This window comes from Calliphora vicina, chromosome 5 (assembly GCF_958450345.1).
Source record: "Calliphora vicina chromosome 5, idCalVici1.1, whole genome shotgun sequence".
NCBI classification, from domain to species: Eukaryota; Metazoa; Arthropoda; class Insecta; order Diptera; family Calliphoridae; genus Calliphora; species Calliphora vicina.
In genome coordinates, this window is record NC_088784.1 from 48372413 (window position 1) to 48786345 (window position 413933).

Genomic DNA, 413933 nt, shown 5'->3' on the forward strand with positions numbered 1-413933 from the left:
TAATAATAATAATAATAATAATAATAATAATAATAATAATAATAATAATAATAATAATAATAATAATAATAATAATAATAATAATAATAATAATAATAATAATAATAATAATAATAATAATAATAATAATAATAATAATAATAATAATAATAATAATAATAATAATAATAATAATAATAATAATAATAATAATAATAATAATAATAATAATAATAATAATAATAATAATAATAATAATAATAATAATAATAATAATAATAATAATAATAATAATAATAATAATAATAATAATAATAATAATAATAATAATAATAATAATAATAATAATAATAATAATAATAATAATAATAATAATAATAATAATAATAATAATAATAATAATAATAATAATAATAATAATAATAATAATAATAATAATAATAATAATAATAAATAATAATAATAATAATAATAATAATAATAATAATAATAATAATAATAATAATAATAATAATAATAATAATAATAATAATAATAATAATAATAATAATAATAATAATAATAATAATAATAATAATAATAATAATAATAATAATAATAATAATAATAATAATAATAATAATAATAATAATAATAATAATAATAATAATAATAATAATAATAATAATAATAATAATAATAATAATAATAATAATAATAATAATAATAATAATAATAATAATAATAATAATAATAATAATAATAATAATAATAATAATAATAATAATAATAATAATAATAATAATAATAATAATAATAATAATAATAATAATAATAATAATAATAATAATAATAATAATAATAATAATAATAATAATAATAATAATAATAATAATAATAATAATAATAATAATAATAATAATAATAATAATAATAATAATAATAATAATAATAATAATAATAATAATAATAATAATAATAATAATAATAATAATAATAATAATAATAATAATAATAATAATAATAATAATAATAATAATAATAATAATAATAATAATAATAATAATAATAATAATAATAATAATAATAATAATAATAATAATAATAATAATAATAATAATAATAATAATAATAATAATAATAATAATAATAATAATAATAATAATAATAATAATAATAATAATAATAATAATAATAATAATAATAATAATAATAATAATAATAATAATAATAATAATAATAATAATAATAATAATAATAATAATAATAATAATAATAATAATAATAATAATAATAATAATAATAATAATAATAATAATAATAATAATAATAATAATAATAATAATAATAATAATAATAATAATAATAATAATAATAATAATAATAATAATAATAATAATAATAATAATAATAATAATAATAATAATAATAATAATAATAATAATAATAATAATAATAATAATAATAATAATAATAATAATAATAATAATAATAATAATAATAATAATAATAATAATAATAATAATAATAATAATAATAATAATAATAATAATAATAATAATAATAATAATAATAATAATAATAATAATAATAATAATAATAATAATAATAATAATAATAATAATAATAATAATAATAATAATAATAATAATAATAATAATAATAATAATAATAATAATAATAATAATAATAATAATAATAATAATAATAATAATAATAATAATAATAATAATAATAATAATAATAATAATAATAATAATAATAATAATAATAATAATAATAATAATAATAATAATAATAATAATAATAATAATAATAATAATAATAATAATAATAATAATAATAATAATAATAATAATAATAATAATAATAATAATAATAATAATAATAATAATAATAATAATAATAATAATAATAATAATAATAATAATAATAATAATAATAATAATAATAATAATAATAATAATAATAATAATAATAATAATAATAATAATAATAATAATAATAATAATAATAATAATAATAATAATAATAATAATAATAATAATAATAATAATAATAATAATAATAATAATAATAATAATAATAATAATAATAATAATAATAATAATAATAATAATAATAATAATAATAATAATAATAATAATAATAATAATAATAATAATAATAATAATAATAATAATAATAATAATAATAATAATAATAATAATAATAATAATAATAATAATAATAATAATAATAATAATAATAATAATAATAATAATAATAATAATAATAATAATAATAATAATAATAATAATAATAATAATAATAATAATAATAATAATAATAATAATAATAATAATAATAATAATAATAATAATAATAATAATAATAATAATAATAATAATAATAATAATAATAATAATAATAATAATAATAATAATAATAATAATAATAATAATAATAATAATAATAATAATAATAATAATAATAATAATAATAATTAATAATAATAATTAATAATAATAATTAATAATAATAATTAATAATAATAATTAATAATAATAATTAATAATAATAATTAATAATAATAATTAATAATAATAATTAATAATAATAATTAATAATAATAATTAATAATAATAATAATAATAATAATAATAATAATAATAATAATAATAATAATAATAATAATAATAATAATAATAATAATAATAATAATAATAATAATAATAATAATAATAATAATAATAATAATAATAATAATAATAATAATAATAATAATAATAATAATAATTAATAATAATAATTAATAATAATAATTAATAATAATAATTAATAATAATAATTAATAATAATAATTAATAATAATAATTAATAATAATAATTAATAATAATAATTAATAATAATAATTAATAATAATAATTAATAATAATAATTAATAATAATAATTAATAATAATAATTAATAATAATAATTAATAATAATAATTAATAATAATAATTAATAATAATAATTAATAATAATAATTAATAATAATAATTAATAATAATAATTAATAATAATAATTAATAATAATAATTAATAATAATAATTAATAATAATAATTAATAATAATAATTAATAATAATAATTAATAATAATAATTAATAATAATAATTAATAATAATAATTAATAATAATAATTAATAATAATAATTAATAATAATAATAATAATAATAATTAATAATAATAATTAATAATAATAATTAATAATAATAATTAATAATAATAATTAATAATAATAATTAATAATAATAATTAATAATAATAATTAATAATAATAATTAATAATAATAATTAATAATAATAATTAATAATAATAATTAATAATAATAATTAATAATAATAATTAATAATAATAATTAATAATAATAATTAATAATAATAATTAATAATAATAATTAATAATAATAATTAATAATAATAATTAATAATAATAATTAATAATAATAATTAATAATAATAATTAATAATAATAATTAATAATAATAATTAATAATAATAATTAATAATAATAATTAATAATAATAATTAATAATAATAATTAATAATAATAATTAATAATAATAATTAATAATAATAATTAATAATAATAATTAATAATAATAATTAATAATAATAATTAATAATAATAATTAATAATAATAATTAATAATAATAATTAATAATAATAATTAATAATAATAATTAATAATAATAATTAATAATAATAATTAATAATAATAATTAATAATAATAATTAATAATAATAATTAATAATAATAATTAATAATAATAATTAATAATAATAATTAATAATAATAATTAATAATAATAATTAATAATAATAATTAATAATAATAATTAATAATAATAATTAATAATAATAATTAATAATAATAATTAATAATAATAATTAATAATAATAATTAATAATAATAATTAATAATAATAATTAATAATAATAATTAATAATAATAATTAATAATAATAATTAATAATAATAATTAATAATAATAATTAATAATAATAATTAATAATAATAATTAATAATAATAATTAATAATAATAATTAATAATAATAATTAATAATAATAATTAATAATAATAATTAATAATAATAATTAATAATAATAATTAATAATAATAATTAATAATAATAATTAATAATAATAATTAATAATAATAATTAATAATAATAATTAATAATAATAATTAATAATAATAATTAATAATAATAATTAATAATAATAATTAATAATAATAATTAATAATAATAATTAATAATAATAATTAATAATAATAATTAATAATAATAATTAATAATAATAATTAATAATAATAATTAATAATAATAATTAATAATAATAATTAATAATAATAATTAATAATAATAATTAATAATAATAATTAATAATAATAATTAATAATAATAATTAATAATAATAATTAATAATAATAATTAATAATAATAATTAATAATAATAATTAATAATAATAATTAATAATAATAATTAATAATAATAATTAATAATAATAATTAATAATAATAATTAATAATAATAATTAATAATAATAATTAATAATAATAATTAATAATAATAATTAATAATAATAATTAATAATAATAATTAATAATAATAATTAATAATAATAATTAATAATAATAATTAATAATAATAATTAATAATAATAATTAATAATAATAATTAATAATAATAATTAATAATAATAATTAATAATAATAATTAATAATAATAATTAATAATAATAATTAATAATAATAATTAATAATAATAATTAATAATAATAATTAATAATAATAATTAATAATAATAATTAATAATAATAATTAATAATAATAATTAATAATAATAATTAATAATAATAATTAATAATAATAATTAATAATAATAATTAATAATAATAATTAATAATAATAATTAATAATAATAATTAATAATAATAATTAATAATAATAATTAATAATAATAATTAATAATAATAATTAATAATAATAATTAATAATAATAATTAATAATAATAATTAATAATAATAATTAATAATAATAATTAATAATAATAATTAATAATAATAATTAATAATAATAATTAATAATAATAATTAATAATAATAATTAATAATAATAATTAATAATAATAATTAATAATAATAATTAATAATAATAATTAATAATAATAATTAATAATAATAATTAATAATAATAATTAATAATAATAATTAATAATAATAATTAATAATAATAATTAATAATAATAATTAATAATAATAATTAATAATAATAATTAATAATAATAATTAATAATAATAATTAATAATAATAATTAATAATAATAATTAATAATAATAATTAATAATAATAATTAATAATAATAATTAATAATAATAATTAATAATAATAATTAATAATAATAATTAATAATAATAATTAATAATAATAATTAATAATAATAATTAATAATAATAATTAATAATAATAATTAATAATAATAATTAATAATAATAATTAATAATAATAATTAATAATAATAATTAATAATAATAATTAATAATAATAATTAATAATAATAATTAATAATAATAATTAATAATAATAATAATTAATAATAATAATTAATAATAATAATTAATAATAATAATTAATAATAATAATTAATAATAATAATTAATAATAATAATTAATAATAATAATTAATAATAATAATTAATAATAATAATTAATAATAATAATAATTAATAATAATAATTAATAATAATAATTAATAATAATAATTAATAATAATAATTAATAATAATAATTAATAATAATAATTAATAATAATAATTAATAATAATAATTAATAATAATAATTAATAATAATAATTAATAATAATAATTAATAATAATAATTAATAATAATAATTAATAATAATAATTAATAATAATAATTAATAATAATAATTAATAATAATAATTAATAATAATAATTAATAATAATAATTAATAATAATAATTAATAATAATAATTAATAATAATAATTAATAATAATAATTAATAATAATAATTAATAATAATAATTAATAATAATAATTAATAATAATAATTAATAATAATAATTAATAATAATAATTAATAATAATAATTAATAATAATAATTAATAATAATAATTAATAATAATAATTAATAATAATAATTAATAATAATAATTAATAATAATAATTAATAATAATAATTAATAATAATAATTAATAATAATAATTAATAATAATAATTAATAATAATAATTAATAATAATAATTAATAATAATAATTAATAATAATAATTAATAATAATAATTAATAATAATAATTAATAATAATAATTAATAATAATAATTAATAATAATAATTAATAATAATAATTAATAATAATAATTAATAATAATAATTAATAATAATAATTAATAATAATAATTAATAATAATAATTAATAATAATAATTAATAATAATAATTAATAATAATAATTAATAATAATAATTAATAATAATAATTAATAATAATAATTAATAATAATAATTAATAATAATAATTAATAATAATAATTAATAATAATAATTAATAATAATAATTAATAATAATAATTAATAATAATAATTAATAATAATAATTAATAATAATAATTAATAATAATAATTAATAATAATAATTAATAATAATAATTAATAATAATAATTAATAATAATAATTAATAATAATAATTAATAATAATAATTAATAATAATAATTAATAATAATAATTAATAATAATAATTAATAATAATAATTAATAATAATAATTAATAATAATAATTAATAATAATAATTAATAATAATAATTAATAATAATAATTAATAATAATAATTAATAATAATAATTAATAATAATAATTAATAATAATAATTAATAATAATTAATAATAATAATTAATAATAATAATTAATAATAATAATTAATAATAATAATTAATAATAATAATTAATAATAATAATTAATAATAATAATTAATAATAATAATTAATAATAATAATTAATAATAATAATTAATAATAATAATTAATAATAATAATTAATAATAATAATTAATAATAATAATTAATAATAATAATTAATAATAATAATTAATAATAATAATTAATAATAATAATTAATAATAATAATTAATAATAATAATTAATAATAATAATTAATAATAATAATTAATAATAATAATTAATAATAATAATTAATAATAATAATTAATAATAATAATTAATAATAATAATTAATAATAATAATTAATAATAATAATTAATAATAATAATTAATAATAATAATTAATAATAATAATTAATAATAATAATTAATAATAATAATTAATAATAATAATTAATAATAATAATTAATAATAATAATTAATAATAATAATTAATAATAATAATTAATAATAATAATTAATAATAATAATTAATAATAATAATTAATAATAATAATTAATAATAATAATTAATAATAATAATTAATAATAATAATTAATAATAATAATTAATAATAATAATTAATAATAATAATTAATAATAATAATTAATAATAATAATTAATAATAATAATTAATAATAATAATTAATAATAATAATTAATAATAATAATTAATAATAATAATTAATAATAATAATTAATAATAATAATTAATAATAATAATTAATAATAATAATTAATAATAATAATTAATAATAATAATTAATAATAATAATTAATAATAATAATTAATAATAATAATTAATAATAATAATTAATAATAATAATTAATAATAATAATTATAATAATAATAATAAGCGGTCTATTATTGCCGAGATATAGGCAAAAAACTGTAAAAGACATTTCACTGTTTTTTGGTGAACAAAATAGAGTTCAAACCAAGGCATATTTAACCAGGTGGCAGCGTAACGCCAGCTGACTATTTTTTTGCTCTACTCTTGTTTTGCCTTGTGAAATGTCAAAAGCTTGTTTACAAAAATTTTTAAATTTGTTATAAGATTAAAAAGATTATTTTATATTTAAAAAAGTGAGTATTTCTCACCGCATTATGTGTATAAAATATTTAAAAGTGTTAAAAAAAACTATTTCATTTATAAAAGTGCGTTTTTGTGAATTTTTTTTTTGACACTTTGCACGGTTTTACACAAACAAAAATGATTATTGTTCTTGTATTGTTGTAATTGTTGTAGTTACGCTGCCACCTTGTTAATACATCTTGGTTCAAACTTGTTTTCTGTCTTTTTTCGGCATAAAAACCCTAGTAATAATCTTTGACAAAAATGATCTGGCAACAGCGGGATGTGATTTTGTGGTTGAGTACAAAGTAAATTAATAAAGTAGCGACAGTACTACAACAAATACAACATTTACTAAAACCACAAGCAATTTTGTTTTTGGTTTAAGGTCTGAGCTGTCAAAGTTACCTGTTGTTGTTTTTGCTTTTGGGCTTGTTGTATTTTTCGCCACAACAACCACAAGTGAATTGACAGTTCAGACCAAAGTAAAAAAAATAGTCAGCTGTTCTACTGAGTCTACTTTATTAATTTACTTTGGTTGAGTAACTGGTATTTTAGCATCAATAAAAAAACAAGTTTTTTGTTGTTCCTTGATGTGTATTTCTATGTATTACAATTTGTATTTATAAAAGAATAAAATTATTAATTGAAAAGTGTACAATTTACAAAATATTTAAATTGTTAATATTCAAGGTGAGGTTAAATGTACATTTAACATGACACTTCTTTTGCAAATAAATTATGCATTCACACATATTTTAATATCTTGCGAGTAATTTTCTATGTACCGTTGACATATTGCTGCTCGAAAACATAATACAAACAAATGTGTATACAATGTAGGTATTCATATTTAGTGCATATATACAGTGTCTCACAACAAAAGTTTATAAAATTAAGCTGGAGCCTAATATGGCTCCATAATTCCTGAGTTATACACTCAAGGCGTATTCATACTCGTCCCTGTCAAGATCATCGAAACAGCTTGCATTTTAACAATTTTTTTGGTGTTGATAGCTCTCATAATTATAAGCACAAAAAACGTTTGCCTATTTAAAGTCAATATTTAGAAAATGATCTGTTCATTGTGAATAGTGGTTCAAAATACCTTTAATATGATATACATACATATAATATGGTACTGTTTATTAATATGGTGAACATCAAATTCCTTTTTCAATTTATATGACAGTACTTCATAGAGATAATGATTTTAGCGAAGCCGGCTTACTATGACACCTTTTGTGGGTTTTTGGAACTATTTTTAAGGATTCAAAAAACATCAATTGTATTATTTTCATAAAATCATATTTGCATTATATTATTATTTATTAAATTTATAATTAATTAGAAATCTAATATTACACAAAATGAGCACTAGCTACACAGGCTATCGGCTCTTGGTAAATTAAAAATAAAGTTGGAGATATTTACAAAGAATAATAAAATTCATTTATATAGATAGGAGTTTCAAAATAAAAGTAACTAATTAAATATCGGTTCCAATTTGTGTTGTAAATTTATAGATTTGTAGTATATTTCCTTGGGTGGGAACTTCTTGCAGTCTCATAGGTTAGTTCGATGTGACTCTCATTTGAAGGAAGCCTTGGAAAAAGTTATTATCAGAGGAGTATTCTGACCATTTGCTGGTGAAGTGGTTAGCAATTAATAAGGATCTGTAATCCAATTAGCAATAACTAATTTTGTGGCATATGTAGAATTTAATATAGTTAGTTGTCTGAAAGATTAGCATGGTTATATACACATCTGCTCAAAATAATAGATACACCAAAATTTATTTTTTAAAAACGAAAAAAAATAATAAGTCGATTTTTATTTATAGTTAAAAGGAGAGTAAAAAACAAAAACAAAATATTTCATAATTAATAATAAATATTATAAAGTAAATTAAATTTCGAAAAATTCGGTGCTCATAATAATAGATACATTTTTAAAAATTCTTATTAAACAAAAGCTAATAAATTTTATCTTAAAAAAATTAGTTTATTATTAAAGTAAAGCTAGTATCCAGTATATCCACCTTTGTTTTGTAAAACTTTCTCCACTCTTCTGGGCATACTGGATATCAAGTTCTGACACTTCTCCAATGGAATCTCGTACCATATTTTTTGCGTTTTCTCCCATAAATCGTCTTTATTTTTGAAAACTTCCTTCGAAAGCCTTATCTTTAATTCACTCCACAAGTTTTCTATTGGGTTTAAATCAGGGGATTGGCTGGGCCAGCTTAAAACAGGTACGTTATTCTCCAAGAACCAGTTTTTAACTAATCTTGAACTATGTTTTGGGTCGTTGTCCTGCTGGAATGTCCATATTAATGGCATATTTTCCGATGCATATGGAAGCATTACGTTTTCCAATATGTCTCTATACCCACTAGCATTCATGGTATCTTCTATTCGGAATATCGGACCAACACCATTCCATGAAAAGCAACCCCAAACCATTATGTTTCCCCCGCCATGTTTTACCGTCTTTTTTGTAAATTTAACGTGGAATTCTTTTCCTTTTGGTCGGCGTACATTTCTTTGGCAGTCGTTTCCAAACAAATTTATTTTTGTTTCGTCGCTCCATAAAATATTTCTCCATTTTTTTTCGCCTTCACACCCGGACCATTGTAAGTGCTCTTTAGCAAATTCTAATCTTGTCTTGATATTTTTTTGGCGCATTAGTGGCACTTTTCTGGCAATTCTTCCCGGCAATTTAGCTTGTAAAAGACGACGACGAACTGTTTGTGGACTGATTTCGTTACATAGCTCCGCAGAAATAGCTTTCGATGATATGAAAGGGTCTTTTTTAACCATAAGGACGATCCGCCTATCTGTTTCTGGACTGGTTTTCTTTGGTCTACCGCGAGTTTCTCTTTTTTGTTTTTTAGATAAAGCATTTTGGACAAAATGTAAAGATCTTCCTATGCTCTTTGCTATTTCCCGTAATGATTTTCCTTGATTTCTCATCGTTTGAACAATTTTTTTCTCATCTTCGGTACAATGATGATTTCGTCCCATTTTCTTCAAAAGAGTCCTATTTCTTATAAAATTGTTGCTAAAATTTAAATTATACTTACTGTTTCACGTAAATAGGAACAAAAAATTGTATATAAACAAATTACAAATTACTGATGTGTATCTATTTTTATGAGCAAATAATTTTTTGTAATTCAAATAAATTCGTTTTTAAAAATCAACATGAAAGCAAATAGTTGCTAGATTTTTGACTGACATGACATTGCCAGATAGAAATTTTAATAATATGATGTATTCTTAACGCTTGCGAGGAAATTTTCAATGTTACCGCCATTTAAATTTTTTCCAATTAGGTGTATCTATTATTTTGAGCAGATGTGTATATACACTCAGGTCTCGTTTTATGCGAATTCAAATTTATGCGATTTTAAAATAAAATTTTTTTTTAGAATTTTAAAATATTTTGAAATTTTAGATAGTTTTTAAGCTTTTTTTTAATTCTTCATTTACATAACCGAGCCTTTAAGGGCCTTAACTTTTTACCATTTTTAAATTAAACCAATTTTGCATCACTGATATAATAGTTATAGGTAGTTTGTTTTTTACAATATCAAATTCTTAATATAGATTGAGATACGGGAAGAGAATTAAAGATTCATCGCGGACTGACTGATCTGTTTTTCGGATATCAAGAGTTGCATAAGTAACTTAAAAATTCAAAATCGCAAAGTTTAATGACAAATTATTTTGCGAGAAAAGAAGCAATTGAAGCTCCTAAAAATTCTTCGATTTCGTCCCCTATTCACTAGATTAATTCTAGGGATGAAAACGATATTTTACCATATGATGACAATATGCATCCAAACCGATGCAGACAATTATTCAGTGATTCAGATTAATCATGCATATTTACAGAATTTCCTTAAAAAATGTGTTAGCTCATTTTTTTTTTGGATCATTTTCATTTTTTCTGTAATTATAAATATTTTTGTTTATTTTTTTTAACGTATTTTGTTTTCATTGTTTAAATAAATTAAATAAATATATTTTTGTTGATTTTTTTATGCGATTTTGATCTGACTTTTTAATTAAAATCTGAATTTATGTTTTTTAGAATTTTGGAACGGATCATTAGTTTTTATATGAATTCAATTCGTTTTATGCGAATTCTATTTATGGAACGCATCTATCGCATAAAACGAGACCTGAGTTGAATTTTTTGTCTTGAAGTGGTATTGAGTGGAGAATTGTAGAAGTAGGTGGAATCGGATTGAAATTATCTTAATGATGGATTGTGCTCCTTAAAGGTATTTATAGACGGCAATACTGAGTATTAATATTTGTCAAAAACTCAAGTATTATAATACAATTTCATCGTCTAAACAAAATTTGTATTAGATTTTCAAAAAATACAAATGATTTTTTCGATTTATGATCGGTATTTAAAATTTGTTTAAAACAATTCAAAAGCTTTTTATTTTCATATGTACCAAGTATGTATTTATAAAAACAAATAAGGCAAATAAAAATGTCAAGAAAATATAAAATAAAAATAAAATTTTCAGAAAAATATCGATCAACAAAGAAATAAAATATTTGTAATACTATCGTATAAACAATAAAAGTTTTTTCGAAACGATTTTTTGAAATACCGACTGATTTCAGTAATATTTTAAATTTTAAAATTCTTAATACTCAGTATTGCTGTCTATAAATTAGTAGCAGCAGCTTAATTAGTAGCAGCAGCTCACTGATATTGTTAATGAAACTATTCATGTTCCCTTGCAATATCTTAAAATTAGCCATAGTTAAATTCGTAACGAAATTGTAACAGTTAATTTACAATTGATAGATATAATAGAGCACGATTCCATGATGCATAATCTCAATTAGCTATCAAGATTAACATCCATTTTGGATGATAATATAAAATATTGATGATTTGTCAAAAGTTCTTGGGTTAGTTTCCCAAGAGGAGAAATAAAGTTATCTGAAGGTTGATTATTGATGTTTAATCTTTATTTTGAAGTTGTTGCTGTTGTTGTATTCACTTTCTTGTTTTGTTTAGTTGTGGACGTGGACAGTTTTTGTCGTAAGCTGGGTGATCATTACTGCAATTAGCACATTGTAAACGGGTACATTCTGCTGGTTGGTGTGGTGGTAAATTACAGCTTTCACAAGAAGCTGGGTTAGTACATCTATTTTTAGTGTGTCACAGAAGCTGGCAATTACGGCAGCACATGGGATTAGGGAAATATGTCTTTACTTTTACTTTATACCAGGCTACATCGATGACTTTTGGTAAATTATATAGTTTGAAAGTGAGAACCATGTTTCCATTATACTGTTTGGTGCCATCGTCTTTGGTTAAGCTGTATTTATATACGGAAACAACGCTCTGTGGTCAATTCCGGCCAAAAATCCATAACTTCTTTATTTGTTCATAAAAATGTTTGAAATTTGGTATTTGTATTAAGAATAACATAACCGATCGATAAATATTTCGATGTTCAAATACAGGGTATGGCCAAAAAAGCAAAGACGTTTTAAAGTATCAAAAAATTGCATGTAAGTGGCTGAAATTTAGTCCAAAAATAAAGAATAAAATATGTGATTGAAAAAAAAATTGCTCATTCAAATTTCGGATTATATATACATGGTTTGGCCAAACAATCATGGACGTTTTAAAAGCATCGAAAAAATTAGGTTATTCATGTAATTGCCTGCAATTTGGTGTATATTTAAGAAAAACACACTTGATCCATCGCAAAAAATATTAGAAATTGCATACAGGAGTTGGCCAAATAATCATTGACGTTATAAAAGTATCGAAAAAAAGTATATTTTTTCAATTACGTTTATAATAAAAATAACATAAATGATCCATTTAAAAAATTTCGACGTACAAATACAGTCGCACAGAAAACTACAAGAAACTGCAATTTATGCAAAACTTTCAAAATTTTTTTTTCCAAAATTTATATTGTAGCACTCCCTGTAAAAAACTAAACTATTTAAAAATAAATTTTTTTTCAGAATCAAATTTTTTAATAAAAAAATTAAGAAAATTCAGTTTTTAAAACACAAAAAAGTATACATACTCTATACATTAAAGTTCTATTTCATAAAAAAAATGATTTATTAATCACCCTTATCCTATTTGGCGTCATCGACATCGTCGTCAATATCGAGTCAAAAAATGGTATATGTTACGCCGATATCTATAACAATTGGAAACTTCTGACAGCGTTTTCTACTTTAACACGACTTATAAAAGTATAAAATTCTGTCAAAAGTTTCCAATTGTTATCGATATCGGAGAAACATATACCATTTTTTGACTCAATATTGACGACGATGTCGACGACGCCAAATAGAATAAAGGTGATTATTTTGTTGCACCTCCTTTACTCTCTAACACAGCATTTAGACGTCTTTTCATGGAATAGACCAGCTCACTGGTTGTTTCCGAAGAAATTTTCGACCATTCTCTGATTACAGAATTTTTTAGGTCCTGTTTGCTCTTAATCGTTGTTTTTCTTACTCTACGGTCCAATTCATCCCACACATTTTCAATCGGGTTTAAGTCAGGCGACTGGGGTGGAGAGTGCAGCTGTTTTGGTACATTGTACAGCAGCCATTCCTTTACAATGCCGCAGTATGTTTGGGGTCGTTATCTTGTTGGAAGACCCAGCTTCCAGACAAGCCCATTTTGGATACTGAATCCTTAAGATTATCTCTTAATAGGTTCAAATCAGAGTTTGTTTTTGCTTCACTGTGTTTCAGTTTTACTTATTTGCTTAACTACAACTACGAGAAAATAAACAAGCAAAGTCAAACAGCAAAGTCAAAAAATAAAAAACTGCTTATTAGCTTATAGTGATACAGTGAGAAGTTATCTGCTTGCACAGCCTGTCACAGCGATTAAATTCACAAATGCTGAAATGCTGTGAACATTTCAGTATTTTTGTTTTTACCTATGCTTTTGCTGTGCTCTTTCACTTACAAATAACTGCTTAAGGTTTTTTTAATATTCAGAAATTAAATGTGTGTTTGCACATTCTCTTTGAAATGTACATACATACACACATACGTACATTATTTATGAACATTAAGAAAAACATGAAGCAGTTGTTTGTAAGTGAAAGAGCACAGCAAAAAGCACAGCAAAAGCATAGGAAAAAACCAAAATGCTGAAATGCTCACAGCTTTTCAGCATTTGTGAATTTAATCGCTGTGACTGGCTGCGCAAGCAGATAACTTCTCACTGAATCACTATAAGCTAATAAGCATTTTTTTATTTTTTGACTTTTGCTGTTTGACTATAACTTGGACGCAATTGCTGAAAAACTGTAAGCAAAGCATCTTTTTAGGTGCTTTTGCTAATTTCAAGCAAGCAATACAAACACTGCTTCAAATACATAAAACGATCCATCGTTGTCTCAATAAAAGCAAAATTACCAACCCCTGCCGCCGACATACATCCCCAAACCATAACGGAACCGCCTCCATGTTTTACTGTGGGGATCAGATTTTTAGTTTGGAGCTGTTCATTCTTTTTGGCCAGACTTTTTGTTTCCCATCGCATCCAAATAAGTTAAACTTACTTTCGTCGCTGAAGACTAAATTTTTCCAAAAACTTTCATCGTCATTTATATGCTTCTTAGCGAAATCCAACCGCTTGGCTTTATTAATTTCATGAACGGTTTTTTTAGGGGCACGCGGCTATGATAACCTCCACTTCTCAATACACTGCGTACTGATTCAGGATGGACTGTGACTGTTTACGCCAACAACGTAACATATCCATGTTCTTAACCCTACAACATCCAAATACTCTATACTTCATAAATCATATACAAAAGCTGTTGTTTACGTAGATAAATAGTTATAAACACAACTATTTATCTCTTTCTAATTTTTATTAATGCCTAAAGTGAAACGTCAAACATGTCCTAACACTGCTTCCGTTTTTTCATTATACAAAATTGTTCTTATTGTTCTTGAACCATTGAAGAAAAAAGGTAATTCCAACCACATAAAAAATAAAACGTTGAATTTGTTCTAAAACATTAATTCCTTTGTTTTGTTATTTTCTTATTTCGTTCTTTTTCCTATTGGGTTTGCCGAGTAAATAAAATAATTAAACTTATTTTATTTACATTCCAAGAGTGATCCTCTCCAACCATCCCTATATTTGAGCTAAACATTTGGTCCCAACGAACCGGATTGGAAATCATTATTATTCTCTTGTTGTTGCGTTGGATTACCATTACAACAAATTTCAAATAAACATCATCTCTTCATCAACTAACTAACATAAAGGTACGTTTGGTATTTTGCATTTATTCAGCTTTAGTTAGGAAGTGCATTTCAATATAAAAACAGCTAGTCTGTCGTTGTTTTTTTTATTATAATTACAACGTGTTAAACTTACACTTAAATAAGGCAAAATAAAAGAAAAAAAGGGAAAGTCCATAGAAAAATTATAGAAACGAAATTCAAAATAAAATTAAAAGCAACGAACAACAACAAATTTTGAAAAAAAAGCAGGAAATAATCCCAAGGAGAAGAAAAACCCCAATAAAAATCATCCACAAAGACAAGGAACAAAATCCAAAGTTCCAAATTCGTTGGAGCCTGAAGAATATCATCATTTGTCCGTGAGTCAATTAAACATACATACATATACATATCAAATTTCAAATCGTTCGTCGTTCGTCGTGTTCGTTGTGTAGGGCATCTTTTGATTTTGCTCTATATTTTCTTATGCATGCATGTACATATATTTATTTTTCAACTCGATAAATTCCCTTTTTTCTCCTTCCAAATATTTCCCATTTCAGTTTTAAATTCCTTTTTCAGTTCATATTCCCCCTAAATTTTAATTTTGTTTGCATTCTCCTTTACTCCTATATTTTTTCCTTAAGGGCAATTTGTTTTAATCCATTTCATTGTTTTTTTTTCTTAACCTATTCCCCTACTTAGCTTCCATACCTTTACCCCTTTATGATATTCTGTTTATTTGCCATACAAGTTTATTTACTCTTACATTTATATTTTGAAGAGCAGTTACACTCTCTTATTACTTACTCCTACATTTATATTTTTTGAAGAGCAGTTACACTCTCTTAATGCTTACGAGTTTTTTTTGATCTCATCCAAACATCGTTTCCCCTTTTGTTGTACTTTTATTTTCCTCTTACTTAGATTCTCCTACTTACTTCCAATTTGCATTCCAAAGCATCAGTGTTGCCGAAAAATTGTTTATGTTAATATCATTCAACACAATAGAAGTGTTTTGTTATTAACACAAAACAAATATTATTATTCCTACTATGAAAAATCTGTGAACAACTATCCTTTAATAACACAATTATAGGAAGAAGTAAAAGAAGAAAAAGCAAAAAGATTTTCAAAATTATTATTAATTTTTTTTTGGCACAAATAGATTTTATTTATACTATTTTTCTTGAAAATCTTTGTTAATTCTGAATTTCCAAAGAAAAGAAAAGTAAAGTTTCTTTATTCTAATTTGTCATTAAAAGGAAAATTCAAACTTCGAGTAGAATTTGCAACATGAAGGTATATTGTTTTCTAAATCGTTTAAGAATTTATCTTTAAAACATTTAAAACCATATCTATTCATAAAATTTATTAACTTTTCATAAAAAAGTATTTTAGACCACACAGAAAGTTTAAAATAAACAATATAATTCAAATACCCCCACGGTAACACTGTTTTGCATTTACTTACATTCCATTGTTTTATGATAAGTAAACCATCACAATAGGCACGTTCGTTAAATTTTTTGGTGAAATTGTTCTGGTCTTTGAGCGAAAATATTATTTGTATACGAAAAAGGGGATTCAACAAGAATGGATAAGTTGAAATATTTGTGAAGAAAAAATAATCTTATTTCTCCGAAATCTTGTCGTCAAAGGCAAACTTATACCTATGTATGTTTGAAAAGAAACAACAAATCCATACAATATAAAAATAATTGTATGTATCTGTTTCATTTTCTATTTTTTTATTGTTTCCACATTTTAATTAATTTACATCTACATATTATCAAAATACTCATATCACATTTTTTTTGTGATTTTTTTTTAAAAATTTAAAAATTTCTGTTGGTCGATAAGCGAACAGGCCTATTATTTTCAAATCCTTCCAGTACTTTTATTTCTATTTCCAATAAATAAGAGGTCAATGAACTTTAGTTGGTTTTACATAGGCATCAGCTGATCGTAGTTCCAGATAATAAAATAGGTGCAAACATTTTTTTAAACAGTGATTCAAATGAATGCAATCTTCATTTAACATTTTTAAAAATTTTCTATAAAATATCAGAAGAAGTAACCTTTTACCAAATTAGTTCATTCTCTGAAGTCGAATCATATATTTTTGTGTTCCCTATTTTAAAGATTTGATACCTTCATATATATTTTTTTAAATTTCGATCTTAAGAATTTGTTTATCTTAAATTTGGTTCTTCATACAAGGGAATTTGTATTCAATATTACTGTGTTCGCATTTCATACTATTTTTTTTTCAAATTCTGAAATTATTTCAATTTCGAGATGTCGTTGGATCAATTTATTCGTTTGTCAGATAGCATTGTTGAGTTCGAGGCAGATTTAAACGACAACAGGTATCCTTTGACTTCGCCTCATGCACTCGAAGTGCATCGTTACGAACTGAAGTCGAACTGGAGTCGCATTAGGATAGCCTACGAAACTTTCTTAGCCGAGGCAGAAAATGAGGCTACTGAAACGAATGATCCAATCGATTTGGAATCTTTTAAGGAAAAGTACAAAAATACTTATACTACCTATTGTAATTGCTTGACCAAATTATCCAATATTTCCGATGAGCTTCGTGACAAGCAAACTTCAAATCCCGAAGTGTTGCCACCTCGAGCCGATATTTCTGTTCGACCCAGTTCTTCACATGATTTAGGCCAAAATTTATTTTCCTCCAATTCTGGAAGTTTCCACTTGCCACCTGTTGAAATCGAAACTTTTCATGGTGACTATTCCGCCTGGCCCACTTTCCGAGACATGTTTACCGCTGTCGTATCCCATTCTCGGGCCAGCAATGTTGAAAAGTTATTCTTTTTGACTAGAAAAACAACAGGTGAAGCCAGGGAAATTGTTCAAAAAAGTCCGTTAACAAATCAGGGTTTCGAATTAGCATGGAGAAATCTGTGTGTGCGATATGAGAACCGACGGATATTGGTTAATGGACAACTAAAGATCCTTTTTAACCTAAAAGCTTCTCATGCTGAATCTGGCAACGCTCTGAAACAGTTGCAAAGAGATATAAATTCCTGTATCTCTATCCTAAAACTATATAATATAGACGTTGAAAGTTGGGGTCCTATCTTCGTATTCATATGCACTAGCAAACTGCCAGAGAATACATTGACACTATGGGAACAACAGCTAAAAGATAAAACATCAATCCCAAAGTGGTTAGAATTGGATGAATTCCTAACTAACCGCTATAGAACTCTCGAATCGGTTTCCGAGATACGTGGTTCAAGCTATCCCAAAAATAATGATCCGAAACCCAAGAACATTTCTAATCTGACTTCTAATAAAAAAGTTCATAGTTTCCAGAATAATGTATCAATTCCCAAGTGTCAATTATGTCCGAAAGAAGAACATGCGATTCGTAAGTGTCCTAAATTTCAGAAAATGAGTTATGAACAACGCCTAAACGAGATAAAAAAGGAGGGTTTATGTCTGAATTGCTTCTCAAAAACGCATAGTGTAAGAAACTGCACTAGCAAGCATAGTTGTTTCAAATGCAAAAAAAGACACAACACTCTTCTTCATAAGGAATTTGATAACTCCAATTCCTCTCACCAAGGTCCAAGTTACAGTTCAACACTCAATCCTAGTTCGGCCATGTTTTCCCCTTCTACTTCGAGTTCAATACAGTCCACTAATGCTCTAACTTCAGGCCAAGTTCAATCTTGTTTCGCTTCGAATTCAAAGGGTGTTCTACTGGGAACAGCTTGGGTGAATATACTCCATTTAGGCACGAAATATCACGTAAGAGCATTGATAGATTCTGGGTCAGAGGGAACCTTTATCTCCGAACGTCTTTTTAATACTCTTAAGCTTCCCTCATATCCCACTAAGGCTCAGATTTCGGGATTAAACTACACAATTTCGGCACAAGTTCAACATCAGTGTTCTTTGGTATTAGGTTCTAACACAAATAGCGACATTTCAATTCCTGTCACAGCTCTAGTGGTTCATTTATCCAATAATCTCCCCTCTCAAAATTATTCTATTTTTAAATTTTCCAATCTTCCGGATATTCAATTAGCAGATCCGAAGTTCTATTCCAGTTCAAAAATTGATATGCTGATTGGTGGTGACGTTTTTCCGTCGATTGTTTGTTCAGGGATTATACATAACGTTTGTGAATCTCTTTTAGCCCAAGAAACCATTTTCGGGTGGATTCTTACCGGTCCAGTTTCTAGTCACACCAATCCGAATCTTACTATTGTTTCACATTTTTGCGAAATAACCTTGGATAAGGCAATTTCGCGCTTTTGGGAGGTGGAAAATCTTCCAAAGAAGAACTTTTTGTCGTCTTCTGATCGGGCATGTGAAGAGCTGTATGTTCAAACAACAAGTAGAAATTCAGATGGTCGGTATGTGGTTTCCTTACCTTTTAAGGAAGATTTTCCAGATAATCCAAACATTGGTCACTCTAGATCGAGCGCAATGGCACAATTTCTTAGAAATAAGGATAGGTTGATTCGAAATGCTGATCTTAAATTAGAATATGACAAGGTTGTTCGGGAATATGAAGAACTTGGTCATATGATCAAAGTCAATTCTCCTAATCTGTCTGAAAATAAGGTATATTATCTCCCACATCATGCCGTCGTTAAGCCTGAAAGTGTCACTACGAAAGTCCGCGTGGTTTTTAATGCTTCGTCTCCTTCTTCCAATGGATTGAGTTTGAATTCTGTTCTCCATGTAGGTCCGATTCTTCAAAATGATCTTACATTACTGATTCTTAGGTGGCGATTCTTTGAGTTTGTATTTAATGCTGATATTCAAAAAATGTATCGGCAGATATTTGTTGACCCAAAATATACTCCATACCAGAGAATTCTATTCCGCGATAGTCCAAACAGTCCAATTTGTGACTACGAATTGAAAACGGTGACATTCGGTGTAAATTGTGCGCCCTATTTAGCAATTCGTACACTTCTACAACTTGCTGATGATGTTCAAGATACTTTCCCCTTAGCAACTTCAATTCTTCGAAAATCAATGTATGTGGACGATGTTTTGGCCGGAGCACATTCAAAACAAGGTGCCAATATAGCGAAAACCGAGCTAGTCCAAGCTCTACAATCAGCTGGGTTCGAGCTGAGAAAATGGACATCCAATTCCGTGGATATATTAGAAGATATTTCAAAGGATCATTTGCTTCATGAACATTTTCTAAAATTCGAGGATAATAGTTCGGCAAAAACGCTTGGGATTCGTTGGAATGCTCTTTCAGACGAGTTTTATTTCGATGTAAGACAATTCACGAGGACTAATGAATATACAAAAAGGGAAGTTCTTGCAAGAATAGCAAAATTGTTCGATCCTGCTGGCTGGTTAGCGCCATGCATAGTTCTTGCTAAAATTATTATGCAGAAAATATGGAAAGATGGAACTGATTGGGATGAAATTCTATTGTCGGACACGCTTAGTCAGTGGAAGTCGTTCGAGGATAGTTATATGTCAATCAATGCCATACGTATCCCTCGATGGCTTGGTTATAGTCCAAATGCTGAAGTCCAATTCCATGGATTTTACGATGCCTCGGAGAAGGCATACGCAGCAGCATTATATATTCGCATATCAACAAATTGTTCGATCCAAACACACCTGATTTCGTCCAAAACAAAGGTTGCTCCCATAAAAACTCTGTCCATTCCGAGACTTGAGCTTTGTGGAGCCCTACTTCTTGCCGAGATGATTGAGAACCTGCTTCCAAGCTTAGATGTAGATAACTATACAATTTCATGTTGGACAGATTCTACTATTGTGATTTCCTGGCTAGCAAAACCACCATGTAATTGGCTAACCTTCGTTGCTAATCGCGTTTCAAAAATTACACAAATAGTGCCCTTTTCTAGATGGAAACATATAGTCTCCGAAGACAATCCTGCTGATTTAGCAAGTCGAGGTATTTCACCACTGGATCTCAAAGATAATGAACTATGGTGGTTCGGCCCATCGTGGCTTAAGAATGCAGTTTCCGAATGGCCAAGCCAAACTTTGTCCAGTATTCCAATTACAGATCTCGAAATCAAACCTATTCGAGTTCATTTTACATATTTTTCGGACTTCGAAGATTTATTAGAAAGGTTTTCATCTTTTTCCAGAGCACTGCGTGTGATGGCATACGTCTATAGGTTTTTCTATCGAACTCATCCTAGGTTCCGTTCAAATTACTACAAAGATTCCATTCTGATCACTAGTTCCGAAATAGTTTCCATTCGTGACAACCTTATTTCGGTTTGTCAAAAAGCTGCGTTTCCAAATGACTACAAAGCTCTTTCGGCTCGACAAATTGTTCCCAAGTCCAGTGGTATTCTAAACCTTAACCCGTTTTTAGATGAAGAAGGTTTAATACGTTCTTGTGGTCGACTGGAGTTGTCATCAGAACTATCGTACAGTGAAAGGCATCCGATCATTATACCATACAACTCCAAATTCGCACGACTCCTCCTTAAGTTTATTCATGATATAACCCTACATGGCGGAAATCAATTAGTTCTTCGACTCCTTCGCACACAATATTGGATACCAAAAGCCAAAAACCTTATAAAAGCGACAGTAAACAATTGTAAGACGTGCGTTATCTATAAAAAGCGCTGTCAAAGACAGATAATGGCCGCGTTGCCGCCTGAACGCTGCGCAATTAGTCGTCCCTTTACTCATACAGGGCTAGATTTCGCTGGCCCTTTCGACGTTAAGAGCTATTGTGGTAGAGGTTGCCGCATTACAAAAGGATACGTCTGTGTATTTGTCTGCTTCTCCACCAAGGCTATCCACTTAGAGGCTACATCCGACCTCTCCACTCCCGCCTTTCTAGCAGCATTCTGCCGATTCGTGTCACGTCGAGGATGTCCTTTACACCTTTATTCTGACAATGGTACAAACTTCGTTGGAGCATCAAGGACATTAGCTAAAGATTTTCTTCAAACCACTCAGCAACGCATTCAAGCGAACTATGCCCATCAAAATGTTACATGGCATTTTATTCCGGCAGGCGCCCCTCATATGGGCGGGCTATGGGAGGCGGGAGTGAAAAGTTTCAAATCGCATTTCCGGAAAACAGCAGGTTGTTTTAAATACACTCATGAAGAGTTATCCACACTACTGTCCAAAATTGAATCTTGCTTAAATTCCCGGCCGATATCTCCAGTGTCCACTGATCCAACAGACCTTTGCGCCTTAACTCCAGGTCATTTCCTTATAGGTTCGCCTATCCTGGCGCCTATTGATCCGAAAATAAATGACTCATCCATATCCATCACTAGTCGATGGCAAAAGATGAAACTTGTTCACCAAAACTTCTGTCAGCGATGGAAAAATGAATATTTGAAGGAACTTCATAAGAGAATTAAATGGCAAAGACCTCAACAGAATCTACAAGAAGGAGCACTCGTCGTTGTAAGAGATGAAAATCTCCCACCAAATTCATGGCGACTTGGCAGGGTCACAAAAATCTACACTGGATCCGACAATCGAGTACGCGTTGCTGAAATACTCACTCAACGAGGCATAATAACGCGTCCAATCGTGAAACTTATTCTTCTGCCTGCAGAAACTTAGGTGTTTACTTTTCTTCTAGTTCCCTTAGTTATTATATAATTTCCCTTTCAGATAAACATGCCTAAAATCGCTGCCTCAGACTCCAAGTCCTCCCACGATGAACTACCAAGAAGATATCATGCTTTTCCATGCAGAATATGTAAGCGTCCACATCCGTTGCGAACATGTAGAACTTTTTTGTCGATGAACATAAATGATCGCATTCATGCAGTCCGTAAGCACAAATACTGCTCAAATTGCTTAGCTCATGACCATTCTCATGGCATATGCTTTTCGAAGCGCGGGTGCAAGCATTGTCATAAGTTCCACCACACCCTCCTTCACGTGAATCCACGTCTCATAAAAGACTTACTGACTCGCCGCTCAAGTTCCCGTTCGCCCTCTCCACAACCTTCAACTTAGAGAAAAAGTAACTCTTCGTCCAGGACTAAAGCCTCGTTACCTTCGACTTCCAAAAGTAACTCTTCGTCCAGGAGTAAAGCCTCGTTACCTTCGACATCCAAAGCCACATCGCTAACATCTATCCTGCGGCAAAATACAATAGTGCTTTACCAACAGTCCTTGTTAAGGTTTCTTCTAATCATACAAGATGCTTACTGGACTCAGGATCAACGGTTAGCAGAGTTTCAAAACGGTTCGTTGACAAATTGAATTTAACAGCATTCAGCCTACGCGAAGAAACGTTTTGTCCAATCGTTCTCAAATCGCGATTCGATCCGAGTTCAAAAATAGAAGGAACCTTTAGGGTAGATAATCGAATAACACTCCGAACTCCATCAGAATCCCTTCCAGAACACTACAGAACCCATTTCCGCGATATGTTCCTCGCCGATTCGAAATTTTATGAATCGGCTTCAATTGACATAGTAATTGGTGCTGATCTTTATCCAAAGATAATTCTTGAAGGTGTTTTTTCGAAACCTGGTTTGCCTTCTGCTCAAAGCACTATATTCGGGTGGACTATTTATGGTCCATGTTCTTTGTAATCTTGAAATGCACTTTTAGGCATGCAAAATACGAAACGTATTTATATATTATTTTTCTCTTCATTTCATATAATAAATTGAATTGTTAATTACTTTATTATTTGCATATTTGTAATCTAGTACATAAGCATTTGAATACCAGTAAAATTGAATTGTACACATATAAAGTTTAAGTTTGATATTCTTTCTTAATTTTTTTCACAGCAGTATTAGGACATGGCCATGACTACTCTCTTCATTTGCATGTATCCTGCAAGGCGGGCGGCAATGTTTACGCCAACAACGTAACATATCCATGTTCTTAACCCTACAACATCCAAATACTGTATACTTCATAAATCATATACAAAAGCTGTTGTTTACGTAGATAAATAGTTATAAACACAACTATTTATCTCTTTCTAATTTTTATTAATGCCTAAAGTGAAACGTCAAACATGTCCTAACACTGCTTCCATTTTTTCATTATACAAAATTGTTCTTATTGTTCTTGAACCATTGAAGAAAAAAGGTAATTCCAACCACATAAAAAATAAAACGTTGAATTTGTTCTAAAACATTAATTCCTTTGTTTTGTTATTTTCTTATTTCGTTCTTTTTCCTATTGGGTTTGCCGAGTAAATAAAATAATTAAACTTATTTTATTTACATTCCAAGAGTGATCCTCTCCAACCTTCCAACCATCCCTATATTTGAGCTAAACAGTGACTATGGACATATTTTCCATCTCTTTTGCTATGTCAACAGCCGTTTTTCTCGGATTTTTTTCAATTTCATTTATTATGCGTCGCTTTATGCGTTGAGTAATTTTTGGGGGACGACCACTTCTTGGTCTACTTGTTATGCTGTTGTTTTTTTTTATAATTTCTTAACACGGTTTGTACACTAGATTTTGGGTAGCCACCAATTTCAGAAATTTTGCGCAACGATTGTCCATTTTTTTGATGCTGCACAATTAGATTTTTTATATCTAAGCTAATTTCTTTTACTTTTGCACTCATTCTTACAAAAAATAAAAGCGACCGATTACAAAACTTTAATTATGAAGTGAGGGTAATGTAGAATTGCAACGCAGAAAAAAACATACATAAGTTGCTTTTACTGGAAAAGTACCGTTGACCAACAGTGGGAGTATGTATACTTTTCTGTGTGCTAAAAACTAAATTTCTTAATTTTTTTTTAAATATTTCATTTTATGCAAAATTTCTTGTTTTAAATGAGTTTAATTTTTTATAAGGAGTTGCACAATATAAATTTTGATAATAATGTTTTGAAAGTTTTTCCTAAATTGCATTTTTTTAGGGGGTGCGACTGTACATGGTTTGGCCAAATAAGCATAGACGTAAATGAAACTGACCAACAAAATAAAAAAAAAAATGTGTAAAATATGAAGGCACTGAAATCGTGCTGGTTATTGGAATGGCAGATATTTGCAGCTGAAATTTATAGTACTTACTATTGATACTTTAAAGTATTAGATGTAATTTACACTTAACCTCTAATAGCCCCATTTAATTTGTTCTGGCCTTTCAAACATTTTTTTAATTTAGTTTCTATAGATTTAAAACAAGTTCCTGATCACTTCACTTTTATATAAAAAAAACACGTAAAAACTCTGTAATAACTACGTGGAATGGTTAACTGCTAACTGTTTTATAAAAACATGTGCGAATTTGCAAAAAAAATAAAATTAAAGAAAAAAGCACAGGCTACTTCGATTCAAAAGCAAAAAAAATCACATTTTTCTAATATTAAAATGAGAAGAAAAAACCTTTGACTTTACAGCACTATAAATAACCATATAGTTACTTTATAGCCAAAATAATAATGATACTGTATATTAGAGTTGGGTTTATTAGCTCAGTGAAGTGACCGCTCTTTTCAGCTCAGCTCACTGAAATGAACTAGGTCGCTCTTTTAGCTCATTAGCTCAGTATGTTGTATAATGACAATTTCATTTTGAGAATTGCTTGTAGTGAATTAAATCAATTATTTCTGTTGTTAGTTGTAAAAATACACAAAATAGTTGTAAAAATACAAAATCAAATTGTATTTTATTTAAAATAATATTTTTACGGAAAAAAGAGATAATTTTTTATTATTTCTAATTTCCGATGCCAAATTGTTTAAGTACAAATCTATTATTTTCGGTATTTTTTTGCTAAGTGTAAATCCTAGTGGTTTACTACTTTAGTTTACATCATTGTTGGAAAACTATTTTCAACGAGTAAACCGTTAACGGTATTTAAACTTTGTTTGTCACCAACTACTTAGAAATAAGTTTATGCTTGATTTCGTATTTTGGAAGCCTTTTTTTGCACTTCGTGCTTTATATATTGAAAAAAGGTAAAATTTGATTTTTAATAAAGGAAAGAGATTCTGCTCTTTTATTTTGAATTTTTAACCATTTAATAATTCTTGTTTTTATTTTTATTGATTTGGAACGGATATACGCCGAAACATTGGTCCTTCTCCCACGGATAAAACACAAAAGAATTTCATCCTTCATCCCAAAAAAGGAAGACTCCTTGCCAAGGAATTTTTGTGCCCTTTATTTGGAATTTATAGAACCAGCTTTTGAAAAATAAAGGTTAGTAAATTGATGTAAATAAAGTGATAGTGATCAAAAAGAAACAATATAAGAGTGACAATCAGTCGTATGGAAAAAAATTTTTGTTAAAATTCTGAAGAGTGCCGGGTGGAATATTGTGACACTAGGCCTAAATGTTAAGTGCTGAAAATTTGAGCCAAATCGGGCAACGATTTCTGGACGCGCATTGAGGTCAAAGTTCAAATATATGCAAATTTTTACTGTTAATATGGAATAAATAGGTGAAACTCGTTAACTTTCTGCATTGTTTTCTAGAAATATGTAGATTTATTTATATTAATGAATATTACATTAAAAAAAGTTTTGGAAATTAACCCTGTATCTCCTTTGGTTCAAAATGATCCAAAAACTGTATTATCGCCAAAATTAGAGAAAAATGCAAATTTTTCAGTTTTTGAAAAAATTTTGCTACTAAATAAATATTTTTGCAATTGAATGCAAAAGAATCGAAATATGTACGTAATTATCGTTGTAATGAGATATAAATGACAAAATTTGATTAAAAAATGTTAAAGTTATTACAAATTCGCCAGACCATTACCGTGTTTCAGGCCACTTGAACAAAAAATTTAGAAATATGTAGATTTGTTTATATTAATGAATATTACATTAAAAAAAAGTTTTGGAAATTAACCCTGTATCTCCTTTGGTTCAAAATGACCCAAAAACTGTATTATCGCCAAAATTAGAGAAAAATGAAAATTTTTCAGTTTTTGAAAAAAATTTGCTACTAAATAAATACTTTTGCAATTGAATGCAAAATAATCGAAATATGTACGTAATTATCGTTGTAATGAGATATAAATGACAATATTTGATTAAAAAATGTTAAAGTTATTACAAATTCGCCAGACCATTACCGTGTTTCAGACCACTTGAACAAAAAATTAAAAAAAAAAATTTAGATATTTCGAGAAAAATTAAAATAAAAGCTCATTTTTACTTAAAATATGTCCATATTTACTTGTATATAAGTTTTTGTCTTCGTAGGATACCGTTAACCTATTCGCAGGTATGGCCAAACAAAATAATTTTTTTTAACGGCTGTTTCAAAACTCCATTTTCAAATTTTTAAAAATTTTGTTAAATAAATTTCAGATTTTTTCGATCATCACATTGGGGTTTATTGAGATCAAAATAGGGAATAAAAATATGAAAAAATTATGTCAATACCTCTTACCTGCGATTGAAATTTTGCGTTTTTCCAAGAAAAACTAATTTTTTGTCCATATTTAGGCGAATGAGTCCAATTTCCTTACTGTTATAAATTTTAAGTAAAACCTATTCATAATATTATAGTCCTTGTAATTTTAAATATGTTCTGAAAGTTTTACTAAAATCGGAAAACGATAACCTTTGAATCGTGAAGGTCAAAGGTCAAATTTTTCAATATTTGGAATTTCTAATGAAAAGATAGCGAAATGTTACATATTTTTGGGCCGATTTTTATGAAACTTGAGGAAAATATATATTGGGGTCTAGCATTTACAACAACAGTGCAAAAATGAATTTTAACCTTTAAGAGGACTTGGGGTCAAAATGGTTGTGTTTTTCTTGATTTTAAAAGTTGAGAATAATTTGGACCCCAAGTGCTGCTAAGGGTTAATTTCCATTTTTGTGCTGTTATTTTAAATTCTGGACTTTATGTTATATTTTCCTCAAGTTTCATGAAAATCGGCCCAAAAATATGGAACATTTCGCTATCTTTTCAATAGAAATTCCAAATATTGAAAAATTTGACCTTTGACCTTCACGATTCAAAGGTTATCGTTTTCCGATTTTAGTAAAACTTTCAGAACATATTTAAAATTACAAGGACTATAATATTGTGAATAGGTTTTACTTAAAATTTATAACAGTAAGGAAATTGGACTCATTCGCCTAAATATGGACAAAAAATTAGTTTTTCTTGAAAAACGCAAAATTTAAATCGCAGGTACGGAAAAACTGTAAGAGGTATTGACATAATTCTTTCATATTTTTATTCCCTATTTTGATCTCAATAAACCCCAATGTGATGATCGAAAAAATCTGAAATTTGTTTAACAAAATTTTTAAAAATTTTAAAATAGAGTTTTGAAACAGCCGTTAAAAAAAATTATTTTTTTTGGCCATACCTGCGAATAGGTTAACGGTATCCTACGAAGACAAAAACTCATATACAAGTAAATATGGACATATTTTAAGTAAAAATTAGCATTTATTTTAATTTTTCTCGAAATATCTAAATTTTTTTTCTAAATTTTTTGTTCAAGTGGTCTGAAACACGGCAATGGTCTGGCGAATTTGTAATAACTTTAACATTTTTATACCCTTCACCTTCGTGAGAAGGGTATATATAAGTTTGTCATTCCGTTTGTAATTTCTACATTTTTCATTTCCGACCCTATAAAGTATATATATTCTGGATCCTTATAGATAGCGGAGTCGATTAAGCCATGTCCGTCTGTCTGTCTGTCTGTCTGTCTGTCTGTCTGTCTGTCTGTCTGTCTGTCTGTCTGTCTGTCTGTCTGTCTGTCTGTCTGTCTGTCTGTCTGTCTGTCTGTCTGTCTGTCTGTCTGTCTGTCTGTCTGTCTGTCTGTCTGTCTGTCTGTCTGTCCGTCTGTCTGTTGAAATCAGTTTTCTGAAGACCCCAGATATCTTCGGGATCCAAATATAATCAATAATTCTGTCAGACATGCTTTCGAGAATTTTGCTATTTAAAATCAGCAAAATCGGTCCACAAATGGCTGAGATATGAGGAAAAAACCAAAACAACCTCGATTTTTGACCTATTTTTTACCTATATCTGGATTACTAAGACATTAATATAGACAATATGGATATCTAATGATAGATATTTCAAAGACATTTGCAACGACGTATATAAGACCATAGTAAGTTGGACCTACAATGGGTCAAAATCGGGAAAAAAAATTTTGAACCCGAATTTTTTTTTAAAAAAAAAAAAAATTGAAAAAACAAAAAAAAAATTTTAAAATTTACAAAAAAAAAAAAAAAAATTTTAAATTTAAAATAACAATCGAAAAAATTTTTTTTCCAAAAAATTCAAAAAACAACTGGAAAAAAAATTAAATTTTGTTTACCTAAAAATATTTAAAATTTTGAAGTATAATTTGGTGAAGGGTATTTAAGATTCGGCACAGCCGAATGTAGCACTCTTACTTGTTTCTTTTGGAGTTTTGTTTCGTTTGGCGTTGTTGTTTTTTGTGTTCTTGATAAATTTAGGATGCTGTACGCTGAAAGTGGGCAATGTACATACATATATACTAATGATAAAAAATAATAATGCATCCACAACAAAGGTGAAGGGTATATAAGATTCGGCATAGCCGAATATAGCACTCTTACTTGTTTAATCAAATTTTGTGATTTATATCTCATTACAACGATAATTACGTACATATTTCGATTCAATTGCAAAAGTATTTATTTAGTAGCAAATTTTTTTCAAAAACTGAAAAATTAGCATTTTTCTCTAATTTTGGCGATAATACAGTTTTTGGGTCATTTTGAACCAAAGGAGATACAGGGTTAATTTCCAAAACTTTTTTTTAATGTAATATTCATTAATATAAATAAATCTACATATTTCTAGAAAACAATGCAGAAAGCTAACGAGTTTCACCTAATTATTCCATATAAATAGTATAATTTTGCATATATTTGAACTTTGACCTCAATGCGCGTCCAGAAATCGTTGCCCGCTTTGGCTCAAATTTTCAGCACTTAACATTTAGGCCTAGTGTCACAATATTACATCCGGCACTCTTTGAAATCTAAAAAAAAAAATCGGCTGTCACTCTAATAAGCATACATAAATTTGTGTGTGTGTGTGTTTGTCAAAAAGAATATAACGAAAAACAACAAGTTATTGTCAAAATAAAAAAAGGAAATTTATTACATTGTGAATTAATACACTACTGTGCATTGATTTTATCAAAAAGTGTATTAATTTATACAGTACCTTTTTTCATTTTGCGATCGGTACCAATTTAATCAAGGCTGAGTTTGTTTACTTGGAAGGACAGCCATAATTAATAATTAATATTTTCGTGATTTTATAAATTAAATAAATAAATAAATAAATAAATAAATAAATAAATAAAGTAACACAACTTCCCGCAGTTTTTTAAAAAATTAATAATAAAAAAACCTAATTAATTTGAAGTGGATAAATATATTGTGTATATTTTATATTGTGTGTGGAACAGTGAATGCTATTACGGCAAGTGTTTATATGCACATAATTTTTATTATTGTAATATTATTAATTGCAAATTATAATTTTATTTTATTCATTTTAAATTTATTATTACTTAGTTTGTTGCACTTTACGGTGATTTTGTTGAATTTTATTTTCTTTTTTTTTTTTTCATCATTTATTTATTGTATCTTCATTATTTAATGAACTAACAATAAGTGGTTCAAATCTTATATCTAATATTATTATTTAATTAGTCCAGCCAGTGCCGGACGAAACAATTTTGTGTTCATGGTTGTTTTTGTTTTGGTTAAATTGGCATTCTTCCTTCTAGATTAGGTCTGCTGTGTCCCTCCTTCTTAATCGAGTGTGGCCACGGTTATCTAATATGTTGCGGGCCAGCGGGTTTGGGTGAACTTCAAGTTTTTTAAAATATTTTTGTACGTTTTTCGAGATTTCAGTTTTTACAATGGGCACGTTTAGATCTTTGTGTATATTCGCGTTTTTGATATACCAGGGGGCAACTGTGATCATTCTTAGAAACTTGTTTTGGCGTCTTTGGATCTTTTCTACATTTGACGCTGAGGCCGTGCCCCATAACTGTATGCCATAACACCATATCGGTTTTATGATCATGTTATAAAGTAGAAGTTTACAATCTAAACTAAGCGTGGAGTTTCTGCCAATAAGCCAATTAATTTGAATTGATTTCAATTTCATTTGAGTCAACTTTGCATCTATATGACTTTTCCATGTAAGGCGACGATCGAGATGTATTCCGAGGTATTTCACTTCCGATTGTTGAATTATTGTTTGGTTATTGATATGAATAGGGGGGCATGATTCTCTACGCAATGTAAATGTAATGTGTGTACATTTTTGCTCGTTGACTTTAATTTTCCATTGTTTTAACCATTTTTCTAATTCAAATATGTGGTTTTGTAAGTAACGAGACGCTTCTTGAGGGTTTTCATGAATGCTTAGAATAGCAGTATCATCAGCAAATGTTGATGTATGAGTGCGATTGTTAGTTGGCATATCAGACGAATACATCAAATATAAAAAAGGTCCCAGGATACTGCCTTGGGGGACTCCAGCTTCAATGGGTTGTGCAGTACTTAAAAAGTTTCCCTCTTTAACCTTAAATGTTCGACCAGTTAAATAGCTTTCCAACAGCTTATGTGTGTTTGCCGGTAAATTTTGACTCAATTTGTATATTAATCCAGCATGCCATACCTTATCAAACGCTTGAGAGATGTCGATGAAGAGTGCAGAACAGTATTTCTTTTCTTCAAACGCTTTTCTCACCATATTTACAAGTCTATGGGTTTGTTCGATAGTACTGTGTTTTCTTCTAAATCCAAATTGATGATTCGGAATACAATTGTTTTCAGTTAACATCGGGTACAACTTGTTCATAAGTATCTTCTCAAATAGCTTTGATATATTAGACAATAGGCTGATGGGTCTGTATGATTCTACTTTTGTGTGATCTTTTCCCGGCTTGGGTATCATGGTAACCAGTGAAACCTTCCATTCTGGAGGATAATATTCAAGTCGTAATATAGCATTAAAAATAAAAAGAATTATTTTTATTGCTATCCGGGGTAGCTCCATAAGCATCTTGTTGCTGATCTTATCCATACCAGGCGTTTTCTTGGGATTTAAATCAGCAATAGCATTTTCGATCTCTCGAATCTCAAAACGTAGGGGTACGGCTGCTCCAAAATAGGGTGCAACAGGTGGCAACTCAATTGCTTCGTTTGATGTGTTCGGTGTAAATACTTTTTTTAAATGATTAACAAACAGATTCCCTTTTTCAGTATCATTTCTTGCTCAACCACCACTTGAATTTCGCAAGGGGGACTTACATATAACGGGTCTTTTAAGATTTTTTGTTGCTCGCCATAATGAGTAATCCGATTGCGGGTTTGCGTCCAGGCTTTCTAAATATTTATTCAATGATTCCATTTTTCGAAATTCCAAGAGCTTTTTAAGTCTTTTTATACAATCTTTAAGCTTCGATTTTAGTTGGGGGGATCTGTGCAATTGCCACTCTCTTCGAAATCTTCTTTTTTCATTTAAGAGCCGTTCGACATCTGCAGAATTAATTCTATTATATCTGAATTGTCGGGGTGTTTGGGTAGCATGTTGAGCAGCCATTCTGAGATTTTTATCGAAATTGATAAGAGAGTGATCGATGTTTTCTGGTGTTCTTAGCGGTATGTTTTCCGAGCAATGTGTACTGAGGTATTTTTTATATTTGAGCCAATTTATTCTTGTGCCTGCCATCGCTAAATTACCAGTCGGGGATACAATTTCTAGTGGGCTCAATAAAGTAATAATAGTGGGTGAGTGATCTGAAGATAGATCCAGCGAGGATTCAATTTGAATCATTTCTCTAGGGATATTTTTCATCACGCTAAAATCAATAACATCCGGTATTTTTCGTGGGTCAGTAGGCCAGTAAGTAGGTTGGCCGCTCGAAAGCACATGCAAACCCATTTTAGAAATTGAGTCGAACAAAACACGACCTTTAGGGGTAATCAGTCGTGATCCCCAGAATGTGTGCTTAGCATTATAATCGCCAGCAGCCAGGAAACGGGGGCCTAGTGATTTAAAAAATTTTATTGACTTTCTGTAATTGAGAATCTTGGGGGTGAGTATATCGATGAAATCACTAAGTTTCGATGAAAATCTTCAAGACAGATTGTAGTAGCTTGAAGATAATCTTCGCAAAAATCACACATTAATTAGTGTTTTATTCGAGCTTTTATTAAAATTGCCGAGCCTCCGCATGCTCTACCTCTGGGATCTTTGGTGTCATATATTACATATCCATTTATTCGAAAGGAACTTCTGGACGTCAAATGAGTTTCAGAAACCAGCATTACATCAATTTGTTGGTTTCTTAAAAAATATTCGAGTTCGTTTTTGTGTTGGCGTATACCGTTTGCATTCCAAAAACATATTCTTAGGCAGTTCATGGTCTGTTAAGCACAGCCTGCAATAACATTGATTGCATCTTAAGCATTTCTTGCATCATGTTACTCATTGAGTTTGTAAAGTTATTTACCGATTGCACAAGAGTTTCTATTGTAGATTCTAGTCGGGTAAAATTGAAAATTGGCGTTTGCTCTCTTACCTCTGGGTTCATATTTTCGTTTTGGGGTTGACGGACTTGCGGCTGAGTTTGGTTGTTTCTAAGTACATTTGCATATGTTACTTTGTTGTCGTATGTCTGTTGCAACGGGGGGTAGTTCAAATTGATGTTATTTAATGGCTGAGCGGGGAAAATCTTTGGTTTCTGGCTTTGTGATTTTTTAACAATTGAGTAGACAGGACAACCCCTGTAGTTTGCTGTGTGGTTACCTCCGCAATTGCTGCATTTTTTTATTTTAGGATCATCTTTAGATTTGTTACATTGGGATGTGTTATGCAACTCCCCGCAAATGACACATACTGGTGGCAATTTGCAATATGCCTTGGTGTGTCCATATTCTTGGCAATTCATACATTGAACGGGGCCAAATCGTTTGTGTGGTTCTTCTACCGTAATTTTACGATGCAATAAGTACTTCAAGTTATATATGGGATGTGTTTCATTTTTTTCAGGTTTATGTCACCGGGTTCAAGTTCAACACGGAAGAGTGGTTGGGGTATTTTTTCGCGATTTCTAATATTTATCACATTTTTTGTCTTATAGCCTTTATCTTCTAAGCTTTGCTTTATTTCGAGTGGTTCAACATTACAGTCAATACCCTTTATTACAACTTTTAGACTCTTGCTTCCTTTCAGCTGATAAGTGTAAAAACTTTTCTTTTGAGTTTCAAAATATGTTACAACCTTTCTATAATCGTTTTCACTATTTGAATTTTATTAATATCATTATTTGTGTGTCGGTAATTTCTTATTGAGATTCATATCTTCTTCTTCCTTCTTTTGCTAATACATCAGTAGTCACCCTACTGTCGGTCGATTTGACTATTACATTTATTTTATTATAAAGTTTATATAAATTTGCATCTTTTTTGTAAATTTTAAACATCGCTTCATTGTTTGTGGGTTGTTCACTTCTTTGCTAATATTTATTTGAAAAATTGAAAATGCCATTGACACCTCTTGAACGTTTTATACGCGCTTCGGACGCTGTTATTAAATTTGAGGCAAATTTTAGTACGATTCGTGAAGAGGAACATCACGTCTACTATATAGAAGTTTTATATAGTGAATTGAAATTACTATGGGAAAAAGTGAAGATTACTTTCGAAAAGTGTTTGGATGATCTTGAATCATCTGATGCCGCAGAGCCAGGGGATGTCTTATCTTTATGGAAAGATTTGGACATGTTTTTAACCGAAAGAATTCAAACTTTAGATTGCATTCGCGATCTGACATGTTCCGAAACTGACAGGAAAGGCAATGAACGGAAGGTAAAGGCTCATGTTTCAAATACAAGTACATCGAATACTTGTGTTTTATGTAATATCCAGGGTCATTTATTACGTTTTTGTCGTCAGTTTAAAAGAATGTCTGTTTTTGAGAGATTTGCTACAGTCAAAAAGTTTCAATGTTGCGTTAATTATCTCGCGAGGACACACGAAGTTAAGGATTGTAGGAGTGAACATAGTTGTTTTATTTGTAATAGGAGACACCATTCCCTACTTCATCGTGAAACGGTAGATAATAATTCTGCACCATCGTCCCCAGCTAATAATTCTGCACCATCATCCCCAGCTAATAATTCTGCACCATCGTTCCCAGCTAATAATACTACATCGATACCAGTTGTTCGATCGACTGAATTGACATCACAAGGGTCAACTACTTCTGCCGCCGCTCTATCTAATGTGAATCGCCAAGTCTTTCATATATCACAGAATTCGTCTGTGTTATTGGGAACTGCTATGGTCTCCATTATTTGCAATGATACCACGTATCCGGCAAGGGCCTACATCGACCCAGCTTCAGAAGCATCATTCATTTCGGAACATTTGCGAAATCAACTGCGACTTCCGTCACATTCTACGAATGTAACGATTTCCGGTGTTCATGAGGAAGCTTCTACAACTTCGAGAAAGATTTGTACTATTCGTGTTGGTTCTCCTTTAGATAAAAGTATTGATTTGGAGACTTCTGTTGTCGTTTTACCTTCAATATCTAGTAATTTGCCTTTTAATTGTCCTTCGGATATAAGAAGTGAATTACCTAATTTGCAATTAGCAGATAGTAAATTTTATCAAAGCAGGGAAGTTGATATTCTACTAGGAGCTGATTTATACCCGCATCTAATACTTGGCGAAGTTCAGAAAAATATAATTGGAAATTTAATGGCTCAGAAGACTGTATTTGGTTGGGTTCTGACCTATTGATGTTTCGCGAAAAAAGTCTGTTAATGTTTTTTCAACAACGGTTACCCTTTCCGAGGAAGATAATTTGAACAGAAATCGTTATCGTAAACATAGGTAGGTATTCATTCAATTTTGTAAAAGATGGAAAGAAGAATATTTAGTGAATTTGCATAAAGGATTTAAGTGGCAAGATCCACTAAAAGATATTGCTATAAATGATCTAGTCGTCATCAGAAATGAGCAATTACCGGCAACTGCGAGGAAGTTAGGCATTGTTGTGAATGTTTATACTGGTACTTATTCACTTATCACGTTTATATCAATTTACTTTTACTAACCTTATCCTTTTACTAGAAAATGGACGCTGCTACCACAACTAGGGATGTTGCTACCGATTTGTTTGATGATGGTCTTTTGGACTATTGGATGTCGCCAATACCGCATCGGTTCCTAACATCGATTCAATAAAAGTAGCAACTCTAGATAATATAACGCCTTTGCCAGCTCCGTCCATTTCGGAGACAACCGTCGCACCTGTTATTGTTAGAAATACGCCAACTATAACAGTAGAAATGGAACCATCCATAGATCCACCGCCAACCCATCCTACTATTGAACAGGTGGAATCTTCGGGCTCGTGCGAGTCGTAAATGTCCCGTTTGTAATAAGAACCATCCTCTTCGATTTTGCTACAAATTCAGGGATATGAGTATGGAACGCAAGCTACGCACTGTAGCGTTGCATAGACTTTGCTCTCGCTGTTTGTCAAGCGGACATACCAGTCAAAATTGCAAGAGTATTGCCTCCTGCAAATATTGCAAAAAAAATCATAATTCTTTACTCCATACTCATACCACCTCGAAGACTCAAAAGCGACCGATTTCCAATTTAAATCAGGTCCCAATACGTCAGGCTGTTTCTTTTTCGCCGACTTTACAAGTCAATCTGAGTTTGCCAAGGTCTAAAATTTTGATACGATCCGCTTTAGACTTATGTTGTCAACACAGCTACATATGTGCCGAATTGACAGCCAAACTGCACTTACCTGTGATCAAAATAGACAGCGACGAATATTGTAGGGTGGAAATCGAGTCACTTCATGACTCTTCTCAACGCGTCGTTATAATGGCTTAAGTTCAAAAATGAACCGTATTATGACTCCCCCTGTATCAGTCCCGGACTCGATATTGGAACCGTTCCTAGGATTTCAGTTAGCGGATCCAACTTTTAATCACTCGGGTAATGTAGCGTTAGTTTTGGGACCTGAAGTTGCTCCGCTTATTTTAAAAGGGAAGATACATACGAGTCCTGGGCTTCCACTTGCTCAATACACCATTTTTGGATGGATTATTTCAGGATTATCCCCATACTAATTTAAGTAACGATCTCTTTGATCGCAACAGGATTCCTTAATGGCTCAAAATTTAATAAAACAACAGGAGTCCTTAATGACTCACATTTATTTGAAAAAAAAAATTATATATTCATTTATTACAGTCCACAGGAGTCCTTAATGGCTCAATCGTCGAATTTATTTCAACAGGAGTCCTTAATGGCTCAAATTAGTTATTATTTAATTACAACACTCTTATGTGTTGCAAGGTGGTCGGCAATGTTTAAGTACAAATCTATTATTTTCGGTATTTTTTTGCTAAGTGTAAATCCTAGTGGTTACTACTTTAGTTTACATCATTGTTGGAAAACTATTTTCAACGAGTAAACCGTTAACGGTATTTAAACTTTGTTTGTCACCAACTACTTAGAAATAAGTTTATGCTTGATTTCGTATTTTGGAAGCCTTTTTTTGCACTTTTTAATAATTCTTGTGTTTTTATTTTTATTGATTTGGAACGGATATACGCCGAAACACAAATGTTTAGACAATATTTGTTAAGTAAAACATTCACTAACTATAAGGTGTTCTTTTACCTCAAAATAATAAAATTACCAAAAAACTCAAGATATTAACTGGAATTTGAAAAAGAAAAAATATTTTGATGATCTGATAATTGTGATCCAAAATAAAAATGTGACAATAACTAAACCAAAATGAAAATTTGCTCATTCAAATTTCGGATTATATATACATGGTTTGGCCAAACAATCATGGACGTTTTAAAAGCATCGAAAAAATTAGGTTATTCATGTAATTGCCTGAAATTTAGTCCAAAACAGAAAACAAGTAGTTAGAGTCAAAGAGTTTTAAATTTGCTTAATTGGTTGGTTAGTTGGTTTACGTGGTAGTTCACTACGTGCGAACAATCAAGTAGAGTCGAAGGGACCCCGTTTTGATGAGACCACACCACTCGTCAGATGTAATGTCGTTTACATCGCAATGCAACTAAAAAGTGCTAGCTAGACCCAACCTGTAGCTGAGTTTAGACCCGGCTACCTCACCAAGGTTGGTCAATGTATAGTTACCCATGAATTTATGTCTCTTGACACTCAGAGCTGGGCATTCGCAAAGAAGGTGGAAAATCGTATCCTCTTTTTCCCTATCCTTACAACTACGACAATGGTCGTTAAAGGGGAGTCCCAGGCGATTTGCGTGCTTGCTTAACGCCCAGTGTCCCGTTAATAATGCCAGCAACCTTGATATATCCCTTCTATTCCGGGTTATCAGTTGCATAGTGCGTTTTTCGTTAAAAGATTGCCACATCAACTTGGCTTTGTAAGAATGTAAACTATTTTTTTTAAGTAGAAATTTATAACCGATTATGGCCAATAGGCTAGGTTGTTGAAAATAAATAATAATAATAATAATATAAAAAAAAAATGTCTGAATATGATACCTTTAATAGTCCCCAGTAGAATTGCTACTGAGACCGCATTGGAGATATCTAAGGCACATCCCATTCTGGCTAGTTCGTCTGCCTGTTCATTACCGTAGTGGTCCCTGTGCGCTGGTACCCCAACCAAAGTAATGTGAGATAGACAACCTAGCCTTGACAGAGAGTTCTTACATTGCGTAACTAGTGAAGATGAAATTGTGTAGGCATTCAGTGAGAGAAGTGCCGCCTGACTGTCGACAAAAATACCTATATTGCCGCGGGTATTATGATCATGTAGTGGATTGCAAGCTGCCATGATTGCAAAAAATTCCGCCTGGAAAACACTACACTCATTCGGAAGACGATACGAAATACCTATCTCAGGTTCGTCACAGAAGACGCCAGAACCAATACCACAGCTCATTTTTGTCTGTGTATATCATAGTGTCATATTTGTACACGAGATTGCCTTACCCCACTCACTCCTGGAGGGGATTAAGACCTTGAATACCCTATTAAAATCTGTGTATGGAGTAATATAGTTAGATGGTTGGAGAACTATCGAAGGCAACTGGCTCAAAATCCCCGCGTGGCCATATGTTCTCGATCTCCAACAGCCAGATGCTTGAAGCCTCGCTGCGCTACAGGCAGAGGTGGTCATTACGTGAAGGTCTATTGGCACAAGGTGCACTATAGTGTTCAGTGCCTCTGAAGGACTAGTACTTAGTGCGCCTGTTATACCAATGCAGGATGATCTCTGGACTTTGTATAGTTGGTCTACGACATACTTCCTTCTAGTTGCAGTCCACCATACAAGAGATCCGTAAGTAAGAATTAGACGTACTATAGCCGTATACATCCATTTAACTATGCTGGGACTAAGTCCCCATTTTCTACCATACATCTTACACAGGTATAATATGCCACCGTAGCCTTTTTTACCCTATGTTGAGTATTTAGCTTCCATGACAATTTAGAGTCCAGATATTTTGCATTATTTGAAAGGGGGATTTCGCAGTTTTTCAACCGTGGAAGTTTGAAGCTTGGAATCTTGGTCTTTGTCGTGAAAAGACAAGTTCCGTTTTGCTTGGATTCACCCCAAGACCACTTGCCGAGACCCAGTTGTCGAGCAACCCTAAAGCAGTGGACATAATATCACTGATAACGTCCGGAAACAGACCTGATACGAGTATCACAACATCGTCCGCATAAGCCACAACTTTTATCCCTTTTCTGTCTAGATCAATGGAAAGATGAAAGACTAATTGGACGAAAGTCCTTCGCCTTCTCATGAGAGACAGAGCGTAAAAATTCTATAAAGCCAGGGAATGATATGCCTTTTTGCACTTTGTAGCATCTTTGGCAATATACCATCCGGCCCGGGTGACTTGAAAGGTGCGAAACTGTCAATTGCCCATGATGATGTAACTATCGATATTGAATAGAATCCTACCTTCCCTCTCAACATCCGTAGCAACATCCTTACAGCCTGGGAAATGAGTATTCAGTAAGATGTCAAGTGACTCTGCTGAGGATTCGGACCAGGAGTCATTCTTCCTTTTGATATAAGTAGGATTGGATTGTCCCTAGGCTAGAATTCTACTAAGTCTTGCAGAGTCTTTTGTATTATCTTTGGATTCACAGAAGCTTCTCCATGAGTTTCTTTTTGCGACTACTATAGCTTTCTTGTAAGCTTTCAATTGATCACGATATGGTTGCCATGATTTACTATTGTAGCTAATGTTAAAGGCCCTACGAGTTTCCCTACGTAGTTTAAATAGCTCAGAATTCCACCATGGAGGGAAGCTTTTCTTAGCCTTAGTGACTGGACAGGAAACTTCGAAAGCCTTGACTAAAGTTTTACTAAATTTTTCCTCTATTTTTTCAAGACCAGTGATCGAATCTTCTACAACTGGCATATTCTTAAGTTTATGTTTAAGGATCCCATTAAATTTGAACCAATCAGTCCTTCTTGGGTTCCTAAATTGAATTTTCTCTGTCGAGTTCTGAAGTCTAATATTGAAGCGAATCCAGTTATGGTCAGAGAACGACTGAGCCAGATTCGGCGAAGGATTAGGCATGTGTGGCCATCGCCTTGCTCAGTGCGGATGATGGAACAATCATCCATGTGGATGTTGGGGTTCTGTAGCTTCAAACACTCCACCATCTTATGCGCATCGGTTGCCATCTTCGGTAACCAAATACGTGCACGCTGTCTCATTGGAATATCTTGAGCAGGGATCAGTTTAAGGCTTAAACCTTCCCATGCACCACTGATCTTTGCGATGCACTTGCTAAGAAAGTCCTTTGAGAACTCGTCCATGCATTTGATCACCCTGTATCCCCGGTGAATCTCACCAGAGTCAAAGCGAGGTGCTGTGCCAGTCCTATTAGCGAACAAGTGTTCCATAACGAGTTCGGTTAATTTGGACTCGATAGCACCCCATTGTGTTACCACAGAATTGATGGTGCCGTCATTCTCAGTCGCCAGAGCCATTAGAAGATGGTATTTAACCACCTCGTTGAAGGGCCGTCTGGCGGATGTAGTCGTGGTTGATGTGGGTCCCGGAGCGGATTTTTTGTCGACAACCTTTCTGCGTTTAGGCGATTTTTCTCCCTCTGTCTGAGAGCGATTGCGCTTGGACCTCTCTGTTTCTTCGGCTGCTGCCTTTGATGTGCTGGGTACGGAATCCAAAACTTTTGGTACTCATCTACCACAGCCCGGTATTTGGCGCGATCTTCTTCATCACGTTCATGGGGGGCACCGCTGGCAGCATTCTTGTCAATCTTGTCAAGAATGAATATCGCCTTGGCGTAACGGGATTTGAGGATGTCTTTCTGACTCTGACTCTTCCTCTTTTTTCTTTTCTTCTTCAATTGGTCGCCAGCCTTGGCATCTGATTGAAGAGGAGCATTTGTCAAGTTTTTGGAGGGCAGTAGAGTGCTGTGACGGTCATCCACGCTGCCTGACATTGCGACCAGAGTCTCTGACTAGGTCGTCTTCTGAAGAAGATCCGAGATCATCGGTTTTTTTCAGGGGGTTGTTGTTTGTGTTGTTGTTTAGGTTCATTTTTGGTCCCACGAGTAGGCACGTAAGGGGATGGACCATCCATGCAGTGACGGCGTATATAGACTAGACAGAAATTACAACCGGCCCGTGTCATAAGCACCGGAGGGGAGCTAATCTTCTTTAACCACTAATTAGCCATTCAGGTTCTCGGCACTGCTACCAACCACGTTAACCTTACAAGTGGGGGAAAAGAAAGAGAGAAAAAAGGAAAGAACAGTTTTGGTCCGCTGGTTGTAAAACAAGAAAGAGAAAGAATGTGATATCACTAGGCGACCATTTGATATAAAATGTATCGCCAGTTATAGCATTGTCATAACACCAATTATATCCTACTGTGACCATTTGTTAAACATGTATCACAGTAGTTGGCTATCGCAATCCGTTTTACGAGACCTAGCCATGTCAAGAAGTTTAGACCATTTGTTAGAACATGTGTCTCAAGATATTGACATCGCTCGAGCATTTGTCAGGGCTAATGACATGTTGTAGAAAACAGTATCACTAGACTAGGCAATTGCTCCCCCTATCCGCCACCTGGGACGCGTCCGATGGGAGACTGATAACTCCACACGGATAATTTGCTTAATACTTGATATATATCAATATGATATTTTACCTTATATTACTTAATAACACTGTGTGTAATTTTTTAAGTCATGGAAATATAACCATATACGGGCACCACTACGTGATAAAAGACCAAAAAAAAGACCCGTGTATCCCACTTTTGCCCAAAGTCATGAACTTTTTTTATGGCATTTTGATTTATTCTCTGAGGCATATAGAACTCTTATCATAAAGAACAAAAAATGTGAACATATAAAATTATATAATAATATAATTATATAAAAATTATATAATACCTTATATTGCATTATATAACTTTGTATAACTTTTTAATTTAGTTTTTTTTCACTGTATATTTCAAAAGAATTAAAATGGAATAAAAATTTACAAAAATTGTTTAAAGCGAACGAATTTTCATACTTTATTTCAAAAATTCTTAAAATAATTTATAAGCCAATTAAACCTTAAAAGATAAAATGGCTACTGTGGCTACAGCTGTTTGTATTTTTTCCTAAAAATTTGCAAACTTTAAGCTCCTCGGGCTTTTAGTTTTGGAGATATTGATTTTTGACCGCTTCTCCATATAAGGGAAACCACTGTGCAGTGGTGACGCAAATTTTACTTTCATAAATGGTGACCCCGGTATAATGCACTAATAGTTAAATGTTTCTGCTGTTTTACAAACTTGGTCCTATATTCAAAACCCTCTATCTTTAATATTCACGAAAATTACTTTTTGATGGTAAAATGTTCAGTAAAACAACCCTTGCCTGTGCTGTGAATTTCTTACAAACATATTGTTTTTTTGTTGTTTTATTCGCATTTTTGTTATTTCTCTATAACATAGATTTTTTAATTTTTTTCGAATGCAAAAACCGCTATCTTTTCCAATAATTAATTTTCAAATATTTTTCTGGAATAATTTCTTCTTGCAATTAATTTTTCTTACTAATTTTTGGATGCTGAATATGAATTTTACATTTTTCAATCATTTAAAAAAATGCATTACCATGAAAATATTTTACCTTTTTGTTTTTGGAAAATATAATTTCCATGGCATAAAAATAAATTGTTAAAGTTGGAGTTTGCTTAAATTTATGTTTTTTGACAATAAAACACGTTTAATCAATTTAAGATCTTTTCCTTCAATTTTAAAATTCATAAAATTTTTGAAAAACAATAACGGAGAATAAATTTATTCGATTTTTTTAACACACCCGGTCTCACAGACATATAGGTCACCATTGGCGGGTTAAAAAGTGTCTACTTTTAAAGTGTTTATTTATCTTATGTTGTATTATTAGCCGTTATCTTAAATAAATCACGTTAAAAACTGACAGATGGCGTAAAATTTAATTCTATCTTATCATTTTTATACATACACATTGAATATTTTGAGAAGAAAAACCCTCTATCTATCATAAAGTCCCGTAAGACGCACAGCACCACCATAGCATTATCCGCCATAGCCACTCAGATCTCACAGGGCTTAAATCAGCCTTGTGAACGGACTTGATCTGTCGAAAGCATTCGACACTGTCAGTCACCCCACACTCTTCCAGGACATCCTGCAGTCCACAATGCCCAACAACACGAAGAGATGGATAGTGAATTATCTGAGTGGCAGGCAATCGTTCGTGGAGTTTAGAGACAAATGCTCAAAACCCCGTAGAGTTAAACAAGGAGTCCCCACCACCGATAGCAGACGTCGAAAAAGTTCTACCGCGTAAAACAAGAGTCGTTCTGGCACAACTAAGATCAGGATGGAGCAACAGGCTTAATGCCTATTATATGTGAGATTCAGTAGTTGCTTTAAAATAATAATTGTAGCATACCGAATTTTAATTTTTTTTTAAGATAGAGAGTTTTGAATATAGGCCCTCGATATATTGTATTATAAAAATAAACCTGTTTCAATAAGAAAATATTATTTTTGTACAAAACTTTGGATACGGTAATTTTACCTAAAAAACGGAAATTAAAAAGTTAACATCACTGATTGTATATATAACTGAAGTGATGCAAGTATGAACGGCGACCTTTTTTTTAAATGTGAATTAAGTGTTAATTGTTTATTCATCTAATCATAAAAGAATGAACTATAGAACACAAGTAAGATAAAGTTATATCGTTTCACTGTTCGATAAGAATCAGGAAATAAGTACATTCTCATTGGGTACATTTTCTTTCTTTTGGCTGTAATTTTTAAGCCTAACCACTCCGAAAAGTCAATATTAAATCTATAAATGTTACTATTATCTTAAATTGCGTACAATAAAACTAATTTCAAACAGTATTTGTTTCAAAATTTATTATTATTATTTACTTTTATTTAAAAATTGTTTCAATTATTTAAAATTTAAACTTTTTTTTATAATATTTCTTATGAGACAAAAACCTAGGTCTGTTGTCAAAAATCTTATGTGAATAGTAGGGTATTAAATAGTTAATCGGTTAACCGATTAGTTTTGGATGGTTAACTGTTCGAGTAATTTGAAATTGCCGATTTTCAAATAACAAATAAACCGATTAATTTGTGTCGATTAACCGATTAACCGAAATTCCTTCTTTTTACACTTTAAAAAATTTTTTTGTATTTATTTTTCCGTTTCCGTTTCAATTTCAAATTAAAATTAGATATTTTTTGAACATCCAATAAACATGATTAGTGAGTATGTATAACAACTGACATATTTAATTTACATGTATTTGAAACTTTGTTTGTTTTTACATGTATAGACGAAACATTTTTGAAATGAGTCTTTTATCATAACTAAACGAATTTATTAAATTAATCAAAATCTAGAACAATCCAAAAAGGAATATTCTTTACCATGCTTTTGATTTCTCCAACATATTCAATAAGCGAGAGAGTTTTTTTCCAAGAAAAGTTTTATTAAATCTAAAAAAAAATCGTTTAAATTATATTCTTTTTATAAAAGATTATTTCTGAAGATCTCACTAAAACCCTAAAAAACTCACACATCGCTCATTTGCTGCAACAACGTCATAATTCAAAAAAGTCGTTTCGAGAAAAAAGTCTTTGAATATTTTATGACATTTTACTATTTCTTAAATAAATTTTCAACAAATCATGCGATTTCAGAAATATAAATAGTAGATGTTAATATCTTTTTAATATGTATTTAACCCAAATTTTTGATTATCATTTATAGAAGAAAACATGAAATTTAATTTTGATGTTTACAAAAAAAACACTCTCACACAAAAAATAATTGACTTTTTTGAAAACTGATAAAACTATATGAAAGATTGTAGAACAGAGCATATTTTGTATTACTCAGTTCAAAAAAAAAAAAAACGGATTTTGAGCTATGACGTTGTTGCAGAAAATATGTTTACAAAAATGATCTCAAATACCTTAGTTGCTGTTTTTTTTATGTTTTTGTACACAAACTTCGTTGTTGCATTTTCAATTTCATCGAATAATTTTAAATTAACCGATTATTAACCGAATAAATCTAAACCTCGATTAATTATTTGCTCGATTAACCGATTAAACCGAATACCCTAGTGAATAGGAATTTATACAAAAAAATTTATCAAAGTGAGATTTTATTTTAAGAATTTTACGTGTCTCCTCTTATTATCGAACCCGCTCTGGATATTGGATACAATGCAGGCTAAACCCTTCGACTATAGCAGAATGTTTGTTTTCTCAGTAAATGATCCTAGAAACATTAAAGTAATAATCTAAATATGTTCATATATCAGGAACTAATTTCATATATACATATATGCAGTTTAAAAAATGCTGTTTCTTAATTATAGTGATGCAATTTTTGATTTTTCGAAATTAACGATCATACCGACGTAAATGTGATTACATACATTACTATTACTACGTTTATACGCAGCCTATTCGCAAATAAAAATTATTTGCATTTAACTATCTCACTGTTTATAAGTTGGAAAATTTTTGTTTTTATGTGATGCCGGATGGTAAACTTAAATAATTTGGTAGTAATGTTTTTGAACAAAATATGATAAATTTTTTATTTTATTTAAATGCAAAAATTATAGAATCTAAAATTCATATTTGTTTTGCAATCCAAGTAATGCAAAAACACAATGAAATATTTTAAAAACGTCTTAATAAACTAAAAACGTTAAAACATATGGAAATGCTTAAAATCTTATTTGCAAATAGTGTCGTTAATCAGGAATTGTTTTCGTGAGTTAGCTATTCGCAAATAAAAAATTAATTCACTGTTTATGCCGCAAATTTTTCTAAATGCAATATTTTTATTTGCGAATAAGCCGTATAAACGTAGTATATATGCACCAACAAATGGGTACATAATTGTATTTTTTTTTTGATCTTATTATTAATTTTCATGATTTATGAACTTAGTAACATACAAATTTCTAGGTGTTTCAAAAATGTGGCAATAGTTCTTTCCTCTGATTACTTTTTTTCTTCTTTATTTGCATTATACATATGCAGCGTTGCCGCTTTGGTCCAATTGAACCAAAATTGGTAGTTTTAAATTAACAAATTGACTTTTGGTAGTTTGGTTGGTTTGTTCCGATTTTTGTCGCATTTTGGTAGGTTTTTTGAATACGTATTTTTAAGAACAAATTAACAAAAAACTTAACAAAAAAACTATGTAAATCCAAAATAATAAAATTAGTTATAAAATATGAAGACAGAATTATCTTTAATTTTTAGTTTAGTCAAGTAAATGTGTACGTATTTAGTAGTGTTCAGTTCATAAAATGCCAAAGGCCTTGCAATACTAAAAATTTTAACGTATTATACATTTAATTTACACATTTTAAATATTTCAAAATTTTAACACATATTATTTAAATTGTGTGTAGTCATGTTAAAAGAAGTAATAAGTATTGAGCAAAAACATTTTTCTTTTAAAATTTCAATAATTTATTTTCGTGAGTGATTTTCAGAAGTGGGCAGCTATGACCAATTATGTATCAATCGCCATGAAACTTATTTATGTTGAATTTTATTTATGTATAATGGTCAATTATAAAACGATTCACACACAATTTTTAGATGTGACATATTTATGATTGTAGTGTAATTAAATAATATTCATCCTCAGGGTAATGCTATAGCAGCAATAATATAATTTTAATTTAACTATTAATTTTGAAAGGAATCCAAATAGCATTTCACAAATATTTAAAATTTGGTAGGTTTTGGTAGTTTTTAATCTGAAATTTGGTAGGAAAAATATTTTATGAGTGGCAACGCTGTACATATGTACCTAAGTTTAGTATATTTATAGCTAAAAGGGACTTAATATTTTTATCTGAGACTGATTTACTGTATTAATAAACTTATCAGAATTAAAGTGCACATTACGGTATTCGAATTATTCGATTTTTCTCTTGTTCGAATAAAACGAATAATTCGAATAAGAGATTTTAACTTGTTCGAATAAAAGTAAAGATTGAAGATTTAGTGTCGGTTTTTTAATATTTTATTGTTAAAGAATAACAAAAAATAACGTTAAAGTTAACAATTCAAGTATTGATAATGTTAAAAAACATTCGAAAACAAAGTCCATCATTAAATTTTCATCAGAAATATTCTGATCAGATTAACTACCGAACAATCTACAAAACCCTTTAGTTTCCGTTTTGCAGCTATGCTTTAAAAAATTTGACATGATCCTGAATTCAAATATAATATATTAAGAACTTTTTATGGCGTTCCTTAATTCGGGTTTTAAATGGAGTAACTAATTCTTTAGTAAATTAATTATTCACTATTTCTAAATTATTTATAACAAATTGTATTATACATCAAGCTCTATCAACTTTGCCGAATCTTTGCTTAATAAAGTGGTCTTGGGGAATTACACAATAAAGGGAATCTGTCCAAAGTTTGATATCATTTTCACTGAACTGGGCTAATTTAAAGTTAGGCAGTGCATGATTGACGCATTTACAAATACGTAAAAAGTTTATTACCATGTTCAACGATATTCAAAATCATGTAAATATAATACGAACTCCATGCTTTTCTTGCAACAAAACGTTAGTTTGCAATATTTGTGTTTATCATTCGATTTATTAAATATTTTGCAACACTTACGTACGGGATTAATAACATCACTTATATACATATATTTTAAGATCATGGCCTTCATCTATTTCAATGTAATCATTATAAATGTCATCCTCAATATCACTTTCGACGACCGTTTCAAAATCACATTCTCCATCACATTCAACTCCACTTTAATCCAAGATAAAATTTTGATTATTAATTTCGATTCTTCTAATATTTCGCCATCTAAATAACAAATATTTTATTTCGTACCTTTAATTTTAATTGGTTCAAGTCCTAAGTTAAAAATTTTAAAAGATTTGTTTTTAGAATTGTAACTTCTTGCAATTTAAATATTTATAGAAGGAGCTATCGGAATACTCATCTACAGTGATCGAAAGTCCCTTTGTCTTTAGTTATTTGTTGAATTTCAGAAACAATACAATTTTTGTGAGTCATTATTACTTAAATTTGAAATTATGAAAAATTGTAAGCAATTTAATAAATTTAAATATATATGAACATTTATTTGTTTTATTCGATTATTCTACATAAAATTGTTCGAATTATTCGTTATTCGAAAATGGCCATTTTTAAATTATTCGAATAATTATTCGTAAGAAATTATTCGATTAATCGAACGATCATTACTCGAATGAATACCCTAGTGCACATCTATATTCCAGAGAATGATTAGGGATCTACTTATGGTACCTTTTGCACCACATCATATGGGGTAGCAGTGACACCAATACAAGAGGTGAGAGTCTTTTCAGCTTCATTCTTAATAGTAGTTTGGAAGTAGTAAATAGAGGTTCAGAACCTACCTTCATTGTTTCAAACAGAAGTGAGGTTCTAGACGTAACACTTGTGAGTTCTGCGCACCACAGCATGATTACTAATTGGGCTGTGGCTAGCGACTGCTCCTTCTCCGATCACCAATATATTCACCCCTATCGGCAATAACATGTGAAATTTTGTTCCCATGAAATATTCATTTCCCTCGAAGGGAAAATTGCTATCGGGAATATCACGATGAACTTTACATTCACAATAGTTGATTTTGTTCGTAACAGCTGTTTATTGTTTACAAAATTCCATCTAAAAATTTCACAACAAGGGAAATTTTTTCACATGAACAAAGTTGATGAACGAAAAAAGGAAAAGGGAATTTATTTCATGTGAAATATTGATTCGCGATAGGGGTGATTGACTTTAATATTAGTGTAACTTATAGGAGTGTTATTAACATTCTAAATAGGAGGAAGACCAATTGGGAGATGCAATGTCGCACACTCTCTCGGTCTTTACCAAACCCGCCCTCTATTGAGAGTAGGGAAGATATTGAGGTAGCAGTGGAGACATTCCCAGAAGCGTTTCAATCGGCTACTAACTTGGCCTGTAGGCCGACCAGAGGTAAGAATAAGCCTCCATGGTGGAATCTTGAAATAGCACACGCCAGAAAGACGTGTCGTAAACTGTTCAACGAGGCTAAGAGATTGCGTAACTGTCCGGCATACAAGTCTTCATTGAATCACTTCAAGAACCTTACGAGGAATGCGAAAAGGAAAGCCTGGAGGGACTTCTGTAGCGACGTGGAAGGATCCCCTGAGACTAACCTATTACGTAAAATTTTATCAACCTCTCCGGTTGTACCAAGCTATATTCAGAAACCCTGTGGTAGATGGACTCTGAATAGTAAGGAAACACTTGAGGTCCTACTAGACACTCATTTCCCAGGCTGCCTTCCAGTCGATGTTGAAACTGTGAATGGGGCTGCTGATTCTGTTGCTCCGTGTGAAAACTCTGTTCCGGTGAACAGAAAAAGAATTCAGTGGGCAATCAAAAGCTTCGACCATTATTCCTGCTGATCTTCAGAAGAATGAAGAAATAGTTGTACCATGGCTCATTAACATATACACAGCGTGTATCAGATGAACTTATATTCGTACGTGGTGGACGAGGTGTAGAGTAGTCTTCATTCCTAAAGGAGGTAAGGCGACTCATACTAAACCAAAGGACTACAGACCAATTAGTCTCGCATCCTTTTTGCTGAAAACCCTAGAAAGGGTGATTGATGTATACCTGAGAATGACCATTCCGACTGAACTCATCTCTAAATCCCAACATGCCTACACTAAGGGCAGATCTGTGGAAACAGTTCTACACTCGCTAGTTGGCTCCATTGAAGAGTCGCTATCACTTAAGGAATATTCACTTGTTGCCTTCCTTGATATTGAAGGCAACAAGGCCCGACGCCACACAGTGGTATGAGAATAAAAAAGAGGGAAATAAATCTGTAACTTCTTAACCCTTACTCCGATTTGAATGAAATTTCACATGCGCAAAGAGGAAATGTAGTCGAGTTTAAGTTTTGAATTTGGACCTCATGAGCCCACCAGTATATAACTTTTGACAATTAAAAAATTCATGGAATACTTTTTTGAAAAATATGACAAAAAATGCTTTTTATTGAGTTTTTGCATAAGTAGATACAAATTTTTCAAATTGAAATAAAATTTTGATTTATGAATATTTTTTAATGAAATTTTACACTTATATAGATTTTTTTATTGAAAATGGAAAAATAAAAACAAATTTTGAAATTTATAATCAGGAATCCCGCAATTCCCAAAAAAGTATTGAAAAAATCCATGGTATTTTTTCGGTTTTTGGCTATAATACCATACCACGGGCGGGGTTATCGGAACCCTTTACAAAGTGATTAAGAACATATTGGGCCATCTAAAATAGGTTAGGTTAGGTTCCATGGGTAGCCACTCTTCAAGCAGCTCACTTGGGTCCATTCAAAACTGATCCCATTGTGATACCCAAGGGGTAAACATCTTGGTATTAATTATACGTCCGTTGTTTCCAGGCTAAACCAACCAGATTCTCTGATGAAAGAGTAGATTCGTCTAAGACTTATCCTTGATAGCTCATCTAAGCATGATAGGAATGGTGTTCCGAAGATGCGTTCCCTCAGATTTATCAGAGCCGGGCATTGACAGAATAGGTGTGACACCGTCTCATCCTCTTCTTCATTATGGCAGCTCCTACAGTAGTCATTATACCGTAGGCCCAATCTCCTAGCATGTGTCCCAATTTGCTCACGACGAAATTCCATAAGTAGATTCGTCCTGCTGGCATCATATACGGGCCAAGTAGACCTCGTTGTAACACAGGAAGACTCATTGGTCCACCTGCTTTGTGCAGATTCATATAGTGTCCGCTGAACAGCCATCTTGCATATAGCAAGGGAAATACCAGAAAAGGGGTCGATCTCATCATCATCCATCATCGCCCCCATTTTGGCCAGTTCGTCAGCTATACAATTACCCTGATTACCATCGTGGCCAGGGACCCATATAAGCGTTATCCTAGAATGTCTCGCTATCTCATTAAGGGATACCCGGCATTCCTCGGTTAACCTAGATGTCGTAAAGACACCCGCTATTCCTTTAACGGCAGCCTTGCTATCGGTAAATATACATATATCACCAGATATTTGATAAAACCTCAGCCAGTTGGATGCACGTTTAATGGCCGTAATTTCCGCCTGAAGAGCCGTACAGAAGTTAGGTAGCCTGAAATAGGATTTAATCCCATAGTTCTCAATAAAGAAACCACCACCGACCCTATTGCCCCTCTTTGAGCCATCAGTAAATACCCTTATGACATCATCAGGGGGTAAGAGTCCGCGCTGCCATGAATCCCTATTCGGGATCTTAATATGGAAATGCATATCGAAAAATGGTTTTGCGATGCAGTAATCGACATTACTATGTAAGTACCCATAGTAGTTCAGTATCTTAGAGTGCCCATGATCTTTACCATACCACGAACATCCAGCATTTAGTCTCACAGCAGAGTTGAGAGCCATTTGTATCACCATCAAATCAACTGGTAACCAGTTCAGGATAGTAAAAAGTGCCTTAGAGGGGGTAGTCCTTATAGCGCCTGTAATCAGTATCGCAATAGTCCTGAAAACTCGTTCCACAGCCTTACGGTGAGTAGCATTATCCAAGGCGTGCCACCACACCAACACTCCATAGAACAAGATGGGTTTAACAACTGCTTTGAAGATCCAACTGATACCCTTCGGCATAATACCCCAGTTTGTACCAATTGCCTTCTTACAGGAGTAGATGGCTACATAAGCCTTGTTAATCCTGTTTTGAATATTCAAATTCCAGGACAATCTTTTATATAGAATGATGCCAAGATACTTCGCATTATCTCTAATCTCAAGACTGATTCCATTCAGTCTAGGTGGTCTGAAGTCATCGATCTTATACCTCCTAGTGAAGAGAACCAGTTCCGTTTTTTGTGGGTTCACACTAAGTCCACATGAAATACTCCACTCACTCAGTGTACTTAATGCTGATTCCATACAACTGGATATTGTATCCAGAAATTTACCAGATATAAAAACTGCAACATCGTCAGCATATGCGACTGTCTTGATCCTTCTGTTGTCCATCCTGATCAACAGGGAATTCATAGCCAAATTCCACAGAAGTGGTGATAAAACACCCCCCTGCGGGGTTCCACGATTGGCCAAATAGGTTACTATATTTTGATATCGAGTATGCGATTTGAGAATTTTTGCCCTAAAGATGAATTTTACATAAAAAATAGGCATTTTTTGAATGGACCTGGTCCCCTAGGTATCAAAAAGTATACAATTTTTTTCATTTAAAATATTTGACGTAAAGTTAGCTTTTCAAATAGTACAAATTCATTATACATCCTCTTAGAAATTTTTTATATAACTTAAAAAGAATAAAAGTACTTTTTTCCAGGGTTTACAGTTGCTACTATATTAGCCGTCAATTGCAGTAAATATACATTTTTATCAATCTGCATACTAAAAATATAGTTACTATTATAATTGTGTATTAGGGTGGGTCAATTTGTTCGGGCCCAAAAAACGTGGTAAAGCGTATAGCAAATTCGTAATCTACGGAAAATTCTATGAACTTTTTCTGAAGAAACCATGGTTCTAAAATCAAAATCGAGCTTCCGGTTTTTTACGAGAAGATTTGGAGCTCAAGACCTCTTTTGCTAGGAGACCTCGGGTATGTTCAATTTTAAAAATAATAATATTTCTTCGTTTGTGTTCCGATTTCAAAAAAATTACATATATATAGAATCTTCTCGTCGAGTACTACATATAACATCTCGCAGCTATATATTCTTTATGCATCTTCTTAGAAATTTTTTTAGATAACTTAGAAAGAATAAAAGCTCCTTTTTCCCAAAAAAATAACGAAAAATCGCCTTTTTTAATTTTTTGAAATTTAAGCATAACTTTGGACTCAGTCATTATTTTTAATCAATTTTTTCTTTATGTTATATATACATATCTTTTTAGTCCTATAAATTAAAAATAGAGAAAATCGGAAAATATTTGAAACCGCGGTCATCAAAAAACTGGAGTAGGGTGGGTAAAAATGTTAAAAATGTATTATTCAAATGCCAATATCTCTTACGTACACAGTGATTTAGAAACTTTTTTTTTTGGAAATAATTCGGTATCTCGGGAACTATTGGAGATATTATTACATTTATGATTCGAATGAGCTGAAATTTAAAATATAAATAGTCCTTGAGAAGATCTACAAAAAATACGCTTACATGTGTAGGTTATCTCCTTCAGTTGAAGAGATATTTAGGTTTATTTATTATTTTTTTTAATGTTGCTCGATTTTTGTTTGTTTTTTAGATATGGCGGCCCTACGGAGGGTCGAATTTTTTTTCAAAATATCAGCTATATTGGCAATAAAATTCTAAATAAAATAAAAAACTTGGTAACAGTTATCTCGTCCGTGTAAAAAGTTACACGCATCCAAAGTTGGAATATGTAAAATGGGCCTAATTTTTTACGATTTTTCCTAAAAAAGTCCCTATATTTTTTCTTTTGTAGAAACAAATTTTCTTTGGGACTATATACAATTTTTATATGTTCCGGAAAGAAAACTTAATGCAAAAGCATGTAAAGTAAAATTGGGCTCACTTAAGCGGACATAGTATCCCCCAGACCTATCCAAACTTGGAAAATTTTAAAAAAATATTTAGGTTTCAGTAAAAAATTCTAAAAAAGCAAAGCACCGATCCTCGAAAAAGTTCCGTATTTGTATAACCCTATATGTTGTTTAAATACTTAGAAAGTTGTTTTACTATCACACGTTAAATAGCGTCAGAGTAGGCACTTTTCTAAAAAAACTCAGTTTTTGGAACACATTTTTCCCCGTTTTAGGAATTTCGGTATTTGAAAATAAAAAATGTCAAAAATTATAATGTCATTAATTTAAGGACATTTGGATCTAAATTAGTTCCCAATTTTGTTATGATATCTTTAACCGTTAAAATTTTACATTAAATCAAATTTTATATTTTTATTCGTGGAAAATCACCATATGAAAGTTTTTTTAGTTTTTAAGGTAAATGAAGTCCCAAAATTTTATAAAATTATTTTATAAATATCAATCCTCAGGTCATAATGTTTTCAACAGTATCAAATACTTATATAAAAAGCCTTTATTTACTCCTCAGAAGTTCCACAAACCTTGCCCGCTTTGACAAATTTGTACGTTTTTTCATATAATGCGTGCAAAAATCTGTTACACTAAAATTTCTGTTAAGTCAGTATGTGTTTGAATTCAAAATTTTCATTTGATATGTTAATAACATTTTGTACGCATTATATGAAAAAATATACAAATTTGTCAAAGCGTTTTTGTAGATCTTCTCAAGGACTATTTATATTTTAAATTTCAGCTCATTCGGATCATAAATGAATTTTTGGGGATTTTTTTAAAAATTTTGAGACCCGAGGTGACCAACTTTGAGGGGACACAAACTGGCCCGTATTACCCCTAGGAAGCTGAACAAATGTAATTCAACTCAAAAACACCTCAGCTCTAACCATGTGAAATTTTGTAATAATATCTCCAATAGTTCCCGAGATACCGAATTATTTCCAAAAAAAAAAGTTTCTAAACCACTGTGCGCTATAAGAGATAATTGATAGCTACGAGATGTTATATGTAGTACTCGACGAGAAGATTCTATATATATATGTATTTTTTTGAAATCGGAACACAAACGAAGAAATATTATTATTTTTAAAATTGAACATACCCGAGGTCTCCTAGCAAAAGAGGTCTTGAGCTCCAAATCTTCTCGTAAAAAACCGGAAGCTCGATTTTGATTTTAGAACCATGGTTTCTTCTGGAAAAGTTCTTAGAATTTTCCGTAGATTAGGAATTTGCTATACGCTTAGTAGTCAAAAAAATTTACCCACCCTATTGTGTATAGCTCTGCTAATATAAATTGCTGTTACTATTCATATATTACTATACAAATTGCAATGTTAGTTTGCAATTTCTAGTAGCAGATACAAACAGTTGTCAACTCGTTATTGTAGCACAACAACCAAAATATATCTTCGTGCTATAGTAGCATACACACTTTTTTGCCGAACTAATATTGCGCGTCAGCATTCGTTTTTGTTTTGTTGTGCTAGCAATTTTCTCTGGCAGCAATTTACATTTCTTTGGTTGCTCTGCTATGGTTGCATTGATATTTTTTGTTTTTTGGCTATCTGGATGCTGCTAGTTATTTTATTGTCAAGTATGTAATACGAAATAACGATTATTCATTAGTGTAAATATTTTTGAATATAATTGAGATATTGACTTGAATTTTTTTGTAAGACCAAAAATCAACATATCTAAACAAAAAATGTTCGGAATAAATGTGGATCAAATTGTTCCGAGTATATATTTGCAATCCTATTAAAATGTTGATACAAATTTTAGTTTTAGAAACTCAATAAATATGTAATATGTAATAAAATCTTTATTTATTAACCAAACTCAATAAAAATTTCAACGTTTTTTAAATTTGTCATTCCAAATTACATAGTGAAAAAAACTTGTCAAAATGTCAAAACGAATCCCAAAATTCCTAAAAATTTAAGCGAAAATTCCAAAAATGATATTTTTTACAATTTTAACCATAGGGTCTACATTTCCTACGCGGCTGGGAAACTACTCTGGCGATAAATAGGGAACAAATCAAGCTTTGGGATTTTAGAACATGTGGCCCAAAGTTGAAATTTTGATAAAAAATAGGTCAAAATCCGAAGGACGTAGGGACATCATGTTCGAAAAATAGGACATGTTTTTTATACCGAAATGTTCTCTGTAAAGCTACCTTACAGAAAATCATCAAATTAGTATATGTTCTTAAAGAAAGTTTTTTTTTTAATAAAAAAAAGTGTTAAGTCTCCTTTTCGTCCAAAAAACAGCAAAAATCTATTATTTTTTGAATTCTTAAATTGAAAATCGTTTATTTTTGGATCTATAATCGATATTACTCTGAAATCTTTTGTATATTACTGATAATTGAGTTGTGGTACAAAAGTACGACCTATATTTTTAAAAAAGCGGACCAAGGTATGGCAAAATTTTAAAATTTCAATTTTTAAATGCCTATAACTCGGAAATTATAAGAGATAAATAGCACACACGTTTTTTTAAGACATAGGCGAGCGCTTTATAAACATATATAACTCTTTGAAATCGAATGGGAAAGGAAAAAAATGGCACGTGTTTAAACATTTTACATGTCGAAGGTACCCTACTTTGAGCTCTAATAGCGCCGCCCCTGTGGCATTTGTAGGGCCAATTTTAATAATTTAAACACGAATACTCTATGGCTACGCCCGCGTCAAATTTTATCCTTATCGGATCTGCCATTTAGAAATACCAGATTTATTTCCAAAAAATTTTGATTCTGCCCAACTGTGCATTGGGTGTGTTTACTGATATGTTGTTATACACTTAGCAATAACAGCAACTAATAGCATCAATTGCAGAAATGTCAATTGTGCTATAGCACAACCAAATAAATGTGTATTGTTGCTAGAAAAGTTTGCCAGCACAACAAAATAAAACGAATGACGCACAGTGGGGGATCTGAAAAAAAAGTGGAAATAAATCAACCAAATTTTTGTTTGCGATCCGATTTGAAAGATTTTATATATATGGAATGTACTAGACGAGATCTACAAAAAACATTGCTTTAGCCATATATTATCTCTTATAGTTTACGAGTTATTCGCATTTGAAAAGTAAAATTTTATTTTTTTTGCCTACCTTGGTCTGCCATTTTGCTAATAACGGATCCAATTCTTTCCCGATTTTCTTGAAGATTTATTAATAATCTTAAGAAAGAATTGTTAAAAAATATCTACTGAGTCAAAAGTTATGTGCATTCAAACTTAAAAAAAAAATAAAAAAAGTTTTTTCGCCATTTTTTTCGAAAAAAGTACCTACATTAATTTTAAATTATACAGAAAATGAGAAAAAAATAAATAATGTGTTTATATTTTTCTGAAAGATAACATTTCGGGAAATATTATAAAAGCAAAATAATATCAAAATTCGTATTATTGAATGGTCCAGAGCCTTCCGAAGTAGACCTATTTTGTATGTAAATTTCAACTTTAGACAACATATTCTAAAATCGCATAGCTGCTTTCAAAAAATTAAGACCAGTTTTGTATGTCCCAATCTGTTCTTCAATATCATGCAAAGGGATTTCATAGCCCCGAGCTTGGTACCTTCTATTGAAAAATCAAAAATCAAAAAATCCCAATTTTGGGATTTTTGAAAAGTTTTTTGGGAATTGTGGAATTCTCAATAACAAATCTAAATCCAAATTTTCACTTTTGCATTCCGACAAAAAATGTCTATTTAATTTAATGAAAAAATATTCATAAACCAAAAAGTTATAGCAGTTTAAAAATTTAAATTTTCAACAAAAAATAAAAAAAAAAAATTTATCTTTTTTTTTTGCAAAAACTCTTCTATGAAGTTTTTAATTTTCAATATATTTAAACATTTTTGAAAAGAAGATGCTATTTCCAAAATATTGATGTATAATATGTCTACCTTATTTTGTCCACGTGTCACAGTAATGAACGAATGATTAACATGTCTAGTGAAATTTCATCACCAAGTTATTTTCTTCCATAACAACTTCAATGTTAGGTACTTATATAATAAATAAGTACAAACATTAAGCGATTGCAACTCTTTTTTAAAAATGAATCCCAGGTATAATATGAAATACCTGGGATATCCCTAAAACATATTTCATACATAATACTATTTTTTTACTACAGGTAATAGAACAGGTAGATTTCATAGCATACATTTCATGTGAAATATTTGATAAATAAACAAAAAACTAAAGAAACAAGTAATGTTTTTTTGGGAAAATATTTTTTATTTTTAAATTTATAATTAGCTTAATTTAGTATCCATATCTAAAAGATAAAGCAAATCTTTAAAGTCATGACTATTTTCAAACGTCAAACTTCTGTAGCAAATCCAACGTTTCATCATAGATGATAAGACTGGATCTGATGATAAAATTAGATTATTCAAAATGTCTTAATTTTGAGATTGTCGAGAACACTTTCTGGAGCTGAACTGCTGAACATACTTGAAGTCCCTATTTCTCGATTCTTGGGGTTCTTCTGTAAGTTCTCCTAAGGGCAAAATATTATGTTCAATTATGATTTTTCCATGACATAATACTTTATGTACTGTTGGTGTCATTTCTTTCCAAGGCTACAACGATAATAGAAGTTTTGAAATTTCTGTGGAATACTCGCCAAATTTTGTTGCATTCACTTTGTGCTTACTATTTATTGCCATTAAAATAATATTGACTTTTTTCAGTAATTCCATATTTATTCCCGTTATATCTGAGGTTGTTTCAAAATCTTTGAAAAATCGTCTAGCTGTGTTTCCATCATTTGTGCTTCCATATCCTACGAGTGGTTTATCAATGTTTAATCCAATCTGCTTTTTGAATTCTTCTTTTCTCCGTGGCTCTCATTTCCATCAGTTCTTCATTTTTATTTACTGATTTATTGATATTTTCAGGTATGCTTCTATATTTTAAATCATATGCCAGATGTAGAAAATGTTCAAGAAATCTTATACGGTCATGTAGAGGAGATATTCCGAATTTGAGCACTTCCTCGTTAATTGTTTTTTCCTTGGATATATTCGAAAATTCCGATTTTTTTTCACCACATATGGAACAGTTCCAAGTAGATGATGTTCCTGTTATGGCGTTGCTGACTTTTCCATCGATCATCGTTAGTTTCATATTAAAAGAAACGTTGAAGGAATATTGAGCTATTTGGATTGTAACCGGTACCAAGTCTTTAATTTCAGATTCAATTAAGTTGATCAAATCTTGTGTCGTAATCTTTGTTACTTTTGTATATTCGAAACATATTGGCCTACAAAAGGCTTTCGATCCAGGAGTTGAATTAATCCATATATCCTCAAAACTAGTGGATGGAGAATCACTGGCAGCATACTTCCGAATTCTTAATGGAACCAATGATGACATAAATACACTTTTATACTCTGATGATGTTTGACTCGATGTAGTTTGCTTATATTCCGAAAGTGATGATAAGCCATCACATCCCCACTTACAGATTAGTCGCAGATCATAAGTATTTATTTTGTTTAGCTGTTCTGTAGAAAAGTCGCAAGCAATCCTTAATGCTGTATTTTCGAGTAGAGTGGATAGTCCAATTCTAGCTTTCCGATCAGTAACTTCAATAGGTGATGGTATAATACTCTTTTTCTTTTCCTGAATTGAGCCATATGATGGTAACACTTCAACTCCTTTTCCCAACAATGCCTTTCTTAAAGTTATATAATTATCACGGCTTAGTCCCAGCTGCAACATAAGCGCAATAGCCTCTTCTTCGGTAAAAGCAGTATTAGATGATGGTGTAGGTATGCTCTTAACAATTCGATTTAATCGTCTAGGCGATGCATTCGGAAGAATATCAGCGATTTTAACAGCTTCCAAAGGCTGTTTTTCTTGCTTTAACATAGCCTTAAATGTATCCGAAACTTCCTCAGTAGACAGGGTTGATAGTGAATCCGATAACCGCCTTTTCTTGGATTTTGGGCACAATTCCATGTATTCCTTACGGGGAGCACCAAAGGCAGACGTGGACACATAAAATTCTATATTTTCATCCAACCAATCACAATATTTGGATTCAAACTTCGTAGCAGAAAATGTTACGATTTTCCATTTTATGTCAAAGGATTTAACAAACTTTTCGATTTTACATAAATTCGTTTTATCCACTTTATTATTATGCGTACTTTCGATAAATTTCAATATGAGGTTGACTTTATCTTGAAATTGATCAGTTTTATGTTTAAGTAAAATGGAGGACAAAGTTTTTTTTTTAATGTGATCGTCATCTTTAGCTAATTATAACTAATGTCAATTGTGGATTGAGTATGATTATATATTAATTATTCTTCATGAGTTTCATATAATAGGTTACCTGTAGTCAACGTTTATATAGGTGAAGGTATATTTGGAAATTTACCTGTTCTATTACCTGTAGTAAAAAAATAGTATTATGTATGAAATATGTTTTAGGGATATCCCAGGTATTTCATATTATACCTGGGATTCATTGTTAAAAAAGAGTTGCAATCGCTTAATGTTTGTACTTATGTATTATATAAGTACCTAACATTGAAGTTGTTATGGAAGAAAATAACTTGGTGATGAAATTTCACTAGACATGTTAATCATTCGTTCATTACTGTGACACGTGGACAAAATAAGGTAGACATATTATACATCAATATTTTGTATAAAATGTTTAAATATATTGAAAATTAAAAACTTCATAGAAGAGTTTTTGCAAAAAAAGATAAATTTTTTTTTTTTATTTTTTGTTGAAAATTTAAATTTTTAAACTGCTATAACTTTTTGGTTTATGAATATTTTTTAATTAAATTTTACAATTATATAGACATTTTTTGTCGGAATGCAAAAGTGAAAATTTGGATTTAGATTTGTTATTGAGAATCCCACAATTCCCAAAAAACTTTTCAAAAATCCCAAAATTGGGATTTTTTTGATTTTTGGATCTATTGAAGGTACCAAGCTCGGGGCTATGAAATCCCTTTGCATGATATTGGAGAACTGATTGGGACATACAAAACTGGTCTTAATTTTTTGAAAGCAGCTATGCGATTTTAGAATATGTTGTCTAAAGTTGAAATTTACATAAAAAATAGGTCTACTTCGGAAGGCTCTGGACCACGCAATAATACGAATTTTGATATTATTTTGCTTTTATAATATTTCCCGAAATGTTATCTTTCAGAAAAATATAAACACATTATTTATTTTTTTCTCATTTTCTGTATAATTTAAAATTAATGTAGGTAATTTTTTGGAAAAAAAATGGCGAAAAAACGACTTTTTTATTTTTTTTAAGTTTGAATGCACATAACTTTTGACTCAGTAGATATTTTTTAACAATTCTTTCTTAAGATTATTAATAAATTTGTTGTTAATTCAAAAAAAGATACTTCAAATCGGGAAATAATTGGATCCGTTATTAGCAAAATGGCGGACCAAGGTAGGCAAAAAAAATAAAATTTTACTTTTCAAATGCGAATAACTCGTAAACTATAAGAGATAATATATGGCTAAGCAATGTTTTTTGTAGATCTCAAATTTGGCATCATTTTTAATTTTTGATATACCCGAGGTGCCCCACTTTGGGGCATTGTGGCTCGGCCCCCTTGATTGTTTAAGCCCAAATTCACTTATCGACATCTCCTCTATAGCCATGGGAAATTTTATTAAAATCGGGCTATTCGTTTAGAAGTTACAGATTTATTTCCACTTTTTTTTCAGATCCCCCACTGTGTGACGTGCAATATTAGCACGACAAAAAACTGTGTGTGCTACTAAAGCACGAACATATATTTTTGTGGATATGCAATGGATTGTGTTTGCTACTAAAAATTGCAGACTACCATTGCAATTTTAATAGTAATACGAACGAACAGTATGAATATTTATATTAGTTGATTGTGATGAAATGAGATAATTTCATATTTATTGCATAGTCAAATGTAAGAAATATGTTGCTAGAGCTGAATATCGAAACCCAGCTTTTTTCCCCAAAGAATTGCGAAAAATCGCCTTTTTTAATTATTTTAAATTCAAATGCATGTAACTTTGGACTCAGTCATGATTTTTAAACACTTCTTTCTTTTTTGATAAATACATCTATTGTTAATCGTATAAAAGAAAAATGGATAAAATCGGGGAATATTTGGAACCGCGGTCATCAAAAAACTGGAGTAGGGTGGGTAAAAATGTTGAAAATTAACTTTTCAAATGCAAATATCTCCTAAGCTATAAGAGATAATTTAATCGGAAAACAGACGAAGAAATAGGATAATTTTAAAAATTGAACATACCCGATGTGTCCTACTTTGGCAACCCCTGGTCCCGCTCCTGGTGGGCTCATGAGGTCCAAATTCAAAACTTAAACTTGATTAAACGCATGTCGCAGTAAGGGTTAAGAAGTTACAGATTTATTTCCCTCTTTTTTTATTCTCATACCACTGAGCGCCATCCTATCTGCGATGGAAGAACTGGGGATTGATATTTGTGTACGCCGGTTAGTCGGAAAGATACTCGGCTATAGAGTCATGTGCTACCCTAGGTGGTACAAGTGTTTCAAAAGTGGCCAATGGTTGAACCCCACAGTGTGGTGTATTATCTCCACTTCTGTGGAACCGGGCTATGAATACCCTGTTGGTCAGGATGGACAAAAGAAGGATTAAAACAGTCGCATATGCGATGTTGCAGAGTTTATATCTGGTAAATTTCTGGATACAATATCTAGTTGTATGGAATCGGCTTTAAGTACACTGAGTGAGTGGAGTATATCGAGTGGACTTAGCGTAAACCCCCAAAAACGGAATTGGTTCTCTTCACTAGGAAGTATAAGATCGATGACTTTAGACCACCTAGACTCTGAATGGAATCAGTCTTGAGATTAGGGATAATGCAAAGTATCTTGGCATCATTCTAGATAAGAGATTGTCCTGGAATATGAATATTCAGAACAGGATTAACAAGGCCTACGTGGCCATCTACTCCTGCAAAAAGGCAATTGGTACTAACTGGGGCATTATGCCGAAAGGTATCAATTGGATCTTCAAAGCAATCGTCAAACCCATCTTGTTCTATGGAGTATTGGTGTGGTGGCAGGCCTTGGATAATGCTACTCACCGGAAGGCCGTTGAACGAGTTCTAAGGACTATTGCGATACTGATTACAGGCGCTATAAGATCTACTTCCTCTAAGGCACTTTTTACTATTCTAAACTGGCTACCAGTGTATTTGATGGTGATACAAATGGCTCTCAACTCTGCTGTGAGACTAAATGCGGGTTGTTCGTGGTCTGGTAAGGACCATGGACACTCTAGGATACTGAATTACTATGGACAGATACATGTTAATGTCGATTACTGCATCGCAAAACCTTTTTTCGATAGGCATTTCCATATTATGATCCCGAACAGGGATTTATGGCAGCACGGACTCTTCCCTCCTGCTGATGTCATACGGATATATACTGATGACTCTAATAGGGGAAACAGGGTCGGTGGAGGTTTCTATATTGAAAACTTTGGGATAAAAACCTACTTTAGGCTACCTAACTTCTGTACTGCTCTTCAGGCGGAAATTACTGTCATTAAGCGTGCATCCAACTGGCTGAGGTATTATCGAATATCTGGTGATATATGTATATTTACTGACAGCAAGGCTGCCGTTAACGGAATAGCGGGTGTCTTTACGACATCTAGGTTAACCGAGGAATGCCGGGTATCCCTAAATGAGATAGCGAGACATTCTAGGATAACGCTTATATTGTATAGCAGATGATTTGGCCAAAAGGGGTGCGATGATGAGTGAGGAGGCAATCGATACCTTTTCTGGTATTTCCCTTGTTAAATGCAAGATGGCTGTTCAGCAGAAACTATATGAGACTGCACAAAACCGGTGGACTAATGAACCTTCCTGTGCTACAGCGAGGTCGACTTGACCCGTATATGATGTCAACAGGACGAATCTACTTGTAGAATACCGTCGTGAGCAAATAAGGCTAATTGTCTCCTTTATTACAGGACACTGTTTAATCGGGACACATGCTAGAAGATTAGGCCTACGGTACAATGATTACTGTAGAAGCTGTCATAATGAAGAAGAGGAAGAGACTGTATCATCTTTTCTGCCAATGTCCAGCTCTTACAAACCTGAGGGAACGCGTCCTCAGATTTCCATTCCTATCATGTTTGGACGAGCTATCGAGGTTGAATCTTAGACAAATCTACTCCTTCATCCGGGAATCTGGCTGGTTTAATTTGGAGGGAACGGAAGTATTGTAAATACCCTGATGTCTACCCTTGGGTATCACAATGGGATCAGATTTAAATGGACCCAAGTGAGCTTTTTGAGGAGCAGAAGTCCATGGAACCTAACCTAACCTATGGTACCTTTTGTTTTAATTTAATTAACCATACTGAAAACATATATATCTGCAAGAAGTTGGAATTAACAAGAAACTACTTATTCTTTTTCATTGATAGAACTTTTAAATTCTCCGAATTAGTGTACATAGGAATGAATTAGAAAAAAGGGCTTACTTTTCCTAAATCCATAAAAACCTAAAATTTTTAAAATATGTCCACTAATTCCCAAATCCGTGCTTTAACAAATTAAACATGCATTTTCTCAGTTGCTTTATACTTTGGTTGATTAGCTTCGCTAACGAAGTAGCGGGTTAATATCATCTAGTCTATATGGGACATTTCATGTCAAGTGAACCAACTTTTGAAATCGATGTCTTCCGATCGGGATGAAATTTGCACCAAGGTTAGTCCTATTGGATAGTAATTCAGACACATTTTTCAACAAGATCGGTCTAGAACTGTTTGAGTTAGAGGGGGTCAAAATTTGACATTTTGGCCAAGCAGGTATTTTTTCTTATCCATGTATCTTATTACCTATTGTTAATAGCAAAATGTGTTCCAAATAGTTAAGATATCTCTTACTTCAATCTTTCGAAAAAAAATATTAAAAAAAATAAAAATATTTTAATATTTTTTTCCCGAAATCAAAAACTTTTTTATTTAAAGCTGGGCTTTTTTTAAAAAAAAAATAAAGCTTTGACATTTTTCTTGAAGACCTATTTTGTCGCTTACTGGGATGCGAGTGGGATATCTATCACAATTTGTTTCCCCTTTATTTTATTCCTCTAGGGAACATAGGGCTTCGACAATATTATTCCATCTTACTCTATCGTTACTATATTTTTTGATTTCTTGCCATGTTTTATTTAGCTTTGTTGCGTCCGTTAGTATTGTTCTTCGCCAAGTTTTCGCTGGCCGTCCTCTTCCTCTGCTGCCTTGCGGGCTCCAGTCCAGTGCAGCTCTGGATATACTTTCGATGGGCTTACGGAATGTATGCCGAATCCATTTCCATTTTCTTCACTTGATTTGGTTTTCGATGGGTGTTTCTTTGGTTTTCCTCCAAAGGTCTGTATTAGTAATTGTGTTTGGCCAGAATATATGGCATATAATTCTTATGAATTTGTTGATTTGCGTTTGTACCTTCCGCATGATTGCATTTGTAATCAACCAAGTCTCACTTCCATAAAGCAGCGCACAGTGGTATGAGAAACATAAATGAGGGAAATAAATCTGTAACTTCTAAACCCTTAGTCCGATTTGAATAAAATTTCACACCCGCAAAGGGGAATGTTGTCGAGTTTAAGTTTTGAATCTGGACCTCATGAGCTCACCAGGAGCTGGGCCACAAGTCCCCAAAGTAGGACACCTCGGGTATGGTCAATTTTAAAAATGATCCTATTTCTTCGTTTGTGTTCCGATTTCAAAAACGTACATATATAGAATCTTCTCATCGAGCACTACATTAAATCTCGTCGTAGCTATCAATTATCTCTTATAGCTTAGGAGATATTCGCATTTGAAAATTAAATTTTCAACATTTTTACCCACCCTACTCCAGTTTTTTGATGACCGCGGTTCCAAATATTTCCCGATTATCTATATATCAAATAAAGATTGAATGGTTTAAAAATCATGACTAGGTCCAAAGTTACATGCATTTGAATTTAAAAAAATTGAAAAAGGCGATTTTTCGCTATTTTTTTGAGAAAAAAGTACTTTTATTCTTTTTAAGTTATCTAAAAAAATTTTAAAAGGATGTATAATGAATTTGTACTTATTGAAAAGCTAACTTTACATCAAATATTCTAAATGAAAAAAACTGTATAATTTTTGATACCGAGGGGACCAGGTCCATTTTAAAAACGTATATTTTTTCTATAAAATTCAAATTTAGGGCAAAAATTCTCAAATCGCATAGTCGATATCAAAATATAGTAACCCATTTTAGATGGTCCAATATGTTCTTAATTATTTTGTAAAGGTTCCGATAACCCCGCCCCTGGTATGGATATTATAGCCAAAAAACCAAAATATCCCATTTTTGGAATTTTTCAATACTTTTTTGGGAATTGCGGGATTCCTGATTACAAATTTCAAAATTTGTTTTTATTTTTCCATTTTCAATAATCTATATAAGTGTAAAATTTCATTAAAAAATATTCATAAATAAAAATTTTATTTCAATTTGAAAAATGTGTATCTATGCAAAAACTCAATAAAAAGCATTTTTTGTCATATTTTTCAAAAAAGTATTCCATGAATTTTTTAATTGTCAATAGTTATATACATTATTGGAAAGTAGACAAAATCCTCTATCCATTGATATATAACATGTCCACTAGACATGCCCTTAAAAAATAGATTTGCTTTGGATGGGTCTTATTTTGTTCATTAGCAGCTAAAACTAACTACTGCAAAATTTAAGTGCAATCGGATAACTAGAATACGTGCCGGAAATCGATTGAAAGTTGTAAAATTGGGTAAATAATGGTACTTTTTCCGATATCTTAATAAAATTCCCTATTATAATGCTGTTTTTTAAACATTTGCATTGAACCTAAGCTTCTTGACAAAATTATCTTTCTAACAACGTATAAAACATGAACATCGATTTAAGAATAACCAAGTTATTTGCATTTCTTCACGTCATATATTCAAGAAAAACGAAATTTTTGTATTATTTACTCACTGTTTTGCATGCAAAAGTTATGTAAACAACTATGTCAACAACAGAAATGCAAGTAAAATATGAGTAAACTAGCACTTTTTGCTGAATATAGGGTCAAATAAAACTAGTATAACTGTGTTATTTTTCATTCGAAGTTATTGTTTTATACCTTGTTAGAAAGATAATTTTCTCTAGAAGCTTAGGTTTATTGCAAATGTTTAAAAAACAGTATTTAAATAGGGAATTTTTTTAAGTTATCGAAAAAAGTACCATTATTTACCCAATTTTACAACTTTCAATCGATTTCCGGCACGTGTTCTAGTTATCCGATTGCACTTAAATTTTGCAGTAGTTAGTTTTGGCCGCTAATGAACAAAATAAGAACCATCCAAAGCAAATCTATTTTTTAAGGGCATGTCTAATGTCCACCTTATGTTTTTTTATGTGGCAAATTAATTAGGGAAATCTTAACAACTCGCTGAGAATTTACCAAGCACTGTTATTTACATTCATAAAAATTTTGTTATGTAGGCAACATGCTTTTTTATGAATTTCTATGTTAGGTAAATTATCTGCGAGTTGTTAAGTTTTCCCTAATTAATTTGTCACGTAAAAAACATAAGGTAGACATGTTATATATCAATGGATAGAGGATTTTGCCTACTTTCCAATAATGTATATAACTTTTGACAATTAACAAAAAATGGGATTTTCTCTTTTTTTGGCTATAATATCCATACTAGGGGCGGGGTTATAGGAACCCTTTACAAAATAATTAAGAACATATTGGGCCATCTAAAATTGATTATTATAATTTGATATCGACTATGCGATTTGAGAAGTTTTGCTCTAAAGTTGAATTTTACATAAAAAATAGGAATTTTTTTAATGGACATTGTCCCCTCGGCATCAAAAATTATATTTTTTTTTATTTAAAATATTTGACATAAAGTTAGCTTTTCAAAAAGTAGAAATTCATTATACATCCTTTTAGAAATTTTTTAGATAACTTAAAAAGAATAAAAGTACTTTTTCCTCAAAAAATAGCGAAAAATCGCCTTTTTTAATTTTTTTAAATTCAAATGCGTGTAACTTTGGACTCAGTCATGACTTTTAAACAATTCTTTCTTTATTTGATATATACATCTGTTGTTAATCCTATAAAAGTGGGGAAAATCGGGAAATATTTGGAACCGCGGTTATCAAAAAACTGGAGTAGGGTGGGTAAAAATGTTGAAAATTTAATTTTCAAATGCGAATATCTCCTAAGCTATAAAAGATAATTGATAGCTACGACGAAGATTTAGGAAGAAATAGGATCATTTTTAAAATTGAACATACCCGAGGTGTCCTACTTTAGGGACCTCTGGCCCAGGTCCGGTTGGGCTCATGAAGTCCACGTTCAAAACTTAAACTCAACAACACTTTCCCTTTACGCACGTGAAATTTCATTCAAATCGGACTAGGGGTTTAGAAGTTGCAGATTTATTTCCCTCTTTTTTTTCTCATACCACTGTGCAGCGGTGATTTTACACATGCATTGAAGATGCGCAACTCGGTGTGGATAGATAGTTGCTGTGAGCGCCATATGTGTTTTAATCTTCCAAACGCTCAATTTCCTGGTTGTTAATTATAAAATAATCGACAATGTTATTATCAGGGAAACCGGAAATATGCTCTAAAAAAAGCGTTTTAGGCGCTTTAAATATGCAGTAAAAACTTTAAAATATGCTCTTAAAATTTAAAAAATATGCTCTTAAAAAAACAAACTTTTACATAATTTTTAACCAAAAAAAATTTATTTCAATATTTTTTATATAATTAATTCTTAATTCCATTTTCGAAATCAATGAATTCATTATGAATAGGCTTAATTCCTATGTACTTCCAATGTATTGGAGTCATTCCTTAGTGAATTCATAATTTATTGAATTAATTACTTACAGTCTTATGCAAAAAAAAACCTTATTGTAGATTTAAAACACAATTTTGTTAACGAACACTTTAGCTTTAAAACCCATTTATAAAAGTATTGTATGCAAAAACGTTTGTTAAAAGCATAATAACTAATGTACTGATTTTTGTCTAAGCTGGCAATGCTTCTCATTTATTTCCCCTTTTTCGTTGTTAGTGGTGCTTTCAATTAGGATAAAATATTCGTTAATTTTCTCTTTTTCATTGATTGTTTTTAGTAATAATAAATTTTTTAAGATAACAACTAATTTTTAAAGAAAAAATTTATATCTGATTCTAGTAAATTTATATTAAGCTAAAATGTATTAATGTACAAACTTTTTTATATAGTTTATTTCAATTATTATTAAAAGTATTCGAATGACGAATATTCTGTGATAAAATAAACATCACTGTTATATAATTTATTTTATTAATTTTATTTTATTGACATTTTGTTAAATTTCAACAAAATTTAATGAATTTCTATGTGGAAACATACGGAGATTGTGTGGACCTTCTTCCACAATGTTTACATATTTTATTACTATATAGCGTTGCAGGTTAAAAGTAAATGACAAAAATGCCAATCAAACTCACTTGTGAACCTCATATAGTTCACTGCCGGAGGACTATCAAACAAAATCATATACTATTAAAATGGAACTTATTCGCCAGCGGAGTGGAAATTGTGTTTAGCAATTGCAATAGTATCGTATGTTATTCCAAATTTATCTTTAAAATCCTCTTTTTTAAGATAAAAAGTAAAAAGAATTCCTTAAAATAGGTTTAAAGTAGGGTTGAACCATTATTAAATTTCATATATTTAACAATGATTTACTACAGGTGTTTTAAGCTAATTTTCGTTTTTGGATATTCTTTTATCGAATTTAGCTTAACAACAGTTAGTAAGCCTGTTGTAAGTTTTTTTTTGCATAAGACTGTTATTGAATAATTACAAATTTCTCAAATTCAAATTCTTTGCGAAATAGCTTAAAAAATGTATTGAATGATTAAATTTTTCTTCAATTCAAATCTATTACAAAAAGGCTTAAGGCTCAATTAATTTTGTAAATAATTAAAATCAAAACAAAACTGAATGAAGAAAATCATTTTAACTCAATTTGTAGTAGATTTGAATTAACATAAATTGAATCATTCAAGGTTGAATGAATTATTAATTAACTTCAAAATGAGTTCAATTTAAATAATAGCGTGATTTATGTAATTAAGGTGTATAACACAAACTTATTGTTTTATATAATATTTTAATTTATATTTATTGAGTCATTTCATTACAAGTATTATTAGATCACTAAATTGTAATACTAAAACAATGATGGTTATTACTACAAAAACTTAAAATAAGAATTAAGGAATAACGAAAATAGATGATCAAGATATTATGAATAATTAATAAAGAGAGTAATGATTATGTAAATAATAAGAGATGATTGCCATCGTAACTGCCCATTCCTTAAATAAAGGACACTCCTGAGTCCTTGAGGTATTGAATTTATAACAAAAAAAAAATAAAAATAATGAATTACTTAAAAACTATTTACAAATTATTTTTATTTTCAAACTAAAATAAATTCTTAATAATAAATATCTAATATTTCAAATTAATTTCAATTAAGTAATATTTAGTTATTAATAATATAAAAAAAGTAATGTTTACTAAAGGTACGGTCAGACACAGCTAATATTTGACGTTTATCGTCAAATATTTCATTGCCTGAATCTGACCACAAATAAAATTTAGAGCAAACAACAAAACATATGATTTTAGTCAAACAAAATTATTTGTTGGCACACAAAATATTTTCTTAATGTGAACAAAGTGTGACCACTAGCTATATAAATACCTAAAAAAATATATAATTTGATCTTGCAAATATTTTTAAGGTTAAAGCACTTATTTGGAATTCTAAAGCAATTATTGTATTAAAGTTTTAATGAATTTTGTTATCATACAGTGAATTTAATTTTTCACTTTTTATTTGACCAAACTGCTACGAAAAAGAATCAGTAAATTTATTTGCCGTGTGGTCACACTATATCAAATACTTTCATGAAATAATTCTTTGATCAAATAGAGAAAATTATTTGTTCAGTTTGGCGGAAAAATAAGAGGAGTTTATTTAAATATTTTTGGTACTAAATTAAAGAAACAAATTCACTATTTTTTTTAAAAACTTAAATATATATTCAATATTTCTTTAATATTTGTTATTTAAATTATTTTCACTAAATAATTGCATCAATAAATGAACTCATCTTCTTCACATAAAAGTCATTCAGCATAGGATGATATACTGGGAGAAAAACTAATTGAAGACATGAAGTCTATGTTGCGATTTTTGCAATTTTATGCGATTTATATTTTTATACGTTTAACATAGTCTGATGTTTGATTATTTTTTATTTATACATGGAGTTTGTCTATTTTCAAAATTTAAAATTGCTCATATGGAATATTAACTGAAATTTTATACAGATTGAATTTAAAATCAAAGAAAAATTTTTATACATACATAAATAGTATGAATTGATTGTAATTAAAAAATAATTCTTAAACAGTATGATCTGTTTAATTTTTTTTTACTAATAGCATGTTTAATAGCATTTTTTACTTTTCTGATTTTGGTATCATACCAAAATGTTTATTATAAATTTTTAGATAATGCGATTGAATTGGAATTAATTAAAAATTTATGTAAAAAAGGTAAACATTTCCGTAAAATTTAACAATATTTGTGAACATGTTCTTATTCTGAATGAAAAAAGTTTGGAAAAAGTCGTGTTCGATTAATAATATGTATTAAAAAACCAATAAGCATTTTTACAGGAATTCAAGTTGATAGCAAGTGTAATTCAAGCCTTGATTTATAGTCAAGCAATTGAATTACAGTTGTATTATGCATTAAACACATTCAAGACAGCAGGCTACCAACTTCAATCTGTCAAAAATAAAATGCACACGTTTATATGGAGACGATTATTTTAACGACAGCACAGCTACACGGTCATACGACTACTCATGCCGATGTAGCCGAATTAGGCTAATTTCTATTTTTATCAACTACAAAACAGAAATAGTGTTGCTAATATAATAAAAAAATGTAAATCAAATTAGTGCTTAAAAAAATATATATTTTTTACTTAATTAAGAGAAGTTTCTGATAACCATATTGAAATAAATTAATAACAGGTACATAATTAATTATAACCATATATATATTTTTACTCAAAATAATTGTTTCAGTCTTAAATACTTTGGAATGTTGTACGGTTATTTTTTATTAAAGTGGCACCACTGAATTATTAATCAGCTGTTTACTTTGTAGCTGTCGTCTTTAAAATAATTCAGTAGCTGCCACACGACTACAACTGTAACCAGCAGAATTTGTGTTCGTGTAGTCGTGTAGCCTGTTGTCTTGAATGTGTTTAATGCATTACACTTTATTTCAATAGCATTCTCCAGTAAAAAGGAAACATAAATTCAAGCCATATTTTTGCTTGACATAATTACATTTCCATTCAATTTCAATTATGAATTGTGATAGTAATATAATTTAATAAATAAACATTTAATAATTATATTATTAAATTGTTCAAGCTTGTGTTCTTTTCGCGATTTGTTTTCATTATTTAGCGATTTTTAATTTAAGATATAGAAACACTACTTTACGATAACACATGATGCAACAGCTGTTATTTGACGCTGTTTGATCTTGCAAATGAATTGCAAGATCAAATAAAAAAATACCCAAAATGCAGGAAAATATTTGCTGTTTAGTGGTCACACATTACATTACAAGAATGTTTTCATATTGGCAAATAAATTTGTTTGACCTAATTCAGCTGTAATTCTTTCAACTCTAAAGCAAAATCTGGTAATATTTTACTTTCTAGAAATGTCTTTTTTATTGATGAAAGAAATTAAAGTTGTTTTGCAGCTTTATTTAATAATTATTTAGAACAAATATTATTATAAATGTGACCACAAGACAAATATATTTTCCACTTTGTGTGTTTGATAGTATTTCGGTGTAATTTGATTAAACAAATATGGCAAATAAATGTGTACAGTGTGAACACAAAATCAACCCATGAATTATTTGATGTAGTTTTGATCAAACACATGAAACATCTTGTGTCAAATAATTTGCGTAGTCTGACCCTACCTTAAGAGATACAAGAAAGAAAAATTAATTTAATTATCAAAAAATTGCCTAACATCTAAAATTCCATTATATTTCGTCGGCCTTTTTATATTTGAGCTATGAATATTTCGTAGTTCGCTTTCCCTTAACTAAGGTTGTTCCTTATGTCTCAAAGCATTATAATTCGTTATAAAACCTTTATCTCTCTGTTCTTCATAAAGTTCCCTATTTTCATTCCTTTTATTAATATAAATTTGTTTATTTGTCTTCATAGTTTCATGTATCTTAACCTTGTTACATATCCCATATTCGACGTTAAAAGGTTTTTATTTTATAACAGAGTGGATACTGTTATTATAAAACTCTATTGACTTACTTATCTTATCCTTAATATTCATATGATCTTGTTCAATTGTCAACAACCTAATTTTCTCACTGAGTGTTCTGTGCAGACTTTCTATATCCGCATTTCCCGTATGACTATTAGGCTTTACCAAATGACGTTCAATACCTTCATTTCGTAAGTATTCTTTTATGTTAACACTTTTAAATTCATTATCGGTAACCAGCCTTTTAAAATTTCCTTTTTGAGACTTACATAACATAATTTTCTCAATAATAGTTTGGTTAGTTCGATCCTCCAAATAATAAGCGGTAGCAAATTTTGAAAACTTATCAAAAAAAGTCAGAAAATTAAATTTTGAATTAGTGTATAAATCAATATGAATAATTTGTCCGATATCAGTTGGAGTTTCTGTTAATTTAAATTTTTCCCTAACAAGATTTCGATCAAATTTTGCTCTACTGCATACATCGCAGTTATTTACATATTTTTGAACAAAAAGTTTTAAATTTGGAATTATAATATTCCTTTCCAGGATTCCATCCAAATTGTCCTCTAGGTCTGTAGAGTTTATATATACTTTCTTATTACCATTTCTTATTTCAAATTCGACTGTTTTATTCTCAGTTAGAATGATTTGAGCCTTAAATCTATTTATTATCGTATCCAAAATACCAATTTGATCATGTAATTCCTTATCTTGAGAGTGAATTGTCGCCAGACCATCGTCCATATTATTATACATAGAATCACAATCATAAAAAATTTTAATTTCCCCTGAATCACTATCTATCCGGCTCAAAAAATATGCTACTTGATTATCCCTTCCTTTTATATAATTAACAGTTACATTGAAATCACTCAACTTTAATATCCACCGGTAAAGTCTGGGATTCAACTCTCTACTTTGAGATTTTACAAAAAGCCCCTTTAATGGTGGTGATCTGAGATGATGTCAAATTTCATGCCGTATAAATAGGGTCTGAAATAACTTCTAATTTCTTCTAAATTTTGTTGCAAAACGGCTCCCAAAGAGTTCATACTAGCATCTGTTATAAGTTGAAATTTTTTTTTAAAGTCAGGATATTTTAAAACTGGGGCTTAAAATATAATAATTCTTTTCAATTTTTCGAAAGCACTAATATACACTCTTTTTATATTGGAAACATGTTCTTGAAAACTCGTAGAAAAAATCAAGATATCGTCTAGATATACTACACATATTTTATTTATTAAATCACGAAGAACACCATTTATGAGTAGAAAGGTAGCAGGGGCATTTTTCAACCCAAAAGGCATTCTTACAAACTCAAATTGTCCGTATGGCGTGGAGAATGCTGTTTTCGACCGGTCAAGAATTTGGTGAAAACCCTTAGCCAAATCAATGGTTGAAAAATATTGAGCTCTACCTAATTTGTCCAATATATTTTCTATGTTGGGAATAGGGAATTTATCATCAATAGTAATGTTATTTAATCCCCGGTAGTCTATAACTATTCTTCACTTTTTCTGGCCAGAATTATCCACTTTCTTTGGAACTATCCACAAAGGACTATTGTATGAAGAATTGCTTTCGGTTATAATACCCTGCTCCAGTGTTGCCAATTTAGCCCTTTTTAGGCCTTTTCAATCTTCTTTAGCCACAAAAAAATTAATTTAGCCTTTAGCCATTTTTTTATTTTCATTTAGCCATTTTTATGACTAAATCAAAACTTATATAAAAAAAAAAAAAAAAAAAACTTATATATTTACTCTAATGAATCTGAAATTTTTGATGTTGAAAATTAGTAAAATCAGTTCCAAAAAATTGGCAGGGATATTATGACAAAAATTAACTAAAAATGTTGAACCAGTAAACAATTTAAGCACATACAAATTGTTGGAACCTTCCATACATTAAAAAATGCCATAACTAATATAGAGAAAATGGAAGTTATTTGAATAAAAATTGTTAATAAATATGTTAATGTTTTATGCGTGGGTCCGGGCGTTTATAAAATCATATATAGGGTTAAAGAGAATACTGTTAACTTTATCTGGGCGATGTATTGACGTAAATATAGTACTTTAACAAATATTTTATAACACATGCCAATTTAGAAAGAAAAATTCAGTTCATTATCGATAATAATTTAGCTATGATCATTTTTATCTTATAAAATTTTTTTTTCCAAATTTAAATTAAATATTTATGTTTACATATTTTGCCTACCTTAGTTTTGATATGTTTAGGTTAGGTTAGGTTAGGAAGGGGTGTACATTGTGTGTACTTCCACTCGGAGACCTTGAGGTCCATTGTGATACCCTCCAATAGAGATAGACAAAGATGATAGCCTTAGAGTAAGAAAAAAAGTCCAAAATTCCGTCTGTTAAAAAGAAGAAGAAAGAAAGATAAGTCTTTTTACGGATTTGGACTCGCCGTAGAACGTCCCTTAAATAGCCATCCTATTCCCTTAATGAAACCCAGTATGTTGCTTAGTTTGCAGCCAGCAACACTACCAAGTTCGTCCAGAAATCTATTTCCTAGCCATCTCTGCACCCCCACATACTCTACAAAAGTCCTGTGTGCCATTATCCCATTTACCCTTAAAGGCTCCAATTGAGCAATGACCGGTTATCACTCCTACTAGAATCCTGAGATTATACCTATCCAACTCTATTAGTGTTCCAGTCGCGTTCGCATTCAGTCTTGGCCATAAGGCCCTGGACACTTTGCAATCTGTTCTAATGCACCAGGATTGATTCGTTTAGTCCCGGAATCTTTCGTAGATTACCCTGTAGTAGTGACAAATGGGTGGTCTAACAGCCCGTTCCCTAGTGTCATGATCCAGATCAGAACCATGTCTAGCAAGTTCATCTGCCCTCATTACCCTGTATATCACAGTGCCCTGGTACCCAACACAATCTCACTGAGTAGTGTACCAGTAGCTACTCCAGAGCTCTCCTACAGTCCTCTACTAGGTTGGAGTGTACTAAATGACATTCCAAGGCCTTCAGTGCCGCCTGACTGTCTACGTATATCGTCACTACAGCCCCCCTATTGATGTGTGTCCCTATCAACTCTGTGGCTTTCCAGATCGCGAAGATCTCTGCCTGGAAGACGCTACACTCGTTAGAGAGTCTATATGAGCGCTTGATGTCTTGGTCGACCAAATAAACACCGGCCCCTGTACCAGAATCCATTTTGGAACCGTCAGTGAAAATTGCGCACCCATCAAACAGTTGATCGGATCCAGCCCACTTATCCCTAGTGGGGAATTCTATGGGGGTGAAGCACTAATGGCAAAATTTATGTTTTTGCCAATGAAAATCAATTTTGTCCGGCGACGTGTATAATTTTTAGAATATTTTTTTTTCTGCATTACATGAGAGTCATATTTGCCATATATTCACTTATCAAAATATTCTCCATCGAAGTTATCACAAAGGATTACTTTATACATAATTTGTCTTTCATATAAAATAAAATTGCCTAGGAGCATTTTGCAGGCCAGGTGATAAATACGAGGCTTTAAAAACATCGGCATATGATATACGTGTGGCCCCATTATACCTTATTTTAAAGTTAAGGGTTAACATACAGGAATAAATATTGTCTTGCATTTGAACGTGTGTTATATTCATACATTTTTGTTTGTCTATTCGGCATAGCCAAATGTAACATTCTAAGTTGTTTTTTGTGTCAAATGTATGTATTTTTATACCCTTCACCTTCGTGAGAAGGGTATATATAAGTTTGTCATTCCGTTTGTAATTTCCACAATATAATTTTCCGACCCTATAAAGTATATATATTCTGGATCCGTCTGTCTGTCTGTTGAAATAAATTTTCTGAAGGCCCCAGATATCTCCGGGATCTAAATCTTCAACAATTCTGTAAGACATGCTTTCGAGAATTTTGCTATTTAAAATCAACCAAATCCGTCCATAAATAACGGAGATATGAGCAAAAATCCGAGACAACCTACGAAATTTGGTTGTGGTTGGTTTTGATTTGACAAAAAAACAACAAAACGTATGTTTGGATGTGTGTTGGTTTCAATGCCTATTTTGTTTTTTTTTTCTTTTGGTGTTTTGTTTCGTTTGGCGTTGTTGTTTTTTAAACGTATGTTTGGATGTGTGTTGGTTTTATTGCTTTGTTTTTTGGTTTTTTGTTTCGTTTGTAACTTCTACAATTTTTAAAAGTGTTCTTGAAAAATTTAGGATGCTGTACGCTGAAAGTGGGCAATGTACATACATACATACAGTAGCCCAAGAAAGTCTACATACAGGAAAAATTATTATGTTACTTTAATTTAAAGCAGTTTTTTTTTATGAGATATATAATAATAAATGTCTTATGTCGATTTTAGCAAAAAAAAAATTCAAATAACGCCCAGAAGTTCACAGTTATTAGAGTTATTGATTCTGAGTAAAATAACGAAAAATTTATTCTCGGTCACGCCTACTTTTGGGTGGGCGGGACTATTAAGTTTCATAATATTTTTAACATTAAAGCCAAAAAAATTTTTCGTTATTTGACTCAGAATCAAAAAATTTAATGACGGTGAAATTTTGGAAGTGATAGGAAATGTTGCTAACCCCAACTTAAGTGATGTTGTTTTAATTTTTTTTAGTGTGAATTTATTTTTTTAACAAATATACATCCACAACAAAGGTGAAGGGTATATAAGATTCGGCATAGCCGAATATATCACTCTTACTTGTTTTAATTAAAAATGTTAGCCCTTTTTTAGACACTTTTTAGCTCTTTTTGTTCACCATGAATTGCATATCTCCTGTTCGTGAATATTTTGGTAACGATACATCCGTGTATAAATTGGTCTGCCGGTAGTAGTATTTATGTGGTATTCAATAATATTAGTATTGTCCAAAACATCCCAGCTAGCATTTTCGATCGTAGAAGAATTTTTCGCGGTCGGAGCTGGCGATTAAATTAATCGTCCACGATATCGTATTCCGATCACGCAAGTTCAGTACAACGGGAGAAACTGTGTCCTGACGGCGACTCTTTCATATGAGTCGTCTACGATGCCCCCAAAAGAATCGTGTAGTATTCATTTATTCCTACTTCAAACGAGCCTTGAATAAATCGCTGTAATGAATCTTCAACGATGCGCCAAAAATGATCGTGTAAGACTCTTTAAAACCTACTTTAAAAGAGTCTTGAAACAATCGCCAAAATAACGTTTAATTGATCCTAACAGTGGGTACTAAATAAATAAATAGCTTTTTTATATTCTTTAATAATAAATAGAAATATGTATAGTTAAATATATAAAAAAATAATTATATTATTATTAAATTATACTACGTTCAGTCACCTTTTCAAGTCGGTCACCAGCATGCACAAAGTGTTGATGCAATACTTTATTCATCCCTGCATCGTCCGCTTTGGGGAATTTCGAATGGTATAAATCTTTGAAAAGAAAAAGAATGAAAAATTTAGAATGCTGTAAGAGCATGTCAAAAAATCCACTTACTTGTTATAATATGATTTATATTAAATTGTTGAATGCTGGGCTTATTGTTTGTTCCCCGCCACACAGTGGGGCAGAATCGAAATTTTTTGGAAATAAATCTGGCATTTCTAAACGGCTGTCCGATCGGGATAAAATTTGAATTGGGCGTAGGCAAGGAGTATTCGAGTTTAAGTTAGGGTACCTTCGACATGTAAAATTTTTAAGCACGTTCCATTTTTTTGTTTCCCATCCGATTTCAAAGAATTTAATATTTTTGGAAAGCGCTCGGCTAGCACATGCTTGCGTGTGCTATTTATCTCTTACAATTTCCTAGTTATACGCATTTCAAAATTGAAATTTTAAAATTTTGCCATATCTTGGTCCGCTTTTTTAAAAATATAGGGCGCACTTTTGGACCGAAAGGACTCGAATTTTTTTGTTAGTTAGACAACTAAATTACCAACAACATACAAAAGATTTCAGAGCAATATCAATTACGAATCCAAAAATAACAGTTTTTTGGACAAAAAGGTGACTTAACTCTTTTTTTTTATTAAAAAACAACTTTCTTTAAGAACATATAACAATTTTATGTTTTTCTATAAAGTTTCTTTACGGAGAACATTTTGGTATAAAAAACATGTCCTATTTTTCGAACATGTCGGCCCTACGCCCTTTAGAAATTGACCTATTTTCAAAATTTCAACTTTGGGCCACATGTTCTAAAATCCCAAAGCTGGGATCAGAAAACGGAAAGCAGTTTTGGAAACCCTGATGTGTTCCCTATTTATCCCTAAAGTATTTTCCCAGCCCCGAAGGAAATGTAGACCCTATAGGCAAAATTGTAAAAAAATAACATTTTTGGGATTTTCGCTCCAATTTTTAGGAATTGCGGGATTCCCTTTGACCTTTTGACAAGTTTTTTTTACACCTTGTTATTTAGAATGAGAAACTTAAAAAACCCTGAAAATTTCATTGAGTTTCGCTAATAAATAAAGATTTTATTACATATTACATATTCATTGAGTTTCTAAAACTAAAATTTATATCAAAATTTTAATAGGATTGCAAATATTAGGAACAATTTGATCCACATTTATTCCGAGCTATATTGTTTTGTTTAGATAAGTTAATTTTTGGTCTTACCAAAGAAATTTCAAGTCAATATCTCAATTGGATTCAATAATATGCCACTTTAAAACTCCGTCCTTCAAAAATATTGCACTTTTTCATAATAAATTTTTTTTATAAATTTTCTTAATATTTTATTCAACACAAATCATTGGTTCTGACTCAGTCACATTAAGAAAATTTATACAAATTCTTTAGTTTGAAAAAGTGCAATATTTTTGAAGGACGGAGTTTTAAAGTGGCACAACAACAATATCCTCGTTCTGTAGTACTTTTTCTTGCAATTCTTCTATTTTACAGTTGTTAGAGGTAAAGAATTTGTGCCTTCTTTTAATGGCTTCAGAAAAATGGCATTTTAGCTGGCGCACCTCATTTCTTAGGGTTACCACTTCCTCTGCTAACATGCCGATTTGCTGCTTTTGAGCACGCATTTCCTCTAAAATTTTTGCAAATGTCTTATTTGTACTATCTGAAAGAAATAATGAAAATAAAAATTATATATTATAAATAAACCGATAACTACGTTTCTGATGTCATCATACCAGTCGCGTTATCTGCTTCCACATATTCAAATGGGACATCATCACAATTCGATAATGTTTCCCTAACTTTAACTATTTTTTTTGGAAGAGCTGCATTCTATTTAATTGTAGCAGATTCCATATTTTTTTTGCTTCTCGCTTGCATCTTAATCTTATTGCTTTAGCCGATAGCATTATAAATATATTTTAATTGTTGATTTGTTATATTTTAAAAAAATAACTTTAATTTTATAAAAAAAAACACTGTTATGCAAAAGAAAACAATTTAATTAAAAAACAGAATTTTCTCACTCTTCACGTCTGCTTTTATCGAAAACTGATTTTAAATTAATAAATAACTTTTTCTTGCCAAACATAACGGTTAAATTCACCTTAATATCTCCATAATGTGAATACGGCGATTTAAAAGACACATTAACAACAAAAAGACTCGCAAAAACATCATTTACAAGAGCAATATAGGATTTCGGTAAAATAAAAATCATTCAATGGTCGTCAGAATACTTAAACGACTATTGTGTAATAACATAAAAAACACTCATCAAACAATCATCAAATTGACTCGCAAAAACATCATTTACAAGATTGGTATACGATTATGGTGAAATAACAATCGTGCAATGGTCGACAAAATTCTTTATCGACGATTAACTCGTTTAACAATCGTCAAAATGACTCGCAAAAGCAACATTTTGAAGAGTAAAGTGTATTTTTGCTTCAAAAATCGTCTGGACGATTAACCCTCCGGCGGGTGAGAAGGTCCCCTTTTACATTTTCAAACTGAAATTACTCCTTGATGGTCCATGGGAGGTATACCCGCCCCCACATGTATCCCAAACAAATTTTATCTAGAATCATTTAAAAAAAATCAAAGCGATCCGACCAATAGTTTAGTTTCTATTGAGATTTAAATGTGTTTAAATCTGAAAAGGTCCCTGGGGACCTTTTTCATTTTCAAACTAAAATTACTCCTTGATGGTCCATGGAAAGTATACCCACCCCCACATGTATTCCAAATAAATTTTATCTAGAATCGTTTAAATCAAAGCGATCCGACCAATAGTTTAGTTTCTATTGAGATTTAAATGGGAACGTATGAAAAGGTCCGCTGGATCCTGAAATTTCAACAATAGTTTTTTAGGCTTTTTTCATATAAAACTCATAAAAAATTAATAAATTATATATAAAAGAATTTTTTTTTTTCTAACATTCATTATACATGTATAATTAGTAAATAATAATAAATCAAAACAAAAAAATGTTTAAAAATTGCGTTTTCATATAAAATTCCTTAAAGGTCCCTGTGGACCTTGTACTTCGCATAGGTGACTCAAGATGACTAAACCGTCGGAGGGTTAAAAAAAAGAGTCGCAAAATAATCGGCATCTTCAAATAATCTTTCAAATCCTAGCTGGGATGTCCTTCAATATACACTCAGATCTCGTTTTATGCGGATTCAAATTTATTTATTTTTAAATTAACGATTTTTTTTTTTTGGAATTTTAACAGATTTTAAAATTTTGGATGTTTTTTTAAATTCTAGTGATTAAAATGATATTTTACAATATGATGCCAATATGATTATATCATCTAGTGATGAAAGTAACGTTGAACAAATTCCAAAACGATGCAGACAATTATTCAGTGATTCAGATTAATCATACATATTTACAGAATTTCCTTAAAAAATGTGTTAGCTCATATTTTTTTGGATCATTTTCACTTTTTCTGTAATTATAAATATTTTTGTTTATTTTTTTTAACGTGTTTGGTTTTTATTTATTGTTTAAGTAAAGTAAATAAATATAATTTTGTTGATTTTTTTATGCGATTTTGCTTTGGTTTTTTAACCCATTATCTCGGAGCGAAATGGGTTACTGAAAATTTGAATTTATTCGGTTTTTCAGAATTTTGGAACGAATTATTAGTTTTTATATGAAGCTAGAGTATCGTTTTATGCGAATTCAATTTATGCGGTTTTTTTGGAACGCATCTATCGCATAAAACGATACCTGAGTGTATATTAATTCTTTAAAAGTATTCAATATATTATCCATATGGACACATTTTCAAAAACTCAATTTTATTATTATTTATAGTCAAGCAACTATTACTCATATTTATTATAGCATTTAGTGATTTTAAAAGATTTTGTCCTAAAATTGCATTAAAATGTTTAACTTTAAATGATGTTAACTTCCATGCCATTGTAGCATTCTTACAAAATTCTACTGGTAAATGAGTAATAATTTCTTGCGGCTATATGCATAAAAAACCTTATTGTAGATTTAAAGCACAATTTTGTTAACGAACACTTTAGCTTAAAAAATATTTGTTAAAGGCACAATAACTAATGTACTGATTTTTGTCTAAGCTGGCAATGCTTCCCATTTATTTCCCCTTTTTCGTTGTTAGTGTTGCTTTCAATTAGGATAAAATATTCGTTAATTTTCTTTTTTTCATTGATTTCTTTTAGTAATAATACATTTTTGAAGGTAACAACTTATTTTTAGATAAAAAATGTATTTCTGATTCTAGTAAATTTATATTAAGCTAAAATGTGTTTATGTACAAACTTTTTTTATATAGTTTATTTCAATTATTATTAAAAGTATTCGAATAACGAATATTCTGTGATAAAATAAACATCACTGTTTTATAATTTGTTTTATTAATTTATTTTTATTGACATTTTGTTAAATTTTAACAAAATTTAATGAATTTCTATGTGGAAACACATAAAAATAAATAAATAAAAAAAAAATAAATGACAAAAATACCAATCAAACTCACTTATGAACCTCATGTTCTCACTTATGAACGTTCACTGCCGGAGGAATAACAAACAAAATCATATACTATTAAAATGGAACTTATTCGCCAGCGGAGCGGAAATTGTATTTAGCAATTGCAATAGTAACGTCTATTATTCCAAATTTATCTTTAAAATCCTCTTTTTTAAGATAAAAAGTAAAAAGAATTCCTTAAAGTAGGGTCGAACCTACTATAAAATTTGTACACTTAACAATTGTATATCAAAGGTATTTTAATCTATTAATCGTTTATGAATACAACTTTATGAAAATTTGACTATAATTGGTTTATAAACCGTTTGTGAATTTGTATGCATATGGCTGTTGATCTATAATTGTTCTACCATTTAAAGATGTACAGTGAATGTCACTTAAAATCGTACAACCATCGTAGTCAAATTTTATTCATTAGTTTTAGAAAGTTGATGTTTTGGAAATATTTTAAAATGCTATTTTTATATTGTGTGTGCTATTACCTATCAGAAAATTGGGTATAATTTTAATTGCCCTTATTCACAAATAAAAAAATTGGTTAAGACTGTCAGTGCCCAGAATATCAATGCTTCATTTAAAATCGTAAAGGCACTAAAAAATAGCAAATGATACCCTACAAAGTATTAGGATTATTTAATATTAACATTTTTTTTAATTTTTAACGTTTTAATTATAATTTAATATAATTGTACGAATTTAAGTGAAATATGAATTTTGTGATGTTCTTTAATTTCCATCAATATTTTTTTAACGAATTGAGGTTTTGTTAACTTTTTTGTTGAAATACATATTTTTTGTTCCAATTAATAAAATTACTTTTAATTTTTTATATAATCACCTATTATTGCCTGTATAATTTCATAATATTTAAAAAAAAATATGTTGTACGATTTTGAGTGACACTCACTGTAAATGATATTGGATCCTTCAGTAACAATCGTCTGTACTCTGGTAATTGATCTTGATCAAGTAACGACGTACTGCAACAGGTGTCGATTAGAGCCCTTATCTTGTCCTTACCTATAGTATGATCTATTATTGGAAGTGCCCTGTGGAGGCTATTGTAAGAACATTTACCTCCTCCTCAACGTCATAATTTTCCTCTACTTCCTGTAGGTGATCTACGTCCATTCGAGAATTATCTTGCCTGAAATTTCCACTACTATTCAATGTTTGATGATTTCTTCGATCATTTTGAGAATTTACATTAGTAATATATCTATTCTGTTCAGAAGAGTTTTTAGAATTTGTAGGAACATTATTAAAATAAAAGTTATTCCAATATTGATTGAAATTAGGATATGTATTCTGTCTATAATTACCATACTGATTGTTAAATTACGATGGAAAATTATTTCCATTGTTTCTATATTTTATATTATTACCCTTATTCTCACGATTCAAATTAACTTTCTTTTCCTCAACATCATCTCTAATCAAACCCTCTTTTTCTAGTAAGTTTATAAGCATCTCTTAGTTTCACTAAATTTCTATTAACAATTACAGAGGCTAGATTTACATCTACATATATTATTTACCATAGATGGGGGTAGTGCACTAATTTTGCAGTTTGCACTAATACTTAGTGATAGTGCAAAATTAGTGCAATCATTTTGTTCATATTTAGTGATGAGCTGAAAATTAGCAGCCTCACTAAACATTAGTGATAGTGAGTTAAAAAATTTTGCACTCAAAATTAAATTAGTTGATTTAAAAAAATGCAATCATCAGTTTATTGCAACTTTTTTGTATGCACTAATTTGAGTGCAACTTCAAATTGTGCACTAAATTTTTAAGTTCAAAATAATTTAAGTTTATTCCTGTACACTAATTTAAAACTTAAGACTAATATTTTATTAAAAATAACAACAAATATTTAAAATTTTTATTTTTCGAATTTGGATTCAACAATTTCATGACTATTCATTTTTGAAAATTTAGTGATAGTATGTTTAATGCAGCCTTTTTTGATTGATAAAATTTTGCACTAATTAATTGTAGTGCAGATTTTTGCACTAAATCTTCGTTTAGTGATAGTTAAAAAATTATAACTATCACTATTTTTTTTTAGTGCTAGTTAAGAAATAAGCATTATCACTAAAGTTGATAAAAAATAGTGCAAACTAAATTTTTTGCAATTTTAGTGAGTGATAGTGCAATGCTGATTTCAATCAACATTTAGTGCACTACCCCCAACTATGTTATTTACAAAAGTTTTTAAAATAATTTTGTCTGTATATAAAGGGCTAAATTCTATCGGTTTTTCTATGTCATATTCATATTTTTCATTGATTTTACATAAAATATTTCTTAAGTATTTATAATAACTTACAATACCATTGTTTTTTGCTTCATATGCATCTTGATATAGTTGATGGTAAGATTCTTTAATTGCAAAATTTCTTATTAAAGCTTCTTTTGCTTCCTCCCAGCTTGGATTTGCCCCTAACGTTCTAATGACGTGAAGTGCTTCCCCTTGCACTTTGTTTATTATAATTCGTTTATATATGTAATGTTTAGCATCTGGTTGACTTTGTACAAGTTCAAATAATGTGTCAACCTATCTCAGGAATGACGTTAAGGCGAATTCATCATTGCCTCTAAATTCATGAATCCGTTGAGCATCTTTTAAAACATCGTTGATTGATAGAGTGAATGATGGCTCCATGATGATATTATTGTTTGTATTACAATATTGTTGATAATTATATTGTTGTTTAGCACTCTCCTGCTCTCATTAAATATCTGGTCCACATTCACAACTCAATAATTCTGGCTCCCACTTTTTGTTGTTTCAATTATTAGTTTTATTGTATTGATTGTGTTTTTTTCCAATTTTTGTATATACGTTACAAATACAAATTTGAATTCACTTTGTTTCGGCGTATATCCGTTCCAAATAGAGATGCCAAACGGGGAATCCCGTTCCCGAAAATCCCAGGGTTTTCGGGATTTCCTAAATCCCGAAGCTCGGGATTTTTTAATAGATCATTTTATTTCTGAAGGAACAAGATGAAAATACTTGCAGATTTGTTATAAGTATTAGCAAACGGGTTTGCCAATGTGAAAGATGTTTTTCGGCAGCAAAATATTTCGGAAAAAAAATCGTTCCAGAATGACAGATGAAACCATAGATAGTATTCTTAAGAAGCTATTTAACCTTCGCTTTCATAGTATCTACCGAGGTAGATATTTGGATATTCAGTTGTTAATAACTTACACAGTTTTTATGAACTTTGAAATTGTTTTAAGCTCAGTTATCAAAATTTGCCGAATTTTTAGAAAACAAACAAATAAAAAAAATTAAAGTAAGATTATAGAAGTATTTTTATATTTTATATTTTTGTGTATACGGGTTTATGAATATATACCGTGGTAGATACATTCAAATTTATGATAATTTATATTGGTTTTGTTACTTAACTAGCTTTACTTTATACTATCATCAAAAATTATTCAAAAGCTTATCTTAAATACATTCAATTGCTGTCTTGTTAAAAAACACCATCGTTCGACATTTATTTGTGCGATGCAATGATTTGTACAAAAGGAGTTCAAGAGTAATCTACGTCCAGAGTAATATATTTCCTTACTTTGTGTGTTGTTTTTGTCATATACTTTAAGCTGCTAGGGCTGAAGAATCCAATGAATTGAAAAAAATCGCCACAGGCCAACGTATTGTTGCTCTTTTGGTTGGATATTGAGATTCATGTTTTTCCCGTATCAACGCCTCCTTTAGTTTTATTGTAAAATTGGATGACTTCAGACTTCTGTTTTTTACCCGAAATATATGAATCGCGATGCATAGATGGGTGTAAAATTACTTCTTATAATATGTATTAGATATTTTGATACAAAAAATTAGTTATAAATAAAAATTCTAACACAAATTGAATGTATAAAGTCATTATCTACCCAGGTAGATACCATGAGTTCACATAAAAAACTGTCTTCATGAAAGCGAACGTTGAAATACTAAGGTATTTTATTTATTTTTACTAAGGTACTGTTTTTTACCAGTATATACATTAGGGTGGGCCGATTTTTTTCACGAAAAATCGTATTGCAGATACGTATTTTACGGAAAATTCTAAGAAATTTTCCACAAGAAGCCATAGGTCTAAAATCAAATCCTATCTTGCGCATTTCGCCTTTTATCCTATAATATTTCAATATAAATTTTTTTTTTATTGGATAAAATGCGCAAGATAGGATTTGATTTTACACCTATGGTTTCTTGAGAAAACTTTCTTAGAATTATCCATAGATTTCGTTTCTGCTATACGATTTTTTACTTTTTTGTCGTCCATACAATTCGACCCGGCCTAATATACATACTTTATTGTTATTACTTCTTATATAATGTACTCATGCAAGTATTTTATGCTTTTTAGTGTCTAATAAAAATGAATGACTAAGTAAAAAATTTATTTTCAATTGTAAAGACATAATTATATACGTTTATTTCTTATAATTTTCGGGATTTTAGATTTCCCGAAAATCCCGAAACCCCGGGTCAGGATTTCGGGATTCTTTACCAAATCCCGAACCCCGGGATTTTCAAAAATCAGTCCCGTTTAGCATCTCTAGTTCCAAATCAATAAAAATAAAAACACAAGAATTATTAACCTTCGCTTTACCCATACTCACCCGGGTGACCACATCGTTTTTATTGGTTTAATATTTTTTTTAATTTTCTTTCGATTTAAATAAAATTTATACTCACTGAACAAATTTTAGAGTTCTATAGACTTTAATAGCAACATTTTAAACTTTTTATAAGTTTTTTTAAATTTTTTAAAATTCGCATATATTTATAGAAGTGTAGTGTCACCCGGGTGGGTATTGGTAAACCATGTACATAAAAAAACTTTGGTAAAGCGAAGGTTAAATGGTTAAAAATTCAAAATAAAAGAGCAGAATCTCTTTCCTTTATTAAAAATCAAGTTTAAATACCGTTAACGGTTTACTCGTTGAAAATAGTTTTCCAACAATGATGTAAACTAAAGTAGTAAACCACTAGGATTTACACTTAGCAAAACAATACGGAAATAATAGATTTGTACTTAAACATTGCCGGCCACCTTGCAACACATAAGAGTGTTGTAATTAAATAATAACTAATTTGAGCCATTAAGGACTCCTGTTGAAATAAATTCGACGATTGAGCCATTAAGGACTCCTGTGGACTGTAATAAATGAATATATAATTTTTTTCAAATAAATGTGAGTCATTAAGGACTCCTGTTGTTTTATTAAATTTTGAGCCATTAAGGACTCCTGTTGCGATCAAAGAGATCGTTACTTAAATTAATATGGGGATAATCCTGAAATAATCCATCCAGAAATGGTATATTGAGCAAGTGGAAGCCCAGGGCTCGTATGTATCTTTCCTTTTAAAATAAGCGGAGCAACTTCAGGTCCCAAAACTAACGCTACATTACCCGAGTGATTAAAAGTTGGATCCGCTAACTGAAACCCTAGGAACGGTTCCAATATCGAGTTCGGGACTGATACAGGGGGAGTCTTGATGCGGTTCATTTTCTGAACTTTAGGCGTTATATAGAGGCTTTGAGTTGAGTCATGAAGCACATATGTAACTGTTTTGACAACATAAGTCCAAAACAGAACGTAAGACAACTTTAGATTTTTCGAAACATAGCTTGACTTGCAAAGTCGGCGAAAATGAAACTGCCTGACGTATTGGGACCTGATTTAAATTGGAAATCGGTCGCTTTTGAGTCTTCGAGGTGGTATGAGTATGGAGTAAAGAATTATGATTTTTTTTGCAATTTTGACTGGTATGTCCGCTTGACAAACAGCGAGAGCAAAGTCTATGCAACGCTACAGTGCGTAGCTTGCGTTCCATACTCATATCCCTGAATTTGTAGCAAAATCGAAGAGGATGGTTCTTATTACAAACGGGACATTTACGACTCGCACGATTATGCAAAGAACCCTGACCGGTCGAATTCGAGCCCGAAGATTCCACCTGTTCAATAGTAGGATGGGTTGGCGGTGGATCTATGGATGGTTCCATTTCTACTGTTATAGTTGGCGTATTGCTAACAATAACAGGTGCGACGGTTGTCTCCGAAATGGACGGAGCTGGCAAAGGCGTTATATTATCTAGAGTTGCTACTTTTATTGAATCGATGTTAGGAACCGATGCGGTATTGGCGACATCCATCGCATCATCGTAGTCCAAAAGACCATCATCAAACAAATCGGTAGCAACATCCCTAGTTGTGGTAGCAGCGTCCATTTTCTAGTAAAAGGAAAAGGTTAGTAAAAGTAAATTGATATAAACGTGATAAGTGAATTAAGCATACAAAACAACAAGTTTAGTTATAGGTAGATAAACGACACCATTTGATGTGCGAACATCCGCAGCGCGAACGCGACCATCAGTACCAGTATAAACATTCACAACAATGCCTAACTTCCTCGCAGTTGCCGGTAATTGCTCATTTCTGATGACGACTAGATCATTTATAGCAATATCTTTTAGTGGATCTTGCCACTTTATGCAAATTCACTAAATATTCTTCTTTCCATCTTTTACAAAATTGATGAATGAATACCTTATGTTTACGATAACGATTTCTGTTCAAATTATCTTCTTCGGAAAGGGTAACCATTGTTGAAAAAACATTAACAGACTTTTTTCGCGAAACATCAATAGGTCAGAACCTAACTATTAAATTTCCAATTATATTTTTCTGAACTTCGCCAAGTATTAGATGCGGGTATAAATCAGCTCCTAGTAGAATATAAACTGCCCTGCTTTGATAAAATTTACTATCTGCTAATTGCAAATTAGGTAATTCACTTCTTATATCCGAAGGACAATTAAAAGGCAAATTACTAGATATTGAAGGTAAAACGACAACAGAAGTCTCCAAATCAATACTTTTATCTAAAGGAGAACCAACACGAATAGTACAAATCTTTCTCGAAGTTGTAGAAGCTTCCTCATGAACACCGGAAATCGTTACATTCGTAGAATGTGACGGAAGTCGCAGTTGATTTCGCAAATGTTCCGAAATGAAAGATGCTTCTGAAGCTGGGTCGATTAAGGCCCTTGCCGGATACGTGGTATCATTGCAAATAATGGAGACCATAGCAGTTCCCAATAACACAGACGAATTCTGTGATATATGAAAGACTTGGCGATTCACATTAGATAGAGCGGCGGCAGAAGTAGTTGACCCTTGTGATGTCAATTCAGTCGATCGAACAACTGGTATCGATGTAGTATTATTAGCTGGGAACGATGGTGCAGAATTATTAACTGGGGATGATGGTGCAGAATTATTAGCTGGGGACGATGGTGCAGAATTATTATCTACCGTTTCACGATGAAGTAGGGAATGGTGTCTCCTATTACAAATAAAACAACTATGTTCACTCCTACAATCCTTAACTTCGTGTGTCCTCGCGAGACAATTAACGCAACAGTGAAACTTTTTGACTGTAGCAAATCTCTCAGAAACAGACATTCTTTTAAACTGACGACAAAAACGTAATAAATGACCCTGGATATTACATAAAACTCAAGTATTCGATGTACTTGTATTTGAAACATGAGCCTTTACCTTCCGTTCATTGCCTTTCCTGTCAGTTTCGGAACATGTCAGATCGCGAATGCAATCTAAAGTTTGAATTCTTTCGGTTAAAAACATGTCCAAATCTTTCCATAAAGATAAGACATCCCCTGGCTCTGCGGCATCAGATGATTCAAGATCATCCAAACACTTTTCGAAAGTAATCTTCACTTTTTCCCATAGTAATTTCAATTCACTATATAAAACTTCTATATAGTAGACGTGATGTTCCTCTTCACGAATCGTACTAAAATTTGCCTCAAATTTAATAACAGCGTCCGAAGCGCGTATAAAACGTTCAAGAGGTGTCAATGGCATTTTCAATTTTTCAAATAAATATTAGCAAAGAAGTGAACAACCCACAAACAATGAAGCGATGTTTAAAATTTACAAAAAAGATGCAAATTTATATAAACTTTATAATAAAAAAAATGTAATAGTCAAATCGACCGACAGTAGGGTGACTACTGATGTATTAGCAAAAGAAGGAAGAAGAAGATATGAATCTCAATAAGAAATTACCGACACACAAACAATGATATTAATAAAATTCAACAAAATCACCGTAAAGTGCAACAAACTAAGTAATAATAAATTTAAAATGAATAAAATAAAATTATAATTTGCAATTAATAATATTATAATAATAAAAATTATGTGCATATAAACACTTGCCGTAATAGCATTCACTGTTCCACACACAATATAAATTATCCACAATATATTTATCCACTTCAAATTAATTATTCCACACACAATATAAAATATACACAATATATTTATCCACTTCAAATTAATTAGGTTTTTTTATTATTTTTTTTTTTAAAAACTGCGGGAAGTTGTGTTACTTTATTTATTTAATTTGTAAAAGCACGAAAATATTAATTATTAATTATGGCTGTCCGTCCAAGTAAACAAACTCAGCATTGATTAAATTGGTACTGATCGCAAAATGTCAAAAGGTACTGTATAAATTAATACACTTTTTGATAAAATCAATGCACAGTAATGTATTAATTCACAATGTAATAAATTTCCTTTTTTATTTTGACAATAACTTGTTGTTTTTCTTTATATTCTTTTTGGCAAACACACACACACAAATTTATGTATGCTTATATTGTTTCTTTTTTTGATCACTATCACTTTATTTACATCAATTTACTAACCTTTATTTTTCAAAAGCTGGTTCTATAAATTCCAAATAAAGGGCACAAAAATTCCTTGGCAAGGAGACTTCCTTTTTTAGGTTGGAGGATGAAATTCTTTTGTGTTTTATCCGTGGGAGAAGGACCAATGTTTCTGCGTATATCTGTTCCAAATCAATAAAAATAAAAACACAAGAATTATTAAATGGTTAAAAATTCAAAATAAAAGAGCAGAATCTCTTTCCTTTACTAAAAATCAAATTTTACCTTTTTTCAATATATAAAGCACGAAGTGCAATAAAAGGCTTCCAAAAGACGAATGAAGCATAAACTTATTTCTAAGTAGTTGGTGACAAACAAAGTTTAAATACCGTTAACGGTTTACTCGTTGAAAATAGTTTTCCAACAATGATGTAAACTAAAGTAGTAAACCACTAGGATTTACACTTAGCAAAACAATACGGAAATAATAGATTTGTCTTAAACACACTTTATTATTTTATTCTTTATTATTTAAAGAGTTACAGAAATGTAACCTTGAAATTATTGTTATCGGTGATATTTTTCACTACGTTCTTATTTTGTTTCAATGTCCAACAAAATTTTTCAAATAAAATAAAGTTTTTATTTTTATAGTATGTTTTGTTACAAATTGTACTTTATTTAAACAACATAATTGTCTTCGGTTTTGGTTTAAATACCAAATTAGTTGACATTAAATATGTTTTTATTATTTATATGTAATACTTATGTACTTTTATTAATAGATGTTTAATATTATGTTATTTTCATTAAATAACCGATACACTTGGATTTTTATTTAAATAATAAACTTCAGTTTGTAATTGTTTTTTTTAACATTTAGATTATTTAAATATAAGGTTCGAATAAACGACTGTTTGTTTTATTTAATTTATTTAATATTTTAATTTATTTTTTCATTACAAGTATTATTAGATGACTAAATTATAATACTAAAACAATGATGGTTATTACTACAAAAACTTAAAATAAGAATTAAGGAATAACGAAAATAGATGATCAAGATATTATGAATAAGTAATAAAGAGAGTAATGATTATGTAAATAATAAGAGATGGTTACCATCGTAACTCGTGCGAATGAAGCTAAAGAATTAGATGTTGGGAATGGATTTATAGAATAAATGGCTGACATTTTTTAATTAAGAATTAAGATTTTAGTGAATTAAACTCAAATTGAATTAATTAATTCGAAGCTCTGATATACATATAAAGTGATAATGACACTAACTTTTTAATTTGTTAAATTAAAGTATCTTTTACGATTTTTTTTATTTCCAACTTTAAATGTTTTTTTTTTAACTTTTAATTTATTTATTGAATCTGCCTATATCATTAGGCCTAACAATAAGTGATTAAATCTTATAACTAAAATTAAAACTAATTGCTCTCTAAAGAGAGCGTTGTTTGATGCATGGACCTCATCTTAGCTGGGTGGTAGATCTCCTCTACAAAGTCTTGATCTGGTTTGGCTCTGTGCGAGAAGCCGAGCAAGCGGATTTGGGTGTGATATATGTGGTATATATTTATCGCGGACTTTCTTAAACTCATCCTTCACTAGTGGCACTTCCAAGTCCCTGTGGATGTTTTCATTTCTTATGTACCATGGTGCACCCGTCATGGTCCTAAGAATTTTCGACTGGGCCCTCTGTATAAGCTCAATACTGGAATTACTGGCCGTTCCCCACAATTGGATTCCATATGTCCAAATTGGTTTTAAAATGATTTTATACAGGGTGACTTTATAGTCCAGGCTTAACTTTGATTGGTCACTTATTAACCAGTGAAGGCTAGATGCTTTTAACTTCATGTGAAGTCTCTTGGTTTCTATATGACGGCGCCATGTAAGTCTTCTATCTAAGTGAATACCAATGTATGTAACATAATCGGACTGAGGTATATTAACATTGTTAAGTGTGACAGGTGGACAGCATCCCCTCCTCAGTGTGAACGTAACATGTTTGCTTTTTAACTCATTTACACGTATTCTCCATTTGTTTAACCATGTTTCCACACATCTTAAGTAGCCATCTAGTATACTAGATGCTATATATGGGTTTTCATGGGAGCTAATAATTGCGGTGTCATCAGCTAATGTAGAAATAGTCAATTCATCGCTCGTAGGCAAATCAGAGGTGTAAATCAAATAGAGGGTAGGTCCAAGAACACTTCCTTGTGGTACTCCTGCTCCAATCCTATATTCTCTTGTCACGTAATCATTGTACTTTACTGTAAATATACGGTCCGATAGATAAGATTCCAATAGTTTATGAGTAGATGGTGGCAGCAAACATTTTATTTTATATACCAGGCCTTTGTGCCATACTTTGTCGAAGGCTTGAGCGACATCCAAAAATATAGCTGAACAATATTTCTTTAATTCAAAGGATTTTCTTATCCTCCGGTTATACGATTAACTTGTTCCATTGTTCCGTGGCGTTCCCGGAAACCAAATTGATGAACTGGGATTATATTTTTCTCATTTAAAAATGGTATGATTTTCTTTTGGAACACTTTTTCGAACAGTTTCGATAAGCAAGGAAGCAAGCTTATTGGTCTATAGGAGGATGGTACGGTCAAGTCCTTACCTGGCTTTGGTATCATTATTATCTGAAAAGTTTTGCAATTTGTCGGAAAAACTCCATGTTTAAAGATCGCATTAAATATTGTAGACAGCACAATTATTTTCACACTCGGTAGGTTTTTAATCATAGTAGGTGTAACAGAATCATTCCCAGGTGATTTTTTTAATATTATATTATCCTTGATTACTTCGTTAATGTCTTCTGGGCTTTTATCGAATATGTCATCATTAGATAATGTTGACACAGGTGGCTCTACAAGTTCAAAAACAGTAGTTGGCGAGTTTGATTGAAAGACTGTACTTAAGTGATCGGCAAATATTTTAGCCTTTTCCTCCGTGCTGCTAGCCCAGGTACCGTCAGCTTTCCTTAAAGGGCTTTGCCCCTCTACCGGTGGCTTGATATTTTTCGTTGTCTTCCAAAGGGAAAAATTTGTGTGTTTGGTATTTGTTAAACTTTGAATTTAATTTCTATTTCTGCGATCCTCCTCTAATTGAAGGGCTTTTTTCAGATTTTTACTAGCAGCAGACAGCCTCTGCTTTGCAGCAGGTGATCTACTTTCTTGCCATTCTCTTCTGAGTTTTCTCTTTTCTAAAAGAAGTCGTTCAATATCTGAGTTGGAAATGTGCATATCAGTTTTAGGAAATATTTGACTCTTTGAATGATTTAGAGCCGATACAATTAATGACGTAAAGTCATTGACACTTTTATCCACATCTTCCTCACACTGAATACAAAGATCTGTGTGGATATGACTGCTTATATATTTTTTATATTTAAGTCAATTTGTTTTAAAGTAATATGTTTCAGTATGAAATTTTGAAATGTTAGTCCTCCCGTAATAAGATACTATAATTGGGGAATGATCAGAAGATAAATCATATGACATTTCTGTAGATATTGAATTTCGATTAATATTTTTTGTTATGGCAAAGCCTATGAGATCAGGAATTTTCTTAGGATCAGCAGGCCAGTATGTTGGTTGTCCAGGGAACACAATATCCAGGCCATTGTTGCGATCAACTAATGCTTTATAAAGCTGTCTACCTCTGGGATTTATTAGTCTAGAGCCCCAATAAGTGTGTTTGGCATTATAGTCGCCACATGCCAGAAAGCGACTTCCTAGCATGCTAAAGAATTCTTTAAACTTCTCCTTGGTCATTGAAAAGTGTGGTGGGCAATAGATCGCGCTTATATTTAAATCTCCAGCAAAGCTTTCCAGATGAATGGATGTTGCCTGCATATAGTCTTTTGAGAATTCATCTAGGGGATAATGTTTTAAACGATTTCTAATTAAAATACCAGTGCCACCATGTGCCTTACCATCAGGATGATTTGTAAAGTAGAATGTATAACCCGAAATATAAAAGTTATACCTATTGGTAAGATGAGTTTCCGAAACCAATAGCACGTCGATGTTTTTATTCTGCATGAAGTAGGATACCTCTGATTTGTGTTGGTTTAAACCGTTTGCATTCCAGAAACATAGTCTCAAATAACTCATTTTTTTGTTAAGAGGATTTGTATCATTTGGTTCTGCGCTCTTAAAAGCTCTTGTATTGTGTTTTGCATGGATGACATAAAGTTTGTCATATTTTGATTAAGAGAATATTCTGGGTAAGCGTGTGCGTAAGTGCTTCCAACCCTCCCGTATTTTGGGGAACACCAGGCTGCTGGTAACCCGTTCTCAAAACATTGGCATAAGAACCTGCTACATTCTTAGGCTCATCAATTTGAGTGGATTGTGAATTTAATTGTGTTGAGGCTGCTTGCTTGTTCAATAGCGGAACTTCAGAATTGACTGGTGGATAGGTGTTTTCAAATTTGTAGGCTGGTACTTCAGATGTTTTCCCTCTTATTAGCTTTTGCCTCTCTCTTAATCTGTTCAATAACTCCTTATAAACTGGGCACCCGCAGTAGTTGGCTGAATGATCGCCACCACAGTTACCACATTTTCTTCTGAGACCATTCTTTAGGATATCACATTGTGATGAAGAATGAAGGTCTCCGCATGCCACACACACTGTTCGCAAGGTACAATAATTTTTAGTATGTTCAAACTCTTGACAATTGCCACATTGAACAGGACGATTTCTTTTAAGAGGCTCCTCAATGGTTATTCTATGATTTAACAGATATCGTGTTGAGTAAATTGGGTGAGTTTCATTTCCCCTCAATTTATTTTTTTCTGGCTCCGACTCGACTCTAAACATTGGCTGAGGAATTTTATCTTTGTTAAATATATTAACTACAGCTCTTACTTCGTAGCCCAATTCTTTCAGGGCCTCCTTGATATCATTAGTCTCAACACTGGACTCTATGCCTTTAATGACAACTGTCAACCCTTTACTACTTTTCAGTTGATAGGTATAAAAATTCTATTTATTATCATTTAGATATTGTGAGATTTTTCTATAATAATCCTCAGTGTATACGACTATTTTCGTCTCTTGCACACCGCCTTTTCTTATTGGAACAATATGGAAATTATTTTTTCCAATGAGTTCAACAAATGTTTTGACCAATTTATTCGAGCTGGACTCACGCAGATATATTGGTGGTGGCTTTAATGATTTCCTTTCGTAAGCACCATCTTTTATACTATTATTATTATCCTCGCTCAAGAGTGCCTATCAAGGGATTATCAACTATCTTCTGTTTCTTGACAGACGTTCCATTATTTTGGGGACTTAAATTTCTTTTATTAATACTTACATATCTAAGCATACCTGGTAGTACTGGTGATTTCAATGTACTTATCTTTTTTTTTTTTTATAGCGCCCTTCAGTGTACCATCATTATTTATTGTGGTTTGTTTAGTGTTAAAAACATTCAAACTCTCACTATTCTTTGTTAGTGGATCACAAGCTTGTTTCTTCTTCTTCTTTTATTTGCAAATCCGTTATTCGGATGTAAGCGATCATACAAATACAAAGTTTTACAGTTTTTTTTTTAAAAAAACAAACATATTTATATAAATATAAATTAAACTGAATTAAATTAAATGTATTTTCTTTTATTGCAGTTCAGGAATTATTAACTCTATTTTTTGCAGCATTTAGTAGATTTAGTTCATCACGATAGCCTGTCCATTCTTGAATATTTCCTAGCCATGAGAGCTCTCTTCTGCCTCGCGCGCGTCTTCCTTCAATTTTACCTTTAAGAATTCTTTGGAGAAATTTGTATTTATCGTTTCTCATTATGTGTCCCAAATACGAGATTTTCCTATTTTTGGCTGTCTTAGTTAATTGTCGTTCAAGGTTCATTCTTCTCAATACTTCATTATTTGGGACGCGGTCAGTCCATGGAATCTTCAATATACGCCTGTATATCCACATTTCAAATGCTTCTAATCTTTTCTCGTCCGTGGCTTTAATTGTCCATACTTCCACCGCATATAATAATACTGACCAAACATAGCATTTAATAAATCGTGACTTTGTTGCTAGACTGATATCATGGCTGCTAAGTACTTTTCTGTATTTATAAAAGGCATCTCTCGCCATTTCTATCCGACATCTTATTTCCTTGGATGAGTCCCATTGATCGTTTATTAAAACTCCCAGATATTTAATGTTTTTCACTCGTTCGATTTCTGTGTTTCTTACTTTCAGTGTCGTAGTGATTTGTAAATTTTTCCTGTTGACAATCATATATTTTGTCTTCTTAATATTGATTTTAAGGCCATATGATTCACTTACACAGGTAAGTTTGTCATTCAGTTTCTGTAAGCCAGATATAGTACTTGCTAATAATGTTGTGTCGTCAGCATAGCGTATGTTGTTGATAAACATTCCATTTACCCTTATTCCAATTCTTTCTCCTTCAAGCGATTCTTGAAATATTTTTTCGGAATATATATTAAATAATAATGGCGACAATATACAACCCTGTCTTACTCCCTTTGAAATGGCAATTTCCTCAGTGAGTTCGCCATTGATTTCAATTCGCGCTGTCTGGTTCCAGTATAGATTTTTTATACATCTTATTTCCTTCTGGTCAATGCCGATAGATCTTAATACTTCCATTAGTTTGTCATGTTGGACAGTATCGAAGGCTTTCTCATAGTCGATAAAGCAGAGGAAGACATCTTTTTGGACATCTCTACAATTCTGAATGAGTACTTGAACACCAAGTAACGCTTCCCTAGTACCCATTCCTTCCTTGAAACCAAATTGGGATTCTCCCATAGCTAATTCACATTTGGCATATATCCTCTTGTGTATTATCCTAAGAAATATTTTCAGAGCATGACACATAAGGCTTATCAACCGATATTCATTACACTTTCTAGCATTGTTCTTCTTCGGTATGGTAATAATGTTGATTTAAGCCATTCCTGTGGGAATAGGCCTGTGTCATAAATATAGTTGAAAAGTGTAACAAATAATTGCGTATTGTCTCCATCTATTAGTTTTAAAACTTCAGACGGGATTTCATCTGGACCTGATGCCTTCCTGTCCTTTAACGTGGTGATTGCGCACTCAACTTCCAATCTGGTGATTGGACTTCCAGTCATAGGGATATCTGTGCTACATTCATAAGCCGACCTTTCCTCATCGGTAAATAATTTCGATACATAGTCTTTCCAAATGCGTTTTTTATCCTTTTTATCCATCTCGAATACGGCCTCATTATTGTCGTCATATAAAATTGATGCAGATGATCTTTTGTATACTCCAGCGGCTTCCTTTAGTTTCTTGTGGAGGTTGAAATCGTCGTGTAGGTTTTGCAGTACTTCGATTTCCTGACATTGACGATTCAGTAGTGCATTCTTTGCAGCTCGGGTCGCAGTTCGGATCTCTTTGTTTAATTCCCAGTAGATTTCATAGTTTACATTCTTGTGCCTACTCCGTTCTATTCGAAGTTCTCGAATCTCATCTGTCATCCATTTTTCCTGTCTTGTATTCATGCAGTTTCCCAGTGTGTCCTTGGTAGTCGTGCTTACAATGTTTTTGACGTTATCCCACAAATTTTCAACATCTTCTCCATTGATTTCTCCTAGTTCATCATTAATGCGTTCCTTAATTTCGTTCCTTATTAGTGGATCGTTAAGTTTCCTAATGTCAATTTTATGTTGTCGTTTATGTTTTCGAACAATAGCAAGTTTGGTGCGGACATTTGCCAGAAGGAGGTTGTGATCAGAAGGTACGTCTGCTCCAGGGAACGTAGAGCATTTTGTCACACAGGTGCAATATCGTCTGTTTATTAATATATAGTCGATTTGGTTTCTCACAACGTTTTCTCTATTGTCCTGTGGAGATTTCCAAGTGTAGAGTCTTCTGGGATGTAGGCGAAAAAGGGTATTTGTTATTGTCATTTTGTGTTCTTGGCAGAATTGGACGAGTCTGTCACCCCTCTCATTTCGTTCGCCCAATCCATATTTTCCGGCGACACCCCTTACTTCCTCATGTCCGACTTTTGCGTTAAAATCGCCCAGTACGATTGTTATTTCATGTGGTTTCGTCATTTTTAGTAACTTCTCAATGTCATCGTAAAATTTTTCGATTTCTTCTGCACTTCCATCACATGTAGGGGCGTAGACTTGAATTATATTTAAATTAGTTGGTTTTCCGATAATTTTTATCAGCATTGTCCTATCTGACATTGGAACGTATTCAGCTACACAATTAGCTATATGGCTCTTTACAATAATTGCCACACCTCTTCTATGGGTATTCTCATTCCCTGAGTGATACACCTTAGTGTTTTCTGACTTGAATTCGCCACTTTCCTTCCACCACGTTTCACTAACACCCAGTATGTCTATTTTAAGTTCCTTCATTTCACTTATGGTGTTGTTCAGCTTTCCAGCTTCATAAAGGCTTCTCACATTCCATGTTCCGATCTTAAGTTTATGATTTGTTTTACCTCCGGGGATTCTTAGCACCCTCGTTTGGCCGGAGATTGAGGGCCGTATGTTGTTTGTTGTATTAAGCATGTTGTATGATTTACAAGGGATGTTACTTCAGTGGTTTCCCGTTGCCTTCTGAAGGGTTTATAGTTTTCCTTCTGTTTTTCAGCCGCTCCTTTGGAGTACAGACGCTGTTTGCAGCCGCCCAATATGGGAGCAGACGCTGCTTGTTTATTAACAGTATTTGTCTGTGTTTTTAAAACTGGTATAGTTGTTGTTGTATTTAAATTTTTCATATTTTCTTTTATGCTTTGTTCTAAACATAAATTAGTTGGTGATATTGTTTGTGTATTATTTTGTTCGTGAAATTGTATCACGGGGGAACAAGAGCGTGCTCTCTCAGCTGGTTTGGCAGTTAAATAATTTTTGTTGTAGCTGGGGACATTTATTTTTTTGTTTTGATCACTCTCCCCGTTAAGAAATATGTAGGCATTTCTGCCGTTCATACTGAGCCTCCTCTCATCATGAGAATTCATGTGCTCTTTTAAAACAAACAAAAGGAATTAACACTTTTTATTTTTTTTAAACAAAATTGCTTTTGCAAATTTTTGTATTTATCACTAGAAAAAAATATTATTTCAAAGCGTCCAATCGCTAATTTTTAAAATTTTTATTTGCACTAAAAAACAATAAAATTTTAATAAAATCGCGGAGCGAATAAAATGCACGTCTGTTTGTAGAGAAAACAAACAGACGTGCAAAATGTGAAATTATCATTGTGAGTCTTCTACCAATATTTCGACGTTAAAAATGGTGCATATGACAAATTCAATTTTGGTGGTTTTATTAGGATACGTGTCAAAAAATTTATGTTTAATTGTGTAATACATTGGCTATTTAAATTTTATGAGACATGTTGATGAGATGCAAGGGTTATCCTACCATTCTAATATTTAGCAAAAGGTGTTTCTATAATCCAAATAACTATTCCAGAGGTTAGCGATCAAAATTCTCAACTTAATTTAATTTTAATATAAAATGCTGTTGCACGATGTTTTAGGTTTATGTATTTTGATGTTTTTTTTTTGTAAATAATAGTATGTACTTAAACTTCATTTGAAATATTAACTAGGCCTTCTTTCTATTTTTCAGGTTAAAACATCAAAATGAACCTATCAACAAAACCTCCTCGACTAAATAAAGTCAAGAATAGAAATAACCAAATACCGTTCCCGTATAATGGAGGCATTCATTTTTTATCAACTTCGCATTCAGGAGTACAAATCAATCGAAAATATGTAAACACCATTGGAAATATAAATGAAGTTTCGGTACTGCAATATCATAGGTAATTGTTAGTGTTTATAAACCGGTTAACCGAAAAAGCGATTAATTTTAAATGTAAATTTTCGGTTAACAAATTTTTAAGTATTACAATGATTCTAATTACTAGATGACCATGAGTTTACTTAAATGTTTTAGAATCAATTACACACAATGAAAAAATAAAGTTTAGGCTAAATCTTGATAATGATTGATTATAAAGTAAGTGGTGAATTTTCCAAACGTTAAATTGAATTTGATTTACATATCTTTGATGTTTATACCTTCTTTCATTAAAATTTACCTAACTAGTGTGGTTTGTGCTTAAAATTTTATTTAATTAATCATTTCGTTAGCTTAGTGTACAAACATGCTATGTTCCCTTTTAGAAATATTACAGGAGAGACAAACAACTTTCTAAAATTCTTGATTTTAAATATTTTTGAAATCTGTTATTGCAGTTTTATTTTGTATGTATATGGTATGATTTATAATGACAAATAATCACAGTTAAGAATAAGTGCGTGCATCTTATAGGTCCTTTTTTCGGAATTGAAACATTTTCTGTTTCATTTCAGAAGTCGAGGTGATAATAAAATTCAAAATGATCAAATATTTAATTAAAAATAAGAATAAACCACTAATTAAAACAAGTATTATATATTTAGGAACATAGTTACATTCAATTCAATTTGACTGAGATAATAATTATGACAGTTTTACAAAATAAAATGAACTTAGCACTTTTGCATATCTATAGCTATTAAATATTAACCATTCCTGACTACGAATGATAATATAAATATTTTAGTTTTCACCATAAATTATTATACGCCACTGTCATAATTTTATTGTTTTTTTAGTTAAGCGCCATCTATGGCCTAGTAGGGTAATAATAAGAAAAATTATACTCTTGGATACAACACTGCGATTATATGCATTAAACACATTGAAGACAGCAGGCTTCAATCTGTCAAAAATAAAATACACACATTTATATGAAAACGATTCTTTTGACGACAGCACAACTTCACGGCGCACAGTGGGGTCAAATGCCCCTTTTTTACGGATTTATTAATATCTCAACAACAATAATAGCGACGCTCGCAAAATTTTACGTGGGTAGCCCTTAGACCAATCCGCATATTGTAACAAAATTTTAGGGATATAGAAGGGGGAAGTCAATTACCCACCATATAAAATAATTATTAACTGTGATATATCTATAGAACTACAATAGTTATGCACACAAAATTTGCTGCGGGTAACTCTAAAAACAAACTACAAGTTCCGCCAAAATCGGAAAGGTATACGAGGGTGGAATCGGGTTCCCCCATACAAATGAATTATTAATTCTCCTATATCCATAGAACTACATCAGTGAGACACACTAAATTTATGCATGTTATTGATAAAAAACTACCGTTTTGTTTTAAGATGATATCATTATATTAACTAGTAATGGGAGGTTGAATATCTGATCTGAACGTGAGTGATAACTGGCTCCCGATATAAAACTTTAAAATTCTCGCGATCGCGCTCACTAACATGATTTTTTTATTAAGCTAATTTGCCTGCTATCGCTGACTTCGTATTAACCACAAGAAAAAACTTCGAATTAATCACAAAAAAAACTTTTAAACAAGCATATACAAGCGTGAGTGCATGAGAGTTAAACTGTTAAAATTCCGCGTGCTATTCATTCACGATTAGAAAATCAACGGATGGAAAACTAAACTGAAATAAAGAAAAGTAATTGGTAAAAGTTTATTATTGTTTATCTCATTATAATACAAGAATATAGCCACGTCCAGGCCTGACTCACACGTGACTCTCGTATTATTAATCACAACACTTGCATATCTCTTATAAAACAATAAAAAAACAATGACAATAACAACAACAACGACAACGACAGCAATTAAACGTTTATCAGAATCGCAAAGTTCTTTTTGATGATAAACTTAATTCTTTCTGAAACAACGCCTTCTCTGCCCAGCTGAGCCCAGCTAATAACTTTATGTCCATTTGAACTGACAAAATCCATTTTTTTTTGCACTTCCAAAAACTAATAATATCAACTAATATCAAAGCCACTTCCACAAATAATTCATATTTAAATTTAACCAAAACATATCAATAAATACCTGAACTTGATGGTTGCATAATTAGATTTGTTATTTTTTTTTAATTACCTATCACAAATAGTATTTATTTGCGCATTTTTTTATTTTTTTTTATCAATTTTTTAGGTTTTTTTCTCACAATATGTAATTTCAACACGTGGCTATAAAAATACCTTTTAATATTTCACATTAATTTTTTGCCAGCTGATGTAGAATTTTGTGCTCTTTAAGCTGGCACTTTCAGTTTTCACGATACTTGAAATTTGTGTCTTCAATTAATCCTCAAAATTAGTATGTTTGGCCCCTCTGTGCGGCGACACGACTTCTTTTGCTGCTGCTGCCCAATTAGGCTAATTTCTATTTTTATCAACTGCATAACAGAAATAGTGTTGCTAATATAATAAAAAAATTATATCAAATTAGTCCTTAAAAAATATATATTTTTTTTTACTTAATTAAGAGAAGTTTCTGATAACCATATTGAAAAAAATTAATTACAGGTACATAAATTATTACCACATATGTATATATTTTTACTACTTGTTAATCATTTAAAAAAAGTATTTATACCGAACACATCAAACGAAGCAATTGAGTTGCCACCTGTTGCACCCCATTTTGGAGCAGCCGTACCCCTACGTTTTGAGATTCGATAGATCGAAAATGCTATTGTTGATTTAAATCCCAAAAAAGCGCCTCGTATGGACAGTATAGCAGTAAAAATAATTCTTTTTATTTTTAATGCTATATTACGACTTGAATATTATCCTCCAGAATGGAAGGTTTCACTGGTTACCATGATACCCAAGCCGGGAAAAGATCACACAAAAGTAGAATCATACAGACCCATCAGCCTATTGTCTAATATATCAAAGCTGTTTGAAAAGATACTTATGAACAAGTTGTACCCGATGTTAATGAAAAGAATTGTATTCCGAATCATCAATTTGGATTTAGAAGAAAACACAGTACTATCGAACAAACCCATAGACTTGTAAATATGGTGATAAAAGCGTGTGAAGAAAAGAAATACTGTTCCGCACTCTTCATCGACATCTCTCAAGCGTTTGATAAGGTATGGCATGCTGGATTAATATAGAAATTGAGTCAAAATTTACCCGCAAACACACATAAGCTGTTGGAAAGCTATTTAACTGGTCGAACATTTAAGGTTAAAGAGGGAAACTTTTTAAGTACTGCACAACCCATTGTAGCTGGAGTCCCCCAAGGCAGTATCCTGGGACCTTTTTTATATTTGATATATTCTTCTGATATGCCAACTAACAATCGCACCCATACATCAACATTTGCTGATGATACTGCTATATGAATTAGAAAAATGGTTAAAACAATGGAAAATTAAAGTCAACGAGCAAAAATGTACACACATAACATTTACATTGCGTAGAGAATCATGCCCCCCTATTCATATCAATAACCAAACAATAATTCAACAATCGGAAGTGAAATACCCCGGAATACATCTCGATCGTCGCCTTACATGGAAAAGTCATATAGATGCAAAGTTGACTCAAATGAAATTGAAATCAATTCAAATTAATTGGCTTTTTGGCAGAAACTCTGTTTAGATTGTAAACTTCTACTTTATAACATGATCATAAAACCGATATGGTGTTATGGCATACAGTTATGGGGCACGGCCTCAGCGTCAAATGTAGAAAAGATCCAAAGACGCCAAAACAAGTTTCTAAGAATGATCACAGTTGCCCTCTGGCCCGCAACATATTAGATAACCGTGGCCACGCTCGATTAAGAAGGAGGGACACAGCAGACCTAATCTAGAAGGAAGAATGCCAATTTAACCAAAACAACCATGAATACAAAATTTTTCGTCCGGCACTGGCTGGACTAATTAGATATAAGATTTGAACACCTTATTGTTAGTTCATTAAATAATGAAGATACAATAAATAAATGATGAAAAAAAATATATATATATTTTTACTCAAAAAGTCGAAATAGCTTGGATGGTTACCGTCCTATATCGCTATTGTCAGCTTTATCTAAGATCCTGGAAAAATTTTGGCAAGACGCTTTTGGAGATATACTAGATCCAACTTGTCCAAATTGCAACACGCTTTCGTACCTAAGCATGGAGTTCACTCTTTTTGCCACCAACTTGAGGAACATCTGCGTCAAAATCTTAAAAATTAGCTTAGTTCTATCAGAGGACATTGAAAAAGCTTTCGACCGAGAAAAATTTTAAAACTTTTAAAATCTTTCCTCCTCAACCGCAGAATGGCCGTAAGGGTTTATGGTAATTTTTATACATCGTACGCTCTGGACAATGGAATTCCCCAAGGTTCCCCCTCTCTGTAGTTCTATATACAGTATATGCCAACTCTTTGGCAAAGGCTCTCGAAAATTTACCTGGAATCGATTATGTTGGGATCTACGTGGACAATTTATTCGCCGTGTCTTCCGGAAATCCTGAAACAGTCACATCGAATTTGAACTATTTGGATACCAAAGTTCATCAATGGGCAGAGAGCCGGGCGCCGTTATTCCTACTCACAAAGCTGAAGTTCTACACATTTGCCGAAAGCGGTCTTGTACCGATAGTAATTATCGCATTGGAGACGTGGATCTTGAAATTTCAGTCCGGATGAGAATTTTGGATTTATTTTTTACCAAAAATCTTTTATGGAACTACCATAGGAAACAGTTGACGAATAAACTCAGTAAGATCAACAACCTTTTAAAACTTATTTGCTGTCGAAACAAGGGGCCCCACATGGAAACGGCACTTAATATTTGTAGCTCCTTAACAATAGGAATACTTTTACATGGTATCACCATCTACGGTTGGACTTCTAAGAAAAACCATAACAAAATCAACACCTTTATGAACATATGTTTCAGAACTGCATCTGGTCTACTTCACACGACTCCGCTAAACAAATTAAGAAGTGAGGCTAAATTTATGGAATATGAAAAACTATTGGAGATCACAGCAGTCAACATGGCTTCCAGATCTATTACTATCTCTTCTGATGGTCTACATGAATCATTTTGGAAAAATATCAGCTCTACATCTAGCTGCCAGTCATCAGCAACAAACAATATAATCTCAATTCTAAAAAAAATGGAAAACTCTATACCTCAGAGACTAACCACAACTATAGAGTTCTATACATTAGTGAAAATGGATGATAGTTTGAGTTATTTTGACAAAAATAGCACGGATCCTACTTGTTTCAAAATTATGTTTAACCAAAAAATGTCCATATTTTCCCCAAAAGAGATTTTTTACACCGATGGATCATACCAGAACGGGTTAACGTTATTCCATAACTAGACTATCTTCAAGTACACGATTTGAAACCATAAAGGAAGCTGATTTCCCGATCACTCAGACATTTTTACAGCAGAAATTGCTGCTATCAGAACAGCAATTACAATGGCCGTCGAACAAGGTGGGAAAGCGTTAATCTGCTCTGATAGCTTAAGTGCGATAAGAGCTCTAATAAAAAGCAAGTAAGAAAGTATTGTCGGTCAAGCCCGACCCTACACTAAGTAAAATAGCAAACATATTTTTCTTTTAAAATTTCAATAATTTATATTTTTGAGTGATTTTTGGAAGTGGGCCTTATATGGGGGCTATGACCAATTATGGACCATGAAATTAGGTCGTGTGATTTATGTCTATATCCAACATTTTTAAGCGATTTATGCACGTTAAAGTGATTTTCGGATGCGGGTCTATATGGGAGCTATGACTAATTATGGACCGATCGTAACAGAATTTGGTGACATGAATTTTGTATACATAAACCTTATTTGGAGCGCAATTTGTGGAGATACATTTATAAATTAAACATTTATGACCGATAAAGTCCAATTTCGGAAGGACACTATTTTCAAAATAATTTTTTTTTATATATGTATTAATCTTCTTTTTTTAATTTATTATTTTTTAATTCCTGGAATCATTTATTTTATTCTTTACTTTCGTCACTATGTTAAGTTAATCATGATACGAGCGCTTATAGTCTGGTTACCGACGCCTTTTTTGTATATATTTTAAAAATTCATTTGGATAAATAAATATTTTTACTCTAAATAATTGTTTAAATCTTAATTACTTTTTAATTTTGTACGGTTATAATGCAATAAGTTTAAACTTTAAACCAGTGATGTTCATGCCATACAACAATTGTTTAAATATTTTACACACAATTGTTATGTTCTTTTAAAAACTTTTGTTCATTCATCGTTGAGCAAGCGATGAAAATACATGCGACGGACTATAGTCAGTTTTTTCAATCATTAGTTGTGTTCGCGTACTTGATAATTTGTAATAATTTGTACAAATTATCACTGGAAGTTAAGGGATTCCGTTTGTTTACTTTTAAAAACTTGTAACGAGAGAGTGTTAAAAGTGACAGTTCGTAGATAGAGAACATGATATTTTTTACTGGACAGTAAAAATATCAACATAAAAAATACGTTTAAAACATATTGTTGCAAATGTAAACAAAACAAAAATTTTGAAAATTAACACAATTCACAAGTTTTGCAAAGAAAAGAAGTAAAATAACACAAAATAAACGTTTTAGATTGGTTTATAATAAAATACAACTTATTTTTACAAATTGTTGTTCGCGTATTTTTTTAGTTATTTTTCTGATTGAGAGTAAATTATTTTTACTCTCTAAAATAAAGTTACTGGATATTTTTTACTGGAAAGTACGCGAACACTCCTATTTACTAAGCATTGTTGTTTGTTGTTTTTGGACGAAGCATAGCAACACGCGTTTCAATTACAATTAAACACAAACAAACAAAGTCAAAAATATATAACAAATTATTCTCTTAAATTTGTTATATATTTTTGACTTACGGCCGTATAATGCATATTTTTTATTTTCCTTAAAATTTAAATTATGTACATTCATTTAATAAATTGGTCATATCTGACAAAAATTTTAAATCTAAACTTTCATTATTTTGTTCTTATTTCAAGTGTCTGGGTAGCTCTCTCACCAATACATCTTCATTTTTATTTTTGAACATCGCTGGTTTAAACCGCTGTTTATACCCTGCAGTTCATTGAACTAGTTCCGCTACGTTGAATTAGTTAGCCACTGATAACTACCACTAGTGAATTTTCAACCCACTCGCAACATTATTGACTGGTGAATTTAACACAGGGATGTCATTGCAGGTGGCCGATTGGCACACTCTGCATAACACTTACCTATTAAATTTAATAGTACGAATACTCCAGAATTTAAGAAAAACTAAATTTTTCAGAGAGCGGGATTACACATAATCTCTCGTTTTATAGCCCAATGCGCTAATCACTAAGCCATATAGCTCTTATTTGTACTGCTCTCTATTTGTTATTAAGAATTACATGTGAATCTACTCTCAATTATTGCTTTTTTCATCATCGGAGAGAACGAATGTAAGTCTACTCTCAATTTTTCTATTTTCTGCATCATTAGTGAGTTCCAAAATACCAACGGTCACATTCAGCATTACATGTGGCCATCGAAGTGGTATATTTTAGAGGATTTTATTTTATTTGAATTTATGTTTAAAAATATAACAAGAATATCTGACTGTTGTTTGTCACTGAATACGCTGTTGAAATGTAAGATGTTTTGTCCAAACTCCACAGATATATAGATGGCATTAGCGGTATAATGTAAAAATTTGATTATGGCAAACATAGTAACATCCGGACATACTAAGAAATTATATATATATAGATGACAAATTATTTATTGAAAATAAAATGATTTCTTAAAATATAGGGGTATATTATTATGAACTGGTGCTCACAAAAGGAAGGATTTATTTTCATATACATCTTGTTTATTCAATTTTATCACAATGTTAATTATTGCTGTATAAATGAGTTGGTCCTCACAAAAGTTGGTAAAAGGATTTATTTTCATATACAACTTGTTTATTCAATTTTATCACGATGTTAATTATTACAGCATAATTGAGTACTTAGAACTTATTTTGAATGCTCAAGCAATATTCCGGCGGACAATTGTTTGGGGCTAGGGAAAACATGGACCATTTTCAATATTTTTTATTTTAAGTATTAATATAGGGAGAAAGCAAACATTTTCAACAAAAATTGTACAGTTTCAATTGTAAATAACTTTTAAACTGCCTTACCAATTTTTACACGATTTGTATCATAGTAATGAACATAGCATATATACTCAATACAAAAGTTATAAAATTTTCAGTTAAAAAATATGGATTTCTCACTGTTATAAAGTTCAGAATACGGGTAAAAATATTAAATATCTTTTGTTAAGGTGGACCTTATTTTTTTACTTTCGATTTTCCAAAAACGAAGGGCAGTGAGGTTAGGATAAAAAAAATCTGAAAAAAATTTGAGCTCGATCGGTTAAAAATTGGCGTGCCGCACGAGGGTCAAAGTTCGTGAGAACGAAATTATGGGTAAATGGATAGAAAAAGGTGCATAACTACTCAGGAGTCACCCGTAGGTAGGTAAAATGTATGAGCAACCCCCATTATTTTCGTACCCCCAATATTTTTCTAGAACAAACATACCCCCTATCTCCAACCGTTCAGGGGGTCCCCATACAAAACAACTGAATTTTCACGAAAATTTTCCAATATAGAAAAAAACAAGTAAGAGTGCTATATTCGGCTCTGCCGAATCTTATATACCCTTCACCAAATTATTCTTAAAAATTTTAAATATTTTTAGATAAACAAAATTTAATTTTTTTTCCAGTTGTTTTTTTTTCATTTTTTGGAAAAAAAAATTTTCGATTGTTTTTTAAAATTTTTTTTTTTTAATTTAAAAAAAAATTTTTTTTTTTCGATTTTGACCCATTGTAGGTCCAACTTACTATGGTCTTATATACGTCGTTGCAAATGTCTTTGAAATATCTATCATTAGATATCCATATTGTCTATATTAATGTCTTAGTAATCCAAATATAGGTATAAAATAGGTCAAAAATCGAGGTTGTCTTGGTTTTTTCCTCATATCTCAGCCATTTGTGGACCGATTTTGCTGATTTTAAATAGCAAAATTCTCGAAAGCATGTCTGACAGAATTATTGAAGATTTGGATCCCGAAGATATCTGGGGTCTTCAGAAAACTGATTTCAACAGACAGACAGACGGACATGATTGCTTTTCCTCTTCGTTCCTGCACAATATTTTATTGTAGTCCTCCATCATTTTCACACCTCTTTCAGCGGTGTCGTTTACTACGTGAATTTTTTCAACAATTTTTAGTGCTTGCTGATAATCTTCGCGCTGTGGCCGAAGATTATCAGCAAGCAACGATATCCGGCGGATATCGTATAAATTCATGCGGCAAGTTGAAGCGTAGAAAAAAGTTTATAGTTTTCACAGTTACGAAAGCGCTCAAGTCATTCGACAATAATTGCTCAGTTACTTCTGCAAAATTAACCGCAATTTTTTTCATGCTTCGGATAGGTCCTTCATCATCTTCATCCCAATCATCATCTTCTTCTCCAGTTTCTTCATCAGTTTCTTAATTTTTTCAAGTTGAACTTCCTTGTCTTTTTCTTCAAGGATTTCTTTTCCATCATATATGCACATAATTGCCAACATTTTTCGTTTTATGTCACACGAAACATCTGAATCAAAGTAGGCTGATAAACTTTGTTACCATTACTTTTGACAAATTCTTATCCAAGTCTGCATATGAGTGAAGTGCAAAAAGTTGAAGTCCTGATTGGGCGCTTTGACAGCTTCAGTACAGCGATACCAGACTTTCACGTACAGACGAACAATAAACACACAGACATCTCGAATTCCATCCAATTGTGACTTTGCCAGTTTAAATTGGTCTCTGAACATAAATATTTTCAGTGAATAAATTGCTTTAGACATCCATCGTGCGTGGTGAATAGGTATGAGTTCTTTAAACTTATATTCGCCAAAATCGCCTCCAAGGAATAAAACAACCAGTTCCAATAGTTCCTTATAGTCGTTACGACGTTGTCTTTTCTGTAGTTGGACCATGCAAAAAGTAATGATGTCATCTGGAGCAGTAATTAATTTCGAAGCAACGATCTCATCGCTCACTCCAGTTTCGAATGCATTCTGATTGATTTTTTCCCAATTCTGCTGGAAACAGCGAAACAGAGAAACATCTGGAGCAAAAGTTTTACCAATTTTTTCTTCGAACACTGCTCTTAGCACCAATTCATATATGTGATGTCTACATGGAAGATGCATCAAATCTCTCTCTAATAACTGTTCAAGTAAAACTGCAGCTCCTGCAAATTCACCGGTGTTTGATGATGTCGTGTCAAAAGACATGGCTTGAACTCGTTTCGAAAGGTTCCATTCTACCAGTAGTTGATAAACGGCCGCTGCAATATTTTTGCCTTTTCCACAATCTAGTTTTGGAACGCCTAATATTTGTTCGATTTCGCCATTAGTTACAATAACCGGAAGGCGATCAATCTTATTCATTCCTGTAATGTCTTCCAGTATTTTGCCATCCCAGTGCACTACAAAAAATGCTGTTGCCTTCAACTGTAATGGAATAAAATATTTATATTAGTATTGAAATTAAATTGGTATAAGAAAAGTAACCTTACATGTAAGTTCTCCTTTACAAAATCAGCGATTTTTTGTCGATTTGCAGTACGGTATCTTCGAATTGACGAGCGATTTAATACCAAATTTGATACGTTGTGACCAAGTCCTTCAGCTACTGCAGCCATTAAATGCATTGCTTTTCGGTCAGATATCATGCATTTATCCAAAGCAGAAACGATCCGTTCATTGATAAATAACTGTGTTCCTCTTTTAACAACTTCCGAAGCCGACGGTAGAGCGTCCACTTCCAATTCCATTCCACCAGCGCCAACATTGCCTGACGATTCGGTAGATGATGTGAATTGCACTGTACCCATTGCTAAGGTATTAATTTTAGTAGTTGCTCGTAATCGCCGTTCATCTGCCTCTTCTCGTTCCAATTTTCGTTTTTCAATGCCTACAAGAGCCATGTCAATGCCAATCATGCTGCCTGGGCGGCCTTTTTTCTTCTGTGCAAGCAAAAACTTTTTATCCTCCTCTATTTTAATCGTGGTGAGTGCATTAACATGAGCAATATCGAAGAGATCGTCTAATTCTTCGACAAACTTATCCTCTTTTACTTTATGCGACGTTCCTCCTCTTGTTGAGCTCTTGTTCAATTTCCTCCACTTCTGGTACAGCTTCTCAATTTGCTTTATGACCGATGACTTGTCTCGGGTCGGAATTCGTGCTTTATTCCAGAAAAGGAGCACTTCGTTTGCAGCCATTGTTGTACTTTTTCGCACTTCCAATTTTAGTGTACGAGTGTGAAAAAAAAATACACCAAGAACTTCTTTTTTAGACGGCAATTTTGATCCCAACAGCTGCGGAATAACATATTCAATCAAATAAATGTTATGCTGTTGCGATCTCAAATTAATTTTTGTCGTTGATGATGCCATTGCAATTCAAATGCGAACCTGTTCTATTGAAAAATTTTGTTTTTAGGTTTTAGTTTTAATTGTTTTATTTCTTTGTACTCACTTTTTCCAGAACTACTGTTAGTTTTAATTTAAATGAAGAATTATTCACTTTCACAGCTCATAAATTTACTTTAAAATTACAGTTATTTTTTAATTTTTTGTCACAGTTTGTATGTTTTATTTATAAAAGTCATAGAACAACTAAAAGGTCAATACTTTTATGTACATAAAATAAGGTGTATATTTTAAAAAATGTTATGCAAATGTTTCTCAATGAATTTAGGTAAGTTTTTAAAATTCATTGAATATATTTTTACCAAATATAATCTTCGTAAAAAACCAATAAAAATATAACTGAAATTTAGATTTATATATCAGGTCGAAATAAAAAACACGAAAGTACATCAATGGGGTTTTCAATGTTGTTTAGAAAATTTGACAATATTTAGTAATATTACCTGTTATATTATTACTTAAAAATGAATACGTGGAATATAAGCCATAAAACAAAAATAATCAATTTTAAATATTACCTGTCTTAGGTACAACCGCTCATTATTAAAGGGGCATTTTATGATTACATTGCTAAATAAAATAAAACTCAATGAACAAGCCAATTGGTCTATTCACTTTTTTGCGTTCTTTGACAATAGAAATGGGTGTTTAATTAATGTTAGTAAAATGTGAAGAGTAATTCACGAAATGAAGTTTAGAACATATTTATACTTTGTGTAATTCCATTAATTTTTAATTTGGAAAATTTTCGTGAAAATTCAGTTTTTTTGTATGGGGACCCCCTGAACGGTTGGAGATAGGGTTTGTTCTAGAAAAATATTGGGGATACGAAAATAATGGGGGTTGCTCATACATTTTACCTACCTAGGGGTGACTCCTGAGTAGTTATGCACCTTTTTCTATCCATTTACCACCAATTTCGTTCTCACGAACTTTGACCCCCGTGCGGCACGCCAATTTTTAACCGATCGAGCTGAAATTTTTTTCAGATTTTTTTTATCCTAACCTCACACAAAACTGCCCTTCGTTTTTGAAACAGATGAGTTTTAAATTTTTTCATACATTGGGGGTCCACCTTAATCTTTTGTGTCAAATTTATTTTAATTCAATGCATTAGTTTTTGCTTTGTTATATTTTTACTTAAATATATTAACGAAATAAATAGTTTTTACTGTTGAATTTTATGTTTTTGGCGTTTAACTAAAATCCCGAAGTCCTGAAAAATCCCGGGATTTACATTTCTAAAATCCCGAATCTCGGGACTTGTAAAACACAGTCCCGTTTGGCAACACTTATTGAACTTATTGGTAAATATAATTTCCATATTGTTCCCATAAGAAGAGGTGTGCAAGAAACTAAAATCGTTATATACACTGAGGATGATTACAGAAAAGTCTCTCAATATCTAAACAATAACAAGAAAAATGTTTACACCTATCAGCTGAAAAGCAGTAAAGGCTTGATATTGGTAAATCAAGGAGGCCTTGGAAGAATTAGATAAAATTCCCCAAGTGAGTTGGAGCCTGATGACAGAAAATTAAAAGGTAATGAAATTCACCCAATATACTCCCTACGGTATTTGTTGAATCGCAGGGTAACAGTTGAGGAAACTATCAAACGTAATAATCCTGAACAATGCGGAAATTGTCAGTAATTTGGACACACGAAGAACTATTGCACTTTACGAACTGTACGTTTTGCATGCGGAGACCTGCATTCTTCAACTGAATGTGATATAATAAAGAAAGCTCTTCAACAAGAGAGCCTTAATGGTTAGTTGTCATTAGGGTTTGGGTTTTCCCGGATAATTTTATTTCCCGGGAAACGGGAATGAAAAATTTCATTTCCCGGTAATCCCGGGAAATGAAGAAATCAATACATTACATTACAATGTATAACATAAAAAAAATGTTGAATAAAATATTTGAAGATCATTTGTTACTATAAAATTAAATATTAGCGATATTCATGATGTAGAGCTCTTGTCCTGGTAACAGAGCAAAAGAGCAATTAAGTGTCACAAAATTTTATAAAATGTGAATGTACACAGAAAAAACTATTTCTTAAACCGTTTCAATTCAAATATTTATCACATATTGAACTGGTTCCAATTATTTCATAATTGAATCAAGTATTCATGTGCTCAAAAACAAAATTTTCTGATATTTTGTTTTGAATTTGATAATTTTGACAATTGAATATACAATTTTCGTTATTGGTTGAACTTCAAATACAAAAATTATTGAATAGATAATTTTTGTAATTGAAAACTCATTTTTGTTATTTTTTGTGTTTTCAATTACGAAAATTATCTATTCAATAATTTTTGTGGAATGTGAAACAGATGAACCAGTAAATAAAATTACCTCTATAAAACCACCCCCAATTTACTTGAGAGAAAATAATTCAAACTCACTGGTTCAGAGCCTGATATCATTAATAGGTGAGAACTCTTTTTACGTTATCCCAATCAAGAAAGGCACTATTCATGAAACTAAAATACAGGTCAATAGTGAAAACGATTATAGAAAGGTTGTAACAGATTTTGAAACTCAAAAGAAAAGTTTTTACACTTATCAGCTGAAAGGAAGCAAGGGTCTACAAGTTGTAATAAAGGGTATTGACTGTAATGTTGAACCACTCGAAATAAAGCAAAGCTTAGAAGATAAAGGTTTTAAGACAAAAAATGTGATAAACATTAGAAATCGCGAAAAAAAAACCCCAACCACTCTTCCGTGTTGAACTTGAACCCGGTGACATAAGCCTGAAAAAAATGAAACACATCCCATATATAACCTGAAGTACTTATTGCATCGTAAAATTACGGTAGAAGAACCACATAAACGATTTGGCCCCGTCCAATGTATGAATTGCCAAGAATATGGACACACCAAGGCATATTGCAAATTGCCCCCCGTATGTGTTATTTGTGGAGAGTTGCATAACACATCCCAATGTAACAAATCCAAGGATGATCCTAAAATTAAAAAATGCAGCAACTGCGGAGGTAACCACACAGCGAACTACAGGGGCTGTCCTGTCTACTCAATTGTTAAGAAATCACAAAGCCTTAAACCGAAGATTTTCCCCGCTCAGCCATTAAATAACATCAATTTTAACTACCCCCCGTTGCAACAGACATATGACAACAAAGATACATATGCAAATGTACTAAGAAACAACCAAACTCAGACGCAAGTTCGTCAACCACAGTGATTTTACGAATCACTAGGACCCCGATTCCTGGCAGCTGGCGATTATAATGCTAAGCATACTCACCGGGGATCAAGACTTGTAACCCCGAAAGGTCGCGCTTTGTTTAATACAATTTTTAAATTGAATTTGAATGTGCTGTCGAGCGGAGAACCAACCCAAGCAAAATACCCGATGTCATTGATTTTGCAGTTACAAAAAATTTACCAATGGAACTAATGCAGGTTAAATCTTCATTAGAATTATCCTCGGATCACTCACCCACCTTCGTTACTCTATTGAACCCCCTAGAAATAGTATCCCCGAATGGTCACTCTGCAATATCAAGCACGAAAATAAATTGGTTGAAATATAGAAAATATATTAGCACACACAGTACAGAAAATATATCTCTAAGAACACCAGAAGATATCGATATCTCACTCAAAAATTTTGAACAAAACTTAAAACTTGCTGTTGAACACGCCAACAAACAAGATACAATAGACTCTATTCTGCAGACATTGAACGGTTATTAGCTGAAAAAAGAAGAGTTCGTCGAGAGTGGCAACTCTATAGATCTCCTCAACTTAAAACGGAGCTTAGAAAATGTCGCAAACGCCTCAGTATGCTTCTTCACAAACGCAAAACTGAATCGATTAATAAATATCTGGAGAACTTAGATGCCACCCAGTACTCAAACTACTCTCTATGGCGAGCTACAAAAAAATTAAAAAGACCTGTTATGAGCAGACCTCCTCTACGTAATTCTAGTGGAGGCTGGGCGAGAAACGATACTGAAAATGGAAACCTGTTTGTTAGTCATCTAAAGAATGTATTTTCCCCAAACGAGTCAAACGACATAATAGAGTTTCCACCTACATTACCCCATATTACTGCAGCTGAACCACTTCGTTTTGAGATTTCAGAGATTAACAAGGCTATTGTTGGTTTAAACTCCAAAAAATCACCTGGTATTGATAAAATCAGTAACAAGATGCTCCTCGAGCTACCCCAAATTGCTTTAAGAATAATCCTATTTATTTTTAATGCTATATTACGCCTTGAATATTATCCACCAGAATGGAAGGTTTCTTTAGTTACAATGATACCTAAGCCGGGAAAAGATCACAGTAAAGTAGAATCATATAGACCCATTAGCCTATTGTCAAATATATCAAAGCTATTCGAAAAACTGTTAATGCACAAGTTAAAGCCGATAGTGAATCATTTTGATTGTATTCCAACTCATCAATTCGGATTTCGAGAAAAACATAACACCATAGAACAAACTCACAGGTTGGTAGAAATCATATCCAAGACATTTGAAGAAAAAAAATATTGTTCTGCACTCTTCATCGACGTTTCGCAAGCCTTCGACAAAGTATGGCATGAAGGATTATCGATAAAAATAAAACAATATTTACCAGTGAACACACACAAGCTTCTAGAAAGTTATTTTTTTTCTTCATAAGTTCACCACAGCCTATTGAAGCAGGCGTACCCCAAGGAAGTATACTGGGTCCCTTCCTATATTTGCTATATACTTGTGATATGCCTACAAACAGTCGAACCCACATATCTACTTTTGCTGATGACACAGCTATACTAGCCATTCATGAAAACCCCCAAGAAGCATCTGTACTGTTACAAGACCATATACTCGACATAGAAAGGTGGTTAAAACAATGGAGAATAAAAGTAAACGAGCAAACATGTATACATCTTACATTCACATTGCGTAGAGAATCGTGCCCTCCAATCCTAATAAATAATCATATAATACCTCAACAAACTGAAGTTAAATATCTAGGTCTGCATCTAGACCGACGTCTTACCTGGAACTCAAATGAAGTTAAAATTACTACAAATTTACTGGCTAATTGGTAAAAACTCGAGATTGAGTTTAGATTGCTCGAGATTGAGTTTAGATTTGCTGTACAGCTCAATAATAAAACCCATATGGTGCTATGGAATTCAATTATGGGGCACGGCCTCAGCTTCTAATATTGAAAAAATTCAAAGATTCCAAAATAAAATATTACGAATGATAACAGCAGCGCCTTGGTATGTGAGAAATATTAACATTCATAAGGACCTAGGTGTCTCCCTGGTGAAAAATGAAATAAAAAAACAAGCGGAGTCATATTTTAAAAAGTTAGAAGTTCACCCAAACCCACTTGCACGAACATTAATGGGAAGTAATGGCTACATCCGACTAAGAAGAAGGAATCCAACAGACCTGCGCTAATGATAGGATCTATAAATTAAACAAAATTTTTCGTCCAACTGTGGTGGGACGTAAATAAAAAAATAATATTTAGATTTATGATTTGAACAAATTATTGATAGTTCACATTATTTTGTGAAGATACAATAAATAAAATATGTTAATAAAAAAAAAAAAAAATTATTTTTGTATTTGAAAACACAAAAAACAACAAAAATTGTATATTTAATTGTAAAAATTATCAAATTCAAAACTCAATAGAAAATATCAGAAAATTTTGTTTTTGAGCACTTGAATACTTGATTCAATTATGAAATAATTGAAACAAGTTCAACATGTGATAAATGTTTGAATTGAAATATAGTTTTTTCTGTGTACCTTTATAATTCACTGTCGATCAATATTTTGATTGCATTTGTAATGCAGTTTTTCGCTTCATTCTTTTAATTTTTGTGTTATACATATTTTTTATTATATTTTTTTATAAAATAAAATTTAATTCATTTCCAAAACAAAAATTACATCATATGGTTTAAAAAGAGCAAATAAGTAAAAAAAGTAGTTCTAAAGTATTTTGTTTTTGGTTTCTCCTAACTGCTCTTTTGCTAATTTGCTAGAGAAAGTACTCTACAATCCGATTGCTACTTGCTTCAAATAAAACTAATTCCCGCTTAAAACGACTTTAAGCATTTGATTTTAAATGTTTAGGATTTTCTTTTTCAATATTGATTGAATAATCTAATTCGTTTTTAAAATTTTGCTCCATTTGTATTTCGGAAACATCATCATCATCGCTTTGAACTGATGAGGGAATATTGCGGTCAAATAGGCGTATGTATGAACATTGTCTTTTTGTATTATAATTTAGCTTATTATGTTGTGAAGTTATTACGAAATTTACATAAGTCTGTTGTTATATTGTTTATTAACTTTACATTTAATTCCAAGAACTATTTTTTGAGAAATCGTAGAATACAGCTGTTCATAAATAGTGTTCATCACAGCAAAATGTCGGCTTAATGCTTCTTCTAATATTTGGAACAAGCCATTCATCAAACAGAGATGTTATATTTAAATGTATTAAAGTATTTTTAATTAATTTTAAATTTCCCGATTCCCGGGAATTACCGGCAATAATTTTACGGGAATTCCCGGGATTCCCGGACCTCAAACCCTAGCTGCCACTCATCTTAGCGGGGTGGTAGATCTGCTCTACGGAGCCTGGATCGGGTTTGGATCTGCACAAGTTGTCTTGCAAGCGTATTGGGATGGTTTCGCAGCTTCGCAATATATTTCTCACGGACTTTCTTGAACTCTTCCTTTACCAATGTCACTTCTAAGTCTCTGTGGATGTTTTCATTTCTTATGTAGCATGGTGCTCCCGTCATGGTCCTAAGAATTTTAGATTGGGCCCCCTGTATAAGATCAATACTGGTGTTGCTAACCATTCCCCATAATTGAATTCCATATGTCCAAATTGGTTTTAAAACGGTCTTATACGGGAAGACTTTATATTCAAGGCTTAATTTTGATTGGTCACTGTTTAACCAATGAAAGCTAGAGGCATTTAACTTCATGTGAAGTCTCTTGGTTTCTATGTGTCGGCGCCAAGTAAGCCGGTTTTTCTATCTAGATGAATATTAAGGTAGGTGACATAATCAGACTGCGGTATATTAACGTTGTTGAGTGTGACAGGTGGGCAATTTCCTCTCCTTAGAGCGAACGTAACATGTTTACTTTTCAGCTCATTTACCTTTATTCGCCAGTTTTTCAACCATGACTCCACACGTACGAGGTAATTCTGTAGTTGACTAGATGCCATGAGTGGGTTTTCGTCTGAGCTAAAAATGGCGGTAAAAATGGTCTATCTAGATGAATATTAAGGTAGGTGACATAATCAGACTGCGGTATATTAACGTTGTTGAGTGTGACAGGTGGGCAATTTCCTCTCCTTAGAGCGAACGTAACATGTTTACTTTTCAGCTCATTTACCTTTATTCGCCAGTTTTTCAACCATGACTCCACACGTACGAGGTAATTCTGTAGTTGACTAGATGCCATGAGTGGGTTTTCGTCTGAGCTAAAAATGGCGGTATCATCAGCAAATGTTGAAATTGTTAGTTTATCGCACGTAAGGAGGTGTAAATCAAATATAGCGTAGGTCCCAGTACACTTCCCTGTGGAACGCCAGCTCCAATCTTGTATTCTCTCGTCACATAATCATTGTACTTAACTCTGAAAAGTCTATTCGATAAATAAGACTCCAGCAATTTATGAGTACATAGTGGTAGTAAACATTTGATTTTATGAAAAGCCTGAGCAACGTCTAAAAAGACGGCAGAACAATATAAGAAATAAAATAACTGTTATAACTCATTTTATATAATAAAGTTTAGTCACACAATTTTTTTAATAAATGATGTTTTATTGCAGTTAAGGGGTTTAAATTGAAACAAAACATAAAAACATTGCTCTATTTAAAAAGAAATAACACTTGTTTACTTTAAAATTATTGTTAAAATCTATAATGAAAAGGGAACACCAAAATTACAACTGCTATCACAATGAAATGTGATATCAATGTTTTATGCACTTGAAAATTTCTTATATATAAATATTAAAATACTTTATACTTTAGTTTTATTGTAAATTAATTCGAGGTATAACCACTTAAAATTAAGAATCAAATGTAAAGCCTATTTATATGACCAATGAATACAAATCAGGTTATACACCTAATGTATCCACATGCATAATCTGCAAAAATACAACAATAAATATCAAGAAAATATTCAAAATAATAATTATCGTAAATAAAAATAATAAAAATCTTTAGTAATAGTTATCTGTAAGAGAAATAAATATTTATTGATCATAATAGTTATGAGCCAATGTAAAAAGATATTAATTGGATATAATAATTATGTTTAATAAATATTAATTTTCATTATACATAATAACTCTGTCCAACAAATTGAGACTTTTTGATTGGAACAGAATAGCGACCCTATAATTCTGAAAGGGCATGTTGAGTAGAGCATTTTTATAGAATAAACTTATAGTCCAGCTGGTCTGAATTTTTTTACAGTGGGTAAAAGTTTTAATTTTTTGATTGAAGGGAGCAGTATACTAATTGAAAAAAATGTTGTAAGTTAATATCTGAGAGAATTCTTATGGTCAGAGTTATATTATGGAATTTTATGGGGATCATTTTTGTGGAAGATCTTAACCCTTTAGCTCCTCTCTTTAGGGGTCAATTTGACCTTTTTTTTTAGAAAATCAAATAAAGTCCTTTCAAAAAGGACATTTAAGGGTTCAAATATTCTACGAAAATTTTTGCCGGAAAATTTCAGTGGTGGTTACAAAAGTTGTAAATATGATTTGCAAGATCATATTATATATTTTTTAGCTATTTATATAGCTAGTGGTCACACTATGTTCACATTAAGAACATATTTAGTTTGCCGACAAATAATTTTGTTTGACTAAAATCATTTGTTTTGTTGTTTGCTCATAATTTTATTTGTGGTCAGATTCAGGCAATGAAATATTTGACGATAAACGTCAAATATTAGCTGTGTGTGACCGTACCTTAAGGAACATTTTGAAGAATTTTTTAATACACTAGGAGATCATTTCTTGGCTTGTGGCGAATACAACGCTAAGCATATATATTGGGGTTCCAGATTAATGAATCCCAAAGGCAGACAGCTGTACAGGACTCTAGTTGATCGAAAAAATTGCTTAGATTTTATATCACCTGGTCAGCCCACTTATTGGCCTTCTGATCCTAGAAAAATACCTGCCGTATCAAGGAATTTAAACAGAAACTCTATTACTGCAGAAATATCACATGAACTATCTTCTGATCATTCTCCCGTTATACTACACTACTACGGCCAATATCAATCGTCTCATACGGAAGCTTCATTATTCAAGACTGATTGGTTGAAATATAGAAAATACATCAGCAGCCATATCCACACTGAATGTAACATACAGTGTGAGGAAGATATCAATGATTGTATCAGAGACTTCAAGTCTGTAATCTTTTCGGCCTTGGATCACTCTAAGTGCCAAATTCCCTCTAATCCTAAAATGTGTATTTCTAATGCAGAAATTAATAGTCTCCTCATCGACTCGAAATTAAAATAGCCCTTCAGTCTGAAGAGGATCGCAGAAATCGAAACTATATTGAAAGTTTAACCAGTACTAAGCACTCAAACTTCTCCCTTTGGAAGGCAGCTGAGAACATTAAGCCACCGGTAGAGGGTCAAAGTCCGATTAGAAAATCTGATGATACCTGGGCACGTAGTGCAAAGGATAAATCCGTAGTAATGTGTTCCAACCAAACCCCCCAACAAATAATTTTGTATTGGAGGATTTACCTGTTCGCATAGAAACAGACTCCGAACTAATCAATTTTTGTATAGAATATGTTCAGAAGATCATAAAGGACAATCTTAAACTAAAAAATATCCAGGTTGTGGTTTAATTACACTTTCCATGATTGGAAACCTACCAGATGTGGCAATTATTGTGCTCACAGTATTATTCAATGCGATCTTGTCTCTAGGAGTATTTCCGAATGATTGGAAAATCTCCCAAATTATAATGATACCCAAGCCAGAAAAGGATTTAACATTGGCATCATTCTATAGACCTATTAGCTTATTGCCTTGTTTGTCTAAACTATTTCAGAGGATAATCCAAGTTAAAATTTTAACATTCTTAAATAGTCAAATAGATCATCAATTCGGACAAACGACTATGCGATCAATGCTGGTGTACCTCAGGGAAGTGTTCTAGGACCAACCCTGTACTTATTATACACCTCTGATTTGCCCGAGTCCGAAGAATTAACCATTTCCACGTTTGCAGATGATACTGCAATTCTTAGTTCTCATGTGGACTTAAATGTAGCATCTATAAACCTTGATAATTATCTCAGGCACGTAGAGACGTAGTTAAAAAATTGGAGAATACAAGTAAATGAAATCAAAAGCAAGCACATAACGTTTTCACTTAGGAGAGGAAGTTGAACACCAGTGACACTAAACAGTGTGAACATTCCACAGTCTGATCACGTTACATACATTGGCATGCATTTAGATAGACGACTTTCTTGGCGTCGGCACATAGAAGACAAGCGGATCCACATGAAACTAAAAGCTTCTAATTTACACTGGCTAATCCACCATCAATCGAAATTAAGCCTTAACTGCAAAGTCATCCTGTATACGACGGTCTTAAAACCAATTTGGACACACGGAATCCAATTATGGGGAACAACAAGTAATACCAATATAGATCTCATACAGAGGGCACAATCTAAAATTCTTAGAACCATGACGGGAGCTCCATGGTACATAAGAAATGAGAAGAGACACAGAGACTTAGATGTACCTTTGGTCAAGGACGCATTTAGAAAAACTCGTGAAGCTTATTTGTCAAAATTACATCATCATCCGAACCCACTCATCTAATTTTCCAAATATGATTCTCCACTGAGAGAACAATAATTGTTTAGTTATAAGATTACTGTAAGGACCAGACATTAAAGGCAGGAACTATATTATAATAAATTTTCGGGAAATCTAAAATCCCGAAAATTATAAGAAAGAAACGTACATAATTATGTATTTACAATTGAAAGTAAATTTTTTATTTATTTATTATTTATTAGCCTATGGAAAATTATCCTTGCAGGCAATTAACAATTATTTTTATAAATGTAATAATAAAACTTATTATAAAAATTAAGAATTCAAATAACTAATAATGTTGTTTTTAATTATATTGTTACTTAATGAAAAATCAATCAACATGTAAAATTTATTAAATTCCATAGCATTGGCAAGAATGGAACAAAATGACGTGATGGTCGTTGAGGCACATTAAATGAGATATTTTGGATTAAAAAACCGGAACATTGATCTTCGGCTCTTCAGGGTTCGAAGTTTAATTAAAGCCAATCTTGCAGAATATGAAGGTAGATTTATTGGGTTGAAGTTCAATCCACGAAGACAAAACAGTAGCAACTGCTTTTGTACAGATTCAATAGCATCTGAATGTTTTTTATATATAGTCTCATATTACGAATCCGTATTCCAGGAGGGTTGCCAGCCTGGCTGGACTTGGCTGGATTGTCCAGCTTTTTTTATGCCTGTCCAGTTTCAAGCTAAAATTTCATTAGTCCAGCTAAATATAAATTTTCGATAATAATATCTATATTATTTATTACTTCAAATTTACTTACTTCTAATTAGTACACAGTAATAACTTATGCAAAAAATTGTATGTATTTTTTGAAAAAAGGAAAAAAAAAATAAATGCCAAAAAGTTTTATGGGAATACGTGTCATATGGAATTACTGATAATGATGTCAATGAAGAAGAAGAATGTAAAAGTTATGGATTATCAGAAGCATTTTTATATTTTATGCAAAACATAGTGCAGGAATTTCATACAAATATTTTAGCTCTTGGAATGACTCTTATAAATAGCCTCAAAAGTAGAATAAATGAAAATTTTTTGGCACCAAAGTTAACTGCATTTTGAAAAAAGTTTCGCCTAATGGGCAAAAAACTTTTAAGGCTGAAATAGAAGACTTTTTAAATCGTTTTTTTTTAATTAGCATTTTTAAATTTAAAAAAAAAACATATTTTCTTGGGAAGATTTACAAAATCTCCCGCAAAACCTTCCTAGATTTGTCAAATGATATGGTCCTATTTTTTTTACCAAAGGTGAAAGGATCATTCCTTTGAGAATTTAAGAAAAGTTATGTTTCGTATTTTCAATACCAGTAAGCAAAGCTTTTTGTGAAATAAACTGAATGTCATTCAACCTGATTAGAGCTGAAATATTTATACGAACAAATTTAGAGGAAGTTTGTAAAGATTTTCAAAATGGTTTACAAACCTCTATGTTTTGAATTTCGCAAAATCCGTAAGCTCAAAAACGAAATAAAATGGCAGTGTTTTTAGTATTTAATAATATAAATATGTATGTATATAACGGACTGAACCGAACTAATTTAAGTTTAGCTAAATAAATTTTAAGGAATGTTTCATTTCATTCCTTATTTAATTGTGATTCTAAATTTTTAAATAACTGTTAAAAAACACTTTTTGTAAGAACTTGAAAAGCGACCAAGTGGGTGTTGTAGACAATTTTGTGTTATTTAAAAAAAACTGTTTTACGATAGGTCGTAGTACTTCAGTACCTCTAACTCAAACCGAAAAAAAACAGTTATGGTTTTGGAAAGGCAATTCCAAAAAATTGGGACGAAAATCCCAAAAATGGTATTTTTTAAAATGTTGTCTATAGGGTCCACATTTCCTTCGGGGCTGGGAAAATACTTTAGGGATAAATAGGGAACACATCAGGGTTTCCAAAACTGCTTTCCGTTTTCTGATCCCAGCTTTGGGATTTTAGAACATGTGGGCCAAAGTTGAAATTTTGATAAAAAATAGGTCAACTTCCAAAGGGCGTAGGGCCGACATGTTCGAAAAATAGGACATGTTTTTTATACCAAAATGTTCTCCGTAAAGAAACTTTATAGAAAAACATAAAATTGTTATATGTTCTTAAAGAAAGTTGTTTTTTAATAAAAAAAGAGTTATGTCACCTTTTTGTCCAAAAAACAGCAAAAATATACTATTTTTTGAATTATTAAATTGAAAATCTGTTAATTTTTGATTCGTAATTGACATTGCTCTGAAATCTTTTGTATGTTGTTGGTAATTTAGTTGTCTAACTAAAAAAAAATTCGAGTCCATTCGGTCCAAAAGTGCGCCCTATATTTTTAAAAAAGCGGCATTTTGAAATGCCTATAACTAGGAAATTATAAGAGATAAATAGCACACGCAAGCATGTTTTTTCAAAATCTAGCCGAGCGCTTTCCAAAAATATAAAATTCTTTGAAATCGGATGGAAACAAAAAAATGGCACGTGTTTAAAAATTTTTCATGTCGAAGGTACCCTACTTTGAGCCCCCATAGCGCCGCCCCTGGATTATTTTTAGGGCCCATTTTAATTACTTAAATTGGGCTACGCCCAATTGAAATTTTATTCCGATCGGACCAGCCGTTTAGAAATGCCAGATTTATTTCCAAAAAATTTCGATTCTGCCCCACTGTGTAATGCAGATTAAAGTCTCCAAAGACAAAAATAGCGTCATTATTATGAAGGGAGTGGGCAATAGAACTAATAATTTCAGCATGTTTGATGTATGTTATTTGTGGAGAAGATAGCGGAATGTAGGAACAAGTAATAAACATTTTATATCCATTTATTTTTACTGATAATGATATAAATTCTATATCTTGCGGAAATTCGAAATCTACAAGTTCAGATGGAAAATATATAAAGGGATGATAGTTTTGTTCTCAAACCACGAACATTTTGATAATCGGTAGACATGAAGTCATTAGTTGGAATTAGTTTTTTGGAGCAACAAATTCACGTTGTGGAAGTGCCGCGATATTTTGTGGCCAAGGCCTGTAAATATATTCACGAACAAGTGTATTTATAGGCCAGAAATTCGGATCAACTAAGGAAATTCGGAATATCAATGGAAACAGTAATTTTAAATGATGAGATAGTTCTGGGTTGGGGAAAGTTAAACTTTTGTATTGAAATATCAGCTTCATTTCCGATTATATTTTTCACATAGTAGTCAACGGCTTCAGTTGTAGTATCATTTGCCAGGCAGGAAATAAATAATTGTTTTTTTAGGAGGTATTGCTCGTAGAGGAATACGGACGTTTTCATTATTTAGCAGTTGTGGAGGATTGTAAGAAGTATTATAGTTTATATTATCAGTATTTAAAACAGCATCTCAATAACTTAATTGTAAATTATTACAATTTAATTAGGGAGCATTCGAGGATGGGAAATTGCAATCAGTTGGTACTAGGGTATTCGAATTATTCGATTTTTCTCTTGTTCGAATAAAACGAATAATTCAAATAAGAGATTTTAACTTGTCCGAATAATTCGATCACACGTTTAAAATTAATCGAATTATTCGAATAATTAATTTTTTTTTTAAAAGTAAAGAATGAAGTTTTGATGTAGGTTTTTAAATATTTTATTGTTAAAGGAAAACAAAAAATAACGTTAAAGTTAAAATTTCAAGTATTGATAATGTTAAAAAACATTCAAAAACAATGTCCATTATTAAATTTTCATCAGGAATATTTTGATCAGATTCCCTCCCGAAAAATCTAGAAAACAATTGACTAGCAAACATTTTAGTTACCGTTTTGTAGCTATGCTTTAAAAAATTTGAGCTAGTTGGACATGATTCTGAACTTTTTTATGTCGTTCATTAATTCGTGTTTTAAATTGAGTAACTAATTCTTTAGTAAATTAATCATTCACTATTTCTAAATTATTTATAACAAATTGTATTATACATCAAGCTCAACATCAACATTGCCGAATAAAGTGGTCTTGGGGAATTACATAATAAAGGAATCTTTCCTAATTTTGTTACCATTGTCAGTGAACGTGGCTAATTTGAATTCAGGCAGTGCATGATTGACGCATTTACAAATACGCAAAAAGTTTATTACCATGTTAGACAAAGATGTTCAACGATATTCAAAATCATGAATAAGACGAACTCCATGCTTTTCTTGCAACCGAACGTTAGTTTGCAATATTTGTGTTTATCATTCGATTTATGAAATATTTTGCACTTACGTACGCGGTTAATAACATCACTTATATACATATATTTTAAGATCATGGCTTTCATCTATTATCAATATATACATATCAATATAAATATCATCCTCAATATCACTTTCGACGGACTCCACTTTAATCTAAGTTAAAATTTTGATTATTAAAATTAAAATTGCGATTCTTCTAATATTTCGCCAGCTAAATAACAAATATTTTATTCCGTACCTTTTATTTTCATTGGTTCAAGTCCTAAGTTAAAAATTTTGAAATATTTGTTTTTAGAATTGTAACTTCTTGCAGTAATATTTAAATATTTATAGAAGGAGCTATCGGAACACTCATCTACAGTGAGATTTAGGAAATCCCGATGCACTGGAGTTTGACATCTCTAGTTAAACGGCTACCAAAACTGAGCTAAAGTCCAATTTTTCAAATGCAAATTAACTAAGTCAGCTTTTTGTTTTTGGTAAAAATCAAATTCCGTTTGACAACACTGACCGCGTGTCATTGCATTGTAATCACTTAATAAATTTTGTTGAAAAACCTGTATTGCTTTCAAAGTTTCAATTGCATGTTTAAACAATTTCGCGAGTTATAAAGAAGAAAGTGAAAATGTAGAACAATAAATTAAGTAAGTAAGTAATGTTTTTTGTTAAAAAATGTCATTAAATTGTTTAACTTACTTGAAAAAAGCCACATTTTTAACATAACTTTAAAAGTGCTGCGATTGTTTTCAAAATGTAACTACGTGGAAGCTTTTAAAATTTCGACAATGATCGGCAGATTGAATACAATCAGAAATGCATATATTGAAATGTTATAAACCAATTTTCATTTACATTCAATAACAATTTTTAGCCGTTTTCGAATAATCCCAGTAAGCACCAAAGCCCCAAAAATTCAAGCACTTGAACATTTTGTTTGAATTTGACTTGAATGCAAATGTAATTATACATTAGACATGAAAAATATTTGAAAATTTATTTATTTTTCAAACAAAAAACATATGGCTTGAATTTATGTTTCCTTTAGTATCCCAATAAGCATTTTTACTGGAATTCAAGTTGAATGCAATTGTAATTCAAGCCTTTAATTATAGTCAAGCATTTGAATTACAGTTTTATTACACTTTATTTCAATAGCATTCTCCAGTAAAAAGGAAACATAAATTCAAGCCATATGTTTTTTGTTTGATAAATATTTAATTTTTCAAATATTTTTCAAGTTTAAAACATAATTGCATTCAAGTCAAATTCCGACAAAATGTTCAAGTGCTTGAATTTTTGGGGCTTTGGTGCTTACTGGGTATATTTTTTAGGTTATAGTTTGTAATTTGGCTTAACGAAAATTCAATAAAGAAAAATTGTATGCCGTTTTCAAACTTGTAGTTGGCAAAATTTAAGTTAACATATTTTCAGATGAAGTGGAGAAGCATATAAAGCAAATAATACACTTTTTATACCCTACACCACCATAGTGGGGAGGGTACAATGCGTTTGTGCAGATGCTTGTAATGTCCGAGAATATTAGTCTAACACCCACCTTAACATGATAAGGACTGAGATCGTAAAATTCTTAACACATGTTTTTCATTAAAACTTTTATCCCAAGTACCTATTATTTGATTTTTTTTTTTTGATCAAGTTACCTTTGTAAAGCATGTCAGTATTATATTTAATGTCAATTATGATCATTTAAATAAATAAATTTTTAAATATTTTCAACAAAACCCAACTTGGTCCTACAAAAAGTTGTCAAAACAATCAAAGGTCCGCCGTCAATCTGTTTCCAATGTTATTAGACAGTACCGGGAGAACTTGTCCGTTGATATAAAACCTGCTTCAGGTAGAAGGAATGGTCCACATGATGTTTCTAAAGCCAAAAAAATAGAAAGCATTTTCAAAAATTCAGTCCGGTTAGGTCAGTACTCGGACTATTTGGTACGAAAAGTTAAAGCCAATGCAGGTTTAAAAGCAAACAAGGCTCAAAAAGTTCCTGACAGGAACTCTGCTAACGAAATTAGAGGCTAAAGACAAAGCATGGAAATTGAAGTCAAATTTCCCAAAAAGTTCTTGGTATGGCAAGCAATATGCAGTTGCGGCAAAAAAACCAAACATTTGTTACAAAGGTCTATTAATACCAAAATCTACATCAAGGAATGTTTACAAAAGAAGATGCTTCCATTCATAAGACTTCTTAATGTGTCTACTTATTTTTGGCCAGATTTGGCATCCTTTCACTATGGTAAAAAAGGTCTTGAGTGGTAAAAGAACAAAAATGTGGTATTTGTACTAAGAGACGCAAATCCTCCAAACTGCCATTGGAGAGATATTGGGCTCTTGTTAAAAGAGAATCGAAGAGCAGTGTCCAAAAGTGTGATAGATTTTAAACGGAGGTGAGCAACCTGTCGAACAAAAGAAACATAAAGCACTATAAAAACCATAATGGAAGGGTTTTCGAAAAATGTTCAAAATTTCATCATTAGTGATTAGAACTACAAAAATATTTTTTTTGTAAATTTTAAAAATAATTTCAATCAAATAAAAAAAGATTCAAAACTGTAAGTTTAGTGGTTTAATTTTTATTAACATATGTATATGTATGTTAAAAATTTTTCGATCTCAGTCCTTACATATAATTATTTCGTCCCAAGGACGAACCCTATTTAAATTAGCTGAAATTGGTCCATTATACCACCTAGCACCCATACAAATGTACTCCCGTAATTGGACTTTATAGGTCATAATTGTTTAGTTTATACAGTAATTTTGACTTACCTGCACAACCAACTTTGCACGATATTTTGTGCAGGTAAGTTAAAAGTGCAGTTAACATCAGTTAACTTACCTGCTCATTGATGCAGGTAAGTGCATTTAAGTTTACTGCCCAAAAAATCAGCTAACGGAAAATAATTTACATGAAGTTTTGTGATGTTTTCCTTTAAAAATAACGACAAATTTGGTATTTTAGCTACTTTTAAAATTATTAAGAAGTTTACAACACAATTTTTTATTCAAAATCGTATTTTTCTTATTTTGTTTTGATTTGTATGGAGTTTGATAAATAAATATACAAAACACAAGTTTTGTGCACTTATATGCTAAATGCTCTTAAGTGAAAGGCAGGTAAGTCAAAACTACTGTATAGGATCTACACAAATTTTGCTCCAAATATACACGAAAATCACTTTAAGGTGCATAATTTTTTTTTTAATGAGCTAACAATAAGTGGTTCAAATCTTATATCTAATAATTATTATTTATTTAGTCCAGCCAGTGCCGGACGAAAAAATTTTTTATTCATGGTTGTTTTGGTTAAATTGGCATTCTTCCTTCTAGATTAGGTCTGCTGTGTCCCTCCTTCTTAATCGAGCGTGGCCACGGTTATCTAATATGTTGCGGGTCAGCGGGTTTGGGTGAACTTCAAGTTTTTCTAAATATTTTTGTACATTTTTCGAGATTTCAGTTTTTACAATGGGCACGTTTAGATCTTTGTGTATATTCGCGTTTTTGAATTGATTTCAATTTCATTTGAGTCAACTTTGCATTTATATGACTTTTCCATGTAAGGCGACGATCGAGATGTATTCCGAGGTATTTCACTTCCGATTGTTGAATTATTGTTTGGTTATTGATATGAATAGGGGGGCATGATTCTCTACGCAATGTAAATGTTATGTGTGTACATTTTTACTCGTTGACTTTAATTTTCCATTGTTTTAACCATTTTTCTAATTCAAATATGTGGTTTTGTAAGTATCGAACGCTTCTTGAAGGTTTTCATGAATGCTTAGAATAGCAGTATCATCGCAAATGTTGATGTATGAGTGCGATTGTTAGTTAAAAATAAAAAAGGTCCCAGGATACTGCCTTGGGGGACTCCAGCTGCAATGGGTTGTGCAGTACTTAAAATGTTTCCCTCTTTAGCCTTAAATGTTCGACCAGTTATATAGCTTTCCAACTGCTTATGTGTGTTTGCGGGTAAATTTTGACTCAATTTGTATATTAATCCAGCATGCCATACCTTATCAAACGCTTGAGAGATGTCGATGAAGAGTGCTGAACAATATTTCTTTTCTTCAAACGCTTTTCTCACCATATTTACAAGTCTATGGGTTTGTTCGATAGTACTGTGTTTTCTTCTAAATCCAAATTGATGATTCGGAATACAATTGTTTTCAGTTAACATCGGGTACAACTTGTTCATAAGTATCTTCTCAAATAGCTTTGATATATTAGACAATAGGCTGATGGGTCTGTATGATTCTACTTTTGTGTGATCTTTTCCCGGCTTGGGTATCATGGTAACCAGTGAAACCTTCCATTCTGGAGGATAATATTCAAGTCGTAATATAACATTAAAAATAAAAAGAATTATTTTTACTGCTATACGGGTTAGCTCCATAAGCATCTTGTTGCTGATCTTGTCCATACCAGGCGCTTTCTTGGGATTTAAATCAACAATAGCATTTTCGATCTCTCGAATCTCAAAACGTAGGGTTACGGCTGCTCCAAAATGGGGTGCAACAGGTTGCAACTCAATTGCTTCGTTTGATGTGTTCGGTGTAAATACTTTTTTTAAATGATTAACAAACAGATTTCATTTTTCAGTATCATTTCTTGCCCAACCACCACTTGAATTTCGCAAGGGGGACTTACATATAACGGGTCTTTTAAGACTTTTTGTTGCTCGCCAGAATGAGTAATCAGATTGCGGGGTTGCGTCCAGGCTTTCTAAATATTTATTCAATGATTCCATTTTTCGAAATTCCAAGAGCTTTTTAAGTCTTTTTATACAATCTTTAAGCTTCGATTTTATTATTTTTTTTTTTTCTCTTGGACCAGCACTCAGGGGATGACCCCTACTCATGCAAAGCATTGTGTTGGAACTAGGAAAATAGGTTATGGGTGGGAGGATAGAGGGAGTAGTGTTTGTGGACATTAGATTTGAATTTTCCTATATTGAAAGTGACAGGAAAGACTTCAGGAGGAAGATTATTCCACATACGGACAGTACGGCTAAAGAACGAATTTTCTCTGTAATGTGTTGTGCGATCCACTATCCAGTCGACGACGAATTGGTGAGCCCTTGCCGAAGAACGTGTGTTGCGTAAAAAACTACGGGTTTCGGGAACAAGTTCCCTAATTTCTGCAGAGCACATACCATTGTAGTATCGGTAGAACAGTGAAACACAACCCACATTGCGACGAATTGGTGAGCCCTTGCCGAAGAACGTGTGTTGCGTAAAAAACTACGGGTTTCGTGAACAAGTTCCCTAATTTCTGCAGAGCACATACCATTGTAGTATCGGTAGAACAGTGAAACACAACCCACATTGACGATGTGAGTCAATAGAGCTGGATACCCTACTGTCACCGATAAGCACCTTCGCCCTCTCCTGTACGCGGTCGAGTAACTCCAAAATAGACTTCGGAGCACCGGCCCACACATGAGAGTTGTATTCCATTTTAGGTCGGATATAAGTGGTGTAAATAGTAAGGAGATCAGATGGAGTGAAGTAATTCTTACACCGTTTAAGGAAACCAAGGCACTTGAATGCTTCTTTCGACACTCGAAAAATGTGTTTTGTCCAGCGGACATCGCACTGAATACTCATGCCTAGAACATCAAGAGCTTCTGATTCCTTAATATTTACACCACCCATGAAAACAGATGGAGCAACATGATCTGTTGTGCGTTTGTGTGTTAACATACAACATTGAGTCTTGCGTGGGTTGAAATCGACTCTATTCGCACAATCCCATTCAGAGATTGTCACAAGATCTTGGTTAAGCGTGTCATTCATGTTTTGCCTCATTGCCCCAATCTCCGACAGGCTTGGTCTATAATTGAATGCATATGAATGGCAAATGTTGCTGTCATCTGCAAAAGAGTAGATAGGATTGGAAGTTTGACGTAGAAGGTCGTTTATAAAGATAAGAAATAGAGTAGGAGAAAGAACGGGGCCTTGCGGTACCCCTGAATTGATCTTGAACTCGTTTGATGAGATTCCATCTATAACAACTCGTATAGTGCGATCTCTGAGAAAACTCGATATAAATCGAGAGAAGCTATTACCGACACCAAAAGCAATAAGTTATGCTAAAAGCGCACCATGCCATACTCTATCAAACGCTTTAGAAATATGCAGAGCCACCACTTTACTTTCGCCAAAACGGTGTATGGAACGACACCATTTTTCCGATAGGAAGGCTAGCAGGTCTCCCGTAGAGCGTCCTCTACGAAATCCATACTGCCGGTCGCTGAGTAAATTGTTGGACTCTAAATATTTCACAAGATGGTAATTAACCATACTCTCCATGACTTTGGAAAGTGCAGAACAAATTGCTATTGGGCGATAATTTTCAGGGTTATTAGCCTCTCCCTTTTAGGAATTGGCGTTACATTAGCAACCTTCCAACATACTGGAAATTTGCCGGCACGGTATAAAGTGCTGAAAAGGTTAGCTAATGGACGAGCTAGCGTCGAAGAGCACTGCTTCAAGACCAGTGCTGGTATACCATCAGGCCCAGGAGACTTATTTATGTTGAGATCCGCTAAAACCCTTATAACTGCGCGAGCGCGAAAGATTATATTCGGCATAGTAACAGATACTTTTTCGAGCTCGGGCAGTGGTGGATTGCTTTCCGGTAAGTTCGAATTATTTGCAAATAATTCAGCCAAAAGGTTAGCTTTATCAATCGGGTCAGTGAATGATTGGTCATCCCTTAAAAGAGTAGGAATTGATGAACTAGCATTATCCTTAATTCTTTTAACGAATGACCAAAAGCTTTTACTGCCCCGGGGAGCAGTAAGAACTTTGGCACGGAGGCGCTGCTCGTGTAGAGATTTTTCACGCCTCAGCACTTTGGCACACGAAGATCTCGCCTTTTTGCGTTGCAAATCAGTTTCTGCATTTTTGTTATAACGCCAGATTCTGAATGCTTCCTCTCTAGATCTGATTGCAATTTTGCACTTCTGATTAAACCAGGATTTTTCCATAGTTTTAATCGAATTTTTTTTTGATGGAATGAATGTTTTCATCCCCATCATAATTATGTTTTCGACCATTTTCGCCATGGCATTGACACTATTGTCTAAGAAACAAAGTTTCCAATTAAAATGCCTAAAGAACTCGTTGAGCTCAGCCCAACGAGCCTTTTCGTAAATAAAAGTTGAGCGTTTCGTAGCTGGTAGTGAAACGTTACGAAGTTCAGAGAGCGAAAAGGTGGCGGAAATGGTACAATGATCTGAATTACCAAGAGGTGCAAAAACATCTACTTCATACTTGTCAGGGTGTGAAGTTAGAAAAAGGTCGAGGATGTTATTTTGGTGCCCATCAACGCATGAAATATGCGTTGGTTCATTCACTAATTGCGCAAGGTGATTGTGCGCCGCGAATAGTTCAACATATTGGCCTTCTGTAGTTGTATGACTTGAATGGTGAAGCCAAGAGGAATTGTGAACATTAAAATCACCAGCATCAACAATTTCACTGTTCGGACAACTCTCAAGAATCTTCGATATGGAATCGGAAAGGGCATTGAAGCTGGATATAGTAATATCCCTTCCCGCTTTTGGACTTCTATAGAGAAACCCGAAGTGCAAACAGTGTGCCCTGATTTTGAACTTAACCCAGAGACAGTTAAATTATACATCATGCGTACCTAATGATTGCTGGTACTGGTACACAACTTCATTGCGTATGTACATGGCAATGCCCCTAGGAAAGTTAAAAAGCGACAGAAAGGGATACCCAGGAATCTGAAAATCCTGTGGATCAGCATTATCGGATACCTGCGTTTCACATAAGGCGAAAACATTCGGCCGATGGAGACAAACATGAGCATAGACGGAGAAAAAATTCGCTCTTAGCCCCCGTATATTGCAAAAGTCTACCCTGAAGCTACCTGTCATTGCAATATACTGAAAATTCAAATAAATTGTCTATTTTTATGATATAAGTTACAATAAGATTAATTGCTGTTTATAAGACTCGTTTAGTGACCAGTGTTATACCTTCGTCACCAAACAGTCAAACAACAATTAATACAATTCTACCAATATCATAAAAAATTAAAGGAAGTAATGGAAAGCGGACAAATTAGGATGGGGAAATAGTAACACAATGACGAGAGGCATTAAAAGCCCCGATCTGGTCATTGCGACAGAGAAACGGCCCGTAGTGCCAACACTATTGATGTTGTGTTGACTCTGTTCTCTGAGAGGATGTTTTAGTTGCTTGTTTTGCTGTGGTTGTTGTTAGTGGATTTTTGCGGTTTATTTTCTTAGGTTTCTTTTTATGTTGGTTTGTCTTATTGTTTTTGTTGAATTTTGTTATTATTTTTGTTATATTTATTTTGTTATTGTTGTATGATTGTTTTATTTTTCTTTTAAGTATTTAATTTATGTTGTATTGTTTTGTATTTTTAATTGTAATATGTTGATTTATTTGTAATATTTTAATTAGACGACGCGGACACAAAAACATAAGTACATATTTTTTATACTAGACGGATCACGACATTTATTTGCGGACAAAATTAAAATGCGTGTGGATGCGACGGACGACAGACAGATTTTTATCGAAATTGATAAGAGAGTGATCGATGTTTTCTGGTGTTCTTAGCGGTATGTTTTCCGAGCAATGTGTACTGAGGTATTTTTTATATTTGAGACAAATTTATTCTTGTGCCTGCAATCGCTAAATTACCAGTCGGGGATACAATTTCTAGGGGGCTCAATAAAGTAACAAAAGTGGGTGAGTGATCTGAAGATAGTTCCAGCGAGGATTCAATTTGAATCATTTCTCTAGGGATATTTTTCATCACGCTAAAATCAATGGCTCATAATCATAGTCAAACACTAAAGTCGGTTCTTTTTAGAAACAAGTTTAAAATAAAAACCTGCTTTTAATTATTTGGCTATAATTAAAATTAAAGTATGTTTTAAATTGAACCGACTTTAACTGGGTGTCACCGCAAATGTAGAAAATGTTTTCATACATATACAACAAAATACAGACAAGTGGCAACGCTGAACAGCTGACATACAAAATTAAAAAAAAAAAAAAACAAAAAAGGTTAACAATAAAAGTAACCTGGACAACTAAAGAAAAAAAGTAGTTTGTTGTGGAAAAATTAAATATATTAGATGAATTTCATAATTAGAATATTTTGGTACTAATTTTATTGCTAACTGTTCAATAATTGCAAAATCTCTACCAATATCTTGTAACTTAAACATTTTTTACTTTCTGCCGAATTTTTTTAATAACAGCTTCAGCTAGTTTTATATTTAAAGTCGACTTCAACGTCAGAAGTATACTTTAACTTGTATATGATAGACCTAAAGTCCACTCTTGAGTAAAGTCGAGTTTAATTCTCTTAAAGTATTCTTTATTTCTGACTATGATTATGGCCCAATAACATCAGGTATTTTTCGTGGGTCAGTAAGCCAGTAAGTAGGTTGGCCGCTCGAAAGGACATTCAAATCCATTTTAGAAATTGTATCGAACAAAACAGGGGTAATCAGTCGTGATCCCCAGAATGTGTGCATAGCATTATAATCGCCAGCAGCCAGGAAACGAGGGCCTAGTGATTTAAAAAATCTATTATATTGACTTTCTGTAATAAATCTCTTAAAAATTTTGGTATAGACATAAAATTCAACAGAAAATTCAACTCTCATAAAGAAATTAATCACACGACCTAATTTCATGACGATCGGCCCAGAATTGGTCATAGCTCCCATATAATCCACTTCCGAAAATCGCTCACGAATATAAATTATTGAAATTTTAAAAGAAAAATTATAAAAGCTAATGAGACTCTTGCCAAAGTTTCGTTGCATATTTTACTGCATATTGCTGAAAAAATTTTTGAGATACAAAAAGACGCTTTAATGGCAGCGGAGAAGACAGATTTTTTAACCTCCGAATTAATATTAAGCTGTGTCACAGATCCACAAAAGCGGAAACGTTCCACACTTCCACCTGAAGTAATTCAACTATTATGTTGCAGTGAACCCATGGAAGAATTTCACTTTATCCACCAAGACGATGAAATTAATGAAAGTGAAGTGAACCTTTTTGATTTAAATTTTCTAAAGGAATTAGATTTAATCAATTACTAAAAGTTTTAGTATAATTTAAATAAATTAATGTATTTGCATTAATTATTGCAAAAGGGTAAATTTTTGGTCGTTATTCTTACTTATGAAATTCTTTAAGGTTTTGGTTTGAATACTATGATTTTGTAGTCGTTATTAATTTTGCACAGAAAAAGTAGTCATTTAACTTATAGTGGAGTGTAATAATGCACAGTTTGCGAGACATTTAAGTGTTTACATGAGGACCTTTATTATTTTATTTTTACTTACATTCATTTCAACATTTTGTCCGCTAGGGGTAAAGTAAAATTAAAACAAATTTTGTATTGTTGTAAAAATTTAGTATACCGTTTTTAAATAAGCAGAGGCACGTGAATTTACAAAATTCTTTGAAATATAATTAATTGATAATTATTAATTCTTATAATTTTAGAACTTCCAATTTACAAATAAGAAATAATAATGAAGAAGTAAACCATATTCAAAACACAAGACACCAACCGCAGCAATATGTTTTCAAAAATACTCAATATCAAAACCATCTGAATTCAAATTTGCAACAAAAAGGACATCCTCTGCAAAGAAAAATACACAGAGATCAACAAAATCCTCCAAATTCAATGCAGATACAGAAAAATGTTGAGCGTGGTTTTAAAGATACTTTAGCTTCTAGCACGAACAGTATGAATAAATTGATAAATCAGCATACAAAATGCAATAGCGTTAAGTCTCCAAATGAAAGAGATTTGGAAAGTAAATCAAATTCATGTAATCAAATATTGCAAGCAAAGTCTCGAAAAATTCCATCAGATAAATACAATAATGAAGAAGAAAGAAAAGATGACGATACAATTAGTTTTGAGAACCCATTAACTAAACATAGTAAAAGTAATAAAGTTCCTGAAAATTATATTGTCGGAGATAATAGCGAAATTGTGGAGAAACAGAATGTGGAACAAGGTAAATATCAATTTATAAGGTATCCAGGGAAGTATGTAAAAATTCAAAAAATTATAAATTTTTAAAAAAGATTTCAGAAATTGATAGCTGCTTATCTTGTATTGTGGTCACAAATTTAATTTTCTTAATGCTATAATAGTGGCATTTTATCGGTCTGGTCACACACGTAGTTTTATTCGGTATAAAATCAAGAAATTCTATTGTTTTATTAAACAACTTAAGAATTCCTTCTATGTTAAATTTGGAAAACATGCGTAGTTCTCTTCTAAAGAGATTTTTTGTAAATCAGATTGTTTATAAAACCACTATTATTATTTTCTTTAAATAGGAATATCCTTAGAAGTTGTAATTTTAGGTAGGTACACAAATAATTTCATTAAGAACATACAATTTCAAATTGATTCATTCATAATGATCAAATTAATCTGCTGTGGCTGAAAAATTGTGTTTTTTTTTTTTTTAACGCTTTATTGATTTATTGAATCTGTCTGTTTTGACCTTACAATAAGTATTCAAATCTTATAACTAAAATTAAAACTATTTGCTCTTCAGCAGGAGAGCCATAATGGTAAACTGTCACTCATCTTAGCGGGGTGGTAGATCTGCTCTACGGAGCCTGGATCGGGTTTGGGTCTGCACAAGTTGTCTTGCAAGTGTATTGGGATGGTTTCGCAGCTTCACAATATATTTCTCACGAACATTCTTGAACTCTTCCTTTACCAATGTCACTTCTAGGTCTCTGTGGATGTTTTCATTTCTTATGTACCATGGTGCTCCCGTCATGGTCCTAAGAATTTTAGATTGGGCCCTCTGTATAAGATCAATACTGGTGTAGCTAGCCATTCCCCATAATTGAATTCCATATGTCCAAATTGGTTTTAAAACGGTCTTATACAGGATGACTTTATATTCAAGGTTTAATTTTGATTGGTCACTGATTAACCAATGAAAGCTAGAGGCTTTTAACTTCATGTGAAGTCTCTTGGTTTCTATGTGTCGGCGCCAAGTAAGCCGTCTATCTAGATGAATACCAAGGTAGGTGACATAATCAGACTGCGGTATATTAACGTTGTTGAGTGTGACAGGTGGGCAATTTCCTCTCCTTAGAGCGAACGTAACATGTTTACTTTTCAGCTCATTTACCTTTATTCGCCAGTTTTTCAACCATGACTCCACACGTACGAGGTAATTCTGTAGTTGACTAGAAGCCATGAGTGGGTTTTCGTCTGAGCTAAAAATGGCGGTATCATCAGCAAATGTTGAAATTGTTAGTTTATCGCACGTAGGGAGGTCGGAGGTGTAAATCAAATATAGCGTAGGTCCTAGTACACTTCCCTGTGTATTCTCTCGTCACATAATCATTGTACTTAACTCTAAAAAGTCTATTCGATAAATAAGACTCCAGCAATTTATGAGTACATAGTGGTAGTAAACATTTGATTTTATGTACTAGACCCTTATGCCATACCTTGTCAAAAGCCTGAGCAACGTCTAAAAAGACGGCAGAACAATATTTCTTTAATTCAAAAGATTTCCTAATCTCTCCAGTTAAACGATTGACCTGTTCAATGGTGCCATGATGCTCACGGAAACCAAATTGGTGTACTGGGATAATGTTTCCATCATTCAAAAAAGGTTATCTTTTCCTGGAATATTTTCTCGAATAGCTTCGACAAACAAGGGAGTAGGCTAATAGGTCTATAAGAAGATGGCAGGGTTAAATCTTTACCCGGTTTAGGTATCATTATTATTTGAGACATTTTCCAATTTTTTGGATAAATTCCTAGTTTCAAGATCGCATTAAACAATATAGATAGCACAATTATTGCCACATTTGGTAGGTTCTTAATCATTGATGGCTTTATTAAATCATATCCCGGTGATTTTTTCAAGTTACAATTACTACACTGAACTGGACGATTACGCTTAAGAGGTTCCTCTATATTTACTCTACGATTCAACAAATATCTTTTTTAATTTCCCATCATCAGGCTCTAACTCAACCCTAAACATTGGCTGAGGAAAGATATTGACTACATTCTTTGTCTGATAGCCCAATTCTTCCAGGGCCTCCTTGATTTCGTTTGTATCTACACTGGACTCTATACCTTTTATGACTACTATCAAGCCCTTGCAACTCTTAAGTTAATATGTATAAAAGTTTTTCTTACTGTCGTTTAGGTGTTGAGAGATTTTTCTATAACAATCCTCAGTGTATACAACTATTTTTGTCTCTTGCACACCTCCTTTTCTTATTGGAAATTATTTTTTCCAATGAGTTCAATAAATGATTTCACTAAGCTATTAGAGCTAGTTTCACGAAGGAATATTGGTGGTTGTTTTAACGGTTTACGGATGGATTTATCATCATTTTTTTGATGATTAGAATCTTCCTCACTCAAGAGAGCAAAACGGTTACTTTTCAAGGGGTTATCAGTAATTTTTTGCTTTTTCTCAGAAGGAAGACTTTTCTGGGGACTTAAATTTCGCTTATTAATTCTTATATATCTAAGCATACCTGTTTGAACTGGAGATTTAGTTTTACTTATCTTATTTCCAACCTTAGGTATAGCACCCCTTGATGTACCATTATCTTCCATCACGGTATTTTCAGTGTTAAATACATTAAAACTCTCACTAGGTGTTGTTAGTGGATTATCATAAGCTTGTGTATTTATCATTGTCGACTCTGTTATATCTACTGCAGTATTTGTTGTTGTACCAGAACACTTTTTATTTTCTTTTATGCTTTGTTCTAAACAAGCATTACTAGGTGATGATGTGTGTGCAATATCGTTCTCATGTATTTGTATCACGGGGGAACAAGAGCGCGCTCTCTCAATCGGTTTGGCGGTTAAATAATTTTTGTTAAAGTCTGGATCTCTTAGATTTTTGTTAGCACTTTTATTTTCACCCTCCCCTTTGTGAGGCAAGTTTTTACATTTTTCTTTGAGTGTATCGAATACTTGCTCAGTTTAAAAATACTCAAATAATTATTGTTCGAAGTATCTATGAAAATTAAAGCATAGAAATGTTAATTTTTTTTTCATTTGGAATTTTAAAATTGAATTGAGCAAATCGGAAATCGGAAAACAGAAATAGAATATTTCATAAGGACATTATAGTCATTACTTTCGGACGTAATAATTGTATATTATTTACAAAATAAACATTCAAATCTTTGAAAAGGTAAGCTAGTGAAGTATGTAATTGTGTTGTAATTTTAATATTAGAATTTTATAAGGGTCTGGATTTCCTATATCAAAATTTCTTTGTTCCATTTGGAACAAAGCATTCCAGTTAGCCCAAAACAAAAAATACGTCAAGATACAATCAATTTAAGGCCAAAGACTTTAAATTCCATCGGAATAAGCCAATTCTACATAGTCCAGTTTTGCAAATTACATCTACATCTACATAAAAGGAATCATCTAATAAGAAGTCTCTAAAGAATTCTTAAATGAAATCTCTAAAATAAAACGCTCAAATCCTAAATATATTTTTACACTAAAAATCAATGATGTCATAAGTTTTAGTATTCGATCAGACGAATCAAATTGTCCAATTCTAAGTGTCTGAGTTGTCATTTGTCATCGTATTTTACCTAATTAACTAAAATTTGTCTTAAACTAATCATAAATTTTACTTAAACTTAACATTAACTTAAATTTATATTAATTTAAAACTTTAATTATCTTAATATTAACTTAAAATGATATTAAATTAACTTCACTTACTTAATACTTACTTTAAACATTATCTAAAACTAAAACTACAACAAAACTAATATTTAATTTAAATATGTAAATATTACATTTATACATTTCATTTTCACTATTTTAAATTGTAATTAAACATTAATTTTGATTTAATAATAACAATTTTAACATACACCATAATTTTGCACATATTTGAGTGAAAACAAAACATTTACATCATAATAGTTAAATAATATTGGTAAACAAATTCGAGAATCCTCAACTTCAGGCCTGATGACATCGGTGGATTTTGAAATTGGTGAGTTTTAAATATAAATTATAAAAAAAAATATTGAAAATTTCACTCATTTATTGTAAAAACAACCCCTAAAATACATAAATATTTACTCAATATTCAAATTTTGAGTTAAATTTTAAATGTTGAGAATTTTGAATTTTTAGTAAAAACAACTTTCACATAACCACACAAACATTTGTAGTATAGATTTGTATAACATATTCAAAAGAATGTACTTATTTAATTAGATTTAAATTAATTTTTTTTTTGTTTGTTTAACATTAAATAAATACTTTTAATGTACATTTATATTATGAATTTGTCCGATTAAATTTCTTTATTATTCCATGAAAGGTTAAGGTTGAACGACAAGTAGGTTAGTTTTAGGGCTATCCAAGATATTCATGAGATAGCATGGTAGGGTGGGTAAAGATCAGTGGAGAGGTAACAACACCTTATCCTCTTCCTCAGAGTTTCCCAATTCAATTTTCATTTTTATTATTTTTTTATGTTTATTTGGTTTGTCGGTTTGGAAATTTGCTACCTAATTTTTAAATAAATTATGTATCGAACTTAGTTCATTCAAATAGAGGCAAGAACCATCCCAATTTCCCTGAGCACGGCCGGTACTATAGGTAGCATCGCCTCTAGATGATTGGAGCCTTCGTGGTCGGTCCGTTACATAAATTTAAATGGCGCCCAACGTGGGGCACACAGCAACAATAAGAACACTTATTTAGCTTTCGCTAACGGAAATATAGATTATTTTAATGCTGATGGTCACACAAACATTCATATATTTTATAATTTCGTGGAACGACAAACTATTTTACTTTTAATTATATTTTATTTACTTTTGATTTCTAGTAAAATATTTGGATTTTAGTTATTCATTATTTTTGGATTACTCAACCATATTTTATTGGGATCAAATGATTTTACTAAATTCATTTGTTAAATTATTGCTGAGATTTTTGATTTTGGTTTGATATCGAAATTTTACTCGCAATAAATGGCATTCATGTATGTTTTGGATTTTGATATTTTATTTTGATTTTTATTTCTTCATAAAATTGTTCACTGGGTAATATGTAATTGAGATTTTTCTAAATGGTTTTTATCGTTTAGTTACTCTTACATTAGCCTCAAATTTGTGTAATATTTGTCATGTTACTAATATTTGAGATTTTTACTGTAATCATGGTTTATCATTAAAAGTATACTCTTTAATAGTATCATATCGAATTTTTTTTTATACGAATTGAGGAGTACTTTGATTTTTGTTTATTCCTTTAATTTATCTAACTACTTGACACAACCATAACTAAGTAATGGATAATAGATTTTGAAACCCGCAAATTTTAATACTATGCCTATAACAAGAAGTCAGGAAAATTTATCAAATATAGAACAACCGACTAATTATAGTTTCACGGTTAGCATGGATGAACCAAATACATCCCAGGCACCAACACAAACACGATCAGCTAGAAGACCTACTAATAGAAATCAGAATCGCGATAACAGTGAAGTTCGTTTAAGACAAATAGTTTCCGAATCTATGACAGCTTTACGAACTGAAATGACAGATTTGATTTCCAGTGAATTACGATCATTTATTTGAAATTTTAATACCAATGATAATACCTATTTGAGTGTACCTACTAATCGACTTTCTGCCAATAACGAGGTCCCAAATAATCCCACTAATTCTTCATGTTCTTTACAAGAACCATTTATTGGTGAAAAGGTTTCCAATATTATTAGAAATTGGAGAGTGAAGTTTTCTGGTTGTGAGGAACAAATGACAGTGGACGAATTTGTTTACAGAATAAATGTACTGACGAAAGATAATGCGATTCCATCGTCATGACAATGAACTGGAATGTTTTTCTTTGACTAGAGCTTTACGAGACCAATATAAGAGTGATTATACCGACTTTGATATTATGGAAGACATTCACAGACGTAAACAACGAAACAACGAGACATTTGACGACTTCTTTAATTCAATTTCGACATTAACTGACAGACTTAAAAATTCTATTTCAGACGGTGATTTAATCTTCGAACTGAAATACGACACGAACTTTTGCATTTAGATATTTCAAGTGTTTCGCAACTTCGACGAGAAGTACAGAAACACGAGAAATTTGTAAAAGACATTTCTTCATATGAAATACGCAAAAATGCAAAAGCTCGTGTAGCTGAAATCGACACAAGTAAAGAGTTAAATATTATAGAGACCTCCGAAGACAATGCGGACGTATGTGCAATTCGCGCTGAAGTTAAATGTTGGAATTGCGACAAACAAGGACATACATATATGGACTGTGTTAAAGTTAGACATATTTTCTGTTATGGATGTGGTGTTAAGGATACCTACAGACCGAATTGTCCGAAATGTGGAAAGAGACAGCAGGGAAACGGACTGAAGGATGTCCGAAGACCTTAGTTCGGACATCCGAAAACAAGACTTACAATACATTAGATTCGAACATTTTGACAGATAACGTTGACACTAAGACAGAACTAAGACATCCTCTATTAAGACCATATCATATTAGATTGGCAGAATATGAGAAAGTTCGTAAAAGAATATTTAGTGAAACAAAAAAATCTAAGCGTTCATCTCAGCGTATTCGAAATTTTTATAGAAAACTTAAATTATTTAGAACTTGTATTATTTCGCCTATAATTTCACAAGATAGTGATAGCCGACCCTATATTACTTTGAAAATAGATAATGTCAAACATTTTGCGTTGTTGGATAGTGGTGCAAACAAGAGCGTTATCGGTGGTGAGTTAGCTTTTGAGACACAGAAGAAGACAGGATTTAGAAAATGTGTTGTAAACGTACGTACAGCGGACGGACAAAGACAGAATGTTTTAGGTACTGTGACATTAGATATTACTTTTCGAGGACAAAATAAATTATTTGAATTTCTAGTTATTCCGTCAATACAACAAAATTTGATTTGTGGTTTTGACTTTTGGAAAACTTTTGGTTTAAAAATTTCAGTTCCTGATATTATGGAAATTGACTGTACAGAGACAGACCCTGACAAATTAATTTTGACACCCGAACAGAGATTTCGACTAGAATTTTCCAAATTCTGAAGTTGAAGGTTTAGGTTGTACGTCATTAATTGAACACTACATAGATACGAGAGATGCGAAACCTATAAAACAAAGGTACTATCCTATTTCTCCAGCTGTTGAAAAACAAATTAGTGGAGAAATAGATAGGATGCTATCTTTAGGTGTTATTGAAGAAGCGCCAAATTCACCTTGGTCTTCGCCGACTGTAGTGGTAGTGAAGCCTGGTAAAGTTAGAATGTGTGTGGACAGTAGGAAATTAAACGCAGTGACAGTTAAGGACGCTTACCCAATACCGAACATTGACGGACTAATATCGAGACTTCCTTCAGTTCATTGCATATCTAAAATCGATTTGAAAGATGCCTTTTGGCAAATAAAACTGGAGGAAAGTTCGAAACCTAAGACAGCTTTCACGGTCCCTAATCGGCCCTTGTATCAATTTACAAGAATGCCGTTTGGACTGTGTAATGCACCTCAATCGTTGTGCAGACTTATGGACATGGTCATTCCGTATCAGTTAAAGTCACACGTTTTTGTGTATTTGGACGACATTTTGATAGTTTCGGAAAACTTTGACGTACATCTCACACATCTAATGGAAGTAGCAACACAGTTAAGAAAAGCAGGCTTAACTATAAATGTTAAGAAAAGCAGTTTTGGACTTAAAAAGGTTAAATATCTCGGTTTTGTAGTAGGTAACGGGACATTACAGGTAGACGAGGACAAGGTTAAGGCTATTCAGGACTTTCCGGTACCAAAATCTATTAGACATTTAAGACGGAATGACTGGTTGGTACAGACGTTTCATTCAGGACTATTCCACATTAACTTTCCCACTGACTGAACTGTTGACTAAAAAGAAAAATTTCAATTGGACAGATGATGCTCAAGCGGCTTTTGACAAATTAAAGACAAGGCTGACATCTGTGCCCTTATTAGTGCATCCAGATTATGCGAAACCTTTTATATTGCAATGCGATGCGAGTACATATGGCATTGGATCGGTTTTGGCACAAAAGGACAGTGACGATGTGGAAAGACCTATAGCGTTTATGTCTCAGAAGTTAAATAAAGCTCAGCGAAACTATACGATAACGGAATTAGAATGTTTAGCAGTGGTGATGGCTATCAAAAAGTTTAGACCCTATATTGAAGGTCAGGAATTTGTTGTAGTAACCGACCATGCGAGTTTAAAATGGTTGATGGGACAAAAGATTTGTCCGGGCGTTTAGCACGATGGTCCCTGAAACTGCAAGGGTTTAATTTTACAATAGAACATAGGAGGGGCAAGGAAAATATAGTACCTGATACACTTTCGCGAGTACATGAAGGCGAAGATTTTGTTGAATCTATTGAACTAGACTTAAATTCTACAGCATTTGACAGTACAGAATATACAAAATTAAGAGAAGATTTTTCAAATTCGGAGTTACCAGACTTCAAAATTATAGACAAATATATATATAAACGGACTGAATTTACTTCTGGAGAATTAGATGAATCTAATTCTTGGAAACTTTTTGTACCTACAGAACTGCGACAGGACGTTATATATTCAGCTCACAAATTCGGCACATGGCGGTATAGCCAAAACTTTAGAACGGATCAAACAATACTTTTATTGGCCTAGACTTGTGACAGACGTTAGAGACTATATACAAAATTGTCACTTATGTAAAACATCTAAAGCTCAGACAAATATTTTGAAACCGCCATTAGGACAGATGGTTATAACGGACAGACCATTTCAACGCTTGTACATTGATTTGATTGGACCTTTCCCGAGAACTAAATCCGGACATATTGGAATACTTATTATTTTAGATCATTTTTCAAAATTCACGTTTTTAAAACCACTTAAGAAATTAATTTCAAAACATATAATAGACTACCTCAGGACAGACATTTTTCCATGTTATGGAGTACCAGAAGCTATTATTTCTGATAATGGCTCACAATTTTAAAAGTAAAGACTTTGAACATTTTTTGGCAAATAACGGAGTTGAACACATTTTGACAGCAGTGTATAGCCCACAGGCAAATGCTAGTGAGCGTGTAAATCGTTCGATCAATGAAGCGTTGAGATCTTATGTACGTGATGATCAGAGAGATTGGGACAAATACATTCCTAGCATCAATTGTTCATTAAGAAATAGTATTCATCAAAGTATTGGCAATAGTCCATATAAAATTGTGTTCGGACAGACTATGATTTCACATGGAAACGACTATCACCCCTATCGTGAAAAACATGTGAAATTTATGTTCCCATGAAATATCCATTTCCCTCGAAGGGAAAATTGCTATCGTGATATTCCCCTAAACTTTTCATTCACAATAGTTGATTTTGTTCGTAGCAGCTGTTTATTGTTTACAAAATTTCATCTAAAAATTTCACAACATGGGAAATTTTTTCACATCAACAAAGTTTATGAACGAAAAATGGGAAATGGGAACATATTTCATGTGAAATAATGATTCGCGATAGGGGTGTATGACTTATTACGTAAACTGAATATTTTGGCCGAAACGGAATATAAAATTGAAAGACAAGACGAATTCATTTTGATACGGGACAAAATTCGGGAATTCATGCGCAAAGCATATGAGAAAAATTTACATATAATTTACGGACTCGAGTTAGAAATTTTACAGTGGTACAAGACTTTTACAGACGAACATTTTTACAAAGTTCAAAGGTTCAAAATTTTAATTCGAAACTAATCGGTGTAAAAGCTAAAATTATTCGCAAAATTGGTCAGGTATATTATGAACTTGAAGATGTAGATACTAAGGCTAGAGGAACTTACCATGCCAAAGATATTTGGATTTAATCAGTTTAAGGCTTACATGTTTGTTTTTTCCTTTCATCGCCTTTACAGATCCAGTTTTTTGAGACATTACTCAAAACTGTATCTGTTTTGTGAGGCAAGTTTTTACATTTTTCTTTGAGTGTATCGAATACTTGCTCAGTTTAAAAATACTCAAATAATTATTGTTCGAAGTATCTATGAAAATTAAAGCATAGAAATGTTAATTTTTTTTTTCATTTGGAATTTTAAAATTGAATTGAGCAAATCGGAAATCGGAAAACAGAAATAGAATATTTCATAAGGACATTATAGTCATTACTTTCGGACGTAATAATTGTATATTATTTACAAAATAAACATTCAAATCTTTGAAAAGGTAAGCTAGTGAAGTATGTAATTGTGTTGTAATTTTAATATTAGAATTTTATAAGGGTCTGGATTTCCTATATCAAAATTTCTTTGTTCCATTTGGAACAAAGCATTCCAGTCAGCCCAAAACAAAAACTACGTCAAGATACAATCAATTTAAGGCCAAAGACCTTAAATTCCATCGGAATAAGCCAATTCTACATAGTCCAGTTTTGCAAATTACATCTACATCTACATAAAAGGAATCATCTAATAAGAAGTCTCTAAAGAATTCTTAAATGAAATCTCTAAAATAAAACGCTCAAATCCTAAATATATTTTTACACTAAAAATCAATGACGTCATAAGTTTTAGTATTCGATCAGACGAATCAAATTGTCCAATTCTAAGTGTCTGAGTTGTCATTTGTCATCGTATTTTACCTAATTAACTAAAATTTGTCTTAAACTAATCATAAATTTTACTTAAACTTAACATTAACTTAAATTTATATTAATTTAAAACTTTAATTATCTTAATATTAACTTAAAATGATATTAAATTAACTTCACTTACTTAATACTTACTTTAAACATTATCTAAAACTAAAACTACAACAAAACTAATATTTAATTTAAATATGTAAATATTACATTTATACATTTCATTTTCACTATTTTAAATTGTAATTAAACATTAATTTTGATTTAATAATAACAATTTTAACATACACCATAATTTTGCACATATTTGAGTGAAAACAAAACATTTACATCATAATAGTTAAATAATATTGGTAAACAAATTCGAGAATCCTCAACTTCAGGCCTGATGACATCGGTGGATTTTGAAATTGGTGAGTTTTAAATATAAATTATAAAAAAAAAATATTGAAAATTTCACTCATTTATTGTAAAAACAACCCCTAAAATACATAAATATTTACTCAATATTCAAATTTTGAGTTAAATTTTAAATGTTGAGAATTTTGAATTTTTAGTAAAAACAACTTTCACATAACCACACAAACATTTATAGTATAGATTTGTATAACATATTCAAAAGAATGTACTTATTTAATTAGATTTAAATTAATTTTTTTTTGTTTGTTTAACATTAAATAAATACTTTTAATGTACATTTATATTATGAATTTGTCCGATTAAATTTCTTTATTATTCCATGAAAGGTTAAGGTTGAACGACAAGTAGGTTAGTTTTAGGGCTATCCAAGATATTCATGAGATAGCATGGTAGGGTGGGTAAAGATCAGTGGAGAGGTAACAACACCTTATCCTCTTCCTCAGAGTTTCCCAATTCAATTTTAATTTTTATTATTTTTTTATGTTTATTTGGTTTGTCGGTTTGGAAATTTGCTACCTAATTTTTAAATAAATTATGTATCGAAGTTAGTTCATTCAAATAGAGGCAAGAACCATCCCAATTTCCCTGAGCACGGCCGGTACTATAGGTAGCACCGCCTCTAGATGATTGGAGCCTTCGTGGTCGGTCCGTTACATAAATTTAAATATTTAATTACATAAATAAAAATATGTAGGCATTTCTACCGTTTAAACTGAGTCTACTCTCATTATGAGAGTTCATATGCTCACAGTAATTTAACGAAATTTTAAAAAAGAAAATAAACAATGCACTTTTAAACAAATTTCTATTTTTTTGTTATATTGTATAATTTTTTTTTGTTTGTTTATATTAAACACTTAGAGAAATATTTATTTTTTTTGCGTCCAATCGCTAAATTTTTCCTTTTTATTTAAATCGCGGATCGAATAAAAAAACACGTCTGCTTCTCATAAGAATTGCAGTAAGAATGAATTATGGATATAATAGAATCATTCGATTGACATCAAATTTGGCTATCATAACAAATCTGAATATTGCAACTTTAAGAAAAACACATATTAAGAAATTTCCGACAAAAATATACCGAAAATTGTTTAAAAATATTCCCGGGAAATTTTTCCCGCACAGGAACTCTACTTGAACCCTCCCCACTATGATGGTGTTGGCTACTTGTTCACAGATGTTCATGTTTTGTTGGCCACACCGTGTAGTTATTTACTTTTCTTTATTCTTATTGCACTTATTTACTTACATTCTTTAAATTCTTGCCTACTCCAATTGTTAAACCGCTATGTTAAATCATTGTAATTTTGATATTTAAACGATAAACAAGTGCAAGTGGATAACTACAACAAACACCTGTGAACAAGACTCAGAAAAAACAAAAGTTTACTCTAACTAAAACAAAACATTGTAAATGAAATATTAAAAACTAAAACAAAGCATTGTAAAATAAAAATAACAGTGAACTTATGACGACCAAAAGTCATACATTTGTTTTTGGGTCACAGAATAAATGAATTTACATTTTTTGTTTTTCAACATGAATTATTACCCACCACTGTCATAGTTTTGTTGTTTCATAGTTAAGCGCCATCTATGGTTCATTAGGGTAATAATAAAAAATATGATACGATATGATACAACTCTATAACATGATCATTGTTAAAACAACCATGTATAGTATACGTTACATATGTGTTTATGTGTATTGAGTATGTTAGTCACTTCGGTTTATAATTTCAACAGAGCAACAACCGCGTCTGCGAAATATCGAAACAAATTTTTTATGTGCTTTTTTCACCGTATACATAAAGTAACGGTTTAATTTCGAGCGATAGAGACTCCATTTTAATTTATACTGTGGAAAATTACAAAGCACATTGTGGATTTATATAAAAATTAATTATTTCTGAGATAGTGACTCTTTAAATGCATATAAAACAAAAAGTTTTCAATTATACAATTTCTTAAATTTTTTAATAAAATACAATTTGTGCCAAGTAAATTAACATCTAAAACAAGTGGTTTTTGTCGTTGCACATTAAACGATTCCCTGGAAATTGTGTTATTTGAGGATAGTGGTAAATAAAAAAGGGTTTATTTTTCAATTTCTACGGATGTAGGACGAGGAGGGCCTTCCACCGGGAGGCTCGAAACGACCTCTTGACCAAGAATCAAATGAATTTGATGGTGATAACTCTGCAAACAAATCTACACATGTAGACATGATTAATTGGTACCCAGGTACCCACACTGGTCCTTTCAATGTATTTGCAAACGGCGGATAAATTGGCAAACTCGAGGAAAAACATCGAATTATTCCTTCATGAGAAACTCCGGAAGAACAACATCGCTGTCAATGTCACGATAAAGGAGGTAGGTTTTAATTTATATAGACTTTTAAAAATGCTGAGGAAGCAAATAATTTTGTTTTAAATGATAAATTAAAGGAGGTGAATCTAAGGGCTTTCATCCCGGACGGATTTATACAAAAGTATGTAATTGTGAAAAATGTTCCCACATAGTTCTCTGAGGGTGAAATTAGAGACGAAAGAGAGGGTAACAATGGTCTCGATGTAATTTCCGTTTATCGTTATAAAAGGAATGACGAAAATGGCAAACCTGCCCAATCATCCACGATAAAAATTGGCTTCGGTTCATAACTTTTCCAAAGACCTTAAATGCTGAATTATATGTACCTCCCCTACGACAATGCAAAAACTGTGGCCGCCTTGGTCATATCGCTATCAGATGTAGATCGAAGAAAATGTGTCTAAACTGTGGTAAATTTATGACCTGCGGGACCCAGAATGTAAGGACCATAGATGCACAACATGTTTGGAAAGATCATCGTGCACACCATCTTGTGATGAAATGAAGTGCCTAAATTGTAACTCTAATGAACACATCTCATTAGATTCAAGAAAATGTCCAACTTGGAAAAAGGAAAAGAACATTAGAGAGATCATGGCAATCTCAAACTTATCAAGAAAAGAGGTAATTCAAAACTATTCATTGAACTCAAATTATTATGATATCTTGACCGATGATGATTACAAAACTAATTTCCCCAGCATAGATGCAAAACAATCCAACAATACCAGAAACAGTGATGAGGAAATCAACCGTAGAATCACCCGTATAAGATACAGCAAAGTTGCTGCTCTACGACCAAAACCTCATTTTACCAATATCCAACCAACAACCATAGTCTCGGATGTGGAGAAAACAATAAACACTTTCATTTCACAACTTACAACAATACTTCTACAAATAAATAAAGACGACAGTGAAAACCTGCTTGACAACGTAAAACAATCAATTTCAAACATTAAACTACATATAAAAACAATAATTACATAGCCAACTACTAATCTGATTCAATGCATATTAAATATCTAACAGCTTATTAATCTATAATTCAACATTAAATCAAAACGGAAAAAATTAAATACATATTCAAAAACTAAAACAGCAACATAAATCTAACAAAAACAAAATACCTCAGTTTAAATTACTACATCTAAACTTAATATATAAAACAAACAAACAAAATAAAATTTATCTGACAAAAGTAAACCTTTGTTCTGTTCTTTATTAAATGGTACGTATTCTTCAATATAATATACAAAGCCTCTCGTGCAATAAAAATTCATTAGAACACTATTTGAATAAACATAACATTGATATTTCTATATTAAGCGAAATTTTTGACTATGATGACAATAAGCATTTTGGGAATTTGATTAACTATAACATCTACATGAAGATGCCTGTATTTTCAAGAAATCTATAAAAGTAAAAAAAAATTAGTTTCAAAGCCCTTTTGAGATCTTGATTTACGAAACTATCAATCTCTCATCGAACATCACAATAGTTTCAACATATTTTCCTCCAAATATCAGGATTGGTAATTTCAAGGATATTATACAAAATCTAACGGATTTTCTGGAACCAAGAAGCAATGTATTTTTATGTGGAGATTTCAACTCTCGGCTAATTGAATATGGTGATATAATTGACTGTAATCGAGGAAAAGCTCTACACACCATCATGGAGGCATCATCCCTCACCTGTCTAAATGACCTAAGCATCACTTTTAAGAGATCTCTAATGGACCCATTATGCCGTGGATCTGTCCTGGACCTTACATTTACTAATACTCACTTGGCTTTTAACTGGTGTGTCTCTCAAATCACAATAGGTGGATGCCATCACTTTCCTATACATATTACCCTAGATGAAATCAATCAACGAGACACGATTTTTCTCTCTAAATATAAAGCCCTCTCTGTTTTTGGTCAATCTGTACTTTTACCCAACTTTGATTCTATTGAAGCAACAACAAACGGTATTCTGAAGGAATCGATATTAAGGATTAACAACAACACTCGTAGGACTCCAAAAGGATGGTGGAATAAAGATGTTGACACACTTTTTTGCGTAAAGGCTGCAGCTCAAAAGAAGTTTAACCTTATCAAACATACTCAAAACGCCACCTCACTATCACTAGCGATTGAAAATCTCCGAAAAGGCATATCTCTTGCCTTTTTTTGTCGCCATGACAGAAGAGTTAAATAAAATCTCAAATACAAAACAATTTTATAAATTCATTGCAAATCTTCAGGAATACAAAATACTTCATCAAAATGGAACAATGAGAACAATCAATCTTTTCTAGAGTAAATAAGGAATCAAGTACCGGACAACAGAGTTATTCCTCAAACGATTACAACTCTAAATACCCATGATGAAACTTTTTCACATGAAGAATTTTCAACCACATTAAAACAAAAATCAAAAGAATCGGCGGCAGGTACGGAGGAAGTTACATATGCTATGATTAAGAAACTACCACCTAATGCTTAAAAATAGAATTTCAAATTTCATTGAAGAAGGTAATATACTTCCACAACGATTTATTACACACAATTTGCATTGCTAAGGAAAGAAATCTTAAGGTAACGCTGGTGGCGTTAGACATCTGAAAAGCCTACGACTGTGTAAACTACAGACAATTTTGAACCACTTTGCTGATGATGATACCCATGTTTTCCAGTTTGCTGATGATTTCATTATAGCCTCTATACATAAAAATTTCGACGCCGCTGTAGACAACCTGCAACGAAAAGTTGTTTTGTTTAACTCATCGGCCAACAACCTCAATCTCCAACTCAATTCAGAGAAAACTGTTGCAATGTACGTAGCAAAGGGAGATCGTCTCTAAGTTACGGTACTATTAAACAACAACATAATAGCAAATGTTAATCGTATCAAATTCCTTGGGAGACACGTCAAAAACAGTTTAACTATGAAAGACCATTTTGAAAAAGTGATCGCCAAAACATCATTTGCAACAAGAGCGATTAAGATGTTAACCCCTATAAAAGGTGGTTTACGACCGGAAATTGCTGTGAATCTAACCAAGTCTCTAGTTTTCTCAAAAATGGAATATGCCCATGTTTCAATGGCTCATGCCCCAAGATACATCAACAAAAAAATTACGACATTTCAAAATCACTTGCTTCAAAGATGTCTTGGACTAAACCCTTCTACACATATTTTTAAAATCTATGCACTATAACTTATTTTACCTCCAAAACAGAGATCAGAATATCTAGCCTTTAAGAAATTGCTTAATCAAAAATTTTTCAACAGAACTTTATACAATTACATTACAAATAATCCATCACCGAAGTCTAGCTTAGGTTCAATTTACACAAAATTTCATCACATTCTTGACAATACTTGCACTCATTTCAATACTATTAAATCGAAAAAGATTAATGTTTTACTCAACTTACTACCTCAGTCAAAGCATCAAACTTCTACTGAGATGATAAAGGCGATTTTTTATGAACAATTTCAAAAGTAAAAAAATAAGAGTTACGTAATTATGTCAACGGATGCGTCAATTAATTCAGACTCCTCTGGATGTGCTGTTTGCAACATTTATTGTGGAGAAAGCCTGCTCTTCAGAATTCCAAGTATTTCGTCTCTAACGGGTGAACTTTACGCTCTTGAAATGGCAATAGAAAATATCATAGAACATGGTTTTACAAATGCAGTTATATTTACGGACAGTAAGAATGCCTGCCTTCTGCTAAAAAATAATACATCATACAACTTCATTGTGTCAAACATTGTCCACAAAGTGGAAACAGCAACCACACAAAGGATTGATATCATATGGACTCCTGCTCATATTGGTCTCTCTTTTAACGAACTAGCGGATAAATCAGCCAAACTTGCTACTATAGTAGGTCAGGAAATATCACCAAAATTTTCCTATAAGGATGCTTGCGGATTAGTTTTTAATGAATTGTGGTCTCAATGGAATAATGAATATAAAACGTTGGCTTTACAAAAAGACCAACTTTTCCTACAATATTTTCCAGAATTACCGAAATCACATTGGCATTTAACTTCGGACTTATCACCTGCAAATATAAAAATAATTAATAGACTGCTTACTGGATCAACATACATATAACAAACCTTACTTAAAATTGATAAACGCTGAATCGTCTGACTTATGTAAAATCTGCAATACACAAGAAAATGTCAATCACATAATCTACCAGTGTACCAAATACAATAATTTAAGACCTGAATTCGATTTTTTCAACAACTTTAACAACATTCATGATGTTCTCAAATCCAGACAACATGAAACCTACATGCAACTCACCAAGTTTATCGAAAAGTCCAAGATCCTGCTATAAATTTATGTCTTCCATCTTAAGTCCTTCATTAAATACCAGCATTTTGTCTCCATCAAAAATCTTCACCAGCCATAATCATCTACTCTGCTGTTTAAACTCTACCGCTCAGCATAAACACATGGATGTATCTAATCAAACAAATCTGTATCTACTCGATACTTTTTCAAACAACCAAGTTTTGCCACTACTCAATTTCACAACCACTCACCTCATATACACACAAATGTATCTCACACTTTAATGATAATTACACACTCAGCTGTACAACCACGGACTTTTGCTGCATTTAACAATAAAAGTCAACACACAATCTTTATTTTAATTTGTGAATAAACTCTTTTTGATTTTACTAGTCCTGGCATATAAGTAACCCCTTACTTAGCCATTTCAAACAATAAACCAAAAAAAAGGGTATGTTAGTAAGAGTGAACTAGCGCAGTAGAAGTCAGTTAGCCAGTGGCCGGTGACTAGGTAAGACCTTATTTATTTGGGTGTGGAGTTTTACTTCCGTCAAATAAATAAGGTGGGCATGACGATATTAGGTTTTACCCGATCTTTAAGCTCCACCTGTCATCGAATCAAGTGGCCAACATATTTTATTTCCGCCAGCTCTAATATAAATTGTGGCCGTTGAATATTATAGAGAGGTTCTGTGGTTTTACCCAAACTCACCACTAATGCTTGATCGGTGGTTCTATTTATTCGAGCTCGTGGTTATACCACAGTCGACAACGTATAGAAAATCACTGGTGTAGAGAGGCTAACTGTGTAAAAGTGTACTGTGTTACCGTTATTGTCGTGTGTGAAAACAGTTATTTTAATATTATTGTATAAGAATAAATACTACGTATTCACCATCAAAAATCTTCACCAGTCAAAAAGGAAACAAACTCTAATAATTTTTGTAACGAACCGTGGAAGCCGAGAGTCGTTACAAACTAAAATAAAGAACATAAAAATTGAATTTAATTAAAATTAAATAAAACACATTAAACAAACAAAACTAAATGAACCGTGTATTTATTTATGGACACTCCAACCATAAACAGTACTAATACACACTAATAACTAGTTGGCGGATTTTCATGCATTTATTATTGGAAAATATGCGCCTAAAATATGTTTCAAAAAAACCAAAATATGACCTAAAAATTTATCCACTCCAAAAAAATAGTATTTTTTAATAATTTTGTTGTGTTAAGTTCAGAATGATGATTTATCTTTATTAAATAAAAGGCAGATATGCCATATTACAAGATACATAGCATTAGTTGCCAATTATAATTAAAGTTTAAACTGATGTTATCATATATTATAACATCTCTCCTTTTAAGATAAAGTAAGCTTAAATAATGAAATTTAATTCTACAAGCATTATACTTAAATTATTATTTTCCAAAACCCTTCACTTTGCATTGAGAAATTCTTTATATAACGTTCTATTTAAATTTTGAAAATTTGTATGAAAATATTTTTAAATTGAGGAGAAGTGTTTTAGAGAAAAAGAGGGTAAATTAAATAATTACAATTTTGTTCTTAGTTTACAAATTATCATTTGCTAAATATAAAATCGTTTTCGAAAATATATTTATTCTTAATACTTGTCGCCAATGGCTCATATATTTATTTAAATTTATTACGATTTTATTTTTATTAATTTTGAATTATTTTGGTTTGTTTATATTTATTGTTTGTGAGCTACCTTAATGTTTACTTAAATTGTCTTGTTGTTTGGTTCATTTGTCCGTTAGGATTTTTTATATTGTTTTGTATTCCCTTTTGTTCAAATTTGTTTACGAACTAATCGCACTTTTTGTCCATAATTTTTATGGAGTATGCAGTATTTTCGTTCAGTTTATTTATTTGTAAATGAACTGTTGTAAAAGTACATAAACAAAAAGAAATTTGTAGGCTCAGTAATAACTGGCTTTAGAATTAAAATTTAGTTTGTTGGGGATAAAGACTGCGGTAAGTCGCTTAATTTATTTATAAGTTGTTTTTTGTAACAAGTTCTCTTTTTAGAAATAAACGGTTGCTCAAGTATATGCATCATTAAATTAAAATTTGTGGTTCATTTATTTGGAACTTGTAAAATTTGCTGTCCTCAACATATAGGCTCAGGTCGCAGCCAGCAACAATACTATTCAATAGCTATAAATTCAGTTTTTGTGGTTGTTTTATCAATCGGCCCTTCCTAGTTACATATCCTTTCGTATCATTTTCTTCACATTTCAATGGGACCTCAACGTTAGTTTGAATGCCCTGATTTACTTCTGAATCTTTATTGCCAACTATTGCATTTTCCGGAGATTTTCGTATGTGATACTGGCTTCTCCTGTAAAAAGTACCACAATTATCCTTTATTATAAAGGACCTTGACTCCTTACATGATTCTACTATTTCCCCTGGAAACCAACAGCTCGTGGGTGTTTTCTTGAACACTATACTATCGCCCTTATAAACCGGTCTTATTTTTCTCGCAGTTTTATTGTAATAATTCTTTGATTTTTGAATATTTAAATTTAGTTTCTTTCTGTAATCTTCCGAATTAACAATTTTCGGTTCAAAATTTTTAACTAAGGATGGAATTTTGGTTCTTAAGGAACGTGACATAAGTAATTCTGACGGACTGGGTAAGTTGCTCTTAGGAGCTGTTCTGTAATGAAGTAATCCTACATAAGGGTCTGAATTACTTTCCTGGGATTTTAATAATATTGATTTGATTATCTGAATAGAACGTTCAGCCAGTCCATTCGACCTTGGTAAGTATGGACTTGACGTTTTATGGTCAATCTCCCAATTAAAACAAAAATTTTTAAATTCCTTAGAATTAAATGGTGACCCATTATCTGTTACCAAAATGTATGGAATGCCATGTATTGCAAAAACTGATTTAAATTTACCTATAACTTGGAAGCTGGTATATCCCGAATTAAGCACTTCGATTTCTATATATTTTGAGTAATAATCTACAACAAGGACATACAGTCAGCGTCTAAAGAAAGTGTACAACTTGTTTTCACATTTAAAACATTTTATTTACATATTAAAAAACTATTTGATCTCCAGTTCTAGTATATTTAACAAAACACTTAATTGTTCTCTTGCAATATATAAACAAAAAACTAAACTAGTTCAACTGCAACAAAAACAGTAACAACAAAACCAAAAATACTCCATTTTTAACGCGTCAAAAGAAAGTGTACAGTTTAGGGAAATTAGAAGAAAAAACGTGTTTAGTATTTTATTTGACATCTTTTGGGTTTTAAAACAGTTTCAAGCCTTCTTGGCATTGTTTCTACCAATTTTGATGTCACCGATGTTGGGATGTAGAACCACTCTTCCTGCAGGATTTCGTGTAGAGAGTCATTGCTGGTAATATTTCATTTTCTGATCTGTCTGTCGAAATGCTACCACAGATGTTCAATGGGATTAATGTTCGGTGACTGTGGGGGTTGTTCCATTTGTTTCGGTGTATGATACAACAACCATTCTTTAACAAGAAGTATGCTTCGGATAGTTGTCCTGTTGGAAGATCCATGTTCGGTCTAGATTTGGGTTCCATATTTTCTATAAGAATGTTTATGTAATCGGTTTTGCTTATCAAACTATCAATAAATATGAGTTTTCCAATGCCACTTGCCGCCATACACCCCCACACCATCACCTAACCACCACCATGCTTTACGGTGGATAGTACATTTTTTGGTCGAACTCTTGATTTTTGCTTCTCCAAATTTTACTCCTTTTTTTACTTCCGAAAATCTCAAACTTGCTTTCGTCCGTAAACAGCACATTATTCCAAAACAATTTTCTTGGTTTTTATACCTGTTTGCGAATTCTCGAAGTCGCTCTTTATTTCGTTTAAAAATGTGGGGTTATTCTCTCGGAACTCCACCATATAGAGCATTTGGGTGTAGCGCTCGGCGAACCGTACTGTTACTAACTCTCACTCCAGACGAATCTGTTAATTCTTCGCATAATTTTACTGCACTTACTGTGAATACTTTCTTCACTGCTCTCACAATCGATCGTATTTCAAGGTTGTTAAGGCGTTTTGGTGTTCCGGCACGTTGCTGATCTTCTAAAATTCTAAATTTTTTTGTTTGTCTATAATTTTGTTTACAGTATTATGGCTTCTTCCTATTATAGTGGAGATTTCACGTGACGATTTGCCTTCATTTTTAAATTTTATGATTTACTTTCTTGTTTCAATTGCAGTTTGTTTTCCCATTTTGGTTTTAAAGTTCTCGCGATCAAACAAGAAAAGCTACTATCTTAAAATCTTATGAGACTAGCAGCAAGATCCACAAAAAATTATAATCTAGGCAAAAATAAAGAATAACAATATATTTTTTTATGTAGCTAGAAAAATCTTATTGCAATTCTAAATGTGTACACTTTTTTCTGACGCGTTAAAAATGAAGTATTTTTGGTTTTGTTGTTACTGTTTTTGTTGCAGTTGAAATAGTTTAGTTTTTTGTTTATATATTGCAAGAGAACAATTAAGTGTTTTGTTAAATATACTAGAACTGGAGAAAAAATTGTTTTTTAATATGTAAATAAAACGATTTAAATGTAAAAACAAGTTGTACACTTTCTTTTGACGCTGACTGTACATCTTATTAAACTCAAATAAATCACAGCCAAGTTTATACCATGGGAAAGCATTTCAGACTTTGTGTTTGAACGTTGATATCGCATACAAATTTCTCAATTCGAAACTAAATTCTCTATGTCGTTATATAAGTTATTTAAAATGAAACAACTTTGAGTACTTGACTGCAACTGAAGTTGCGATCAAAATGATCTTTATTTATAATCACAAAATAAAAATGTCAATAAAATAAAACAAAGAATTAATTATGCAGACATATCGTCAGCATTTACAAAATATCAAATTATGCAGACTACCGTCAGCATTTACAAAAAATATTAAATTCTTATTAAAATAAACAAGAAATTGCAGACAGTTAAATGAACTTTTATAAGTTTAACAATAACGCAAACGCAGCAATTTGAAAAAGTAAAGAAAGAGGGAGTATTCATAATTAATTAAATTAGTGTTAACTCTTCCCCCCTTAAATTTGATTGTCCTCAATCAAAAGTACGGTATCTGTGTAATTTTCATTATGTGTTGTTCCTTAGATTCGTTTCCACTCGGGGTAATTTCTCCTAAGGGTAATGAAGCATTAACATAGATTCTTGCTGGGTATTGTGAACTCCTTGAGTGACATGATTTTTTCAGACTTACGGACAATAAGACAGTAATCCCGAGGATCACTAAAACATAGGCTATTACATCACCCATTTTGCTCTCGATATTCAAAAGCTCGATCGCTTCCGTATTATTGACATGCATTTCCTTGATTAACTCTAGAGTAAGAGTTTCTTCCACATGTGAATTCCCTGCCTTTGGTTGTACAACGGCTGGCAGTGGATAAGCATAGGTGATTTCTGAACCTGAGAAAACCTTACCGTTTGCTGATATCGTTTCATTGTGAAATGTTATGAGGAAAGTACCGTTTAGATCAAATGGCTCTAGAACGATGAGAATTGTGCCATTAAATTGATTCAATAAAAGTGCCCAGGAAGGATTTCCTGTACTGTGGCCATATGGAAATTATTAATTAACGTGCAATTGGACGGTTTGCTGCGTATTAAATTCGGAAGGCATTCAGATTCACTGATGTCTTCGACTTCACTATATTTGCATATTGTTAATTTATTCAAGTTCTTACATTTATTCTTTACACCAAGTATTTGTCTGTCACATACCAAAATTTCATTAAATTTAATCTTACTAGCAAATTTACCAATTTTTACAGGCTCTATTAAAATTTTTTTACAAGATTCATTACATGTTGATGGAATATTTACAATATAAATCAAGGAACTTCCATTGGAAGCTATTTTTATTTCGCCAAATTCTAAGATTTCTTCTAAATTTAAATAAGGGATATTTTCATTCTCAAAAATTTTCTTTACAAATTCCATTTCTTCATGAGACAGGATGAATGAATTAATAACACCTACTTTGGCCCAATGAATAGCATATTGTAGGTTTACTATTTCGTCTTTTATAATTTCAAGTTTATATTTTAATTTTGTTATCTCTAAATTTCCTTGAGTTCGTTCGTCATTTTGGACGACTTTGATTATTTGATTCATTTTTACTGTTAATTCATTCATTCTATCTAATGATAGTTTATTTATAATAACTTGTTTATTATTATTTCTAAGAACATTGTTCATCTTATTTTGTATAATTTCGAAATCTTCATGGTCAGGATTACCTGCAATCCATTTCCATGCAGAACCAATGAAATTTAGGGATCTCTTATTTCTAGGTTTTAGTGCATTTAGGCCATCTTGTAATTGGAAAATTTCGTGGAAAAGGAAGGGATGTAAGGGATGGGATGTGGCAATTCTTGCTCTTAGTGTTTCCTTGATATCATTAATAAACCTCTGGTAATTATCGAGTTCCACGACATGTATTAGTTTTATCGAGCCCGTTTGAAGTCTTGCAATACCAGTATCGATTGCTACTATTTGCGAATTGGTATAATCTAGAATCTTTACTTCGCCATAAGCGAGAGATGATAACGCAATGCTAAAAAAAGAGAAAAAATAAAAATGTTCATAGATCCATATTACGCTAGTTGCGGATGTTGTTCTTGTGAAAAATTTTTCCACTATCTGTCAATACGGTGGTGTGCCTGTCTTCTTTGATTAGTTCCTGCCTATAGTTTTTAGAAAGCTTAGTCCCTAATCCCTTACACAGTACAACATTTTTCAGTTCATTGCTTTGGGACTCAATTCTGACAATTGCACGTGAAAGTAGACCCTAAAATAAGAACTTCTGCATCATTAGTTTTGTCAAGTTGGCTGCCGTAATAATTTAATGACCATACGAATTTTTATTCCTCAAGGTGGATTTTTATCACTTTTTCTATATTTTAGCACGATTATATCTCGTATACCGTACGGACTATCTCTTTTGTGGCTGAAGGAAAGTTGTAGATATTGAATAGTAGAAAAAAAGTACGGAACACACCTACCCGAAAAAGATGCATCCAGTGCCTTAAAATCGCAAAAATACCCATTTTTTTAAAAAAAATACCAATTTTTCACCTTTTTTGCTCAATAACCGGATTACAAGTCCAATTATGGACCGATCACCATGAAATTAGGTCGCGTGATTTGTGTCTATATGGAAGTTATTTATCATGAATTTTGTATGTATACCATCATTTTTAACAGATTTATGCACTTTAAAGTGATTTCCGGCGGGTCTTATATGGAAGCTATGAATAATTATGGACCGATCATAATAAAAATTTTTGACATGAATTTTGTATATACAAAACTTATTTGGAGCGAAATTTGTGTAGATACATATATAAATTAAACATTTATGACCGATAAAGTCCAATTTCGGGAGGACATTTGTATGGAGGCTAGGTGAAATAATGAACCGATTTCAGCCAATTTCAACAGGCTTCTTCTTTGGGCCGAACAAATTATATGTACCATATTTTTTTATGATCGGTCCATAATTAGTCATTGCTCCCATATAAGACACGCTTCCGAAAATCACTTTAAAGTGCATAAATCTGTTAAAAATTATGGTATACATACAAAATTCATGATAAATAACTTTCATATAGAAACAAATCACACGACCTAATTTCATGGTGATCGGTCCATAATTGGATTTGTAATCCAGTTATTGAGCAAAAAAGGTGAAAAATTGGTAAAAAAAAATTAAAAAATGGGCATTTTTGCGATTTTTAAGGCACTGGATGCACCTTTTTCGGGTAGGTATGTTCCGTACTTTTTTTCTACTATTCAATATCTACAACTTTCCTTCAGCCACAAAAGAGATATTCCGTACGGTATACGAGATATAACCGTGCTAAAATATAGAAAAAGTGATAAAAATCCTCCTTGAGGAAAAAAAATTCGTATGGAAATTACATTTTTACGGCAGCCAACTAGACAAAACTAATGATGCAGAAGTTCTTATTTTTGGGGCTACTTTCACGTGCAATTGTCAGAATTGAGTCCCAAAATCATGTGTTGTACTGTGTTATTAACCTTCACGAAGATTTTTTCACCCACTTTATACTCCTTCGGGACATTTCTATCACGATTATGGTACTTCAAATCAGATATCTGCTTATCCTTAATGTCCTTGACCATCTTCGCTATTTCAATTTCTCGTTCCTTGGGTTTGCCATGAAGCTTCCTACCGAAAAATGCATCGACTCGGATATTGTGGGATTGGTGTCTCCTGAATATTTATGTTATTAGGATGCCTATCATATTTATTTTCCTTACATATTTTACATAGTTTGGTGACTCTCTTTATTTTAGCTGTCATCTGAGGGAAGTAACATCGTTCGAGAAGTTGAGTTTTATTTTCTGTAGCATTTCGGTGTGCCCTGCTATGTTCGTTTATGATCTCCACCTCTTGATCCGATTCATTTGAGATATCTGCTACCATTTTCCTTGTGTAGAGGACCTTAAATTTATAAAAGTTTGTGGCGTATATTTTCTGGATTTTGCCAAGTATTTGGTCCGTAGTCTTTAAGCAGTTCGTGACTGAAGGGTTTAAGTATTTACTTAGAATTTCTTTTAATCGTTCTTCAGTGAATTCCGGTTCCAAAATGATGTGGCGGTGGTATGTTGGAAACACGATTTGGAATTCGTACGAACGTTTCTCATGTTGTTCTATTATTATCTGGTTCTTAAACACGTTTATTGGGGCATCAGTAAATTGGATGAGGCTTCTAGGCGAGCTCTGATTGCTATGTTGTGTGGCAATTGTAGAGTTTATTTGAAATACTTCTTGTGGGGGTCTAGATAACGCGTCCGCAACGACATTGGTTTTGCCTGGTTTGTAGAGGAGTTCGTAATCATATTCTTCCAAAGATGCTTTCCATCTTTTAAGCCTGCTGTTAGAATTTTTGAGTGGCTGATGATCCGTAAAAATTTTAACTTTCGCGGAGCCGTACAGATAATTTCTAAGTGTTTTAATTGCCCAAACAATCGCGAGCATTTCTTTTTCATTGTAATAAAATAAAAGTAATAGGTCTCCCATCTTGTTCCAGTACCGCACCAATTGCGTAGTTTGAAGCGTCTGTGGTGAGGTGGAATTCTTTATCGAAGTTGGGGTATGATAACATAACATCTTCTGATGTTAATGTCTTTTTTATTTTGTCGAATGCAATTAAAGCATCATCGTGCATTTTGATATTTACTTTGCTGGACATGTTTTTGGACATTCGTCCCTCCTCCCCTCTCAAAAGCATTGTTAAAGGTTTTGCCAATTTGGCATAATCCTTTATAAAACGGCGATAGAACCCTGACATCCCCAGAAATGATCTTAAATCCTTTACTGTTTTAGGGACTGGGAATTTATTAATCGTTTCCACTTTTTTCGGGTTGGCTCGTATTCCGTTATCTGAGATTAGAAATCCTAAAAATTCCACTTCTGTTTTGAGGAATTCGCATTTATCCAGTTGGACTTTCATGTTGGCAGACTCCAACGTGTGGAAAATTTTTTCGATGTTATCAATATGTGTCTGTTCGTCTTTACCAAATATGACGATGTCGTCTATATAGACATAGCAGATCTTTCCTATGTGTTCGAGTAATATGTCATCCAAAGCTCTTTGGAAAATTGACGGAGCATTTCTAAGTCCGAATGGAAGTCTCGTGAACTCGTACTTTCCGTTGTTGATCGAAAATGCTGTTTTTTCCATATCACATTCCCTAAGAGGAATTTGGTGAAAGCCACTTTTTAGGTCTATTACGGAAAAAAATTTATTCTGTCCTAATTGTGAGAGAACTTCGTTGATTTCAGGAATGGGATATCTATCAGGGATTGTTACCATATTAAGTTTCCTGTAGTCGATGACAACTCTAAATTTCTTTTTTCCTGACGCATCCATTTTTTTTGATACGATCCATATTGGTGAATTGTATGGGGATTTTGAGGGTTTAATAATACCTTGAGTCAATAATTCTTTTATCTGACGTTCGACTTCATCTTTTAAATGCATTGGGTATGGGTAACATCTGGAGTAAATAGGGTCATCGGTGGTTGTTCGAATTTCTCCTTTTACAGTTGTTGTGTAGGTAAGATTTTCATTGGGTTCAGCAAACAAATTTGGGTATTTGGATATTAGATTATTTATTTTACGTTTTTGGTCTTCTTCCATATGATCTGTTCTTATCGTAATATTATTTACACATTGTGATACTTGCTGTTTTAGTTTAATTTTGATGTTGTCTTTCACAACCATTAAATTTTCCGCCGTGTGAATAACAGCTGATAGTTCTTTGAGGCTATCATTACCCAAAATGGCATGAAAAGATTTTAGTGTTGGTAATCCGAAAAATTTTATATTTATATCTCTTAATCCGAAAAGGTTAATGAATGTGTGGTGGGTTATGGGAATTTTACCTCCCACAGAATTTGCGTAGAAAGTGTTTTGGTTTTGAATGACTGTTCTCATAAGTGAAGTCTGTATATAATTTTTGTTTGATCCTGTATCTACTAATATTTTTAGGATTTCCCCACTATTTGTCTTTGCTTCGAAATATGGCAAAGACGAATTTGCTATTCTAAAAAATGAATATCTGCGAAGGGTTGGTCATCTTCTTGGTCATGTGGCATATAATGTGTTTGTTCATCAATGTATTCCTGCAGCGGTTGTAGTTCTCCTTCTGCTTCGTAAGGTGACATCTCATTATGATATTCTGTAGGAATTTCATATTCAGGATCAATTGTTTCCCCAGGTTCCGTGTCAATATGGAAATTCCTTTGGAATTTTTGTGCTTGTTGTAGTGATTGATCGGTTGGTCTCTTTCCAATGAATCTATCATTCGGTCTGGGTCGGTTTAGGTAATTAATGTTCCTTGTCTGCATCGACCGATCTATATCCATTGGTTCCGGTCTTGGCAAAGGTTTTGGTGCGAGTGGACGTGGTGGTGGATTATTAGAGTTTAAGTTATTGTTCGTATTTCTGTGGAATTCGTTTGGGAATTGTTCTCGAAATTGATTTGGGAATTGCCCTTGGACAAGAGTTTGCTGTGGTCTGTAGTTGTAGTACTGGGGTGGAAAAAATGCTCTGGGATGATTAACGTCATATTGAGTTCTTGGAACAGAGGGTGTCATTACCATAGGGATAAATCTGTTCGATCTATTAGGATTTTGTGGTTTAAAATTTCGATTGTTCCCCTGAGGGATTTGTGGGCTTTTGGTGTTCTTGTTATAAGCATATTCTGTGCGGTAATTTTGATTTTGTAATTTTAGGCATAGATGGAGTGCCTGTGGGAGAGTTGTTGGTTCTCGAATACACAACAATTTAGAAAGGTCGCCGCGCAACCCACGAATAAATGTGTCTAATGCTTTGTCCCTATAAGTTTGGACCAGGGTATCCATGGCTTCTCTACCAATTGTCAAGCATGAAATGTTGTTTACAATCAAGGATAGGTGCGAGTAAACATCCTGATAAAAATCTTGCACAGAATTATTACCCTGAACTAAGGTGGTCATCTGATATTCCAGCGTGCCGAGATCACGCTTATCCGCATAGTGTAGTGCGAGGCAGCGCGAAATGGACTCCCAGTTCAAGGGAGTATTATACGATTCGAGCGCAGCATCAGCTGCCCCAATGACTTTGTTTCTGATAACATTGAGAATTGCAAAATATTTCGGAGTGCCCTTTATCGTTTCGTATAAACCCAGAACCCGTTCTATGCTTTTTCGCCATGAGCTAAATTCTGCACTATTGCCCGAGAATTCCCTTAGGCACCGAACTATATCGGGGACTTTATCTAAATCTGTGAGGTTCTCTCTATAGCGTTCGTCTATCCCTTGATCTACCCCCGAAATTTCTGCATTTGGATTTAATATGTTTTCTACTACATTTTTACACTGTTCCCCCCTACAAATTCTAGTTACTACATTAATGAGGTTTGCATCAAATTGAGCGTTGGGATTGGTGGGTGGGATGGTAGGGTTATTGGGAGGATTTAATATAGGGGGTCTGATTAGATTCTCTGGATTAGACATTTTATAAATTTATGATTTAGTAAGGACTTAATTAATAATCAGTAAATTTTGAGACAATATTCCTTTTTCTAAATTTAAGTTTATATTCAAAAGTTAATGTTATCGTATAAATTTTAATAAAGTTTTGGTTATAAACGACTTTTAAGATTTACACTTTGTGAATAAAGATAGAGAAAATAAAGAAAACTTACAATAAAAATATACTAATTGCCATCTTTTGTACGTTGCTTCTCTTTCGTTGTTTTGTTGTTTGAGGTTGTTGTTGTAAATGGGTTTATCCTTGTAATTAATGTTGTTGTTGCAGTTGTTTTACAGTTGTTTTACTGGTGGTAGCTTCTAGATTTTTCAAATTCTCAGCTTTGACTTTGTATTGAAAATTTTTATATTTATGTATTTTGGATTTTCAATGTTTTGTTTTTGATGTTTGTTATTTTTTGTCAATTAATATCTTTGATTTTTACAAGTTTTTTATTTTTTAGGCTTTTTATTTATTTAGTTGTATTTCTTTTCCTTTTTAAAAATTTTTTTAATTAATTTTTCGTTAGTTGTTTAAATGTTATATTTATTTTAGCGATCAGTATTTAATTTAAAATTTTTTGTTTTTTTTTAAAAAATTTTATAAACTTCACATTTAGTACATTTCTTTTTTTATATTTTTTTTCGTTTCGGTTGTCACTTCTTTAGGGAATTTTTTTGTTATGTTGGGCGGTTGTCACTTCTTTAGGGACTTTTGTTTTGTTGGGCGGTTTTCACTTCTTGAGGGATTTCCCGTCCTTTTTTCGTTGGGCGCCAGTTATTTAAAATGAAACAACTTTGAGTACTTGACTGCAACTGAAGTTGCGATCAAAATGATCTTTATTTATAATCACAAAATAAAAATGTCAATAAAATAAAACAAAGAATTAATTATGCAGACATATCGTCAGCATTTACAAAATATCAAATTATGCAGACATACCGTCAGCATTTACAAAAAATATTAAATTCTTATTAAAATAACATAATTAAAATAAACAAGAAATTGCAGACAGTTAAATGAACTTTTATAAGTTTAACAATAACGCAAACGCAGCAATTTGAAAAAGTAAAGAAAGAGGGAGTATTCATAATTAATTAAATTAGTGTTAACTTATATATTTGACCAATAAATGAATTGCACCTTTTACTTTCCGTAAAATTTCTTTTCTTAAATCTTTTGGAACTAATACTTGATGATTTTTTAACAAAATATCACCTAAAACAGAGATATAATTTTTAGTTTTAAAATAAGGCATTACATCAGGTTCCATGTCTCTCTTATTTTCTGGCCAACCGGTTTTCACATAGTTTGCAATTTTTTCAAAAATTTTACCATTTCTTGAATGTTCCCTTACTACATCCATATTTGAAAATGGTATCTCTAAATGAGATGAAATAAAATTACAATGAACAGAAAGCTCTTTATCCATATCAGGTAAAGCTGTTTCTGCTAAAGGAGCCCTTGAAAGCGTATCGGCAATTTGCAAATACTTTCCAGGCTTGTATTGAACAAGAAGATTATACGGTTACAGACGAAGCATAAACCTTTGAAGTCTTGCCGGGATTTTGTAAAGAGGTTTATCAAATAAAGTAACTAAGGGTTTATGGTCAGTTTCCACTAAAATCTTCGAGCCATAAACAAATTGGTGAAATCTTGTGCACCCGAATAATATGGCAAACAATTCCTTCTCTATTTGTGCATAATTTTGCTGCGTTTCTGTTAACGACACAGATGCATATGCAATTGGGTGTTTATCATTCATAATTGTTGCCCCCAGTGCGAACTTTGAAGCATCCACCGATAAAGTTAGTTCCCTGTTAGGGTTGAAGTATACAAGAACAGGAGATCTCGTTATCTCCAGTTTAGGATTTTCAAATTCCTTTTCATGACTTGTCGACCAGTGCCATTCAATATCTTTCTTTAAAAGCTGCCTTAATTGTTCATTTTTTGAAGCTAAATTCTCTATGAATGACCCTAGATAGTTCACCACACCTAAAAATCTTTGTAGTTCCTTGACATTGTTGTTGTTATTTTTTCTTCATCTGGCTTAACCCGTCTGACTAAATACATGACCCAAACAATTTATTTCAGCCTGCAAAATTTTATATTTTGATTTACTAAATTTCAGCCCTACTTCTGCTGCCCTTTGAAACACTTTCTCTAAAATATCAAGATGTTCATCCATAGTAGAAGAATAAATCAAATAATCATCAATATATATTATAAGTCCTGCATCGCCGAACAATTTAACCATATCGGCATGAAATATTTCGGGAGCAGCATTTATCCCAAATGGCAACCTCAAAAACCTGTATCTACCAAATGGTGTATTGAAAGTACATAGTTTCGATGACTCCTCACTTAAGGGAATCTTTAAAAAACCAATATTCGCATCCAGTGAAGTAACAAATTTAGAACCATTTAATTTAGCTTTACATTCTTCAATATTTGGAAAAGGATAATGTGGCCTCATTATAGCCTTATTTAAATTTCTTGGGTCTAAACAAAGTCTAAGACTCCCATTTGGTTTTGTAACAAGTACAATAGAGTTCACCCACTCTGTTGGTTCACTTTCTTTTATAATTACATTCAAATTTATCATTCTACATAATTCAGTTTTTAATTTGTCATACAGTTTGAATGGAATTTTCCGGGGAGGATCAACTATAGGCAAAACATTTTCATTCACCCTTAAATTACATTCGAATATTTTTCCATAATATAATTCACTGATATAATTTTCATTTCTGATTAATTTCATTTCCATTGCTGATTGCAGTCCAACAATATTTTTACAATTGATATCGACTACAAAAAATTTCAATGAATACATTTGATTTTCAAAAATAACTTTTATATTAACAGAGCCTAAAACTTGTAATTTTTCGCAGCTAAATGTAAATATATTCACATTTGTTGCTCTCATACTGTTCATAACATTTAATGTGTTTGCAGTTTTTAACGATAATATGTTGGCCTGTGCCCCTGTGTCTATTTGACATGTTATTTTGATGCTGTTAATTTTTACCTCTATGTTCCATTCTGGAGCTATTGTAGCTTTAGAAAGAGCGCCAACAAACAAATATTCTTCTTCCTCTTCATTTTCGCCATCTTTTATGTTATGAGTTGTAATGTTTTTGATAAATTTATTTTTCATGTAACACATTTTTGCATAATGGCCGCTTTTCCCACAGTTATGACATTCGACTCCCTGAGCGGCACATCTGTTTTTATGAAACTGACCGCATCTACCACAATTAACGGCCTGATGTTTGTTTTTTGCCAAAGGTTTAAAATTCTGTCTTCTCAATGTGTTAATTACTGGTTCATCTTATTGTATTTCCTCCAGCTTTAGTGTATTTTCTTTAGCCATTGCTATAGTTTTAGCAATACCGATAGCCTTATCTCCTTCAGACAGCAATCTCTCACGAATACTCGCCATTTTAGGTGATAAGCCACAAGTAAATATATCTCCCACCAGATCTTCGTGAAGAGCCCCAAACTCACAATTTAGGCTAAGGTTTTTTAAAATTGTCACATACTCGTCTATAGTTTGTTCCGGTTGTTGCTTACATGTGAAAAACTTATGCCTCTCCATTGCTATATTAACTTTCGGTATAGAAAAGTTTTCCAATTTTTTAATTAAACTAGCATAAGATATAGGCCCTAATTTTGTAAATTTTACGTCACCAAATTAATATTTATATGGAAAGCAAAAACAAAATTTCAAAAATTTAAAATTTTTTTTTTATATACAAAATTTTCAAATTATGAAAGGCAAATCAACGTTGGAATTTTAGTGCGTTTGTTCTGTTAAGAATTTGTATATAAAACAAAAACAAATTTTTAAAATTTTGTTTTTGCTTTCCATATAAATATCACTTTGTGAAGTGATTTACAAAATTAGGGCCATAGTCTCCAATTCTTCATTAAAGGAGTTAAAAATTTCCAAGTAATCACCACCAAGATGATGTAGCAATAGTGCGACTTTACATCGATCCTGCTGAGTTTCCAAATTGGAAGCAGTAAAAAATATCTTAAACTGAGTGTGCCAGAATATCCACTCTTTTGACAAATTTGAAGACTTCAGGTTGATCGGCTGCAACGTCGCACGTTGGGTTCAAATGGTATAAAAGTGTCGATTAATTGAAAATTAGAAATAATGTTTTTATAATAAATTTTGGTATAGGGTAAAAGTAGATAAAATTCTACATCACTAGCTGTAAAAATAAATCAACTAGGTTGTTTACTTTCTTTTCAGTGAGCGGTCAAAGTTAGCAAATTATTGCTGTTTTTTAAAAAAGTGAAAAAATTGGAAATTTTTACAATTCAAGCGATTATCTTTTTAGAAATAAACGGTTGCTCAAGTATATGCATCATTAAATTAAAATTTGTGGTTCATTTATTTGGGACTTGTTAAATTTGCTGTCCTCAACATATAGGCTCAGGTCGCAGCCAGCGACAATACTATTCAATAGCTATAAATTCAGTTTTTGTGGTTGTTTTATCAATCGGCCATTCCTAGTTACATATCCTTTCGTATCATTTTCTTCACATTTCAATGGGACCTCAACGTTAGTTTGAATGCCCTGATTTACTTCTGAATCTTTATTGCCAACTATTGCATTTTCCGGAGATTTTCGTATGTGATCCTGGCTTCTCCTGTAAAAAGTACCACAATTATCCTTTATTATAAAGGACCTTGACTCCTTACATGATTCTACTATTTCCCCTGGAAACCAACAGCTCGTGGGTGTTTTCTTGAACACTATACTATCGCTCTTATAAACCGGTCTTATTTTTCTCGCAGTTTTATTGTAATAATTCATTGATTTTTGAATATTTAAATTTAGTTTCTTTCTGTAATCTTCCGAATTAACAATTTTCGGTTCAAAATTTTTAACTAAGGATGGAATTTTGGTTCTTAAGGAACGTGACATAAGTAATTCTGACGGACTGGGTAAGTTGCTCTTAGGAGCTGTTCTGTAATGAAGTAATCCTACATAAGGGTCTGAATTACTTTCCTGGGATTTTAATAATATTGATTTGATTATCTGAATAGAACGTTCAGCCAGTCCATTCGACCTTGGTAAGTATGGACTTGACGTTTTATGGTCAATCTCCCAATTAAAACAAAAATTTTTAAATTCCTTAGAATTAAATGGTGACCCATTATCTGTTACCAAAATGTATGGAATGCCATGTATTGCAAAAACTGATTTAAATTTACCTATAACTTGGAAGCTGGTATATCCCGAATTAAGCACTTCGATTTCTATATATTTTGAGTAATAATCTACAACAAGGACATACATCTTATTAAACTCAAATAAATCACAGCCAAGTTTATACCATGGGAAAGCATTTCAGACTTTGTGTTTGAACGTTGATATCGCATACAAATTTCTCAATTCGAAACTAAATTCTCTATGTCGTTATATATTTGGCCAATAAATGAATTGACGAGCCAAGTCTTTGCACCTTTTACTTTCCGTAAAATTTCTTTTCTTAAATCTTTTGGAACTAATACTTGATGATTTTTTAACAAAATATCACCTAATATCACCTAATTTTTAATTTTAAAATAAGGCATTACATCAGGTTCCATGTCTTTCTTATTTTCTGGCCAAATGAAAATGGTATCTCTAAATGAGATGAAATAAAATTACAATGAACAGAAAGCTCTTTATCCATATCAGGTAAAGCTGTTTCTGCTAAAGGAGCCCTTGAAAGCGTATCGGCAATTTGCAAATACTTTCCAGGCTTGTATTGAACAAGAAGATTATACGGTTACAGACGAAGCATAAACCTTTGAAGTCTTGCCGGGATTTTGTAAAGAGGTTTATCAAATAAAGTAACTAAGGGTTTATGGTCAGTTTCCACTAAAATCTTCGAGCCATAAACAAATTGGTGAAATCTTGTGCACCCGAATAATATGGCAAACAATTCCTTCTCTATTTGTGCATAATTTTGCTGCGTTTCTGTTAACGACACAGATGCATATGCAATTGGGTGTTTATCATTCATAATTGTTGCCCCCAGTGCGAACTTTGAAGCATCCACCGATAAAGTTAGTTCCCTGTTAGGGTTGAAGTATACAAGAACAGGAGATCTCGTTATCTCCAGTTTAGGATTTTCAAATTCCTTTTCATGACTTGTCGACCAGTGCCATTCAATATCTTTCTTTAAAAGCTGCCTTAATTGTTCATTTTTTGAAGCTAAATTCTCTATGAATGACCCTAGATAGTTCACCACACCTAAAAATCTTTGTAGTTCCTTGACATTGTTGTTGTTATTTTTTCTTCATCTGGCTTAACCCGTCTGACTAAATACATGACCCAAACAATTTATTTCAGCCTGCAAAATTTTATATTTTGATTTACTAAATTTCAGCCCTACTTCTGCTGCCCTTTGAAACACTTTCTCTAAAATATCAAGATGTTCATCCATAGTAGAAGAATAAATCAAATAATCATCAATATATATTATAAGTCCTGCATCGCCGAACAATTTAACCATATCGGCATGAAATATTTCGGGAGCAGCATTTATCCCAAATGGCAACCTCAAAAACCTGTATCTACCAAATGGTGTATTGAAAGTACATAGTTTCGATGACTCCTCACTTAAGGGAATCTTTAAAAAAACACTATTCGCATCCAGTGAAGTTTTACAGTCTTCAATATTTGGAAAAGGATAATGTGGCCTCATTATAGCCTTATTTAAATTTCTTGGGTCTAAACAAAGTATAAGACTCCCATTTGGTTTTGTAACAAGTACAATAGAGTTCACCCACTCTTTTGGTTCACTTTCTTTTATAATAACATTCAAATTTATCATTCTACATAATTCAGTTTTTAATTTGTCATACAGTTTCAATGGAATTTTCCGGGGAGGATCAACTATAGGCAAAACATTTTCATTCACCCTTAAATTACATTCACCACGTAAAAGACCAAGACCATTAAAAACAAACGAATATTTTTCCATAATATAATTCACTGATATAAAATTTTCATTTCTGATTAATTTCATTTCCATTGCTGATTGCAGTCCAACAATATTTTTACAATTGATATCGACTACAAAAAATTTCAATGAATACATTTGATTTTCAAAAATAACTTTTATATTAACAGAGCCTAAAACTTGTAATTTTTCGCAGCTAAATGTAAATATATTCACATTTGTTGCTCTCATACTGTTCATAACATTTAATGTGTTTGCAGTTTTTAACGATAATAATGATTTTCAAAAATAACTTTTATATTAACAGAGCCTAAAACTTGTAATTTTTCGCCGCTAAATGTAAATATATTCACATTTGTTGCTCTCATACTGTTCATAACATTTAATGTGTTTGCAGTTTTTAACGATAATATGTTGGCCTTTGCCCCTGTGTCTATTTGACATGTTATTTTGATGCTGTTAATTTTTACATCTATGTTCCATTCTGGAGCTATTGTAGCTTTAGAAAGAGCGCCAACAAATATTCTTCTTCCTCTTCATTTTCGCCATCTTTTATGTTATGAGTTGTAATGTTTTTGATAAATTTATTTTTCATGTAACACATTTTTGCATAATGGCCGCTTTTCCCACAGTTATGACATTCGACTCCCTGAGCGGCACATCTGTTTTTATGAAACTGACCGCATCTACCACAATTAACGGCCTGATGTTTGTTTTTTGCCAAAGGTTTAAAATTCTGTCTTCTCAATGTGTTAATTACTGGTTCATCTTATTGTATTTCCTCCAGCTTTAGTGCATTTTCTTTAGCCATTGCTATAGTTTTAGCAATACCGATAGCCTTATCAAGTGCGTTTTCTCCTTCAGACAGCAATCTCTCACGAATACTCGCCATTTTAGGTGATAAGCCACAAGTAAATATATCTCTCACCAGATCTTCGTGAAGAGCCCCAAACTCACAATTTAGGCTAAGGTTTTTTAAAATTGTCACATACTCGTCTATAGTTTGTTCCGGTTGTTGCTTACATGTGAAAAACTTATGCCTCTCCATTGCTATATTAACTTTCGGTATAGAAAAGTTTTCCAATTTTTTAATTAAACTAGCATAAGATATAGGCCCTAATTTTGTTAATTTTACGTCACCAAATTGATATTTATATGGAAAGCAAAAACAAAATTTCAAAAATTTTAAAAGTTTTTTTTTGTTTTATATACAAAATTTTCAAATTATGAAAGGCAAATCAACGTTTGAATTTTGGTGCGTTTGTTCTGTTAAGAATTTGTATATAAAACAAAAACAAATTTTTAAAATTTTTGAAATTTTGTTTTTGCTTTCCATAAATATCACTTTGTGAAGTGATTTAGTGCGACTTTACATCGATCTGGCTGAGTTTCCAAATTGGAAGCAGTTAAAAATATCTTATACTGAGTGTGCCAGATTATCCACTCTTTTGACAAATTTGAAGACTTCAGGTTGATCGGCTGCAACGTCGCACGTTGGGTTCAAATGGTATAAAAGTGTCGATTAATTGAAAATTAGAAATAATGTTTTTATAATAAATGTTGGTATAGGGTAAAAGTAGATAAAATTCTACATCACTAGCTGTAAAAATAAATCAACTAGGTTGTTTACTTTCTTTTCAGTGAGCGGTCAAAGTTAGCAAATTATTGCTGTTTTTTAAAAAAGTGAAAAAAATTGGAAATTTTTACAATTCAAGCGATTATTGTTAGTGTTAAATCTATTAAAAGTAAATCTTTTATAATGGAACCTTCAACATCAGGTATTTAAGTATATGGGGCATTTCATGTCAAGTGAACCAACTTTTGAAATCGATGTCTTCCGATCGGGATGAAATTTGCACCAAGGTTAGCTCTATTGGATAGTAACTCAGACACAATTTTTCAACAACATCGGTCGAGAACTCTCTGAGTTATAGGGGGTAAAATTTTGACAATTTGGTCAAACAGGGGTTTTTTCTTATCCATGTAACTTATTACCTATTGTTCTTAGCAAAATGTGTCCCAAATAGTATAGATAGCTATTTCTTCGATCTTTCGAAAAAAAATATTTAAAAAAAAAAATAAAAAATTTTTAATATTTTTTTTCCGAAATCAAAAACTTTTTTGACTTTTTTTTAAAATGCGTCCTTTTTTTTTTTTCTTAAAATAAAGTTTAGATATTTTCCTTGAACACCTACTTGGTCGCTTAGTGGGATGCGAGTGGGATATCTATCAAAATAAATATTTTGTAACTCAAAACATAAAATTTTTGACATTTTTTGCAAAATCAAAAACTTTGTTGACTTTTTTTTTCCAAAATGGACCCTTTTTTAATCTTTTTTTTTAGGTCAAACAAAAGCTTAGATATTATCCTTGAAGACCCTTTTGGTCGCTTAGTGGGATGCGAGTGGGATATCTATCAAAATAAATATTTTTTAACTCAAGACTTACAATTTTTGACTTTTTTTTTTGCAAATACGATTTTTTTTCCAAATGGGCCCTTTTTTAAATTTTTTTTGTAGTCAAAAGAAAGCTTAGGTCCATTCCTTTAAGATATTTTTAGTCCCTTAGTGGGATGCGAGTGGGATATCTATCAAAATAAATATTTTGTAACGCAAGACATACAATTTTTTAATTTTTTTTTGCAAAATCAAAATTTTTTCCAATATGGGCCCTTTTTTAATTTTTTTTTTTGCTCAAAAGAAAGCCTAGGTCCATTCCTTTAAGATATTTTTAGTCCCTTAGTGAGATGCGAGTGGGATATCTATCAAAATAAATATTTTGTAACGCAAGACATACAATTTTTTAATTTTTTTTTGCAAAATCGAAATTTTTTTCCAATATGGGTCTTTTTTTTAAAAATTTTTTTTTGCTCAAAAGAAAGCTTAGGTCTTTTCCTTTAAGACCTATTTTATCACTTAGGAAGATGTGAGTAGGATATCTATTAAAATAAAAATGTTGTAACTCAAGACATTCAATTATTGACTTTTTTTTTGCAAATTCGAATTTTTTTTCAAAATGGGCCCTTTTTTAAAAATTTTTTTTTAGTCAAAAGAAAGCTTAGGTCCATTCCTTTAAGATATTTTAGGTCCCTTAGTGGGATACGAGTGGGATATCTATCAAAATAAATATTTTGTAACTCAAGATATACAATTTTTGATTTTTTGGCAAAATCAAAAACTTTTTTGACTTTTTTTTAAAATGGGCCCTTTTTGTAATTTTTTTTTTTGCTATAAAGAAAGCTTAGGCCTATTCCTTTAAGATGGTTTTGATCGCTTAGTGGGATGCGAGTGGGATATATATCAAAATAAATGTTTTGTAACTCAAGACATACAATTTTTGTGTTAAAACATTTATTTTGATAGATATCCCACTCGCATCCCACTAAGCGATCAAAACCATCTTAAAGGAATGGACCTAGGCTTTCTTTTGAGCAAAAAAAAAAATTAAAAAAGGGCCCATATTGGAAAAAAATTTTGATTTTGCAAAAAAAAATTAAAAAATTGTATGTCTTGCGTTACAAAATATTTATTTTGATAGATATCCCACTCGCATCCCACTAAGGGACTAAAAATATCTTAAAGGAATGGACTTAAGCTTTCTTTTGACTACAAAAAAAATTTTAAAAAAAGGGCCCATTTGGAAAAAAAATCGTATTTGCAAAAAAAAAAGTCAAAAATTGTAAGTCTTGAGTTAAAAAATATTTATTTTGATAGATATCCCACTCGCATCCCACTAAGCGACCAAAAGGGACTTCAAGGATAATATCTAAGCTTTTGTTTGACCTAAAAAAAAAGATTAAAAAAGGGTCCATTTTGAAAAAAAAAAGTCAACAAAGTTTTTGATTTTGCAAAAAAAGTCAAAAATTTTATGTTTTGAGTTACAAAATATTTATTTTGATAGATATCCCACTCGCATCCCACTAAGCGACCAAGTAGGTGTTCAAGGAAAATATCTAAACTTTATTTTAAGAAAAAAAAAAAAAAAATCGGAAAAAAAATATTAAAAATTTTTTATTTTTTTTTTTAAATATTTTTTTTCGAAAGATCGAAGAAATAGCTATCTATACTATTTGGGACACATTTTGCTAAGAACAATAGGTAATAAGTTACATGGATAAGAAAAAACCCCTGTTTGACCAAATTGTCAAAATTTTACCCCCTATAACTCAGAGAGTTCTCGACCGATGTTGTTGAAAAATTGTGTCTGAGTTACTATCCAATAGAGCTAACCTTGGTGCAAATTTCATCCCGATCGGAAGACATCGATTTCAAAAGTTGGTTCACTTGACATGAAATGCCCCATATACTAAATTTTTTTTTATAAAAATTATGTGTACATATTTTTAATAATTTTTTTAAAAAAGGTAGAACGAAACAAAGATTCCCCCAAAACTTTTGAATTTTTTTATTTGTTCAGATTAAATTTTACATTTACAGAATTCGATTTCAAAAGTTGGTTCACTTGACATGAAATGCCCCATATACTAAATTTTTTTTTTATAAAAATTATGTGTATATATTTTTAATAATTTTTTTAAAAAAGGTAGAACGAAACAAAGATTCCCCCAAAACTTTTGAATTTTTTTATTTGTTCAGATTAAATTTTACATTTACAGAATTTAGTGAAAGAAAAACTGGATACAAATTTATACTAATAGGAATACATATTACATATTAACTTATTCTTTAAATTTACTTTGTTTTCAAAATTACAGCGAAAATTATATTTTTCCGAAAAACAAAAAACGCCTAACAGGTTAAAAATGTTTTTTCCATTTTTTTTAAAACTGTGTTTTTATGTATTTATGATTATTCATTACAAAAATTTATAATATTCTGTTATGTGACTTTTGAAAAAAAATTTGTGAAAAACAAAAATTTAAATTGAATTGATACTAATATAAATACATATAATAAATTTATAATTTGAATTTTTTAATAACACGTTAAGCATGTTTAATTTCCAATTCTATTCAATAATTTATCGCTTTCCGTTCCAAAGTTACAACATAAATTGTGAACAAAGGTCTTTTTTTACAAAAAAAAACAATAATGCGCTTAAAGGGCTAATAACCTTTTTGTTTAACCTTTTTTTTCTAAAATGTTGTGTTTTTATGTGCTTATAATAACTCATCAATAAAAAAATATTATATTTTAAAACTACGGCTTCTATGAATTATAATTATATATAAGTTTGTCATTCCGTTTGTAATTTCCACATTTTTCATTTGCGACCCCATAAAGTATATATATTAGGGTGGGTCAATTTGTTAGGGCCCAAAAACGTGGTAAAGCGTATAGCAAGTTCGTAATCTACGGAAAATTCTATGAACTTTTTCAGAAGAAACCATGGTTCTAAAATCAAAATCGAGCTTCCGGTTTTTTACGAGAAGATTTGGAGCTCAAGACCTCTTTTGCTAGGAGACCTCGGGTATGTTCAATTTTAAAAATAATAATATTTCTTCGTTTGTGTTCCGATTTCAAAAAAATTACATATATATAGAATCTTCTCGTCGAGTACTTTGGACTCAGTCATTATTTTTAATCAATTTTTTCTTTATGTTATATCATTTCTTGTTAGTCCTATAAATTAAAAATAGAGAAAATCGGAAAATATTTGAAACCGCGGTCATCAAAAAACTGGAGTATAGGGTGGGTAAAAATGTTAAAAATGTGTTATTCATATGCCAATATCTCTTACGCTATAAGAGATAATTGATAGCTACGAGATGTTATATGTAGTACTCGACGAGAAGATTCTATATATATGTAATTTTTTTTAAATCGGAACACAAACGTAGAAATATTATTATTTTTAAAATTGAACATACCCGAGGTCTCCTAGCAAAAGAGGTCTTGAGCTCCAAATCTTCTCGTAAAAAACCGGAAGCTCGATTTTGATTTTAGAACCATGGTTTCTTCTGGAAAAGTTCTTAGAATTTTCCGTAGATTAGGAATTTGCTATACGCTTAGTAGTCAAAAAAATTGACCCACCCTAATATATATATTCTGGATCGTTATAGATAGCGGAATCGATATAGCCATGTCCGTCTGTCAGTCTGTGTGTTGAAATCAACTTTGCGAAGCCCCCAAATAACATACATACATGATTCATATATCAATATCCTCGGAATTCTTCCGTCTCGGTTGCTATTTAAAATCGAGAAAATCGGTTCACAAATGGCTGAGATATAAGGAAAAAACCAGGACAACCTCAATTTTTGTACCTATTTTTGACCTATATCTGGATTACTAAGTCATTAATATAGACAATATGGATATCTAATGATAGATATTTCAAATACCTTTGCAACGACGTATAAAAGACCATAGTAAGTTGGACCTACCATGGGCTGAGATATAAGCAAAAAACCAAAAAACAATGTAATATGTCATTGTTTTCAATGAATGACGTCATACAAATATATGTATAAACAAACAAAGCTTTATAGGTATGTATGTTTGTTTTTTGTATATCTAAAGGCGAATTTATATACCAGCTGGTGTCGATTCTACAACAAGTACAACATTTACAAAAACCACTTGCAATTTGTATTTGTTTATGTGATTTAAGCTGTCAAAGTTTGCCTGTTGTTTTTGTTACTTTTACATGTGTTGTAGCATTCGCCGCAACAAACACAGGATAATTGACAGCTCAAACATCCAAACAACATTAATCAGATGTGCTATCAACACCACCTAGTTTATAAATTCGCCTTGATCTTCAGTAACAAAATAGAGAGAGCTTTTTATTATGAGTTCTCAAATGAACCACCCTCTTAGACAGAGCACAAACACAACAACACATTGTACAAAATCTACAATATGAAACAGATTGTTATTAATTTAAAAGCGTTGCATTTATTTTAACTTTTGTTGTTGTTTGTTGCTAGTTTTTTGTATGTATTGCTTTTGGCAACAAACATGATTGATACATTAATATATCGGGAATTCTCTCAGCCATCTCTGTTGCTATTTGAAATCGAAATCCCGGAGACATAAGAAAAAAAACGACGATTTGTTGTTGTTTTTACTACGGCATGTAAATAGATAATAACATAAAAAGTATATAAAGCTTTAATTCTTATTTTTTGTTCTCCAATTTCATTCAGTACTATAGCTGCCAGATTTCACGATTTATTGACATTTTAACGATTTTTGGTTTCAAAAATAGTAAACAAGCGATTTGACGATTTCTTTCTCGAAAGTGACGATTTTCTGCATTATGAAAATTTGGTACTATTTTATGAAATAGTTAAAGAATTTTCTCACTTTGTTGGTGAATATGAAAAGCAATATTCAGGGCCATTATTACAACTGGCCTTTATAGTTAAAGTTAACTTTAAGGGTACCATTTTCTATTGCTTAAAGTTACCTTTAACTATAAAGGCAAGTTGTAATAATGGCCCTTAGATTTTGAATTTTGTCAATTAAAATTTTTAGATTTTAAATAAATTTTTGGAAATAAATTACTGAAATAAAGCGGGAAAATTCTACGACAACTTTTTCTATTTAGACAATATTTATTCAGAATATATTGACATTAAACCATTCAATTGAAGCAGCCAAGCTTGAATTTATGTTTTAATTTCAGGACCACTGAATGGTGCTACATTTTAATGAAATTATCTTTAAAAAGTAATGTCAGAGATTGTTCTTTCGGTTCATAATAAAGATTCAATTCTATTTTATGTGTTTTATTTAAAATTAACAAAAACATCCTTATATTATAAATAAATTGAGCTTTATTTTTTTATTTAAGTGATCACTTATTTATAAACTTCAATTTTAAGAAATGTTTTTTGATATATGTTATGTTTTCGTTCACTTTTTAAATTCAAATTTAAAATTCCTGTTAAAAATTTTAACTTTTTTATTTTTCAGTTTTTGTTGACGATTATTAAAATTTGAAATGACGACTTTTTTCTTTTTTATCGGGATATTGACGATTTTTTCTCAAATTCATCTGGCAGCCCTGTTCAGTACCAAAAATCTTATCAAGGCGAATTTATATGCCAGGTGGTGTCGATTCTACAACAAGTACAACATTTACAAAAACCACTTGCAATTTGTTTATGTGGTTTAAGCTGTAAAAGTTTTAAAGTTTGCCTGTTGTTTTTGTTACTTTTACGTTTGTTGTAGCATTCGCCGCAACAAACACAGGATAATTGACAGCTCAAACATTCAAACAATATTAAGACCCGTTTCACACTAGGCAATTTAGTTGCGCAAGTCTCTTGTGTTTGTAGATGCCAGAGGTAATGTCGGGTTAAGGAAAAGAAAATTCAGCATGTTGTTTTGTTGTTGGCCAAGAGACTTGCCTAGTGTGAAAGGGGTCTAATCAGCTGTGCTATCAACACCACCTGGTATATAAATTCGCCTTGAATCTAATTTACTAAGAAAATAGAGAGAGCATTTTATAATGTGTTCTCAAAAGAGCAACTCTCACACGCAGTGCTGCCAACTTTTTTTTGGAGAAATCGTCAATTTACAAAAAAATCGTCAAAATCGTCAAGTTAAATAGAAAAAATCGTCAAGACAAAAATACGTTAAAAATACCAAAACCATTTTTTTTTAAATATTTTTATTTTATTTACATGTAAATAAAGTTATTATTTAATAAAAAAAAATAATTAATTTAATTTTGGTATTATGTGACTTTACTCTGGTACATTTCTGTGTGACGTTTTTTTAATAAGTCATTTTTAATTGCTATATTAAAACACAGAATTATTTAACTTAAGATAATCTTTTGAAAACAATATTCCTTGTACTGTTGAAGAATCCAAAGCATTTCTGATTTTTGTTTCATTTAAATTTACAGTATTAAAAATTAAACTCGAAACAAATTGTGTTAAAATTGGGAAGGCCTTTGCATTATTGACTCTCTTTAAATTAGAAACATTTTTCCAAACATTTTCGGTGAATTTCATATTACGTAATTCTCGAACTTCATTATCAAGTTCTTGATATTCTTTTCCATTTAATAAATTTGGAATAAGTTTTGCCAATTGTAAAATTGAATCATTTTTTTTTTTTGTTCAATGTTAATGTTAATCCTTCTAAAAGTTTATCGCCAAAATCAAAACGTTTTAAAATTTGTGAAACCAATTCAATATAAAATTGGACGCTGTCTGCCTTTCAATTTGTACATTGCAAAAGGGGACTTACAAAATTTGAATTTTAGGAAAAAAGGTTTTGCTTTTAAAAAATCGTCATTTTTGTTCGCGGGAAAAATGAAAAATCGTCAATCGTCATTTTAATAAATTTGACTTAAAAAATCGTCAAAATGACGATAAATCGTCAAAGTTGGCAGCGCTGCTCTCACGCGAGTTACATACCGATCCCCATAACTAATATAACGGCTGGTAAAGTGTAGGGAAACTGAATAATTTTAAATTACACTTTTGTTTATTTTCCCACATTTTGCCAGACAGCAACGTAAGCATAACAAGTCTACGTTGCTTAGCTTAATTTAAATAAAAAATTAAGAATTAAGTTTAGTCTTAAGATTCAACTTATAAAGTTTAATTAAACAAAAAACCTTAAGTGTTTTTTATTAAACATATAAGTGGCGCAGTCGGTAAACTGCAGTCTAAAATAAAAAAAAAACTTATAAACATACATAGTACATAAATAAGTGATAATGAATTAAAAAATAAAACTTAGTGAATGAAAACAAATCAAACAATACTAAAAATATATACCTACATTATTATTATATTTTATTCTGCATATTAAATAAAATATAAAAACGATTTAAATCACAAGTATAAAACAAATAAAACATCAGCTGTTAACCCAAACACATTAATTATGAAAATTAATAAAAAAAAAACTAAAATAAAAAAAATGTATGCCTAAGGAGAAGAGAATTGAGGCATTTGATAAAAACCGGAATTGCATTGAAAACATGGAATTACAACAAAAGATTGTGGAACTTGAAACAGTTCTAAAACTACAAGAACAAAAAATTCTCCAGCAGCAACAGCAATTGCAAGAACAGCAGCTGCAAATGCAACATCAATTGCAAGGACAACAACAGCAACAACTAGAACTTAACAACAACAGCAACAACTAGAACAAGCTCAACAACTTAATCTACAACAAATACAACAACAACTACCTCCACAACAATATCCTCCAAATGATGAGTTCGGATTTAATATGACGGCCAAGGATGTCATCGAGCAGTTCAGGCGTTTAAAGCCTCTTGACGAAAGGCATAGCCCAAGAGCATTTATACATGCCGTTGAGGCAAACCTTGCTCTCTGCAGAAACAATGAGACTTTGGCTCAATTCTGTATCAGGATTGTGGCAAAAATCCTCGGAAATGCTGGTAGAAGGGTGAGAGAACTACCAAACAATGCCTCCTGGGAGGAAATTAAAACAAGGATTCTACAAGAGTACAAACCGAGAATGACCTATGCGGAAATCTTCAATCACTGCCGTACAATAAAAGTAAGGAATCTCAATGAATTATTTAATATATTTGAAAAAGCTTAATTCGAAATAAACGACATATACTTAGGGGATCCATTCAAACCAACTATATACAGGCCAGAAAGTGTCGACAGGGATCTGGTAGATATATTACTAGAGAAAATAGACGGACCTATTAGGGCCCACATATCAGAACATGAGACTTTGACCGACATTATTCTGAAATACACAAGACTTAAATTATTGGACGATATAAGAGCAATTTCCTTTAACCATAGGAAACAAAATGACAATCGGCAACAGTCGAAGCAACAACATCAGTTTATAATAATTATTAGTTTACTAATAACTAATATTTATCACAGCGCCCTCCTTCGGTGGTATAACACTAAAACGCCACCGAAGTAAAATAATAATAATAATAATATAAAGGTTGTTGGCTTGACTAAGGCGCCATCTCACCACCAGAGGCGCTGCAACCTGCACTAATAACAATCATAACGCGCAATTGCAGAGTTGTTAAATAAAAGCTTTTCTCCTCCTTTCACCACCTTTTCCTCTACACTCTATCCCCTTTCCAAAGAAAGTAACACATTTATATATAGGCATAATTAATTGCCTGAGTGTTACTTCTCTTTTTTTTTTAAAAAAAAAAACAAGTAATAGTTTCCAGAATAGACCAAGCGAAAGTTATAATAGCAATAATTCTTTTAATTTTAATAGAAATAACTTTCAAAATCAAAACTCTAATCGTAAACAGCCTTACTTCAATGGAACGAATCAGCAGGAATGGTATCCACAGAATGGTTACGTAGGGAATTGGCAAAGGAATAAAAATAATAGGCATTATAACAGGGATAACTTGCAAAACAACCAAATAAACGAAAGTTCTTCGAATAGGACTAGGAATTTTCATATGAGAGCAAAATACCTATACGGATATAGGAAATGGAGATGAAAAAAAGGTAAATTTTTTAATACCGCCTCCCCAATCCAGCTACCAATAGTGATACTCACTACTAGGAAACAGAAAATAAGATTTCTAATTGATACTGGATCTTCAACCAGTATTATTAAACCCCACGTTTTAACAGAAAATGTTCAGGTAGAAAAACTAATAAAACCTGTTCAATACAGAACAATTAACGGTACAAACATAATTAAATTTAAAGTAGTAACTCCATTTCCAAATGAATTTTATGCTCTGGGAACTTTAAGTTGGAAAATTATTGATTTCTGTAATGATAAATATGACGGAATAATCGGACAAAATTTTTTGATACCCCTCAAGACCAGAATAAATAACGAACATGGTTATATAGAGATTTTAAACAATAAATGGTTTTTCGAGGAATTGCACTGGCCTTTCCATGTTGAGAACATAAGTTTACTTGAACCAATTGCGAGAGATAATGTTTTAGACAAACTGGATTTTAGCCACTTGAATAATGAGGAAACAGGAACTATAAAAAATGTTCTTACTGAATTTAAAGACTTATTTTATGTTGAAGGTGATAATCTTTCAGCTACAACTGAAATAGAACATCAAATTATTACTAAAATTGATAAACCCCTATATTCAAAAAGTTATCGGTATCCCCATATCCACGAAAGTGAAATAAAAAAACAAATAAATGATATGTTGAAACAAAATATTATTCGTGAGAGCAACTCGGCCCAAGAAGGCCGATAATTCTGGAGTGAAGAAATGGCGAATAGTAATAGATTATCGAAAGTTAAATGAATTTACGGTTGAGGATAGGTATCCTATACCTAACTTGAATGGTATCTTGGACAAGCTGGGCAGGGCCCAATATTTTTCAACTGTGGACCTGGCAAAGGAAGATACTCCTTAGGGAGGAAGACAGAAAAAATGCCGCATTTTCTACTCCCTTTGGACATTATGAATTTATTAGAATGCCTTTTGGTCTTCGTAACGCACCATCAACATTTCAGAGATTGATGAATACAGTGCTAAAAAATTTCATTAACAGAACATGTGTAGTATATATGGACGACATATTGATATTCAGTTCGTCTTTAGTGGAACATATAAATAATATAAGAGATATATTTAAAACTTTAAGAAGGGCTAAACTAAAGATTCAAATTGATAAGTGTGACTTTCTAAAGAAAGAAACACAGTTTTTGGGTCATGTACTAACAACTAATGGGATAAAACCAGATCCTAAGAAAATTTCTATAGTACAAAATCTGAAGCTTCCAAGTACTGAAAAGCAAATTAAGTCGTTTTTAGGAATGACCGGCTTCTACAGAAAATTCATTCACAATTACGCCAAAATTGCATACCCAATGACTAAGTATTTGAGGAAAAATGTAAAAGTAAACACGAACGATTTTTGGTAATAAACGAATTTACATAGATAGACATGACATCGTAAATGAAAACATGTCTAATATTTTAAGTAGGGAAATTGTTAAAGGAAAAATAGGAATATTTTCCGAACTGAATGACCACGATTATTATAAGGTTCAATTGCAGTTGATAAAGGAATTTCCCGACAGGAACAACTTTAGGTTTGTTAAGTGTTCTTACTTCGCTAGGGATATAGAGGACGATAATGAACTAAACAAACAGATATCATTGTTTCATAAATACGAAAGCGGACATTCAGGTATTGTAGCAACCTATGAGAACATAAAATATATAACCCACAACTAAAAACAAAGATACATGAGATAATTAATAATTGTGAAATATGCTCCGGAGGGAAGTATGATCGCAATCCGATCAAGCCTAAATTTCACGTCACAGAAACGCCAACTTCAGTTAATGAAATCGTTCATGTTGATACGTATGTGAATAGTAATCACTCATTTATAATATTCATTGACAAATTCTCAAAACACGCTGTAGGTTTTTATTTGCCAGATAGAAACAACCAAACAATTATAAGCTAAATAAATGAATTTTTAGCAATAAAAGGTCCAGTCAAAAAGTTTGTTTTTGACAATGAATTTAATTAAAAAAACGTAAGGGATTTCTTGACACAAGAGAGAATCGAATTTCATGCCACGAAACCCAATAGTCATACCGGAAATTCTGATATAGAACGTCTTAATAATACTTTGACTGAAAAAATTAGAAACTTAACCTAGAAGAAAAATTGCCAATCATAACACAAATGACAAAAGCTATAAAATTTTACAATAACACAGTACACAGTATTATAAAATGTACTCCTTTTGATGTAATCAATGGTACCATGAATCACGAACTTATCAGGAGTAGACTAGAAAATAAAAAAATCACATTATCCAGAAACTCAACCGCAATAGGGAATCTTACACAGAAAGAAGGAAAACAGGATTCATTAAAAATTATAAAAGTGTAAGGCATAGAGATTAACCGAAGTTCATTAAACGCAATTTAGAGAATATTCATGAAACCAACATTAAAAGGCCGTTCAAATTTGCAAGTCTTAGCGATTGTAATGATCATAACAGTATAGAGAAGACGAACACTAATAATGATGACGATATTGATTTTGAGTATTTGTTCAAACGATTTGAGAATCTTAAAAGACAATTTAAAATTTCAGGTGCTTGTAATGATGCTCTTGCATTCAACCCAACAAGCAACACTGCAAATCAGCCCGATCAATGAAAATAATGGATTTGTTGAAATAAAAACTGGTGAAGTGGACATCGTCAACACAACCTACATATGATAAATATTAGAGAAGTAGAAAATATATTACACAATATAAGTATGCACATAAAAAGTTTAGATCTACATAGCAAGGGCATTCTTCAAAATGAAATAGATCTCATTAAATCAAAACTCAAAACTATACTTCCACAGGAACGTAGAATTAAAAGAGGCCTGATAAATGCGGGAGGAAAGATATATAAATGGTTGTTTGGAACAATGGATAGACAGGAAATCGTTGATCACTTATTAATTATTGACAAAAATTCTCACAACTCCATCGAAACTCTAAACAGACAAATAATAATTAATGACTCATTAAATAGATCACTTGAACACTTAAAAGCAGCAGTAGAAAACGATAGAAAAGAAATAGAAACATCGTTTATTGACATTAAGAAAATTAATAATGAATTTTTAAATAAGATTTTTTATCTAGACCAGTTTTCTAAGCTTAAAACTTTAGAGCATAAAATTGACCAAATTCAGGATAACATAGTATCAGCCAAAAATATGATACATCCAAGCATATTCACGTCCCAAGAAATAATCCAATTTGAAATCGACTTTTATAAGTTAAAGATTCTGAAGGTGGGGATTATGGCTTACAGCGATGAATCTATAATCATTGCAATATCAATACCGGACAGTTTTATTAAAACAGATTTAAAAATGATCATTCCAATCCCGAATAAAAATTGGATTGAAATAGAATCAGAAGATCAAGTCATAGTTAATATTAATGGCATAGCTCTTAAATATCAAGAAAATATTCCCTTAAGAAAACTTAAAAAAAGTAAACACTGTATTTTTTACAATAGTTGTAAGTTTGCAATTAATAATAAAACTTCAATATTTAGTATTGACGAAGAAACGATTATAATAAAAAATGCTTTTTCTGAAACATTGACTCAAAATTGTGACGACAGAAAATTTGAATTAACTGGAAATTTTTTTATAATATTCAATAACTGTAGTATAACCTTTAATAATGAAACATTTTCAAATAAAAAGTTGTATATAAAGAAAAGTATTTTTATCAAAACAACAAGAAACTTGAAATACCAAATGTAAGTCCAAAATTCAATAATATTGACATAGAACATAAAAAGAATATAAAAGAAATAAAGGAATTAAAATTCCATAAAAATATATCGTATGGAATAAATATTACATTAATCATTATAGTTGTAATTATATTACTCTTTTTGTTTCGGATCATGAAAAATAACAATGTTAATATTAACGTTAAAGAAGTTCGTCAACATTCTTCCAAAGCTGAAGAAATTAGTTAGATGAAATTACAAAAAAATATGTATCTTGAATTTGTTTTTTTGATACACTTTTATTTTATATGTTTTGCGGCATTTATAAGTCCTCTTTTATTGTTAGAAGTAAAATAAAAAAATAAATATGTATAAATTTATATAAAAAAAAATAATAATAATAAGAAAATTGTATGCAATAAGCAAAAAAAAAAAAATTATATAAATTTTAAATGATTTTAATGACGAAATCCAGGAGTATTTCAGTTAAGGGATGGAGGAGTTACATACCGATCTCCATAACTAATATAACGGATGGTAAAGTGTAGGGAAACTGAATAGTTTTAAATTACACTTTTGTTTATTTTCCCACATTTTGCCAGACAGCAACGTAAGCATAAAAAGTCTACGTTGCTTAGCTTAATTTAAATAAAAAATTAAGAATTAAGTTTAGTCTTAAGATTCAACTTGAACAATAAAGTTTAATTAAACAAAAAACCTTAAGTTATTTTTTTTATTAAACATATAAGTCGCGTACACAGAACCAATGTTGCCATATATTTTTTGAAGAAAACTTTTTATTTCTAAATCAACAAAAAAACTTTTTTAAGTACATACTAAAATTGCAAAACCCAATTCGTACATATATGTACATTAAGGTGGACCCCCAATGTATGAAAAAATTTAAAACTCATCTGTTTCAAAAACGAAGGGCAGTTTTGTGTGAGGTTAGGATAAAAAAAATCTGAAAACAATTTCAGCTCGATCGGTTAAAAATTGGCGTGCCGCACGGGGGTCAAAGTTCGTGAGAACGAAATTGGTGGTAAATGGATAGAAATGCATAACTACTCAGGAGTCACCCCTAGGTAGGTAAAATGTATGAGCAACCCCCATTATTTTCGTATCCCCAATATTTTTCTAGAACAAACATACCCCCTATCTCCAACCGTTCAGGGGGTCCCCATACAAAAAACTGAATTTTCACGAAAATTTTCCAAATTAAAAATTAATGGAATTACACAAAGTATAAATATGTTCTAAACTTCATTTCGTGAATTACTCTTCACGGTACTGTGAAATAGCTCCCAAATGAAATAACTCCCAATGAAATAACACCCTATGAAATAGTTCCCATCGAAAATGAAATAATTCCCAAACTTGAAAAATGAAATAACTACCAAAGGGTAAAATGAAATTACTCCCAATAATCGGCGGTTTCATAATTTTAAAAATATTACTCCCAAAAAAGCGAAATAACTCCCAATGAAATAAAACCCAATAGAAATTAAATAATTCCCAATCCGAAGCAATTTATTTATTCCGATAAGGTTTTCTCCTCTGGGGTGTATCAAAAACTGGCTTCGCTCAGAAAAGTTGTTTGCATTGCCGGCCTTTGGCTGGGCGCTAAGGTTTTCTCCTCTGGGGTGTATCAAAAACTGGCTTCGCTCTGAAAAGTGTTTTGCATTGTAGAAAGGTTTTATAATATTTCAGAAAGCCGATTTTCATTTCGCACAAGATTAAGAAATCTTTGCAACCTGACAAAGGCCGACGTTGTAAAAGGAATCTTTTCTGAGCGAAGCCGGTTTTTGATTCACCCCAGAGGAGAAAACCTTTGCGTCCGGCCAAAGGCCGGCAATGCAAGAAACTTTTTTGAGCGAAGCCAGTTTTTGATACACCCAGAGGAGAAAACTTTAGCGCCCGGCCAAAAGCCGCTAATGCAAAAAACTTTTCTGAGTGAAGCCAGTTTTTGATATTTATGGGTTCTGCTTTTGCAAAGTAGAACCCAACAAAAATGAAATAACTCACAATACAGTGAAATAACTCCTAATTCCCAAAATAAAATGAAATAAAACCCAACAAAAATTTCATTGGAAGTTGTTTCATTGGGAGTTATTGCATTATGAAATAACTCCCAACAAAAAATTATGAAATAACTCCCTATGCGTTAGGAGTTGTTTCATAATGAAATAAGTCCTAATTTGTATGAAAAATTTGTTGGATGTTATTTCATCTTTTCGTGGGAAGTTATTTCATTTGGGAGTTATTTCACGGTACCACTCTTCACATTTTACTAACATTAATTAAACACCCATTTCTATTGTCAAAGAACGCAAAAAAGTGAATAGACCAATTGGCTTGTTCATTGAGTTTTATTTTATTTAGCAATGTAATCATAAAATGCCCCTTTAATAATGAGCGGTTGTACCTAAGACAGGTAATATTTAAAATTTTTAAAAATATTACATTTTTAATTCCATGAAAATTATTTTTGTTTTATGGCTTATATTCCACGTATTCATTTTTAAGTAATAATATAACAGGTAATATTACTAAATATTGTCAAATTTTCCAAACAACATTGAAAACCCCATTGATGTACTTTCGTGTTTTTTATTTCGACCTGATATATAAATCTAAATTTCAGTTATATTTTTATTGGTTTTTTACGAAGATTATATTTGGTAAAAATATATTCAATGAATTTTAAAAACTTACCTAAATTCATTGAGAAACATTTGCATAACATTTTTTAAAATATACACCTTATTTTATGTACATAAAAGTATTGACCTTTTAGTTGTTCTATGACTTTTATAAATAAAACATACAAACTGTGACAAAAAATTAAAAAATAACTGTAATTTTAAAGTAAATTTATGAGCTGTGAAAGTGAATAATTCTTCATTTAAATTAAAACTAACAGTAGTTCTGGAAAAAGTGAGTACAAAGAAATAAAACAATTAAAACTAAAACCTAAAAACAAAATTTTTCAATAGAACAGGTTCGCATTTGAATTGCAATGGCATCATCAACGACAAAAATTAATTTGAGATCGCAACAGCATAACATTTATTTGATTGAATATGTTATTCCGCAGCTGTTGGGATCAAAATTGCCGTCTAAAAAAGAAGTTCTTGGTGTATTTTTTTTTCACACTCGTACACTAAAATTGGAAGTGCGAAAAAGTACAACAATGGCTGCAAACGAAGTGCTCCTTTTCTGGAATAAAGCACGAATTCCGACCCGAGACAAGTCATCGGTCATAAAGCAAATTGAGAAGCTGTACCAGAAGTGGAGGAAATTGAACAAGAGCTCAACAAGAGGAGGAACGTCGCATAAAGTAAAAGAGGATAAGTTTGTCGAAGAATTAGACGATCTCTTCGATATTGCTCATGTTAATGCACTCACCACGATTAAAATAGAGGAGGATAAAAAGTTTTTGCTTGTACAGAAGAAAAAAGGCCGCCCAGGCAGCATGATTGGCATTGACATGGCTCTTGTAGGCATTGAAAAACGAAAATTGGAACGAGAAGAGGCAGATGAACGGCGATTACGAGCAACTACTAAAATTAATACCTTAGCAATGGGTACAGTGCAATTCACATCATCTACCGAATCGTCAGGCAATGTTGGCGCTGGTGGAATGGAATTGGAAGTGGACGCTCTACCGTCGGCTTCGGAAGTTGTTAAAAGAGGAACACAGTTATTTATCAATGAACGGATCGTTTCTGCTTTGGATAAATGCATGATATCTGACCGAAAAGCAATGCATTTAATGGCTGCAGTAGCTGAAGGACTTGGTCACAACGTATCAAATTTGGTATTAAATCGCTCGTCAATTCGAAGATACCGTACTGCAAATCGACAAAAAATCGCTGATTTTGTAAAGGAGAACTTACATGTAAGGTTACTTTTCTTATACCAATTTAATTTCAATACTAATATAAATATTTTATTCCATTACAGTTGAAGGCAACAGCATTTTTTGTAGTGCACTGGGATGGCAAAATACTGGAAGACATTACAGGAATGAATAAGATTGATCGCCTTCCGGTTATTGTAACTAATGGCGAAATCGAACAAATATTAGGCGTTCCAAAACTAGATTGTGGAATAGGCAAAAATATTGCAGCGGCCGTTTATCAACTACTGGTAGAATGGAACCTTTCGAAACGAGTTCAAGCCATGTCTTTTGACACGACATCATCAAACACCGGTGAATTTGCAGGAGCTGCAGTTTTACTTGAACAGTTATTAGAGAGAGATTTGATGCATCTTCCATGTAGACATCACATATATGAATTGGTGCTAAGAGCAGTGTTCGAAGAAAAAATTGGAAAAACTTTTGCTCCAGATGTTTCTCTGTTTCGCCGTTTCCAGCAGAAATGGGAAAAAATCAATCAGAATGCATTCGAAACTGGAGTGAGCGATGAGATCGTTGCTTCGAAATTAATTACTGCTCCAGATGACATCATTACTTTTTGCATGGTCCAACTACAGAAAAGACAACGTCGTAACGACTATAAGGAACTATTGGAACTGGTTGTTTTATTCCTTGGAGGAGATTTTGGCGAATATAAGTTTAAAGAACTCATACCTATTCACCACGCACGATGGATGTCTAAAGCAATTTATTCACTGAAAATATTTATGTTCAGAGACCAATTTAAACTGGCAAAGTCACAATTGGATGGAATTCGAGATGTCTGTGTGTTTATTGTTCGTCTGTACGTGAAAGTCTGGTATCGCTGTACTGAAGCTGTCAAAGCGCCCAATCAGGACTTCAACTTTTTGAAAGCACTTCACTCATATGCAGACTTGGATAAGAATTTGTCAAAAGTAATGGTAACAAAGTTTATCAGACATTTGTGGTATCTGGCGGAGGAGGCTATAGCTCTCGCCTACTTTGATTCAGATGTTTCGTGTGACATAAAACGAAAAATGTTGGCAATTATGTGCATATATGATGGAAAAGAAATCCTTGAAGAAAAAGACAAGGAAGTTCAACTTGAAAAAGATGAAGAAACTGATGAAGAAACTGGAGAAGAAGATGATGATTGGGATGAAGATGATGAAGGACCTATCCGAAGCATGAACAAAAATTGCGGTTAATTTTGCAGAAGTAACTGAGCAATTTTTGTCGAATGACTTGAGCGCTTTCGTAACTGTGAAAACTATAAACTTTTTTCTACGCTTCAACTTGCCGCATGAATTTATACGATATCCGCCGGAAACGTGGCCACAGCGCAAAGATTATCAGCAAGCACTAAAAATTGTTGAAAAAATTCACGTAGTAAACGACACCGCTGAAAGAGGCGTGAAAATGACGGAGGACTACAATAAAATATTGTGCAGGAACGAAGAGGAAAAGCAATATTTGATTCAAGTTGTCGGTGAAAAAAGAAATTTAATATAGCATAACATAATTATTCATAAATAACATCAATAAACTAATTTATTTTATTGTAATAGTAATTGTATATATTTTTTTTCTATATTGGAAAATTTTCGTGAAAATTCAGTTGTTTTGTATGGGGACGCCCTGAACGGTTGGAGATAGGGGGTATGTTTGTTCTAGAAAAATATTGGGTGTACGAAAATAATGGGGGTTGCTCATACATTTTACCTACCTACGGGTGACTCCTGAGTAGTTATGCACCTTTTTCTATCCATTTACCCATAATTTCGTTCTCACGAACTTTGACCCTCGTGCGACACGCCAATTTTTAACCGATCGAGCTCAAATTTTTTTCAGATTTTTTTTATCCTAACCTCACACAAAACTGCCCTTCGTTTTTGGAAAATCGAAAATAAAAAATAAGGTCCACCTTAATGTACATATGTAATCAAACTGAGATAATTTATGTGAATTTAGTGCTGGAGACACTTTCAATCAATCTCCCCATTTAGTGAATGAATTTGGGGACTATCATTTTGAACAACAGGTACTTTGTTTTTGTTAAGATATAATTGAACTGTTAAAGTTGCCTTTTGTTGTTTTTGCTTTTGGGTTTGTTGTATTTTTCGTCACAAAAACCACAAGTGAATTGACAGTCCACTTGTCTAAACAATGCGCCTTTAGCCGTTTTTAACCATGAAAGTAAATAACAAACATTTCAGAAAAAGCTTTTTGTTCGATTGTTGTGTTTAATTCTTTTAATACCTTTAACCATAAGTGGCAAGGCTATATACATATATGTAAGTTTGTCATTCCGTTTGCAATTTCTATAAAATTTTATGAAATTTCAACAGATTATGTAAACGATTCTATATTGGATTTGCTGTTACGGTTCCATATGTGTTCTATTTTAAGATTTTCTTTTCTTTAAATCTTATATACAGGGATGGAAAATTATATTTTTGTTCCGTATTAAAATAGTATTAAAAAATTACTTTCTTCATCACCAGAGTACTTAAAATTTTAATATTTTCATATTACATTACATTAGCTTTATGTTGTAAACAGTCGTCTGTTATCACAAAATTGTCTATACAAAGTGCTATTGAATAAGAGATTTTCTATAGAAAATGCTGTTATAATAGAAAAGATTTTTAAAGAAAATGCTGTTTTTCATACGATTTTCTATAGAAAATACTGTTATACACAACATGTCCAAAAAATATAGTTATAGACAAGATTTTCTTATAGAAAATATAGTTTTTTGTTCTACACAAGATTTTCTATAGAAAATATTTTTCTACACAAGATTTTCTATAGAAAATGTTGTTCTACACAAGATTTTCTATAGAAAATGTTGTTCTACACAAGATTTTCTATAGAAAATGTTGTTCTACACAAGATTTTCTATAGAAAATGTTGTTCTACACAAGATTTTCTATAGAAAATGTTGTTCTACACAAGATTTTCTATAGAAAATGTTGTTCTACACAAGATTTTCTATAGAAAATGTTGTTCTACACAAGATTTTCTATAGAAAATGTTGTTCTACACAAGATTTTCTATAGAAAATGTTGTTCTACACAAGATTTTCTATAGAAAATGTTGTTCTACACAAGATTTTCTATAGAAAATGTTGTTCTACACAAGATTTTCTATAGAAAATGTTGTTCTACACAAGATTTTCTATAGAAAATGTTGTTCTACACAAGATTTTCTATAGAAAATGTTGTTCTACACAAGATTTTCTATAGAAAATGTTGTTCTACACAAGATTTTCTATAGAAAATGTTGTTCTACACAAGATTTTCTATAGAAAATGTTGTTCTACACAAGATTTTCTATAGAAAATGTTGTTCTACACAAGATTTTCTATAGAAAATGTTGTTCTACACAAGATTTTCTATAGAAAATGTTGTTCTACACAAGATTTTCTATAGAAAATGTTGTTCTACACAAGATTTTCTATAGAAAATGTTGTTCTACACAAGATTTTCTATAGAAAATGTTGTTCTACACAAGATTTTCTATAGAAAATGTTGTTCTACACAAGATTTTCTATAGAAAATGTTGTTCTACACAAGATTTTCTATAGAAAATGTTGTTCTACACAAGATTTTCTATAGAAAATGTTTTTCTACACAAGATTTTCTATAGAAAATGTTGTTCTACACAAGATTTTCTATAGAAAATGTTGTTCTACACAAGATTTTCTATAGAAAATGTTGTTCTACACAAGATTTTCTATAGAAAATGTTGTTCTACACAAGATTTTCTATAGAAAATGTTGTTCTACACAAGATTTTCTATAGAAAATGTTGTTCTACACAAGATTTTCTATAGAAAATGTTGTTCTACACAAGATTTTCTATAGAAAATGTTGTTCTACACAAGATTTTCTATAGAAAATGTTGTTCTACACAAGATTTTCTATAGAAAATGTTATATTCACCCTTATTCTACTAGGCGTCGTCGACATCTTCATCAATATTGAGTCAAAAATGGTATGTGTTTCTCCGAAATCGATAACAATTGGTAACTTTTGACAGAATTTTATAATTTTATAAGTCAGGTTAAAGTACAAAACGCTGTCAAAAGTTACCAATTGTTATCAATATCGGCGTAACATATACCATTTTTTGACTTAATATTGACGATAATGTCGACGACGCCAAGTAGAATAAGGTTGATTGTTATACTCAAGATTTTCTACAGCAAATATTGTTATACTCAAGATTTTCTACAGCAAATATTGTTATACACAAGATTTTTTGCAGAAAATATTGTTATACACAAGATTTTTTTACAGAAAATATTGTTATACACAAGATTTTCTATAGAAAATGTTGTTCTCCACACTATCTTCTATAGAAAATGTTGTTCTACACAAGATCTTCTATTGAAAATGTTGTTCTACACAAGATCTTCTATAGAAAATGCTGTTATACACAAGATTTTCTACAGAAAATGTTGTTATACTCAAGATTTTCTACAGAAAATATTGTTCTACAGAAGATTTGCTATAGAAAATATTGTTATACACAAGATTTTCTATAGAAAATATTGTTATACACAAGATTTTCCATAGAGAATATTGTTATACACAAGATTTTGTTATACACAAGATTTTCTACAGAAAATATTGTTATACACAAGATTTTCTACAGAAAATATTGTTATAGTCAAGATATTCTACAGAAAATATTGTTATACACAAGATGTCCTATTCTACAGAAAATATAGTTATAGACAAGATTTTCTATAGAAAATTATTTTATTTCCTAGAGGAAAATGTTACACTCAAGATTTTCAACAGAAAATATAGTTATACACAAGATTGTCTATACACAGATTCGTGATCTGAATTTGTTGCCAATCGAATGATTCTATGTTAGTGACCGAATTTTACAGTTGTGCCTACAATATTTTCGAAGGGGTAACTAAAGTTTGGTTGCCTCAACTGAAATTCTTCTTTATCAACTGACTTTCTGTTGTTATAACTGAAAAATTCTATGTGTGCAACCGAATCATTCGATTGGCAACAAATTCGGTTGCTATCAAAAATCAGTTTTCTGTGTGTAGAAAATTTTCACCCTTATCGTGGTTGGCGTAAACGTCATACGCCTACGACAGTTTCGTACTAGATTAAAGAAACAGTTTGCATTTTGTCTTTAATCTGGTACGAAACAGTCGTAGGCCTATGACGTTTACGCCAACCACGATAAGGGTGATTGTTATACACAACATATCCTATTCCATAGAAAATATAGTTATAGAAAAGATTTTCTAAAGAAAATTATTATACCCTTCACCATGAGTGGCAAGTATATATAAGTTTGTCATTCCGTTTGTATTTTCTACATTTTTCATTTGCGACCCCACAAAGTATATAGTATATTCTGGATCGTTATAGATAGCGGAGTCGATATAGCCATGTCCGTTTGTGGGTTGAAATCGACTTTCCGAAGAAATCGGTCCACAAATGGGATAATGAGATATATTTTGTTTACCTTTATCTGTATTACTAAGTCATTAATATAGACAATATGGATATCTAACGATAGATATTTCAAAGACCTTTGCAACGACGTATATAAGACCATAGTAAGTTGGAACTACAATGGGTCAAAATCGAACAAATATTTTTTAACCCGAATTGTTTTTTTCACTAAATTAAAAAAAAAAAATTAAAAAACAATTTCGAAAAAAAACAAAATTCCAAAAAATTGGAAAAATAAAATTTAATTTTTGTTTACCTAAAAATATTTAAAATTTTTATTTTAAAGTTAAGATTCGGCACAGCCGAATATAGCTCTCTTACTTGTTTAATTTGTATTTCTTAGTTTTCAATTTGGGTTTTTATTTTTAATTTCATTTGCACTCTTAATTTGATCTAAATTTACTTCTTTATTTAGTTTAATTTAAGCTAGACCACTTCTGACACCATGTTGTGTTAAGTTCAGAATGATGATTTATCTTTATTAAATAAAATGCAGAGATGCCATATTACAAGATACATAGGATTAGTTGCCAATTATAATTAAAGTTTTTAACACTATGGGACTGATGCTATCATATATTATAACAAATTTATTTACAAGAAAGGCTTTATTTAGCGAAGCCGATTGCCATGGAGGAAAAAGTCCGTAAGAGCCACGCAGAAAAACTTTATTTGCGAATACAAGTTTTGTTGCACTCAGTAGTATTGCCAGCAACTATTCGGTTTCGCAGTTTCAAAGTTTTTTTTATTAGCGGCCTGCGGACGCTCTTAGGGGCTTCAATCAAAAATTAAAGAACATCCACTCCAAAAAAAAAAATATTTTTTAATCAATTATTTACAAGAAATGCTTTATTTAACGAAGCCGCCTACCGCGATCCATGGAGGAGAAGGTCCCTAAGAGCAGCCGTAGGCCTCCACGCAGAAAAACTTTATTTGCTTAGACAAGTTTTTTTTTGCACTCAGTAGTAAGGTTTTTTTATTGGCGTCCTGCGGTAGCTCTTAGGGGCTTTCTCCTCCATGGAACCCGGCAGGCGGCTTCGCTAAATGAAGCTTTTCCTGCAAATGATTATAAAATATTTTTTTTCGCCTGTCACGAGAAAATAACTATACATATGTTTGTAATTATAACAAACTATTTTACACTGATATGGCTATTTCCACTTTGACCAATAATTGAATATGACTTTATTTCACTCCCTCGATGGTAATAAAGTCATATGGTCTTATTTCTCAACACAATGTGTAATAAGGCCATATGCCGTGACATTATTTCACGGTACCGGTATGAATACTTGCTTAAAGCCATAATCTTTAGAGCATCTATCTTGCGACTTGCCTTTTAAAATCATCAATATTTTGATCGTGCTGTAAAGTAGCATCCAATCTTAATTTTCATCTCCTGATAACCCAGCAGGTAAGCAATTAGTAAATACAGTAGTTTTGACTTACCTTTCACTTAAGAGCATTTTACATATAAGTGCACAAAACTTGTGTTTTGTATATTTATTTACCAAACTCCATATAAATTCGTTAATTTAAGTGCATTGTTCATACCTGCACATTTAAGATAAGTGCATAATACTTTTGGAAGCTACAACTGGTTTTCATGAAAAAAAAAATGAATTTAGCTGCCTAATACAAAATTAAATCAAAACAAATAAGAAAAATACGATTTTGAATAAAAAAATATGTTGTAAACTTCATGATAATTTTAAAATTAGCTACAATAGCAATTTGACAATGTTTTTAGACGGATAAATCAAAAAGCTTCATGTAAATTATTTACCGTTAGCTGCTTTTTTGGGCAGTAAACTGCAAATGCACTTACCAGCATCAATGAGCAGGTAAGTGCATTGAGGTTAACTGCATTTTTATCTTACCTGCACAAAATATCGTGCAAAGTTGGTTGTGCAGGTAAGTCAAAATTACTATATATCCTTTATAGGCAGTAAATATCTATCATGTCTGATAACTTGGATGACTCCATATGACACGTATTTGCTATAATTATTGCAGAGAGAAGTCAATTGGTTACTTTAAAGACAATTGTCACATAAGTGTATCTAAGTAATCTATAGTGTAGTCACTTTAAAAGTTAATTGTGTAGTGCATTTGTCTAAAGGGTCAACTGATTATCTGCTTAGAATTTGCACATGTTAAAATAACTACTCACGTAGCTTGTACGTAAAATCACAAGTTAATGGCAGTCTCCTGAAGCGGTAACTGTGTAAGTTGTGTAATGAGTTATTTTTTTCCTATTCATCTCTAGTTATATATCTTGATGTATATAACGTTAGGAATAACATTAAACATCATTAGAGCGATGGATAGCTTGGCCGAGGGACCCATCCAGTGGACTAGCTTCAGTGGCCGGTGAGGTTGTTTGGCCTTACTATACCATCATTAAGACACATTACTATTATTATCAGAGTCCCTGAAAGTCTGCATAAGAAAAGGAATGTTTTATTTCAAATATTATAATATAGATTTTACCCTTGTAATGAAATGACTTACTATGTGTGAAATTTAGAAGAAAAAAAATTAAGTAATACAATGACGTTTATAATTGCGGGGACTGATGGATGCCCCGGTGCGCTTAACCCACCCTTCCGTGTTCCTAAAGCACTATTAATTATAGAAACCCAAATCTAAGTTACCCTACATTTACTCAATAGAGAAAAAAACTTTAATAATTTAGCTCATTATAAATTTTATTGGCTTCTTGAAATTCATTACATACTTTCAACCTAGCTTAAGTTATAAAATATTTTCTTTTTAATTCATGATTTTTAATTTCATCATAAATTGATAAAATAGAATCTAAATAAACAAATATGTTTCTGATAAATGACTTAATTTATTAAGATAATAATTGGTATTACTACAGAAATGAACTTGATCCAAATTGCAAATTTGCTTTTAAATTGTTCAACATAAAATGTTCCAATTACCAAAAAATATCTAAAATTATAAATTACTTTACTATAAAAAAAAAACTACTTTCCACTCCAAATTCATAACAATGTAATAATCAATAATATTTTTCACATCAGTGTTAAAACAAAATTGCACATGAATAATTGGATCAAATGACCCGAAAGAATTAACCACTTATTTACGCGAAATAATTTAGTTTAATATTATATAAATAATATGTATATAAATAATTAGAAAAAAATATATATAACAAATAGTAATAATTATTTGTTAAAAAATGTGTGTTGGGTTTTAATGTTCATAAGTAAATGTTTTCATTCTTCATTTATGATCAGTACTGTCAGATGTGTATTATTTTGAACTATTTAAAAAAAATAACTTAATAAAAATTTGATTTTCTTCTTCTTCTCATTTAACATTAGTTTTTTTTTCTTTTCATTTACTTATGAGACATTAAAACAATTGATTCTTTAGAGAAAGCAGTAAAGAAAATAAACAAAATCACTTACTTGTACAGCAGCTCTGTTGAAAGACCTTCCAATATGCGGGTGTACGGGGAATGTGATGAGATAATGTAATTTGTTGATTCTCAATTTGTTGGTTCTTTTATTTAATTATTTAGTTTCGTTTAATTTTGTTTACTTTACTTTGCTTTTCCTTTGTTTTTTTCACACTTGTATAACAGAAAATATTTTTTTGTTTCTTTCTTTTTCTTTTTTAAATATTTATTTTAGGAAAATATAAAAATATTTCTTTAATTTTGAAAACATTTTTAATTTTTTAAGCACTAATTTTCAAATTGGTAATTACTTTGGTTATTTATAAGATTTTTTAATTTTTGTTTTTCTTACATACCGAACACTATATATACATATATACTATATTCTTTTTTTTTTCTTATCTTTAATTGTTTTCTTTTTAGTTAATTAATTAGAATAAAGAAATTTGGTTGTAGCACTTAAGGATTTCTTAACGTAATGACTGTTGAAAATAATGGCCTGTTATTGAACACCAAATTCCTATGTTCCCTATGTCGTTATTCCCATTCTCAAACTGCCTGATAATAGCTTATGATCAGATTCCAATTTCCATTAACAATATTTCCCATGAATTGTAATTCTGTTAAAGAGTAAAAATTATATGTATTTATTTTCTCGAAAGAGTAAAAACATAACTTAACATTACTCTTTACCTTTTATGATTAAATGTTGAGTCTTATGAAAAGAAGAAGACATTAAGTCTGTTTTCAGGCAAAGTAACTCCTGATGAGGGATTTCTGGAAAGGATTTTTGTATCTATTTTCCTTAACATATACCTCTGGAATGCATCTCAATATAAAATTTCCCTTTTTTTTGAATATGAGTTTTTCCGTATCAGGTGTAATGTAGTATTTTTCTTTTAACACTACGAAACCAAATAGATCACACACAAAAGGTTTCTAAATATTGTAATTATTTTTAAAAAAAATACAAATTAACTTTCAGGTTATATCACACACTTACTCGTTTTCACTATAATTTTTAAGGAATATTATCTCTGTTTTTCTTAAACAATTTGAGCAAGCTCCATTACTCCACCACATTTTCGATGAATTTGATAAATTCTCTAAATAAAATTACAGATTAATTGACCTGTAGACTTGTTCTACATTATCATATGTCTTACCCTATAAAATGCAAAACTAGGTAAAATTTATTTTCTGATGGTAAATTATCGTCTTCTCAAGCTGAGAATTAAAATACGAAAGATAGAGTCATTTCCTTTTTTAGAGAGATTCGAATTCTTGAAAATCACGTTTTTAAGTTTTGTATCTTTATTTTTGACATTACAGCCCAAAAGCAGCTAAGAAGAAGTCTACTGACAATGTTACCACATTCTTCTCTCTACATAAAATACATAATTACCTGACCCTATTAGCAGCAGGTATTTATATTGAAATGTAGAGGTCGCTTCATGATAGTTTACAGAATAACATATTTTAAACATAAAACAATATTAAATTTAAACAATGTTTTAAGCAAAACTCCCATTTAATATTTGATTTTAAAATATTGTTTAAATTCATAAAAATTATTTTTTGAAATAGGCCTTTAAAAAATATTAAAGATACAAGCCAATATTTCCAAACGAAGATTGGACATTACAGTTGTGAAGTTACAAAATCTTTCGATAATGAAATTTCTTTAAATCGAAATTGAAATGAAAACAAATATGAATGTTTTTGATACATTTCAAGAATTTTTGATATATAAAAAAACTCCAAACTTTTTTGAAGCTAAGGGATTTGAAATGATAATTTTCAGTTTCTGATAGCAAAATGAAGAAGACTTAATGCCAGTTTATTGATGGCGAAAAATGTTAGTCGATAACAATTAAAGCTATTTCTGTAACAAATTCGACAAAAAACTTTTGTCCAGACAATATATTGCCCTTTGACGACATAAAATATTAAAAATGTCTATAATATGTCTATAAATATGCATTTTGATGTTAAATATAACAAAATATGCATTATCAATAAAATATGCAAAAATATGGCCTAACAAATCGATGCCATTTTACTGCAAAATGTGTGATTCGGATAGATTATTCTACATTACATTTGGACGTTCGAGAAAAAACATGCTTTTGCATATAAATCCGCCCCCTACTAATAACCTAAATTTTGTTTTTTGTCTCTTTCAGAAGATTCCTGTAATAACGCACACTCTGATGAATCTAATTTTGAAGATATCAACGAAAACCCTATAAAAAATGCCCGTGAAAAAACCCCAATGTGTCTCATCAATGATTTAGCAAGATATAACAAAGTAAGTAATCATTTTAATATTGTCGAACAAATCTGTTTTTTTTTTTTGTCAACTCAAATGATTTTTGTGTAACACGAAGCGGAAATGAATTTTCTTGCATTTCAAGAGTTCTAGTAATTTTTCGTGGAATCAAAAAAGTAGTCAAGAGTAAAGAAGTGGCCACTTAAAATCGGTACGCACTGTAGTAATCATAACTACGCCCCATGTTATCAAAATGGAAAAAGATTTACATATGTTTTCAAAATCAAAAAAATCAAGATCAAAAATTTTACGTCTCGGCAGCTCGAGGTTGTGTGGCCTTTAAATATGAATACGTAAAATTGATCAAAAATATTAATTTTGCAGGCAATCCGCAGCTGCGGTTTGAAGAGTCAAGCTTTTCAGACATGTTTTTAAACAATTTTCAGAATTATATATAAAAAAAGAGTTTGGAAAAGCGATTGCTGTCATTTTAAGACATAACACATATGATACAAGTTATCATTACTCAAATATAACTATGAAGTGGTATAATGAGAATAATATTGATGTTATACCAAAACACATCAATTAAACAAATTGCCCAAATCTTCGTCCAATCGAGATATATTGGGCAATTGTTAAACGTAAATTGGAAAAGAGTGCAGGTACAGTAAATAACCAGATTTTGATGAGAACAAAGTGGAATAAATATGCTGGAAATAACGGTAGAAGTGGGAAGAAAAGTTGTGCAGCTATTAATGGGAGGCATTAGAAGAAAAGCCAGCAAATTTATTCGAAATAAAAACTGGATATAAATTATATAATGAAATTTAATATGTAATATATTTAACAAATGTCTTTCTTTATTTATGATTTATTTTAGGAGGTCAAACGAAAAGTAAGCTTTAATATGTAGCATAATGATATCCATATATAACCTAAATATGGTATCGACGTGAATCCATGGTAATATAATGAACGCTGGACAACTATTTTGTATATTCACAAAAAAAATTGTAATCTCATACGAACAATTATAATACCAATGTAGAAACAAACAAATCCACAATTAGGCATTAAAAGCAAAAAAAAAAAAATTTGAAATTAGAGATAAGTTCAACAAAATAGTTATCAATACGGATAAGTCAAAAAGCAGATTCAGCAATTGATCTTATAATTCCAGTACCTACTTCTAAATTGATCACAAATTCTCTAGTACTAAAATATAGAGCAAGACATTGAAGATGTTGAATAGCAAAAAAAAATCTAATAAGCTTTTAACAAAAAGCTAGAAATAAATGTCTGTGCCCCACGTTGGGCGCCAATTCTGTAATGGCATCCTTCAAAAAAAATGTTTCATTCTAGATGTAATGGATGGATTATGTGGCTGCACGTTCACATAAGCTAGGACTCGTCGGTTTGGGGTGGGGTTCTTGTCACTTAAATCCATCAAAGAAATCACTACCATATACAAAATAATCTGAACGTGCGAAATAACAATTATACACTGACGGACTGAGAAAAAAAAAACCTTTAATTTTAAACTGAAACTACTTTATTTTGGATATCATTAAGCTGTGAGAGATTATTAGATAACTTAATCCCTTGCCCACACCAACCATTGTTCCTCTTATACCGTATTAATTTAAAGGGAACCCCTACACTTAGTTTTTGTTTGACTCTCCTAAATTATATTCACATTTAATTCATCATAGCTATTTAATTTGATCAATTCACAACTATTTATTTAATATTCAAAAAAAAAAAAAAGAAATACAAAAACAATAAAGAAATAAGTTTATAAAATAAGTGGTTAAGGTACATATTGTACATAAATAAATGAAAGTAAGAAACAATAATAATGCTTAAAGAGAATAAAACTTACTCTTATTAATCCCACGTTGCATAGGCCTGTGCATTCGTAGTGATGAGCTAGATTTAGGTTAGTAATCTCTTAACGTACTAATTATGAAATTTCAAAATGGGATTAGTAAATTTAAGTACAAGCGTATTTAAGAGAACTCGAAAATTTATTTAGGAATTAATGTTCAAAAAAAAAAAATTACTGATATTAAGGAATGAAATGGTATCTTGGGGTTAGATTTGAAAATTAATTTGATAGTATAAAAAAGGATTTGCCACCAAATATTAAGTTTTATAGACATAAATAGTTTCGAAGCAATTAGTTGCATATGTTTTGGCCAATGAAATATCAACCCATACGTAGTTTTTTAATTTTTTTCTTTTCAATGCAAAAAATTCTGAATTAAATTTCATACTCTTATTTTTAAAGCATTAATAAAAAATATTATAAGCAAATTAATATTTTTGTTTACCTTTAAAACTAATTTAAACAATTTTTGTAAAATTCTGTTACTAGTTGCATATGTTTTGACCACCACTGTAGGTGGAAAATATATTGAATATATATTTATAAAATAATTATCGCATTTAATTTTTATTCCAGCTGCTTGAAAATATTGATCTTCAAATGCATCCAATATTTCATTTTTTATAGTAGACTTTACTAAAATAGCAGCAATTCCATGAGCCCTATTATAGGGATGAAAAGCAGTTATTGTATCAAATCCATTTATTTTAAAATATGTTTTGCTTGTGAAATGAATCTCTGATACTAAAAATATATCTATATTATTTTTTTTAATAAATACTTCAGTCTCGTTTTTATGAAATTTATCTAATCTATTTTAAAATTTATTTGCATAGTTTGGTCATTATCATTGTTATCATATTAATGAGATTTTCTACCATATTTTCTAATTTCTCCAATCGAGATATATAACTCAAATCTGAACATTTAACAGCTTCCGAGTAGGACATATTAAAATTAATATTTGGTTGAATTACTATTTAAATTTGGGTATTCTGATGAATTTACGGTGAAAAGAAATATCTTTTGGTATACATGATCCATTCCACATTTAACTCTTTGCGGTTAGGTGGTCACTTTACTAACCACATTTTCTGTAGACTTTAAAACAGAGTTTATTGTCATCTATTGCCATTTTGTTAAACAATTATATTTTTTGAAGTCATCGTTTATGATATTTTGCAAAACTTTGCCCTGTGCTCTGGTTAGATAAATATGGGGGATTTCACGTCAAGTGAACCAACTTTTAAAATCGATGTCTTCCGATCGGGATGAAATTTACACCAAGGTTAGACCTATTGGATAGTAATTCAGACACAATTTCAACATCCCACTACGAGATCAAAAAGCTCTTAAAGCTCTTTGAGCAAAAAAAAAAAATTTTAAAAAAGGGCCCCTTTTGAAAAAAAGTTCGATTTTGCCGAAAAAAAATCTAAAATTGTATATCTTGAGTTACAAAACATTTATTTTGCTATATATCCCACTCGCATCCCACTAAGCGACCAAATAGGTCTGAAAGGAAAATATCCAAGCTTTCTTTTGAGCAAAAAAAAATTAAAAAAGGGTCCATTTTGAAAAAAAAAGTCAACAAAGTTTTTGATTTTGCAAAAAAAGTAAAAAATTGCATGTTTTGAGTTACAAAACATTTTTTTGATGTCCCACTACGAGATCAAAAAGCTCTTAAAGGAATAGACCTAAGCTTTCTTTTGAAAAAAAATTTAAAAAAATGGCCCCTTTTGAAAAAAAGTTCGATTTTGCCGAAAAAAAATCTAAAATTGTATATCTTGAGTTACAAAACATTTATTTTGCTATATATCCCACTCGCATCCCACTAAGCGACCAAATAGGGCTTCAAGGAAAATATCTAAGCTTTATTTTATTAAAAAAGGCCCCATTTTGAAAAAAAAAGTTAAAAAAGATTTTGATTTCGGAAAAAAAATATTAAAAATTTTTTATTTTTTTTTTAAATATTTTTTTCGAAAGATTGAAGAAATAGCTATCTAAACTATTTAGAACACATTTTGCTAAGAACAATAGGTAATAAGTTACATGGATGAGAAAAATCACATGTTTGGACAAAATGTCAAATTTTGACCCCCTCTAACTCAGAGAGTTCTGGACCGATCTTGTTGAAAAATTGGGTCTGAATTACTATCCAATAGGTCTAACCTTGGTGTAAATTCCATCCTGAAGACATCGATTTTAAAAGTTGGTTCACTTGACGTGAAATCCCCCATATATTAATTTGAAAATATTATAACAATCAGTTTTTCTTAAGAGACTTTCACGCATCAATAAAAAAAGCACATAGTGTTTACTTTGATATTTCTGTTGTTTAGTCAGAAAATTTAGTCAAAAATATTTATATTTATTTAAATTTATACGACACAAAAATTTTTATCATAGTTATTTTTAATGTCAACCGCCACGGTGGTTAGTAAACTAACCACTTCACTTCACAAAAAACCTTGGAATGGGGTGGTTTTTTCATGTTTTGATTAATTTTTTCTTACTTTTTATAATAAACTAACCTTGATTAAAGTAAAAATGCAATTGTTTTGATTTTAAACTTATACACAAAAAAGCGTGGCTGAAAGAGTTAAATATTGCCTGCTTTTCTCTTCTCATTTTTTTTAATAAGAGACATTTTTTGGAGAAACTCGAAGAACTAACAACACTGCCTCCTTTTCACTATTCAATTTTTTTACTTAACCTACGCTTAAACTTTAAAAAGTTATAAATAAGTAGTATGTATATGGGCAAATCCACGAGAATGAATACCACGACTGAAAACCCAAATACTCTTGAAACTTTTTTTTAAGATGATTTGAATAGGAGAAAACACTAAAATATTACTATGTGTAAGTATTTAGAGCTTATTACAACATTTTATTGGCAAAAATAATAGTTTAAACTGACTATATTTAATTTTTAATTTTAGCCTAAATAAAATTGCGATTAAAAATAAGCTCCCAATTAGCATTTAGTGTGAAATGAATTTGTCTCTGACCCGAATGTATATCTTCTATTAATTTTTTTAGTTTTTGTATACACTGGTACTGATTGTAAAAATTAAACATGAACATATTTAGGGGGCTACAAATTTGTTTATTAAATTAGTTAAGACTTCACTTAAAATATTGTTTACAAAAAAAAAAATCATTTGTACTTTATTTTTTTTACTTAATTTTCGATATTAACAGCCATTTGTAAGGGAATTTTCCTATAAACGCACTTTAATTTATGGGCCACTGTAGTATTATTAATAATGTGTGGATGATCCTTTGTTATGGATTGTTTCAAAAATACGGTCTGGCATTGATTCCACTGATTTTTTAAGCAGATTGGAATCAATTTCCTCCCAGACTTGTTTAATAGGGTGGCCCTTAATAAACGAAAGTTGGATTTTGGCCATTCTCACCCCCCAGTTTGGTGAACATTAGTAAAAAAATCATCCTGAAAAAATTTAAGGTAAATCGGTTCGGGTTAAGACGTGCCGAAAGCCCTCTGAAGTTTTGAGATGCATTTACAAGGGGAAACAATTTTTTTTTTCAGTTTTTGTAAACTTTTGCCATTAAAAAATTACTTTTGCAATATAATTTAAAAGAATAGAAATGTGTATGTAATTGTCGTTCTAATGAGACATAAAAAACAGAAATTGGTCAAAAAATGTTAAAGTTATTAAAAATTCGCCAGGCCATTAACGTGTCTCAGGCAACTAGAACCAGAAATGTAGGAACAAAATTAACATATTATGTAATTGTCTCATTAGAACGACAATTACATAACACATTTCTATTCTTTTAAATTAAATTGCAAAAGTAATTTTTTAATGGCAAAATTTTTACAAAAACTGAAAAAAAAATGCATTTTTCCCCTTGTAAATGCATATCAAAACTTCAGAGGGCTTGACCCCAACCGATTTAACTAAATTTTTTTCAGGATGATTTTTTTACTAATGTTCACCAAACTGGGGGGTGAGAATGGCCAAAATCCAACTTTCGTTTATTAAGGGCCACCCTATTGTTTAATTCTTAGTTTTAGCATTTCGGCTTTTTCCATTTTATGTTTTCATCGTTTCGTAAAATGTGTGCAACGTGTTTGGAAGTCACTGGAAGATTCAATTTATTATTTTTTTGTGTGGAATTCAATTTGTTGCGGGTTGCTTCTTGTTTTATTAGATTAAAGCCCGTTTTCTCAATGTATCGACAAACTGCCTGTCGACATAAATTTATTAGGCCGTTAACAATTTTGGTTTTCTCAATATACCGACCAGAAAACGGATTGAATGCTCTATTTTGTGCTTTTGAATGCATTCACAAAACATGAGCCTTTTGTTGACAATATACATTAATTCTGTAAAGCAATGCATGACATAATTCGCTTGTCTTCTATAAAAGTAAACTGACACTCCCAAAAGCAACGAATACTTAACGAATGGTGTGAATGGTTTTAATGCTGATAGAATGAATTTAAATACATGTTAAAAGTTTTACTGTTAAACTTGTCTAACTCAACATACTGGTGTTGCACAGTGGAATAGAAAAAAATAGAATAGAAAAATGTCGAGTTTAAGTTTTGAGTTTCGACCTCATGGGCCCACCAGATGCGAGGCCAGGGGTCCCCAAAGTAGGACACCTCGGGTATGTTACATTATTTAAACGATCCTATTTCTTCGTTTGGGTTTCGATTTCCAAAAAATTACATATAAAGAATCTCCTTGTCGAGTACTATAAAAAACCCCATAGCTACCAATTATCTCTTATAGCTTAGGAGATATTCGCATTTTAAAATTAAATTTTAAAAATTTTGACCCACCCTACTACAGTTTTTTGATAATATGGGGACTAAATATTTCCCGATTTTCTCCATTTTTATTTTATTGGACTAACAATAAATGTATATGTTAAACAGAAAAAGAATTGTTTAAAAATCATGGCCGACTTCAATGTTATATGCATTTAATTTAAAAAATTTTAAATACTAATTCCGTAAGATTCTATATGTTCACAAACTACATACATATGTATGCACACAAATGTCAACGAATACTTAAGGAATGGTATGAATGTTTTTAGTTTCTTTCATATGGCAATCAGAAAAACAAATGTGTTTACACATAGCTCGGCAATTTTTTGTTATTGCCGATTAAAGGCAATGCAATAGCAATGAATTTATGAATGGGCAGTAAACGTGAATGTTTTCAATCCGTTCTCTGATACCGACAAAAAACATTATTTTTAGATGGCAATACCTCTCAAAATAGATGTGAAAGTTGGGAACCTTGCCTTCAAGTGACAACATGTTTACATAAATCAGCTGTTTAATGTGGCCATCGACAGCCGGAATCTTTTGAAAAATACATTATCCTGAATGTCTGCAAGGTAGTTAGGCCAGGCATGATAAACTCTTTCAGCATTCACTTGGAATTAATGTTCTTCGAGTTCATCCTCAATCAAATTAATGTTAATTCCTCTATTAAACTTTTTTTTTATAAAATCTATTTAATTTCGTTTACTAAAACACAAACACATAAAAACTATGAACAGCAGTCAGCTGATGGAATTTATCTGTACGATAAATAAATAATTGGCAGATGAGGTCGGGTTAGCTTTGCGACAAAATAGAAGCAAATGAGACATTGAGAAAACCAAATTTCTTTAATCTGCAGTATTTCGTTGGGAAAAAAGATAATCACCTAATGAGAAAACGGCCCTAAGTTGTCTTCTTGTTAGTTTTGTATTTTCCTTTGTAGGCAGTGCTGCCAACTTTTTATTGGAGAAATCGTCAATTTTTAAAAAAAAATCATCAAGTTAAAAAGAAAAATATCGTCAAGACAAAAATACGTTAAAAATACCAAAAACTGTTTTTTATTAACTTTTTAAATATTTTTATTTTATTTACATGTAAATAAAGTTATTATTTAATAAAAAAAAATAATTCATTTAATTTTGGTATTATGTGACTTTACTCTGGTACATTTCTGTGTGACGTTTTTTTAATAAGTCATTTTTAATTGCTATATTAAAACACTGAGAATTATTTAACTTAAGATAATCTTTTGAAAACAATATTCCTTGTAATGTTGAAGAATCCAAAGCATTTCTTTTATTTAAATTTACAATATTAAAAATTCTTTCAACGTTGGCCGACGAATGTGGTAGTGCCATTAAACTCGAAACAAATTGTGTTAAAATTGGGAAGGCCTTTACATTATTGACTCTCTTTAAAATAGAAATATTTTTCCAATGTTTGGAGTTCGGTGAATTTCATATTACGTAATTCTCGAACTTTTGATAATGAAGTTCTTTTCCATTTAATAAATTTGGAATAAGTTTGGCCAATTGGAAAATTGAATAATTTTTTTTGTTCAATGGAGTTTAATCCTTCTAAAAGTTTATCGCTAAAATTAAAACCAATTCAATATAAAATTGGACGCTGTCTGCCTTTCAATTTGTACATTGCAAAAGGGGACTTACAATATTTTAATTTTAGGAAAAAAGGTTACCATATGTTTTGCTTTTAAAAAATCGTAATTTTTGTTCGCGGGAAAAATTAAAAATCGTCATTTTAATAAATTTGTTTTAAAAAATCGTCAAAATGACGATAAATCGTCAAAGTTGGCAGCGCTGTTTGTAAGTTTGCGAACTCCATAATTTTGACATTTCTTCAAGAAATTTCGCACCACACTTTCCGAACGATCGATTTTACGTCCAATTTCTCTATTGGAACATCCTTGGTCGTGAAAAAATTTAATTTTAATCTTTTCTTGATCGGACAAAAAAGTTCCCTTGGAGATCTTTAAAAGTGATGAAATTTATTGATTCAAATAGAAAAAGTTAGAAAAAGATGTTACTATTAGAAACGTACCTTTGGTTGAAAAAAAACTAAAATTGATAATATTTTATTTTTGGTAACTTTTTTTAAAAAAATTTCACGTCTGCGTTTATACGAATCTTCCACTTAAAATTGCACCAAGAACATTTGATCGCATAATTAAGGCAAACAACAAGAATAAGAAAAAAAACTTGTTTACTTTCAAAAAGTACCGTTAAGTTGTATCTCATTAAAAAAGTTAAATTGTGCTTTTGGGTAAGAACAACAAAGATATAACAAAAATACAGAAAAAATTAAGTGCTTTTATAGGAATATGCACCAGTGTACATATATTTACACAATATACTTTAGTGTGCACATGAAGTACTTGAAATACAAATGTTCATGGTGCAACACTTGAACATGCGTGTTGTGTGTGTGGTCCCATTTTGCTTGTTGGGATATTGAGTAGCGCGGCTGATCAAGAATTAGATCAACTGTTTGGCGTTAAAATAGAATTGTGTATTGAACAAAGGGTTTAATAACTCAAAACATTTATTGAACAGTCAGCATATTTGACAATATGCTTTGTTCCAAGCACACTCAAAAACACAGACAGGCATGAGTCTATACACCAATGTGTAGAATGTAAACAATGCAAATTGTTACATTGAGTAGAGTCTAAGAACCAATAGAAAATAAGATATTGAGTCACTCAAAAGTAGTGTTTAAGAATTTTAGGCTTAAGAAAAGAATTTTTAAAATAAAGAATTAATTATTAATCTGAAACCAAGAATTCAACTACTATTACTAGAAGTCAACAATCATCACAATACATTAGAGTGTCCCTTAGAATTCAATTTTTTGAAATGTTGACACGGTACCCCATTAAAACTTTCGTAATAACCTAAAATACAACGAAACAAATTTTAGCTTATTCTAAGAAGGGCAACCCGTGCCGACTTTCGATTTAGTTTTGAGGTGCATTTACAAGAGCAAAAAATGCATTTTTATTTTTTTTTTTTAAAATGTGCCTCAGGCCACTAGAACAATAAATGTAGGAACAAAACATATTTTGAGAAATATTAAAACAAAAGTTAATTCTTACTTAAAATATATCCATATTTACTTGCATATGAGTTTTTATCTTCATAGGCTACAGTTAACCTATTCGCAGGTACAACCAAAAAAAAATATTTTTTTTAACGGCAGTTTCAAAATTCTAATTTCAAATTTAAAAAATTTTTGTTAAACAAATTTCAGAATTTTTTGATCATCAGAAAGATAACGAAATATTATATATTTTTGGGCCGATTTTGATGTAAACTGATAAAAACTCATATACACGTAAATATGGATATATTTTAAGAATAAACTTTTGTTTTAATATTTCTCAAAATATGTTAATTTGGTTCCTACATTTCTTGTCCTGAGAAACGTTAATGGCCATGGCCTGGTGATTTTTTAATAACTTTAACATTTTTAACCAATTTTTGTCTTTTATATCTCATTAGATCGATAATTACGTACACATTTCGATTCTTTTAAATTGAATTGCAAAAGTAATTACTTAATAGCAAAATTTTTAACAAAACTGAAAAAATGCATTTTTCCCCTTGTAAATGCACCTCAAAAGTAAATCGAAAGTCGGCACGGGTTGGCCTTCTTAGAACCAGCTAAACATTTTTTGGTGGTATTTTAGGTCATTACGAAAGTTTTCAGGGGGTACCGTTTCAACATTTAAAAAAATTTAATTCTAAGGGATACTCTAATATACATATATCGCACTTGATCAACAAGAGGGTATTAGCTCAAAATTTTAAAATTTTCAGTACCGGATAAAAACTGTTTGTGGTTACATTTTAAGAGAATTTGAAAATCTGAATACATCATAGTATGTAAATTCCATTTAAAAATATAATTACATTGTTTTTCTTTTAAATTTTTTCAATTATTGCAAACAAAATCTGTTTTTTGAGTTAATACCATTTTTCTGAAAAAATGTGAACAATTTTATTATAAAAATTGTCACATTTCGAATTAAAATCATAAAGTAAAACAAATTTTATCAACAAAATAGTATCAACTCAAAATACAACCAAATATAAATAAAACAATTTGAATTTTTTTAACTGGAATAAAGGCTCAACTCAAAATAATACCTTTTTTATGAAAATATACGATGCATTTCTATTTCAACTTTTGTATTAACTCAAAATAATACCTTTTTGTTGTATAAAAGTAGTCACTACATTATCACGAAAATGGTCTCAAATGTTGTTTTCGAGATGAAAGAGTAATCGGAATACGTTGAAATTTTTACAGTAGATAGATATTGATGTTGTTAGTTGATTTCTTGAAAAAAGTGAAATTTTCAAAATTTTGAGTTAATACCCTCTTGTTGATCAAGTGCGATATTGTTTTATTATAAGAGAAAAATCTGTCACGTACGGTATGTTACGTACGATATTAAATTTTATTTATTATAAAATCATCCAAAGATTGTTTTTATTTAAATATGACGGATTGTAAAGGAAAAATATTTCGTTTAGTGTAAGACATTAAAAGAAAACATAACGCTTCTCACGATTCGAAAATTTTCGCATATACATATCTATATGTACCTCAAAATGACTTCTGTTTTATGTCACGTGCGATTTTATTTTATTTTTATTTATTTATTTCATCTACAGATAACTCTTACAGAATACCCAAATTAAATTAATTAATTGTACAACATAAATAAGTTTAATTTAAATCTATTCAAGCTGACATTAAAATTTAATATAGGAGAAATACATAATTTCAGGCATCTTGTAATAGGCTCATTTAAAGCATAATTTGCCCTATGCAAAGTGTCCTCAAAAATGTGGTTTCTCCTCATATCTCTTGGCGGATTAAATTATGTAAACACAAATTTCGGTACATAATATTTGATCAGATAAAACTTTATAAACAAACATGACACAACAACAAGATCTGCGATCATCCAATGTTTGAAGACCAAACAATTTCCTCTTCGATACTTAAGAAGGATCAGTAGGCCAACAAATAATGTAAAAGCAAAATTTTTTTTGGATCCGTTCAATACGGTTAGATTCCTTTTTATAAAATGGACTCCAAATAATTGAGCAAAATTAAATATACAAGGATTTAAGAGTAAAAGGATCCTTAAACTCCCTTGAATTTCTTCTTAAAAAACCTAACATACAATATGCTCTTATACGCGTAGTTTAAACCCTATTATGTTCAATTACATAATAAATAAGATTGATGTCAAACGTGACGTCGAATTTAAAGACTTAGGAGTTATTTTTGATGTTAAAATGTCATTTGTGAATCATATTGAAGTAATCAATATGATTCACAAATAACACAAAAATAACTCCCAAGTCTTTAAATTCGACGTCACGTTTGATATCAATCTTATTATACCCTACACCACCATAGTGGGGAGGTATAATGCGTTTGTGCAGATGTTTGTAACGCCCAAAAATATTAGTTAACACCCACCTTAAAGTATACCGATCGACTTAGAATTACTTTCTGAGTCGATTAAACTATGTCCGTCCGTCCGTCTGGTCGGCTGGCTGTCCATGTAAACCTTGTGCGCAGAGTACAGGTCGCAATTTTGAAGATATTTCGATGAAATTTGGTACATATTATTTTTTCGGCCTAAGGACTAAGCCTATAAACTGGCTGAAATTGGTCCATTATTTCACCTAGCCCCCATACAAATGTCCTCCCGAAATTGGTTTTTATCGGTCATAAATGTTTAATTTATATATGTATCTCCACAAGTTCCGCTCCAAATAAGTATTATATACACAAAATTCATGTCACCAAATTTTGTTACGATCGGTCCACAATTAGTCATAGCTCCCATATAGACCCGCTTCCGAAAATCACTTTAACGTGCATAAATCGCTTAAAAATGTTGGTATACTCACAAAATTCAACATAGTTAACATTAATATAGACATAAATCACACGACCTAATTTCATGATAATTGGACATATGCCCCATATAAGGCCCACTTCCGAAAATCACTCAAAAATATAAATTATTGAAATTTTAAAAGTAAAATGTTTTTGCTCTTTTACTTAGTGTCGGGTACTATATGGTCGGGCTTGACCGACCATACTTTCTTACTTGTTTTTCACCAGAAGAGGAGAAATACCCCCATATCATAATGGATCCAACTCTAGTAATCATAACACCGCCCCCTGTTTTCAAAATAAAAAAAGATTTACATATGTTTTTAACAACAAATCTACCGTTATTCTACAATGAATTGCAAATAGGGTTTCCCGGATAATTTAATTTCCCGGGAATCCCGGGAATGTTATTTCAACTAGAAAAATTAGTAAAAAAGAAAATTATTTTATAAAATTGTGTCATTTTATTTTAAAAAAAAGAAAAATAATACATTACAATTCAATTGTACCCACATAAAACCAAAAAAAAAAGTTTTTTAAAATATTTGGAGATCACTTGTTACTATAAAATTAAATATTAGCGGTATTCATGATATAGTAGAGTAAAAGAGCAATTAAGTGCACAAAATTTTATAAATTGTGAACGTATCTTTATATTTCGTTGTCGATTAATATGTTAATGGGATTTTTAATGCACTTTTTAGATTATTTCTTTTATTTTTCTGTTATATTTTTTTTTATATAAAATATAAAGACAATCAAAATGTATTTTCCGATTGCTACTTGCTTCAAATAAATCTAATTCCCGCTTAAAACTTTCAGCATTTGATTTTAAATGTTTAGGGCTTTCCTTTTCAATATTGATTGAATATTCTAATTGGTTTTTAAAACATTCATCCATTTGTATTTCGGAAACCTCACCATCAACGCTTTGAACAGATGAGGGAACATTGTGGTCAAATAGACGTTCATACATTTGCTGTCCATAAATTTTTAACATTGTGTTTTTATATTATAATTTATCTTATAATGTTAAAGTTTTTAGGTTTAATTTAAGTGAAAGAACCGTTTTTTGAGAAATCGTAGAATTTTTAGAAAACTGCTGTTCATAAAGAGTGTTCATTATAGCATCACCTATCAGAAAAATGGTTTCATTTCGGCTTAATGCTTCTACTGTATCCTTAATGGTGTTTAAAACCCCCACTAATATTTGGAACAAGCCATTCATCAAATAGAGATGTCATATTTAAATATATTAAAGTATTTTTAATTAATTTAAAATTTCCCGTTTTTCCCGGGAAAAAAATTTAAATTTCCCGGGAATTCTTGACAATAATTTTACGGGAAATCCCGGGATTTCCCGGTCGAAATTCCCGGACCCCAAACCCCAATTGCAAGTCATTATGTTTAGTTTTAAAAAGTGTAGGCACAATGAGAAATGAAGCTAGAGATAAAATTGTGCACAAATATCTAGAAAATCCGACTTTGTCGGGTTAAAAAAATAGCCAAATCTCATTTTCGGCAGATACCAGTAGTGCGATTCACTAACTTTTATAACGATAATCGTATCTTTAAAATAAATATAACGAAAATTTATCGAATTTGCTATTCAGTAACATTTTTAACGACATTCGCTGTCGGTTGAAGTCTGCTGTTACTTTAAGCAGTTTTTTTTCGTTATGTTAGCGACAATAATTTAAGTTGTGTTTATTTAATCGATAAAGTGTATTTGCAATGATTTCTTCGTCATCTTCACCTTTTGTAGCTGGAACTATCGTAAAAATAATGGAAACACAATTTTGTTTACTTAACTTATTAATATTTACAAAAAAATATAAAAAAATATGCTGAAAAATAAGGGAATTTGACGATTAATTTTGCTTGCGATGTCTCAAAAGTAATCCTTTACATTTTGGCCGGAAATAAGTTGTTTTGTTAATAGAGTTATTTATAAAATTATGTATTTACAAAAAAAAATAAATAAAAAAAGTAAGTCGCAGCCAAGTGTCGAACCAACAACCTTCCGATTGCTAGTCAACGCTGTACTCACTACACCACTGGTTAATTATTTCATTGTGCGTCAAATATTGGTTGTCTGCTTTTCGCTTATTTTGACATTTTGTCGACAGAAATACAGCTGTAAACAATCGTTAAAAATAAATTATTGAATCACACTATCGTTACTGCAAGCGATTATTTATGTCGATAAACATTACGATTGTCGGTTCGTTAAAAGTTAGTGAATCGCACTACAGGTTAAACATTTTAGGTCTCGGCAGCTCGAGATTGTGTAGCCTTTAAATATAAATACGTAAAATTTAACAAAACTATTAATTTGGCAAGCAATCCGCGCTGCGGTTTCAAGAGTCAAGTTTTTCAGACATGTTTAACAATTACATACATCAGAATTATATATAAAAAGAGAGTTTGGAATAGCGATTGCTGTCATTTATAAGACATCACACATCTGATATAAAGTTTTAGCCAAGTTGTCATTACTTAAATACAACTATGAAGTGGTATAATGAGAATAATATTGATGTTATACCAAAACACATCAATTAAACAAATTGCCCAAATCTTCGTCCAATCGAGATATATTGGGCGTAAACGTAAATTGAAAAAGAGTGCAGGTACAGTAAATAGCCAGATTTTGATGAGAACAAAGTGAAATAAATATGATGGAATAACTGTAGAAGTGGGGAGAAAAGTTGTGCAGCAAAAGTTATGCTCGCTTTAATCCGTACAGATTTTAAGTGGCCACTTCTCTAACATACAAAATAATATTTTTCATCTCATTCACATGTGCATATTTTTTGAAAATATTTGAAAGTTTTCAAGAAGGCATCAATTTATATTAGATTTTAATCAATAAAACGTTAAAAGCGTTTTATTATGAAATAATTCAGAATTTCGTAAATCAGCTCATAAACAAGTACTTATGTATCAGATTATATACCAGACATTACTGAACTACTTATATGTAATGTAGGTGGTATGGTAAGTAGTCATTGATTTCAAGTAGCTGTTCAGTAATTGCAAGTCATTACCAAGTTTTGCTGGGGTCAGAGTACGTTTTGTTTTGTTCTTTGCAGTGAGTAAAACAAAAACCAAACATAAACAATGAGAATGATTGTCCCATTTTGTTTTGTATTGTTTTTGCACATGAGCGCAAACTGTACATTAATATAAACGTACGAATCTAAAAAAAAAAAATAGTAAGAACAATATTGAAACATTCTGATAAAAAACGTTTAACAAATGTTTGGTAATTGATTTACTCATTATACTTAATAGAGAAAACAGTACAAAAATTAAACGAATAAAAAATACGTTTCTCTATCTGTTTTGTACTCAAATGTACGAATGTAACGGTAAATTAAATAATGCAGATGAGTGAAAAGCTAATCGTTTCGTTTTCTCTCTTTGTCACTTGAAAAGTTTTTGTTTTGTTTTTGCTCATGTACAATACAATATAAAAATTTTGATTTGTTTTGTACATTTTGCAACGTTTGCGAAATGTTTTGTTTATTTTCCTACTCTGGCTGGGGTATTACTTATATGGTCGGGCTTAACAGATTATACTTTCTTAATTTATTTGGTGTTTGTGCTTAACACTAGTTAAATATTTTTTTTTCATATTTTATTTATTGTATCTTCTCAAAATAATGTGAACTATAAATAATTTGTTCAAATCTTAAATCTAAATATTAATTTTTATTTACGTCCCACCACAGTTGGACGCAAAATTATGTTTAATTTATAGATCCTATCATCAGCGCAGGTCTGTTGGATTCCTTCTTCTTGTTAAAAATTCAAAAATATTTTACAATAATATTTCTGATACTAACTATTTAAGTAATTTATAATTCTATATTTATTACAAATGATTTCTTCTTTAGATATCATTTCAGTATCGTCTTACCAGTGAAAATGGGCCAGCACATTGCAAACGTTTTACTGTGACTCTCAAATTAGGAGATGAGGAATATACTGCGGAAGGATTTAAAATCAAAAAAGCACAACATTTAGCTGCAAAGGAGGCAATAGAAAAAACAAAATACAAACATCCTACACCTAAAACAAGTCGTCGAAATGATGACAACAATCTGTTAAAATCTAATATTACACCTACAGTTGAATTAAACGCTCTAGCTATGAAACTTGGCCAACAAACGTATTATATTTTTGATCCCCGACAAATGGCTTTAACCGAAAATAATTTCGCACAGAATGATAGCCCTAAAACAATTTATAGATCTACAACTCAACCGATTGAAGCAAGTAGAACAACGCAACAATCAGACATGGTTGAGAAGTTTAGTGGTGCATATGTTACAAACTTAGTAAACGACGCTAAACATGTCCAAACCATGAATCAAAAGCGACAGTTTTTGTCTAAATGTCCAGTTCGATTTTCACCATTTCAACAGTCTATTTTAAATGGGCCAACTCCTAAGGCGAATTCTTTAGTCTCTACCTACTTTCCCTCAGCATATCCTTGTAAAATTACTCTTATAGTTGGCACAAAAAAATTTGTGGGGGTTGGGAGGACACTACAACAAGCTAAGCACAATGCGGCTTCTAGTGCATTGCAAGTGATAAAGGAAGAAATAAATAATGAGCAGATTGAAAATGAAAGTTTTGACGACATTGATAACAAATCGCCCATATCTCTTGTTTTCGAAATCGGCATAAAACGAAATTTACCTGTTGATTTTAAAGTGTTGCGAGAGGAGGGTCCAGCACATATGCGCACTTTTATTACAGCTTGTATAGTTGGAGACATAATTACGGAAGGCGAAGGAACTGGAAAAAAGGTTTCAAAAAAGAAGGCAGCTCAAAAAATGCTTGAAGAGTTAAACAAATTACCACCCTTAACGCCAGTTGCATCTCCATTAAAACGAGTAAAATTAAAAGTTCCACCAAAAAAAAGTGGCCAACCTAAAACTATAAATTTAGTTGAGTGTAAAGAAGAATCCGAACCCCTATGGCAAAAAAATACAAAACTAACCATCAATGCAGATTCTCCAAATCCCATTAGCAAATTATTAGAATGGCATCATAATAAAAAAGAAAAAGAGCCTATCTTTAAATTAATTAGCGAATCTGGAAAAGAAAACTCACGAAGACGACAATTTGTGATGGAAGTTACCTCGAATGAGATTGTTGCACGTGGAGTAGGCAATAGTAAAAAACTGGCCAAACGTGATGCAGCACACAGTATGTATTGTTTTACCTTAATTCTTATAATAATTACACTGCGTTTAGATTTTATAAACCGGTTAGTGTTTATAAACCGGTTTTCTTTGAATTATCGATTTTTTGCGAAATGGTTAATTTAAAATGTTGATTTTCGGTTAACCGGTTTATCCGGTTTTTATCACTCAGTTAACCGGTTTTTAAAATTTGGTAATAAAATTAATAAATATTGTTACGAAATTGTACTTGAATTCAAATATAACGATTTTAAGGGCTGATTTAAAAGTAGCATAATGCTTTCAAATAACATTATTAAATAAAAGCTTTCAGTTGATTTGATCGTAAGTTGGTAACGCTGTATTCGAATTCGAATATTCAGTTAAAGAACATTGTAGAAAGTACACCACAGATGGCGTATGTATTAGTAAGATCTAGAATATTCGAATTTTGACAGTTAAAGAACAATCTAGAGTGCAGATGGCAGTGTTATAAATAGTGGCAGAGGTTGCAGTCGTTAGTCAGTTTATCAGAGACGCTATTCAAATAAACATCAACTGAGTGCCTTAAAGTGTGCTGTGTTTTTTTCAATTGAATTCGTGTACATTATAAAGTGTGTCTTTATTTCTGCGAATTTATAAACGTGTATAAAAAAACACTGAGTGACTATATAATTCTGTTGTTGAACATTTTAAATAAATAAAGAGTTGTTACAATTTTCAAACTACTAAACGGCTTTTATTTGCAATCAAAAGTATCCGGTTTATTTAAAGGAAATAAACCAAACGTTTGGAAAAGTTTAAAACGTAACAATATCATGTTTTTGTGCATGTATTATATTCATAGTATACACATTATTGGTTTGATTTGAAACATTTTTTGTTTATAGATACATTTATTTATTTATCTGTAATATTATATTACAGAGAATTGGTTATACTACCTTACATCTAAAATATTATTAAAATTTATTAAATGCTTGGAGAAGGAATATTTCCTTATTAAAACATTCAATAAATAATAGTATCTTATATAGGTTAGGTTCCATGGGCTGCTGCTCCTCAAGCAGCTCACTTGGGTCCATTCAAATCTGATTCCATTGTGATACCCAGGGGGTAGACATCAGGGTATTTACAATACTTCCGATGCCTCCAAATTAAACCAGCCAGATTCCCGGATGAAGGAGTAGAATCGTTTAAGACTCAACCTTGATAGCTCGTCCAAGCATGATAGGAATGGAAATCCGAGGATGCGTTCCCTCAGGTTTGTAAGAGCCGGACATTGGCAGAAAAGATGATACACAGTGTCTTCCTCTTCTTCATTATGGCAGCTTCTACAGTAATCATTGTACCGTAGGCCTAATCTTCTAGCATGTGTCCCGATTAAACAGTGTCCTGTAATAAAGGAGACAATTAGCCTTATTTGCTCACGACGGTATTCTACAAGTAGATTCGTCCTGTCGGCATCATATACGGGCCAAGTCGACCTCGCTGTAGCACAGGAAGGTTCATTAGTCCACCTGTTTTGTGCAGTCTCATATAGTTTCTGCTGAACAGCCATCTTGCATTTAACAAGGGAAATACCAGAAAAGGTATCGATTGCCTCCTCACTCATCATCGCACCCCTTTTGGCCAAATCATCTGCTATACAATATAAGCGTTATCCTAGAATGTCTCGCTATCTCATTTAGGGATACCCGGCATTCCTCGGTTAACCTAGATGTCGTAAAGACACCCGCTATTCCGTTAACGGCAGCCTTTGCTGCCGTTCGATAATACCTCAGCCAGCACGGATGCACGCTTAATGGCAGTAATTTCCGCCTGAAGAGCAGTACAGAAGTTAGGTAGCCTAAAGTAGGTTTTTATCCCAAAGTTTTCAATATAGAAACCACCGACCCTGTTTCCCCTATTAGAGTCATCAGTATATATCCGTATGACATCAGCAGGAGGGAAGAGTCCGCGCTGCCATAAATCCCTGTTCGGGATCATAATATGGAAATGCCTATCGAAAAAAAGGTTTTGCGATGCAGTAATCGACATTACCATGTATCTGTCCATAGTAATTCAGTATCCTAGAGTGTCCAAGGTCCTTACCAGACCACGAACAACCCGCATTTAGTCTCACAGCAGAGTTGAGAGCCATTTGTATCACCATCAAATACACTGGTAGCCAGTTTAGAATAGTAAAAAGTGCCTTAGAGGAAGTGATCTTATAGCGCCTGTAATCAGTATCATAATAGTCCTTAGAACTCGTTCAACGGCCTTCCGATGAGCAGCATTATCCAAGGCCTGCCACCACACCTAACTCCATAGAACAAGATGGGTTTGACGACTTCTTTGAAGATCCAATTGATACCTTTCGGCATAATGCCCCAGTTAGTACCAATTGCCTTTTTTCAGGAGTAGATGGCCACGCAGGCCTTGTTAATCCTGTTCTGAATATTCATATTCCAGGACAATCTCTTATCTAGAATGATGCCAAGATATTTTGCATTAACCCTAATTTCAAGACTGATTCCATTCAGTCTAGGTGGTCTAAAGTCATCGATCTTATACCTCCTAGTGAAGAGAACCAGTTCCGTTTTTTGGGGGTTCGCACTAAGTCCACTCGATATACTCCACTACAACTAGATATTGTATCCAGAAATTTACCAGATATAAAAACTGCTACATCGTCAGCGTACGCGACTGTTTTAATCCTTCTGTATAGGTCCATCCTGACCAACAGGGTATTCATAGCCAGGTTCCACAGAAGTGTAGATAATACACCTCCCTGTGGGGTTCCTCGATTTGCCACTTTTGAAACACTTGTACCACCTAGGGTAGCACATATGACTCTATAGCCGAGTATCTTTCCGACTAACCGGCGTACACACAGATCAATCCCCAGTTCATCCATCGCAGATAGGATGGCGTCGGGCCTGACATTGTTAAAAGCTCCTTCGATATCAAGGAAGGCAACAAGCGAGTACTCCTTATGTGATAGCGACTCTTCAATGGAGCCAACTAACGAAGGCATGTTGGGATTTAGAGATGAGTTCAGTCGGAATGGTCATTCTCAGGTATACATCAATCACCCTTTCTAGGGTTTTCAGCAAAAAGGATGCGAGACTTATTGGTCTGTAGTCCTTTGGTTTAGTATGAGTCGCCTTACCTCCTTTAGGAATGAAGACTACTCTACACCTCGTCAACCACGTAGGGATATAGGTCCATCTGATACACGCAGTGTATATGTTAATGAGCCATGGTACAACTATTTCTTCATTCTTCTGAAGATCAGCAGGGATAATGCCATCCGGCCCAGGGGATTTAAATGGGTCGAAGCTTTTGATCGCCCACTGTATTCTTTCTCTGTTCACCGGAATAGAGTTTTCACACGGAGCAACAGAATCAGCAGCCCCATTCACAGTTTCAAAGTCGACTGGGAAGCAGCATGGGAAATGAGTGTCTAGTAGGACCTCAAGTGTTTCCTTACTATTCAGAGTCCATCTACCACAGGGTTTCTGAATATAGATTGGTACAACCGGAGAGGTTGATAAAATTGTACGTAATCGGTTAGTCTCAGAGGATCCTTCCACGCCGCTACAGAAGTCCCTCCTGGCTTTCCTTTTCGCATTCCTCGTAAGGTTCTTGAAGTGATTCAATGAGGACTTGTATGTCGGCCAGATGCCCAACCTCTTAGCCTCGTTGAACAGTTTACGACACGTCCTTCTGGCGTGTGCTATTTCAGGATTACACCATGGAGGCATATTCTTACCTCTGCGGATGGTCGGCCTACAGGCCAAGTTAGTAGCCGATTGAAACGCTTCTGTAAGTGTCTCCACTGCTACCTCAATATCTTCCCTACTCTCAATATAGGGCGGGTTTGGTAAATACCCTATTTAGAATGTTATTGACACTCCTATAAGTTACACTAATAACAAAGTCAATATATTGATGATCGGAAAAGGAGCAGTCATTAGCGACAGCCCAATTAGTAATCATGCTATGGTGCTCAGCACTCACAAGTGTTAAGTCTAGAACCTCACTTCTGTTGGAAACAATGAAGGTGGGTTCTGAACCTCTATTTACTACTTCCAAACTACTATTAAGAATGAAGTTAAAAAGACTCTCACCTCATGTGTTGGTGTCACTGCTACCCCATATGATGTGGTGCGAGTTAGCGTCAGCACAGATAATCAAAGGTATCTTGGACCCATTCGCCTTATTGACAGCACTGCGGAGAGCATCATTTGGCGGATGCTCCCCATAATCGTGCGCCATATAGCTGGAAATCAGCCACAACAAACTGCCTTCATTGGTTTCCCATTGCTGTAATCAGACAGAATGAAGATATTCAAAGAAGTTTTAGCCAGTATACAGGATCTAATTTTAGCTGCGCCTTTAGCGTAGTAGAGGCTATAGCCCTTCAGACATAATCCACAGCCACCAAATCCATAGTACACCTTCCCTTGTGTCTTCCTTAGCGGCCCCAAGGAGTCCTTATTCAGGACGACGATCGCCTTTCTGGAAGATCCCTCAGCATCAGTAACCTTGACAACTTTCCAGTCGTTAGTTGGAAGTTGTGGGTTACAGCACTGAAGGATCTCCAAGATCTCCTCCGGGCTAGATGGCTCAGCCGGTATTTTAGCTATGGATCTAGGCTTTCGGGGTATCTCACTCACCGATTCCACCTCAAGCCTAGATCCCGGCAGTCTTGAGTAGCAATGCTGAGCGTTCGTCCACACAAGACATGAGTTTAACGTGACCCTGGTTCTCTTTGAGAAATTTCCAGAACACCCCTACCAGTTTTTGCTTCACCATATCCCAATTTGATTGAGATATGGATCCGTCGTTGACACTTCGATCTATAACCGCCCTAACGAGGTTGTCTTTGACAATCTCGCTAAAGGACTTAGCTAGAGATCGTTGTGCCGCTTTAGGCCTTTTCGGTCCCGGTTGCTGGCTCTTGGTTGTCGCATCCTCCTCTGAACGTTGCCTTTTAGGCACCGCTGATGACTCAGCAGAAGGAGGGGCGGTCTTGAGACCAGAAATGTGAGCCTGTTGCTCCTTTGTAAGGTCCTCGGCTTTTTTAGAGCCGAGAGCCTCAATGAAGCGAATGGCGGAACGCCCTTCTGGCAGGATTTTTATGCCTGAGACTACTATCAGAGCCGGAGTTGGCAGGGGGTGGTGCGGCTTCAGGGCAGGAGGATTCCATCACAGACCCTGATCGCACAACTGGCATATGGGAAGCGACTGAGAGGAGCGCCTTAGTTGCTTCCCCCACAGAGGATTCAGAGACATGGGTTTTAACCGCCTTGATGGTTAGGGCTTTAGCAGCTTTGGAGGTACTTGGAGAGAAATCCAGGGGTACCTCGCCGCTTATCCACCAATTGCTTTTTGTTTTTTACATTCAGCCAACCTGCGACACCAGTAGCATGCAGACTAGTCTGGCCCGGTGTAATCACCTGACTAGCATGGGTCACAGTAGCATTCGACTCGCCACAGCCCGTTACCATTTCTGTGGGAGTAGGGTCCCCGGAGATTATGAAGCCCCCGACCGGGTACATGGGGCATGATTCTTTACCTTCCATAGCGTCCTTACGTACAAATAAAGGTGCATTTTATACCTGCTGCCAGGTGTTGAACAACTGCCGTCCCATTGGGGATAACAGATGCAGACCATCAGCCGCCCAATATGGGAAACAGACGCTGATGGATTTCGGACGGATAATTTAAGAGACCTTTCGGACCAGCTGAACAATAACCAACAAAGCCACCCCTCTCAGTGAGGGGAAATGGCTTGTTGGAACATCTGATAGCCGCCCCAAAGGAGAGCAGACGCTATCAGACAGAGGGGGAGGGTAGTTCTTAGTGTCATGCTCACCGCGTGCCCTTCTGGAATGGGAGACCCTACCGGAGACAGCCAACTCAAGTTAAACTGTCCCCTCCAGCATGACCAACACAGATCATCGCATTTAAGCCTCTACATCGCGTCAAGATGACTACACATCGTAGAGGTATCTTATATATAATACAATAGAATTACAATTAACAATTAGAGATGAACGATATGTCCATACCTGTAATTTAATCACTGTGATTGATAAATCACTGGTAACAACAGTTACTGAATATTTCAAGTAACAGGTCGTTCTTTTATATTTTTCAACATACTATTAAATGTTGTTCTTTTATATTTTTCAACATTCACTGGTAACGTTTTTAAAAAATCGCTGGTAACAAATGGAGAAAGTAACAGGTACTTGTCGTTCTTTTACGTATTTCAACAAACTGTTAAATGTCGTTCTTCTATATTTTTCAACATTCACTGGTAACGTTTTTAAAAAATCACTGGTAACAAATGGATAAAGGAACAGGTACTTGTCGTTCTTTTACGTATTTCAACAAATTGTTAAATGTAGTTCGTTTATATTTTTCAACATTCACTGGTAACAACAGTTACTGCCTATTTTTAGGCGCATAATTTTATTTATCTCCAACACAGTGTATATGTAAAATGTTAAGTACCATACCAGTTAATTTTCTTAAAATTTTATTGCATTTGTTATTTTCCTATTATTTAAAAAAACTTTTTTAAATCAACAAATATTAGTTTTTGGTTAACTACGAGCAGATTAAAGAATGATAATAATACATAATATATTCTTCTTAACATAATTGTTATTTTGCTTAACATAGACAAAACGTGATCACGGTCATTGTTTAAAAGAACAGTGAGTTACAAATCACGTTCACTGAGAACGACGCATCGTTCTTCAAAAATCACGGGATCGCTCATCTCTATTAACAATAAAGAACATACATCAGTGACATACTAGTAAGTTTGACACAAAATTTTAACAATAAATTTAAACATAATTAGTAAAGAGAGAAAATAAAAATTATATATATATATATGGGGCATTTCACGTCAAGTGAACCAACTTTTGAAATCGATGTCTTCCGATCGCGATGAAATTTACACCAATGTTAGTTCTATTGGATAGTAATTCGGATAGTAATTTCAACAAGATCGGTCAAGAACTCTCTGAGTTATAGGAGGTCAAAATTTGACATTTTGGCCAAACAGGTGTTTTTTTTATCCATATAACTTATTACCTATTGTTCTTAGCAAAATGTGTCCCAAATAGTTTAGATAGCTATTTATGCAATCTTTCGAAAAAAAAAAATTAAAAAAATTTAATAAAATATTTTTGATTTTTTTTTTTTAAATCAAAAATATTTTTTACTTTTTTTTCAAAATGGGCCCTTTTTATTTATTTTTTTAAGAAAGCTTAGGTCTTTTCCTAAGCGACCTATATGGTCGCTTAGTGGGATGCGAGTGGGATATCTATCAAAAAAAATATTTTGTAACTCAAGATTTAAAATTTTTGAATTTTTTTGCAAAATCAAAAACTTTGTTGACTTTTTTTAAAAAAATGGACCCATTTTTTAATTTTTTTTTTTTGCTCAGTAGAAAGCTTATGTGTTTTCCTTTAACACCCTTTTTGTCGCTTAGTGGGATATCTATAAAAAAAATGTTTTGTAACTCAAGACATACAATTTTTTACTTTATTTTATTATTATTTGTAACATTTGGTTAAACTATGTACTAAAGGCCTGCACAAGACAACATTTTGTAGAAAAATGTCTTACTTCAAAATTTGATGCTTTGTTTTGTTGTGTCGCGCCGCAAAAACCATGTTGTACCATGTCATCGCGCCGCGAAAACCGTGTTGTGCCATGTCATGTCTATAACTATTAATGATGCTGTTGTTATGTGTGGTAGCTTGAATTGAATTGATGTTAACAAGTGTCGCATTGTTAGGCAGAATAAAATTGCATAGCAGAATGAAATTGTACACAACTGCTGAACTGTGAAAATCTGAGAACTATTATTATTTAGCATTATATTTTTTTTTTTTTAAATATTTAGAACAAATAATATAAGGATTTTTAAAAAATATAAATAATAAAGTGTAACACAGGAAAAAGAAATTCATAATTGGAATGAATTTTTTAATAAATATTATTAATCGAACAAGAATTTTTTCCAAACTTTTTTCATTCAGAATAAGAACATGTTCATAAATATTTTAAAATTGTACATGAAGGAAATTTTTGCTTTTTTTACACAAATTTGTTGCTATTTGATAATAAATTACATTATGTAGTTCAAATATTTTTGTATAATATCCCAATATTGGCCAATATTTCTAAATGTATCGAAAAGTCTGAAACGTAAATAATATAATTAAAATTCAAAAAATGCTGTAAATTTAGCTCATATTTTCTCATTATATAGTTGAAAATCATAAAAAAGTTAAATATTTTCCAAGAAAAATTTCAAACATTTTTGAACAACATAAAAATTAGAGTATCCAAATCCGAAACCGAAAACCGGTCAACTTTTTTTTCATCTTTGTAAACTCCACCGGTTTCGGTTTTTTTAACTTTTCGGTTTTTAGACAAGCCGGTTTTTGTAAGACGGTTAACCGGTTTTAATGAAATATATTTTCTAAAGCTCAATCCAACAAATTTATGAAAAACTTTTTAAAAATATTGATTTATTTTATAGAAAATTATAGCATTTGACAATATTTCAAAGATATAAAATAATTGCATAAAGATAGAGCTTTCAAAATTCAAAAATGCAAAATAAAAATTTAATATAAACCGGTTAACCGGTTTTTTTTAAGATAAAAATCCTAACCGTTTAACCGGTTTTTTAAAAGACAATAATCAAAACCGGTTTTTTCAAAAACATACTTTTTCGGTTAAATCGGAAGCCGGTTTTTCTAATTTGACGGTTTTTTGGATACTCTAATAAAAATATATCAGAAAATTTAAATAATTTTGTTCAAGCCTCCTAGATTTTATTTGAAAACAAAAAATAGGAAAAAAAATTCTGTGAAGTTACGCAATAAATGCCCTACACTTTTTCTTCAAATCGTTGGGCAGTTGCATTTGTTCCATTGGAACATTTTCGTAGATTTATATTTTTGTAGCAATTATACCGCGAATGATTCAGGGACACTTCATTAAATTTAAACACGTTTTTACAACGAGTATAATAAACACGTTTGTCTTTAATATCATTAAATATATTATAAACTTCACCGTTAAGGATTTATACATTAATTTAATTTTCTTTAATTAAACACCGTCTAATATGCCAATTGGCTTTGTTCATGGAGTTTTATTTTATTTAGCAATGTAATTATTAAATGTCCCGTTAATAATATTCGAGCGGTTGTACCTAAGTCAGGTAGTATTTAAAATATGTATGTGAAAAACATTACATTTTTAATTCCATGAAAATTATTGGCATTTTATGGCTTATATTCAACGTATTCCTTTTTAAGTAATAATATAACAGGTAATATTACTAAATATTGTAAAATTTTCCAAAACAACATTGAAAAACCCATTGGTGTACTTTCGTATTTTTATTTTGACCTACTATATAATATAAATATAAATTCCAGTTGTATTTTTATAGTAAATTTTTTCTTATTGCACACAATAAATACTACAAATGAATTGAAATCATCTCATACAAAAAATGCCTCATACATGATTTAAATGACTTGAAATTATTTTCCATGTCATTCATGCATCTGTTAATTTTTTTAATGTTGTGTATGTTATGATGTTGTTAAAATGATGCTGAATTTGTTTTGATATACATTGCCTTTGCGTGTTGCTGTTAAGTAGGTAAAAGAACATAACATGACATGACAAAAGCATCATGTGGCAATTGTCTTCATGTTAAACAATGCAGCTTGTGCAGGTTATTAGACATATTTTACTTTATTAATTTTCAATATTTTTGCTATATTTTAGTTCACGATTTTGATTTTTTATTATTATCTTATATATAAATAGGCCACACTTTTAAGTATGTTATTGTCCACCAATATTGATGAAACATATATGGTTTAAGAGGTTATTTTCTCTAAATTTGCAGAAAATTCATTTTTTTAAATTCTTTCCATAAAAGCGGTAAAAAGCGTTTAAAAGTGGTCGAATAACCATATATATATTTTTACTCAAAATAATTGTTTCAATCTTAATTACTTTGGAATTTTGTACGAATATTTTTTATTAAAGTGGCACCACTGAATTATAAATCAACTGTTTACTTTGTATCTGTCGCACAGTGGTTCAAGGGCGACATTAATTAATTTTTCTTATGTCATCTGATCTACCTGATTTTTACAAAGTTTGTAATAAACAGTCTAATTATCATGTACCAAAAGTATTAGGCTTATATCTATATTACTTTTTTGGCCAGAGACATTCAAAGTTGACCTAAGTGAATGCGTTTGAAATGACCGTATTATATATGCTACCTTTTATCGCTTCATGAATAAAATACTATTGTAATGATATTATAATGATTTTTTTTATACAATTGGATGTTATAAATGATATATATGCAAATAAAAAAATTTTTGAAAAAAAAATAAAATAATAAATTTACTACTATAAGTTGTCCAAAAATATTTATTTTCTCCAATTTCTATGGTTTGTATCTATTGATCTCGACCTCTAGCCCGAGACTTATATAAAATTAAAACTAGAAGTCTCAGCTAACACTTATTAAAAATTCAGCTGCCCATTTTTGCCCCTAAGCAATTTCGGTATAAAAAACTAAAAAAGTTAGGAAAAATTGGCTTCACAAGCATATTATTTCGCATGCAATAACAGCTTTTTTTTAAAAAATAATACGTTATCTCGGGAACTATTAGAGATATCATTCACATAGTTGGAGTTTCCTAGGGGTAATGGGGTCCAGTGAGTAACCCCTCAAATTTGGTAACCTCGGGTTTTAAAAAAATCGCCAAAAGAAAGCTAAGGTCTACTCCTTTAAGAGCTTTTTGGTCTCGTAGTGGGATGCGAGTGGGATAGTATCAAAATAAATGTTCTAACATAAAAATTGTATGACTTGACTTACAAAATATTTATTTTGATAGATATTTCACTCGCAGCTAGAGTATCCAAAACCGAAAACCGTTCAACCGGTTTTTTCATCTTTGTAAACTCGACCGGTTTCGGTTTTCTTCAACATTCCGGTTTTTTGAAAAACCGGTTTTTGTAAGACGGTTAACCGGTTTTAATGAAATATATTTTCAAAAGCTCATTTCAACATATTTTTGAAAAACTTTGATACCATTTTTAAAAATATTGATTCATTTTGTAGAAAATTGTAGCATTTAGCAATATTTCGAAAAATATATAAGACAATTGCATTAAGAATTCCAAAATTTTAAATTAGCGTATTTTTCATATTCAATAAAAATTTAATATAAACCGGTTAACAGGTTTTTTTGAAGACAAAAACCGAAACCGGATAATCGGTTTTTTAAAAGATAAAAATCAAAACCGGTTTTTTCAAAAACACACTTTTTCGGTTAAACCGGAAACCGGTTTTTTAAATTTGTCGGTTTTTTGAACACTCTACTCGCATACCACTACGAGACCAAAAAGCTCTTAAAGTAATAGACCTAAGCTTTCTTTTGAGCAAAAAAAAATATTTAAAAAAGGACCCCTTTTGAAAAAAAGTTCGATTTTGCCGAAAAAAAAATAAAAAATTGTATATCTTGAGTTACAAAACATTTAGTTTGCTATATATTCCACTCGCATCCCACTAAGCGACGAAATAGATCTTAAAGGACTAGACCCAAGCTTTCTTTTGAGCAAAAAAAAATTAAAAATTGCATGTTTTGAGTTACAAAACATTTATTTTGAAAGATATCCCACTCGCATCCCACTAAGCCACTAAATAGGTCTGAAAGGAAAATATCCAAGCTTTCTTTTGAGCAAAAACAAAATTAAAAAAAAAAATTAAAATTAAAAAATTTCATATTTTGAGTTACAAAACATTTTTTTTGATAGATATCAAACTCGCATCCCACTAAGCGAAAAAATAGAAGAACAATAATAAGTTACATGGATGAGAAAAATCACACGTTTGGCCAAAATGTCAAATTTTAACCCCCTCTAACTCAGAGTGTTCTGGACCGATCTTATTGAAAAATTGTGTCTGAATTACTATCCAATAGGTCAACCTTGGTGTAAATTTCATCCCGATCAGAAGACATCGATTTTAAAAGTTGGTTCACTTGACGTGAAATCCCCCATATATATATTTTGTTTTTATGCTTTTTACCTAAATTAAATAAATAAAATAGTTTAAAAAATTAAAATGGGTTCAATATTATAATTTTTCAAAAACGTAAATCATACTTTCAGGTTATTTACTAACAATTTAATTCAAAAGTGGACTTATTGCTAATAAAAATATATTTTTTCTATAAATAACTATAGATCTGTTAAAAATTAGCAAACTTTAAGTTAACTTTTAAATAACTAACTTTAAGTTACATAAAAATTAGCCAACTTTAAGCTAACCTTTGTATAATCAACTTTAAGTTAGTTAAAAAATTGCTAACTTTAAGCTAACTATTACATAACTGACTTTAAGTTAGTTGAAAAGTTATGCAGAGTCGGACAATTGACTTCTGCCAATGACACCCCCATATTAAAATAGTCAGTTGACTTTATTGAAAATAATCTAAGAGTCAACCACAACTAGCTGAGAAAAAGCTAACTTATAATGAATTAAAAGTTAGTTCAGGGCCCTGCAAGCAATTTTGTCGACTACTAAAATAATCCACTTTTAGTTAACTTTTGTAGACTGACTATAAGCTGACTGCAATATTATGCAGCACTGCCGAAAAATTTGGCGTTCGACTACGAAAATAACACACTATTAGATAACTCCCCCAAATACAAAATGTGTATATATTGTTGAGAGCTTGTTGTTTGTAAGATTTTTTCTCTGTCTGTTCACTCTTTTACAAGATCAGACTTTTGATGATTTTTTTTCGACTAATTATAAACTAACTACAATGTTATGTCGAATTTCCCCAAACTTTTAAACGTTTTTGCTTTTTATTGATAAAATTGTTTTTACAATTGCACATTTTGTGAACTATTTTTGGATTAACTATAAGCTAATTGCAAGGTTATGCAGAATTTATTCAAAATGAAACCGTTAGTTTTTTATTCTCTATTTTAACTATTTGCAATAATGTGTTACATTAGTTGTGTTAGCGTACTTGAAAATTTGTAATAATTTGTACAAATTATTACTGGAAGTTACGGGATTGCGTTCGTTTACTTTTAAAAACTTGTAACGAGAGAGCAAGAGAGTATTAAAAGTGACAGTTCGTAGATAGAGAACATGATATTAACATAAAAATGTGTTTAAAACATATTGTTGCAAATGTAAACAAAACAAAAAAGTTGAAAATGAACACAATTTACAAGTCTTGCAAAGAAAAGAAGTAAAATAACACAAAACAAACATTTTAAATTGATTTATAATAAAATACAACTTATTTTTACAAATTGTTGTTCGCGTACTTTTTTGGAAATTTTTTTAGATTGAGAGTAAATGTATTTTTACGCTCTAAATTAAAGTAAAATAACACAAAACAAACATTTTAAATTGATTTATAATAAAATACAACTTATTTTTACAAATTGTTGTTCGCGTACTTTTTTGGAATTTTTTTTAGATTGAGAGTAAATGTATTTTTACGCTCTAAATTAAAGTAACTGGATAATTTTTACTGGAAACTACGCGAACACACTTATGAAATCAGTGCATGATTTTAAGTGATATCGTAGTTATAAGAATTCATATATATTTTTTAAAAAGAGTGGTACCAGTAAAAAAATTTAAAAAGAATTTAAGAAATAAAAAAATTAATTTTTAAATAAATTAACAAATAATAATTTAGACAATTTAAATAACATAACAAAAAATAGATCAGAACAATTGAAAACTCCTTTCTTCTCCATTAATAATATCAGTGGTTCCAATGATCAATTTGAAGAAAAAATTACTTTTAATGCAAAAAATGTTGAATGGTATTTTAAAATAAAAATAGGCCATCACGAAAGTGTTTCGAAGAACTATTGAAAATCGCACATATCGCACAATGTTTACGGCCTTTTACACATTAGTGAGTGTGTGAAAAAGTTTGGACCGCTTACGAATTCTTCTTCATACCCGTTTGAAGATTATCTTTAAAAATTAAAGAAATATGTGAAAAAGCCAAAAGATTTTGCAACAAATTTATATTCGAATACAACAGGAAAACATGGTGACAGAGCAAAGAAAATTTATATTTAATGAAGAAAATGTAGTTTTCAACATTTATTTTAGTCAATTTGAGCAATTAATACTTGATTTAAGTAATACAGTAGTTTTGACTTACCTGCCTTTCACTTAAGAGCATTTTGCATATAAGTGCACAAAACTTGTGTTTTGTATATTTATTTGCCAAACTCCATATAAATTCGTTAATTTAAGTGCATTGTTCATACCTGCACATTTAAGATAAGTGCATAATACTTTTGGAAGCTATAACTGGTTTTCATGAAAAAAATTTTATTAGCTGCCTAATACAAAATTAAATCAAAACAAATAAGAAAAATACGATTTTGAATGAAAAAATATGTTGTACACTTCATAATAATTTTAAAATATCAATTTGACGTTATTTTTAGATGGAAAAATCACAAAGCTTCGTGTAAATTATTTGCCGTTAGCTTTTTTGGACAGTAAACTGTAAATGCACTTACCAGCATCAATGAGCAGGTTAGTACATTGAGGTTAACTGCATTTTTAACTTACCTGCACAAAATATCGTGCAAAGTTGATTGTGCAGGTAAGTCAAAATTACTGTATAAGGGTTAGTTTTTCAAATTAATCCCGTTTTTTACTTAATTTAAGTAAATGGTAGCATAAACGTACTTAAATTTTCAAGTATGTTTTCTGGCTGAAATTGAGAATAGAATACTAGATTTTAGTACTCCATTTTTCTTTCTGTGTAGCATTGTGGAGGAGCCATTCTCGAACAACCATGGAAGTGTGCTTTGGGTCGTTATCGTGCAAGAAATGATAGTCGTCTTGTACGCCCAAAATAGTGGCACTTGCTTTAAAATTTTCTTTTAAAATATTCAAATGACTAAATTTGTCCATCGTCGTTTCCACAAACATGAGTAGGTTTACAGTAGGGTCGAACCTACTTTAAAATTTGTAGATTTAACAATTGTTTATCAATGGTATTTTAAGCTATTAATCGTTTATGAATACAACTTTATGAAAATTTTTCAATAATTGGTTTATAAACCTTTTGTAAATGTTTATGCATATGGCTGATGATATATATGCTGAATTTACAACAATTTGTATCGTTTATCTTGTATTAAATACAATTTTTGTTTATTAGTTTGTGAACACCCATTGTATATTGTATGAATGTTTTTGAAAGCGTAGTATGTATAACAAGTAGACCGACTCTCATTTTTTTCAAATTACTCTCTCACATATACGGGTACTATGTGTGCTCAGAGAAATTTATAGCTGTAAACCAGAGCTAGGCATTACCCAGGACACACTTAGAAAGGTGACTGCATCACTACAACAATAAAAAAACAACAGGTACTTTGTTTTTGTTAAAAAGTAGGTGAACTGTCAAAGTCCCCTGTATTTTTTTGCTTTTGGGTTTGTTGTATTTTTCGCCACAACAACCACAAGTGAATTGACAATTCAAACTGAATAAAAAAAATAATCAGCTGTTTTATCGCAGTCACCTTTCTAAGTGTGCCCTGACATTACCCATGAATAAAATAAACAAGATCGACAATTCCGTTATTTTAGTGTACTCTTTTACTCTTTTTTCGTGACGTCAACAGTGAAATACTATATGAAATTTCAAAACAAATAGTGAAAAATAACTAAAAAAAAATTAATTAAAAATTAAAATGTGGTGTGCAGTAAAAAATTGCAATAATAATTATAACGAATAAAAAAATTCTACCACTTTTAAAAGCTTTTTACCACTTTTATGAAAAGAATTTTTTAAAAAAATGATCTTCTGCGAATCTAGAGAAAATAACCTTTTAAACCATATATGTTTCATGAATAATAGTGTAAAACAAAAAAACTTGTGGCCTATTTATATATAAGATAATAATAAAAAATCAATATCGTGAACTAAAATATAGCAAAAATATTGCAAATTAATAAAGTAAAATATGTCTAATAACATAAAACCTAAAATACATTTTATTTTATTAAATATAAATAACTTTTAAACATAATTATTGACTTTTCCATTCTAAATCACATACAATTTTCATATATTACAATCAGTTTAGGGCACTGTTGATGTCACTGAGCTTAAGAGAATTTGTTTAAGAGAGCCATGTCGCCATCTGTGTTTATTTCTTTATGGCCATGGTAGGCGTTCATATTGTTGAGGTTACGATGATTTTCGTCAAACAACCCGAATGTGAACAAAAGAGCGTAATAGAGCGTAAAAATACACACAATTCATTCAGTTTTTTTTTTTTGGGTTATTGTTTGAGTTGGCCAAGTAATAAGTTTACTATATGCCAGGGCTGCTTTAATCAGTATGATTTTATACACAGTTGATATTATGTTTTATATATTGTTGGTAACATATAAACAGCTGGTTGACTTTACAATGGTGGTGAAATGAACAGTTGAATGATAAAATTATTTTGAGATACATTTATGGTTTGATGTATGGTGAGTGTATGTTTAGATACATCCCAGGAAAAATTTTGTGAATTTTTGTAATGACCACTAGTTATTTCATGCATTCTTTTGTAAGGAGTGGTGGTTACCCAGCACATTATTTTATTTACTAGAATAAGTACTTATTTTTATGCAGGCTGGTAATGAACTTTTGCATTTAGCACAGCTATCTAGTGTGTTTGACTGGAAAACGGGAGGTTAGTGGTTCGCCACCTGTCAAAGCCATTAATTTGTTTGTTCATATCATATTCATTTATATGTTGATGTTAAAACTATTGTTAACTTACAATAAAATAACTCGTACATGGAGCAGTGAGTTAGCAGCTTGACTATCAAACACAAGCAAATAATGTGACTGTTCGATTCCCACACAAGGCAATATTTTTTGTGTTTTTTTTTAGCTACATATTCTTGTGAATTTACTACTTATTTCTCAACTGATTGTAAGTACATTTGTAAGCTTGACCCCTGAATTTTTTAAAAATCTCGAACAACGGTAAGTAGTGTTTCAGTCAAATAATAAGTAGTTATCGCTTTGCTCCAATTATACTTGCTGGCTTACTAGGTAAGCAAAGTTTTTGCTGGGATAGTACGGAGCGAATTGTAAGTATTTGTATCTGGTCGATGCATTAGAGCTGAATTTGGGATTCACGTATAAAGGTGACTAGTTGTTTGTAAAAGACAGGATTTTTTGATTTGAGGAGATCATGAACATTATTAAACTTTTGAAAAAATTCGTATTGATTTCTTAGAATATTATATTCAGTACATTCGAAGATACAGCGATTGTCGTCTTGAAGAGTGTTGCATAACCCGCATAAATCTGAGGATTCAGTACCAATCATTTTTAGATAAGGTTTGTTGTAAGTTGATTTAGTAAGAAGTCTGTTTATAATTTTAATTTCATATGGTTGTAGGTTGAAATTTTTAAACCAATGAGATTTTGGTACAATTGGGAAAAATTCAAGAAACGCGATGTCCTTTAGTTCAGATGATGTTGTAAATTCGTCATTCCATTGAGATCTTAACTTATTGTAAGCTTTTCGGCACGCATCTTTGAATGAGAATTTTGTTGATATTTCTTCACGCAAGTTTCGCGGTTTTATCAGCAAGTTCATTAATAGGCAAACCCACATGGGCCGGTGTCCATATTATGTCCACACAGGTTGCAAATGAGGTGTCAATTTTTTTAATTATGTTTTCAACAAGATAATTCATAGATGTGTTTTTCCTTAGAAGAAGGCAAGCATTTTTGCTGTCCGTAAAGATCGCCGATTTAGCAAAACCGTTTAGTATAATATAATCAATCGCCTTATCCAAGGCATGGAGTTCCCCAGATAACGATGAAATATTGTCAGAAATTTTGAAAAGAAGATTTTCATCACTAGAAATATTACAAACAGCACATCCAGTGCTCTCAGCGTCTATAGATGCATCTGTTGCAATAATAACAAATCCTTCACTCTGATATTGATTATTCTTTTCCTGATAAAGGCCTACCATCATACTGTTTGGAGTCACTTTTTTTGAAAGAGCGAGTGTGTTTAAAATAACTTTCAGCTTACTGGAGATGTTTGGTGAAGGGATTGGGGGGTGTTGTCGAAAATGTTTTTGAAGTAATTATAAATTGTGCCTAGACTGCATTTTGGCGACGGGTTATTTACAATGTGATGATATAAGTTCGAGTTGAAAAATTTGAGTTGTAAAAGCTCTTTGAAAGCAAGATATTTCGATCTTTGTTTCGGAGGAAGAATTAGAGAGAGGGCATACATTTTAAATACATGAGTTGAGGGATTTAAACCGAGACATCTACGTAGCATGTGATTTTGGAAGGTAAGAATCTTTTTATCCAAGTATTTAGGGGTGTGAGCCATCGATGCTCTAGCATATTCCGTTTTCGAGAAAACAACCGACTTGGTAATGTTTAGTGCAATGTCTGGACGCAAGCCACCCTTGAGCGATGTTAGCATTTTCACAGCTCTCGTAGCAAACGATGATTCAGAAATAACTTTGTCAAAGTGTTCCTTTATTGACAGACTGTTTTTAATATATCTACCCAAAAATTTTATACATTTAACATTTTCAATCGGTGTGTTGTTTAAGAACACATTTACCTTCAAGCGAGCCCCTTTGGCAACATACATTGCTACCGTCTTTTCTGTGTTTATTTCCAGATTTAACTCATTGGCTTGTTTGTTGAAAAGTGTTAACTTACACTGTAAGTTTTTAACTGAAGATTGAAAATCCTTATGTGTCGTAAGTAATACAAAATCGTCAGCAAATTGTATCAAATGAGTATTTTCATCAGCAATATTATGTAAATTGGCAGCGTAAATGTTGAAAAGTGTTGGGCTTAGACAACTACCTTGTGGCAAACCATTACAAATATCAATCTGAGATTTTCCAAGCGTAAGTCTGCGAAGTTTAAGGAATTCTATTATCCAGTAGGTCCACTGAGCGGGACATAAAAAGTTTTGTAAAATTTCTTGAAGCTTCATTAAACTGATGCAATCATAGGCTCTAGACAAGTCAAGAGAGACAAGTGTCACTTTAAGATTTTCTTCCTTAGCAACTGATATGGTATGTAGCAAGTCGTTAATGCAATTTGAAGCGGAGTGGTGTCTACGATATGCATATGATTTGTGGGGTAAGATGTTGTTTTCATCAACAAATTTTGTAAGTCTTTCCTTGAGCATCATATTGATTAATTTAATGAAAACTGATATCAGAGCTATAGGCCTGTAGCTGGTTAAGAGATTTGGATCCTTGTTCATTTTGGGAATCGGTACAATACGAATCAAACGCCAATTGTCACGTAAAGTACATTGTTTCCACTGATCATTCATCGCAGTTAATAGAGCACGTGCAGATTGAAGCGAGAGTTTCCTAATCATTGCATAAGTGACACCATCTGAGCCAGCAGCAGATTTTTTATTTTTGGATTTTAGAATCTTAGAAAATTCATCAAAGGAAAAAGGTTTATCAAGAGTGACAGGCATTTCAATTTGCTGTAAAGGAGCAGAATTGTTTACAACTTGATTCCTAATGTGTTCCAAGAAGGGGTAATTTAAATCACTGTTCCATTTTGAGGGCTGACTCTGAGACCCAGATGCTTTACATGCCTTTACAAAATGATATAGTTGTTTAGAATTTGTAATTTGATTTAGTTCCTCAATTCTATTTGCAAAAGATTTTCTCTTAGCAATTTTCACACCTGAATTAAAATTTTTTATTTTATAAAAATTTTCAGAATTTTTATTTAAATTTAATGATTTTTGAGCAGCTGTTTTAAGGCGGAAGAGTTTTTCAACACTCTTGTCCCACCATCCCTTTGGAGTTTTCCTGTTGTTGCTATCAATTTTAAATCTAGAGTCATTTAATGCCTTGTTTACCGTGATATCAATATAATCAAAGTCAGGTAATAAAGACAAACGGCCGAAATCTTGGAGAACTTTGTGCCTTGATAGAAATATTGTGTCGAGATGACGTATCTCATTAATTTCAATATGGATCGGAAAATGATGACTGTCACCGATTGTGTTATATAAAACTTGCCAGCTATTACTTAGATGAGTATTCGTGAAAGTCAGGTCTAGAACCGATCCACGACACATAGCATCCGTCAGAGACCTTCTAAAAGTAATATTCATGACATTCATACAGCTAAAGCAGGATGCCTCCATGATAGTGCGAAGAGCCCTACCCCGGTTGCAATCAATAAAATCACCATAAGCAGAAGACCGTGCATTAAAGTCGCCACAAAGTAAAACATTTTCTCTCAGTTCCAAAAAATCAACTAACCTCTGCAACCCAGATCTAAAGTCACCAATTCTCACACTGCACTATAGTTCAAAATATCACTTTTTCCGTGCGAAATTAATAACTATTAAAGTATTCTACTGTTTGATACCAAAATTGGACCATAGGTAGAAATACTTATGTTTTCAACAAATTTAAAAAAAAATTAACCCTTTGTCGACCATTAACCCATCAGGAGAAAAATAAAGTAAATTCAATGCTTATGATTAGAAACAATTTATTTCATATTAGTTTTCAGTCAAATTAGTTGAATCAGTAATTCATTTTGTAAACACATTTGATTTAAAATATTAATTGAATTATCAGATAAAACTTCGCGCAGTGGTATAGAAAAAAAAGAGGGAAATAAATCTGTAATTTCTATATCCTTAGTCCTAGTTAGATTTGAATAAAATTTGACATGTGCAAAGAAGAAGAGTTGACGAGTTTAAATTTTGACCGCATGGGCCCACCAGGTGTGCGACCATGGTCCCCATAGTAGGACACCTCGTATGTTCAATTTTTAAAACGATCCTATTTTTTCGTCTGTGTTTTCGATCATCTGCTTCGAATGTATTAATAATACCTTGTGTACTGTGTATGTCATTGGTAACCAAAGATACAAATCTGAAAGCATATATCACCATTAAGCCATATAGTGTTTTCATTTCGAAAATTATCTTCCTTTCTTCCACATTTTTGACATTTTACTTTTAAGTAATTGTAGACAAAATGGCGGACTTTTTCATCCAATAATTTCTCACAGTCCTTAGGAATAACAGGAGCACTAACTTTCTTCACAATATATTTAATAATAGCATCATACTTTGTGTGTTTTGGGCGTTCTTTTAGCCAAATTTCAAAAAGTTAATTTTTTTTTATAGCACAGTAACCTAGAAAAAATTAAACTACTCAGAAAGCGCAAAAATGCGCAGTATGAAATAAAGTGATATGAATTCACAATATTTCGATATATTTATTTCTTTTTATTTCAAGTTTAACAAACGTTAACATTTTTTTAAAAGCTTCTAAAAAGTTAAAGTTTTGTAATCAAAAGAAATTACTTTAAGGTTATGTTTAAAAATTGTAATTTTAATATAAAGGGAAATAATTTCCAAATATTTAGGAAAAACGAATTAAGTACTTAGACGTCTCGTTGTTTTCCATTTTAAAAATTATTTAAATTATTTACACACTTTCCACAATTAATGGTTAAAAGTTACAATATAATATTGATACTATTCACAAATTTTTAAAAATGTATCGAAACTTTGACTTTGAAGGCATGCTGTCAAGCAGTGTTTTGTATTTTACAAAAACCAATTGCGAATTTGATGGCATTGGAGTTTAAGTAACAGGTTGACAACAAAAAATAATGAATAATAACAACTTCGAAATTTGAATTTCGCACGGAAAAAGTGACACTTTGAACTATAGTGCACTGGGTGGAAAGTATACCAATACAATTATGAGATTTGTATATAAATTAGTTGTTTCATATATTAAAATTTCAGAGTCAGTTACAAATGGGAGTTTTTTAACTTTAATTCATTTTTTAAAAATACAAGCAACACCACCGTAATTATTTTCAGTTCGATTTTTTGTGAAAATGTTGTAATTAATTAAGTTACAGATTCTTTTAGGGTTTTCAGTATTGAAGATTTCACTTAGTACACAGATATCAATGTTAGATCTATTGAGATAATCTTCAAGAATATTTTTATTGAGTGCAACACTTTGAATGTTATATTGTAGTAATCGCACCATTAAAATTTAAATAGGAAATTTGGATTTGTGGTAAGATTGATATTTCTGTTGTGATGAATAATATATAATTTGTCATAGAAATGCAATGTGTTAAATGTTTGATGTATAGTAGGTGATATAAAGAATATAAAATTATTTTGATTTTGTGTTTGTCGGGCACCAGATGATGTCTTTATTTTTGAGTTTTTATATTGTTTAACATTTTTAAATTTTATTTTATTCATTTTGTGTTTGTTGAGGTTCAGACGATGTAATTGTTTTTTGAGTTTTTATATTTGAAATGGCTAGTTTAAAGTTTTCGAGTAAATTTGTGCTATCTGCATTGTTTATTTGGGGTAGAATGGACGATAATTGCTGAATAAAATTTGTTACAATTTTTTCAACTTCAGTAACTTTATCATGTTTAGGGTGATTAAATACCGGACAAGACGGGGTAATTGTTGTTGGTTGTAAATTCGAGAAATGTGGTTTTGGGCGTCCTGCAGCCACTTTACTTTATTTGATGCGAGTTACCCTCCTATTTATCTCATCATCACTGTTTCTGATGTTATCGTGTAGCTTCTATTGTATGGTAGGGAAATGTGTTACATACTCACCATCTGATAAAATTTCATATTAATTTGTATTTAGAGAATAGTTAAGAGTAACTATAACTATAACTATACTATATAATAAGATTTATGCGTGAAATAATTGATTAAAATTTGAAAAAATCAAATTGTATTTTATTTAAACTAATATTTTTGCGGAGAAATAAGTTAATTTTTTATTATTTCTAATTTCCGATGCTAACCAAATGTTTAGACAATATTTTTTAAGCAGAACATTCACTAACTATAAGGTATTCTTTTACCACAAAATAATAAAATTCACAAAAAACTCAAGATATTAACTGGAATTTGAACTAGGAAATAAAACAAAACAAGTAAGAGTGCTATATTCGGCTATGCCGAATCTTATATACCCTTCACCTTCGTTGTGGATGCATTATTATTTTTTATAATTAGTATATATGTATGTATATTGCCCACTTTAAGCGTACAGCATCCTAAATTTATCAAGAACACAAAAATCAACAACAACGCCAAACGAAACAAAACACCAAAAGAAAAAACAAAAACAAAATACGCAAGGCAATGAAACCAACACACATCCAAACATACGTTTAATTGTATAAAAAACAACAACAACGCCAAAAGAAACAAAATACGCAAAGCATGCACATTCAAATATACGATTTGTTGATTTTTTGTCAAAAAAACCAACACACAACCAAACAAAAGTTTAGTTGTATAAAAAACAACAACAACGCCAAAAGAAACAAAACAAAAAAAAAAAACAAAATACGCAAAGCATGCACATCCAAACATACGATTTGTTGTTTTTTTGTCAAAAAAACCAACACACAACCAAACTAAACTTTAGTTGTATAAAAAACAACAACAACGCCAAAAGAAACAAAACACAAAAAAAAACAAAATACACAAAGCTTGCACATCCAAGCATACGTTTTGTTGTTTTTTTGTCAAAGCATGCAATACATTGTGTTTTTTGATTAAATTTTCAGAGGTTGTCTCGGATTTTTGCTCATATCTCCGTTATTTATGGACGGATTTTGCTGATTTTAAATAGCAAAATTCTCGAAAGTATGTCTGACAGAATTGTTGAAGATTTGGATCCCGGAGATATCTGGGGCCTTCAGAAAATTGATAATATAAATCGACTTAATCGACTCCGCTATCTATAAGGATCCAGAATATATATACTTTATAGGGTCGGAAATGAAAAATGTAGAAATTACAAACGGAATGACAAACTTATATATACCCTTCTCACGAAGCTGAAGGGTATAAAAAGGAAAACTATTTTAATGATCTGATAATTGTGATCCAAAATAAAAATGTGACAATAACTAAACCAAAATTAATATTGTTGCAATTTTTTTAGGGGTTTTCTCATTTACATAATGTTAGTTATTAATTGGCAAAATATATATTTTTTACCTGACTTTTACAACTTATATATATGATAAACAAAATTTCTACTAAAAATGCGAAAGAAAAATAGTTTTGTGATACAATTTGTATAAAAATATTTTCAACATTAACTTAATTATTTTATGATATAACAATATATAAATAGAATTTCTGAATTTAAGGAATAAGATTTTATTGTTTTACGAAATAAAAAATAACGTAAAACTGTCATTCCAAAAAACAGCGAAAACCCACTATAGGTCGCTCATGGCAGCTGACAAATGTTCTGTTGATGTAGCACTATAGTAAAAAAGTACATAAATATATGTTTTCTAAAAAAAAGTGATTGAAATAATATTGCTAATTTAATTAAGAATATCAGTACTTTGTATTTTTTTAATTATGTTTTTTGGTAGATATAATCCCACTAATGTATTTTTGAAATAGTATAGTACTTTCAATTACAATTATTATTTCCCTTTTTCATTATTATTTTATGAAATATACTTACAAACTGTAGCAATACTCTTTCTTTATTTCATTCTACATCACCATACCATAAATAAATTCACACTCACACATATACAAATTCCTTCATGAAAACAAAAGCAATTTGAATAACTCTAATAATTCTTGAAACAGTTCATACAAACGTTGTATCATATCAAAGCAAAAATATATTCGCGGCAGCATACGATCATATACATACATAACAAACCTACATTCGAATGATCGTTTTATTTTTGTAGGACACAATACTCACTCACTTTACAATGTCAGTGAGCGAAAGAATGTTACAGAATTGACGAGTAAAGTGAAACATGTGAAACATTGAAGATGACAAATGAATGTGCTTGTGCAGCTCTTTCATGAGTACTGAAAGAAACATGAGCATAAAACGAAACCGCTCAGTTGAAAACGCTCAGTATGATGAATGATTCACTTCGCTCAGTTGAGTGAATAGTTCAATTGAACTAGGTCATTTATGAGCTACACAACTCTATTTGATGAGAATATTATTGGTTTTATGAAATCAATCTTCGAAATTGTTTCCAAAGCAAACACATCAGGCATATTCAAAAATCAATTTTGCATTTCTTCAATGGATCCGATTTTGATTGTAAGTGCCCAGAAATTTCCCCATTAACACGAAGTCGGTAAAATTTTTTTTGAAAACTGTCAGTATAACTATAAGTTAACACATAACCAGACTTCGTGGCAATGGGGGCAAGAAATGTAATATTTATGAATTTGTATTCAGTTATTTTTGGGTTTTAGCCATTTTTAATTCAAAATCTAGCCATTTTCTGAGCTGAAGAGTTGGCAACCTTGGTCTTGGGAAAAGCAAGAGAGCCAAAGCCAACTTTAATGGTAGAAGATGGCATTGGATTTCCCGAACCATCAGATCTCTTATACCGATAAACAGATATAACGTCAAGACCAGGGTTGTCAGTTTTTTTTTACCTCCATCGCCAAAAGCTAAACGAAAAATCGCCAAATATCGCCAAAATATTTTTTTTTAGTTTTATATTGTAAAATATATACATACTAAATTTATTTCGGTTTAAATCTAGTTATTATTTAGTTATTTATATTAAATTGATATAAAAGTATACATTGTATTAGAATTAAACTTTTTTAACATTTTATCTGTCGGCTGAAATGAATTGCAACAAAATTTATTAACATTCATATAACTTAATATTCTTAAATGAATCTGGTTGTTAAAATTAACATATTACGAACGGCCAATGCTAAGTCTTTAAAGTGAAATGTTCCACCTGCATCTCAATAATTGTATACTTGTGGCCAAAAATCCAACAAATTTTGTTGGAATTTCACCTTTAAAGATCTGAGTCCATGTGATATATGCTAATTTTGACCATTGCAATTCATATTCCCCTGCAGATACTTTTGGATTGAAAAAAAAAGTTAATGAATTTCATTGTATTTCAATATTGAAAATTCATTGTATACTTTAACAAGTAAGAGAGCTATATTCGGCTGTGCCGAATCTTATATACCTTATATCTTATATATATATAATTTGTTTGAGCTTCTCATTTAGTATGAACTTATTAGCATTCTCTGCGTTCCTAAAAGTGAGGCGGAAAATATTAAAACCAACCTCCTTAATGATGACATTTAGAGAGAGATCAATTTTCCTTAATTTCTCATGTAAAAACAGTTCAATGTTCTTCCTAGAATTTGATAATTTCTCAGCTGATTGGACCAGAACATTAAAAGGTTCAGTGTGGTTTGTCGGATACCAGTTGATAATATCGGCATGTGTGGTCTTGTTACCTTCTGAGTTGCCGCTTTCCAGATCATTGCTACCATCCGATTTAGTTAGATGCGACGACTGACTGCCACTATCAGTTGACAAATTTGAATTTTCAGGATTTGTGCATGGATCACCATTATTATTTTTTAATTGTTTATTTTCACCAGATTTAGAACTACCCTCACGAGGGCGTTTTGAGAGCACCGGCGGTCGGCCTTCATCATCCATACCGAACACTTATTCTATATTTCAAGAATTTTAAAATCACAACAAGTATATAGAGTCACTATCTCCGATTAATACAACAATTTATTAATCTATTGTACCAAAAACGTGGAATTTTTCACATATTTAATACTTAACACTAAAGCATGTATAAAAAAAACGTTACTTTACGTATAGCAACACAAAAAATCTATAGAAGAATAAATAGCAAAAGCGCACTGCGGTTAAAGTGTTCGATTACAACAAGTGTTGGTAAGGAACTGAATTCATTCAGTTTCTTGATGTTGTTGTGGATATTTTATTTTTTACCCAAAAGAGCACACAAATTAAATGCCTCTTTTTGCGTACCACTGCTTTATGGGCATTACTTTTCGGCCGTTACTAAATTTACAACAACGTACTCACACGCAGAGATGCCAGGTACTTTTGATGTCTGTCCCCAATCAAAATTAAAAATATCCCCAAATATTGTTTTTCTTGAAATTTTCACAAAAACTAAACTTCATATTAAATTAATTGGCCAATACCCGATCAAATTAGTTGTTAAAATATTAAGAAAGTTCCTTCAAACCAAAATTCTTATAAATTAGTCAAAGTTACTTTTGATAATATTCATCCAAAGATTTTGCATAAACCGAGTTGAGAATAACCGATTGTAAATTCAATTTAACCTTACCATCTAAATTTGTTGTGATCTGCACATAAAATTCCACAATTAGACAACTTTTTGGAGATACTGATTCGGATTTAAAGATTGTAACATATTAACCCCCATTAACACGAAGCCTGGTTAAGCGTTAACAAGCAGTTATACTGTCGGTTAAAATTATTTTTGTATGAAAACTGTCAGTATAACTATTAGTTAACACATAACCAGACTTCGTGTTACTGGGGGTAAGTGTTATTATACGCACATTTAATAGCATTAAACATCTCCATTTTCAATTCAAAGAACCTGAAATAAAGTTCAATTATTGATAACTTATTACTATTACCGGTACTAAAAACAAACCTATCCTAAATAATTTATCGCCATAAAATCCCCGAAATATTTTAATATATCCCCAACAAAATCCCCAGTCCCCAAACGAAATTTTATGTCCCCAAAATCATTACAAAATCCCCATATTTGGGGACAAATCCCCAATACTGGCAAGCCTGCTCACACGTATTAAAAACTCATTCAGTCTCGTTTGAGCGTTCATTGAAGAAGGTTGTGTTGTCGCATGTTTCTTGCTTTTGTACATGAAGATTACTAATGCAGGGATGGAAAACTTAATATTTTTTAACATCAACGTATGGTGTACGTTTTTATAATTATAAACTTTTGCTAAATAAACATATTTTAATCTAAAATGATTTCTTAAATCAATATAAGTAAAGAAGTCTAACAGAAATTTACAAATTTTAAATTTAAAAATATTATTTTTAATTAAAATACCACCATTTCAAAATTAAAATTTCCATGCCTGTGTTGTAGTGAATATGAGAGTATAAATTTTTCTCTTTTCTTATTTTTCGCTCTTGCAACAACTGACCAATCGCATGTGTTGCCGGTCTCTGCTGTAAACCAATACAACTTTTTAAAAACATACATGGTCAATTCACAAGGTCTCTTATCGTGTCATATTGTCATAATGTCCTAATATTTCACAATGGTTTTTGTTGTTTTTCGAGCAAAAAATGTCCTAAAATAATACTACTCTGTATGCTATGTTTATTGTGTTATCGTAACCAACCACCATAGACCTGCGCCGAATGCCTAAGAGTCGGTTGAGCCGAGCTGCCGAGTCTTGATATATTAGAACATTACGACAATATGACTGATAAGATATCTTGTGAATTGACCAGCAAAATAAAAGTGTATGAGTGTATTTAATTTAAAACAATGTTTAAGCAAAATTATTTTAGCCAATAGTACCAATCCATACTAATTATTTTTTTTGTTGATAAATAGGGCACGTTATTTTGCTTTGTAACACAAAGTTGTATAATTTTATATATAATTATTTACACTATGTTTTTGTTTTCATATTTTGCAGATTTTTTGATTGCCGTTACTGGAAGTGATAAACTTTCTTCGGGAGTTTCTGAAAGTGGTAGTATATCAAAGGGTGGAAACAATAATTTCGTGCCAGTATCAGATACATTTTCAGAAATTAAAAGCCGGAAAGAAGGTAAATTAAAAAAAAACATATACATATGAAGTCAGGCGAGGATCCTGGGGCTGAAAACCCCGAAGCTAAATGTTTGTTTTCGATTCGATTTAAAATATTTGTATGTATATGGAATCTACAATACTAAAATAGATCTACAAAAAAGGACATGCTGTATATTATCTCCTATAGTTTACGAGATACCTGTATTTGAAAATATTTCAGTTCTGCACCTAACTTAAGGTAGGGTCACGAAAAAAAGAGGAAAAAAATTCAGAGAGCAGGGTTGAACACATAAAACCTCGTTTTATAGTCAAATGTGCTAATCACTAAGCCAACGAGCTCTTATTTATACTGATGTCTATTTGTTATTAACCTTTTCAGACATTTAATAGAATTAGTTGAGATAGAAAACTGAAAATTTCAGTGTAAGCAAATTTGAGGCTGCTAATTAAGAATATGAAGTCAAATTACAGGTAAATCGTCCCACCTGCCTGCCAGGTTAGGTCAAATATATTGAACGAATTTTCTTAAAAGACATGTATCTCAGAAATAAATTTTAAAAAATTAATGTAATTAATTGCAATTAATACACAAATAGCTAAACTAATACTCAATTAATACTTACACGTTTTTTTAGAGTTTAAAATAATGTAATTATCATTTTAAACTAGTACTGAATATTACAATGTCTAACACATACTTATAGAACGCTAAGGAACTTATGAAAATAACTTAAAAACCAATGAAAAATTAGATGTTTAAATCGCATATATATACAATCTAGTAAACACTCTTTTGATAACGATATTAACTATAAAAATCTATCCATTCGCATTAACGCTACATGACTTTAAGGGGAAAAATCCAAATATCCAATATATTGGACAAAATGTCTGAAAGGGTTAAGATTTACATGTGAGTCTACTCTCAATAATTGTTATTCATGTAATGACCTAAAATACAACCAAAAAAATGTTTAGCTTGTTCTAAGAAGGGCAACCCGTGCCGACTTTCGATTTAGTTTTGACATGCATTTACAAGGGGGAAAAATGCATTTTTTTTAAGTTATTTTTTTAAATTTTTACCATTAAATAATTATTTCTGCAATTTAATTTAAAAGAATCGAAATGTGTACGTAATTGTCGTTCTAATAAGATAGAAAAGACAAAACTTGGTTAAAAAATATTAAAGTTATTAAAAAATCGCCAGGCCATTAACGTGTCTCAGGCCACTAGAACAAGAAATGTAGGTACAAAATTAACATATTTTGAAATATTACAACAAAAGTTAATTCTTACTTAAAATATATCCATATTATCTTCATAGGATACAGTTTACAAGTGAGTGAAGATAAATATGCCGAGTTAAATATGTTTCGACGTAAAACTTTACGTTATTAAATATTTGCAAATAAGTTTCGGCGTAACACCTTACGCCATTAAATATTTATAATATTTCGTAAATAAGAAAAAAATTCAATAATTTGTATTCATAAGCGTTTAATAGTGTTTTAAGTCTGCTATAAAACATTCATAAATTTGAAATGTTTATTGTAGCCGGGGAATAAATCCCAATTTGATAATATATGATTTTGTTTCATATTCCTCCGGCAGTGAGCTACATGAGGTTCGCAAGTGCGTTTGATTGCCATTTTTGTCATTTTCGTTTAACCTGTAACGCCATGTAGTAATAAAATGAGTAAACATTATGAAACAGGATCCAAAAAATCTAACATACCCACTCTGGAATTAAAGTTATGTGTTTCCTATTAGAAATTCTTTAAATTTTGTTAAAATTTAACAAAATGACAATAAAAATAAATTAATAAAACAAATTATAAAATAGTGATGCTTATTTTATCACATAATATCCGTCATACGAATACTTTATAAAAATTTAAATAAAATATATAAAAACGTTTGTATATTAATATATTTTATCTTAATATAAATTTACTAGAATCAAATATAGATTTTTTCTCTAAAAATTAGTTTTTATCTTCAAAAATGTATTATTACTGAAAACAAACAATGGATAAAAATAGAATTAACGAATAATTTATCCTAATGACAAGCAACACTAACAACGAAAAAGGGGAAATAACTGAGAAGCATTGCCAGCTTAGACAAAAAACAGTAGGTACATTAGTTATTGTGCCTTTATCAAACGTTTATGAATAGAATACTTTTATGAAAGGTTTATAAAGCTAAACAGTCTTATGCAAAAAAAACCTTATTGTAGATTTAAAACACAATTTTGTTAACGAACACTTTAGCTTTAAAACCCATTTATAAAAGTATTGTATGCAAAAACGTTTGTTAAAGGTATAATAACTAATGTACTGATTTTTGTCTAAGCTGGCAATGCTTCTCATTTATTTCCCCTTTTTCGTTGTTAGTGTTGCTTTCAATTAGGATAAAATATTCGTTAATTTTCTATTTTTCATTGATTGTTTTTAGTAATAATAAATTTTTGAAGATAACAACTAATTTTTAAAGAAAAAATGTATATCTAATTCTAGTAAATTTATATTAAGCTAAAATGTATTAATGTACAAACTTTTTTTATATAGTTTATTTCAATTATTATTAAAAGTATTCGAATGACGAATATTCTGTCATAAAATAAACATCACTATATATAATTTATTTTATTAATTTATTTTTATTGACATTTTGTTAAATTTTAACAAAATTTAATGAATTTCTATGTGGAAACTAGGGATGCCAAACGGGACTGGGTTTTACAAATCCCGGGATTCGGGATTTTAGAAATGTAAATCCCGGGATCCCGGGATTTTTCGGGACCCCGGGATTTTTCGGGATCCCGGGATTTTTCGGGATTTCGGGATTTTTCGGGACTTCGGGATTTTAGTTAAACGTCAAAAACATAAAATTCAACAATAAAAACTATTTATTTCGTTAATATGAATAAGAAAAAATATAACAAAGCAAAAACTAATGCATTGAATTAAAATAAATTTAACCGTGATAAATCCATAACAAAATTGAAAATTTTATAACTTTTGTATTGAGTACATATGCCATGTTCATAGCAAGAGGATTTTTAGGAAAGCGGACATTGCCCTTACTATGAGACCAATCGTGTAAAAATTGGTAATGAAGTTTAAAAGTTATTTGCAATTGAAACTGCACAACTTTTGTCGAAAATGTTTGCTCCATCCCTATATTAATATTAAAAATAAAAAGTATTGTTTTATTATATTACAAAAAATGTCGGCCTGTCTGTTAAAAACACGATAGGGCACAAACGAAAGAAGCCAGCTGGCTAAAATTATCCACAAATATATGGTTTGTTTGGTATTGAAAATGGTCCATGATTTCCCCTAGCCCCATACAATTGTCTCCCGGAATACTATTTGAGCAGTCATAAATATGTTGAATATGCGCCAATCCTTAAAAAATTGTGCACAAAATAAGTTCTAAGTACTCCGAAATTATACTGCAAAGTATTGCGGAAATCGGGCTACATTTGTCCCTAGTCCAATTGGCTTATAATAATTAATATCGTGATGAAAATGGTCATAAACAAGTTGTATATGAAAATAAACCCTTCTACCAACTTTTGTGAGTTCCAGTCCAAAATATTTTATAGTCAATAAATAATTTGTATATGGGGGATTTCATGTCAAGTGAACCAACTTTTGAAATCGATGTCTTCCGATCGGGATGAAATTTGCACCAAGGTTAGCTCTATTGGATAGTAACTCAGACACAATTTTTCAACAACATCGGTCGAGAACTCTCTGAGTTATAGGGGGTAAAATTTTGACAATTTGGTCAAACAGGGGTTTTTTCTTATCCATGTAACTTATTACCTATTGTTCTTAGCAAAATGTGTTCCAAATAGTATAGATAGCTATTTCTTCGATCTTTCGAAAAAAAATATTTAAAAAAAAAAATAAAAAATTTGTGATTATGTGATTATGTCATATTGATAGTGACATAATCACATAACACATAAAAATTACGAAGCTTAAGGCTCAGGGGCAGAATATATTAAACTACAAATGGACAAATATAGAACCAACAATGTCCATTTTCTGACATGGTTAATCTAGTATTTAACTTTTTAGTACTTCCTTTAAGTAAAGCAGATGAATTTTATGAACATATTTTCTAATTTTTTATTTAAAAATAAATATAAACCAAAATTCTTAATTTATAATATTTTAGCTTTTTTTGGCTTTTTTTCTAAAGCGGTTTTTCTGGCCTTTTTTTGAAGCCAATATAGCTTCATTTTTCGCCAGCTCCTGGCAACACTGCCGGTCATTTTTATTCGTCTGCGTACGAATTCGTGAAGTTCGTTAAGGTCATATTCAGTGTTGCCACCAAGACAATTATAAACTACACATGCCTCATGCCAAAATTACACATACGAGAAAAAATTACACATGTAAATAAATTTTCGTGATTTCAATAGGAGAAATTGTCTAAATTAAAAGGTTTGTCACAGTGAACTCTGGAATGTTTGGACCAAATACGTTCACTTTATTGTAAATGGACAATTTTCACTTGCGGTGATTTTAATTTATCCAGGAATTGGATTTTTTAGTGAACTTTTCTAATTTAATGAATTCTTGAGATCAGTCAAATATGTCAATCCCAAATACGCCTTTAACAATTATTAATCATGTCCATTTTAATTTATTTCTAATTTATATTAAGTGCTTTGAAATCAGTTTTGTTTTCAGATTCAAAGATAAATATTTTTTACTATTTGTTTAAAAATTATAGCTCTGATCATTTTCCTTCCCAGTAAATACTTTACCATAAAATCTTGTAACGTTTATATTTTTAAAATTTGTAGTTATAAATTTGAAATAAAGCTTCCAAAATAGTAAGTCAATTTTATTGTTTATTATTTAAAACACAAACCAGAAACCACACAGACAATATCATTAACTCAAAACGGTTCTTACGGGTATAAAAAATAACTGAAAACAATTTGTAAATCACCCCTATCTCGAATCAATATTTCACATGAAATATTTTCCCTTTTCCTTTTTTTGTTCATCAACTTTGTTCACGTGAAAAAATTCCCCTTGTTGTGAAATTTTTAGATGGAATTTTGTAAACAATAAACAGCTGCTACGAACAAAATCAACTATTGTGAATGTAAAGTTCATCGTGATATTCCCGATAGCAATTTTCCCTTCGAGGGAAATGGATATTTCATGGGAACAAAATTTCACATGTTATTGCCGATAGGGGTGAATAAATTTTTCTCACACAAATTCCTACGTTCTTGTTTTTTTTTCTTAAAATTGGCTAACGTTACCCCGAAATAACTGCAATTACCGTTACCGATATAATAGTTTATACCGTTATCTGTAAATACCGTTACCCTTATTCTATAAACAATTTAAAATTATAAAAATACAAATTTTCGATTTTGGTTATTACAAATTGTTATTGGAGAAACGTTAATTTCCAAGATAACGAAAATTAACGTTTTTCCAATAACAATTTGTAATAACTTGTAAAAATGTACATTTATTGAATAGTATTTGTTGTTTTATATTTTTTTCATGTTAAAAGTCTTATATGTATATAAACTAAAATTTAGTTTCTGTTACCAATATTACGCAAACAAAACTATCACAAACGCCGAAATATCCATCTGAAAAACCAAACATAGCAATCTCCAAATTACTTATCGTATTTTTCTGCAAACCTTAATGTTAATTTAGTTCAAACTTGATTCATATCTTCATCTTATATATAAATAGACCAAACGTTTTTTTGTGGTACACTTTTAAGTATGTTATTGTCCACCAATATTAATAAAACATATTGTTTTTGAATTTCGGCCACCGGGATTTCCTAGTACATATAATTCCATTATACTGAGTAACAAGCGAGTACAATATAATAAATATGAATACATTTAGAGATACTGGATTTGTATTTATCAACTAAAATAGAGGATATAGCTACTTTCCCTCATATAAATGTACATATTTATTTCAGTCGGTTTTGAAATCTGAAATCCATAAGTCATTCATTCAATTAAAATCCAAAATATAGATAAAATACATACATTGACAATATATTTTGGATATAATTGGAATTTAAAATTACACATAAATTACACATTCACTCAATTACACATGGGCTACACATCCAAGTTAAAATTACACACAATATGTGTAATTACACATGAAGTGGCAACACTGGTCATCTTGCTCTTGGGAAGTGTTTTCATTATTTGATGAGGGCTTAATACCGAATTCTAAATCACCAGGCAACTTGAGTTCTGTCCCGAAGACAATTTTTGCAGGTGTTCGAGAGGTCGAGTCATGTATGCCAATAGAAATTTTGGTATGTGTCCATCCCAGTCCTTCTGGTGTGCACTGACCACTTTTCTTAAGTATTCCTCCAGTATGCGATTGAATCTTTCGACCATGCCATCAGATTGAGGATGCAGTGGCGTTGTTCTGGTTTTTATTAGTCCGTATAAATCGCACATTTCCTTGAATACGGCGGATTCAAAATATCTACCCTGATCCGAGAGCACCTCCAGTGGAACACCAGTTCTTCACAAATACGCTTATAACCGTTTTAGCTTCCTGATTGGGTATTGCATATACCTCTGGCCATTTGCTGAAATAATTCATAACCACTAGAACGTAACGGTTTCCAGCATCACTGACAGGGAAAGGGCCTGCTACATCCATCGCAATCCGCTCGAATGGCGCACCTGAGTTATACTGCTGAAGTTGTCCACGACTTCTTCTTACTGGGCCCTTCGCTGCTATGCATTGTGGACAATTGGCTACCCAATCGGCTACTGCTTGCTGACAATCCACCCAATAAAAACGTTGTTTTAGCTTCTCTAAGGTTTTTGTCACACCAAGATGACCACCACTGGTACCGTCATGAAACTCTTTCATTACTTCGTTTATTTTAGAGGATGATACAACAATTATATTTGTCACTGTTTTACCGTCAGCGCTTTCCCATATGCGGTATAAGCAGCCATTTAACAATTGTAGACTATTCCATAGGGCCCAATATGATTTCATCAGTGGACCTTCGGCCGATATTTCATTGCGGGCTGGCCTTCTGCCTTCTTCTTTTGCCGATATTATTTTTGATAGTATGGGGTCATTTCTCTGCAATACAGACCAATCTGCACAGGACTCTATATTCATTAGTCGAACGTCAATGACACATTCATTTTCCTCGGCTTTTGCGCAATGCTTACGTTCCAGGTTGCAAGGCCGTCTTGAGAGCGCGTCCGCATTGCCGTTTTTCAAACCTTTCCGGTGTTCGATGCTAAAGTCATAGCTCTGAAGCCGCTCAATCCAACGAGCCAGTTGCCCTTCAGGTTGTTTAAATTGCAACAACCACCTGAGGGCAGAATGATCGGTTCTCAGTTGGAAGTGCTGACCATACAAATACTTGTGGAAATGCTTCACACACTCTAATACTGACAGGAGTTCACGTCGCGTTACGCAGTAATTTCTCTCAGGTTTGGAAAGTATTCGGCTGTAGTAGCCTATGTCCTTTTCCGTCCCGTTGATCACCTGTGAAAGTACACCGCCTATTCCGTATCCACTCGCATCGCTGTCTAGCACAAACTTCGCCCCTGGGATGGGATATGCCAAAATTGGTGCTGTACACAACAATTCCTTTAACTGAAGGAATGCCTGTTCTTGAGATTCACTCCACAGGAACGCTCGCGACTTCTGCGTTAACTCATGTAGGCTTGCGGCAACACTGGCAAAATTCGGTACAAATCGTCGGCCTAGAAAACTGCGCAATTCGTGAAGATTTCTCGGACGAGGCCAGTCCTTTACGGCTCGTATTTTATCCTCATCTGTTGATATGCCGTCTGCTGTTACGCGATGCCCTAAATACTTAACTTCTTTCTGGAACAATGCACATTTCTTTACGCTAAGTTTTAGTCCAGCCGCTGCTATTCGTTTAAGGACTTCTTCAAGGTTTTTCAAGTGTTCATCGAAAGACTTCCCCATGACAATTATGTCATCGAGGTGCACCAAGCATGTCTTCGAGTGAAGTCCTTTCAACACATGTTCCATTAAACGCTCGAATGTGGCTTGAGCATTGCAGAGTCCAAAGGGCATCACATTAAACTGCCATAATCCATCACTAGCATTAAACGCAGTTTTCTCTTTGTCTTTTTCTTCAATCTCTACCTGCCAATAACCACTTTGCAAGTCCAATGTGGAGAACCATTTTGTTCCAGCTAATGTGTCCAGGGTGTCGTCTTTTTTGGTAACGTCGTTCAGCTTTCTATAATCGACGCAAAACCTAGTGCTGCCGTCTTTCTTTTTAACTAATACAACACGCGAGCTCCAAGGACTTGAAGATGGTTCGATTACTCCATCCCGCTGCATTTCGTTAACAAACTTCTTCACCTCACTTCGTTTTGCTAGAGGAATGCTTCTGGGCGCCTGCTTTATGGGCCTCGCTTCGCCAGTATTTATTTGATGCTTTACAATTGCCGTTCTACCTTGGCTTTGACTTTTTAAGGCGAAGACCGAGGTATGTTTCTTCAGAAGCTGTTTAGTCTTATTTCTATCAGGCGGCGCTAATCCTCCTACCCATTTCCCCATATATTCCGCTAATAGCTCGTGTTCCTTGGTGGATTTATTGGCGACTTTTTCAGGTTCCGGGTTTTTCTCGCAATTGATTACTGCCTCTGCTGAAGTGCATCGACCTATTTCGGAATTTGGCTTAACGACTTTTTCAGAGCTAGAGAGGTTAAGCACTCTTACCGGAACTATTCTGTTGTTGCAGGGCTTAACGAGGGCTTTTGCTGTTATAAGATCACATTTTATTTCCATTGGTTCTACCACCCACAAACTGTTGTCCTCACAATCTCCCTCCATACTAGCCCACACTAAAGTTTCTGACTGTAGTGGCAGTTTCTGATGATCGACGGTAACTAGCCTTCTCACTTGAGTCCTATTTTCATATCCGACGTCAAGGGGTATTTCCACATTTCGCTAAATCATAACTTTTTGTCCCATATACAAAGTAATGCCGTGAGTAATCATGAAATCAGCACCAATGATTACTTTGTCCACAATATTGGCAACAATAAGTACATGATTAACGCTAACATTGGCAATGGTTACTTTCACATTTAATTTACCATAGACAGAGGCTGGCTCCCCAGTAGCTGTGCGCAGACTTACCCCACGTAATGGTTCAATTGTGTTTTTGGCTAAATCGGGCTTGACGATGGACTGCGACGCTCCTGTGTATATAGTAAAAATGTGCTTCTGACCGTTGATGTATCCACTAGCCGTAAGATTGCTATTTTTCTGCTGCATTACTGATATGGAGATTGTAGGGCCCTCAGATGTGGGAGCTAGCTCTTGCCCCATAGTGCTAGCTCGTTTTAGTTTAAAGGTGATTCTTGTGACGATTGATGATTTGACGGCTAGTTGTTTCTTGGAGGCGAAACAGATCTGGTTCGTTTTCTCGGTGCTTTGCAGTTTCGCTGAATATGACCAGATTATCGCAATTATAACATTTTACTCTGGCTATGCTATGCTTATCATTAAACGCCTCCAAGACCTTTTTTAATTCGTCGACTATATTTCTCTCATCTTCAGCAACAACCTCGATATTACGCACCTTGCATATTTGCGGCTTTGAAATTATTTTCGCCGTTTCTTTCGCCAGTGCAAATGTTTTATTTCAGGATCGCGAATGCCATTGACGAATGCCTCTATCTTGATATGGTCCAAAAATGGGTTTTTTTCCCCCTGGATAAGTAAGCTGTAGCAAACGCTCGGTTTCTGCACTCTACCACGCAATTCCATTCGGTATAATTCTTTTTTATGTTCGCCACCGTACTGTAGCGCCTCCATTATGTCATCGTAACAATTTCTGTTACTCACTGGCACGCTTTCAAGAACTACCGCTGCATTTCCTTTTAAAGCCAAAATCAACTCGATAGCTTTTTCTTCGTCTTTCCACATGTTTCTAATGGCAACCGTATCAAACTGGAACTTGAACACATTAAATGGTGCGGTGCCATCAAAACTAGGTGCCTTTTTTCTATTAGAGGATTCTGGAATAATTCGTACCGGTCCATCTTGGCATTGAAGATTATTAACCTTTGTTTCTAGGTCATGTAGTTTTTGATCAACACCATTTTCTAAATCTGACACCTTCTTGTCAATACCATCCACTCTGCTGTTAAAAGCTTCAGACATTTCCTGAATTTTCATATCTGTGACTCTAGATGATTCTTGAAATTTCGCTTCTATTGCAGCTAGGAGTTTCTCGCTTTTGAATTGAACTTCAGCTAATAATTTTTCATTGTTGACTCTAGAAGTTTCTTGAACTTCAGCCTTAACTTCAAATAATAATTTCTCATTATTGACTCTAGAACTTTCTTGAACTTCAGCTAACAGCTTCTCCTTGTTTACTTGAGTTTTTTCTAAGATGGTTCGAGAATTTTCGTTCAATTTCGCTTCCAGGTACTCGTTGTTTACTTTAGAAGTTTCTTGAAGTTTCATTTCCATTATTTTATTTTCTTCTTTAACTTCAGCAAGAAGTTTCGAATTTTTGTTCATTTTCTCCATCATGGCGGCAAACATTGTGTTTAAGTCCATGTTGCTCGTTGTTGAACGGGTACATATCTCAGCTTCTTCTTTGTACTCAAATTCGTAAGTACCGATGTCAATATCACGACGCTTGAATTCATCTATGAGCCTTCTCTGCAATTCTGCCTTGTTACCTGCTGTTGGTAGCTCCAACTTACTCAATTCTTTCTTGAGTCGTTCAACTTTTAGTTCCTCAAACTTCATGCTTATTAATTTGCAATCCCACTTCTGACACCAATTGTTACGTTTTAACCTTTTCAAAACGTTTGTTTATTTCCTTTAAATAAACCGGATACTTTTGATTGCAAATAAAAGCCGTTTAGTAGTTTGACAATTGTAGCAACTCTTTATTTATTTAAAATGTACAACAACCACCGAATTAGATAGTCACTCAATGTTTTTTATACACGTTTATAAATTCTACAGACACTTTATAATGTACACGAATTCACTTGAAAAATACAGCACACTTTAAGGCACTCAGTTGATGTTTATTCGAATAGCGTCTCTGATGAACTGACTAACGACTGCAACCTCTGCCACTATTTATAACACTGCCATCTGCACTCTAGATTGCTCTTTAACTGTCAAAGTTCGAATATTCTAGATCTTACTAATACATACGCCATCTGTGGTGTACTTTCTACAATGTTCTTTTATTATATATTTTTTTAGTATCTTTTTTCTTTATTGAATCTTTCTTATTAGAAATTTACAAATAAGTATTCAAATCTTAACCTAAACTAAAACTAAAATTGTTATTGCCGCTGCAATATCCAACATGAGTGCTCGTTAAATGATTATCTGGCCAGATCCAGTGTTTCCAATCGCCTCAGTCGTCTATGACCCTCAAATGACATCAACTCCCTGGCGAGGGGGTTTGGATGATCCATTAGTTTTGAAATGTATTTTAGACTGGAGAGTTTGATCTCCTCGCGTATTATGGGGACATTGAGATCCCTATGGATATTACTATTGCGAATGTACACCATGGGGCACCTGTTATTGTCCTTAACAGTGCTGACTGCTTTGCAATTTTTCAACGTTAGATGAGGAGGCTGTTCCCCATAGCTGAATGCCGTATAGCCATATCGGTTTTATAATTGTTTTGTACAAAAGCACTTTGTATTCCAAGTCTAGAGCAGACCGTGGGCCAATTAACCAGTACAGTTGGACTGACTTTAATTTTATTTGCGTAACCTTGGCTTCAATATGGTGGGACCATGTCAAACGGCGATCAAGATGGATACCGAGATATCGCACATGGCTCTGTTCTGGGATTTTGATATTATTTATCTGTATGGAAGGGCAACTTTCTAGTTTTAAAGTAAATGTAACGTGAATACATTTTGTTGCATTGACCTTAATTTTCCATTTGTCCAGCCATTTTTCCAAATCTCCGATGTGAGACTGGAGGTGTTCAGAACCTATTGCTGGGTTTTCATGTGTACTTAAAAAAGCGGTATCATCCGCAAATGTAGATGTGTGAGTCAGTGCGCTCGTGGGCATATCTGCAGTATATAAAATATATAGGAACGGCCCTAGAATACTTCCCTGTGGTACACCAGCGGATATTTTTCGACGTGTTGAGATCACATCCTTTGATCTGATTTGGAAAGATCTTCCTTGTATGTAATTTTTAAGCAGTTTATGTACGTTCGCAGGTAGTAATCTAGTAATTTTGAGTATTAGTCCATCGTACCAGACTTTATCGAAGGCTTGAGATATGTCAATAAATAATGCGGAACAATACTGCTTGCTCTCGAATGTTTTCCGAATAAGTGTAGTTATCCGATGTACCTGTTCGATAGTACTATGTTTCCTTCTGAAACCAAATTGATGGTCAGGAATAATGCAATTTTCGTCAAGGTGCACTATAAGTCTCTCAAGTAATATCTTTTCAAAAAGTTTTGAGAATATTGACAATAGGCTAATGGGACCGTATGATGTCACTTGAGTGACATCTTTTCCCGGTTTCGGTATCATAACTATATCAGATATTTTCCATGAGGATGGGAATTATCCAATACGTAGTATTGAGTTAAATATGAACAAAATAATTCTCAGTGCTGAGTTGGGCAGATTACTTATCATCGTGGTAGTAATTTTATCTATACCAGGAGATTTTCCAGCCTTAAGACCTTTGACCGTCGTCCTCACGGCAGAGAACCGGAATTTTAGTGGGGCTGGCACCACATTATTTATGACATTATCTCTAATATATGAATTTGCATTTGCCAAGTGATTGGCAAATGCTTCGATTTTTTCTGAAGTATTTTTTGCCCATTCTCCGTTCTGAAGGCGTATGGGCGACTCATATACAATAGGGCATTGCATATTTTTCACAGCTTTCCAGAGACTATATTCTGTGTTCTTAGTAGGGTCTAAGTTTCTAAGATAATTTCTCAGGTTAGATTCTTTATTAATCTTTAAGGCGACGTGAAGTCTTCTTTGGCACTGATTAAGTTTAGCCTTTACGTTCGGAGATCGCGATTGTTGCCATTGACGTCTGAGTGTTCTCTTTTCTTTGATAAGAGACTCAATGTTTTTAGGACATTTTGAATGTCTGTAATTCCCCAGGGTGACTGGGGGCGTGGACACTTTAACGGCGTTTGTTAAAATGTCTGTAAATATATCGACAGCGGTTTGTACATTCTTTAACTGAATATTTGAATGTACGGTCGCAGCATACATCGTTGCCAACTTAGATCAATGGTCAACTGAAATCTTTTATTTAATAATGCCTACAGATATGTTACAGTTTGCTATTACAGCACTGTTATTTGAAAGCATTATGCTACTTTTAAATCAGCCCTTAAAATCGTTATATTTGAATTCAAGTACAATTTCGTAACAATATTATACATTCTTAGGTAACATACAACAGCTTGCAATATATGAAAGGTGAAAACATTAAGGAAGCAAAACCTCCTCTTGGTCTTCGTATCGAATTTAGGAAGAAGCTTTTAAGTGGAAAAAATACTGTTAAGCATTTAATAATACTGATTTTTGCAAATATAATTTAATAAATCTTAATCTTATTCTATAGTTTGGCGTCGATGGCGACACAATTTCTCTCCAATCCAAAGGTGACAACTGGCTAATTGAATAAGATGACTTCCGTGGCAAACGAGCGTTAAATTGTTAAATTGTATATTTTTTTTAATCTCATATTGCAAGTATTATTAAATATTAAATTTTTAAAACAAAATAAAATTTATTAAAAATAAAAAATAATGTGTTTTTCTTAAATCAATCTTAGTATGGCTTACATCAAGTACGAATTCGAGCTTAAATCAATCCTGTTTTTGGATTATATCAAGTACGAATTCGTGCTTGAAACAAGCTCATTTTGCGATTAATTCAATCTCGGACATTCTTAAATTAATCCGATTTTTGGATTATATCACGTATGAATTCGTGCTTAAAACAAGTTTAGAATTCTTGAAACATGCTCATTTTAAGATTAATTCAATCTCTGCCGTACTTAGGGATAGCTAAAATTAAGATTTTTGGGCTTGATGAATCCGTACTTGAATCAAGTATTATGTACTCGGTTTAAGAAAATCCGTACTTACCCTACTATTGACACCGCTCCGGATTGATTTAAGTACGGATTACTCAATTTTTTTTTATGAGTGTATAAACTTTTTTTTAATTTACAAATAATTTGTTTATTATTCAATACTATATGAATATTTTTATTGCTATTTTTAGTTGTTAACAATGTGGAACCCAATACGGAAACATATTCTATGCATGAACATGTGGAAAATGTTGATTCCAGTTCAACTTCTCCAAATTATAAAAACATCAAAAGTTCATTTGATGCCGAAGTTTCAAAGGATAGCGGCAATTCTTCAAGTCTCACAAATACATCGCCGAAAAGTCAAAATCTACATATGAAAGATCAATTGCTGTATTTAGCAAAGCTCTTAGGGTTTGAAGTAAGATTTGAACAATAAATATTATAATAAACTTAACCACTAATAGCTATTAATTTCAGGTCGACTTTTCGGATTATCCAAAGGGCAATCACAATGAATTCCTTACAATAGTAATGCTTTCAACTAATCCACCACAAATTTGCCATGGAGTTGGAATTAATGCAAACGAATCTCAAGAAGATGCTGCAAAGAATGCTTTAAAAATACTAAGTGAGATGGGTTTAAATAATGCAGTTAAAACATAACATGTTATGGCAAATATGTAATGAAGTTAATAAAAATATTGATGCACAACAATTTTAACTCATTCTATATCTTCTATATATGTACATTAGACATGCCCTTAAAAATAGATTCGCTTTGGATGGGTCTTATTTTGTTCATTAGCATAAAACTAACTACTGCAAAATTTAAGTGCAATCGGATAACTAGAACATGTGCCGGAAATCGATTGAAAGTTGTAAAATTGGGTAAATAATGGTACTTTTTTCGATATCTTCCCTATTTAGATATTGTTTTTCAGATATTTTAAATATACCTAAGCTTCTAGAAAAAAATATCTTTCTAACAAGGTATAAAACAATAATTTCGAATGAATAATAACAATGTTATACGAATTTTTTCTGACCAAATATTGAGCAAAAAGAGCTAGTTTACTCATATTTTACTCGCATTTCTATTTAGGTTAGGTATATTGCAAATGTTTAAAAAACAGTATTTAAATAGGGATTTTTTTTAAGATATCGAAAAAAGTACCATTATTTACCCAATTTTACAACTTTCATTTGGCTGATTTTTTTTTATTCGATTCGAAATTTTCAGCAGATGGTTTGTAAAGAAAAAAATTCAAAAATTCGGTGTAAAACTCGGAAATTTTTTTTGAAGAATTAACATTAGTAAATGCTACCGGGCGAAGCCGGTAGCATTTACCGCCCGGTCAACTAGTTAAATATAAATTATACACGAACAGATTTAGTTCATACTCATTATAAGAAAATTGTGATTAAATTTCGAGCACAGAAGAAACTGAAGTGTAAATTCAATACGAAAATCACATTTTCAATTACTTTTTTTTATCAAAGTTCAATCAATGACAAAAATTGTTTATTAAATTACTGTAGTTGTTTGATTTGATTATAGCAAACTACCTGACCGCCCGGCTTCGCTCGGTAGATATTTACTAATGATTTGTATTTCATATAGAATTAAAACACAAAAATTTCAGTAAAAGAAAAAATAACACAAATTTATATCAATTTATTGCTTAAAAGGCAATTACGCGGTTTTTATTATATCCAACATCAATTGAAACAATTATTAATTAAAAAACAAACAAAATTCATTTTAAAGCTTGATGGTAAACAATGTTTTTGGTTCTTCTATTGAGGCGTATTGTTAGCTCTACAAGTTTCTCCAAAAATGTTCTCTTATTAAGAAAAATGAGAAGTAAAAAGGAGGCAGTGTTGTTAGTTATTCAAGTTTCTACAAAAAATATCTTATAGAAAAATGTCAATGTAGCTTGGTTTTTTTGGAATAATGTTTTCTTAATAATTTTTGCATGCCGAACATGAATTTTACATTTTTCAATCATTTATCAAAATAGCGAATGCCGATAATTTACACCAATCAAATCGTAAATGATATCAAAATTATTAAATTTTATTAAAATCTTATCATTTTCATACATACACATTGAATATTTTGAGAAGAAAAACCCTCTATCTATCATAAAGTCCCCAAGAATGAACAATTTTAAAAACCAATTATATGAGCAATTCCACGAGAATCGCTACCACGATTGAAAACACAAAAACCCTTGAAACTTTTTTTCAAGATGATTTAAATAGAACAAAATAATAAAATGTTACTATGTGAAAGTATTTAGATCATTGGTAGGCAAAAAGAGGCATTTAATTTGTGTGCTCTTTTGAGTAAAAAATAAAATATCCACAACAACATCAAGAAACTGAATGAATTGTGTGTATTTTTACGCTCTATTACGCTCTTTTGTTCACATTCGGGTTGTTTGACGAAAATCATCGTAACCTGAACAATATGAACGCCTACCATGGATTTAGATCATATTACAACATTTTAAAGACAAAAATAACAGTTTAAACTGATTATATTTAATTTTTTAATGTTTTAGGCTAAAATTGCGGCGAAAACTAGGCTCCCAATTAGCGTGTAGTATGAAATGAATTTGACTCTGATTGTTTTTTGCTATTGTCAAATTGTTTATTGAAACCGAATGTATATTTTCTATTCACTTTTTTAGTTTTTGTATACATATATTTACAGAATATATATTGTTTTGTTATAGGAGAAAAATCTGTCACGTACGGTATGTCACGTATGATATTAAGTTTTATTTATTATAAAATCATCCAAAGATTGGTTTTATTTAAATATGACGGATTGTAAAGGAAAAATATTTCGTTTAGTGTAAGAAATTAAAAGAAAACATAACGCCTTTCATGATTCGAATATTTTCGCATATTTCTACATGTACCTCAAAATGAGTTCTGTTTTATGTTTTGGACAACAATATTTCGAAAGAACTTTTTTATTATTTTAAAATATAGTACCCTCTGAATCAGTGTTGCCACCGAGAGAATTATAAATTACACATTGGTCAAACCAAAATTACACATTCGATAAAAAATTACACATGCAATTTAAAATAATATCATATTACCTAAATCTGCACCATTATCTTCAAAATGGTACGTATATGATTTAAAATTAATTACTTTTTGTGTCAATGGGCAAATAGACCACTGTATTTCAGACTATTTTCACTTCCGGTAAATTAAATTTGACCCAGAGTCTAAATGATGGATGGCTATATATACATTAGAGTTCCTTGATTTGTATCAAATAAAGTTTAGAATGTTTTCAAATTATTTCCAAAATATTTCGATTAAATTTTTCCGTTTTTAAATTTATAATTTTTGGGCGTACTCAATATCTTATTTGTGTCAAAATATCTAGCAAAATGTTATAGGAAGTTGCAATCATAGAGAATAGACATAGAGCGGAAACTCTCCTGTCAAAGACCTAACTCAGTTGTCAGAAACTTAAGTGGTGAGAATGTATTAGTTGAAAAAACTATGTGAAAACAAAAACAACACTTGTATGTGTGATTATTTTGAGTAATTTTTTTGTTTGAGTTTTTTTCTAGTTTCCGCTCTATGTTTCACTATGGTTGCAACACCAAGGTCTATGGATCAAATTTAATTTAAACATTTCACTCGAGATATGATATATGAACTCATTATAAATTTTATTTCACACATTTTCGATTGAAAAATAATTGATTTAAGATCAGAGGTGCATAAAATTAACCAAAAAATGGTGTGTACGTTCAAATTATATATGCAAAATCGATGTAAAACTTAAAGGAATAAAATATATTGCAATTATTAATTATGTGATAAAATCAGTGTTTAAAAAACTAGACTACAAGTAGCAGTAGCAACGAAAAAACACAAGTAGTCTAGTTAAAAAATTAATAAAAACTCGGAGTCAATAATTACTACTACTACTGCTACCTTCACATTTTGGTAGCAGTAGTTGTAGTAGTACTAATAAAAGAAAAATTTAAAAGTAGCAGAGTAATTTATTTTCTATTGCTACCTTAAAAAAGAAAAAGTTTTGATGTAGCAGTCATTAGTTTTTTATTACTTTTGCTACTTTTAAAATTTAGTAGTAATAGAAGTAGCAGTTGAGGTAGTAGAAGAAGTAGCAGCTAAGTAGCAGTTGAGGTAGCAATAAAATAAGTCAAAAATAAAAATCTTCAGCCAAAAAATTATATTATGTGTTGTTGTTGTGAATGTATAATTGTGTATGTTGGTCGTGTTGTAAACAAAAGTTCGGCTTTATTGTTATACACACAGAAAACACGATCTTTCTGTTAGCAACACGAACATCTGAGACGAATAAAATCGAATAATTCTTTCAAACTCTCTCAAAACAAAAACAACACACAGTGCTTAATTCTGTCAATTTTGGTGTTATGACTGAAGATTTTCTTTTTTAACTACTTTTATTGCTACCTTAACTGCTGCATCAACTGCTACTTTACTGCTACCTTAAAAATTAAAACTCGATATAGAGCAGTAGCAATGATTTGTATTTTTATGCTACTACTCCATTTACAATTCATGTTTTATTACTACTGCTCTGTTAAGAGTTTTATATTTTGAAGTTAGCAGTTTCTTGCCCAACCAAGTGGTGGTTAATGAAATGATACTGAAAAAGGGAATATGTTTGTTAATCATTTAAATAAAGTATTTACACCGAACACATCAAACGAAGCAATTGAGTTGCCACCGGTTGCACCCTATTTTGGAGCAGCCGTACCCCTACGTTTTGAGATTCGAGAGATCGAAAATGCTATTGTTGATTTAAATCCCAAGAAAGCGCCTGGTATGGACAAGATCAGCAACAAGATGCTTATGGAGCTACCCCGGATAGCAATAAAAATAATTCTTTTTATTTTTAATGCTATATTACGACTTGAATATAATCCTCCAGAATGGAAGGTTTCACTGGTTACCATGATACCCAAGCCGGGAAAAGATCACACAAAAGTAGAATCATACAGACCCATCAGCCTATTGTCTAACATATCAAAGCTATTTGAGAAGATACTTATGAACAAGTTGTACCCGATGTTAAATGAAAACAATTGTATTCCGAATCATCAATTTGGATTTAGAAGAAAACACAGTACTATCGACCAAACCCATAGACTTGTAAATATGGAAAGAAAAGCGACATATCTCTTTTGGAATGCAAACGGCATACGCCAACACAAAAACGAACTCGAATATTTTTTAAGAAACCAACAAATTGATGTAATGCTGGTTTCTGAAACTCATTTGACGTCCAGAAGTTCCTTTCGAATAAATGGATATGTAATATATGACACCAAAGATCCCAGAGGTAGAGCATGCGGAGGCTCGGCAATTTTAATAAAAGCTCGAATAAAACACTACTTAATGTGTGATTTTTGCGAAGATTATCTTCAAGCTACTACAATCTGTCTTGAAGATTTTCATCGAAACTTAGTGATTTCATCGATATACTCACCCCCAAGATTCTCAATTACAGAAAGTCAATATAATAGATTTTTTAAATCACTAGGCCCCCGTTTCCTGGCTGCTGGCGATTATAATGCTAAGCACACATTCTGGGGATCACGACTGATTACCCCTAAAGGTCGTGTTTTGTTCGACTCAATTTCTAAAATGGGTTTGCATGTGCTTTCGAGCGGCCAACCTACTTACTGGCCTACTGACCCACGAAAAATACCGGATGTTATTGATTTTAGCGTGATGAAAAATATCCCTAGAGAAATGATTCAAATTGAATCCTCGCTGGAACTATCTTCAGATCACTCACCCACTATTATTACTTTATTGAGCCCCCTAGAAATTGTATCCCCGACTGGTAATTTAGCGATGGCAGGCACAAGAATAAATTGGCTCAAATATAAAAAATACCTCAGTACACATTGCTCGGAAAACATACCGCTAAGAACACCAGAAAACATCGATCACTCTCTTATCAATTTCGATAAAAATCTCAGAATGGCTGCTCAACATGCTACCCAAACACCCCGAAAATTCAGATATAATAGAATTAATTCTGCAGATGTCGAACGGCTCTTAAATGAAAAAAGAAGATTTCGAAGAGTGCCACTCTCTTGCACAGATCCCCCCAACTAAAATCGAAGCTTAAAGATTGTATAAAAAGACTTAAAAAGCTCTTGGAATTTCGAAAAATGGAATCATTGAATAAATATTTAGAAAGCCTGGACGCAACCCCACAATCGGATTACTCATTATGGCGAGCAACAAAAAATCTTAAAAGACCCGTTATATGTAAGTCCCCCTTGCGAAATTCAAGTGGTGGTTGGGCAAGAAATGATACTGAAAAAGGGAATCTGTTTGTTAATCATTTAAAAAAAGTATTTACACCGAACACATCAAACGAAGCAATTGAGTTGCCACCTGTTGCACCCTATTTTGCAGCAGCCGTACCCCTACGTTTTGAGATTCGAGAGATCGAAAATGCTATTGCTGATTTAAATCCCAAGAAAGCGCCTGGTATGGATAAGATCAGCAACAAGATGCTTATGGAGCTACCCCGGATAGCAATAAAAATAATTCTTTTTATTTTTAATGCTATATTACGACTTGAATATTATCCTCCAGAATGGAAGGTTTCACTGGTTACCATGATACCCAAGCCGGGAAAAGATCACACAAAAGTAGAATCATACAGACCCATCACTTGTAAATATTGTCTAATATATCAAAGCTATTTGAGAAGATACTTATGAACAAGTTGTACCCGATGTTAACTGAAAACAATTGTATTCCGAATCATCAATTTGGATTTAGAAGAAAACACAGTACTATCGAACAAACCCATAGACTTGTAAATATGGTGAGAAAAGCGTTTGAAGAAAAGAAATACTGTTCTGCACTCTTCATCGACATCTCTCAAGCGTTTGATAAGGTATGGCATGCTGGATTAATATACAAATTGAGTCAAAATTTACCGGCAAACACACATAAGCTATTGGAAAGCTATTTAACTGGTCGAACATTTAAGGTTAAAGAGGGAAACTTTTTAAGTACTGCACAACCCATTGAAGCTGGAGTCCCCCAAGGCAGTATCCTGGGACCTTTTTTATATTTGATGTATTCGTCTGATATGCCAACTAACAATCGCACTCATACATCAACATTTGCTGATGATACTGCTATTCTAAGCATTCATGAAAACCCTCAAGAAGCGTCTCGTCACTTACAAAACCACATATTTGAATTAGAAAAATGGTTAAAACAATGGAAAATTAAAGTCAACGAGCAAAAATGTACACACATTACATTTACATTGCGTAGAGAATCATGCCCCCCTATTCATATCAATAACCAAACAATAATTCAACAATCGGAAGTGAAATACCTCGGAATACATCTCGATCGTCGCCTTACATGGAAAAGTCATATAGATGCAAAGTTGACTCAAATGAAATTGAAATCAATTCAAATTAATTGGCTTATTGGCAGAAACTCCACGCTTAGTTTAGATTGTAAACTTCTACTTTATAACATGATCATAAAACCGATATGGTGTTATGGCATACAGTTATAGGGCACGGCCTCAGCGTCAAATGTAGAAAGGATCCAAAGACGCCAAAACAAGTTTCTAAGAATGATCACAGTTGCCCCCTGGTATATCAAAAACGCGAATATACACAAAGATCTAAACGTGCCCATTGTAAAAACTGAAATCTCGAAAAACGTACAAAAATATTTAAAAAAACTTGAAGTTCACCCAAACCCACTGGCCCGCAACATATTAGATAACCGTGGCCACACTCGATTAAGAAGGAGGGACACAGCAGACCTAATCTAGAAGGAAGAATGCCAATTTAACCAAAACAACCATGAACACAAAATTTTTTCGTCCGGCACTGGCTGGACTAATTAAATAATAATATTAGATATAAGATATGAACCACTTATTGTTAGTTCATTAAATAATGAAGATACAATAAATAAATGATGAAAAAAAAAAAAAAAAAACTGGCTTATTAGCAGAAACTCCACGCTTAGTTAAGATTGTAAACTTCTACTTTATAGCATGATCATAAAACCGATATGGTGTTATGGCATATATTTATGGGGCACGGCCTCAGCGTCAAATGTAGAAAAGATCCAAAGACGCCAAAACAAGTTTCTAAGAATGATCACAGTTGCCCCTGGTATATCAAAAACGCGAATATACACAAAGATCTAAACGTGCCCATTGTAAAAACTGAAATCTCGAAAAACGTACAAAAATATTTAAAAAAACTTGAAGTTCACCCAAACCCGCTGGCCCGCAACATATTAGATAACCGTGGCCACACTCGATTAAGAAAGAGGGACACAGCAGACCTAATCTAGAAGGAAGAATGCCAATTTAACCAAAACAAAAACAACCATGAACACAAAATTTTTTCGTCCGGCACTGGCTGGACTAATTAAATAATAATATTAGATATAAGATTTGAACCACTTATTGTTAGTTCATTAAATAATGAAGATACAATAAATAAATGATGAAAAAAAAAAAAAATAGTTAGCAGTTGTTTAAAAAAAACAAGAAAACGAAAAAAGACAAATGCTACTGCTACCGCTACATACACTTTTTTGAAGCAGTAGTTGTAGCAACAGTTAAAAATTTGTTAGTTATCGTAGCTTTTTAAACACTGGATAAAATCATGGTTCTGTACACATACTTTTCATTTTCATTTCAAATATGTGAAATAATGGCCAGTTTAACTTCTATGGAGCAGCTTTTAAAATGTTAATTAGGTACAATACATACATACATAAAAATCATCGGAACAGACCTATCATTTTCATTTCAAATATGTGAAATAATGGCCAGTTTAACTTCTATGGAGCAGCTTTTAAAATGTTAATTAGGTACAATACATACATAAAAATCATCGGAACAGACCTATCAATGATATTCGAAGTTGAAAAACCGGAAAACTCTTAATGACGAACATAATAACATAATTTAAATCAATTTTCCTTTTATATTTTGTCATCAATTTTATCACAACGAGGACAATAAGTGCGCTATTGATAGAAACCCGTATTTTCAATGGTGTTTTGAAAACAGTGCAGCTCTTAAAAATGGTATCATACAGCCGATATATTTTGGAAATCATATTACAGGTGTATATTTGTTAATATTTTCTGCAAGGCACTCTAATATACATATATTTATACCCTTCACCATGAGTGGCAAGGGTATATATAAGTTTATCATTCCGTTTGTAATTTCCACATTTTTCATTTGCGACCCCATAAAGTATATATATTCTGGATCGCTATAGATAGCGGAATCGATATAGCCATGTCCGTACGATTCATACATCAATATCTCCGAAATTCTTCCGGCTCGGTCGCTATTTAAAATCGAGAAAATCGGTCCACAAATGGCTGAGATATAAGGAAAAAACTAGGACAACTTCGATTTTTTTTACCTATTTTTTACCTATATCTGGATTACTAAGTCATTAATATAGACAATATGGATATCTAATGATAGATATTTCAAAGACCTTTGCAACGACGTATATAAGACCATAGTAAGTTGGACATACAATGGGTCAAAATCGGAAAAAATATTTTTTAACCCGAATTTTTTTTCATCAACATTTTTTTTTTGTCATAAATTCTTTTTCCAATAAAATTAATTAAAGAAATTTAAAAAAAACTTTTTTTAAAAAAAAATTAAAAAACTTTTTGGAAAAAAAAAATTTTAAAACATTAAAAAAAAATGTTGATTTTGTTTAAATAAAAATATTTAAAAAAAAATATATTTTTAAGTATAATTTGGTGAAGGGTATATAAGATTCAGCACAGCCGAATATAGCTCTCTTACTTGTTTTTTTATTTTTGTTGTTATTATTTTTTTCAACATACAATTGTGCAAGACTTGTTTTGTTTATTTGGTTAGTTTTGACTGAGCAGTCGTAGTGTAAATACGTATGATTGTCCGGTTTTATGATTTTCTTCATGATGTTGGTATATGTATGAAGTGTTTTGCATGAGTATCTATATATTAGAGTATTCGAATTATTCGATTTTTCTCTTGTTCGAATAAAACGAATAAGAGACTTTAACTTGTTCGAATAATTCGACCACACGTTTAAAATTAATCGAATTATTCGATTATCCTTTTGTCTTTAGTGTCGAATTTCAGAAACAATAAAATTTTTGTGAGTCATTATTACTTATTTAAATTCGAAATTATGAAAAATTTAAGCAATTTAATAAATTTAAATATATATGAACATTTATTCGTTTTATTCGATTATTCTACATAATATTGTTCGAATTATTCGTTATTCGAAAATGGCCATTTTTAAATTGTTCGAATAATTATTCGTAAGAAATTATTCGATTAATCGAACGATCATTAGTCGAATGAATACCCTACTATATATATAAAAGTGAATGTGTGTTTTTATGTAATATGTATATTTGTTGGTTTGACGTCTATAGACGGCTAAACGGCTAACCAGATTTTCTTGAAATTTTGAGTGTATGTTTTTCAATATCTGGAAGGAACAATAGGATACTTTTTGTTTTGAATTTTCAAGTGGGCGTGGTACCTCCCATACAAAGTTAATATTAAATATCAAATATTTTGGAAACTATAATAGCTATAGTCATCAAAGTTTGCATGAGCAATTCCACCGTTTGTATAAATATTTGAGGCCAAAATGAGAGTAGAAGCCACAGAGGGCGTGGCACCTCCCATATGATGATAGTTAAAAAATCTATTATATGGGATACAATAAGAGATAGAGTCCATAAATTTTGCACGGTTATTCTATCATCAATATTAATAGTTAGGACAAGAATGGGCGGACTATCAATAGTGGGCGTGTCAATAATTTTGATATGTAAAGCAATGAAACTTTGTATGAATTACATACTTAGGCCAAAAATGGGCAAACTAGCAAAAGTGGGCGTGGCACCTTCCATAGATATAATGACAAATTATATATAGGGAAAGCTATAGCAGCTATCAATATTAATTTTTAGTACAGAAGTGCGCGGACTACCAACAATATTAAGTAAATGTTAAAATTTGTATACATATGGGGCATTTCATGTCAACTGAACCAACTTTTGAAATCGATGTCTTCCGCTCGGGATGAAATTTGCACCAACGTTAGTTCTATTGGATAGTAACTCAGACACAATTTTTCAACAAGATCGGTCGAGAACTCTCTGAGTTATATTTTGACATTTTGGTCAAACAGGTGTTTTTTCTTATCCATGTAACTTATTACCTATTGTTCTTAGCAAAATTTGTCCCAAATAGTTTAGATAGCTCTTTCTTCTATCTTTCGAAAAAAAATCTTTTTTGACTTTTTTTTAAAATGGGCCCTTTTTTTCTCTTAAAATAAAGCTTAGATATTTTCCTTGATTTGGTCGATTAGTGGGATGCGAGTGGGATATCTATCAAAATAAATATTTTGTAACTCAAAACATACAATTTTTTACTTTTTTTGCAAAATCAAAAACTTTGTTGACTTTTTTTTCAAAATGGACCCTTTTTAATTTTTTTTTTAGCTCAAACAAAAGCTTAGATATTATCCTTGAAGACCCTTTTGGTCGCTTAGTGGGATGCGAGTGGGATATCTATCAAAATAAATGTTTTTAACTCAAGACTTAAAATTTTTGACTTTTTTTTTGCAAATACGAGTTTTTTTCAAAATGCCCCCTTTTTAAAAAAAATTTTTTTTAGTCAAAAGAAAGCTTAGGTCCATTCCTTTAAGATATTTTTAGTCCCTTAGTGGGATGCGAGTGGGATATCTATCAAAATAAATATTTTATAACTCAAGAAATACAAATTTTGACTTTTTTTTTTGCAAAATCGATTTTTTCTCCAATATGGGCCCTTTTTTTAAAATTTACTCAAAAGAAAGCTTAGTTCTTTACCTTTAAGACCTATTTGGTCGCATAGTAGGATACGAGTGGGATATCTATCAAAATAAATGTTTTAACACAAAAATTGTATGTCTTGAGTTACAAAACATTTATTTTGATATACATATATCCCACTCGCATCCCACTAAGCGACCAAAACCAAAAAAAAAAGCAAAAAAAAAAATTACAAAAAGGGCACATTTTAAAAAAAAGTCAAAAAAGTTTTTGATTTTGCCAAAAAAAATCAAAAATTGTATATCTTGAGTTACAAAATATTTATTTTGATAGATATCCTACTAAGGGACCTAAAATATCTTAAAGGAATGGAATCTTTTGACTAAAAAAAATTTAAAAAAAAGGGCCCATTTTGAAAAAAAATTCGAATTTGCAAAAAAAAGTCAATAATTGAATGTCTTGAGTTACAGCATTTTTATTTTGATAGATATCCCACTCACATCTTACTAAGTGACAAAATAGGTCTTAAAGGAAAAGACCTAAGCTTTCTTTTGAGCAAAAAAAAAAATTTTAAAAAAAGGTCCCATATTAGAAAAAAATTTCGATTTTGCAAAAAAAAATAAAAAATTGTATGTCTTGCGTTACAAAATATTTATTTTGATAGATAGCCCACTCCCATATCTTAAAGGAATGGACCTAGGCTTTCTTTTGAGCAAAAAAAAAATTTAAAAAAAGGGCCCATATTGGAAAAAAATATATAAAACTCAATGTGTGTTTGTTTGTATGATTGTTTGCGTATTTGTAATGGCACTCGACTTACAGTAAGGCAATTAATGAACAATCTAATCGGCCTTTATAACTGGGAATTATAACATGTTTAAAATATGCACAAACAAATAGAAACAAAATTAAATACAACAAAAATAATAACAATAAACAACAAACAACAAAAGCTTCAAAACAATTACAAATAATCCAACATAAAATCAACGAAAATAAACCGCTAAAATACACAAACAACAACCACAGCAAAACAATAAACAATCAATAAAAAAATATCCTCTCAGAGAACAGTGTTGATACAACAGCAATAGTGTTGGCACTACGGGCCGTTTCTCTGTCTCAATGACCAGATCAGGGCTTTTATGGCATCTCGTCATTGTGTAATTATTTCCCCGTCCTAATTGTCTGTTTTTTTCCTTAATCCTTAAATTTTTATGATATTGGTACAATTGTATTAATTGATGTTTGACTGTTTGGTGACGAAGGTATAACACTGGTCACTAAACGAGTCTTAATAACAGCAATTAATATCATTGTTACTTATATCATAGATATAGATACTTTATTTGAATTTTCTGAATATTGAAATGACAGGTAGCTTCCGGATTGACTTCTGCAATGTACGGGGGTTACGATCGAATTTTTTCTCCGTTTACGCCCATGTTTGTTTCCATCGGCCAGATGTTTTCGCCTTATGTGCTTTTTAACTTTCATCGGGGCATTGCCATGTACATACCCAATGAAGTCGTGTACCAGTATCAGCAATCATTAGGTACGTATGTCAATGTTGATATACTGCAACAAAATCTTATGGAGTCAGTAGAGAAAATGGAATTACGATTGTTTGTCTTTCAACAGGATAACGTTCCTTAATACACATTGCGCATTACCAAATCATTTTTTGGAAATAATGGGATCCAAAAGTTGGATTGGCCGGCTCAATCCCCAGATTTGAATCCCACTGAGCACTTATGGGCGATACTGGACACCAAATTTCTATAAACAGCAGGACTAAAATCGCAAACTTTTGAACAGAGATGCAAAATTACTGGGCAATGATTCCTACCGAGACGGTAACGAATTTGGTACATAGCATACCAAACCGACTTCGTGCTGTTATTCAAAATAAAGGAGGAAACACAGATTATTAGTTAGAAGTTAGAATTTCATATCAGGATTGGTTTAATTTCCAGCTTTTTATTTTTTTACTTTCAATTGTCGTATGTGAAATACTTTTAATTTAAAAAAAATACCTTAAAATTTTGATTTGTTGTTTGTTTTATGTTTCAAAACTAATTTTTATTTTTTTATTTCATTACTAGTTTTCATATTAGTATAATATTTTGAAGCTATTTCGACGTATAACAACACGTATTTATTGGAGCACAAAGCTGGTATTTACTAATTTCTACTTTCAATTGTCGCCTAGTGTATATATAAGTTTGTCATTCCGTTTGTAATTTCCACATTTTTCGTTTGCGACCCCATAAAGTATATATATTCTGGATCGTTATAGATAGCGGAATCAATATAGCCATGTCCGTCTGTGTGTTGAAACCAAATAACATACATGATTCATATATTCTCCCGGCTCGGTTGCTATTTAAATTCGAGAAAATCGGTCCACAAATGGCTGAGATATAAGGAAAAAACAAAATAGACCATGTAATTTGTTAGTGTTTCATGAAATCATGTAGATATGTATGTATATAATAACATAAAAAGAAAACACAAGTTTAGTAAAAAAAAAAATTTAAAGAGAGTGCCCATTTTGGAAAAAAGTTCGATTTTGCCAAAAAAAATAAAAAATGTTATATCTTGAGTTACAAAACTTTTATTTTGCTATATATCCCACTCGCATCCCACTAAGCACAAATAGGTCTTAAAGGAACAGACCCAAGCTTTCTTTTGAGCAAAAAAATTAAAAAAAGGCCAATTTTAAAAAAAGCTACATTTTGCAAAAAAAAATTAAAAATTGCATATTTTGAGTTACAAAACATTTATTTTACTAGATATCACACTCGTCTACCACTAAGCGACAAAATAGGCCTTCAAGGAAAATATCTGATATAAAAAAAGTCAACAAAGTTTTTGAATTTCAAAAAAGTCAAAAATTTCTTGTTTTGAGTTACAAAACATTTTTTTTGATAGATATCGAACTCGCATCCCAACTAAGCGAAATTTTAAATTTTTCATCGCCAGCTGTTGCAACGCTTAGGGAGATAGTTCTGCCACAATCACCACATTTCCATATAGTTCTGCAATCACCACATTTCCATATTTGTTTTTATGACTTTTATATGACTTTGATGGTTGCAAGTCCTTAACCGATAAATATAATTTTGCTTTCAATTTATTAAAAGCGGTTACAATCTCGATGTTTGTAATTGTAATTTTAGAACCTTCTATTAACGAATGCAATTGTATTGTTTTAAAACTTAGTATTTATAACAATTATTTTCAATAAGTTGAGTTTTTATTTTTAAAATACTCAATTTTTAGATCTATAAAATCTATGATATTTTTTTCATATTTTATTTATTGTATCTTCACAAAATAATCTGAATTATCAATAATTTGTTCAAATCTTAAATCTAAATATTAATTTTTATTTGCGTCCCACCACAGTTGGACGAAAATTTTTTTTTTTCATTTTCATTTATTTATTTTATCTTCATTATTCAATGAACTAACAATAAGTGGTACAAATCGTATATCTAATAACTATTATTTAATAAGTCCAGCCAGTGCCGGACGGCAAATTTTGTATTCATGGTTGTTTTGGTTAAATTGGTATTCTCTAGATTAGAGATTAGACTAGAGATCCTCTAGATTAGGTCTGCTGTGTCCCTCCTTCTTAATCGAGTGTGGCCACGGTTAACTAATATGTTGCGGGCCAATGGGTTTGGGTGAATTTCAAACTTTTTTAAATATTTTTCTGCATTCTTCGTTATATCAGTTTTTACAAGGGGCACGTTTAGATCTTTGTGTATATTCGCGTTTTTGATATACCAGGGGCAACTGTGATCATTCTTAGAAACTTGTTTGGCGTCTTTGGATCTTTTCTACATTTGACGCTGAGGCCATAAATGCAATGTAAATGTTATATGTGTACATGTTTGCTCGTTGACTTTAATTTTCCAATGTTTTAACCATTTTTCTAATTCAAATATGTGGTTTTGTAAGTAACGAGAAGCTTCTTGAGGGCAAATGTTGATGTATGAGTGCGATTGTTAGTTGGCATATCAGTCGAATATATCAAATATAAAAAAGGTCCCAGGATACTGCCTTGGGGGACTCGAGCTTCAATAGGTTGTGAAGTACTTAAAAAGTCTCCTTCTTTAACCTTAACTGTTCGACCAGTTAAATAGCATCCCAATAGCTTATGCGGGTAAATTTTGACTCAATTTGTATATTAAACCATCATGCCATACTTTATCAACGCTTGAGAAATGTCGATGAAGAGTGCGGAACAATATTTCAAGTCTATGGGTTTGTTCGATAGTACTGTGTTTTCTTCTAAATCCAAATTGATGATTCGGAATACAATTGTTTTCAGTTAACATCGGGTACAACTTGTTCATAAGTATCTTCTCAAATAGCTTTGATATAGACAATAGGCTGATGGGTCTGTATGATTCTACTTTTGTGTGATCTTTTCCCGGCTTGGGTATCATGGTAACCAGTGAAACCTTCCATTCTGGAGGTTAATATTCAAGTCGTAATATAGCATTAAAAATAAAAAAGAATTATTTTTATTGTTATTCGGGATAGCTCCATAAGCATCTTGTTGCTGATCTTGTCCATACCAGGCGCTTTCTTGGGGTTTAAATCAACAAAATGGGGTACAACAGGTGGCAACTCAATTGCTTCGTTTGATGTGTTCGGTGTAAATACTGTTTTTAAATGATTAACAAACAGATTCCCTTTTTCCCTTCTTGACAACCACCACTTGAATTTCGCAACGGGGACTTACATATGACAGGTATTTTAAGACTTTTTGTTGCTCGCCATAATGAGTAATCCGATTGCGGGGTTGTGTCCAGGCTTCCTAAATATTTATTCAATGATTCCATTTTTCGAAATTCCAAGAGCTTTTTAAGTCTTTTTATACAATCTTTAAGCTTCGATTTTAGTTGAGGGGATCTGTGCAATTGCCACTCTCTTCGAACTCTTCTTTTTTCATTTAAGAGACGTTCGACATCTGCAGAATTAATTCTATTATATCTGATTTGTCGGGGGGTTTGGGGATCTGTGCAATTGCCACTCTCTTTGAACTCTTCTTTTTTCATTTAAGAGCCGTTCGACATCTGCAGAATTAATTCTATTATATCTGATTTGTCGGGAGGTTTGGGTAGCATGTTGAGCAGCCAGTTTGAGATTTTTATCGAATTTGATAAGAGAGTGATCGATGTTTTCTGGTGTTCTTAGCGGTATGCTTTCCGAGCAATGTGTACTGAGGTATTTTTTATATTTGAGCCAATTTATTCTTGTGCCTGCCATCGCTAAATTACCAGTCAGGGATAGAATTTCTAGGGGGCTCAATAAAATAACAATAGTGGGTGAGTGATCTGAAGATAGTTCCAGCGAGGATTCAATTTGAATCATTTCTCTAGGGCCGCTCGAAAGCACATTGAACCCCATTTTTGAAATTGTATCGAACAAAACACGACCTTTAGGGGTAATCAATCGCGATCCCCAGAATGTGTGTTTAGCATTATAATCGCCTCATTATAGGGGGTGAGTATATCGATGAAATCACTAAGTTTCGATGAAAATCTTCAAGACAGATTGTAGTAGCTTGATGATAATCTTCGCAAAAATCACACATTAAGTAGTGTTTGATTCGAGCTTTTATTAAAATTGCCGAGCCTCCGCATGCTCTACATCTGGGATCATTGGTGTCATATATTACATATCCATTTATTCGAAATGAACTTCTGGACGTCAAGTGAGTTTCACAAACCAGCATTACATCAATTTGATGGTTTCTTAAAAAATATTCGAGTTCGTTTTTGTGTTGGCGTATGCCGTTTGCATTCCAAAAACATATTCTTAGGTAGTTCATGGTCTGTTAAGCACAGCCTGCAATAACATTGACTGCATCTTAAGATTTCTTGCATCATGTTACTCATTGAGTTTGTAAAGTTATTTACCGATTGAAATTGAAGATTGGCATTTGCTCTTTCACCTCTGGGTTCATATTTTCGTTTTGGGGTTGACGGCTTGCGTCTGAGTTTGGTTATTTCTATGTACATTTGCATATGTTTCTTTGTTGTCATATGTCTGTTGCAACGGGGGGTAGTTCAAATTGATGTTATTTAATGAAAATCTTCGATTTCTGGCTTTGTGTTTTTTAACAGAGTAGACAGGACAACCCATGTAGTTTGCTGTGTGGTTACCTCCGTAATTGCTGTATTTTTTTGTTACATTGGGATGTGTTATGTAACTCCCCGCAAATAACACATACGGGTGGCAATATGCATTGGTATGTCGATATTCTTGGCAATACATACATTGGACGGGGCCAAATCGTTTGTGTGGTTCTTCTACCGTAATTTTACGATGCAATAAGTACTTCAGGTTATATATGGGATGTGTTTCATTTTTTTTCAGGTTTATGTCACCGGGTTCAAGTTCAACACGGAAGAGTGGTTGGGGTATTTTTTTTTCGCGATTTCTAATATTTATCACATTTTTTGTCTTATAGCCTTTATCTTCTAAGCTTTGCTTTATTTCGAGTGGTTCAACATTACAGTCAATACCCTTTATTACAACTTGTAGACCCTTGCTTCCTTTCAGCTGATAAGTGTAAAAACTTTTCTTTTGAGTTTCAAAATATGTTACAACCTTTCTATAATCGTTTTCACTATTGACCTGTGTTGTGTATTATATTTAAAACTAAAGTTTTTATTGATTTCAATAAGGAAAAAGGTGACATTACATTTTATATAAAAGAAAAACGTACAAATAAAAAAATTCAAGTGCAGCGTTGTACAAAATGTTAATTGTCATTTATAAAATACGACTATTTCAGATAGTATATAACAATTCTTCCTCCGCATCATGATTATGGTGTGTAACGGATTAAGGGCTTCTTTGTTCTCTGAGACCGCCTTGGGTCCGGTTGTTGTATGGGCTCTGCAGTGGGTCGAATCATTTGTGATTGTGGTGATTCGTCGGTGGTACTTGAGTCTGCATTACATGGCGTCTTCTGTGTTGCTGCTGATGTATTCAAGCCAGTTGATTCCGCACGTGGTGTACCGTAGTTATCTTCATCTTCAGATTGTTCTTGATTCTCAGGGCTGTTCCGTATTTCCGTAAGGTAGTCCTCCTGACTTCTGGAATCTAAGGTGTAATCGCTAACGTCATTGTTTTCTACATTCGCGGACTCTATTGGCATACCTCCTCGCTGAGCCGGTTCGCGCTTGTTACCATTCTGCGAAGCTACAGTTTTCCGAATTTGGTCAACATGTCTTTTAAATTGTTTCCGATTGTACTCGATCGCATAGTGAAGATCGCCTAATCTGCACGATATAACTCCAGGTAGCCACTTGGTCATCCTGGGATTTCCCGAAAGAAAATTCACCGTTTGGCCTAATTTGAATGTTCGATAATTCGGATTGTGATGAAGCAATTGTTTTCCAGTTACCTTGGCTGACGTTTCTTCTGGACGAACTAAATCAAGTCATGTTCTAAGGGAACGACCCATAAAAAGAATGGCTGGCGACTCACCAGTAGTCGAATGTGGTGCATTCCGGTATTGTCGTAAAAAAGCATTTAGATTCTTTTGAGCTGTGGACTTTGTTGATCCCATCGCCTTTAACGCTCTTTTGACAGTCTGTACACTCCTTTCCGCCTGTCCGTTTGTTGCCGGATGATAGGGGGCGGTTTTCTTATGGTATTTGACTCTCATTTTCAAAAATTCACGAAACTCCGCCGATGAAAAATTTGTCGCATTATCAGATACGACAGTAACTGGCACACCATAAGCTGCAAACATTTCATCTAAAATGGCTGTTGTTGCTGCAGTTGTAGTGGATGATGTAATTTTGACTTCAATCCACTTGCTATATGCGTCAGTCACTATTAGAAACATGTTTCCTTAAAAAGGACCTGCGTAGTCAATGTGCACCCTCTCCCATGGTTCTTTAGGATAGACCCAATGATGTTCGCCATATTTAGGAGGTACATTCGCTTGCATTTCACACTCATTGCACGTTTTGGAACAGTTTTCGATATCTTTGTCTATTCCACGCCAGTAAACAAAGGAGCGAGCTAGACCCTTCATTTTTACTATTCCCAAATGCGCATTGTGAAGGTCATCAATTACTTTTTTCTGAAGAGATGTAGGTATAACAATTTTGTGGTCATAAGTAAGACAACCTGCAGTAAGTTTATAATTCTGCTCGGGTGCAGTGTAGCCGGTTTTTTTAAGATCTTTTCCCATTTGTAGAAGTTTAAGAATGTTGCCTAAGTATTCATCTTTGGCTGTTTCCAGGGCTATTGTAGATGCTCTAAGGGGTAACTGATCAATTTGATGGATTATGAATTGATCAAATTCGTCGAATTCGTCAATAAGAATACTGTTGATTGAGTTTGATTTGTCGTAAATAACACGGGAACAAAAATCTGCATTTGCATGTTGTTTTGTAGGTTTGCATATGACATCGTAATCGAAGTACGATCGAAAATCGGCATAATTCGCCATGCGGCTTATGCATAGGTTAGGTAATGACTTCGCTGGGTGTAGTATTTGGGCAAGCGGCTTGTGATCCGTAATTAGGGTAAAATTCCGTGCATACAGGTATTTAAAAAATTTCTTAACTGCCCACACAATTGTTAGTGCTTCCTTGTCCATCTGGGGATAGCTTATTTCTGTTTTACTCAAGGCTCTACTAGCGTATGCTATCGGTCGTTCGGACCCATTACTCATTCTGTGTGATAACACTGCACCTAAGCCACACTTACTAGCATCCGTTGCCAAAATTACTGGTAATTCAGGATTGTATGTAGTCAAAACTTGCGGAGAAACAAGAGCTGATTTAATGTCTTCATATGCCTCTTCCCCATCTTTGGTCCACTTTAATTCTTTTTCTAATAACATGTTTCTCAGTGGTCTTGATCTCGTGGCCAAATCTGGTATGAAAGCATTATAATATGGAGCTTTTCCTAGTATAAGTTGTATTTCTTCTGGGGTTGACGGCTTGGGAGCATTCTTTACAGCTTCAATATGTTTATCAGATTTGTGAATACCATGTTTATCTACCCGATGCCCTAGGAATTCTACAGACGGTGTGGCAAAAACGCACTTTGAACGATTCAATCGGACACCTTGACTCATAAGTTTATTCAAAACTATTTCAAGTGAGGAAATCATGCCTTCAAATGTTTCTGCATAGACGAGGATATCATCAAAGAAGCTCATTACGTTCGATATATCCTTTAACATACCCTCCATACGTCTTTGCCATAATGCAGGGATATTTGCAGCCCCGTAAACAGCTCTAGTTGGCCGAATTAATCCATGTGTTGATGTATTTAAAGTCAGAATTCGTGCAAACTCTTCATCGACAGGAAGATGGGAATAGGCATCAGTAATATCTAAATGGCAGAATATTGTTGAATGTTTCATTTTATTAAGCAGATCTTCAACTTTGGATTGGATGCTCGTCAATAATTATTTTCTGATTCACAGTAGGTTTATAATTACCTGTTATTCTGATAGCACCGGTCTTCTTTGTGACTATATGTGTAGTTGAAGCCCATTCGGAATAATCAACTTTATGGTATAGTCCCGAAGATATTTTGGAATCGATTTCCCATATGTACGCATCCCTGAGTGCTATAGGAATATCCCTGGCTTTAGCAAAAATAGGTGTCGTGTTACTACTAAAGATGGCATCAAATTGCTTAAGCACTTGTTGCAGCTTTTGTTGCTGTACATGGTTCATCTCCGGTGGCGCTGTTGAAATATTATTTATCTGATTATTTGTAGAAAAAAGGTTTGCGAAATCAATTTCGTTAACAAATTTTGTAATCCATTCGCGCCCCATTAGAGTGTCTAAGTCTCCATCCACCACGTATAAATTAAGCCTAGCAGCAGTTTTTCCCACTTTAGCATTTAGAATAGCACAGCCCAGATATTTAATTGTATGTCCCGAATAACTAGAAAATTTCTTGTTTGTTGGGTTCAGTTTAATGTACCTTTTAAACGTCCGTAAAGATTTCATGCTAATTACAGAGCACGGAGCACCAGTGTCTAATTCCATGCTTAGCAAATGACCATCAACATTGACGTATACCATCTTTTTAGAATTACATTTCAATGTATTTATTGAAATTACTTGATTCAGCATCTGCACTTGATCAGCAGGTGCTTCTTCTTCTACTGATATTTGTGATGTTTTGCTTTTACACACTTTACCAATGTGGCCAATTTTTCCACATACGAAACATTTAGCCTGTTTAAACTTACATTGATTACACATATGCTGACCTCCACATCCAAAGCAAGAAGAAGAAGAGCTGTAGGTACTACGTTCCTTTTGCAATTTGTTTTTGTTATGTTTTGTTTGAATTGGTGAATACCCTAGTCTGTGTAGTTCTTGGTTTGCCGGTAATGGTTCCTCCTCTTTCATTGCCCCTGTTGTATGACGTGTTAACTCCATCGTATGTGCAATGTCATATGCAGTGGAAAATTTGTCTGGTTTTTTAGAAATTATTTCATCACATATGATTCGTGACTGTAACCCATAAAGCAGTTGTTCAATTAATATACGATCTAAAAAATCTCCGTACTCGCAAAAAGCTGATGCTTGTTTAAGACGTAAAACGAAATCCGGAATGCTTTCATCGTTCTCCTGTTGAATTTTACGAAATTTGATACTCTCTGCATATTTGTTCTTTTTTACATCAAAATGGTCCACCAACGTTTTCTTTATTTCATCGTATGACAATGTTTCAGGACAATTTGGTGAAACAAGAACTTTTAATGAATTATTCAATTCAGACCCCATGTGCACACGTGCGTATGTAGCATACTCTTGAGGTGAAACTTTGCTTAGTTGTAGTGCCCAGTCAAAACGAGTGAAGTAATCCTGTACGGTGGTTCCATCAGTGGATTTGTACTCAACCACGCAGAATTGTGGTGCTTTAAATAAATTTGAAGATGACGTAGAAGAATTTGCCGCCAATGAGGCGTTTGTTGCCTCCACGACTGCTTGCCGTATTGCGCTGGACAGAGAGTCAGCCAATTGCTTCATCATATCCGGATTCATTGTGTTATTTTAAAAATCCCACTTCTGACACCAATGTTGTGTATTATATTTAAAACTAAAGTTTTTATTGATTTCAATAAGGAAAAAGGTGACATTACATTTTATATAAAAGAAAAACGTACTAATAAAAAAATTCAAGTGCAGCGTTGTACAAAATGTTAATTGTCATTTATAAAATACGACTATTTCAGGGGTGATATATAACAATTTTAGTTTCATGAATCGTGCCTTTCTTGATTGGGATTACGTAAAAAGAGTTCTCTCCTATTAAACCAGTGAATTCGAATTATTTTCTCTCCAGTAAACAGGGGGTGGTTTTGTAGAGTTGATTTTATTTGCTGGTTCATATGTTTCACATTCCAGAATAGAAAAACGATTTTCATTGTTTAGTCTATCAGTATCACTATCCTTATATGTATAATTTAGCCAAGGGTGCCGCTTTCGAAGACTTCGTGCCGGTTTTAATACTGTAATATACCGGTCCATTCCAACCTGTATTTGGGATTTATTATCTTTATTTAATGGTTGATTTATCTCGGGTATAGCGCAGTTTAATAGGTAAATTTTATTTGTAGTAAGTGTGGTGGATTTCGTCTCTGAAGCTGATATAGATAGGATACTTTCAGACATAAATATGTAAAACATTTTTATTTTCTGGTATCTCCAGACTTACAGCTGTTAAATTTTCTTTCGTTTGACAATCATTAAGGCCTAATTCGTTCTGTTCCGTAACGAATCAGCTGTTTTGTTTTTATCTTATGGGAAGTTATGTATGTCGTTAGTTTTTCTGTAACGTTGCCGTTCTGTTACGGATGAATCTGTTGAAAACAGAATTTTGTCAGCAGCGTTAAGTGACAGCTGTAGTGTGATTCACTATGCTTTTTAAACCTCAATTGTTTTGTTTAAAAATGTTAACCACAAAATTAACCATTTTGCTATTCACTAACACTTTAAACGATATCTGCTGGCGTTTAAAGACAGCTGTTTCAGTCAGCTGTTATTTTTAGCAAAACAAATTGTGGCTTATTAACACCAGCATTTTTGGTGTGGTTTAATCAGTTTAGAAAAGTGTTTATAGTTATAATCGTGTAATATAATGGCTTTGGAGTATTTAGCCTACAATTTATTTGATAATGAGCCAGTTGATAGTGCTCCTTCAGTCAACCGGCTTGATCTTCGTGATTCGGATAATCCTTTTGAGTTGGCAGCAACAGAATTTAAAAAACTCTACCGTTTAAGTCCGGACTTGGCTGAAGAAATTATTTTCCAACTTGATGATTTTTTAAAAGGTTCTAGGATCACTGGAATATGGGCTGAAAAACAGGTATATACATAGTCAAATATTATTATAGAAAAAAAAAACAAAAATATTCGTTGCAGGTGCTAGCGACTTTACGTTTCTATGCAACTGGATGTTACCAACGGCCTGTAGGAGAAAAATGGGGTATATCTATGAGCCAGTCGTCTGTAAGCCGTTGTATACATAGAGTGACTGATGCACTTAACAATACGATGTTTTGTGCAAAGATAAAGTTCCCAATGACTCGGGAAGAACGTCAAACTGCAAAAGCAATTTTTGAATCAGCTTCTTCACCTTTTGTTGTGGGTACAATACCATAGCTTACGTCAATCACCATAGCTACCACTCAATTAATATTCAAATGTTAAGTAAAGCTTTAAAACAAAAAAAACAATAAAATTGTTTTTATTGACATACGTGCAGATATGTGATCCAAATTTGAAGATTTTAAATGTTAATGCTAAATACCCAGGAGCACGGCATGATTCTTACATATAGAGCTCCTGTGCTGTTCGAAGAGTCATGCAGCGAAGTTTCGAAAATGGAAACCACAATATGTTTTTAATTGGTATGTATAATTAAGATATATTTACATAAAAAAACTAAAAATATCAATTTATTAAAAACACATAAAAATCTACAGGAGATTCTGGATACCCTTTGGAGCCATGGTTAATGACTACTCTACCAAACCAATTAGAAGGAAGTTCTAAATTTCGTTACAATGAGGCCTTGTGTAAAGCTCGTAATCCTGTTTGGCGTCCTAAAAGGAACTTGGCTTATCTAAGCAAAGAATGCTTTTATATGATCCAGGCTTTGCCGGAAAAGTTGTTAACGTCTGCGCAACGTTACTATTAATATTATAATATTAATTTACATGACCAAAGCTATAAAACAGAATTTGAGACTTCAGTGACTCATACAAGTCGCGATTTGGTAGATCAAAATCTACCATCCTCAATAGCGAAACGTGTCCAAGACCGCTTAATTGCAAATTATTTTACATAGGCAATATTAATATACATACGTACATATTATGTATATGTATTATTTTTATAAGGCCCTCTACCGAAAATCATTCACGAAAATAAATTACTGAAATTTTAAAAGAAAAATATTATTGGTCATTTACTTAGTGTAGGGTATTACATGGACGGGCTTGATCGACAATTCTTTCTTACTTGGTATGTGTATGTTTGCCTATTTATTAAATAAAACCATTTTTTTAAAAAAAATTTTGAAGTAAAACGACTTTACTCAATTATTTATTTATTATATATTATATTGGAAAAAAAATTGTGCTATTGGCAGTGGGTACTATTAATAAATAAATAAAAAGATTAATTAAACATGCAATGAAATAAAAAAAAAATTTATAAAAAAAACATTAAAAATAATAAAGTACAAAGAAAACAATTCAAGTGACAAACAACTAAAATTAATAAAAAGCAACTAAAATTAAATAACAAAAATAAACAAGTAAGAGTGCTATATTCGGCTATGCCGAATCTTATATACCCTTCACCTTTGTTGTGGATGCATTATTATTTTTTATAATTAGTATATAGGTATGTATGTACATTGCCCACTTTCAGCGTACAGCATCCTAAATTTATCAAGAACACAAAAAACAACAACAACGCCAAACGAAACAGAACACCAAAAGAAAAAACAAAAACAAAATACGCAAGGCAATGAAACCAACACACATCCAAACATACGTTTAATTGTATAAAAAACAACAACAACGTCAAAAGAAACAAAACACAAAAGAAAAACAAAATACGCAAAGCATGCACATTCAAACATACGATTTGTTGATTTTTTGTCAAAAAAAACCAACACACAACCAAACAAAAGTTTAGTTGTATAAAAAACAACAACAACGCCAAATGAAACAAAACACAAAAAAAAAAATACGCAAAGCTTGCACATCCAAACATACGTTTTGTTGTTTTTTTGTCAAAAAAACCAACAGACAACCAAACAAACGTTTAGTTGTATAAAAAACAACAACAACGCCAAAAGAAACAAAACACAAAAAAAAAACAAAATACGCAAAGCTTGCACATCCAACCATACGTTTTGTTGTTTTTTTGTCAAAGCATTGTGTTTTTTGATGAAATTTTCAGAGGTTGTCTCGGATTTTTGCTCATATCTCCGTTATTTATGGACGGATTTTGCTGATTTTAAATAGCAAAATTCTAGAAAGTATGTCTGACAGAATTGTTGAAGATTTGGATCCCGGAGATATCTGGGGCCTTCAGAAAATTGATTTCAACAGACAGACAGACGGACGGACAGACAGACAGACAGACAGACAGACGGACATGGCTTAATCGACTCCGCTATCTATAAGGATCCAGAATATATATACTTTATAGGGTCGGAAATGAAAAATGTAGAAATTACAAACGGAATGACAAACTTATATATACCCTTCTCACGAAGCTGAAGGGTATAAAAACATATAAAATAAAAAGCTATTAAAAAAACTGTATTGGCACATAAGCAGTGGGTTATTTAAAATGTTAAATCTATACATATAAAAATGAAATGGTCCATGTATGTAATGTCATTACGTGAGAACGTGATTCGATTCGAAATTTTCGGGAGATGCTTTGTAAAGAAAAAAAATTCAAAAATTCCGGGTAAAACTCGGAATTTATTTTTTGGAGTCCAGTCAACAGTAATAAAAAAGCTCCATAGAGTATGCAGTACCAATTTAGATATTTTATTTGCAAATAAATAAGAACAGGCGTATGTGGGTTGGAGAAACTTGAAGAACTAACATTAGTCGGTCAACTAGTAAAAAATAAATAAAAAGATAAATGAAACACCATTCAAAGAAATAAAACAAAAATTTGATAAAAAAAAACATTAAAAATAATAAAGCAAACAATTCATGAGTCAAAAAAAAAACGAATAAAAAACAATAAAAATAAACAACAAAAATGAAAAATATATACAGTATGTAACAGGAAAATTATTTACTCTTTAAGTCTGAAACAAAAAATCAAGGGTCGTTATTAAAAAGGCCTTATTCATAAGCAATTTTTATATTTATTACAGGTTTATAAAACAAATAAAATTAAACATCTATTATGAATAAGGAGGTAAACCTCTGATAAATTATTATGAATAAGACTCATAGTATAGCCACTCGATAATGGCACTATTACATTAACGTTTTACTTGTTTATTGTAATTAAAAATGAAAGCATTAACCATAATAGTTTTTTAAAAGGTTTAGAAAAAGCTTAAGATAAAAAATTTAAATGCTCAGTTTTACTTACATTTTACTTATTACATTGCCCAAATTGGTAATCGCAGTGGCAGTTTGTTTAAGCCCTTCCGCCATCGATTTTATGGCATTGGCCATAATTTTGTTAGTGGCTACGTTGGAAGCGCTACATTCGGATAGCATCTATAAAAAAAGCAAAAACAAATAAAGATAAACAAAATGATAATTTATATCACGTTAATAACTACCTTTAAAGCATCAGCCTGTTTGCTTGCTACCTCCAAAAATTGTTTTTTTGTTTCGCTGTCGTCCTCAGCCCGTTTTCCTTTCAGCCCTCTTGGAAGTGCTAGGAGTATCACATCGCAAATCAAATAATTCTTCTGTATTTGATAGCAATGGCAATGCAATATCTTCGCCATCTTCAAGAAGAATTTGAAGATTCTAATGGTAAAAGGAATTTGCTGTAGCTAATCATACATATTGGGTGTGTTCGTAAATGCAGTATAATTGCATTACTGCTGCAAATTTAAAATTTAGTGTTCGAAAAAGCATATTTGCCATTATTGCTTTACGTCAAACGTTTTTAATGCAAACTTTTGGCAGTGATCCCGAAAATTTGTGCAACCAATGCATCATTAAGTTAGATGTTGCAAAAGTTTGCAGGTCGTGGCATCAGTGATGCACAAATTTACTGCATTTACGAACGCACCCATTAACTTCACTATAACTTACTATAACTCTTCCATTGGAACATTTTCGGCAACGGATTCGTGGCCCTCAAAGTAGTAATTTCCGATGACAGAAACTACCCGCCTTTCCATATCACTAAAGGCCTCCTGTGTCAATGGCCTATTTCCTGTCAGCGCTTGTTGCCTTTTCCGATCTCGTACTTTGGTACTGATTCGACTTTTTAATTCTTTCCAAACCTTTGTAAATACGAAGAATTTTAAAATTTTTTATATATATTCAAGTTTATTAACTTACCGCCTGCCACTGGTTGATCGCTTTAACCGCCCCACCAAGACAATTAAGTGTTTCCGACAATTCGGCCGGCCCACTTCTTGTCGCACTCCAATTTTCCATGCATCTTTTTAAATTTACCACCTGCAAGTCCCGGGTTGTTGATCATGAAGTCAACCATTTGACTTAGCTGCTCGACAGATGCGCGGCTTCTTTTAGTAGAAGTACTAGCCATTCTAAAATAAAATGATTAATAAAATAACAAAAATTTGTTGTGTTTACTTACCTTGCACAAAACTTTACAAATAAAAGGTATTTGTTTTGTTTTTTTTTATTCTTCTTTGTTCATTTCTCCTATTTTGACATTTCGCTTGGCAGAGTTGCCACGTAATATCAATTTGAAAACAGAGAAATATAAAACTGTTTACCATGGTTAAAAATAAGTTAGCGAATCACAAAATGGTTAGTGCAAACATCTGAATGTATGGTTAAAGTTAACACCAGCTAAAGTGTTAAAAGTTAGTGAATCGAACTACTGAATTCACATACAGACATAAATGTTAACAATATGAAGGCAGTGGTGCCAACATTTTTTGAAAGGGAAATATTTATTATTTACAAAAGAATAAAATATATAAAATTTCAAAAAAACATTGAAAATTTTATAAGATATATATAAATTTTTACTGATGCATGTAAAAAAATTAGTTTAAATTAAATCTTACAAATGAATTCATTAACAAACAATATATGAATTTATAAAAATGATCACAATAATATTTTGATGGTCTAAACCATTGGTCTCCAGCAGTACGCCCGCGGGCACCGTCTATGTGTGAGTTTCTTATACATGTGAAACCGAAATTAAAAAACGAACATGAGTTATTTTACAAGGGTTGCCAGTGAAGCATATTTTCATAAGAAATTTAGTTCAGTGTACACACATCGCAACACTAGAATACGAAGCAAATCTATTGTTTGAGAGTTTGGTTAACAATGGTATAAACCAGTGGTGCCGTTTGGTTACATTTGTTAAATTTTTCTTAACTTTTCTACCCTCTACGTAACATGTATAATTTTCTTGTTTTGGACCTTATTTTCGTGACTTTTATGCCCTGCGTCTAAATAAAGTACAATATGAAAAAGTAGTCAACATTTTTAATACATTAAATTCATATCAGGCCACGGATGTTTATATTTGTAATTTATTACCAACTATGTTTATATCATATTGAAACAGACTCTGGAAAAGTGAAAGATCATAGTAATGTATTCTTGAGCTGGCTAATATCTACTGCTTGTTCCACGATGTCGAAAGAAAAAGTGAGTCGAAAAATTTAGTATGAAAAACACTCAGTTTTTAAAATTCTTTCGAATAGTTTTCGTACAACAGGCATTTTGAGCATTTGGAAGATTTCGCCAGATACATGAATTATAACTCTGTTTTAGACACTTAAAGAAGTCTGTGGCAAATATCGTATGCAATTAATGTAGCTGTCTTTTCATACACCTAGTGGATTTAAAATCATGCTAGGTGTTAGAAAAATAAAATTGAGGTATGATGAGAAATATCGCGGTATATTTTTGTTGAAACTCCAAAATGTTATATAAATTTCAAATACCAACATTTCTTTTAATTAGATAACCATAAAATTTTCATTTAAAGCAAGTTTAGGACTCTAGAGCAAAACACAGATTTAAAGGAATATTTTCGCTGAAACCCCTACTGTCTCGGAGAATTGATTGTTTAAACATCGGCATGACAAAAATATGTATATTTGGAGTTCCTTTCATACACTCTAGAACTCTTATACGATTTTAACAAAAACTGAAAAGCAGCTGCTACTTATTTCGCAACCAATGTTAAAAAAAAATTATAATAACAATCGCAAGCAACAATTTAGAATTTCATGATATAAAAACAAATCAAAATTATTTTTTATCACTGGAAAATATGTATCTAGGAGATTTACCTCAATTTAGGAAAAACTTAATCAGAAGGATTTAGTGATTTATTAAATCAATTTCCTAAATTAAATAATATTATGCAAGCTTACATAAAGAATCTCGTGAGCATTCCCTCCTCTACCACGAGTCCCTGATTTAAGTGCTGACGAATACCAGGATTAAGTTTACAATCTAAATAATGTTGTGTAGAGAATATTCAATCAACTAAAACTTATAAAAAACTGTTGCTGAATTACGGCATTCGTGATCGAATGAGCTATCGTATCGAAATTATAATAAAATTTACTGTATTTCTTGCTCGATATCGAATGCCATAATCTCGAATTAGAAAATTACGATCAGTTTTACTCGATATCGAGTGCGGTAATTCGGACAAAATTATTATTAGTTATATTTTATTAAACCTAATTATATACAGTATTTATTGGGGAAAATTCGTAAATGTAACTTTTTATAAAAAAAAAAATTAACTTTTAATGAGAAAAGTTGTAACTTTTTCCAAGCTATCACTGGCAACACTGGTCTAAACACATTAACTGTAACGTTTGCATTTCTGCGGTTTACACTTAACCTTCGCTCACTGTTTTCGTTAAAGAATAGTTGTAAACAGAGTTTAAAATTACTACTATATTAATATGGATAAGCTAGCTTAAATGCTTAAGAAAATTCGAAGAAAATTTTAGGTGGCCATAATGTACTTACGTGCATTCAAAACAATTTAGACCAGTAATGCGCAGCCCATAGCACAATTGTGCAGAATCAAATCACACGTATTCTTATGCTGTTACATTTTAGTAGTCATTGTCCACTCAACGAGACAACTAAGAATACGCATGAGCACTGATGTATGACTTTTTCTTTATTTTTTCAGTTTTTGTATTTGTGTGTTTGTAGGTGCACTGAATAAAATAAAGAATTGAATGTGTTGGTGAGAGGATTTATTTTGCGAACCTCTGATTTAGACCCATTTGTAAATTTATGTGCAATACGTAATTAAAAAAATACGTATTTCTTATTATTGCATCGATGACGTTTACAGTGGATAGACGTGTTTTACATCGCTCTCACAAATAAATAAATAAAATAATTGTGAAGATAAATACACAAAAAAAAATATATACAAAGATAAGTAACAGCGAATGGACGCTTATTAAATACTTATAATAAATATATTTAAATATTGATTTAAACAGCTAAAAAAAATAAAAAAACTGTTTGTTAATGCAAATATTAACAATCAGAAAAAAGTAATAAAAAAACAACAACATAAATAAGAGTGTAGTGTTTGTGTGTATGAGTTTCTCTTACTCTCCAACAAGTGAAAGGAGGCTCAGCAGCAATGGAAATAATGCATACATTGTTGTGAGCTCTCCACACAACAATAATTATACATATGATCCAAAAGATCACAAAAATTATTTAAGTGTAAGAACAACAACAAACGAGAGATCTCCACTCTCTAGTGCGCCAAAACAAAACAATTGTGTAGAAGACAACACAAAAGAAATTATAGAAAACCAAACCACAACTCAAATGGTTGCTGAAAATAGTAACGCTACTGTGATCAATGTCAATGTCACAAATAGTAGTATCAATGTCACAAATAGTAGTAATGAAAATATTAACTCTATAATAACCGGTGATGATAAGCAAAATCAATCGAATTCTACATTCAAACTGGTGCCATACAAAAAAATACTCGTAGTATAGTGAAAAATACTGGAAAAATCCTAACAGGAATGGACCGTTACATCACTATAACTAAACGCAAGTCCAATCCTAGGACATCAAAATTGGAACCAAATCCAAAACAGTCGAAGAAAAATCCGGTAAGTCAAAATCGTTTTGCAATTCTTGACAATCAAGAAAGTAAAAAATACCCGCAAAGCCTGTAAAAGACTATAAGCCACCTCCCCTATATTTGTGCGAACCTACTACAAATGTTTTGGTGAACAAATTGTCCCAACTTGTAGGTAAGGAGAATTTCCACGTAGTCTCTCTGCGTAAAGGAAATATTCAAGAGACAAAGGTACAAACTTATTCGGAAAAAAATTTCAGAATGATTGTTGATAATTTCGATTCCGAGAAATGAAACTATTATACATATCAACTGAAAAGTGCAAAAAGTTTGACAGTAGTCATCAAAGGTATAGATAGTTCTGAGCCAACTGATGATATAAAAAAGGCGTTACAGTCTGAAGGCTTTGAAGTAAAGTCTATTCACAACATAAAAATAAGAATAAAATTCCTCAACCAATTTTTAGAGTTGAAATCACTTTTAATTCTTCTCAATTAAAGAAAGGGTGACACTCATCCAATATACGGTTTAAGATATCTTCTTAATCGTAAAATAATTGTAGAAGAACCAATTAAGCGCAAGGGTCCACCTCAGTGCCTTAATTGCCAAGAGTTCGGACACACCCGAACATTCTGCAAATTACCTTCTGTATGTGTAAGATGTGGAGATATTCATAAAAGTCACGAATGTCCCCACTCAAAAATAGATAATATAAGAAAATGTAGTAACTGTGGTCAAATTCACACCGCAAACTACCGTGGATGCCCAGTATTCCTACGCATACAGGAATCAACGAAGGCAAGAAGACCTTTATATGCTCAATATACGGCTTCTAACTTTCCAAGCCTTCCTGATGCATCTAGTGCTCAATATAGAAGTATCATAAAAATCAATAATCAAAACAAATCGTATGCCCATACGACAAATGAGGGTTCAGTTACCCAAATGAAAACAAACACTGGTGCTTCTAGTGCTCAATATAGAGGCATCATAAATGATCATTATCAAAACAAATCGTATGCCAGTACGACAAATGAGGGTTCAGTTACCCAAATGAAAAGAAGTAATGGAAATAATACCCCATTATTTTCATATGTACATGCATTAAAAGAGGGTGTACCAGTACCCGACACTAACTCTCAAAGCTCTATTGAGAATCTAATTCAAACCATGAACAGTTTCATGGCGAACATGCAAAATATATTTCAACAATTGATGCAGAATCAAAGCATGCTCATGCAGATCCTGCTAAATAAAAATGAATTCTCTAAGAATATGTTTTTGGAATGCTAACGGCCTTAGCCAACATTAGAATGAAGTACAACAATTTCTCAACCTTCAGGAAATTGATGTACTACTCGTTTCTGAAACGCACTTTACCATAAAGAACTGTTTCAGAATTAACGGATACTATACTTATGATACAAAACATCCAAGTGGTAGAGCTTGTGGTGGAACAGCTATATTAGTGAGAAAGGATATTAGGCATCTCCCAATGCCAGAATATAAAACGGATCACATCCAGGCCACATCTATAAATATACCTGATGGTAGAGTTACAATATCTTCAATATATTGTCCTCCTAGGTATAATATTAATCGAGAGCAGTTTCTCGAATATTTTAGGACTCTAGGTCCAAGATTTATAGCAGCTGGTGATTACAATGCAAAACATACATTTTCGGGCTCTCGCCTTATTACTCCTAGAGGGAGGCAACTGTTAGAAGCAATATCGTCTAACAGACTAGATGCCATATCTAGTGGCCAACCTACTTATTGGCCTACAGACCTCAATAAGATTCCCGATCTAATTGACTTCGCTGTAATCAAGAATATAAAACGAGAATTTATTTCAGTGATCCCTTCGCTGGATCTCTCGTCAGACCACTCACCTACAGTTTTAACGTTATTAGCAGTTCCAAGTAAATTGGAAAACTAACTGGTTAAAATATAAAATGTATGTTTTACATCTCAAACATCTCATTGAAAAATGTATATAAGATACAATCCGCTGTCGATATATTTACAGACATTTTAACAAACGCCGTTAAAGTCACCAGTCACCCTGGGGAATTACAGACATTCAAAATGTTCTAAAAACATCGAGTCTCTTATCAAAGAAAAGAGAACACTCAGACGTCATTGGCAACAATCGCGATCTCCGAACGTAAAGGCTAAACTTAATCAATGCCAAAGAAGACTTCACGTCGCCTTAAAGATTAATAAATAATCTAACATGAGAAATTATCTTAGAAACTTAGAGCTTACTAAGAACACAAAATATAGTCTTTGGAAAGCTGTAAAAAATATGCAATGCCCTATTGTATATGAGTCGCCCATACGCCTTCAGAACGGAAAATGGCCAAAAAATACTTCAGAAAAAATCGAAGCATTTGCCAATCACTTGGAGAATGTAATTACCCCAAATGATACAAATTCATATATTAGAGATAATGTCATAAATAATGTGGTGCCAGCCCCACTAAAATTCCGGTTCTCTGCCGTGAGGACGACGGTCAAAGGTCTTAAGGCTGGAAAATCACCTGGTATAGATAAAATTACTACCACAATGATAAGTAATCTGCCCAACTCAGCACTGAGAATTATTTTGTTCATATTTAATTCAATACTACGTATTGGATATTTCCCATCCTTGTAATATCTCAAATATTTTGTTTTCATTAAATATTTTTTTTTTTGTATTTATTAACAAAATTTATCACATTATTTCAATTAGTACGTTTTATTGTTGGTACTTTTACCTACGGTACACATTCATATATGATCTTATGTTATTATCACTTATTTCTTTTTGTTTAATGAGATCATGAATTGTTCAGATATCATTTAAGTTAATCTACATGATAGACATACTTAATGTAGAGATGGGTAACTGAACATACCCTTTTATTACATTTACTCTTTTTAAAGCTTTTGAGTTTTTTTTGTTATGAGTAAAAATGATCAATAATTAATACGCAAAAAGGAGGCTAATGAAAGAATGCTGATCACCATATCATATCATATAATTGATTTATGTGACAAATTTACAAGTTTTTCTACAATTCACATATTAAACACTTTGCTATCTATACCAAGGTAAATATTAAGTGAAATAAAACATTCAATTCAAATTTAATAAGAGTTTTTGTACTTAGGATTTCAAACCCTCTCGAGGAAACTTTCCGGAATACATGTGGTCAAACCACATGCCAATTTCCAAACCCTCGAGAGATATAACCTGTGGGAACACTCCAAAATGTTTGATAACCATCATTTTACTTTCCATCACACAGCTCAATAAGCTATATTACATAACGATTTCGCACATGGTTTTGAGACGAGTTTGCATAGAGATTTAAAATACAGAAATACTAAATAGCCTTCTAATTAAACAGTGGAAATATACCAGCAATCAACAGAAAATAGTTTAAAATATTAAGTTACTAAATCTAACATCCAATATATCAAACTAAACAACTTCCAACAATGTCTAAATCCAGTTAAATCAGTTATTATATATAATATTCTATTTCTAGTATCATCATTTTTCTTATATCTAATATCACAAAATTTCTTACATCTAATATCACAAAATTTCTTACAACTAATATCACAAAAATGCCTTAAATTTATAATCCAATTTGTTTAAATATATATACACCTATACTATATAACAAAAATTAACATCATCTCAGTATTCAATATCCTAAATAACTAACTTTGCCCTTAATATTTTTACTTCCTATTCATATGTATTATTAATCTAAATATATAACTTAAAACAACAACAATTTAAAAAGAAAATGTCCTACTTCCTATTATAACCCAGTTCTAAACACTAAACAAAATATAACCCATTATTTACAACTAATGTATAAAACAAAAGCTAAGTTTTAAACCTTATTAATTTTTATTATAATCTATGCTAAAAATTCATAAACATAAATCATAACATTATCCCTTACGTATATATATATACATAAATGTAGATCATTAACATATTAGTGTTAAATTGCATACATTTTGTCAACATCAATTCCAACAACTGCAGAAGGCATCGATGGAATCAACAAAATTCTGTAAGTTTTTTTTTATTATTATCTTTAGTTATTGATATATGGGGCATTTCACGTCAAGTGAACCAACTTTTGAAATCGATGTCTTCCGATCGCGATGAAATTTGCACCAATGTTAGTTCTATTGGATAGTAATTCGGACACCATTTTTCAACAAGATCGGTCTAGAACTCTCTGAGTTATAGGAGGTCAAAATTTGAAAATTTTTTTTTATCCATATAATTTATTACCTATTGTTCTTAGCAAAATGTGTCCCAAATAGTTTAGATAGCTATTTATGCAATCTATCGAAAAAAAAATTAAAAAAATTTAATAAAATATTTTTGATTTTTTTTTTTTAAATCAAAAATATTTTTTACTTTTTTTTTCAAAATGGGCCCTTTTTATTTTTTTTAAGAAAGCTTAGGTCTTTTCCTAAGCGACCTATATGGTCGCTTAGTGGGATGCGAGTGGGATATCTATCAAAAAAAATATTTTGTAACTCAAGATTTAAAATTTTTGAATTTTTTTGCAAAATCAAAAACTTTGTTGACTTTTTTTAAAAAAATGGACCCATTTTTTACTTTTTTTTTTTGCTCAGAAGAAAGCTTATGTGTTTTCCTTTAACACCCTTTTTGTCGCTTAGTGGGATGCGAGTGGGATATCTATAAAAAAAATGTTTTGTAACTCAAGACATACAATTTTTTACTTTTTTTTGAAAAATCAAAAACCTTTTTGACTTTTTTTTTCCAAAATGGACTCTTTTTTTATTAATTTTTTTTTCTCAAAAGAAAGCTTAGGTCTTTTCCTTTAAAACCTTTTTGGTCGCTTAGTGGGATGCGAGTGGGATATCTATCAAAATAAATGTTTTGTAACGCAAGACAAAGGTTTTTAAATTTGCACTATTTTAATTTTTTTCATATTAGCCTTTCCGATGGTATATAACATACCCAACTAAAATTTCATAGCCTCGATACTGTAATACCCATAATATGTTAACCTCAGGAATAAAAATCACTTTTTTTCTATGGAAATGTTGAATAATTTAATTTTGTTATTTATTTGTAATAATAATTAATTTAATATATAATAATAATAATAAAAAGATGAATAATTTAGTAAAATTTAATCTTAATCACAATAGATCAATTTATATAATAACTATTTTTACACTTAATTTATGAAGTTTTTAAATTTTCAAATATCCATACTTTCATCCTCCTTATTTGTCACCTTTATTAGCTGCTTTTTTTTTGTCAATCCTTTCTTGGCGTTATTAGATTCAGCTACTGATTTCGCTGCTGGCTTCTTTTTTGGCTTTGGAAAGAAATCGCATTGAGTAGATGCAGAAAACTTTTTTAATTTGAGTGTTCCATCGACAAGCGGTATGAAAGCATGGTATTGAGCAGTGCCATCGAATCTGCTCTTTAGTGTTTTCAATGTTTCCTCATGATCCTCTTTGCTACTAAAAACTATTTTAGTTTCTTTACAATAATTCGTTGCTCAATGGAATAAAGCAGTCGCATCTAAGATGCGATCTTGATGAGAGCACTGGAGGCTATACTTCGCTGCATTTCTTTTGAGGTTTGCTCCAATACCATCACATGCTCCTTTACCATGAGCAGTAGGATGAAAATGCCACTCAGCTGGCATTCCAAAATCTTTTTCATGAGCTGTAAGATTTGCGAAGCTACTTTTGTTTTTAAAATGTTGACGAGCTCCGTCCGAAACGTAGTATACCTTTTCTACTGTAAATTTTGATTTTAGATAATTTAGTATTATCTTCTGGTACTCATAAACTGCAACGGTGTCATGTTTTAAATCGTCGGATATGATTGCCATACTTTTGTGTTCCAGGTTTTCTTCTTTCATGTAGTAAATAACTACTGTGAATATAGTTGCTTGGTCGTTATTGAAGTGGAATGCTTGTATGGAATCCTGAAGAACATATTTATAGTTCTCTGCGAAATCAAATGAAATAATGAATTCACCAGACTTCAAATGTGTTTTCAAGTCCTTGAAGAATGACCACTGCTCTTTGACTAAAAAGTCATGGGTTCTCAAGTTTAGCAATCCTCTACACAGTTCTTCCACAAAATCATCCACATTTAAAATTATGGTTTTCAGTGTGCATCTTTCAGTCTGAAGCCAAGATTCAAATTTTAACTCAATACATTCTCGATCAAAAGAGTTGATTAAATTTTCTTTGATGGATGTGGTTTCCGGGCAATTCGAACATTCACCTAAGTGGCAAGAAGTTGTAGCATTAGGGCACATAGTCAATTTAAGGCAATCGCGGTAATGGTGTAAATCTTCTGATGAATCATCTTTTAAGTAATTTAAGTTGATTTCCTTCAACATCAATTTAACATTTTCATGGTAAATACAAACACATACTGTGTGAGTTCCGCTGCTTCCTGCCAAAACGCAATGTTTTGGCCTCAGTTGTGTAAATTTTGTGAATCCAATTTTGACATCCTCGTATTCAGATTGAAATGTTGCGAATAATTCATTCAGGTTACAGAGAACCATTCTCTTCTGCATTTGAACTTTCTTGCCATCGATTCGTACAGACATCCAGTCTTTCATCCCTGGCATCAGGAGACTCATATCATCTCGCTGATAAAACTGAGTTATTAGAGATTTAGTATCGCACTCCAAAGTTTTTCCCTTCTTTTTGTTTGGGAGTGTGAGAATCCCATGCTCAGCAACCAATTGTTTAGCAATTCTTGCTTTTCGTTGAGACGTTCCAAACTCAGTCATTGTTTTTGCAGAACTCCATGTTCTTGGAGCAAGCGTGAGAAGTTGAATTCTTTCAGCATCACTCTGTGACGTTTTGTATTTCTCTTTTATTTGTTCAAGAACTTCTACTGCATCCTTATGGTATTGGTTTCGACACTCATTCGTTGAATTTGAAAAGTTAGAATAACCATCATTATCAACAGTTCTGTCTTCATTCTCGGAATTACTTTTGTCTTCATCTGGAATAACTTCAACGCAAGACTCATTACTATTCAAATTCGGTAATTCGTTCAACTTTCCGAGCTCTTTCCTGCATGATCCATAAATTTTCAATCGTTTTGACAGCCGTCAAAACGATCGATTCCGAGCCGTCGGAAATATTTCGCATATCTGATGATCTGTGCTTCATTTTGTTAAAGGGATTAAAACAAAAAGACGAATAAATTTCATTTTCAACCTTAGCCTTTTTAGAAGTCGTAGACATTTTGAATTTTGTAAGTATTTATGTAAATAACACACGTCTTAACTTTAACGCTGTTTCTAAAAAACTGATTTCCGTATGTCTTCAGAATGACAATAAATAGTTTTTTAAGATCATATAGGTAGTACGTTTTAATGAATGAGTCTAAAATCTTTTATTAGGGTCAAGAAGGGCTTACATACTAAAGTACCTAGTTTAACCAAATGTTACAAATAATAATAAAAATAAACCACCATATAAATAACCTACCTGTAAACTTCTACCTCTCCACCCACTTCTTAAAGTCAAATGTCATAAAATAATAAATAAACTGGTACTTCGGAGAAGGGCCATAAAATATTTCCACTTGATTCCAAAAATTTGTTTCTGGGGCACCTGATATTTTAACAATGAAAATCACGTGCGCTGAAAACTACCTCTAGGATTGACTAAAAAAGCCGCAAGATACAAAACTCAGACAAATTTTGGGGGTGGAAAATTAATAGCGGTCGGCCTCATATTGCACCCCTCCAGTGGCTATTATCGGTCAGTTGTTGTGGTTTTTATTTTTAAGGTTTTAGAAACACTTAAACACAAATATGAAAAAAATCAATTTAAAAACATTTGTCTTGAGTTAAAAAACATTTATTTTGATAGATATCCCACTCGCATCCCACTAAGCGACCAAAAAGGTTTTAAAGGAAAAGACCTAAGCTTTCTTTTGAGAAAAAAAAATTAATAAAAAAAGAGTCCATTTTGGAAAAAAAAGTCAAAAAGGTTTTTGATTTTTCAAAAAAAAAGTAAAAAATTGTATGTCTTGAGTTACAAAACATTTTTTTATAGATATCCCACTAAGCGACAAAAAGGGTGTTAAAGGAAAACACATAAGCTTTCTTCTGAGCAAAAAAAAAAATTAAAAAATGGGTCCATTTTTTTAAAAAAAGTCAACAAAGTTTTTGATTTTGCAAAAAAATTCAAAAACTTTAAATCTTGAGTTACAAAATATTTTTTTTGATAGATATCCCACTCGCATCCCACTAAGCGACCATATAGGTCGCTTAGGAAAAGACCTAAGCTTTCTTAAAAAAAATATAAAAAAAAATAAAAAGTGCCCATTTTGAAAAAAAGTCAAAAATATTTTTGATTTAAAAAAGATGAAATTTTCACCAATGTTAGTTCTATTGGATAGTAATTCGGACACCATTTTTCAACAAGATCGGTCAAGAACTCTCTGAGTTATTTTGACATTTGGCCAAACAGGTGTTTTTTTTTATCCATATAACTTGTTACCTATTGTTCTTAGCAAAATGTGTCCCAAATAGTTTAGATAGCTATTTATGCAATCTTTCGAAAAAAAAATTAAAAAAATTTAATAAAATATTTTTGATTTTTTTTTTTTAAATCAAAAATATTTTTGACTTTTTTTTTCAAAATGGGCCCTTTTTATTTTTTTTTTTTATTTTTTTTAAGAAAGCTTAGGTCTTTTCCTAAGCGACCTATATGGTCGCTTAGTGGGATGCGAGTGGGATATCTATCAAAAAAAATATTTTGTTACTCAAGATTTAAAATTTTTGAATTTTTTTGCAAAATCAAAAACTTTGTTGACTTTTTTTAAAAAAATGGACCCATTTTTTATTTTTTTTTTTGCTCAGAAGAAAGCTTATGTGTTTTCCTTTAACACTCTTTTTGTCGCTTAGTGGGATGCGAGTGGGATATCTATAAAAAAAATGTTTTGTAACTCAAGACATACAATTTTTTACTTTTTTTTGAAAAATCAAAAACCTTTTTGACTTTTTTTTCCAAAATGGATTCTTTTTTTATTAATTTTTTTTTCTCAAAAGAAAGCTTAGGTCTTTTCCTTTGAAACCTTTTTGGTCGCTTAGTGGGATGCGAGTGGGATATCTATCAAAATAAATGTTTTGTAACTCAAGACAAATGTTTTTAAATTTGCACTATTTTAATTTTTTTCATATTTGTGTGTAAACCTTAAAAATTAAACTTACGCAGAGAAACTAGACACATTAGCCTTTCCGATGGTATGTAACGTACCCAACTAAAATTTCATAGCCTCGATACTGTAATACCCATAATATGTTAACCTCAGGAATAAAAATCACTTTTTTTCTATGGAAATGTTGAATAATTTTGTTTAGCAATTCTTGCTTTTCGTTGAGACGTTTTATAGATATCCCACTCGCATCCCACTAAGCGACCATATAGGTCGCTTAGGAAAAGACCTAAGCTTTCTTAAAAAAAATATAAAAAATAATAAAAAGGGCCCATTTTGAAAAAAAGTAAAAATATTTTTGATTTAAAAAAAAAAAATCAAAAATATTTTATTAAATTTTTTTAATTTTTTTTTTCGAAAGATTGCATAAATAGCTATCTAAACTATTTGGGACACATTTTGCTAAGAACAATAGGTAATAAGTTATATGGATAAAAAAACACCTGTTTGGCCAAAATGTAAAATTTTGACCTCCTATAACTCAGAGTGTTCTAGACCGATCTTGTTGAAAAATAGTGTCCGAATTACTATCCAATAGAACTAACATTGGTGCAAATTTCATCGCGATCGGAAGACATCGATTTCAAAAGTTGGTTCACTTGATGTGAAATGCCCCATATGTATATTTATATGTAATGTGATTTCAATAATTGCTTTTACATTGCAATTCAATAAGCTCTATCTATTGTTTTTTTTATTATAACAACAATAACAAAGAAATTATATAGTAAGTTACTCATTTGTTTAAAGCAGAGAATGAATTGATCGATGTATAAAAGAGTAACGAAAAATGAATTGTTAAGCTTATTATTTTCTTTATGAAGTTGTCCATCTAATTTCTGTATACTATCGTATAATTATATATATGGGGCATTTCACGTCAAGTGAACCAACTTTTGAAATCGATGTCTTCCGATCGCGATGAAATTTTTACCAATGTTAGTTCTATTGGATAGTAATTCGGACACCATTTTTCAACAAGATCGGTCAAGAACTCTCTGAGTTATAGGAGGTCAAAATTTGACATTTTGGCCAAACAGGTGTTTTTTTTTATCCATATAACTTATTACCTATTGTTCTTAGCAAAATGTGTCCCAACTAGTTTAGATAGCTATTTATGCAATCTTTCGAAAAAAAAAAATTAAAAAAATTTAATAAAATATTTTTGATTTTTTTTTTTTTAAATCAAAAATATTTTTGACTTTTTTTTTTCAAAATGGGCCCTTTTTATTTTTTTTTTTATTTTTTTTAAGAAAGCTTAGGTCTTTTCCTAAGCGACCTATATGGTCGCTTAGTGGGATGCGAGTGGGATATCTATCAAAAAAAATATTTTGTAACTCAAGATTTAAAATTTTTGAATTTTTTTGCAAAATCAAAAACTTTGTTGACTTTTTTTAAAAAAATGGACCCATTTTTTAATTTTTTTTGCTCAGAAGAAAGCTTATGTGTTTTCCTTTAACACTTTTTTTGTCGCTTAGTGGGATGCGAGTGGGATTTCTATAAAAAAAATGTTTTGTAACTCAAGACATACAATTTTTTACTTTTTTTTGAAAAATCAAAAACCTTTTTGACTTTTTTTTTCCAAAATGGATTCTTTTTTTATTAATTTTTTTTTCTCAAAAGAAAGCTTAGGTCTTTTCCTTTGAAACCTTTTTGGTCGCTTAGTGGGATGCGAGTGGGATATCTATCAAAATAAATGTTTTGTAACTCAAGACAAATGTTTTTAAATTGATTTTTTTCATATTTGTGTGTAAGTGTTTCTAAAACCTTAAAAATAAAACCCACAACAACTGACCGATAATAGCCACTGGAGGGGTGCAATATGAGGCCGACCGCTATTAATTTTCCACCCCCAAAATTTGTCTGAGTTTTGTATCTTGCTGCTTTTTTAGTCAATCCTAGAGGTAGTTTTCAGCGCACGTGATTTTCATTGTTAAAATATCAGGTGCCCCAGAAACAAATTTTTGGAATCAAGTGGAAATATTTTATGGCCCTTCTCCGAAGTACCAGTTTATTTATTATTTTATGACATTTGACTTTATGAAGTGGGTGGAGAGGTAGAAGTTGACAGGTAGGTTATTTATATGGTGGTTTATTTTTATTATTATTTGTAACATTTGGTTAAACTAGGTACTTTAGTATGTAAGCCCTTCTTGACCCTAATAAAAGATTTTAGACTCATTCATTAAAACGTACCACCTATATGATCTTAAAAAACTATTTATTGTCATTCTGAAGACATACGGAAATCAGTTTTTTAGAAACAGCGTTAAAGTTAAGACGTGTGTTATTTACATAAATACTTACAAAATTCAAAATGTCTACGACTTCTAAAAAGGCTAAGGTTGAAAATGAAATTTATTCGTCTTTTTGTTTTAATCCCTTTAACAAAATGAAGCACAGATCATCAGATATGCGAAATATTTCCGACGGCTTATTAAAAAAATTCCCTACGCTGTCAAAACGATTGAAAATTTGTAGATCATGCAGGAAAGAGCTCGGAAAGTTGAACGAATTACCGAATTTGAATAGTAATGAGCCTTGCGTTGAAGTTATTCCAGATGAAGACAAAAGTAATTCCGAGAATGAAGACAGAACTGTTGATGATGATGGTTATTCTAACTTTTCAAATTCAACGAATGAGTGTCGAAACCAATACCATAAGGATGCAGTAGAAGTTCTTGAACAAATAAAAGAGAAATACAAAACGTCACAGAGTGAAGCTGAAAGAATTCAACTTCTCACGCTTGCTCCAAGAACATGGAGTTCTGCAAAAACAATGACTGAGTTTGGAACGTCTCAACGAAAAGCAAGAATTGCTAAACAAAATTATTCAACATTTCCATAGAAAAAAAGTGATTTTTATTCCTGAGGTTAACATATTATGGGTATTACAGTATCGAGGCTATGAAATTTTAGTTGGGTATGTTACATACCATCGGAAAGGCTAATGTGTCTAGTTTCTCTGCGTAAGTTTAATTTTTAAGGTTTACACACAAATATGAAAAAAATTAAAATAGTGCAAATTTAAAAACCTTTGTCTTGAGTTACAAAACATTTATTTTGATAGATATCCCACTCGCATCCCACTAAGCGACCAAAAAGGTTTTAAAGGAAAAGACCTAAGCTTTCTTTTGAGAAAAAAAATTAATAAAAAAAGAGTCCATTTTGCAAAAAAAAAAGTCAAAAAGGTTTTTGATTTTTCAAAAAAAAGTAAAAAATTGTATGTCTTGAGTTACAAAACATTTTTTTTATAGATATCCCACTCGCATCCCACTAAGCGACAAAAAGGGTGTTAAAGGAAAACACATAAGCTTTCTTCTAAGCAAAAAAAAAAAATAAAAAATGGGTCCATTTTTTTAAAAAAAGTCAACAAAGTTTTTGATTTTGCAAAAAAATTCAAAAATTTTAAATCTTGAGTTACAAAATATTTTTTTTGATAGATATCCCACTCGCATCCCACTAAGCGAACATATAGGTCGCTTAGGAAAAGACCTAAGCTTTATTAAAAAAAATAATAAAAAAAAAATAAAAAGGGCCCATTTTGAAAAAAAAAGTCAAAAATATTTTTGATTTAAAAAAAAAAAATCAAAAATATTTTATTAAATTTTTTTAATTTTTTTTTTCGAAAGATTGCATTAATAGCTATCTAAACTATTTGGGACACATTTTGCTAAGAACAATAGGTAATAAGTTATATGGATAAAAATAAACACCTGTTTGGCCAAAATGTCAAATTTTGACCTCCTATAACTCAGAGAGTTCTTGACCGATCTTGTTGAAAAATGGTATCCGAATTACTATCCAATAGAACTAACATTGGTGCAAATTTCATCGCGATCGGAAGACATCGATTTCAAAAGTTGGTTCACTTGACGTGAAATGCCCCATATATATTTTTTGTAAATGATAATTATCTTTAAATTTGTTTTCTCTTGAATATATTGAAATTGAAATAATGAAATAATAAATCTGTTAATGTGATTCTTCAGGGTCGTAGGTAAGAGTAAGGGTGTTAGGGGTTTTTCCTATATATTTTAGCCCAAGAAAAACTATGGTTGGGAGGGATAAGGGGCAGCAGTATTGTCATCTAGCTGCTTGAAAAAGGCAAAAATATAATGTTTGGTAAAGAAGATTAGGTATTTTATTTCTTGTGTTTATTCAAGGGCAAACAAACGCACGTATTTTTTTTGTAATTCGGTCCATATGCGGAACAAAGAACTTCGCCCACAACTCCCGAACAGGCTAGTCTGCAAGACGTGCGTGAAGTTCCAATTATGATCCTTTTGAACATTTTTCTATTCCGTAGAACCTCGTCCTATTTAAGTGTATCTAGGAAAAAGAAACTTGTGACACCAGTCGAACAGAATAGTTTATTACATCCTCATGGAAAATATCTGATATAGTTATGATACCAAAACCGGGAAAAGATGTCACTCAAGTGACATCATACCTTCCCATTAGCCTATTGTCAATATTCTCAAAACTTTTTGAAAAGTTGTTACTTGAGAGACTTATAGTGCATCTCGACGAAAATTGCATTATTCCTGACCATCAATTTGGTTTCAGAAGGAAACATAGTACTATCGAACAGGTACATCGGATAACTACACTTATTCGGAAAACCTTCGAGAGCAAGCAGTATTGTTCCGCATTATTTATTGACATATCTCAAGCCTTCGATAAAGTCTGGCACGATGGACTAATACTCAAAATTACTAGATTACTACCTGCGAACGTACATAAACTGCTTAAAAATTACATACAAGAAAGATCTTTCCAAATCAGATCAAAGGATGTGATCTCAACACGTCGAAAAATATCCGCTAGTGTACCACAGGGAAGTATTCTAGGGCCGTTCCTATATATTTTATATAATGCAGATATGCCTACGAACGCATTGACTCACACATCTACATTTGCGGATGATACCGCTTTTTTAAGTACACATGAAAACCCCTTAATAGCTTCTGAACAACTCCAGTCTCACATTGGCGATTTGGAAAAATGGCTGGACAAATGGAAAATTAAGGTCAATGCAACACAATGTATTCACGTTACATTTACTTTAAGACGAGAAAGTTCCCCTTCCATACAGATAATTAATATCAAAATCCCAGAACAGAGCCATGTGAGATATCTCGGTATTCATCTTGATCGCCGTTTAACATGGTCCCACCATATTGAATCCAAGGTTACGCAAATAAAATTAAAGTCAGTCCAACTGTACTGGTTAATTGGCCCACGGTCTGCTCTAGACTTGGAATACAAAGTGCTTTTGTACAAAACAATTATAAAACCGATATGGCCTCCTCATCTAACGTTGAAAAATTGCAAAGAAAGCAGTCAGCACTGTTAAGGACAATAACAGGTGCCCCATGGTACATTCGCAATAGTAATATCCATTGGAATCTCAATGTCCCCATAATACGCGAGGAGATCAAACTCTCCAGTCTAAAATACATTTCAAAACTAATGGATCATACAAATCCCTTTGCCAGGGAGTTGCAGTCATTTGAGGGTCATAGACGACTCAGGCGATGGGAAACACTGGATCTGGCCAGATAATCATTAAACGATTACTCATGTTGGACATTGCAGCGGCAATAACAACTTTAGTTTTAGTTTAGGTTAAGATTTGAATACCTATTTGTAAATTACTAAAAATAAAGAAAAAAGATACTGAAAAAAAAATGAAAATAAATTAGTTTTCTTCTTCCTTTTAATTTTTTTTCTTTATTTTCTTTGTATAAAATAAACAAATAGCTGGTTCCGTACGGAATGTGCGACCAGCTTCGCTCTTTGCTTAAGCAAATAAAAGTTGACGAAACTCTCTTAAGTACATTATAGTTTGTCACATACGTTTTATATGTATTCGCACAGTTGCTTAAGCTGACTTAAGCTAGTGTATGCATAATATAGTTGGGCCTTAAGTCAAAAAATTGCAAAATATTTCATAATTTTACATGGAAACTGCAACAAATATTTAACAAAATAATATTTCATTATATACTAGGGTATTCGATTTTTCTCTTGTTCGAATAAAACGAATAATTCGAAGAGATTTTAACTTGTTCGAATAAAAAGTAAAGAATGATGAAAAAAAATAAAGAATGATGCATTTTATTTTTTTTGTATATCCTGTTATTTATTATTACATTGTATTCATTGGCTGTTGTTGGTGCATTATCTATCCTTTTTTAACCGCTTTATATACAAAATTATTATTTTTGTATCTTACTAATTTTTCTGGATTCATATTACAAGCAGCAGGAATACATTTGAATTCGTATTAAAAAAAATCAATAATAATAATAATATCGTCCGCTATCCTTTGTCCAAAATCTTATTTAATGTATTTTCACTGCATTCCTATCTTTCACAATACATACAATTATTACATACATCAATAAATTAAACTTCTATTTTATTGCACTTCAATTCTTTATTAAGTTTAACTTCATTTGAGTCAATTTCGTATCTATATGCTTTTTCCAGGTAAGACGTCGGTCTAGATGCAGACCTAGATATTTAACTTCAGTTTGTTGAGGTATTATATGATTATTTATTAGGATTGGAGGGCACGATTCTCTACGCAATGTGAATGTAAGACGTATACCATTTTTGCTCGTTTACTTTTATTCTCCATTGAATTAACCACCTTTCTATGTCGAATATATGGTCTTGTAAAAGTACAGATGCTTCTTGGGGATTTTCATGAATGGCTAGTATAGCTGTGTCATATATCACAAGTATATAGCAAATATAGGAAGGGACCCAGTATACTTCCTTGGGGTACGCCTGCTTCAATAGGCTGTGGTGAACTTATGAAGTCTCCCTCTTTAAGAACGAACTTTCGATGACTTAAATAACTTTCTAGAAGCTTGTGTGTGTTCACTGGTAAATATTGTTTTATTTTTATCGATAATCCTTCATGCCATACTTTGTCGAAGGTTTGTGAAACGTCGATGAAGAGTGCAGAACAATATTTTTTTCTTCAAATGTCTTGGATAGGATTTCTACCAACCTGTGTGTTTGTTCTATGTTATGTTTTTCTCGAAATCCGAACTGATGAGTTGGAATACAATCAAAATGATTCACTATCGGCTTTAACTTGTGCATTAACAGTTTTTCGAATAGCTTTGATATATTTGACAATAGGCTAATGGGTCTATATGATTCTACTTTACTGTGATCATTTCCCGGCTTAGGTATCATTGTAACTAAAGAAACCTTCTATTCTGGTGGATAATATTCAAGGCGTAATATAGCATTAAAAATAAATAGGATTGTTCTTAATGCAATTTGGGGTAGCTCGAGGAGCATCTTGTTACTGATTTTATCAATACCAGGTGATTTTTTGGAGTTTAAATCAACAATAGCCTTGACAATCTCTTTTTTTTCAATTTTATTTTTATTTATTGTATCTTCATTCATGAACTAACAACAAGTACTTCAAATCTTATATCTAATAATTATAATTTAATTAGTCCAGCCAGTGCCGGACGAAAAATTGTTTATTCATTTAGCTTTTATTAAATTGGCATTCTTCCTTCTATTCTTTGGATTAGGTCTGCTGTGTCCCTCCTTCTTAACCGAGTGTGGGTTTGGGTGAATTTCAAGTTTTCTTAAATATTTTTCTACATTTTTCGTGATCTCGTTTTTACAAGGGGCACGTTTAGATCTTTGTGTATATTCGCGTTTTTGATATACCAGGGGGCAACTGTGATCATTCTTAAAAACTTGTTTTGACGTCTTTGGATCTTTTCAACATTTGACGCTGAGGCCGTGCCCCATAACTGTATGCCATAACACCATATCGGTTTTATGATCATGTTGTAAAGTAGAAGTTTACAATCTAAACTAAGCTTAGAGTTTCTATCAATAAGCCAATTAATTTGAATTGATTTCAATTTCATTTGAATCAACTTTGCATCTATATGACTTTTCCATGTAAGGCGACGATCGAGATGTATTCCGAGGTATTTCACTTCCGATTGTTGAATTATTGTTTGGTTATTGATATGAATAGGGGGGCATGATTCTCTACGCAATGTAAATGTTATATGTGTACATGTTTGCTCGTTGACTTTAATTTTCCATTGTTTTAACCATTTTTCTAATTCAAATATGTGATTTTGTAAGTAACGAGACGCTTCTTGAGGGTTTTCATGAATGCTTAGAATAGCAGTATCATCAGCAAATGTTGATGTATGAGCGCGATTGTTAGTTGGCATATCAGTCGAATATATCAAATATAAAAAGGGTCCCAGGATACTGCCTTGGGGGACTCCAGCTTCAATTGTTTGGGGACTACTTAAAAAGTCTCCTTCTTTAACCTTAAATGTTCGACCAGTTAAGTAGCTTTCCAATAGCTTATGTGTGTTTGGGGGTAAATTTTGACTCAGTTTGTATATTAAACCATCATGACATACTTTATCAAACGCTTGAGAAATGTCAATAAAGAGAGCGGAACAATATTTCTTTTCCGCAAACGCTTTTCTTACAATATTTACAATTCTATGGGTTTGTTCGATAGTACTTTGTTTTCTTCTAAAACCAAATTGATGATTCGGAATACAATTGTTTTCAATTAACATCGGGTACAACTTGTTCATGAGTATCTTCTCAAATAGCTTTGATATATTAGACAATAGGCTTATTGGTCTGTATGATTCTACTTTTGTGTGATCTTTTCCCGGCTTAGGTATCATGGTAACCAGTGAAACCTTCCATTCTGGAGGATAATATTCAAGGCGTAATATAGCATTAAAAATAAAAAGAATTATTTTTATTGCTATCCGGGGTAGCTCCATAAGCATCTTGTTACTGATTTTGTCAATACCAGGTGCTTTCTTGGAGTTTAAATCAACAATAGCCTTTTCGATCTCTCGAATCTCAAAACGTAGGGGTACGACTGCTCCAAAATGGGGTACAACAGGTGGCAACTCAATTTCTTCATTTGATGTGTTCGGTGTAAATACGTTTTTCAAATGATTAACAAACAGATTCCCTTTTTCAGTATCATTTCTTGCCCAACCAGCACTTGAATTTCGCAAGGGGGGCTTACATATGACAGGTCTTTTAAGACTTTTTGTTGCTCGCCATAATGAGTGGGGTTGTGGGGTTGCGTCCAGGCTTTCTAAATATTTATTCAATGATTCCATTTTTCGAAATTCCAAGAGCTTTTTAAGTCTTTTTATACAATCTTTAAGCTTCGATTTGAGTTGGGGGGATCTGTGCAATTGCCACTCTCTTTGAACTCTTCTTTTTTCATTTAAGAGCCGTTCGACATCTGCAGAATAAATTCTATTATATCTGATTTGTCGGGGGGTTTGGGTAGCATGTTGAGCAGCCAGTTTGAGATTATTATCGAAATTGATAAGAGAGTGATCGATGTTTTCTGGTGTTCTTAGCGGTATGTTTTCCGAGCAATGTGTACTGAGGTATTTTTTATATTTGAGCCAATCAATTCTTGTGCCTGTCATCGCTAAATTACCAGTCGGGGATACAATTTCTCGGGGGCTCAATAAAGTAACAATAGTGGGTGAGTGATCTGAAGATAGTTCCATCGAGGATTCAACTTGAATCATTTCTCCAGGGATATTTTTCATCACGCTAAAATCAATAACATCCGGTATTTTTCGTGGGTCAGTAGGCCAGTAGGTAGGTTGGCCGCTCGAAATCACATTCAAACCCATTTTAGAAATTGTATCAAACAAAACACGACCTTTAGGGGTAATCAGTCGTGATCCCCAGAATGTGTGCTTAGCATTATAATCGCCAGCAGCCAGGAAAAGGGGACCTAGTGATTTAAAAAATCTATTATATTGACTTTCTGTAATTGAAAATCTAGGGGGTGAGTATATCGATGAAATCGCTAAGTTTCGATGAAAATCTTCAAGACAGATTGTAGTAGCTTGAAGATAATCTTCGCAAAGATCACACATTAAGTAGTGTTTGATTCGAGCTTTTATTAAAATTGCCGAGCCTCCGCATGCTCTACCTCTGGGATCTTTGGTATCATATATTACGTATCCATTTATTAATTTTCTTAAAAAATATTCGAGTTCGTTTTTGTGTTGGCGTATGCCGTTTGCATTCCAGAAACATATTTTCAAACAGTTCATGGCTTATTTAGGATAGCTTGTAATAACATTGATTGCATTTTAAGCATTTCCTGCATCATATTACTCATAGATTTGGTAAAATTGTTAACCGATTTCACTAGGGTCTCTGTTGTAGCTTCCAGTCGACTAAAATTAGAAGTGGGATGTTGGTCTGCAAATTCCACATTGATATTATTTTCTTTTCCTGGGATTCATTGTTAAAAAAGAGTTGCAATCGCTTAATGTTTGTACTTATGTATTATATAAGTACCTAACATTGAAGTTGTTATGGAAGAAAATAACTTGGTGATGAAATTTCACTAGACATGTTAATCATTCGTTCATTACTGTGACACGTGGACAAAATAAGGTAGACATATTATACATCAATATTTTGGAAATTGCATCTTCTTTTCAAAAATGTTTACATATATTGAAAATTAAAAACTTCATAGAAGAGATTTTGTAAAAAAAGATAATTTTTTTTTTATTTTTTGTTGAAAATTTAAATTTTTAAACTGCTATAACTTTTTGGTTTATGAATATTTTTTAATTAAATTTTACAGTTATATAGACATTTTTTGTCGGAATGCAAAAGTGAAAATTTTATTTAGATTTGTTATTGAGAATCCCACAATTCCCAAAAAACTTTTCAAAAATCCCAAAATTGGGATTTTTTTGATTTTTGGATCTATTGAAGGTACCAAGCTCGGGGCTATGAAATCCCTTTGCATGATATTGAAGAACAGATTGGGACATACAAAACTGGTCTTAATTTTTTGAAAGCAGCTATGCGATTCTAGAATATGTTGTCTAAAGTTGAAATTTACATAAAAAATAGGTCTACTTCGGAAGGCTCTGGACCACGCAATAATACGAATTTTGATATTATTTTGCTTTTATAATATTTCCCGAAATGTTATCTTTCAGAAAAATATAAACACATTATTTATTTTTTTCTCATTTTCTGTATAATTTAAAATTAATGTAGGTACTTTTTTCGAAAAAAAATGGCGAAAAAACGACTTTTTTATTTTTTTTAAGTTTGAATGCACATAACTTTTGACTCAGTAGATATTTTTTAACAATTCTTTCATAAGATTATTAATAAATTTGTTCAAAATTCAAAAAAATATACTTCAAAAAAGAATTGGAACCGTTATTAGCAAAATAGCAGACCAAGGTAGGCAAAAAAAATAAAATTTTACTTTTCAGATGCGAATAACTCGTAAACTATAAGAGATAATATATGGCTAAAGCAATTTTTTTTGTATATCTCGTCTAGTACATTCCATATATATAAAAAAAAAATCAGATCGCAAACAAAAATTTGGCATCACTTTTAATTTTTGATATACCCGAGGTGCCCCACTTTGGGGCATTGTGGCTCGGCCCCCCTTGGTTGTTTAAGCCCAAATTCAAAACTTAAACACCTCCTCTATAGCCATGGGAAATTTTATTAAAATCGGGCTATTCGTTTAGAAGATACAGATTTATTTCCACTGTTTTTTTCAGATCCCCCACTGTGCGAAGGTGGGTGAGTGATCCGAGGATAATTCTAATGAAGATTTAACCTGCATTAGTTCCATTGGTAAATTTTTTGTAACTGCAAAATCAATAACATCGGGTATTTTGCTTGGGTTGGTTCTCCGCTCGACAGCACATTCAAATTCAATTTAGAAATTGTATTAAACAAAGCGCGACCTTTCGGGGTTATAAGTCTTGATCCCCAGTGAGTATGCTTAGCATTATAATCGCCAGCTGCCAGGAATCGGGGTCCTAGTGATTCGTAAAAATGTTCATATTTGTTTTCAGTAATCGAAAACCTTGGAGGTGAATATATCGACGAAATTAATAGGTTTCCGTAGCAATCATCCAAACAGATTGTCGTAGCTTGAAGATAATCTTCAAAAATATCACGCATTAAATGGTGTTTGATACGGGTTTTAATTAAAATTCCAGAGCCTCCACATGCTCTATCTCTGCCATAAAAAACATACCCATTTATCTTAAATAAAGTTCTAGACGTCAAATGGGTTCCGAAACTAACATTATATCAACTTCATGACTTTTTAGAAAATATTCGAGTTCGTTTTTATGTTGGGGAAAGCCGTTAGCGTTCCAAAAACAGTTCATGGTCTGTTAAGCACTGCCTGCAATAACATTGATTGCATCTTAAGCATTTCTTGCATCATGTTACTCATTGAGTTTGTAAAGTTATTTACCGATTGCACAAGAATTTCTATTGTAGATTCTAGTCTGGTAAAATTGAAAGTTGGCGTTTGTTCTCTTACCTCTGGGTTCATATTTCGGTTTTGTGGTTGACGGACTTGCGTCTGACTTTGGTTGTTTCATAGTACATTTGCATATGTTTCTTTGTTGTCATATGTCTGTTGCAACGGGGGGTAGTTAAAATTGATGTTATTCAATGGCTGAGCGGGGAAAATCTTCGGTTTATGGCTTTGTGATTTTTTAACAATTGAGTAGACAGGACAACCCCTTTTCATTTTAGGATCATCCTTGGATTTGTTACATTGGGATGTGTTATGCAACTCTCCACAAATAACAAATACGGGTGGCAATTAGCAATATGCCTAGGTGTGTCTATATTCTTGGCAATTCATATATTGGGCCAAATCGATTATGTGGTTCTTCTACCGTAATTTTACGATGCAATAAGTACTTCAGGTTATATATGGGATGTGTTTCATTTTTTTCAGGTTTCAAGTTCAACACGGAAGAGTGGTTGGGGTTTTTTTTCGCGATTTCTAATGTTTATCACATTTTTTGTCTTAAAACCTTTATCTTCTAAGCTTTTCTTTATTTCGAGTGGTTCAACATTACAGTCAATACCCTTTATTACAACTTGTAGACCCATACTTCCTTTCAGCTGATAAGTGTAAAAATTTTCTTTTGAGTTTCAAAATCTGTTACAACCTTTCTATAATCGTTTTCACTATTGACCTGTATTTTAGTTTCATGAATCGTGCCTTTCTTGATTGGGATAACGTAAAAAGAGTTCTCACCTATTAATGAGATCAGGCTCTGAACCAGTGAGTTTGAATTATTTTCTCTCAAGTAAATAGGGGGTGGTTTTGTAGAGGTAATTTTATTTACTGGTTCATCTGTTTCACATTCCAGAATAGAAAAATGATTTTCATTATTTAGTCTAGCAGGTTCACTATCCTTATATAATTTATACATTTTTATTTTGTACCTACACCCAAATCAACACACACATGTTTGTTGTTCATAGTTTTTTTTCACATTTTCTACTCAGGCGGAAATATTTTATATATAAACATTTTGAACTTCGCACAATTTCATATTTTACATTTTTCAAGTTCGTATGGTTTGGCAGTCTACATTTAGCATCTTCCATATTTCCATTGTTTGAATTTTTTACTGCGTCGTTTTTTCTTAATTCTCTTTTGAAGTTGCTTTTACTCCACCCCTCTTATTCACAAACTCAAAAAATCAAAAGAGAATTAAGAAAAAACGCCGTCTTAAAAGTCATAGTGTAAATCGGCACTAAATGTCATCGCGCAGCGAAAACCATGTTGTACCATGTCATCGCGCCACGAAAACAGTGTTGTACCATGTCATGCTTATAACTGTTGATGTTGCTGTTATTATGTGTGGTAGCTTGAGTTGAATTGATGTTAACAAGTGTCGCATTCTTAGGCAGAATAAAATTGCAAAGCTGAATGAAATTGTACACAAATGCTGAACTTTATATTTTTTTTAAATATTTAGAACAAATAAAAAAATACAACAAAATCAAATTTTTTCCAAAATTACAAGGTTCGACCAATAAATTTTGATATAGGAGACAAAAAAAGACACGTGTATCGGCGTTTTGAAAGTTTACATCTGAATTTCATTTGATGGCAGGTTAAAGTTTCCCAACTCTGGCACATTCTTATTGTTAATCGTCATAAGAAACCATGTGATCCTTACATTTTGGGTATAAAATGTTTTCAGCAAAGTTATGTAAAATGTTGCGGAGAATATTTTTTAGAATATGTTAACCTTCTAAATCCTCAAGGCATGGGACTTTTAAAAAAGAGCAACAAACTCCATTAAAACTGGGATTTAAGGAGTTAAAATGTTCTGCAAAAAAATTGTACTTGATATTTTACTATAAGTCCCTGAATACTTCAAAACCGAAAATTCAACCAGAAAGTCGGAAATTAGAATTTTTTTTGTATATATTTTTTATTTATTGAATCTTTCTTTTTAGAAATTTACAATAAGTATTCAAATCTTAACCTAAACTAAAACTAAAGTTGTTATTGCCGCTGCAATGTCCAACATGAGTGCTCGTTAAATGATTATCTGGCCAGATCCAGTGTTTCCAATCGCCTCAGTCGTCTATGACCCTCAAATGACATCAACTCCCTGGCGAGGGGGTTTGGATGATCCATTAGTTTTGAAATGTATTTAAGACTGGAGAGTTTGATCTCCTCGCGTATTATGGGGACATTGAGATCCCCATGGATATTACTATTGCGAATGTACCATGGGGCACCTGTTATTGTCCTTAACAGAGCTGACTGCTTTCTTTGCAATTTTTCAACGTTAGATGAGGAGGCTGTTCCCCATAGCTGAATGCCGTATAGCCATATCGGTTTTATACTTGTTTTATACAAAAATACTTTGTATTCCAAGTCTAGAGCAGACCGTGGGCCAATTAACCAGTACAGTTGGACTGACTTTAATTTTATTTGCGTAACCTTGGATTCAATATGGTGGGACCATGTTAAACGGCGATCAAGATGAATACCGAGATATCTCACATGGCTCTTTTCTGGGATTTTGATATTATTTATCTGTATGGAAGGGCAACTTTCTCGTCTTAAAGTAAATGTAACATGAATACATTTTGTTGAATTGACCTTAATTTTCCATTTGTTCAGCCATTTTCCCAAATCTCCGATGTGAGACTGGAGGTGTTCAGAACCTATTGCTGGGTTTTCATGTGTACTTAAAAAAGCGGTATCATCCGCAAATGTAGATGTGTTAGTCAGTGCGCTCGTAGGCATATCTGCAGTATATAAAATATATAGGAACGGCCCTAGAATACTTCCCTGTGGTGCACCAGCGGATATTTTTTGACGTGTTGAGATCACATCCTTTGATCTGATTTGGAAAGATCTTTCTTGTATGTAATTTTTAAGCAGTTTATGTACGTTCGCAGGTAGTAATTTTGTGTATTAGTCCATCGTGCCAGACTTTATCGAAGGCTTGAGATATGTCAATAAATAATGCGGAACAATATTGCTTGCTCTCGAAGGTTTTCCGAATAAGTGTAGTTATCCGATGTACCTGTTCGATAGTACTATGTTTCCTTCTGAAACCAAATTGATGGTCAGGAATAATGCAATTTTCGTCAAGGTGTACTAGAAGTCTCTCAAGTAACAACTTTTCAAAAAGTTTTGAGAATATTGACAATAGGCTAATGGGACGGTATGATATCACTTGAGTGACATCTTTTCCCGGTTTCGGTATCATAACTATATCAGATATTTTCCATGAGGATGGGAAAAATCCAATACGTAGTATTGAGTTAAATATGAACAAAATAATTCTCAGTGCTGAGTTGGGCAGATTACTTATCATCGTGGTAGTAATTTTATCTATACCAGGTGATTTTCCAGCCTTAAGACCTTTGACCGTCGTCCTCACGGCAGAGAACCGGAATTTTATTGGGGCTGGCACTATATTATTTATGACATTATCTCAAATATATGAATTTGTATCATTTGGGGTAAATACATTCTCCAAGTGATTGGCAAATGCTTCGAGTTTTTCTTGCGTATGGGCGACTCATATACAATAGGGCATTGCATATTTTTCGCAGCTTTCCAGAGCTATATTTTATGTTCTTAGTAGGGTCTAAGTTTCTAAGATAATTTCTCAGGTTAGATTCTTTATTAATCTTTAGGGCGACGTGAAGACTTCTTTGGCACTGATTAAGTTTAGCCTTTATGTTCGGAGATCGCGATTGCTGCCATTGATATCTGAGTATTCTCTTTTTTTGATAAGAGACTCAATGTTTTAAGGACATTTTGAATGTCTGTAATTCCCCAGGGTGACTGGGGGCGTGGACACTTTAACGGCGTTTGTTAAAATGTCTGTAAATATATCGACAGCGGATTGTATTTCATATTGATTTTTCAATGAGATGTTCTGTGGCAAGTGTGAGCTAACATACATTTTGTACTTTAACCAGTTCGTTTTGTTGTTAGGGAAATAAGAGTAAGAGTTTTCCAATTTACTTGGAACTTCTAATAATGTTAAAACTGTAGGCGTGTGGTCTGACGAGAGGTCCAGCGAAGGGATCACTGAAATAAATTCTCGTTTTATATTCTTGATTACAGCGAAGTCAATTAGATCGGGAATCTTATTGAGGTCTGTAGGCCAATAAGTAGGTTGGCCACTAGATATGGCATCTAGTCTGTTAGACGATATTGCTTCTAACAGTTGCCTCCCTCTAGGAGTAATAAGGCGAGAGCCCCAAAATATATGTTTTGCATTGTAATCACCAGCTGCTATAAATCTTGGACCTAGAGTCCTAAAATATTCGAGAAACTGCTCTCGATTAATATTATACCTAGGAGGACAATATATTGAAGATATTGTAACTCTACCATCAGGTATATTTATATATGTGGCCTGGATGTGATCCGTTTTATATTCTGCCATTGGGAAATGTCTAATATCCTATATCACTAATATAGCTGTTCCACCACAAGCTCTACCACTTGGATGTTTTGTATCATAAGTATAGTATCTTTTAATTCTGAAACAATTCTTTATGGTAAAGTGTGTTTCAGAAACGAGTAGTACATCAATTTCCTGAAGGTGGAGAAATTGTTGTACTTCATTCTTATTTTGGCTAAGGCCGTTAGCATCCCAAAAACAAATTCTTAGAGAATTCATTTTTATTTAGCAGGATCTGCATGAGCATGCTTTGATTCTGCATCAATTGTTGAAATATATTTTGCATGTTCGCCATGAAACTGTTCATGGTTTGAATTAGATTCTCAATAGAGCTTTGAGAGTTAGTGTCGGGTACTGGTTCACCCTCTTTTAATGCATGTGCATATGAAAATAATGGGGCATTATTTCCATTGCTTCTTTTCATTTGGGTAACTGAACCCTCATTTGTCGTATTGGCATACAATTTGTTTTGATAATTATCATTTATGATACCTCTATATTGAGCACTACAAGCACCATTGTTTGTTTTCACTTGGGTAACTGAACCTTCTTTTGTCGTATGGGCATACGATTTATTTTGATTATTGTTTTTTATGATACTTCTATATTGAGCACTAGAAGCATCTTGAGCATATAAAGGTCTTCTTGTCTTCGTTGATTACTGTATGCATAGGAATACTGCGCATCCACGGTAGTTTGCGGTGTGATTTAGTCCACAGTTACTACATTTTCTTATATTATCCGTTTTGGAGTGGGGACATTCTTCACTTTTATGAATATCTCCATATCTTACACATACAGAAGGTAATTTGCAGAATGTTCGGGTGTGACCGAACTCTTGGCAATTAAGGCACTGATGTGGACCTTTGCGCTTAATTGGTTCTTCTACAATTATTTTACGATTAAGAAGATATCTTAAACCGTATATGGGATGAGTGTCACCCATTTTGCTTAATTGAGAAGAGTTGAATGAAATTTCAACTCTAAAAATTGGTTGAGGAATTTTGTGCTTATTTATTATACTGTGAATGGACTTTACATCAAAGCCTTCAGACTGTAACGCCTTTTTTATATCATCAGTAGGCACAGAACTATCTATGCCTTTGATGACTACTGTCAAAATTTTTTTCCGTGTAGGTTTGTATCTTTGTCTCTTGTATATTTCCTTTACGCAGAGAGACCACGTGGAAATTCACCTTACCTACAATTTGAGACAATTTGTTCACCAAAACATTTGTAGTAGGTTCGCGCAAATAGAGGGGAGGTGGCTTATAGTCTGTTACAGGCTTTGCGGGTGTTTTTTCACTTTCTTGATTGTCAAGAATTGCAAAACGATTTTGACTTACCGGGTTTTTCTTTGCCTGTTTTGGATTTGGTTCCAATTTTGATGTCCTAGGACTGGACTTGCGTTTAGTTATAGTGATGCAACGGTCCATACCTGTTAGGATTTTGCTGTTGATCCTCCTTTCACTTGATGGAGAGTAAGAGAAACTCATACACAATAACACAAACACTACACTCTTTATTTATGATTTTATTTATGTTGTTTTTTTTTGTAATACTTTTTGCTTTCGGGTTTTTTTTTGTGATTGTTAATATTTGCATTAACAAAACGACAATTTATTTTTGGATGTAAAAATTAATTTTAAATATATTACTAAGTATTTGATTAGCGTGCATTCGCTGTTACTTATCTTTGTATATATTTTTTTGTATTTCTATACACAATGTTATTTCCTTGTGAGAGCGATTTAAAACACGTCTATCCACTATGACAGCCACGTATATTTAGAAATAAGACATAACACACGAGAGCATAGGGTTAATTTCGCATTTATTAAGAATTTTATTTTAAAGAACATTTTAGATATAAAATGTATTCAGCAGATTTATGTAAAATGTTACGAAGAACATTTTTGTATAATATGTTAACCCTATAAATCCTCAAGGCATGGGTCTTTTTTGTCCTTCTTTTAAAAAAGAGCAACAAACACCATTAAAACAGGGATTTAAGTGGTTAAAATGTTCCGCAAAACTATTATCCGTGACATTTTACTATAAGTCCCTAAATACACCAAAACGGAAAATTCAACCAGAAAGTCAGAAATAAGACACAAAAAAAAAGAGCTTACGGTTAATTTCGTATTTATTAAGAATTTGGATAGGAAGTCTTCATTAATTACATAATTTTCTCTAGAAGCTTAGGTTTATTGCAAATGTTTAAAAAACAGTATTCAAATATGGAATTTTTTTAAGATATCGGAAAAAGTACCATTATTTACCCAATTTTACAACTTTCAATCGATTTCCGGCACGTGTTCTAGTTATCCGATTGCACTTAAATTTTGCAGTAGTTAGTTTTAGCTGCTAATGAACAAAATAAGACCCATCCAAAGCAAATCTATTTTTTAAGGGCATGTCTAGTGCGCATGTTAAGTTTTTGGGGTACTTTAAAATAAAATTCTTAATAAATGCGAAATTAACCCTAAGCTCTCTTTTGTTGTGTCTTATTTGTGACTTTCTGGTTCAATTTAGATGCCTTTAGGATTTAGAGGGTTAACATATTCTACAAAAATATTCTCCGTAACATTTTACATAACTTTGCTGAAAACATTTTATACCTAAAATGTAAGGATCACATGGTTTCTTATGACAATTAACAATAAGAATGTGCCAGAGTTGGGAAACTTTAACCCCCCTCAAATGAAATTCAGATGTAAACTTTCAAAACGCCGATACATGTGTCTTTTTTTGTCTCCTCTGTCAAAATTTATTGGTCGGACCTCGTAATTTTTAATGGTGTTGTATAGTGTAATATAAGGATTTTTAAAAAATATAAATAATAAAGTGTAACACAGAAAAAAGAAATTCAAGTTCATAATCGAACATGAATTTTTTCCAAACTTTTTTCATTCAGAATAAGAACATGTTCATAAATATTATAAAATTGTACATGAAGGAAATTTTTATTTCTTTTTATTCCTATAACAAATTTAAAAATGTTTGTAAACAAGCTTTTGACATTTCACAAGGCAAAACACGAGTAGTGCAAAAAATAGTCAGCTGGCGTTACGCTGCTACATGGTTAAATATGCCTTGTTTCAAGCAGCATACACCTGCCTGTTCTTATTTATTTGCAAATAAAATATCTAAATTTGTACTGCATACTTTAGGGAGTTTTTTTATTTCAGTTGACTGGACTCAAAAAAATTTAAAAAAATTTCCGAGTTTTACCCGGAATTTTTTAATTTTTTTCTTTACAAACCATCTCCTGAAAATTTCGAATCGAATAAAAAAAAATCAGCCAAATCGCTCCAGCCGTTCGCACGTGATGCCATTACATATATGGATCATTTCATTTTTATATACGGGGCATGTCAAGTGAACCAACTTTTGAAATCGATGTCTTCCCATCGGGATGAAATTTGCACCAAGGTTAGTTCTATTGGATAGTAATTCAGACACAATTTTTCAACATGATCGGTGGAGAACTCCTGAGTTAGGAAAAAAAATATTAAAAATTTTTTATTTTTTTTAAATATTTTTTTTCGAAAGATTGAAGAAAGGGCTATATAAACTATATGGGACACATTTTGCTAAGAACAATAGGTAATAAGTTACATGGATAAGGAAAAACACATACTTGGCCAAAATGTCAAATTTTGATCCCCCCCTAACTCAGAAAGTTCTCGACCTATCTTGTTGAAAAATTGTCTGAATTACTATCCAATAGAACTAACCTTGGTGCAAATTTCATCCCGATCGGAAGACATCGATTTCAAAAATTGGTTCACTTGACACGAAATGCCCCATATCTAGATTGCATTACCCAATGATTTATGTAGTTCAAATATTTTTGTATAATATCCCAATATTGGCCAATATTTCTAAATGTATCGAAAAGTCTGAAACATAAAGAATACAATTAATCCAATAACATTAGAGCATTTTATCTTCTTCAAAAAATGCAGTAAATTTCGCCCATATTTTCTCAATTTCTAGCTGAAAATCATAAAAAATTATGTACATATGTACATTAGGGATATTACTTTTGACATTTTTTGCAAATATGCAAATTGGAATAGCATAGTCGAATAGAGCATTAAAAAATATGAAAAACCACGGTATTATTTTTTCGAGTTTGTTAAAAAAGTTCATACACCAAACGCAATAAAGTTTTTCATTCAATATTTCCAATTATTTTGAGAAAAAATATATTTTATTTCAATAATAGCTGCGGACATACTTCAATAGATTATTTGCAAAAAAAAAAATGAATTAGTTATTAAATTTTTCAGAGAAAAAAATTGTTCGGTTTATTTTAGAAATTGGTGTTGGTGCGTGATGTTTTTGATTCCAAATGACCTAAAAAAATTATTTTCATTATTTATACAACATTGGCCATCACGTGGTGGTATGCCAAAAAATTTCGCCAAAATTAGTTATATACCTAATGTACATACATAAATATTTTCCCAGAAAAATTTTAAACATTTTTGAATAACATAAATTTGTGGTTGATCGTGGATTGAAACTGGACGTGTTTTATTTTTACTCCGAGTTAATTCGTTATTTTAATGTATCTAACGAAAAATAAATATAAATATCACCTGTTTATTATTTACGCGAAAGGACGCTTTTATTTTAATAATATTATTAAATAAAACAAGTAAGAGTACTATATTCGGCCGTGCCGAATCTTAAATACCCTCCACCTAAATATGATAGTATAAAAGCTGAAATAATATAACAATTGTTAGAAAGACTAGTTTACGCAGAAGATATTTTGTTTCAAATGTACAAAAAATTGTATTACAACGTTTGACACAGTTAATTATTGTCTTTTAATTGAGAAATTGTCGTCTAAATTTAATTTTTCTAAATCTTCGTGTAAATTATTATTTTCTTACATAGGTAACCGTAAACAGTTTGTTGGAACTGGGTTAAACGATCTACAATATCTGAGTGTTAAAGTGGCGCACAGTGCGCAAAGGGGAAGTGTTGTCGAGTTTAAGTCTGGACCTCATGAAATGAAATTTAACAATTTATACGCTTAATAATTACTTAATATTTTTGGATCAACATTTTTCCCTTTTAACCACAAGTGAAGAAACAGAGTATAAAAAAGGGTATACAAATATATTTAGACAAATTTCAAAATATCTGGTTGTGGGACTTATGAGGGAGCTATGACCTATTATGATTCGATTATTATAAAATATTTTTACGTGATTTTTATGTATTTATATGAGAGCTGTGGCCAATTATGGACCAATATTCACAAAATTCAGTATTATGATTTTTGAATACAAATTACTGATCTGTGTACTATTTTGGTTTAATATATGGATGCTATGACCTATTATGGTCCTAAGTATTTAAGGGCCATTTTTGTAGAATTTCAAGAGTGGACCTTATATGGGAGCTATGCCGAATTATGGAACAATATTTAAAAAATCTTGTAGTACGATTCTTGGATACAAATTACTGATCGGTGTAAAATGTTGGTTCAGTATAGATTTTTATGGATATTTATGCAGGTTAATATGTTTTCCTGAAGTGGTTCTTATATGGAGGCTATGACCAATTATGAGCCTGTCATCATGAAATTTGGTACATCGATTTTTGTATATATTGAATAAATTTGTTTTGAATTTCAACCTGATAACTATATTTGTAAGAAATTTATGAGGATATTAGTGATTTTCGGGAGTGGACCTTATATGGGAGCTATGGTTAAATATGGACCGATATTCACAAAATCCAGAAGTATGATTATTGTATACAAATTACTGATCTGTGCGTAATTTCATTTTGATATCGATATGTTTTTAATATTTTTTAAGGTTAATATCTTTTTTCGGAAATGGGCCTTATAGGGGAGCTATGACCAATTATCGGCCAATCTGCATAAAATTTGGTACAGTGGTATCTACATACATGAGTATAATTTTTGTATGAATTTTAGCATGATAAATGTATTTATAAGAGTTTTATGAGTACTTAACTGATTTTTGGAAGTGGACCTTATATGGGAGCTATGGTCAAATATGGACCGATATTCACAAAATCCGGTAGTATGATTTCTAAATATAAACTATGGATGTGTGTGAAATTTTGTTTTGATATTGATATTTTTTAGATATTTATGTAGGTTATTGTGTTTTTCGGAAGTGGTCCTTATATGGGAGCTATAACCAATTATCGGCCGATCTTCATAGAATTAGGTACAGCGATTTTGGTATATATGGGGATTATTCATGTCGAATTTCAACTTGATAGCGATATTTGTAAGACATTTATGCTTATTTAAGTGATTTTCGGAAGTGTACTTTATATGGGGGCTATGGTAAAATATGGGCCGATCCACGAAAAATTTTGTAATATAATTTCTTTTACCACGGAACTTATTTTTGCTGAATTTTATGTGGATATTCCTATTCTGTAGGCATTTATAGACCATAGAACCATATTTCGGGAAGAAATTTGTATGGGGGCTAGGAGAAATCATGGACCGATTCTTATAATTTTCACCATAGTTACTCCTTTTATCATAAAAGTAACGAGTGCAAAATTTTATGATATTAGCTGCAATATATTTACAAAAAATGTCCAAAAATATGTGAAAATTATCAATTTTTTTTTGAGGTTGTCCCACATTTTCATTCATAACTTTGGTTCCACTGTACCGACTTCACTGATTTTCAATACCAAACTGCTTAGGACAATAATAAACATTTTTCTTGCAACTCTACTAAGTTTGTTTGCGTATTTTGGACGTGAGCGTGTTTTACACAGACGGACAGACAGACGGACATGGCTCAATCGACTTAGAATTTCATAAGGATCAATAATATATATACTTTGTTGGGTCTCAGATGAATATTTCTCAATGTTACACACGGAATGACAAACTTATATATACCCTCATTCACCACTTACGGTGGTGGAGGGTATACAAATCAAAACAACAACTAAGAGGCAAATAAGTAAAGAAAATTCTTTATATTTTTTTTGAACCTTTTTTGTGCATTGACTATTAAATATAGATCAAGAGTGTTAACGAAAGTAATTACCAGGGAAACCGGAAATATGCTCTAAAAAAAGCGTTTTAAGCGCTTTAAATATGCAGTAAAAACTTTAAAATATGCTCTTAAAATTTAAAAAATATGCTCTTAAAAAAACAAACTTCTACATAATTTTTAACCAAAAAATATACTTTTATTTAAAAAAATCAATACAATTCATTTCTAAAAAGGTAAAGTAGCATAAAATAAACAAAAATAACATGAACTAAAACAAGTATAACAAAAAACAAGTAAGAGTGCTATATTCGGCTGTGCCGAATCTTATATACCCTTCATCAAATTATACTTCAAAATTTTAAATATTTTTAGGTAAACAAAATTTAATTTTGTTTTCAGTTGTTTTATTCATTTTTTGGAAAAAATTTTTTTTCGATTGTTATTTAAAACTATTTTTTTTTTAATTTAAAATTTAAAAAAAAAAAAAAAAAAAAAAAAAAATGGCGTTAAAATTTTTTTTTACGATTTTGACCCATTGTAGGTCCAACTTACTATGGTCTTATATATGTCGTTGCAAATGTCTTTGAAATATCTATCATTAGATATCCATATTGTCTGTAATCCAGATATAGGTCAAAAATAGGTCAAAAATCGAGGTTGTCTTGGTTTTTTCCTCATATCTCAGCCATTTGTGGACCGATTTTGCTGATTTTAAATAGCAAAATTCTCGAAAGCATGTCTGACGGAATTATTGAAGATTTGGATCCCGAAGATATCTGGGGTCATCAGAAAATTGATTTCAACAGACAGACAGACGGACATGGCTTAATCGACTCCGCTATCTATAAGGATCCAGAATATACTTTATAGGGTCGGAAATGAAAAATGTAGAAATTACAAACGGAATGACAAACTTATATATACCCTTCTCACGAAGGTGAAGGGTATAATAAATACAACATTAAAACAATAAGCTATGAAAATGCCTCGAGAGGTATTTTTTGATGATATTTTATATAAATATAAATTCACTTCTTCAATTAAGGTTATTATTGCAATAAATTACAAAATATTGACTTAAATTTTTATACATAGAAAATGTTATTTCCACATCAACTGATGTTATAGGAGCAAATTTAAAAGACAATATTTCTTTAACACTTAGAACGGTTAAGTTTGAATTAGAACTAAAATTTGATATTTAAATGGCGCTATTATTAAAATAGTGCTTATTTTATATAAAAAAAAAGCAATATATTTTTCAATTTTGAATTTTAAACAAAGGAAGTAAAAACCTGTAACACAACAAAGAAAAATAGGTAAGACAAAATTTGTTTTTGATAAACTGAAAATATGCTATTAAACAGTAAAATATGCTCTAAAAACGCAAACATATGACATAAATATGCTCTTAAAACAAATATATGCTAAAATATGCATTTAAGGGTAAAATATGCAAAAATATGCACTAACAAATCGACGCCAAAATTCTTAAATAGTTCTGAAACGTGTAAATATCTTATACATGTCCTCATTAGACTCACCAGAAAAAACATGCATTTGCATATTTTGGTTTCCCTGGTAATTACAAATACTCTTTAACGAAAACAGTGAGCGAAGGCTAAGTGTAAACGGCAGAAATGCATACGTTACAGTTAATGTAGATGAAAAAAATATAAACAAAACAAACAGAAGAATAGATGACAACTTGTTTTTAACCGCCAAGTCCCCTTTTACAATGCAGAAATTGAAAGGCAGACAGACGAAGTTTGTGGGCAAGGGGTTGAAGAGGTAGAGTGTGTTTTACACAGGTTTAGGTTAGTTCAAAAGAGAATGAGAAAAATGTCTGCCTTTCAATTTCTGCATTGTAAAAGGGGACCAAGCCTGTTAACCGTGCTCGTTCTTGTTTCCCCGCATTGTCAACAACTAATGATTGTCAAACAAAAGAAAACCCAACAGCTGTTAATCTGGAGTTACCAAAAAATACAAATACTTTATTTACGCCTGAAAGTATGCTAGCAATATCGGCTTTAGAAACGAAATCCACGACACCGACAACAATTAAAATTAACCTATTAAGCGGCGCTATACACAAGATTAGTCAACCATTAAATAAAGATAATAAATCCCAAATACTGGTTGGAATGGACCGGTATGTTACAATATTAAAACGGGCACGAAGTCCCAAGTCCTCGAAAGCGGCACCCTTGGCTAAATTATATAAGGATAGTGAACCTGCTAGACTAAACAATGAAAATCGTTTTTCTATTCTGGAATGTGAAAAAGATGAACCAGTAAATAAAATTACCTCTACAAAACCACCCCCTATTTACTTGAGAGAAAATAATTCAAATTCACTGGTTCAGAGACTGATCACATTAATAGGAGAGAACTCTTTTTACGTTATCCCAATCAAGAAAGGCACGATTCATGAAACTAAAATACAGGTCAATAGTGAAAACGATTATAGAAAGGTTGTAACATATTTTGAAACTCAAAAGAAAAGTTTTTACACTTATCAGCTGAAAGGAAGCAAGGGTCTACAAGTTGTAATAAAGGGTATTGACTGTAATATCGAACCACTCGAAATAAAGCAAAGCTTAGAAGATAAAGGCTTTAAGACAAAAAAAACGGCATACGCCAACACAAAAACGAACTCGAATATTTTTTAAGAAACCAACAAATTGATGTAATGCTGGTTTCTGAAACTCATTTGACGTCCAGAAGTTCATTTCGAATAAATGGATACGTAATACCACCAAAGATCCCAGAGGTAGAGCATGCGGAGGCTCGGCAATTTTAATAAAAACTCGAATCAAACACTACTTAATGTGTGATCTTTGCGAAGATTATCTTCAAGCTACTACAATCTGTCTTGAAGATTTTCATCGAAACTTAGTGATTTCATCGATATACTCACCCCCTAGATTTTCAATTACAGAAAGTCAATATACTAGATTTTTTAAATCACTAGGCCCCCGTTTCCTGGCTGCTGGCGATTATAATGCTAAACACACATTCTGGGGATCAAGACTGATTACCCCTAAAGGTCGTGTTTTGTTCGATACAATTTCTAAAATGGATTTGAATGTGCTTTCGAGCGGCCAACCTACTTACTGGCCTACTGACCCACGAAGAATACCTGATGTTATAGATTTTAGCGTGATGAAAAATATCCCTAGAGAAATTATTCAAATTGAATCCTCGCTGGAACTATCTTCAGATCACTCACCCACTATTGTTACTTTATTGAGCCCCCTAGAAATTGTATCCCCGACTGGTAATTTAGCGATGGCAGGCACAAGAATAAATTGGCTCAAATATAAAAAATACCTCAGTACACATTGCTCGGAAAGCATACCGATAAGAACACCAAAAAACATCGATCACTCTCTTATCAAATTCGATAAAAATCTCAAACTGGCTGCTCAACATGCTACCCAAACCTCCCGACAAATCAGATATAAAAATAATTCTTTTTATTTTTAATGCTATATTACGACTAGAATATTATCCTCCAGAATGGAAGGTTTCACTGGTTACCAAGATACCCAAGCCGGGAAAAGATCACACAAAAGTAGAATCGTACAGACCCATCAGCCTATTGTCTAATATATCAAAGCTATTTGAGAAGATACTTATGAACAAGTTGTACCCGATGTTAACTGAAAAGAATTGTATTCCGAATCATCAATTCGGATTTAGAAGAAAACACAGTACTATCGAACAAGACCATAGACTTGTAAACATGGTGAGAAAAGCGTTTGAAGAAAAGAAATACTGTTCCACACTCTTCATCGACATCTCTCAAGCGTTTGATAAGGTATGGCATGCTGGATTAATATACAAACTGAGTCAAAATTTACCCGCAAACACACATAAGCTGTTGGAAAGCTATTTAACTGGTCGAACTTTTAAGGTTAAAGAGGGAGACTTTTTAAGTAGTCCCCAAACCATTGAAGCTGGAGTCCCCCAAGGCAGTATCCTGGGACCTTTTTTATATTTGATATATTCGACTGATATGCCAACTAACAATCGCACTCATACATCAACATTTGCTGCTATTCTAAGCATTCATGAAAACCCTCAACAAGCTCTCGTTACTTACAAAACCACATATTTGAATTAGAAAAATGGTTAAAATAATGGAAAATTAAAGTCAACGAGTAAAATTGTACACACATAACATTTACATTGCGTAGAGAATCATGCCCCCTATTCATATTGTTACGTTTTAACCTTTTCAAAACGCTGGTTTATTTCCTTTAAATAAACCGGATACTTTTGACTGCAAATAAAAGCCGTTTAGTAGTTTGAAAATTGTAACAACTCTTTATTTCTTTAAAATGTACAACAGAATTAAATAACCACTCAATGTTTTTTTTTTATACAGGTTTATAAATTCTCAGAATTACAGACACAATTTATAATGTACACGAATTTACTTGAAAAACACAACACACTTTAGCACTCAGATGATGTTTATTCGAACGACTGCACTCACTAACGACTGCAACCTCTGCCACTATTTATAACACTGCATTACCATCTAGAAAGCTCTTTAACTGTCAAAGTTCGAATATTCTAGATCATACGCCATTTGTGGTGTACTTTCTACAATGTTCTTTAACTGATTATTCGAACTCGAATACAGCGTTGCCAACTTACAATCAAATCAACTGAAAGCTTTTATTTAACAATGCCCACAGATATGTTACAGTTTTACAGCACTGTTACTTGAAAGCATTATGCTACTTTTAAATCAGCCGTTAAAATCGTTATATTTGAATTCAAGTACAATTTCGTAACAATATCAATAACCAAACAATAATTCAACAATCGGAAGTGAAATACCTCGGAATACATCTCGATCGTCGCCTTACATGGAAAAGTCATATAGATGCAAAGTTGATTCAAATGAAATTGAAATCAATTCAAATTAATTGGCTTATTGGCAGAAACACTACGCTTAGTTTAGATTGTAAACTTCTACTTTATCTAAACATGCCCATTGTAAAAACTGAAATCTCGAAAAATGTACAAAAATATTTTAAAAAACTTGAAGTTCACCCAAAACCCGCTGGCCCGCAACATATTAGATAACCGTGGCCACACTCGATTAAGAAGGAGGGACACAGCAGACCTAATCTAGAAGGAAGAATGCCAATTTAACCAAAACAACCATGAATACAAAATTTTTTCGTCCGGCACTGGCTGGACTAATTAAACAATAATTATTAGATATAAGATTTGAACCACTTATTGTTAGTTCATTAAATAATGAAGATACATTAAATAAATGATGAAAAAAAAACATAAAAATATATATATTTTAAGCGCTTTAAATATGCAGTAAAAACTTTAAAATATGCTCTTAAAATTTAAAAAATATGCTCTTAAAAAAACCAAATTTTACATAATTTTTAACCAAAAAATATACCTTAATTTAAAAAAATCAATACAATTAATTTCTAAAAAGGTAAAGTAACATAAAATAACATGAACTAAAACAAGTATAACAAAAAACAAGTAACAGAGCTATATTCGACTGTGCCGAATCTTATATACCCTTCACCAAAGTATACCTTAATTGTATGTTGAAAAAAAATAACAACAAAAATAAAAAAAATAAACCAAACGCACTCAAATACATACAAATTATGCACGCGTGTGTTTGATTTGTAATTCTCATTTCATTCCACAATGTAGATTCTACCCAACAACAACATTCTACAATGTAGAATGTTGTTGTTGGGTGTTTGTGCTGTTTCCGTATGATAGAGTTGCTCATATGAGAACTCATTATAAACAACTCTCTCTATTTTGTTAGAGAATAAGATTTACAAAGAAACAAAATAGAATTGGTGAATATACCCAGCAGTTAAGCAAGTAGTCAATGTATACCTTAAAAACAGTAATTGTCACAAATGTCTTATCACTTGGCTGACTCCATTTTATATATTTTGGTCATTTGACACGTGTGTGTACTTTGTAGTGCAGAGAGAAGACAATTGGTTATTTTATGCATCCCAAGTAATCTATCGTGAAGACAATTGTCACTTAAGTGTCTCTAAGTAATCTAGAGTGTAGTCACTTTAAACGTTTTGTGAGTAATTCGTACAAACTGTTTTTTTACAAATTGTGTTAATATAATTCGCATACAGTTTATTTTTATTTTTGCTTAAGTGTACTGATATCCCATGTAACATAACATGAAGTCAATAGTCACTTTAGTGTCTCTTAGTAACCTATGGTGAATTCATTTCAAACTCTGTACTGCACTTTATTTTACCCACCAGAAGCGTTGACTACTTTCGATCAGCTATCCGATAGTCACATTGTAATCAAAAGGGTCAATTGACCCCTTGCTTAGGACATGCACGTGTTAAAATAACTAGTCAATTAGCTGATCAAGTAACCAGTTACAAAGCTAGCAAGGTAACTGACGCTATGTAACCAGTATGTGAATCCAATGCGTTGCCTACTTTGGACCAGCTATTAGACAGTCCCATTGTAATAAAAAAGAGACAATTGACCCTGTGCCTACGACATGCCCGTGTTAAAATGACTATTCACGTGGCTATTGAAGTAACTAGCTCCCACCCTAAATGATGGGTAAAATCACTAGTTCGGTACTGTCTCCTAGAACTGCTGGGTACTCAATGTGTATTACACACATCTACACTAAGAGAAATATGACGATCTAAATTTAAGAAAAAAATTCTTGAATGTAGATTGCAAAATTTTTCAAGTTTTAATCTTAAATTATGGTCGGTAAGATTTACGTTCTCAAATTTAAGAATAATTTCTTGATTTCTAGAACGCATTCTAAAAATCAAGAACATATTCTCAAAATTTAGATTGAATTCTTGATTTTTTAGAAATTTGACAATAATGAAAGCTTGTTGTGTTATAAATTGCAAAACGCTGATCGAAGTAGACGTGTTTAAAAAAAGTGAACAAAATATTTTATTAATAATAGAAAATCAGAACTCAGACGAACTAGTTCTTATAAGTATATCTGTGAGTGAAGATTTCTTGACGCTGGCTGATGGACAATATCATCTGAGCAGAACGCCGTAAGAAAGGATACACTTTCATACTTGGCCGATATTTGTGAAGTTTTTCTCACTGAGAATGAACTTAAGGTAATTTCGATATAGATTTTATTACAACAAATCAAATGCAAAGTTCTGAAATTGATGAATCAGTTGCAGCTGCTTATAAAGTATACTTGAACAGAGATAGCGCTGATTGGGAGGAAGTTTGTCATAAATGGAAACTCACATACAGTGTGCTCCAGAAAGATTTGGCAAAAATAGGAAGTATTGAGGTGGCCAAAAATAAGTCATTCAAGAGTGCCGGAATTGGTGAGAAAGTTGTTTTCGATTGCTAATTTCAGATTAAGTTATTTTCCCTTACAAATTTCAGATTAAAATTGAATTTTAAATTATGTACCCAGGAAAAGATCAATTTTGTTAATTCAAAACAAAGACGTTTATGTTATTTGCAACGCAATCCTTAAAAGAGTTCGAAGTTGGTTCTTTACTTAGTAGAATTTATATTATTAAAATTTCTGATTTTGTTAGCCTTCCTTTTCATTTATATCCAATCAATAATGGAAGAATATATGTAAGACCAAAGTTGATATAATTTTAAGTATGTATTATAATATAATTGCGTTTTTTATACCCTCCACCACCATAAGTGGTGAATGAGGGTATATATAAGTTTGTCATTCCGTGTGTAACATTGAGAAATATTCATCTGAGACCCAACAAAGTATATATATTATTGATCCTTATGAAATTCTAAGTCGATTGAGCCATGTCCGTCTGTCTGTCCGTCTGTGTAAAGCACGCTCACGTCCAAAATACGCAAACAAACTTAGTAGAGTTGCAAGAAAAATGTTTATTATTGTCCTAAGCAGTTTGGTATTGAAAATCAGTGAAGTCGGTACAGTGGAACCAAAGTTATGAATGAAAATGTGGGACAACCTCAAAAAAAAATTGATAATTTTCACATATTTTTGGACATTTTTTGTAAATATATTGCAGCTAATATCATAAAATTTTGCACTCGTTACTTTTATGATAAAAGGAGTAACTATGGTGAAAATTATAAGAATCGGTCCATGATTTCTCCTAGCCCCCATACAAATTTCTTCCCGAAATATGGTTCTATGGTCTATAAATGCCTACAGAATAGGAATATCCACATAAAATTCAGCAAAAATAAGTTCCGTGGTAAAAGAAATTATATTACAAAATTTTTCGTGGATCGGCCACGAAATATAAAGCCCCCATATAAAGTACACTTCCGAAAATCACTTAAATAAGCATAAATGTCTTACAAATATCGCTATCAAGTTGAAATTCGACATGAATAATCCCCATATATACCAAAATCGCTGTACCTAATTCTATGAAGATCGGCCGATAATTGGTTATAGCTCCCATATAAGGACCACTTCCGAAAAACACAATAACCTACATAAATATCTAAAAAATATCAATATCAAAACAAAATTTCACACACATCCATAGTTTATATTTAGAAATCATACTACCGGATTTTGTGAATATCGGTCCATATTTGACCATAGCTCCCATATAAGGTCCACTTCCAAAAATCAGTTAAGTACTCATAAAACTCTTATAAATACATTTATCATGCTAAAATTCATACAAAAATTATACTCATGTATGTAGATACCACTGTACCAAATTTTATGCAGATTGGCCGATAATTGGTCATAGCTCCCCTATAAGGCCCATTTCCGAAAAAAGATATTAACCTTAAAAAATATTAAAAACATATCGATATCAAAATGAAATTACGCACAGATCAGTAATTTGTATACAATAATCATACTTCTGGATTTTGTGAATATCGGTCCATATTTAACCATAGCTCCCATATAAGGTCCACTCCCGAAAATCACTAATATCCTCATAAATTTCTTACAAATATAGTTATCAGGTTGAAATTCAAAACAAATTTATTCAATATATACAAAAATCGATGTACCAAATTTCATGATGACAGGCTCATAATTGGTCATAGCCTCCATATAAGAACCACTTCAGGAAAACATATTAACCTGCATAAATATCCACAAAAATCTATACTGAACCAACATTTTACACCGATCAGTAATTTGTATCCAAGAATCGTACTACAAGATTTTTTAAATATTGTTCCATAATTCGGCATAGCTCCCATATAAGGTCCACTCTTGAAATTCTACAAAAATGGCCCTTAAATACTTAGGACCATAATAGGTCATAGCATCCATATATTAAACCAAAATAGTACACAGATCAGTAATTTGTATTCAAAAATCATAATACTGAATTTTGTGAATATTGGTCCATAATTGGCCACAGCTCTCATATAAATACATAAAAATCACGTAAAAATATTTTATAATAATCGAATCATAATAGGTCATAGCTCCCTCATAAGTCCCACAACCAGATATTTTGAAATTTGTCTAAATATATTTGTATACCCTTTTTTATACTCTGTTTCTTCACTTGTGGTTAAAAGGGAAAAATGTTGATCCAAAAATATTAAGTAATTATTAAGCGTATAAATTGTTAAATTTCATTTCATGAGGTCCAGACTTAAACTCGACAACACTTCCCCTTTGCGCACTGTGCGCCACTTTAACACTCAGATATTGTAGATCGTTTAACCCAGTTCCAACAAACTGTTTACGGTTACCTATGTAAGAAAATAATAATTTACACGAAGATTTAGAAAAATTAAATTTAGACGACAATTTCTCAATTAAAAGACAATAATTAACTGTGTCAAACGTTGTAATACAATTTTTTGTACATTTGAAACAAAATATCTTCTGCGTAAACTAGTCTTTCTAACAATTGTTATATTATTTCAGCTTTTATACTATCATATTTAGGTGGAGGGTATTTAAGATTCGGCACGGCCGAATATAGTACTCTTACTTGTTTTTAAATACATAAATATGTAAATATAATACATTAAATATAAATATAATACATTTATTTCGACATTCTAATTCAATTTGTTTAATATTAATTATTAAGATTACATTCTTAACAATTTAAGAATACAATCTTAAATTAAGATTTTTAACAAGACTGTGTTCTTAAAACCGATCTCAAATCAAGAACTTCGTTAAGATTACATTCTTAAATTTTGCAAAATGTATTCTTAATTTAAGATTGTAAATAATAACACAATCTTAAATACGATCTTAAAATAAGCAATCGTAAAAAAATAAGATTTTATTCTTGAATTAAAAATTTTCGCATTTAACAGACTATTAAGATTGAAATGCTTTGATTTTGGACATAAAATCTTTATTTTAGCACGTTTTCCCCTTAGTGTATACACACAACTAAACTTTAGTTTTCTTTTTATTATGCTCTTATATATGTACATGATTTCATGAAACACTAACAAAATACAGCGATGGCCACCAATTTAAGACAAATACTTGAATTTTTTTCATCAACTGAATTTTAAGTGCGATAGAGCCAAAATAAAAGGACCTCTAAGGGTATGAAATTTATTATTAATGTTTCTAGTTTCTGAAAAATGTTTGGAAAAATCGGTAAAACATATATGGACAAAGATATGTGGAAATACGTTGACCCACCTCAGCAAACATCCGCTGTTAATAACATGATATGACCGAAACTAATGGAACTAAAAATACGAAATTTGGTCCGAATATTTTATAATAATAAAATTATAATGATATAAATGTGAGAAAATATGTTTGGTCAAGTTGTAGAAAAATGTTATGTGTTCATGGTGAATATGTATGAATTGACACAGTCGAATAAAACACACTTGTGTGTTAAAACAGTCCTCATGCATATGTACATATTTGTGGAAATATTTGAAAAAAATTGTCAATTACATGGAATTTAGCAAACAATTTTTGTCTTAAATTCCTGGCCAAACATGGGTTTTTTGCTTATATCTCGGCCATTTTCTCGATTTTAAATAGCAACCGAGCCGGAAGAATTCCGGAGATTTTGATGTATCAATCATGTTTGTAAGTTATTTAGGGGATTTGAAAAGTTGATTTCAACGCACAGACAGACATACGGACATGGCTATATCGACGATCCAGAATATATATACTTTATGGGATCGCAAGTGAAAAATGTAGAAATTACAAACGGAATGACAAACTTGTATATACCCCTACCACTCATGGTGAAGGGTATAATAAATACAACATAAAAACTATAGGAACTTAAGCTATGAAAAGGTATTTTTTGATGACATTTTATATACAGTGAGCCTCAAAAGTGAATATAAACCAACAAATATTTGATTTTTTTTAAGATAATGAAAATCCTAAAATTTATTCATCGATTAAAATTTTAATGTTTCGGTTTGTTAGAGATTGAGTTGAATAATAGTTTCGGTTGTAAAAAAAAAAGATTTAAATCGGACTATAATGAATTTCATGATCCTAAAAAAATCAAAAAAATCGCGAGTGTTTACTCACTTTTGAGGCTCACTGTAAATATAAAGCACTTCTTCAATTAAGGTTATTATTGCAATAAATTATTGACTTAAATTGACTTAAATTTTCAAATAAAAACCGTTGTCTATTGGATCTGAAAACATTTTTATACATAGAAAATGTTCTTTCGACATCAACTGATGTTTCTTTAACACTTAGAGCGGTTAAGTTTGAATTAGAACTAAATTTTGATATTTAGATGGCGCTATAATTACAATAGTGCTTATTTTATATTAAAACAAGTAAGAGAGCTATATTCGGCTGTGCCGAATCTTATATACACCTCACCAAATTATACTTCAAAATAAAAAATTTAAATATTTTTAGATGAACAAAAAATTTTTTTTCAGTTTTTTAATTTTTTGGAAAAAAAAAATGTTGGAATTGTTTTTTTTTTTAATTTTTTTTTTATTTTTTTTAAATTTTAAAAAAAAAAATTTTTTTGGTGAAAAGCCATCTATTTTTGAATTTTTAACAAAGGAAGTAAAAACCTGTAACACAACAGCGAAAAATAAGTAAGACAAAATTTGTTTTTGATAAAGTCAAAATATGCTCTAAAAACGCAAAAATATGACATAAATATTTTCTTAAAACAAATATATGCACTAACAAATCGATGCCAAAATTCTTAAATAGTTCTGAAACGTGTAAATATCTTATCCATGTGCTCATTAGACTCACCAGAAAAAACATGCATTTGCATATTTTGGTTTCCCTGCTTATTACCTATTGTTCTTAGCAAAATGTGTCCCAAATAGTTTAGATCAGAGTATGAAAACAAATAAAACTTTTCGCGAACGTTTGCAAAATGTACAAAACAAATCAAAAATTTTAAATAGTATTGTACATGAGCAAAAACAAAAACTTTTCAAGTGACAAAGAGAGAAAACGAAACGATTGGCTTTTCACTCATCTGCATTATTTAATTTACCGTTACAATCGTACATTTGAATACAAAACAGATAGAGAAACGTATTTTTTATTCGTTTTGTACTGTGTTCTCTATTATAAAGAGTAAATCAATTACCAAACGGTTTTTATCAGAATGTTTCAATATTGTTCTTACTCTTTTCTAGCTGCGTACGTTTATATCAGCGAAATGCAAACTCACACCACTACAGTTTTTAGATATTGTATGAGTTGAGTATTATTCTCTAGCAAAAACAAATAACTGAAATAATGAAATAAACAAGCATAAAAGCGTAACACAACCTGCTTCTATCAATGCTCATGCGAGACTGACTGTTTTTATATAATGTATGTGCTTGCTACATGTGAAAACAAAAACAAGAGAGCTCATTTGAAAGCTCACTGCAGCTCGCTGGTTTGACCACAGTTATTATTAAAATAAAATATATTGTATTTCAATATAATTGAAAATATTTAATGAAAAACTTTATTGCGTTTGGTGCGTGAACTTTTTGACAAACGCGAAAAAATAATACCGTGGATTTTCATAGTTATATGCCTAATGTACATATGTACATTAGGGATATAACGATTGACATTTTTTGCAAATATGCAAATTGGCATAGCATAGTCGAATAGAGCATTAAAAAATATGAAAAACCACGGTATTATTTTTTCGCGTTTGTTAAAAAAGTTCACGCACCAAACGCAATAAAGTTTTTCATTCAATATTTTCAATTATTTTGAGAAAAAATATATTTTATTTCAATAATAGCTGCGGACATACTTCAATAGATTATTTTTAAATAAGGGAAGTATCCCTCACACTTGCAATAAAAATGAATTAGTTATATAATTTTTCAGAGAAAAAATGGTTTATTTTAGAAATTGGTGTTGGTGCGTGATGTTTTAGATTCCAAATGCCAAAAAATTCGCCAAAATTAATGTACATATATAAATATTTTCCAAGAAAAATTTTAAACATTTTTGAATAACATAAAAATATATGTAGATGAAAATTTAAATAATTTTTTTCAAGCCGCCTTGATTTTATTTGAAAACAAAAAAAAGGAAATCAATTCATAACAGTATAATAAACGAAGTTTTTGATAACTTCATCGTTGTCTTTAACCCTCCGTTACTCGCAACTGATCTGGTTGATACAGGCAAACATTTTTTTATTGTATTTTTTTTTAAACACCCTACATTTTAAGGTATTTGCTGGTAAAATAATATTTTTACTGCATTTCTTTTTGTATTAACTTTTAAATATATTGCATTTAACACTCTAACCGGCAAGGCTGCCTTTAGGCGGGTATGTTAAATATATGTAATGCTGCTTTATTTGGTTATAACGGTAAATATGTGTAAAGAGACAAACAATTTACTTATTGTGATAAACATGAACGTGCGCTTGTCTTTTGTTTGTTTTTATTCCAACGTATTTCTTTTTTTTTCAAACAATAACCTGGTATATTATTTTAACTCGATATAAAATTGGCCGGTTAGAGGGTTAATGTTGCTTTTATGTTTTCGAAATAAAAAGTGAAGAGATTATTTTCGAAATGCACCTTTTCATATTGATATCAATTTGATACATTGCGACTAGTCTCGATTGAAAATGATTGCGCCTAACGGATGCTTAATATCATTAAATATTTTATTAACTTCACTCCGTGAATCCCTCTTCACTGTAGTGAATACACCGTTAACGATTTATACTTTAATTTCATTTGCTTTATTTAAACAGCGTCTAATAGGCCAATTGGATTTGTTCATGGAGTTTTTATTGCTAAATAAAGCAATGTAATTATTAAATTATTAAATGCCTTTTACAATGCAGAAATTGAAAGGCATATATTTTGCATTCTCTTTTGAACTAACCTAAACCTTTGTAAAACACACTCTACCTCTTCAAACCCTCGCCCACAAACTTCGTCTGTCTGCCTTTCAATTTACAATACAGGTAATATTACTATATATTGTAAAATTTTCCAAAACAACATTGAAAATCCCATTGATGTTCTTTCGTATTTTTATTTTGACCTACTATATAATATAAATTTCAGTTGTATTTTTATAGTCTATTTTTTCTTATTGCACACAATAAATACTACAAATGAATTTAAATCATCTCATACAACAAATAATTTACCATGTCATCTGTTAATTTCTTTAGGGCACTGCTACACGTTCAATATATATTGACCGCGATCCAGTATCGCGATATTTATTGAACGTGTAGCATGCAGTATTGATGGATCGCGATCCAAATCGCAGAATAACCTAATTTTGCGTGATCCATTACAATGGATCGCGATCCAAATATCACAATATATATTGAACGTGTAGCAGTGCCCTAAAGAAATTAACAGTACCCTTAGTGTTGTGTGTTATGATGTTGTTAAAATGATGCTGCATTTGCTTTTTGTTTCGATATATGTACATTGCCTTTGCGTGTTGTTGTTAAGTAGGTAAAACAATATGCCATGACAAAAGCATCATGTGGCAATTGTCTTCATGTTAAACAATGCACAGTGGTTTAGAAACTTTTTTTGTGGAAATAATTCATTATCATGGGAACTATTGGAGATATTGTAGAAAAAAAATTCTTAGGGACTATGTAGAATTTTTATATGATCCGAAAAGATAACTTAATGCAAAAGCGTGTAAAGAAAATCAATGGCATTCGAATTTTTGAAATTTTTTATTTTCAAATACCGAAATTCATAAAACGGGGAAAATGTGTTCCAAAAACTGAGTTTTTTTTAGAAAAGTTCCTACTGTGACGTTATTTACCGTGTGATAATAAAAATACTTAGTAGGTATTTAAGAAACATATGGGGTTATACAAATATGGAGCTTTTTCGTAGATCGGAGCTTTGCCTTTTTAGAATTTTTTACTCAAACCGATTTTTTAAATTGGCCAAGTTTGGTTAGGACTGGGCGTTGAATGTCCGCTTAAGTGAGCCAAAATTTTCTTTACACGCTTTTGCATTAAGTTATCTTTCCGGATCATATAAAAATTTTATATAGTCCCTAAGAAATTTTTTTTCTACAAAAAGAAATATATGGGCTTTTTTGGGAAAAAACGTAAAAAATACGGCCCTTTTTACAAGTTCCAACTTTGGATGCGTATAACTTTTTATAGGGAAGAGATAACTGTTAGCAAGTTGTTTTTATTTAATTTAGAATTTTATGGCCATATCTAAAAAACCATAAAATAATCGAGAAAAATTAAAAAAATATAATATATAAAAATATATATATATATTATACACAAGCAATATCGTTTGTTTTTGCTAACTAAAAATATAAATATATTTAGGCAGCAAATGTTTTAAAAATGAAAAATTTTCATTTTGTGTTCTATACACAAAAAATTCTATAGGTAATATTGCCTAAAAATATTGTATAAATTTAACTAAGCGGAAGGGTAGAATGTCATTTACAGAGTTATTTAGTAAATATGCCTAAAATTTTAGTTGATTTCCTTGTTCGAAAAATCAACAAAAATATTTTGTTAAACTTTCTTATAAACTTTTCAAAATTAAAAATGATAGCAAAGCAAATTTATACTTTTATTTTTGGTAAATTATCTATGTAATAAAATATCTGTTTAGTTAAATTAACTATTTTTTCTATGCTACAGTACTAATAACAATGAAATTGATTTTTTATTTACTTTATCTTTATTTATTGATAAAAAGTAAAACATTACATTACCTTTGGGAAACAATTAATATCAAACCGTATGAATGTGAATGTTACTATGTGGTATGTCTGTCCATCTCTATCTTTTTATCTGTTCCAATACTCGTCAGATTTAAAGGTTTTGTTTTATTAATAATAACTTAAGCACCAATTGTTTATAGTATCACTATTTCTTGATTGAAATCTGCAATCTGAGATAGAGATGGACATTCCACACAGTAACATTCACATTCTTATTATTCTTACTAATACCAAATAAGTAACTAAACACCATTAACAGAACAGTTAAATAAAATATTGAAACATTTCAATACTTCTGGGAGATAAAATGCCATGTAGGTGAATTTGACGGGAGTTGAGCTTGTTGTGGACTACTTGATTTTTTGAGTTTTGAAAAGAATCTCTTTCATTGACCGAAGACGATGCACATAGGTCTGGCGAGCCACTTTTTTTGGCCACAACTAAAATATTCACTTATATACATGAATTCAAACAAAAGATACAATTAATAACAAAAAAACATAAATTTTATTAAATTTTTAATAATTTAATTTTTTCGTGTTTTTGACTTCCACTATACCAAACTCTGAGTAAATCATAATTTTTGAAGCAAAAGTTTCCTGAAACAAAAATTGATTTCTTCAAAATAAGCAAAAACTTGCAGAAAGTTATTGATGATTCGTAAGCACAAAATATCAATGTAATTTTGCGGGTTTTTGGTTCGTTGAAATCGGTTGAAATTATGTAAGTTATATACTATTTTTATAAAAAGTTAAAATCACTGATTTTTAGGTTATGAAAGTTTGTTATGTAATTTCTTATTACCATAATTTTTATTGAATATTTCACTATTAAAAATTTAAATACTTACCATCGTCATTAATATCCATAACTAACTGATTTAAAAAGTTTTTTTTATTTTCGTGTAACATGTGACTTAAAGAAAACAAACATAGGAAAAGTTTTTAGTTTTGACCAAAAAAATGGGTCTTGGAGACCTATGTGCGATGTCTGTGGAGGTGTTGTGGAACTTTGATTTCTTTTGGGGACTTTTTTCACCAAATGTTTCGTAGGTTCTGCCGCTTTCAAATTTATTTGAGGTTTTGAACGCCTTTGCTGATTATATTGCTAAAGATATAATTTATTTAAATTTTTATTTTTTTTTTAGCTCAAACAAAAGCTTAGACATTTTCCTTGAAGACCCTTTTGGACGCTTAGTGGGATACGAGTGGGATATCTATCAAAATAAATATTTTGTAACTCAAGAAAAAAAAAAGTCAACAAAGTTTTTGATTTTGCAAAAAAAGTCAAAATTTTTATGTTTTCAGTTACAAAACATTTTTTTGATACATAACGAACTTGCATCCCACTAAGCGACCAAATAGGTCTTCAAGGAAAATATCTAAGCTTTATTTTAAGAAAAAAGGGCCCATTTTGAAAAAAGTCAAAAAAGTTTTTGATTTCGGAAAAAAAATATTAAAAATTTTTTATTTTTTTTTATATATTTTTTTTCGAAAGATTGAAGAAATGGCTATCTAAACTATATGGGACACATTTTGCTAAGAACAATGGTAGTAAGTTACATGGATAAGAAAAAACACCTACTTGGACCTCTAACTCAGAGAGTTCTCGACCGATCTTGTTGAAAAATTGTGTCTGAATTACTATCCAATAGAACTAACCTTGGTGCAAATTCGATTTCAAAATTTGGTTCACTTGAAACGAAATGTCCCAGATTGCATTGATTTATGTAGTTCAAATATTTTTGTATAATATCCCAATATTGGCCAATATTTATAAATTTATGGAAAAGTCTGAAAATTTATGGAAAAGTCTGAAAAGAATACAATTAATGCAATAACATTAGAGCATTTTATCTTCTTCAAAAAATGCAGTAAATTTCGCCCATATTTTCTCAATGTCTAGCTGAAAATCATTAAAAATTATGTACATTAGGGATATAACCAATTTTTGGCGAAATTTTTGGCATACCACTACGTGATGACCAATGTTGTATAAGTAATGAAAATCATTTTTTTAGATCATTTGGAATTAGAAACATCACGCACCAACACCATTTTCTAAAATAAACAAAATTTTTTTTCTTTGAAAAATTTTATAAATAATTTCATATTTTTTTTTTGCAATCGTGAGGGATACTTATTTATTTAAAAATTGTCTTTTGAAGTATGACCACAATTATTATTAAAATAAAATATATTGTATTTCAATATAATTGAAAATATTTAATGAAAAACTTTATTGCGTTTGGTGCGTGAACTTTTTGACAAACGCGAAACCGTGGATTTTCATAGTTATATGCCTAATGTACATATGTACATTAGGGATATAACTATTGACATTTTTTGCAAATATGCAAATTGGCATAGCATGGTCGAATAGAGCATTAAAAAATATGAAAAACCACGGTATTATTTTTTCGCGTTTGTTAAAAAAGTTCACGCACCAAACGCAATAAAGTTTTTCAATTATTTTGAGAAAAAATATATTTTATTTCAATAATAGCTGCGGACATACTTCAATAGATTATTTTTAAATAAGGGAAGTATCCCTCACACTTGCAAAAAAAATGAATTAGTTATATAATTTTTCAGAGAAAAAATTGTTTATTTTAGAAATTGGTGTTGGTGCGTGATGTTTTTGATTCCAAATGACCTAAAACATTGGCCATCACGTGGTGGTATGCCAAAAAATTCGCCAAAATTAATGTACATATATAAATATTTTCCAAGAAAAATTTTAAACATTTTTGAATAACATAAAAATATATGTAGATGAAAATTTAAATAATTTTTTTCAAGCCGCCTTGATTTTATTTGAAAACAAAAAATAGGAAAAAAAATCATACTACATATTTATAAATGTTATGAATTGCAATCAATTCATAACAGTATAATAAACGAAGTTTTTGATAACTTCATCGTTGTCTTTAACCCTCCGTTACTCGCAACTGATCTGGTTGATACAGGCAAACATTTTTTTATTGTATTTTTTTTTAAACACCCTACATTTTAAGGTATTTGCTGGTAAAATAATATTTTTACTGCATTTCTTTTTGTATTACTCTTTTAAATATATTGCATTTAACACTCTAACCGGCAAGGCTGCCTTTAGGCGGGTATGTTAAATATATGTAATGCTGCTTTATTTGGTTACTAGCTGACCCGGTGCGCTTCGCCACCCCAATTAGAAGAAAGAAATAGTACTATCAAGTCTCACTTTGTGAATCTAATTGTAAATGTCTAATTTCATATTTCTGGGTCCATTATTATAGAAAATGCAAAATGTGTTCCTAATTTTAAATTTTTATGTTTATTATTATAAAATATTCAAAAAGTACCATTGCAATAAGGAAATAGTACCATTGATTATCACTTTTAAATTCGCATTCACTAAACCATAACCCGTCAAGTTTGAATTTTAGATTTGTATATCATTTCCTATATTATCAACTAATTTTGTTTCTATAATACTTAAGATTTAATAAATTATCACAAAACCGAAACCGATCGGTTTTTAATTTTTTAAAACCGAAACCGCGGTTTTGAAATTCTTCGATTTTTTGGAAAGTCTAGGTCTATTATTATAGGAAATTTAAAAAAAGTACCATTAGAATATATAAAAAGTACCAAAAATCCCCCACTTGTGGTTTCCCACTCACTCGGGTCCATATAAGCTTAATTTCATGGCTTTAGGTTCATTGGTGTAGAAATTACAAAAAGTACCATTCGAATAAACAAAAGGTACCATGAGGTATCCGCTTGAATTTTCAATCACTTAGGACCATATACGCTTAATTTCATATTTCTAGGTCCATTATGTTATAGAAAATTCAAAAAGTACCATTATAATATAGAAAAAGTACCAAAAAGCACCCACTTGTAGTTGCTCACCCACTCGGGTCCGTATAACCTTTATTTAATGTTTCTAGGTTCATTGGTGAAGAAATTACAAAAAGTACCATTTGAATAAAGAATAAGTACCAAAAATTCTCCCCCTAGACTTTTCACTCACTTAGGACCATATATGTTTAATTTCGTGTTTCTAAGTCCATTGTTATAGAAAATTCAAAAAAGTACCATTATAATATAGAAAAAGTACTAAAAAGTATACACTTGTGGTTTTCCAGTCACTCGGGTTCATATAAGCTTTATTTCATGATTCTAGGTTCATTGGTGAAGAAATTACAAAAAGTACCATTCGAATAAAGAAAAAGTACCAAAAAGTCTCCCCTTAGAATTCTCACTCACTTAGGACCATATATGTTTAATTTCATGCTTCTAAGTCCATTATTATAGAAATTTCAAAAAAGTACCATTAGAATATAGAAAAAGTACCAAAAAGCAGCCACTTGCGGATTCCCTCTCACTCTGGTCCATATAACCTTTATTTTATATTTCAAGGTTCATTGGTGAAGAAATTACAAAAAGTACCATTCGAATAAAGAAAAAGTACCAAAAAGTCTACCCTAGAATTCTAACTCACTTAGGACCATGTATGCTTAATTTCATGTTTTTAAGTCCATTGCTATAGAAAATTAAAAAAAAGTACCATTAGAATAAACAAAAGGTACCATGAGGTATCCGCTTGAATTTTCAATCACTTATTACCATATACGCTTAGTTTCATATTTAGGTCCATTATATTATAGAAAATTCAAAAAGTACCATTAGAATATAGAAAAAGTACCAATAAGCACCCACTTGTAGTTTCCCACTCACTCGGTTCCATATAAGCTTTATTTCATGTTTCTAGGTTCATTGGTGAAGAAATTACAAAAAGTACCAATCGAATAAAGAAAAAGTACCACAAAGTCCCCCCATAGAATTCTCACTTACTTAGGACCATATATGCTTAATTTCATGTTTCTAAGTTCATTGTTATAGAAAATTCAAAAAAGTACTATTAGAATAAACAAAAAGTACCAAAAAGTCTCCCCCTAGAATTCTCACTCACTTAGGACCATATATGCTTAACTTCATATTTCTATGTCCATTATTACAGAAAATTCAAAAAGTACCATTCGAATATAGAAAAAGTACCAAAAAGCAGTCACTTGTAGATTCCCACTCACTCCGGTCTTAATTTCATGTTTTTAGGTTCATTGGTGAAGAAATTACAAAAAGTACCATTCGAATAAAGAAAAAGTACCAAAAAGTCTCCCCCTAGAATTCTCACTCACTTAGGACCATATATGCTTAATTTCATGTCTCTAAGTCCATTGTTATAGAAAATTCAAAAAAGTACCATTAGAATATAGAAAAAGGACCAAAAAGCCCACACTTGTGGTTTTCCATTCACTCGGTTCCATATAAGCTTTATTTCATGTTTCTAGGTTCATTGGTGAAGAAATTACAAAAAGTACCAATCGAATAAAGAAAAAGTACCAAAAAGTCTCCCCCTAGAATTATCACTTACTTAGGACCATATATGCTTAATTTCATGTTTCTAAGTCCATAGTTATAGAAAATTCAGTAAGTACCATTAGAATAAAGAAAAAGTACCAAAAAGTCTCCCCCTAGAATTCTCACTCACTTATGACCATAAATGCTTAATTTCATGTTTCTAAGTCCATAGTTATAGAAAATTCAAAAAAGTACCATTAGAATATAGAAAAAGTACCAAAAAACCCACACTTGTGGTTTCCCACTCACTCGGTTATATATAAGCTTTATTTCATGTTTCTAGGTTCATTGGTGAAGAAATTACAAAAAGTACCATTCCAATAAAGAAAAAGTACCAAAAAGTCTCCCGCTAGAATTCTCACTCACTTAGGACCATATATGTTTAATTTCATGCTTCTAAGTCCATTATTATAGAAATTTCAAAAAAGTACCATTAGATGAACAAAAAAGTACCTATAGTACAGTTCACACATTTTGGTACCTAAATATTATCCCCTATTCCTAACACTAACTTCACTCAAATAAATATCAGCTAACTTTAATGTCGATAACTGAAATAATTTAAAATTTTAAAAAAGTACCATTAGGAGAAAAGTACAAATTTCCCTTTTCTTACTTGAACACCCCTCAAGTTTGAAATTTAAAAATATTCCATTTTGCCAAAATTGTTTATGCTATAGGCATGTATCAAAATATTAAAATCTGTGTTAATGTGCCCAAGAATAAATATGTTTTAAAAAAAGTACCAAACTGTTTACCCGGATTTGGCCCAATATACACCTTGGTACTCGAGTTCCAAATAACACGCTGTTAGTTAATTTTTGTATGAATCCAGGAACCAACGTTAAAAAAAATTATCAAAATTGGCTTAATAATTTCAAATATAATGTATTTTCCCGATTTTATCCCCTTTTTGGTACCTTTTTTATCCCCATTGAGGTGGTACAATTTCATTCAAATAAATTTCTGTAACGTGGTGGGAGCTCATAATAAAATATTCGTATGTCTATGTCAAATTATAGAAAAACATATTTTATGAAAAAGTACCAAAAATTAACACAATTTTTATCCCTTAAAGGTTCGAATTTCCAAAAAGTACCAAACTTATATTTTTTATTTTTTGTTAATTAAAGAATACGATTTAAAATTTGTTTCTATGTTTATTGGTTTAAAAGATACATAGGGTGCAAAAAAAGTACCAAAATACAGTTTTTACCCGTTTTCTCCCCTAAAAGTTTCGAATTTCCAAAAAGTACGAAACACCTGTCAGCTTATTTTTTAAATGTAGTAACATGCTATTTTAAGTTTTTTTGTATCTTTATTAGTTTTGAAGATATAAGGTTACCGAATTTACCCGTTTTTACCCTTTTTTACCCCCTAAACGTTCGAATTTCCAAAAATCCCTTCTTATCGGATCGTTTTGGGGAGGGAGGAACCCACAGTTAAAATTTCGTGATTCTAGCTTCAGCCGTTTGGGCTGTGCGATGATGAATCAGTCAGTCAGTCAGTCAGTCAGTAACGTTACTCTTTTAGATATATAGATAACGGTAAATATGTGTAAAGAGACAAACAATTTACTTATTGTGATAAACATGAACGTGCACTTGTCTTTTGTTTGTTTTTATTCCAACGTATTTCTTTTTTTTTTCAAACAATAACCTGGTATATTATTTTAACTCGATATAAAATTGGCCGGTTAGAGGGTTAATGTTGCTTTTATGTTTTCGAAATAAAAAGTGAAGAGATTATTTTCGAAATGCACCTTTTCATATTGATATCAATTTGATACATTGCGACTAGTCTCGATTGAAAATGATTGCGCCTAACGGATGCTTAATATCATTAAATATTTTATTAACTTCACTCCGTGAATCCCTCTTCACTGTAGTGAATACACCGTTAACGATTTATACTTTAATTTCATTTGCTTTATTTAAACACCGTCTAATAGGCCAATTGGATTTGTTCATGGAGTTTTTATTGCTAAATAAAGCAATGTAATTATTAAATTATTAAATGCCTTTTACAATGCAGAAATTGAAAGGCATATATTTTGCATTCTCTTTTGAACTAACCTAAACCTTTGTAAAACACACTCTACCTCTTCAACCCCTGGCCCACAAACTTCGTCTGTCTGCCTTTCAATTTACAATACAGGTAATATTACTATATATTGTAAAATTTTCCAAAACAACATTGAAAATCCCATTGATGTTCTTTCGTATTTTTATTTTGACCTACTATATAATATAAATTTCAGTTGTATTTTTATAGTCTATTTTTTCTTATTGCACACAATAAATACTACAAATGAATTGAAATCATCTCATACAACAAATAATTTACCATGTCATCTGTTAATTTCTTTAGGGCACTGCTACACGTTCAATATATATTGACCGCGATCCAGTATCGCGATATTTATTGAACATGTAGCATGCAGTATTGATGGATCGCGATCCAAATCGCAGAATAACCTAATTTTGCGTGATCCATTACAATGGATCGCGATCCAAATATCACAATATATATTGAACGTGTAGCAGTGCCCTAAAGAAATTAACAGTACCCTTAGTGTTGTGTGTTATGATGTTGTTAAAATGATGCTGCATTTGCTTTTTGTTTCGATATATGTACATTGCCTTTGCGTGTTGCTGTTAAGTAGGTAAAACAATATGCCATGACAAAAGCATCATGTGGCAATTGTATTCATGTTAAACAATGCACAGTGGTTTAGAAACTTTTTTTGTGGAAATAATTCATTATCATGGGAACTATTGGAGATATTGTAGAAATAAAATTTCTTAGGGACTATGTAGAATTTTTATATGATCCGAAAAGATAACTTAATGCAAACGCGTGTAAAGAAAATCAATGGCATTAGAATTTTTGAAATTTTTTATTTTCAAATACCGAAATTCATAAAACGGGGAAAATGTGTTCCAAAAACTGAGTTTTTTTAGAAAAGTTCCTACTGTGACGTTATTTACCGTGTGATAATAAAAAGGTGCAGTGAAATAAGGGCATAGGTAATAAGGCCATATGGCCTTATTACACATTGTGTTGAGAAATAAGACCATATGACTTAATTACCTCCGAGGGAGTGAAATAAAGTCATATTCAATTAATGGTCAAAGTGGAAATAAAGCCATATCAGTGTAAAATAGCTTGTTATAATTACAAACATATGTATAGTTATTTTCTCGTGACAGGCGACAAAAAAAATATTTTATAATCATTTGCAGGAAAGGCTTCATTTAACGAAGCCGCCTGCCGCGTTCCATGTAGGAGAAGGTGCCGTGAAATAAGGCCATAGGTAATAAGGCCATATGGCCTTATTGCACATTGCGTTGAGAAATAAGACCATATGGCTTTATTACCACCGAGGTAGTGAAATAAAGCCATTATGGCATTATTGCATCTTAGAAAATTTTTTGTTTGCTTAAATGATTTATTTAATTTGACAAAAAAAGAAAGTTCAATCAGAAATTAAGGAACATCCACTCCAAAAAACAAAGTATTTTTTAATAATTTATTTACAAGAAAGGCTTTATTTAGCGAAGCCGCCTGCCGCGTTCCATGGAGGAGAAAGTCCCTAAGAGCGGCCGCAGGCCGCCATGCAGAAGAACTTTATTTGCGAAGACAAGTGTTTTTGCACTCAGTAGTATGGCTTGCAACTATTCGGTTTCGCAGGAAAAGGTTTTTTTTATTGGCGGCCTGTGGCCGCTCTTAGGGGCTTTCTCCTACGGTGCAGTGAAATAAGGCCATAGGTAATAAGGCCATATGGCCTTATTGCACATTGCGTTGAGAAATAAGACCATATGGCTTTATTACCACCGAGGGAGTGAAATAAAGTCATATTGAATTAATGGTCAAAGTGGAAATAAAGCCATATCAGTGTAAAATAGTTTGTTATAATTACAAACATATGTATAGTTATTTTCTCGTGACAGGCGACAAAAAAAATATTTTATAATCATTTGCAGGAAAGGCTTCATTTAGCGAAGCCGCCTGCCGCGTTCCATGTAGGAAAAAGCCCCTAAGAGCGGCCACAGGCCGCCAATAAAAAAAACCTTTTCCTGCGAAACCGAATAGTTGCAAGCCATACTACTGAGTGCAAAAACACTTGTCTTCGCAAATAAAGTTCTTCTGCATGGCGGCCTGCGGCCGCTCTTAGGGACTTTCTCCTCCATGGAACGCGGCAGGCGGCTTCGCTAAATAAAGCCTTTCTTGTAAATAAATTATTAAAAAATACTTATTTTTTGGAGTGGATGTTCCTTAATTTTTGATTGAACTTTCTTTTTTTGTCAAATTAAATAAATCATTTAAGCAAACAAAAAAATTTGTAAGATGCAATAATGCCATAATGGCTTTATTTCACTTCTACCATGTGAAATAAGGCCATATGGTCTTATTTCCCAACTAGTTGAGCAATAGAGCCATATGGCCTTATTGCCTATGGCCTTATTTCACTGCACCTAATAAAAATACTTAGTAGGTATTTAAGAAACATATGGGGTTATACAAATATGGAGCTTTTTCGTAGATCGGAGCTTTGCCTTTTTAGAATTTTTTACTCAAACCGATTTTTTAAATTGGCCAAGTTTGGTTAGGACTGGGCGTTGAATGTCCGCTTAAGTGAGCCAAAATTTTCTTTACACGCTTTTGCAATAAGTTATCTTTCCGGATCATATAAAAATTCTATATAGTCCCTAAGAAATTTTTTTTCTACAAAAAAAATATATGGGCTTTTTTGGGAAAAAACGTAAAAAATACGGCCCTTTTTACAAGTTCCAACTTTGGATTTTATAGGGAAGAGATAACTGTTAGCAAGTTGTTTTTATTTAATTTAGAATTTTATGGCCAATATAAAAAAATAAATTTCGACCCTCCGGAGACCCGCCATATCTAAAAAACCATAAAATAATCGAGAAAAATTAAAAAAAATAAATCAATAAACCTGAATATCTCTTCAACTAATAGAGATCACCTACACTTGTAATCGTATTTTTTGTAGATCTTCTCAAGGACAGCTCATTCGGATCATAAATTGATTTTTGGCGATTTTTTTTTAAAAATTTGAGACACGAGGTGACCAACTTTGAAGGGCTACGTACTTGCCCCCATTATCGCTAGGAAGCTGAACAAACGAAAATCAACTCGAAAACACCTCAGCTCAAACCATGTGAAATTTCGTAAAGTTCCCAAGATACCGAATTATTTCCAAAAAAAGTTTTTAAACCACTGTGCAATGCAGCTTGTGCAGGTCTTTACTGCGCATATCGTTTGCAGTTTATGGTTTTCACGCTGCAATTTGTTTGCATTTATGAAGTTTTTGTAGTAAATTTTTTGTATATTATACACAAGCAATATCGTTTGTTTTTGCTAACTAAAAATATAAATATATTTAGGCAGCAAATGTTTTAAAAATGAAAAATTTTCATTTTGTGTTCTATACACAAAAAATTCTATAGGTAATATTGCCTAAAAATATTGTATAAATTTAACTAAGCGGAAGGGTAGAATGTCATTTACAGAGTTATTTAGTAAATATGCCTAAAATTTTAGTTGATTTCCTTGTTCGAAAAATCAACAAAAACATTTTGTTAAACTTTCTTATAAACTTTTCAAAATTAAAAATGATAGCAAAGCAAATTTATACTTTTATTTTTGGTAAATTATCTATGTAATAAAATATCTGTTTAGTTAAATTAACTATTTTTTCTATGCTACAGTACTAATAACAATGAAATTGATTTTTTATTTACTTTATCTTTATTTATTGATAAAAAGTAAAACATTACATTACCTTTGGGAAACAATTAATATCAAACCGTATGAATGTGAATGTTACTATGTGGTATGTCTGTCCATCTCTATCTTTTGATCTGTTCCAATACTCGTCAGATTTAAAGGTTTTGTTTTATTAATAATAACTTAAGCACCAATTGTTTATAGTATCACTATTTCTTGATTGAAATCTGCAATCTGAGATAGAGATGGACATTCCACACAGTAACATTCACATTCTTATTATTCTTACTAATACCAAATAAGTAACTAAACACCATTAACAGAACAGTTAAATAAAATATTGAAACATTTCAATACTTCTGGGAGATAAAATGCTATGTAGGTGAATTTGACGGGAGTTGAGCTTGTTGTGGACTACTGGATTTTTTGAGTTTTGAAAAGAATCTCTTTCATTGACCGAAGACGATGCACATAGGTCTGGCGAGCCACTTTTTTTGGCCACAACTAAAATATTCACTTATATACATGAATTCAAACAAAAGATACAATTAATAACAAAAAAACATAAATTTTATTAAATTTTTAATAATTTAATTTTTTCGTTTTTTGACTTCCACTCTACCAAACTCTGAGTAAATCATAATTTTTGAAGCAAAAGTTTCCTGAAACAAAAATTGATTTCTTCAAAATAAGCAAAAACTAGTAGAAAGTTATTGATGATTCGTAAGCACAAAATATCAATGTAATTTTGCGGGTTTTTGGTTCGTTGAAATCGGTTGAAATTATGTAAGTTATATACTATTTTTATAAAAAGTTAAAATCACTGATTTTTAGGTTATGAAAGTTTTTTATGTAATTTCTTATTACCATAATTTTTATTGAATATTTCACTATTAAAAATTTAATATCCATAACTAACTGATTTAAAAAGTTTTTTTTATTTTCGTGTAACATGTGTCTTAAAGAAAATAAACATAAGAAAAGTTTTTAGTTTTGACCAAAAAAATGGGTCTTGGAGACCTATTTGCGATGTCTGTGGAGGTGTTGTGGAACTTTGATTTCTTTTGGGGACTTTTTTTACCAAATGGTTCGTAGGTTCTACCGTTTTCAAATTTATTTGAACGCCTTTGCTGATTATATTGCTAAAGATATAATTTATTTAAATTTGTATATTTTTAAAGTTAATTTAATATATACATACCCTTTTGCTCCAAAAATATTTTCAATTGACAATTAAATAAACAAAAATCAAATAACAAATAAATTCGAAGATGTTACTAATTAAAATATTAACATAGTTTTTAGGTAAAGTGTATTGTTTGAATTACCTATTGGCATAGATAATAAAACTTAGTTTTTCATTTTCATATAAAAAGAAATTACCTATGCAAGCTTAGTTAATAGGTATAGCCTCGATTATTTTTATGTGTGTAGCTGCAACGTAAAATATTTTGTAAGGCAAAATATTTTTGGAAAAACTGCGATAAATATTTTTGCCATGAAGCTTACGCATATATGGCATTGGTTTTAGTTTGTATATTTTCAGTATTTGTGCACATTAATATGAAAGGATTCATATTTATTGCGCAGTCGGTAGTCAAATGTTAAAAACGTTTAACTAAATTTTAAACGCTGGTTATAAATACATACTTTAGTTAACACTCTCAGATCCTTATTTTAAACGAATGAAAATTGAAAGATGTATTCGAGGTACTTCAATTTGAATATTCCGAGTATAACGAATAAAAGAAAATATACCAATAAGATAATTGGGTTGACCAGTTTTCATAATCTCGTAAATATGTAAGAGTATACGTAGATGTAAGTAATTTTTAAAATTACAACGAAGAAAAATATTCTGAAACACGGTCATGATACGCAGCTTAAAATCAAAAACATACCCAACAATTTTTCTAAGTATACTCTTTAGACAATCAATAAAACCTAACGTAGTACCAGATACGACCTCTAGGCAGTAATTAAACTGTGACATTAACAAGCCATATGCTAAACGGTATCTAACAAATTTAGGTGTGTAAGCTTTAAAATAATTATTTTCCATTAAGCCCGCACTGAAAAGAAGAAAAATATCATCTGCAAAAACAAAGGATTTGCACATATCATTATCCATTAATGAAATACAATCATTCAAATACATTAAAAACAGAATTGTACCCAGAACTGAGCCTTGAGGAACCATATCATATGATTTTCTTATGAGAATCATATGATTGACTCGATCAAATGCCTTTGATATATCCAGAGAAACCATTGTACAGTTTTTATGGCGGTCAAGTTTAGTTCTTATTGAGCCATGATTCCTTTACTCTTTACGCTTAATTAGCAAAATTATACGCCACATTGGGTCTCACATTTTTAAAAAAAATCGCCAAAAATCTATTTACAATCGGAATTAGCTGATATTTAAAATAAATAGTCCTGGAGAAGATCTACAACAAACATTCATACATATGTAGGTTATCACTTTTAGGTCAAGAGTTATTTAGGTTTATTTATTTATTTTTTTTACTTTTGCTCGATCTTTTTTTAGTTTTTTAGATATGTCGGGGCTACGGATATTCAAATTCTTTTAAAATATCATCTATGTAGTATATTTGTTATAAAATTTCGAATACTACAGTTATCACGTTCATATAAAAAGTTACAAAAGTTCCAAAGTTGGAACATGTAAAAATGACCGAATTTTTTTACGTTTTTTTCCAAATAAGTCCCTACATTTTTTCTTTTGTAGAAAAAAATTTTCTTTGGGACTATATACAATTTGTATATGATCCGAAAAGAGACTTGACTAACTTAAGCTTACCTAGTCGCTCCTAGACCTATCCAAACTTCGCCAATTTAAAAAAAATTTAGGCTTGAGTAAAAAATTCTAAAAAGGAAAAACACAGATCCTCGAAAATAATAAGCATATACATAGAAACCACTGTACCAAATTTTACGCAGATTGGCCAATAATTGGTCATATCTCCCCTATAAGGCCCATTTCCGAAAAAGATATTAACCTTAATAAATATTTAAAACAAATCGATATCAAAATGAAATTACGCACAGATCAGTAATTTGTATCCAGCAATCATACTACTGGATTTTGTGAATATCGGTCCATATTTAACCATAGCTTCCATATAAGATCCACTCCCGAAAATCACTAAACTCCTCATAAATTTCTTACAAATATAGTTATCAGGTTGAAATTCGAAACAAATTTATTCAATATATCGAGCCCTTAGCGCCAAATTATCGTAAGCGACATTTTTTAAATTTTTTTTATTGCTAAAATTAAAATTTTATGGACCGACTGATGTTTTAGCGTTCTCAGAATATCAAAATTGTTAATAACTTCAAAATTATTTATTTATTTAATTTCACGTAACATATGAAGCCTCTGTAGGCCAATAAAATATATATTACAAAGAATAATCCTGAGTGTTTAATTATAATATTTACTTAAATTTATATAAAAAATCAAAAACTTGTACAATTATATTATACTTGTAGAATTATAAATTGTATTATATAATTGTATTATAAGATTTTATCGTAAGTCAATGTTTACATTTTACAGTAAACGAATTTTATCGTAAGCGACACATAGTGGTATAGAAAAAAAGAAGGAAATAAATCTGTAACTTCTAAATGGTTAGATTAGTTTGAATGAAATTTCACATGCGCAAAGAAGAAGTGCTGTCGAGTTTAAGTTCTGAATGTGGACCTCATGGGTCCACGATCCAATTTCTTCGTTTGTGTTCCGATTTCAAAAAAATGACACATATAAAATCTTTTCATTGAGCGCTACAATTTTATCGCTAGTTGTAGCTATCAATTACCTCTTATAGCTTAGGAGATATTCGCATTTGAAAATTAAATTTTCATTATTTTTACCCAACCTACTCCAGTTTTTTGATAACAGCGTATCCAAATTTTTCCCGATTTTCTCTTCTTCTTCATTGGACTAACAACATATGTACACTGATGGACAAAATTCACCGCCACGCTACGTTTTTGTAAATTAGGTTAAGTTAAAATGACTTGTTTTAACTGAAGTATAATTAAAACGAATTATTGTTTTAGTTGAAAAAATAAAATTTTGTGCTTCAATTATATTTATAACATGGTAGTCCTTTAAACATTCTAAAGGGAAATGGCGGTGACTTTTGTCCATCAGTGTATGTGTCAAATAGAAAAATAACTGTTTAAAAATAATGACTAAGTCCAAAGTTATGTGCATTTGAATTTAAAAAATTTTAAAAAGCCGATTTTTGCTAATTTTTTGGGAAAAAAGAACTGTTTTTCTTTTTAAGTTATCACAAAAAATTTCTATGAGGATGTATAAGGAATTTATACTTTCTGAAAGCTAAGTTTTCATAAAATATCTTAAATGAAAAAAATTAAAAATTGTTGTTACCGAAGGGACCAGGTTCATTCAAAAAACACCTATTTTTTATGTAAAATTAAAATTTAGGGCAAAAATTCTCAAATCGCATATTCGATATCAAAATATTGTTACGAAATTGTACTTGAATTTAAAATTAACGATTTTAAGGGCTGATTTAAAAGTAGCATAATGCTTTCAAATAACAGTGCTGTAATTGCAAACTGTAACATATCTGTGGGCATTATTAAATAAAAGCTTTCAGTTGACCATTGATCGTAAGTTGGCAACGCTGTTTGAATTCGAATATTCAGTTAAAGAAAATTGTAGAAAGTACACCACAGATGGCGTATGATCTAGAATATTCGAACTTTGATAGTTAAAGAGCAATCTAGAGTGCAGATGGCAGTGTTATAAATAGTGGCAGAGGTTGCAGTCGTGAAGTAGTTTATCAGAGATGCTTTTCGAATAAACATCAACTGAGTGCCTTAAAGTGTGTTGTGTTTTTCAAGTAAATTCGTGTACATTATAAATTGTGTCTGTATTTCTGAGAATTTATAAACGTGTATAAAAAAAACATTGAGTGGCTATTAATTCTGTGGTTGTTGTAAATTTTGAATAAATAAAGAGTTGTTACAATTTTTAAACTACTAAACGGCTTTTATTTGCAATCAAAAATATCCGGTTTATTTAAATGAAATAAACTAACGTTTTGAAAAGGTTAAAACGTAACAATTGGTGTCAGAAGTGGGATTGCAAAATAATAAGCATGAAGTTTGAGGAACTAAAAGTTGAACAACTCAAGAAAGAACTGAGTAAGTTGGAGTTACCAACAGCAGGTAATAAGGCGGAATTGCAGAAGTGGCTCATAGATGAATTTAAGCGTTGTGATATTGACATCGGTGCTTACGAATTCGAGTATAAGGAAGAAATGAAAGTTTCTACACGTTCAACAACAAGCAGCTTAGATTTAAGCACAATGTTCGCGGCTATGATGGAAAAAATGGAAACAGCCAACGAGAAACTTCTGTCTGAAGTTAAAGAAGTCCAAGAAACTTCTAAAGTAAACAACGAGAACCTGGAAGCGAAATTGAACGAAAATTCTAGAACCATCTTAGAAACTACTCAAGTAAACAACGAGAAGCTTTTAGCTGAAGTTCTGGTCAACAATGAGAAGCTGGAAGCGAAATTTCAAGAAACTTCTAAAGCTACAGACGAGAACTTTGTGTGGTTATAAACAGCATAGTAGATAACCTTGAAATGCAAGTATCCAAATTTGACAAAAAGGTGTCCGAATTAGAGAACGGCCTAGAAAAACAATCCCAAAAAGTTGATAATAAATTTCTCGATCTGGAAAGGAAAATTAATAATCTTCAATGCCAAGACGGACCGGTGCGAATTATTTCAGAAACATCGAGTAGAATAAAGGCTCCTAGTTTTGATGGCAGCACACCATTTAATGTTTTCAAGTTCCAGTTTGATACAGTTGCCAAGAGAAATGTATGGTGTAATGAAGAAAGAGCTATAGAATTGATTTTGGCCTTGAAAGGGAACGCAGCAATAGTTCTTGAAAGCGTACCAGTAAGTAACAGAAATAACTATGATGACATAATGGAGGCACTACAAGGTAAGTACGGTGGCGAACATAAAAAAAAATTATACCGAATGGAATTGCGTGGTAGAGTGCAGAATGCCAATGAGACGCTACAAGATTATGGTTTGTTGGTGTTGGAACCAGCGGATGTGAGAAGTGGCCATGTAACAATGGAGGCCCTCGTTGAACAGTGCAACGACGGAATGGTTCCTGTTGGAGTGCTTGGTCTGTCCCGCAGAGAAAAGATCATCAGGCCGGGTTCCAAGATGGGTGAAGGTGCTTCAGTGAATTAAAATAACAAATGACCAAATTAAACCCAGATATAGCTCACAACGTAATAAGGGTTTGTCATCCAAATTAACGAATCACTGCAAAAGACCACATAGGGTAATTAAGAAATTGGACGACATGGTTTATAGAATACGGAAATGTGGAAGACCGATATCGGGAATTAAAGTTGAACATCTGAAACGACTAGCTGCCTATGGGAGAAGTGAATCTATGCCTATTCGGGACGAACAGGCTTAAGCGGGGGGCAGTGTTACGAAATTGTACTTGAATTCAAACATTTTCAAGTGTAACATCTCACGAGAGACAGACGTGTTTTGAATCCGCTCCGTTCTGATTTGTGAATAATTACATTTAGTTTACGCCAAAAAAAAAAAATTATTTACTTGCGCATGGACGCTTTTAATTAAAAAGATTAAGTTTTTATTTGTGTATAAAACATAGAAAATTGATAAAACAATAATCTATAAAACATTTATAATAAAAAGATCAAAAATTGCAACAAAAAAAATTAACAAGTGTTTTTGTTTGTTTGTGTTATTATTGTTTTGTTATAAATTATAACAGTTTAAATTAAAAGAGCATATGAGTTCTCAAGATGAGACAAGGCTCAGTTTGAATGGTAGAAATGCCTATATATTTCTCAGCGGGGAGAGTATGAAAACAAAAATAAGTGACATAAATTATAACAAAAACTATTTAACCGCTAAACATAGTGATAGAGCTCGCTCTTGTTCCCCCGCTCTACCATCAAATAATACTAACAATATACATCTAACATCACCAATCAACATTTGTGTAGAAAGTAGCATAAAAGAAAACACAAATAAAATCACAGCTCAAGCAACAACAATGCCCATACTTAAAACAACAACAACTAACAAGCATACACAAGCTTTAAATAAACCACAAGAAAAAAATTCTAGTGAGAGCTCTAAAGTGTTTAACCCTCTGGGAAGCGTGAGTAGCAACAATGTTACATCAAAGGGTGCTATACCAAAAATTGTAGGCGAAAAGGTTAAAACAAAAACACCAGGTATGCTTAGATATTTAAGTATAAATAAAAGAAATTTAAGCCCTCAAAACGTGGAAAGTTCATTAAAGAAACAAAAGACCAACGACAATCCCTTGTTAAAAAATCATTATGCGCTCTTAAGTGAAGATGGAAATAACGATCAGGTCCGTAATGATGGTTCTAGCCAAAAATCATTTAAACCACCTCCAATATTCCTTCGCGAACCCAGTTCGAATGAATTAGTGAGAACACTTATTGAACTTATTGGTAAAAATCATTTCCATATTGTTCCCATACGAAGAGGTGTGCAAGAAACAAAAATCATTATATACACTGAGGACGATTACAGAAAAGTCTCTCAATACCTAAATAATAACAAGAAAAATTTTTACACCTATCAGCTGAAAAGCAGTAAAGGCTTGATAGTGGTAATTAAGGGTATAGAGTCCAGTGTAGAGCCAAACGAAATCAAGGAGGCCTTGGATGAATTATGCTATAGTATACGAATTGTGGTCAATATCTTCAATAGAGATAAAATTCCCCAACCACTATTTAGAGTTGAGTTGGAGCCTGATGTCAGAAAATTAAAAGGTAATGAAGTCCATCCAATATATTCCCTACGGTATTTGTTGAATCGCAGGGTAACAGTTGAGGAACCTATCAAACGTAATAATCCTGTACAATGCGGAAATTGTCAGGAATTTGGACACACGAAGAACTATTGCACTTTACGAACTGTATGTGTTGCATGCGGAGACCTGCATTCTTCAACATGTGAATGTGATATTATAAAGAAAGGTCTCATTAAAAAATGCGGAAACTGTGGCGGCGATCATTCTGCTAACTATCGCGGGTGCCCAGTTTACAAAGTATTGTTGAAAAGATTAAGAGATAGAAAAAAGGGGTTAAGAGGTGAAATAGTTGAATTTGTTTCTGGAACGCAAATGGCTTGAACCAGCACAAAGCTGAGGTGTCACACTTTATCAACGAAAACAATATAGATGTATTGTTAATCTCGGAGGCTCATTTAACAAATAAACATAATTTTCATATTCCAGGTTTTATATTTCATCCCACGAATCATCCTGATGGTAAGGCACCCGGTGGTACTGGTATTTTAATTAGAAATAGGGTAAAACATTATACCCTAGTAAAATTTTCCAAAAACTATTTGCAAACAACATCCATTTGCTTAGAATGTGGAGTTGGAGATTTGACTCTAAGCTCAATATATTGTCCCCCACGATTTTCTGTGATTAAGGAACAATTTGAAGAATTTTTTAATACACTAGGAGATCGTTTCCTGGCTTGTGGTGACTACAACGCTAAGCATACATATTGGGGTTCCAGATTAATGAATCCCAAAGGCAGACAGCTGTACAGGACTCTAGTTGATCGAAAAAATTGCTTAGATTTTATATCACCGGGTCAGCCCACTTATTGGCCTTCTGATCCTAGAAAAATACCTGATCTAATAGATTTTGCCATATCAAGGAATATAAACAGAAACTCTATTACTGCAGAAATATCACATGAACTATCTTCTGATCATTCTCCCGTTATACTACACTACTACGGCCAATATCAATCGTCTCATACAGAAGCTTCATTATTCAAGACTGATTGGTTGAAATATAGAAAATACATCAGCAGCCATGAGGGAGATATCAATGATTGTATCAGAGACTTCAAGTATCTAATCTTTTCGGCTCTAAGTGCCAAATTCCCCCTAATCCTAAAATTTGTATTTCTAATGCAGAAATTAATAGTCTCCTCCTCGAAAAGAGGAGATGTAGCAGAGATTGGCAACACAACAGATCCCCTGCTGCTAAGCAGAGGCTGTCCATTGCAAGCAAGAAATTAAAAAGACCCCTTCAGTCTGAAGAGAATCGCAGAAATCGAAACTATATTGAAAGTTTAACCAGTACTAAGCACACAAACTTCTCCCTTTTGAAGGCAGCTAGGAATATTAAGCCACCGGTAGAGGGTCAAAGTCCGATAAGAAAATCTGATGGTTCCTGGGCACGTAGTGCAAAGGATAAAGCCGTAGTTTTCGCTGAACACTTCAGTAATGTGTTCCAACCAAACCCCCCATCAAATAATTTTGTATTGGGGGATTTACCTGTTCGGACAGGAACAGACTCCGAACTAATCAATGTTAGTATAGAAGATGTTCAGAGGATCATAAAGGACAATCTTAAACTAAGAAAATCTCCAGGTTATGATTTAATTACACCTTCCATGATTGGAAACCTACCTGATGTGGCAATTATTGTGCTCACAGTATTATTCAATGCGATATTGTCTCTAGAAGTATTTCCGAATGATTGGAAAATCTCCCAAATTATAATGATACCCAAGCCAGGAAAGGATTTTACATTGGCATCATCCTACAGACCTATTAGCTTATTGCCTTGCTTGTCTAAACTATTTGAGAGAATAATCCAAGGGAAAATTTTAACATTCTTAAATAGTCAAAACATTATCCCAGATCATCAATTCGGATTCCGTAAACATCACGGAACAATTGAGCAAGTTAACCGCCTAACTGGAGAGATGCAAAAATCTTTTGAACTAAAAAAGTACTGTTCGGCAATATTTCTAGATGTTGTCCAGGCTTTTGACATGGTATGGCATAAAGGTCTAATACACAAGATTAAATGCCTACTGCCTTCTAGTACTCACAAAATACTAGAGTCTTACCTATCGGATCGCTTGTTTAGGATAAAATGCGGCGATTATGTGACAAGCGACTATGCGATCAATGCTGGTGTACCTCAGGGAAGTGTTCTAGGACCAACCCTGTACTTATTATACACCTCAGACTTGCCCGAGTCCGAAGAATTAACCATTTCCACCTTTGCTGATGACACTGCAATTCTTAGTTCTCATGTGGACTTACATGTAGCATCTAGAAACCTTGATAATTATCTCAGGCACGTGGAGACGTGGTTAAAAAATTGGAGAATACAAGTGAACGAAAATAAAAGCAAGCACATAACGTTTTCACTTAGGAGAGGAAATTGTCCACCAGTGACACTAAACAGCTCCACATGAAACTAAAAGCTTCTAATTTACACTGGCTAATCCACCAGCAATCGAAATTAAGCCTTAACTGCAAAGTCATCCTGTATAAGACAGTCTTAAAACCAATTTGGACATACGGAATCCAATTATGCGAAACAGCAAGCAATACCAGTATAGATCTTATATAGAGGGCACAATTCAAAATTCTTAGAACCATGACGGGACCTTCATGGTACATAAGAAACGAGAACATACACAGAGACTTAGATGTACCCTTGGTCAAAGATGAATTCTGAGAAACTCGTGAAGCTTATTTATCAAAATTACATCATCATCCGAACCCGCTCGCAAGGCTACTTACAGTAACTCAAGACAGCTCGAGGCTGCGTAGAGCTGATTTACCACTCATGTAATTTTCCAAATATGATTCTCCACTGAGAGAACAATAATTGTTTAGTTTTAAGATTTAATTACATATTGTAAGGCCTAGAAATAATATTATAATAAACGTATAAAAAAAATAAAAAAAAATTCAAATATAACGATTTTAAGGGCTGATTTAAAAGTAGCATAATGCTTTCAAATAACAATGCTGTAATTGCTAACTGTAACATATCTGTGGGCATTATTAAATAAAAGCTTTCAGTTGACCATTGATCGTAAGTTGGCAACGCTGTTTGAATTCGAATATTCAGAACATTGTAGAAAGTACACCACAGATGGCGTATGATCTAGAATATTCGAACTTTGACAGTTAAAGAGCAATCTAGAGTGCAGATGGCAGTGTTATAAATAGTGGCAGAGGTTGCAGTCGTGAGTCAGTTTATCAGAGACGCTTTTCGAATAAACATCAATCGGAGCATGTTCATCGGATCGTGATTGAAACTGGACGTGTTTTATTTTTACTCCGTGTTAATTCGTTATTTTAATGTTTATTTACGCGAAAGGACACTTTTATTTTAATAATATTATTAAATAAAAAAATCAAAACAACAACTAAAAGACAAATAAGTAAAGAAAATTCTTTGTATTTTTTTAGAACCTTTCTTGTGCATTGACTATTAAATAAAGATCAAGAGTGCTAACGAAACTAATTACCAGGGAAACCAAAATATGCAAATGCATGTTTTTTCTGGTGAGTCTAATGAGCACATGGATAAGATATTTACACGTTTCAGAACTATTTAAGAATTTTGGCATCGATTTGTTAGTGCATATTTTTGAATATTTTACCCTTAAATACATATTTTTGCATATATTTGTTTTAAGAGCATATTTATGTCATATTTTGCGTTTTTAGAGCATATTTTACTGTTTAATAGCATATTTTGAGTTTATCAAAAACAAATTTTGTCTTACTTATTTTTCGCTGTTGTGTTACAGGTTTTTACTTCCTTTGTTTAAAATTCAAAATTGAAAAATAGATGGCTTTTCACCAAAAGAAAAATTTAAAAAACAGAATTTTTTTTTTTAAATTTAAAATAACAATTCGAAAAATTTTTTTATCCAAAAAATTAAAAAACTAAAAAAAAAATTGTTTCACCTAAAAATATTTAAATTTTTTATTTTGAAGTATAATTAGGTGAAGGGTATATAAGATTCGGCACAGCCGAATATAGCTCTCTTACTTGTTTTAATATAAAATAAGCACTATTTTAATAATAGCTCCATCTAAATATCAAATTTTAGGTCTAATTCAAACTTAACCGTTCTAAGTGTTAAAGAAATGTTGTCTTTTAAATTTGCTCCTATAACATCAGTTGATGTCGAAAGAACATTTTCTATGTTTAAAAATGTTTTCAGATCCAATAGACAACGATTTTTATTTGAAAATTTAAGTAAATTTTTTTTGGTTAAAAATTATGTAAAAGTTTGTTTTTTTAAGAGCATATTTTTAAAATTTTAAGAGCATATTTTAAAGTTTTTACTGCATATTTAAAGCGCCTAAAACGCTTTTTTTAGAGCATATTTCCGGTTTCCCTGGTAATTACAAATACTCTTTAATGAGTCTCTTTGACGAAAACAGTGAGCGAAGGTTAAGTGTAAACGGCAGAAATGCATACGTTGCAGTTAATGTAGATGAAAAAAATATAAACAAAACAAACAGAAGAATAGATGACAACTTGTTTTTAACCGCCAAACCTGTTAACCGTGCTCGTTCTTGTTCTCCCGCATTGACAACAACTAATGATTGTCAAACGAAAGAAAATTCAACAGCTGTTATAGGAGAGTTACCAGAAAATAAAAATATTTTATCTATGCCTGAAAGTATGCTAGCTATATCAGCTTCAGATACGAAATCCACCACACTAACTACAAATAAAATTAACCCATTAAGCGGCGCTATACCCAAGATTAGTCAACCATTAAATAAAGATAATAAATCCCAAATACAGGATGGAATGGACCGATATATTACAATATTAAAACGGGCACGAAGTCCCAAGTCCTCGAAAGCGGCACCCTTGGCCAAATTATATAAGGATAGTGAACCTGATAGACTAAACAATGAAAATCGTTTTTCTATTCTGGAATGTGAAACTAATGAACCAGTAAATAAAATCCACTCTACACTCCACTCTTACTTGAGAGAAAATAATTCGAATCCACTGGTTCAGAGCCTGATCTCATTAATAGGAGAGAACTCTTTTTACGTAATCCCAATCAAGAAAGGCACGATTCATGAAACTAAAATACAGGTCAATAGTGAAAACGATTATAGAAAGGTTGTAACATATTTTGAAACTCAAAAGAAAAGTTTTTACACTTATCAGCTGAAAGGAAGCAAGGGTCTACAAGTTGTAATAAAGGGTATTGACTGTAATGTTGAACCACTCGAAATAAAGCAAAGTTTAGAAGATAAAGGCTATATGACAAAAAATGTGATAAATATTAGAAATCGCGAAAAAAATACCCCAACCACTCTTCCGTGTTGAACTTGAAACCGGTGACATAAACCTGAAAAAAATGAAACACATCCCATATATAACCTGAAGTACCTATTGCATCGTAAAATTACGGTAGAAGAACCACACAAACGATTTGGCCCCGTCCAATGTATAAATTGCCAAGAATATGGATACACCAAGGCATATTGCAAATTGCCACCAGTATGTGTCATTTGCGGGGAGTTGCATAACACATCACAATGTAACCAATCCGAAGATGATCCTAAAATAAAAAAATGCAGCAATTGCGGAGGTAATCACACAGCAAACTACAGGGGTTGCCCTGTCTACTCAATTGTTAAAAAAACACAAAGCCAGAAACCAAAGATTTTCCCCGCTCAGCCATTAAATAACAACAATTTTAACTACCCCCCGTAGCAACAGACATATGAAAACAAAGTAACATATGCAAATGTACTTAGAAACAACCAAACTCAGACGCAAGTCCGTCAACTCCAAAACGAAAATGTGAACCCAGAGGTAAGAGAGCAAACGCCAATTTTCAATTTTACCCGACTAGAATCTACAATAGAAACTCTTGTGCAATCGGTAAATAACTTTACAAACTCAATGAGTAACATGATGCAAGAAATGCTTAAGATGCAATCAATGTTATTGCAGGCTGTGCTTAACAGACCATGAACTGCCTAAGAATATGTTTTTGGAATGCAAACGGCATACGCCAACACAAAAACGAACTCGAATATTTTTTAAGAAACCAACAAATTGATGTAATGCTGGTTTCTGAAACTCATTTGACGTCCAGAAGTTCATTTCGAATAAATGGATATGTAATATATGACACCAAAGATCCCAGAGGTAGAGCATGCGGAGGCTCGGCAATTTTAATAAAAACTCGAATCAAGCACTACTTAATGTGTGATTTTTGCGAAGATTATCTTCAAGCTACTACAATCTGTGTTGAAGATTTTCATCGAAACTTAGTGATTTCATCGATATACTCACCCCCTAAATTTTCAATTACAGAAAGTCAATATAATAGATTTTTTAAATCACTAGGCCCCCGTTTCCTGGCTGCTGGCGATTATAATGCTAAACACACATTCTAGGGATCACGACTGATTACCCCTAAAGGTCGTGTTTTGTTCGATACAATTTCTAAAATGGATTTGAATGTGCTTTCGAGCGGCCAACATACTTACTGGCCTACTGACCCACGAAAAATACTGGATGTTATAGATTTTAGCGTGATGAAAAATATCCCTAGAGAAATGATTCAAATAGAATTCTCGCTGGAACTATCTTCAGATCACTCACCCACTATTGTTACTTTATTGAGCCCCCTAGAAATTGTATCCCCGACTGGTAATTTAGTGATTTTGGCTCAAATATAAAAAATACCTCAGTACATATTGCTCGGAAAACATACCGCTAAGAACACCAGAAAACATCGATCACTCTCTTATCAATTTCGATAAAAATCTCAAACTGGCTGCCCCCGACAAATCAGATATAATAGAATTAAATCGGCTCTTAAATGAAAAAAGAAGATTTCGCAGAGAGGGGCAATTGCACAGATCCCCCCAACTAAAATCGAAGCTTAAAGATTGTATAAAAAGACTTAAAAAGCTCTTGGAATTTCGAAAAATGGAATCATTGAACAATTATTTAGAAAGCCTAGACGCAACCCCGCAATCGGATTACTCATTATGACGAGCAACAAAAAGTCTTAAAAGACCAGTTATATGTAAGTCCCCCTTGCGAAATTCAAGTGGCGGTTGGGCAAGAAATGATACTGAAAAAGGGAATCTGTTTGTTAATCATTTAAAAAAAGTATTTACACCGAACACATCAAACGAAGCAATTGAGTTGCCACCTATTGCACCCCATTTTGGAGCAGCCGTACCCGTTGATTTAAATCCCAAGAAAGCGCCTGGTATGGACAAGATCAGCTACAAGATGCTTATGGAGCTACCCCGGATAGCAATAAAAATAATTCTTTTTATTTTTAATGCTATACTACGACTTGAATATTATCCTCCAGAATGGAAGGTTTCACTGGTTACCATGATACCCAAGCCGGGAAAAGATCACACAAAAGTAGAATCATACAGACCCATCAGCCTATTGTCTAATATATCAAAGCTATTTGAGAAGATGTTAACTGAAAACAATTGTATTCCGAATCATCAATTTGGATTTAGAAGAAAACACAGTACTATCGAACAAACCCATAGACTTGTAAATATGGTGAGAAAAGCGTTTGAAGCAAAGAAATACTGTTCTGCACTCTTCATCGACATATCTCAAGCGTTTGATAAGGTATGGCATGCTGGATTAATATACAAATTGAGTCAAAATTTACCGGCAAACACACATAAGCTGTTGGAAAGCTATTTAACTGGTCGAACATTTAAGGTTAAAGAGGGAAACTTTTTAAGTACTGCACAACCCATTGAAACTGGAGTCCCCCAAGGCAGTATCCTGGGACCAATAACCAAACAATAATTCAGCAATCGGAAGTGAAATACCTCGGAATACATCTCGATCGTCGCCTTACATGGAAAAGTCATATAGATGCAAAGTTGACTCAAATGAAATTGAAATCAATTCAAATTAATTGGCTTATTGGCAGAAACTCTACGCTTAGTTTAGATTGTAAACTTCTACTTTATAACATGATCATAAAACCGATATGGTGTTATGGCATACAGTTATGGGGCTCGGCCTCAGCGTTAAATGTAGAAAAGATTCAAAGACGCCAAAACAAGTTTCTAAGAATGATTACAGTTGCCCCCTGGTATATCAAAAACGCGAATATACACAAAGATCTTAACGTGCCCATTGTAAAAACTGAAATCTCGAAAAATGTACAAAAATATTTAAAAAAACTTGAAGTTCACCCAAACCCGCTGGCCCGAAACATATTAGATAACCGTGGTCACACTCGATTAAGAAGGAGGGACACAGCAGACCTAATCTAGAAGGAAGAATGTCAATTTAACCAAAACAACCATGAATACAAAATTTTTTCGTCCGGCACTGGCTGGACTAATTAAATAATAATTATTAGATATACGATTTGAACCACTTATTGTTAGTTCATTAAATAATGAAAATACAATAAATAAAAAAAAAACTGAGTGACTTAAAGTGTGTTGTGTTTTTCAAGTAAATTCGTGTACATTATAAATTGTGTCTGTTTTTCTGAGAATTTATAAACGTGTATAAAAAAAACATTGAGTGGCTATTTAATTCTGTGGTTGTTGTACATTTTGAATAAATAAAGAGTTGTTACAATTTTTAAACTACTAAACGGCTTTTATTTGCAATCAAAAGTATCCGGTTTATTTAAAGGAAATAAACTAACGTTTTGAAAAGGTTAAAACGTAACAATATAGTAACCGATTTTAGATGGCCCAATATGTTCTTAATTATTTCGTAAAGGGTTCCGATAACTCCGACCCTGGTATGGATTTTTCAACAGTTTTTGGGATTTTTCAACACTTTTTGGGAATTGCGGGATTGCTGATAATAAATTTCAGCAAATAAATATCGGATCATAACATTTTTAATTCTATGTATAAATTTCAAAATAATCGAAAAAACCTTCTCTGTAAAAGTTGTGTTTTGTCGCTTACGATAATTTGGCGCTAAGGGCTCGATATGTATACAAAAATCGATGTACGAAATGTTACGATGATAGGCCCATAATTGGTCATAGCCTCCATATAAGAACCAATTCCAGAAAACACATTAACCTGCACAAATATCAAAAATAATCTGTACTGAGCCAAAATTTTACACCGATCAGTAATTTGTATCCAAGAATCGTACTACAAGACTTTTTAAATATTGGTCCATAATTCGTCATAGCTCCCATATAAGGCCCACTCTTGTTAATGGCGTTGTTTATATAAAATTGTACAAAAATAGCACTCAAATACTTAGGCCAATAATAGGTCATAGCTTCAATATATTGAACCAAAATAGTACACAGATCAGTAATTTTTAAAATTATACTACTGAATTTTGTGAATATCGGTCCATATTTGGCAACAGCTCCCATATAAATACATAAAAAACACGTTAAAATGTTTTATGAAAATCGACTCATAATAGGTTATAGCTCCCATATAAGTCCCACAACCCAATATCTTGAAATTTGTCTAAATATGTTTGTATACCCTTTTTATAACCTCCACCACCACACAGTGGTTTAGAAGCTTTTTTTTAAATAATTTGGTATCTCGCGAACTAGACACATTGTTACGAAATTTCACATGGTAGAGCTGAGGGGTTTTCGAATTTATTTACGTTTGTTCAGCTTTCTAGCGCCCCCCCCAAAGTTGGTCACCTCGGGTTTAAATTTTTAAAAAAAAATCGCCAAAAATCCATTTATGATCCGAATGAGCAGACCTTGAGAAGGTCTACAAAAAATACGCTTACAAGTGTAGCTTATCTCTATTAGTTGAAGAGATATAATTTTGCTCGATCTTTTCATGGTTTTTTAGATATGGCGGGCCTACGGAGGGTCGAAATTTATTTTTAAAATGCCAGCTATAGTGGCGATAAAATTTTAAATAAAATAAAAAAACTTGCTAACAGTTATCTGTTTCCTATAAAAAGTTATACGCATCTAAATTTGGAATTTGTAAAAAGGACCGTATTTTTTACGTTTTTTTCCAAAAAAGCTTTTGTAGAAAAAAATTTTCTTCGGGACTATATAAAATTTTTATAAGATTCGGAAAGATAACTTAATGCAAAAGCGTGTTATGAAAAATTTGGCTCAGTAAAGGGGACATATCAACCCCCCGACCTATCCAAACTTGGCCAATTTTTAAAAAAAAAATCGGTTTGATTAGAAAATTCTAAAAATTAAATATTTACTAAGTGTCTTTACTATCACACGGTAAATAACGTCACAGTAGGCACTTTTCTAAAAAAAACTCAGTTTTTGGAACACATTTTCCCCGTTTTAGGAATTTCGGTATTTGAAAATAAAAAATGTCAAAAATTCGAATGCCATTAATTTAAGGACATTTGAGTCTATATTGGTTCCAAATTTTGTTATGATATCTTTAACTGTTAAAATTTTACATTAAGTCAAATTTTATATTTTTATTTCACAGTCTTCGTCTAAACTCCAAGGCGTGCAGTTGATATAATTTCTACATCTGAGTGCCCAATTTTGCTTTTTTATACAAATAAATTTTTACAGTACAGTCAACATAAAAAATCTTCGTCTCGATTAGCTTTCCATTCCATAATAAATTACTTTTATGCATTGAAGTATGTCCGGTCCGCCCAACTTGGGGGACAACCGCTGGTGGATACTAGGGGATCCCCCCCGCGCTAAAAAGAAAAGAACCATTTTGAATATTGCAAAATTTTTTCCAGAACTACCACCTATACAGAAACCTGATCCTAAGTATATTATAATGTCAGCTACTTCTGGAAATAAAACATTACAAGAGTACTCATGCTTCACCGTCCACCAATCATTAAAACTAATCTGTACCGACATATTACGTGTATCAGAATTAAGAGATAGTAACTTACTTCTCCTTATTGGCAACAAAACAAATGCTGAAAAATTAATATCAACTAAAAATCTCCCCGGGGTATGCAACATACAATACTCCAATTTAAACTTTACTAAAGGAACTATATATGCTCCATACTTAAACAACATTCCTGAAACTGAAATCGTTTGTGATCTGAAGTCTCAAGGCGTTGTTGAAGTGTATAAATACCAAAAACCAAACTCTGATGGTAAATTAACCCCATGTGGCGTTTTGCTCTTAACTTTGGATAGATACTCTACTCCCGAAAGAATAGATATATCATGGCACAAAGTGAAAGTCAGACAATATTTTCGTAATCCTATGCTTTGCAAAACCTGCCAGCTGCTTGGACATACTAAGAAATGATGTAAGAATAGCCCTCACTGCGAAAACGGTGCAGTGCCACCCCACTCACCAGTAGAATGTAGGCATACTTTTTGTGTTAACTGTCACGAAGAACACTCACCCAATTCTAAAGACTGCAAAGTATACAAACAACAAAAAGAAATACTTAAAATAAAAACTAAAGAAAAATGCACTTTGCGAGCTGCAAAAGAAAAATACCAAACTCTAGTATCAACAACTCCGCCGTTAACTCAAACATTCTCTGATGTCACTAACAATAACCATATAAAAAACAACAAATAACATTCTAAACAAATTTCTAGCTTTATGCTTGGAAATTTGTTGGAATTTGTTTTTGCTGTTTTCTTTCAACGGGGTTGAAAGAAATAAAAACCAAAGTTATTTATATGTACGTGTGTATGTATGTACATACATATATACCCTGTCGGACTTTTATGAGCTGACTCAAAATCAAGTTGACTTATTGCTAACTCATTTACAACTAACTTCTGAAGTAACTCAATATTGATGCAGAGATGAGCTATTTGTTTTTTAAAACATCTGACTTTATTTATAAATAACTCTGGGTTATTTATATGTACGTGTGTATATATTTGCAAGTTAACTTACTTGGGTTTTAGAATTCCAGGGATGAAAGGAAACACGTAAGTTTTAAAACGTTATAAAGGTTTTATTTTTTTTTAAATTAAAATTTGGGGTTTGATGTTGTGGTTTTTTTTGGCTGCTGATGCTGCTGTAGTTAATCACAAACTGTAATGGCGCCTAGAAGGATTGACAGGACTTCAATTGTCATCTGTCAATCATCCTAAGCGTCATTCACAGTAGTGACACTAACCACAGGCATGGCGAGCGGGGGGTCACATTTTATAAAAGGGGTTCCATGTCAATATCGAGGAAGTCGTCGTCCTCCTCCACATCATCGCGGGCCTCAACATGCCGGCCCCCTTGCACGGGTGCAACTAAAATTGCTTCGCTTAGGCGGTTCATTGTGGCGACCATTTGATGAAGCAGCTGGTGGGTCGTGGCCTGCCCAGCGGTTTGCTCTTCCAGTTGTCGCTGCAACATAGTTGGCGCCTTTGCCGCGAGGTTAGAACCTGAAGGGCCCCCGACTCTCGACTGCTGTCACGGGTGCGCTGATGGACTTCATCGTCCGCTACTCGTCGTGCAGTGCGTTGCAACCTCTGCAATGGTTGAGGTGACACGACGCGATTATGGATTTGTAGCCGATCCTGAACAGAGCGCCTCTGAGAAGGGGGAGCTACATCAGACTCCACACGTCGTTCCTTGTGGAGTAGAGTATGGTGTTTCTGTCCACATCGACTACATGTATTCGTTGAATTGCAGTCCCTTACGTGGTGGCCTTGTGATAGGCAGTTAGGACAGTTCTTGTGAACTCTCACACTGTACGAACTTTCTCCAAGAACATCGCATATTCAGCAAGCAATGCTTTACTTGCGCCTACGAAGTTTGTACCGTTGTCAGACATCAAACGTTTCGGTAACCCTCGTCTTCCGACGAACCTATCAAATGTGGCCAAAAAAGCCCCAGATGAAAGATTAGAACATGGTTCTAGGTATATAGCCCGAGTAGCAAAACATACAAATATACAGGCGTAGATTTTCATGTATGGAGAATTTCTCAAATGGCCGGCTTTTATCTGAAACGGACCAGTAAAATCTACACCAGTAAAGGTAAACGGTAAGGAGAACGTAGTTCTCTCAGCTGGTAAGGCCGCCATTATCTGAGATAAGACTTTCTGTTTATAACGAACGCACGTCAGGCATTTGTTCACCCTTTTTTTAACTGCTCTCTTAAGGCCAGGTATATAGAATTGGTATCGCACCATACTCATCATAAGAGAAATATCAGCATGCATTAGATTCTTGTGCATAAAATCAAGAATCATTTCGAATAAGTTTGATTTATATGGAATGATTATTGGAAATTCTTCATCATAGCTCAAAGATGAATTAACTAAGCGACCGTTAACTCTTAGAAGTCCGTTTGAGTCTAGGAAAGGGTTTAATGTTATTAAGGAGCTTTTTTTTTAAATGGATTTGAAGTTGGACAAACCTTTTGAGTTAATCGAATTAATACAATTTTATTGAGCTCGTTCTGCGTTAGAGGTTCAGCTCGATTCCTACCCCTGTTTGAGGCTAAACTGCAGAAACGATAAACATAGGCCATCTCGCGTAATGCTCGGTGATATCTTGTAAAACTATTTATTATATAAAATTCATCACCAATTTCTCTTTTAGCTCGCGTAATTTGACACCTTGAAGGTGGAGATTTTCCATTACTCAATATATTTCGAGCATTTGAATAATTTTTGGAATGTGAAGAATGAACTAAATCGGTTGTGCAATTAACTTGTATTATTTTCCTTTGTTCTGGGGGTTCTTGGGATGGTTGGCTATGAGTTGACCAATGTTCTTGAGAACTAAGAAGCCAAATTGGTCCATGCCACCATAACGGGATATTAAATAACTCCTGTGGCTTGCACCCTCTTGTTCCGAGATCGGCAGGATTTTCGGAAGTGGATACGTGTCTCCATGTGGCATCGCCAACATTTTCAATAATTTTAGACGTTCTATTAGCTACAAAAGTTTTCCACGAAGATGGATGTTTCTGAAGCCAAGCAAGAACAATGGTGGAGTCAGTCCACATATGAACGGATGAACTTGGGAACAAATTATTAGATAAGACATGCCTTACTAACTTGGAAAGTAGTAAAGCTCCACATAATTCCAAACGTGGAAGAGTAAGTTTTTGTAACGGTGCTACCTTGCTCTTAGCCACTAGTAAATGTGTGCTTCTATTGTTGTGATTCTCAGATCTTATGTAAAGGGCGGCACAGTATGCCCTCTCGGAGGCATCACAAAAACCATGCAACTGAATAAAGTTTTCAGGTTGAAAATTAATCCAGAGTGGTATTTTTATTGCTTCAATATATTGGTCATTTTCTACGAAAATGTTCCATTTTATAAAAATATGTGACACTCTAGTCCCACTCGACACCATCTTGCCATAATTCCTGAAGGAGAACTTTGGCCTGAATAATTATAGGCGTTAGCCATCCTGCCGGGTCAAAAAATTTCGCAACGCAAGATAATATTTGGCGTTTCGTTACCGTATATCACTCATAGCGTTCCAACGAATTCCAAGAGTCTTTGTGGAACTTGAATCCTTAATTTTCATGAAATCGTCATTCAAAAGATTATCTCTTATAATGTGTTCCAATAATAGTGGATGATTTGCAGTTATTTTCTTCAATGGAAAACCAGCAGAATTAAGTGCGGTGCACAACTGTCTCTGAGACTCTAATGTTGTTTCCAATGTATGTCCCCCTGATAATACATCATCTACATAGGTCTCATTTCTCAATATTCTTGACGATAATGGATTATGAGTTTCCGTGTCATCTGCTAACTGTAGAAGTGTTCGAATAGCTAAGAAAGGTGCACAATTTATACCAAAAGTTAGCGTAGCTAATTCATAATCTTCTATGTTGCCTGTATTGTTATTGCGGAACAATATTCTCTGATAGGGTCTATCCGAATCATTAATCATTATTTGACGATACATTTTTTCAATATCGCCATTGAAAACATATTTATACTTCCGCCAATTCAAAATTATTGTCACAAGATCTGACTGAAGAGTTGGCCCACTATATAAAATATCATTTAAAGAATATGGGCTTTGTGTTTTACGTGATCCATTAAAAACTACTCGGACTTTCGCTGAAGCATTCTCAGGTCGGAAAACTGCATGATGAGGCAAATAATACGAGAAATATTTGCCATTTTCATTTATTTCGGCAGAGTTACATTTTTGCATATGACCTAAATCAATATATTCCCTCAAAATGTCATTATAAATATTAAGGTGGGATTTTTTTTTTCCAAATTCATTTCCATATGAATATATTGTTTCCTTGCTTGATAGCGAGATGAAGCCAAAAATATTGATTTAGGAAACTCTTGCCTGAATGGTAATTTTACCACATATCGCCCATCTTCTCGTCGAAAAGTGGTTTTCTCAAAAAAATTCTCACAAAATTTGTCTTCTTCGGATAAGACAGAATTATTGGAAACCTCTTCCGTTTCCCAAAATTTCCTAAGCTGAATACCTATATCGATTTCCTCTTTGGCCTTTTCACTTACATCGACTGCAACTAGTGAAAGCGAGTTTATCTTGAATGGGCCATAAATAAACCAACCATAAAATGAGTTGTGAGCAATCATATTTCCCAAAATATTCTTCCGAATTCCTTCAAGCAAAATATATGGTATGACGTCGCTTCCCAATAACAAGTCAATATGAGAAGAAACATAAAATGTTGGATCCGCCAATTGTAAGTCACTAATCTCGGTGAGATTAGGATTAGAAATTGAGGCTGATGGCATCAAACTCGTTAAGTTTGAAACAATCACAGCTTGAGTATCAAGCTTAAAATTATGTTTCTCTGCACATAATGTTATGTTACAAAGTTTCCTAGAATTAGCAACTATTGTACCTCCAAATCCACATATCTCGAAATTTGCAGATTCTGTCTTCAAATTCAACCTATTTTGAATTCGTTCAGTCAAGAAAGACCTTTTCGATGCAGAGTCAATCAGTGCTCTAACCGTAAATTTATCTCCCAAATGATTAATTTGCACCAAAGCAGTTGGTAACAAAATATCGTCATTATTAACCGACAAATGAGTTTGGACATTCGTCGGAGCTGAATTACTGCACGAAGGGCACTGTAAATCAACATCAATATTTCCCGATGTTATATTATTTATCGGTTGTGTTGATTCAGTATGGAACGATTACTTGATTACTTCTTCTAACCTATTCACCATTATTGTTTTGGTTTAAATGTAATAAGCTGTGATGTTTATTCTTACATTGCGTGCAGCGGAATATACTCTTACAATCCTTGTTGACGTGAGTTGGTGATAGATAGTTGCTACATATATTGTTCTGTTCTACATAATCAATTCGTTGCCTGATAGAAAATTCCAAAAATTTCTTGCATATTCTAAGATTATGATTTTCGTTGCATAATCGGCTGGAGTTTTGATTATTCGAACCTGTTCGCTGAATCGAATTTTTACCAGTATTATTTCTACTAGTTCCCGGTTTTGAATCACTTTTATGACTACCTTCATTCACATGTATTTGCTCACGTGCTCTCTCTATCCTTTCAACTACCCGATGTCTACTTTTTAAGAAATTGTCCATCTGAATCCAGGATGGCATTTCGGAATCACTTTCTAAAGATTCCTCCCAGGCAATAATTGTCTGTATTGGTAATTTACTACTACACAAATATACCAAAATTGGATCCCATTGATCAACACGAATACCATGACCTATTAACATCGCAAGGCAATCACATATAGTTGTCCTTATTCGATTAATAGCATTGCTAGTTTCATTAGTAACGGATTCTATGTTAAAAGGAGCATTTAGTTGAATTTCAACCAAAAATTTCTTATTCTCATATCTTGCTTTTAAAGCATTCCAGGTCGCTAAATAATTTTGTTCCGTTAAGGGATATTTTTGTATTATTGCTAAGGCATCTCCAGAAGTTTTATTAAGTAAATTGAAAAACTTTTCAACCTTGGAGACTCTTGGATTAGTATGATAAAGGACTGAGAACATATCCCTAAAGGATGACCATTCCTCATAACTACCATTAAAAACCTTCATGTCACAAGCCGGTACTCGGACATCAATTTCAGACAGGTCAAATGTAGTATTTGTTGGAAAGAATGTGGAGTTACCCAAAACAGAAGAATGCTGTGGACCATTCTGTGTATTTACTGAACCCTTTGCGGCCTTCAGAAGGTCGTTCATATTTGCCTTCGTCCACTGATACTTTTCCTTACATTCCCTAAATCTAGTTCGTGCCAATTCCTTAAATTCCCTAGATATTACAGAATCTAAAGTACTATAAATAGTCTCATAGGGAATTCAGATGGTTTTCCAATCCTCTTCCAAGGATTCCAGTTTAGCTTCTACTAAGGATTCTGTCAAATCCTCAACATTTAATTTCGCGAAATTTACGCATTCATCAAACAAGTTATCTGTTTCGATGACAAATTTCGAATGAGCTTGACTACCCATACTGATGTATTAGGTTATTAATGCGATAATACAATGATTTAAATATAACCGCATTTGCGTTACAAAGCGGAATTTTTGTTGTTTTTATATTATTTCTCAAGATTTTGAAATGTAAGCTGATGGAAATAGCTTACAATTGCCACAAAAATATAATTTTATATAAATTCTTAATGAACCGGTAGCAATTTTTTTTAAAAATGCGCGGAAAACTCATATAAATATGTTCAAATGTAATATTCCCTTCTTTATTAAATTAACCGCTGGCACTTAAATGCGCAGAATTATTTCTTAGTATTATATCTAGTATTAATTTCTAATAACTTTCACGAAATGAGAATTTATTACTTTATTTTAGCTTTATAAATTTTCTCTTTGTTTAATAATATATTTGTATTGTTCTATTTTAATGTAAACCGATGGCAGCAAAATGCGCGGATAATAATTTCACAAAAAATTATAAAAATATTATTTAATTTAACCACTGGTGATTTATTACGAATATGTATAAATATTTTTTTTCTTTTTCAACCGCTGGCAATGAGAATGCGCGGAAATTATTTTTAAGCAACAGGTGAAATTAATAATTAAATTAATAATATGTAACGTGCAGTTACAAAAGTCAATACATCAACATAACATAATTAATACTAATACAATATGTATTAGTATATTATTATCAATAATTCCTAAACAGTTTATATGAATTCTAATTTGTTGTCAATAATTCCCAAACAGTATATGTGAATTATAATATAAGACATCTAAGAAAACAGGAACAAGGGAGCGAGAATTGAAGTTCCGATCTACTTATACTTTGCGCCCGGGTAACAAAGCATAATTAGACGAGAGCTAAATTCTTACTTAGTATTAATACCGTAGTTAAAATCTGTAGTTAGCCGACTGAGAGCCGAAGCATTTATCTCATCGGATCGTATTCATTAGCTAGTTATAGCCAATAAGTTGTAGTTAGCCGATGAGAGTTGAAGAATTTATCTCATCGGATTGCATCCATAAGCTGTATTTACGAATAATTAGTCGTTAGCCGACCGAGAGCCGAAGCATTTATCTCGTCGGATTGTACTCATTAGCTAGTCGTAGCCAATAAGTTGTATTTAGCCGATGAGAGCTGAAGAATTTATCTCATCGGATTGCATCCATAAGCTGTATTTACGAATAATTAGTCGTTAGCCGACCGAGAGCCGAAACATTTATCTCGTCGGATTATACTCATTAGCTAGTCGTAGCCAATAAGTTGTAGTTAGCCGATGAGAGCTGAAGAATTTATCTCCTCGGATTGCATCCATAAGCTGTATTTACGAATAATTAGTCGTTAGCCGACCGAGAGCCGAAGCATTGTACTCATTAGCTAGTCATAGCCAATAAGTTGTAGTTAGTCGATGAGAGCTGAAGAATTTATCTCCTCGGGTTGAATCCATAAGCTGTATTTACGAATAATTAGCATTTATCTCGTCGGATTATACTCATTAACTAGTATAGTCAATAAGTTGTAGTTAGCCGACGAGAGCTGATGAATTTGTCTCCTCGGATTGCATCCATAGACAGTATTCACAAATAATTAGTCGTTAGCCCACCGAGAGCCGAAGCATTTATCTCGTCGGATTGTACTCATTAACTAGTATAGTCAATAAGTTGTAGTTAGCCGACGAGAGCTGAAGAATTTGTCTCCTCGGATTGCATCCATAGACAGTATTCACAAATAATTAGTCATTATCCGACCGAGAGCCGAAGTATTTATCTCGTCGGATTCTCTATTAGAAGTTTCACCCATTAACAAACATATTCCAAAGATCCAAGACAGCTCTGTGGTAAACATTTCAAAGGAAGCAGACCTTTGAAGAACCTGGACAGACTAAGCATTCCCCGGCTGGAAACAAATATATACTATTAATTTTATTTTTAATTGTCCAAATCAACCGCTTTGTTAAAGTAGTTTTTAATTTGTTACTTTCCCATTCAAACTCTTTTCACACAGAGTTGTATGAAAACGCAGTGGTTTGTATTGTTGTGTTACTATCTTAATACAACTAATAAAACAACAATTATTATTGTTTATTACTCATTGTGTCTTTCTTTTACACTTTTATTTGTGAAATTAATATTAAAATAAATGTTAAAAATTAAACAATAATTAAATTTAAGATGTTAAAAGGACCATAAACAAATTTCTAGCTTTATGCTTGGAAATTTGTTGGAATTTGTTATTGCTTTTCTTTCAACGAGGTTGAAAGAAATAAAAACCAAAGTTATTTATATGTACGTGTGTATGTACAGTGAGTGTCACTCAAAATCGTACAACATATTTTTTTTTTAAATATTATAAAATTATACAGGCAATAATAGGTGATTATATAAAAAATTAAAAGTCATTTTATTAATTGGAACAAAAAATATGTATTTCAACAAAAAAGTTAACAAAACCTCAATTCGTTAAAAAAAATATTGATGAAAATTAAAGAACATCACAAAATTCACATTTCACTTAAATTCGTACAATTATATTAAATTATAATTAAAACTTTAAAAATTAAAAAAAATTTTAATATTAATGCCTTTACGATTTTAAATGAAGCGTTGATATTCTGGGCACTGACAGTCTTACCCAATTGTTTTATTTGTGGATAAGGGCAATTAAAATTATACCCAATTTTCTGATAGGTAATAGCACACACAATATAAAAATAGCATTTTAAAATGTTTCCAAAACATCAACTTTCTAAAACTAATGAATAAAATTTTACTATTTAAAATTTAAGTGACATTCACTGTATGTACATTAGGCATATAAATAATTTTGGCGAAACTTTTGGCATACCACCACGTGATGGCCAATGTTGTATAAGTAATGAAAATAATTTTTTAGATCATTTGGAATCAAAAACATCACGCACCAACACCAATTTCTAAAATAAACCAAACTTCTTTTTCTCTAAAAAATTATATAAATTATTTCATATTTTTTTTGCAAGTGTGAGGGATACTTTCCTTATTTAAAAATTATCTTTTAAAGTATGTCCGCAGTTACTATTAAAATAAAATATATTGTGTTTCAAAATAATTGAAAATATTTCATGTAAAACTTTATTGCGTTTGGTGCGTGAACTTTTTTAACAACCGCGAAAAAATAATACCGTGATTTTTTATATTTTTTAATGCTCTATTCAACTATGCTATGCCAATTTGCATATTTGCAACAATTGTCAATAGTTATATCCCTAATGTACATATATAAATAACTTTGGGAATACAAATTGCAAGCTAACTTACTTGGGTGTTAGAATTCCAGGGATGAAAGGAAACACGTAAGTTTTAAATCGTTATAAAGGTTTTATTTTTTTTTTTAATTAAAATTTGGGTTTTGATGTTGTGGTTTTTTTTGGCTGCTGATGCTGCTGTAGTTAAAAAGTTACAAAAACCAACACTAAGTAATCATAAATCACAAACAAGTGTATTAACAATATCAATGACAAAAAATTTAAATAATTATTTTTATCTATGATAAAAAATCTGCCTCTCTCTGCTAAAATTCACCTTTTAAACACTTACAACAATATATTTACTGCAAAAATCTATCCTCAAGCTTGGAAACAGCTACAATTATACCAATCCCCAAACCAAATAAAGATCATGCCAACGTTACTGGATTCAGACCAATATCACTGCTCCCCTGTATTAGCAAAATATTGGAGAAAATAATCGCTCTAAGATTAATGTGGTTTTTGAAAATTAATAATTTCATTCTTTCAACCAGGTCGCATTCATGAGAAAACAAGCACCGAAGATGTTCTCCTTTTTATGCAACATTTCATATCAAAAGTTTTGTCAAGTAGAAACCATATAAATATTCTCTCTACCGATTTTGAAAGAGCATATGACCGAATAGGAATCCATATTATACTTCAACAACTTGCTGAATGGAAAATCGGTGAACAAATGTATTTTATCATCAAGAGCTTTCTAAGCAACAGAAAATTTAACGTAAGGGTAAATGGCCATAAGTCTATAACATCACCTTTATATAACGGCATTCCCCAAGGATCACCATTGTCAGTCGTATTATTATACCCTTCACCATGAGTGTCAAGGGTATATATAAGTTTGTCATTCCGTTTGTAATTTCCACATTTTTCATTTGCGACCCCATAAAGTATATATATTCTGGATCGTTATAGATAGCGGAATCGATATAGCCATGTCCGTCTGTGTGTTGAAATCAACTTTCCGAAGCCCCCAAATAACTTACATTCACGATTCATACATCAATATCTACGAAATTCTTCCGACTCGGTCGCTAAAAAATGGCTGATATATAAGGAAAAAACTAGGACAACCTCCATTTTTTTACCTATTTTTGACCTATATCTGGATTACTAAATCATTAATATAGACAATATGGATATCTAATGATAGATATTTCAAAGACCTTTGCAACGACGTATATAAGACCATAGTAAGTTGGACATACAATGGGTCAAAATCGGAAAAAAATATTTTTTAACCCGAATTTTGCTATCATCAAAAAATTTTTTTTGTCATAAATTATTTTTCCAAAAAAATTAATTAAAGAAATTTAAAAAAAAAAATTTTGAAAAAACTTTTGTTAAAAAAAATTAAAAAACAATTTGGAAAAATATGTTTAAAAAAATTTTAAAACATTAAAATAAAAATTTTGATTTTGTTTAAATTAAAAAAAATATTTAAAAAAAAAAATATTTTTAAGTATAATTTGGTGAAGTGTATATAAGATTCGGCACAGCCGAATATAGCTCTCTTACTTGTTCATTACAGCTTTTAATAAATTTAGCAAAATTATATCTAAACAAAAAAATATTGAACATTATATTTATGCAGATGATGCAGTAATATTTACAAAAATCAAGGACAACAACAGAGTGAAAGAAATCTTTTCCAATATCCTAATAGACATAGATAACTGGTGCCAGTATTCTGGTGCTAATCTTTCTATTGAAAAATGCAGTATTCTTCATATTTGTAACAAACAAAACTGTATCAATTTCAATTTGAAATACAAAAATATTAAAATAAAAAATGCAGATCACCTTCGCATTTTAGGTGTTATCTTCGATAAAAACTACACTTTCAAAGAACACTGTAATCAGTTAAGAAAAAATATCAATAATAGATTAAGGGCCATTATTACAACTTGCCGTTATAGTTAAAGTTAACTTTACCCAATAGAAAAAGGTACCCTTAAAGTTAACTTTAACTATAACAGCAAGTTGTAATAATGGCCCTAAATATTATAAAATATCTAACATCTAAAAACTTTAGAATACATATTTCCACAATGATTAATATTATGGGTTCAGTAATACTATCTAAAATTGATTATGCTCTCCCAATATATGGATGTTGCGCCCCTTCTTATATCAAACATATTAAAGGCCCATACCATGTTGCAGTACGTCGCAGCATTGGGGCTTTCCGAACAAGTCCTATCAAGAACATATTGGCTGATGCCTTCAATTGAAGATCGAATACTTTATCTTACACACAAACTAATTCCGAAGCTTTTCATTTGCAATAACAAATTACTGTTTGTTGAAGTATCTAAAGCAATTAACAATCGAAGACCTTCCAGACTGGAATCAACAATTTCAAAATGTATTAACATTTCCCGTGGACTTACTATTGATTTCCATCCAATAAAACGAAAACAATCACCAGAACCACCTTGGTTTTTAGAGAAAACGTCTTCAATTTTGAATATGGTTGAACTACCAAAAGTTCCACAGCCCCTGAAATTTATCACAAATATTTCTCGACTTAACTGACCAGTTTACCAAAAATAACTGAAATTTTCTATATACTGATGGCTCCAAAACGAATAATTCAACAACATTTGCTGTAGTAAATCAAAATGGTGTTTTCATCAAAACAGGATATATTGATAACCACTGCTCCAACTTTACAGCGGAAGCTCTTGCAGTTTTCATCGCCTTAGATTTTGCTAATAAAAGCCATTCGAAATTTATAGTCTGCACGGACAGTCTCTCAACCATTCATGCAATTCAAAACACCTTTTATGACTCTCCGTTAGCTAACCAAATCAGAAATCTACTTAACAAAAATCTTACAAAATTAAAACTTATGTGGGTACCATCTCATGTCAGTATAAACGGAAACGAATATGCAGATTCATCTGCCTCAGAATCTAAACGTAGACCACTTATCAAATATCAAACCTGGGAATATCGAGACATTATAAATTTCCTCACATCGCGTTTTGAGTCAATCGCTCAAAATTGGTCTCAATATCAGCACAACTATAAAAACTTTAATCCTGATGGCAAAAAGCAAATATACCCTAAAACATGCTCCAGATCTGAAAGCAATGTCATTGTTCGACTAAGAATTGGCCATTGTAAACTAACACAACATTTACTAGAAAATACACCTGCGCCTCTCTGCGCCACTTGCAGCATATCAATAACGATTTATAAAAAGCCTTTATTTACTCCTCAGAAGTTCCACAAACCTTGCCCCCTTTGACAAATTTGTACGTTTTTTCATATAATGCGTACTAAATGTTATTAACATATCAAATGTAAATTTTGAATTCAAACACATACTGAATTAACAGAAATTTTAGTGTAACAGATTTTTGCACTCATTATATGAAAAAACGTACAAATTTGTCAAAGCGGGCAAGGTTTGTGGAAATTCTTTATATAAGTATTTGATATTGTTGAAAACCTTAGGACTTGAGGATTGGCATTTAAGTAAAATTAAATAATTTTATAAAATTTTGAGACTTCATTTACCTTAATAACTAAAAAAAATTCATATGATGATTTTCCACGAAAAAAAATATAAAATTTTAATTAATGTAAAATTTTAACAATTAAAGATAACATAACAAAATTTGGAACCAATATAGACTCAAATTTCCTTAAATCAATGGCATTAGAATTTTTGAAATTTTTTATTTTCAAATACCGAAATTCATAAAATGGGGAAAATGTGTTCCAAAAACTGAGTATTTTTTAGAAAAGTTTCTACTGTGACGATATTTACCGTGTGATAATAAAAATATTTAGTAGGTATTTAAGAAACATATGGGGTTAAACAAATATTGAGCTTTTTCGTAGATCGGAGCTTTGACTTTTTAAGAATTTTTTACTCAAACCGATTTTTTTTTTCAAATTGGCCAAGTTTGGTTAGGACTGGGGGTTATATGTCCGCTTAAGTGAGCCAAAATTTTCTTTACACGCTTTTGCATTCAGTTATCTTTCCGGATCATATACAAATTCTTTATAGTCCCTAAGAACTTTGTTTTCCACAAAAAAAAATATATGGGCTTTTTTGGGAAAAAACGTAAAAACTACGGCCCTTTTATGGCCAATATAGCTGATATTTTAAAAATAAATTTCGACCTCCCGAAGGCCCACCATATCTAAAAAACCATGAAAAGATCGAGCAAAATTAAAAAAATAAATCAATTAACCTGAATATCTCTCCAACTAATAGAGATAACCTATAGAGATAACTTGTAAGCATATTTTTTCTTTCTCAAGGACTATTTATATTTAAAATTTCAGCTCATTCGGATCATAAATCTATAATTGGCGATTTTTAAAAAAATTTGAGACTGGCCCCCATTATCGCTAGGAAGCTGAACAAACGTAAATCAACTCGAATACACCTCAGCTCAAACCATGTTAAATTTCGTAATAATATATCCAATAATTCCCAAGATAGCGAATTATTTCCAAAAAAAAAAGTTTCTAAACCACTGTGCACCATAAGTGGTGAAATATTCATCTGAGACCCAACAAAGTATATATATTATTGATCCTTATGAAATTCTAAGTCGATTGAGCTATGTCCGTCTGTGTGTCCATCTCATAAATTTCTTACAAATATAGTTATCAGGTTGAAATTCAAAACAAATTTATTCAATATATCCCCTGCTGTGGGTAGTCACCTTGAGTCTTCGGGCACGGTGCAGGGGCTTAAGCATCCTAAGGATGTGATCTAAAAACTACCCCCCATTCCTCACAGCGTCTGTCCTCTATGTTAAGAACGGCTGTTAGGTAAATGACCATTTTCGGTCGCCTAGCGATCACGACCTCAACTGGTAGCGTCTGTTCCCTTAGTTAGGGCAGCTACCAATTTCCTCTGTCTACTTTTTTGATGTCGGTCCGGGACTGTGGTTGGGTTACCTAGGCAACATAACCGTACCATCTGGCGTCTGTTCCCTATGTTAAGGGCGGCTGGAAAGTACAATCTGGTTCTGTCAGTCCGAATGTTTTTGGAAAAAAACTCAAATCCAGGATGCGTCTGACTCACAATGAGCGGCATCCTGGTCTGCGTCTGACTCCTGTGGAGCGGCAGTGTCTTTTGTCTTACCTATGGTAGAGGTATAAACTGCCAAACCCACCCCCCATGAAATGTCAGACGAAAAAGACGGCCCTATGTCCTTGGTCGAGGGTGCTAAAATCTCCAAGGGTAACGTGAGTACTCAGGCGGAAGCCACAGGTCTGAGTGCCATACTACTACTGTTGTGGAGGTCAGGCCAGCCAAGACTACGACCGAACCAGAGCAGGCAGGTGATCACATCTAAACATGTGCCCCATGCCAGCACTGGACCGAACACGATCACCGTCTCCGAGGATCTTGACGTACGTCCATCTACATCAAAGAGGGCCACGTCGGGACCAAAGATGACCAATGCGGCACGACGAAGTCTGCTAGCACAACACCCAAGGTGCTGTCCTCTCGTCTACTCGAGGAACTGCGACGGTTGCCAAAGGTCCAGCAAGCAGGCCTAGTATTAAGCGGCAAAGGTCAGGTGAAACGCAAGTGTCTGAGGGTAAGCGGCTGAAACCATCAACTGGCTTAACATCAGATCCTGAGCTACAAGTAGCCATCATAGTACGATGGTGAGAGTGTGGGTTCATCCTCCTCTTTTGGAGGACGAAGCCACGCTAAAACTTATAAAGCGTCAGAACAAGGAACTTGGCACAGAGGACTGGACGATCGAGGGACAAAGGAGAAGGCAAGGATCTCTGGATCAAAATCGGTTCGGAATCCCTCCGACTCCTGCGTTCTTCGCAAGGCGTCATTAAGTATGGGCTAAACCAACTCCGGTTGATCTTGCCCGCTGTGAAGCGCAGTGATGAACCCAAGCGGCCTGAGAGTGGTACAGATTAATCTGTACCAGTCCGAAGAGGCATCGGACGATTTGCTGCGCTTCATGAAGAAGGAAGCTATCCACGTGGCCTTAATCCAAGAACCCTTACTTGTAGCCAGTAAAGTTCGAGGCGTCCGGTCACGAAACTATGTGCTCCTTTCTCCGACCCCTGAAGGTAAAGTAAGGAGCTGTATTTTGATCAGGAAAGACATTAAGGTTTTCCTTCTATCTAATTACAGTTCTGGTGATTTAACGGTAGTTGCACTAGAGCGACAAGGGTTACCAACCCTAATCATATCATCTGCGTACTATAGGATGCGATGCTAATGCCCATCATACTCTGTGGGGGAGCTCGGATATAAATGACAGGGGTGAGTGTTTACTTCAATACCTTCTATCTACTAACCTAAGTGTTTGCAATAGGGGTAATAGACAAACGTTCTTCAATAGGATCAGGGAGCAGGTCATTGATATTACTTTGGTAGGGAACACTGACTCAGTTAGAATTCTTGATTGGAGAGTTTTACTCGAGTGCTCATTCTCCGATCACCACAGGATAGTTTTTACAGCTTACACTGGATAGGAAAAAACCCTTTAGAAATCCTAGGAAAACTGACTGGGTCAAATTCAGTAATCTTAGTGACACCATACCACCTCCAGCAATGGATGGACTAAATGGCACACGGGACTTGGACGACTCGGTAGATTTTCTATCCAGATCATTAAGGGAAGCCTACTATGCTTTGTGTAGGGAGCGGCAGGGACCTAGGAAATTCCGGCAACAATGGTGGAATCCTAGACTAATGCAGCTAAGGAAGGAATGTAGAAAACTTGTTAATAAGGCGAAGAGGGACCAAGACTTGTTGAGCTGGGACGATTATCATCAAAGCTTCAACACTTTCAAGAGGGAAACCAGACGGGCAAAGAAGGAATCTTGGGAGCGTTTCTGTGAGGAACTGGAGAATTAGTTAGCTCCATTGTTAGCGTGGAGAAAATTTCGTGGGCGGTGTCATCTTTTAAGCAATAAATCTCCAGGGCCAGATGGCATATTCTCAGCGTTACTCCAAAAATCGATTTTAACCATCATGCCATGCCTTATAATCATATTTAGGTACAGCCTGGAAACAGGATGTATTCCCAAAGAATGGAGAGAGGTTACAGTAGTATTTATAGACCGATCAGTCTGTCATCGTTTTTATTGAAAACACTGGAAAGATTGGTCGATATCCATGTCAGGAACATCCTCTCCCCTGATAATTTCTGCAGGGCACATCACGCATACCTTAAAGGGAGGTCGGTAGAGACTGCCTTGCATGACGTTGTCGGAACTATAGAGGGGACACTTGACAAAAAGGAGTATGTTATGGCATCTTTCTTGGATATAGAGGGTGCGTTTAATAATGTGAACATATCCGCAATAGTTGATGCTTTGGGTGACTTAGGTGTTGATCAGCGGATAAGAAATTGGACAGAAAATATGCTTAGGAACAGGGCCATTAACTCTAATATGGGCATTGGTAGGACAAGGAAAGTTGTGACAAGAGGCACACCACAAGGTGGTGTCACACAGTGCCTTGTTTTCATATAGGCAACGGACAAAAATAGAAGGAGTTATTGCAGACGAATAAAAATTAGTAGAATATTACCTTTTGGTAAGATTAAGAAAAAATATAATTCTTGAAAAAATCCGTGCAAGGACCTCCCATATATCCCGAACATATAATTTTGAATAAAATTCACAGTTATACTCCTAACATTTCAAAATTTGGTTATAATCATTTTAATAAAGTTATTGTTGTTTGTGAAAATTTTTATTACAATCGCAGCAAGGATTCGGGTGGCTCCCATACATCATTTTCCTTAAAAATCCTATAAACCTGTATAAAATTATTAATTTACAGAAATTATTGTTCTCTTATAGTATTAGATGCAAAATTATGAAAATTTTATTAGAAGGATATTCATAATTCCAAGACATCAAGATTTCAATATCCTGTATAACATCTAATTTTTTTTTTAAAAATTCGTAAAAATCTTTTCTTATTTTAGAACCAATTTGGTTATAATCATTTTAATAAAGTTATTGTTGTTTGTGAAAATTTTTATCTGGCGGCTGCCATACATCCTTTTCATTAAAAAACCTGAATAAAATTATTAATTTTCAGAAATTATTGTTCTCTTATAATATTAGATTAATTTAGTTATTAACATTTCAATTTTAGCAAGGATTTACATAACTGCCATATATCATTTTTTTTTTTTTAAATACTGAAATATTATACACTGATGGACAAAATTCACCGCCATTTCCTCTTTAGGATGTGTAAAGGATCGCCACGGTACGTATTTGTAAATTTGGTTAAGTTAAAAAGACTTGTTTTAACTGAAGTATAATTAAATTGAATTATTGTTTTTGTTGAAAAAATAAAATTTTGTGTTTCAATTATATTTATAACGTGGTAGTGCTTTAAACATTCTGAAGGGAAATGGCGGTGACTTTCGCCCATCAGTGTATATATTTTCTAAATTCGGAAGGACGGATGGACGGACATTTTCAAATGTTGATAGCCTTATGGTTCAGCTGTAATATTAGAAACTGGATGTTGGATTATACTTTAAGTGTTGCTAATATCAACAGAAGCTCATGTTACTACATCAACCTAAGGATATGGAGGTTATATTCAATTATTGAGTTACTTACATTTATGGTAAAAATGTATTATTTATGGGTGCCATCAATAACAAATTTTTTTTTAAAGTTCTAGTCAAAACGGACAAATAATGATTTCACATTATAAGAAATAGGCATTAGATAAAATTAAAGAAAAATTAAAATTGATTAACATGTTTTTTTTCAAAATTAAATCAAACTTTGGCATTTTTTTGGATTTCAGCAAAAAAATATACAACATCAAGAACCAAGTAAAGACCTATTAATACACCTTATTCCATTAAACTACTTTTGTTAAATAACGCAATATTTCTTAGTTATTTAAAAGAAAAAACGGTATTATTTTATAAAAAACAAAAAATCTGGAGCTATTTCCCCAAACCATCAAATTGAAAATTTACGAAATGGTAATTTATACATTTAAACAAAAACAAAATTTTAATAGTTTTCATACGAAAGGACAACTAATGATTACATTTTTCTTATAAATAATACTTAAGGCTATTTTATAGTAAAACACAATCAAAATAGATTAACACATATTTTACTAATATTCCAACAAAGTTTTAGAATTTCAGGCTTACAATAAAAAATGTTAATTATTAAAAATTGCGCAGATTAAACTGTTATACCTTTTTGGCAAAAATAGTCATTTTCCATAATTCCACATTCATATTCTTTCATTTGCAGCCAATCGCGAGTTTATATCTTTTAAAACGAACTTTTAACAATGATTTTAGTTAACCATAAAAAAATATATTTTTCTCCATAGAAATTATGTTGAAAATGTACTAACTTTAGCGACCTCTAGTGACGGCAAAAAGAGAGATATTTATGCAAAAGTCTTTTTTACACGAATGAGTTAATTAGTTGTCTATTGAAAAATATAAATTTCATTAACATCAAAGACATGATCTTGTTTTTGATTTTTGTCCATTGAACAAAGCACTGCACAGTGGTTCCGCCCATAGGCCAAAAATAAATAAAACGATCACAAAATATTTATACAAAATGCCAAAAAATTTTCTCTTAAATATCCAATCTTTTTAATGGCAAACCGGTTTTTACTGGAAATCTAACGGGACTATTTAAAAATAAAATTGAAAGCATGAGCAAATATTCATTTGCAAAGCGCAGCTGAACGCTGGAAGAATAATTCAAAGCAAAAGTGCACTTCAAAAGGGTCTTGCAATTGCTGTAGTCTACAAAATTAAATTATTTTCAATGGATTTTGGATGGATAAAGGTATTTATTTTATCTTTAGAAAATAATAAAAACTAACTTGTGTTGTAATTCTTGTGAAATTAATGTTTTAGTTAACCTATATGTTTGTTACTTTTTTGTAAAACTTCATTATGTTTACTTAAAGTTTTAGTTGTGTTCCCCCAAGATTCCCCCATAGGTTTCTTTTTCATTGTATTAACCTGATTCTTGAGATAATAAAAGTGCTGAAGTTAGTTGCGGAAATTTGCGGATGGGCATGTAATCTGTAATATACTAACCCGTCCCACAGAGCACAGTGGTTTAGAAACTTTTTTTTTTTGGAAATAATTCGGTATCTCGGGAACTATTGGAGATATTATTACAAAATTTCACATGGTTAGAGCTGAGGTGTTTTTGAGTTGAATTACATTTGTTCAGCTTCCTAGGGGTAATACGGGCCAGTGTGTGCCCCTCAAAGTTGGTCACCTCGGGTCTCAAAATTTTTAAAAAAAATCCCCAAAAATTCATTTATGATCCGAATGAGCTGAAATTTAAAATATAAATAGTCTACAAAAAATATGCTTACATGTGTAGGTTATCTCCTTCTGTTGAAGAGATATTTAGGTTTATTTATTTATTTTTTTTAATTTTGTTCGATTTTTTTTTGTTTTTTAGATATGGTGGCATTATATGAAAAAATGTACAAATTTGTCAAAGCGGGCAAGGTTTGTGGAACTTCTGAGGAGTAAATAAAGGCTTTTTATATAAGTATTTGATACTGTTGAAAACATTATGACCTGAGGATTGATATTTTAGTAAAATTAAATAATTTTATAAAATTTTGGGACTTCATTTACCTTAAAAACTAAAAAAACTTTCATATGGTGATTTTCCACGAATAAAAATATAAAATTTGATTTAATGTAAAATTTTAACGGTTAAAGATATCATAACAAAATTGGGAACTAATTTAGATCAAAATGTCCTGAAATTAATGACATTATAATTTTTGACATTTTTTATTTTCAAATACCGAAATTCCTAAAACGGGGAAAATGTGTTCCAAAAACTGAGTTTTTTTAGAAAAGTGCCTACTGTGACGCTATTTAACGTGTGATAGTAAAACAACTTTCTAAGTATTTAAACAATATATAGGGTTATACAAATACTGAACTTTTTCGAGGATCGGTGCTTTGCCTTTTTAGAATATTTTACTGAAACCTAAATATTTTTTTTAAAATTGTCCATGTTTGAATAGGTCTGGGGGATACTGTGTCCGCTTAAGTGAGCCCAATTTTACTTTACATGCTTTTGCATTAAGTTTTCTGTCCGGAAAATATAAAAATTGTATATAGTCCCAAAGAAAATTTGTTTCTACAAAAGAAATAATATAGGGACTTTTTTAGGAAAAATCGTAAAAAATTAGGCCCATTTTACATGTTCCAACTTTGGATGCGTGTAACTTTTTACACGGACGAGATAACTGTTACCAAGTTTTTTTTATTTTATTTAGAATTTTATTGCCAATATAGCTGATATTTTGAAAAAAAAAATTCGACCCTCCGTAGGGCCGCCATACCTAAAAAACAAAAAAAATCGAGCAAAATTAAAAAAAAAAAATAAATAAACCTAAATATCTCTTCAACTGAAGGAGATAACCTACACACGTAAGCGTATTTTTTGTAGATCTTCTCAAGGAAATTTCAGCTCATTCGGATCATAAATGAATTTTTGGGGATTTTTTTAAAAATTTTGAGACCCGAGGTGACCAACTTTGAGGGGGCACACACTGGCCCGTATTACCCCTAGCTGAACAAATGTAATTCAACTCAAAAATACCTCAGCTCTAACCATGTGAAATTTTGTAATAATATCTCCAATAGTTCCCGAGATACCGAATTATTTCCAAAAAAAAAGTTTCTAAACCACTGTGCAGAGGGATGGCTTCATACATTTTTTTGCAAAAATTATAAGGAGTGGTTGTAGAGCGCTGAAATTTGGCACAGATAATTATATGGACCAAACTAAGAAACAAGTAAAATTGTATCAAATCGACAACGCCCACTGCCCATACAATCCAAATAGATTTGTTCTCATAAAATTTTTCCTATTCAAGTAAAAGTCTAGAAATTTGGTATATGGGGGATTTCATGTCAAGTGAACCAACTTTTGAAATCGATGTCTTCCGATCGGGATGAAATTTGCACCAAGGTTAGCTCTATTGGATAGTAACTCAGACACAATTTTTCAACAACATCGGTCGAGAACTCTCTGAGTTATAGGGGGTAAAATTTTGACAATTTGGTCAAACAGTTTTCTTATCCATGTAACTTTTTTTAATTTTTTTTTTTTAATTTAATTTTATTAACTATCAATATTTACAAGGTTTTTTTTTTTCTTAAAGTAAACATATTTTGAGATTTTATCAAATGATATTACAACAAATATTACCATGTATTAAAAAGTATAACTAAAATTAAAAGTGTATATGTTAAATAATATTTATAGGAAAAAGATAGTAAAAAACCTATATTCTATATCACAAAAAAAAAAAAAAAAAAATAATAATACTGAAGAAATTGACCTACGCCTATTACTAACATAATCTATGTTTAAATAGATTAGCTAGTCATTGACAGTCAATCTTCTTAAGTGGTCAAAGTTTGAATGTCTGCATTTTTCTAAAAATGTCAGGGTCAAATCTTCAATAATGGTGTCTATGGTCTTTTGGCCTGTCATTGAGTGTAAGTCCCTTGTGGGAAATCGCATAGGAAGATTAAATATTATCTTCAAGTTCTTGTTCTGTATAATCTGTAATTTTTTTCTATGTGTTTTCGCACAGTTTATCCATATCGGACATGCATATGTTAAAATTGGTCTGATGCAAATTTTATATAAAAGGAGTTTATTTTTAGTGTTCAGTTTGCTCTTCCTATTTAGAAGGGGATATAGGGATCTACCACATGTTACTGCTTTTGAACAGATATTGTCTAAATGTTCTTTAAATAGAAGTTTGCGATCCAGTGTTACCCCTAGGTAACTTATTGAATTTGAGAATGGTATTATTTTCCCTTGGATAGAAAAAGGTCTAGATGGAATTCTTTTGGGCGATTTATTAAATGGGAAAATTATGGCCTGCGATTTGTCTTCATTAATTTTTATCTTCCATTTAGTGAAGTACTTATGTGCCAATGTAAGTGATTTTTGCATACGTTTGACAATTGCATTGGATACTTTACCATGACTTACATATGCGCTATCGTCTGCATAAAAGGCAACATCATTACCATTTTTTGTCTTAAAATCCGATGTGTATAATGAATATAATAGTGGAGATAGCACTGATCCTTGCGGAACGCCCGCAGGTATTGCCATATCATTAGACCGACTACCGTCAATCTCTACAAAAAATCGTCTATCACTAAGAAAACTCTTGATTAATTTAATTAAATATAAAGGCAATCCCATTCTTCGAAGCTTATAAACAAGTCCTGCATGCCAAATCGAATCAAACGCTTTTTCTATATCTACAAAGAGAATGCCTGTTGAAAGTCTTTTTCTCTTATTAAAGTTGATCATATTAACAATTCGTTTGATCTGATGGGTTGTTGAGTGTTGGGCCCTAAATCCATATTGGCAGTCATGTATAAGATTATTCTCATCAACAATTGCCTTCAATCTACTAAAAATTATTTTTTCAAATATCTTGTCTAAACTGCTCAAAAGGCTGATTGGACGATAACTAGTGGGTAGTTTTGGGTTTTTACCCTTTTTAATAATAGGAATAACTTTTGCTATTTTAAAGTGTTGAGGAAAATATGAATTTTTTATGCAGAAATTAAAAATTCTAACTAAAAAAACTAGCGCCATATCAGGAAGTTTTTTAAGAACTGTATTCTGAATTCCATCAAGACCCGGAGCCTTTGAGTTCTTTAGGCCTTTAATATAAAATAATATCTCATCTTTGTTCGTTAATATATTCGAATCAACATCAACATGAGTTTGATCGAGTGATATATTTACTAAATTTACCTTTCTGTCAATTGGACCATAAAAATCAATAGTCGTGAGATGTGCATTAGAAAAATGGTTTGCTATGATGTTTGCCTTTTCGGAGCTATCCGTAATAATACTGTTATTGTCTTCTAGGGAGCACATTGATTTGTTCTTCCCTTTAATGTGTTTAGTTAATTTCCAAAATTTCTTATTTCCTACAGGAAGACTAGAAAGTATATCTGTCCACTGTTTGTTCCTGGCTTCTTGGATATGAATAGATATTAATTTATTCATTTCTCGAATTATTGCTCTGAGGGTATTTTTAACATTGTGGTCGAAACATCTTTGGTATTGTCTTCTGTGCCTATTTCTGATTGCAATTAAGTGTTTACATAATGAAGTAATATGCAGAGCATTTTGTTTAAAAGATTTCCATGGTATAGCCTCAAGACAAGCATCATTTAATATGTTAGTAAAGATTTGAATAATATTTTCAACATTAGATAATGATATGTCCCTATTTAGATCAATAGATAAATTAATTTTGTCCTCAATTATTTTACGAAAATGATTCCAGTTGGCCTTCGAGAAATCGGGGAATAATTTCTCAACTTCTATGACGTTCTCGTTTATACTAAATGAGATAGGAACATGATCAGAATTTAATTTAAAGGGGTGGGAATCTATATCAGAAAATGAAAGGGATGAGTTGGTAATTATAAGGTCAATAGTTGAAGGTCTTCTATAAACACGGTTTGGAGGAAATCTAGTTGGACTTAATGGATAATAAATATAATAGTTTGATGATAATTGGTGATTGAACAGCTCCCGTCCTGCCTCATTTATTTTTGCACAGTTCCAGTTGTGGTGATGGGCGTTAAAATCCCCTAGAATAAAAAAATCCCCAGGCACTTTTGTAAGTATATTCAGATCACCAAGAAAATCGTTTGTGAACTTCGGGCAATAAGCCGATATAAGCATGACTTCTTTGTTGTTGATAATTATTGACAAGCATATATTTTCAAACAGCTTTGTTGGAAATGGACTCTGTAGTTTATGTTTTATTGATGATCTAATTGCAATTGCAACACCTCCGCCATGAGTAATTCTATCGTTTCTGTAGATTTTATATCCGGGTAATGACAGCTTATGTCTTTTAGTAAGAAAAGTTTCGTTTAACATTAGAACGTCTATTGATTGTTCTTTAATAAAAAGATGTAGTTGAACGGATTCTGATGGGTTTGTAATGCCTTGACAGTTCCAATGCATTATTTTAAGGCATTGTAAAGTTTTTAATTTAGATTGCATATTTGAGTAAAGACATTACAACATTAAGTTGCTCTGCTTTTGTAGTACATTTACGAAGATCAGCTATTGCTCCAGAAAATATATTAAATAACTCGTCGATAGTGAACAAGTCATCGTGGTTAGTTTGTTGGTTTGAAAACTTTAAAGCTTCAGCATAGCTTCTATTAACGTTAGGTGGTCCAGTGTTATGGACTTCAGTATTTGTGGGATTGTCGTCCGATAAAAAGTTAGGGTTTTTATACGAATTACTTTGGGTTTTGTTACGTATTTTGTTGCTTAAATTTTGGCGCATAGTTATGTATTCTTTGCGGCTAGGACAACGGGGGTCATCGGCTCTGTGGTTTATATTTTTTAGGTTCTTGTTAAAACAGTTAAAACATTTAAATGTTACTGCTCCATCTTGTTCGGTTTTATTGATATTACACGTGGAATAATCATGCCCACCTCCACAAGCAATGCATGTATTATTACGAAAACAATTTCTGGTTCCATGGCCGTATGTAGCACATTTTGTACAAAATGTTGGACCTTTGTTTCCTTTTGACGGGTTTTTCCAATGGACAGCAATTCCACCTAAGAATTTAATTTTGTGTATATCACTTTTGGAGTGACGTGATCTGTCAAATTCCAGCATATATAATGCGTCATCAATAGAAGATCGTGATGTTATAATTACTTTTATGCTCACCGCAACAACATTAAATGTGTTTTTTAGTTCATCCGTAATTTCTTCGGCACGAGTTTTTGGAAGACCAAATAGAACTAACTTGAAAATTTTTTTGTCTTTTAAATCATGTGTATAGAATTTAAATTCATCTTTAGCAAGCTTTGTCTTCGCAGTAATGAAGTCCGATTCCGATGAGGAAATAACTTTAGTGCCTATCGACATACGTTTATATTGGTATGCAGTTCCAAGTTTATTGTACACACTTAAAAACCCATGAGCGGGATCAACAACAATTGGAGGTATTATAGTTTTATACTCATGTTCTATTTCTCCTTCACTATAAGTATCGTTGTCATCTAAATTTTCCAAATCTTTGAATCGATTGGTGTTATTACCGATTTTATTTTTGGGAACACTTCCCCAAAATTTTTTACGTTTATTAATATTCATTGTTGCAGAAAAGAATAATAAACAAGAATAACAAAAATGCACTACATGCAGTTTTATTATTTCTCTTTACGATTTTCTGTTTTGATGTACTGAGTTTTGTTTTTGTTTTACAAAATAATCCGTTATTTTTAATATGCGTCTGCTCGCGATCAAAGACAGCTTGACACTGATCCATGTAACTTATTACCTATTGTTCTTAGCAAAATGTGTTCCAAATAGTATAGATAGCTATTTCTTCGATCTTTCGAAAAAAAATATTTTAAAAAAAAAATAAAAAATTTTTAATATTTTTTTTCAGAAATCAAAAACTTTTTTGACTTTTTTTTTAAAATACGCTATTTTTTTTTATTTTTTTTTTTCTTAAAATAAAGTTTAGATATTTTCCTTGAACACCTACTTGGTCGCTTAGTGGGATGCGAGTGGGATATCTATCAAAATAAATATTTTGTAACTCAAAACATAAAATTTTTGACTTTTTTTGCAAAATCAAAAACTTTGTTGACTTTTTTTTTTCAAAATGGACCCTTTTTTAATCTTTTTTTTTAGGTCAAACAAAAGCTTAGATATTATCCTTGAAGACCCTTTTGGTCGCTTAGTGGGATGCGAGTGGGATATCTATCAAAATAAATATTTTTTAACTCAAGACTTACAATTTTTGACTTTTTTTTTTGCAAATACGATTTTTTTTCCAAATGGGCCTTTTTTTAAATTTTTTTTGTAGTCAAAAGAAAGCTTAGGTCCATTCCTTTAAGATATTTTTAGTCCCTTAGTGGGATGCGAGTAGGATATCTATCAAAATAAATATTTTGTAACGCAAGACATACAATTTTTTAATTTTTTTTTGCAATATCAAAATTTTTTTCCAATATGGGCCCTTTTTTAATTTTTTTTTTTTGCTCAAAAGAAAGCCTAGGTCCATTCCTTTAAGATATTTTTAGTCCCTTAGTGGGATGCGTATTTTAAAAAAAAGTCAAAAAAGTTTTTGATTTCGGAAAAAAAATATTAAAAATTTTTTATTTTTTTTTTAAAATATTTTTTTTCGAAAGATCGAAGAAATAGCTATCTATACTATTTGGAACACATTTTGCTAAGAACAATAGGTAATAAGTTACATGGATAAGAAAAAACCCCTGTTTGACCAAATTGTCAAAATTTTACCCCCTATAACTCAGAGAGTTCTCGACCGATGTTGTTGAAAAATTGTGTCTGAGTTACTATCCAATAGAGCTAACCTTGGTGCAAATTTCATCCCGATCGGAAGACATCGCTTTCAAAAGTTGGTTCACTTGACATGAAATCCCCCATATATATTTTCTGAAACAAAAGAAGAACGTATGCTAAGTTTTATTAAAATCGGCCATGCCCACCGCATACCGCCCATGCAATCCAAATACATTTTTGAGCAAAAATTATAAGGGTTGGTCGTAGAGCATTGAAATTTGGCACCGAGAATTATATGGACTAAATTAAAAAAAAAAAAAATTTTATCAAAAAAGTCCACGCCCACTGCCCATACAATCCAAATTGATTTTTTCGCATAAAATTGTTTATATCCAAGCAAAAGTCTAGTACATACATTTATTGAAACCAAAAAGGAACGCATGTCGAGTTTCAATATATAGATAAGAATTTTTTGGATATTTCGTTTATTATTCGACAAAAAATGTTAAGTTTTCACCCTGTTCCGAAAACTATTATTTTTTTCAATCGAAACAAGACACTCCCACCTTTCATTTTATTAAATAAAAAAAGAGCTTGGGGGGAGTGTTGCTACATTTTTTTCTCCATGGAAAATCAAAAATACAATAATAATTAGAGTCTTATAGATTTGGGCATATCTTCTTAACGGATTATGGTTTCCCCATAATTTTTTTTATTGATGTTGAAATGTTATATTTTTCAAATATGTTAAAGATAAATGGTATTATTAGGAAAATTATACCACTGAATTGCGTGAAAATATAAGTAAATTTTTGCTAACACCCTTGCACGGACTTTAGTTCAATTTTCTAAAAATAAAATAAATTTTTTCTTAAAACTATAAGTGTACATTTCATCTATAAACATTTCTCTACATAATTGCATCATTTGATTCTTGAAATTAGGTGTTTGAAAAATTGTCTTTTTGACACCAAAATCCCTCTGTGCACCGTCTATTTTTTGCATCGGTACATAAAAATCTGATCCATGGAGCTGAGATAAGCAAGCATGTAGTAGTGTCAATAGGTGAATTATTGGAGGAAGCAGCTGGAGCGAAAAATAAGCATATAAAACAGTTTAGATTGCAACATACCCGAAAAATTTCGTGCAATGCATTCCAATTTGCCAATTGTCTAAAATTTTAGTATTCAGTGATATTCTTTGAATTATTACAAATAAATTATAATAAAAATGAACTTAAGCCTAATTAGAAATTTACTTTCAAATTATATAACTTTGTATAACTTTTTAATTCAGTTTTTTTTTCAGTGTATAATTCAAATGAATTAAAATGGAATAAAAATTTACTTAAATTGTTTAAAACAAACGAATTTTCATACTGAAATATTTTATTTCAAAAATTCATAAAACAAATCTAAAAGCCAATTAACCCTTGAAAGATCAAAGGGCTACTGTTACAGTTGTTAATATTTTTTCTTAAAAATTTGCAAACTTTAAGTTCTTCGGGAATGCTATGAGGAGACAAATTTTGAAGACCCTAGCTTTTTTAGTTTTCGAGATATTGATTATTGACCGCTTGTTCATATAAGGGAAACCACTATGCACTGTGTGTCATCTCTCCACTTCTGTGGAATCTTGTCGTAAATAAAATCCTTTTCAGGATCAGCAGGATAGGTACCAAAGTAGTCTCATATGCTGACGACGTTGTGCTTCTTATTCAAGGGAAGTTTCTTCCCACAAAAAGTGAACCCATGGAATCAGCTCTCAGCGTTCTGCTATCATGGGCTAAGGAAAACGGTCTAGGTGTTCACCCTGCCAAGACGGAACTGGTTCTTTTCACCAGGAGATATATAACTCCAGAATTCAGATCTCCACGACTGGATGGTACTTTTCTGAAGTTTTCAAGCGAAGCCAAATATCTTGGCGTAATTCTAAGCTCTCGTGGAAACGTAATGCTGAGAGTCGAATGAAGAAGGCTTTATGTGCCTTCTATATATGCAAGAAAACCTTTGGGAAGAGATGGGGTCTTAAACCATACATTGTACACTGGATGTACACCGCGGTCATAAGACCAATTTTGACCAATGGGGCTCTTGTTTGGTGGAGATTGGTAGACACTAAGACTCACCTTTCTATTCTAAACAAGGTGCAAAAATTAGCATGTCTTGCAATTACTGGCTCTATGAATTCCACCCCTCATGCCAGTCTAGAGACGATGCTAAATATAACTCCCCTTGATATATATATCAAATGCATTTCTGCTCTACGACTTAAACAGTCGAGCGGACCGAAGCATGATCGTATTGGTCATGGCACCAGCCTACAAAAGATAGGCAGGCCAATCATAGGGCGGGAAACGGATTACATAATACCTACACCGAATTTTGACAGAACTTTTAAGATCAGAATACCTACTTGAACAGCCTTGCATCAATCAAGGCTCTTAACTCCAACGTGATCAGATGGAAATGTCTTCTCAATTGTATCAAATCACTGGCACAACTGACACAACATCACGTCGAGTTCATATGGGTTCCAGGACACCAGGGCATCCGGGGAAATGAAGTATCTGATGAGTGCGCAACCAACGTTTCGTCCCTGGACGTATCTTTAGCGCAAAAGGATATTCACACTCCCCTGGTGACAGCATCGAAATTGATAGATGAATGGGCTTTGAGCGAGACGGAACTCAGGTGGTCAAATATCATCACTTGTAGAATATCCAGAATGCTCTGGCCCAATCTGACAGAGGATAGAACTAGGGCTCTTTTGTATCTTAACAGGAATTCGATTAGGCTTCTTACGGGTATAATTACTGGGCACTGTATGATTGGACATATCGAGCCCTTACAGCCAAATTATCGTAAGCGACATTTTCTAATTTTTTTTTTTATTACAAAAATTAAAATTTTATAGACCGACTGATGTTCCAAAAATTACACATATAAAATCTTTTCATCGAGCGCTACAAAAGACCTAGTCGTAGCTATCAATTATCTCTTATAGCTTAGGAGATATTCGCATTTGAAAATTAAATGTTCAATATTTTTACCCAACCTACTCCAGTTTTTTTATAACAGCGTATCCAAATATTTTCCGATTTTCTCCAGTCTCTCTTCATTGGACTAACAACATATGTATGTGTCAAACAGAAAAAGAACTGTTTAAAAATAATGACTAAGTTCAAAGTTATATGCATTTGAATTTAAAAAATTTTAAAAAGCCGATTTTTCGCTATTTTTTTGGGATAAAATAACTGTTTTTCTTTTTAAGTTATTACAAAAAATTTCTAAGAGGATGTATAAGGAATTTATACTTTCTGAAAGCTAAGTTTTCATAAAATATTTTAAATGAAAAAAAAAATTAAAAATTTTTGTTACCGAAGGGACCAGGTCCATTAAAAAAATACCTATTTTTTATGTAAAATTAAACTTTAGGGCAAAAATTCTCAAATCGCATATTCGATATCAAAATATAGTAACCGATTTTGGATTGCCCAATATTTTTTTTTTTTTTTATTTACGTTTATTATAATATTATTCCTGCCTTTAAGTTCTAGGCCTTACAATATGTAATTAAATCTTAAAACTAAATAATTATTGTTCTCTCAGTGGAGAATCATATTTGGAAAATTAGATGAGTGGTAAATCAGCTCTACGCAGCCTTGAGTTACTGTAAGTAGCCTTGCGAGCGGGTTCGGATGATGATGTAATTTTGATAAATAAGCTTCACGAGTTTTTCTGAATTCATCTTTGACCAAGGGTACATCTAAGTCTCTGTGGATGTTCTCGTTTCTTATGTATCATGGAGATCCCGTCATGGTTCTTAGAATTTTGGATTGTGCCCTCAGTATAAGATTTATACTGGTATTGCTTGCTGTTCTCCATAATTGGATTCCTTATGTCCAAATTGGTTTTAAGACTGTCTTATACAGGATGACTTTGCAGTTAAGGCTTAATTTCGATTGGTGGTGGATTAGCCAGTGTGAATTAGAAGCTTTTAGTTTCATGTGGAGCCGCTTGGCTTCTATGTGCCGACGCCAAGTAAGACGTCTATCTAAATGAATGCCAAGGTATGTAACGTGGTCAGACTGTGGGATGTTCACACTGTTTAGTGTCACTGGTGGACAATTTCCTCTCCTAAGTGAAAACGTTATGTGCTTGCTTTTGATTTCCTTCACTTGTATTCTCCAATTTTTTAACCACGTATCCACGTGCCTGAGATAATTATCAAGGTTTCTAGATGCTACATTTAAGTCCACATGAGAACTAAGAATTGCAGTGTCATCTGCAAAGGTGGAAATGGTTAATTCTTCGGACTCGGGCAAGTCTGAGGTGTATAATAAGTACAGGGTTGGTCCTAGAACACTTCCCTGAGGTACACCAGCATTGATCGCATAGTCGCTTGTCACATAATCGCCGCATTTTATCCTAAACAAGCGATCCGATAGGTAAGACTCTAGTATTTTGTGAGTACTAGAAGGCAGTAGGCATTTAATCTTGTGTATTAGACCTTTATGCCATACCATGTCAAAAGCCTGGGCAACATCTAGAAGTATTGCCGAACAGTACTTTTTTAGTTCGAAAGATTTTCGTATCCCTCCAGTTAGGCGGTTAACTTGCTCAATTGTTCCGTGATGTTTACGGAATCCGAATTGATGATCTGGGATAATGTTTTGACTATTTAAGAATGTTAAAATTTTCCCTTGGATTATTCTCTCAAATAGTTTAGACAAGCAAGGCAATAAGCTAATAGGTCTGTAGGATGATGCCAATGTCAAATCCTTTCCTGGCTTGGGTATCATTATAATTTGGGAGATTTTCCAATCATTCGGAAATACTTCTAGAGACAATATCGCATTGAATAATACTGTGAGCACAATAATTGCCACATCAGGTAGGTTTCCAATCATGGAAGGTGTAATTAAATCATAACCTGGAGACTTTCTTAGTTTGTAAACTTAAGTGTTCAGCGAAAACTACGGCTTTATCCTTTGCACTACGTGCCCAGGAACCATCCGATTTTCTTATCGGACTTTGACCCTCTACCGGTGGCTTAATATTCTTAGCTGCCTTCCAATGGGAGAAGTTTGTGTGCTTAGTACTGGTTAAACTTTCAATATAGTTTCGATTTCTGCGATCCTCTTCAGACTGAAGGGCTCTTTTTAATTTCTTGCTTGCAATGGACAGCCTCTGCTTAGCAGCAGGGGATCTGTTGTGTTGCCAATCTCTTCTACATCTCCTCTTTTCGAGGAGGAGTCTATTAATTTCTGCATTAGAAATACACATTTTAGGATTAGGAGGAATTTGGCACTTAGAGTGATCCAAGGCCGAAAAGATTAGAGACTTGAAGTCTCTGATACAATCGTTGATATCTTCGTCACACTGCATGTTACATTCAGTGTGGATGTGGCTGCTGATGTATGTTCTATATTTCAACCAATCAGTCTTGAATAATGAAGCTTCCGTATGAGACGATTGATATTGGCCGTAATAGTGTAGTATAACGGGAGAATGATCTGAAGATAGTTCATATGATATTTCTGCAGTAATAGAGTTTCTGTTTATATTCCCTGATATGGCAAAATCTATTAGATCAGGTATTTTTCTAGGATCAGAAGGCCAATAAGTGGGCTGACCAGGTGATATAAAATCTAAGCAATTTTTTCGATCAACTAGAGTCCTGTACAGCTGTCAGCCTTTGGGATTCATTAATCTGGAACCCCAATATGTATGCTTAGCGTTGTAGTCGCCACAAGCCAGGAAACGATCTCCTAGTGTATTAAAAAATTCTTCAAAAAGTTCCTTAGTCACAGAAAATCGTGGGGGGCAATATATTGAGCTTAGAGTCAAATCTCCAACTCCACATTCTAAGCAAATGGATGTTGCTTGCAAATAGTTTTTGGAAAATTTTTCTAGGGTATAATGTTTTATCCTATTTCTAATT

The 413933-nt window shown here is 31.6% G+C and overlaps 4 protein-coding genes and 2 pseudogenes across 4 annotated transcripts; 4 read left to right on the plus strand and 2 right to left on the minus strand.

Annotated features, from left to right (window-relative positions):
• The first annotated feature begins 8580 nt into the window (after positions 1-8580).
• On the plus strand, positions 8581-270091 carry stau (double-stranded RNA-binding protein Staufen). The gene is made up of 8 exons (XM_065511992.1): positions 8581-8712; positions 103357-103552; positions 140836-141362; positions 208470-208594; positions 225104-226424; positions 255119-255253; positions 269565-269794; positions 269854-270091. Exons 2-8 carry the CDS (start codon positions 103371-103373, stop codon positions 270037-270039), a joined length of 2706 nt encoding a protein of 901 aa, XP_065368064.1. The 5' UTR covers positions 8581-8712; positions 103357-103370; the 3' UTR covers positions 270040-270091.
• Positions 23446-24980, plus strand: LOC135962031 (uncharacterized; annotated as a pseudogene).
• Positions 37383-38398, plus strand: LOC135961228 (uncharacterized). Its single transcript, XM_065512721.1, has 3 exons — positions 37383-37471; positions 37646-37821; positions 38199-38398. The coding sequence occupies exons 1-3, from the start codon at positions 37383-37385 to the stop codon at positions 38396-38398; spliced, it is 465 nt and encodes a 154-aa protein (XP_065368793.1).
• LOC135961229 (uncharacterized) lies at positions 100618-102135 on the minus strand. Its single transcript, XM_065512722.1, has one exon. It carries the CDS (start codon positions 102133-102135, stop codon positions 100618-100620), a length of 1518 nt encoding a protein of 505 aa, XP_065368794.1.
• Positions 270092-289162: 19071 nt separating the features above from the next.
• Positions 289163-292337, minus strand: LOC135961230 (uncharacterized). Its single transcript, XM_065512724.1, has 3 exons — positions 291300-292337; positions 290771-291041; positions 289163-290661 (listed from the first exon to the last, which is right to left on the minus strand). The coding sequence occupies exons 1-3, from the start codon at positions 292335-292337 to the stop codon at positions 289163-289165; spliced, it is 2808 nt and encodes a 935-aa protein (XP_065368796.1).
• Positions 292338-293433: 1096 nt separating this feature from the next.
• On the plus strand, positions 293434-294503 carry LOC135961231 (putative nuclease HARBI1; annotated as a pseudogene).
• The last annotated feature ends 119430 nt before the right edge of the window (positions 294504-413933 follow it).

What these genes read in the sequence shown, in the direction of transcription:
- LOC135961230 (XM_065512724.1), bottom strand. Translation starts at nt 292,337, where the DNA reads ATGAATCCGGATATGATGAAGCAATTGGCTGACTCTCTGTCCAGCGCA. An exon ending in ACACTGGTGCTCCGTGCTCT is followed by an intron (nt 291,042 to 291,299) that starts GTAATTAGCATG and finishes ACAAATAATCAG; the next exon opens with ATAAATAATATTTCAACAGC. An exon ending in CGGTGCTATCAGAATAACAG is followed by an intron (nt 290,662 to 290,770) that starts GTAATTATAAAC and finishes TCTGCCATTTAG; the next exon opens with ATATTACTGATGCCTATTCC.
- LOC135961229 (XM_065512722.1), bottom strand. Translation starts at nt 102,135, where the DNA reads ATGAAGGAACTTAAAATAGACATACTGGGTGTTAGTGAAACGTGGTGG.
- stau (XM_065511992.1), top strand. Translation starts at nt 103,371, where the DNA reads ATGAACCTATCAACAAAACCTCCTCGACTAAATAAAGTCAAGAATAGA. An exon ending in GAAACAGAATGTGGAACAAG is followed by an intron (nt 141,363 to 208,469) that starts GTAAATATCAAT and finishes TGTCTCTTTCAG; the next exon opens with AAGATTCCTGTAATAACGCA. An exon ending in AATTAAAAGCCGGAAAGAAG is followed by an intron (nt 255,254 to 269,564) that starts GTAAATTAAAAA and finishes TGCTATTTTTAG; the next exon opens with TTGTTAACAATGTGGAACCC.
- LOC135961228 (XM_065512721.1), top strand. Translation starts at nt 37,383, where the DNA reads ATGGACGCTGCTACCACAACTAGGGATGTTGCTACCGATTTGTTTGAT. An exon ending in ATGTCGCCAATACCGCATCG is followed by an intron (nt 37,472 to 37,645) that starts GTTCCTAACATC and finishes ACTATTGAACAG; the next exon opens with GTGGAATCTTCGGGCTCGTG. An exon ending in TACCAGTCAAAATTGCAAGA is followed by an intron (nt 37,822 to 38,198) that starts GTATTGCCTCCT and finishes CCCCTGTATCAG; the next exon opens with TCCCGGACTCGATATTGGAA.